The following is a 543,961-nucleotide window of genomic DNA, read 5'->3' as shown; positions in this document are numbered from 1 at the left end:
TCTCAGCCTGTGTACAAATCCGACTAATAAGAACAGCCTTGAAAGGACCATGTGTCCATGCTTACTGCTCTAGAGCTGGACCCAAAGGCCTGTCTGCTTTGGTGACTGTGTTTGAACCTCTACTGAAAATATCCCAGTGGCTTCTCTGCCACCCTCTTCCTGCCCCAGGCAGCCTCAGATGTTTTCCTAGAGTTGATCCTGCCCAAAATGTAGGTACCTCAAGGAAGTGGGGAAGAGGAAGGGAGAGAAGGGAGAAAACCTCAGGTACTGTCCCCGATTCCTGGAATTTCTTAATCATGGGCCCTGCTCAGAAATGCATCACTTTTAAACATTTATTAGAAAGAATAGGATGCGGAGCTGCACGGAACCCCATCCGCCACCATCTGTATGAGCCACAGGTCTGCAGTCCTGACCAATTCCGTTTGACACTAATGTTACTCTACATGAGTAGAGTTCAATGAGGGTTGATATGGGATGTGACAGAGTAAATCAGAATTAGATTAAAAACAAAAGTTTAGAAACCGATGCTACACTGCAAAGCAAATGGGACTTGAAGGCCAAATTTCCCCTAACTGCCTTCAAGTCATTTTCCCTATTAGAGCGTTTGCCTGCCACCCCCCTGCTGGCAATGCCGGAATCACATCAGAAAGTAGAGTGGAATGCACACAGAAAGGCTTGAGATAGTCCTCTTTAGATACAATACCTATATATTTAATATATAGCAATTAACTTCTGGTCAGGAGTCTGCAGGCAGCAAGCTGCCCCAAGCAGATAGTGGGGGAGGGGGGCCGGAGCTGGGACAAGCACAAAAGACAGGTCCAACAACAATGCCTGCTGTCAGCAGCTGAATTATTTTTATACAGGAATTTTTATCTCTATTGTACAAACAAGTACGTGTCTGTGCAGACTTGTTAAGCAATCCACTTGTATGTAGAATAAGATTTTTTTTTCTTTCTTGCTACCAGTCACACAGCTCCAAGATCAGAAGAAATACATAGTCTTTGAAGCTGCTCAAATGTTTTAGTTAAAAGGACAGCAGTTGTTTTCAAAGATCCAAGAGTATCTTTATCAGAATTAAATTTTTCCTTATTGATTTTTTCCCCTTAACATAACAAAAACATAACATGAGAAGGTTACGATTATTAAAATTTTTCTCAGCCTTTAAATCATTCTTCAGTAGCCAGTGTTCACTTTTTAATGTCAAAGAATATTTTTTCTTAATCTTAGAAGAAGATGAAGTAGGAGAGAGAAACTCATGAGATTTAAAATTTAACGTTGGTTATTGTATTGTTTTAACTATGAACTCAAACACTTGGGGGGGGGTGTCTAAAATGAGCAGTGAATGACTCATTGTGAGCCACCCCAAATGTAAATAAATCATGAAATCATGGTATCCCCTGAGTCGGTAAAAGGAAATGCTTCAGGTTTTTTTTTGACCCAAAGAGAAACTTCATATTTAAAACCTAAAAAAATCAGACGTGGCAGGTAGTAAGTACCTTGTGCTCCAACGAAGGTAAGACTCCAAGCTACACCTTTCCCTAAAAAGTGACAGACGTGATTTTTTTTCTGCAGTTTCCTGATTATATATCAAGGAAATGAATAACTGATGAATATAAGTGTAAATGCCCCGTTGCTTAGCAGGAGGCTTCCTTATTTATTTATTTTTTTTAAGTTCAAAAAAGAAACCAGAAAGCGGACAGGGAAGGGGGGGCACCACAGCACCTGTGTTCTTTTGAAAGCACCTTTGCAGGTTGCACAATAATTCCATTCTTCATTTTAATGGGAGTTTTTAATCAGTAGTGGACTGACTGCTATCTAAAACTAAGATCAAATTGTAGGTGTAATTGTTCATCGCCAATGCGAACAACAGCGAAGATACAAACAGAAACTCATTGTGAATGACCACAGGTCCCCAGGTATCCCTTCATCAACATGCCTGCTCCAGGTCCCCACTGGGAATTCCCTGGCGGAGCCGATGCACTTCTGAATAACAGCCTGCCAACCCTATCTGGAAAAGGGGTGTGCTCAGCATCTTCTCACCTCTTTTATAGGAAGTTTAAACCTGATCATCTCACCTTTAACGTGGGTATAATTTGTTGTTCGGCACGCCAACACCTTGGAATTTTATCTCCCTAAAGAGATCAAAAAGAAAAAAGGAGCGCAGAGAGGGAACGAGCTGTGGCCCAGCCTAGCCCTTGTGCGGGGTGCGAGCTGAGAGCAGTAACCTGTGCAGGTAAACCTTCCAGCAGCATTGCATCAGATCCGCTCCCAGCGGTCTCCAGGGTGAACCAAGAGATGAAACACTCTGGTGCCCTGTCTGCAAACTTCTCGTTTGCCAGTTCTTGGCAGCTTATTTTTCCAAGCGTTTTGTTTCAGGAAACATGTGTATTTTTCCTTTGTATGTTTTGTGGATTTACCACAACTGGTTCTGACAGCTGTTGATTCTGCTAAATGAACACATTAGAAAAAAAATCCTCTTTTAAAACCTCTAGTAACAGTGGACTCAAAAATTATGGTAAAATATTTTAATGGAGTTCCAGTTGAGAGTTGGTTAAAAAAAAAAAAAAGTACCAAAGAAGGTACAGAAGTCCTTTAAGTCAGTGCTTAGATTAAACTGTGCGAGAGCCTGTGCGTGTGTTTAATGGGGAAAGAGGGGTGTTGCAAATCACCACAAATATTTACACTGTACTCCCTTTGTTCAAGTCACATACTTTTAACAGGAAAAGCTGGAACTGTGGCTATTTAAAATTTTAAATATTCAAGCGCCTGTAATTAACCATATGAAACAAATTATGTTGCATTTCTCCATACCAGCACATGCAAAAAAATTCGGGTGGGGGACTGGGAGGTGGCAGAGTTGGGGAGACAAGTCCAAGAGGAGGAAAGGATGATGTTTTCATTTTGCTATAGATCAAAGAAGAACGAGAATGGAAACTGTGGCATACCCAGCATTTTCACGTCGCTGTCTTTCACACTGGGCTATCTAAGTTTACACAATTCCCCAGACTAGCTACATATTAAGCTTGCTGTGTACAGCTTTATTATGGTGCGCTAGTGGAAGAGCATTAATATTCCGGCTCCGCATCTGACAGGGCATTTACATGCGCCCATCTGAGCGGCACCTGAGAGATCTTCCAAGGTGCAGTAGCGGTGTGCCTATTGTAAAGGCAAATGAAGCTCACCTATTCCCTGCTGGGGTCAGAAGTGACCTCACCACCCCCCATGCCTCAAATCCTTCCCTTGCCAACCTAACTCAATGCCATCGCAGAATGACGAATGAGCTCAGAAATAGACCCCAAGTTACTAACCCTGCTAAGAACAGCAAAAGCCTTTGCTGAAATGTTTTAAAAATGCATAGGGAGTGCAGCTGGCCAGTAAAAAGCAGAGAGACAAATTCCAGTGAACCCAACATGGAATCCGTTATATTCTAAAACTGATGAGAAAGAAATACAGTCTGATGTTTACTGGCTTCAAATTGAGTTTGGCATCAAACATACTGGCTTTAATAATGCTGGCATTTTTTTATTATTATTATTTTAAAGCTGCCTTTGGTCTCTAGGAGCACATGTGGAGAGCTAAAGCATTCTTATTCGTCAGGTTACATTTCCTAGAAATTAAGTTTGTGACAGAAAATGACTCTAGTAGCAATAATACGGTCCGTGCTCAAATTAATTAGGTCATTGTTGTAAAAACTACATGGCAAATGACAAAGGTAAATTTACTGATACTGGCCAGAGCTCTATCCCCTGGAAGTAAAGAGGAGAGCAGTTTAAGGATGCTTATTTACCTGGGTAGGAGGAAAGAACAGAGGGAGGGATACAATGGCCATTTTTCTATTGGTACTACAAATAAAAGTACTTGTCACTATCCATGAAATTAGATAGTCTGAACATATTTCATGAACTTTATTAATGTCCTCCAAATTGACACGTAAAATAAAAACCTGCTTGATTTGAGATAGTGTTTAAAAAAATGGGCACTGAGTTTAAATCTTTCTTTTTAATCCTTGTAATAACAACACTGCTGACATAACCATGACCCAAATGAAATCTGAACAAGCAGAAAGGTACTAAAGATCCTTGGTGATTAAATCTCTGGCTAAAAAAGTGGCAAGGTGCCAGGCTGGGTCAGGTTTGATGCTAAGTACCTTTTATTGCACAAAGCTGGTACTACTGTATGTAAAAACAGACTTGGGCTTGGGGTAAATTTTGTCAAATGATTTCTTTGTGCAATAAAGGGTGTGAACAGACCATCCAGAGTAGATTAAATTAACATCAAGTGACGCAATCTCAGCACATCACCCTAGCCTTGCTACTTCGGTTAAATTTCCTTTTTTCCCCCCAAAAGAAAGCCAAAACTTTCTTCTTGTCTCACTGACTAGTGTGCAAGGCCACCATTCACCTATTCTCCTTTATGAAACACTTTCACTAAGAAGTCACAACATTCTGAAAAAGGCTTCCCTAGGATTTGCACATTTGTTATATACTCCAATTTAGTCCCCCCACATGAGCCACACTACATCTAGGCTACAGTGTGAGAAAAATGATTTTCCAGGACTCTAAAACGTGCCATTAATATGCATCCAACTCGCCCCTTCCCTGAGCTTAAGGGTCACTGTCCTAACATTGCCTGCGCATGTCTATACCCAGTTGTATTTCCAGCCCATGGGCAGCTCCACAATTAAATGCCACATTCACCAGGAGAAAGGTGTGCAAAACAGATTTCAGATCCTTTAAAGTAAAAGGCACAACTTGCAACACAACAAGGAATGGAGTGATTTAAGAAATTATAGCACTGTTTTTTTAAGCTTTCACAGAATAAACACAGAGAATGGGAGGGAAACTTTCCCCCTCTGCTCCTGTTCTTGAAGTGAATACATATTTGTGTTTCCAATAAAAGGCCATTTTTACATTAACTGTCTGTAACAGCAGGAGACAGAAAAACTAACACAATCTCCACATCACAGACAGGATGATCTTCATATCACGTGGTCCTATTCTCAAAACTATTATTTATAAAAGACAACTAGGAAAATGCACAATGCACCTTTTCTGTGACACCGAAAAGGTAACGTCAAAAGAACTTTGGGATCTTTGAGATGGTCTACATTTTAGATTTTTTTTTTTCTTTCTGGCTTGCCGAAGTAAATTTAGCAGCCATACGGGCCACTGTGTTTAATTAAGCTTTCAAAAGTCCTCTGACAATGCCAACAATTGTAAGACACTTCTGCGGCTCAATCATGCAATCGCTGTGACAGTTCTATTTACAATTTGTCTTAGAAAGAGTTTCTCTGACATTGTACTTTGACAAAACATCCAAGCTGCCAGTTCACAACCTTTCTCTGTCTTATTTACAAATACATCTTGTATATACGACTCCTAGTCTCATGAACAGGAGCCTTTGGGTAATGCCTCACAAACACAGACTCCCAATGAAAATCCTAGGTATTTATTAGGAAACAATATTCTTTATTTTCCGGATGTGAAGGTAAATAAAATGTTCACCGGTTTACTGGGGGAGGGGAGCGTTTGTTGTTGGGTTTTAGCTGCCACGCTAAAAATTCACTTCAGAAGTCAGCGGTGTTTATTCAGAATGACACAAATAAAAAGAAATGAAAAATAAGAGGTTATAATAGGATACCATATTTTATAGTCTTATTTATAATTATACCATAAAGTATACCAGGACATCTCCAGTTCAGTCTGAGATAGGAAAGACTTCATTCAAATGGGTACAAAAAGAAAAGGCACGTTGAGTTTCCAAATTCTGAAAAATGTAAGTATGTTATACCTGATTAACCTTTAAGTAACATGTTTATGTATTTCTGGATTGAATTAGTATTTCTCCCTCTATTACAGTTTCTGTCTTAGGTATTATCATCTAGGTATGAGGTGTATTGTCTAGACAAATAAATTTTAAATACTTTGCTGTCAATGTCTATGTTCATGATTTTAAGGAGAAAAAAAGTTGTAGATCAAGAGTAATAGCCTTTACTGTACTTCACAGACTCGTCGCATTCTCTCCCATTCTCTCAAAAAGCTAACTTTATGACAGCCCAACCCTAATTTAAAGATTTCTATGTGCAATAAGCCAAAACCTCAAAGCTGACTCTGTGGGATGATATTTTTTTGGCCTTTCCTATAAGTGAACGGCAGTTCCACAGACACTAACCTTTGATGAATATTTCCCTCCCTCATAAAAATATGACCAGAAAACAAAACAAAATCCCAATTAAAAGCCCTGACTGCCAATCAAAAGACTGCAGATATCTGATGGTGGATATCTGACACACAATTGACGAACTGGGCCCTGTAAAACATAACCTGCTTGTTTTCAGTTAAATTAATATTACTTCGATAGTCACAATGGATCACAATCACATAATATTTTGAATATTTGAATAAATTGGAAAAAAAAAAGCCACCTGATCAACATATATATATGTGTAGTCAACCAGGTAAAAATCATCCTTTCTAAAAACTACTAAGCTTTGAGAGGCCTACGAACAGCCAAAACATACTTACTGAAGATTTAAAGAGCTCCACTCATTCTCCTGTGTGAAAGCCCTGAATTCTAAGCTTTATTTATCTCAGGAAGATCTGTCACTGTTTTATTCCAGCTTCCTGCCTGTAAAACGGCACAGAGCACACAGTAAGCTCACATCCAACTTCTATCACTTTAATAAAGCCTTTCCTCCACAGCGCATTTAAATAACTACCTTTTCTATGGCTGCCAAACATATTCTTCCAGAGGTTCATCAATATATCTCTTTACTAATCCAGAGCAGTGCTTCTCCTTTCTTTCGCAATACAATTCAAATATCTACTGAATGATTACTCTTATTGTCTGCTTCCTCGCCATAAAAAGAAAAGCAGACTTGGAATTGTGAAGATGTGCTCGAGAGAAATGGGCTGGGAGTACACAGCCGTTCAGAACTTCGCTTCAGAGGCACCTGAGAGCCAGGGCATCTTAATTTATGTGCAATGGTAGAATGTTAATTTCACCATAGGAAACTCTTAATTCATTACCGTGAATTATGAGAAGTCGTGATTCTAGTTACTGACATCTCGCTTTGAGATGTGACCATGCTATTTATGTTCAGCCAATTCCAGGGTGGGAATAGGTGATTAAACACAATGAAAGGAATCAAGACTTTGTAATTACTCGTGCATGAAAGGTTTACCTCACCTGGGTCGCAGCACCCGTGCACCCATTGACTGTCTCAGATAGCTTACGTAGCTTTTCATCTCAGTGAAATTACTTAGCATTAGCCCTATAAAACATATTTTAAATGTACTTTTTAGGGGGGCTTCTTTGGGCTCTGCTACTGTACTAGTCCATTAGGAAAAAAAAAAAAAAAAGGAATCTTTATGACAAGCAGAGAGTTAAGGAAAATATCTCTTCTTTCTCTACATATATTTACAACTGTGACAGTAAAAAGCCTTCACCATAGGGCCTTCCCCTCAGCTGTTAGATTTCTCGTCTAAGGACAGAGGCACAGAATTTTCAAGCTGGTTAATCTGAAACTGAATAACCTATTTGGGACCTCAGTAAGAAGTGTGGTTTTAATTCCTGCTTGACAGACACTGTGTTTTGTCTTTTAAACAAGCAGCTCAATATGTAAATACGATGTTACATCACGCAAGTGTTACTCCATATTTGGTGATTTAGAAAGGCTTTGGATCTCCGAAGACGACAAATCCCCTTCCGCTTGCTCTTGCTTCATTAATCATGCCTTATACTTCTGTTCATTTTCCTTCTAGTCACAAGACAGCACAGAGAGATGGTCATTGCCATGGGCGGGGCGGGGGGCGTGCAGAGGGGCTGCAGGGAGTGGGCGTGGGGTGGATAAAATCCTAACCTGCATGTCATATAAGCTACATGTGGTGGATTCAAGAAAAATATTTTGTTAATGCAGCTTCCCTGGTAGCAGATTTCTCATTTCCCTAGAGGAAAAGTATCTGAGTGTCATGGCAGGAAGAAGGAAGGAAGGAAGGAAGGAAGAAAGGAAGGAAGGAAGGAAATGCCATGTTTGATTTTAATGATCAAATTCCAGAGGGGGAGAGAGAAAAAATGTGACATTTAATCCCCTCTGGACCACTGACCCACTATGGTTCAACTAGGTCGAAGGGACAAGTTCCAGGGAATCAACTGATTACAATTACAGGCACTACCCTTCCTAAAACTGGACAAACCTTCTGCCTTTCTAGGAGTAGGGGCAGAGAAAATAGGGGGAAGTGATCCACTGACAGGCATGCAGGTTTTGTCACCACAGGATCTCCACCCACTTTGTCTTACATGTTAAATCACTGTTGTTTCATCAAAAAAAAAAAAATGTTTGAAGGGTCACTATATAGTGTTGCTGTTTATCACTTAGAGTAGGGATTTAGGTCCCTCTGTTAGCCATTAAATCCTTTTCCCTTGAGCTGCTGAGAACCCACACCCCTAACTACCTCTCTGCTAAAATTAACCAAAGGAAGGCGAGCTGTTGAATGTGTGTATGTATTTTTCCAAGAGAATTTTTACATTGTGGTATAGCAGAAACAGTGGAAGTCTGGACTGGACATTTGTAAGGGTGACATGTGGTTGTGTAAACCACAAACAAAATCAAGATACATCTGTCAAAACCACATCAGAGACAAGAGAGAGCACAGAGAAGCATTTATCATTTAGCTGAGGAGGCAGGCTGCAGGGAGCAGCCGTTCCTGTCAAACCAACCTTTTGAAATTTCCAACATGCCCTTAAACTTTTCGAGTAAGCATGTCTGTGCGCTTCAGCAACTGCCCTCTCTACTCTGGCCTGGCCAGTCGAAAATGGCATCTTAAAGTCAAGGTCACGGTGTCATCCCACCACGGGGCTGTGTTTAATTACAGCCCCATTCGGGCTGACAGCCAATATGGATCCAAGGCTAGCCCTGAAGCTCAGTTAACTCTTTCCAACCCCTCCAAAACGTCCCGCCAGCCCACCCAACTTCACGGAAGATTTGAGAACAAATTGCACCCCTAGGGAGGCCTGACCAGGTCTTCTGACTCAAACAGGTCACTGGCTGAACTACAAATGCCTAGACAGCCACTTTGCCTCTGACTTGCCACCACAACTGGAAATGGACCTTGGAAACTGGTCGAGGTATAGTGAGGTTCAACACTTAAAAATGAGAAGGGGAGAGGAAAAGGAAAGAAATTCAGAGTCAGCAGATCCAGAGAGAGGGTATCAGGTGTGTGTAACCTATTCCGCCTACATCTGACTCAGTGAAGTGGAAAATATCTATTTTTGTGTGTTCTGGACATCAGCAAGAGGAATGATTATTTTAACATTACAGGGCTGTCACGGACAGTCACATGGAGAAATACAGAAAGCACTTCACCACTCCTTAGTGCTTGACTACAGCGCCTCTGAAAATGAAAAGAAAACATGCAAACAGCTTTTCTCCTTGCTTCTCATTTACCTGCTATGTGTTCCTGTTTGGGGCAAATTCCTCTAGATGACGTTGATAAACAATCGTCATCCTCTGGCGTGACCTGGATGCCAACCTCCACGGGATTGGATGCTTTTTTCATCTCGATTGGTGAAGGGGAAGGTGGCTTATCCACAGCTTTTTCTAAGCAGAGGCTGCCATTGCATTGTTTCCGTTTGTGCTCGATAAAAATAAGAATGTCCCCCAATGGGAAGTTCATCTGGCACTGCCCACACGTGAGGAGGTCATGGTCCCCTTCTGGAGCTCCCAAAGGGCCGTGGTCTGGTTCATCATCTGTAAGAATGGCTTCAAGAGGTTCGGCTGTGGTTGAAGAAACAAAAGCATAATTATTAGAGTGCCAGAAAGGAGAGAAAAGGGGGAAGTACATTCTTCACCCCATCCCATCCTAGTACATTATGAAAGGATTTCTAGGCTCCTCCATTTAATGCCCAGAAAAAAGTGCACACCTAAAATGTACGTGGATGTGGAAATTGTCAACAAGAAAGCAAATTTATCAATGAGGCAAACCATCATATATTTATGAAAACTGTCTGACCTTCATACTTCCAGCAAACACAGACACACACACACACACACACACACACACACACACACACACCCCCAAGGTTCTGGCCTGTGAGCTTAGAAAGAATGTAACTGTTAAATAAATAGTTAATGCAGAAACATAAAAAAAGCTTAAATAATAACGACCCCCCCAAAAGACTGGTAAAAACATGGATCAAAACAAAATTTGTTTCTTTCTTCCTATAGACTAAGTTGTCTATTGTGCCTGGGAATAAAAGGAGAGGTGAATAAATACACACACACACACATTCTTTGTGTGTGAATGTATATACTCTAAGTATACAGACATGGCTTCATAAATTAGAAAGCTACTACATCACACAGAAAATGTGCTACATTTACACTGCCGTAATAAGAAAACGACTGCATTCACCTGTGAAAAGGATCTAAATAATAATCATAACGCAGCATAATTCATACTGCCAAAAACCTTTCTGATCTCACTCCCAGCAGTGCCACAAAATCAAAGAAATACCAAATTCACTGGCAATTCTTCTCAGACACATTAGCTAAATGGGATACTTTTGAGTACTTAAGAAAATAAGCCAATTAGTCATTTTTTCATTCTGAAGAAAGGAATGCCTAAAATATTCTAAACATGTTTGCACTTGGTGGCCCCTATCACATAAAAATCAGAATGGTCAAGCAAATGCCACATTTCAGAACAAGGCTGAGAAGTCCTTTCTTTAGACTTGAAATACTTTGCCTAATGTTGTCAAAGTTGACTAATTTTCTGAATGAGCTCCAAAACGCTTCATTATGGGACTATTTCTGCACACATAATCACCAGCGGATGGTATAACAAGGTAGATATGTCTTTCATTCCTGTTTCCTTTTTTTTTTTTTTAAACTTTGCACCAAAATACTCCAGCATCAATTTGAACAGCTTCTATCATTTTTTAACCTTCCAAAAGGGAAAAGAGACTTGGTAAGTCACTGCTCCTGAAACCTTATGCTTAACTCTATTACACACACATACACAAAAATCACAAAATACAAAACACATCGAGGATGCTGCCAGCTAATAAAACTGAAGCAGAAAATGTACAAGTCTTAAACAGTTAATCAGTCTGACCTTCTTTAGCAAGCTGCCAATTTCACATTTAATGAACTTAAAGCCACAGAGAATCAAAAAATAGATTTTAATTTGAGTGTAGAATATTGGAACAGATTTTGATAAAGTGCAAAAATCCAGTGAACTAAGGTTAAATTTATTTCAACCCTACCCAGGCTGAATATTGAGGGGGAAGATCTAGAGTAACTCCCAGATGTGCTAGGTGAAATAATATTGAGAGAGCACTGCCTAGCTGCACCTGTGCTCAAGTAGGACATGTCATAATTTCTAGCCTCTGGTACTCCTCCTAATTTAACATAAGGTCACCACAGGAATATGAAGGTTATATTCCTACTAATAAAGACAGCAAGGTAAGCACTTATATTTCTTCACCCAACATACTGACCAAAAGATAAATACATGCACACTTTTCAAATAAAAGGAGACAAACAGAAGTGCTTTTGCATTATGCTGCTATGTCATTTTTCTCCTATTTGCTTTCATTTTGACCAAGTGAGAAACTGAATAGGGAAGTCGTTCTCCAAAATCCCTCCTACGTGAATTAAGGATTTTAAATGAACATTTAACAAATGTGGCTTTTTTGTTGTGGTTCGCATTAACTACAAGTTCTGAGGTTTACTGACTGAAGAAAGACTGAGGAAAAATACTTCATCGTATTAAAGTTAGCAGTACATAGAGTCTTCGCAAAAAAAAAAAAAAAAAATTTAACTCCACCGTTAAGATTTGTTTTATTCCCAAGGACTGACACATTTCTGAAAATGAAAATATTATTTAGGAGCAAAAAGAGATATTCTCCTAGGTATCAAATAGTTAAAGGTAATGCGGTACAAAACAGACTTGGTTAAAGTCTTCTAAATGTAGTGACTGAACTGATTTACAATCAAAACCAGGAAATGAAGTGGTAATTCAGAGGTTGCTGATTACACCTCCACATTTCACCTAATTAATTTTATAGGAGGCAAAGTTCTTGAAAATAACAAGATGATCAAATGTACAGATATAAAACCTATAACCTCAACATTTTCTATGCTCTTAACGTAAATTATTGCTAATTAACAAGAATTATATCCTAATGTATGAAATACATTTAACATCGGGCTTCCTACCAAACATTTGGCTAGTGCTGTTCAGAGAAATACCAAAATGTGTCCTTACCATTGCTGTTAAATTATTAAAAATCAGACAAAGTGGGGCACAAAGAAAATATGAAAATACAATTCTCTTGGTGTAGTCTACTGATTTGCATTGACATCTTTTCTCAGTGGCAATCAACATTTCCTTTCTGGGCATCTGATAATTTCTCGGTATTTTAATGCAAATTCCCCTTTCCCGAAAAACATTCCTAACCTCAGCCATTTTACCCCCTCCCTCAATTCAATTCCATCCTCCTTCGCCCCCACAATACCACTGTTTCTAGGCTCAGGCCTAAGCTCTGGCTACAAAGCAGGGAGTCCAAGATTGAAGTGGAAGGGAGTGGGCAAATAATCATAATAATTAGCCGCGAATTCTCTACAAGGGGAAAAAGAAATAGAAAATAAAATGCCTCTGCGTTCAAACAGCAAAACTGACTGAAACGTCTCAATGCCCCGGTGGCTGACTGAGATCTCTTTCCTCTACATGCAGTTGCAAAGGAATAAAATAAATTTAAAAAAAAAAGGCCTTAGAAGAAATGCAGGGAAGAAGCAAGGGAACCGAGGTCTGCTGGAGGAGGGGGAGGGGGGAAAAGAGCTCTGCCTTCAAGTTTGCTTTCCAAGTCCTTCCCTTTGATTGTCTTAACAGGGTAAGGAAGCAAACCGCGGCTGAAATGCAGAGAAAAAAAGCAAAGAAACAAAAGCGAAGGCTGGGGCGACAGGCCGAGGGCAGGGGGCCCAGCGGAGGTGGGCTGTGCAGAAAGTGAAGTTGGGCGCCGGGACTGTGAAGCACAAAGCGAGCAGCGTGCTGGCCCCAGGCTCTGGCCGTGCTTGCAGCGAACACGTGCAGCGGCGGCCGCAGGGCCGTGGGGCCGGGAACCCGGGGCCGGGAGGCGGTGGGCAGCCAGGGGCCCCGACTGTCGCCTCTACATCCGTCCAGCTCGGCCGCGGGTGACGACAGTTCTCTGGGCCCGCCAGTTGGAGAAATGGGAAGTGAGGCTCGGAAAACTCGGCTGGTTAACCTGGTGCTGTCTCGATATCACCAACCACACCTCAAGCGCGGGTCCCGAAATTCATTCTGTGTCCACAGGCTCACACTTTTTACTTTGGGGGGGGGGGTCTCTGCGAATGCGTTTCTCCCGCAATTCCCTGCACCGGTGTGCGCAGCGCGGCGGCGGCTGCGGTTATTCATTATTAATGACGCTGCTTGCCCGCATCATTATGATGATAACTATTACTATTGTTGTGATTTCGGGCTCCGAGGCGAGAGCTGCAGGAGGCGGGAGAGCTGGGGGGTCGGGCTGCAGAGCGACCCTGCAAGCCCGCTGTGGCCGCCTCGGTCTGTGCTTTGCGCGGGGGTAGCAGAAATGAACCTGGAGACTTAAGTGCAAACTCGCTGGATCCCGCCCTTTGGCCTTAGCCAGAAGCCGGAGAGCACGCACTCATTCCCCTTCCTCCTTACCAAAAATGCCCGCCCGAAAGAGAACGAAAACTGCACCCCTCTCCGCTCCAGACGCACGGGGGTGTCGGCCGCGCGCCCGGGCGCTTCTCTGCAGCCCTGGCCAGAAGCATTTTTAAAGTCAAAATGAAGAACAAAGACATAAGGGGTGATGGCGGGGGGGAGAAAGGGAATTCTGCCTAACCGTCCGTCTCCCCCACCCCCACCCTAGCAAAGCTCTTCCCTCCCGGCCGAGAAACGCTGAGCGGGGGTGGGGGAGGCTCTGGTACAGGTTCAAGTTCGCTGAGCTTTCTTGATCTTGTTCTGCCTCCTAGCGACCGAATGGCTCATACAGCCCTAGGAGCGGAGGACAGGGGGGAAGAAGGGGGTCCTGAGGATCGGAATGGCTCCCGCCTCCTCTACGCACCCAGAAAATTAGAAAGGAGCGACCCCTGCACCCTCTTCAAACTGGTCCGTTAACCAAAGCCTGCCCTGAAACACGAGGAGAGAGGGGCCAACCCAACCCGCCTGGAGTGGCCCAGAATGGACCCGGGATGAAAGGGGGAAGGGAGGGGGGCAGCCCAGACTGCACGCCTCAGTCCGTCCTTTGAACCCCTAATGCATCCTTCCGAAGAAGGGCCCGGCTTTCCCGAGTGCTGCGAACACTGCCCTTCCTTCCCGCCGGTACCTGGCCGGGCTGTAACTTCACACCGCCGCGCGCCGCGTCTGCTCCGCATCCGGCGCGGCTGGGCGAGTGGGGGGCGGGGGAGAGCGGCGAGGGAGGGATGCGCGGGGGTGGGGAGAGGGAGGGCCCGCAACGTGCCCGGGCGGGGGAGCTTTCGAAGTATGTGACAAGTTCCAGGGCCCAGTGAAAAACTCAATTCCCTATGCGCAACCCCCCCCCCCAGACACACACCCCTTTTAAAAAAATACAGAGCTAGGTATAGGGTGGTCCTTTAAAATTGCAGCAAAAATTAAATTAAGGGTCAAGAATGAGGAGGGGAAGGGAAGTGGGCCCTCACGCCTTTCTTTCTCTTGCAGCCAAACTTTCCTAAGTATCCATCGCCTGCCTTTCCAGGCGCATTCTGTTAAGCCAGGAGACTGCTACCCACTCACCCACCCCAACCCCTCTTATACAGATTCACAAGGAAACACCACCACCCCCGCCCCCGCGTTCAAGTCTAGGTCCGAGGTAGAGAGCAAGAACCTAAGGGTGGGGTGCGTAGGGTCCTGGGGTCGAACACTCCCAAAATGCCCATTCCAACATACTACTCCTTTACCCCACCCCCACCCCCACTTGGCTTCGACGCTCTCAGGACCCGGGGGCTGGTGCCCAGTGCGGGTGGGAGGGGGGCCGGGAAAGCACGTGGTGACCTCCTCGCCGCCCAGAGCTGGAGGCAAGAGACGTCGGGGGTAGGGAGCGGACAGAACTAGCTTTTTCGGTTGCTTTGCTAAATAAAAATGCTTTGCAAAGCCGAGTTTCTCCCCAGACGATTTCGCAGCAGGGTTGGCCGGGAGGAGGTCTAGGCATTGTGCTGGGGCTCCAGGGTGGACCCTGAACCCGGCAGGCTCGGAGTTGCAGCACAGCCTTCCGCTGTGCAGGCGGACAGGCGGGCGAGCAAGCGGGCGGGCGGCGGGCGCTGGGTGGGCGATCCCGGGCGGGGCGGGGGCGCGGCGAGGCCCGGCAAGGCCCGGGCGAGGCCCGGCCACAGCCGCCGCCCGCTCCCGGGCTGCCGCGCAGTGCTCGGTCCTCTCTGTCTGTTTGTTGGCAGGAGACTCCCGCACACGCGGTGCTTGTAAACATTCAGACACGAGATTTTTCCCAATCAAAATCCACTTCCACTTTTTTTGAAAATCTTCCAAAAAATAGTAAGAGGAGGGAGTTCCTCGCTCCCTCTCCGTGCCGCCGGCGCTCTAAGTTTTCAACTAAAGGGGTTTTGAGGAGGGAGGGGTGGTAATTGTGTTTTTCCCCTCAATTAGAGAATGTGATATTTTTGCGGGGGGGGGGGCGAATCTAAGAGGAGAGCGTTGCAGAAAACGGCCGGCGGAGCGTTTTGCGTCAGTTGGAGGGCAAGAAATTTCACATTCTCTTGACCTGTTTTATTTATTTTGTTTTGTTTTGTTTTGTTTTGTTTTACACGTCTTCTCGCCGCCACTGAGGTTCGGCCGGGAGGAGCGGGCAGCAGCAACCCGGGAGGCGGTGATCGGGGTGCCCTCCCTCCCTCTCCCGCTCGCCCCCGGCCCTTGCTCCTGCCCTTCGGCGGCAGCGGCGGCGGCGCGGGAGGGCAAGCGCAAGGAGCCGGCACAAAAGGCAGCGGGACAAACACCCACCTCCGACCGGAACAAAAGGCAGCAGCGCCGGCCGCTTCTCCGGTCCTTCCCTGTCGCCCTCTCCCTACAGCCTCAGCCCCATTCCAGACTCGGCCGACTCCGGAGCGCCGGGGGCCCCCCTCCCACAATCCCACTTTCTCACTATTGTAGAGATGACTACTTTCCTCCGGTGCACGCTTTACCGTGAGAGCCCCGGTGTCCGAGGGCCAGTCTCACCTCTTTCCTCCCTAGGAATTGTTTTTTTAAGACTTGGGTCCCCACCCCCCGTTTTCCTTTCTACGGTGAGTGGAAGTAACCCCCCTTTTCCCCTCCGGTTCCCTCCCTTAGGTTTACACGAGAGTTGTTAGCATCCACAGCATTGTTCATTATTTTGCAAAATTGGAGGGGAAATCATTGCATTCCTTTTCGAAAAGCGAAATAAAGCAGCGGAAAGCAGGAAAGAGGAGGAGTCTTTTTTAATTTTTGTAAAATTAAATAAAATTGAAAGGTTCGTGCCACCCCAAAAGTATACATACGGCTATGTTTCGGGATGGGATGAGGTTGGTTTTCTGCCCCCCCCCAATCTCTTTTATCCCGACTCTCGGAGGTTTTTCTCGTGAAAAAAAAAAATTTAAATGCATGCACACACCCCTTTCTCCCCCTCTCTCTTGCTTCTCGTCCTGCGCGCTCTCGTGATTATTAATAATTATTATTACTATTATTGGGTTACTTACGCGAGAATTCCCGTTTGCTTAAGTGCTGGGGTTTGCCTTGCTTGCGGCGAGACATGGTGGGCTGCGGGGCGGGCGGCGGCGGCGGCGGCGGCGGCGGGCGGACGACGGCTCGGTTCACATCGGGAGAGCCGGGTTAGAAAGAAGGAGACTCCAGAGAAAATATCTTCATCAGTGCCTTTTGACATCCAAAATAAATTAGAAATAATACAAAGATGGCGCAGGGAAGATGAATTGTGGGAGAGCCGTCATGGCTTTTTTTTTTTTAAGCAAAAAAAAAAAAGAGAGAGAGAGAGAGAGAGAGCAGAGATAGAGGGAGAGAGAGAGAGAGAGAGAGAGAGATGAAAAAAATGGCAAAAGCCCCCCTGAGCTGCAAGTTCAAGTGCGGACGTGACGTCCCTGCGAACTTGAACGTCAGGAGTCTGGATGGACAGAGACACACAAAACATGGGCAGGGCGAGCAGGAGAGAAGGGGAGGAGGGAAGGGGAAGCTCACACCAATGGACACACATCAGGGGCTGGACATGAAAAAGAGACCAGGACAAGCCAATGGCCAGTGCGGGGCGGGGGAGGTGCGGGGCGGGGGGCTCCGCAGACGCCAGACGCGGCCCCCGGGGGAGGGGCGGGCGGAGGGGAGGGGGCTCTGGGGCCGCGGGCTCACCAGTGGCCGCAGCGAGCGCCGAGGCGGCGGCGTGGCCGGGAGAGAAGAAAGGGGCGGCGGGGCGGGGGGGGAGCAAGACGTACGCCCTGCTCCCCCCCGCACGCGGAACCTAAAATGAAAGATTATTTAAAATTAAAAAAATAAAAAAGCCAGAGTGTACGGGGAAGCTGCTGGGGCCGGGGAAGCGCGGGCGGAGGGAAGCCAGGTAGAGTTGTTCCCGGACACCCTCCTGCGTGCGCACACCCACTTCCCCTCTCCGCCGCAGCCGCAGCTGCGCTCGTGCCCCGCGTGGGGACGCCGGGGACCGAAGTAAAAGCTCTGAGCCCGCGGCTGCACTCTAGAAACTTTGCCGGAGAAGAGGATAGCAAAGAAAAACCACCCGAAGTTGAGAGCAGAGCCTCCAAGTTACAGCTCCGCTGCGGACGAGGGGAGGCGGGAGGGAGCGCGCGGCGAAGCAGAGTCCAGCTCAAGTTTGGAGGGTTGCGGGTCCGAAAGGACAGCGCCAGGGGCTCCGAGAGACAGGCGGCCTGGAGAGTCGGGGGAGGGCGGGGAAGGCGGTGCAGGCCGGGCCGGAGGGCCGGGAGGGCATCCCTCAGGCTAAGCCGGGGGTTGGGCCGGGGGGTGGGGGCTGCGGGGGAGACTCTCAACGCCTCGACAAGCTATCGGGTCTGAATGCAACTGGGAGCTGCGAGTCGAGGTTCTGAACGGATCGTGGAAAGAGAGACTGAGGAATAAAGAGCTGGAAGCCAAACTCCGGGCATGTTCCAGCCCCCGGAGTGGAGCGACCGGACCCAGGGCGAGGGAGGCGCCGAGGCGTCCACCTCACGGAACGGCCGCGGGCCAGAGGACAAAGCACGGGCAGTCTCGGGAGTGCCATTCCCTGGGAACGTGCTCCTAGCGCCGCAGGAGGTCCAGGAGCCGGGTCCCAGGGAAGGACACACCTCCTCCCACTCCTGAGGTACTGCAAAAGCACCGAGGAATGGCAAGAAAATGTTTCTTGAGGGCAGAGCGCAACTAACTAGTCCCGAGCTGTTACCCGGGGAAAGAAAATGGGGAATGGAGTGAGAGCGACTGGCTCGCAGGAGCAGCAGGGAGGCCACAGTGGTGGTGTGACCGCCCCTGGTCAGCGCCGCGCTGCCCAGGCGCCCGGGGCCGAGCCGCACAAACCGGAGCCCGCAATCCCCCTCCGGCCTTCCTGCAGACGTTCCTGGGAAATTAGGGAAGACCTGTTGGAAATAAACCCCTGTCTCTTTAATGCACACATACGCGCGCGTGCGCGCGCGCGCTGCTGCTGTCAAAAAGCGGGCTTCACTCTGGCGTGGGATACTTTCAGTTTTACGTAAAATGTACAGCAACAGCACCCCCTGCGATTGGAAAGTTTATTCAGAAACGTGCCTGCAAAGTCCCCCAGCGTCTCCCGCCTCCCAACCTCCCTGCCTGCGCCACCCTGTAGCCTCAGCCGCAGCCGCCGCGGAGACCGCGCTGCGATTCCAAATCCGGAAGGGCATGGGGGGAGAGGGAAAAGGACTCAGGTTCAAGGGAGGCGCGGAGGGTACAAGGTGGAGGCGGGTTGCCACGGCCCGCGAGACTTCGAGCTGCAGGTGGACGTGTGTGAGTGCGTGTCTGCAGAGCGAGGAGCTTTCCTTCCCTCTCCTCCAAGCGGTCCAAAACCCCTCGTGTCTTCTCTTCCCCCTCCTTAGTCTAAGGGACCTCGTTTTCGTAAATTCACCAACGCGGCGGGGGGGCTTTATTGTTTTAACCGAGGGTCTCCGGCTTGCAAGCGCGCATCCCTCTCCCAGCCGCGCCGGCCAGCGGCTGTTTATTCATGTGTTGTCTTAGTAAAGTTTTAAACCCATTAGAAAATAACTGGCTTGTCTAGCTCGGCGAAGCTTCGGGCCCCTCTAAGGAAGAAAAGGAGGTTTTGATGCTCAGCGTCAAGAAAGATGTGGGCTGGATTGGGTTTGTGTAAATGTGGTTTATTGTTATTGTTTTCCTCCAATTTAAGGAGGAAAAACTCAAATCCTGTTTAAGAAGCAGGAAGATTTCATTTGCAATAAAGCTCTGTAGCATTTGCGTTACACCATTTCCCCTTTTTCATGAGTTCTTCAGAGCAGGTCAGCATCTCTTTTCCACTACTGTCTTTTTTTTTTTTTTTTTTTTTTTTTTTTTTGTCACATTCAACTAGCCTTAGAGCGACCAAAAGAATGCCATTGCGGGAGGGGGGGGACGCAAAGTGAAGAATGGTTGGAGAGAAGGTGAGGAGAGGGAAGAAAGAAGTACAACTGGGAGGCCTTTGAAAAATAAATTAGTTAAATGAAAGCACCTTCAAGTAACAATAGTGAGTCAGAGTCTTTCGAAACCGGGCTTTTCAAATTTAGATATTTTTCCCATCCGTCTATAAAAGTCCATATACAGAGTAGGTATACAAAGGGTCAAATGAGTGTTGTAGAAATATATATGTATGATTTATATATATAATGGTGTATATAAAGCTTTTCAGGGTTAGATGTAGTGTAAAAAGTAATGACTTTATTACCTCTGAAAGGTTCTGTGGTTCACATTTAACAGTCTTCTGAATTACAATTCATTACACAATTGTGTGCTCTCTAAAACCGGCACCCTATCAGGGCAGCTATCTGTGGTTATTTCCAATAAATAACTGGCAACATTTCATTGATTTTCTTTTTTAAAAAAATCATAGGAAATTAAGCACTTAGTTAGAAGTAGGTCTGCTATGTTATTGCACTTGTTTCAGATTCCAGGGTGTTCCTTCCGAAACCACATCTTAAAACATACATTTAAAACCTGGTTGTGCAGCTGCTTTCCCTGGGTGCCCGTGGAGAGGTAAGCAGCAACATTTCCACCATTAACATATATTTAATTTCACCATCATAAAATGCTCAGAGTGAAATAGGAACTGCCCTCCACTCCCGCCCCTCCCCCAGCCTGATTTCACTCAGTTCAGAAAACCAGGGCTGTGTATTGGCATTTGATCCTTCCTCGTCGCGGACCCCCCACTCGCGGTCCCTCCTGCCCTCCCCTAAGAGTGACCTCCCCTCCCTCATTGCTGTTAGATGCTCGCTAAAGCGCCCAAAAGTGGGGGAGGGGGAAGGTTTGTATATGTGTTTAAAGAAATAAAAATGTGTTGTTTTTTTAAGAACTTTGAAAATATTACATAAGTATTGATTGATGATGCAGGTGGGTTTGTAGAGAGGTGAAAGGTCACTTTAAACGCGCACACTTAGATATATAATACGTGTATTTACCTTTCCAAAAGTAGCTTTTAGAAAGTAATAAATTATGACAAGGTTAAAATTATATTCTAGCCATTCAGTTAACTTCTTTTGGAGCAGTAGAACCTTGGCTGATTCCATTGAGGGGCTAATTACGCTCCGTGGGCTCGTTCCCAAACCTTTGGTGACGACACTGCGTGTAAACTCCAGGCCAACAGACGACCCCTCCCCTCCCCTCCTCCCCTTTTCTATCTTGCCCGCGGAGGAGACTCCCCAGGACTTCCTGCAGTATATATTCTGCCTCTGATCTCCGTACTTAATAGCCAAGTCCTGGTTTATGCTTTATAATGTGTTGACAAGTTTTCTAACAGACTTTCTGAAATAATGCACATATATTCACGTCGGTTAGAAACCCACCGTATTTTTAGAGTCGAGTAGATCTATACCCTAATGCAGTGAGAGAGTGTAAATCATAGAGGATTTCATAGTCCTTTCAGTAGTTTTCGGTATGAAGTATGAGCCGCGTGGCCTCCAGACGTAACCTTTTAGAAAAAAAGACAGTGCTTTTATTTTATGGTGTAAAGTGCTTTTAGCTCCAGGGCTCTGAACGTGAATGTGGTCAACAAACAGCTCCAAGAGAGAGACTTAATACAGTCCCAGCCCTCGTGCGGAGGATCGCCAGGCGCGGGGGACTCGGGCAGAGCTGGAGAATGAAGGGTTAAAAGGTCGGTCTCGATGGAAACTACAAAATTAAAATAAAATATTCACTGTCTGCCTTCAGCGGCAAACACCTTTATGGATTTAAACAAATTAACGATTGAATGAATGGTTAATACAATCACTTCCACCTTGCTTTTTCCTAAAGGCAATTCAGAAAATAGAGAATGGGCAGTCATATTGATAAAAATAAAACTTAGGTTCGGATTCATCACTTGGCATAAGTTTCGGGGTCTTAAGGATGGGAGTCTTAGGATATTAAGACAAAGGAGGGATTAATTTTAAAAAGAAAGAAGGGTTGTGCTTGAGGGTGTGGGCACCCAAATTGAAAGGTGAGCATGAGGGCCACAGCCCCCTCCTCCCCAGCCTCCCCCAGCCCCTACCCCCTTATAACTTTTCTTCTGCTGTTCCCAGTATGATCCAGAGGCTGGGACCTAAGGAGGCCCCTGGAGGGCAGTGTCTGCACCTGCTAAGGCACAGACTTCCCCCAGGGAGGTTCCCAGGGAAACAGTCTGGCATTTCTCAGAGGTTCTCTGGGTGTTTAGCTGGCCCGCAGGCTACTTACTTCATATACCTGGATGGACCTGCCCCCCACTCCCACAAAAAAAGAAAAAGAAAGAAGGAAGGAAGGAGAAAGGGAGGGAAAGTATGAAGTAAAAAGCTGAATTTGTTCTTGAAAAGTCTATACGTACCTCTAGATTGGGCTCCTGTGTGCTGAGTCAATGTGGTGGGGGGGGGCAGTAGTCTCACTACTGAAGTAAGAGGCCCCTTTGAAGACTGCAAGGAGTTCTGGTTGGAACACTGAAATACTAGATTTAGCTCCCTAACAATGACATCAAAGATGCATAGGTGTTAGGTCATGAAGCCAGTCCCAGGGACCGCATTGGAAACATCCAAGTGCCATACTGGGCACACAGTACTTTCTCAATAAATGGTTTTGGGGTGAATAAGTGAATAATACCTATTGCCAGATAAATGAAACCAACATAATCATCCAAATTTTATTAGTTTCCCCCAGAGCCAATAAAGCTTTGATCAGGCAACTCCGTTGTAAGACTACCTTTTAACTTAAAAGTAAGTCCCACCCAGGATAGTGAGCTCAAAAAGATAACCACAAAGAACCGAACAGCTGGACAATTAGGAATACAATGCAAGATATTTTCCTCACCTCCAGCAGACTACATTATCAATTAACTTCCAAATAAACCAGTGTCAAGAACCCAGTATCAAAAGATTCATTTTTTTTTAAATATTGCTTTTTGGGTATATTCAAATCTGGTTTCCCAAATGAGAGCACTTCTAAAGGAAAGAATATACAGTCAGAACAACTAAACATTTAAAATATCTCAAACTTCATTTTCTGTATCCCCCCAATGAATCTTTTGCTTTAGCAAAGGGATAATTTTGTCAATACGTGTTTTTCACACCCAGTCTTAAAAACAAGCTTCACTTATTTGCTTGTTTTTAAGCAAATAAGTGGGGGGGGGGGCTATAAATAAAAGGAAAAGCAACACCACACACACACACACACACACACACACACACACACACACATCTGGTCTGACATTTTGTACAGCAAGTTTCAGCCCAATGTGATTTAAAACAATGTGAGTTAAAAACCTCTTAAAATTTGGGTTTATAATGGAAACGCTGACAGACTCTTAATTATAGCAGCCTTGCCAGACACTGCTATAATGAAATAGTTGTGCTTTCATTACTATAGAGGCACTATAGTTAAGGGTCTGTCAGTGTTTCTATTATAAACCTCAAGTTTAAGAGGTTTATAACTTGGGCTATTTAAATGGCACAGTGTGGAATTCAAGTTATCAGTCCAGATGTGAAGTTGTTTTATAAAAGAATAACTCAGTGGAGGAAGAGCTGTTGGGGATACTCTGTCTCTCTCTGTCTCTCTCTCCCCACCTCTTTCTCTCCCTCCCACCCTCCCTTTCTTCTTCTCTTCCTTACACAACATCACAGAAATTATTTTTACTGCTTTCAGATGGTCTTATTGCCAACTTGTAGCTATGACTTCACTGTCTAAAGGAAATTTTATAGGCAGTTAGTCCTTTATTTGGACAAGTACTTTTTGCCATTGTTATAAGTTTTTACTAGTTTCTTATCCTGGAATACATATACACAACACACACACAAACTAAAAACAAGCAAACAAACAAACAAATCAACACTATGTTGAAGAATGCAACCTCATACACATACTCAGAGGTACACAGTCTGTGTCACATTCTGATGAAAAAGTATAAGATTACCAAAGAGAAATAAAGTACCTGAGATCTTCTTTATCTTGTCTATCAACTGTATGATAAAAATAAGAAGTATTACTATTTTATTTCAACAATTTGTAGCTTTCTTGAAATTTGGTTTGTTCAGAAAGCAAAAGCTAGCAAGTGCAGTCAGCACTGGACTATCCAAGGACCCTACAGAGATACCATATATGTCTCTCCTTGACTTTGTTGGCAGATGGGTGGAGAATTTATCTTGGATGATCTAATGAACCAGAATTGTGAAATATGTTCTATTAACCTGGTATACCATCACCACGATATGTAATGTTTGTTAGTATGATGTGGCTGATGTTGATTCTAACATAAGGAAAATAAGGATGGTGGTGATGATGTCGGCAGTGATCATGGTGATGGCAGTAGTGGTGATGGAGGTGACGATGATGGTGGTGGAGATGGTGCTGATGGTGGAGGCTGAAGATAGGGGTGGGGGTGGTTTCCCTCGTTAACACACCCATCAGCGAGCAGTAGAAATCGGATGAAAGATGAAGCTGAAAACCTCAAACCCTTGCTTCTCCAACTCTTATCCCTTTGAGAAAGGCTTTCCATAAAGATGAGGTGGTAGATGGGCTAAAATGAAGTTCTCAAGTACATGCTGCTCTGGGGTCCTCCTACACACCCCAAGATGTGGCCCTGGCTGAGTATTTTTGGCAGATCCCTAAGGTCACTGACTTCACACAGAAAAAGACCCACCAGGAACTATGCAACAACCATATCTGCCTTTAGAAACCTTTTCACTTCCAGAAGGAGAGCAATTCCTTTCCTCTGTTCTGACTCAAATCAGACCACCAAATTAGGTCAGCAAGGACCATACGGCCTTGATCATTCTCACTTCACAGTAGTTTTAGTTGTTTTCCTCTCAAATTAGCTAGGTGACAAAAGAGAAGCAGTCATCAAAACATGTCACCAGGCACAAGTTCCTTTTCTGACAGTGTCTCATAAACCCCACAAACACCTAGTCCCATGACCACTCTAGATGTGTGCCAATCAACCCAGAGACCACTGACGAGCTGGGCCTATTCTGGTCCTTTTTCCAGAAATTAAGACACCTTTTTTTTCCCCCTGATAATCATCAGTATTTTTTTTCCCTACCAAATTCAGCAAAGGAAACTTTTCTGATAGAAAATGTCTATTTCCATTTCATCTTTTTTGGCAGCTTGGTAGAAGATAAACAAATCTCTCTAGACCCTCATTCCTGGTTGTATACAATTTGCCTGTTTTCTTTCTCTTAAAAAAAAATTCCTGCACAAGGTCAATTATCTAAGCCTCCAGATTCCTATAAAATGAAGAATCTGGTTCTAAGAATTGTTATTCTTTCTTTATGGAGCACTGTACTGAGCAGACACGAGGCGTGGTTCCTGCTCTTGGATGTCTTTCATTTTTAAGGCACTAAGATACACATACACAGGCACAAGCATGTCACATAAAGTTCACAAGTCACACATGCCAAAACCATACTGATGCATGCTATTATCCTTGCTTTGGGTGGCCCTGGCTTCACATTGCTGATCTGAACAGTTCTAAGCTTTTAGCAAGGGCCAGTTTGAGGAGACACACAGCTCTGGTCACTTCTGACAGCAGTTGGAGAAAGAACTTAGTTTCCCAGAAATGAAAATGGTAAATAATGAGTTTTGGTCGTGGCTATACCTGTGACAATCTATTGTTTTCAGTTTCTTATGACATTAAATAGCTTAACTACTCCTGAGAAATGAGCTTTCTATACCATATTTGTTTTGTAGGCAGTTTTAGAGATTATTTCTAACACCCACTTGTGAATGTATCATGTTTTAAATGACATTGTTTCACTTCCTTAACGCATAGTAGGCATCTAATACATTTGTCAACTCAGGAATGAATTCCACAAATGCATTTTCTATTGCCATTGTAGGGAAAAAGACACAGGTATTTGTGTCTAGTCACTAATAAGTTAAGTATGCATATGATGGAAATTATATTATATCATTTTTAATTAATTAATTGTCTTTTTAGGGCCACACCTGCAGCATATGGAAGTTCCCAGGCTAGGGGGGCCTATACTACAGCCACAGAAACACCATATCCTAGCTGCATCCACAACCTATACCAGATCCTTTAACCCACTGAGCAAGGCCAGGATATCAAACCCTCATCTTCCTGGATGCTATTTGGGTTTTCAACCTGCCGAGTCACAACAGGAATTCCTATTTCACTTTCTTTTCTTTTCTTTTCTTTCTTTTTTTTTTTTTTTGTCTTTTGACTTTTTAAGGCCGCACCCACAACATATGGAGGTTCCCAGGCTAGGGATCAAATCAGAGCTGTAGCTGCCAGCCTATGCCACAGCCACAGCCACTTTGGACCTACACCACAGCTCACAGCAACAAAACCCTGGATCCATTTAACCTACTGAGCGAGGCCAGGGATCAAACCCACATCGTCATGGATGCTAGTCGGGTTCGTTAACTGCTGAGCCACGATGGGAACTTCCTATTTCACTTTTGAATAGCTAAGAAGTATGGACCCTTTGCATGTGCCATGGGCCTTGCTATTTAACCTAGGCATTATAAACTGCAAGCCTATTTGCAGCAGGTGGAAACAAATGCATGTCTTTCATCACAAAAGCCATTGCCTGACAAGTCCTGGGATGTCAATGGTTATAGGGCAGAGCTTCTGTCCTTTTCATCTTTTTTCCACTTCAGCACAGAGTAGGACATTAGGAAATACTCGGTACATAAATACAGACTTATGAAGTAGACCACTTAGGGTCCCAGGAACCTCAAAATCCTATCCACCATAGATAAGATGTCCCTTTTATTGTCCTCGATTCTCAGATTTTGAAATGCAATAAAATATTCAAACAGCCAAAATCTAAGTACATTGCAACACAGAGTAACACTGAGATTAATTCTGGAGCCTGATTCTCCAGATACTACCTTCTTTAAATATCAAGGCCTGTTCTAGCTGATTCTCATTTGAAAAAGGCAAGGCTTCACAGAGCCTTATAATGGCAACAGCTCGTCTACCATCCCCAAACAGTGATTTTTTTGTGGCCCTGTTCAGGGAACGAGGGAAATATTAATATGTGTTCTTCAAATATGATGTAAAGAGAATCTCAACCCCTTCTTCTCAAAAGATCGAATCTTGAACTCCAAGCTTAATTAGGAGGAAACACAAGATTGGTGGATTTTCAAAACAAATTCGATTTCTGAAAGTAAACATGAGGGGGTGGGGAAGCAAATATGTGAATTGTTTGAATATTAGGCACATAAAGGGGGTTTTGCTCAAGTTTGTAGATCTTTTTTTGCATCTGTGGATTTAAAGATTGTAGAAAATTTTTAAATATGCTCATTTTAAAACATATGTTTTACAGGAAGTAAACTCTCCTTAATGAGAACTTGTAACTCATTTTTTTCTTTTATTTTAGCATAAATAAATCAAACTGAGAAGCAGTCTCATACCAAAAAGAACTTTTTTTCTTTTAATTGATAAGATGTTAGCTTTAGTAACATCTTTAGAATTCCAGGCTGGATTGTTGTATTTCCACTGATCTTCACTTGTAAAGGTTTCAGTCTCTTAATTTAACAACGAGAAAATATGAAATGCTGAGCCCAAGCCTATGTTTTCAGATATTTTACCCTCAGTAAGATTGATATGCTATCTGGTTTATAGAAACGTTACACATTAATACATTTCTGAGCAATGCTAAAAAGTTGTGATTCATTACTTCCAACTTTTAAATATTCTAGAAGGAAGAAGCTTTTCATTCTTGGGAGTGGAAGGGGGCAGAAAAGCTCCTGATTTTAGGTGGTATCTTTTCTTCATTTTTTAGGGCCAAGAGATTGACCAGCCGCAAGGAAATAATATAAATCCTCAGGTATACATTGTTTTCAACACGATAACAAAGGCCTAAACGTTGTGAATAAACTTGCGCTGAAATAATAAGATGATGGCAGTAATTATTTTAATGAGAATTTCCCTAGCCAGAATAACAAACAGATACATCCCCTAATGTTACACTGAAAGGTAGTGCATAAGTACACATATTGCTGTGGTGACTAATGTGTGATAAGAGAATCCTTCTGCTCACAGTTTGGGCATTTATGTCACCACATATTATTGATAGCACATATTACTTTTACTACCCGGTGTCTTTATTATGTAAAATCTAATTGCAGGAAAAATTATTTTCATCCCCTTGATTTTGATAGGCATTTCCACAGAAAGGATGGGATACGGAGAAGGCTGTGCATTGTTGAATTCCACCGTCCCTCAGGATGTTTGCTCATAACAGTTCTATGAGCACTGTACACGCCTTTTAGGAGGGAAGGAAATTAAGGATAATAGATCTGTGAAAAAATAAGGATGAGGTTCTGATGAAGATACAAGGAAACCGGACCACTCGGAAGCTTGAGCCCTCTGATTTCTGCATTCAGGCGTTGCCAACCGCAGAGTGTTTGAACTCTTTCCCTGAACTAAAACCCCTGATGAAATATCACATTAACTGCACCTTGGTCCTGAAGTGGAGATAAGATTAGATTTTTCTGGGTGTAATTTCAAGTATGATGCTACTTTGGTGGAATGCATTTCAAGAGAGCAAGTGGGGTAACAAAAATCTGGCATCCAGAACCAAGCAAGCCTAAGTGTCGGGCCCCTGTACAGTTTCCACAAAGAAGGTCAAAAGGGGCTGAGAGGAAAGGTGTATCAAAGGTATCCTTGAAACTCAGAGCCAATAAAAATGAAACTATTCTCTTCTGAGACCTAATTAACTTTTATATCCAAAGCTACACTGCACATTTGTTCATTGCTTATGACTAGGACTAAAAAAATATATGTGCCATGGAACTAGGCTTTTAAGTGATCTATTGGGTGGCTTTTCCAAGTCTGCAAGGAATATTTTGTTCTTCAGACGCGTTCACTCAATGAATAAGTAAGTCTATGCTAATTTTTTTCTCTCAAAATGTTAAGTATTTTCTTGCATCTATTTTCAAGGAATCAGAGACTTTCTCCTGTAACTTCCAAAATATTCCCTTCAAATCCTAAAACAAAACCAAAACAAAAATGTTCCAGAAACAAATTTCATGCTACCGGCTTTGCAAGGATTAGTCTTCTATTAGAGTCACTGTTCCTATATGATCCTTTTTCATGTTTTAAAGGAGGATACATATTTTTCTGTTACCTTTGCTGACTGTAAAGCAATCACAGGAACCTGCAGGAGGCACCATAAATATGCAAATTTCTGAGAGATAACTGTTTTCAGTGGTTATGCCTTCAAGTAGTCGGGGAAACAGGAGATCCAGAGCTTCCTACTTCCAAGTAATTCGTATGTTGGTAGTGCCCCCTGCTGCAATCACAGGTTGTCCAAGAAAGGGAGGATAAAATTTGGAAGGATTTAGGTCTGGTTAATGTGCAAAAATACCCTCTGCTCCAGCAAGAGCCACACCCAGTTCAGAGTTCCTCTCGCCCATCACAAATTCATGTTAAACACTTTCCTCTGCCTAAAATTGACAAGACCTGCTTTCAGCTCCAAACCTTTAAATATGCAGGTTACATAGAGATAGACTGCTTTTCTCAAAAAAAAAAAAAAAAAAAGCACAGGATCCAAAACAGTACTTTTAAAGAATGGAATATTTTAAGAATTTTTTAGAGGTTACCTAACAATCATAAATTCTGAGTCAGAAGAATATCATGCTACCCACTAGGACATTAGAGTGGGAAGGGAAAAGTTAAAGTGTTAACAGCGTGTAGAGCATTACTCAGTTTTAAATGGCTTTATTTCTTACAGGAAGATTTTGTGGGCCATTAGCTCATGGTGTGGACTAGACATTTTGATATTCAAAAATAAAATGAAATAAGATAAATAAATGAGATAACCAAGTTAGGAGCCTTGGACAACTGATTGTTGCAGCTCTAACAATTATAGATTTCCATATTAAGACTTGGGGAGTGGGGTTGACAGAACAGAATAACATGATATAATTCAGACCTGTGCGGTCTATCGAATACATAATATGCATTTTTAAACTGCCTGAATATATATTCACATGACAGAATCTAATGGGTTTAAGGGGAGCCCTTGTTCTTGATCAAATCATAGAAACTGTTGTAAACTTGTCTATCACATCAGATCACATACACTTCTATTAAAATTGTTTTTGTCTTCTTGTTTAGCTACTACTAGAGTCTGAACAGATAAAGGAAATTAAACCTTTTTTTAAAAAGCTCAGTTAGGTATCAGAAACTCTAGACAGGGCCACCAAAGCAAGGCCTATGCCATAGCCACGCTTCACTTTTTCTGCTGGACCCTCCCCAGTCTTTCTCAGTGGCCCAAGCCCCCCACCTCCACCCCCCACCCCCATGTGAGTTTTGCCGTTTTTTAATATCAGTTTCAGAAAGGTAAGCTCTCTCCCAGTGTAAACATCTCAGTGGCTACATATTAGAGTTTGAATTTCAACTTAGCTGCACACCTCATTTCCATATTCAGATCTTCGCAGCTAGAGCAAAGTAGAGGACTGAGAAATTACCTACATAATTTCAGTAAAGAGCCTGCCTTTATCCGCATTATCCAGGAACCTTGTATCCCTGTCTGTAGAGCCCAGACCTGAGAGCCTGCAAGGAGAGAGAGGGAAGGGAACGGCTGGCTACTAGTTTCCAGGCAGAACTAATTAGAAATGGATCTTGACATTAAAGGTATCTCTCTTTTCCTCACTCAAAACTTAAACAAGCTCCCATTACTCCACATGATGATGAGAATTTTTAAACTCCCCTGCTCTGGGTTTTATTGCCACAGAAGGTGAACTGTTAGAAAAAGAAAACCAGTGCACAAAACAGCAGTTGGGAATTGAAGCTCCATTTTTCCAGAACCCCTGCCATATATGTTCTGTCACTCACCTTCTAGACACTCAGTACAACCATTCAATCTATTGAATCAAGAGACTGTTTGATCTTATCTGCATCTGTGAGCTGACTGTCAACCTGCTTAGGCTGCATATTAAATCATCTATAGTAGCTGTATCAAGCTGAGATGATCTGTTAATTCTAAATTTATTAACCCTTGGAGTGCAGTCATCATGTTTAATCTAGTGTAGCCCGCATTTATTTTACAAGACTAAATCCTTCTTTAAGATATGGCCGTGCTGTAGGTTAAAAACAGCTAATGTGGGTTTCATTATGATAATTGGGGGAAGACGGTCTGAAAAATGCTAGTGTGACTACCCTAACAGGCAATATATGTATGTCTGGTCCCAGGCACTCTCCTAGGCTGGCGTTTGCCTGTGGGATGAAATTTACTCCAGAAACAGTTCTGTTTCTAAAAAGAATGCAAGAGGAAAAAGAGGAAGGGAGAGAGGAGGGAAAAGAGCAAGGCCTCTGACAGATTCCCAATGGTCCAAAACCAGAAAGACTGATTCCCAAGGCACTGTCAACCCCCAGTGTAATGCCTGAGGGATGAATTTCCGGAGGCACGTACCTGGTGAAAGATGCTAACAAAATTCCTTAAGTGAGTCAAACTTCTTGATCAATAAAGATCACCTATTTCTGGATTGAGTAGGTTTTTTTCACCCCCCTCCCCACCAAAGAATTCCAAGCAACTCAAAATATAAGGTAGACCTGCTAAAAAGAGAAAAACACGTTCATTTAATATGTTAATCTGGCCTTCAGACAAAAATAAAAAAAGATATCCATCTCGTCTACTTGCCCATTACTGATGTTATCAACATATTCATAGCTTTTCTTTCAGACACAAACTGCTAGGCATGCTCCCTTTTTTGGTAACCACGTGCCTGATATCTCTCTAATGTAGCCTAATAACAATTTTAGCATTCAGATGAAGCGATTTCATTCTGTGACTGCCTTTTCTATTAGATTTGATTTTGAGAAGCCCCAGTGGGTGCCTTCGAGGCAGAGATCTATCTGTGAGGCTGCTACCGACTCAATAGCAGCCTGGGCTAACCTTGACCTTTCCCGAGACCCCGCTCCATCTGGTGCCAGCCTGCTTTCCACCCCCCACCCCCCCTTTCTTGCTTCATAGTCAACATTGATCAAGGCAGAACGGAGCGCCTCGTCTCCTGGAAGGGCTGGGCAGGCTCAGGAGGACAGCACATTTCAGTATATGGAAATGATCAAGCTTCTTATGCAATCATAAATCTACATAGGAGTCTTGTGATTTGATATTTCATTCACCTCCAAAGATTTTTTTTCTCCCTCCCAACAGGGATTTATAAGCTCTGTAAGAGCTCCCGGACAACGGCTTTCCCCAACACCTGGAAATTATCAAGCTTGCTGCTTGCTGAATGATGCTAACAGCTCTAATGCTGCAAATTCATTTTTAACAACTCACTGGCTTTTATCTAGGATTTGCGTGTGTGTGTGTGTGTGTGTGTGTGTTTACGCCTTTCTTTAAGAAAAATCTACCGAAGCAACGGATAGTACCAAAGACACCAAAATAAAATCTGACTTGAATATCCTACATCTCCACACCCATCCTCATTATGTATTTGCAGATAGATTTTTCCATCTCTATATTCTGTTCTCTTTCTTAACCGCTTAAGAGGGGGGAGAGATAGAGAGGGAAAGAGGAGAGTGAGGGAAAAGGGAGAAAAGGAGAGAGGAGAGGGAGATGGAAAGATGCCAGAGAGAGGTAACTGGATGTAACACTTGAATGGAGCTTGAAACCTACCTCTCCCCTCCCCAGGCCACATTCCTTCTTTCCCAAAGACCCACACCAATGTCTCCTTCTCCAAATCACCCACTACAGTACACAGATGCCTCCTCTGCCTCACACTCTTTCTTTTCTCTTCTATCTGTTTCAGGGGCTGGGTGGTAAAGAGGCTGACTGAGGGGGAGTCACGTGGGCAGCCCGTGGGCAGCGGCGGCAGCAGCTCAAAAGAAATTGACTGACTGGCCGCTTGGGCGCATTTCAATATATGGAAATGACCAGAGGCTTCTGCAATAAATCAGCACTCAACACTTTGTCATTTTTCTAGTTCTGCTTCATTTTCCTATTTTCCTCTTCTCCTCACAGAAGCCTCATTTCTTGCCTTTTACCCTGCCGCGTCTCTTCCCACCTCCAACCCCCACCCTCTCCAAATCTGGTCCCATCACCGCCAAACTCCCCCCCCTTTCTGTTCTCTGGCTCCCCTGTAATTGGAAACATCCGGTCGAGAGCGATTCTTTTCTTTTCTTTCCCTTAATTTTTTTTTTTTTCTTACAAAATCGGGCAGTGTTTGCTGCCGTGCCTCAGATTTCCTCCGACCAGAGGAGCCCGGGATGCGCTCACTTAATCCCCAGGACGAGGAACTCAAACCCCTTGTGATGAAGAAAAAAGAAAAAGACCGCGGTCCTCATTTCACCTCTCCCCATCCCAGCTCCCGCTCCTACCCTGGAGGAGTTCCCTTAGCAAACTTAAAAGAATATCAGAAGCAACTCGTGCTATGAAATGCCCAGGACTGCGCTGGGTGTGTAGCCAGAGAAAAGGGAGGGACGTAGTGGGAATCTAATGGTTTTGCGGGGACCTGCTTTTCTTTTGCAGATCCTCTGGTGCCCTCCACCTAACCCTGCTACTGTGCCTCGGGTCTTTTTTTAACTAAAGCTGCGCGTTCCTGCAATCTGCAAATACTCTGGATGTTTCTCGGTATCTCCACGCAGCCTGAATTTCGTGGCGCGTGCAAAAAAGCGAAATTAACAAAACCCATCACCGCGCTGTTGGGTTTTTTGGTTTTGTTTTTAAGTTCCGTGTAGAAGCAAACATTACCTAGCTTCTTCCTCCATCCTTTCTCCCTGCTCCTACTTGAGATTTCTAATCTTTCAACTTGGGTCTCTCTTGTCGACTGGGCAGCCTCTCTTTTTTCTTTCGCTTGGATCTGGGAACAATAGGCATGTAAAGGGTCAGTGGGCATCACCCTATAAAGCTCAGAACCTAATTAATTTTATTAAAGGAGGATCTGTTTATGCAATATGACAGCCTGGGGGAATTAACCATTTGAGGACGCAGACGCTGTTCAGACACCAGAGATTCCCAGCTCACATCGTAAGCTTGTGTATACTTCCTGCCCCTTTTGATCCTGGGCAGCACGGTAATCCGGGTCTGGTTTTTTGTTTGACCTTGTGAAGAGCTCGTTTAAATTCCGGGGTTCTGCACAATTCGAGGGACACCCAGAAAATCCACAGATTCCTATTACCAAGCGCCCACCCATTCACAGTTTGTTTGCAGTGACAGCTCAAAAGGTCTTACTATGGGGATGGGGGGGGTTGAACCTCTCACTTGTCCTAAAGTGGATATTTGTTGCTTGCAAAATTCTACTTGGAAATCACATTGTGTGAAATCCAATGTTCCAATGTTACGGGAAAATGTAACCGTTTTTAAGTTATTTTTTTCCCCTGCCACTCTGGTAATTTGAAATACATTTTTAATAACCACTGGAAAAAAACAATAGTTCAGACATATTGTTCTTTGACTTAATATCCCTATGTATTCCTTAATTGCCAAAAACAAAGTTTATTTCACTTACAAGGGCTAACTTTATATCTCCTAGGAATTCTAATGTCATAGTTGTTTTTTTTTTTATCATCACCTTGGATTTTGTTCAACAGGGATCTAGAAATGTATAGCATATGTATAGAAATAGATATGATAAAATATTCAAGAGCTCTCTGAAGGAAAATGTGCTTGAAAATAACCCCCTCTTTTATGGAATTTGTTTTGATTTAGATCTATAGATAGTAAAAAGAATGAAAGAAACTGTGAATTACACTGAATATAAGATGTTTATCACTTTAATATTACACTTCCTAGCTTCCATATTACAGAGCTTTAGAATACTCCCCAAACTTTCAGATTGAAGCTCTGCCTTGTACGATCTGAGGTTTGTCTGGAAAGACCTGCCAGCACATGCCAGCTAAAAATGAGTGTCAATTAATAATAATAAAAAAAAAAGCTCCCTTATTTCTACACTCATGTAATTTAACAGGTTTGCAGAGGAACATAGGATGACAACAGTTGTGAGAACATTCCAATATATGCAGTTCTAACAGCTTTCATTCTAAGACGCCAAACCTTCTTAAAATAGAATGGCTTAACATTTCTTTTTTATATTAAAAGTCCAATCTACATTTCACATAAAATGTTTTTTATCACAAAAATATTTGTCTCTAACAAAATGCACTTTTTGTTCTACCAAAAAAGCAAACATCTTGAAACAGATTCTCCCAGCTTTTTACAGCTCCCCATTGCAATTTTCTGTACTATCCTCAACTGCCCCCCTCCCCCATATGAGATACTTTGAACACTGGAATAAAAATAATGACAATTGAAATACTGAACTGGAGTGCTCTGTTTCCCAATATTGCCAACCAAAATCTCTAATTCTTAAAACTGCTCTCTGATGGAACAAGGCAAATTGGGGAACTTACACTGATATTTCTAAGTGCAGTTTGTTGTTTTAAAAACATATTGTACTGATTAATAAAAATGTGAAATAATTTGAGTTACAAATTTTGAACTACAAATCGCCATCTGCTCAAATGGGGAAAAACCAAAAATTGCCGAATATATTTTCTCACCTCTTTTTTTCATGATAACATAAACAACATTCCTGAATAATTAAAAAAAGAAACTGACTACACTTAATGCATTTTTATAGTTCAACAACTGCTTGGTGAGTCCACCTTCTCAAACGTGCAATTATTTTTTTTTCCTAATTACTTACATATGTTCTATCAGAAGATGCAGGTTCTAGTGCTTTTCCTGTGTATTGCACAAATCTGTTTAGTTCTGTCTGCTAGACTGTAAGCCCCTAGATTGATATGGTAAAGTAGTCTGACCACAATGTGCAGTTACCCCAACTTGGTCATAGGTGTCAGCAAGCTTAGAGACCTGCAAGAGCACTCAGAGTATCTTCTGAGGGTGGGAAGAAATTTTTTTAATTCCTGTGAACCCAGCTTTGGAAGAAAAAAGCACAATCCCTCAAATAGCTATATAGATACAAAGCGGTATGAGAAACAATTTAGCCATCATTTGTGGGAAGGTACATCTGCCATTCATGGCTATTGAAAACAGTTATTGTGGCAAACAGGACCCAGCAGAGTTTACTACTCCACCAGCAGAAACAGTGAAAAATTATCTAGGTGGTACCAAGTTGTTGGTATTCAAGCAAGGAAGGGCATAAGTCAGGAGTCATCAGTGCAGGGAGTCTAATGAGAGATCTAATACAGAGTTGAATGGACTGCTTTTTAAACCATATTTGAGGCTCAGACATGAGAGATAAGTACGTTGCTTTTTAATCATCCTGAGAATAAAGAAATACAGTTCTGTTCAGTTAATCAGAGAATAGTATGATGCATTTTTTCTTTCCTTTTTGTTTTTTCTTTTTTTAAAGCCTAACTGTTTTGGGGGTAGTGGTACTCCATTTTTGTTTTTGTTTTTTTCTGTAGAAAAGACATTTGAAACCGTGATCAAATAGCTAAAACGTGGAGTTTCTGTATGGCACAGAGGGAGTTCCTGTGCAGCATTGTCACTACAGTGGCTCAGGTCGCTGCTGTGGTATAGGTTCCATCCTTGGTCTAGGAGCTTTCACCCCCCAAAAAGCTAGGAGTTCCCGTTGTGGCTCTGGGGGTTAAGAGCCCAACTAGTATCCATGAGGATACAGGATCAATACCTGGCCTCACTCAGTGGCTTAAAGGATCTGGTATTGCTGAAAACAGTGGTATAGGTCACAAATGCCACTCAGATCTGTCATTTCTGTGGCTGGGACATAGGCCAGCAGCTCCAATTCGACCCCTGGCCTGGGAACTTCCATATGCCCTGGGTGCAGACCTAGAAAGACATTTTTTAAAAAAGCTAAAACTTCACAGTTTATGTCTGCATTGATGAAGCTATGTCAAGAGAGGGAAGAGTGGGCCACATCACGCCATGCACTCATGCCCACCACTATCCCTGTCCCAGTTTCAGTGCAGGCATAAGTTAGGGTGCCACTTCCCTGGCCCTGGGAAGGGTGAGGAAGTTGCTTTCCTCAGGTTGGAATGGGGTAGAGGGGAATGAAGAAATGGCTGAAAAATGCCTCCAGATGACCCTAAAAGTCAGCTGCTTTCACTCTTTCCACTCAAAGTGTAATTCCTTGAACATGGCAGCTGTTGCGTTTTTTGTTTCGCTTTGCCTTTAATTCATAGCCAATCTTTCTAATTTACAGAATATTGAATACCATGCATAATGTGGAGTGGGCGAGCCTTTTGTTTAGAGTCAATACAATGCCAGTTGCTTTTGAGTGTCTGCCACACCCAGGAACCTATACCAGGTGTGGAGGAGTCTTAAAAAAAAAAAAATTCCATGTCCCCATGTTATCAAGTGGTTCACAGACCAAAGGAGGAACTTACACATACACCTGGCTACAAAATCAATCAGACTGGGAATAGGAAATAAAGACGAGAACAAGAAGCCACCCCAAAGCAGGTGATTCCTCAACTGCTGAGGATGGATGAGTTGGGTTTTGCTAGGTGGGACGATGTGGGAGGAGCACTCAGTGGAAAGAATGACCTGACCAGGCACAAGAACAGACTTGGCGAGTTTGGGGCCCGGCGCAGCTAAAGTATAGAGTAGTGGGAAGATGTCTGGAAAGAGAAGCTGGGTAAGTTTGGGAAGGGCCTCTAAGGTCAGGCTTCAGAATCTTGACCAATGCTGCAAGCCTTGGAAAACCCTTTGAGGTTTCTGAGTAAGGAATGTAACACACTCTTCAGAAAAATGAAACCTGGAGGCAATTTGGAGGAGTGTTTGAAGCAAGTTGTCCTCTGCCAATCAACCTAGTTTTCTGACCACCCATCTTCAGAAGAAGCCATCAGTGACAATGATGGGACTTGGACCTTAGTAGGCCTCCATAACTGAAGATGATGCTCCCAACAGTGATTTTGATTTGCATGCACAGGATGACGGACGTTCAGAATCTTCACATATATAAATCTGTTCATCGAATTCTTCTGTATTTGAAATTTTTATGTCTAAGAATCTAATTTGTCTTTCCCTGTGTGAATCCCAAACATTTTTACTGCCAACCCTTACCTCTTCTCTTGATCCAGTATGCCAAAAGGTAAGACCCAAACGCATGAAGGAAATCTCTTTTTTCTACCTTTTAAGAATAAACGCTTAAAGATGTCTAAGCCTCATATCACTCAGCATCTACCACGTACACAGCCTTTTGCTGAATCTTCTTTCCAAAAAAAAGAACGCAAACACAAATATTAAGAAAACAGGGATACATAATACATGCTATTATAAATTTCCAAAAATTACCTGAAATCAAATAACTGAGGAGTAGCACTTGATCTGTTCACCAGTTGGATGGTGATCTCACTTTTTAGCACAACGCTCCTAGTACAGCAAAGCTAAGTTCTGTAAATTAAAAACCCTTTAAAATTAGATTCTGTCTTTACAGGGCTGGAGAGACCAATTTATAGAAATTTGACTACGAGGTTTCATGGCTTTTGTTTTACTTCTCTAGTTCTACCCAGTAGAAAATAACAGTATGAAAAATGGGACACCATGCTGCATTCCAAATAGCCTTCTGCTAATTAGAAAATTACCCTGTATCATTGTAAGGGCTGCCAGCATTGTTTTAATATGGGTCTGCTAATATTCCATTCTGAAGGCCCTAATTTAAAAATCTCCTATCTTGGCTGCTAAAATCACTGCAGGCTGAACCTTGTCAAAAAGGAGGAGACTTTGTTTTCCAGTCCTGGACATGGAGCATAATGCTGTCATTTTAAAATGCCTGGAGTGTGTGTGTGTGTGTGTGTGTGTGTGTGTGTGTGTGTGTGTGTGGAGGTGGGTGGGAGGGGGGAGACAAGAAAATTGTCTTTAAATGCTTTTCTTTCAGCACACCTTAGCTGTGATCCCAGATCAGAACCTAGTTCTCTTGAGAATGAAACATGCTTTGACATTTTTAGTGAGGAAAATCTCAAGTAACCCATATGGATTTCTCCCCCAGAATCTAGCTAAAATATAGATTTATAGGTGATTTAAACAAAGAAGTTTCTATTGTAACATTTACCATTATTATCTGTTTCTCTGTTAAATTATTTGTTTTGGTTTAAAATAAATCTACTCTTAATAACAACGAGCAAAAATGTGGGCCTCAGTTACATAAACACATATGTATATGTGTATCAGCAAATTTAACATAATATAGAGAAGTATACAGTATGTCCACTTTGATACCAAAAGTGAACACTTATGATCTGACTTCAGAAAAATGCTTGGAAAAATCAAAGAATCATCCATAATTCCATTTTTAACTATTCCATTGTGACTTGGTATTATTTTTACATGTTTCCCTACTTCAAATATCAGATAGTAAAAGACTTCATTCGTCTTCCATATCACACATATAGTGTCAAGGCCAAATGCAGAAAGAGCATAACATAAGAAAGCATTCAGCCTGAACCCTAAAACATCAGGTTTCATTTTATCCATACGTTTGGGGTTTGATTTTAATGCAGATTGGTGTATGCCTATGATATTACTCAAAAGAAGTGCTACTTATAAAAAGCGATATCCCTTGGCAACAATTTAACTCAGAAAATTAGTCTTGGTCTTGTCTTTTTCTTTTTTGCTAGCTGCACTTTGAAAAGTGATATATATTTTAGGCTACTTCTATTTAAATGTAAAAACTGATTAATCCCTTGAGTTATTCTTATTTAAATTACAGACCCATAAGCGTTGCCTGTCAATGTTGGCAAAAATTAAAAGTATCAACTTAAAATTTAAACGCATCTCTAAGAAGCAAGTTGACTAGTTTACAGGATGTGGCAATTTGAGTATGATGACTACTTGGAGCTCCGTAAGCATTCATTAGTTTAGTTTCCTCCTGTTAGCTTGCAATAAAAATAATAATATTTGCCATTTAATAGAGGCTTTTCGCCCTCAAAGTGCTTTACAGGCATCAAGTGGTTTATTTATTAATAATCTATGTTTCTGCTTAATAAACTAGATTTCAATTTACAATCAAAGAGAAAATTAGGAAGTGTTCTGCACGTGATAAGTAAAAGGAGTTGCTAACGGACTATCAAATGACATATTTATTTTGCCCTGCCATTATTTTTAAATAACTTTCTGCTAGCCAATGAAAAATTCTGAGGTTCCGGGCAATGAGATATTGATGTCTGTTTCCAGGCTTGTTTTTCTGATTTTGGAGGAAGTACATTATTTTCAAAGTTTTTAGCCCTCAATTTATTCATGCAGAAGGAAACCGGGTGTTAGATACTACAGATTAGACACCAAAGAGATTTCTTTTCATTGGTGTTTATCAGAACACATCAACAGCTCTGTGCTGGAAAGACAGAGTTCCCAGAAGTCCTAGGGTGTCAGCTCAGAGGCCCTCGGTGGGTTCTGTTCAGCGTAGGAAATGTAAGCATATATTTTAAAGACCCAAAGCTTCTAGGACATTTGAATTTTGCCTCTTGGGCTTTGGCTTCCGGACAGTGAGGGGGTGAGGGCAGAGGTTAGCATAGCTCCTCGGCTGATGACCCCTAGCGGGGAAGTCAAACTGGCCTGGCAGTGATGTGGGGATTTTAAATGACATCCATAGACTCAGACATTTCAAATTCACCTTCTCTTCTCAAGATATGCTGATCCCTAAAAACAAGGGGTTAGTTGGAACTACTTATGCCTCCATTTTGAGTTTACCATCCAGAGTTCTCATAAGGAACACCTGAAACGTTCAAAGGTTTCCTGGAAATTTCCTTTGAGGAGGCACAGCATAAAAAGTAGGCACAAACTGTTTTCATAGAGGTGTACATGGCTCACCATTGCGCACCTTAAGTATATAAATATACAGACCATCAGACAGCCCAGCACACTGGGACAGTCTGCACAGTCTCTGAATGCTTAGGGACAGTTCTGCTAATAGGATATTACTTTAAGCGTGGTGACATTTCACAATTTTTACAGTATCTTCACATATATTCTCTTTCTCAATTAAGCATACTTTCATCGCTCCTCACATTGATTTTGGCTTGTTTGCTCTTTAATATTTTTGTTGTTTCTTCTAACTGATAAGAATAGGATAGTGTAAACATCACCCAGGCATGTTTGCACAATGCTGTCTTGTTGTAATTAAGTGTATTATTCAAAGGTCTCTAAGCGGGTCATAAAAATCTGCTCAGAGCTAAGCACGGAATGTTTGGGTCTGATCCTACAAGTGAATTCTTTGAAATACCGTAAGAACCTGAACTTTGGTCATTTAAAAACAGATACACATGAAACAAACTCAGAAAGATTCAGTTTTACAAAGTGATTGGGTGTACCTCCCACTCTTATTGGTATAAAGAATGGATGTGTTTAAAAGTTAATTTTGGTCTTTTTAAATGGCTGAACAGAAGTGCTTGAGGCAGAAATAGGCCTTGTGATTGGCCTTCAGTTTAAAAGCGCTAATTTCTGCCTTCTGGGTGCCTTGATAACAACGTGTCCCAATCTTTGGCCTCAGAAAGCAACTTGCCAGTGAGAGTGGAGGAGAGGAAGGATGGTGCCACCCCCCTCACCCTGCAGCCTCCCTTCTAAGGCTGGCCAAGGAGGAGGTGGAGAAGGACAACTGGCAAAATCCCTGCAGGCAGGACAGAAACTCCTCCTGACAGAGCCCTCGACAGGGCCTGTGCCCTCATACTCTGGGGCCTGAACACACCTCCCCAGCCCTGTGAATACTGAAGACTAAGTAAGTGAGAGGCTCGCCTCACTCTATAGAAGCCCATTTGCTGCCTCACTCCTCATCTCTTTCCAAAAGCAGCACTCATATAAAAGAGAATTGCAAAGTTGGCTAGGAATGGGAACAAAATTGCAATTCAATTGCTTTTTTTTCCCCATTTTGTAAAAGAATGGCAATAAATTAAATAATCAAAATATTTAGCTGTGTAAACTGGCTTCTGCCACTGGAGCAGGTACTTCTTTTCATGAGGAAGGTTGCTTTACATACCAATAGGTGTTTTTAAAAATTATCTCAATGTCTATTTAGACACACTGTTCCAGAAAGGTCTTCTGGTTTTTTCAGTTGAAATTAATATTTGCTAATAAAAGAACTGTCAGGACTTTGAAGTAAACATTCATTTACGTACCCCAAAGAGCAGAATGTTTCCAGTTTTCATTTGTACAGTGTCCCTGGCCCCAGTCAGCAACCCAGCCTGGCTGCAGCTCTGGTCAGAACTGGACATCAAGGTCATCAACCTTGGGAATGAAACGTGGGACAGAGACTATCAAATTCATTTTATCAGCCCTGAATCCTCCTGGCAAAACCGAAAACAGTGTGTGGGCTGGATTCTGCATTTACTCTTTACTCGTAAAGTTTAAGGTGTTGGCTTTAAGAATGACTGTTAAAAGGTGACTATACCATAACCCATGAGGATAAGGGGGGCAACTCCAGAGGAAAAACTCAATCTCACACCTACTAAACTTTCATATCTATTTCAGGCATAAAAGATTCTAAAATTTTGTGGCTTAAAAAAAAAAAAAAAGTTGAGTGAACACAGCAGAAATTGCAATGCTGAGACATTTGAAGGTGGAGACGGGGAAGCACAGATCACAGTGGGGAGTTGACCTGGGTACATCCCCATCAAAAGCCGCAGGTGGGATTATCTGGCAGGAGCGGCCCCCTAAAGGTACCTGGACCTCAAGTTCTCTTCCTGGGCCTTCTCCTCTGCCTCTGCCTCCCTTCCTCAGGAAGGTCTGCACAATAATTGAAAAAAACTGAGATTGTGTAAGACTTTTCGGGGATTACCAAGTCAATTACCGAGAGGGAGAAAAATAAAAGGGAAATAGTTGAGCATCGTGTGCTAGGGCACATTCAATTCAAACAGCTCCCAGGGAGTTACAATTCTTTCTAGAGGGTGAACAGTGGGTGCCTCCAAGTCGCTGGCAAGCCCACAGCAGTTTAAGGTAATATTTTGGTCAGCAGGTGTAGACCCCAAATGAACGGTGGTTTAAGACCTGGATTTCGAGAGGCAGACATGTGCCAAAATTAGAAAAGCATTCTCAGGCTATTATTTAACATTCTACATATGTGAGATACAGAATGAAAGAATGAGAATTATCTTAAAATCCCTGCTAAAGCAGGGCCTGCTTTCTCAAGGCAATCTCAAGCTTTAGTAGTTCAGACAGATTCTCTAGCTGACAATTAATATTAATGGGTAGATTTCACAATGTGGCATTATCACACGGGAGATGGGTGGGCACACCATCTGGGTTTTGGCAGGTATTAGATGTAATCAAAGGGATTACTTGGCTCAGGGAGAAATAGAAAACCTTGGGTTTGTTTAGTCTCTTTCCTCTTTTGTTTGGACGCAGCTCTAGGTGTGCTTAACTATTTTCCCCCTTGTCCTTTATTTGTGGTCAGGAACATCTCTAGGGCTAAAGAAACAAAACAAAAGGAGATGGACGACCTGCAAGGATTATTTGGATATGGAATCATGGCCCATTTTCCCTTCTCACTAAAAAGTCACCAAATATTTATTGATGCCTACTGTGGGTAAGGAGTTGTATCAGGACACTTCTGTCCACTTTAGTTCAAACAAGACATCAGTGTTTGCGGGTCTGTTTCTGAATACTTTTTTTGGTTTGGCCAGGCCCTAGGCACGCAGAAGTTCCTGGGCCAAGGATTGAATCCATGCCATGATGCTAGATCCTTAACCCCCAAGCCGCCAGGGAACTCCTATTTCTGGATACTTTAGGTTAAAGAGCACACTGAATCTCCAGATAATACAAGATTTCTTGGTCGATCTTTGCTCCCTTGCCTCCGTTTGCCTCCACCCCACATACACATACACACAGACATACATATGCACACAAAAATGTTATTCAGACAATCAAAACGGAGCATCCATCTCAGATTTTGGAAAATAGTTACATAATTGGATTGCTTATTGAAAACATCCAATTAACTAGACCAATGAAACTACAAGGTGTATGTGTTTATTTTCAATAAAAAGAAATAGTAGTGAGGCGTTCCTGTCGTGGCTCAGTGGTTAACAAACCCTACTAGTATCCATGAGGACACAGGTTCATTTCCTGGTCTTGTTCAGTGGGTTGAGGATCCAGTGCTGCCATGAGCTGTGGTGTAGGCTGCAGACTCAGCTCAGATCCCCCATTGCTGTGGCTGTGCTATAGACCAGTGGCTGCAGCTCTGATTCGACCCCTAGCCTGGGAGCCTCCATATGCGTCGGGTGTGGCCCTAAAAAGATAAAAAAGAAAAGGAAAAAAAAAAAAGAAATGGTAGTCGTTGATTGGTTAACCCCCTTGGAGGAGACAGGTGATTAGGCAGTCCTGAGGTACCAGACCCTTGCTGATTGCTGCTTCAGGTAATTTGGGAGTTTTACATTTAACTGTGCTCTGATGATGACTGAGAAGACAACTTGCAACAGAAGACATTCTGCTCATAAAGAAGCACTTTTAATCCTCTAGCTTCCCTATCCAGGGTGTCTTGCATCCCAGATACTCGCCCTCCTGACCCACAAGACACTGTCTTTGCTTAATAGTTATCAAATGTCCAGGGAAAACAGCAGCGCCATAGCCCCAGCCTCCACTAGCCGGCGATGCAGACGCAGGCCTCCTCTGCCCTTCCTCATGAGCACCCGGGACTGCAGAAGAACCCAAGCTCTGTCAAGGCTGTTTCTGGGTCTGTCGCAGGAAGCCCATCACCTGAGATGTGTGTACCTAGCTATTTAATACATGATGGTGACTATACACACTCCCCTCCCCCCCACAGCCAGTTTTCTCTAAACATAGCTCAGAGCTGGGGCGGTCCCATTCACAAAAGTAGCAAGACATTATAAGGACCCATTTCCTCTTCACCTTTCTTGTGTCACCTTACCCACAGGCAGTTCATCCCCTACTCATCTCCCCAAAGAGCCAAAATAAACTCAGCTGACATGACTTTTTCTTTTTCCTCACCGGGCATTTCCAGGCATCTTTTCAGGTGCAACAGGCACCTGCCTTATGCCTCCATGCTTTATGTGAATTTTTATAAAATTTTGCTGTTAACAACATAACTACATATTCAACGGCCCAGATCAACATGAGCTCTTAAAGCTGCATGTCCAAGAGGGTAGCCATGGACCTATACACCTACACACATGGGAGACAAGGGGCTGTGGAAATTTAAGTTCATTAAAATTAAATACAATGAAAAATTCAGTTCTTCAGCCACACTTCAGGCACTCAGTCGTTACAGGTGGCTAACAGCCACCAAGTCCTGGACATTTATTTCCATCATCACAGAAAGTTCTATTGGACTGCAGGACTAGAGGGTGTGAGGACAGGACAGGAAGAAGTTTTTCTGGCGCCTGCAGACACAAACCGGCCCCAGGCGCTCATGGTTTCCACTGGAATCTAAATACCAGTGTCTCCTCTGCAGATGTGACACGCAAGTCCTATATCGTTTCAGCTGGGGGGTCAGGTGGTGGTGAAAATCTTCCACAGTGTGGCATTTGGGGGCAAATTCTTTGCTAAGGGGGTACGGGGATGGGAAGCTTCCTGGTCATGCGTTTAGTCTGTTAGCACTCTGTTGGCACTTCCAGCTTCTTGACCATAACCCAAGCTCACGTGGGATCGAATTGTGGGTTGGGGGCCTGGGTAGGGACTCCTGTGGATGCCCGGCTGGTGCTGCCTGCGCCCAGCATCCTCTCGCCTTCTCCTTTAGCACAAGGGCGGGCAGAGCAGGACAAAGGCTCACGCAGGCAGCAGCTGCCCGGCTCGGCGCGCAGAGGCGGCCGCGGCCACCCGGGGCGCCCGCCGCCTCCGCGGCCCCGCGAGGGAGGCCTGGCGCCCGCCTTTGTCTGCACCGCCGCCGAGGGCCGGGTCCGCAGGAAGCGGGCGCCATCGTGCGGTCGGAGATGGGCACTGCGCCCCCGGAGGCGCGACGCGACCTTCGCGCGGCCAGAGCTGCCCAGTTTGTCGGAATCTTCGCGGAGACCGTGGTGTTACCGCGGGGACTCTGCTTGAATTGCTACGGTGCTTTCTATTAGATATGCTGTGTGTTAGGGAAATAGAGGGCTCCTAATAAAGGCAGCTAAGCCAATGCCGTCAGAAAAATTAGAAGTGGATATACTTCTAATGATTAACAAGTAAAAATACCCAGTAGTCACAATCAGGAATATTTATTAATATAGTTGCTTGCATATGCGTGTAATATCTCTGGAACATCACAAAAGGAACTGATTGCAATACTTACCCTGGTGACCTAAGGGACCCACGTGTCTATGGGAGGAGTGTGAGAGGATGGTTCCTGATTCTTTGGACTTTCTCATATTATATGTACATATTTCCTGTTCAAAATTAAAGCATTTAATAATATAAAGATATGTTTGATGGAATGTGTCTGTGGTGTGTATCAAAATGTTGGTGGAGCCAAAGAGAAGTAAATACATACAGTCATGAAACATGCCAGCTCTCTACCTTCGGGGGACCCTGAGTCTACAGGGACAACCCACCAAGTCCCAGAAATGGAATGAACCATCATTTTTGATGATATTTGGTCAAGCACAGGTTTTCCCAGCTTGAACAACCCTGTTCAGCAGGTGAGGCTCTTGCAGTCTTAGGCGGCAAAATCTGTTTATTGTCCCTTACTTTGTTGACTAAACTCCTCTTATGTGATTTTTGTCTCAGGAAATGCTCGCTGGGGAAGATAAGCAGGAAAGGAGCATTTACCCTATGGCATATATATTTTTTTAAATTTATTTTTAGGGTCCCACCTGCAGCATATGGAAATTCCCAGGCTAGGGGTCCAGTTGGAGCTACAGCTGCTGGCCTATGCCACAGCCATAGCAACTCGGGATCAAAGCCTCATCTGTGACCTACACCACAGCTTAGGGCATTGCTGGATCCTTAACCCACTGAGCAAGGCCAGGGATCAAATCTACATCCTCATGGATACTAGTCAGGTTCATTACCATTTAGCCACAACAGGAACTCCTACCCTCTGGCATAGTTTAGAAGCAGGAGTAGAATTGAAGTTCTCAGAAATGACACTCTATCTCCCTCCATCCCAATCTTCTCTCCTAACCATATAACCCCATCTTCCAGCATAGATTCCACCAAGTTTAACCTATGAGGCCACCTACCAAGTTAGAGCTGGTTATGCTTAAGCTACTTCCACTCCCCACAGCCTTGACTCTGTGACATATTTGCAGAATTGGGCCTTGTGGGGCACTCCAAGTCATTCCTAGCCCTCAAGAGCATTAAATCAAGGCATATGCACAGACCTGGAGTTCCTTCCAGGCAGAGACTACGTCATCTTCCTCTTGGTGAACCCAGGGCCAGACTGACCCCAGCTGGACTCTAAGTTGGTTTCTTTCTTTACCCTGGAAGTGCTCTGTGGGCTCGCAGAAAATGATGGGATGGGAAGATCTGCATCCCTGTGTTGGGGATGGAAGGAATATGTCTTAGGATCTGAGTCTCTCTTGATCATAAAGATTTTAAACTGCATGCTAATGAGATCAGCTAAAGTCAGGAGAGCAGGAAGAGCAGAGCCAGGGAGGCCTCTCTCAGGAGAGAATCCAGCTGGGTTAGGAAGTTGGGGCCTTGGGCTAAATAGAGGGGTTGTGTGTGTGTATGGGCACATGCATGTGGCAGGGTCTGGGCAGTGAACATTCTGGAGCCTTGCTTCACCCACCTGCATTGAAGCAAATGAGCTGACTTGGGGAGCAGGTGAGTTAGCGCCTCTTGAGTCACTGTCTCTTTATTTCCATTCCCCAGATACAAGATCCAAAAGTGCAAAATCTAAGCCTGACCCTGTCCTGGAGCTCAGACAAATCTAAGCACAGATGGGGGGTGGGGGTTGGCAGGACAGTGAGGACTTGCTCAGCATTTCCTTCACAAGGAGGGAAAGCACTCGGGCGTCTTGAGAAGTGCAAGAGGCAGGAAGTGTGTGTGTTGGTTTTCCACTTTCTCCTTAGAGCTCAGAGTGGGTGCATCCTTCCACAGCCTCTGCTTCTGCCACAGGGTCTCTCTTGGAACTTCCTGGGTCCTACTTCTGGTGGGGAAGACAGAAGAAATTAGTAAGGAGCCCACTTCTGGAAAATCTGCCTAGCCAACTGGATTGTGCTTATAATTGACACCCTCCACTTGGGGAAAGGGACCAAATCCAGCCAAGGCTGGTTCAGAGTCAGATGCATTTCTTGAGCATCCGTTCAGGGGCCTGCACTGTGCTGAGCACTTGCCGGCAGCGGTCTTCCTCCATCTGGTTTTGTTGAGATCCCTGTGACCTAACAAAGGTGGCAGTGTACCCCACTCTCTCCACAGCACCACTGATGTCTGGGTGGACAATATCCTTGGAAATCGCTCACGAGTGAGGTCTTCAGCCTCGGCAATTGGTGAAGATGCCTCTTGACTCAAGTGAGGCTGATGGGATGTGGCTGGAGTCGGGAGACATCCTCCAGCTCCTTAGCCACCCCACGCCACTTGCTTTCTCTCCTCTCAGAAAAGTGGATGGTTGTGGTTGGCTCCTTGAGGAAGACTTGAGCCTGGGTGTCTGTCTTCCCGGTGGGGAAGCCCTTCGTCCTCTCCATGGGGGAGCCATGAAGTTTCCCAGCCTTGCCTTGGGCTCCCCTTGGGCCCCCGGCTCCTGGGAGGCTGAAGTTGGTGAGAATTAATTGTAAAGTGCATTGAGAGGCACAAATGAAAACCAGTCCCGCGGCGGGGAGATTATTACTGTTGGCAATTTGGGTTTTCTGAAATAGCTCTTAGGATTATGACAGTGGCAGCCCAAACCCCAGAGGTGAGCTCAAGGCTGATAGATTTTCAGAGTGGCCCCGTTTCGCTGCAGCCTTCACGCCTCCCCCCATCCCCGAAGGTGAGCGAGCCGGAGAGGGGCCTGGGCTGGGCCGGGAGCCGTGTCCTCTCCGAAGGCTGCAGATGCGAGGGCAGCTGAAGGCTGACCCCCACGTTCTTCACAGAGGGTCCCCAGACTTCCCGGCGTAATTTCCTTCTCACTTCACTGTTCCCTTCCCTGTCTGAGATGGCAGGTGACCTACGTGGGAGCGGTGTGCAAATTGATTTGGAGGCGATCAATGGCTCGGGGCGCGGCCCCGGCTCGCTGCCGTGTCACTGATCCTCTCGGAATCGATTCACACACCATTCCTTCCCAGCACACCTGCCACGTCAGATGGAGAGGGATGAGTGATGTGAGAAGAAAATTACGCGTTCGTTAGGCCTCCGCTGCCGCCGCAGCCGCTCCACTCCCGGCTCCGCACCGCCTCCCCGGCCGCCACCCCTGGCCGCGGGATCCCGGCAGCCCCTTTCCATGAACGTGGAGAAAGAAGCCAGGAGGCGATGGAGCCACAAGGATCCTTGCATTGGCACCACCCCAAGAGGCCCCCGCAACCAGGTGACCTCGAAGATCAACCTGTCCCACCACACTGGGCTCCCGAGGCCATCGCTAAGAGCCTTTTCTAAAGACCGCTCCTTAAAGACCACCGCGGACCAACTTGTAAACAGCCCACTTGCTTGGTGGGCTTAAGAGTCATTCCGTATTTGAAGTCAATTCATTTGAATGAATTTATGCATTCACTCATCAATCCAACAAGCCTGCGTGGAAGCTCCACTGGGTGTCCAGCCCTGACCCAAGACTGGGCAGACTCAACATTCTGAATTATCATCAACCGCTTTGGAAAAGACAGTATATTCACAGGAGCCTCCAAGAATAGCCAAAATCAGCACAAATACAGAAAAGAGGTAAAAGAATGGAAGGATTCTTGTAGCTATTTGACACAGACCTCATCAACTTACTGCAGTGCCAGTACACTAACTGTCTGTTACTGGACTGCAAGGAGACCGGGAGCTTGCAGGGGAAAGGAAATAGACTACTCCTAAGCACATATCTTTCAGAGAAAGACTTTCTCAGTGAAAGAAGCTATGCATTTTCCATTCTGGTGCAAAGAGTTCCTGGACTGGCACTATGAGTCAGGACCACCAGTCACCGTAGACAAATCACCACCCCCCTCCCGCTTACACACACACTTTTTAGGGGCTGTGATAGGCTGAATAATGTCCTCCTCCAAAATGGCCACATGCTAATTCCCAGACCCATGGACATTACGTGGTGAAAGGGATTTTCGGATGTGATTACACTAAGGACCTTGAGATGGGGAAATTATACTGGGTTATCTGGGTGGGCCCCCAAATAATCCTAAGCGTCCTTATAAGAGGAAAACAGGAGGGGAAGGGTCACAGAAGGTGATGGGATGATGGAAGCAAGTTCAGAAAGTCAGAGAGAGGTTCAAAGATGTTAATCTGCTGGCTTTTGAAGATAGAAGGGGCCACAAGCAAAGGAGTGTGAGCAGCCTCTAGAAGCTCAACAAGGCTGACACAGATTCCCCCCTAGTGCCTCCAGGAGGAACTGGACCTGCCAACAGCTAGGTTTCAGCCCAGTGAGTCACATTTTGGACTTCTGACCTCCAGGACTGTAAGACAGTACCTTTGTGTTGTCCGAAGCTGCTAAGTCTGTGGTAATTGGTTATAATGGCCATAGGAAACTAACACTGGGCCCAACAAAATGTTTTAATTTCTTTTCAGAAGAAAAAAAAATGAATTTTTCAGCTAAAGAAAATGTTTTAACATATACTCTCTTTTTTTTTTTTTTTTGGTCTTTTTGTCTTTTTAGGGCCACACCCACAGCATATGGAAGTTCTCAGGCTAGGGATCCAATCTGAGCTGCAGCCGCTGGTCTACACCACAGGTTTACACCACAGCCATAGCCACGCTGGATCTGAGCCATGTCTGGAAACTACACCACAATTCACGGCAATGCCAGATCCTTAACCCGCTGAGCAAGGCCTAGGATCGAACCCAAGTCCTCTTGGATGCTAGTCGGGATCGCTAACCACTGAGCCATGATGGAAACTCCCATATACTCTTAATATAGTCTTCTTTATACCAATGCAGTTGTGAAATAGCATTTTTTTTTTTTAATGGAGAGCGAGGCCCACAAAGGCCAAAGTTCCAAGGGCTCGCAAAAGCCACAATGCAACCCAGCTTCAAGTAGCAATGATCACGAGGAGCCCTCTCTTTGAGCAATTCTAGAAGGATAAGAAAGCACAGAGCTCACAGAGAACTGAATAATCCCTTTGACCACTGATCTTGAAATAACCATTCTGGCTGCTTATTGTAAATCCTTCAAATACAAATATTTTTAAATAGAATTTAGAACAGTGCTAAATTTATTTGTCAGAATATATCCAAGTGACTTGTTTATAATAAGGGAGGCTGGGTCTGCCTCTTTTCTTTTTCACACTCTCTTCTATTGTACAGAAATGGGCTTCCTGCAACATTAACGGTGTTTCTACATTTATAAGTGAGGAATCCTTTTGTTTGAAAAGCCCCCTTGGAGATTTCTGGATTACGTGGAAGCTAAATAAACTGGAAGTTTTTTTTTTTTTTTTTTTTTAAATCCTTTAATCCTGCTTATGCCTGTTCTTCAGCCCCTAAAATCAAGATTCTCCACAGGCAGAGAACCAAAGTGATTCCTCTCAGCAAACTCTTTGACTTACTGTCCAGGTTCTGACACATTCCTTTGCCAACAGCAAATAAGTGAGAAGTCTTCCAATGAGCGGTGGCACCTCTTCTCATTTGTAGAAGGGAGTGTCAGCCTGAAAATAGTGGCCAAGTGTTTTGACGCAAAAAGCAAGAATTTCAGGCCAACTGCATCCAAGCAGGCTATTCTTAGATGTGCATAGGAGGCTGAGAGGTCTCTGTGTGGGTTGCTGGAAAATGGTTAGGGATTGGTGACTTTTAAGTGGCTCTGGAAAAATGTTTAGAGACGAACAAGCCCAAGCCGATCCCATTCATTGCAGATGCTCGGGTTCCACCTGACATTCAGGGCCCTCTTCCAACAACAGCCAGTTTCTGAGGTCTTCCCCTGTCCCTTCAGCATCAGTGTGGACCGACCCCCCCACTCCCGACCACCCACGGATCCCGGATGCAGTACTGTATCTGTATAGTCTGATCGGGCTGCTGTGACAAAACCCACAGACTGGGTGGCTCCTGAATAATAGAAATCTACTGCCCACAGTCCAGGAGGCCAAGGTATCCAAGAGTAAGGTGCCAGGATGGTCACATTCTGGTGAAGGCCCTCTTCCTGGTTCATAGCAGGCACATCCTCCCTGTGTCCTTACAAGGAAGAGGGCTCGGGAGCCCTCTGGAGCCTGTTTTATAAGACACAATTCCATTCATGTGGGCTCCACCTCATGTTACCTCACGACTTGAACACCTCCTAAAGGTCCCACGTCCTAGTACCATCATCTTTAGGGGTTAGGATTTCAGCATATGAGTTTGGAGAGGATGCAGACAGATAGGCTATAGCAGATGACCTCCAAAGTAGCACTGGATGATACCTTTGCTGAGTCATAGTGACACAGTCTTCATTCTGCTTGAGATTTTGGAGATGTTTGATGTGCCTCACCACATCCATCTCCTTCCTTCCCTAGGACCCGCTACCACCATCCTTGCCTCATTGGCTTCTTCTCATTCTCCTTTGCTGATTCCTCCTTCTGTTAAGAGAAAGGATTTTAGGCTGAGCTCTGTTGCTAAGTAGCTGTGTAACTCTGGGTCACTGGTGTTTTGTGGACCTCAGTTCCTGTGACTCCAAAATGGGTACAGGCTACCTGGGGCATGTACATGCGAGAAGAAGCCTGGGATAAATCAACCTGGAGTGGAGAGCACCAGAGAACTTCAGAGACTGCCAATGTGCCCAGCTTCCTTTACACGATCTCTTGCACCCATGCAGGCTTTTATTTCCTTCCTCCCTTCTGCCTAGCCTTGACAGGCTACTTGCTATTTCTTAGTTCAGTTGTCTCCTCCAGCAAGCTTCTACAAGTCCCACTTCCTCCCTCATGTTTTCAGGAGCTGCTGGAACCCTCAGTCAATGCCTACACTTGTGAAAAGTGCCAGCACCTGATATGTGGGCCACCCTTTGGGACACCTGCTTCTCCACTCCCCTGGAATGCTACACGTGTTCTGGTTTATAAAACGGTAACAGAGGGTGGAGAGCCAAGGACTTGGGCAGTCTCCAGACAACTCAAGGCAAAAGCATCATGATTGAGAGGGAAGATTTCTGGCTTAAACTACTCAAATAATTGCTCAACTGCATACTTCAGAATGTAACAGCAGAAGTATTTTTGTTGTACAGCCTTCAAGACATGGCTATGAGATCATCATGGCTCAAAGTCCCTCAAAACACTTACTATTTGCTGAATAGCAGTGGCAAGCTGAGCCAATCGGGGTGGGGAGAAGAGCTGCTATTCTATTTTGGGAACTCCTGTGTTCACAAAGAAGCGGGTCTCTGAGACACAGCTGTGGATCTGCTGTCCTCATGCCTTTGACATCTGGGCAGGAGCTGCTGGAGCCCCATCTCACTGAAGAGTCACTTGAAAAGGCTTCAAGGTTCGGGGATGTGGTGCTTCCTTCCACAACTACTTCAGTCTGCCTAAGGCTCTTGTTGGCTTAAAGGTTACCAGGACCCCTGAAGGTGTCTTGCAGACTAAGCAAAGAGGAGAGATAAGTACATAAGCATAACAAGCAGCTGAATATTGGTGTTTCAACCAAGTTGCTCATCATTCTACTCTGGAAACACTGTCTCTTCGGATGAGCTGGGCAGAGGCATGACTGTCCCATTTTTTGTGACAGGGAGGAAAGAGTATCATTGAGTAGTTCCAAAATAACATAATTCCCCAATGATGCAGATTGATTTTCTGCATAATTATTTGTTAATCCCGTCATGTATGTTTACAGTAACACAGGACAGGAGGTGAGCCTCGAAAGGGCGGCACATCGCCTTCTTGTGGTAAGTCACAATTCCCATTTCCCCATCATTTCCTTTGAAATGTATCTGAAGTTACAGGGAAAGGGTTGCCCAAAGAGAAGTGTCCAAAATGTGGTTGATGCAAGAAGAAACTCAGGAGCAAGAATCTGAATCTACCCTGGAGTCTACAAAGATCAAGAGTCCCCTGCTTTTTATTAGGACTATAGAATGTTAGAGCTGATAGGGGCATCAGAGATGGTGCTCTGGGTTGAATTGTGCCCCTGCTAAATCCATGTGAAGTCTTAACCCTGGTACTTCAGACTGTGAGCTTATTTGGAAGTAGGGTCCTTGCAGATGTAATCAGGTGAGGTCATCATAGAGTAGGGTGGGTCCTGTGTCAATAGGACAGGTGTCCTTATTCAAGGGGGAGCTTTGGACAGGCACACAGGGAAAATGCCACATGAACATGAAATCGGAGTTCCGCCAAGAGATGACAAAGAGTGCCAGCAAACTACCAGAAACTAGGAGAGTAGCATGGAACAGATGTTCTGGAGACCTGCGGACACCTTGATCTTGGACTTAGAGCCTCCGGAACTGTGAGACAGTAAGTTTCCATTGTTTAAGCCACTCGGTTTGTGTTGCTTTGTCTTGACAGCCCTAGCAAACAGATGGCCTGGTTCCAGTCCTTACTTCAGAGCAGTCTTTCTCAACAGGAGAGTTTTGTTCCCAACCAGGGAACATTTGGCAAGACCTGGAGACACTTTTGGTTGTCACAGCTGGGAGGTGCTAGTGAGTAGAGGCCGAGATGCTGCTAAACATCCTGTAACACATGGAACAATCTCCCACATGAAGAATTATCTGACTCAAAATATCAATACTGCCAGGATTGAGAAATCCTCCATTGTTGTTGTTGTTTTGGGTTTTTGTTTGTTTGTGTTTTGGCCATACCCACAAAACAGGCAGAAACATGTGGAAGCATGCAGAAGTTCCCAAGCCAGGGATCAAACCCAAGCCAGTAACCCAAGCCACAGCAGTGACAATGCCAAGTCCTAAACTGCTAGGCCAACCAGGGAACTCCAAGAAATCCCCTTTTAAAGTTGCAGAAACAAGCCAAGGGAGTTTAAGTAATTTACAAGATTGCTGAGAAAATTAGGGCAAAACTAGAACCAGGGTCCAGGCGATTGGCTCAGAGAATGGGTAAGAAGAGATTAGGCCTGGAGTTCCTGTTGCGGCTCAGCAGTAATGAACCCAACTAGTATCCATGAGGATGTGGATTCAATCCCTGGTCCCGCTCAGAGGGGTCGGGATCTGGTATTGCCATGAGGTATGGAGTAGGTCACAGACACAGCTCAGATCCTCCTTGCTTTAGCTGTGGTGTAGGCCAGCAGCTGCGGCTCCAATTGGATCCCTGCCTAGGAACTTCCATATGCTGTGGGTGTGGCCCTAAAAAGACAGGAAAAAAAAAAAAAAAAAAAGAACAGATTAGGCCTGGAAAAAACCCTTTGGAAACCATGTTCTAAGACAGCAAAGAGGTAGAGAGGGGCTGGAGAGAAAAGAGACCAGAGAGTGTTCTAAGGCCAGCAGAAGAGGTGCTTCACTGAGAGAGGGATCCACAGTGCCCATCGCACAAGGAGCCTGAGCAGGAACTCTTCACAGAACTCACAGACCATGGGACAAGCATGTTGCTGAGTGGCTACGTGGAGCCACCCCAGCGGCCCAAGGAGCAGGGGGAACCTGCAGTCTTCAGTGAGTGAGATGGGGGAGGCAGAAGACCCTGGAGCAGACAACTCTTAGAAAACACTGGCTGCGGGGAGGGCAAGGGGAACACACAGAGATCTGCCGAGAGATACAGGGTGGAGGCAGGGGTATTTTGGCTGAAGATGAAAGGGATGTAAGCATCAGAAGAAGCCAGTAGAGAGGTGGAGTTGAAGATGCAGGGTAACATCCAAGCAGTGAGTTCCTAAGAAGGGAGCAGGGGATGGGGTCCAGAGCCCAAGGTGGAAGGATTAGCGTAGAGGTGAGGAGGAAGGCAGAAAGAATGAGGGGAAGGTGACTTTCCAAGGGAAGAGGTTTTCCCACTCTATTCTGCTTTAATCTTAACTTTTTATACTTTGAGGATAATATTTGTCAAAAATTCATTAATATGGTGGAGCACTCTGAGGAGTGTGGGCTAGATTCAGTGACTTGTTTCTAATGAACAGAATATGGCAAAAGTTACAGGATGTCGCTCCCAGGATTGCTATAAAAGACTCTGACTCTTATCCTATCATCCCTCACTGTTCCTCTTTCCCTCTCTCTTTTTTTAAATTATTATGGCCACACCCACAATATATGAAAGTTCCAGCCACAGCTCTGACCTATGGGGCAGCTGTGCTGAGCCAAGGATCGAACCTGCATCTCTGAAGCAAACCCAGCCACTGCAGTCAGGTTCTTAACCCACTGTGCCACAGCAGGAACTCCCTCACTGTTTTCCCCTTGCCCTCTCATTCTGAGGAAAGTCAGCTGCTATGCTGTACACTGCCCAATGAAGAGCCCACGTAGCCAGGGACCAAGAGAGCAGCTAAATCCTGCCAACAACCATTTAAGTCGACTTGCAAGTGGACCCACCCCCACTAAGCCGTGGGTGACCATAGTCCCAACCAATACCTTGCCATCTTGTGAGAGACCAGGGCCAGAAGACGCAAGCCACACCCCAATTCCCGGCCCACAGAGATTGTGAGCTAATAAATGGTGTGGCTTTAAGCCACTAGGTTTTGTGGTAATTTGCTACAGAGCGATAGTCCGCCAATACAATGAGCAAGATAGGTTGGCATTCACAAGGAAAAAGAGAAGAAAAATTTGAAGTATGTTTGAAGAACTTCTGGAGCACTGGTTTATAAACACAGATTTACTAATTATGAATTATATTTATTATTCATTTGGCAGATTCCCAAAGAACCTGTGCTAGGTTAAATTCTTATTTGTATATATTCTCCACTTCTTTTATAGAACTTTTCACACCATGTGATGACTTGTCTCTGTGTATGTCTGTCTCTTCGCTAAGTCATGAGACCTTTGAAGACAGAAATCTTCCTCCATTCCACTCATTGTCCTCAATACCTGGCAGGACATGTGGAGTCATTGGTAACTAGGTATTGGTTGGATGAGAATCCAACTGTTGAACATTTTCAAAATTTCTATCATTCACACTTTCGTTTGATTCAAACATGCCGTTATGAATCTGGTTCTACTCCCAAAAGGAATCTTGATATAAACTGAGTCCTGAAAAATTGAGACTCGCAGAGGTAGAAAGATCAAGAAGAATTTTACTTCCTTCAATGGTATATATTATTTGAGATTTGTTAAAAACAGGAGAGTATACTTTATTTGCCCAGATATGAATTATTTAAAATATGGGAAGTATAAAAATATCAGGTATTTTAAAATTGAAGTATAGTTGATTTACAATGTTTCAGGTGTACAGCAAACTGAATCACTTTGCTGTACACCTGAAACACACACACATACATATTATTTTTTCAGATTCTTTTCCACTATAGGTTATTACAAGATGTTGAATATGGTTCCCTGTGCTATACATAGAGCCTTGTTGTTTATCTATTTATATACAGTAGTGTGTAAAAAAAAACCTATATATTTTGAAGGAACTTGGAATTGTGAGGTGTGCCAATCTTTCTTCTAATCCTCAGAAATTCCACAGATTCGTGAATTTATTTGTTTAGGAAATGACTCTCTGCTCTACCGTTTCTAAGGGACCTTGGACGAATCCCTTCTTTGCTTTGGACTTAATGTCTTCATTTGAAAATCTAAGAGGAAAGGTGGTCAGACTGTATGGTTTTAGTTTCTACTTCACGTCTCAAGTTCTCTGAATCCAATGAAACTTACCGAGAAATTGGGTTCTGGCAGAGCGGGGTTTGAATCTCAGTTCTGACTTCCAATGACCTTAAGTAACTCATTTTCATTCTGTGAGTCTTAGTGTCCCCGAATGAACGTAAAGAGGGGTCATGGGTAACATTTTCATATGTAAAGTATAAATACGTATATATAAATAAATGCAAATGTTTAAAAATAAATAAATATGTAAAGTATAAAACATATGTAAACGATCTGCAGTCATGACCAATGGCTAATAGGGAAATACAAAAGGAAATAAAGAAAAGGCAGGACACTGGATCACCTTTCTAGAAATTTCCAGTCTGTAATGATCTTTATAAATATCTCTTAGTCTCTGTTCAAGTAACTATTATCAATCTTCACCATGAATATTTTTCATTAGCATGAAATTTTCCCACATCTTTTGAGATCCAACCAACATACCTGTCCTCACCCTGAATTTAATACCTGCAGGAAACAGTGGTTTCCCTTTTCATTTAGCTTAGATTCACTGCCCTGAAATTTGAATCTTTCTCTTCATTCCTGGATTCTGTCCTTCTCAAACAAGAGGGTCTGCTTCGGTTTTGACTGAGTCCTTCATCTTCCTGAATTTCTCAGCTAAGTTGCTTCTAGTGCTTCAACATAAATAGTCTTTGCTCGCTTATTGTCCCACCCTGCCTCACCTCTGGCTCCAATTAGAGGAGTATTTATTTTTCCTTTTTAAGAATCTCTCAAGCCTCTACTCTTCAGAAATGAAGCAATCCAGCTCGTGTTAAAAGCTCTTTATTTTGGTCACAGAAATTCGCGCTGATAAGATCCAGCTCGACAAGACTGTGTTCCTGGAGATCCTTCCCTCATTTTATCTGTCATCTCACTTTCTAGGTCACATCATTTCCTGGCATCTAAAGTGTTGTCTGTTTATATATATTTTAAAGAAACAGAGGAGGGGCATGTGGAGGGAGTGCCTTGTGGGGCTGGAATGTAGAAAAGACTCTTCTGGCTTCCATGTAGGGCACCTGCCATTTTCCAGAGAAGAAAGAGGAACATACACACACATAACCATTTTTCTAAAGAATCAGTCAGTTTTGATGAGGATTTTAGTTCTTCAAGACAGTCAGTGACAGCCCAAAGGCTAAACGTGGGCTTGGTTTACTAAAACTAGCATTCAGGTGAATCACTTTCAGGGAAGTGTGAAAATTTGCTGGATTCTTCCAGCAGCACAGACTGAATAGAGGGGTTTAGGGCCATATGAACCTCAGGATGACCCTGCAGGTGCCCCCTCTTAGGAAGGAGCCAGTCACACATTAGGTTGGCTTGCATCAGGCTGGTCCAGTCCTATCATATTGATGTCTTGTTCCTCAGTCCAGTCTGTTACCTGGCTTCTAATAATATAGGCATGTCTCAGAGATATTGCAGGTGTGGTTCCAGACCACTGCAATAAAGCAAATATCACAATAAAGCAAGTCCCATGAATGTTTTGAATTCCCAGTGCAGATAAAAACTATGTTTATACTACACTGTACTCTATTAAGTGTAAGATAGCATTGTGTCTTTTAAAAAAGACCACAATGTACATACCTTAATTTTTTTTTTTTTTGGTCTTTTTTAAATTTTAGGGTTGCACTTGAGGCTTATGGATGTTCCCAGGCTGGGGTCAAATCGGAGCTGTAGCTGCTGGCCTATGCCATAGCGACAGCAACACCAGATCCGAGCCACATCTGCAAACTACACCACAGCTCACGGCAATGCCAGATCCTTAACCCACTGAGTGAGGCCAGGGATCGAAACTTCGTCCTCATGGATACTAGCTGAGTTCTTAACCCGCTGAGCCATGATGGAACTCCTCTAATGATATCTTTTTTCTTGAGTGTTTACTAGCTACCAGCATTGTGCTAAGTGTGTAACAAGCTCAATCACATGTACTCTTCACAACCACCCCAAAAGGCAGGTTCTGTTACTACCACTCCCATTTACAAGGAAACTGAGGCTCAGTCCACTTAAATGACTTGTCTCAAGGTGCAAAGTAAAGAGTAGAGTCAGGAATGGGAACTTGGGCAGTGAGGCTCAGAATCGAGGCTCTTAGCTCAGCTTGGTTAGTGCTATGGGTTCAACTGTCCCCCCACCCCAAAATGATATGTTGGAGACCCCTCATTTCAGTACCTCAAAATGTGTCCTTATCTGAAGATAGGATCTTTACACAGGTAACCAGGTTCAAGTGAGGTCATTAGGGTGGGCCCGATGGGTATCCTTATAAAAAGGGAAATTTGGACACAGAGGACAGATACGGAGGGAGGAGGATATGAAGAGACACAAGGAGAAGATGGCCATCAGCAAGCCAAGGAGAGAGGCCTGGAACAGATCCTTCCTCACAGAATCTCAGAAGGAACCAACCCTGCCAACTTCTTGATTTCAGACCACTGGCTTCCAGAACCGTGAGACAATACTTTTCTGTTGTTGATGCCTCCCAGAGTGTGGTACTTTTGTCACAGGAGCCCTAGCAAGATAACACTGTCAGTGACCTCATTGTATGGCAAAGGCACTCTGCTATTCATTTAGCAAAAACTCTTGCATTCTCTTTTAATGTGATCATTTGACTCTGGCTGGGGTTCATTCAAATGCATTTAAATTGTAGGACTGCAGGGCATAAAACACAGGGGTTAGAGTATTCTTATGCAAGGATGAGTAACACTGCCCAGGTTCTAGGCCCGAGCAGCAGGGCCCAGAGCCAAGGCAGCTGAGCTCCCCCAGTCCACATGCAGCTAAGGCACCTGCATCAGCATAAAAGAGAATAGCTTTGGGTGATTTTAATTCTTATTTATTTATTTATTTATTTTTAGAGCTGCACCTGTGGCATATGGAAGTTCCCAGACCAAGCGTCAAATCAGCTGCAGCTGACAGCCTACGATGCCACAGCCACAGCAACTCCAGATCAAACCCACATCCTCATGTATACTAGTCAGGTTCGTAACCCACTGAGCCACAACAGGAACTCCCAGGTCCATGTAATTTTAGAGTCAACACCTTGAAGAACACTCAAATCCTCCTCCTGCCCATCAGACATGGGCCTGGGTATTCAAGAGAGGGGACTATGGATGAATAATGTATGGGGGCATACATATGGCATCTAAGTAGCACACTGCTTACAGATAGATCCCTTACTACTGAGACCTGTTGATTGTCACTGCCTAGTGTCTCCATCCATGTGTCTCTTCCATCAGTTGTGGATTCAGGGCCAGATTCCTAGGTAAGCTAGTGAGACTTAACATCTTAACAAAGCAATATCTGACATTCTCTCACCGAACAGTATTGATTGGCTAATTAGACATTTGTTCTTTATTTCACTTTCTTTTTCCTTTCCTTTTTTTCTTTTTTCTTTTCCTTTTTTTCAGGGCCGCACCTGCAGCATATGGAGGTTACCAGGCTAGGTAGGGGTTGAATCAGAGCTGCAGCTGCTGGCCTACACCACAGCCACAACAATGCCAGATCTGAGCTGCATCTGCGACCTACACCACAGCTCACAGCAATGCCAGATCCTTAACCCACTGAGCAAGGCCAGGGATCAAACCTGCGTTGATGGAGTTCCCGTCGTGGCGCAGTGGTTAACGAATCCGACTAGGAACCATGAGGTTGCGGGTTGGTCCCTGCCCTTGCTCAGTGGGTTAACGATCCGGCGTTGCTGTGAGCTGTGGTGTAGGTCGCAGATGCAGCTCGGATCGGCATTGTGTGGCTTGGGTAGGCCAGCACTGCAGCTCCGATTCAACCCCTAGCCTGGGAACCTCCATATGCCGCGGGAGCGGCCCAAAGAAATAGCAAAAAAGACCAAAAAAAAAAAAAAAAAAAAAACCTGCGTTGACATGGATATTAGTCAGGTTCGTTATCGCTGAGCCACAACGGGAACTCCTCTTCCTTTCTTATCTGTCTATCTATACCAGGTATATAGCATATATTTCTCATAGTACCATTCTGATATGCATATATTCATAAGAAGGTATATTAGTTTCAGAGAGCTGCCATAACAAATTACCATAAATTTGCTGTCTTAAAATAGTAAAATTTTATTCTCTTGCCGTTCTGAAGGCCAGACATCTTAAATCAAGATGTAGCAGAGTTGGTTCCCTCTTGGGGGCTCAGAGGGAGAATTGGTTCAATGCCTCTCTCCTGGCTTCCACTGGTTGCCAGCAATCCCTGGCATACCTTGGTTTGTGGCAACATTAACTCCAATCTCTGTCCCTATTGGTCATAGGCATTCTCCATGTGTCCAAGTTCCCCTCTTCTGGGTTTAGGGCCCAAGCAAATCTAGTATGACCTCATTTTAACTTGATTACATCTCCAAAGACTCTATTTCCAAGTAAGGTCACATTCACGGGTTCCAGGTAGACATGAACTAAATCTAGGGGACACTATTCAACCCAGGGCAGAAAGTGGCCACCATCAAGCATGAATCAGGGCCCTTTCTGCTCACCATGAGCTCCCTCCAGAAGCCCTTTCAGATCAAAACCAGTATCAAGGACCGGACAGGCAGCAAGGCCATCTGGCTTCCAAATTATGTTGGTTCCGCAACTCAGAACGAGCTTATAACTGGGGATGACCTGAGTTGGGCATTCAAGTCCCCAAACAATAATAAAACTTTGATTCTGCTTAAGAAGTAATCCCACCATTCTGTCACCCTAGGATATCACTAGACTTTCAGGGGGCATTTGAGCCTCCACTAGTGCATTAGAGCCCCTTAGATGCTCCTGCAGACCAGCTGCCCTCTGCTTGCTTGGAGTCTGTTGCCAAGTCAGCACAGAGAACCTGGATGCTATTTATTTTGCTCTCTTGGACACTACTGAGTTGTGTGACTGGAATCTATGGGAGAATGACCTGATGAATTTGCGGCATTCATTTTCAAGACTGATTGAGTCCAACAAATATCACTATAATCCTCTTTCATTTTTGGTCTTTCTTTTTAAAAAAATATAAATTTACAGTTATTGATGTCGAAAGGTACCTGAAAGCAATTATGTTTAAAAAATTGTAGGTGACGAGAGAGTACATATAATTTGATCCCAATCGTGAGGAAAACAAATGTGAAGGGATATATAAGTAATAATCATAATGATAATAATAAATATTAAACAATTTTTCTGTGCCTCCCTATTTTGAACATTTTACATATTTTAATCCTCATGACAGCCCTCTGGAGGTCCCATTTTTATCTTTAATTTACCACTTTCAAAAGAGTTGGCTAATCTGATATATATTAAGTGGGACAATATTGACAGTCACAAATCAGAGGGAAAGAAAAGAGTTTTGTTTAAACATTTTAAAATAGAAAGTAAATCTTGGGAATCTATAGAAAATCATAAATATATGCTTAAGCTCTTCCATGTTTTTGTTTTATTGTATTTTGGGGATAAGAGAGTATATCTGATTCCTCCCAAAGTATAAACTATTTTTTTCTTCAGGAAATTTCCCTGGTTTTTGAACTTATATACCCATCCTTTGATTCATTCAATTTGGGGCCATTCTTTCATCAGTTTAAAAAAAAAATCTCTTGGGGCTGGGGGGAGCGGGGTCAAGAGCGACTCAGAGTTTCCTGGGGGAACAGCCAACTTCTTCCTTTCCAAGATCTGCTGTGTACTTCCTGCTTCTCTCACTGGGGGCAAATAAAAAACAAGAGATTTAAGAGACAAATTATCCCTGAGAAAGCCCCCGGAACAGAGTAAAAATAATTGAAAAACGATAACAAGTGGCTGAAATGTTTGGAGAGATAAATGTGATTTATCATAGAGCACATAAGCGCAGACGTGAAACTCTAACTGAAGACCTTTCCCGAACATCTGTATGACCTTTGAGGCATTCATAAAACTTCCACCGCCCACAAAAACTCATGTAGTTCTGGTTGGAGGTGAACCTTGTTTGTGTCCTAATTTCTCAGAGGCACCTTTAATTTTTCTTGTTGTGTATTTTAATCCATCTCAAGAGGCATTTCTTAAGAACTTCGGCAAAAACTTGAAAACAAAAGCAGCTCTGAATCTATACCTCGTCAAGTCAAGGCTGTGCCTTATTGAGTCTTCAAGTGTGGAGATGTGAAAGACTGTTTTATGTAAGACAATTTTTCTTCTCAACATATTTGCTTAAGAAAGAGAAGGGGCAAAAAGAACATATGCTTATTGCTTCATTGTTATCTGTGAGTTAGTTTTAAGTTTCTGCCGTCGCAGTATTTTCTCTTCTTATAGCTGATTTTCTCACCATCCTGTGACAGAATATGAGACAAGCACCACTGCTAAAGAGATAAAGGTTTCCAAGAAGAGCCTAGTGCTCTTTGGTATGGAAATGGAAGGTTTATGCTTGAGTTTTTTTTTTGTTTTTTTTTTTAAGTTTAGCAGCCAAGAATTTAAGAGTTAAGGCTGATAAAACTGCATTAAGATTATCTCACCTGCCCAAGTGTGGGAGAAAACATGAGTCCAGAATAAATTGCTTTTTTCAAAAATAGAAAGACTTTACTGGTTTTATTTGGCCAGGGAACAAAGCTGAAAGGTAGGCGGGGCTTCCCCCTCCAACATCTGCTTCTTGGATTTCTGGGAGCTCAGAAACTGCAATCCCCCAAGCACCTTAATGGATGAAGTGAGGGTCTGGGCTCCCCCAAAGAGCAGAGGGCAGGAGGTGGGGGGCAGGTGGCCATGGGGCCACTCCTGCATCCTTGAAATTCACAGACTCATGTAACATCAAAAATCCTGATTCAGGATCTGTCACCTCATTCCAGGGTAGGGCCCCAATCAGTATTGGTTGAATTACAATCTAATACATATATCTGTAGGTGTTTTAAAAACAAAACTTTCCACAAATAAAAATATTTTACCGGTGAAGCCAACACAAATTCCAACGAGTGTGCTAGGTGTGCATATGTAGTACTTTATAACCAAATGCTGTTGTTAACCCCATCGCAATCCATCATGCCTGCCTCTACCGTGAATGATACACGTGGGTCCTGTGGGTCCAGCAAACCCAACTGGTCTGTTCTTATCCAAATCAACATCTTTAAATTCCCTAACTGTGCTGGTCAACCGATTTCTCAGTTCCTTTTAACATACACCTTCCAAATCTATCAACTTCCCAAATCAGGCCTTATTCACCAGAAATCAATTCTGAAACACTGTTTGTTTAAAGTTTTAAATTATCATTTAACCGCCCATGCCCTCGGATCATGGACCAAAGGCCCAAATAGAGAATAATAATTTTCTAAGACATCCCTGGATAAGAATGACCTTGGAAAATGTATTTTGCACATGTTTCATTGGTGAATTTTTGCCATTCTTTTTTTGTTTGTTTGTTTTAAGTGGGAAGCTGTTGTTTTAGGAGATAATATAGTAACTTCAGTTAATTCATATGTTGCTGTTCTAGCGGAGTCTGAAAGCTGAAGGCCACAAGGTTGTGCTGTAATGGAAAAAAGCTTTTTAACTAAAAGCGAGGAGACCTGGGTTTTAATATCAGCTGCCATTGCCTTGCTGTGAGACAGTAAGCAAGTCGCTTAACCTAACTGTCTTAGTCCCTTCATCTCTAAAATGGGGATAATGACCCTGTCCTCATACAACTGGGGTTCTTAGAAAGATAAAAAGCAGTGATGGAAGTAGAAGGCTATGGTGAATTAGGATCATGGTATATTTGCCACGTGTTTGCCATTGTATGGTTTTATCCGTGTCACCTTCAGACACCAGTGCCTGGCTCTGCTTCAGGAACAAATCTGAATACAAGTCATGTGAGCCTGGCCATTGAGTTTGGCTAGCCTGGGTTTGAATTCTGGCTTCACTATATAAGCTGAGTAACTTTGGGCAACCACAACCTCTCTGGCGGTAGTTGCATCTGTAAAATGGACATCATGAGATCTACCTCTTTGAATTGCTGTGAGGCTACATGAGTCACGGAGGCTAAATATACATAATGAGTACTGAACACCATCATCATGCTTCTTGGGCCAGATGCTTAAGGAGAAGTTCTTTTATGGAAATTATACTCAGTTATTACTATGTCCCAAGTCTATTCCTCAGATCCCTGATTGTGTTTAAAGGGCCACCCTTGAGTAAATCTGAAATAATTGGAAATCAAAACTTCAGCTGTTGCCAGATCATGTGACCCAAAGAACCCAACTAGTATTCAACTTGGAAAATGCTCCCTTCCCTCCAAAAGCCAGAGGTTCCTTAGGGAAGAAAGATAGGACAACAGGTAGAGGTGATCTAGCAGAGCTTATAGCAGACTGGGAAGGACTCCTTAAATTCCAGCACTGAACAAGTCTGTGTGGTTCAACTCAAAAATGGCCTTAGGTGGAACTGCCTAAATAGCAGCTACAGACTGAGCGTAAAACACAAATATGAAAATTTTGAAGACAGATGAGAGTTCTTTGAAATTGCCCTTAAAATATGAATAGAGTATATATTCAGATTTGTGATAAGTATACATATACTTATTTTAATATATACATATTTATTTATAGTATATGCTTTGTATAATAATATATACTAATATAAGAATAAATATACTTTCTCTTAATAAAATATATATTTAAGTTCAACAAACATCAAGTATAGTTCAATGCTTCTACTGTCTCCTGCAGGCCATTAATTCTCAAATTTCCATTTCAATCTCCAACCTAGTCTTCTCCATCAAGTTCTAGAGTGATAGTCCCAATTCTCTACTAGAAAACAAGTTATCACAAATTTACACAGCAAATATACATTGAGGGCCTACTGTGTACCAAGCAAACACACAGGGAGCTTGTGTTCTGGTAGGAGATACAGAAAGATGAATGGGTAATTAGGGTGTGAGCAGAGCCACCAGGCACTTGGGAATAGCTACATGGGCTACCCCCACTGCCTTGGGAAGCAGGGCAAAGCCCTCTAGCAGTAGTGAATTTGAAGCTGACATAGGAGGGGCAAGTCAACCAGATGTGTGGAAAGGGTTTAGAGGAGTCTTCAAACAGAAGGAGCAACATGCATGGTGACCCCGAGGCAAGAGAAGGCACGTCAAAGCAACTGGAAAACCAGTTAGGACACCAAAATCAGATTCACACTGCAGAAAATCTCTCTGGAAACCATGTGTATTTGAGGGAGGCAAGACTGGAGGTAGAGAGACCAGTTAAGAGGATTTGAGATAATCCAGGCAAGAGATGATGGATGGTGGTGCTTGAGTGGCAATGGAGATGGTGAGAAGCCAATGGATTGAGAGTTGTGAGTTAGAGGCAGCAGGAAGTGGAGACAAATTGGATGTGGTCTTAAGCAGTCAGGACTGGAAGCAGAAATTTGAGAATCGCCGTAGAAATCAAAGAAATAAATCAGACTACCCAGGGAGAGTGTAGAGTGAGAAGAGAAAGGGATAAGGATGAAATTCCGAGGAATGTCAAAATTTAACAGATGGCAAAGGAAATGGAGCAAAGATACAAAAGGAGAACTAGGGTGAAAACAGAAGAGAGTAATTTTCTAGAAGCCAAGGCAAGAGAGTTCTACAAGAAAGGAGTAATATTTTTATCAAAAACCCAAGAGTAAAAAAACAGACAAACAACAACAATAAAAAAACAAGAGTAGGGAATTGAGGGTTTAAGGTGACAACTAAGGAGTGTGAGTTTTCCTTTCAAAGTGATGAAAGTGTTCTAACATTGATTATGGTGATTAATATCCAGGATATATAAAGAACTCAACAACAACAGCAACACTCAAATAACACAATTCAAAGAACTTGGAGACATTTCTCCAAAGCACATGAAAAGGTACTTCATTCATCATTAGGGAAATGCAACTAAAAACTGCAATGAGATACCATCTCCCACCTATTAGGATGACTACAATTTATTTTAAAAAAGTGGTGTTGGTGAGGATATGGAGAAATTGAACTCTGGTGCACTTTTGGATAGAATAGAAAATGGTGCAGCTGCTATGGAAACAATATGGCAAGTCCTCAAAATATTAAAAATATAATTACCATATGATCCAGTAATTCCACTTCTCCATGTTTACCCAAAAGAATTGAAAGCCAGGACTCAAAGAGATACCGGTACACCAATGTTAACAAAAGCAATCAGTCACACTAGCCAAAAGGTACAAACAACCCGAGTCCATAGATGGATGATTGAACAAAATGTGATACATATGCAATGGAATATCATTCAGCTTTTAAAAAGGAAGGAGGAGTTCCCGTCATGGCGCAGCGGAAACAAATCCGACTAGGAACCATGAGGTTGCAGGTTTGATCCCTTGCCTTGCTCTGTGGGTTCGGGATCCAGCATTGCTGTGGCTGTGGTGTAGGCCAACAGCTGTACCTCAGATTAGACCCCTAACCTGGAAACCTCCATTTGCCTCAGGTGCAGACCTAAAAAGACAAAAGACCAAAAAAAAAAGGAAATTCTGACACATGCTGCAAATATGAAGCTTGAGGACCTTATGGTGAGAAAGAAACCAACCACAAAAGGACAAATACTGTATGATTCCACTTACAGGAGTTGCTAGAGTAGTCAAATTCATAGGAACAGAAAATAGAATGGTAGTTGCTAGAGGCTAAGAGTAAGTGGAGAGCTATGCATAAATGGGAAAAGAGTTTTTGCAAGATGAAGAGTTCTGAAGATACAGGGTGGTAGTAGTGGCACAAGAGTGTGAATGTACTTAACATACAACACTGTATACTTAAAAACAGCTAAGATGGGAGTTCCCACTGTGCTGCAACAGTTTAAAAATCTAACTGCAGCAGCTCAAGTCTCCTCAGAGGCTTGGGTTCCATCCCTGGCCTGGGGCAGTGGGTTAAAGGATCCTGTGTTGCCACAGCTGCAGCTCAGGTCACAGCTGCAGCCAGGATACAATCACCGGCCCAGAAATTTCCAAATGCCATGGATGTGGCCATTAAAAAAAAAAAAAAAAAAAAGCTAAGATGGTAAATTTTATGTTTTGTCCATTTTACCACAATTAAAAAATACATAGGCGATAACTGAAAAAGTGACTATGGTGATAGTTACACAACTCTGTGAATACACTAAAATGTGAATATACTAGTTGTATACTTAATTTTTTTCTAAATGTACATTCTATGGTGTGTGAATTATCTCTCAATAAATCTTTAAAAAAAAAAAACCCTGAAGAGTAGTCAAGTAAGAATAGAACTGGTCAACGTTTGTAAGACAGTTACCAAGAGGTTGTTAGTGATAGCAGCAGTTTGAGTGGAGGGATGGAGAAGGAAGCCAGGTGATGGAGTTAGGCATGAGCAGGGGGTGAGGAAGGAGGGTTGAGTGTACACAGCCAGCCAGCGCCAACCATTCTTTCAACAAGATTGGCAGGAGTGGGGAAGCAAGAAGCAGCAGTGTCTGGAGGGACAAGTGGCCAATGAAAGGCTGCTTTTCAAGAAGAGAGAGATGTGAGCATTTAAAAGTATCTATGGGAAAGATCCAATGGAGAGGCAAAGGCTGGCACTACGGGAGAGGGGATCATTGATATTCCATGATGCGAAGGAGGTGGGGAGAGTTCAGTGCAAGGAGCTGGTGGGGAAGGAAGAGAGAGCAGATTCAGGGGCCATATGGGTTGCTGCCAGGATGGCAAGATGCTGAAGGAATTCTAATGTAATGAGTTCCATGATTCTTGACAAAGTCGGGGCCGAGCATGAGGAGGAAGCTGGCGGGACAGGAGGAAAACTGAGGAGGAGGCATGAAATATCTCCTGCAGAGAATGAGAGACACCAAGTGGTTCTGGTTGGAATTAATGAATATGAACCTGCGGTGCTTCCTACGGGAGGCCCTTCACCACTCAGCTGTGGGAAATCGTGCTCTTCACTCTCTCTCCTCAAATGCTTTCTTCTCCACACTTTCCTCTTTCCTTTTCTCCACCCCCACTCAGGGAGCTCCTCCTCTGAGGAACCTCCCTCGTCCCACTCTCGGCTGGACCGTCTGCTGCCATCATCCTCTTTGAGACCCTTTCCCGAACTACCACGCTCAACCCAGCCATCTCCGCAGACAAATCCGGCAGAAGGGCAGTCGTCTCTCTTCACAGCTGGCTTTCAAATGATGTATGATACCCCCAGCCCAATCTCCCAAGATGTCCACAACAGGCTACTTTACAGCCTTGTTCTCCGCGTTCCCCCATTACCGCCGCCCCCCCCCCCCCCGCCCCCGCGCGCGCACCAACCCAAGTCACACTATTTCCTCTTCCCCAGAAATGCTTGCGTTTTCCTGCCTTGGGATCTCCGCTCATGTCGTTAGCCCTCTCTAGACTGGCACACTCTCCCCACTCACTCACCTCTGCCTGGTGAAATTTTATCTACATTTCAAGACTCATCTCTTGTCAAAACTTATATGATTCTCTGAACCAGTTCTATCCCAGAACTGGATATAGCCTCTCCTTTCCGTATTTTTTGCTAATATTCCTCTTATTCCCCCTCCCCCAAGTCTTTTAATGAATTAGGAGCAGAACAGTGCCTTGTATAGAGAAGGTGCTCAACGAGGATTTGTTATATTGGATTACAATACACTGATGGCTTTGCACTTAGGAAGGGAAGCCATGCCTAATAGGACTTCAAGAAGACTGCTCTTTAACAATATGGCCATAACTGATGAGCTTATGAGCGCTATTCCCCCCCCAAATAGTGTGTGTGTGTGTGTGTTTTAATGGCCACACCTGAGACATATGGACATTCCCTGGCCAGGAATTGAATCTGAGCTGCAGCTGCAACCTACATTGCAGCTGTGGCAACCCTGGATCCTTTAACCCACTGCACTGGGCTGGGATCAAACCCACACCTCCACGGTGACCAGAGTCACTGCAGTCAGATTCGTATCCCACTGCACCACAGCAGGAACCCCAACCTTTTTAAATGAATATGCTACATTTCAGTAGCAAAATATAAAGAACATAAAAATGTCATTCTTACCATTTGTTGTTGTACAATTCACTGCTATTAAATATATTCACTATGCCGTGTACCCATCATCACTATCTTACCCAAACCGTTTCCATCAAACCCATCCCCAGGCCCTGCACCCACTGAATAACTTCCCTTTCCCCTCTCCCTCCAGCTCCAGTAACTTCTACTTTATGTCTCTATGAGCTTGCTTGTTCTAAGTACCTCATGTAAGTGGAATCACACAATATTTTTCCTTCTATGTCTAGTTTATTTCACTAAGCATAATGTTTTCAAGGACAATATTTGTTGTAGCATATGTCAAAATTTCATTTCTTTTTATGGCTGAAAATATTCCATTGTGTGTATATGCCACATTTTGTATATCCATTCATCTGTCAATATTTTCCACTTTTTGGCTGTTATGAGGGTGCTATTAACATTGGTGTGCAAGTGTCTCTCCGAGTCCCAGCTTTCAATTTTTTGGATACATATCTAGGAGTGGAATTGCTGGGTCAGATGGTAGGTCTACATTTAACTTTCCAAGGATCTGCCAACCTGTTTTCCAGAGGCTGTGCCATTTTACATTCTCATCTGCAAGGCTGAAAGGTTCCAATTTTTCCACATCCTCACTAACATTTGTGAGGGTTTTTTTATAGCCATTCAAGAAATGAAAAATCGTATCTCACTGTGGTTTTGATTTGTTTTTCTCTAATGATAGTGATGTTGAATATCTTCTCACTTGCTTATTGGTCATTTGTATATCTTCTTCGGAGAAATGTCTTCTCGAGTCCTTTGTACATTTTTGAATTGTTTGTTGTTGTTGTTGAAATGGCATTTTTTAAAAAAGTGTCTATGAAACATATAATATAGAAATGACCTTTGGTTACTTCATACTTGGTGAGAACCAGTGTTCAGTATTCCATTTACAATTGAGGTCCCAAAATAAATACATCATTCTTTCTGTATTCTTCTCGTTTATTCAGTGTTGGAATTTTCTTAGATCCCAGAGAATTCCTTAACTGAGATACTTGGACCAGGCCCTTTCAGGCCTAGGATACTGATCTGTACAGGGTATTTCAACACCATAGAATAATCTGGAAATATGATGTTGGTTTAACTCAGATTTCACTCAGGATTCACTATAGCTTGAGGAAATAAAAATTAGTTCTTGTTATAGACTGAATTGTGTCCACTCCCAAACTTATACGAAGTCCTAACTTATTTGGAGATGGAGTCTCTTTAAAGAGATAATCTTATTAAAATGAGGTCATCAGGATAAGGCCTAATACAACATGACTGGTATTCTTATTACAAGGGGATATTGGAACACAAGTATGCACAAAGGGAGAATGCCATGTGAAAATGAAAGTGGAAATTGGGGTGACATGTCTCCAAGCCAAGAAACACCAAAGTTTCTTGCCAGCAAACTACCAGGAACTGAGAGAGGGCCCTGGAGCAGATTCTCCCTTACAGATGGAACCAGCCCTGCCAATACCTTGATCCTGGAGCTCCGGTCTCCAGATTGTGAAACGATAAAATTCCTACACTTTGAGCCACACAGTTTGTGATGCTCTGTTAAGGAAGCCCTAGCAAACTAATACAGCCCTACTCCCCCAAAAATAGACCATAAAAAGCCATTCCTGGTAGCATGGGAGTTGTTTTGTGGGGTGGAACAGTTCTTTACCTTGGTTGTGGTGGTGTTTACACAAATCTACATGTGAAGTAAAACTGCATAGAACTAACCTACACTCCTATGGTCACTTAATCTATGACAAAGGAGGTAAGAAGATACAATGGAAAAAATACAGTCTCTTCAATAAGTTGTGCTGGGAAAACAGGACAGCCCCATGAAAAACACTGAGATTAGAACATTTCTTCACATCATATACAAAAATAAACTCAAAATGGTTTAAAGACCTAAATGTAAGACCTGAAACCATAAAACTAGAATAGAACATAGGCAGAACACGCTTTGACATAAGTTGCAGCAATATCTCTTGGACCAGTCTAAGGCAAAAGAAAGAAAAGCAAAAGTCAACAAATGGGACCTAATCAAACATAAAACCTTTGCCCAGCAAAGGAAACCATAAACAAAACAAAAAGATAACCCATGGAATGGGTGAGAATACTTGGAAATGATGCAACCAACAAGGAGTTAACATTCAAAATATAGAAACAGCTCATACTACCTAATATAAAAAAATCCAATAAAAAATGGGTAGAAGACCTGAATAGACATTTTCCCAAGGAAGACATACAGATGGCTAACAGGCACATGAAAAGATGTTCGACATCACTAATTATTAGACAAATGCAAATCAAAACCACAATGAGATATCACCTCACACCTGTCAGAATGGTTATCATCAAAAAGTCAATAAATAACAAATGTTGGAAAGAATGTGAAGAAAAGGTAACTTTTGTATAAGGTTGGTGGGAATGTAAATTAGTGCAGCCACTGTGGAAAACAGTATGGAGTTTCCTTTAAAAACTAAAAATAGAGTTACCATATGATCCAGCAACCCCATTCCTGGGCATATATCTGGAAAAGATGAAAACTCTAATTCAAAAGGATATATGTATTCTAATGTCCAGAGCAGCCCTATTTACAATACCAAGAGCAACTTAAGTGTCCATCAACAGAGGAATGGACAAAGAAGGGGTGTGTGTGGTGTGTGTGTGTGTGTGTGTGTGGTGTGTGTGTGTGTGTGTGTAATATTACTCAGCCATGAAAAAGAAGGAAATAATACCATTTTAAGTAACATGGATGGACGCAGAGACTATTTAGCTTAGTGAAGTAAGTCAGAAAGACAAATACTCTATTACTTATGTGTAAAATCTAAAAAATAATATACATGAATGTATATATAAGATAAACACACAGATATAGAAAACAAACCCATGGTTATCACAGGAAAGAGGAAAGTTGTGGGAGACAAAATTAGGGGTATGGGATTAACAGATACAAACTACTGTATATAAAATAGATAAGCAACAAGGATATACTGTACAGCACAGAGAATTATACCCATCTTGCAACAACCAATAATAAAAGATAATCTGCAAAAATACTGAATCACTATGCTATACACCTGAAGTTAACACACTATTATGTTCAAGTATACTACAATTAAAAACTGCCTGGAATTATACACACATACATACAGTCAAATAAGTGCAATTTTTAAAAAACGGTAAAAACTAAATAAGGTCTGTCGTCTAGTTAATAAAAAAATACATTTTTTTAAAAATGTCAATTTCCTGGTTATATTACAGCTACTTTGGGGAGGTAAGCTACCACCTTTGGGAGAAACTGGGTGAAGTGAACAGAAGACTCTTTTGCTGTTTTTGTAAATTCCTGTGAGTCTACATTTTAAAATGAAAAGTTTTGAAAAAAATAATTAAAAATGACATTCTTTTCCATGGCTACCAATGCTGCTCTCTTGAAATCGAGTATTTTTGTATGATTCTCCTGCAACCTGCACACTGACAGAGACCCCCACCCAAGGTCAGCCAGTGAAATTCTGAGACTGCATAATAGCACATAGGAGCATCGTTCTGCTCTCAGGAACAAGTGATGTATTTTATCTAAATTTTAAACACTCTAACTCTCCTCCAGGAAGTGGTCAGCTTCAGAAAATCACTACAAAAGGAAATGGAAAAGAGGACAAGAACAGAAAGGTAGGATGCTTTATGCTGGATTTCTTTCAGAACGTTGATCCTATTTCAGCCAGTAGAAATGACTTAGTAAGGAAGCTGGCCTGTGACTATAATTTTTATTTCCAGAAAATCAGTGTTTTCTTTATCCTATTAAATTTAAGATAAGCAATTAAACATATATATGCGTGTGTGTGTATATATATATATATGAAGTCAAATTACTAGCATGCTTTGGGTGCTTTCATGTCTCTAACCCAGACTCTTAGAGGTTTTCAAAACAACTGTCTTTAATAAAACAAAATAGATGTGGGTGCAAAGGCATGTGAGGGTCATATTGTTGAGGGGTCCTGATTCCTCATGGCTCTATCATCCCTGTGCTCTTACCACCCCCCTCCCTTTGCCTGCACTCTCCTTTTTCCACCCCTCTATTTTCCTATTCATCATGTCATGAAGGGATGCTTGCAAAGGGTCAATTCCACCCAGCATGGTTCTAGTGGAGATACGAATCACCATCAGCAGCAACTCCAAGAAGTGGATCAAAATTATAGGATGCTTTTCTCAAAGGGAGTTACAGAAATAGAATATGTCACAACCATCCTGAAGATTGAGACTTGATCAACACTTGAAGGGAATGAAGCCACAACTCCTGGGGCTGTGTCTTTGGTCAAAGGTAGCCATTATTCTGAGACGATTAACTCCAGTGCCTTCACTGAAAACAGGTTCTCTGTCAGGTGGAAAAATGAAATTCTTCCACTTCCAAAAAAGGCAGTTACTCAGAATACTTTTACCCAGCAAAATGATTTTCTTTCTCACCTCCTGGGTCTGGAGGTGGCACTGGCTGCCTCATGGGGTAGGCAGTTCAGTGGGGAGAAATTTTTCATCTGTTCTCTTGTCACTTCCACACTTGGTGCTTTGTCTCTCTGGGACTTTTAAAGGAAACTGGTTCTTTGTGATTTCAGTGTAGATGGATTTATTTTTTCCCTTTGTTGGGGAAATTTATCACAAATGGTCTCCGCAAAAATACAATGCTGCTCGTGCATGCACTTTTTACAAAGCTATAATAAACCTTCTTAACTATGAGAAGTTGAAAACAAAAGTTAAAAGTAGTTATTCGGGAGTTCCCATCGTGGCTCAGCGATAGCAGACCTGACTAGTATCCATGAGGACACAGAGGAGAGCCCTGGCCTCACCCAGGGAGTTAAGGATTCAGGAACTCCAATAATCACTTATTCAACAGCTGTCATGGACTAACACCAGGATAGCAAGCTAACACCATGGTAGCAAGCTAACACCATGATAGCAAGCTAAGAGAAGGCTCCTCTTCTAAAGAATCTTCAAATTTTGTAGGAGAAAAATAAAGGAAAGGAGGGAAGGAGGGAGAAAGAGAAGAAGGAAAGAAAAAGGGAGCTGGTGTAAATTTTGAAAGGGAGACAGAGTTTAGTTCTTTTATTTTTGCATCAATACCACCAAAAGTAAGGCACCAGGAAACTGCTGTCCCATGTCACAGACCAGCTTCTGCTTCCCATCTGTGGGGAAACTTCCTCCTCATCTGCCAAAAAGCCTTTGGGTCCCAGAGTCAGCTGCAACCAGAAAATGAGGCAGAGGGAATGGCTGGTAATGTTCAAAGAACTTCAGGAGGTAAGATAAGAGAATAATACACATTAAATCTATGACATATTTTTATGAATATTATTTTGAATTGTATTTATTTTGGTATTACTTTCATTTTTTAAATCCCTTATTTTGTTTTTATTACAAGAACAATTTGAGTACATTAGCAAAAGAGAAGAAAAAAAGAGCAATCGGAAAGCATTCGCAGGCCATGGTATGTTGTGCCCAGACAACCACTATCAACACCTTAATGGTGTGGACCATTCCTCTCATTCTCAATGCACATGTAATTGTTTCAGTTCACAAAAGTGGGATCATACTACTCTAATTGTTCTGACACCTGTATTGTAGAAAGACAACATTTATATTTCAGAAAAAATAATTCTTATGTGCTGACTTTTTAATGTATTTTAATTACTTTCAATGAACAATTTTACGAAGCAAACCAAACTCTATTCCAATGGATGACACATTTTGCTCCCACCTCCTTAGAAAAAAAGAAAGGACACTTAATATGGAAAGGCTATATAGTGTATGCATTTGTTTTTAATGTCAGAGTTCCAAGATTCAGGAACTCTAAATCTTGGAAATCTTATTGCATTTATTCTCATTCAGTTTGAGGGAGTCAGGAGGACAAATGAACTAGGAAGATGTTTAATGATTGCAAAAACTGCATCTGTTTGCTTCTTAAGACTGGTCTTTTCAGGAGTTCCCATTGTGGCTCAGTGGTTAACAAATCTGACTAGGAACCATTAGGTTGCAGGTTCCATCCCTGGCCTTGCTCAGTGTGTTAAGGATCTGGCATTGCTGTGAGCTGTGGTGTAGGTCTCAGACACAGCTCAGATTCTGCATTGCTGTGGCTGTGGCATAGGCCGGCGGCTACAGCTCCAATTGGACCCCTAACCTGTTAACCTCCATATGCCACGGGTGTGGCCCTAGCAAAAGACCAAAAAAAAAAAAAAAAAAAGACTGGTCTTTTCCACATGCCATAAAAGAGTTCCATTACACTGATAAATTGTTTTCCAACCTTTTGGATTAAGGATATAAAGAAATTTGTTCTTGTCAGGGCATGAGCTTTCGCTGAGTAAAAATATGTGGCTCAGATTTTCACATGATGGCTAAAATTCTTCACTTTAGGAATGGCAAGAAGCATGCCTGGTATAAAACTTTTCTCCAAACTGACATGAAAATTCATTGGCTCATCTGCTTATCCCTTATGATGACGAAGAAAAAGTGTCCATCCTTGAGAGAGAACTAACCAGGGAGCACAACAGCTCTCTGTCTCTTGCATTTATTTTGGAAAGAATAAGAGAGAAACTTTTGAGACTTTCTAGGAAGAGTTTGAGTTTGGGTCTGCCACCGAACCTTGGCTTCTTTTTGGAGAAGGGCGACTGAAAGCAGCTGCAACCCAGGGCCCTTTTAGGGGTGCAGTGATTCTCTCTTCCTTCTGTGCCTTTGGGTAAAGGAATTCATCTTCACATGCCTGACTTTTCTCTCTCATTCACTGGAAGACAAAAGCAACACTCTTTGCAGGCAGATTTTGCCCAGTTCCAAACCTGGCGGTAGCCTTTGTAACCAACGTGGAGATGTTGGTGATAAGAAAGGATGCAATTCAGAACATCATTCACACACACTGGAACTGAAGACAGCTCCAAGTTGGCCTTGTCTGTTTTGGGTCAACTGTATTTTCTGTGTCTTTAGTATTACAGACGTTGAAAACCCCTCTGGGTTGGGTTCTCTTTCCCTCTATTACTTAAGCTAAACTTAATGTCTCCTTCCAACTTCTTTTTACAACTAATATTTCTCTCGAATATTCAACATTGTATCTCCTCTTCATTGTGTTTTATGCCTCCATCTAAGGAAAACAGGAACCTTGAGAGGTTGTGTTCTGAGAGGACTCGAGCCAAGATATTAGAAACAAGACATCACTTAATACCTGATGTTGGAAAGCCATTGTTCCTGGGGACTCTCCTATGCTCCTTACAATGGAACAAGAACAGACACCTCTGGCTAGGGATCCTTCTGCAATACATTGACTCCTGGTCTAGAAGTCAAAGCAGCACAAGAGGTTACATAGACGGCCCAAATTAAACAAAACAGTCCTTATTTTTGATAAGACATACATGGAAAGCTTGGATTCGTGCCTCATTCCAGAAAGCTGGAGCTCCCCTGACCAAGTATTTCTTGCTTGCCTTATCCAGCTTGCTCCTAGGATTACTCACCGACCTGTATTCCTCAACATTCTAGGAACATGTACCATGCAGTTTCCACTGGTAGGTATTTGTATTATTGTTCAAATGCTAAACATGACCCATGTGCCACTCCATAGGCTTTATTTTAGTATTGTTCAATAGAGGAAGAAATTTCAAGGCTTAATTAGAACAGATTAAAAAGTATGAACAGTGGTTAATAATGACCATCCAACAGTCAAGATTTTATTAAGCATGCTTTATACTCATGCAGCTTTTATTACCATGATATATATAGTAGTCTCTAATTAAGCAATAAATACTAACTTTGCTCCCTTTTTACCAGAGCTTATGATATTCATCTATTCAATAAATATATATTGAGCATCTACTATATACAAGGCACTATGTTTAGCTCTGGGAATAAGCACTGAAAAGACAGTGCTATCCTAGAGAGATATGTACTTTTGACCATGAAAGATGGTTATTACATGTAAGAAAAAAAGAAGAGGAGGTAAATTTTGGAAAAGAAACTCCTCACTTCTTTTAAAAACTAGCCTTTGGAGGCCATGCCCAGAGAGTTTGGGGGTCCAGTGGGCATCTAATCCATGCAAATAGCTCTAACATCACTCATCTTTTTGAAACACTCTCTTCTATTCTGGTCAGTTGAAGGCAAGGCTCTTAAAGAGCTTTTTTTTTTTTTTTTTTTTTTTTTTTTTTCTGGCTATCTCATCCTGTCTTTTAAACCATGACAGAAAAGGGTTAATAGCCAGGAGAACAGAGGAGCTGACAACTCAATTCTGTCACCCAAGAGTACTTATTAAGCTGCCACCTGGACATAGCCCTGTGCTAGATGCTCTTGCTAATAACATGTGTGTGTCCCTTCTCCCTGTAGGACCTTGGCACACACCAAATTTAACAGAAACTGCAGCTCTGAGGCGCATGGTGAGTGTGGGGTCAAGGCCTTGGATGAAACTTCAAGTGCATGAAAAAAGAGGCAGATATGGGTCTAAGGTTAATTACATTCCTGGGAGCTCACACTCCAAGAGACATTGTGGGGAGGGGCTGCCTGGTGACCGCATGAAGGTTAATGGCACTATTACACATCGAAAGAGTCTATATTGTATCAATAAAGAGATAGACTTCTTCTTCTTTTTCTTCTTCTTTGTCTTTTTAGGGCCACGCCCATGACATATGGAAGCTCCCATGCTAGGGGTCTAATCTGAGCTATAGCTGCCAACCTATGGCATAACCACAGCAACACTGGATCCAAGCCACATCTGTGACCTACACTACAGCTCATGGCAACGCCAGCTCCTTTAACCCATTGAGCAAGGCCAGGGATTGAACCCGCATCCTCATGGATACCAGTCAGGTTCATTACCACTGAGCCACAACGGGAACTCCTTAACAATGGCATAATTGACCATAACCGTTCCTCCGGTGCACTGAGACAGGGCAGTGAAAACAAGGGTTGTTATTAGTAGATGTGCACATGTTCACATACCCATGCGCACCCCAAACACTTTGCCAAGGAGACTCGCTTCCCTGTGTTTGGGTTCTCAGAGGACCATGGCACCAGTCAAAATCAGGAGAACTTATTTTTTTGGTGGTTGGGTGAAACCCATTTGAAGATACCAAAATGCTGAAGCTTAGCATGGAGAGAGTATAGGATTCTCTTAGGATGGGATTTTAAGGCAATGTAATAGTTTCTGAATCAGACCCATGGAAGGCTTGGCACAGGAGGTCAACAGGGCAGATCTGCAAAGTGTATCCTCCTCACCATGTCCTGGGTATAGAGTGTGTGCTCTGTGAAGACTTGTAAATGAAGACTTCAAAGCTGGAAAAAGTAGTCAAGGCTACTCTCCCTCACCCCGAGGGCAGGATGAAAGTGGAACCAGGATGCTATTGTTTTTGGCCTTTGTTTTATTTTCTCTAAAATGGGGTTATTGCTCTAATCTTGAGGATTGCATGGAATAATAACTGTGAATTTTTTTCCTTTATTAAGAGGATTACAGATATTAAAAATAATTTTTATTAATAGTTAGATATGTATTTAAATGTTTCAAGTCACTAAGAGTAAGAGTGGAATGCTTTAAAAGGAGAAGTTTTCATTCCAGAGAGATATATATTTGTTTAAAATACAAGTGAACTAGCCTGGAAACATCCATATGCTGTAGGTGTGGCCCTAAAAAGCAAAAAAATCAAGAAAATTTAAAATAAAATAAAATACAAGTGACTCATAGCTCACCCAGGTCATTTAACTGTGGTTTAAAGAGGACAGAGGTGGGAGAGTTCTTAGGGTCACCGTCCAGGCGGGTTTGCCCAGGACTGAGAGGTTTCCCAGGAGGCAGGACTTTCGGTGCCAAAGCTGGGACAGACACTAGAAAACCAGGATTTGTGTCTACCCTAGTCCTGTTCAACCTTCTCCATTCCATAACCTCTAATTTCAGTCCTCTCATTTCTAACAAAGATTTAATAAAACTATGAAAAGTAGTGCCATATCAGTTGAGTGAATTGCCACAAAGCTGTCCCTGTGATTCTTGGTGAGATTTTAGGGGTACCATGGGAGCAGAAAGGAAACAATTACATTTCATTCTGTTTGCTCTCCCAGCCTCCCATTATCCATCTTTAATAAGAACTATGAGTTAAACGATGCACACCCAACACCACCCACCTGAAACAAGTCACTGTGTGACTGCCGGGCTTCTCCCACCACAAATACGCAAGAATAATGTTTCCAGAATGTCAGTGGCTAACATAAGTTCTACTGAGCACAAACTTGGAGGGCAAGTTATCAAGGTGTTTACCTGATGAATGAAGAAGAGGGTCAGGGCCGTATCATCTCAAATATATCTAGCATTTTCCTATTAAGCCACAAAACTTGCAGGTATAAATCATCAAAATAAATTCACCCTGCCCTTAAGTGCATGCCGTCTTGCATGAAAGAAACCACCAGTACAGTGCTTCCTTTCATCAAATTACCAAAGATGAAACGAATTTTGAAACAATATCCCAGGTGAATTAGGCATTTAGCTACTTAACAAGAAGCTTTGCTAGGACCCTCGTTTATTATTTCCAGAAGTCAGTTCCTGCTAATAATTCAGTACCATCCTGTTCATGTCTCCATTATTTCACAGGCAGGACATTCCATGGCTAATGGCCAGACCCTATTGTATCTTGAGTTTGGCATTAGAAATGGTTCTGAGAGCTTCCCACTGAGCCAAGAGTCAAGTTAGAGATCTCCCATGCAGAAAAGGGTGGGCTTTCCATTATTCTGCAATATAGCAGATTAAAATAAGTAGGATTTCATTTAAGCTGTGTTTCTCTTTTAGATTAGGTTAAATGGCCAAGATGCTAAAAGCCTCCTATCTTGTACAAATCGCGTGCCTCTGTCTGCTGGTTCTGACCATTCTGGCTGCAAGTCATATTCTGAAAAGCTTTTGATAAGCGTCTTAAGTGTAGGGAGACATCTCATGTGTCTTGCTAAGAACAGGCACATTTTCATACTGAAAAAGAGGGGGTATTGCTCCCTCTTTAAGTATCTTTCTTCCTTCAGGGGTATTTTAAAAACGAAGTTGAGAGTTTTAAACCAAGCTGGAAATTTGAGTTTCAAGTGTTAGTCCTCAGTTCGTGGGGGAGGGGTATGGGGAGGGTTGTTTAGAGGACCAGCCAGAATATCAGTGTTTCAAAGTGTATCCCCTAGAAAGATGCCTGTTTAGGAAAGAAGTTGTTGAAACAGAGAAAGCTCATTTTGCAGTTTAAAACCAAAAACAAAAATGCATAAGGTGGAAAAGGGAAAAGCAGTATTGGTCTACTTGCTACCAAATTTCCCTCGACCCACCTCTGGTCTGACCTTGCCCCCATGGACCTCCTCCTCGCCATCAAGGCTCTAGGGAAGGTCCCTCTGACAGCAGAAAAATCCTCTTTCACCCACTGGTTGATGCTTAAAATTCTACTATTAGGACTTAATCCCTTTAGTTTCAGCTTTGATCCCAGTTAAAATGCAAATATCTCTGAGTGGGGTAACCCTTTTAAACTGTTATCAGTCCTTTACAGTCCACTGAGAAGGATGAAGCTAGACAAATTTCACTAGGGTTGAGAAGGGGAGATCTCGAGGCCAAAGGGCAATGAAGGATGAAGTATGAGCACAGAAGAAGGGTTCCCAGGGCCAGAAAACAACCTGCCTCTCCCAAGTGTGGAATCACAACCGGATCTGAAAATAGGAATTTTATTCCAACTGAACCGGGCTGCATAAATTTATGTAGAAATCTCTCACCAAGGAATCTGAGAGAGGCTTTCTCTGAACAATGGGCCAAGCTCCCATTCTCCTAAACAATAATTCAAATGTTGGGACCCATTCTGCGATAAAATATAATGGCTAATCCTCAGGGTTCAGCCTTTCTGTTCTAACTTTAACTAAGGAAAAAAGTTTAGCCTTGTTAAAGCTATTATCTGTTCCTAAATTGCATAGTATATAAGATGTAAATGTGATCACACCACTCTTAAATTATTATAACAATACGCCATTCTGTTTTCTTCCCCTTGACATTTACAAAATTCATTTGGAAGAGTAGGATCTACCTCACAGAGATTAGTGATAAATCATGTATTTTTAATGAATATCAATAGGAGAAACCCCATGACATAGCCCACCATCTAATTTGATTAAACTGTGCTTAAGGCAACACTACCTCTCTGGCTAGGGAATAGCTCCATAATGACTTTGTGAGCATTATTGCAGGCTGTTTTAATGATTTAATGAACTGCCTCTATATTTAGTTCAATAGCCTTAAAATGATTAGTGTTTAAGAAAAATTAGCTCACTTTGATTTGATTCTATTTGATGGTAAGTTTAAATAACCTAACCCTTCAAAACACAGTGGAAAAAAAATCCTAGAATCACAGCCAGCTAACTGCTAGAAAACATTATGACCATCATTAATAACCGTTCATTTATGTTTAGCTACAGTATCCAGGCTGACATGCTCATCCAAGGAGCTGGGCTGTAGGAACAAGGGCTACTGCTGCATTTCATCTTCCCTTTCTAAGATTGGAAAGGGGAGGGAGAGGGGAAGTGATGGGAGAAGCAGAAAGCGTCTTCAATTCCATATGTTGGGCTGTGAGGAATTTTCTCTAGTTCAGGTCCAAAGTGGGTCTCTGTCTACACTGGGGAGAAGTTCCGGGTTTCTGAGGGAGGAGGAGGGGAAAATTGGTGTGAGGTTTTGAGCCAGCCCCTCCTGCTGTGGTGTGGGCAACCAGTGTGGTTGGGTTTGAACAGTGTGGTCAGGAAGCTCCCTGGGACACCCTGATGGGAGATGGGGGGCTTTCTGCAAAGAGGACTGAGGCAGATGGCAGTTTTTAACAAGGGTAAGTGATCTGAGAGTTGGTGTGACACAGCAGAGACCAGAGCCAGCGCCTCACTGCAAAATAAAGAGGATCACAGCACACAAATAGAAGTCTGTTCTGTAATCATCCCAAGGGCCACCACTGCATGGCTGCACCCCAAAATATGGAAAATAATTGCAGTACTGGAGAACTGCACTTCATCTGAAACATCTAAGCCCGTGGCCTTCTGATAGCTTAGAACAGTGTTAAAACCATCTTAGAGGAAAGTTACAAATTGAGAAATGTGTTTAGCTTTGAACTTGGGGATAATGATAACAGGGAACATTTATGGAACACTTGCCAAATGCCAGGCACTGTTTACTCACATAAACTCTAAGGGGTAGGGACAATGATTATCTGCACTTTTAGCAGAGAAACCAAAGCTCAGAGAGACTAAGCAGCTTGACTCTGGTCACCTAGCTAAGTGGTGGGAGGGCAGTATGGTGCAGACTTGAACCCAGGTCTGTTTGACTTCAGTCCAGAGTTTTTTACCACCTTTCTGGTCCCTGTCCTCGCCACATGATGTGTGTCCTGGCCGCCTCTCCCGTCCCCATCCTCCCCACATGATGTGCTGAGAAGATTCTAAGTTAGAAGCAGAGACAGACGTGAAGCAAATGGATATCAGAGGAGGGTGGGTGAGTAGCCAGCGATTCATAAATGAGGCCACTCACCCCAGCCCTCATTACTCAGAGCTGTCACTGAAGATTCCTGGGCCTTAGGGGCAAGAACACCATCCACTAACCATCCCCACTCCTTGTCCTTGAGAAGGGAGGGAAATAGTTCTAAATGAACCGTTGTCACCCATTGCCCTGTATTTCTTGGTGCATATTATTTACCCCCAAGACGTCTTTCCTTTTCTGTCTGTTAACATCCACCTTTCATCCACTCCCCACTCCTGCCCTCAGGTGTGCACACGTGCACAAACAGACACAACATGCACATGCATGCACACATGTGGACACACGTTTCAGTCACATTTCCAGACCACTGACTGAGCCCCTAGAATGGACACCATAACACAGAGAAAGAATGAAATGGGGCCCCTGCCCACGGCTCTGTCCTTGAGGGAGCACAGAGTCTCCTGGGGAGAAAGGACTGGTTCAAATAAGCATGCACAACACCACGTGCCCACCACCTCTTCCTTGGCATAATCCCAGCCAACCCAATACTTTTTCAGAGTCTACTTTGCAAAAGCATCGGCCTCCTTCTGGTATCACCATCCTTGTCTCAGAGTCACCCCTTCTCTTTCCCACGCTTCCTCCAGACTTTGATCTTCCTTCCCCATCACCTCACCAAAAAATCCACCCCCTAGCTCATGACTCAGTCTCTCAAGGCCAACTGTCCTGACCCACTCCTTCTGGACTTAGATGTAAATAATGGAATAACTTATGTCTCTTCCCCTCCAACAGAGGCTATGAGTATCTAGCTCATGCTATTGAAGAGTATCAGGCCATTTGCATAGGACATTTGCTCAATGGCCAAGTGGCAAGTTCTTACATATAGCAGGAAATGAAGTAAGTTATGTGAGAACTGGTAGACTGGACATACCCATCCCATCCTATGGAGCAACACCACTGAGCCACAGCTCATCATTACCGGGCAAGGATGCCGGTGTTGCTAAAGTACCAGAGTTTTCAAGAAAAACACAAAATCCTATTCTAATTTTTTCATTTGGCCGTGCCTGTGGCATGCAGAAGTTCCTGGGTCAAGAATCAAACCCAAGCATCAGCAGTAACCCAGGCCACAGTAGTGACAATGCCAAATCCTTAACCACTAGGTCACCAGGGAACTCCTGTTCTAATTTTTTAAGCTGGCTCATTTAAAAAAAAGAGAGAGAATATTGGGCAGCCTAAATAAGACACACCTGCAAATCAAATATAGCCCACAGCTGCCACTTTGCAACCATCAACTTCAGTCCCAGGGTAACACGGCAGCATGGACAGACCAAGCTATGTAAGGACCAACATATGTGAGAATTTTAGCACCTCAGCCATAGCTCAGTATGGAGGTGGGCTCACCCCATTCACCAATGGTGTTCTAGATAATAAAATAAGCTCATAACATCAGATAAGGCTGACATGCGTCTCTTGGGGTGAACCAAACATTCTAGATGTTGCTGCTAATAACTTTTCCTGTAACCCACCCAAATCTCTAAGTCTTGATGGGAGAAAAAAAAAAAAAAAAAAAGCAAAAGCTCCTGGCTGTGCATATGTGATATCCAATCAGAATTTTAAATTACTTGACCTACATTTAGATCTTCTGACTCTGGCTATGAGTACTGTGTTCTTGAAACAGCTGCTGTGGTACTGTGGAGTTAAGGAGTCTAACTTGTTTACTTCTGCCTTGCCTCTAACAGCTTCCTGTAATCATAAATGTAGTTGTTTTAATATAAAATACGAAGTTTTACGCAGAAGGTAGGTCCTGAAATTTAGAACGCTTTATAGGAAAGTGGGAGACTGTGATTTCTCTTAGGGTGGGAAATCCCATAAATTCCATCCTTTCCTGGCAAGAGGAAAACTTACCCTGAAAACTGGGATAAAGGGATGGGATCAGTGGTTTGGGGCCCAAAAGGAAAAATCTCAACAGGTTTCCTGTATGTGCAAAGCCACTTGAAATTGAGTATGTGTCAACACAGATTTAATTAACTCCCAGCCAGGACATCTTGGAAATGATCCCAGAAAGTTGGGACAAAGGAGAAGGTGTTAATTTCTCAGCAGGAGGGAAAGTGCCTTTTAACTGCACTGGATTATGGCTCAGGGCTGGGTGAATTTTCAGACAATCCATTTCAGGTGTGTTGAAAACAGGTGGCAATAAAAATCAACAAGTCAGTCCCTGCTGGTAAGGCTGGAAAAAATAGGACAGGGTCCAGGGATCAACACCACAAACATTATTCGATGTACAGATAGTCCCAGAATCCCTGCCTATGGAAGGGATAGCAGTGAGGAGTCCTTAAATTGAGTTTTCCTGCAAGAGCTAAGCCAGTTAAAAAAGTTAAGTTGCACACATTGGATGTTGGTACTCGTCTGTAGCAGAAAGCCAAGAGATAGAAGTTTGGGAGTCTCACACCCCAACTGATAATGGCAGCCCCTTAATCAGGATCTTCCCTTGCATTCTCCCCCCACCCCGGGCCCCAAAGCCACAGTGATCCACAGAAAAGGCAAATAAAGTCCATGTAAGCCCTGGTTTCAGCTGAACTAGGAGATCAAGAATACTAGGCATTTCAAATTACCTCTAGATAGATAGTCAGACAGATAAGTACCAACTGAGATAATGAAGTAGAACATAATCCTAGCTGTATGGACTGAATGTTTGCGTCCCTGTCAAATTCATATATTAAAGCCCCCCAGTCCCCAATTTGATGGTATTAGGAGGTGGGTGGGATGGTTTAGGACCCTTGGGAGGTCATTAGGTTGCGAGGAGGTCCTAAAGGTGGAGCCACCATGATGCTATTAGTGTCCTTACGAGAAGAGACCCCTTTCTTTCTCTCATTTTCTCTCTTTCTCTCATTTTCTCTTAGGGTCTCACTCGCAGCATATGGAGGTTCCCAGGCTTGGGGTCTAATCGGAGCTATTGCTGCCGGCCTACACCACAGCCACAGCAATGCCAGATCCGACCTGAGTCTGCGATCTACACCACAGATCAGGGCAACGCCAGATCCTTAATCCTTGAAGGGGGCCAGGGGTTGAACCCGCAACCTCTTGGTTCCTAGTGGGATTCGTTTCCGCTGCGCCACAACGGGAACTCCTCTTTCTCTCATTTTCTCCACTACGTGGAGATACAGCAAGACTGTCTGCAGGTCTAGGGGAGGGGGTGGGGTGGAGTGGTGGTCTCATTAGGAACCAAATTGTCACCTTCATCTTGGACTCCCTAGTCTCTAGTACTATGAGAATAAAGTTCAGTTAAGTCACCCTGTCTATGGCATTTAAAAATTTTTATATAAGTTTCAGGTGTTCAAGTTTCAGCACTACAATGTGACATCTGTATATACTACAAAGTGATCACCACAAGAAGTCTAGTTACCATCCATCACCATAGAGCTGACCCCCTTCTACCCCTTTCACCCCCCGGTAACCACTAATCTGATCTCTGTAGCTATGAGAATGTTTTCATTTTTTAGATTCCACATATGTGAATTCATACAGTATTTGTCTATTTCACTTAGAGTGTCATCTTTCAGGTCCATCCATGTCATCACAAATGGCAGAATTTTATCTTTTTTTTTTTACAGCTGAGTAGTATTCCAATGAGTATACATACCACATCTTTCTCCACTCATCCATTAATACACTTAAATTGTTTCACATCTTGTGTATTGTAAATAATGATGCAATGAATATAGTGGTGCATATATGTTTTCAAATTACTGTTGTCATGTTCTTTGGATAAATACCCATCTACAATGTTTTGTTGTAGCAGCCTGAGCTAAGCCACTGGGGAAGCACCACTGAGTATGATTATAATTTAATAAGAAGACACAAAATCAATTCTATTGTGCCCTGTAAAGAGAAATCCTGGAACATAGAAAGGGAAGTCTGTGGAGTGGAAAGTTGCCCCTATTTATTCATTGGTATTCAAATAGAAGAGGCACTAAGTCCAGGAGATATGAATTTTCTGTTCCCAGGAAAAGTGCACTCTGCTGTGAGTCAGAGGTGACTCATAAAACTACAGAGTGAGCAAGACTGAATGGTCCTCAAAACAATCGACTTCTCCACACTGTGATCTTAGGTTTACCAGGCAACCTTCTTAATACAAATCTAACCTCCTGGCATGCAGGTACCAGGAAGGTGCTAGGCAAGAAGTATGAGCATTTCAGTGATCAGAAAGCACTTCCTGGAGTTCCCATCATGGCGCAGTGGTTAACAAATCTGACAGGGAACCATGAGGCCTTGCTCGGTGGATTAGGGATCCGGCATTGCGTGGGCTGTGGTGTAGGTTGCAGACGGGTTCGGATCCCGTGTTCTGTGGCTCTGGCATAGGCCGATTAGACCCCTAGCCTGGGAATCTCCATGTGCCATGGGAGTGGCCCTAGAAAAGGCAAAAAGACAAAAAAAAAAAAAAAAAAAAAAAAAGAAAGAAAGAAAAAGAAAGCACTTTCCCACTCTAAACTAATAAGCTGCTATATATCAGCTTCCTGTGATCTTATTTGATGTGAGTTTGCCTCAAGTCCAATCAACTGCTGAAATTAATATAGCAAAGATCTAGACCCTCGACAACAGTACATTTACCAACTAACTACTTTTGTTGAATAGTAACTCTGACTCCCTTTATGCCTCCTTTTGTACCTAAAATGCTTTCTGTATATCCAGCCCTGCTCTAGGTGCACAGAGGTTCTAAAACATGGTCCTTGCCTTCTAGGACCTGCCAATCTACTTAAAAAAATAAAATAAAATTTGACATACAAAACCATTAGAGAACAATATACAATAGCAAGTAATGGAGTATCTGTAGGGCCCAACAGATGGCATTAAAGCTAAGAGAAGCTCAACCCTTGGGATTAGAGCTGAGATACTAGTAATATTGCAATGTACTTAACTTTATCACACTTCATCATCAATCAAGCAATTACACATTTTATCTGATTTAATCCTCAGACAAACTAGTTAAAGCAAATGCTATCATCCTCTTATGTCAGATAAAAAACCTGAAGCCCAGATAGCCTAAGTTCCTTGGTCAAAGTGTTATGTCTCATTAGAAGTTGAGTCAGGCCTCAAGTCCAGGTCTTCTGATTCCAAGGCCAGTGTACCTTTAAAAACACCCAGATGAGACAGGCAAGAAAATGAGGTGAATCCTGAGGACCAATATGTGGAAGAAAAAGACACAAACTGGTTCCTGAAGGAGACAAGGTTTGGGGGAGATCCTACAGAATGGGTGGGAGTAAGAAGGAAAAGGATGTCTTTAAAAGATGTCTTGACAAGTCTTGAGGTGTCCCTGAATCATGCCCTTACATGCAAGTCAAGACAAAAACAGCAGTCTATGCCATCTCTGGATTCAGCTTTTGTGGAGTCCGAAGTTTGTAATACTGAAGAATACAAATTACAAACACAAAATCCCCTCGGACCCTGGGACAGGTCTCCATAAATCTTTATCAGCACATAAATCTACCTCAGTCACTCTGATATTCATAAGCCCTCAGACTTTATTCAGGACCCATCTGCTGCTCTGCCTGCAAAGCTGTGAAAGTCTCCTGTCCTTCCCCAGGACCTGATTTATAGAAAGGACCTGTATGAGTTAGGATTAGGTTCTGCTGCTTGTGATGACAACACTAATAGCAACACCAAAATGAGGCATAAATGAAAGAGATATTTCTCTCGACACAATGTAGACAATTTGGGCTTTATATGGAAACCAAATGATCATCAGGGACCCCAGCTCCTTCTATCTTGCTGCTCCACTATCCTTAACACATGGTTTCTACCTCATGGTCCAAGATAGCTGCTCAAGTCCAGCAATCATCTGTACTGCAGCAAACATAAAGGAGAAATTGCTGGAGGATACACATACTTTTTTCTTTAAGAACATTGCCTGGGAGTTTCACATACCTCTTATGCTTGCATCCCATTGGTTAGAATTTAGTTTAGTCACATCAAGACATATGGCTTCACCAATTAATATGGTCTTTACTCTGGATAACTATGTAAACAGTTAAACGTGAAGTATTCCATTACTAAGGGAAAAGGGAGGATGCACATCAAGGAAAAACTAGCCACGGAACACAAGTTCCTTTAAGGAAGACTGTGAAGATGCCAGTGAGTGACTAAAAACGAGCATGATAACGAATACACTGTAACTTGGAAGAGAGATCACACCCAGGCAAGAAACAGTTGGTTTGATGCACCTTACTTCAAGCTCTAATGAAAAACACCAGGGAGGAATGCTGAGCACATGCAGCTCTCACAGCCATTAGTATTCTCAGGGGCCTTGAGGGACCTAGCTCAGGCTCCTTCACAAACCTGAGTTCCAAGCCCAACTCCACTAGTTACCAGATATGTGACATTAAGTAGGTTACTTAATCTCTGTATTATTCAGCACTCTTCTGGCTGCAAGCCATGTAAACCCAATTCAAATTAGCTTAAATTACAAAGGGAATTTGCTCTCCCTACCTCAACCAAATGTTTAAGGTATCCACCAACTTCAAGAATGAATGCCTGCAATCACGTGTCCGTGTCTCAGTCTTTAATTTAACCTTGCTCCCTTGCAAGGTTCACGACACTCCCCAGCAATTCTCTCATCTGGCAACAGCAAGGCCAGCAGCAGTTTTATAGCCTCCTTGCTAACAACTCCAGAAGAAAGACAGCCCCTTTTCTGACTCGCCCATCAAAGTTAGGTCTCATTGGCCCAACGTAAGTGATTTGCATATCTCTGAGCCAATCATGATGTCTCTAACTGGCTGCAGAGCTGGGAGGAACTGGCTTCGCTTGACGCACAGGGCTTGCAAGTGGCAGAAGAGTGGCGCCCGGAAAGAAGCTCCGGGTACTATTAGCAGAAAATGACGGGATTATGCTGGTCAGGCAGAAGCCACAGAAGGTCATTTTTTCATGTCTTAGTATAAAGCTAACCTCATCAGATAATTATGAGGATTAACTGAGATAACATGACTGAATTCATTTAGTATAATCCCAGGCACCTAGCAGGACCCTACTAGGCATCTTTGAAGCATCGTAAGGAGTTATAACAGAGGTACCAGGACAGAAACTTCAGAGCAGAAGCCCAGTAAAAGGGGCGATGGCGTGGAACAGAGAGAGTTGGGAAACGAGACAGATCGAAGTGTGCAGCAGGACAGAGGAGAGAGGTCCCAGAAGATGAGTGTGGGAGTTGCCCGGAGTGGACCAGTAGTTGGGAGCAGCTTCAGCTGATGGGGCTTTAGACTTCAAGAAGCAGCTGGGGTAGAAGGGGCAAGGACCAGATATCAGGCAAGCCCCGCAGGAATCAGAACCCACTCAGAAGGGTTTGAGGAGTGTAACGAAGAGCTCATTACAGAGGGAGTAGTCAGGATTAAATGACTCCTGAGGGGTATAGAGGTCCTTGAAGCAGCAAGAGAGGGTAGCAGTTACCACCCCTCAGCTTGAGGGATAGTAAGGAATAGCATCATTGAAGTCAATGAGAGTTGGAGTTTCACCTGCCCCCCATCAGCTGGAGGTGAGAAGGGGCCCCCCAGCCGGAACTGACGTCACAGAGGAGAGACAACCCCAACCAGAATCAAAGCGCCCTCCTCCGGCCTTCTGAACTCCTGCTGGTGAGTCTGCTTTAAGTGTGTTTCTGTTTTGTAAACACGTTCATTTGTATCATTTTTAAAGATTCTACATATAAGTGATATCATATGATATGTCTTTGACTTACTTCACTTAGTATGATACCATCTCCTTTTAGCTTTAAAAGATAACGCAACAAAGATTCATTTTTAAAGTTGTATGTTTCCCAAATTCCTCTCTTAATATTTCCTGTTCCTGTTGTGGCTCAGCAGAAAGGGATCTGACTAGCCTCCATGAGGACGCCGGTTGATCCCTGGCCTCGCTCAGCAGGTTAAAGATCTGGCGTTTCTGTGCGCTGCGGTGTAGGTCGTAGAGGCAGCTGGATCCACATGGCTGTGGTGTAGGCCGGCGGCTACAGCTTGGATTCGGCCCCTAGCCTGGAAATCTCCATATGCAGTGGGTGCAGCCCTAAAAAGAAAAAAAAAGAAAAGAAAAAATTCCTGTTCTCACATTCAAGCCTCCTCGCCATCAGCGACAATGTTTCTTTCTCCTCCTCGGGCTCTTTAATGACCACGTCAGGTTCTGAGAATCTCTCCCCCCATTTCCCTCTGCCTGTAGATTTCTGATGCCAGAGCTGAACCCCAGAATCCCTTCTCACTTTCACCTATCCAATGACGGGGTAAAAAGCTGAGCCCCATAAGTGTTGGATCTGAAAGGGATTTTATGTATCATCTAGAACCATCACTTCACCTTACTGATAAGGAAGCTGTGGTCAAAAGAAGAAACAGGACTTCCACAAGATTATATAGCTAATATTTCACATCCAAGAATGTAATTTTTTGGTATAAAATTGTTTTTAATTGAAATATAGGTAATTTACAATGTGTTTCAAGTGTACTACAAACTGACTCAGTTATATGTGTATATATATATGTATCCATTCTTTTTCAGATTCTTCTCCATTAATAGTTATTACGAGATATTGAGTATAGTTCCTTGTGTGATACAATAGGTCCTTGTTGGGTATCATTTTTGTATACCAACAAGGACCTATTGTGTATATTTTTATCCCAAACTCCTAATTTATCCCTCCTTCCCCTTTCCACTTTGATAAATTTGTTTTCTATGTCTGTGAGTTTATTTCTGTTTTGTAGATAACTTTATCTGTATCATTTTTTTCTAGATTCCACATATGAGGGATATCATATGATATGTCTTTTTCTGACTTCACTCAGTATGATAATCTCTAGGTCCATCCAAATTGCTGCAAATGGCAGTATTTCATTCTTTTTTATGGCTGAGTAATAGTCCATTGTGCATATACACCACGTCTTCTTTACTCATTCATCTGTCAATAGACATTTAGGTTGCTTCCATGTTGACTATTGTGAATAGTGCTGCTATGAACATTGGGGCACATGTATCTTTCTGCATCATGGTTTTCTCTGGATAGATGCCCAGGAGTGGGATCACCAAATCATATATGGTAACTCTATTTTTAGTTTTTTAAGGAATATACATACTTTTCTCCACAGTGACTACACCAGTGTATATTCCCACCAACAGGATAGGGTGGTTCTTTTTTCTCCACACCCTCTACAGCATTTATTGTTTGTAGTTGGCCCTTCTAGGTGGTGTGATGTAATACCTCGTTGCAGTTTTGATTTGGGTTTCTAATTATTAGTTATGTAGAGCATCTTTCCATGTACCTATTGGCCATCTTTATGTCTTCTTTGGAGAAATGTCTGTTTAGATCTTCTGCCCTTTTTTGATTGAATTATTTTTTTTATTAAGATGTATGAGCTATTTGTATATTTTGGAAATTAATTCCTTGTTGGTCACATCATTTGCAAATATTTTCTCCCATTTTATAGGTTGTCTTTCAGTTTCGTTTATGGTTTCTTTTGCTGTGCAAAAGCTTTTAAGTTTAATTAGGTCCCATTTATTTTTGTTTTTATTTCCATTACTCTAGGAGATGGATCCAAAAAGATCCTGTTGTGATTTTTGCCAAAGAGTATTCTGCATTTGTTTTCCTCTAGGAATTTTATAGTATACCATCTTACATTTAAGCTTTTAATATATTTTGAGTTTATTTTTGTATGTGGCATTAGAGAATATTCTAATTTTATTCTTTGACATGGAGCTGTCCAGTTTTCCCAGCACCACTGTTGAAGGGACTCTTTTCTTCATTGTATATTCTTACCCCCTTTGTTGTAGATTAATTGACCATAAGTTTTTTTTTTCTGGGCTTTCTATCCTATTCCAGTGATCTATATGTTATTTTTTGAGCCAGTATCATATTGTTTTGATGACTGTAGCTTTATAGTATAGCCAAGAATATAATTTAGTCATGCATGCATTTATTCTTCAGCTGAGGTATTTGACAAATATTTTTGTATAACTATCACGTGCCAAGTACAAGATAAGTGAGATAGACAGAGCTCTGTCCTCACAGAGTTTTTATTCCCTCGGGGGACATAGGCATTTTGCATAGGCTTATAACTGAGAGCTCTTTCCCTTAAACTTCACAGCTGGTACTTGGACAAAGAATCTGACTATCCTTATCTATGGAAGATCTACAGTTTGGATACACATCACTTACAGTCATCCTGACAAGAATGACAAGAATAGCACCAAACTACTCTCACCCATCTGATCTGTGATGACAAATGCAAAAACTCACTCCCTAAAACACCATCCTTCCCCAGAAAGATTGTATGCATAAAGAAAGTATGGACTTAGGAATCAGAACTGATTTTATTATTATTATTATAGTTGATTTACAATGTTGGGCCAATTTCTGCTGTACAGCAAAGTGACCCAGTCATACATATATACACATTCTTTTTCTCATATTATCTTACATCATGTTCTACCCCAGAAGATTGGATATAGTTCCCTCTGCTATATAGTAGGACCTCATTGCTTATACATTCTAAATGTAATAGTTTGCATCTACTAACCCGAAACTCCCAGTCCATCCCACTCACTCCCCCCTCCCCTTTGGAAACCACAAGTCTCTTTGTTGTGAGAAAGACATGAATTTTAAATACTGATCTACTCTTAGTATCTATTGGTTGTGTAATACTATGTAAGTTGCTTCACCCCTCTGCAGCTCCTCATGTATACAAAATTTCCTCATCTATAAAAAGGAAGTGATCATGCTGTTTCATAGGGTTATAAAGGATTAAATGAGATAATGGAGGCAATGCACTCAACACAGTTCCTGACCCACCACAGTGCTCAAAATACATCAGCAACTTTTCTTTTTCTACCACTCCCTCTTCTGTTGTTAACACTGGCAGTTCCATGGCTAGTACCTTTGAAGAAATTACTGCGTTTGGGAAACTGAAAAGAGGCACCTTAGGCAGGTGATCTGGTCACAAAACCTCCAACCACTTTCCCTTTTATTTCCTGGGATTGTTTTTTTTCTTGAAAGCTACTTTCTTTGCACACTTATTACTATCTTAGAGTCTGCCCCCTGGCGGTCATGGCACACAGTACAGTTTAGTCCACAAAACTTTCCCCCCATCTGTGTTTGATTAACTTTCAGTGGCGCCTCTTGGCCTAGTCACAACAGATTTTTATCTCAACAGAAAAATTAAACAGGAACAACTGTGAACGAAGTTAATAAGATTGATTCCTTAACATGAAGGTTAATCCTGGCTGAACACTCACATCACATACACATGCACATGCATGCACAATACAAAATCACAATGCCTGGGCCCCACCCCAGGCCAGTTGAATCTGAACCTCTGGAAAGAGGGTCTTCACATGGAGGGTTTGCAGAGCTCCCCAGGTGATCCTGATGTACAGCCAGGATTTAGAAGAATGAAAACTCTATTAGAACTTGATGAATGACAAATGACAGCAAAGATTATCCCCTTGAAGGCAGCCCTCCCAGAACCCTCCACATTCTGTGGAGATGCTGTCCAGGCTCAAAATGGTTTTGGTCTTCTCTTGAGGCGTTGCTTTCAGATCACATGGCATATGTTTTGGAATAATCTCAGTACAGGCAAATTTTTGTCTTTTGACAGTGGATTTGAGTGAGTTTGAATAAAAATCCTAAAGTGATTTCTAAAATCAAGCCAGCTGACACTGCTGGGCCATTTTTCATGATTAGCAGGGTAAGACCATTTTTGGTCAAAAACAACATATGGCCAAGGGGATGGATTTGTCTCGTGCGCCTCATAATTGACACAAAAAGCAATTCCAAAAGAGGGCCACAAACATTTTTATTAGTAACAGCTGTATTGGAGCCGGTGTGCTGCTCCCCAAAGTACCGTCTTTAAAAGGCAATGTTCATCTGGACATGTGACGTCCGATGGGACTATTAAAAATTCTGCCTCATTACTTAAGGGTCAAACCTGAATTTAGAATTGAAAGGGGGAAAACTGGTGGGAAGGGTTAGACTGGGGTAGCCCTGGGTTTTATGGAACTCTGTAAATGATCCAACACTGCCAGAACTCAGTTTGTCCATTCCAGGTTAGCAGAGCAATGGCCAGCCCAGGAGCTGCTGAGGGTCTCAGTCCAGGAGCACCAGGACCCTCCTCAGGAAGCTCCATGGCTAAGTGAGGTGACTGAACATTGCACTGTGATTTTCGCTTGCCCTCTGAACCCTCATGATGAAAATTTCCAATGTGACATCAGGTAAATCCTAACTGGTGAGAACAAGGCACTGGTGAACCTGCATCATCAACCATAAACCAACTGGACTTTATTTCCAACTCCAATATTTTGCAGTTATTGTCTTTCCCAGGTGAGATTTTATTCCTTTCTTCTGCCTCCTTAATCTAATGTGAAGAATAACCATTGGGCCCTCCTGACTGGAGTCTCCTGTCTGGAGTCTCCTATCTCTGGGGCAGTGTCTTCCAATGCATATTCCAAAGAACACTGGTTTTCTAGTTCACTGGTTTCCTAGTTCACACTGGTTTGTTCATTCATTTATTCAGTACGTATTTGTTGAGCACCTTGTGTGTTCTCAGCAGTAGATCCAGGTTTTGTGAGGCCTAAAGCTTATAACAATTATGGAGGTCCTCTTGAAAGAACAGAGACCTGTGAACACAAAATCAGATATGGGAACTCAGAAGAGCCATCCTGAAGCTTAAGTTCCATTACTCCACAGGGCTTTTGTGAACAGTTCCAGGCACAATTCTGGGGCTAGCATCATGACTAAAACAAAGGTTTGCCCTTGTGAAGAGATAGAAATAAGAGCTAGAAATTAATAGAACTTAGCAGGGGAAAATTCCATGGATATGTTTGAGAAGAGCTAAACAAAATTAAACAGATTTCTTCAGTTTAGGGCTTCCCAGAGCCATTAAGATGCTGATATGCCCATGACTCTCTAAGAAAGGATCTGTGTTTGCATCATTCCCCAGCTTTATTTATCAGAGAATTCTTTTGTGAAGCATCCTTGTGGACCAAATTCTGTGAAACCCACTTTGGAGAGATCCTCCTCTGAAACGTATCAGAAGCTTAGGGCATGACATCATTTGTCATCTGCCATGAAACAAAATAACATCTCTAGTTCCATCCATGTTGCTGCAAATGGCATTATTTTTGTTCTTTTTTTATGGCTGAGTAGTATTCCATTGTGTGTATATACCACATCTTCCTAATCCAATCATCTGTCAATGGACATTTAGGTTGTTTCCATGTCGTGGCTATTGTGAATAGTGTTGCAATGAACACGTGGGTGCATGTGTCTTTTTCAAGAAAAGTTTTGTCTGGATATATGCCCAAGAGTGGGATTTCTGGGTCATATGGTAGTTCTATTTGTAGCAACATGGATGGAACTAGAGACTCCCATACTAAGTGAAGTAAGTCAGAAAGAGAAAGACAAATACCATATGATGTCACTTATATCTGGAGTCTGATATACATTACAAATGAACCTTCCCACAGAAAAGAAAATCATGGACATGGAGAACAGACTTGTGGTTGCCAAGGGGCAGGGGGAGGGAGTGGGATGGATTGAAATTTGTGGTTAATAGATGCAAACTATTGCCTTTGGAATGGATAAGCAATGAGACTGCTGCTATATAGCACTGGGAACTATATTTAGTCACTTATGATGGAGCATGATAATGTGAGAAAAAAGAATGTATACATGTATGTGTAACTGGGTCACCTTGTTATACAGTAGAAAATTGACAGAACACTGTAAACCAGCTATAATGGAAAAAATAAAAATCATTATTAAAAAACAAACAGGGTCCCCTTGTTGTTTGGGAAAAGCATTTGGTTCCTGTGCCAATGAAATATTTTAAATCATTTCTCATTATTGTCATTTTCTAACTCCTCTTTTAGTGTCTTAGGCATTTGGAACACATCTCCACTGCTTCCAACATTTCAGGCTATAAATCTCAAAATACATGTTTCGAAACCTTTCCCATCCGGCCTTGGATTTTACATAGCATTGGTTCCGCTTAAAGTAACAAGAATTCACCTTATGAGGGATTCTCAAATTTAGAAATGCAAAATACCAGGACACCTCGTGGCTTTAAAATCATCTGTTATCCTCCAGAATCACAGAAGAGTCAGCATTCGGGGTCATAAATCTGCCTTCGCACCTCCCTTCAACCCCTCCAGCAGGGTGAGAAGGCTCTTGTGTGGGGCCTTGCTTTCCAGTGGTAAGAATTATATTTGTCTCGAGTGCTGGTTCCAGAGACATCTGTGATGGCAGCCCATCCAGCTCTGTTCTCAGGGAGCTAACTTTAGCAGCAGATTCTGCATCTGCTGGTGGAGTTTGACACAGCATATGTTTTCCAAAGCAGCCCTTCCCAATAGCTGACTCCCTTCTTATGTGAGGACATTTAATATATCCTGAGAACTAATCATCTCCCCCTCTTCCCAAACGTTTAAGCTATTTTTAATTTCATCCAGTTTCACAAGCAGTCAAGTCTGGAGCCCTTCTTCTGATTTCAAAATAAATAGAAAGAATTTCTGTGACTCACAATAGATTTTACCTCTGGGCGGGCCAGCAAATTTATCCACACCTTTCTCCAAATAAAGTCATTCTCTCATATGCTTCCTGACATACTTGTTAACCCTTTAACCTCTTGAAGGGATTAAATGCATGTGACCCACCATTGTGGTGGTTAGTAAATATGTCCACAGTTTCTTCGACATGTCTCTCTTCAAAAGGTGGAGCCTAATAACCCTCACACTGTGTGTGGGCTGGACTTGGTGACATGCTTCTGACAAAGTATAGCAAAATGACAGCATGTGACTTCCAAGGCTGGGTTACAAAAGACCCTGTGGCCTCTTCTGTTTTTTCTTGGATTATTCACTCTGGGGAAAACTAGCTGCCACATAATGAAGATATTCAGGCAGATCTATGAGAGGTCCACATGGTGAGGAACTGAGGATTTTGCCCCCGGCCTTGTGAGTGGTCCATCTTGACTTGGACCACATGCAAGTCTCTGAGACAGAATCACTCAGCTAAGGTGGTCCCAAATTTCTGATCTACTATATGAGATAAATGTTTATTGTTGATTTAGGCCATTAAGGTTTGGGGTAATTAGTTATGCAGCAATAGGTAACTAATACAACCTCTTAAAAGTTCTTTTATGATGTCCCAACTGCACTCCCCAAGGTACTTGTCTCTTCTGTCTGAAACATTGAGGATGGATTGGCCAGGAGAGTAAGTACCTCAGTAATGGGAAGGATGTCCATGGGCTTTACCCTGTGGGTAAAATTAAGTCTTATTAATATAGTGGAGCTAGCTTCTACTTGCCCCAAGGCCTGCTTTCAGGATTCTCAGCCCCCCTAGGAAGGTAAGGAGTGTCCCCAGAACTGCTGGTTTAATCCTATCTGCTTCCCACATACCATACAGCTGCCACTGCTCATCTCCAAGGCCCATTTATTTTTTTATTTTTTTATTTTTATGACTGCACCCATGGTATATGGAAGTTCCTCAGCCAAGGATTGAAAGTGAGCCACAGCTGTGACCTCCAGCTCAGCTGTGGCAATGCTTGATCCTTTAACCCATTGCACCAGGCCAGGGGTCAAATCCGCAGTGACCCAAGCTGTTGCAGTCAGATTCTTAACCCACTGTGCCACAGTGGGAACTCCACCAAGGCCCATCTTCATGCTTCCCCAGATCACTGCCCAGCTGCCATCACTGTCCACTTCTTGGCTACTGAGTCACACACTGTTAGTGTCTTTTAGGTGTCTCAAAGCAGTGTTAGGGCTCCTCAAACTTGATGCGCACAGCTTTGCTTCTCAGGGAGGATGCTGCCACTAGGGTGATACCTGCTGGCTGCAGCCTGCCCATCAAAGAAAGACCACCACTTGCTTTTGACCCCTGGAGCCCTATTGCTGAACTTGGCTAATCCTGCCTAACACTTTGTTTTTCAATGTAGATTCTCTCCTAGACCCAGCAGGGCCTTTCTTGCATTTCTTTCTAAGACTTCATTTTTTTAGAGCAGTTTTAGGTTCAGAGCAAAATTGAGAGGAAGGTAGAGATTTCCCAAGTACCTGCTGCCCCACACATGTACAGTCCCCCTATTATCAACAATTCTCAGCATCTGATGGCAGGGTCTGGGGAAGGGGCGGTAGGCACCATGTTGGGCCACGAAGGTGGCAAGAAGAAGCCTCTGAAGCAGCCCAAGAAACAGGCCAAGGAAATGGACAAGGAAGATAAGGCATTCAAGCAGAAACAGGAGCAGAAGAAATTCGAGGAGCTAAAAGCAAAGGTCATGGTGGGGAAAGGCCCCTTGACCACAGGCAGAATTAAGAAATCTGGCAAAAAGTTAACTGTTTGTTGTGCCTGAGACAATGATGATTCCACTCCTGTTTAAACATCTGGATTCCCTGCTATAACATCTTTTGCCACCTATAGCTAGAATGAAGTGTTGTCTTGGAGCCTATTGTACATTTAAAAATAAACTTTTGTAAAAAAAAAAATTCTCACCAAAGCAGTGTATTTGTTACAGCTGATGTACCTACACTGACACATCATAATCACTCAAAGTTCATAGTTTATAGCAGGGTTCACTCTTGGTATTGTACATTCTGTGGGTTTGGATAAATGTATAATGACATGTATCCATCATTATGGCATCATACAGAGTATTTCCACTCCCCTAAAATTCCTCTGTACATGTATTCATTCCTCCCCCTGCAACCTCTGGCAACCACTGATCATTTTACTGTCTCCATAGTTTCACTTTTTCCAGAATGTCATGTAGTTGGATTCATATAGTATGTAGCCTTTTTGGACTGTCTTATTTTACTTTGTAATGCAGTTAAGATTCCTCCATGTCTTTTTGTAGCTTGAAAACTCATTTCATTTTAGTGCCGAATAATATTCCATTTTCTGGATATACCACCATTTATCCATTCACCTACTGAAGGCCATCATGATTGCTTCCAGGTTTGGGGAGTTATGAAAAAAGCTGCTGTAAACATCTATATGCAGGTTTTTATGTGAACATAAGGTCCAGCTCCTTTGGGTAAACAGCAAGGAAAGGAACACGATTACTGTTAAGAGTATGTTTCATTTGTAAGAAGCTGCCAAACTGTCTTCCACAGTGGCTGAACTATCTTGCATTCTCACCAGGAATGAATGAGAGTTCCTGTTCCTTCACATCCCTGCCAGCATTTGGTGTTGTCAGTGTTCCAAATTCTAATAGGTTGTGTAGTAGTATCTTGTTGTTTTCACTGTCATTTTCCTAATGACATATGATATGGAGCATTTTTTCATATGCTTATTTGCTGTCCTTACATCTTGTCATGAGGTGTCTGTTAAGTTCTCTGGCCTTAACATTTTTTGAGTTGTTTGTTTGCATATTGTTGAGTTGTAGAGTTCTTTGTATATTTTGGATACTAGTCCTTTATATACTCTCCTGGCATTTTTAGTAACCACCAGCATCAGCAAACCCAATTAAGTCCATTAAACATTCCTCCATAAATATGAATCCTAGTCATTTATCTTTTCCTAAAATCTCCTTGTTCCCCAGAGCAGTAAACTAATTTTTTCTATGCGTGGGGAAGCTCAATTTTTAATCTTAACAGGCTCTTGGGAAAAAAACTAAGTGCACATGTGTATGTGTCAGTAGGAAGAAGCAGTGATTGGTTTTTTTGTTTTTTGTTTTTTCTGGAAAGTATGATGACTATATTTATAAATCACCAAAATCTTGGTTTTTCAGAATTCCCACAAATACATTGTGCAGCATACTAGCCCTGCAGGATTTTGGGGGTAGGGTGGGACTCTGTGATCACCTTTGGAAAATGCCAAAGCTAAGGCACTTCTCTGCTGTTGGACTTCTTCAGGCCTTTAATATGCTCATGTTCCCGATGAATCAAACCTAAAATAAAGGTTTGGATTGGGTGCGTGAGCTATGTTTCCCAAAATCACTTCACCGGAAACCATCCCATGGAAATAGTGTTGCACAGAACATACATTATAAAATGCTGGGTGAGACCTAATCCCCCCTCCCAAAACAGAATGAAGCAAATTCAAAAACTCTTTAACATGCTGCCTGTCCTAGATCACCCAGGTCACTCAATTGCTCCCAACAAAAGTCATAAGAGTGTGCAGGGAAAATCGTTCCTTAAAGACGTAGTTCTGAGATCCAAAGTATCTTAACACCAAAATAAGGTTGTTAGTCTACTTTCTTTCCAAGGACAGGAGAAAGACAAGGGTGCTCAGTCAATATTTGTTGGTAAGTCAAATCCAAATTCTCTCTCAGTCACTGAACTAGGACCAAGTTCTCCCACCTTAAGCCCCTGCTGAACACTAGGATGCCAGTCATCACAGTCGAGGCCCACATCCCATCCCTCCCGGTCAAAACACCTCCGTAAAGAAGCGGGGAGGGAGGAAGGGGAGGGAGAAAAAAAACTTTATTCTTTCAACATTGACCCATTTTGTTCAGGTCTAACAACTCAAAAGCAGCAGAGTCATTGAAACACGGATTGTAAAACTATAACACTCCTCAATTACTTCTTGTTGGCCAGACAAGCAAACCTATTATTTGACAATGCATCATGCTCCAAGATAGTAAACTTTATCATACAGAGGTCATGAGAAAAAGACCACAGGTACAGTTTGCTAACCTCCACTAGATAATTTTTCACAGTTATCATCCAAGCACTGTAAAAGCACAAAAGATATGTTATCTTCGGGCTCAGTTTATTATAACGTGTGGGTGAAACTCCCTATAAAACCACTTACTAGGTAACTGTTGCACGTTCTCCTGCACAGAAAGTCAAATCAGTAAAACATCTTTTTGACAGTGTCTTTTTAAGTGTCAGGAATAAAAGGACGTGCTCTTAAAGGAAAGGTAGCACACATTTATCACCCCCCTCACTTTCCCACACGTACACACACAGATCCCATCGCCTCTCTGCATGCCAGAGACACTCAAAAGAATCCTTCTCAGTAGTCTCATTTCTTTTAGAGCTGAGTATTTCACAGCAGAATTGTTCCTGGATAAAGCGGCAAGTAACATTAACTCAAGATACTATAGGTGCCAACATTTCAAGTACTAGTCATGGTATTTTTTTCCCCTAGAGTCATAATATTGAGTAAGACCCAGGAAATACAAAATAAAAGGGTGATGGATTCCCTCAGAAAATGCTCTCAAGAGTCTCAAATTTAATATTAGAGCCTAAGAGAGGTCATCTAACTCTCGCTTGAAACTTGGATTTTTTAAAAGAGCTTACCTTTCTCCCATAGCAATGTCTTCATGGTCCCTGGGGACACATCTGAGGTTGAGGTTGAGGGGGTAAGTCCTGGATTAAACTCCTAGATGTATAATGACATCCCAGGAAACTCAGGGTTCACAACCCTATCCCCAAAAGGAAAGACAAAGAGTGTGAGATGGGGAATTCCTCCCAGAATGCAGTTCTCTTTGGAGTTCACGTCCCCCAATAGTCCAAGTCTAAGAGCTTCATTCATTACCCACCCATTCAAGGGAAGGAAGCAGTTATTTATTTATTTTACCTATTTTTTTATTACTCAAATGAATTTATCACATCTGTAGTTGTATAATGATCATCACAATCCAATTTCACAGGATTTCCATCCCACAACCCAAGCACATCCCCCCACCCCCCAAACTCTCCTCCAGAGACTGTAAGTTTTTCAATGTCTATGAGTCAGCATCTGTTCTGCAAAGAAGTTCAGTCTGTCCTTTTTCCAGATTCCACATGTCAGTGAAAGCATTTGATGGTGTCTCATTGTCTGGCTGACTTCACTTAGCATAATTTCTAGGTCCATCCATGTTGCTAAAAATGCTGGTATTTCGTTCCTTTTAATGGCAGGAAGCAATTTTTTAGATTGATACATACAAAAGTGGGTTTTTTTTTTCAAAGGAAACTGACAAATTTGGGGGTTAGTCATACCTCCCCACAAAAATCTGCTGAATAAATATTGAGGGGCTTATATGTTCCCAACCCAAAATAGGGTGTATGAGGGAGTTCCCATCGTGGCACAGCAGAAACAAATCCGACTAGGAACCATGAGGTTGCGGGTTCAATCCCTGGCTTCGCTCAGTGGGTTAAGGATCCGGTGCTGCCGTGAGCTGTGGTGTATGTAGGCGGGCAGGAACAGCTCTGATTAAACCCCTAGCCTGGGAACCTCCATATGCCGCGGGTGCAGCCCTCAAAAGACAAAAAGACAAAAAAAATAGGGCATATGAGAAAATCAAAAGACATAGACTATGTAGTCCCCATGCTTGAAAATTGTATAATTTTGTTGAAGAGATAAGACTTTTATGTAGAGGACAAAGAACAATCAGCAAAATGTTAAAATGATTGTCTTCTGGCTAAAATGTTTCTTCATTACTAAAATATGCTTGGGAGCCAACAAAAAGGTAGGGATAGAGTTCCTTTACCTGAAGCCTAGCTCAAAAAATCAACTCAAGAACATGAAATACAGCCGTGAATCATTAAGGCTAAGCAAAGCCTCATCTCCAAGTAATTTTCCTATGTCCAGCCATATCAAAAGACCTTGGATTCTTCTAGTGAGTTTTTCATGTATTCAACATTCAGTCATTCAACAGACATGTATGGAGCCTTCTCTATGGGTTGGGTACCTGGGATAGAGGAGTAAAAGCCCTAGCCCATGCCCTCCCAGAGCTACAGAGGTTAGGCATGGGATCTATTCTGCACCTAGGGTAATCATCCAGTGGGAAATGTAAAAGCAAGTGGATCACAGAAAATTTCTCAAAGGAAAATGATACCTGAGTTGAGGTATGAAGGTGAGTGAGTGATAGCCAGTTGGAAAAGGGTGAAGGAATAACATTCAGCACATGCAAGGCCCAAGAGGCTTGGGAAAGCTTGGTGCAGTCACAGGCTTGGCTTAATTGGAGAAATAAGAAGAGTTCAGAGCAAAGATCATTTTTAGCTAACGGATCTGGGGAGGCCTCATGGAGGAGGTGAGGTTTGGAACAGAGCCTTGGAAAAGGAGAATTTGAGTTAGATGAAGTAAGGAGATGGGGGAGGGCAATGTTCCAGTATTCCATAGCTTTCCTGCACATTGCCTGGCATGAATAGGTGCTCAAAAGGCATTATTAAATGTTGAAGAAGTAAATCGAGGTACCCAGGCGGAAGAGCAAGCTCAAAGTATGTTTGGAAAGGTGAATAGTCTGATTTGTTGGAAGCATAGAATCCTTATAGAGAAGACATAGGAGATAAAGCAGGAAAGGTAGATTGAGGCCAGATTTAAAAAGGTTTATCTCTTGGTTAAGAGATGTGAGGAAAGACACTAAGCAATGGAAATCCATCAGTGAATTTTGAGCAAGGTAATGGCAAGATCAAAATGCACTAGAGATCATCTGGTGGGATGAAGGGAAGGGGGGCCAAAGTCCAGAGGCCAATTTAGATGCTAGGGATGTGATCCAGAATGAAATAATTAGGTGCCTGGCTAGGTGGGGGCAGGAGGAAGAGAAGAAACAGTGCTCCAAATGTTGTAGGTAGACTCTGTGTTCCAGATATCTAATGTTGCACAACCTCCCACCCCGAAACTTAACGGCTGAAAACAGCACTCATTTATTTATTTTTTTTTTTTTGTCTTTTTGATATTTCTTTGGGCTGCTCCCAGGGCATATGGAGGTTCCCAGGCTAGGGGTCCAATTGGAGCTGTAGCAGCTGGCCTATGCCAGAGCCACGGCAACACAGGATCTGAGCCGTGTCTGCAACCTACACCACAGCTCACAGCAACGCCAGATCATTAACCCACTGAGCAAGGGCAGGGACCGAACCCGAAACCTCATGGTTCCTAGTTTAATTCGTTAACCACTGCGCCACTACGGGAACTCCCAGCACTCATTTATATTGTGCTTAGACATATGTAATTTGGGCAGGGCTCAGTCAGTGGGGAAGGCTCGCTCATCTATGCTCCATGCAGCCCCAGGGCAGCTTACTGAGGGCCAGGGGACTCTCTTCCCAGACTAGCCCTTTGGTGCTGGCAGTCTCTGGGAGCTCAGCTAGGGCTCAGGGGTGGGAATCCTCAGTTTCTTTCCATATGGTCCACATATTATGCCTGGGCTTCTCCACAGCACGGTGGTTGACTCCAGGAGTGAGCAACACAGAGAAATAGGCAGAAGCTGTATGTCTCTTATGACCCAACCTCAGAAGTCACACATCATCCCTTCTGCTATTCTCTGTTAACTGAAGCCGACACAAAGGCCCCCCCATTCAAGAGGGAGCGTAGACTTCACCCTGTAAGGGGAGAGTGCAAAGTCCTGGAAATGCACACGGGATAGGAACTGTTGTAGCCTGTAATGAGTTGAATGGTGTCCTTCCAACATTTATGTCTACACATGCTTTGGAATGTGACCCCATTTGGAAATAAGGTCTTTGTAGAGGTAATGAAAATGAGGGCCCTAAATCCAATGATTGATGTCTTTACAAGGGAAATGATATACAGACACCAAGGAGACAGACACAGAAAAACCGGCCATATTGAAGGCAGAGGCAGAGATTGGAGTCATGGGGCCACAAGCCAAGGAATGCCAGGGCCACCTGAAACTACAAGAAGGAAAGCTCCTCCCTAGAGCCTTTGAGGGAAGATCAGCCCTGGTGACAGCTTGATGGGACTTCTGACCTCCAAAACAGTGAGAGAATACATTTCTATAGCTTGGAGGCACCAAGTTTGTGAATGGCAGCCCTAGAAAATGGATTATGTGGCCTTCTTGGCAAATGCCATCTGCCACACTTGGTGACTTGAAGATTGGAGTCTAGTCTTGAAACAACATCAGGAGGAAGAGCACCCAAGAGGGGTAGGTTCTAGTTTCGTGATTTGCTCCATGGAGTTTGTCGGGAGCAGCAAATCCAGGATGCTGTTGGTTTGAAATGTGGGACTGTTGCTTAGAGGACTAGACTGGGACTGGAGATGCAGTCTGAAAATCCTGGCCATTGGCAAGAAGCTCGGCACAAAGTCAGACATCCTCTGCATTACCACTTCCTCTTGGGGCTGAATCAGGTGACCGCACATGTTTCTGTGCTTTAATTATTTATAGTGCACAGTCTAAAGTGGTGTTCAACCAGCCTAATGACTCGGGGTGATTGAATCAAAGGGGAAGGCGATTCAAGCTCTACATGGAGAGTTTCTAATAGACTTCTCTGGAGTTTACAGCTGAAGGGAAGAACCGCTCCCTCTGCTTTCTAATAGACTAACAAACCTCTCTAAATCTTCTTCTGAGACCCCAAAGGCACCCGCCAGTTGCTCTTTCATTCGAGAGCCAAAATGAGTACAATAAGTTTTGTGGCTGGCACAGATGAAATTAGGAATTTGTTAGTGAAATGTTCTATACGCTGGTTTTCCTGACAACCCTCTCATGGTCGTTGATAGCAGTCCCTGATCAACCAGATGCCAATTAAAAGAGAGCAGCCGTTTCACTCATCCAAATATTTCCACTTTGCTCAAAATGGATTCCAAACAGTCCTAGGGTTCTTGGGGGTGCTTTACATCCTTTTTCCTAGCTAGACAGAATTTTAGGTTTTCTGTGGAAGGCTCTCACCCGTCACTGCAAAGCTCAAAAAGAAATCATGTCAGTTTATAGCTCCCCACCCCCACCACCACCCTTTGGTAGGGCATTTATTAATTTGGATTTCCTGGAAACTTGTGTCCCTCCTGGCTGGGCCGGGTAACGAAATCCCATTAAAGATAATGAATTTTTTCCTAAACTTTTTGGGCTGATCGTTTTCCTGAAAGGTGCAGAGGGAGAGAATTTTTTTTGCCAGGCACTAAGCTGAGACCATTGTGGATGAGTCCTTGGAGGATTCTTCGGGGATGAGAAGAAGATGGAGAGAGGGACCAGAAGGGGCTCCCCAGGGAGGAAAGTAGGAGAGGGTGGGGCCAGGGAGGAAGGAGAGAAAATGATGAGGGGTGGTGGCAGGAGAAAGACAGAGATCCCTTGCTACCATGAGACCATTGAAGGTTCTACCAGTGCTCCATGGGTTCTGAGAGTAGGCAAGCCAGAAAGCTGCACTGCACAGCTGAGCACTCAAGGGAGAGGGGCATCTGTGGGCTCCAGGAAGGCAGGACAGGAGCAAATGCTGGGCCCAGCGTAGGAAGGCTTGGGGCAGAGCCCAGAGAAGTTTCTGCCCCCTCTTCATCCTCCCAAATGAAGGCAACCCTCTCATAAGAACGTGGTGTTCAAGGGGAAAGAGAGGTTCAACCCCTTTCTATATCAGTCTCCAAATAAGGACTAATTTTTTTTTTTTTTTGGTGGTTTGCTAGTTGTAGTAGAAATTTAAGCCCACAGTTCTTCCAAGTTCTATAGAATAATAAAATTAATAAAACAGCTAACATTTAGTATTTCATATATGCTAAGAATTGTGTTGAGTAGTTTATACACATTGGCCGATTTGAATCTCATCATTTTTCTAAGAGATTGGTACTATTATTAGATGAGAGAACTAAAGCAGGGACAGGTTACAATATTTGCCCAAGGTCACTCAGAGCCAGGATTTGAACTAAGCTGTCCAACACCAGCGCCCTGGGCCATTGTAACAAACATTAGGAGGCATGTCATACTAAATAAAGTGAGCTAATTTTGAGATTCTTTACTGAGGGCCTCTGCAGAGGATGGAGCAGAGCTTACAGGATCCTACTTAAAGCTGAAAGGTCTTTAACAATCATTACTCCAATTCTGGGAAACTGAGGCAAATAGGGATGACTTGGCCAAGGTCACACAACTACTCTGTGGCAGAGCTGGGTCAGAATCAGAGCCACCTAACTCCCAGCTTCTTTCAAGGATGACTCACGCGTCAATATCACTGTCTCCTAAACCTGACCAGTAGGCCCGTCAACCCAGAAGCTGGGTGTGGAAACATCCAGGCATGCTGCCCCAGAGGGAGCAGAACACGAAGAAGAGATGGTCACAGGGGCCCGCAGAGCAGACAGCCGACAGAGCATCTTTGCTTTACCCTCACCTTCTGTGAATGCAGACCCCAAATCCCAGGTCTGTCATTGGGAACACAGAGGGAAACAAGAAGGAGTTGATGAACTGGCCCTCCAGGGGCTGGAAAGTCTATCTGAACAAATGGTGAAAGAATTGGAGCTGCAAAGAGAGCAGAGCTGCAGAAGGGCTTCTTATTTGTGTTAACAAAACAATCAAACCTTTCCTTAGATCCCTTTATGGCAGATTAAGCAGGCTTTGGGGGATCTGGGCATACCTGTCACCGAGCATTTGCATTTCACACTGCAAAAACCCTTTAGATTAACGACCTCCCTATCTGCAAGATATTCTTGTCTTAATAGTCGAGTTATGTGTAATACCAATCCCGCCAAGATTAAAGAGGAAAGAATTTCTGGTACGAAATTCTGCTAATGACTGACTAAGACATAAAATCTCACTGCAATAAATTAACGCGTGTCTTCTAATATGGACCTACTGATTTACTTGAGGCAAAATTGCTTCAGAACCACACACCTGGGCATCATAGGCCCCCCCCTTAGAAATGGTGGGGTTTATATTTATGTTCAGCTGCAGTGAACCCTGAGGACAGCCATCTGGCACTGCAAGTACCAATAGCCCTGAAGAGGAGAGTGGCATTTCTGCAATACCTCAGTCAGTCATCTTGCAGGCAGTGTGCAACGGAGAGAAAAGGACACCCCCTTAGGGCCCTCACTGACACCCACACAGCCCACAATCCCCTTTACTGCCCTCTATGCACTAGATGTTTTTACCCAACTTGTGAGGATTACCTGCCTTGAAAAACAGTGCCAGATTCTGCAAGTGCTCTGTCAGGTTGTATAAGGCAGCACAGCATGGCAGGAGGCCAGAAGAGCCTGGCCCCTGGCGTGAGGATGCTGACCCTATGCTGACTTGGTTCAAATCCCAGTTCTGCTGCTTACTGTTCATGTGGCCTCCAACAATTGACTTCTCTAAGTCTTCCTTAGCTTCCCTACCTATAGAAAAGAGATAACCATGCCTGCATATGTCTCTTCAAATGGTTCCTAGCAGATGGAGAACTTCGAGACAGTCGTAGAGCTGGGCCCCGCTTCCTTCTAATTTTTCAGCCCAGGCCTCCATGCAGAGAAAACCGCTGACCCTCAAGGCTTACCTGTTACGTAGCACTCTTCCTAAGTAACTCCGAAGGTCATGAGCTGTGCAAGCTGCCCCTCTACTGAAGCATTTTTTAAGTCTTGAGCCCTACAAGGAGGGGGCTCCTTATCACTAACGAGCAAGCCTAGCCACCTGCCGATCATTAGCGCAGCCACACAACCCAGCAGGATCGCCACTGCCCCACTGCTTTGTAGTTTCCCAGGTGTGGGTGGTTTAAGTTCCTGCAGACTCCGGGGTTTCAGAATCTTGTTTCTTTTTGGTTCCACCGAGACCTTAGCCTGATGCCGATGGCATATAGTAGTTGCAAATGGAAGTCTGTCCATCAGCTTTTCGAACATGTGTTTAAGGGGCTAAACCCACAACACAGGACAGTGACCACCAGGAGTTTCAGAGGCTGGGCCTCATGTGCTTAAGGGAGCCTCTCCATCTGGATTTATCTGATCGGTCCTCATGATTACGAGGATTCCTGCTCCCCTCCCCCTCTGGAGTCTGGCTGAGGAGGGCATCTTTTCAGAATAGGAAGGGCCTTACGAATGCCCTGCTTCCCCTCTCCCTTGATTTTGACCCCTGAAGGAATGTCGAAGTTTGTGACGATGGGGCACTTAGCAGCCTGAGATTTGTTAGATAAATGGTAGTCCTGTGTAAGATGGTTATTGGCACTCCTGGAGCTTCCTCAAGGGTACTTCATTTGTCTACCCATCAGACTCTCTGGCAGGCAAGAGGGGAGCAGGTCTGGGATGAAGCTGACTCCTCTATCAGTTGCCTTTTCAAATACAACATCTTGAGTGTCTGTCCTTTAAGAGAGAGTGTGGAGGTTAAAGGTGGGCACCCTGTCTTGGGTACCAAAGGTTAAACTAACATTTTCCCACATCTTCCCATCACCCTACCCCCTCACTCTGCATGCACTCCTCTTCTGCAAGGCTCCAGAAACCACACACCATCCTGACTATTGTCTGCTAAGAGCCCACTCCCTCAAGACTTTCTCCTGGGCATTGCCAGTCATCTTTAATCTGAAGACTTGACTGGTAGTCTTAGATAATGAGCTCACCAGGCCCCAGCAGAAAGATTGGAATGCTATCCTCACTCAAACCCTGCCACACTCCCCTTCCTCTACTGCTCCCTAACCTAAGACTTTAACCAAGGGGATGGCCCAGTGATATGCTTCCTGGAGATTTTCATTCTGCTGTTCAAAGTTCATAATTGTTATCACCAGAATATTTACAACAGCATGCACTGAGTTTCCTGCATTCCTGTTTAAAAAACCAAGTGACCCTAAGTCCCACAATAAAATACTTTTTCTTGTTTTGATTTATCTTGTTGTGGCAGGCTGAATTCTAAGATGTCCCCCAAAAATTCTGCTCCCTGGTGTACACCCTTGGGTGCAGGCAGGACCTGTGAATATGATGGCCTCTATTCCTGTGAAGGTTGCCTTATATGGGCACAAAGGATTTTGCAGGTATAACTAAGGTTTCTAATCAGTTAACTTTGAGTTAATCAAAAGGGAGATTATCTTGGATAGACCTGACCTAATCAGCTGAGAAATGAAAAGAAACAAGAAGCAGCCACAGACATTCTTCTGCTGGTCTGGTAGAAAACGAACAGCCATGCTGTGAATTGCCTATGGAGGGAGCCATGTAGATTGGACCTGAGGGCAGCCTTAGGAACAAAGAGCCACCCCTGCCATAGCCAGCAAGAACACCGGGCTCAGTCCTACAGTGATAAGGAGCTGCATTCTGTCAATAACCTGAACGAATGTGGAAGAGAACCCTGGGCCCCAGATGAGAACACAGCCCTGCCAGGACCTTGATTTCATCTTTGCAAGAGACCCTGAGCAGAGAACCCGGCTATTCTGTACCCTGACTTCTCCCCCACAGAAACTGTGAGATAAGAAATGGGTATAGTTTTATGCCACGGAGTGGGGAGTAATTTGCTGCATAGCAAAAACCTAATACACTCACCTGAGGCTTCTCCATATCACATCCGTTTTAAGGTGGGGCATAATGTAAGCCTGGCTCTGTTTAGCTTGACCATCTTTAACCTTCTCTCCGCCCTGAAATACTTCTCTGCATCTCTTCATTTTTGACTTAGAACTCTCTTTATCTCTTTACCAATAGGCCCTCTCAAGTCTTGGCTCATTATACTACTTTGAAACTATTGTTAAATACCCAGTCCATCGAGAAATCGTCAGCATTCTAGGCCACTGTGACCTGCTAGGTGCCCTGTGTGAGGCCCAGCATCAGCACCTGCATCTTGGCACAGCTTTGTTTTTCTCTACCTATTTGTTTCCACAAAACTCCTCAAGAAGCACTACTATGGAGTCCCCACAATTAGAGATTGCAAAGTTCTCTTGGCTATATCCTTTGAAGATATCCAGGGGCTCATGTGTCTTCGAGTTCTACACAAGATACACTTGGCAGAAATAGTAACTGGTATTCTTAATTACAGCAAAGTATTTGAGTGAATGACACCAAACATGAGCACAGTAAAAGTCCTCTACTGATTCAGAGGCATCCACACAAATGAGGTTTTACACTACTTGCTTTAGATTGCAGAAAGCTTCTCTATGACTGGCACAAGAGTGTGATTAGTAGTTTATGAATGAATGAACAAAACATTTTACTCAAGCAGCCATAGAATTAAGGGCCAGTAAGGAAGGTACCTAATTAAAGACTCGCATTCATGGTTCTTTACCTCTTGAGCAAATTGTGTGTCACCCATTCAAATTGTCAGTAATATTAGTTACTGTTTTTGCTTAGTTGTTTTAATTTTTTAAAAAAAGTGTCTGTGTGTAATCCCACTTAACTGAGGGGGGAAGATATGCTAACTTCTCTCTGCATATACCCTTAGGGAGAACAGCTAGCTAGCCCTCAAGGTATAACAAAGACTCTGGAGGTGACAGACACATCCACTGTGGTGAGCAAAGCACCTTAGAGAAAATAATTGGCCACCCAAATATTGTCCCCACAAAATTCCAATCTAAAGTGATAGCAAGCAACTTGAAATTTCTTTATAAATATTTTGTAATTCTCCAAATTTGGAAACAATCTAAATATCCATCAACAGAGGATGAGTTAAATAAACTATGGTATATCCAAATGGAATAATATGCAGTCATTAAAAATAGTAGAAAAGATCTATTACTTACGATCAAAGGATTTCACAACATATTGTTAAGTAAAAGAAAAGCAGGTTAGAAAACAGTATTTACAACATAAGTGTTAGGGGAAAAAGGCCAGAAGATTATATAACAAATATGCTCACCATGGTCATCTTTGGGGAGTGAAGGTTCTAGGTGGGATGACTATATTTCCTGGTCTGCTTGGGACAGTCTATTATAAGAGCATGCCCATTCACTCTCAAAAGTTTCTATTTATATGATAAATGTTAGCCAAGCAATTGGTAATTTTACTTTATTCTTATACTTTTGCATTTTAGCATGCCTTTCTTTTTATCATCAAGAAGATAGCTATTTTAATTTTGACGGGGAGAAAAAGCATTTTATAATATTCATTTCTTAGTCATTTACACTGCCCTTCCCCAGGTTAATCCAAAGCATGTGTTTTGGTTCAATTCATTGAAGCTGCCTAAACACCTGGCACCATGCCAGGCACAGGAGGTCCAAGAATGGATTCAGTGCTTGTCAGAGCTTGGCGCCACTGACACTCACTGTCCACATCCCAGGCTAAGACTTGTTGTGCATCACTGCCTTTACCCCTCACAACAACTCGATGAGATAAGCACTGTGGTTATTTCCCTCTTAGACGTGAAGAAGGATCAGAAAGGTTAAGCTATTTGCTCCAGGTTGCACAAGCAGAATTTAGAACCAAGCTGTCTGCTCCAGAGCCCATGCTCCTAATTACTGGAGTATACAGTGTGCGGGCGGTGGGGGCAGGCAGCCAATGGCAGTTGGTCAGCAGAAGCCTTACCCCCTACCATAGGAAAGGCCTGTGACGGCAGTGTGCAGAGAGCCAGGAGCCAGCCAGGTGTGGGGAGTTGGGGGCGTGAGTAGAAAGAGGAGGTGGAGAGTGCGAATGAGGGGGCATTCCAAGCAGAGGCAATAGGATGAGTATTTGGTGCTGGAGTAATGTGGAGTTGGTGATGTGCACCAAAGGGCAAGGGGAGGATGGTGAGCAGGGCCCGCCCACACATGGTGCTGGAGGCCTTCTGGAAAGGGAATGGGAGGGGCAAAGCCGTTCTGGGGGCGGTCAGTGAGCCTCCACCACGAACTGGCAAGACCATCTACTGTGAAGCTGTTGATTTAAGCTTCAGGGCCCACCCTTGGCAGCGGCCTCTTCCAAGGCCCGTTTTTAATTTTGTATGCATCATTTTGTAATCGTTTTCTGAGGAAGCCCCCTCCCCAAACTATTTAAGCTTCTGACCCCCAAAACCTAGATCTTCCCCCTGTGAATGGTAATTGTTTTTTTGTGCCACCTCCCATTCCCAGCCCTTTAGTAAAAGTCATCTTCTTTAAATTCCTCTTTTGATTTTAGTTTCTCTTCCTCTTTTTTTTTTTAAATACCTTGTTTTTCTTCATATCCTAATCTATTCTTATCTTCTTGTTTTCATTTGCCACCTAGTTATATTTGTTACTGTCAAACTTCTGCTGCATTTCATACCATTCCTCTCTCTCTGCTGTACCTCATAATATTTTAAAGTGTAAACAACACAGAGTCTGGTGAAATGGAAGTAGGAGAAGGCTGTATAGACCCCATCCGCCATGTAGCAGGGCCCTCTGCTGGCAAAGCCCCCGCCCGGCCCCTTCTGCCCTTTGGTGCCCAACCTCTGACCAACTTCTCTTCTTTTGGGGCTCCTCCTTTCCTTCTCACCATCTATCCCCAAATTTTCTGTTAATTTACTTTCCCTCTGACTCTTTCCTCTGACAAGTCCTAAGTTGCCATCCCCAGATCCTGTCTTTCCTCCAAAATCAAGCTTTGTCTTCTTTTCAGTGTGGCACCCACTATGCACTCTGGCAAGTCAAGTGATTAACACAGTGTTCCCAAGATACGTGGCCCTTGGGGGAAACTTGAGATGGGTGCTGAGGAAGCAGAAAGGTATAATCCAGTGTGTATGTACTTTGATGGCATACGTAGGTCAATATGCAAATCTCACCCCCAGATTCTGCTGCCTGAACTTTCATCCTCAGTGTTGAAGCTCATGAATTTTATCATTATCTGGGTCCTTTCCACCCTCCCCTAGCCCATACCTTCTGAACCTCTGGCAGCACCCTGGCTTAAATACTTAGAATCAATGACCACATGTCCAAAAATACAACCAAGTAAGTGTCCCTATTAACAGATTAGTTTATACAGTCACCTTACATTTCAGAATATAAACTCCTTGGGGAAAGTGACTAGTTTGTCTTCTTTTTCTGTCTAGTGCTGGAACTAAGTAAGTGTTATATAAATGAGGACCCCCGATGGTAGAGTACAGCCTCAAAATGTGTCTTTCATGGTTCTTACTCACTTTACCAGTCATCCCACTTCCTGCATGGTCCACCCCTCTCCCTCTCCACCACTAGCTTGGAGAATGTGCCTTCCTTTGCCTACAGCTCCATGTTCTCACCAGTCAGAAAAGCAGGCCAAAGAGCAGAAAAGACATAAAATTGCCTTAATAACAAGTTCTAGGCCATTGAATCTCTCAGCAGGGTCAAACACTATTCCATTTCTGAGCACATTTTTCACCCTCTCAAGTCAAAGCAACCAAACAAATGACCAAGGTCCACACTCTGATGTCAGATCAGTCAATAGCTATTAAGGGTCTCACTTAAAAACTGGCCAGTTGGTCCACAGAACTGGCAGGATTCTTGCTCAGGCTGCTGAAGATCAACTTTAGTACATGTATCATGATGCCTCATTGGTTATAGTTAGAAAGATGTGTAAACAGAAAGGTCATGAGTGTCATCCAGGGAAGGTCAGCCCCTGAGCCTTCAAGAGACCTCATGGCTTAGATGGTCTTTATAAATACCAGCCCAAGACTCTCAGCCTCTTAAGTATTTGAAAATGAACTTAACAAATCCAGAGATGATCAGACTTTCAGTGGTAAACTGCAGCTAACTAAACTCACAAGAGACTGAACTATAAATCAGAATACCAGTATTCTTCTTTTTCCATGGTTTATCTCTTTCTAGAAGCCAGAAAGTTCCAGTCCCCCAAGCCAATTTCCACCCTTTCCCTATATCATGCTGGACTAATAATCTGGAGGTTACTTGGTAAAATAGAAGCAGAGCTGGGTCAAATGGTTACTTTATGTTTCACTTCTCAAGGAACTGCCGATCTGTTTTCCAAAGTAGCTGCACCCATTCCCCCAGCAGTGCATGAGAGTTCCAATTTCTTCTTATCCTTGCCAACACTTGCTATTGTCAGATTTTGTTATTATAGCCATCCTACTGAGTGATAGCCCATGATTTTGATTTGCATTTCCCTAATTTTGAACATCTTTTCATGTACTTACTAGCCATTTGTATATCTTCTTTGAATGGGGTTGTCTATTCACATCATTTTTAATTGGGTTGTCTTTTTATTATTGAGTTGTGAGAGTTCCTTATATATCCTATATACAAATCCATTTATCCACTATACATTCTTTTTTTTACATGTGGGAATGGTATTAAAATATTAAAGCAGTCAGTCTCTTTGTAGTATTTCCATAGTTCAAAAACTCAAGATTTTTTCCTTCTTTAATATTTCTGTCATTGAAATAATTTTGTAACACTGTATGTATATATGTCATTCTTTCCTCTCCACAGCCAAAAGCTAGCATTAAAGCAATGGTGAATCTTACAGTCGATGATGATCCATTAAAAGGCAGCTTAAGATCATCCCTAGGTAGTTATAATTTTGTAGACGGAAGGGGAAGTACTGGTGGAAAGAATGAAAAACTAGAAGAAGCAGGAGTTCCCTGTTGGCCTGGAGGTTAAGGATTCGGCATTGTCACTGCTGTGGTGTGGGTTTGATCCCATGTGCCTTGGCACAGACAAAAAAAAAACAAACAAACTAGAAGAGGCAATCATTGATGAGGGAATGTGAGAAGTGTGGTGTAGGAAATATTTTCATAAATAGTTCTTAACATAGAAAAAATTTAAATGCTTTTCTTTGGCAGGCACAAGGAAGCCACTAAATAGGTACCCAACTACCAAGTGTTCACCAGAAAGGTCAGGGGCTTCTGTAGTCCTAATTGACCAGAAATCAAACCCCAGGTGTTAACAAGAAGTTAGAGGCTCTAGGCTTTGTTTCCACAACCTCTTCTGCACTAGAAGAAGATAGAGGGGTTTTCTTGTAAACTCACCTGGCAGATCTGCCAAGCCACAGTAAAGGGCCATTTGTATAACACCAAGATGGGCTCTCATCTTGGTAAGGTAAGAATCTCCCAACCTGGCTTGGATACAAAACAGTGGGATGGCAGTAACCATACAGGGATTCTACTGAAACAACCAGCCGCCAGCTCTCATGAGGCCTCAGTGGTGCTCAGAGCAGGGGTGACCAGTCTGTCTTGTGCTCTTATGAAACCAAGGATGTAAGGCCTCCCATGAGCAGTAATCATAATAATATATTGGCCATGTTTATTGAGGGCTGGCTAGTGTCAGGCACTGTTCTAATCCCTTTATGGGTAATTAGCTCCTTGAATCCTCACAACAATCTATGAAGTAGAGGCTTTTCTTATGCCCACTTTAGAGATGAGAATACCAGATCATTGAGAAGTTAAGCAACTCTGCCCAAGGTCACCTAGCTAGGAAGTGATGGAGCCAGGATTCTAACTCAAATAGTTTGGCTCCAGAGTCTACGCTCTTAACCTCTGGGCTTTGTTTTAATTTATTCCAGGCTCACAACCTGAACCCCAAGTTTAGACAACTGTGTAAAAATGCACACAAAGAAGAACTAGGTGGGAAATGGAATGAATGTGAGCTTGTCCTCAGCTTCTTAAAGCTAAGCAGGACCTTCGAGAGGATCGAGGCCAGTGGCTCTCAAAGTGAAGCCCATAGACCCTGGGGTGTCCCAGGACCTTTTCAGGGCATCTGAGAGGTCAAAGCTTCTTTCATGATAGTACAAAGACCCTATTTGTCTTACCCACTGTAATGAATTTGCAAATTAATGGTACACAAGCCTCAGTGGATAAAACTGCTGGCACCTTAGCAAGAATCAAAGTAGTGGCACCCAGCTGCCCTAGTGGCCACTGTATTCTTTACCACCACACAGTAGCAGTTAAAAAGAGAAGAGCCAGTGTCCCTTAAGAATGGCCTTAATGAATTAGTGAAAAGTATTAATTTTATTAAATTTTGACCCTTGAGTTAACATGCTAGGGGACTAAAGCATACCAGGTGCATTCCTAGCACAATGATTCTGAGCAAAAGCACTTGAGCGATTGTTGACTTGTAAGCCGAACCAGCCAATTTGACGTCATCGTACAACGTCATTGTTTACAGCTGCAAACTGGCTTTTCAGACATGGGTGTGTGGCAGACATCTCAAAAATAACTGAGCCTGTTACTTCAAGGAAAACAATTGACAGTATTTGTTGCCAATGATAAAATTTGAGCTTTCAACTAAAATTTTGAAGTTTGGAAAAATGTACCTGCCCCAGTAAGCTTGACAGCTTCCCATACTTAAAGACCTTTCCGATAGCTTTCGGGTGATATTAGCAAATGTGATTTTTTTGATGTTGTGGATTTGATGTTGTGTAAGGGGATGTCTCATCAACTGGAAGATCTGCCTAAATCAGTGAACCAATGTCTTTCAAATGATGAACACGCGATGGTATAAAATCACATGTGATAGTTAACAACTGATTCAAAGTATTAGATAGACCGATGGATTTTGGTGGATAAGGTCTAAATTCCATTGACATCATTTTATATTCCACATTTATTAGCATTCTTCCTTTTGCAATCCTATAAAGCTGGATTTTCTTCACATAATTCAGCAAAACAACATATCATGACAAATTGAACGCAGAAGCACATATAAGAATTCAAATCTTCCTATTAAGCTAGACGTTAAAGATATTTGCAAACATGTATAATAATGCTACACTTCTCAATATTTTTTGGCTTTGAAATATAGTTACTTTTTCAAAAATGCAAAAATAATAACATGCAATGTGTTTATTACTTTTATATTTACCGACTTAAGTAAATATTTTCATGTATCTTTTTAATGTATAATACAGTAACGATAGAATAACTCACATAAATAGAAGCTCCTTGGAGTCCTCAGAGGTTTTTAAGAGTCCTGAGAACAAAAAATTTAAGCCTCTGATCTAGTTCAGTATTTACCACCCATATTCTAGAAGTTAATAAGTTTTCTTTAAAAAAGGGGGGGGTTGTCTATGGCCAAAATAGGTTGAAAACTCTTGTGTTAAAAAACACATGTGTATATGATATATGTAAAATACATTATATATATATGTATGTTCACACACACTCATACACATACCTAACTATATAAGAGCGTTTCTTTACTGCACGACTTAAGAATCATGTTATACACTAGTGAAATCACAGTGCCCTAGAGGGGGGTGATGGCATTCAGATTTCTCCAAATTTACCTGACCTCCCATTCTCATTCATGGGATAGCTATTAACATCTTGAAGCATCAGTTTTCCTTGGACTGGATTTTGAGAAATGTTGATCCAGTACCTTCTCATTTTGCACAGAAAACTGAGTCTCAGAGAAGTAAAGTGACTGGCCATAACTTACGCTACTATTTGGTGGCCGTGTAGAGATTAGGACTCAGGTGTTCTGACTGCTAATCTAGCATTCTTTCATTCCTTTGTAACCTTGGCGCCTCCCCAGGCCCCATCTTCACTGGAAGGGATTACAGCACAAACTTTAGTTTATTTGTTGTGAGCCACACGGGAAGTCCAAACTTCAGTTTATTTGCACCAACCAGTGCTTCTAATCTGTTGCCTTTGAGAGATAATCCTACAAAATGCAGCAGAATGTAGATTCCAAAACCTGCAGAGATTACTTTTTATGGGAGGGGGATTATCTCTGTAATCCAATTAACACAGCGAGCCATGAGGGAAAAAAACACGTAGGCTTTAGATTAGCGTTGGGGGAGGAGTGGAGAAAAGAAGTTAATTCATATTAACAGGTTTGCAAACCTTTGAAGTGCATTTACATTTTCCTAAATCCTAATCATAAATCTGCAAGGTGAGCCAGTAGCTTTTGGAAAGAATATTACCACCATGAATCAAATAGTTTTAATGTTCAGAGTATTTCTTTATGAATGCCCCTTTTGAGTTTCCTTTGAGAGCTTAGTACATTTCTTCCTCCCAAATGATGAATCTGTAATTCACTACATTTCCCTCTTCATCTTGGCTGCCAGGAAGCTTTGAGTCAGGTTTCAGAGCAATCCAGATAACAAAATCGTCAACATAATGCTACAGATGGTCCCCGAATTCCCTTTGTCTCATGGGATTGGGCAAATAACCTTTCACCTCTCAGTGGGTCATTTTTGCCATCTCTTGGGTCACAGTGAAATTACTGACCCCAACCAAATTCTCTTACCAATCTTCTCGGGTCTCCAGACAACTTTCTGCTAGTTTGTGTTTGCAGCTGCTGAGAATTAAAGCAGTCATCAGATTGTTATTCAGCCTTCCTTTTCAGTATCTCCTATGCTAATATGGTCAATAATTATGCAGAGGGCAATAATATTAAACCGCTTTTATCCCCTGAAGGAAATGCTTATGTGCTCAAGATAGCTTGCATTTTCTGAGTATGTTCCAAAATCTCTGAAGATTTTATTCATGCAAGGTAAGTTTGACCTTCAACCAAACTCAAATCTATAATTTAAAGTGGCCTCTTTGACTCAAAATCCTCTCCATTTCAATGCCAAATGGATCATCAGCTGCTCTCCAAGTAATATTCGCTCCAAAGGAAGGTTCCTGCTACTGATCAACGCACATTTTTGCATTTCCACTCACAGACTTAAGTTCTGCTCTCCAATATGTGACTGTAGCTTAATTGACGGAGGAATGCAAAAAGAGATTTGCAGGCGTCTGACTACTGTCGACTCATTGACTTCCCTCAGAGAATTCTTTCACTTGTCTTTTAAATTTTCCTTTCTTGTCAAAATTGCAGGTGCAGATAAATGCTGGAATCTTATTTCAATCAGAAAGTGCCAAGAACAAGAAAAGATGGAGAATTTTGATTGTCATTGAGGACAGAGCCTCAAACAGCTGGAGGCCTTCCATTCTCTTTTAGCTTCCATCCATCTAAGAAAAAAAAATGCACTAAGGATTTCACTCAATTTGTGCAGAAAGATGAGGAAATTCACACTAAAATGAAGAACTGCATTCCCAAAATAGCATTAACCTAGAACAGTGCTGCTGGGGGAATTAGAAACCTTGAATGTGGTGGGTGCCACCTCTGGTGAAAGGTCAGGGGATGCCCTGGGAGGGATTCCTGTGTGGCATTAGCTGATGATGCACTGACTGGCTTTTCCTTTGAGGGAGCCTAGAGCCAGCTCAGGGATTTTCACCTCAGCCAGTTCTTTCTCCAGACCAAACAAATGTATGTTTCAATTTCTGAGGAAACCGGGAAATGATTATGAGAAGGAAAAAAACAAAATCAATTATGACTCATTTGTCATTCAGAGCCTCTCCCTGGGATGGTCAAATGATTTGCCTCAGGGTCCACCCTGTGCCTGCTCAGAACCTTGCTGCAGCGTTTCCATGCGGATCTGAAGGATTCTGGAAACAAGCCACCTCCCCACTAGTCTGGATCCTGGTCCTCAGCATCAGAGATGGTGATCAAGGGCTTATGCATCTCCAGCCTCTAGCCCAACTCCTGGTCCTCAATAATGAACTGAAATGTAGCCCCTTGGTGAATATTTAATCATGCATGAAAACATAAGAATCTGTCCCCAGGCCAGATTTTTATCCTTCCCCCTTTCTGGTCCTAATCTCCCCCTCACTACCCCAGCCCCCAGCCTTATCATTTTCCCTCAGCTCTTTAACAGCTCAGACATGCGCTGTCCAATGCCATAGCCACTAGCCACATGTGACCATGGAGCACTTGAAATATGGCTGGTCGCCGCAAATATCCTACGGGTATAAAATATACACTGGATTTCAAAGAGTACAGAAAAAAATGTAAACTGTTTCATCAACCATTTAATATTGATTACGTGTTGATCATATTTTAGATATACTGGGTTAAATAAAATGTTATTAAAATTAATGTCACTGGGTTTTGTTTTATTTTTAATGCAGCTTCTAGAAAAGTTAGAATCATCAGTGTGCATCACATGTTATTCCTACTGGACAGCGCTGCCTCAGACCTTACCTGGCTCCTATTCAGACTCATCTACTGAGACCCCTTGACTTGACCAACCTAGTGTCAGTCCAGCCAGACCTGGGGTCCACCAACAGCTTCAGAAAGTCCCAGAAGCAAGTCTTTCTGGCTCAGGTCTACACCGCACACGCCGCTGGTCCCCGCGTGCTTTGCTGCCCTCTGCTGGCAATCTCGGTGCCCGCAGCGTCACGGGGTGCCCGAGCCTCTCTCTCGGGCCGGCCTCTCCTGCTGCACACACCCCGTTCTGACATCACCCCTCGGCTTCCCACTTCCTCATCCTTAGCACCTTACTGTTTTCAAGAGCAGGAGTTGGAAGGAAAAGGGGGACTGCACTTTTTCAAAAGAACGATGTGTTCTGGAGAAAGCAGTTTCTTTTTGAGATCGCTGTGTATTTCCTTCAAAATAAAAAAGTATCTTGTGTTGTTCCTCACACATCACTCAGGACCAGTATCTCCTGGGATGCTTATTAAACATGCAGATTACCAGACCTCTGTGCTGGAAATTCTGGATTAGGAGGTGAAAGTTGGAAGCCCAGGACTCTGTAACAAGCCTCCCTCCTGCCCCCACTCTGCCAGGTGATTCTTGTTCCTGGGCAGGTTTAAGAAATATGGCTGCGGAGCAGAGCTTCTCAAACTAGAAGACGCTCACTGACCACCCAGGACCAGTCACATGCAGATTTTGACCCAGTAGGTCTGGACTGCAGTGAGATCCCACATTTGCAACAGGCTCCCTGGTGATGCTGATGCTGCTGGCCCATGGACACGCTTGGAACAGCCCGCTTGGCATGTAGATACCAGAGTCCAACCCCCCAGGTGTGTCTTTGGTAGCACACCTGTTATAAGAATCAATATGCACTCTGCTGCTGTGTACCACTCGCTCCTATCCAGGCTTCTCTAAACACAAGCTCGAGCTGTTCTTTCGTCTGGAAAAGCAAGGATGCCCCCTTTTGACAGTTCAACATATTTTCTGTAAAATGCCAGGAGAAAAACAGTAAGTATATTTTAGTCCAAAACTTTTTTTTAATAATTACTATTGTTGGAAAGAATTCCTTTCCCTGAAAGACTGTTAAGCCCTATGTTTTGAATCCATGTAGGGGTCCTGGCCATTTAAGCTGAAGATATGATGGGGGTGACTCAGTGTTGCTCTTGAAGGCTCTACCCTCCAAAAGGTCGCCCCCTCAAGATGAGCCACACAGAGGCAATGTGACATGGGAGGTGAGTGGTTGCCCTAAAGGACTGTCTATGTTCCCTACCCTTTAAACTCGGTTTCTGCCTTTATTCTTAACCCTTTCCACCATGGCCCCCTGCAAACATTTTTAGTGCTGTCACATCTGGCACCCACCCTGGTCAGGCTGAAACGGATGCTCACTATCCCCAGTGACTCCTGGAATTTCAGGGGAGGAGAAGTCGATAGGGAGTGCTTCTGTTAAACTATGTGCTGGAAATTTTCTCTTCCTAATGATGAACTTTGGATTTACCCAAGGTTATGCCTTCATCTCCCAAGATATCCTGAGACTGTATCATAAACTGTGCAATCTCCAGAAACCAGTGAAACTGCATTTCTTAAGCAGAAGCCCTTTTGGAGGGGGACTTATATGATCAACACATTAGAAGATAAAAATTAGCTGACCAGGAGTTCTCATTGTGGTGCAGCAGGTTACAAACCAGACTAGTCTCCATGAGGATGCAGGTTGTATCCCTGGCCCCACTCAATGGGTTAAGGATCCCCAGTTGTCATGAGCTGTGGTGTATTCGAGACGGGGCTCGGATCTGGCTGTTACTGTGGCTGTGGTGTAGGCCAACAGCTGCAGCTCTGATTTGACCCCTAGCCTAGGAGCTTCCATATGCTGTGGGTGTGGCCCTAAAAAGAAACCCACACACACACAAATAGCTGACTGGAGTTTTCAGTGTGGCACAACAGGATCGACAGTGTTTCAGGAGTGTTGATTTGATTTGATTCCCAGCACAGTGGTTAAGGGTTAGGAATTCGGCATTGCCACAGCTGCCAGCTTAGGTCATAACTGCAGCTCAGATCTCCATATGACTTGGGGCAGCCATCTGACCATTCTATTCCTGGCCTAATTTCCAAGGCTTGGAAAATGGGTCTAGCTTCTATTGACGTAGCTGATATACTGGCACATTGGGGGGGGGGTGTATGTGTGTGTAAGTGATATTGGGGGGAGGGGGGTGAGTGATTTGTTTTGCTTGTTTCAAGGCCAAGGAAATAATCTATCTCAACAGTTAATACCTTCCTGTCCTCACCCCTGCATTTTCAAAAGACTCCATCCATAGTTAGCCACATAGCTCCCATTAAAGTCAAATTTCCTTAGATGAGGAAGTCACTGAATGCCTAATTACACATGCAATGCTGGAAAAAAAAATATTAAGACTGCATTTACATTGCCAGCTTTCTTTTCCCATTACACAACAGAAGATTTATCCTTTCATCTAGTGCGTGAGTATTGCTCTTGCAAGCTTGTGGTTCCATGTAACATATATTAGTATATCATTCACTATTAGCACCAACCTTGACAGTCTAGAAGTTATGCTGCTCTCAATGTTATATATAGTCTTTTTTCTGAGCTAGAAACAAACCAAACCAAAAATAATCACCAAATCCCACATCCTGGCTGTCACTTACCCAGACAGAGTGACACTGCAACACCCCAGGGCCCCACAGATCTCCTGTGAGCTGTGTGGATTCCTGCCATGGGCTGCACCCACGCAACTATCAAATGCAATTCACTGGCAGAAAGCCCATTTAAACTTTTATCCAGTGACGTGTTCGGGGTTTTTTCTGGACAGGTTGCTTCTGCCAGTGGAATTAAGTGAGCGCTCAGTGTTTGGTTGTTGTCCAGAGATCAGTCTTAGGTGGTACTGAAAGTGACCCAACAAAATGTGTAATGCACACGTGGATGCACCTTCACCCACGTTCGCTTCCAGATGCTTAGACTTTGGAACATTCCTGTGGCTTGATCAGAAGGAAAGCCTAATACGCACACTCTGAAACTCCAAGGTCAGAAAGTAACTAAAGAAAAACTGCAACCTTTAATTGGGCTGCTGCCAAGGCCTCAGGTGTGTGGGTGTCACCTAGTTTTTCCAGATGTCAGCAGAGAGACAGGATTTGATAGATAACTTAGCCCTCACCTCCTGGGAACTGCTACTTCAATGCCTGCATCGCCTACTGATTCACATTGCTAGCGGGTTCCCAATAAATGCAGCTGACAGACTGTCGAGCTGAGGCAGCTACACCTGGGGAACAATTTGCTGAGTGGCCTGGCAGACGTCATCATGTCACACGGAGCCTAGGCAACTCACCTGGGGAGAAATCCAGCTTCCTCGGCTCCTTGCCCCACGTCTGCCATGATTCTGCTAGAGTAAGCCAAGTTGTAACATCTCAGTGCCCTAGACACAGGGCATGAGGAGACCAGGGATGGACACTGAGGCTTTGAATTTTTCTGCTTCTCGTAGCTGCTATCACACATAGTCCCAATTCTAATTTCCCAGGCTCCTAACAGGATATTATGTTTGTAAGAGTGGGAGTACGCAGTAGAACCTCCAAAAGGGTCTCCCTGGGGTTCAAAGAATAAAAAGAAGCCTGCTACCAATGATTGGTACGGGCCAACACTGCCCCCCAAGAGCCTTGGCATCACCTCGTGGCCCTGTTTCAAGGAGGATGCCCAGAGGCCAGATTCCCAAAGTCCCTGAGGGTCTTCTCAGGCTCGGCTTGTGCCTCCCTGGAGTTATGTCTTGATGCTTCCCAGAAAGCCAGCTTGCACCCATGGCACTGATTATTTTTGCATGGATCCCATAGTATATAAATTCCTCACCACCCCAGGCTCTAATACAGAGAATCACAAACAATTTGGTCTCAGGACTCCTTTACACTCTTAAAAATTACTGAGGACCCAAAAAGCTTTTGTTTATGTGGCTTCTAACTATCGATATTGACCATATTACATTTTCTAGCCACTCTCCCTCCTGTTTATGGTATATTCAGGGCCAGATATTATGACCACTCCCTCCCCACAGCAAGCTCACCAGTAGTCACCACTGAGAACTGTCTCCAGGGGCATGGGGATCTTGGGAAGCAGGCTTTCTAAGGGGATGAGACTGATGAGGGGGGAGAGGTTATCTTATATGGAACATCCAGAGAAGGCTGGTTTGGCTGCAACAGAGTGAGAGTGACATGAAGAGGGAGGTGGAAGCCAGTTCATGCCAACCTCGTGTCAACCTTGGTGAGGAGATGGCTTCATTCAAAGTGTGATGGTTATGAGTAGGGGTGACACTGCTGACTTGCTCTTTATATAGAGCAGTCTTGCTGCTGTGCAGAAAATAGACTGCAGGTATAGGAGAAAGGCCAGGAGACAGGAGGCTGTTTTAGGTGTCCAAATGAGAGATGGGAGTGACTTGGATCAGCAAGGGGAAGTGATGAGAGGTTGTCTGACCAGGATATATTTTGAAGGTGGAATTGCCATAAATTGTGGCTAGACTGATGTAGGTATAAAGGAAATAGATTAAGCAGCAATGATTCCTGGGTGTTCAGCCTGAGCAAAATATAGGTAATACACTAAAGTGGAGAAGATGGAGGTAGGAGGCAGGTTTGAAGGATAAACTCAAGTTCTATATTGAAGAAGTCCAACCAAAGATGACTTTGAACTCTCAATTGGAAATGTTGGCTAGAAAGATGGAATAAGGTTAAGTATGGAGCCCCAGGGTGTTGCAGAGATTGAAACTGAAGATATATTTTGGAAGATACTGGCATGTAGGTGGTGTTTAATCCCATAGGACTGCATGTCATCCAGGAAAAGATAAAGAGAGAAGAAGCAGGGGAGGTAGAGGACAGAGCCTATGGCACTGCAGAATTTAAAGGTAAGAGAGGGGAATCAAGAAAGGAGACTGAGAGCAAGAAAGACAGAAGGGTGATGCAAACAGTAGAGGTGATTAATTGTACCAAATCCTACGGAGAATTCAAGTAAGATCAAGATTGAAAATCGACTATTGGATTAGGCAAGATTTTGACCTTGATAAGAACAGTTTCAGCAAAATGATGGGGATGAAAGGTTGGAGAGGGCTAAGAGGATGGAGAATTCTAGGCTGAATGGAGAACTGAATGGCTGCATTTACTTCTGTTTCCTCTTAAATTCCCACTTAAATGACAATAAAGTGTTTTAATTACATAAAACTATGGAATGGAGAGAATAGGAGAGGTGATGAGAGCATATAAGAGATGTCAATAAAATTTTAGAATCTGGAAAGCAGATGGATGGGTGATAACTAATCTAGCAACCCAGAGAAAATTGAAAGCAAAGTACCAATAGTCTGGGGGAACAAGAGAAGATCTCATTCACACCAAATGAGGAGGGTTCAGAAAGGCTCAGGAATTGAAGATACCAGTTACTTATGAAGGTGGAGGTGCTAGAAGGAGCTAAAAGCAAGAATATAAGAATAAAAAGTTTCCTAGATACCCTCCTCTGCCCCCAAACATCTGGGTGAGTGACCATCCACCATCCAATCAAAAGACTATTAACCTAGAGAAGATGAGCCATAGGAACTCTGGACTGGGAGAACCACATCAACCACATGAGAGCCAAATAAAGATTTCCATTGTACAGTCTTGATTTACTACCTATGCATACCTTCTTAGAAAGGTACTAGAGGATGTATCCCATCAAAACAAGAAGGTAAACCAAGAAAAAGGGACCCAAGAGTCAAGGAACTTAACAGAGGAAGCCTAGAGAGAATTGCCAGGAGAACAGCAAGGGACTTTCAGGATAACATCCATGCAGCTGGCCTAGAAAGCAATAAGCTCAGATTAGAGTATGAGGGCAGAGAACTCCAGGAAGGATGTTTCTGAGAAAAAGAAATGAAAAGAAACATGTATTAGCTTCCTTACACTTCTAGCCAAGAGCTTGGGGATAAATTGTTAATAATGCAGAGAAAATCAAGCAAAGGAGAAAAGGAGGAAATGATTTTATAAGAAAGAGAACACAATCATAGTACATTGAAAGTCTCAATTATAATTATGACTTTTTACTAGTCACGGTAACAATGAATTTTTAAAATTTTTCATTAAAGTATAGTTTATTTACAAAGTTGTACCAATTTCTGCTGTAGAGCAAAGTGACTCATTCAAGCATATATATGTATTTTTAAAATATTATTTTCCAGGAGATTGGATATAGTTCCTTGTGCTATACAGTAGGACCTTGTCGTCTATCCATTCTAAATGTAATAGTTTGCATCTACTAACCCCAAATTCCCAGTCCATTACATTCCCACCCCCATCTCCCCAGCAACCACAAGTTCATTGTCTATGTCTCTGAGTCTGTTTTTGTTTTGTATATAGGTCCACTTGAGCCATATTTTAGATCCCATATATAATTGATAGCATATGGTATTTGTCTTTCTCTTCCTTACTTTGTATGATAATCTCTAGTCATATCCACGTTGCTACAAATGGCATTATTTCATTCTTTTTGATGGCTGAGTAGTATTCCATTGTATATAATATGTACCACATTTTCTTAATCTGAATGTCTGTCAATGGACATTTAGGTTGTTTCCATGTCTTGGCTATTGTGAATAGTGCTTCTGTGAACAAAGGGGTGTGTGTATCTTTTTGAATTATAGTTTTGTCTGGATATATGCCTAGGAGTGGGATTGCTGTATCATATGGTAGTTCTTTTCTTGTGGTTGACTTCTAGTTTCATGCCATTGTGGTCAGAGAAGATGCTTAAAATAATTTCTATCCTCTTAAATTTGCTGAGGTTAGTTTTGTGTCCCAACATGTGGTCAATCCTAGAGAATGTTCCATGTGCACTTGAAAAAAAAAAGTATATTCTGGGTTGTTGTTTTTTTAATGTAATGTCCTGAAAATATCAATTAAGTATAACTGTTCTATTGTGTCATTTAGGATATCTGTTGCCCTATGATTTTCTGTCTAGAAGATCTGTCCATTGATGTGAGTGGAGTGTTAAAGTCTCCTACTATTATTATATTCCTATCAATTTCTCCTTTTAAGTCTGTTAGTATTTGTTCTGTGTATTTGGATGCTTCTATATTAGGGGCATATATGTTTATAAGTGTAATAGCCTCTTCTTGAATTGATCCTTTTATCATTAAATAGTGTCCTTCTTGGAGTTCCTGTCATGGCTCATCAGTACAAGCTTGACTAGGATCCATGAGGATCCAGGTTTGATTCCTGGCTTCACTAGGTGGGTTAGGGATCCAGCATTGCCATGAGCTGTGCTGTAAGTTGAAGAAACAGCTTGAATCCTGCATTGCTGTGGCTGTGGCTGTGGCATAGGCCAGCAGCTGCAGCTCCAATTCAGCCCCTAGCCTGGGAGCTTCTATATGCTCTCTCTCTGCTTTTCCCTCCTCAAACTGGCTGCTGCTCTTTTCTCCGAGGCTTTGAGGCTCCACCTCTGTCGTGGCTCATCTTCCCAGGGTGCAGATTCCTTTCCTCTTTCACAGATCCCTCTCAGGAGTGCTAGTCCCATTCTGATTCCTCTTTTTCTCTTCTTTCTCTCTTTTATTCTACCCAGTTATGCGGAGGTTTTCTTGCTGTTTTAAGAAATCTGAGGACTTCTGCCAGTGTTCAGTAGATGTTCTATGAGAATCATTCTACATATAGATTTTTTTTTTTGGATGTGTTTGTGGGGGAAGGTCCATGTCTACTCCTCTGCCATCTTGATCCCCAGTAATGAATACTGATTTAACCAAAATTGTAATAGATACATATTGAGAGGATGGTAGGAAAAGAAATAGGGTTAAAAAGCTAATTTTTTTTTTTTGTCTTTTTAGGGCCTTCTAAAAAGACACCCATGGCACATGGAATTTCTCAGCTAGGGGTCAAATCAGAGCTATAGCCGTTGGCCTACGCCAGAGCCACAGCAACATGGGATCTGAGCTGAGTCTGCAATCTACACCACAGCTCACAGCAATGCCAGATACTTAACCCACTGAGTGAGCCCAGGGATCAAACCTGCTTCCTCATGGATACTAGTCGGATTTGTTACTGCTGAGCCACAATGGGAACTGCCTAATTCTTTATTTTTACAGGGAGAACTCAATAGATAATATATAAAATGGAAAAATCAAGAAATATGTGTGTATCTTTAAAAATCAAATAGGTCACAAGGCTTCAAACAAATAAATTATCCAATTTCCTCCCATCAGAGGCAGTGGCTTGCTTGCTTGCTGACTGGCTTGCTTGCTTGCTTTCTAGGCTTTCTTTACCGTCATTTTATATATATATGTAAATAAAATAGTCCCTTTGATATAAAGAAATTGGATGGGTAATTTCCTTATTATAAGCCTTGTAAAAGTATTGATTGTTCAAAATTTTTTGAATGTTTAGAACTAGGTATATGGCTCTTTAAAACTATACTTATACATATTAGTTTGATAAAAATACATTTAATTTTTAAAAAAAAATGAAGAGAAAGAACAAGATATGAGAAAGAAGAAACAAGTATAGACACAACTGGTTTATTGAGAAATCTAGACTCAGTTAGATACAAACAGCAGTTTTAATTTTCTTTAACCATTGCTTTCAATCATTTTCCAGTTGAATTTCATTTTCCCATTACTTAATGAAATACTGAGCAGATGTCATAACTTTCTGGTTACTTCCAGTTACTAACTCTATCCAATTTAAAACACCAAGCTCATCAATGATTTAAATCTCATTCCTGCCGACCCCCACATGGCTATCAGGCTCCAGGGGTTGGAGTACGGACTGGGAGGGGTCTGTTCTTTCCCCAACCTTTCTCACCTAGGATTGGAGGTGGGCTGGTGGAGTCCAGGGTGCTTTTTCTGGCCTCCTCCTCCCTGTTCCCAGGGTCAGAAGTGAGAGACAGACAGGGAAGAAGAGACTGTATCTTCCTCCCCTGTTTGTTGTCTCTGCCTCTCTAGCGCCTCCTCCTGGCCACAGATGTCATCTGTGTGGTGGTAGCTCTCTCTGGGACACATGCATGAGTTCCTCGGGGGATCCCAAAGAGACCTCCCAATTGCCAGTTTCCTGAAGTGGGAGGTACTACTTCTGCTCAGATCTCTTCCAATCCCTACCGTCCTGGCGGTGGGGGAGGAGGTTCAAAACCTTCCCCTGGGTTACCTTGACCCACAAAATTCTGACACTTCCCACAGGGGAAAACAGGATATCCCAGTGCAGCCTTGTCTCTGCCCTGACCTCTCTCCAGTCCCCTCTCCCCCTCTCAGATGGGCAGAGGGAGACAGATGCCCAGCTGGAGAATGGGATGCTGTTCTCCCCAACTTGAGGTCACAAATGAATCTCTTTAATTCCCCCCACCCCCACTTGCTTTAAAGGTAGAGGAGAAAAAATTACAGACCTCCCCACTAGGCTGACAACTCGACCCATGTGATTCTTTTTTTTTTTTTTTTTTAAGGCTAACAATTGTTAGGGAAAGTGAAGTGATAGTTGGAACAAAAGAGACACGTTAAACCACCCCTTAATTCATTCTCCTTTGTCCCCATCTTTGGCCCTAATCATCAATTCCAGGACCACAGGAAAAGTCCCAGTCAATACGGTACTTCAAAGACACCCCTTTCCTGGAGCATTGCAGTCCAGGGGAGCAGAGGAATGGAGCCAGTGATGGAGGAGGCCATGGGCTCAAGGAGACACTTTCTTAACTGGGAAATATTACCACATACTAGTATGCTAGTGGGTCAGACCCAGTAGAGAGGAGACAGTAATGAAACAGAGAAAGGGGATCGGTGTAGGAGCAAGACCTTGAGGGGGCAAGAAGGGAGAGCCCAGAGCATCATCAGTGCCTGCGGTGGGAGCTGGTTCGTTGCAACCATCAGGAAGCAGAGCATGTGTGGCCATCAGTGCAGGTATGTTTGAAGATTCTGAGGTCATTCTCTGCTGATTGTTTTTTCATTCAATGAAAAAAGGAGGCAGGGCAACAGCTCTGAGTGAGAACAGAAGTGATACTGACAATTTGATGAGAGAGGAATGGGTATAAGATCGTCAGTTCGGAAAGACAGACTCACTGATGTGCAGGGCAGGCAGCTGTGGGCTCCCCTGTGGGCTCCCCCCAGCCACAGCCGGCCACTTGGAAGCAGGCAGGGGGTGGGCAGGACTATGAGGTTTAATCAGGTTGAAGTTTTGCCAGGGAAATATGGAGAGAAGGGCAGATAGACTGAATATCATGTAAGGGTGTGTTTGGAGAGATGAACCACAGAATCCAATCTGAGTGAGGTGAAGAGTAAGGACACGGGGCAGACTTCGCAGAAGTGGGGAAGCAAGCCAAGGCTGGTGGACAGAAGGTCTCAGCGGGGTTGAAGGAGGCTGGACCTTATAAAGACTGACTGTGTGGGGGTTTTCGATTAGATTTCCTCCGTGCTGTGGCACATCCATTACTCCTGTTCTTGCTGTCATTCCCCACATCGCTCCACCTCCTACTTTTCTGTGAGGTCACCTTGAAGTTAAGTTCCTCATGTCTGCCCCTTCAGAGGCATGCCTGCCTCAGTTTCCTCTGATGTGTGAGAGCCACGGGTCCCCAGACCTGGTTCACTTTCACTAGGGAGAGGGAAACATTTCCTTTTGCTCATAATCAGCTGTCTTCTCCCTTCCTGGTTACCTTCCTGCCTTACAGCCAGGATCCAGGGCAACAGCTAAGAATGAGGATGGAAGTGATACTGACAATTTGATGAAAGAGGCCCTCTCTCTCCATGGTCCATCCCAAGGCTCCGCAGAAACTTTTCCTCTCCTGCTGACCCACTGGTTCCTTTCTCTATGACTCCTCCTGCACCACAGTTGTGTCCTAGTTTTCACTATTCTGTGTATCGCATTAGAAAGGTGAACAGGTACACAAAAAATTTACAGGGGGAGGATGTGGCTGCCATCCTCTTCACAGAAAACAACTGGCCGTTGTAGAGAACTAATCTAGTCTGCAGTAGCACGTACAGTCAGAGGGAGGGCTTATTCTGTGTTTCTCATGATAGTATAATTATTTGGGAGCCTGCCTTGCCCAGGAGAATGACTAACGCAGTGCTATAGCTGGCTCTGTCCATGTACTTTAAAGTCCCAAAGCTCATAAGGAGAAATGGATTACTAATCTCTCAAGACGATGGGAGGGATTCACTGTACAAACCCAAGATCTCCTCCAACTCCAAATTTTTCAAGTTTGCTTCAAAATAATTGTTCTATTTTCTACAGAACAATTATTTTTTCTTTTTCTTTTTCTTTTTTTTTTTTTTTCGTCTTTTTGCTATTTCTTGGGCCGCTCCCACGGCATATGGAGGTTCCCAGGCTAGGGGTCTAATCGGAGCTGTAGCCACTGGCCTACACCAGAGCCACAGCAATGCAGGATCCGAGCCGTGTCTGCAACCTACACCACAGCTCATGGCAACGCCGGATCGTTAACCACTGAGCAAGGGCAGGGACCGAACCCGCAACCTCATGGTTCCTAGTCGGATTCGTTAACCACTGCGCCACGACGGGAACTCCTTTTTTTTTCTTTTTTGGTCCACATCCACAGCATATGGAAGTTTCCCAGGCCATGGGTCGAATTGGAGCTACAGCTGCTGGCCACAGCCACAGCAACGTGGGATCCAAGCCAGGTCTATGACCTACACCATAAATCACAGCAACGCCGGATCCCCAGCCCACTGGGTGAGGCCAGGGATCAAACCTGCATCCTCAAGGATACTAGTCCCATTCATTTCCACGGTGCCACAAGGGGAACTTCCTATAAAGCAACACTTTTGTGGTAGCAAAGACTATTCATTGTATCTCAAAATCCATTTTCTCCTTTTAAAATAATAGTGCCCCTAATTTTTAGCTGGGTAAATGGCCATCAGAATAAAAACCTTATTTCCCAGATGCCCTTGCAGCAAGGTGTGGCCATGTGTCTAAATCCTGGGCACAGTGGAGATTGACTTCTTGTCACATTCTAGAGGGTAAGGGATGTGTCATCCTTCACCCTTTCTTCTATTTCCATCCTGCTGCTTGGGATGGCAAAGAAACAGGAGAGAAGGAGCCAAGGACCCTCGATGACTTTATGAATCAGAGCCACCATCCTGCTCTGGACCATCTTCCCAAGAGAGAAACAGACCTCTCTCCAACCCACTGTTATTTGGGGCTCTACTACATGCATCTGAGCTGTATCCTAACGAGCTGTATCCTAACACCCTTACCCTCCTCTTTCTTTAGCTGTATATGTGTCGGACTAGTACAAAACGCTTAACTCATGCTTTGATCTTTCCATCCTTCATTCCATTCTTGCATCCATCATTGATAAGATTGTTACCTTGATGATTTTCCCCTGAATAATGGAAATTTAAATTTTATATCTAAGATAAGCATAAACCTTCTTCCTGAATGTCTAATGTCTACAAATGCGGTGGCTAGATCCTATTCCCAAACTTCTGGTGACAAATGAATGTCCTTAGGTAAGTCAAACAGCAAATGTTGGAGTAATTGAATGGTAATCTTTGAATAGTAATCTTTAAACAAAACTAGTTGTGTTTTCTCATTGAGTATTCTAATAGAAATGATTTCCTTTCCAAAATGCCATCTTGGCCCTTCCCTGTTTGTATTGCTATTGCTAAACCACCCAAATTTAATTATCATTTAATTATCTTTTATCTACAGTTGAGTGCCCCCCTTCTGTTGAAAAGCCTATTTTATATAAACCAAACCATGGGCAATTACCTATCAAAAGCAATTTATCTAAAGTCCCACTGAAACTAGATGAGGCAGTTCCTTTAAGTCATAAAATCATTCAAAATTAGATTCGGGAAAAAAGGACAAGACTGAGTTTGAATTTACAGAATACCAACATTATAGTTACCGTAGGGTTAGGGTTAGGGTAGGGTAGAAAGTCAGTTCTTACCCATGGTGCCTGCTGTGGGAGTACACAATCTCAGTTCATCTTCTTCAATGTATATTGTAACAGATACTATAAGTGGATTCACTCACTACTTTTTTTCCAGTCCACATTTTCTTTCTTTCCTCTACTATGGAGGCTGGGGGAAGAAATTAAAATCTTATCTTCTTTGCCCCATCTCTTCTGCCTGCAGTGGCCTCTCATCAAGGGTCCTTGGCTCCTTCTCTCCTATCTCTCCTCCTCAGCCCCATCTCACTGCCTGCACATCATGTGACACAATTCCGTTAATGAAATACATGTAGAAATATCCTATTTAAAACTACAAATTACCAGTGGGAGTTCCCACCATGGCTCAGCAGAAACGAAACTGACTAGTATCCATAAGGACGCAGCTTCGATCTCTGGCCTTGCTCACTGGGTTAGGGATCCTGCATTGCTGTGAGCTGTGGTGTAGGTCGAAAACAGCTCAGATCTGGCGTTGCTGGGGCTGTGGTGTGGGCCAGTGGCTACAGCTCTAATTTAACCCCAGCCTGGGAACTTCCGTATGCCATGGGTATGGCCCTAAAAAGACCAAAGAAGAAAAGTGCAAATTACCAGTATTTCCAGTTTTAGGTATATGTCCAACAGAGGGAAACCAGGGACTCAGACAGATACTTGTACACTCATGTTCATAGCAGCATTCTTCACAATAGCAGGAGGTAGAAACAGTCCAAGTATCTATTAACAGATGAGCAGATTGACAAAATGTGGTGTCTATACACACAGTGCAATATTATTTAACCATAAAAAAGAAGGAAATTCTGATACATGCTCTAATAGGATGAATTTTAGAAACAATATGCTAAGCAAAATAAGCCAGACACAAAAGGATCAATACTCTATGATTCCACTTGTACGAGATGCCTAGAATAGGCAAATTTATAGAGACAGGTTCGATCCCTGGCCTTGCTCAGTGGGTTAAGGATCCTGTGTTGCCGTGAGCTGAGGTGTAGGTTGTAGACGCGGCTCGGATCCCGCGTTGCTGCGGCTCCAGCGTAGACCATCGGCTGCAGCCCCAATTCGACCCCTGCCTGGGAACCTCCATATGCCATGGGAGCAGCCCTAGAAAAGGCAAAAAGAAAAAAAAAAAAAAACTGTTGTGAAGCTTGTATTTTAATAATATTTTGGGCAAACATTATCTTCTGACAGATCAGATCACAATCTCAAGCAGCAATTTGAAATTTCTGTTCAATTTATTCTTTTTCTTTTTTTTTTTTTTTTTTTTTTTTTTCTTTTTAGGGCCACACCTGTGGCATATGGAGTTTCCCAGGCTAGGGGTCAAATTGGAGCTGTAGCTGCCGGCCTACACCACAGCCACAGCAACGCCAGATCCGAGCCATGTCTGCAACTTACACCACAGCCCACGGCAACGCCAGATCCTTAACCCACTGAGCAAGGCCAAGGATCCAACCTGCATCCTCATGGATACTAGTCAGGTTCATTAACCCCTGAGCCACAACAGGAACTCCTGTTCAATTTATTCTTTAACAGTCTGGTACAACTTTTAGGTTAACTGAATGCATGTTTACATGTCAGACCAGATAACAAGGGGGATGGTAACGGAGTTTCTCTATAAAAACTGAGATTATCACTGAAAGCAACTGCTCTGAGTGGCTATAGTCCGAAGAAAATGTATTTATTCCCTCTAGTAAAATAAGATAATAGGTAAGCTGTAAGTTAAGGCATAGCTTTTAAAACACACTAACAACAGCTGATGATGTTTAAAGAAAATGCCCATTTCTTAAGAACTTAGCATGATATTTCCATAAATTGAATTGGTACTTGCTATAAACATCTCTTGCAACATTGCCAAAAATATGCATGTATTTAAATAAAGGCCAACAGGCAACATTCAAAAATGAGAAAAGTGCTATGTTCAGGCAATATGATTATAAGGGACTTATTTCCCCTTTTCAAAATTTCTCTAATATTTTTACATCATACTATCAATAATTTTTAAATTATTTGTCAAAAATGAAGAAAAAGAAGAATTCTTCCCTGTCCATAATATAACTATAAAAGCCTTCCATTCTCCAGGGAGAAACAGTTACCATTTCTCTCTGGTTTGGAAAAGTGAGAGGTTCTCAAGTTTAGGAATTTTTTTTTTTTTTCTGAGCCTAGGATATGGAGAACTGTAACAATTCTCTACCTAATAAAGATGGAAATTAATTTTTTAAAGAGTGAGAAAAGAATACTCTCCTAGAAGCTATACATGCACTGGTCAGTCTTTAACTAACACTGAGGATGCCTGAAGCCTGCTGCCCTGACCAGCACTTTCATTATTAAGAAGCTGAGAGGTGAAGGTACTCTTTGACTTAGAGAATATTTTATTGGCAGAAGTGCCGAAGAGACCCTTTCTTTAAATATTCACTGTGTTCAGTGTTCCCTATCACCTCAGGGATTTACTGAGAACTCCAAGAAAGTCTGTTTTGCATCCTTAGACAAAGGTTAGCCATTTCAGGCAGTTGGTGTATGTGATGTGTTTTCTTATGGGCAAGATACTTCTGTCCCTGAAAATCACTTTTTTTCTGCACAGTCTTTTCAACGGCCTGGATGTCTTTGAGACTCTTAAGCTCATCACAGAGTAGCAAAAAGTGCCACTTGTATCCAAATCCACAATTTCTCAAGTTCATTAAAACATCTGTCTTCACGGCCATATTTGGTGCCAGGGAGTCCTTTCCTCACTACTTGGATGTAACTTAACATCTAAGAAGACTTAAGGGCATTTGAAGCTTCCCCAGGAAGCCAAGTAAGACATACAGTGCTCTCAGCCTCATTTGATTCTGATAATTTGACCAGGACTTAGGTAGAGAATTGTTATAGTTCTCCATATCCTATGTTCCTAATCCAGAATCTTTCCCAACCAATCCTGTACACATATAAAAGATACCTGCTAGCAGAATATGATACTTCAGCCAGAGAATGATGTCTTGGATATGCTTAGGCCAGAAAACATAATGCAGAAGAAAAATAGGAACTCAGACCTAATAATCGGCTGGGGAAATATCCCTACTTCTTGTTGGCAAACAGTTCTCCATGAGTTCTTTGTGTTTCTGTTCATCTTGTGGCAGCTTTTATTCTGGAATATCTGTTCAAATGAACAGCCTTAGAAGATAAAGATAGTGTCTCCCTGCAGGACAGAGGGAAGATATGTTTGCTGTGCAAGATAGTAAAGATGCTTCTGTCCAGGGCAACGTTTGGGCAGGCTAGCAAGCAACCCCCTTAAAAGATTAGTGGTTCCTAAGCTCACAGTCTGCAGCTATAACACAAACCCACTGTGTACATATCATTCCCTTGGGCCTGCCTCTGCACTGCCCCTGTGGACTTGGGGGCGAGGGGAGTGAATGAGATCATGAACATTTTGCAGCTTACTGTGCCATGAGTAATGAAGTCCTTCGTTTTTGACCCAGGAAGTTTGTCTTCTTCTAACATCTAGGAAACAGACAGACTAACCCGTTAGCTGAAAGCAGGTTAAAAATCATAAACCCTTCACAATTCTTGGCTCTCCTAATAAGAGTTAGCCCACTGTTAGAATGAGGACTCTCCTTGACCACAGTCAAAAGGAAATTTTTATTTCACAGGCAAAACAAATAGGTATGTATGACGGCTAAGTATTAATGTGTTCCTTCCACTCATACATACTTATCACTGATGAGTTGCCATAATAAAACATCCTCTACACTTACCAGAAGACGTAATTAATATCAACTTCACACAGACACATCGGTAGTGTTCCCGGAGTATTTTTAGCAAACGTAAAAGGTGAAAGATTTATATGATCTGAAGAGAAACCAGAGTATAGGATAGTTGGAGTTCCCATCGTGGCTCAGTGGTTAGCGAATCCGACTAGGAATCATGAGGTTGTGGGTTAAGGATCCGGCATTGCCGTGAGCTGTGGTGTAGGTCACAGATGTGGCTCAGATCCCGCGTTGCTGTGGGTCTGGCTTAGGCCGGCAGCTGTAGCTCCAGTTAGCCTGGGAACCTCTGTATGCCATGAGTGCAGCCCTAGAAAAGACAAAAAGACCAAAAAAAAAAAAAAAAATTAAATTAAAAAAAAAAAAAGAGTAATACCACCATAAACACCAGCCATGTGAACTGGCTACGTACTTCGTTGTTGTTGTTGAAGGGTGGATAAATTACAGGGATTCATTTCCACTATAGGTTATTATAAGATATTGTAATTTAGTTCCCTGTGCTATACAATCGGTTCTTGTTTATCTGTTTTATGGACAGTAGTGTTTCTCTGTTAATCCCAAATTCCAAATTTATCCCTCCCTCGCTTCCCCCTATGGTAACCATAAGTTTGCTTTCTATGTCTTACCCACTTATTTTCGAAAGGAACTTTCCCAGGAGGGAGCTAGTCCTGTTCCCCATGGAAGAGATCAGAGTTCCTTCGGGAAAACACTTCAGAGAATGAAAGCCGAGCTATTAAAAAAAGTCCTACTAAATTGAATAACCATCAACTAAGAAATATTAAAAGACCTAAAACCATGCAGAGATATCTGAGTTATAAAATGGACCTTAATACTATGCCAGACATACCTAAGAACACCCTGACATTTTTTTCAAAATAATTACTTCCCAAGTAAAGTGTCAATCCTTTCCTAAGAATGAAAAAAAACTAAGGGAAAAGGAAACATGGTAGAATCTCACCATCTCCAAAAGTGACAGGTTTATGATACTGACTCAAACTTGTGTTTGATAACTTTGATCTGCACAGAACACCCAGGTTGTAGATATATTTAAAATCTGGTATTAATGACCACTCAGGGGTAGTTTAGAAGTTTATTTCTAGTATCTCTGCCTTTTTTTTCATACTAATACAATTCAAGATTGTTCTAAAGATGTATAATTGTATTAAATCATATTTATAAGACATTGTTCTCAATTAAACCTATGTATGTTTCCAGATTTACCAACTCCCAGCTTGCACATTACTCTCTTGCTTTCTGTTAAAATGATGAAGCTTTACAATATTATCATTTGTTACCAGTGAGAGGTTCTTTAACATCTAAGGTGTTTTGGAAGAAGTGGGGCCAGTATTTTTTTTTTTTTTTTTTTGAGTGGCCAGTATTTAAAGGTAACTTTTTAAATGGATATTGAATTCAATCCAGATTGAAATTTCTAAACTTTTTCCTTTCCTTTTTCAGAAATATCCCCAAGGGATCAAACACATTCGTCGTAATAATAGTGCAAATTATAATCACACTGCCATGCTGAAATATGCTTTTTACCTGTGTTTGCAAAGATAAACAGATTTGAAAAGACACTGTGTTACAAGAATATGTAAAAACAGAAACTATCATATTTTGTTTAACAGGAGAACAAATTGATGCAACCTCTGTACAGAGCAATTAGGCAATATATCAGAATTTTAAGTGTAGAAACCCTTTGGCCCAGAAAGTGAATTTATCATACATATACACCTGCACATATGCCAAATGATATATGCATAAGGTTATTCAGTGCAGTATCATTTGAAATAGCAAAGAACTGGAACAACCTAAACACAGTGCAACATTGTGCCACCATTAAGAAGAATGACACAAATCTATAAATAATGATAAGGTCATCCTCTAAGCAAGGTGCAAAGGAGCTACATAGTACAGTAGTATTTGTGTAAGACTTTTAAAATGCTACTTATATACCTTTGTAATGTGTTGGCTAGCCTTAACTGTATCTCCCCGAATTCCTTTCTCTGTCTGCATCCAGTTATGGTGGGCCTGAAGAGGCGTTTCTGCATGAGATTTGCAAGGCAGAAGTAAAGCCACAGCCATTTTGATTTTGATGCTTACGAAGTAGAAGCAGCACGGATGTGGTTCACACATATCATTGTTTATCTGTTGGCTCACCTCGTTGGCCTGCAACTGCTCCACCTTCCCCTGGCTTCTCCTTCAGCTTCTCCAAACTTGGATCCAGGTGCGTGTTTAGCTCTTGAAGGGTACTAGCTTCTTTTGCAGCACACCCACACCAAGTAGAGGCAGTGAGAATTGTTAGAGGTTCCAGTCCATCCTCATGGATTCCAGCCCATGCTCACGGGTCGCAGCTTGCTTTCTTCTCTTTTATCTCCTCAACTGCCTATCCTGCAGATTTCAAGCTCTAGCATCAAACACAGTGACAATAGCCTTGCAAGGATTTTTTAGCCAACTTCTGTGACTGCATAAATTAAATCCCTTTAACCAGGCTGTGTGTGTGTGTGTACATATATGCACATATATACATACACAAATATAATATAGGGGATGTGGGACATTGGGTGTGGTAGTTAAATCTAGAGAAGAATAGAAGTAGAGTGCCTAGAAAAGGGGAAGAAATGTGTACCATTTGTGCTTTTAAGGGGTGTACCATGTGACTCTACGACATATTTAAAAAATAGGCATTTGAAATGTTTAAAACTTCTTTAATTATCTGTCTCATATTTGCACTTGGGGGATATAGAAATATTTACCTTCCTTTCTATTTCTTTAAATAGGTTCAGTTTTGCTTTCTATATTTATAAAATTTTGCATGTCACAGGGGACTTAACATTAGGGGAAAGGGGAACTTAAATGGTTTCTCACTCTAGAATCATCCCTACGCAAAAGAGAGCTATTTTAGTTCTCATATGCCTTTTGAGTCTTGCTCTTTCTAACATCCTCCCCCAAAGGACCCCATTTGCGTGCGGGGTGCCTAAGACTGAGAGGACGACAAAGCACTTACAGTGCCCTTGGAGAACTAGATCCTCTTAAGACCTGTGTGGAATCAGCATGGATAATCCCTTCTAGAACCAGCATCAAGTACACCCTCCCCCAGGAAGCTCCTGTCCGAATGGTTTGTTCAGTCCACCTCACATCAACCACACTGCATATAGTGACAGTTCCTGGACTGTTCTTTGACTTGGGACTCTGGAAACAATAGAAAGAATCAGTTTAAAGAACCAAAATAAGACATGATGAATGTAATAATTGTTAATAACTACATAACTCTTTATAATTTTCAATATATTTCTACTCATTTCTCAATTATATAATAAGAGCGAATATTAATTACTGTACATCTTGCATTGTGCAAAAATCTCAGCGTACTCTGGTGGATCCTGAGGATACCATCATTAATTCCATTTTACAAATGAGCACATTAAGGCTGAAAGACTTTGAGATTTACCCATTACACCGAGATAAGTATCACAATTAAGATTTGAACTGACTCCACCTGACCCCAGGGCCCATGCTCTTCACTAGTTGACAGTACTGTTTCTCACCATAGCCCAGTGAAGGAAGAAGGTAAGGTTATCATTTCCACCACCACCACCACCATCATCATCATCATCATCTCTATTTCAAGAAAACTAAGGACACAGAGGACATCTTATTCGCCAAGACCACATAGATAGGACAAAGTGGAAATCAAAATAAGAATGGGAGCCCTCATCATGGCTCAGCCGTTAATGGACCCAACTAATATCCATGAGGATGTGGATTCGATCTCTGGCCTTGCTCAGAGGGTTAAGTATCTGGCCTTGCCACAAGCTGTGGTGTAGGTCACAGACGTGGCTGGGATCCCGCATTGCTATGGCTGTGGTGTAGGCCAGCAGCTACAGCTCTGATTCAACCCCTAGCCAGGGAACCTCCATATGCTGTGAGTGCAGCCCTAAAAAGACAAAAAAAAATTAAAAAAATAAGAATGTTTGTCTCCATATGTCACACTCTGGTTTGCTTAACCCCAGCTGATTATGATCTACGTTAATGAATATATTTTTGTTTGGCCATGTATTCCTCACAGAGAATTAGCAAATTCTTCTGACTGTGAATAACTGGAAGCATAGTCTCAGCCCTTATGATTCTGGATAACACTTTTTCTTCTTCTCTTCTTCCGCCCTCCCCTCTTCCCTTTCCACCTCCTCCCCACTGTATTCCCTTACCCCTTCTTATTCTTCTTTTTTTTTTTCCTATCTTTTTAGGGCCGCACCTGGGGCATATGGAGGTTCCCACGCTAGGGGGTCGAATCACAGCTGTAGCCACTGGCTTATGCCATAGCCACAGCAACACCAGATCCGAGCCACATCTGCAACCTACACCCAGGCTCTCAGCAATGCTAGATCCTTAACCCACTGAGCAAGGTCAGGGATTGAACCTTCATCCTCTTGCTTTCTAGTCAGATTTGTTTCTGCTGAGCCATGATAGGAACTCCTCTCCTCCCTGCCTCCCCTCCACATGTGTTATTTGTTTCTTGGGCATCTCATTGGGCCTTAATGTCAGCACTGAAGTTCTCAGACCTCTGCATTTTCCTTGAGTCTGATTATAGTGACATATTTCTGCCCCTACATCTGCTTCTATAGACTTAATCCTTATAGCAGTGTCTTCTTCTCCCTACCTTCAGATCTTAGCATCTTTGGCAAGGCTTGATTTCTTTCAAGTGTCCCTCTTCATGCAGCTTCAGCATTCATATTAGTTTTCAAGATTTATTTCAAGCTGCTGAATTTTCGGCAGTAATTCTCAGATCTGTTGGGTTTGTAACCCTTGGAATTGCCCAGCCTTAAGACTAAGGCTGAAGACTTAAGCCTGGAGACGGTGCTGGAGATATCAATGGTTTATTGGACAGGAGATCTTAATATGTCGAAGGCAAGGTCCTAAAGCAACAACCCACTGTGTATGACAGACAGCAGGCAGGACACTGCAGCAGTCTTAGCTTGGGGGTGAGGGTGGGGGAATGAGGTTACAAATTATAGGAGGAACTGACATCAGGTTGACTCATCCATTACCATGGAAACCAGCTGAGGGGCAGACCCCTCACTGCCCCTCAGGTTAGACTGTCATAAGGCAGATATTTCCTTTTGATAAACCAGAAGGTGGAGCTCTTCTGGCCTAAGGATTAGAACAATCACTAGCTCGGGCTGGAAAACAAGCACATAGGCAGTTACTGATTAGGCTCTAGGATTAAGAGGGAAGGTCAATTAGGCGAGTAAAGTGTAGTTGAGGCAGGGACTGGCCAAGCAAGGGATGTACAAAGAGCAAGAGAATAGCAATCTTGGATAGTCTGATCATACATATTCATGAGCAGAACCCTTGTGAGTTCCCTTTGTGGCTCAGTGGTTAATGAACCCAACTAGGATCCATGAGGGGGCAGGTTCAATCCCTGGCCTCAATCAGTGGGTTAAGGATCTGGCGTTGCCATGAGCCATGGTGTAGGCCAGCAGCTTCAGCTCTGACTTGACCCCTAGCCTGGGCATATCCATATACCATGAGTGCAGCCCTAAAAAGGAAAGCAAACAAACAAAAAAAAACCCACTTGAAATCTTGTTAAAGAAGTAAACTAGAGAAGTTCCCTTGTGATGCATCAGGTTAAGGATCCAGCAGTGTCACTGCAGTGGCTCAGGTTGCTGCTGTGGTGGGGGTTTGATCTCTGGTCTGGGAATTTCCACACGCCACAGGCTTGGCAAAAAAAAAAAAAAAAAAAAAAAAACAAAAACAAAAAAAACACTAGGGAATCAAAAAGGCAAGCAGGAATTCAAGAGTGAAGAGTAACATCTATGCACATAAGTAGGAGTAGGGTCCTAGGTGAGTACCTGAGGCAAAACCTGCCATTTTACTTTTAAAACATTTTTTTGAAATATTTGTAACAAATTATAAAGCACATAGAATAACATACTAAACACATGGGTCATCCACCTCCCAGAATTTTCCAAAACCAATGAAAGCATCAACTTGTAGGTTCAAGAACTATTATAAAATCCAAATAGAATAAATATAAATAAAGCGAATATTAGAGTATACACTTAGACACATCAGAGTAAAATTGCCAACAACTAAATAGAAAGACAGAATCCTTCCTAACTCAAAGCAACCACAGAGAAAAGAAACATCGCCTTCAAAGCTACAACAACAGGAGTTCCTCTGTGGTGTTGTCGCTGTATTGGCTCGGATTGCTGCTGTGATGCAGGTTGAATCCCTAATTCGGGAACTTCCACAAGCCACAGGCAGAGAGAAAAAAAAACCTGCAACAGTACTGAGATTTGTCTTATCAACAGAAATGATGAAAACCAAACAAGAGAAAGATGTCTTTGTAAGTGCTGAAAGAAAATACTTGCCAACCTAGAAATCTATACCCAGGAAAAATATTCTTCAAAAATGAAAGCAAAGTTCCGCCATTTTCCAGGAAAACAAAAATGGAGAGATTTTTCACCAGCATACCTGCACTTAAAAATGAAAAGTAATCCCTAATGGGTGCAGAAAGATGCAGGAAAAAATGAAGTGCACTAGAAAGGGTAAGTATATGAATATTATCTGCATCAAACAATATTTTATGTGGCTTGAAATATGTAGAGAGTTAAAATACATGATGACAGAGAGTTCCCATTGTGGCACAGCAGAAACAAGAGGGTACAGGTTTGATTCCTGACCTCACTCAGTGGGTCGGGGATCTGGTGTTGCCATGAGCTGTGGTGTAGGTTGCAGACGTGGCTTGGATCCCAAATTGCTGTGCTGTGGTACAGGCTGGCAGCTACAGCTGTAGCTCTTATTCGACCCCTAGCCTGGGAACATCCATATGCCACAGGTGTGGCCCTAAAAAGCAATAAATAAATAAATAAATAAAATATATGATGACAACAAAAACAGTCAGGAAAAGGAGCTAAAAGGAATTTGTGTTTTAATTAAAGTAAATGTTACTACCTATTTCAAGGACTATCAGAAAATAAACTATCTCATCAAATAAAATTATCGAACATAATGACAGTCATCAAATCAAGATCAAAATTATGTATTCTAATATTAATCTATTTTTTTTTCTTTTGTAGTTTTTTTTGTTCTTTAGGGCCACACCTGTGGCATATGGAGGTTCTTGGGCTGCAGGTCTAATTGGAGCTGCAGTTGCTGGCCTATACCACAGCTCACAGCAACACTGCAGCTTTAACCCACTGAGCAAGGCCAGGGATCAAACCTGCATCCTCATGGATACTAGTCAGGTTTGTTTCCACTGAGCCACAACAGGAACTCCTGTAATAAATGATTTAAACATAAGTAAATCTATATGCTGTTTCTCATGCTTAATTTATAATAAGGTAATGCAAGATGTACCTAAAATAATGGGTTCTGAAAGCAAGAATAATGTAAAAGACATGATTTTCTTTCAATAAATATGTGCATGTATATGTACTGTAGTGCTTGACTTTTGGAAATATTTTTTAAATTGTGTATAAAATTCAGAGTAATTCCATATGCATTATTAGACAACTCTGTGTATTTAGTAGAAAAGAAAACCAAAGCAGTTTAGGTTGATGACACTAATCCTGGTCATTGTGATGTGAAGAAGGAGTATGCCTTTTTTTCTTTTGAAGAGTGGAAGAAAAGCAATTACAAAAGAAAGGATGGGCAAGTTGCCTGGGAGTTGCCAGGTGGTATGAGGGGTGGGTAGTATACAAGGAAGTTTCTCTATCGGTATCCCAGTACCCTGGCAAAATCTTCATATAACAACCACAAGGACATGCATAACCCAGTGTGAAGACCCCTGCTCTGGTGCATACACTGAGAGGAATTACTGAGTCCCAAGCTCTGCACATTTTCTACTTTACTAGATATTGACAAACTGCTTCTAAAGCAGTTGAATCAGTTTATAGTCCCACAGCAGTAGGTTTGATACAATACCTCAGTGTCATTTTGATCTTTCATTGACATTGTATTGTTTTTTTGTCTTTTCCTGTTAAAAGGTTAAGTATCTTTTCATATGTTTATTGGCCATTTAAGTTTCTTATGTGAATATGCTTTTTCTTATCAACAAGATATATTTACACATTCTGAATATTCATGCTTTGTCCCTCAAATGCATTGCAGATAGATTTTCTCAGTCCACAGGCAGGATTACTTACACCTTTGAGTGGCTCAATTTTCTTATAAGAAAAAATGAGAAGAATAATATCTTCCTCAAAAGGTGTTCAATCATTTGATCCTCAAAACAACTCTTTGAGATGAGTATCATTATTAATCCCATTTTTTTCAGGTGAGAAATCTTTTCTAGGTTATGCCAAATTATTTACCATAGAGGTTGTGCCAATGTTTGTTCTATCATCCGAATATACATGTTCTTATTGAAATGATAAGACTTTAAAATTTTTGCCAGTATGGTAATTGTGAAAAAGAATCTGCTTTTTATTTTGCATTTCCCTGATAACTAATGAGGTTGAACATCTTTTTATGTGTCTATTTACTATTTTGGGTTCCTCTTCCCTAAAATGTCCATACACGCCTCCTGCTCCTCTTTACATTGGATTATTTCTCCTATTTATTCTTGGGTTTTCTTTATATGGTCTGGACACATGTGGCAAGTATGATCTCCCAGTTTGTGGCTTCTCTCTCTCTCTTAAAATTGAAATAAAGTTGAACTATACTATATATACTATATAAAATTGAACTATACTATTATGTTAGTTTCAAGTGTCTGACATAGTGACTTGATATTTGCATACATTATGAAATGATCACCACGGTAAGTCTAATAACCAACTCTCCTCATACAAAGTTATTACAATATTATTGACCATATTCCTTATTCTGTGTATTACATCCTTGTGGCTTATTTATTTTATACCTGGAAGTTTGTTCCTCTTAATCCCCTTCACTGTGGCTTCTCTTTTTATTCCTTTTATGCTGACACTTGATGAGAACAAGTTCTTTATATAATTAATTTTGTTTACCCTTTCCTTTTTGATTATTCTTTCTTGAATGTATTGCCCTCCTTTAATTTAAATCTTTCTTTGTCATTCTGTTGTAGGCGTATCTCTAATAAGAAGTATAATCAAGTCTGATAGCTTCTTGCCTTTCAATATGTGCATTTGTTTATATTTGTTTTTATCAGTGATGTATTTAGACTTATTTCTACCATTTTATTTTTATTTACTACTTGCAATATTTTTTATTAGCTTTTGTCCCTTCTTTTCTTGTCTTCTTGGAATAATAAATTTTCAGAGACTCACTGCAATTTTAGAATCTATAGATTGTATATTTATCTATTTGTTTAGGTTATCTTAAATATCTATGATATATTCTTAACCATAAATTTTAATACATTCTAAAATTATTCTGGAAGTTCCCTTGTGGTGCAGTGGGTTAAGGATCTGGCATTGCTGCCACAGCTGTAGCTCAGTTTACAAATGTGGCACTGGTTCGATCCCTGACCCAGGAACGTCCATATGCCACAGATACAGCCAAAAAATAAAATAAAATAAAAATAATTCTATATTCATATGCTGTTAAGGACTTTAGCAAAATATGACAAAACAAAATTGGCAAAATATTGATTGTTGCTAAACCTAGGTGAGGGGTAAGCTGTTTTAAATAACTTTGCATAATTACTACTCATTTAGTGCATGCACATAATATTATTGAGAATTTTCATCTTTCTTTGTAAAAACATGGAAACATTTGTTTTATGAGGGATTTTTCAGTCATATAAACACATTTCCAGATATATTTTATCTATTTCTATACTCACCTCTTTTTGGTCGTTTGGTTGTTTTTACATGCCATGCTTTTTGACTGGGTTCAGTTTTCTTCTCAATGGAAAAGATCCTTAATAGCTTCTTCAGTGAGAGTCTGTGACAAGCTTTACCCTCCCTTTTTGAAAGTTTAACTAGGTATAAAATTCTTGGTTGATGGTTATTTTTCCTCAACACTTTCATAATGTTTCTCCTTTGTCTTCTGACATCTATCATATTGATTAGAAAATAGTTGTCCATTTAATTATCTTTCCTTTGTGGATAATAGGTCTTTTTTCTCTGGCTCCTTTAAAAATTTCCTCTTTATGAGGCAGTTTCACTACAATGTGCCTTCTCTGTGGAATTTATTTCTATATATACTTCTTGATATTTGGAATGAACTTCCATTTGAAAATATACATCTTTCTTCAATTATAGAAAATTTTAAATTATCTCATCATATGTTACTTCTCCATAATTACTTCCCTTTTTTCTTCTAGAACTCCTATTAGTTATGTTGGAAGCCTCCAAAATGTATTCTTCACATCTTTAACTGTGTGTGTGTGTGCGTATACATATAGTCTTTTAAGGGCCATGCCTGCAGCATATGGAAGTTCCCAAGCTAGGGTCGAATCAGAGCTATGGCCATCAGCCTACACCACAGCCACAACAGCTCCAGATCTGAGCCATGTCTGCAACCTACACCACAGCTCACAACAACACTGGATCCTTAACCCACTGAGTGAGGCCAGGGATCAAACCTGTGTCCTCATGGATACTAGTCAGATCCATTTCTGCTGAGCCACGACATGGGAACTCCATATATGTGTGTATATATATATGTGTGTGTGTGTGTATGTGTATGTATGTATATATATATGTTTTATATTGGATGTTGGGTTAATTCTGTAGCATACTTTTTAAACATTTTTATTGAACTATAGTTGATTTACAATGTTCTGTTAATTTCTGCTGAACAGCAAAATGCCTGAGTTATATATATATATATATACGAATCCATATATTCTTTTATATTATATAAAATAAAAGAATTTTATTTCATTTTAATATAAAAGAATATATAAGAATATATATTTTTATTTTATTTTAATAATATAAAATAATATATAAGAATATATATAGTCTTTTATTCAGTTACGTATATATAAGAATATATAAGAATACATGTATTCTTTTTTCATATTATTTTCCATTACAGCTTGTCACAGGACATTGAATACAGTTCCCTGTGCTCTACAGTAGGACTTTGTTGTCTATCCATTCCATATATAATAGTTTGCATCTACTAATCCCAAACACCCAATCCCTCCATCCCCCATACCCCCACTTGAAAACCACAAGTCTGTTCTCTATATCTGTGAGTCTCTTTCTGATCATAGACATGTTCATTTATGTTGTATTTTAGATTCCACATATAAGTGATGGCATATGGTATTTGTCTTTCTCTTTTTGACTTCACTTTGTGATAATCTCTAAGTCCATCCATATGGCTTAGTAGTATTCTATTTGCATATGTATCACAGCTTCTTTATCTATTCATCTGTCAATGGATGGACAAACAATTAGGTTGTTTCCACATCTTTACTATTGTGAATAGTGCTGCTATGAACGTGGGAGTACATGTATCTTTTGAAATTATAGTTTTGTATGGAGCTATATGTATGCAGGAAAGGGATTGCTGGATCATATGGCAACTCTATTTTTAGTTTTTTGAGGAACCTGCATAGTGTTTTCCACAGTGACTGTGCCGATTTACATTCATACCAACAGTGTAGGAGGGTTCCGTTTCCTCCACACCCATTCCAGCCTTTGTTATTCTCAAGACATTTTTTCAATTTACTCACTCCTAGTTTTTTTCCAATCTAGAGTTTGTCCCAGGTATTGACCTCTCTTTCAAGACCTATTTTTATTTATGCTTGTTTTTGTTTCTTTTATGGACGTTATTCCTTGATGTATCCATTTAAGTTGAGAACTTAGAAACCACATGAAGTGCCTAGTGTAGAGCATTCTAGGAAGAGAAAAATAGCTTTGGGACCTGATTTTTCCCTCCAGAACTCTGTCTGCTCTTTAACCAACACTTATCTTTAACTTGACTTATCATATAGGTATAACTGATAATTATTTAGCATGTTGACTAAATCTGGAGGCTTTTGGTGCTGGATCCATGTACTTATTACCTAAGCTCTGGGTATAAACAATATGATGCACAGAACTTCTGGTGGCTAACTTGGCCTCATTGAGTAGGTGTGCATTCTCTGACATACAGCAGCTTCACTTCCAGAGCCATATTGCTCTCAAGAATAAACGTGGCCAAGAGTTTACTGAGCAGCAGATCACATGACTTTAGCTGGAATAAGTAATAAACTGCAATTTTAAGTTAATCATGTGCTTTATGGAAAACAATAAAATAACCCTATAAATATAAACAAAACAAGTAAATATCACTTAGCATTGTCTTGATTATATATAAAAGTTGCAAACTTGGGCATTAAAATCATGTGGCAATACTCACTTTCAAAGATGATATATCTCTAATTCAAATATTTCAAACTATGCTTATACCAATATTTTTAGAATATGATTTAATTTGCAACAACAATAAAAATTCAATCTTTTTTGAATATGAATGTCTCAGTTGTAAAACTGTTGCTCCCACTCCCTGTATTTCAGGTGATATTTTGGGTGGGTGGTGGTGGAAATAGACAGCCCTGATGTAATCTCGCTTGTGTCATGTCACCTTTAATGATACAATCATATGCCTCTTCTCTCCCTCTTCCCTGCCTCCTTCTGCCCAAGTACCATTCTCATAGCTGCCTGTTTGGAACCAGAGTCTAATGTTACACTTTTGACTGGAAAGCTAACATACATCTCTCACATGGTCTGATGCAGTGAGCTTTACCATTGTCATCTTGTTAGATTGTCACCTCTCTAGCTGGGGGTGCTGACGCATAGTAGTTAAGACAGACTCCTCAGCACAAACACACAAGCGTCTACACATAGCACAGCACAGTGGATGCACTGCTTGTGAGCCCACCATCTGCCCACCGTGGGGTCGCACTGAATGTTTTCCTCTTAAAAACTTCACCGTGCTGCCTTTTCTAGCATTCACGTGCTTCATTTCTCACACGCTTCTAAAGTAAGAAATATTTAGATTATAAAATATTTAGATTATAAAATATTTAGATTATAGTCCCTAGTGGACTAACACTTAAGGATCCAGCATTGCCACTGCTGTGGCACAGGTCACTGCTATTCCATAGATTCAGTCCCTGGCCTGGGAACTACCACCTGCCACAGGGGCAGCCAAAAAAGAAAAAAAAAAAAAAAAGACTGACTACTGTCCATGGAGCTCTACATTTTTAACTCTTACCTGAAATTCCTTCACAAAGAATAAGTGATGTTGAGTTTTTCAAATTTTCACATTGCAGAAGAACAATCATACATTGGGGATGAGCTAATTCCAGTAAGTCTTCTGTTTGGATGAAGTAATTCAAAAACAGAAGTCAACTTCATGAACAGAGAAAGCTCCCTCCATTTTCTCCTTGGGAAAAGCTAAGTGTCTTGAATGTGCTGTTCATGTCTCACATCCTTCAAGAGAACAATGGCCAAAGCAAGTGGCAATGTTTTTCAGCAAAGAACCTGCTGTTTCCAATTCAACGGCCAGTTTTAGTTCACTACCAAATGCCCAGGCGGAAAGAATGTTTAGTACCCAGGAAATCTATGGCCTCAGGAGCCAACAGAGCAAATGAGTTAATATGAAATCAAATTCACATTTTAAAATAGTTCTCATCGGGGAGTTCCCGTTGTGGCTCATTGGAAGTGAATCTGACTAGTACCCATGAGGATGCGGGTTCGATCCCTGGTATCATTCAGTGGGTTAAGGATCTGGTGTTGGGTGCGCTGTGGTGTAGGTTGTAGACTCGGCTTGGATCTGGCATTGCTGTGACTGTGGTGTAGGCCAGCAGCTACAGCTCCGATTTGACCCCTAGCCTTGGAGCCTCCATATGCCATGGGTGTGGCCCTGAAAAGACAAAAAAAAAAATTTAATAAAAAATAAAATAGTTCTCATTGGTTTAGAAGCTAAGTATGGGTACAGATAACTTCAACAAATTAATTTTTAGAGTAAGTGCAGCCTGTTAAATAGAATGAAAATTGTCCTTAGTGAGCTTCCCATGGCTTTTGAGGTTTCTGGCACCAGCTCTGCAAGGGTAGCATGATGTGGTCTCAGCCATCTCACCCAGCCACAACCCATGCCTTCCGTCACTTGCCAACTTTGTTCTAATTGTGCCAATCTTCTGTTAGCAATTAGAATAGGCCAAACTCTTTCCCATCACTGGGATTTTGCATTTTTTTAAACCTGCCTAGAATATGCTCTGCCTCTTCTCATCTTAACTATCAAAGACATCTTCCCTGACCACCCTACCCAAAGTAAATGCACTCTGTTGATTTCTAGCACAGCACTAATCAGAAGCTGCAACTTTCTTAGGTAATGGTTATTGATTGCCTCCTTCCTGACACTAGAATGTCAGCCCCATGAAGGCAGGGATCTAATTTGTCTTATGCTCCATCCTTAGACCTTATGTGCCTGGCATAGATATCTTCTTGATTCAGAAAAAATCACCATGGTGATTCAAACAAAAAATGCACAGGTGACTGAATTTCATGCAGAATTGACATAGAAAAAGCCACAAACACTACTAGCCTTTTGGTTAGAGATTTTTTAATTCATTTTTGTTAATTCTGCAGAATGGCCACTAGAGGGAGACATAGTCAATACTACCTCAAATTCTAAGGGTGTTTTTTTCTTTGTTTTTTGTTTTTTGCTTTTTTTTTCCCTTAAAATTTTGGAAGTCCTGCCACCCAGCCCTCCTCTCTGCATCCATGGAAGATGTCCACTCATCTAACTTCTTTTAAAACAACCCCAAAAAAGTAATGATGAGGAATTCACTACCAAGTGGAACAGACTGCACCAGACTGCACTGCAGGTGGGCACCAACTCATTTAGAAAATCCTCTTTCTCATTGATCTGTCCGTAACTACCCCTCCTTGCCCTCATCCTTGTCTAGATCATTAAAAAACTGACATAATCTTGGGCCCTATCCTGGGCCTCATTGTCTGGAATACTATTTGCAACCTTGCAACTGGCCAATCCCAGTGTGCCTCACACACTTCTCATCCTTGGCCATGGCTCAAGATGGAAAGTTCTTGTGTTTTCTCTCCTTCAACCCCAGGGCCCACTGTTCCTTCCCTCAAGCCTAACACTATACCCTGCTCCACGGTAAATGCACTCCGAAGCATTGTCAGCTCCCCACCCCCATCCCAGAAAGCTCCTCCTCCATCCTCTTGCCATGAAAGCTCGTTCTCCTGCAGGACTGGTTACTCTGTACCTGCCCCCAGTGCAGGTGCTAGTTTTCCCAAGTCCCCAGGACGATGAGCAGGGTGGTGAGTGCCACTCTCAAAGCATCACTTCTGCTTTCAGATTTGTGCCATCCTGCTGCTCTACTGTCACCTGCTCATCCACTGGTCAAACCAGTAAAGACGACTTTGGGGTCTCGTTTCCATTCAGCACCACCCATTTTGTGTGGCTTCAGCAACTGCGTAGACAGCCAGTCCATCACCCAGGCCCCTTCATTCCACCCAAACCTGGGACCTTCCACTGGACCTCCAGTTCACCCTAGCAATTGTCTGCAGCTCACTCAGTTACCCCCTCTCACCATACATGTCCTTCCTCTCATGAAGGTGTCCACTGCATTTTCTCCCTATGTCAGACGTCATTCTCTTCCTATCCAGCCTATACTTCCACTATTATCTTCCACCTTACTACCCTTATCCACCTATATTTCTTCCCCAGCCTTTCCCCCAGCCAAAATCACAACTGAATACATCCAACCGTTCTCCTTTTTTCTTCCTAATCACTGCTGGTGAAGATATCAGTAGCACATACTTACCGACTGCACCTGTATGAGGCAGTCCTGTTCTTATCCACGTGTTACAAATGTGAAAAATAAAGCCTGGAGGAAATAATTGCCCTAGATCACACAGCTAGTAAGCCAGACAGCCTGCCTTAATCAGATGTCTTTAAAAGATATAAAGTAAAAGTTGGCAGAACTGCAGAGAGAAATTGATAAATTAATCATCCAATTGGGGAATCTCAATTTACCTCTCCAAATTATTGATAAGTTAGGCGTTCCAAAACTGAGTAAAAATAAACATGCGGAGAACACTTAGCAAGTTTGATTTAGTGGACATATATGAAAACCTGTTCTCAACAATTAGCCAGTACATATTGTATATTTACAAAAATTGCTAATGAACTAGGCCAGTGATTCTTAACACTTTTGGTCTCAGGACCCCTTTATACTCTTAAAAATTACTGAAGACTCCAAAAAACTTTTGTTTATGGAAGTTGTATTGATTGATAGGTACTATATTAGAAATTAAAACTGAAAAATGGAGTTCCCTTGTGGCACAGCAGGTTAAAGATCCAGTGTTGTCACTGTAGCAGCTCAGGTCAGTGCTGTGGCAAAGTTTCAGTCACTGGCCTGGGAACTTCCACATGCCATGGGTGCAGCCAAAAAAAAAAAAAAACAAAAACACAGGAGTTCCCATTGTGGCTTAGTGGTAACGAACCCAACTAGTATCCGTGAGGATTCAGGTTCGAGGCCTGGCCTCGATCAGTGAGTTAAGGATCTGGCAATGCTGTGAGCTGTGGTGTAGTCACAGACACAGCTCGGATCTGGTGTTGCTGTGGTTGTGGCATAGGCCAGCAGCTGTAGCTCAGATTCAACCCCTAGTCTGGTAACTTCTGTATGCCATAGGTGCAGTCCTAAACACACACACACACACACACACACACACGAACCCTCCAAAAACCTGGACGGATGATTTGTGTGTTTATTAAGTTAATAAATACAAAGATTTTATTTAAATTAACAACAATAATACCATTGTATGTTAATATAAATGACATTTTTATAAAAACTTTTTAAAAACAGCAGGCAAGATGGCATTGTTTCACATTTTGACAAATTTCTGTAACACTTGGCTTAATAGAAAACAGCTGGGTTCTCCCCACAGCTTCTTTCCATTTGTTGTTTTTGTTGAAGTCCATGAAGAAAGTCCAGCCTCACCCATGAGTAGGAGAAAAGCAGGACTTAGTGTTGCCAGGAGCTGGCCTGGCACTCCCAGCTGGCCATGGTGGTTAAGGACATCCCCATCAGACAGAGCCACTCTAGGACCAGGATGGACCAAGACGAAGACAAGACCATGAAATTGTCTAAGCCACACGAGTTACCAAACATCTCCCTAGTCTGCCTGAATGACCGTTGCTTCTTCTGTGTTAGTTTTCTGTGGCTACTGAAATAAATTACCACAAGCTTAGGGACTTGAGACAAAGAACTTTATTCTCCCCCAGTGCTGGAGCCAGACATGAGAAGGCAAGGTGTCAGCAGGGCTGCACCCCCTCTAAATCCTTGAGCAGAGGCTCCTTCCGTATCGCTTCCAGCTTCCGGAGGCTCCAAGAGTCCCTTGGTCCCTGGTCACCTCACTCCAGTGTCTGTCTCTCTGAAGCCTCCCTCTGTCTTTCTCTGTAAGGGTACTTGGCATGGAGTTAAGACCCACCTGGATAATCCAGAATAATCTCATCTGAAGATGTTTAACTTAATTACAACTGTCTGCAATAACTTTTTTTTATTTTTCTTACAAATAAGCTAACATTCATTGGTTCTGGGGTAGGGATGTGGACATACAGATAAGATTTGTTAAGAAACCCAATCATAGAATTTCCCCCACTTCCTGACCTCATCCAATCCAGAATAAAGCTCTTTATTCTCTTCTAAATAAAGCAAAACTTAAAACTTTGAATGGTTTCTGGATTGGCACTTTTTTTTTTTTCTTTTATGGCTGCACCTGTGGCATATGGAGGTTCCCAGGCTAGGGATCAAATTGGAGCTGTAGCTTCCAGCCTACGCCACAGCCACAGCAAGCCAGATTGGAGCTGTGTCTGTGAAACCACAGCTCACGGTAATGCCAGATCCTTAACCCACTGAGTGAGGCCAGGGGTCGAACCTGCATCCTCATGGATGCTAGTCAGATTCATTTCCACCGAGCCATGACAGGAACTCCACAATGTGTAGTTTTTAAAATTAGACTTGGTATCACCACCAATCTCATCCAAAAAGTCCTTTTATTAGGAAGCTGTCAAGCTGACAGTGGATACAATATTTCGTAAATTCAAATTTTCACTTGGAACCTCAAATGTTATCTCTGACAATAATTATTATCATTAGTTTTTCCTCAAAGTGGCAGGCTTACTACAACCATTGTCAAGAAAATAATTGCCAAATACCCAAACCTGAAAAACCAAGGTTTGTCAGTTGTTCTCTCCAGTTAAAAAAAAAAAAGTATTTCATTTAGAAGAAAAAAAAAAAGCTGACTCTCCTTTCAGCTTACTCATACAAGTGCTTTTCCATGGGAAAAACCATCATACTTTGGAATAGAGCAAAAGTATTTTATGTGTAGTTTCCATTTTGTCAAACAGAATATAATAAAAAAGATGTGTCTTCAAGGATCAAGACTTATTAAAACTTTTACATTTTAATGCTTAATCAACAGCATTCTTTTTTTGCTCTTTTAGGGCTACATGTGGGCATATAGAAGTTCCCAAGCTAGGGGTCGAATCGGAGCTGCGCCTGCAGGCCTATGCCAAAGCCACCAGCCTATGCCACAGCCACAGCTACGTCAAATCTAAGCCACATCCTTATGGATACTAGTCAGTTTCTTTACTGCTTAACCACATAGGAACTCCCATCGAGGGCATTCTTTTTTTTTTTTTTTTTTTTTTTTTTTTGTCTTTTGTCTTTTTTTGTCTTTTTGTTGTTGTTGTTGTTGCTATTTCTTGGGCCGCTCCCGCGGCACATGGAGGTTCCCAGGCTAGGGGTTGAACCGGAGCTGTAGCCACCGGCCTACGCCAGAGCCACAGCAATGCGGGATCCGAGCCGCGTCTCCAACCTACACCACAGCTCACGGCAACGCCAGATCGTTAACCCACTGAGCAAGGGCAGGGACCGAACACGCAAGCTCATGGTTCCTAGTTGGATTCGTTAACCACTGCGCCACGACGGGAACTCCTCTTATGCATTCTTGATGGGATTGTAAATTGGGTCAGCCACTGTGGAAAACAGTTTGGAGATTCCTCAAAAAATTAAGTGTAACTACCATATGATCCAGCAATTTCATTTCTGGGTATTTACCTAAAGAAAACAAAATCACTAATTAGAAAATAAACATGCTTTCCTATGTTCATGGCAGCATTATTTACAATAGCCAAGCTGTAGAAGCAATCTAAATGTCTGTCAATAGATGAATGGATGAAGATGTTATATATAACAATATATAATATATATACAATAGAATATTACTCAGACATAAAAATGAAACCTTACCATTTGGAACAACATGGATAGATCTAGAGAGTGTTAAGTGAAATAAGTCAGACAGGATAAAAATACTGTATGATATTAATTATATGTGGAATCTAAATAGCAAAAGCACAAAACAAATGAAAACAGACTCAGATACAAAGAACGTAAGAGTGGTTGCCAGAGGAGAGGGTATGGGGGTGAGGAAATAGGTGAAGGAGATTAAGAGGTACAAACCTCCAGTTATAAGTAAACCATGAGGATGTAGTATTCAGCATTGGGAATGTGGTCAATAATATTGTAATAAATTTGTATGGGGACAGATGGTTACTAGACTTATCGTGGTAGTTATTTCAAAAGGTATGGAAATGTCAAGTCACTATGTAATCCACCTGAAAGTAACATAAATTGTTCATCAACTATATTTCAATTAAAAAAAAGGGAAAAAATGCAATTTAAGAAAAAAACTTCTTGAAAGATATAAACCAATAAAACAAATAGCAGAATGGAGAGATGTCCAAACAAATAGAGGCTGCTATGACTTCCAACCCCAGGAGATTAACGGCCACGCAAACATCCAGCTCCTCTAAAGGTACAATTTATTATTTTCCAGATTTACTATTTCCTTAATAATATACTTTGGAATACATTTCAAAAGTGAAATATTCTAGACTCCACAATTTATTTATTTATTTATTTATTTTGGCTGCACCTACAACATGTGAAAACTTCCTGGGCCAGGGACTGAACCTGCACCACGGCAGTGACCCAAGCTGCTGCAGTGATAACGCTGGATCCTTAACCTGCTGAGCCACAAGGGAACTCAAAAACACCACAAATCATTTTTTTAAACCAAGTTAGATTCCAATAAGATTCAAAAGTTAATATGTAATCCCCTTGGCCATTGCCTGCAAGACAGTCCTTCCCAGAATGCGCTGCTGAAGAGATGTAGCAGGTTACCTGGACTTTTAACATTTCTGTGCCTCAGTTTCTTCACCTGTAACTTAGTGCTCATAATTATTCTTCTTTGTAGGGACGTGGGAGGGATTAAAGAAGCTAATTCAGGTGAAGCACTTAGAATAGCACTGCACTGGTAGGACTCCAGACATGCAGGTAGCCTCCTGCCCATAGTTACTGGGGGATGGGTCTTTTCGAAGGGCACAGTGGTGTAGAATTCCCAGCAATCACCTCAGGGGACACTCGAGGAAGATGGAGAACAGCTTTATTACGCCAGCAGGTACACAGGGAATCACTTCCTAATCATGGACCCTAAACAGAAAGGGGAAGATACTTTTATAGTGCTTGCTTACATGTCTAACATGCTGCATTAATCTTTAGTTACATGCAGGACACAGAAAGATGTATAGCCATACAGAATTTCTTATATTGTTACTTTAATGATTAACCTCAAGCACAATCTAGCTATTTTTGAATATCTTTAGAACAATAAGTACAATCTAGCTATTTTTGAATATCTTTAGAACAATCAGGGCCCGGAGTTTCTCAAGTCCTAATGACTTTGTTTTTCTCCAAGCCCTCGTATGAGTCACCTTAAGTTCACCAAGATGGACAGTGGCAGCAAAATAGCTTCACTCTTGTCAAGCTCCCTAGTCCCTTTTCTACACCCCTACAATAGGAGAGCCTACATCCGGAAGTGACTAGTCAGCACTGTGGTTGCTCATCACCATTAACTAAAAGCTGATGAATGGAGCTATCATTAGGAAAGAGAGGCCAAGATCACTCTCAGGCTGCCTGCAGCTGCATCCACTGATGCCTTATTTGGCCTGATTTGCTTCACCTGCCTGGCCCCCAGGCATTTGCGTGTGTGAAGTCTGATATTTTGCTGATCTTCTACATTATAGAATTCTCCACCGCTTCAGCCAAACAACCATGGTTGAATGGCTGAAAGATAGCAGTCCTCTCAGAGGTAAGGGAATAAAGGAAAGATTTTATGCATTTGCCATCACTTTATGCTAAGTCACTCAAAGTTTAAGACACGTGGGGGAGGGGCCGAGGGGGGAACTTCAGGGATCTTCAAAGACACTTTGGGTTATCTGCTCTGTGGATGTCTTCCACCTGGATGTGTTTGCTCCCCTGATCCTCTCTCCACTTTCTCCACCATGCTCTGTGCCCAGGCTGCAGCACTAGGCTGCTGTGCCCTCTGGCTTCCAGTTGGGTTCAGCCAAAGAGGGGGAGGGTTGGCGTGCAGTGGGCAAGAGAGCAAGGGCAGGGTGTTTATTTCTCAGGAGAGTCACTTCAAAGGTCTCTGCTCCTGTCAGGTGACCACACCCAAACAGCTCAGTCTGCCTCTGGGTTCCTGTAACTGCTCCCTCCCAGGGTCCCAGCAGCTCTTGGCATGGAAACAGAGACTATTGATACACGTGCTGGGTACCTCCTACACAGCAGCCGACACCTTGGTAAGTAGAGCCTGTGAAATATTACGAGATATATATATTTAGTCTTTGCTCCTGGTTCCTGACCCGAAACTCCTGGGTAAATATATAGCGGTAAAAATATAGGAAAATCTTTTGTTCTAATATGGTCTTTGATCCTAGGGTTCTGACCCAGAACTTCTAAGACCTTTATAATTTCCTATGTGATAGGAATGTCTTTTGTTCTAATGAGGCAACTCTGAGTGGGCTCCTGGATGGAGAGGTTGGTCACCAGAAAACCCAAGGCATGATTAGAAGCTTGGAAATTTCAGCCACCCCTTCCCCAATTCTCTGGAGAGGGGAGAAGAGCTAGAAGTAGAGTTAATAATCAATCTTGGCCATGAAATGAAGCCTCCATGAAAACCTCCAAAATACAGGATTCAGAGGACTTGTGGGTTGGTGATCACTTCCATGTTTTGGGAGAGTGACACAGCCCAACCCCACAGGAGCAGAAACTCTTGCATTCACAATCCTTCCAGACCTTGCCAAGAACTTGCCCTCTCTATCTCCTCATATGCCTCTTCATTTTACCCCTTAAAATATCCTTTGTGGGAGTTCCTGTTGTGGTTCAGCAGGTTACCAACCTAACTGGTATCCATGAGGATGCGGGTTTGATTCCTGGCCACACTCGGTGAGTTAAGGATCCTGTTCCGTGAGCTCTGGTGTAGGTGGCAGATTCGGCTCAGATCTGGTTTTGCTGTGGCTGCAGGTATGCTGGCAGCTGTAGCTCCAATTCAACCCCTAGCCTGGAAACTTTGATATGCCACAGGTGCGGCCCTAAAAAAAAAAGCAATAAAATATCCTCTGTAATAAATCAGCAATGATAAGTAACTTTTTCCTGGGTTTTGAGAGCTACTCTAGTGAGTTATTGAATCCAAAGAGAGGGTCGTGGGACCCTCCAATCTGTCACCAAGTCAGACAGACATTGTGGATAACCTGGTTACCAGTTAGTCTCAGAATGGAACTGAATAGCAGGGCATCCAGCTGGTGTCAGAATTGATTGTTGCAGCAAGAACCCACAACCCAGGGTCAGAAATGTGTGTGAGAATAGGAAAAAACACAGTGAGTTTTTCCTAGATATTCTCTTACTAAATTCTCTTCAAATATCTTCCTTTACAGTTCTATTACCTAGCACTGTATCTGAATATATAGTGCATGTTTATCTATCTTCATCTTCTTCATCTTTGAACCTAATCCTTCAGTAAAGCATGATTCCTTAGACCAAAGGACAGGGTGAGCAAGGATGGTAGGTTCAAACCTCAGTCTGAAAACTCTCAAGTGTGCAGAAAATACAATGTTTTCTACTTTTCTATTACCCAACTTAATTTCTATTTCAGCCCCAATCCTCCAGGGTTGTTGAAACTTAAGCTAAATCAGTTCAGGCTCTCCCCTGACAGTTAAATACAATTAATCAGTGTAAGAATAGAACTATCCATTAGGAACTTGGGAGCCAAGAGGAGGGACCAGCATCAAAGGAGGGACAAAGGAGTGCCCGGGAACTTCCTGGAGAGTGTGGGGGTCTGAGCTGAGACAAAGGGATGCATAGAAAGAAAGCAGCATCCTGGGTGCAGGCATAGCCTGAGCAAAGGCACAGAGGCAGATAGGGCAGGATGCAGATGAGACCACTAGTAATTGAATGCTTTTGGAGTGTAAGGTTCAAGATAAGGAGAGGTGACAAAACAGTCATGAGATCTTGAAGGGCTCTGTACATCAGGTTAAAAAGCTTACACTTGATCTTTTAGATCAGTGGTCCCTAAGGCGGGGGTGCATACACCCTAGAGTGTACTCAAGAACATTCACTGGAATGCAGGTAGAAAACATTAGGGTTTTATCTTATGCTTTAATTTTTAAAAATTTTTGTGTATGTTTTATAATGTACATAATATATTAGCAGCATAGGACATGTGATATAATAATAAATATTAGTCACACAGTGAAGTTTGTGTTCAACCTCAGGATTCAACCAAAATCTGAACTGACTTTGGCTTTGACCAAGAGCCCCCTCGAATGTCATTTCTGATGGCCCTGAGCCTCTGTGTAATCAGTGATCCTGTAAAAGCACAGATCACCACACTGTCTAATCCATGTAACAGCAACAATGGAACAAGGCATTTGATTTGGTTTCACTGTTAGTATTAGAATATTTGTCTTCCAAAATGATTTAACTTTCTAAGTATAATTTTGAGTAAAATTTCCTTATGTGTTTTATAAGTGGAAATTCTACTTGTTGATGAAATACATATAAATGTATATTCATTATTGCCAGAGTAAAATGCTGCCATTATTAGTGAAGACCATGAAGCTAGCAATTTTACATAGGAAATCAATTAAAAACTTTACAGTTGTTAAATAAATAGGTTAACACTTAACATGAAGATTTAGAAAGAGTGAAGTAGCTGAATAACTTTATGAAGGGCCTTATATTTTTCTTGAGCCAATGTGTTATTATTTTATTTTATTGGAGTGGAGTTGACCTACAATATTGTGTTATTTTTTGATGTACAGCAAAGTGAATCAGTTATACATATACGTATATTCATTCTCTTCCCATATAGGTTATTACAGATTATTGGATACATTTCCCTGTGCTATACGGTCGGTCCTTGTTACTTGTCTATTTTATATCTAGTAGTGTGCAGACGTTAATCCCAATCTCCTAATCTGTCCCTCCCTCTAGTGTTTCCCCTTTGGTAACCATAAGTTTGGTTTCAAATTCTTTTAGTGTATTTCTGTTTGATGAATAAATTCTTTTTTTTTAATGGCCACACCCATGGCATATGGAGATTCCCCTGGCCAGGGATTGAATCCAAGCAGCAGCTGTGACTTATGCTGCAGCTGCAGCATCATCAGATCCTTTAACTCACTGCACCAGGCTGGGGATTGAACCCACACCTCAGTAGCAATCTGAGCCACTGCAGTCAAATTCTTAACCTGCTGCACCACAGCAGGAACTCCTGTGAATAAGTTCTTTTGTATCATTGTTTATTAGAGTCCACATATTAGTGATATCATATGATCTTTCTCTTTCTCTGTCTGACTTACTTAGTATAATAATCTCTAGGTCTATTCATGTTGCTGCAAATGGCATTACTTCATTCTTTTTTATGGCCAAGTAATAGTTCATTGTATATATGCACCACATATTTTTTATCCATTCCTCTGTTGCTGATAGACATTTAGGTTGCTTCCATGTCTTGGCTATGCAATATGTTTATAAAACTTTAAAGAATAATAGAATGCAGAATAAAAGGGATTCTATTATGTTATAATTCTAATATTTATGGAAGCACTTAGTATATCAGCCTGCATTCATAATACAAAATAACCTATAAGAACTGTATTCAAGTATTAATTATTTAATTCCATTTTGGCCGTGAAATTTTCAAGAAAATAATACGTATTGCATGTCCTTTACATTAAGTGAAAGCACAATGTAAACTTTGCCACTTCAAAATTTTACTCCGGTGTCAAGTACCACAACATCCCTAATACCTTATCATTAATTCAGGCATCATGAAGAATATAAACAGCATTTTAGGAGTTCCCTGGTGGCCTCATGGGTTAACCCAGCATTGTCACTACTGTGGCTTGGGTCATTGCTATGGTGCAGGTTTGATTCCTGGCTTAGGAGCTTCCACATGCCATGAGTGCAGCCAAAAGAGAGAGAGAGAATACAAATAGCATTTTAAAGGAGGAAAATTTTAGAGAAAAATGAAGTACCCCAAACATATTTTGATTTAAATTTCTACCATTTTCCTCATCAACAAGTCAACAAATAACAAATGCTGGAGAGGGTATGGAGAAAAGGGAACCCTCCAACACTATTGGTGGGAATGTAAATTGGTACAACCACTATGGAAAACAGTATGGAGGTACCTCAGAAAACTAAATATAGAACTACCATATGACCCAGCAATCCCACTTTTGGGCACACATATCTGGACAAATCTTTCCTTCAAAAAGATACATTCACCCATATGTTCACTGCAGCACTATTCACAATAGCCAAGACATGGCAACAACCTAAATGTCCATGGACAGATGATTGGATTAAGAAGATGTGGTGTGTAAATATACCCAATGGAATATTACTCAGCCATAAAAAGAACAAAATAATGCCATTTGCAGCAACATGGATGGAACTAGAGACTCTCATACTAAATGAAGTAAGTCAGAAAGAGAAAGACAAATGCCATATGATATGGCTTATATCTGGAACCTAATATACAGCACAAATGAACCTTTCCACAGAATAGAAATTCATGGACTTGGAGAACAGACTTGTGTTTGCCAAGGGGGAGGGAGGGGGGGGTGGACTGGGGATCTGGGGTTAATAGCTGCAAACTATTGCATTTGGACTGGATAAGCAATGAGATCCTGCTGTATGGCACAGGTAATTATATCTAGTCACTTGTGATGGAAGATGGTGGAGGATACTGTGAGAAAAAGAATATATGTATATGACTATATGAATATACATATGATATATGAATATATACATGACTGGGTCACTTTGCTGTACAGTAGAAATTGACAGAACACTGTAAATCAACTATAATGGAAAAATTAAAATCATAAAATTAAACATAAAAAAACATACATGTGTGGGATGGAGATAAAGCATTTCTCAGAATTTTATATCTATAAATATTTTTAGATGTTTTTAAAGGCTTAAATGAATGCGTTGAGAAAATTTGAGAGCTTAGAAAAAGAATAAAATATCAAATAACAGGAAAAAAATAAACTACCATTTTCCATAGGCGAAGTAAAAAAAAAAACTCTTTGTGGGATATCCCAAGCTATGAATCCTAGGTACAAAGTTCCTTCAAGAACACAAAGTACAGGCAAATTTTTTCCAGAATTCGATTTGCTGTGCACAAAAAGTGTAGTGCTTTTACTGAATTGTTGCTTTGGTGTTTTTTCATATTGTATACATAGACCTTTCGGCATGTGAAGAAAAATCTGACATCTGTAAATTTGGCAGCTCTGTAGAATAACAATTAAATCAACTCTCCTTTTGCTTTTCTGGGTGACTGAGAGGTTTTTAGATTTCCCTATAACTAATAACATAGAGAATCTGATTGACGAAACAGTGATAGAATGGAAAATCATTTAGGTCATGCAGCTGTCACTGTATGGAATAAACAAGGTAAAGGTTAAGAGTGATTTAGGAATCGCAAACATTCAATGTTTTGTTCACATCCTTTCCTTACATGTTCAATAAGGTGACTGTAGTACAGCGTAATGTAACAGGATTACTGGGTTCAACCATGGTGGGCCCCTCTCATCATTCTTCAGCTAAAAGCAAGCTATTGAACATGAAAGAGATTTAGGAGCTCTCTTATCTTTGACTTATGATAAAAGATGCTCAAGTAAGACAAAATAATGACTATTACATGTTTTAAAGGCACTTGAAAAAAAAAAGAAAAAAAGCCTTAATAATGTACTCCACAGAAAACAATGCCAGTGTAGCAGGGCTTAGTAGAAGTTCAATAATGGCTTACAGAGAAAGTGCTTCATTTGCTAGAACCTGATGAAGAAATAACTAAATTGATGTGCCTGGTGAGTTCAAGTACAGACTTTCCTGCATGATACTTCCTGCAGGGATTCTCCTCTCATTCCATTCCAGGTAAGATGCTGAAATTGGCATACATGCAATGACACCTAAGGCACAAATGGAAATTCAAATACTATTTGGTTATTACAAAAGCCAATTACATTCTTCCCTTCCCCCATTCCTGGATCCAAGGTTTAAGAAATGTTTTTCCAAGTGATTGTGTGGAAAAAAAAAAAAAAGAACACTAAAATATTAGAAGCAAAAAATATAAGGTAGGGCAAGGATCTTGAGTCTGTTTCTGAAAATATTCAGAAAGCATCCTCTTTAAGATTGGCACAAAACTTCAGATTATGAGGTTGCTTCCAGGAAAACTGCATCATTTCAGGCACTCAAATATTTAATCCAGGAGTAGAAAGATAAGATCTGGATTCATGGTAGTCAGCTGATATTAGAAATGAAGGAAAAAAAAAGAAATTAATAACATCAATACCAGTAGACTTTGCTAAGTTTAGGCGTATATATTAGAATACCTAGAGCAACCACTAAGAAAACTATATAAACCAGTACACCTAAGAATACTATGAATAAATCAACAATGAAACCCTTTTAAATATCAAATAAAAGAGAAATGGAGAAAACAACCCATAAAAAGCTAAAGCATGTCAATAACTACCTTAATTGTACATGGTCTAATCACAACAATTGAAAGAGATTGAGGAGTTCCCACTATGGTGCAGTGGGTTAAGAATCAAACCACAGCAGCTCAGGTCACTGCAGAGGCACTGGTTCAATCCCTGGCCCAGCGCAGTGGGTTAAAGAATCAAGTGTTGGGGTTCCTTTTGTGCCTCAACAGGTTAAGGACCCGACATCTCTGTGAGGATGTAGGTTTGATCCCTGGCCCCAATCCATGGGTTATGGATCTGGTATTGCCCCCAAGCTGCAGCGGAGGTCACAGATGTGGCTCAGATCTGATGTTGCCCTTGCAGTGGCTGTGATGTACACCTAAGAATTTGTCCAGCTGCAGCTCTAATTTGACCCCTGGCCCGAGAACTTCCATATGCCACAAGTGTGGCTGAAAAAAATAAAATAAAATATATATGATTGATTTACAATGTTGTGTTAATTTCTCCTGTACAGCAAAATTATACACACACACACACACATTCCTTTTCATATTCTTTTCCATTATGGTTTATCACTGGATGTTGATGTATTGAATATAGTTCTCTGTATTATATAGTAGGACCTTGTTTATCCATCCTATATATAATAGTTTGCATCTGCTAATCCCAAACTCCCAATCCATCCCTCCTCCATTCCCTCTCCCTTGGCAACCACAAGTCTGTTCTCTATGTCTGTGAGTCTGTTTCTGTTTCATAGATATGTTCATTTATGTCATATTTTAGATTCAACATACAAGCTATATCATATGGTATTTTTCTTTCTCTTTCTGGCTGACTTCACCTAGTATGATAATCTCTAGGACCATCCATGTTGCTGAAAATGGCATTTTTTCATTATTTTTCTGGCTACACAATGTTCCATTACACACACACACACATACACACACCATCTTCTTTATCCATTTATCTGTTGATAGACATTTATATTGTTTCCATGTCTTGGCTATTTTGAATAATGCTGCTATGAACATAGGGGTACATGTATCCTTTTAAATTACAGTTTTGTCTGGATATATGCCCAGGAGTGGGATTGCTGGATCATATGGCAACTCTATTTTTAGTTTTTTGGGGAACCTCCGTACTGCTCTCTACAGTGGCTGCACCAGTTTACATATATATTCCCACCAGCAGTGTAGGAGGGATCCCTTTTCTCCACATCCTCTCCAGTATTTGATATTTGTAGTTTTTCAATGATGGCCATTTTGACCAGTGTGACGTTGTAGCTTATTGTAGTTTTGATTTGCATTTCTCTAACAATTAGCATTTTTGTGTATTTTTTCATGTGCCTGTTGGCAATCCGTATGTCTTCTTCGGAGAAATATCTGTATAGGTCTCCTGCCCATTTTTTTTTTTTATTGGTTTCAAACTTTTAAAGATTTAATACCTATTTTACACAATCTCTTCCAGAAAAAAAAGAGAAGGGAGCATGTCCCAACCTATTTTTTTGAGTCTAGTATTACCCTGGTATCAAAACCAAAGATAGTACAAAAAAGAAAACCACAAATATTTTGTAATATCTCATTTAGACACAAAAAAATCCCCAACAAAATATTAACAAACCTAATCCAGCAATGCATAAAAAGAATTATGTGTCTTAGCCAAGTGGGACTTATTCCAGGTATTCAAGTACAGTACAACATGTCTTAAAAACAATGTCATCTACATATGCACAAGCCAAAGAAGGAAAATCACATAATCATATCAACTGATGGAGAAAATACATTTAACATCATCTAGCACTCATTCAAATAAAAACTCTCAGCCGACTAGGAATAGAAGGAACTTCCCCCAAATGAGAAAGAGCATTTACCAGAAAATCTACAGGTAACATCATACTGAATGGTTTTTACTGAATGTTTTCCCTCTAAGATCAGGAGGTGCTCTTACTATTTTCATTCAATGTAGTATTGAAAGTTCTAGCCAGTGCATCAAGGCAGAAAGAAAGAGAAAGGGGAAGTGGGTAAGGAGGGGTGGGAGAGAGAGAGAAAGGGAGGGAAGAGGAAGGAAGGAAGAGAGAGAGGAAGGGAGGAAGAAAGAGGAACAAAACACATACTGATTGGAAAGTAAAATAAAATTGTCTCAGTTTGCAGATGACATGATTGTCTAAGCACAGAATTCCAAGGAATCCATCAAAAAGTCAAAGAGCAAAACTGCTAGAACTACTAAGTTCAGCAAGGTCACAGGATACTAAATCGACACACAAAGATCAAATACATATCTATACTCTTAACAGTGAACATGTGAAAGCTGGAATTTAAAACACGGTGCTAGTCAGGGGTCTATATTCAATATCCTATAATAAACCATAATGGAAAAGTTTATGAAGAAGAATATATATATAACTGAATCACTTTGCTGTACAGCAGAAATTAACACATTTAAAATCAACTATATTTCGGAGTTCCCGTTGTGGCTTAGTGGTTAACAAATCCAATTAGGAACCATGAGGTTACAGGTCTGATCCCTGGCCTTGCTCAGTGGGTTAAGGATCCAGCGTTGCTGTGAGCTGTGGTGTAGGTCGCAGATGCAGCTCGGATCCCGTGTTGCTGTGGCTCTGGCGTAGGCCAGCGGCTACAGCTCCAATTGGACCCCTAGCCTGGGAACCTCCGTATGCCGCAAGTGTGGCTCTAGAAAATACAAAAAGACAAAAAAAATTTTAATTAAATATAAAAAATTAAAAAATAAATCAACTATATTTCAATAACTTCTTAAAAAACATAGTGCTATTTACAATCACTCCAAAGAGTATTAAATACTTAGATACATAAAACATATACAGGAGTTGTATGCTGAAAATACAAAATACTGATGAAGGGGCAAAGATCTAAATAAATGGAGAAATATACCATGTTCATGCATTGGAAGACTCAACATAGCAAATATGTCAAGATTTATCCATAGTTTTCATACAATCTCTTTCTTTCTGTCTTCCCTCCTTCCTTCATTTCTTTCTCTCCCTTCCTTACTTTTTTTATCTTTTTTGTTCTGGCCATGCCCTCGGCATTTGTAAGTTACCTGGCCAGGGATCAAAGCCACACCATAGTGGTGACCTGAGCCACTGCAGTGACAATGCCAGATCCTTAACCTGTTGCACCACAAGAGAATTCCTCATACATTTCTTTGAAGATCCTAGCAAAGTTTCTTGTAGACATACACAAGCTTATTCCAAAATTTACATAAGTCACAGACTAGCTCAAACAATCTTAAAAAATAAGAATAACCTAGGACGAATCATTCTACCCAGTATTAAGGCTTACTATTTAGCTAGTGACCAACACCATGAAATTGGTAGAGGGACAGACAACCCAGAATTAGACTCACACAAATGTCACTAAAAGATTTTGATAAAACTGTGAAAATAGCAGTTCCTGTTGTGGCGCAGCAGAAACAAATCTGACTAGGAACCATGAGGTTTCGGGTTCGATCCCTGGCCTCACTCAGTGGGTCAAGGATCCAGCATTGCCATGAGCTGTGGTGTAGGTTGCAGACATGACTTGGATCCTGTGTTGCTGTGATTGTAGCATAGGCTGGCAGCTGTAGCTCTGATTCGACCCCTAGCCTGGGAACCTCTGTATGCCGCAAGTTTGGCCCTAAAAAGCAAACAAACAAAAAAACCTGTGAAAATAATTCAGTGGAAGAAGGATAGCTTTTTCAACAAATAATGCTGGAGCAACTCTACATTCATAAGCAAAAAAAAATTTAACCTAACTCTAAATCTCACACCTTCTACAAAATTTAACACAGAATGAATTTTGGCCTTAAATGTAAATGCAAAACTATGAAACTTAGGGAAAAAAACATGGGGGAGGAATTCACTGGTGGTCTAGGGGTTAAGGATCTGGTGTTGTCATGAATGCGGCATGGGTTCAATCCCTGGCTCAGGAACTTCCTTATGCCATGGGCATGGCCGGAAAAAAAAAAAAAAAAAAAAAAAAAAAAGAGAGAGAGAGAGAGAGAGAGAGAGCAAGAAGGTCTTTGAGATCTCAGGCTAGACTTGAGATCATGAAGGAAAATTTGATAAATTGGACTTCTTCAAAAATTTTTTTTTGTTCTACAAAAGACTCCATTAGGTGGATAAAAAGACAAACTACAGCCTGGGAGAAAACATTTGCAAGCCTTTAATCCGACAAAGGATTAGTATACAGACTATATAAAGAACAATACAAACTCAACAGTAAAAATATAAACAATCCAGTTAGAACTTGAGACAGAGGAATGAGACGAGAGAAGCAGGAGTCAAGAATGACTCAAGTTTCTAGTTTAGCTGAGATTGAGAATATAAGGTTCCATATCTTCGGTCAAGTATACATTAAGTGTGATTTCATATATTTAATGCAAAAGAAGATTGCATAGATCAGAACAGAAATTTCAATGAAGAAAATATTCAAAAGGCAAATAAGCACATGAATAGATGTTCACCATCACTGGCCATTAAATAAGTACAAATTGAAACTACCTATCACTACACACCTATCAGGAATAGCTAAAATAAAATACAGTGACAGCACCAAATGCTGGTGAAGATGTGAAGAAATGAGCACTCATAATTGCTGGCGGGTATAGCAAATGACATAGCCACTCTGGAAAACCATTCAGCAATTTCTTGTAAAATTAAGCATACAACTACTATTCGACCCAGCAACTGCCCTTCTGGGCTTTTATTCCAGAAAAATGAAAATTAATGTTCACATAAAAACCTGTACGCAAATGTTACAGCAGCTTTATTTGTGATAACCAAAACTTAGAAACAAGCTGGATGTCTTTCAACAGGTTACCAACAAACTGGTGCCACAGAATCCTGCTCAGAAATAAGAAGGAATGAACTATTGACACACACACAGCTCAGATGCATCTCTGGGGATTTTTGTGAGGTATTACAGCACCATATCAGCAATTTATACTCAAGTAGTTCAAGGAAAAACTATTCTTGCAAACTTGAAATTATTTAAAAAGGAAAATAGAGTAACTGTCAGAGCTTAAAGTTTAATGGACATGGAGTTCCAGGGGTAGCACAGTGGGTTAATGATCCAGTTTGTCTCTGTGGAGGTGCTGGTTCAAACCCCAGCCTGGCACAGTGGGTTAAGCTGCAGCTGTGGCGTAGGTTGCAACTCTTGATGAGATTCGATCCAGGGCCCAGAAACTTCCATATGCTGTGGGGACAGCCCCAAAAAAGAAAAGTTTAATGAGCATGAGAGGGACAGGAGTTAAGAATGACTCCCAGGAGTTTCCCTTGTGGCTCAGTGGAAACAAATCCAACTAGTATCCACAAGGACGAGTGTTCAATCTGTGGCCTCATTCAGTGGGTTAAGGAGCCAGTGTTGCCATGAGCTGTGGTGTGACCTATAGGTCACAGACACACCTCGGATCTGGCATTGCTGTGGCTGTGGTGTAAGCTGGCAGCTATAGCTCTGATTTGACCTCTAGCCTGGGAACCTCCATATGCGTGGGCGTAGCCCTAAAAAGACCGGAAAAAAAAAAGAATGATGCCCAGGTTTCTAGCTGAGGTGACTGAGTTACCAGCTAGCTGAGACTGAGAATATAAGGTAGATATTCCCTTTTGATATTGCATATTAATTTATCAAGGTTATTTTGACAAATGCTTGCATTTTTAGCTACATTCTAAAAGTTGCTGTGGGCAGATGATTTGCTATAAGAACAAGAAATCCTGAGGCTCATGCCTGCTAAATTTACACAGAGCATTTAATTTCTTCAATGCTTGCTGTTTCATTTACAAAGTGGGACTAATAATTCTAGTCTGCAAAGCACTTTCCTCAGGAGAGAGTCATAATTTGAATGCAATTAACTGCTTCTAATTTTTCAAACATAAAATTCTACTTGACGTTCACCGAAGAGTAGAAACACAATGTCCCAAATAGTCTCCTAAAAGTGATTATTTTTTAAGCCATCAACTCATTTTAAAATGGGAACTAATTCATATCAAAATAATATCCTATAACAACAGCTTGACATTAACTTAATAGAAAGGTGGTACAACCTGAGGAAGGTGGGAAAAGAGAAAAACCACAAAAAGTCAATTTCTACATAGAACTCTACAGTTTCCAGAATTGTTAGTATCCGTTCCTCCTGTAAGTTTTTTCAGAAAGCAGCAGACAAAATTATGTATAGTCCCAGATGAAACTAATGCATTCGATACAAAGAAACCAGTAGACAAAGAAGACATTCTACCTTGGAGTATTAGTGTCAGACTTTGACATTGAAGATCAGACTTGTCCATACCTTAACCTAAGAAAACGCACGATCTGAAATGTATAGGATCATTGGGACTGACAGGGAGATAGTGTGTTCAGATAGATCCTGGGCTCCGGTGCGAAGCTTTTGTTTACTCATTGTTAAACCCCCTTCCCCACCTCTTCAGAGTGTCTTTCAGGTTGTTCTTTAGAAGAAGACCCGGAAAGCTGAGGGAGAAAAAAAATAGTTCATGTATTCATCATCTCTCCTCACAGAGAATCAATGATTTTTATAGCACAGTAATTTTTTAAATGTTATTTCCCCTTATTTTAATGTGAGTCTTTAGTTTAAATAGACTCATAAAATGATAATAGTCATAAATTCATGAAATATACGTGTAGTAGCAGAAATGGAAGAAGCAAAGGCTTAGAACATGCCTGAATAAAATTCTACAGTCCCCATTACTTTTAAAACCATTGAAGTATACATACAGAAACATGCACAAATCCTAAGTGTACAAATCAACAAATAATAAAAAATGACCACATCTATATAACCAACAATCAAGGTCAAGAAATAGTAATCTATGAAAAAACTAACTCAAGGCAAATAAGAGGTCAGAATAGAATAGTGGTTTAATGTTGAGCGCTATCATCTAGGAGGGGGGACACGCCTACTGGGCTATTGAAAATGTTCTGTATCTTGATCTGGGTAATGGTTACATGTGTAAAAATTATCCTGTACATTTCAGATCGTGCATTTTCTCTAAGTTGTAATTCAATAAAAAGTAAAAATTTTTAAAGGATTGATTTTGCCTGTTTTTGAACTGCATGTAAATGGAAGCATATCGCATGTGTTCTTGCTCAACATTATGTTTAGGAAATTCATCCATGTGGTAAAGTATGTTGCAGATCGTTCATTTTCATTGCCAGCAGTGTGGAATTGTATGAGTACGCCACAGTTAACTTATCCATTTTACTTTTCAATTGTATCCAATTTGAGGATAATATAAATAATATTTCTATACATGTCTTTTAGTGTATGTGTGTACACATTTCTTCAGTGCATATATTTAGAAGTGAAATTGCTGGATCTTAGAGTGTGCGTATATTCAATTGGAAACACTGCCAAACAGTTTTCCAACATGGTTGTACAATTTACCTTCCTACCATCAATGTATGAGAGTTCCCACTAGCTCCACATCCTCACCAGTAATTGCTATGAGTCTTTATAATCTTAGTCATCCTGGTAGGAGTGTACAGTACATTTTATTGTTGTTTTCATTTTAATTTCACTGATTTTCAATATTTTTCATATATTAGTATTTTGTGAAATCTATTCAAATCTTTTGCCCATTTTTTAAATAACTTGTCTGTATTTGCCTTGCTGATTTGAAAGAGTTCTTTATATATTCTGGATATAAACCTTATGGCTTGCCTTTTTGCTTTGTTAATGGTGTCTTTTGGTGAACAGGTGTTATTAATGTTAGTTGTCCAATTTATCAATCCTTCCCTTCATGGTTAGTGCACTTTTGTATTCTGTTTAAGAAATTATTTTCATCATGATTATGAAGATAATTTCCTGTATTGCTTTTAGAAGCTTTATATATTTAAATCTGCAATTTCCTGGAATTTAATTTTCTATATGATATGGTATAGAGGTCAATTTTCTTTTTTTTTTTTTCTCATATGGATATCCAGTTATACCAGTACTGGTTATTGAAAAAATAATCTTTTCCCATTGCTTTGAAGTGTCATTTTCATCATAAATCAAATGTCCATATGTGTGTATCTTCTACTGGTCATACTATTCTGTCCAATTGGTCTACTTATCTATACTTGCATGATACTATGCTGTCTTAATAACTGTAGATTTATAATGTTCTTCTCAGTAGCAAGCCCTACTTTGCTCTTCTTTTAAAAAATTGTCTTAACTATTTTTGTCTCTTTGCATTTCCATATAAAATTTAAAATCAGCTTGTCAAAACCCACCAAAACAAGAACACAGCTAGCTAAGATTTTTATTGAGTCACATGAATATTTAGATCAATTTAAGGAGAATTATATTCTAGTCCATGAACATGGTGTTTCCCTCCACTTACACATTTGAGAGTAAATTGCAGACATGATTTCATTTTACCTGTAAATATTTCAATCTGTATTTTGTAAAAGCAATGATATCTCCTTATATAGCCACAATATGCATATCAAAATCAGGGAATAAATATTGATATGACACTATTTTCTAATCTGCACGCATTATTTAAACTTCATCAATTCCTTCACTAATGTCCTCTGTTTTGTTTTGTTTTCTCTTTTTCTGGTCCAAGATCCAATCCAGAATCACGTATTACATTTAGTTATTGTGTCTCTTTAGTCTTCTTTTATCTGAAACAGTTCCTGAGTTTTTCTTTGTTTTGAAATGTTTAAGAATACAGGCCAGTTTTTTTGTAGAATATCCTTGATTTGGGTTTAATCTGATATTTCCTCATGATTAGATGTAGGCTGTGCATTTGGGGTAGGGAAAACTACAAAAGTGACATTGGGTCTTTCTTGGTGCACCACATCAGAAGGTACATGATGTCAGTTTTGCCCTTTGCTGGTAATGTTAATTCTGTCTGCTTGGTTAAATAGTACCTGCCAGGCTTATGGACATATTTTCCATATTTGATGTGTTTGGGGGGGTTTGATGCTATTTTAATGCTGTTTTTAAACTGTCATTTTCTGATTGTTGTTGATATATACAAGCTCCATTGATGACAGTAGATTAACCTTACTAGGTTCTAACTTCTCTGTAATTTGTAATGTTTTAACTCTTCTAAAATTCTTTTCATCTTAATAATTTATCATTACACTATGTATGAATTTGCTACATGTACAAATATGTCAGTTGCAAATAGGTTTCTTTTTTCCTTCTGTTCTAAGTCTCAGACATTTTATTGTGTTTTTTGTCTTTGTACTGGCTAGGACTATATTAAATAGAAATGGTAATCATGGATATCTTTGTCTTATTCCCAACATCAGGAGGAAAGGTTTTGATATTTTACAATTATGATATTTATGGTATTTGCTATATGTTTCTTATAGAAAGAAACCACTTATCAGATTAGAAAAGATCCTTTCTACCTGTCTGCACAACTTTTTTTCCACTTGTGAAGATACGTAGAATTTTACCAAATGCCTTTTCTTTCTCTATTAGATTGATAATATTTTGCTTTTATTCCATAAATGGAGTTCATTACATTGAATGACATTTTAATGTTAAACCAACCTTATATTTCTGGAATAAACCCAACCTAGTCATATAGAGCTGTCATAGTCTTTTCTAGGTTCTAACTTTTAAGACTAAATTGCAGTTACCTTCAAATAGTTTTTTAAAATCCCCAAATATAATTTGGTTTGATTTATGCTCCGGTCATGGTCAATTTTGGTAAATATTTCAGGCTCCCTTTTCCAGACACTACAGTTGTGTAACAAATCACCAAAACTTTATGGCTTAGATCAGTAATAACCATTTTTCTCTCTCGTGGTGTCTGCATCGATAATTCCAGAGCAGCTCCGTGGGCTCAGTTCAACTCAAGATCTCTCACAAGGTTTAAGTCTGATTGGTTGGGGTTGGAATTATCTCAAAAGCTTCTTCACTCAAATCCCTGGTGCCTAGACTAGGGGTCCAACAGCTAGCTCCTGGAATTCTTGGAGCTCCTCAAACATTCCCCTCTAACTCTGGGTGGTTTCTCAGCAGAGCAGCTCAGCATGGTAGGACTTCTTGTGTAGCAGCTGTATTCCAAAGGCATCTGTCCCCAGAGAGGCAGAGAAGCAGAGCTGCCTTTTATGACCCAGCCTTAGAAGTCACTAGCAACATTTGACCATACTACTGGTGACAAAAGCCCACTCAGCTTCAAGGGTTGAGAACATAGGTCCCACCTCTCAATGAAGGAGCGTCAAATCACATTGTAAGGAGAACACCTGGTATAAACTGGTGAGGCCATCTTTAGAAAATGCCACCTGCCAGAGCAGCATCCCACAAGTCCCATAGCCATTTCCACCATTACACCTGCTTCAGTCTGTCTCCATTAGGTCCCACACCTCCTTTCTAATCCCTGCCCCAGTAGCATAGTTTCTATCTTCACTTCATCATCCTCCATGCACAGATGCATGGCGGAGTCCCACAAGTTCGCTCTGAAGGCCCATCCCTCAGAATCTCTTCTAGAGCTTTGGAGGGTGAGGAAGAGGCCCAATGGCCTTGAGAAATGGGTATCACACATCACCCAGGCTAGAGATCCTGAGAAATGCCATTACGACCTTGGGACTGAGGCAGGAGATAGATGGGCTCCAGGATAGACCTTTACAACTAGCCTCTTGTTTACACTTCTTGAGGCAGGAGACAGGTGGGCTCTGGGATAAACATTTACAACCAGCCACCTATCTATACTTCACGATAGAAATAACAACAGGCACAAGGCAAATAACTGGTACTTGTCTCTGTGAACTGTTAAATAATGGTAATGACAGGATCAGAAGAGGGGCTAAGCTTTCTTGGGCAAAGACCAAAGAGGTCACACACTTTCCATCCTTGGGGTCAGAAAGGGAGGGGGTGCCAGACCACAATAAGTCTAAATAACCTTCCCACAATGCCTTGCTTTGGAATCCATCTTGAAGAAAAGAAGTGCATGCAGATGGGGAGGGCCCGGGTCTGGTCAGGTGTGAAAGATAAAACAAGATAATTGGCCAAAGGAAGACAAAGACCGAAAGAACTGCCAAAATAAGTGGTTTAAATCACCCCTCTGGCTCGCTCCTCATTCAGGGGAACACCCACACCTGCACTTCTTTGGGTGTGAATTACTGCTTTGCTTCTGCCTTAGATAAATAGACTAATTCCCTGTGTGCTTTCCCACATGCTGTACTATGCTTCTAACAAGAAACTTTGTACCTGTTTTTACAGTCTTTGCCTCCTTGAAACATTCTTGCTTTCAACAGGGGCAAGAATCAGGGCAATTTTGCTTCTAGCCTCTAGCTGGCCTGATGGCTGGGATTCCTGGTTTTCATCCAGATTGCCCAGGTTCAATTCCTAAGCAGAGAATTAAAATCTTGCTTCAAGCCATTACACACTGCTGCCTCTCCAAGATCAGGACCACTGGACGGACCCCAGAATGCATCTTCATTTCAGTGTGCCAAGATGAAATTCTTTCCTCCATGCCAAGCATCTCCTCTGTGATGGCTTCTTCCCAGCTGATACACAATGATGTAGGAAGAGGGAACTTGCCGCAGGAAGATGGGTCTGGAAACTTGTCAGAGCCTGATTCAGAGGACATAGGGGATGTTAAACAATGTTAGGCCAAGAAGTATCAAGGTCAATTGTTAACTTTAGAAAAAAAATCACCACTATGTTAAAGCAAAGCTAGCCTTGTTCCTTGCTGCCAAGAGCAGTGCCTACTCAGTGGTGCCGTGTATACACCACCTCCATTACAATGTATTAGACCCGAGGGAGATTTCTTTGATATAAAGCCTCTTTGAGAGAGCATCAAGACGCTGCTTGTTTACACATATGCCAGGAAGCACACATTGAAGAAAACCTGTGTTTGCAATAGAGTTTGTTTCCCTCAGTTCAGAAGACAGAATTAGGGGCTGGAGTAGCAACAACCTCCTCTTCTAAAGAATTTGCTCTAAGTTCTGAATTAATTTTCACCCTCCTAACGATAAAGGCTAATTTGATTCTGTAGCTATGAAAAAAAATGGGCATAACAACATCCTTTGTAAAATACCTGGGTTTGCTAAAAATGCCAGGGATGCGTTCAGCAACAAAATCCTTTGAAAAGTCATTACAAGGGTGCTGTTTTCACACTCGCCTTGCATGGAATCCAGAGCAAGTGGCAGCAGTAATTCGTGATAGGACTGTCTTTTCCTGCACCACAACCAGTATCGGACAAGGAAACTGGATACCTGATTGATTCAGGAAATCAAAGTAATAAAACTGCCAGCCACAATGCCACCCAGTGATTAGACGGAAGGCTGGTTGAAAATTTAAACACCCTTCTACTCATTAATCTCCAACTGCTAAAGACAAACAAAAAGCAAAATTAACATGATTGTAAACTAAGCACTTGTGTCCTGTGGCTACCGTGTTGGCCTGCTGAGAGGGAATGAGTTGATCAAAGCCAGTGAGTCCACGGAGAACCGCAGGATTAGTGCTGCTTCAGGGAGCGCACAGCCAGGATCCATTACCTAGCCTGCTTCAGGAACAGGTGAATACCGTAATTAATCTTGGCTTCAATTTGGAGGGAAGCAGGGGACCCACCTGCCTTGTCCATTGAGTTTTATATGTTAATCCCACAAGCTCGGGGGAAAGTTTTTAAATTGGTGTAAAGACTTTTTCTGCCCTTCCGAATACGGAAAGAAGAAACAATTGGGAAGGGTTGCTGCGATCCCTAACTTCAGGCAGTTAAGGTGCCTCCCAGGAAAGCTGTTGATTGCTACCTTGCTTGGTTTGACGCATCTAGGCGTGCAGAGCAAAGGCTCTTCCAATGAAGCTAGCAGGATTTTAATGCAAGAAAACACTTGGAGACACAGGGGGCCTTACCCCACAAACATAAAACCATGAAATTCAGATACTTGGAATTAGAGTTGCTCTCAGGTGGATTCATCTAATCAATGCGCTCATAATTGCTGAAAGCATGTCCAGGACTTTATATAAAGATTTTTTTTTAAGTGAATAGGCACCTGCCTTGCCCCTCTTTTGCACCAAATTCATACTTTTTAAATTATTATTTTTTCTTTTTTATGACTGCACCCATGGCACATGGAAGTTCCCAGGGCCAGAGATTGAATCCAAGCTGCAGCTGTCCAGCCAGCCTGGAATCAAACCTGCACTTCCAGGGCAACCCAAGCCACTGCAGTCGGATTCTTAACCCACTGCACCATGGCAGGAACTCCAAAATTCATACTAAAAAAGGGGGGGGCATTAAATTGGACAAAAAAGATCTGCATGAGACATAGAAATGTCACAGTAGAAATACTGAAGATTTGCACTAAAATTCAATGCTGGATGAACTGGGTAGCAAAATAAAATCAAAGCTAGAAGATAGTCTTTGAGGAGACAAATTATGGATGTAAGCAGAAGATGCTAGAGGGTGCCCTCAGACACCCCTAACGTGGAATGGTAGAGACCACTCTGTCACAGAGAACTGAAAAGAAGCGGGTGGAGAGGCTGGTTAGGAAGTGAAATACTTGGGTGCCCCTCCTCTTCGATACCCTTGGTGAGAGGCCAAGGCCCCAGTGATTAGATGAGGCACAAACTAGCCATCCAGACATAAAACCTTAAAGATTGAGGTCTTTTTCCTGGAGACACACAATCATAGAAACGTGGTTTCACTGTGACTACCTCCCCCATTTCACCCTGTCCTCCCCACAATTCAATCTCAAAATATTACTACATTTCTGAAATGTCATTGCTGCCAGCTTTTTTTTTTTAATCTTTATTTCATCTAGATCTGATGTCCTGCTATGAAGAATTTTGTTGGGGGCCTGTCTTAGCCAATGCAGGCTGCTAAAACAAGATACCATAGACTGGGTGTCTTAAGCCACAGAAGTTTATTTTTCACAGTCCTGGAATCTAGGAAGTCCACGATTAGTGTGCCAGTAAGATGTGGTGTCTGGTGAGAGTCCTTTTAATAGTTTGCAGGTGGCAATCTTCTCATTGCACCCTCAGGTAACAAAGAGAGCAAAGAGAGAAGGAAGCTTTTTCCTGTTTCTTCCTCTAAAGGTACTAATCCCATTGTGAGGAGTCCAGGTCAGTATGTTCTAGTTACTTCCTGAAGGCCCCATCTCCAGATACCATGCAATGGAGATTAGAGTTCTAACAGTGTGAATTAGGGAGGGAGGGGCACAAACAATCAGAACCCATATTAATTTCTGGCAGCATCCCAATCCTATTTATTCACTGACCAAGACAACATGAATCTGTTAAGAACAAATTAAACCATATATTTTATTTTTTCATAGCTGCAACTGTGGCATTTGGAAGTTCCTGGGCTAGGGATTGAATCGGAGCTGCAGCTGCAAGCTTATGCCACTGGCACAGCAATGCCAGATCCGAGCTGCATCTGCCACCTATCCAGATGCACCCTACTCTATAGCTTGCAGCAATGCCAGATCCTTAACCCACTGAGTGCAGAAATTGAACCTGCATCCTCAAAGACACAACATCAGGTCCTTACCCCACTCAGCCACAATGGGAACTCCTATTTTACTTTATTTTTGCTGTTCAGAATGGGGAGGGAGTCCCTGCATGGTTGCCACCTAACATGCAACAGGGCTTGGAATGAATTCCACATGATCATTTAGCTTAAGGAACACTCTTTAATGGGGAAACTTACAAGCCAAGGGTCAGGAAGAGAAGATGGCATGGTCTCAGATCTTCCCATTATCCAAGAAAGAGGATGCTATAGCTAGGTGCTATGTGTATTCCAGGAGAGGCACGTGTCCCCTGAGATGAAGCTTTCTTAGAGTAACATTGTGAGAAGTCAGCCTTGTCAGAATCTGGACACAGAGACTAGAGCCAGGATGACTGAGGTGAAGTGCCAACTGCCCAACACCTGGGGATCTCAAGGCCTCCTAGGAGGTTGCAGCTTTTTCTAGGGGTAAAAGCTGGTCCCTCCTGGCATGATATGTGGGCAACACCAGCACTAACTTCCAAGGTCATTTTTGGATGATCTTACCTGAGGCACCATACTCTTCTATTCATTATTTAAAGAGTGGTAATCATAACCCACTAGTGGCCGGCATGAACAATACCATGCTACAACAATCTCATAGGCTAAAGAAAATGCTTAGAGTTAATGGAAGTTTGTTCAAAGGTGGAAAAGTTTCAATGAAGTACTTGTATTACATTCAGACATATCAGAATATTAAAAATGGAGACAGCCTGTCAATTGGGACAAAAAGATAAAGACATGATGAGATGAAGAAAAATATGAGAAGACCAAAAAAAAAAAAAAAATGGAGTTCCCGTCATGGCTCAGTGGTTAATGGATCTGACTGGGAACCATGAGGTTGCAGGTTCGATCCCTGGCCTTGCTCAGTGGGCTAAGGATCTGGCATTACCGTGAGCTGTGGTGTAGGCTGTAGATGTGTCTTGGATCCCACGTTGCTGTGGCTCTGGCGTAGGCCAGCAGCTACAGCTCCGATTAGATCCCTAGCCTGGGAACCTCCATATGCCACGGGAGCGGCCCTAGAAAAGGCAAAAAGACCAAAAAAAAAAAGGAGAGAATAATATTTGAAATAAATTAATTCCACAAATATTTATTGACCACCTGTGCTAAGTACTGAGGACGAGCTGGTGAGCAAGACAGATATGGTCCCTACTTGTCCTATAGACAAGTAAAGAGCCCAGTAGATCTTAAAAGCCTAATACATTAATCTTTAAAGGTTTTCCCCCGAGTTACTTAAACTAACATTTTGAAAGTCTCCCAAGGTGAAATTCTGTTTACTTGAATGAACTGGGAACAACAACAAAAAAAAAAAGAGCTGAAGTTCCTGTTGTGGCACAGCGGAAACTAACTAGTATCCGTGAGGACTCTGGTTTGATCCCTGGCCTTGCTTAGTGGGTCAAGGATCCGGCCTTGCCTTGAGCAGGTCAAAGACATGGTTCAGATCCCAAGTTGCTGTGGCTGTGGCATAGACCAGGAGCTGCAGCTCTGATTTGACCTCTAGCCTGGGAACTTCCATGTGCTGCAGGTGTGATCCTAAAAAGCAAAAAAAACAAAAATAAACAAAACAAAAAAACCCAACCAAAACAGAGCTGATTGATATACAGAAGCAATAATAAATTTTAAAGTGGAAAGAAATTTTACCTAATCTTTAAAAAAGACTCAGAAAAAAATTTGAATGTTTATTTTGTTCCAGACATATTTTAGGAAAACACTATCATAAAAAATCATTCTATCTGGGAAGAATTTTTGAGCTTGAAAAATAGGAATCTTTCAAGTGTCCAAGACTCATCAGGTAACAACAAAACAACATCTACCAAGCTTTCAAGGGAATGCTATGATTTAATAGAAGGGCATTTTCAAATATGTCAGAAGAAATGTGCCCCCTGTATGAATAAGCTATTTCAAGACACATTCTAGAGCAAGAGATGATCAAAAGAAAAAATTCAAGCATAGGGAAGTTGTAGCTGGGAGAGACTAGCAATAAGCACTGAAAACATTTCATTGATAGGGATGAGACTTAACAGTTGATATCAATACATTTATATCAAAAGAAAACTGGACAAAAATATAGATAAGCAAGCTGAAGAGAAAGAAATACAGGTGGCTGGTAAAATAAGAAAGACACTTTTACCACTGACCAGAGAGATATGCAAGTTAAAACTGCAAAGAAATACCACTTCCCAACCTATTATGTTGATTTAAAAGAATGTGTGTTTTTGTTTTGGAGTACTAACAGAGGAACCGGCTTGACAGAGGAAACTACTAGCCAAAGTTGGGACAATTTTAGCAACAAAAGAACAATGACTGTAATTGACCGAAAAACACTGATTATACATTTTTAAAAAACCCACCAGTCCATATGATACTCAAAGAAAGTAAGACAAATACAACAATCAAGCAAGTAAATAAAAACTTCTTTGCAGGTGACTGTTAGATGAAATTCTTACTCTGAAAGGGACAGGAATATTTTTCTTTTTTTTTTTCCTTTGGATTTCCTTACATTTTAAAAAAAATCTATTGCAGTATAATTGACTTACAATGTTATATTAGTTTCAGATATACAGTGAAGTCAATGACTTATACATATATCCATTCTTTTTTCCCACATAGGATATTCTTCATTTGCAATAGGAATTGCATCACAGAGTAACTTAATAGTCCTAGTTAATGGGGAAGAGATCTTCTTATCTTCTTTCCAGAAAAATGCCCAGCTATGAATGTTGACAGAATTGGAAAACCACAATTTGCAACGGTTTTTTTTTTTTTTTTTTTTTTTTTTTTGTCTTTTTGCCTTTTCTAGGGCCGCTTCCTCGACATATGGAGATTCCCAGGCTAGGGGTCTAATTGGAGCCATAGCCACCGGCCTAGGCCAGAGCCACAGCAACACCAGATCCGAGCCGCGTCTGCAACCTCCATCACAGCTCACGGCAACGCTGGATCGTCAACCCACTGAGCAAGGGCAGGGATCGAACCCGCAACCTCATGGTTCCTAGTCGGATTCGTTAACAGTTAACTCCTGCAACTGTTAAGGACATAATTGTTGATAGAGATCTGGATGTTCATCTGGTGTCAAAGTTATCCCCTTACAGATTCCTAGCTAGTTCCAAGATGACTGTCACCACATAAACCTAGTGGTCAACCACCAATAATGGAATAACCAGATTTTCATTACTGAGACTCCTGGTTACATCATTATGTAGCAGTGTTTAGCCTGAATCTAATTAAACCTTTATATCCAACTTTCAATAGTAGAAAATATGGAGGTTATTGTTTAATAACAATGAGAAAAATCCAGAAATTGGGATATTTCTGAACTAGAATCTACCCTGGCCTTTGCAAGTCAGTGTTATATGAAAAATAAAAAGCTTGAGGGTGTGAAGAAATAAGGAGAAACAAGAAAAAGAGTGTCCATTCTAGACTAAAATATACTTCAGAGACCCAACAAACAAATGCAATCATGGTTCTCGATTGGATTCTAATCTGAACAATTGCTGCAAAAAAACATTTTGGGGACAAGTGGGGGAAACTTTGGTGTGTTGATATTATTGTGGTTCTTTGGGGAAGTGTACTTATATGTACATGCATATCAAAATATTTAGGAATGCAGTGGGGGGAGAGAGAATTGGATGAAGGCGGTCAAAAAGTACAAACAGTTATGTAAGATAAATAAATATTAGGGATGTAATATTCAACATGAGAAATATAATTAAAACTGCTGTATGTTATATATGAAAGTTAAGAGAGTATATCCTAAGAGTTCTCATCACAGGAAAAAAAACCTTTTTTCTAATTCTTTCTTTTATTTTACTTATTATTTATTTAGTCTGTTCCCATGGCATGGTGGCATGCTGGAGTCCCCAGGCCAGGGATCAAACCCATGCCACAGCAGTAACAACTGCCAGATCCTTAACCTGCTGAGCCACCAGGGAACTCCCTTTTCTATTTCTTTAAGTCTCTATATGAGCTTATAGAAGTGTAGAGGTTCACTAAGCTTAATGTGATAATCACTTCATGATGTGTATAAATCAAATCATTATACTGTACACCTTAAACTTATACAGTGCTATTTGCCAATTATATCTCAACAAAACAGAGGAAAAAATATTTAAAAGTGAAATGCCAGGGAGTTCCTGTCGTGGCTCAGTGGTTAGTGAATCCGACTAGGAACCATGAGGTTGTCGGCCTTGCTCAGTGGGTTAATGATCTGGCGTTGCCATGAGCTGTGGTGTAGTTTGCAGACGCGGCTCAGATCCCTCGTTGCTGTGGCTCTGGCATAGGCTGGTGGCTACAGCTCCAATTAGACCCCTAGATTGGGAACCTCCATATGCCACGGGAGCAGCCCAAGAAATGGCAAAAAGACCAAAAAAAAAAAAAGAAATGCCAGGATATCTATTAAAAGACTTCAGTTTAAAACAGTGAAACATGTTGGCCTAGCAGTTAAGGACTTGGCATTGTCACTGCTGTGGCTCAGATGATGGCTGTGGCTCCTTGGGTTTGATCCCTGGCCCAGGAATTTCTGTCTGCCATGGGTGCAACAACAACAACCAAAAAAGTGAAACATATGACAAAATACTAAAATAATTATTAAATCTAGGTAATAGGTATATGGCATTTATTACACTATTCTCTCTATTCTGCACATTTATGATTTTCATATTAAGTATTAAAAGTATTTTTAGTATCTAGCACTTGTGAGGGTTTGAAGAAACAGACCATCCCATACATATTTTCAGTTGGAGTATAAATTGGTATAACCTTCTTAGCAGACAATTTAGACCATATAAATTTTATTTTTAAATATACACACCCTTTGACAGTAATTCTATTGTTAAGAATCTATTAATGACTGATAACACAAGTGTAAAGGAGATATTGTAAGGATGATTATAGCATTATTTATGATATAATTTTGAGATAATAGGGAAATGGTTAAATATATTTTGACAAATATTACATATTATTTATGTCAAAGAATACCATATTATTGTTAAAAGGAACAGTGTGGGTGCATATTTACTGTATTGGTTTGCTGAAGCTGCCATAAGAAAGTAACACAGATTGGATGGGAGGCTTAAACAACAGAGACCTATTTTCTCACAGTTCTGGAGTCTAGAAATCTGAAACAAGGTGTCAGCAGGGTTGGTTTCCTCTAAGGGCCCTCTCCTTGGCTTGTAAATGGCCGTCTTCTCCTGTACCATGATCATCCCTCTGCACCATCTGTATCCACATTCCCTCTTCTTTCAAGGATACCAGGCACACTGGAGTAGGAGCCACTGTCATGGATTTTTTTAAACTTAATTATCTCTTTAAAACCCTATCCAAATCTGGTCATATTCTTAGGTGCTGGAAACTAGAACTTCAACATAATGAAATTTTGAGGATACAACTCAGTCCATAACATTTACTGACATAGAAAGATGCTCATGTTTTGTTTTGTTTTTTAAATCTATTTACCCTGTGTTTATAATTGTTTAGGTTGGGAAAAAAAATCAAGGAGCAGACACATTCAGTATAATCTCCCTTTTTTTTCAAAGTTAAAAAACAATAAAAACAAAACCTCTAATACATGTTTATATGCAGTTTGGGGTGTATTGAAAACATTCTGGAAGGATAGATACCCAGCTGTTAATAATGGTTCCCTGGGAATAAAACTAGAGTTAGGAATAGAAGGGACAGATTTCCACTCTTTTTAAAAAATTTTTTAACAAATATGGGTTACATTTGTAATTGGAAATTTTTAGCTTAAAAAATACAGCTACAGGAGTTCTCTTGTGGCACAATGGGTTAAGAACTCAGCATTGTCACTGTAGTGTCTTGGGTCACTGCTGTGGCCCTAGGTTTATCCCTGGCCTGGGAATTCCACAAGCTGCAGGGTGAGGCCAAAAAATAGTAATAATAATATAACTACAGTATAGACCCCCCTCCCTCCAAAGGAAAATATATTCTTCATTGAAATAAAGTGTCCCTATTGAAATGGGGGTTAGGGGCTGGTATTTAATCTCAGGTAGATTAACAAAGACACGAAAATGAGAAGAAAAACAACTAAAACTGAGGCAAACTACGAATAACATAAAAGAGAATGAAAAAGTATTGTTCTGATATTGACTTTGATAATTATGTAAATACAGGATTAAAGCTGTCTTTGCAACACTTGAGGATTTCATTAAACTAGTAGAATCAAAAGCAGAGTTCACCTTTCATCCAAATTTGCAGCAAGTAAGAGCAAAAACTATGTGGTGAAAAGAAAAGAAAAGAAAAGAAAGAAGGAAAATAAATATTTCAAAATTAAATACATAAATAAAGAGAAAATTAAGAGATAAGAATTACGGTCATCTACATAAAGAAGAGTTAAATTTATTGAGTCCTATGTGCCTGGTACTGAGCAAAGGGCTCTACGTTGTGCAGATCACAGAATCAGCCTGCAAATCTTTCTGGTGTTTATGTTTGAAACAAGGCTGAGCCCTGAGAGAACCCTGTGCAGCTAGCAACAAAGATCTTGGTTAGAAACCTCAAGGAGGGGAGTTCCCATTGTGGCGCAACAGAAACAAATCTGACTGGGAACCATGAGGTTGCGGGTTTGATCCCTGGCCTCGCTCAGTAGGTTGGGGATCCAGCTTTGCCATGAGCTGTGGTGTAGGTCACAGACGCAGCTCAGACCTGGCATTGCTGTGGCTCTGGCGTATGCTAGCAGCTACAGCTCTGATTAGACCCCTAGCCTGGGAAACTCCATATGCCATAGGTGCAGCCCTAAAGGGACAAAAGGAAAAAAAAAAAAAAAGGAAACCTCAAGGAAAGGAGACTTTCAGTCTCCTAGTCTGGCAAGACTCCCTAAGCTGTTGGGGAGATGGGGAGAGGTGGCAAGAATGAGCTCTTTGGTGCTTCTGGGCAAGACCACAAGCCCTGATAAGGAGCTCTAAACAAGACCAGGATGCAGCAGAAGGTGCATTTACCAGGGCCCAGCTGTGTACAATTTGTCCTAACTCCCCCTGATTCCTTGATCTCAAGAAGTGGGAAGGGAGAGACCCTGGATGACCAAGACGGTCTGTGTCTGCCAGCTCAGAATGAGGAGCTTGAGGTCAAAAATTAAGTTTTAGAAAATAAAGTGATATTTCTTGCCTGTCTGAATTTTCATTTTGGCTCTACATACCCTTCTAATTCTTTTACAATCCTATTAACTTCATTTTAAAGACAGGAAAGGGCTTTTTAAGGTTAATTTCCCTAAGGTCACAAAACTAGAAAGTACCAAAACTAGAATTCGAATTTGGGTCTCCCTGGCATTGAAGCCCTTGATAGCAATTACTATATCCTGCCTGGGATAGGTTTTGCCATCTCCCTACCACCTGTACCCAATCCCTATTCCCAAATCTTGCTAATTTAAGCACATGCCCTATTCCAGAAAGCCACTATTGAGCATCCCCTGTCCCCAGGTTTAATTGGCCCTCTTTGGGCCTCCCAAAATCTCCTAACCGCATCCCATCACAGACTGTACTGTATTTTAGTGATCTCTCTATGTGCTTATTCTCCTTCACTAGACTGAACTTTTGAGAGCAGGAATTAAGTATCTCTAGTGCCTGACACATAGTAGGTGATTTGTTTCTACAACAGAAGAATATCACTTATATTCAATTGTCTCCTCACTAAACAATACATCTGGGAGTTACCTTTTGACTCAGCAGGTTAAGGATCTGGCATTGTCACCCCTGTGGCTCTGGTTACAGCTATGGCATGGGTTCATCCCTAGCATGGGAACTTCTGCATGCCTCAGGCCTACCAAAAAAGAGAATACCTCTGGTTTTGTGCACAACTAAATCACTGAAGCCTACCACAGTGCTTGACACAAATTAGGTTTTCAATAAATATTTTTGAATGAATGATTCTATATGTACTCTCTATCTACTATGACTCTGAGTCACATTCCAAGAAAAAGCTTCTTCACATTCTTTTCCTTATAATGACTTACTGTTTTAAATTATTTCTACCCTTTGACATTTTAAAATTTGTCATCACTTTACCATTTTCATCCTCACATGAAACACGATTTCCAATATTCAAAAGTGTGAGATTTTCATTGTGTTCTATTTATCCTATCACAAACTGCGAGCATTCCTATCAACCTCTTCCACTTTACTAGAACGTCATTAATCAGGGGGAGGTACTTAGAGGTGAAGGGAACAGTTAGCCTCCAATTGACAAGCTTGCTCTTCTCTGGGGTTATTGCAAAGTCACACGTTCCTGGGTGTGACCTTCTCAGGACATAATCTCCTCAAGGGCTGAATTGATTAGACTATGACTATGACCTATTAAATTAAAGGTGTGGCATAATGAAAGAGTTAAAATAGTATTTTCTATGCAAGGTTGTGATCTTTTTTAAAATATATGATATAGGCTCTCATAAGAGAAACAGGAAAACACGTCCCAAATTACCTTCCTAGCAGTTAGCCTGGATTGACAGTCCCACTGAACAAAGGAAGGAACCAAACACTCCTTGAGACCTATGTTTGCAGCCCGAGCCGGTTCCCCTCCTATGGGCGGGGCACCCGGAGCCTCCGGGACCCAGGGGGAGGGGGCGGGGTGGGGAGGGGGCGGGTCCAGGTCTCAAGGGGCGGGGCCACGGCGGGCGAGAGGCAGGCTGGGAAGCGGCGCCATATTGGCGTCGGCCGCGCTGTATTGTCATAAATAGAGCCGGTTTTGTGGTGTTTTCACTACTCGGTTGGATGCCTCGGCCGTAGTAAGTGAGAGAGTAAGAGAGCGAGGAAGCGAGCTGCAAACGAGCGGAGGAAAGTGGACAGGAGGAGAAGGGAAGAGCAAGAACAGGACTCCAGAGCGAAAGGCACTCGCCGGTGAGGGGGACGCAGGAAGCGATGAAAGAGATGTCTGCGTAAGTGTTGGGGGGCGGCGGTTGGGGGAGAGGCAGAACGGAGTGGGCAGGGATGGTCGGCCCGGGATCCCGCTTTCGTTTCCTGCCCCCGCGTTCTGGCCGGAGCACTGCAGGGTGGTCTCCTTCCCTGCACCCGGCCGGTCGACAAGGGCACCTCCCTACACACTGGGCGCTCACCTGGCACCCTTGCACAGACTCGGGGACTCCAGGAGACCCCCATCTGCGCCTGGCTGCCCCACCTCTGAGGACGCCCCCAAATGAGGTTGCGGCGGGAGAGAGGCTCGTGTGTCCGTAGGGAGAAATTGTCGGTCACAGTCCTGCCCCCAGCACTGTCTGAGCCGGTTTCTGCTCCAGTCTGCATTGGCGCAAATACCATCCCCCTACCTCCTCCTCCTCCGTCTTCATGACCTGCGGTCTCCAGGTCTTCAAGAGTGAATGACCTACCCCAGCCCATGGGTTTCTCTTTAATAAAGGTTGTGCTGTTTTCACCCTCCCCTGGCCTCCCCACCTATCCACCGTGCATCTGCGGGTCTCTTCCTCCTGCTCATACTTGGGTAAGTCAGAAACGGTGTCCTCCTGGCAGGATTTTAAGCTTTTGACATTTTGGTTTATTAGGAAATAATTTGAACATACAGAAAAATGCAAGGAATAGCATAAGCAGCATTTGTGTAGCCACCATCCATCTCTCCCCAAACATAACGTGCTGTGTGTGTGTGTGTGTGTGTGTGTGTGTGTGTTTATACACATCTTTATTTAAAAGAAACCAAGCATAATGAGTATATCTGAAGGATTCTCCTACCCCCTCCTCCTTTGGTCCCATTCACCCCCTCCCCCAGAGTTCCCCACAGTTCTGAATTTTATGCTCATTGCTGCATTTTTTTTTTTTTTTGCTATTGCTATACATGTATGTTCCAAATTGGCATTGTTTTACTTGTTTTTAAGCTTCATATAACTAGTATCACACTTGTCATTCTGCAGTTTCCATAGTGAAACATAGTATCTTTGAGATTTGTCCATGATAATGTTTTCAGCTCTAATTAATTCATATTAACTACTGTATTGTATTCCATTGTAGGGATAACACCCTAATTTAGTCCTTTTCCTGTTGGTGATTGTCTTATTTCTAAGTTTTTAATGTTAACTGTGGTAGTGAACATTCTTGTACATGCCTTTTGGTACACTTGAACTAGAATTTCTCCAAGGTGTTTACCTATAAGTTAAAATGATGAGTTGAGGGAAATGTAGGCTTCTGTTGCTTGCTTTTGTTTTCCTGACTAGGTGAGGGATGTTCAGAACCATGGAATTGGAATTTTAGTGCTAGTAGGCCCCTTGATGATCAACTTTCTCAGCATAGAGATAAGAAAGTGGGACCCAAGATTCATAGTTGTATCCATCTAAATGAAAACAATTAACTAGAGTCATAGACTGTGGCGGCTGATTCAAGCAAAGGATGTTAATGTAGGCTTCTCAGGAACAAACATAGTTGTGATTTCTTTTTAAAAGCTAGAATATTTCACAAGGACCTACTAAATGGGATGCTTTTGTTTCTTTCCTGAGAGGGGGAAAAACAAATGTTTTTACTTAGAGTTTTCTTTCAAGTGGCTGACTGCTTTTCAGAGATTGAATGTAGATGGTGCTTAAGTCTGCAGGGTGTAGTGAAGGTGGCCCTGGCCCAGCTCCCATTCAGGCTCTTTGCATTTGAGCTGAGTGGTATTGGCACAGTTGTCCTGATGCCAACACAGGCTGCTTTTGGCTTGAAAGACATCCTAACCATGAGAGCTTGAGGCAGTATGAATAGCCCTTCATCAACATAAACACAAAATACTCTTTTTTCCTAAGGGGGGGGAAGCACAACTGTTTATGTTAAGTAAACTTTTAAGGTAGTTAAATTAGTGGATTGAGAAATTTGATGTATCAATATATATTATGATGCTTTAATTTTTTTCTGCTGTTTCATTTTTCTTCAACAGAAACACCGTGCTGGACAGCCAGCGTCAACAAAAGCATTATGGGATCACCTCTCCAATCAGCTTGGCATGTCCTAAAGAAATTGATCATATTTACACACAGAAATTAATTGATGCCATGAAACCATTTGGAGTGTTTGAAGATGAGGAAGAGTTGAACCACAGGTATGTCATTTAAAAATGTGAAATATTTTACATTAAATTATTTAATTGTTAATTCTATAAACATATATCAAGTACCAATACAAAGGGATACAAAAATGACAAAATGAGAGAAAAAAAGGTGGCCACTTCTGGAACTTATATTTTAGTTGGAGGTTAGAGGAGACTAACAATTAGCCAAATAAAATAAATGCTACACATAACAAGTGCTGCTGGGAAAAATGAAGCTGGGAGTCGAGGTTGTCAGGGAAGGCTTCTTTGGCATTTGAAGAAAATTTTGAAGGTGAGGAAAGAGCTCTATGAGTTTGAGGAAAGAGTATTCTAGGCAGAATGCTTGAAGTGGGAGTGTAGCTGATACAGTTAAGAAATACATAGCAAAGTAGCCTGGGTGAGTGAAGCAGAGTGAATAAGAAGAGAAATGTGGGCTTAAAGAAAATGAGGTAGGAAGGAACTTGGAGGGAAAGGTCACTTAGGACCTTGAAAGCCATTATAAAGGTTTTAGCTTTTACTGAGATGGGAAGCAGTTAGTGTTTTGAACAGAAGATTGGCATGATTGACTCATGTTTAACACAGTCATTCTGGCTGTATTGTTGAGAATAGTATGAAGAGAGGTCAAAGCAGAAGCAGGGAAACCAGTTAGGAGGCTATTATAATAACCCAAGGAAGAAATGGTGGTGGCCAGAACTAGGGAGATTGGCAGTGAAGGTAATAAGAAGTAGTAGAATTCTGGACATTTTAATGGTAGGGTTGTTTAATGATTGTGGAATGTGAAGGGGGGAGTGGAACAGGTCAAGGATGATGCCAAGATTTTTGGTCTTAGCATCTAGAAGGGTGAAATTCCATTACCTGGGGAAGGCTGAGGGAGAAGCAAGTTTGGACAAATCAGGAATTCAGTTTTTCATGTATTATCTTTAAGATACCTAAACATTTTTTTTTTTTTGTAAACTGGATTTGGTTATGCTGTTAGTTGCAAGTTTGTTTTAATATCAAATTGCTTTTATTAAGTAAATTTTATAAACACTAGTCAATATATAATGTACTCATTTTTATTATCCAAACACAACTGTCGATGAAAGAATGCTAACCTCTATTATTACCACACTGAATTGATTTTATTCCATAGTAAGGCCAAGAAAGTTGACAGTTCAGTTGGCCTCTGCAGCCTTGTTGAAGGTAATTTTGATTTTTTTTTATTAGGCTTTTTGAATTTTGAAAATAGCTCAAAGAACAAAATACTATCATCACGTTTATCGTCTCTTTGGAACTCTTAGGAACCTAAGAATGCCAAAGAGATGTGCCATGTATCAACAGATGTGATAGCATTAGCACGTGTGTAATATGCTTTTACTCTAGCACCAACACAAAGGTACTGCCTATATGTTTAATTACTTTTTAAAATACTGTTTGTTTTTGGTGTTCTTTGTTTGTTTTAGTCTAAAGCATGTTATTTTTTATTATAGGCTGGTTGTTCTTGGTAAACTGAACAATTTAGTAAAAGAATGGATTTCTGAGGTCAGTGAGAGTAAGGTAAGGCTAAACTAAATTGAATTCATAGTTTCATTATGTCTTGGTCATTAGTCCTGGTAATAAGATACAGGATGAAGGAGTCGAGACTAATCAGAATACATTAAAACATGATTCTTTAATATACTTGGAAATGAAATGATCTAGATAGTTGAGGCCTAAATAAGTGAAGATTTACTCCACGAATAGCCAGTGTCTGACTACATGTCCACATAAATGTCTTGCTTGACTCACAAATGTCTTGCTTGGTAGTGGACCAGAATTTAAATACCTGAGATTTTACTTAAAAAGCAAGATTGCAGACTTCTTGTGAAATACCTGGTCTGGCAGCACTGGGCCTTGTCTTTGTGCAAGGCAGGAAGAGGCTTGAATGGAATTGGGCTCCTCCCCTTTAGGGCCTCATGGTCCCCATCATTCCTTGCTCTCTTTGACACAGCAGCTATCATTTATCAATCAGTGTCTTGTGTTTCTTACGTGTATACTTTCCTCACTTGCATACCTGCGTAGCCCCTGAGACATACGAGTTTGCATGCCCTAATTTGTAATTATTCAGCTTTTCCCTCCTGTGGTAGCTTACCTATTTTTCTTCTAAAATCGACTTCATTTTTCTTATACTTTGAATATAATTTAATTTTCATTTGTCTGGGAATCATCACTATGAATATTATTTTGTTAGCTGTAATAAAATGTCTTTTAGGACATGGTCAACTGAGTAATACTATTTGCCCCTTCGGTAAGTGGTTCAAACTGTGGTGTTTAAAATTTTTTTTTAATAGTTTGACATCTCTTCCTTAACAGCAATCAGCTGAAAGAAAAGAAAATCGTTTTCTTCCCAGTAATATGCATCAGTTTAGAAATTAGATAAACACCTGTTAGAATTCTTTCTTTTACAGCTTTTATTAGTTCTTCTGTACCTATGATACATGTATACAGTTGGTTCTTTTAAACATTGGGCTCTAAATAAGGTTATGAGGGACAGTGCTAAGTCTGTAGTCATTGAGTTTAAATAAATGGTCTTTATAGGATTTACTCAGGCTGCCAAGCGGCTGTCTGGATCATTTCTGAGCTCATAGCAGGGTTTCAATAGTGGAGGTTTTCAGTTAGGTTGAATTCTGAGCAGGTGAGATGCTAGTCATGCATAATTAAAAAAAAAAAAGTTTGTGCTTGTTTCTTTGCTACCAGATGTTTAACTCCTTAAGAAAAAGCCCTGTCTTATTCACCTGTACAACTGTAGGACAGAGCTCAGGCATTAAATAAATGTTGGGGAACCTGTTGTCCCTTTCTATAATCAGCTGGTAGTTGCTTTGAGTATGGAAACCAGATACACAACTTGGCTAGAATTATTCTAAAATCAGAGTAACAGGCTCTAAGACTTCTCACCACCTTTCTTTGTGAGGTTTTTGCTTGTATCCCTATTCTAGGATGCGTCAAGAGAAGTCAAGGTTTACTGTTCACAAAAGAGACTAGATTACTTTATTGAGAGATGCGCCTGATTTACTTTGTTGGGTTTTTTTTGCAACTAAAAGAACAATCCAGTAGAATCTGTGTTAAAGGGGTGTTTTTTTGGGAGGTGTGGTTTTTGGAGTTTGGGGGGTTTTTTGTTTATTTTAATTATTTAGATTGCTTTTTTCTTATTTTATTCACATTAGTGCTTTAATCTGCAGAAACAAGAAATTGGTTTCCATTTAATTTCTAGGCATAAAACCACTGTTAAAAATTGGAGACTTTACCACTGTTTGGCTTTTTTTATTTTAAGCAAAGGAAATAAAATAATTTTTAAATTGGTTTTAACAACTTCCTTCCTTTGCATAGAAAGTGACTGGCCATTTTCTATATCATTATAATTTCCTTTCATTTATGCGTATTTTAGTTTGAAAAATGTCTGAAGGATTTGAGTTAGATCAGAGATCATTCATTTTAATATTCTACATGCAGTTGGAAGATTTAAACTTTTTTTTTTTTTGCTTATACCTGGGGCATGCAGAAGTTCCTGGGACAAGGGTTTGAACCCGAACCACAGCACTGACAACACCAAATTATTAACCACTGACCGCCAGGGTATACCATGGAACATTTAAACTTTAGTCTAGAACTCCAAATCATTTTAGTTAAATGCTATAGTTTGTGGTGAAAATATTTTACTCTATGTTTCGATTTATCACTTTCTCATAAATCATGGAGGAATCATGCTTTTCAAAGTAGGAAGGTAAACAAAAAGGAGTTTCTCTATTCTTTTGATTCATGTTAGTCATCAACAATTTTACTAACTTTTCTAGTTTTAAAATTATTTGTGGTATTCTTGAAACATTCATATTTGTTAAACAGGAAGTAACAGAATATCCTGTTATGCAGATATTTTTATTCAAATTAATTTATTTAAATTAATTAGCAGATATTATGGGACTAACAATAGGGAAGAAAAAAGTCAATAAATGTAGCATAAGAGAGGTTAGAGATAACAGTAGAGGAGCAAAGAAGGATAAAAAGTTTGTTTTAAGGGGGCTGGATGATCAAAGAAGGCTTCATGAGGGAGTAGAACTTGAAGTGAACTTTGAAAAATAGATGGTATTGAGATACCCAGAGAGGATGGCAAGCATTTGAGGCGGGGAAAATGGCAAATGCAATGGAGAGGATACTGTTATGTCACGTTATGTCACATATTGGCAGTTGGAGCTTCAGAAGGAAAGATCAGGAGACAGGCAAGAAAGATCCAAAAGAACATACTATGAGAATCCTTAGGATCTAAGGCTCAGTAGTCAGAGAAGAATGCACTGGCAAGTTTGGAGCAGAAGAGTTAGGCAATAGAGTAATTTAAGAATATCAGTGAGTGATAATAATTTTAAAAAATAAAAGAGGAAAAAACGGAATATCAGCGAGTGAATTTGTACAAAATAGAATAAGAAAATAAAGACTGAGGGCAAGGGGGTAGCTTATGAAACTATTTAATAGCCCAGAATGGTGGTGGGTGGGAGGAAGTGACAATGTGAGGGATATAAACTAAGAATTGGTAAGCCAGAGAAAATAATGACTTACAGATATGGGCAGTAAGGAAAATGAAGAACAGAAATAGAGATATACGGAGGGATAACTGGTTTATCACAGGAAGGATTTTTTTGCTAGGTTTCAGGGACGGATATTGATGTGGATTAGAAAGTCTGAGTGAAAATACCTGATGTACAGTTAGAATTGGCTCTAGAGAGAGGTTAGAAGTAGCTTTGTAATTCTGGTAAATTAAAAAGATAAGATCACGTCAAGAATGACCCCACTTTCTTGTAAAAATATTATAGAGCTAGAATTGAGATAAGCATATCTGTCACAAAAACTGAAGGAGAGATGGTATTAGTCAAGGGTATGATAACTGTAGAGAGCTGAAAATACATTAACTTAATAAATAAACACACTACTATATATAAAATAGTTGACCAACGAGGACCTACTGTATAGCACAGGGAACTATACTCAATATTCTGTAATAATCTATAAGGAGAAAGAATCTGAATATACCGAGCTGTACATCTGAAACTAATATGACACTGTAAATCAACTATACTCCAAAACAGACAAACAGAAATTTTGGTAGTTAAGAGTTCCTTGGTGACTGTTAAGAGTGATGGTGCCAAAGACAGGCAGTTGGAGGGGACAGGTAGGGTCAAGTGATAAATGTTTTGTTAAGATAGAGATGAATGCATGTATACTGGACACAAATTTGTTTTTCCTTTGGGAATACCTTCATTCAAGCTGCAATCAGAAAAGTTCTGAAGTACTTTTACAAATCTCTGCTCATCAGAGTTGACAAATGCAATATATATCAGTAGCATTTAGGCAATTTTTTTTTATTGAGGTATAGTTTATTTACAAGACTATTAAGTTTCAAGTGTATAACATAGTAGTTCATAATTTTTTTTAGTAGTTCATAATTTTTAAAGGTTATATTCTACTTATAGTTATAAAATATTGGCTATATTTCTTATGCTGTACAGTATATCCTTGTAGCTTATTTATACATAGTAGTTTATATCTCGTAATCCTCTACCCCTTTTGTACCCCTCCCCTCTTCCATCTCCCCGTTAGTTTGTTCTATGATTCTGTTTCTTTTTTGCTATATTCACCAGTTTTACTTTTTAGATTCCACATACAAGTGATACCATACAGTATTTGTCTTTGTCCATCTTATTTCGCTAAGCCTATTACCCTTGAAGTCCATCCATGTTGTTGCAAATGGTAAAATTTCATTCTTTTTATTTTATATATATATAAAATAAAAGGTGTGTGTGTGTATACACACCACGTCTTTATCCATTTATCTGTTGATGGACACTTAGGTGCTTCCATATCGTGGCTATTGTAAATATGCTGCTGTGAACATTAGGTGCATATATCTTCAAATTCATGTTTTTTTCCTCAGATATGTCCCTGGAAGTGGAATTGCTGGATCATATGATAGTTATACTTTTAGTTTTTTTTAGCAATCTTCACACCGTTTTCTACAGTAGTTGTACCAATATATACATGCCCACCAATAGTGGACAAAGATTCCCTTTTCTCCACATCCTCGCCAACATTTGTTACAGCATTTAGGCAATTTTAATGCTAAATAATTTGAACAGTTAAATGCCTTTTTAAATTGGTTTATTTTATTTTAGAATCTCCCACCTTCTGTTGTGGCTACTGTTGGTGGAAAAATTTTCACTTTTGGCTCCTATAGGCTTGGAGTACACACCAAAGGTAACTTATTTTCTATGTTTTACCTGAGAAGAACTTTCAGTAACAAACTTATTTGCTGTTCATAATTAGGAAATACAGAAGAGGAGTTACTGTTGTGGGTCAGTGGTAGTGAACCCAACTAGTATCCACAAGGATACAGGTTTGATCCCTGGCCTCACTCAGTGAATTAAGGATCCAGCGTTGCTGTGACCTATACTGTGGTGTAGGTTGCAGACACATCTCAGATCCTGCGTGGCCGTGGCTGTGGCATAGGCCAGTGGCTATGGCGTAGGCCGGCAGCTGCAGCTCCAGTTCAGCCTCTAGCCTGGGAAGCTCCATATGCCATGGATGCAGCCCTAAAAGGCAAAAAAAGAAAGAAAAGAAAATAGAGAAGAAAAAATGGCTCAGTGGTTAATGAACCCGACTAGTATCCATGAGGACGTGGGTTCAATCCCTGGCCTTACTCAGTGGGTTAAGGATCTGGCGTTGCCATTAGTTGTGGTGTGGTGTACGTTGCAGATGTGGCTTGGATCTGAGGTGGCTGTGGCCTAGGCCAGCAGCTGTAGCTCTGGTTTGACCCCCTGCCTGGGAGAGCTTCCATATGCCCTGGATATGGCCCTAAAAAGCAAAAAAAAAAAAAAAAAAAAAAAAGAAAGAAAGAAAATAGAGAAGAAAAAATTCCTATTATCTCATTACTCAGAGCTATTCAGTATTAACATTTTTCTATACTCAACATCCTTTCTTCTATACATATGTTTGTGTATACAAAAAATATAGTATATACCTAATAAGCTCTTCTTGATAAGAAATACTTGGATTTGCAGGGGCTGACATAGATGCACTTTGTGTAGCTCCGAGACATGTGGAGAGATCTGATTTTTTTCAGTCTTTTTTTGAAAAATTGAAACATCAAGATGGCATTAGAAACTTAAGAGTAAGTATCCTCTGTATCTAATTCATTAATAACTGTAAAAGCTAGGACTTATGGTTGGCATAGTTCTTAAGTTCCTGTATCTTATTAAAATAACAGATAATGATTAAAAACATGAGCTTTTTAATTATGCAGACCTGGGTTGAATCTAGCATCTACCACATATTAACTCAGGATTTCAGTCTCTGAGTCTATTTCTTTAGCTATCAAATGGAGAGGTAGTGATAACTTTCTCATAAGGTTTTTTGGAGGATTGATGAGATAGTTGATATACATCATTTACTATAATATCTGGTAAATGGTCGATGCCTATCAAATGGTGGCTGCTATTATGTATAAAGTTCAATTAGTAATTCTTTATATGTGTATATCTAGCCATTCATTTAGCAAATAAAATTTCAGCATCAGTGATTGATGAGATACTAGCCTTGGTCTCATAAATAAGTAGTGAGTAAGATATAGTTTATGGGAGGAAGGGATTGGGTATACTAAACAAACAGGTAGTTTTAATGCAATCTCATGTGCTTGTATAAGGTGAAGTTCAGAGGATATGAATTATTTGGGTATCTAGAAATGGAGAAGGAGGTTAAGAATTTGTTAGGTTGAGGAATTAAGGAAGGCTTGGAGAAACATTACTAAATCCAGACTGTATTGGGGTTTTCTTGTTTGTTTTATTTTGTGGGGTTTTTTTGTTTTGTTTTGTTTTTGCTTACTCATGAGATCTGATATTTTAATTTCTAACACTAGGCCTCTCTGAAAATAATCAGTTTTCAGGAGTTGCTGTTGTGGCTCAGCAGGTTACGAACCCAACCATAATTTATGTGAGGATTTAGGTTTGATTCCTGACCTCTTTCATTGGGTTAAGAATCCAGCTTTGCCACAAGCTGTGGTGTAGGTGTAGGTCACAGATGCTCCTCAATCGGGTGTTGCCATGGCTGTGGCATAGGCAGGTAGCGGCAGCTCCAATTCGACCCGCAGCCTGGGAACTTGCATATGCCAGAGGTGTGGCTGTAAAAAGGAAAAAAATACGAAAGAAAATAATCAGCTTTCAGTTTAAGCTTAACAAATAGCAAGTTCCCAGATGATAGCAGTTCTACCTGAATATTTTTAGGACGATAATAAGTTAGATAGCTACTGTCATGGACATTTTGTGTATCTTAAATAACACAGTCGCAAAATAGAAGTACTCACTTTCCTAGAATGAGAAACCAAGAAATTTTCACGTTTTCTATTGGGTTAAAATACAGATTGGGAGGAAAAACTATTCACATTTGGGAAGTATAGAGAAAGGATTACACCCTATTTATTATAAGTGTTTTCTTCTTTTGTAGGCTGTAGAAGATGCCTTTGTGCCTGTTATAAAATTTGAATTTGATGGAATTGAAGTAAGTCTTAAATATTTTTCTGACTTTTCAATTGAAGTATTTAACCCATATGGATTTTTTGTATTTTTTTGGTTCGTTTTTGTGTTTTTTAAAAATTAGGCTTACATAGGCGTGTATTTTAAGGAATCAAATACTCTAGTCATGGTGAGTCCTTCCTCACCATGGAAAATGAACTAGCCTCCATCCATACCCCCAACATTTTTATATACATCCTTCTCATTCCCGTGATATCCTAAAATAATCATATTACAGTTTCAGTTGGAGCAGTATTCAGGGTTTATGTTATTGTGATCTCACAAATAATGTTCAGAATTGAGCACGGTATGTGCTGGGTTACTAGTCTTTGCTGTGTGGCTTTTGTTTTCTTGGGAGTTAAATGTTTTGTGTTTTATTTGTTTGATTTTTGTGCTTATGACTTAATTCAAACTCAGTCTCTCCTAGTTGTCTCAATCTCCATTAAATAGACTTAGATTTCTCGGGTATTCTGTCATTATCCTCTTGAAATACTGTCTCACTGATTCTTCTCATCTGTTCTAATCCACATTGATTATTCTCCATGACTAGTAGACAGCTGTCATTCTGATAGTTTTCTTCACTCATCCTGGGATTTCCTTCTGCTTCTCTAGAGTTTTCTTCTTTCTTGGTTTATTCTCATTTTAGTGATGCTCATCTACCAGCTTCTTGAAAAAGAGCACATACTCTTGAGATCTTGAATGTTTAAAAACACCTTTATTCTGTTCTCACACCAAATTGATAGTTTGGGTGAGTATGGAGTTCTAGATGAGAAATTATGTTTCTCAGAATTTTGAAAGCCTTGTTTCATTGCCTTCTAGCCTCTGTACTCTATTGAGGAGTGTGATGCCAGTTTGATTCATCATCTTTTGTATGTGACCTTGTCTTTGGCCACTTGTGTGATTTCCCCCCTGTCCCCCCCCACCCTGGCAAATCTTCATAGTTGTAAAATTCATGGTAGTATACTTTGTTGTGATATGTGTCTTTTCAACCAAATACACCAAGACACTCAGTAGTTCTTTCAACTTGGAAACTCCTATCCTTCAGTTCTTGGAAATTGTATTAAATTCTATTGTGTTTCCTACCTTTGTTTTCTCACTGCTTTCTGGAACTTCCAACATTTGTATGTTGGAACCCCATCACTGCCTCTCTTTTTTTAACCTCTTCCCTCTCACTTATAACCACATTTTCATACATTGTTCTCCTTTTGGGGGTTTTCTTATCATCTTCTAAACTTTATCTTGTTTTCTGTTTCTGCTGTCGTACTTTTAATTTCTCAGAATACTTTTTATTCTCATAGTGTTCCTTTTTACTTATGAATTTATTTACAACCTGTCCTTACTTAGATCTGCTGAGTCTGTTACCATTTGCCCATTTGCTTTCCAGCCTTCATAATTTTTGCTGTCTCCTTTTATTCTCTGACTTAGTAGGTTATGCCTTTAAAAACAAAATTAAAAAAACAAAATTAAATTTTGCTGATGTTTCAGTGGGGTTTCAAGAGGGAATGAATGTAAACGTGTTGGATCTGCCATCTTTATCTAGAAATTCACACACAAGGGTTTTGCTAAAATTAAAATGCTTTCCCTTAATTTAAAAATTACTCTCCTCAAACTTTGCAGTGATTTTCCAGTGTGACATTGCCTGCATAGGCCTTGGAAGTTTTATAGAACTTCCCAGACTAATAATTAGACCTTTATGTACATTTTTGAGGTGGGAAGAGGGGAGAATGGACTAGAAGGAGAAACAGTAATATTTTTCTCTTTTTTTTCTTCTTTCCAAAGATTGATCTAGTTTTTGCAAGACTGGCAATACAAACCATATCAGATAATTTAGATCTAAGAGATGACTCTCGACTGAGAAGCCTTGATATAAGGTGTATTCGCAGCCTAAATGGTAAGCTTCTTAAAAGAAATCTCAGATATCTGCTTGAAAACAAAAACAAATAGAGATCTTTTTGCATAACTATGAGTATATTTTTTAAGGATTAGACTCAGTTAAAAATGGCATACTTTTCTTTATACAAATAATCTGATCACATTTAAGCATCTCAAAAAACCACAAATTTATTTAAAATGTTTATGTTTATAGTAGTGTTTCTCAAACTTAGTGGTCTCAGAACGCCTTTACATGCTAGACATTTTTTGAGAAGCTCCAGGATTATCTGTTTATGTTATATTTATCTATGTTTATCATAATAGAAATATAAATTGAGGGATTTAAGCATTTATTAGTTCATTTTAAAATAATAATAAGCCCATTATAAGTGAATGTAAATACATTTTTCTATAAGAATGTAAGTACATTTTTATGGCTTTTTTGTACTTTTTTAACTAATATTTGACTTAACACAGCAGAGAGATGTAAGTGACTGTAAATACATTTTTATGTAAGAATGGCTTTTGCATTTTTGTAACTAATATTTGACTTAATAGAACACAGCTAGATTGTTAATCTGCTTTTATAGTCAATCTCTTGTTAAATTTTGTTTTGAAGCATAGGAAGAAAATCTGGCCTCTTAAAGATATGTAATTGGAAAAGGGAGGCATATTTTAATAGCTCCTTCAGATAATTGTGGATATTCATTGATACTCCACCAAAACATGACCAGTGACATTTTTTTCTTTTCAAAACAACTTTACTGAGGTATAATTATATAAGATCCATCCTTTTTATTATTTTTGTTTTTCTCATTTTTTAAAGTTTTATTGAAGTGGGATTGATTTACAATGTAAAATCCATCCTTTTAAGGTGTACAGTTCAGTAGTCTTAGTAGATTCAAAGAGTTGTGCGCCACAGTCCAGTTTTAGAACATTTTCATCATTCTCAAAAGATCCTTCATACCCATTTGCAGTCTTTCGTTTTCCAACCCCCAATCCCAGGCTACCACTAATCTACTTTCTATCTCTATAGATTTGCTTTCTCTGGGCATTGTATATAAATGGCATCATAGTGGGCTTTTGAGCCTGGCTTCTTTCATTTAGCATATTATTTTTGAGGTTTATCCATGTTTGTAGCATATATCTGTAGTTTTTTCCCTTTTGGTTAAATAAAAGTGATCTTTTAAAGTATTAACTAGGTTATCAAATCTAAAATCATATTTAACTTTTTTGTACTCTGTTACATTAAAAATCTGTTGATCTGTCTTTTTTTTTTTTTTTTTGTCTTTTGTCCTTTTAAGGCCGCACCCATGGCATATGGAGGTTCCCAGGCTAGGGGGGTCTATTCGGAGCTGTAGCTGCTGGACTACACCATAGCCACAGCAATGCCAGATCTGAGCCATGTCTACAACCTATACCACAGCTCTCGGCAACGCCAGATCCTTAACCCACTGAGCGAGGCCAGAGATCAAACCCGCAACCTCTTGGTTCCTAGTCGGATCGTTTCCACTGTGCCATTGTGGGAACTCCAGGCCTGACTTTATACTATCATGCTTTAGTCATTTGGAAAATACTTACTCACAAAGTTATTTAGATCTTTTCAATATTAACACATTTCATTATAAAATAACTTTTTAAAATCACATTCATTAATATCACCACCAATCTCATCAGAAAAGTCTTGATAAGAAGTACCTTTGTGGTGCAGCAGATTAAGGATCCAGCACTGCCACACCTGTGGCACAGGTCACAACTGCGTCTCAGGTTCAGTCCCTAGCCTAGGAACTTCCATTTGCCACAGGTGCAGCCAAAAATAAATAGTTGGATGGATAGATGAAGAAAGAATAGATAGATGAATAAATAAGCCAATCAGTTTTTTATTTTTATTTTTTAAATTTTTTTATTTTTTGGTCTTTTTAGGGCCACATCTGTGGCATATGGAAGTTCCCAGGCTAGGGGTCAAATTAGAGCTGTAGCTGCCAGCCTACACCACAGCCACAGCAAAGCCAGATTGTAGCTGTGTTGCTACAAACTACACCACAGCTCACAGCAATAGTGGATCCTTAACCCACTGAGGGAGGCCAGGCATCGAACCTGCATCATCTGCATGGTTACTAGTCAGATTTGTTTCCTCTGAACCATGACAGGAAGTCCAAGCCAACCAAATTTTTAAAAAGAAAAGTCTTAATAAACAAGGTCCTGGAGTTCCTGTCGTGGCACAGCGGAAATGAATCCAACTAGGAACCATTAGGTTGCGGGTTCAATCCCTGGCCTTACTCAGTGGGTTCAGGATCCGGCGTTGCCGTGAGCTGTGGTGTAGGTTGCGGACTCGGCTCGGATCCCGCGTTGCTGTGGCTCTGGCATAGGCTGGTGGCTACAGCTCCGATTCGACCCATAGCCTGGGAACCTCCATATGCCTCGGGAGTGGCCCTAGAAAAGGCAAAAAGGCAAAAAAAGAAGAAGAAAATGCTATTACAAAAGAATGTGTTTATATGTATGACTGAGCCACTTTTCTGTACAGCAGAAATTGGCACAACATTGTAAATCAACTATAATAAAAAATAAAATGAAAGAAAAAAGAAGAGTCTTTAAGTCTTGGGAAGCCAACAAGTTTACAGTAGCAGATGCTAGTTGTCCAAAATTCTGATTTTTACTTGAAAGCTCAAATTTTATCATTGGTAACAAATTTGGTCATTTTTTTTCCCTAGAAGTGAGGGGCTCACTTTGTTCATTTTTTAGGAAATGTCTGCTAAATACCCAAGTATGAATAATTAGAGTTGCCTGTCAATCCTTCTTTCAAGTAAAACTGGTGTACCTTGGAAAAAGCAGATAGTTGAGCTTACCTTGAACACATTGAAACATCACAAATGTTCCTTTGCTGTTTTCTAACTGCAAACTTGTGGTAAAGATAATATTGCTTACTAATACAGTTTGTTGCCAGGCTTTGATTCACTGCTAAGCTACCACGGTTTTACCCACTACTGGTTTGGCATCATGAGTGCCAAGGTTAACACAGCGAAACAGGCAAAGCATTACTTTTTTTTTTTTTTTTGCATTACTATTATTATAGAATTACTATTGTTTTAGAAGTAGATTTCTGTAATCGATTTATAGAAATTTTAACTAATAGATTCAGTTAAACTATTTTTAACTAAATAGATTCCCAAGGTCCACTGATAGCACTTTGAGAACCACTGGTTTATAGTGTTTTATTTACCTTAATTGTGTTTTGCCATACTTGCAGAGTACAACGGTAAATCACAGTGTTTGTGGATAAGGTTGGCACTAAAGCAATAACAGTTTTATAACTTGGAAGCATTTGATTTAACAGTAAAGCTAAAAGTGGAAAAAAGCTAAAAAGATATTCAGACTCATCTCTTATTTTAATATTGGCTGTATTACCCATGCATGTGCTGTTTATTCTTTATAAGCAAAGTAATTTCTCATATGCAAGTGCTAAATTTAAAGTACATAGAGAAATTAAACCTCACATTTTAATGTCTTTGGTCTTTTTAGCATTTAAGAGTTGATGTTAGAAGGATTTTTTTGCATGATGAATATGAATGCTTTGTTTTTCAGGGTGTAGAGTTACTGATGAAATTTTGCATTTAGTGCCAAATAAAGAAACTTTCAGACTCACCCTAAGAGCAGTCAAACTGTGGGCAAAACGTAAGTATCCCAAGTCTTTCATTTTGCATTTGCATTATAAAACTATAATCTTCGGTTGCTAAGAGAGCACTTATGGAAACTCCTGGACCTGTTGATACTGTGGGGGATCGAGGTCCATTAAGTTTTAGAGAAGCTGTTTCTTTTTCAGGGGCAGTGCTTATGGTGCTCTGCTGTGTGACTCTCCCTTCTTTTCTCATGGATGAAAACTAAAAGCCCCTGGCTGAGCATCTTAGGTTTTAGCCAGAGAGTCAGAATGAGTTAGAACTTGAAGAGTAAAACCCTTGCTCCTCTTCGAGATCTCTATAGCAGGATTGTCTTACCTTTGTCTCCCCATCACCAGCAAAGAGTCTGAATGTTCAAGAAATTTACTGAATGAAGAACCTAAAGTGATGGTTTTAACCTTTTTGTTTTTCATCTTATAACACTCTTCTAATAAAGCCTTGAACTGTACTAGTTTATAGGATGTGGTTCATAAAAGACCCAGTCCTGAGCTGGCACAGCACATTTTGTATTATTTGTAACACATTGAAGTGTTGCACTTTTGGTACTAGGTTTTACATAGTCTAAAAGAGTGCTTTCCAATAAAACTTTCTGTAGTGATGGAAGTATTTCATATCTGTGCTGTCCAACACAGCAACCATGTGGCTATTGAGCACTTAAAATGTGTACCTGAGGAGCGGAATTTTTTAATTTTAATTACTTTAAATTTATAATTAAATAATATCTAAGAAGTGAAAACATAGGTCCTCCCAAAAACTTGTACACAGTTGTTTATAGCATTATTAATAATGGTCAAAGAGTAGAAACAGCCACAAAATATGGCGTATTCATAACATGGAATATTATTTGGAAGTGAAAGGAATGAAGTATCAATATGTGTTGATAGCATATGTGAGTGTTGGAACTATTGTGTGAAGTAAAAGAAGCCAGTCTGCATATTGTATAATTCCATTTATTTGAAATGTTCAGAATAGGCAAATCTGTAGAGATAGAAAGTAGATTAGTGATTGCCTAGGTCAAGAAGGACTGGTGGAAGATTGTAATTATGTGATGGTTTAAGTTTTCTTTTTGGGGTGATGAAAATGCTCAGAGTTGATTTCAGTAATGATTGTACAACACTGAATAGACTAAAACTCATTGAATTTTATATTTTAAATAGCTGAATTTTATGGTATGTGAATGTTAGCTCAATAAAGCTGTTAGCAAAAAAATATATAGCCACATGTGACTTGTGGCTACCATATAGGACAGGTCACATCCAAGAAGACCTTAAGTGGGAGTTCCCATTGTGGCTCAGCAGTAAAGAATCCAACTAATATCCATGAGGATGAGGGTTCGACCCTTGACCTTGATTGGTGGGTTAAGGATCCTGTGTTGCCCTGAGCTGTGGTATAGCTCCAATTCAACCCCTAGCCTGGGGATTTCCATATGCCACAGCTGTGGCCCTAAAAAAAAAAAAAGACTGAAAAAATAATAATAAGACCTTAAGCAAGTAGAATTTGTCCTTGCGCTCCATTGTATAATCAGGATAAAGTAATTTGCAGTAAAGGGATGTCATGAACAATTTGGTTTTCCTTACAGATTAAATTAAATACCATGTCTTATCAATTCTTAGATGCATGTTTTTCGTATTTAACATATCTGAAATGATATTTTGTATTTTTTTCTCTTGCTTTGTGGGACACAAAATAATTTGTGTAATAACTGAGGGCATCTTAGTTTTGATGAAATATGGTAATGCTTTTTTATGGATTGTTCTAAGAAACAGTCATATAAGAAATGGCTGGAGTTCCCTTTGCGGCCCATGGATCCCGAGTAGGATCCATGAGGATGCGGGTTCAATCCCTGGCCTTGCTCAGTGGGTTAAGGATCTGGCATTGCCATGAGCTGTGGTGTAGGTCGCAGACAACAGCTTGGATCCTACATTGCTTGGCTGTGGCATAGGCTGGCAGCTATAGCTCCAATTTGACCCCTAGTCTGGGAACTTCCATATGCCATGGATGCAGCCCTAAAAAGCAAAAAAAAAAAAAAAAAAAAGAAAGAAAAGAAATGCGTAATACCAGGAGTTCCCTGGTGGCTTAGTAGGTTAAGGATCTGACATTGTCACTCTTGTGGCACAAGTTCAGTCTCTGGCCTGGGAATTTCTGTATGCCACTCCTGAAGGAATAAAAGAGAAAAGAGAAAAATGAGTAACATTAATATTGTATTTTACGGAGAGGTATACAAATTTTTGCATAATAATGAAGTTAGTCCCCAACTGTACACTTGATTTTAAAATGCCCAAAAATATGATTACGGTAGTCCTGTCTTACCTGCCATTATGGTTTCCACAGTTGTAAATACATGCAATCATCTACAGTGTGAAAATATCATGTAGAAAATTCCAGAAACAAACAATTCATCAGCTTTAAATTGTGTGCTCTTCTGAGTAGTGTGATGAAATCTCTCATCATTCTGTCGAGGACAGTAATGGTATTGTAGTATTTGTGTTCACATAATTCTTATTTATTTATGGGCCCAAAGTGCAAGCAAGAATAGTGATGCTAGCAATTCAGATTTGCCAAAGAGAAGCCTGTGAAGTGTTTCCTATAACTGAAAAGATCAAAGTTCTCAGTGAGGAAAGGAAAAAATTTAAATGCTGAGGCTGCTAGGATCCCTATAAAAACAAATTTTCTATCATGAAATTGTGAAGAAGGAAAAAGAAATTCATGCTTGTTTTGCTGTCCCACCTCACACTGTAGAAGTTATGGCGACAGCTAGTGATAAGTACTCAGTTAGGATGAAAGGGGAATTAAATTTGTATAATAAGATATTTTGAGACAGAGAAACCATATCCACATAACATTTATTTTAGTGTATCATAATTGTTCTAATTTTGTTATTATTGTTAATTTCTTACTGTGCCTAATTTTTAAATTTGTAAATTAAACTTTGTATAAGTATATCAGTATATAAACATGGTACTGTGTTTTGGGCATCCACTGGAGGTCTTGGGACATATATATATACCCCTAGAAGATAAGGTGGGACTAGTATGCCCTTGAAATTTTGTTTCTTGCCTGCTTGTAGACCTTCCACGTATCTTTCCTCCTCCCTTTGATTTCTCTCTCAACCATAGATAGTGAAAAGTGGGAAATCCAGTGTCATATCCATAGAGCCCAGTTAAGCAGTCAGAACTGAGGCAAGAAACTGAGATGTCTGTTTTGGAGGGCAAAGTAGGGGGTAAGATGAGCAGCTTAGGGTTTACTAATCTTGGTTTTAATGTTTCTATAAGGAAAAAAAGTTCTAAGCAAATCTTTGGAGGGAAGTTATACTCTTCCTTATACTTGAATATCATGGGTAGTAGGTCCTAACCATAATTAATAACTTAATTTTCTAGGACGTGGTATTTATTCCAACATGCTGGGATTCCTTGGTGGTGTCTCCTGGGCAATGCTGGTTGCAAGAACTTGCCAACTGTATCCAAATGCAGCAGCTTCTACTTTAGTTCATAAGTTCTTTTTAGTTTTTTCTAAGTGGTAAGTGTTCATATGCATATTTTCACTGTTTACTAACCTCAGCCTATATGTAAATTTGTTTGGAAATTTAAGAGCTATGCATAGGCTTCTTCTGTTGGCTTACATTTCTTTTTTTCTTTCCTTTTTTTTGTGGGGGAGGTGTTCTTTTTAGGGCCGCACTAGCAGCATATGGAGCTTCCCAGGCTGGGGGTTGAGAATCAGAGCTGTAGCTGCTGGCCTATGCCACAGCCACAACAACGCCAGATCTGAGCTGTGTCTGCGACCTACACCACAGCTCACAGCAATGTCGGATCCTCAACCCACTGAGCAAGGACAAGGATTGAAACCAAGTCCTCATGGATACTAGTAAGATTCCTTTCCACTGAGCCAAGACAGGAACTCCTACATTTCTTTTTAAGTTAAATTTTCAAACATCAAATTGGAGGCAATGATGGGACATCAGATGATGCTTTCTTCTGGGGAGTACAATGTGGGCCTTTAGCTTGTGCGAAATGGTCTTTGCCATTTACTAGGTATGTGTAAGGTAGATGGCAATCTCATATATAAAATAGAGATGATAATCATAGCTACTGTATGGACTTATTAGGAATATTTTCAGTAAACGTTAGCTGTTGGTGTTATTAAATTATCAGGGTTAAATCCATGAAAGCAAATGGAGGGGAAAAATTCAGGCTTAAATTAGTTATAGCTAATGGGCACAGTAGTATTGGTCCTTTTAGAGAATACTACTTTAACATAAGCAGCTTTTTCTTCTATATATTTCCTTCATCTGCTTTTTTTTTTTTTCCCAATACCAAATGCCAAAAACATTTGCTATGTGAAAGTTGGAGCAGAGCTGACTTTTAATGATTGTAACATTTTATATAGTTCCTGAAATAAGGTCTTATGTGAGTTAATTTGCCTCTTTCACGTTAGGGAATGGCCAAATCCTGTGCTGCTGAAACAACCAGAAGAAAGCAATTTGAATTTGCCAGTTTGGGATCCTCGGGTATGTGACTTCTTATGACCTTTCATTAAAACTTTCAGGAAAAGGATGATTCTATAAGATACAGTCTGGTTAAGAATAATTCCTCTTGTCCTTGCTCATCTTCCTTCTGTGTATCTATAGTCCTTTCTCTCTACTGTATATTTTGGTGCAGATGGTTTGTATCTCCAATACCAATCTAAATGTTATGTCATTAAAAATCGCCCATCTAAGACTTGATGAGTGGGTGTATCAACCAGGATGTCATAATCCATTGTTAAAAACTGTCTTACCAGTTACTAATAATAGTTATAGTACGTAAGTATAAAAAAGATTTATTTTGCAGTGCAGTTTAAAGCAGATTCATGGTTCCAGGATAGCATAACTCTCACTCACCTTGCAGTTTTATTTGCTTTTAGAGTGAGTGCTTATTCCTCTAAGTAACCAAGGGGAAGTGATCTGTTGAGTAGGTGCAGAAGGAGGATTGAGACCCACTGGACCAGATAATTCTTTTTTGCAGTTATGATACTATATTTCCTTGGTTCTAAAAGACAATGGTTTATAAGCTGCACCATCAATTTAACAGCTTTTCAGGGGAAAAATAGACTTCTGCAGAGTTTCCGTTAACTTTAACTATCAGACACATCTGACTTCAGACATAAATGTACTTGGGGAGGGGAAATGTACTTCTTAGAATTGAGGAAATGTAGTATTAAATTTATATTTCATATTCTTCAGACTTTTGGGGAAGTGAAGTGAGGACAACTGAAATAGGAGAATAGATCAATTATTCTGCTTCTAATTTCACAGGTAAATCCATCAGATAGGTATCATCTCATGCCCATAATCACCCCTGCCTACCCACAACAGAATTCTACGTATAATGTGTCCACATCAACTCGAACAGTAATGGTAGAAGAATTTAAACAAGGTAAACCTGTTAGCCCTATTGCCCTTTACATATTCCCACGAGTTTTTGCTTGACAATAACTTTATTCTTTATTGCAGTTATGCCTATTATTTCTGAAGTTTCTTTCAAATGTGTATGGTTTTCAGTAATTGGTTTTCCAAGATATATGATAATATTAAGTCCAAAAATGGAACCACCCCAATCTGGTTGAAATTGACTTTTGTATCCTAAGGGAGAATATAATTTACCCTTTTTTTTTCCTCTGGGACATGGTGGGGTTAGAGGTTTAGAGGGAAGGGTGATAAAGGAGCTGATAATACAAATGTCAGTTTTCAAAATCAGTATCTGTCTCTCTCTCTCTTTAGGTCTCGCAGTCACAGATGAAATTCTTCAGGGGAAATCAGATTGGTCCAAACTACTTGAGCCACCAAATTTTTTTCAAAAATACAGGTATTTAAACTTTTGCATTGTGTGTGTTTGTGTTTAAGGAAGAAAGTTAAACAACTTAGAAAATTAATCACACGATAGGTGACAGTTGTCACTTACATTAATTGCAGGGTCTAGAATTAATTTTGTGAAAATTAGAGCATGTTTCAGTTTTCATAAAAGTGTGCCATTATTAGCTCTTTTGTTCATTAGGAGGGAAAAAAAAAAGTAATGATGGAAAAATCAGACCTTAACAGTGTTTTTGGGCTTTTTTTTGTTGTTGCTGTTGCTGAAAATTCTTCATAGACATTATATAGTATTGACTGCCAGTGCATCAACAGAAGAAAATCATCTAGAATGGTAAGACATTTCAAGTTCTTTACTACTCTGTGATAACATAGTTACATGGTGCTTTATCATTTATAAAACATTTTATTTTCAAAATATTAAATCTTATTGGTGACTGTTGTACCTGACCAGTATTTTAAGAAATGCCATCAAATTAATGTTTCAGAAGTGACATGAGATAAAGATATGTGTACAGATCTTTGCCTTTTGTCACTTCTCAGAGTCAGATTTAAACAAAATTATAAGGCAGTTTGATTCTGATGCCTAATCTGAGTTGTCCATTCTTTCCATTATGTTTTTGCCATCAAAACTAGAAAGACATTGTGTATATGTGTATTTTTTAAGTATGTTGTTGGTTTACAATATCAATTTCAGGTGCACAGCATAGTACTCTTGTAGATTATACTCCATTAAAAGTTTCTACAAGATAATGGCAATAATTCACTGTGCTATACAGCATGTCCATTTTGCCTATCTATTTTATACATAGTAGTTAAGTCTGTTAATCCCATAGTCCTAATTTGTCTCTCCTCTTTTCCCTCTCCCCTTTAGTAACCACTGGTTTTCTATACTGTGAGTCTGTTTTGCATATACATTCATTTGTATTATTTTTTAGATTCACATATAAGTGATGTTATACAGTGTTTGTCTTTCTTTGACTTATTTCACTAAGCATAACATTCTCTAGGTCCATCCACATTGCTGCAAATAGCAGAAATTTTTTTTGTGGCTAAGTAGTATTTCATTTTGTACACAGACCACATCTTTATTCATTTGCCTGTTGATGGACATTTGGATTGTTTCCATACCCTAGCTGCTGTAAACAGTGCTGCTGTGAACATGGGAGTCATGTGTCTTTGAACTAGTGTTTTTACTCTTACTGGTATACCCAGGAGTGGAATTGCTGGATCATGTGGTAGTTCTATTTTTAGTTTTTTGAGGAATCTCCATACTGTTTTCCATAGTGGCTGTGCCAATTATATTCCCACCAATGGTGTAGGATGGTTCCCTTTTCTCCACAATTTGTTATTTATATACCTTTTTTTTAATAGCCATTCTAATAGGTATGAGGTGACATCTTGTTGTTTTGGTTTGCATTTCCCTGATGTTTAATGACCTTGGCATCTTTTCATATGCCTGTTAGCAACGTGTATGTCTTCTTTTGAAAAATGTTTATTCGGGTCTGCCCATCTTTTGATTGGGTTTGTTTTTTTATAATAGTTGTATGAGCATATATATATATTTTTTTTTTCTTTCTTGTCTTTTTAGGCCCGCACACCTGTGGCATACGGAAGTTCCCAGGCCAGGGGTCAAATTAGAGCTGCAGCTCCCAGCCTACACTGCAGCTGCAGCAGCACCAGATCCGAGCCATGTCTGCAACCTACACCACAGCTCACGGCAATGACAGATCCTTAACCCACTGAGCAAGACCAGGCATCAAACCCACATCCTCATGAATACTAGTGGAGTTCGTTAGCACTGAGCCACCATGGGAACTACGCTTACATATATTCCTTTAGTTTAGGAGATAGTGGCATGAAATGTTGCAGAATTTTAAGCTTCTGCCAACAGATAGAAGATATTTTTGGTTAAGGAGCAGTGTGTTCTTTCCAGTGCATCTGAATTCATTCTCTCTGGCTTCAGTGTATTGTCATCCCTAGCTCCATCAGACAAACTTTTAGGCCAACAGAGATGTTTGTGGTTTCTGGAAAAGGAAGACACATCATTGTCCTTTTTTTGGCAGAGTTGGGAGAGTTGGGAGCGCCGGGCCTGTGGCATTCCCAAGCCAGTGAGTGAACCTGCGCCAGAGCAGCAACTCAAGCTGCTGCAGTGACAGCACTGGATCCATAACCCCCTGTGCCACAGTGGGAACTCCGTACTGTCCTATTTTTGCTTCAGGGGTTTAACATTTATTTCGCTAATAATTAAAGAGATCCTGAAAAGAATCTTTTCACTAAAACAGTATTTCTTTCGTCTAGATCAGGAGTTATAAAACTATGGTCTGGACCAAATACAGTCCTCTACTTGTTTTTATAAATCAAGTTTTATTAGAAAACAGCAACATTAATTCACTTATAAATTATCTATGGCTGCTTTCCTGCTATATGGCACAGTTGAATAATTGTGACAAATGTATGGCCCAGGAGCTCCTGTTGTGGCTCAGCGGTAGCGAACCCAATGATTATCCACGAGGATGCAGGTTCAATCCCTGGTCTCACTCAGTAGGTTAAGGATCTGGTGTTGCCAAGAGCTGTGGTGTAGGTCAAAGACACAGCTCAGATCTAGCGTGGATGTGGTGTCAGCCAGCAGCTATAGCTACCAATTCAACTCCTAGCCTGAGAACTTTCCTGTGCCACAGGTGTGGCCCTAAAAAGCAAAAAGCAAAAAAAAAGAAAGAAATGTATGGCCCACATGAGCTACCTCTTAAGGATCCAGCATTGTCACTGCTATCGCTTGGGACACTGCTGTGGCACAGGTTTGATCCCTGGCCCAGGAACTCCTGCATGCCGCAGGCAATGCCAAAAAAAAAAAAAAAAAACACCAAAATGTTTGGTCCACAAAGTCTAAAATATTCACTCTGGCCCTTTGTAGAAAAGGTTTGCCAGAGTTCCCTCCATGGCTCAGCAGAAATGAATCTGACCGGTATCCCTGAGGACGCAGGTTTGATCCCTGGCCTTGCTCAGCAGGTTAAAGATCTGATGTTGCCGTGAGCTGTGGTGTAGGTCACAGATGCAGCTCAGATCCTATGTTGCTGTGGCTGTGGTGTAGGCCAATGGCCACAGCTCTGATTCAACCCCTAGCCTGGGAACCTCCATATGCTGTGAGTCCAGCCCTAAAAAGACAAAAAAAAGAAAAGGTTTGCCAAAATCTCATTTAAAATATCTTGGAGAAATAACTCAGTGTTTTGTATATCTGCATACACAATTATAATTGTGTGTGAAAATGTGTTATAGTTTTTCTTTTTAATTCATAAAATCATAAGGTCATGATTCTTAAGTGAGGTAGAAAATAAAGTTGATGAAATTTTCTGTATTTTAGTAGTATCTGATCTGATTTTAGTGAGTTCTTTTTAAAATGTAATATCTAGTATCAGTTTTGTGAAGGTTAGAGAGAGCATGTTTATTTCATGCATCAAGTGCCAGTTTAAAAAGTTAGCCTTTTTGGAGTTCCCGTTGTGGCTCAGTGGTTAACAAACCCGACTAGTATCCATAAGGACGCCAGTTTGATCCTTGGCCTTGCTCAGTGGGTTAAGGATCTGGCATTGCCATGAGCCGTGGTGTAGGCTGCAGGCGCAACTCAGATCTGGCGTTGCTGTGGCCTCAGCCAGCAGCTATAGCTCTGATTCTCAACCCCTAGCCTGGGAACCTCCATGTGCTGGCGAGTGAGGCCCTAAAAAGACAAAAGACAAAAAAAAGTTAGCTTTTTTTGGTTAACATTACTTAAGTAATATGTTAGCCTTAAGGTTTAGACATGAGATTTGAAAGTAGAAAAAGATTTAAAACCAGATTAACCAGCAGTTTTTGTTCCTGCTCCAGTCATGACTATTTTATGGTCTTAATAGGCAGGGATCAGAAATGCATTTAAATAAGTCAGTTCTTAAAAAAGAAAAGGGAAGAAATAGAGATTCACTAAGTAACTTCTCGTTTATTTGAATGGTATTTTGAACAGGGTCCCTAATATACTGAATTGGTTTTTTTTTAATGAACATATAAAGCATCATATAATGCGCCGTTTTGTTTTCTTGGATGTAACTTCCAAATTTAATATGAAAAAATTTTGTCTGTTGTTTTATTTTAGGGTTGGATTAGTAGAATCTAAAATTCGTGTACTTGTTGGAAATTTGGAACGGAATGAATTTATTACCCTTGCCCATGTAAATCCCCAGTCATTCCCAGGAAATAAGGAACATCATAAAGAGTAATTACTTTTTAATACTGTATTTCTTAAATAATGTTATCTGACATAGGCATTATTAAAAATGAGTTGTGAGACGCTATTTACCAGGCCCTCCCGGAGGATGGTACATTGTATATTTGAGCATGAATGGTCATACATGAGAAATAAGTACATGCTATGTTGGTAGCCCACAGACCCCAGCAAAAACTCCATCATAGTATTTGGAGCATCTTTAAATATATATTTAGTAAATCATTTTCAAAGCATTTAATCCTCTTTTTATAATAACATAGGACAACTTAACAGTGTTCCTAGTGTTAGTTTTTTTACGAATTTGGCCAAACCATTGAAATTTGTATTTATGCTTCCATAGAGACCAAGTTTTAATTACCAAAAAGCATCTAATATTATAAAAATTAATAGAAATTCTTAAATTTTTATTTTACAGCAACAATTATGTATCAATGTGGTTCCTTGGAATAATTTTTCGGAGAGTAGAAAATGCAGAAAGTGTTAATATAGACCTGACATATGATATACAGTCATTTACTGATACAGGTAAGACTGTTTTCATGGAGCTGTGGTTCTGAACCTTGACTGTAATGCAGTATCATCTGCCTAGGATGTGGACAGCTATATTTTTTCTGGTTTCTCAGTTGGTTAAATGAATATGGTACATTTATATTATGAAAATTTATGCTGCTATATTTTAAAAAAGGCAAGTGAAACAATTTCCAAGACACATTAAGGCTGGAGGCAAGGTGGGGGGATTGCAGGCCAGTGTGTAGTGTGCATAGTGTGCCACCATTTATATAAGTAAGGAAAGGAAGAATCATGTATGTTTGCTTAAAAATACAGAGACTATCTCTCTGGAAGGATATACAGTTTTTTTGAAAAAACTGGCACAACTGGTTGCTTTTAGGTCAAGGAACCAGGTGTGTCTAGTGGACACAAATGAGAGTTCACTATACATTCTTGAACCCTTTGAGTTTTGTACCATGTGAATGTATTAACTGTTTCAAAACAAAAAGAAGACTAAAGAAACTCCACAGGCGATTCTTAGTGTGCACATCCAGGGTTTGTAATCACAGTCATAAAGATAACTTGCTTTTTATATTTTTACATGAAATATCAGTCAGTTCATACTTGCTGAATATGTTTCAGAATCAGGGAAAAGTCACATCTAGCTCCTTAAGAACACCTCTCTGGAATATCTTAGTATGTTTGTTATAAATTTGGAGTTGCCTTTGTACTATTAATATTATTGGTTAGCTCATCTGAGTTTCTAAATTTTTCTTGAACTAGCACTTACATTTATCATGAAAATGCAGGGTCCTGTGCATCTCTTTAGAACTACTGAATCACACGTTCTGGGAGTGGAGCCAGGAGGCCGCACATTGAACAAGCACTCCTGGTGATTCTTTTATAAGCAGTCTGGAATGAAAACATAGATATTTTTCCATTCTAATTTGGATTCATTTTTCCAAAAGGAGGGGATTGGGAAGCTCTATTTATTATAGATTGATAAAATGTTCTTCTCCAGGTAGTGATACTGAGGCCCCAAGAGATTAAGTAGTTTAGATTTCACAGTAGTTACTGTGTAACTGAAATCTATCCCTGTCTTCAGTAAGCTTATAGTCTAATTGGGTATTCACCGTTAATACATTAAATTTATGTGGTAGTTAATAAAACTGATTTTCTTATAAGAAGTGAAAAGCACTAGAATGGGAATCTCGGGCTGTGTATATTCCAGTTTTAGCAAGGCATTCAGGACTGTTGAGCCTCATTTCCCCCCCTGTATAAGGGTGTACTTCTAGATGGCTTCTCATGGCTGACATTTTACACTTATTATAGTAAATTTTACATTTAGTGTAGTAAAAGAAGTTTTGTGGAGGAGAAGAGCTTGAATTACATCTTCAAGAGGTTTGGTCTAAGGGTTAGCTCAGACTTGGGCAAGTAATTATGACAAGAGATTGCCTTTGGGAAAAAGCAGAAAACACAATTTAGAAAAACTTTTTTACTTTTCCATACATTTATTTTGGTAGTAAAATTTGATTATGGGAAAGACTTGAGTGTTGACATGAGAAAACTATTAGGTACTTGAATAGGATTGTGACATTGTGGAAATGTTTGGGGAGTATTTGTTCAGTAAGAGGAATGTGTGTTTGTGGAGTGATGGGGAGATAGTGAAGGTATGTATTTCAGAAAAAGAAAACAGAGCCCTTGGTTCAGAAAGAAGACACCATTTAACATACTGGCTTCGTTATAGTGTACAGACAAGCAAACAATATAAACATGCTAAAGGAGGGAATGAAAATTGAAGCAACTCATGTTAAAAAAAAACAGCTCCATCACTACCTTCCTGCAGAGATTCTTCAAAAGAAGAAAAAGGTGAGTTTGTACTCTTAACTGTCCAATCGGAGTGGGACCCCAGACAAATGATCCTAGATCAGCATTTTTGCAATACCCAAACCTATTGAGAAGAAAGAAGGAAACATAGACTATTGAATCTAGGACTAAAGTCTTACCTTCATTACTTATAAAAGATAATTTGCTTTATATGTACTAAGAATTGAAACCAGTTATTTTTCTTATTTTCTTTTGAAATCTTAAAAGCTTTCCCCTCTTTCAGCAAAGTCTTTCTGATGTCACTCGAAGTTCAAGTGGACCTCAGTCTAAAAGATCATCTCTGGATAGCAATTGTTTGGATAGCTCCAGAGACACTGATAATGGAACACCTTTTAACTCCCCAGTGTCTGCAAACAAACCTTCCAAGCCTGATATTCCTCCTTTAGGAGAGACAGAAAGGTCTGTATTTCAAATTTTCCTTTTCAGTCTTCAGTTTATTTCCTTCAGTCTTCAGAAATTTATAAATGTTGCATGCCTTTGCCAAATACCTTTTATAAATAGAAAGATTTTATTTTGTCAGTTACTAGTTTTGTATTTAGAATTACTTGACAATTTGTGGTAATCCTGTGGGATGTGGTATATATAGGTTAATGACTATGTGGAGTAGATAAGTAAACAGAAACAAACAGGCTTTCTCTTTATTTAATTTTCATTGGGTCCTCTTCTCTCCCTCCCAACCCCCAACGCTTTTCTCTTCCAACAATGAAATGACAGTAATACTTGAAGAAAGTAATCATAGATGTTAAAATAAGTGTTTTAAATACTGTTTAAATAATTTAATGATGATAATTTAACACTTTTAACAGGAATAATACTGAGCCCACTGCTGTAATTGTGGAAAAGCCACTGAGTGTCCCACCAGCTCAAGGCCTGTCTATTCCTGTCATTGGTGCAAGTAAGTGTGTACACTTTTCTTGGTAATGATTCTAATATATATGTATTTAATCACTAAAATCTTTCTTTTTTCCTTTTCAGAAGTTGACTCTGCAGTGAAAGCTGTATCACCCCCAGCTGTGTGTACCATTCCTACTGTAGTAGGACGGAATGTCATTCCTAGAATCACAACACCCCACAGCCCTGCCCAGGGGCAGCCACATCTAAATGGAATGTCAAATATGACTAAGAATGTTACACCCAAGAGATCCCATTCCCCATCCTTAGATGGGTCTTCTAAGAGGTTGAAAGACATAGAAAAGGTAAAATTACAACTTTAGTGGTGATTCGGTAGTTTATTTTTTTCAAACTAAATTTAAAATAGAGCTAAAGAAACTCATAGTTCTTCATAGGTATCTTAGTGTTTAGGATTTGGTTCTTTAAAAAGAATATTTGCTCCCCAAAAAAATAAAAAAATTTTAAAAAATGAATATTTACTCAAACCCTAATGGGAATCATACTGATGTTCACCCTAACTTCAAATTACTGATGTGTTGTGTCTGAAAATTTAAACAATTGGTCTCTTTCTCCTTGACTTACATAAAAGTCATTATTGGTAACTAACTAACTACATTTATTGTGTTTTATAATGTTGATTTCTACCTCCAGTAGGTGGTGGGAAAACTTATTTGTTATCATCTGGATTGATTAAACAAAAAGGTCAAACTGTAGAAATTAAGAGTGGCAGTTGGATTCAATCTAAATTCTCTTCCCTCAACAAACCATGTTTGTAATAGTTTTGATGTTAGCCTAGTCACTAATTAGTTTCTCAGTTTATATAGGTTTATGTTTTTATAAATAATAACCAACTCATAATAGCAACTAATAATAACAACTCATTTTAATGTTTATATTTTAGTTTATTCGACTTGAATCAACATTTAAGGAATCACGTGCTGCTGAAGAGAGAAAAAGAAAATCAGTGGTAAGTATATATATATATATATTTTTTTAATTTATTTATTTTGTCTTTTTGCCATTTCTTGGGCCGCTCCCGCAGCATATGGAGGTTCCCAGGCTAGGGGTCCAATCGGAGCTATAGCTGCCAGCCTACGCCAGAGCCACAGCAACGCAGGATCCAAGCCGTGTCTGCAACCTACACCACAGCTCACAGCAACGCCAGATCCTTAACCCACTGAGCAAGGCCAGGGATCGAACCGGCAACCTCATGGTTCCTAGTCGGATTCATTAACCACTGCGCCACGACGGGAACTCCAGTGGTAAGTATATTAATAGTGTGCTTCAAAACATTTACTTTTGAAGAGCCGTGTATCAGGAAAAGTACTATATTCAAAAGTAGATCAGGAGTTCCCGTTGTGGCACAGCGGGAACGAATCCGACTAGTATCCATGAGGATGTGGGTTCGGTCTCTGCCCTTGCTTAGTGGGTTAAGGATCCTGTGTTGCTGTGAGCTGTGGTCATAGACAACAGCACAGATCTTGCATTGCTGTGGCTGTGGCGTAGGCCAGCATCTGTGGCTGCAATTTGACCCCTAGTCTGGGAATTTCCATATGCCGTGAGTGCAGTCTTAAAAAAGCAAAAAAAAAAGTAGATCAGATTATATCTGTCGGCTTTTGGCTATGTTTTATTTCATGTAGAAATAAGTATTTGCATATGGGAAAGAAAGTTTTCACTTTATGTAATTCTGTTTTTAGGATGCTATTGGAGGAGAATGTATGCCCATTCCAACTATTGATACATCACGCAAAAAGGTAACAGTCTTATTTGTAAGTAAAAATACGTAGGTAAAATTTATAGGTAATCTGTGGGTACAAAAAGCTTATTAAGAAGAGTCTAGTACTGAGTAAAGGAAAAGAGTAATAAGATTTCGTCCCTGTCCTCAAAGACCCAGCAGTACAGTTGAAAGTTGGAAATGGAACCAAAGTGTATGATCCTAAATTTATGTAACTCAAAAGTCTAGAAAAGAGAGTTGTTTAAGACTTCACAATTTATTCAAGTTATGTTCAACCTTTGTTTTTATTTATTTTTAAAGAATTAGTTTAGTGCTCAGCACAGTAATTTCTTACCAACACTTGATAGTCTATATTTTGTTGTATGCCACTGATTACTGACAAAATTTAGGTTTGATAGTTGGGGGACTATATTTACTAATATTTTGGAGGAACCAAATGTACTGGTATATAGGGTAAGTACCTTTAAAACATGAGTGAAAGAGCCCCTGCATCTCAATTTTAAAATCTATTTTCAAAGGATTATAATTTAAACTAGTAATATTGCAGATGCTCAAAAAAAATCAGCCTTGAGTAAATCGGAAAGAGCCCTTCCCCGAGAGGTTATACAGTGAAGAAAGTGGCTTATTTTCGCACCTGCCCCCCATAAAGAATAAAGTGTTTCTCATCACAGTCAACTGTCACCCTGGCAGCTTTCCCAGGATGTGTTGGCCATCATAAAACAAAATAGAAAATGTTCTCCTACTTTCTATTAGTTGTAGAATTCTTTTAACACAAGAGTTATAAAAAGTAGGGGTATAAAATTATGTATGATAATGGAAGAAAAAATTTTGAGATGGATACTAAAGTTTGAAAGTATAAAATAACATGTCTGGGTTTTGCTTTTAAAATTTTGAACTATAGGAGAACCATTGTGGCGCAGTGGAAATGAATCCGACTAGGAACCACGAGGCCAAGGGTTCAACCCCTTACCTTGCTCAGTGGGTTAAGGTTCCGGCATTGCCATGAGCTGTGGTGTAGGTCACAGACGCGGCTCAGATCTGATGTTGCTGTGGCTCTGCAGCAACAGCTCCGATTAGACCCCTAGCCTGGGAAGCTCCATATGCTGTGGTGTGGGTGTGGCCCTAAAAAGACAAAATGCAAAAAAAAAAGAAAAAAGAAAAATTTGAAGTATAAAGGGTAAGGGGCATATACCAAACAAATATGGCAAAATCTTAATTATGTCTGAGTCTTGGTTGTGGCATTCTTTTTTTTTTTTTTTTTTTTTAATAATGATTTCCCCCCCCACTATAGCTGGTTTACAGTGTTGTGTCAATTTTCTACTCTACAGCAAGGTGACCCAGTCACACACATAGACATGTATACATTCTTTTTTCTCACATTATCATGTTCCATAATAAGTGACTAGACATAGTTCCCAGTGCTATACAGCAGGATCTCACTGCTTATCCATTCCAAAGGCAATAGTTTACATCTATTAACCCCAAATTCCCAGGCCATCCTACGCCCGCCCCCCTTGGCAACCACAAGTCGGTTAAAAGCTTGTTTGGGTCCTTGATTGGGCCCCATTGGTTTATTTTTGCCTTTATTTCTGTTGCCTTGGGAGATTGACCTGAGAGCATTAAGTCTTCATTGTCCTTCCTATTCTCCACTTTAATGTATTCTGAAATCTTTCATGTTTTTTTTTTAATGGATGTGGATATGATATAATTTGTTTAGCCAAGTTAACATGAGAGGAGAATTAATTATTGAGTCTTGACAAGAAGCTATCACACAACTCCTAAAATCTGCATTTTGGGTTTTCTGTCTTTCTCAATTTCTTAGACTTTGTCTTCTTTATATCTTTAGTGTCTTCAAAAGCCCTCATATAGATATCCCTGAATTTTACCATCACTGAGGTTACCTACCCTGACTAAAGAGTCAGTATTTCTGAAAATTTAATTATCTCACAAGTTGAGTTATTCTCCATGAATGTATTAGTCACTAATTGAGGGGTGTAACTGGATATCAGTTTTTCTTTTGTATCACACATTCATTTTTCACCTTGTGCCCCAAGAGTCACTTATTGCATGACCATGCTCTTCCTGTTTCTCTTTACCATTACCTGACTTCGGGGAAGATTGTTCTTTATGCATAATCTCAATCTAAAAGTGGCAATTGATTTAACAAAGTCTGCTTCCTATGCAGATAGTCCTCCCACTTCCACCATTCCCTATCCTTCTGCTTTTTACCTCTGTTTAAAAAAAAAAAAAAAAAAAAATCCTCAAAACAAGAAGTACAAACATTGGGAGAAAATATTCACATACATGAGTGTTCAGGAGATTAAGGGGTTTGGAGAAAATCTCAAAGTTTTGTGACGTATTCACTCATTGGACCTTTATAATATATGTTTTTCCTTCTTTTTTATTTCTTTCTAACAGAGACTGCCCAGTAAAGAACTACCAGATTCATCATCTCCAGTTCCAGCAAATAACATCCGTGTCATCAAAAATTCCATTCGACTGACCCTAAATCGGTAAAAGCAGTGCCTCCTTACTTAAGTGAATATGCAATCATTTAGTGACGTAGATGCAGTCACTCTTTTCAAGATAGAAGTGGCTGTAATACATAAGGTAAAAGTTACAGTCATCGACCTAATGACCTTGAAGTGGTTTTTTGAACTCTCATACTTTGACCTGCAGATGCTGTAGCATTTTCTCATTGATTGCTACATACACTTCTGTGAGGATCCCCTGCTGTTAAATTGTCATCTGCAGTATTACGGCTTTGCTTTGGAGGTTTTACTGCCTTAACTTTCAATGCTTGTTTCTCTGTTATGGGAACCAGTTCTTGGCTCTTTGAACACTGATAAAACAAGTCCTAAACTCTTTTTTTTTTTTTTTTTTTTTTTTTTAAGTCTTATGTTGTAATCATTGTATAGAACTGAAAAAGTTGAAAACAAACAAAAAAAAGTCTTGTAATTTTCCAAATGTTAACACATTTACTTTAGCATTGAAGCCACTTTGTGAAACCTGAGATAAATGAATGTGAGGTATCATTTCTGCTTTCCTCATTTGTGTAGATGTACTTACTGTCTGTTCTGTTCATTTAAATTATTTTCCCCAGATTGGCACATGGAATATTTAAATTTTTATTTTTTTGTGCCTTTCTGTCCAAATGTTGCATAGTTACCAGGAAGGATTAGTCCAGTGATTACATAAGAGTTGGGCACCATAAATTCTCTATATTTTGCCTCCTATGGAGGCCTTTGAAATGCATCTTTATTAAGAATCAAAATATAACCACGATACTGAAAGTCAGTATATGAATGGTGAAATTGTCACATATCCTATCTCATGCCATTCTTGTTAGTTGACTGGTATTTTTTACCAAGAAGCAACTCATTCCAGCATCAACAATAGGATACCTTTAAGTCTGGCAAACGTGTATTTTTGAGGTGTTTGATTAACTTGGCATGATAATTCCTGACCATCACTACCCACAACTTCTGTTTCTTCATGGACTAGGCATGCAGAAATAAGCAGTGGATTCTATTGAAACCTAAAGGCATTTTTGAATGACACTGTTACCAACCATTAATTGGCTCAGGACCTTTGTAATTTTTATTTAAATATATGAGTTATCTTTTTTACACTGCTTTTTTCAATGCATTTCTTAATATTTTTTAAGTTTCATGAACGCATGTTCCACTTATTAAATTCCATAACCATGTAATTCTTGTAATATGTTGATTCAGTGTTTTGTAAATGAAGTCGTATGTATTTTCAGAGTATTTTTGTATGTACTGTAAGATAACCATCTTTTCAAAGAGAAAACTTTAAAACCTTTACTGTCTCTCTTTAGTCTAATTTTTTAAATATGGATTATGCTTGAATTATTCTTAAAATGAAAATGTATAGATTGCACAACCAGGAATGCTGGTATATATTACCTTCTTCCGCTTTTTTTCTTTTTTTTTTTTGTCTTTTTGTCTTTTGTAGGGCCGTACCCGCAGCATATGGAGGTTCCTAGGCTAGGGGTCTAATTGGAGCTGTAGCCGCCGACCTACACCACAGCAACTCGGGATCCGAGCCACATCTTCGACCTACACCACAGCTCACGGCAAGGCCAGATCCTTAACCCGCTGAGCGGGGCCAGGGATCGAACCCACAACCTCATGCTTCCTAGTCAGATTCGTTAACCACTGAGCCACGACAGGAACTCCCTTCTTCAGCTTTCACTCACCATTTAGTAGGTCCAGTAGGAGAAAGAACACAGAATGGTACATTTGAATACTGCAGGGAAAATCCTTGGTTGTATAGTTCATAGGACCCATAGAATGCCATTTAGCCAGTGGAATGATAGTCCTTTTCCTCTTTCAAGACCTTTACCATTGAGTAGAAATACCTGAATTCTAGTAGTCGGAGAACAGTGTGCTGCTTACCCCACTCCTGTTCCTGACACCTACATCTCTGAAATGGAAATTCTAGTGTTTAACTTTTACAAAGAAAAACTTCTTAGAAGTAGAGACAAACAAGGAGAAAACAGTGGTTCCATTATTCACTTTTTATATAGCCAAAGACAACAGTGAAATCCCGTAACCAAGTTGTAGCTTCCTTGGCAAAGCTGTTCTCTTAGCTCACCCTTTGCCTTTATTCACATGTTTTGAGATCTGTTCCTTAAATACAGTATCTCAGCAAAAGTGAATTATTATGAAAGGACTGAATAACTTTCACCTGACTTCAAACTTTGAAAACTCCTTTAGTAAGGGATTTGATTATATTAAATGTTATCTCCCATTGCCAGATTTTAAAATCTTTAAGACTTCCCATATGTATATCCATGTTTACCCTAATATGTAAACTAGTGGAGTTTCTCTTTAGTAAGAAAGCAACAGGCCTAACCTTTATACTATAATCATTTCTCTTGTTTTAAGGGTCCATTTGACATCGGGTTAAGACATAGCCAGTAATTCAACATTTGACTCCTCAAAGGTAGCATTCTTCAACCTGTTTGGCAACTGGGGAGTTGATGAGGTGCTTTTGAGATGGTGGGTTTGGTTAGATCTGAAGTGTTTTCTACCCTGAACAGTGGGTAGAATATTCAGTATAGTTGACCCTTGAACAACACAGATTTGAACTACACGAGTCCTCTTATATGTGGATTTTTTTCAATAAATATAGTATTTGTCTTCTCATTTCAGAGCTCTTTAGCTAAGTGTGGGGGGAGTTTGTGTTTGATTAGAGCACAGTAAGTAGACTCAAAATAACTAGAGTTTGAGTCCTGATTCTGTCCAAACTGTTTCAGCTTCCTGCCCTTGGGTGAGTCCTGTATCAGTTCCTTTGTTTTGAGGCACAGATAGCAGTACAAGTGTTTTTGGGTTTTTTTTTCTCTCTTTTTCTGGGGGGGGGAGGTTCTTTTTAGGGCCATACCCACAGCATATGGAGGTTCCCAGGCTAGGGGTCGAATTGGAGCTGCAGCTGATGGCCTATGCCACAGCCACAGCAATGCAGAATCCAAGCCGTGTCTGCCACATCTTCGACCTCACCACAGTTCATAGCAACGCCGGATCATTAACCCACTGAGCGAGGCTGGGGCTCGAACCATCATCCACATGGATACTAGCCAGGTTCATTAACTGCTGAGCCACAGTGGTAACTCCCAGCAGTACAAGTGTTTTCAACTGTAAGGGGCTGCAGGTGCATATGGTTAGCACCCCAAACTCCTGCACTGTTTAGGGGTCCACTGTACATTTGTTACTGTAGTAGGAGACCTCCGTTGTACTGGTTCTAAGTAAGGAAGAGAGGAAGGAATGGTCTGAGAATGTATGCTGGGTTCAGAGGCACTAAATTGATGTGTTTGATTTCAAGTGTGGAAACCATACCTAGAAATTATGTATTTCAAATAACCTGTTCTTCAGTATGTAGACACATGTTCATTTTCACAAGGGTATTAAACTTTAATCTGCTCATTTTTCAGTTTCAAAGAAACAATTATCTGCTAGTTTAAACCTTAGGGATTTAACTAATTTGAGAGACAGGATAACATGGCTTAAAACCTGATAAAATTGGGGAAAGAAAATTTTACAAGACTATACTTTGGTTGGTGTTCACAGTAAGAGTCTTTGTCTTAAGGTAGCAGTTTAATAACATCATTAAAATGCTTAGTATACTATGTAGTCACAATGAAGTGAAGATGGGCAATGTTTAAATGGGCTAAACTTATTTTCCACTGTGTTCCCACAGCTTTGAAATAGGAATTCCTAACTTGTGGGTCATGGACCGTAAGGAAAGTTTTTGTTCATACGCATTTTTCTGGAGGGAAGTTCATGTTTTCATCACCTTCTCAAAGTGGTTCGTGACCCTAAAAAAAAAGTTAGGAACCACGGCTTTACAGGATTGAATAATTCCAAACTCTTGGAATTTTTTTATAAGATTTTTCTGTGCTGTAATTCTAAAAATGTACTGTGTCTAGTAACTAGTAAAGTGGGCTGATGAAGGACTATGGAACACTGAATTTCTCTCCAAGTTTCTTTATATATCGCAGATAAAACATCAGTATTTAGAAAAAGGCTTATGATTGGTTTTTAAAAAGTCATGTTAACTTAAGATTCATTAGCAGGGTCAGTAAGTTCAGCAAATTTCAACCTTAGAATGAGCAGAGTAGAAAAACTTAAAATGATCATTAGAAATGATTTTAAAAAATGGAATTAAGCATTAAAAGATTCTAATCCTTTGACTTGGGTAGCATTAAAGTTCGTATTCCTCCATGTTTGTGGTTCAGACCGGAACAGACCAATAAAGAGAACTTTAGTGTTTAAAAAAATTTTTTTTAATAAATTACCTATTTAAATAAATATTAAATTTTCCAAAGCTTAGAATTTAGGTCATGATGCTAGTGATGAAGATAGTGCAAGTGATGGAAAAAAAACTGGTCTCAGTAACGGTAACTATATCCTTAGGATTTTTTTTTTTTTAATGTATAAGGTCAGATCTTTCCCAAATTTCCTACTTTTTCTGAAATAATTTTATATTTAAAGTTAAACTTAAAAGATCATCTTCAAGCCTACTATAATTTTTAATCTGTTGCTACATATTTAGTAAAGACCCATGTAATTACCTTAAAAAGTACTTAGGATATCTTTGAGGTAAATGGTGCTACATCACTTCACAGTATTAATGTAAAATGATTGCAGCTACTTTTCCTTTCTAGATAGCTGTTATGTATAGTTCATATTAATTTCTCCCGCCTTTTATTTGGATTGTCTTATTTCCTAGTTGTATACACAAGCCTCATTATCTGTCTGGAATAAGTAATCAAATAAACTTGCTTTGATAAATAGTTGTTGATGGTTGATATTATTTGGGAGTAACTTTAAAAGTATCAGATGTCTTAATTATTTTTCAAACTAACAGCCATTTTGGTCATTTGCCACTCAGACTCTGGCAAATAATGGTATCCACTACCTGCTTAATACGAAAGCAAAGCTTGTACTCAGTTTGCCTTACACAGAATATCTTATTAAACATTAGCAAGCAGTAGCATCTGCCTCAGTGGATAAGATTTGATCACCTTTATGTGATCAACATCAGGTGACCAGGGAGAAAATACTTGCAAATCATGCAACTGACAAGGGATCAATCTCCACAATATACAAACAGCTCATGAAGCTCTATACCAGTAAAACAGTCCAGTCAGAAAGGGGGCAGCAAATCTATAAACACATTTCTACAAAGATAGCAATTACAGGAAAAGATGCTCAATTATTAGATTATTAGAGAAATGCATATCAAAACTACAATTAGGAATTACCTCACACCAGTCAGAATGGCCACCATCAAAAACTCTATAAACAATAAATGCTAGAGTGGGTACAGAGAAAAGGGGACCCTCCTACACTGCTGGGAATGTAAATTGGTGCAGCCACTATGGAGAAGAGCATGGGGGTTCCTTAAAATCTAAAAGTAGAACTACCCTATGATCCAGCAATCCCACTCCTGGGCATATATCCAGAGAAAACTGTAATTGAAGGTACATGCCCCCCCCCGCCCCAATGTTCACAGCAGCACTATTTACAATCGCTAAGACTTGGAAGCAACCTAAATGTCCAACAGAGAAATGTATAAAGAAGACGTGGTGTATATATACATATACAATGGAATATCACTCAGCCATAAAAAAGAATGAAATACGCCATTTGCAGCAACATAGAATGACCTAGAGATTATCGTACTGAGATAGACGGAGAAATAAGATACCACGTGGAATCTAAAATATGACACAAATGAACATATCTACAAGCAGAAACAGACTCAATACAGAGAACAAACTTATCACCAGAGGGGGAACATCAGGGGGGATGATAAATTAGGAGTTCGGGATTAACATACAATACTGTATGTAAAATAGATGGTCAATAAGGACCTACTGTATAGCACAGAGAACTCAATATTCTGTAATAACCTACATGGGCAAAGAATTTGAAAGAGAATGGATATATGTCTATGCATAACTGAATCACTTTGCTGTACACCTGATACTAACACATTATAAATCAGCTATGCTCCAATAGAGTAAAATATTTTTTGAAACATCAGGTGACCAGAATTCTCTACCCATGGCTGCACAGAGGTGCATTTAACAGTCAGATCAGTGGTACTATCCACAGAAGTACAAGCTACAAAGATGGTCACATTCTTGTTAATGAACAGTGACTTGTTTTTAGCCAATCCGCATATATTGAATTTAGTACTGAATTCACAAGAACTTGTGTCTACATCAAGATTATTAGCAAGCCACTCATGGCACCAGTGGAAACGTGCTTGACATTGATTAAGCTAATTAGTAAAGCCTGCTGTGTTGACTGAGCTATGGCTGCCCCAAGGGCTTCTAGTAGTCACTTGTGAAGTACACTGATTGGAGTGCCAGCTGACCATCCCTGGAGAGCACATCTCTGATAAGGGCAACTCCCTGCTCCTAGGACATAACTTTAACACAATTATCACACTATGCTGAGATGTGCTAAGAGTAAATTAACATCATAACAGGTTCTTTGTGGATCTGAATGCATTAAGATATTAAGAGCAAGATAGAATTTGTTGTTTTTAAAGCTCATGTTCTAAAAACTATCTTTCAAACCATATGATCCAGCCAAAGTTTAACATAATAATCCTTTAAAAAGATGCACTTCTAAACCCTTCCTTGCCAATCTCTGACTATTGACATTTTGAGCCTAATGGTAAAGTATTCCATGATAACCTGGCCAGAGACAGTCATCCTACTTTCCTAACATGTTATTTGTACTTTTCAACATTTCAATTATTCTAAATTGCCTAATATTCAGTTTATCTGCTTGCTTTCCCCTGTGAGACTGTAAATTGAGAGTAGGAAACTTTAGCCAATATTTTCTTTCTTTCTTTCTCTTTTTTTTTTTTTTTTTTTGGACATACCCATGGCATGGAAAGTTCCCAAGCCAGGGATTGAACCACACTTAGCACAAATTGTAAATAGCTATACTTTAATTTTTTTAAAAAAAGAGATTATGATAAACTATCTTGGAAATGCAAAATAACTGCAAAGCAACTGATAACAGCATCTTCTGTACTCCCTCTGTCTAAAACCGTTCTTGTGCTGACTACCAGTTACTTAAAGTTGGCATTCCTTTCACCTTATATTGAACTAACTATAAACAATAGCATTTTCAACACTGAAAGAAAAAGTATCTTTATATTATCCTCTTCTGGGCACCCAGAAAATACTGAAGAGGAAAATGCATGAGTCCTATTTGGTTGGTTTTGATTTTTTTGTTTTCTTTTTAATTTAAAGATGATTAGAAGAGAGGCCTAATGAAGGAGCTCAGACACAGAAGCTAACAAAACTTAGTGAAAATCATGAAGGCATGTTTTTCAACGTTTTCTTTTTTTTTCAATGTGAAGATCATTAAGATATGTTTTTCAAATTTTCTCAACTGTTATGCTTAGTTAAAACATTTTATATTGTGAGCCAGCACGTGTATACATACATACATGAATGTGTGTATAATTTATATATGTATATACACGCATATATAGTTAAAACAAGTTTCACAAAATGCTCTCCTTACTGTGTGTGCTGCAGATTGATATTTTAAGTGCAAGCCATGATTTCATTAAGGTGATTTCACAGCCTCTCTCCTGAGCTGTGACCTAACAAGTTGAATTACATTGCATTAGAAGTTCTCTTCCCAAAAGTTCATTTCAAACTTGGATCATCTTTCCTTTTTTTTTTTGTCTCTTGTCTTTTTAGGGCTGCACCCTCGGCATATGGAGGTTCCCAGGCTAGGGGTCTAATCAGAGCTGTGGCTGCCAGCTTACGCCACAGCCACAGCAATGCCAGATCCTTAAACCACTGAGCAAGGCCAGGAATTGAACCCGCAACCTCATGGTTCCTAGTCGGATTCGTTTCCGTTGCGCCACGACAGGAACTCCTGGATCATCTTTCATCAGTCTATCTGCTCTAGAATGCAGACTGTTAGGGCAGATAGTACTGGAAAAGACAGTAGGGTGAAGCGTGTGGAGAAGCAGATGCAATCTTTACCCAAAAGTTTAACATCTTTGCATCAGTTGATAATTTATCAAACCAGCAAAGGGCAAGAATTGGAACATTTGGTTGGTATTTTAGTGTTGGTCATTTGACCTCAGCTGGCCAAGTGTTGTCAGCAGTCCCTGGAGGGTGGACTGGGGATAGAGTGAGGAATGACAGCATATCTTACAAACCAAGAGTCGCTCAAGTGAAATGTATAAATGACTCCTTTAGAAAATTCCGTTGTGTACAACTCTCCTATTCCAACATGGTCTGGGAACTCAAGAATACCAGAGAATTGGAGTCCAATTGTAAAGATATACTATTACCTGTGGAATTCTAGACCATAATTATAAGTGTTTAACGTTTTCGAAGCATTTAGGATGTGCCTTTTAAAACATGATGGCACTTCATCTCTGTAGATTTAACAACGAGGTAGCACTGTTGTCCTTATTTTACAAATGAGGAAATTGAGGCTTAAAGAGATGATGTGACCAGCTGCAAATTGTGTAACTATTTATTGGCCAACTCAGGAAGTCTAGTGCTCAACCGTATCTCCCATGTAAGAAAGTGGTGGTGTGGCTCAGGTTCCTGACACCCAGCATTCTGCTGTGGAGTCTGGAACTTTTGAGGTAACCCAGGCCAGCAGCTGCACGGTCATTTGTGCCAGGCTGCAGGGGGCACTGTGGCCTTCTGCAGGGAGCCCTCGGCTAAGAGTTAGGAAAGCCCAGCTCTGCCTGTCATCCCTGTGCCTTTGACAGATACTCTCTCCTCCTACCCCCCCCCCCCCCGCCGCCCCCCTCATGCTGTGCTTTGTTTTCTCCAGCCTGAAACACTTGCCCTTCAAACCTCACAGGGAAGCTGTGAAAATATTCCAAAAGAAAGGCAGTTTCTACAAATAGAGTGGACAGAGTGTTAATCTCCCAGGTTAATAGCTGCATCGCATTCATACCATGCCATCCATCCAAGAGCAGGAAGAAAAGAGATCCAGGAGAAATATCATCAAGAAAAGAGAAATGAAGTTTCATTTGATAATGCTTAATGACCGTGAGAGGATAGTAACACTCCTGTCAGAGTTTGAGAACAAACAATTTTTTTTTCTTTTTTTGGCCACCCCTTGCCATATGGAGTTCCCAAGTCAGGGATCAGATCTGCACTGTGGTCACAACGCAAGCTGCAGCTATGGTAACCCTACAGCCGGATCCTTAACCCACTGTGCTGGGCCAGGGACCTAACCCACATCCAACTGGTCCCAAGACACCACGGATTACATTGCACCGCAGCGGGAACTCCAACCGAATAATTTTTAATGGCCTATTAATTTCAGGGAAATCAAAAACCTATATAAAAATATATCTACAGTATGGCTCAACTATAAATATTCTTATAGCTATGATATTGTAAGCAGAGAATATTGAACTAGCCCCAAATAGTAACTATCCTGAGACGGGTTGGTGAAGAGGCAGGGATAGGGTGTAAGAAGGTGGAATCCTCACCTTCAGTGGTAATGAGAAGAAAATACCTAAAACCAAAGTCTAGAATAGTGTAAGCGTGTTATTTTAAAATAACAGGAGAAAAATAAAGAGTAAGGAGAAATAAACAATAGAAAAGTTTTAAAGACTTGAAAATAAACGCCTCTAGGGAGCAGAAATCAGGACTGAGGAAGAGAGGAGATGACTTTTGTTTGTTTGTTTTGGAGACTTGTAGGATTTTTGCCTTTTAAATTAGTGTTTGTTTTTTTGTTTTTTTGCTATTTCCTTGGGCCGCTCCCGCAGCATATGGAGGTTCCCCGGCTAGGGGTCTAATTGGAGCTGTAGCCATTGGCCTACGCCAGAGCCACAGCAACGTGGGATCCGAGCCACGTCTGCAACCTACACCACAGCTCACGGCAACGCCGGATCCTTAACCCACCGAGCAAGGGCAGGGACCGAACCGGCAACCTCATGGTTCCTAGTCGGATTCATTAACCACTGCGCCACGACGGGAACTCCTAAATTAGTGTATCCAGTATCTGACCAGTATGAGGTCAGAGACTGCTGCAGACTTTGGAACAGAGAGATCTCAGCTCCATCTCTTACTACATGCGGCACCTTGGGTTCCAGGTTACTAACGTGAAAAGTGAGGCTACCAAAACCGATTTTCACCGGAGAACAGAGAGCAGTCGTTAAGAGGCTCTGCAGCCGACTGCCTCAACTCAGATTCCAGCACCGACTGACAGAAGCCGGGGAAACTACTTAATTTCCCTTGTGCTTCAGTTTTCTCTTCTGAAAGCGGTGGTTATAATAACCTCAAAGAGTTCTTAAATGGATTAAAAGAGACAACCCAGAGCTTCTGGCACACAGTAAAGTTCAGGGAAGAACTCTGAGGTGTTAGAGGGTGACGCAAAACAGCGCATCAGGCACTATGCCCGGCGCTTGACCCTGAATGGGCACCCACTTCTCCTAAACACACATCTGAAGAGTCAGGGAAGAGGCCAGTGTCTGTCTCCCCAGCCGGACTGAAATACGAGAGCTCTACCTCCCCTGCAGTGATGTGATCCTTGCCCTGGCCCTCTCCGAATATACTCCCTGGAAGTTTTATTTGGAGAAAGTATACGAGACTCACGTGATTCTCAGAGTCTCACTGGCTTGTTCTTCAGTCTGCTGAAAGGTTACGACAGGTTAGACTGAGATGAGAACGCCTATCCAGGCCAGCTCCGCCAGCCAGGACTCACAGAGCACCAGGCAGGGCAGGTGTACCACCAACGTGCAGTAGATGCTCTCCGGCTTAAACAAGCATCTTCTGATTTCAGGTGAGACTATATACCCTGAAACTGGCCACGTGGGGAGAGAAATCTACAGGAATGATCGAAAGCCACACCCATAAGCGGCGTACCTATACCTCATTACCCTCACCTCTCCTGGGAGAGAAAAAAGACTGTCTAACCTAGATCCCAGGTCACTTCCTGCCAGGGCTTCACAGCAATTCAAAGAACTTCTCAGTGCAGGTTCTTTCCAAATAGATTGGTTTCTTGAAACTCACAAGAAGTCAAACACCAGAAAAGAGGGGATTTTTGAAAGCCACCCACTAGGATGGCAACAGGTACTGGGTAGTTTCAAATATTAAGAAAAGAAGAAAAAAAAACAGCGTCAATTAGGCAGTATCTAATCTCCCTGAGTACAGGAAGTGAAGGCGATTGAGTCTGATTTGCAGGAGGCCCTGAGGATGTACAAAGCAGCCACTCCTCCAGCAAGGCCCACTCACCGCCTGCAGACATGCCTGCTTTTCCTGCCTCCAGCTGAGCACACCGGAGGGAAAGCACCATTAAATTCCCTGTGAGCTCGGAGCCTATTAGCTGCACCAAGGTCACCAGGTGAAGGGGATGGGGAAGGAGGGCAGAAAAGAGAGGTCAGTTTGAGAGGCTAAGTTGGGGCCAGTGGGAGACAATAACATGAAGCCATTCATTCTATAAATGCCTGTGGAGCCCCCAACATTCACTAGACATTGAGTTAGGGGACCAGGACACAAACAAGAATGAAACTTGTATCTGCACTGAAGGAACCATCAATCTAGACAGTAGTTGTCTGACATCTTGGTTCTGCCTTGGTCAGGGATTGGTATTAGAGAAGAAGAACCTCAGGAGTGAATGAATGTTGTAGAACAATTAGTTTTCTAGGCAGACAAACAGTTATGGGAGGTGCAAGGGTGAAGAGCAATGCAGAAGAAACTACATGTGCAAAGGATGGAGGTTCTGGAAGTTAAGATGCTGTAGTGAAAGGAGTATCAGATGCATTTGGGAGAAAAGGCATAAAAAGAGGCTAGAGGAGTTCCCATTGTGGCTCAGTGGTTAGCAAACCCGACTAGCATCCATGAGGACGCAGGTTCGATCCCTGGCCTTGCTCAGTGGGTTAAGGATCCAGCGTGGCCATGAGCTGTGGTGTAGATCACAGACATGGCTCAGATCTGAGTTGCTGTGGCTGTGGTGTAGGCTGGACGCTACAGCTCAACTGGACCCCTAGCTTTGGAATCTCCATATGCCATGGGTACAGCCCTAAAAAGACAAAAAGACCAAAACAAAACAAAAAATAAAAATAAAAAAATTAAAAATAAAAAGAGGCTAGAAAGGTAGGCAAAATCCCACCACCTACAGAGAATTCTATAGGAGGTGAGAATTCTACCACTGAACCACCAATGCCTAGAATCCCACTACTCGTGGATGGGAGATAGAGAAAGGCAGGGAGACAGTGAGGTTCCTGCTATGGTCTAGCTAAGACATGGGGAGAGAGGAAACCAAGGCAGCAGAGAGGAGACATGTTTCATGAGGTTGCTGAGGCAGAATGGATGGGATTTGCTTACAAACTGGATTGGGGAAAGATTAAAGGATAGTTCCCACTTCCTTGGGCCAGAGGACATTGTCCTACCATCAATCAATTCTGAGAATACAGGGGAAGTATTGGGGTGAGAGGGCCATGAACTCAGATCTGGCGGTGTTAAATTTGAACCGCCTCAAGTTCATCCCCACAGAGATGTGCAGGAGACAGTGGGACACATCCCATTAGGCACACTTTTAGATATTGCACTTTTTACAAAGTGAAGCTTTGTGGCAACCCTGCATTGAGTGAGTTGATAGGCTCCATTTTTCCAACAGCATCTGCTCATTCCCTATCACTGTGTCACATTTTGTTAATTCTCACAATATTTCAAACCATCCACCAGCAAAAAAAATTACAACTCTGAACTGGAAGCTCAGATAATGGTTAGCATTTTTTAGCAATAAAATTTTTAAATCAAGTTATATAGTTTTTCAGACATAATGCTATTGCACACTTAATAGACTATAGTACAGTATTAAATAACTTCTATATGCACTGGGAAATTTAAAAAAAAAAGTAACTCTCTTTATTGCGGTGTTCTGGGACTGAACCCACAATATCTCTGAGGTGTGCCTGGTCTGGAGCCCAGGAGAGAGGTCTGGCTGGACGGTTAGATTTCACAGCTTGGCAGGGTTGGCTTTACAGACACTTGACAGTGGGGAACTAGCCTCATGAGAGGGATTCTCCTACTAGAGACACAGAGAGGACAGCCCATCTGATTGGTCAGTGTGGGGAAGGGACTAGGCATGCGCAACCAGGCCCCTGGGCCTCACTCCATCTAGATCTAACCCGTGCCACCCCCACCCCCACCCCACCCCCGCCTCAGTGCACAAAGCAGGTCCCCTGGGACTGCAGTGAGGTGGTCTGGAGAGTTAGCCACTTGGAGCAGACCCAAAGCCATGGTCTCCAGTCAGTGTTATCAGTAGTAAAGCGAGTAGTAATCTCCATCTGTCTCCCACAAACTCATGAGGGAGAAGGTGCTATTTACTGACACCACTGCCAAACTCCCAACACTACCAGTGTATGTTAGTGTATGTTTCATTTGCTGTACTTTTTTCCTCCTCTGCATTCCAAGCAGGTGGTCAGGCCTGTAGTGGTTCCTTTCCTGAGATGTTTTTGCAGGGTGAGAAGGCAAACATCGGCAGTGTGCATGGTGTTCCTGGGGCTGGGGCTTTGAGAGCTGCAAGAGCAAAGAGAGGCTGAGAAGAGGGGAAAGATCAGCAGGTCCCTGAGGGCTGGGATCTGGATGCCACTCTGTGTCACTTCACGGGGGAGGTGAAAAGTCTTCAGTAAGGGCAGTTGATGGGTGTAACTGGAGAGGCTGGACCCCAGCCCAGAAGCACTCACTTTACCAAGGATTCCTTTGCTCCAAGCAGCAAGGCCATTAAGGGGCCCTGAAGGAATCATGGGGCCAGACCAGGGAACATCTCAGCAGTTATCAGCCAGAACCAAAGACCAATGGCTTTGCCTACAGGGGCCTTCCAGGAGGTGCTGACCTTGGCACAGCCCTGGGTGGAAGAGGGGACATTTACTGAGATCAATTTCCTACCAGCACTGTAGGATATGGATACACTGTCAGACTGAGCTGATTGAAACAAAGTCAAAAAATGTGTAATTTCCTTCACCTCAGTTGGAAGACTAAGATTCCCACCTCTGACAACAGTTACCAGGACACAGAGGTGCTGGGAGTCTTAAGTGGAGATTCAGAGGGACTCAAGGAGTGTGGACAAAGCCAGGATAGCCTAGATTTAGGGGTAAGCAAAGAAAGAAGAGGCTGAAAAAGGTGAAATCAATAAGGCAAGAGGTGCTGAAGAGGAGAGTTAATAGGACTAAATACTGCACAAATCAACCAAGACAAGGACTGAAATGTAGCCAAGTGACCTGGCATTTAGGATGACCTTAGCAGAGCAGTGCTGTTGAGGTGGAAGTGAATGCAAGGAATAAAGGTCACATTCTCAAGAAGAGCAAGCAGGGAAAGGAGAGAGGAATCAGGGGTCATAGATCAAGGTGGAGGGAAGGTCTATTTCTAGCTTGGGAGGTTTCTGAAGGTGCCTTAAGTTTGAGGAGAAGGAGCCAATGGAACAATGGTGGTACTGGACAGAGTGAGATGCAGAGGACGGGAACATGTGCACACACTGAGGAACTAGCCCAGGCAGGAGTAGGAATATGGAGAGGAGGGCAGAGGTGGTAGCAGGCAGCTTCTTAGATGCCCCCCAGAGGTCTCCGCTCCCAGAAGTCATGCCGCTGTGTAATCCCCTCCCCTGAAGTGGGAGCTGGACTTATTGACTCACTTCTAACCAAGAATGCAGGAGAAGGGATATATGCCACTGATGATATTAGGTTATAAAAAGACTGTGGCTTCCATCTTGAGCTCTTATATCACCACCCCCTTAGGGGAAATCAGCTCCCTGTGTAAGGCAACCCTATGCAAGGCCCACATCAGTGACCCTAGAAGAGAATCCTTTGGCCCCAGCCAATAGCTTGATTGCAAGGTCTTATGAGAGACACTGAAGGAGAGGCATCCAACTAAACCACAGCTGGAGTTCACAAACTGTAAGATAATAAATGTTTGTTATTTTAGGCCACTAGGCTTTGAATGTAGCAATAAATAACTCTCAAGAAGTAGATATGTTTTCATGCAGGGAAGGCAAATTTGAGGAGCATGTGCCTGAAACCCTTCCATTTTTTATGCTGAGAGCAAGTTGAAAAGAACAAAAGTTTGGCATGGCCACAGTGGAAGATGATAAACTTAGCTAGCTAAGGATGCATGAAAGAATAGACTAGTACAATTAAAGGCCCAACTGAAGTTTGTAATAAAAATTAAAAAAAAAAAAAAGTTGAAGCCTCTCCAGTATGCAGTTAAGGAATTGTCCCTGAAATAGAAAAGAGGTTGTTGAAATGAGCAGAATTAGGAGTTTATAAGATGATGACGTATAAAGCCAAAGAAGCAGATCAGTTGAAGATGCTAGCCAGTAATGGGCTATGGTAATGGAGCTAGAGCGAGGAACAAGAGGTGGTTAGAAGGTCATGACTGGATGTGTGGAAAATGGTAGGCAGCCTCAATGAAGCTGATAAGCTGACTGATGGATTTAAGAGCGAGAGGAACCAAAAGGCCCCAAGGCCTGTGTTCAGAGGGAAGCCATTCTCGGTAACCAGATGACTCAGCATGTGCCCATGGGTGATGGTTTTTTAAACGGAGTGTCTTCTGCCAACTCCTCCAGTCTGACTCAAGCCAGCCTGAGCTGCCTGTATCTCATCACCACAAACTCGTAGCTTCAGCCAGAGAGAACTCCTGTGGTTCTGTTCTTGTCGAGTCTTCCTGGTTGCCCTCCCTTCCACCCTCATCTTTTCCCACACATTCCTTTCCAACTCTCAAGCTCCAGCTCATGCTCTGCATCCTTAGGGAGGTCCTCACAAATGCCTCCTCCTGTTTGAATTAATGCCTCCCACCTCCAGTCCAGTGCTGCACCTGTCATGGCCTTGAAGGTTGCCACACATTATCATTAGGCTGATGGTGTTCTCTGTTTTCTCCATTGGAACACTGGAAGGTACATCCTTAGATCCTTTTTTCTTTCTTTTTTTTTTTTTTGAGGGCCACACCTATGACATATGGAGGTTCCCAGGCTAGAGGTCCACTCAGAGCTGTTGCTGCTGGCCTGCACCACAGCCACAGAAATGCAGGATCCGAGCCGAGTCTGTGACCTACACCACAGCTCATGGCAAGGCCGGATCCTTAACCCACTGAGCGAGGCCAGGGATCAAATCCACGTCCTCATGGATGCTAATCGGGTTCATTAACCACTGAGCCACGTCAGGAACTTCACGTCCTTAGATCTTTAGGTAGCTGATGTTCCCAGCAGAGTGGCTGATTTGCAGTCAGTGCTCCATACTCAATTGGATAAAGCAGTTAAATAACACAGCTGAAGACACTGAGCAGTCAGTCAGTCTGCCAGAGGATCTCAGAGCTACTGTCCACGGCAAGGGAGATCGTCCAGGTTTGGCAAACTAAGGCTCAGAGGTCCAGACTTGGCCAAGACTTGTGCCTTTACTCCTTCCTAGTGTCTCATCCAGTCTAGAGACTAAAATCCATCAACATGCTGATAATTCCCAGGATTCCTCTCCAGCCCAGAGCGCTCTGTGAAGTCTACGCACAACTCCCATGGCCCTGCAGCATCTCTCACAGGCCTCTCACAGTCACATCATCACAAACTCCTGATTCCTCCCCCAGATGTGCTGCTCCCACAGTTCTCTTCATCCTAGTAAATGGCAATTCCAATCTACTAGTCAGAACTCTTCTCTTTCTCACACCCTCCCCCAGTGGTCCTACCACACTTCATTCCTGTCAGCTCCACCATCCAAGGGCCTCTAAATCCAACCACATACTCCCCTGTTTCCCGAACCCTTGACCAGCGCCTGTCACCTGGATTACTGCAAGCCCCAGATGGCCTTGCCTGATGGGTCTCCTGTCAGTCACCACTCTGATTTTAAAAACCGCTTTTACAGATGCAACTTACAAACAACACGGCTTGCCTGCTGCCTACAATGTACAACCCATATGGCTTTCAGCACATTCCCAGACTCAGTGGGGCCATCATCTCAGGGAATGTGAGAACACTTCCAACATTTCAAAAAGAAACTCTGTATCCCCTAGCCACCTGCCTCCCCCAACCTCCCCATGTCTCCCAGCCTAAGAAAACTGCCTTCTGTTTCCCTGGATTAGTCTGTTGTGGATACTGCCTAGAAACAAACCTCTTTGAGGTTCTCGCTTCCTCCTGAACCCCCCTTCTCTATGCCTCCTCCCTCTTCCTCCCCTACCCACACGCTGGCCTCCTGGTGCTCCCAGAACACTCCCTTATCAGGTCCCCTCCACCTGGATCCACACTCCCCAGATCTCTGCATGGCCACACGCCATGTCTGCTGTCTGCTCGGATGTCACCTTCTCAGCCCAGGAAGGCCTCCCTGACCTCCGCAGAAAATGCCATTCCCATCATTCCCTGACCCGTACGCCCTACTTCCTTGCTCCACATCACTAATTATTCTATATACCACTTATGCAATATAGAAATCTAATCTATAATTTATATATTATGTACATATTTTTTTTTGTCTTTTTTTTGCTATTTCTTGGGCCGCTCCCGCGGCATATGGAGGTTCCCAGGCTAGGGGTCGAATCGAAGCTGTAGCCACCAGCCTACACCAGAGCCACAGCAACGCGGGATCCGAGACGCGTCTGCAACCTACACCACAGCTCACGGCAACGCCGGATCGTCAACCCACTGAGCAAGGGCAGGGACCGAACCCGCAACCTCATGGTTCCTAGTCGGATTCGTTAACCACTGCGCCACGATGGAAACTCCATATATGTATATACATATACAGAATATATGATATTAAGTGGACGTGTGTGTGTCCACTTAGTATCATTTTTTTCTTTTTATAATGGCCTGTGTCCTCCTGCCATCCATGGAACAGAAGCTCCAGAGGGAAGGGTGTTATCACTTTTGTACCTTCAGTGCCTTGAACAGCACCTGAAATGTACTCTATAAATATTACCAAATGAACAGCAGAAATAGAACTGGAACGTGAGTCTGTCGGACTCCCAAACCTGTACCGTTAGTCACAGGACTCTGCAGATCTTAGAAAATGGGGCGTATGTGAACAGTGGCAAAAGGCAGAAAGGTCTAATGTCCACGCTCAGCGCGGTGGAGGCTGAGGTACATGGTTGCCCAGGTCTGCCCTCAGCACGGGGTGTTCATTACCCCAGCTCACAACCACATCCTCAGGACCTGCTCTGCCCCTTTTCAGAGCAGCCTGTATCCCACGATCAATGTGGACTGTAAAGCCTGCCCAGGCTCTAATCGTCAAAGGCCATTCCGGCTCCCAACCTCCTTGGGAATCGGCTGAAGGCTTTGTTGTGACAGCATGGACGTTCTCCTTTTTCTTCTGTCCATCCTGCTTCCCTTCCTCCCCCAACAGGAACTGACCTTGAGATCATTCCCCTATAAGCTTTGTATGGGCAAATCTCTGTGGCAGAGCCTGCTTCCTGGGGAGCCCGACCTGTGGTGTTCAGAATAAATCATCCAGTGACCTTCCAGAAAGGTCAAAGGAGCTTTAGGAAATGGGGCGCAGGACAAATAAGCTGGGCCTTTGAAAGCTACGCCCCAAACCAGAAGAAGCGACCCTACATGTGTCTGCACAAGCTAGGCTCATCACATCCCTTTTAACGAAATAACCTGGAAAGGAAAAGAATGTTGTGTGCATGACCCAGGACCACCACCATGGCTCTGGAGCACGCCTCATGTGAAAGCAGCTCCATTTCTTGGCCACGCCGAGCTTAGCTTGGGTCCCTGTCTGTGCTGTGACCTCACCCTGCTGAGCCAAATGTACAGTAACTCATGAGTCATTGGGCTCAATCAAAATTTCCTCTTCGCTGCATACCCCGCCCCCACCCAAGGACAGTGGTTATCTCCACCTTCCCCTTCTGGAGCTCGGCTGCTGAGTGGGAGAGAAGAGGGGAGGGGAAAACGGGTCAGTCAAGAAATGACAACCCCAAGGGGGCAGCAATATCCCTGCCTGAAGTCCAGAGAAGAAGAGGCAAAAATTATTTAAATGTACTTGCCTTCAGGTGAATAAAAGTAAGAAAGTAGTCCCCTTTCTAGTGTGGGAGCAGCTTGAGGGCGGGTATCAGTTATCATAAGCAATAGTATAGGCCATTCATAAGACCATGAGTTATAAAGCTCTGTTTGGGGCACGTCCCATATATTCACTAGTTTCATCCTCATAACAACACTATGAGGTAGGGACCAATACCATCACCCCCATTTTACAGAGGAGGAAACTGAGGCACAGAAATCTTAAGAAGAGCCTACTAAGGCTGCCCAGATTACAGATGTGTACCTATCACACTGCCAGTGTGTGTAATTCAGGGCCAGAGTCAGTGCCAGGCTTTGGTGGGGTACATCGCCCCAAGGGCCCTTCTCACAGCTAATCACATAAGCCTCAGGGGCCAGTAGGGGTGAATGGCCCCCCAGAAACCCAGGTTGAAGAGAACAGGGGTTAAGGAGAACTGCAGGGCTTCTCTCCAAGCCCCGTTCTTCCTGTCTGGTGTCAGGGCAGTGTGCATCTCCCCATGGTTTGATTCATGGTGTCTGCTTTCTCTTTGATGCATTCATTCTTTCCAGATTTTTGACTATCTTTCCATTTGCTCACAAGGGAAGGCCTTCTGGGGCGGAAACATCACGCATGACTTAAAGGAGAACAATGGGTGCTGAGGGGCCGAGGAAGCCTGAGTGTGGTGGCTGTATTGTGGTTCCACAGCTTCCTCCAGGCAAGATCTGATCTTACATGACACCCAGCAGGGCCGAGGGAGACATTCATCACTTCCTCCTCAACAAAAGGTGCTAATAAAAGAAACTTTTCCTCTCATGGGCCGGTTAGCCACTGTGTTGATTAGAGCAAGATCTTAATGGATTGTGAGAGTTCCCGCTGTGGCTCAGCAGAAATGAACCAACCAGTATCCAGGAAGATGTGGATTCTATCCCTGGCCTCGCTCAGTGGGTTAAGGATCCAGCATTGCTGGGAGCTGTGGTGTAGGTCGCAGACACGGCTTGGATCTGGCATTGCTGTGGCTGTGGCGTCAGCTGTAGCTCCAATTAGACCCCTAGCCTGGAAACATCCATTAGCTGGACCTGTGGCCCTAAAAAACTAAAAACAAAACTTTAGAGATTGTGATTATTTACTTGTCCTTTCAGAGTATTCTTTTCCTTGAACCTACAAGCACCATCCCTTCCCAACATACACAGAGAAGCTTAGCTGTATTTTCCTTGGGTACCTCTGGGTAGTGTTGTTTATTCCCAAGTTACCCTCCAGGACCACAAAGAGTGAGGATCTTCCTAGGTTTCAGATTTTGGAGATGTGAGAATGTCTAGGTCTAGCTAAATCAGTGTTCCCCAAGCTGTTTTCATTATCACCCCCTAAGGAGACTTGTCAAATATTTTTTTTTCCTAATGGTCCTTCTCCTCATGACATTACTGGATATCAGCATATCTCAGGGTCATGAACCACTGTAATTTCTAAGATTTTTTTCCCCACATCTTTGCCCCTCCTGCTTCTCTCCACCTAAGAGACACCTTGGGGGCAATCTCTCCTGTTAAGACTGCATGAGCTAGAATCAGCAACTGAGTTCTCAGCCCTGGCACGTTCTTCCTTTTAGGTAGTGATTGCTGACATCCTGCACTAGCACTGCATTTTGTGCTCCTGTTTGTAAATAAATTCCCATCTACCTCCTGCAGTCAAAACTTAAGCCTAGGAGTTCCTGTCATGGCTCAGTGGTTAACGAATCTGACTAGGAACCATGAGGTTGCAGGTTCGATACCTGGCCTTGCTCTGTGGATTAAGGATCCATCAGTACCAAGAACTAAACAGACAGTTCTCCAAAGAAGACATACAGATGACCTATAAAACACATGAAAATATGTTCAACATCACTCATTATTAGAGAAATGCAAATCAAAACCACGATGAGGTACCACCTTACACCAGCCAGAACGGCCATCATCCAAAAGTCTACACACAATAAGTGCTAGAGAGGGTGTGGAGAAAAAGGAACCCTAGTACACTATTGATGGGATTGTCAAATGGTGAAACCACTGTGGAAAACAGTATGGAGATTCCCCAGAAAACTAAACATAGAACTACCATTTGATCCAGCAATCCTACTCCTGGGCATCTATCCAGAGAAAATGACTCGCAAAGACACATGTACTCCGACGTTCACTGCAGCACTATTTGCAATAGCCAAGACATGGAAACAACCTAAACAGAGGAGTGGATCAAGCAGATGTGGTACCTATACACAATGGGATATTACTCAGCCATTAAAAGGAACAAAATACCAGCATTTTTAGCAACATGGATGGATCTAGAAATTACCATGCTAAGTGAAGTCAGCCATACAATGAGACACCAACATCAAATGCTTTCACTGACATGTAGAATCTGAAAAAAGGACAGACTGAACTTCGTTGCAGAACAAATGCTGACTCACAGACATTGAAAAACTTGTGGTCTCTGGAGGAGAGAGTTTGGGGGGTGGGGGATGTGCTTAGGTTGTGGGATGGAAATCCTGTGATATTGGATTGTGATGATCATTATACAACTACAGATGTGATAAATTCATTTGAGTAATAAAATAAATAAGTAAATAAATAAAAAATAATTAAAAAAAAAAAAAAGATCCGTCAGTGCTGTGAGCTGTGGTGTAAGTCACAGACGCAGCTTGGATCCCGCATTGCTGTGGCTGTGGCGTAGGCCAGTGGACCTTAAGCCTAAAGCAGTTTCACTACTAGGTAAAGGACTCAAGAGAAATGAAAGTATAGTAAAAGTATATAGCAGAGAGCATAGTATAAGAAAGTTATGTAGTGTGTATGTGTGTGTGTGTATATATATATGAGAAAGTATACCACATAGTATAAGAAAGTTCATAGCAGCTTTAATAATATTAGCAAAAACTGGAAACAATCTAAGCTATCTTCAATAAGAGAATAGACAGATAAGTTAGGACACAGTCATACAATGGACTATTACCAGCAATAAAAAGGAACAAACCATTGCTACACATAACATGGATAAATTGCAAAAACAATGTGAGTGAAAGAAAGACACAAAAGAGCATATACTGTATGATTCCATATCAAGAGGTTCAAGAACAGGCAAAAGTTGTCCAGGGTGATATTCAGAATAGAAGTTACCTCTGGGTTATGTAGTAGTGATTTCCTTAATATTATCTGTTATTTTTGTTAAAGTTGAAAGCCCACAGCTTTAGCCTCCTTTCAAACACTATTAAGATTAATTTTCTTTTTTAAAAAAAAGTTACCTCTGGGAAGACTTAGAAATTTTCTCCTCTACTTTGATCTGACTGATTATTACATAGAGGTACTCAGGTTAAAATGTGTGTTCATACATAAAAATTCTAGCTATACACTTAAGACATGTGTACTTATCTTTGTAAATTATACCTTAAAATTTTAAACAGGTCCTCGAAAGCTCCAAAAAAAAAAAAAATTTAACCAGAGGTGCCTGGTTAATATGCAGGTTCCAGGTCCCCATTCAGAGACCTACTCTATGGGGAAGGGCCGAGTAACTGAACCTTATCTGACCCCCTAGGTAATTCTGATGCAGGTTGTCCTGGGTCTACACTTTAAGACACAGGAATTTCAGGAGAAGTTTTTTACCAACTCCAGCAGCTCCTTGGTACAAGTTCCCATTCCTTAAACCTAAAGAACTCAGAATGAATGGAACAAATGTGGCAACATGTTCCCTGAAGAACTGTGAAAAACACAACAGAAATAAACCTCTGTGCCCTGTAAGCTTAAACTGAATCAATGTGCAAGCAAACTGGCCTCTAAGAGTGAAGGCTGTGATATTGGAGGCAAGGAAAAAAAGGGACCCTGAGGAGTTCCTGTTGTGGCTCAGCAGAAATGGGAATCTGACTAGCATCCATGAGGGTGCAGGTTCAATCCTTGGCCTCGCTCAGTGTTAAGGATCCAGCGTTGCCGTGAGCTGTGGTGTAGGTTGCAGATGTGGCTGGGATCCTGTGTTGCTGTGGTTATGCCATAGGCCGGCAGCTACAGCTCCAATTCTACCCCTAGCTTGGGAAACTCCATGTACCTCAGGTGAGGCCCTAAAAAATAAAAAAGACCAAAAAAGAAAAAGAAAAAACAAAAAGAAGGGACCCCAAGACCAAACAGTTTTTAGTGGCTGCAGGTAAGTACTCTGATTGCAAACTGCATCCTACCCTAAATCACTGTGTGCAAAAGGCAGAGAGTCATATTGGTACCTGAGTCTGAGCTCCTTCTGTTGAGCTGTGTGACTTTGGGTAATTTACTCAACAGCTCTGATCTTCAGTTCCTTCTTACAAAATAGAAATGATAGATAGCATTTACTTCATGGGGTTGTTGTAAGGATTAAAAGAGAGAATGTAAGAATAATGCACCATATGTAGGAGAGGAAAAAAATCTTTTTCCCTCTACCCTCTTAGGCGTTCTCCCTGGGCCATGTAAATAAGACTGACAAAAGACAGATTAACAAGAGAGAAGCAAACAGAAGTTTGTTAATAGCTGTATCCCACATCCACATGGGAGCAACCAGTGATGGGTAACTCCAAGGGGTGATTAGAACTTGGGCTTGTGTGGCATCTCACCAAAAGAACAACATACTTTGAGAAGTGACAAGAAAAGGAAAAGGATTTGGAATTTCCAGGACAGCAAAATGTAGGAAGGCAAGTATATGGGAGAACTAATGAAAGATAAAGTCTTGTTGGTAAAGTTTGTTATATAGATTCCTCTGGTGCCGTCTCTGAGCTAAGGATATAGAAGTATTTCCGGTGATTAATTTCTGTCCTTTTTTTTTTTTTTTTTTGTCTTTTTGTCTTTTGTTGTTGTTGTTGTTGTTGTTGTTGCTATTTCTTGGGCCGCTCCCGCGGCATATGGAGGTTCCCAGGCTAGGGGTTGAATCGGAGCTGGAGCCACCGGCCTACGCCAGAGGCACAGCAATGCAGGATCCGAGCCGCGTCTGCAACCTACACCACAGCTCACGGCAACGCCGGATCGTTAACCCACTGAGCAAGGGTAGGGACCGAACCCGCAACCTCATGGTTCCTAGTCGGATTCATTAACCACTGCGCCACGACGGGAACTCCCCTAATTTCTGTCCTTTCTGACAGGGAGAAGGGGACACCTTCACAAACTTCTGTCCTGCTTTTAGGCAAATAGGGAGAAGGCAGAGAGCTTTTCTCATATCTGCTTCTTTTCAACTGCCTGCAGTTCAAAATAATCCTTCTGTCCAAGTGGCACATTTGGGTGAGGCACACTCTACTACCATTCACATGCCTGACAAGCAGAACGGTGGCTTTCTCCATCTTTCCTGAGATTTAAGTTGTTTGCACAGCTTCAGCCCCTCATTCACACACTAGACCTTTACTGAGCACATATATTGTGCCTAACACTGTGCCAGGGGCCAGGGCTGGCTGGATGGATGAGATGTAGACACTCGCAGCAGATGGGCTGGGTAGAAGGACTTGGGAGGACAGGTACTGGGGATCTCCTGCACAGTGCAGGCCTCCCCCAAGTCTCCGAGAATGAGGGAAGGCTTACCCAGAGCTCTCCCAAGTGGACTTTAGCAGGACAGATGGACGTTACCAGCAAGGCAAGCATCAGGACAGAGGGCTGCGGTGAGGAGAGGATCTAGCTGTATAAATCGTCTGGGTTCTCTTTCATGGGGTGCATTGGTTTGAAAGCCAGCATTTAGGGAGATCTTGCCTGTGTGCCCAGCACTGGGCTGGAGGCCATGAGGACGACTAAGTCAGTCCACGCTCTCAGGAGACTCACCATCGAATCAAGCCCTCCCCACACCACTACAGCCGTAGAAAGTGGGGTGGGGGTTGAATGACATATAAATGGTATTTGATCTAGATTGGGAACCCACTGCTAGTACAAAGGGGAGGGATGCGGTCTTGGGTGTCCTTACTATCTGCCCGTCTGTGCCCCACCCCACCGCCCCGGACCTGGTAACAGACTCTGATCAGCCCAGTCCAACCACTTCTATCACCCTCAGGTTCCAGCACTCTGAGGTTCTGCATTTTGAAAGTCAATTGCCAGGAAACATTCGTGAGTAGCAGAAATCACACTCTATCTCTGGTGGGTCGGCAATATTTTTTTTTTCCAGCCATCACGGGCAGAGTCCAGAGACTACCATGTCACTCTACCATAAACCCACCCTTTTCAAGAAAACTTATGCTGCTCTGTGAAATTGGGTAACTTCTCAAGGGCTGTGGGAAGTGGTTCGTGCTTAATGGCATGCTACTAAATGTTTAATATTGGCTCCACGAGAAAAAAAAGCACTGATTTGTTCACCAGTGTCTCTGGTTTAATACTCCCACCATGACCAATTTCAAGTTACCAGTGACACAGTGACATGGGTCACTGAGCATGGCATTGGGAAGAGAGGTGTCTGGCAAACGAAAGGAGTCTGCTCCAGGACACCACTGAGTCCTGCTCCCCGCAGCCCTGGAAAGATGACCTGCCAAGAATGACCTGCAAATATTACCTCAGTGATGAATAACAAGGATATTCTTTTTTTTTCTTTTTTGTCTTTTTGTCTCTTTAGGGCTGCACTTGCAACATACAGAGGTTCTCAGGCTAGGGGTCAAATTGGAGCTACCGCTGCCAGCCTGCACCACAGCTCATGGTAATGCTGGATACTTAACCCACTAAGGGAGTCCCGGGATTGAATCCACGTCCACATGTTGTTAACTAGTCGGGTTCGTTAACCACTGAGCCATGACGGGAACTCTTAATAAGGATATTCCTAAAACTTAAAACGCATTGTCTGAAATACCTTTGGGCATTAGAGTAAGCTGCTCTTGGAGCTGGGCCCAGGGCTCTCTGTCCTTCTCTGGATCAGGTCTCATCCTTTCCTGCCCAGTCACCTCCTACCCATCCGTCCCTCCATTCTCAGCCTGAGTGGCATCCTTGGATGTCTTCCCAACGCTCCAGCCACCACCTAGGTCAAGTGCTCCTATCACGAGCTCTCAAAGCCCCACATACCTCTCCTTCCAGGGCTCATTTTAGTTTAATGCTAAATGTTGTCAGTGTGATTATTTGATTTGTATCTCTCTCTCTCTCTCTCTCTCTCTCTCTCTCTCTCTCTCTCTCTCTCTCTCCATTCCCAAAGGGCAGAGCCTGATCACCCTTTGTCCCTTCCCCTAGCACAAGATAGGAGCTCAGAATATATTTATGGGACAATAAGTACATGATGTGAAGAAGCAGCTAAATCAGAAGCGCACCACCACACGGCAGAGCCAGAGGTCCCTTTCGGGATCAGCCTCTCTCCTTCACCTTCAGTCAGTGCAGGGTTTTCTTCTGGCTTCAATGTCAACTTAGCCACAGGGTCACCATCCAGTAAAGAAAAAAATTTCCTGATGAGGAGGCCCTTTAGCCATGAGCCATCACCAGCCTTACATGACTCATGTACAAATTAGAAAAAGATTTGGAGTTCCTGTCATGGCTCAGTGGTTAACGAATCTGACTAGGAACCATGAGGTTGCAGGTTCGATCCCTGGCCTCGCTCGGTGGGTTAAGGATCCAGTGTTGCCATGAGCTGTGGTGTAGGTTGCAGATGTGGCTCGGATCCCGTCAGTCTATGCTGTGGCTGTAGCATAGACTGACAGCTGTAGCTCCAATTAGACCCCTAGCCTGGGAACCTCCATATGCCATGGGTATGGCCCTAAAAAGACAAAAGACAAAAAAAAAAAATTAGACAAAGATCTCCCCTCCAGCCAGATGCAGCCCCAAGGACTCTTGGATTTGTTACAGCAAGCTCTTCACTGAGGAAAAAATTATTTCTTCACAAAGCTTGGTGGGCAGCACTGCAACTAAATTCCAGCCCCTAGTCCAGCACCTTTGTGTGGGATACAAACTGCAGAAGGATTTACAGCAACCCTGCAGGCTCGGCCTCCCCATAAGCCAACCTAGCCAAGATCTAGGAGCAGAAAGTTCCAGGCAGAAGGAGCAGCAGTTCCAAGTCCCAGAGGCAGGACTGAGCTCAGGCATTGAGAAACAGGAGGAAGTCAGAGAGAGCAGCAGTGGCCAGAAGGGGAAGGGCTTGGAGTTAAGTGAACACTTATATTTGATGTTTTTGTTGAATTGAATGGAAGTCATTTAACTGGCTAAACCAAGAATGTTCATTTTCATTGTCTTGATCTAGGCTGTGAACCCACTGCTGGTACAAAGAGGAGAGATGCAATCCTAGGTGCCCTTACCATCTGCCCCCACCCCCCAAGACCTAAGCAATGTACCAAGGTGGTCCCCTTATTATATAAAAGAGTTTGGGCACCAGGTCCCCTCCCAGGCATGCAAGACCTGAGCCAAATTACATCATGAACCCTCCTCTCTCCACCTTCCCCTCCAGGTAAAATCAGGTTACAGTAAGCACAAAAGATGACCTCAAAGGGGTGGACATTTGTTGTTACATGTACCTATCCCCTTTCCCTTCTTTTGGAATTGTTTTTTTCTCTAATTCACATATATGATTTGAGTGGGGGCTGCCATGCTGTTAAAGACCCTGCTCTTGGCCCTAACTAAACCAGCAGAATATTACCCTAAGTGGGAGTCCCTTTGTGGCTCAGCAGTTAATGAACCCCACTAGGATCCAAGAGGATGTGGGTTTGATGCCTGGCCTCGCTCAGAGGGTTAAGGATCGGTGTAGCTGTGAGCTGTGGTGTAGGTCGCAGACATAGCTCAGATCCCATGTTGCTGTGGCTGTGACATAGGCTGGCAGCTGCAGCTCCAATTTGATCCCTAGCCTGGGAACTTCCATATGCTGCAGGTGTGGCCCTAAAAAGCAAAATAAATAAATAAATAAATAAATAAATAAATTTTTAAAAAGCTACCCTAGGATTTTAAATATATGAACCAGATAGACCTGAATAACTCTTTTCTGGTGAATTCATTTTATTTTTGGGGGCGTGAGCACTTATTACACAACTGCATTTAAGAATAAAAAATACAATGGTAATAAAAGGACACAGCTCTGCCTCCATGGAGCTTACAGCCCCTCTAGTGGGAGGGTCAATATGAATCCCTCCCACCTGACTACAAAATTACAATGGGGACAGTTGCTGCAAAGAAGAGGCTGGTGGTACTTTGAGAACCTGTGATGGGGAAATTGATCTGGTGAAGTTGGTCAAGGCTGGCTTCTCTGAGGAAGTGATGACTGAGCTGAGCTCTAGGCCTTGGGAGTGACATGTGAGAAGACTGGGTGGCAAGAAAGAGCATGGTGGGTGTAGGGAGAGGGGACAGCATGACTTGAGAAGAGGGAGAAGGGTGGAGCAGGGCCTGGTGCCAGATGAGGATAGAGGCCTGGGAAGAGGTCATGATATGTTAGGGATTGCACTTGATTCTAATTACAGAGACCTTAATAGGAGCAGATTCAGTAAGATAGACATTTATCATTTCTCACCTGAAAGCTGTTTGTAGATAGCAAGTAGGCATCTCTATCCCCAGCTCCTTCCACTATTTCCTTTGCCATTTTTAGCGCTCGTTTCCATCTTCAAAATAATTGCTCTAGCACTAGCTATCACATCCACATTCTAGACAGAAGAAGGAGGAAGGCATTAGGGCAAAAAAGGCAAAACTTCCAGCTGAGTCAGCCTTTTGCAAAGGACTTTCCCTAGAAGCACAACGTAATTACTTCTCATACATCACATTGTTCTTGTCTGACTGCAAAGAGAAGCTGGAAAACGAGCCTTTTCAAGCCTTTTCAACATGGGGATTTTGTTACTAAGAAAAAAGGAGAAAACTTCAGATGCCTTTGAGATACTCAAGAGTAGATGCCAGGTAGGCATTTGGTTACACAGTCCTAGAGCCTGGAGCAAGGTCTATGTTGGAGAATATGGGAACCCTCTAAGTAGAGATGGTGATTCAAACAGTGGATGGACATGAATAAGATCCCTGAGCGAGGAAGTAAGAGGACCTGGGATAGAGTTTTGAGGAACTCCTGCATTTGATGGCCAGGTAGGAGGCTGAGCCTGTCAAGAAGACAGAGAAAAAGAGGGATAGAAGCTGGGAAATGTGAGGCTGTGGCACCACCATGCCAGGGACTACCTGTATGTGCAGGGAGAGAGAAGGCGGCATCCTGGCAGAGAAAAGGTTTGTGGGAGGGATAATTTCCCTGGTTCCATCATAACTGATAATCTGTCCCTCCTGTGACTGAGCTGTTGAGGCTTCTTTCTTTCATATGAGCCTTTCAATAAATCCTCTCTTGCCAAAGTCATGTTGAGCCTGCCCCTTAATTGTTTATTAATACAGGTCAGTTGAAGCCTAAGGAAAATAACTCCATCTACTGTAGCATGTGAAAAGAGGAAGCAGCTGCTAATTGTAGATGAGCCTTGGGTCTTTTCAACACTTTTGCTGAGCCCACGTTGAGGTGAGTCCTAAATTTGAGCTCTCAGAGTCAGGCCTTGTGTCTTCCAAGTGTGGTGGCTTATTAAAGCTCCATTTGTTTGAATGAATAAATGTTTTGTGGAATGAACCACCATGGCATGCTCATGGTTCAAATACTCTTGGAGCCACAGGCTTAGTCAAAGTTGGGTTTGTTTAGTTGTTCACCTCCCTTCTTCTCCGCCTCCATTCAATCACTCTCTTAATGACCCAAAAGCAGAGGCATCAAATCATATATTTTCTAGCTTCTGTAATAAGCAGATCTAATGGCAAGAGAGAAACAAAGATAAAGGCTCATTGCTGATGGTTGTGCTTCTGACCACAACATGTATCTAAAGGAAAGGGATAGCCGATGCATGTTCCAATGGCAAAAAAAAAAAAAAAAAAAAAGTGTTATTTTCAAGGAGATGAATAAATTATCTATATAGTAATTCAATAAGCAAGTTTTTAACCAAGCTCTCTATCCATGTATGTGGGGAGAGAAATAGCAAAATCAGATCTGGCCCAGTGGAAGAAGAGGTTTCAAGCAGTATGAAAAGGGCCAGTAGAACTATTGGCCATTTTCTGATAAGGGGTGGGGAATGGTTTGGGAAGAGAGGACTATTTGACAGACCATATCCTATTTCCACGTTCCCTAGGTGCTGCTATAAGCAAGGATGTGAAACACAGATCCTCTCTACTCGGGCAACTAACTAAACCAATACAATATTCACACTGGCCATCACTTGCCATAAGCTTCTCCAAAGTTCCTTTTTACTGTTTGTTTTTAATTGGCCATACCTGAGGCATGTGGAAGTTCCCAGGCCAGGGGTCGAAGCTGTGCCACAGAAGTGGCCTGAACTACTGCAGTGACAACACTGGATCCTTAACCTACTGCATCACAAGGGAACTCCCGAAACTCCTCTTTTTTTTTTTTTTTTTTTTTTTTTTTGAGGAGGGGCCCACACCTGCAGCATATGGAGGTTCCCAGGCTAGACGTGGAATCAGAGCTTCGGCTGCCAGCCTAAGCCACAGCAATGCCAGATCCGAGCCACGTCTGTGACCTACACCACACCTCATGGCAAAGCTGATCCTTAACCCACTGAGCAAGGCCAGGGATCAAACCAGCATCCTCATGGATGCTAGTCAGATTCGTTTCTGCTGAGCCACTACAGGAACTCCTCGAAGCTCTTTTTCTAATCCAACCAATTATATACACACACAAACCATCAATTTCACCAGTATTGCAAATACACATGGCAAATAACTCTCATTCCTCATCCTTTTCACCATAGGAGGTCCTGGAAATGGGCCTTTTAACTTAAGCCACACTCAACAGCTTAAATATTACCCATCCCTGTCTACACCTCTTGAGGAGGAACCGGGCAACTGTGACAAAACAGGAAAAGTGAGCATTTTATTCAGGAAGGATGATTTACAGGATTTTTTTCTTTTTCTTTTTTCTTTTTGGCCACGCCCACATCATGTGGAAGTTTCCAGGCCAGGGACTGAACCCACACCATGGCAGCACCCAAACCACTGCAGGGACAATCCCAGATCTTCCAAATGGAACTCCAAACAGAAATGTTTTTAATCTGGGAAAAATTTGTCATGAACAAATGCTAGATTTCTCATCGGTTCAAAGTTTAATTTAACCGGTGGGTTATTGTTCATAAGAGGTTACCTGGTCTTGAGCAATCACATCACCGTGCTCCAAGCTTGGGTGTACTGTCCACATACTTCACCATTTTGCAGTTTTTGCTTGCAAAGTTTATTGCTTAAACCCTTTTTGGTTTCCCTCGCAAGGGATATGAAGCTGGTGTCTGTTCTAGATCAATCACTGAATTAAAGAAAACTCAGCCTCTGAATAAGCCAACTTACTCTGTGAAGCAACTTGAGTAATTTTCCCTTGTGTCATTAGTAATTGAAGGGGGAGAAAAGCTTCTAATGACCAGCTCTAAAATGCCTAAATCATTCCCTACTAGAAAATTAAGAATTTAGTGATTCATACCAACTCTTCTAGGCCAAAAAGATGCCTTTGATTATATGGTTTTTAGGTAGGTAGGTTTTTATGTACTATCTACTTGTTCCTTTGGGGGGCCACAGGCTGGGCCTCTACTCCAAATTGTCTCCCTCTATTCACCCTACTTGTTAGGGTGCTCAAAACCTGTTGGCCCTCCTCCATTTAAATGAAAATTTCCCTTAGGAGAGCAGTACCTTCACCTTAATCTGATTTAGAAGGGAGTCAACTGGGGAGGGCAGGATTTCTTTGGCTAAAATTTCCACTTAAGACTTCCCACTAAATATGAAATCACTGCCTCAATCTACTCTTTTCTCCTGGGGTCTCCAAATCATTGCTGGGAAGAAGTTTGGAAAATATCTCCAAGGCAGGATGGGAGGCAGTATTGCGGCAGTTAAAAGCACAGATACCGGGCTGTGTTGGGATCGAGTCCATGTTAGCTGGGTGACCCTGCTAGCTTTACCTTCCCAGTACCTCAGTTTCTGCATCTGCAAAATGGGATAATCATGGCACTCGCTTTATAAAGTATCTGAAGTATTAGCTGTGATGATGATCATTATCTCTCTCCATTCTTCTGCTCTCCTCTGATCTACTGAGAACAACTTCTTTTTCAGTTCCCTAAAAATGCTCTCTCCCTTGACATGAGCCTTCTAGAAGGCTATTCTCTCTTCTTGGGACAACCCCTTGTTCCAACTCTACCCAACACACTCAGGTTTTACCTTAGATATTACTTTTTCTTGGAAACTGTCCCTGAGCAGCTACCCTCAATTCTGGGGTTAGTGTGAAAATATTCCAGCTATACCCTGTATTTCTCATAACCAGCACCTATCACACTGAACTGTAAGTGCCATATTAGACTATGTTCCCTGAGGAAAGATGTTGTGTCTATCTTGTCTGAAGACTGAGCGCACACCTTTAATAAATATTTGTTGAATCAAGGAATGAACCCACAGATTGATGGACAAATGTTGGACAAAAGCCTACTAATACCAACACATGGAAATTCCAATAGATATTTCAGCGGAGAGGGTATGAGAATGGCATTACCTAGAGAATGGATCTTTGTCATCAAATACAGATTTAGTGCCTAGATGTTACCTGTCTTTTAAAAACTGATGGCGTTTGATGCCAGCAGCACAAAAACCAATTATTATTACATTTATCTCCACAGATGTAGTCATAAAAGATTATCAGGATAACAATGCCAAGACGTTTCTTTTAGGCATTTCTTTTTTTTTGTTTTTTTTTTTTTTTGTTTTAGCAGAGGACAAACAGGAAGGGAAAACAGGAATTGAATCCCCTAGCATGCAGTCATGTGTCTCTGTTTCTCAGAGCCTCGGTTACAGTGAAGAGATGAATGACATTTAGATATGAAGCTAGTGACTTTGGGTCTCAGTCTCTGGTGAAATAGGGTATTTCCACTTGGCAATCACTGCTCTAAAAATGGCAAGAGTGTGTCGTCATTCTGCTGAACAGAACTCCAGCCCAAAGGAATTTCCCTGGGAGCCCTACTTCAGCCATCTCCCTGGCCCGTGGGAAGTGTTTGTATGATTTTTGCCCTGTTCTGAAGGTGAGGTCATCACCATCACCCTTGCTATTCAAGGCACTCTTCCAAGCATTGAGAAACAAAGAGGTAGGAGTTGGGCAGAGCTTCCCTGCCTGCCCTCTTTCATCTCTCACAAGCATCCTATCTTAATAAACCTATTTCTTGCCTATCAAAAAAAAAGTGTAGGAGGTAGACATGGTGCCCATTCATGGGGAGAAAAAAGGAGCCAAGAACACACAGAGCCGAGTGAGGCAACCACGCTTTGTTCATGAAACTGGCGACTGGACAAGCCAAGGACTACATGAGGGAGCAGGAGAGGTGGCCAAAGTCACACATTAACAGCAAAGCAAAGGGGGCAGAAGAGGCAGGTGTGTGTGTCAGTGAAGCAGGGTGGACCAAATGCATTTGTAGGGAGGAGGGGCTGAGCTATTGCAGAAAGAGAAGGGGGAGAGTAAAGGAGTGACGTGCAGTGAGAGACAGGAGGAAATCAGGGTCAAGATGGAAAAGAAAACTCTGGAGAGTTCCCATCGTGGCACAGCAGAAACAAATCTGACTAGGAACCATGAGGTTGTGGGTTCGATCCCTGGACTCGCTCAGTGGGTTAAGGATCCGGCATTGCCATTGCTGTGGTGTAGGTCACAGACATGGCTCAGATCTGGTGTTGCTGTGGCTCTGATTAGACCCCCTACCCTGGGAATCTCCATATGCCATGGGTTCAGCCCTAAAAAGACAAAAGATGAAAAAAAGAAAAAGAAAAGGAAACTCTGGGTTGAAAGAATGTTTCTTCCTCTGAGACCCAGGGATCAAGACAGAGACATATTTACAGGGGAGAGAGAAGACAGAGGTATAAGTAGTTCATCCTGGAGATGGGCAGTCCCGAGGTGAAGTGTCTACACTGTGACTTGGAAGAAGTTAGAGGCCTCTTTAAGCTCTGGTTTCATCATCTACAAAACAGAGTTATCGATATGCATTTGCAGGTTACACGTTCATATTGCACCAGCCTAGCGCTTGTGGCTGCTGCATAAACGATAGCAGCTATGATTATTTTGTTACTCACCTCAGGAAAGCATGAAGCAAGGGTATCTGCAGAAGGGAAACAGGGAGAGAATGGTTTGGGGCCTTGGGGGAAGTGAACTGCCATGGGAATTAGACAGACACACAATTAGGTGACTAGAAGGCAGGCCAAAAGGCAGGACTAGCTGAGGTCAGAAATTTGGGGGCAGTCCACTGGCAACGCTGGGACCTGAACTAGTAGGGCTCACTAGTAGGTTTGGTCCCAAGATGAAGGTTTTCTAGGTGTGGACATTTCCATGGCATTGCCCTGACATTCACACTGTCGAGGGAAATAGCTGATTGTTTTAATCTTAGGGAAGCTGGTCTTTTGATCAGGATTTGTACAAAAAAGCGCCTGTGATTCTCCTGTACTGGCCACTCTAGGAGGGCCTCCTTGTTTCTCACACAGCAGTACTGGAACCAGGTGTTCACCATTGTTTAGTGAGAGGACCACTGTCCTAATAGCCTTTGCCTGTGTGTTGGGCACTGGGTTGGGGGTGGGGGGAGAGGAATTTACTAAAGGAGGAAGAGTCAGGTATGTGCCCAACAATGGTTTATGGGGAAGATGAAACTGCAAACTGCTTCTGAGAAGGTACCTTACACTCTGTGATGATCACTACATTTTGACAATCCAAGCTGTCAGTGACCTGCAGTGAAATAGCACTTTAGGACAAGATCTCTCACCATCAGCACTACTGACCTGGGGGGCCAGACAATTCTTTGCTATGGGGGGCTGCACAGAGTATTGTAGGATATTTGGCAACACCCCTTGAAGAAAAACATTCTAGTGTCTATGTTTCTTCACGTTGATCTCAGCGGTGGTGATATACCTCCCCTCAAAGCAGCTCTCTGAGGATCTCCTTCCTCATTACCAAATCCTCTAGCTGTTGCATCACCTTACCTGGCCCGTCAAAGCTAAAAGACTGTAAAAAAGTGAATCTGAAAAGCAAGCGCTACAGAAACAGGCATTTCATCAAGAGCAGTTCCAGTCTTATAGAGCCAGAAACCCATACAACTTGGGAAGCTTATTTTATGACCCCTAGTACCAAATTACAAAATTGCTAGGGTCCCTCTCAGGGCTTTGGAAGAGGCTGGGGCTAAGCCAGGGGCCATGAACCTCAAGCTTCATTAGTTTCACCGTGAACCCGCTTTTGCTCACCATGCAAACGTGATTCTTTACTCGATTTTCTTCTCTTGCCTGAAATCTTTTTCCCCTAGAATCCTTTGTCTAATAATCCCACAAATGACATCTAATGTATTTTTCTCTTATAAACAAATACCTAAGAAACTATCCCTTTTGCTTCTTTTTTTTTTTTGACAAGCTATGAAAGGTGAAACCATACTGCTTTCTACAAAAGAGATACAAAGTAGACCTGAGATCAAGTAAAAGAAACTATCTAGATCTTAATTTCCTAGGCTATATGGAAAATGAAATTGTTCTACTTATTAAAATAGACTTTCTTCAAATTCTTGTGACTTACTAAAAATGACCATTAACATTTTCAGTTGGTTCCACTTTGGTTTTGGTCAGAGTTTCTTCTGAACTGAGTTTCACTGACAACTTTGGTGACATTTATCCCTCACTTCCTTTTTTTTTTTTTTCTTCTGATGCCTTCTGGGACTAAAGTTAAGGGATGTGCTGCTCGTTTCTTTGGATAGGACTGGCTGAGACCCAATGCTCCACTAATGGCAATAAATCATATTTTACTTTTCAAAGCACTTCTCATATACACTCTGATTAATGTTATGTGATGGAACTTCCCAGGAGTTCAACATAAACCAGGCTTACTTGGGAATCCAGCAATAAACAAGGCTCACCCCAAAAAGCCTCCTTGTCTAGTAGAAATGACACACAGTATATACAAACAATGCAATAACAGTGCTAGTGGTAAGCATTATAATTTGAGCAGCGACTATGTTCCCATGCTGTTTAAGCACTGGGAAAACATTAATGCACTAAGACCGGCAACATGTGATACATATGTTATCTGAGGCCATATGAATTACAGCTGTGGTAGAGAGTGGCCAGGAATGCATCATGGAGCAGAAGGAATTTTAACTGAATTCTTGGAAGCCCCTATGTTTTAAACAGGCAAAGGTTCTCTAAAGCAACTGACAGATACTTAATTTCTTATCATCTCATACACTACCTGAGCCTACTCAGCATTAAAAAAATACAGCCACCATAGATTTTTTCAAAACAAGAATTAAAACACAAAGATCACATGATGGAAGAGAAAGGAGAGCTCTATGGGAGAACTTAAACTGGGCCAATCACTTAGATTTGGGGTAAAATCTAAGAGTCGTGGCAACTTAGTTATAATGGGTTTCAACTTCTTAAGAGCAGACGTACATGGTTGCCCTAACCTCTAAGAAAATCAACAGGATGAATCTTTATCTGAGGGGGATAAAAGGCAGTAGAAATTGTTTTCCACAGATACAGAGAGATCTTCCAGGTATGTTTCTTATGCTTCATTCAATTAGCATCCTATGACAGCATTTCTGTAGGGAACTGAGAAGCTGAAATCCAGGAATACACCTTTGGGTGTTCTAATTCTAACCATATCCAGGGAGGGAGCTCCCAGCAGTGCTTTTCAAACTCTAATGTGCATCCCAATGACCTGGGGTTGGGGTGCGAGGTTCTGCATTTCTAACAGTCTTGAGAGGCTAGGGCTTAGAACAGCAGCGCTCAACTGAGAACGGCAGAACCACACACAGATGGCTAGGCCGCACCTCCTGGGTTTCTGGGTTTCTGATACAGAAGGTCTGGGGTGGGGCCCAATAGCCTGCATTCTTTTTTTAAAAAACCACTTTATGGAGAATAGCTAACATACAAAAAGCTGTGATGCATACTTGCTGAATTTGGAACTAAATATACATCTGTGGAACCATCACACAATTTATGCCATAAACATATCCATCACTTCCCAAAGTTTCCTCCTTCTTATATTTTTTTTTGGTGATAGGACCCTGCACGTCTATTGAATTCCCCAGGTGATACTCATCGGCTGACTGTATCCCCCGCTTCACCCCTCACTCACTACCACCACATTTTAAGAATCACTGGCTTACAACATTCCTCATAAATGTGAAGGGTTTCTGCTGGGCTTTGCAGGAAAGTTGAGAGAACAGAAAATTCAAGATGAGCCAACCAAGCAGATTTTTGTGAGTTTAAATGAAAACAAATCCATACACTTCAGATAATGAAGATAAGGAGAGCTAGCATTTGTTGACATTTTCTCCATGCACCAAACTAAGGGGTTTAACTTACATTATCTCACTCAGTATCTAGCATGGGCAGCAGGATTTGCGTTTGATGTGTAGCTGAGGAGCTGGCTCATGTGCGTGCCAGGGTAGCGTCTCAATTATGCGTTGTTGTGGTCTGCAGAGCTACCTGCATGCAAGGCCAGGTCGGCCCTCAGGAAACAGCTTTAGATCTGGACAAGCAGTCGACAAAGGCCTGAGTTCTGCTTCACAGGCCTTGCAGGAAACAACCAAAAGAATTTGGGGGCAGGTGTTAACAATCCTCTGTCTCAACCACAAAAGTACCTGAATATAGAACAGAGTTGATCAGCCCTGGCACATATCAGAAGCACCTGAATGCCTGGGACCCCTCTGCGGAGAGACATTTTTCAAATCTTCGGTCAGGATTGAGAACTACTGGTATAAGTTTGATTAGGGGCAAGATGACTGGGGGAGGGGAAGAGCAAAAACCAAACTTATCCAACAAAACACCTATTCCCTGAATAGATCTCCAGAGGGCTTGTCAAATTGGCCAAAGTGGTTTCTTACTACCCTTTAGAGCAGTAGTCCTCCAATTTCAGGAGGCATCAGAATCTCCTGGAGGGTTGTTACAGCAGATTACTAGGCCCTCCCCAGAGTTTCTAATTCAGCCAGCCTAGGGTGCATGTCTTAGTCTTGTCTTTTTTTAGGGCCACATCTATGCCCAGTTTGTGGCAACGCTGGATCCTTTAACCCATTGATCGAGGCCAGGGACAGAACCTGCATCCTTATGGATACTAGTCGAGTTCTTAACCTGCTGAGCCACAACAAGAACTCCAGTTTTAACACATTCCCAGGTGAGGCTGATTCTGCAGGTTCCAGAAGCTTGGTTGCTTCCTCTCACCCTCAGAGGCGTGTCCTCAGAGGCAATTCTTGCTGTCAGTCATCAGCACACAAGGGCCTCCAGGCTTCGCTCCACCAGACAGCCCTGTCCTTGCCAGTGCCCCGAGGCACACCGGCCAGCACCCAGACACAGACTTCCCTCCTGGAGGGAACGGCACCAACAAAGGTGGAGGGCAGGAAGCACTCAAGGACATGCCCGTGCCAGGGCTTCACTCCCAGGGATTTTTTTTTTTTTTTTTTTTTTTTAAGATTCACTATTTTTTTTATTTTCCACTGTACAGCAAGGGGATCAAGTTATCCTTACATGTATACATTACAATTACATTTTTTCCCCACCCTTTGTTCTGTTGCAACATGAGTATCTAGACAAAGTTCTCAATGCTATTCAGCAGGATCTCCTTGTAAATCTATTCTTTTTTTTTTTTTTTGCATTTTTTTCATTCTTTTTTTTTTAATTTTCTTTTATTTTCCCACTGTACAGCAAGGGGGTCAGGTTATCCTTACATGTATACATTGCAATTACAGTTTTTACTCCCAGGGATTCTGACTTAATTGGTCTGAGAGGGGAGCTGGGCTGCAGTTATTTGTTTGTTTGTTTTTTATTTTTGCTTTTTAGGGTCGCACCTGTGGCATATGGAGGTTCCCAGGCTAGGGGTCCAAGTGGCGCTACAGCTGCCAGCCTACACCAGAGCCACAGCAACGTGGGATCCAAGCCATGTCTTCGACCTACACCACAGCTTACGGCAACACCGGATCCTTAACCCACTGAGCACGGCCAAGGATCAAACTTGAATCCTCATTGGTTCCTAGTCGGGTTCATTAACTGCTGAGCCATGAAGGGAACTCCACAATTTTGTTTCTTAATTGGAGTAAAATATGTAGACCAAAAAAAGTGCACATATCATAAATGTGCAGCTCAGCAAATTATCCAAAACACGTATGTATGTTTTATTTATATTACATCACTAAAAAAAAATAAAAATAGAAAAAAATGGAAAAAATAAAAATCACTATTAATTTTTTTTTTAAATATTACCATCACTGAGGAAAACACATACACAGAAACATCGCCAGCAACCCAGAAGCCCTTCTTGTTTCCTCCCCATATCTACTCATTCTACTTAATCTCTCACGCCAAAGATAACTCCTGTCCTGGTTTATAACACCACAGAGATTTAAGATTTTCCTAATTTTATGATATCTCATGTTTCAAGGAAAATCTGTCATGTCAGGCTCCTTTCACTGAACATTATATTTGTGAGATTCATCCATGAGGTGTAGCTATATTTTGCAAACTTTCAATAACGTTCAGTATTCCATTACATATGATATACCACAGTTTATTAATTCTACTGTTGATGGGCATTTGAGTTGTTTGCAATTTGAACAATCACATAATAAATACTGCTGCAAGCAGCCTCATACATGTCTCTTGATGCATCCGTGAACACACTTCTCTCGGGTATAAATAAGCCTGGGAATAGAAACATGGGGAGGTATTGGTTCATCTTCAATAGATGCTGCCAAAGTGGTTGTACCAATTTAAATTTGTGTCAGCAATGCTTGTGAATTCTAGTTGCCCACATCCCAGCAGGAGGGCAGTATTTGCAAAAGCTCCCCAGGGCTCTGCTGCACCTCAGGTTAGAGCCACCAGTCCTATTGTATGTGACACACTTTGGAAATGGCCTATAATCTCACATATGGCAGGAGTACTGGTGGTCGAGGGGATCGAGTGTGATGTTTTCACAACCATCGGAGAAGCAGACAAACATTTTTATTTCCCTTTTGCTAACGAAGACACTAAGACTCAACGTTCATTGACTTGCCAGAAGTGACGCAGCCATAGAGTGACGGTCATGACTAAAACCAGGATTCTTTATTTCCATCCCTTTGTATGTTCTAATATACAACATAACATTATTCACTAGATATCTAATGTATAGAGGTTTGGCAGAGGCCAAGGCAGCTTCTCTGTTGTCTCCTGTCCCGAGGTTTAGGAAAGACGAGAAAGCAGAATGATTCACTTTCCCCATGCCTGAAATGTCTGATTATGGCAGTGAGAAGCACACAGACTCTTCTTTCAGGCAAGCTTGTAAAGCAGTAAATTCTTTTGTGCCCAGGAAGCTCCACAACCAGAAGCATAGACCGTGCCCTCAGGAGAAAGCTGGCCTGAGCCTCCCTCAGACAGAATGGGCTCCGACTCAGATCTCTGTCCTCGCTGGGTGACCCTGGAAAAGGAACTCAGGAGTTCCCGTCGTGGCGCAGTGGTTAACGAATCCGACTAGGAACCATGAGGTTGCGGGTTCGATCCCTGCCCTTGCTCAGTGGGTCAAGGCTCTGGCGTTGCCATGAGCTGTGGTGTAGGTCGCAGACGCAGCTCGGATCCCACGTTGCTGTGGCTCTGGCATAGGCTGGTGTCAACAGCTCCGATTAGTCCCCTAGCCTGGGAACCTCCATATGCCGCAGGAGGAACTCAATCCCTCTGAGTCTCCATCTCCACTCTAATAAAATGGGAACCATAATATATATCTCCTGATTTAAGGAAGGAATAGCATCTATAAGAACTGAACATATATAAGCATTCAATACCATGTAGATGTTCTTAGCATTAACAGATAGAGCCCAATAGCCCTGAATCTTCCGTTTTTCCCTCTCTACCAGATCTTCTCCATCAAGGTACAGATGTGGTTATTTCTTCTATATTTAAAAACTCTCAACCCTACATCCTCCTGTGGCTTGAGCTCCCTTTCTTTCTTCCAACTAATGGTCTTTGAAGCATTGTTTGTACTCACTGGCCACAATTCTTCCCTTCATTTGTTCTCAACCCTTTCCGACAAGACTTTCAGCCCTGCCACTCCACTGACAGGACTTGGTCACCAATGACTCTGACTCTGGAGGATGTTCAGTCCTCATGTTCTCCTGTTACTCTGTCAGTAGTGGTCAATGCTACCTCTTCCTTGATTGACTTTATTCACCTGGCTTCCAGGACAGACAGACACCACACCCCTCCCATTCTCCTCCTGGCTCACTGGCTGACCCTTCTGTCTTGCTTGCTTATTTTGCTTCTTCTTCCCAGTTGTAAACACTATACCATTCCAGCACCCGGGTCGTGGACTTCATCTACTATTGTTACCTTGAAACGTCATCATCTCTTGGCTTGAAATACCATCTCTTCACCAATGACCCCCTGAAAGTTAATCTCCAGCCCCAACCCCAGACCCGAATTCCAAATTCATATATCTGCCTGACTACTTGGACTTTCTGCTTGGGTATCTAACAGGGATCTAGAGTGTAAGTCCCCTCAGCTGGATTTCTGATCTCCTCGCTGACCTGCACCCTGGAAACCTTCCCTCTCAATTCATAGCCACTCCCTTTTTCCAGTGGCTTAAGTCAAAAACCTTGACATTCTTTTTGACTCCTTTCTCTTCCTCACACCCTACAACCAAGCCATTAGAAGTCTTTTTGACTCTATTTTCAAAATATATCCAGAATCTCACCACTCCTCACCATCTCTATTTCTACCTTGGTCTAAGGTGGTTTCTTCTCTTCCTACAATTATTTCAATAGCCTCCTGACTGGTTTCACTCTTGCCCTTCACACTTAATCTCAACACAGCAGCAGGCCATCCTGTTAAAATACAAATCAGATCATGTCACTCCTAGGCTTAAACCATACACTGGCTTCTCATCTTGTGCAGAGCACATCAGCATGCTTAGAAAGGCCCTCTGTGATCCCCCACCCACACACCTACACCTTTATGACCTCATCTAGTTTTTTTCTGTGCTCATCCTGTTTTTGAGTCAGTCACACTGGCCCACCCTGTTGATCCCTCATCTTGCCGGGCGCGTGCCTGCCCCTGACCTTTGCACTTGCTCTCATCTGTGCTGAGAATGCTTCTACCCTTGTGCCTCTTCCTGGCCTCCTCCAGGTCTTTCTTTAAATGCCACCTCCTGGGTGAGGCCTTCTCTGACCACCCTACATATACTGTATGTACACTTCTTTATTTTCTCCCCAGGACTTCTCACCGCCAAGCAGCGCACACACACATACACACACACACAAACACACACACACACACGCACACAATCACTGTTGTTGTTATTTGTCTTGTTTATTGTGTGTTCTCTCTAAAGGATGCTCGAGGCACGGGGACAGGATTTTTGTCATTTCAGTTTACTCCAATTTCTCCAGCCTCTGGAGCAATGCTTGCTTCTAACACAAGCTCAGTAAATATTGATTTAATGAATGAAACAGTCCCTACTCACAAATGAAAAACAAAACAAACAGCCTTGGTAAAAGAGATCCTGGGGGAAATCCCCAAGAGTTCTTTGGCCTGAGTGAAATACAACTTATTTGAAGGGGGAAATAGTTTTGGTTTTCCCCTTTATTTCTGAAAGTTCTATTTAACAAAGACTAGCCATGCCCGCACCTGTGGTCCCTTCCTAACATGCCTTCATGACACACAGAAAAGAAAGGAATAAGGGGCCTGGAGGAGGGTGAGCACAGGGGAGGAGAGAAGAAGCCAAACGAAGGGCAGAGGGCTCCTTCAGACGCCGGGCCCCCAGGAACAGGACTGGCCCTACATCTTTTCTGCCTCCACAAGGCCCTGAAGCAGGTTTCCTACCCTTGTTTCATCTCTGATCCGTCCCAGGTTCATCACTCCCCCTCACCAAGGCTCCTCTGGCTGGTCGCATCACTAATGGAGCTTCTTTTAGGTTGTATCACAGCCTCCTCTATTTAAAATTTTCATCATACAACACTGTGTGTTAAGAAAGAATAAAGAGCTATTTATGGCCAGTGTAAACGCCAGTGTATTCTCTTCTTAGAGCAGGGAGAAAGCAGGAGGGACACTTGCTGCCCCACTGCTTGATAGAGGAGGACAGTTTGCTGTCCTTATTTGCACACCTGAATGACCACAGAATGGACAACCGTGGTTCCCCAGCAGAACTAGCTGGCACAGGCCAGTGAGGCAGCCCCTCACCATTGCATCACTCCCCTGCTGCAGTGTTTGCCCTGCTCTGATTAGGACAGCTCTTCCCTGCGTCTCTAGGGCTTGCCTATCAAAGGCCCCATGTCCAGCAGAAGGCAGAGCCCAATCCAAGATGGTGGCTTACACATGCCAGGGTGAGAGTGTACCTGGAGGCCTGCAAGATGTGTGCTTAAATATTTAAAAGCTAGAAATCAAGCCAATAAACTGACAGAGTATGTTCTACCCTCCTCCCCTGACAGTGACCTGGAAGGCTGCGTTCAAAATTAGAATTCTCCACTTCTTCAGATTCTTTCCAGGAGTGGTGGCCCATGAAGCATCAGCTCCTAGCCCCAAGTCTCCTTCTCCTCCCACCTGGGCTCCATTCCACACCACAGTGGCCTCCTGGAAATGCATGTGGACACCCCAGACTCTATGGGGCTCTGTTGATCTCCACGAACAGCTGCCCACTGGCCACCTTGATCTTTGCAGGATACACAGCAGGGCCACAGTCTGCCCTCAAAAGAACCAACACCATCTATGGGCCTGGCAGATGGCTGGAGTCCTTGGGGTTTCAGGTTCCTAGAATGTGCTCTAGAAGGAGAGGTGGACTCGGAGATGGGACAAAAGAGCCTCTCCCCTTGGCTCTAAGGACTCTTCACCCCCATGGAGAAGGGCTCTCCAGGAGCAGCCCTCTCAAGTACAGGGCCCAACACGGGGGTCCCTCCTGTTTGAGTCTAAAGGCTGGGCTTCCCAGTTCTAGCAAGTGAAGCAGAGGACAGTCATACTGAGAGAAGGAAGAGGGAGGAAGACGTGGCCAGCATGAGATGCTGCCTGGGGAGAGGCTCACAGTGAGGACTCCTTGTACAGCCAGGGGGCAGCTCAAGAGTGGAGGAAAAGGAAGGAAGGAAGGAAGGAACGAACGAACGAACGTAGGAAGGAAGCAAGCTGAGAAACTTACTTTACAACTATCCTTGGGTATATTTTATTTATATAAGTATGATATATTTTTTTTTCTTTTTCTTTTTCTTTTTAGGGCCACACCTGTGGCATATGGAAGTTCCCTGGCTAGGAGCTGAATCGGAGCTATAGCTGCCAGCCTATGCCACAGCAATGCAGGATCCGAGCCACAGCAATGCAGGATCCGAGCCACATCTGTGACCTACACCACAGCTTATAGCATGCCCGATCCTTAACTCACTGAGCAAGGCCAGGGATCCAACCCGCAACCTCATGGACACTATTTGGGTTCTTAACCCCCTGAGCCACAATGGGAATTCCTTGTGTATTTTTATTGAACTATTAATAATAGTCCTCAGTTCACGGCACATTGTCATTATTATTACATCACTGCGTGGTAAAAGGCCACTCTTACTTTATTAATGTATTTCCTTTTCATTCCATTTCCCCTCTACCCTCCCCCATCCCCGCTGACAAACATTCTAATATATTACAGAGTATTTTGTGCAGAGGAGACCATCCTGGTTCCTCTCTCTTCATCTCTGGGTACAAGAACCCCATGTCTCAGCCATGCCTGAACCAGGGGCTGGGAGGCATGGGTGTCCTTCTTCTACACAGACCTGTTATTTCTCTTTGAAGTGATCCTGTGGCCTACAGGTCCAGTATAGGACTTAGTCAGCTCCCTCCCAAATCTCAGAAGAGCAGAACCACAATACCTTGTTAACCCTAGAACTGACTTTTGCAAAGACTGCTCCACCTTGGACCCCATACAAAGGCATAAATCTTATTAGAAGTTATATTCATAAGTCCCTGCTGTACTGTCTTGTTACCATGTGGTTTTGAAGCCTATTATATCCTAGCATAATATTTTATCTGCTAAACAAAGAGTTTGGCATAAATGTTATTCGGTAGATAGAGTAATGTTTCTGTACTACTTCATTCTCAGGAAACAGTCTGTTCTAAGTTTCTGGCGACCACATGTATAACACTTTTGCTCATCATACTTTCTCTTGTATAGGCCAGTTACCTCCTCTAACTGATCATCTCCTAACAAGTCTTTATATTGTCATTTCACTTACTCTGAATGCCAAAACCATGGGTAGACTGTCATCAACTTGAAATTGTTGACCAACTCCTAAATATACTATCCAAAGTTTAGGTTTTGAGATATGGTTGTTTGATAGAATTGGGGTGTGTGTCTCTGGGGGGGGTGGGTATTTAAAAAGTAACTTGTAACTTACAGGAGTTCCTTTGTGGTATAGTGGGGTAAGAGTCCAGCATTGTCATTGCAGTGGCTCTGGTTCCTGCAGTAACGTGAGTTTGATCCTTGGCCCAGGAACTTCTGCATGCTGTGGTGTGGCAAAAAAAAAAAAAAAAAAGAAAAAAGCAAACAAAACAATAAAAACCGAAAAAGTGACTTATATACCTAAATTATCTAGAGCAAATATAAAATACATTTTACCATCAATCCTATTTTTCTTCAATAGAAGATTTAAATCTTAATATATATTAAAGGTATCTTAGCAATATGTTTTTATTTATGAAACGATTAATATTACAGAAAAAATATATTAAAAAGAAAAAAAGAAAACAAATACTAAGAGATCTATGAGATCTTTAGCCAAATGGCCTAATATACTCTTCCAAATGTACTTATTTTTGGTTTTCCAGATATGTGGGCATACGACAAATGCTTCAGGGAAGTGGAAGACTGGTGGGGGAAGCTTATCATTACTAAGTCACTGATGGTAGTATTTCTATGATATCAGAGTTGGAAATTTAATTGAAAAAAGTATTATAAGTAAGCATTAAGATAATGGTTGTAAAAACTGTGTCTAAAGACCAGCTCTTAGAGAGCATGATCTCTGAGACAAGTCATAGATGGCGGAGAGAGACTGCAACTGGTCTAGCAAGACCCTCTCCCATCCTGACATCCTGAGAATCAGAGGCTGGTCTGTTACCTTTACAGACCTCCCATTTTTCTAAAGTATGGAACTAAAGGGTAAGGGACAGTTAGGACTACTGAATCCAGCTCATCTCACTAGATCAGGATTTAAATACTTGATGCTAAAATAATTACAGACTGTTCAAAAATAAGGTAAACTCTGGAAGGAAAGAAGAGCCTTTGTTGTTTCTGCCCTAAGGGGTGTCTGGAGCTATCTCTGAACTTGGAGCCAGAAGCTTTCAGCTTCTGGGCCCAGCTTTACAGGTGACTAAGTGACATACTTTCCTTTATTCCCCATCTCGGGTACCAGCATCCTCTGATCCAGGACTGCTGTTGGCTCACACTCCATCTTTGTTCAAATTAGGAAAAGTTGCTCCAGAGAGACAGACAGAGCCCTGCACCCCAGGCCTGGCAGTGGTGGGAAGGCAGTACACAGGCTACTTACCTTGCCACAACCTCACAAGCACAGATGGCTGTCCTTCTCCATCAATTTTCAAACCAGCTTTGTCCCCCTTAGGAAAATCTTCTCCTGGACACTCTCCAGTGACCATCACGAAGCTAGTTCCCTTTCCCACCCTTTGGTAAGGTCTCCAATGGGTTCCAAGTACCTAAATCTAAGTGACAGTTTTTGTTCCTCATTTTACCAGACTCCTCAAGAGCTTGGACCCTGCTGATCACTGTTCCCTGAAAATGCTCTTTCCCCAGCCTCTGTGGCCCCACATGCTCCTAGTCCTCTTTCTCACCCTCTCTGGCCTCTCTCTCAGTTTCTTTGGCTGGGGTTTTCTCCTTGAAACCACACTTAAATATGAGCCTCAGCCCTAACCTTCTCCTCTTCCCATTCTAGGCTCTCATTGGTGCCAATGACCTCAAATACTCTTCCCACTGCCAAGGAAAACCTGTTCCTCCATCCTCACATCCTCCCTGAGAAGGGATGGTACGGGAGCCCCTCTCCTGCCCGTCTCTCCACAACTTTCCACTCTTCTCCAAAGAACGAGGAAACGAGCTGACAGGGAAGGTTGGGGAAAAGCTGCACCAGCTCTAGTGACCACACGGTTGGGTCTGGTGATCTCCCCAGTGGACCATGAGGCTCGTGGCAGGGGTAGAGAGGGTCAGTTTAGAGGGGAGGTGTGAAAAAACCCCAGTGGGGCAATGGACTCCCAGCTGCATTTTCCAATCCAACTTTATCAGCAATAAAGTTGATATACTGACCCCTAGCAGCCTCCTGTTCTACTTCTCAGCTGGTTCTGAACTCAGGTAAGGAGAGTTTGTTGCCTCCCCACTTCCAAACTGCGGTGGCTTAAGGAAACCAGGAAAAGCTTAAGGACCAGGATTTGGAGGTTTAAGATATCTCCACGGGTGGCAGCGGGGGGTGGGGGGGGACATAACAAAATGGAGTTTCCATCGTGGCTCAGCGATTAATGACCCTGACTAGCATCCATGAGGACGCGGGTTCAATCCCTGCCTAAGTGGGTTAAGGATTCAGCGTTGCCGTGAGCTGTGGTGTAGGTCAGACTCAGCTCAGATCTGGCATGGCTGTGGTGTAGGCCAGCGGTTACAGCTCCAAAATGACCCCTAGCCTGGGAACCTCCACATGCTGTGGGTATGGCCTTAAAAGACCCAAAAAAAAAAAAAAAAGGTATCTCCAGAGAGAGGTAGGCTTCAGGTATGGCAGGGAAAGGAGGTGTCAAGACTTTAGTAAGCACAGGTTTTCCGGGTCCTCGACCCTTGAAGATACAGCAGTTTAATAAGATTGGTGTCACAGGACCTCGGCAAACCCAGGCCTTGGCAACTGACACAGGCTGTGCAGGCTTTGACAACTCAGAGATCTAAGCATATATGCCCAGCATGGGCATTACATGAGTCTCTCTGTCAGTGGAGACTTGTAGCGCTTCAGTGAACAAATTCTTTAGGTGTTAGTGGTTGGGGAAATTTCCTGCTGCTCCTACTATCTCTCTCAGGCAAGAACAGCCCAAAGGAAGCTAAGTTTCACCTGAAACTTCCTGTAAAGGGAGCTAAGCTCCACGTGGGCAAGAGCTGTGGCTCTCCAACACTAACATTCGCTAAGAATCATCTAGCGAACTTATTAAAATAGCTTCCTGGGCTCCAACCATCTGATTCAGTAGGTCTGGGGTAAACCCTATATATTTGCATTTTCTATCAAGTTCCCAGGTGATGCTGCTGGTCTGAGGACCACCTGATGCCTGGGCTAGTGGTTGTGTGTTTCTAGCTTTAGATTCATTAAGTCATCTGCCTCAAATTCTCTTCCTCTTTATGTGACGTTGAACTGAACCCAGTTTTAGAGCCAAGGGGCAAACTGCAGTGGAATTAATCTTCTGATTCTTTATGTCTTTACCTACAGACTCCTGGAATCTCTCAAACTCCATCACATGGATCAAAGTCCTCTTTAGGTTTATTATTTAAGCCTGGCTCTAGCTTTGATCAAAGACGCAGATTAAGACGTTCAGCCACAGAGGGTGGTGTCTTCTCATCAATGGACAGATAGAGGAAAAGGGGCCCTTATTTTATAGGTGTCAGGCCATTGTTTTGCACATTGATGAAAACATTAGTAAACCAAAGACTAGGAAGAAATAGTAGAAGGCCTAATGACAGGAACATACTGTCTCCAGGAATCAAGGAGGAACAGAACTGGTTTAGAAACTAACAAAGATTCTCTCCTTGGCCAAACTCCAATCAGACTATTCTGAACTCTCTTCTCACGTAGGCCCTGACTTTTAAGCTCCCATGTTCATCTCTGCTTTGTCCAACATTAGCAATAACCCTAATAAATCAGCTTAGCCCCCACCCTCAATATCTGATCACCTGTGATATCTTTTTTTATTTTTAGAGCCAAATCCATGGCATATGGAAGTTCCCAGGCTAGGGGTAGAATCAGAGCCACTTCTGTGACCTGCACCATAGCTCACAGTGACACTGGATCCCCAACCCACTAAGCGGGGCCAGGGATTGAACCCACACCTCATGTATACTAGCCAGATTCATTACATTGAGCCACAGCAGGAAGTCCCTCACCTGTGCTAATCTGATCAGGTTCCTCAGCCTCTTTCATCCTCCAGGTGGTATCTGATTACATTGACCTGGCTTCAACAAGAATCCTATTAGGGTGGTTTAGCCCAAATTTCCCCTTACCCCTGATGTTTCAGTAATTTTCCATCCACTGACTCCTCTTCTCTGCTCCTTGGCCATGAATTCCCACTTTTCCATGTTGTATCTGAAGTTGAGCCCACTCTCTCCCCTACTAAAAAACCCCACTGGTCCCTACACCTACTACAATGGTCCTGAATAAAGTCTACCTGAGTATTCTTTAACAGGAGTCATGAGTCATTTTTTCTCTAACAAAACTTTGATCTTGAAATCAGAGTGAAAACAGTTGGCTGAAGAAAGATAAATAAAGGAGCCACGCTGGATCAGCCAGAGACACACCTTAGTTGTTTGCAGTCAGTGTCTAGTCTAACTGGCCAGCACTGGGTCTTACCACCACAGCCATGTAGAGAGAAGCATTTCCTTCAGAGATAGGTTTTGATGGTGAAGGCCAGGCTAGTCCAATATATACGGCTAAAGAAGATATGCCTGGACTTAAATGCTCTCAGGGAAGGCTTAATCACCCTTCTGTTTGTTTGTTTTGGTTATTACTAGACCAGAAAGGGTTACTGGGATCCAAAGAACTCTAACAGAGGGAGGTGAGATTTCAGAGGACAGAGTGGAATAAATGGTACCTGCCACCCCATACCTTGTAGTTCCAGGAAGTCCTTGAATCTTAAAAGGTCAGATATGGAGTCAATGATAAGTTTAACTGGGGAATCACCCTTTAAAGACTGCAACAGTTACACCAGGTAGTCATGCAACTGTGGCCAGATCTGAGTGGGGAGGTCTAGGAGGATGAGCATAGAATGCCACTAGCATTAACAGTGAGTTTCAAGGTGGCTCAATCATTGTAGAAGAGAATGCAGGCACGGTGTGTGCCTGGAGGGAACGTACCCAGGAAACTTTTGAAGGGGGTGGGGAGTTCCTCTCAGGGAAGGCACAGGAAGGTGAAATGAGCTGCAGGTGAGCCACAGAGGACAGTGGTAGACAAGAGTTCAGATCTGGGTTATACATTGTCCAGTCGGACACCACCCTTCCTGAAGGACCACCCCTCAGGAAGACAGGTCAAGGAGGACAAGATCTGGGTCAACAGCCATTTCTGGCAGACTTCAGACTTCCTGACTTCAGGTGGCTCACTGGAGTGGACCCCACAAGATAGATCCAAGTACTGTATCAGAAAAGCAAATGTCTTAACTCAAAAGCATAGAGAAATAAAGAGGAAAACACTAATCAGTATAGCAAATGGTGCTGGCTGATGTGATAAAGAAGGTGCTGGTTGATGCGATGAAGAAGGAAATGACTGATTCAAGAAGTAAGCTAAAATATTAAAAATGTGGCTTGAGTCTTCCTGAAAAGAGAAGAGGAACGAGAGGCAAAACAGATGATCAGAGGCATAAGCCACCCCTCAGAAAAAGAGGACTCAGAAGTCTCTGCTGCCTTTGACCCAAGAGAAAGGCAGTGCTCTGTGGCCGAGCACCTGGCAGAGGTGGTTGTCCTCAGCAGCCCCAGAGAAGAGCCTCAGAACCACCACCACAAACAAATGTGTACTGAGAACCTTCTGTGTGCCAGGTATGGCTCTAGGCTCTGGGAGTACAGGAGTAAACAAAGACCTCCACCCTCATGGATATTCAATAGCAGCTTTGGTCAAGGAATCCACTATGAGTGATCTTCCAGGACAATCCTTAGGAGGCAGATGTTACAGGCCTGAGAAATTCCAGGCAAGAGGCCATGGCTTATAAGGGCTCATAAAAGCTGAGGGTAAAATATTCAAGGATTTTGCAAGCCCCAAATTTGGTAGCTGTAAACTTTCCACAGTGGGAGTAATTACACCAAGGAAATTGACAAGTGCTATCAATCAGGGCTCTTTCCCCACCCCACCCCCAGAGAACCAGTTTACCAGAACACCACTGCAATGACTGCTCACAAGAGGACATGTGGTAGCATTCTTGGCTTGACAGGGACACAGGGGAAATCGAAATTAAGGGGTTTTAAATGGGGAAGAAAGGCACCTCCAATAAATCCTGGAGCATCATTAAAAATTTCTAAATTTTGCAAGAGTCTGGGAAGTTTTCAATTTCCAGATATGATATTATAAGTCTAGGCCATAATTAGCCACTTGGTGAACGACTTCTCCCAATGCCATATAGAGTTCACAGGTCAAGAACTACAGAAAAGATGACTGAGAGGCATTCAGACAAGGCTAACATCAGTAAGATTTTTTTCTATCACGTTATCTCATTCTTCCTTCCTTCTCTCAGATATTCTAGACCTCTGCCTGGGGCTCTTGCTGGTGCCACTACTATGTGTGTGTTCTGGGGTGCCAAGAACTTTATTTTGACTGAAATAGACATTCATCTTGATTTTTAGATGCCCCATCGTCTGAACTTCTTCTCCCTCAAGAGTCTTGGGGGGAGCAAGGATTCTACCTCCTTTTACAGAAACAAAAAATGCCACTTACTTTCCCAGCTTCCTTGCAGCCACGTGATCAAGGCTTATTCTGTGAGACCCACCGACCCTGAACTTGGAATCAGGAGCCAGTGACACATAGATGCAGACCCAGCAGAGAATCCCCCAAGACTGGGTCCACAGTTCAGCCGCTGACACCAGTGTCTTCTCAGGATCAGTTCATAGGTCACACCAGGTTTTCCAGGCTTCCATGTGATTTCCCCCAACTGCCCAAAGAACTACCAATACAGTCCTTCTTTGCTTAAATCAGGCTGAGTTGGTTTCTGCAGCTCACAACCTAGAATCAGGCCTGATACAACTAGTCTAAAAGCCACAGAGCCAGCAGATTTGCTCATGTTTTTGAAGTTTCTGGGCGGGGGTGCTGGTGCTAGGATAATCTATGTTCTGTTAATCTTTTGGACTCTAAAAGTGGAGCATGTAAGAGACTTTGCCCACAATGCTGAGGGGACATCACTCTTTCCAGGCACTGAATGAGGCCCCTGGGCTGAGGTCAAACAGGATGAGAGTCTGTGTAGAAGATAACTGTGGACCTGAATGTCTGGGCCTTTACCTTACAAGAGTAAGAGACTGGATTGGGGAGCTTTTATTCCTCCTTGGGGATGTAATGCTGTATTTCATAACGTCTAACAAACTACCAAGATGGGGGAGAAAATGCCAACTAAAGTTTGACACAATACTTGTCACTTAAAATGTTTATCTTGTACTTAGCAAGCTCTTTTAGACTTACTTAGACATAGATCTTTATCATATGTTGTTCTCATGCATATATCAAAAAGGAAAATATGAGCAAAATAAGTATTCTTAGAAGTTTTTTTTTTATATTCAGAACCCAAAGGCAGCTATGCTCACCACTATACCACCAATGCACACAAAACCTAAATATCCTGATTCATGTTTGGTTTCAAAGTTGGAAAAGAGATTTTACTGAATATCAGTTTAGCCTTTTCCCCAAGAGATAGTTCACACGAGTCTATAAACAAACTCAGAATACAGATGTTTAAAAATAAATAACATTTACATACCATAAAATTAACCCCTGAAAAGGACACAACTCAATGGTTTTTAGCATATTCACAAAGTTGTGCAACCATCACCACTTCCTATTCCAGAAGATTCCCATCACCCCAAAAAGAAACTCTGTATCCATTAGCAGTCTCTCCCCAATCCACTTCTCCCACTCTCCAGTAGCCCCTGTAACCACCAATCTACCTTCTCTCTCTGTGGTCCAACCACTTTTTAACCTGGAGTAACCCTGTCTAATCTCAGATGGTATCACCCTCTGTATCATCAAGAGCACTAGTGTTGAAGTATTTACTAACAACACTCTATTCTGTCTGCTGGGTTTTCTTCCAAGCTACCAACACCCATTCTGCCAGTTTGGATCCACGTGGCAGGCAAGGACATCTCCGTCGTAACAGCTGCCTGGCTGATGAGATTGTAATATCACCCCTAATTGTAGAGAGTTAAAACATGGGGGAAAATTCACATCCTAGAGACAATGAGATGCTGTAATGAAAGAGGTTATTTGGGATACTTCCATTTTATTGGTGTGGCATCATTGTCAAACATCATATTGTCATGTGTTTATATTGTCATTTGATCCCATTGCATAACTTCTGGTAAACCTTCTGGACAATATAGCTGAGCAAATGTGAGACAGGAAAGAGGATGGTGATGAGTTTTCACCCTGGGGTGCAGTAGACATTGAGAATTTTATTGAAATGGGAGAACTGTCTTTCTAGAGCAAAGACTAAAGGTTGAAGGAGGGACTTCAAGGAGCAGTGGATGGGAGGGGGCAAGGTGTGGAAGTTAGTATTCTGGAGGTAGGAGCAGGACAGCAGGTTTCCAGTCCTCACCTGAGTGAAGTTCTCTGCCGGGACAGCACAGTGACACTTCGTGCCCTCTCTCTAGCCTGAACAAGCATGTACGAGTTATTTTCTTTTTTTCCTTTTTTTTTTTTTTTTTGTCTTTTTGTCTTTTTGCCATTTCTAGGGCCGCTCCCATGGCATATGGAGGTTCCCAAGCTAGGAGTCTAATCAGAGCTGTAGCTGTTGGCCTACACCAGAGCCACAGCAAAGTGGGATCCGAGCTGCGTTTGTGACCTGCACCACAGCTCACGGCAATGCTGGATCCTTAACCCACTGAGCGAGGCCAGGGACTGAACCCAAAACCTCATGGTTCCTAGTCAGATTCATTAACCACTGAAGCCACGACAGGAACCCCAAGAGTTATTTTCTGATTGTCCACATTCCCACCCTTTGCTGTTCTAGGGTGTACCTGGGCAGGTGAACTGCTTAATAGACCACATCCCTCAGTCATTATAAACCTCTGGTTTCCTGTGGGTTTGATCAGTGGGAGGGAGTTTAGATGGTCAGCAGGAATATTTCTCTCCGCTCCTCCCCCTGGGTGGTCAAGGGCACAGTTTTGTCACCGGCTCCTTTCCTCTGCCACATTCCTCTTGCGCAGCACCTCTGCCTCTGCTCCAGCCCTTCTTGATTCCCATAAGAGCTTCTGGCTTTTGTCCCTAGAGATAGAACCTCCTTGTATGTAGATCCTGGATGCTTCTACATTCCCTTGGTATCCTAAACCTCACCCACATATCTGTAAAAATTCCCTTTGCTATATTCCCTTCAATCACCTCTTTAAGTACACCATTTGTTTCCTGCTGAAACATTCAGTCCTTCCCCCAGGGAGATGACTCACTGACAGCTGGGGAGGCTTCTTTCTCCTCTCCTCTCTTTCTCTCTGGATGCATGCCTGTGCCCTCTGCAGCAGGTACCCAAGTCCTCTCTCCTACATGATACAATCTTACTGAGACAGGCTCTGTTTCTGAAATAAGGACATAAACAGTGGGAGACAACAGGTTAAATTCAGAAGGAAGATATTAAAAACTCAGTTTTTTTGTTTTGTTTTGTTTGTTTGTTTTTTTTGTCTTTTTGTCTTTTTTGTTGTTGTTGTTGTTGTTGTTGCTATTTCTTGGGCCGCTCCCGCGGCATATGGAGGTTCCCAGGCTAGGGGTTGAATCGGAGCTATAGCCACCGGCCTACGCCAGAGCCACAGCAACGCAGGATGCGAGCCGCATCTGCAACCTACACCACAGCTCACGGCAACGCCAGATCGTTAACCCACTGTGCAAGGGCAGGGACTGAACCCACAACCTCATGGTTCCTAGTCGGATTCGTTAACCACTGCGCCACGACGGGAACTCCCCAAAAACTCAGTTTTATTTACAGATCAAAGCTGTACCTTTCAATCCAGTTTAATCCATAAAAAAAGGTTAAGATTTCGTTCCCTGGGATTCCCGTCATGGCTCAGTGGGTTAAGAACCCAACACAGCATTCATGAAGATGTGGATTCTATCCTTGGTCTCGCTCAGCAGGTTAAGGATCTGGTGTTGCCTCAAGCTGTGGTGTAGGTCACAGATGCAGTTCAGATCCAGTGTGGTTGTGATGTAGGCCTCAGCTGCAGCTCCAATTCAACCCCTAGCCTGGGAACTTCCGTATGCCGTGCGTGCAGCCATGAAATGGAAAAAAAAAAGGGGGGGGGGGGTTTGTTCCCTGAGGTCTACTTCTCAGTTGCTTCTGAACTCAGAAGGTAGAGAGCAGTATTCATTGGTCCCCTTAAATCACAGCAACCACTCTCAAATGTGCATCTCGTTTCAGACCCAAGCGGACAGTTCTCCTGCCATCTCATAAGCTGCTTAGAGCGATCATGGCCACACCAAATTCATGCTCTTCCTCTCTCTACCACAAGCTTTTCCCAATGTTCCCTATTTCACGCCACTGTACCACTCTCCACCCAGTTGCTAATGCTAGAAATCTGAATGTCATTCCTGACACATTCCTTTCACTCTTATATACGTGAATTTTTAAATACTGCCAAGCCTGTCTATGAATAGATCATGAATCCATCCAACTCTCTCCGTCATCACTGCTACAACCTTGGTACAAGCCACCATTAATTCTTATCTAGGCCATGGTATAGATTTTTTAAAGTTTTAAGGGGGAAACAAACTAAAGAGACAAAAATTTGCCCATTTGCTGAAGTTTCAGATGTGTCCTGTACCTTCCAGGAAGTCCAAAATAGGTAAGAACCATTCATTCTAGTACCAAATGAATTCTAGCTCTCTTTTCTAATAGTAAGTGACATATTTTTAAATGAAAGTGACTAATATCTAGGGGCCTTAAAACAAGGAAGAAATAAATGTCCAAGGGTTTGGAGCTGTGAGAACCTTGAAGGGTGGTGCTCTCTATTTGCTCCATGTTTGTAAGTGTTCCCAAGAATGAGACCTGAGCCAGATCTGGTGTTCATCAATAGCATCACAGTTCTAAGAGGTACATGATAAGGAGGATACTTTTGATCCAAAGATCCTCCAGGGCTCTCTGCCCAAGTCCATTGCTGCTGTGCATTGAATTGTGTACCCGCCCCCCAAAGATATGTTCAAGTCCTAACCCACAGAACCATTGAAGGTGATCTTACCTTGAAATAAGGTCACCGCAAATGTATTTCCCCAAGATGAGGTCATACTCAATTAGGGTAGGATGGGTGTCCTTATGACAGGAAACCCAAAACCAGATACAAAGGGAAGACAGCTATATAATGATAATGAGAGAGTTTGGAGTTATGCTGCCATAGGCCAAGGAGTACAGAGGGTGATCAGAAGGGCAAGGAGGTATCCTCCCCGAAAACCCTCACAGGGAGCATGGCCCTACACATGTTGATTTCAGATTTCTGGCCTGAAGAACTGTGAGATAATAAGTTCTACTGTTTTAAGCTACCTGATTTGTGGTACTTTGTTACAGAAGACCTAGGAAACTAATAATTAATTAGCCTTTAGGAAGTTGGTCCATTGGCTCAAGAGGTAAGAACTTTTTTTTTTTCAGAAGAATATTTGCAATTGATTTGAGGATAAGAAATATGAACTCTGAACCTCAATTAAGTGAAGTGCAGTCTCTCAAAAAAGAATTCCATTTTTCTCATGAGTAGACCTGCATTACAAAAAATAATACTCAATTATTACTATATTTTAAATTTCATCATTTTGAAATGTGCAGAAATTTGTTTTCTATTATTATTATCTATAGAATATTCATAATTGTGCCTCTTGGCCTGCAAAACCTAAAATATTTTCTATCGGGGCTTTTACAGAAAAAGTTTGCTAAACTCTGCCCACGAGGAGGCTCAGGGTCATTTTCTCGTTTAATCAAGGAAATTTCTAAGCATCGGTGAAAACATTTTAATTATTATAAAGAGGCTTGCTTTTTAACTATTTTCATTTACGTAAACCTTTTTCCCTTTTTATTACAGCTTTGAGATATAATTCACACACCATGCAATTCACCCACTTAAAGTGTTAAATTCAATGGCTTTCAGTATATTCACAGTTTTGCAATCACCACAATTTTAGAATATATTCAGGACCCTGTATAGAAATTTCATACTCATTGTACCCATTAACAATTAGTCCACATGTCCTTCTGGCCCCACACCCTCCAGCCCTAGACAACCATTAATATACCGTCTCTATGGATTTGTCTCTTCTGGACATTTCATACACATTTTCCATGTTACTTTCTACATTAGCTTTGGTTGATCTTATTTTATACTCACTTTCTTTCAATACTTTAAACCATGAATAAGAACAATTAAGACCAGAAATGTGAGCCATAAGAAGCTTTTTACTTCTCTGACATCTATCTTTCCCACACCGATACTGAGCTCACACATACAGCCCCACCAGCTACACCTCCTGTGTAGACCGAAAATGGCCTGGACTTTCCCTTACGCAAACATTACACAGCGAGAACATCCTGAGGTCAGGAAACTGGAACCCAGTGCCAGAAATCCTAAACCTCCCGACTTGTACCTTCATGAGCTGCTAAATTGTGACATGTCAGGAATCACCCCAAATATCTGTCATAGTTTGTTGGTGATAACGAATTTCTAAAATAGGAAGGAAAAGTGATAAAAAAGGAAATTACTTACATAAGTTCCCCTTGAGAAATTTGGCATAATGTTTGAATATTTCATATTAACTGAAATGAAGTTCTTTCAGAGTCAATTTAAAAAAAAATACTACTTGGCCCCACCAATTAATTATTTGCTTTAATTATTGGAAACAGATCCTCTGACTAGAAACCACCACTTCACCTTGCTTGTTGGCAGTAATTAGCTATAATGACTTCTAATGGTCCTAAGGTTCTTTCCTTACTTACTAAAGAGCTGTAGCATTTAAATCATTTCATCTATTGTTCTGCCTATCTATTGCTGCATAACAAACTACCCGAAAGCTCACTGGCTTACAATGACAACAATCATTTTATTATCTCTCATGGTTTCTGTGTTGTCAAGAATTCAGGAAGAGCTCCACTGGGTTCTTCTGCCTTAGGATCTCTCATGCATGTGACGTCATCCAGTGGCAAGAGCTGGAAGAGTGGACACTGGGAGAGAGCTTGGGATGGCTGGGCATTTCCCTCTCCATGTCAGAAGGCCTCTCTCTGTGGTCTGTCTGCATGGGTTAGCGTGCACTTTCTCGTAGCAGGTTGGTCTCAGGGTGTTAATGCTTCTTACACAGTAGTTTGTAGTTTGAATGCAGGCCCAGCACATCAGGTAAATAGACTCTGCACCACCTTTTACGACCCGCCCTAGGTCACATACTGTCACTTCTGCCACAGTTTACTGGTCAACCTGTCACTAAGGTTTGACCCAGATTCAAAGAGAGAGGCCACGGAACTCATCTTTTTATGGGAAAAGGGTCAAAGAATTTGCAGAAAGATTTTAAAACTATCATTATCCACACAAGGTCTTTTTTTTTTCTTCTTCTTCTTCTTTTTTTCTTGGTCTTTTTAGGGCCACACCCTTGGCATATGGAGGTTCCAAGGCTAGGGGTTGAATCAGAGCTATAGACGCCGGCCTATACCACAGCCACAGCAACATGAGAACCGAGCCACATCTGTGACCTACACCACAGCTCACAGCAATGTCAGATCCTTAATTCAATGATAGAGGCCAGGGATCAAACCTGCATCCTCATGAATGCTAGTCAGATTCTTTTCCACTGAGCCATGTAGGAACTCCCCATTTTTTGGTTTTTGCAATAATTACTCCAGTGAAAGATATTATTTCTCTCTTCCTTTTACTTCCTTATATTTTTTTCCTCCTTTCATGATCCCCTTATGATGTCTACAAATTAAAGATTTCAGCTCTACATATTTTGTTTGGTATTTTTGTGTTCTGCAGATAGATTAGTTCTTGCACTAAGCCCAAATATTTCCGGCTGTTCTGTTCTACTCTGCCTACTTCCTGTTTGGTTGACTTTTATTTCCTGCACTCTCTGTCAAGGGCTTTGTCAAAATTGTAAACTTCCATTTTGGCCTAGGCACTGTGTTCTATTTTTGAATCTGCCAGTTGTCTTGAGCAAGAGTATGCATACATTAACTGTAAGCATAATACAGGAAGTGAAAATTAAAATACTATGTCTTAATATTGATAGAATCAAATACCCACTTTAAGGAAATACATTTTTAGTGGAGACCTTTTTCTAAGATCTCAGACTTCAAAGAGTCAGTTCATCTTCTTTGGGGTGAACTGCTCTGAGTCATTAATTTAACCATTGAGGATTCAGCCCCAAAGACCTCATTTCTAAGTGATTACAAGCCTAGCTAGATTTTTTTCTTTTAGGGACAATTCTACAGCTCTTAAATTGTTTTGGGCTGCAAACAAGAGGAAACTCAACTTAACTGGATCAACCAATAAGGGAATATTTATTATAACAAGGTGTCTAAGGTGGAATGGTTCCAATTCAGCAGCTAATCATGTCATCAAAAACTCAGATCCCCTCTAAATCTTTCTGCCATAACATCTTGAGCACGTCAGCTTTATTTTTAACTCATGTTCTTCAAATGGCTTCTATTGTTCACTTGTCACTCGCAGACACAGCAAAATCCAGTGCATTCCTGGGTGTCTCTTTTTATTATGAATAAAAAAAATTATTCCAGAATCTCCCTAGCAGATTTCCCATCCTGTTATATTGCCCAGAAATGTATCATCTGTCCATTCCTAAACCACTCTCTGGCTTAAGAATGGGATTACCAGGATTGAGTTAAAGATCCACTTGGTACCTCACAAAATCAAATACCTCGGAATACACCTGACCAAAGAGGTAAAGGACCTATATGCCGAGAACTATAAAACTTTAATCAAAGAAATCAAAGAAGATGTAAAGAAGTGGAAAGATATTCCATGTTCCTGGATTGGGAAAATCAATATTGTAAAAATGGCCATACTACCCAAAGCAATCTACAGATTCAATGCAATCCCTATCAAATTACCCATGACATTTTTCACAGAACTAGAACAAACAATCCAAACATTTATATGGAACAACAAAAGACCCAGAATCGCCAAAGCAATCCTGAGAAACAAAAACCAAGCAGGAGGCATAACTCTCCCAGACTTCAAGAAATACTACAAAGCCACAGTCATCAAAACAGTGTGGTACTGGTATCAAAACAGACAGACAGACCAATGGAACAGAATAGAGAATCCGCAAATAAACCCTGACACCTATGGTCAATTAATCTTTGACAAGGGAGGCAAGAACATCAAATGGGAAAAAGAAAGTCTATTCAGCAAGCATTGCTGGGAAACCTGGACAGCTGCATGCAAAGCAATGAAACGAGAACACACCCTCACACCATGCACAAAAATAAACTCCAAATGGCTGAAAGACTTAAATATACGACAGGACACCATCAAACTCCTAGAAGAGAACATAGGCAAAACACTCTCTGACATCAACATCATGAATATTTTCTCAGGTCAGTCTCCCAAAGCAATAGAAATTAGAGCAAAAATAAACCCATGGGACCTCATCAAACTGAAAAGCTTTTGCACAGCAAAGGAAACCCAAAAGAAAACAAAAAGACAACTTACAGAATGGGAGAAAATCGTTTCAAATGATGCAACTGACAAGGGCTTAATCTCTAGAATATATAAGCAACTTATACAACTCAACAGCAAAAAAACCAATCAATCAATGGAAAAATGGGCAAAAGACCTGAATAGACATTTCTCCAAAGAAGATATACAGATGGCCAACAAACACATGAAAAAATGCTCAACATCACTGATTATAAGAGAAATGCAAATCAAAACTACCATGAGATACCACCTCACACCAGTCAGAATGGCCATCATTAATAAATCGACAAATAACAAGTGCTGGAGGGGCTGTGGAGAAAAGGGAACCCTCCTGCACTGCTGGTGGGAATGTAAACTGGTACAGCCACTATGGAGAACAGTTTGGAGATACCTTAGAAATCTATACATAGAACTTCCATATGACCCTGCAATCCCACTCTTGGGCATCTATCCGAACAAAGCTCTACTTAAAAGAGACACGTGCACCCGCATGTTCATTGCAGCACTATTCACAATAGCCAGGACATGGAAACAACCCAAATGTCCATCGACAGATGATTGGATTCAGAAGATGTGGTATATATACACAATGGAATACTACTCAGCCATAAAAAAGAATGACATAATGCCATTTGCAGCAACATGGATGGAACTAGAGAATCTCATACTGAGTGAAATGAGCCAGAAAGACAAAGACAAATACCATATGATATCACTTATAACTGGAATCTAATATCCAGCACAAATGAACATCTCCTCAGAAAAGAAAATCATGGACTTGGAGAAGAGACTTGTGGCTGCCTGATGGGAGGGGGAGGGAGTGGGAGGGATCGGGAGCTTGGGCTTATCAGACACAACCTAGAATAGATTTACAAGGAGATCCTGCTGAATAGCATTGAGAACTATGTCTAGATACTCATGTCGCAACAGAAGAAAGGGTGGGGGAAAAAACTGTAACTGCAATGTATACATGTAAGGATAACCTGACCCCCTTGCTGTACAGTGGGAAAATAAAAAAAAAAAAAAGAAAAAAAAAAGATCCACTTGGCATTTTAGCACAGCAAATTACCCAAACAAAATCAAGGTTGTACTAAAAAGGAAGAAGACAAAAAAGAATGATAGATGAGGCATCTTTTAAGTATTTGGATTTAATGTAATACAAAGGGAGAAATTCCCCTCCCATGGAATTCCTAGATCAGTGAGTATCACCACGATTGATACAGTTGCTCCAAGCAGAAAACTAGCAGTTCCCTTTACCTATGTCTCCCAATGATCTAGTTTCCAAAGCCATTGCCTTAATCCAAGCACTTATCTTCTCTCCACTCCACTGTTACAATTATTTTCCCTACTGGTCACCTGCCTCTAGCCTTCCACGTTTCCCAATCCTTCCACTTTCCTCAGCCACATTGGTGAGAGGATGAGCTTTCTCTTGTGGATTATCAGGGTCTTCTCACTGAAGCTCAAGTGTTAAAAATGGAGTTAGATGCCACTTTCACTATCCACTTCCTCCAACATGAGTTGGTGAAATATATTTTGTAGCTGCAGAAGTATGAAAAAGTTTGAAAGAAGTATGAAAAAGTTCTGGTACAAGGGTGTTCACGAGACAGCTGGGAAAGCAACTGAGGAGATGGGAAGGCATTTGTTGCTATCATTTGTTGCTTGGAGTCACGGTAGGGGAAGGGGTTAGAACCAGAAGATAAAGATACTGCATTTATCACAGATTCTGTGAGACTTGAGATACAAGCGATCCTTTATGAGGCCAAGGTGACAAAGTATGATATAATATTGGACCGAAGGGAAAGCATTCTGAGCTCAGCAAAGCAGAGAAGAATATTTCATGATCTATTGTATTCTGTCCTCCTATTTCAGTGATATACCAGGATCATATCAAAAGTCTAAAGCAATACAGCAGAAGTTACCACAACATGGTAAATAAATTATACTTCAACAAAACTTCCAAAAATTTTTATTTATTTTTAAAGTATAGTTGATTTACAACACTGTGTCCATTTCTGCTGTACAGCAAAGTGACCCAATCATACCTATATATACATTACCTTCCATCACGTTCTATCACAAAAGATGGAATATAGTTCCCTGTCCTATACAGTAGGACCTCGTGCTTATTCATTCTAAATGTAACAGTTTCCATCTACTAAAAAAAAGTCTAAGGCAAAAAATGTATTCAAAATATCCCCAGGAATGTGAAGTATAATTTTATGATTTCTAATATTGATCTATCACATTTAGTAAGTACTAAATAAAAATGTGTATATGTTTACTATGAAAATGGAAAGATTCTACCTGAAATATCCAAAATTCAGTTTAACATAGTTTGAACCTCATTAGAGTTTTTGATAGCTTGCTGTAAATATTAGATGAAATATTTTGAATCATTAGATTATTACTGGATGAAAGTTACGCTCATCTTCAGTCTCAGTTTAGAATAACAAAATACAAGCTTTTCCTTCTTAGGCAAAATTTAGAAAGTCCAACCTTCTGCTCATAATTTCCTATTTTTCCAACTTTCCCACTCCATGGTCACCAAATCTTTTTTTTAACCTCAGTAAGACCTAAAAACCTTGGAACTATTCCCAATTTGCTAGGACATCCATTCTCTAGTCAACTTCCTTCCTTAAAGAACTCAATAAAAACTGTGTAGCAACATGAAAAAAATGTATTATAAATACCAAGTGAAAGAAAAGGCTACCAAATTTAAATCAAACCCTGCATATGAAAAAGTTCTATAAGGAAACACAGACGCACACAGGTGATATCATATTAGGGAGGCAGAATTATAGGCTATTTTTCTTCTTTTCTCCAATATTTGATGTTTTATATATATATTTTTTATGTAATTTTTAAATAAAAATTTTAGCAAAAATTTAAGCACTTTGTATGTTATTGAAGAAACTGCTAACTGGTTGGCTCAACCTGCCTCTGATATTTAATCAACGACTTTGGTATTTGTCTTAATATAATCACAATTATGCCTCTCTGCAGGCAGGATTACTTACATCTTTGGGAAAGGGAGAGTATAGCCTTGTGTGTGTGTGTCTCTCTCTTTTTTAATAGTATCTAATGCCCAGTGATGATATATTGTTACTCATAGCAATACTGGAGTGATGCAACATATCACAATTTATATTTCATTAGATATTTACTGAGCATCATGATAATCAGGGCACTGTACTGATTGCTGTAGGGAATAAACAATTAATGTGACAGTCAATGCCTTTAATTTTAAAACTTTAAGGACTGATTTTTACTTTTCCCACAGTGTCGAACTAAGGACTTATGGGAAAAGAGCATGAGAGTCTTTTTTTTTTTTTTAATTGAGGTACAATTGATGTACAAAAGTAGATAATGAGACTCTTGAAAGACAGAGAGCCTATAAATGCTAAGCATTCCACATGTTAGCATTTTTATTAGTAATAGTATGGCTGCTAGTTAGCTAACATATTTCATATCGCTTTATGTCTTAGAACATATCTGGAGATGCAATGTGACATATGGGGAGAAGATCCAAACCATGAGTTCAGAGGTTTAGTTTCAAGTTCCAACTCAGCAACTAAGTAGCTGAATGACGTGGGCATAGTACTAAAATTTCATATGTCTTGGTTTTTTCATGTGTAAAATGAGAGCACGGACTAAGAGTTCTACAAGGTTCCTCCCAACCTTAAAATTTAACTACCCTCTGTTGAGACATATCAGAAATATCATATGACTTTAAGGCAACGATGACTTTATTACCAGGTCTGAAAAATGCTAATTCTAAATCTGTGCAAGCACTTATTGGATCACAGGTCTGTGAAACATCGGCTATTATTACTACCATTACAGAAACCAAGTTGGACACTGCGTCATATTTCCAAGCAGTGCTGGATGTGTAATACATACAAAGTAACATATATAGTACTATAGGGCCTGCACAAGACAAAGATTAAAGAGAAGTATTTTGAAAATGAATGTTTTATGACTGCTTTCATGTACTAAGATTTCATTTCTCTGGGTGTTCACAAAAGTCATGTTTCAGTTCCTTAAATGAAAATAGGTGAGTGGTATAGGTTTCCTCTGACCTACAGGTTCTTACTTGTTGGATAGGAGGAGAAGGGGCAAAAATGATGATGGCAGGATCCAAACAATTTATGAATTTTTGAAGTTTATCTATATAGTTCCACTTTCTTGACAGCAATTTTCTCCATACCAGCAGTTTTCCAGGTCAGAACTCTGGGCTTTGATTCCTGGTTCTCCTTAATTCCCTATATCCAGTTGGTCACCAAGGCCTAACACTTCTCTTTGTAGTATCTCTTGTTTTCCTTCCTCTTCTTTTATACATCATTTCCACACTCAATATCCTGGTCTGTTTCAGGCTCATATTTGTTTCACTGGAATAACGTGTGTGTGTGTGTGTGTGTGTGTGTGTGTGTGTGTGTGTGTGTGTGTGTGTGTCTTTTTAGAGCTGTACTCATGGCATATGGAGGTTCCTAGGCTAAGGGCCTAATCGGAGCTGTAGCCACCGGCCTACGCCGGAGCCACAGCAATGCCAGATCCGAGCCACAACTGTGACCTAAACCACAGCTCACAGCAACGCTGGATCCTTAACCCAGTGAGGCCAGAGATCGAACCCGAAACCTCGTGGTTCCCAGTCAGATTCATTTCTGCTGCGCCACAACGGGAACTCCTGGAATAACCTCTTAATGGAGGCTTTATATGCTACCAGTCTGATTTTCCTGAAACACTGCCCCCGTCACAGCACCCTCTAGTTTAAGAACTTGTAATATTTCTCCTTTGCCTATGAGACAAAAACTAAACTACTCCTCTTGACATTCCAACTCTCCTTTACCAGATTTTAACTTTCTTTCTTTCTGTTTCCTGACAACTCATATTAGTTACCGTAATGCTAGCTGCTCTGACAAAGACATCCAAAGGCAACGGATGACAAAAAAAGAGAAATTCATTTCCCAACTCAATGTCTGACTTCCAGGCTGCTCCATGCAACCAATCATATAGGTTCTTTGATCTTGTTTTTCCATCCTAACCTCTAACATCATCCTCGATATTAGAATTGAATCTGGAAGACAGGACATCTTCTCATTAGCATGAAGGAAGGCAAAAAAAAAGAAACAAGCGTGGCTGAGAGACAGCCATCTGAAAGGCTCTGCCTGGGAATGGGCAGGCATTTAACTCTGCCCATTCAATTAACAAGAAAAAGAAATCAGCCAGCACTGTCTGCCACACACTCTCTGCTCCAATTGTCCCGGCCTTTCCAACATGCCGCTTTCCTTTCCTTCTCTCCTTCCCTTCTCTCCTTCCCTTCTCTCCACTTACCCAAATGACATCCACTCTGTTTAAGTATTACTGCCTCCTGTCAGTACTGCAGTCATGTTCAAAGAATGCTTCAGTATGCTGCAGAAAGTGGAAATGGCTCTAGGACTCCTCAGAACTCATCTATAGATCCTTATCCTTCTGTTTTTTTGGCCGCGCCTACCACATGCAGAAGTTCCCGGGCCAGGGATCATCGAACCTGCACCACAGGACTGACCCAAACCACAACAGAGCAGTGAGAATGCAGGATCCTTAACTTGCTGAGCCACCAGGGAACTTCCTGGAACATCCTCATTCTTTACGAAGATGTTTTTCCCCTTCCTTTTGTCTTTTACAACATCTTAAATTCATAGAGGTGGATTCCAGAGGTCTCAACCTCCACCCAATTAAGTAAACAGGAGAGTAGCCACTCCTACTGAATCTGGCTATCGCAACTATTTGTCCTGACTGGTAGTGCTCGAACTGGGATTAGCATGTCAAACTGGGACTAGCATGTGGTCTCGATAAGGCTTAATTTCTTATAAAATAATCTTGTGGCCTAAATTGATTGATATCTTTGTAAACTGTGTAACAGAGGGAAGGCCACATAGATAAAAGGGGTATCCAAGAGAAACAACGTGCTAATGTCCTTCTAAAATTCTCTAAGGGAGAGACACATTGAATCTGACGAACAGAATCATTCTTGTTATTACAGAAGTATAAAAATAGCTGCTTATGCAGTTCCCGTCATGGCTCAGCAGAAACGAATCTGACTAGTATCCATGAAGATATGGGTTCAATTCCTGGCCTTGCTCAGTGGGTTAAGGATCTGGCATTGCCATGAGCTATGGTGTAAGTTGCGGATGCAGCTCGAATCCTGCATGGCTGGGACCCCTAGCCTGGGAACCTCCATATGCTGCAGGTGTGGCCCTAAAAAAGACAGGGAAAAAAAAGCTGCTTATGTTGAAGTATTGAGAGAGAAGTGCACCATTATCTCCAATTCAAACCCAAAGTCTGTGTTGTTTCCAAAGTTATGTGCAGGACAGGAATAATTCAACTGACTTTTCTCACAGCATCCATTAAATATGATTCAAGACTGTTTCACTCTTGGGGCAGTCAATACAAAATGTAGATTGCAGGGCCCTTCTCCTACCCGACTGCATCAGAATTTCTGAGACTGGGGCCAAAGAATCTATATTCCCAACAAGCTCCCCCAGTGATTCTTCTGACTACCAAAACCCAAGAACCACTGTCCCAAACCATTGGGGGTGTTTTGCAAATCTGTGGCCAAATTGTTGGTTATCACAATAATGTCCAAGCACCACTGGCATTTACTGCAGGGTGGTCAGGAATGCGAGATGCCCCACAGAGGACAGTCCAGCATGGTCAAGAATTGTCCTCCAGCCTCATGACCACCAGAAATTCACATTTCATAGATGAAAAGTCTATTAGAATAATATAAGCCTAGAGCACAACTCCATTTTACATAGAAACACAAAATTCATTTTGCATGGTTTTAACATAAAGCAAGTGTCCCAGTAATGCGACTACAGTCATCCCTCAGTATCCAAAAGGGATCGATTCTAGGACCCCCACAGATAGTGAAAATCCTCTGATGATCAAGTCTCATATAAAATGGCATAGTATTTATAGATAACCTACAGCACATCCTCCCTGTATGCTTTTTTTTTTTCCTTTTGGTCATGCCCATGGCATGTGGAAGACCCGAGCCGCTTCAGTAACAATGCCAAACTCTTAACCTGCTGCAACACAAGGGAAATCCATCCCTGTACACTTTAAATCATCTCTAGATTATTTATAACACCTAATCCAACATAAATGCTATGTAAATAGCTAAAAATACACTGTAAATGCTATGTAAATAGTTGCCAGTGCACAACAAATTCAAGTTTTACTTTTTGGAACTTCCTGGAATTTTTTCCCCCAAATATTCTCAATGTGCAGTTGGTTGAATCTATAGAGACAGAATCTGTAGATACAGAGGGCTGACTGTACTGTATAAATCAGGAGAAGATTGTTTTATCAGAAAACTGAAAGTTGAAAAATCACAACTATGACAATTTACCAAGACAACACATATCAATATCAAGTGGCCTGTGATTCCATGCATAAGTAAAAATATTAAAAAACTTGGAGTTCCCGTCATGGCGCAGTGGTTAACAAATCCGACTAGGAACCGTGACGTTGCGGGTTCAATCCCTGGCCTCACTCAGTGGGTTAAGGATCCGGCGTTGCCGTGAGCTGTGGTGTAGGTCGCAGACGTGGCTCAGATCCCACATTGCTGTGGCTCTGGCGTAAGCTGGTGGCTACAGCTCCAATTGGACCCCTAGCCTGGGAACCTCCATATGCCACAGGAGTGGTCCAAGAAAAGGCAAAAAGACAAAGAAAAAAAAAACCAACACTACATTTTGTTTTCTAATGTAGTCATGTCCAAGCATTTATATATCAAAGGCAATATCAATTTTTATAAATGGCTTTCTTTTTATTTCTTCTTGATATTTCTATTATGACATTATTTTTGTTTGAAAACATACATATAAGGTACATTAGGGAGCACAGTAGGTTAAGGATCTGGTGTTGTCACTGCAGTGACTCAAGTCGCTGCTGTGGCATTAGTTTGACCCCGTCAAACCCACACCATAGCAGCAGCAGTTTCTGGCCTGGGAACTTCTACAAGTCATGGACATGGCCAAATTTTTTTAAAAAGTAGATTATATATATGACTTTCACCTCAGGATAGTAAAGGGGATGTTATAAATATCTGTTATAAAACACTGGACAGGAGTTCCTGTCATGGCTCAGCAGTTAATGAACCTGACTAGGATCCGTGAGGATGTCGGTTCGGTCTTTGGCCTCGCTCAGTGAGTTAAGGATCCAGCACTGCCATGAGCTGTGGGAGGTCACAGGTCATAGTTCACAGATGCAGCTCAGATCCCAAGTTGCTGTGGCTGTGGCGTAGGCTGGCAGCTACAGCTACAATTTGACCCCTAGCCTGGGAACCTCCATATGCCGCAAGTACAGCCCTAAAAAGAAAAAAAAGAAAAAAAAAAAAGAAGTGGACATTGATCTGGTGAGGCAGAGAATCATTCCACTTGATGCTAAACAGCATGCCTCGACATCTTAAATCTTGTTGAAAGAATAAAGAAGATACATGTCATCAAACTGAATAATTATAATTACAACAATGTTTTAGAACAAAATAAATTGTGGACTCAGAAGAGCTATTGAAATGCAAGGTGTATGATATACCACACACTGAAGACCAGACACTGACAGGACATTCAAAACCCAACCAGGCCTGAGAAACAAAGTTACTGATCTCTAGACATGATGATTCATTCAACAAAACCATCCTTTATGGGCCAGCCACCTGGAATAAGAGTCTCTGCTTTCAAAGATTTTATATTTTAGTAAGAGAGCCAGGCCCATAAGCACATAATTGTAATTCAGTATAGTAAACAGACTGATAGGTAATATACTAGTTATTACACTACAGAAAAGAAACAGCTTATCTGGCCAGGGGAATCTGTAAAGGCTTCCTGTGAGCCAAGTCTTAAAGGATGAGGAGGAATGAACCAAGAGAAGAACTGTGTGTTAAGATGTGGAGAGGCGTGAGGGGGTGAGCAAGGCCTTAAGGTAGGGCTGTGGTGGTTTTATGGCCCCACTAGGGAAAAGATACAAAAATCTTTTCAAATACTGAAAAAAAATTGAGGTATACATAAAGTGGACAAATTATTTTTCTTTCTTTCTTTTTTTTTAATGAGAGTTGCAATGTGTATTTCAGGTTCTCTCTTGGGTTTTTTTTTTGTTTGTTTGTTTGTTTTTCCTTTTTTCTTTCTTTCTTTTTGTATTTTTTTTCTTTTTTGCCAGTATGTGGAAATTCCTGGACCAGGAACCAAACCTGCCTCACACAGCAGCAACCAGAGCATGTGAGCACTTAACCCGATAGGCCATCAGAGAGCACTTGTCCTGCTAGGCCCTGGACAAATCTTTATTTTTTTATTTTTACTTTTTATTTTTTTTTCTTCTTAGGGCTGCATGCACAGCATATGAAGATTCCCTGGTTAGGGGTCGAATCAGAGCTGCTGGTCTACGCCACAGCCACAGCCACAGCCATAGCAATGCCAGATCTGAGCCACATCTGTGACCTACACCACAGCTCACCACAATGCTGGATCCCTAACCCACTGAGCGAGGGCAGGGATATGAACCTGCGTCCTCATGGATACTAGTCAGATTCGTTTCCACTGAGCCACGATGGGAACTCCACAAATCTTTATATTCTTACATAGCTCAATTAACTTGTCAATCTGTGTAACCCATGTCAAAAATAAACAAAGCCAGATACTAACTGGAGTGATAAAGTCAGATTCTACTCAGTAACTAATGAAATAAGGAAGATAGCCCAGGGTAAACTGACCTCACCTTTCATTTGTGCAGCAGCAACTGGGCACTTTCAATGGAGAAGGAGGGGATAAGAAGGGGAATGAGCAGTGTCAGAAAAGAGGACATTTACAAAAGGGGGAAGGGGAGCTGGCCAGCGTACTTAGGCCATCCAGATTTGTTAACTGGCTCCTACCCTCTCACAGAGACCGGGAGACAGGGGCCCTGTCTTTGGGTGCTGGCTGGAATAAAGAGTAATTCTTTTGGTGACCTTGAGTTTTCTCAAGGAAGACCTAAGGGGGCCAAGGCTGTTATCCTAGGGATGTGACCTTAAGCTATTAGAAACGTGGCTTGCATTTATTCAAGTCTGTTAGCAGGAGAGGGTTGGCAAAGTCACCTGTGCCGAGAGTCTTCAGTGTTACAGGCCAAGGGTGAGGCTGAGTTGAGAAGAGGGCACGGAGGAACCCGAGGAGAGTTTGGTCAAGGAGAGAGCCTGTCATTCACCACCCAGATCGAGATATGGAACATTTCGAGCAAGCTAAAAGGGTCCCTCAGGGCCACTTCTTCTCAATTTCCACCCTTAAAGGTATCCAATGTGTTGCCTTCCAACACAATAATTAGTGTTATCTGTTTTTGAACATGACATAGATGGATTTGTACCTACTCTATGATTTTTTTCAGTTGTGTTTGTAAGACTCACTCATATTGTTGTATGGCAATAGTATGTTCTTTTTCATAATTAGGGAGAGACCGATGTTATGAATATGCTGCCTTTTATTTACTCATTCTGATGATGAGTATTTGTTTTCCTATTGTTGGGTAATACAAATAAAGGGGCCTTAAATATTCCTGTCTGTCTTTTAGTAGATACAAGCACTTATTTCTGTTTGGAATATACCCAAGAATAGTACTGCTAGATCATTGGGTATTTATATTTTAAGTTTAGTAAATACTGGCAGTTTTCCAAGATTGTTGTACCAATTTACATCCCCACAAAAAAATTTAAGAGAATTCCATTTGTTCCATATCCTCACACACCTGATATTGTCCTTTTTAGTTATTCTGATGAAGTATAGCAATATTTCATGGTGTTTTTTATACACATTTCCCTGATGACTAGTGATGTTTTTTATACACTTATATGTCAACTGGCGATTCCCCTTCATAAAGTGCCTGTTTGAGTTTTTTGCCCAACTTGAAAAAATGGGGCTCTTTTTTTCCTAATTGATTTGTAAAATGGATATGAGCATATGCTCTGGGAAGCAGATGCCAACATGAAAAGAGCAATGCAAGAGATTTACTGGGGCGGGCGAGGGAGAGGTGGTAACACCCATGAAAGACAAAGAGGAGAGAAAGAAGGACTAGATAGGGAGAGATCAGGTGCAGTATGACACTGAAAAGAAAGGTGGAAGGAAGAAGAAGTGGATGGGAACAGAATTATATTGGGGTACATCTCTGAGAAAGTCTCAGCAAGCCCCATGGGGAGCTCTGACAGCAAGGCTGCCCATAGGGAAGTCCTGTGCTGGCCAGAGACAGCAAGCCTTTGTACCACCACTGTGCCTCTAACTGGCCAGGAGCTTCCAATGAAATGTGTGTCCTTGGCTGGAAAGCTGAGGTGGAGCCTCTCTAGAAGGGAACTCTGAACTGAGTACCTTCATGGACACCACAGAGCTCTTTATCAGATGCATGTATTGCAAGCATTTTCAGTATGTGGCTTGCCTTTTCATTATCTTAGAGGCATTTTTTTTTTTTAGTTAAGTCTGATTTATTTATCTTTTCTTTGCTAGTTAGTACTTTTTGCGTAATGTTCAACAAGTCTTTCTCTATCCTAAGGTTATAAAGGTATTCCTTTATGCTTTCTTCTAGAAGTTTTATTATTTTACTTTTCACATGTAGGTCTATGGTCCATTTAAAATAATATTTTAGGTATGGTATAAGTTTGAGGTCAGATTTCATTTTTTTCCATATAGACAACAAATTTGTACCAGCACCAGTTAACAAAACTGCAGTGAGGACTGTTGCAACACATGACTGTATATGTATTGGTCTGCTTCTGGATTTGGCTTTTTTTTTTTTTTTTTTAAGGGCTGCATCTACAGCATATGGAAGTTCCCAAGCTAGGGGCTGCTTCAGAACTGCAGTTGAGGTCTATGACACAGCCATAGCAATGCCAGATCCAAATTGCATCTGTGACCTATGCCACAGTTCACAGCAATGCCAGATACTTAACCCGAGAGAGGCCAGGGATGGAACCTACATCCTCACTGATACTCTGTTGAGTTCTTAACCCACTGAGCCACAAAGGGGACTCTTTCTGTATTTTCTTATCCAGCGCTTTGTTATATTTGTCTAAATTTATGCTAACAGCAGGAGTTCCCGTTGTGGCACAGTAGAAGCAAATCCAACTAGGAACCATGAGGTTGGGGGTTTGATCTCTGGCCTCACTCAGTGGGTTAAGGATCTGGTGTTGCCATGAGCTGTGTGTAGGTCACAAACATGGCTCGGATCTTTCATTGCTGTGGCTGTGGTGTAGGCCAGCAGCTGTAGCTCCAATTTGACCCCTAGCCTGGGAACCTCCATATGCTGCATGTGCGGCCCTAAAAAGCCAAAAAAAAAAAAGTGCTAATATCACACTCTTAATTTCTGTAGTTTTATGATAAATTGAGATATATAGTAATGTCTATTCTCCAGCTTTATTCTTCAATGTTGGCTTGGCTATTCTAGGACTTTGGTATTTCTACATACATTTAAAAATCACCTTGTCGATTCCCACAAAAAAATATGCTGGGGTTTCAATTAGAATCCATTAAATCTACAGATTAACTTGGGGAGAACTGACATTTAAACAACATTGAGTCAATCCATGAACATGGCATGTCTGTGGGCAGAAGCATTTCAGACAAAGGGAAAAGCATGAACAAGGGCAGGATGACAAGAAACAGCATGGATTATGGAATATGAGAAGCTACAAAGCAGGTTAAGGAAGTGTAAAGTGCAAGGCACGGAGTACAGAAGATAAGGATGAGGAAAGGGTCAGAGGCCAGATTATGGAGGAATTTGTCAGCCATGTCTAAGAGTTTGTATCTAAGACAAATGGAGGGCTTTAAATCACAGAAGTGAATGGAATTCCCGTTGTGGTGCAGCAGTAATGAATCTGACCAGTATCCATGAGGATGTGGGTTAGATCCCTGGCCCCACTTAGTGAGTTAAGGATCTGGCATTGCCGTGAGCTGTGGTGTAAGTCACAGACATGGCATGGATCCTATGTTGTTGTGGCTGTGGCTGTGGCCAGTAGCTGCAGCTCCAATTCGACCCCCTAGCCTAGGAACTTCATATGCTGCAAGTGGAGCCCGAAAGAAAGAAAGAAAGAAAGAAAGAAAGAAAGAAAGAAAGAAAGAAAGAAAGAAAGAAAGAAAGAAAGAAAGAAAGAAAAGGAAAAAAAAGGACTCAGGCAGCAATGGGGTTTGAATAGGTTTGAATGGCTTTCAAAGGGGACAAAAGTATAGACAGGCGTAATAGTTAGAAGTCCATTCCAGAAGTTCAGGTGAGATGTGATGAAGATTCGAACAAGGACAATGGCAGTTAAGATGGAAAAGAAATGGATTCACATTGGGTTGGAAAATCAGCAGGACTTGATGTCTGGATGGTGTGGGTTAGGTGCAGGATGGTTAGAGAGAGAGTCAAAGATAGCTCCCAACTTGTGTCTGGGTAGATGGTGGTACAAGGAATATGAGGTAAGAGTAAACTTGGAAGAGAAGATGGTGTGTTGGTTGAGTTTGGGATCTCTAAGGGTCTCCCAGTAGACGTGTCTAGCAAACAACTAGATATATAGGTCTGAAGCCCAAGGATAGATCCGGGCTGGATAAATGGTCCTGAGACCACAGGTAAAATCATGCGAGTGGGGGCTATCACCCATGGGTGAGCTGAAAGGTATCTGGCATCCCTTCCTCTTATTCCCATTCAGACCTAATTTTTCCTAATTCTTTGTCTTCTTTTTCATAAATAAAACTACTGATAACCCCTGGATTAAAAACCACTATGTTTAGGGGATATCAATGGGCTAAAAACCATATATGGCCTGACATATTTATGACCACAAATTTCAAATGGTCATTCAGTATAGCCAGACACATCTTCTAAAGTTCCAGTTTCACAGACAACATCTTCAGCTACTCTTTCTCATTGCCTTCCACTCTCAGCTGAACAGTACCTCATACGTCATATTTCACTTAAAAAAAAAAAAAAAGGCAATTTGACTGACTACCTCATCTCTATACTATCAGGTCTACCAGGTTCTGCCTTCCTTCTTGTTACCACAGAGGAAATGTCCCCATTCCAATCTATGGCCAACCCTATAAACATTGCTCTAGATTTCATCCTTTCTCCTTTACTCATTACTCCCTTCCTCTCTATCATCACCAATTTCTCCTTCATTAGGGTGTCAGTCTCATCTTTGAAAAACATACCTTAATCTCACCCTCTATAAACAAAACAAAACTTCAGTACCAGAGACTGCTAGTGCTTACTCATACCCAATTTCTTCTCTACTTCCAGGGCATGTAACTAAACTACATTTCTCAAATTATATTTCTCAGCCCCCTTGTGGAGGCCACATGAAAAATAGATTGTAAGCAGAAGAAATGTATTCTACTTTCAAGTCTGGTGCATAAAAATCTCCCATTTATGATCTTCTACTCTCTTTCCTTTTCCAAGGTGACTTTGAAGGTCACATGTTGGTGCTATAAGATAGAAGGCTTCTAGGTCCCTGGATTACTTTTGGAAGAAAGATAACTCATACTGGACTGTGACTTAAGTGATAAATAAACTTTAACTGAGTTAACCTGTTGAGAATGAGGTTGCAGGGACAGCCCTTAGCCTAAAAAACTCCACATCCTACTCCAGCTATTTACCCATTAACTGTTTCCTTTAAGTCTTCAAAGAATTGTCCATACTCGTTTTTATCGTTGTCTTCTCAACATCCTCCAGTTCAGCTTTTGTTCCCATTATTCCACTGGCAAGGCTTTTATCAAGGTCATTAATGACCTTCATCTTGCCATAGGCAAGGTCATTTCTTTCTCATCTTTTGCAGTCTCTCAGCATCACTTAACACAGCTGACAACTTCCAGTCTTTTTTGAAACACTCTCTGGTACACCACAGTCTCTTGGTTTTCCTCCTGTTTCACTGACAGATACTTTTCTACGAGCTTTCTAGGGCTCTTTTTTTTTTTTTTTTTTCTCTCTATCTGTATTTTTTTTTTAATGAAATGCTGTATGACGCATCTTTATTTCTACCTTTGACCTCTCCCCTTAGCTTAGTTCTGTATATTTACCCTACCTACTCAGATGTCTAACAGGCATCTGTAACTTAATATATATAAAAAACAACTCCTGGTTTTCCGTCTCAGACCTTTCTCTCACCAGCCTTCTTTTTCACCTGGTTGCTGGGACCAAAACTGTGAGTTATCCCAGATTCCTTTTTTCCCCCTCCCACCTGCTTCCAATCCATCAGCTAGCTCTGTCACCCAAATTTTATAGAGCATGACCTTTTCTCACCATCTTCTCTGTTAAAACACTGGTTCAAGCCACATTTGCTTCTCCCTTAGGTGACTGCCACAGCCTCTCGCTGCTCTGCCCTCACTCTTGCCCCTCCTTAGTGGAGAGTGCCCCTAACAGTTTAACACATCAGTTAGAAAAAAAAAAAATCTGGAATGTAATTATAAATCTTAAGACATGCTTAAGACTCTCCCATAGCTTCCAGTGTGCAACTGGAATAAAATCCATCCCCCTCACCATGACGACAAAGCTCTACGTGATCTGGCCTCTGCTTATCTCTTCAACCTCATTCAGTTTGATATAGTCCTACTGGCCTTTCCATCCCTCAAATAAGATCTTTCCATCTCAAGGACATGGTGCTTGGTGTTCCTCCAAGTGGAATGTTCTCTCCCCAAATCATTCTCTGGATGTCTCTTACCTCTCAGGACTCCTCTTCAGAGCACCCCTCTCCCTCAGCCCCATTCTATCTCATTATCCTTTTTTTTTTTTTACAGCAATAAAGAAACAAAATATTTTAATAAGAGTAAATGATTTTTTTTTTGGTCTTTTTAGGGCCACACCCTTGGCATATGGAAGTTCTCAGAATCGGAACTGTAGCTGCCAGCCTACACCACCCACAGCCACAACTCGGGATCTGATCCACTTCTGCGACCTACACCACACCTCATGGCAACACCAGATCCTTAACCCATTGAGCAAGCCCAAGGTTTGAATCTCATGGATGCTAGTTGGGATGCTAGTTGTTAACCTCTGAGCCATGACGGGAACGCCAACAAGAGTAAATGATCTTATTTGCTAACACCCTTGATGTCTTTCCTGTAAGAAAGATCTGCATTAAGGCAGAGATTTTTGTTTGTTTGTTTGTTTTTTGAGCAATAGTTGACTGTCTTGTTACTGTCTGTGCTGCAATCTAAAGAGCACCTGCAACAGAGTAGCTATTTGTTGGACTGAATGAACTGCAAACCCTTGAGGAAGAATACCATGTGCTACTCAGTATAATCCCTAACAACTAGCTGCCAGTCATCTTTACAATAATAAACTTTTTTTTGCAGCATAAGTCCTAAAAAAAATAAAAACCACTACTCACATTTGTTGTTGTTTTTAGTCCATCCATCATCTTGTCTTGCATTCTTCCTTTTTTCCTAGTAAGTTTATCCTGCACAAGTAAAATATATTCACTTTTCAGATGTGGACCAGATCTTTGAAAAAAGGGTTCAGCTAGTTTTAAAAATAGTAAAGGTAGTTTTTAAAAGCTTTAAAAAAGGTGAGATAATATAAATCCATAGCCTATTTGTGTGACAAATAAAAATAGCCCTTGAGATAAATACAAATATGTCATCCTATTAGTAAGGAGGTTTAAATAAGTGATAGACTTTGAAAAAATCAAACTAATTCAAAATTCTGTAGTGTTACTAAATCTCATAAGATCCAGCTTGTGACTTCATAGATTGGGGTAGTTTTAGGACTAGTGTGGGGTCCTTCAACTAGAACAGATTGTTTGGCTCAGAACTCTTTGTAAGCAAATTTTATTATCTTCTATTAAGTTAAGAAGCACCTAAACCAAATCAGTTTCTGGAGGTGAAATATAAACAAATATATGCAAAATATTGTCCATTCCTATTTGTTTCTCATCCTCATAATGGATTTTTAAGCATTTGTGTTCAGTTCATTCATATAGCTTTGACATTTGAAACTGTATGGGTAAAAAAAACCTGAAAAAAATAAACTAAAAAATGTGCCTGGTGCCAAAAAGAACAGAGAACATTACCCCTACTTTCTCATTTAGCAAAGCAGAAACTGTAAATGATTTCTCTTTTTTTAATTGGCTACAGCCTTTCTCTCTAAGATGTGTGTACAACTTTCGAAAAGCTAAACAAGGAGTTCCCTTTGTCCCTTTGTGGCTCAGCGATAATGAATCAGACTAGTATCCATGAGACTCAGGTTTGATCCCTGGCCTCCCTCAGTGGGTTAAGGATCTGGTACCTTGAGCAGCTGCGGAGTAGGCTGGCAGCTGCAGCTCCAATTTGACCCCTAGCCTGGAAACTTCCACATGCTGTGAGTGGGACCCTAAAAAAGCAAGCAAGCAAGCTAAACAAGCCTCTTATAGCTTTGTGCCCCTTTAAGATCTTTCTTGGGGCCTTGGAGCTATCTCTTGGAAATGTGAACATCAAGGAGGATGTTGCCCCATCTCCCTGTTTCTGTAGAAGTTTAAACCCTGGCTTTTAGCTCCAAGATGTAACTTCCTATTATTTTTCCTTGGGATAAAGACAAGTTTGTAATTGATTGTACCTGTCTGATTATATAAAGTGAGATTTCTTTTTTGTCTTTGCAATCGTCTTAACGCATCACAGTATGGTTTAATGTTTATTCAATAATAAAACTTTCATTCTTTTCTACTTTATTTCGTGAAGAGGATATTTTGGGAGTGGCAGGAGATTTTAATTATTTCCCCAACCGGATCCCCCAGTTTTGGCACCTGTATGGCAGACTATTTTCCATTACTCCTCCATATTTATTTTAGGCAGCAAAGGATAGTGGAAAGAGCCTGGAGCTTTGGAGTCAGACAACCCTGAATTTAAATTGTGCTTTTCTTTTTACTAGCATTCTAAAATAAGGACAAGTTACGTCTCTGAACCCTGATTGCCTCACCTATCAAATTAGGATAATAATACATTACAAACGAGGCAACTAAACTGACACTTAGGTCCTTTACACAGTAAGGAAACAAAGTAAACTTAGATTCCTTTAGTATACTAAACGTTACATTCCCTCTTTCCTCGGGCTATTTCTGTCCAGTCCCAAGGCAGTGTCCACATTAATCTTGAGCACAATGAACATCAGGCAACGAACTCACATTGCGGACCCTAAGAGCTTAAAAAGTTTTAGTTTGTAAAGTACGTTAACAGAGCCCTCGCAATTTAGACAGGCAAAGGAAGAAGATCGGGGGTCTCCGTATGCAAATATATGAATTACGACCGCGCACCGGCTACCGCGGCTTCCGCACTTCCCTTCGAGGGCGCTCGGGTACATCGGCGCTGTGCCGCCAGCCCGCGCGGGGGCGGAGATTTGCGTGTGCAAGAAGGGGAACCACCCATCGAAAACCCCCCCAAGCCCGGGAGGGCCGGCCCCACTTCGCGCCCGGCCCACCCCTAAGTGCTTGCCGGCGGTCGGCCCTCCTGACGTCACCGCACCCTCCCACCTGCTCCTGAACTTTAAGCCAAGCGCCCAAGAACATCCTGGAGGAGGGGGATTTCTCAGGAGCCAACAGCTTTCGCACGCTGGGGGAAGTCACCTCCCGGGTCCCAGCGTTCCCTGCGCTCCCGAAGGTCCCCCGTTCCCGCTTCCCAAACTGGATCCCAAGCCCTTGGGGGCTCCGGGGAGGGGGCGGGGCACGGGGCAGCCCAGCGCCGACGCACGCGCGCGAGTCTCAAGGCGTCCCGCCCCCTCCCGGGGGAAGGCGGCGGTGTAGGGGGCCTACGTCAGCTAGGGGAAATTCCCCTCCCGCCGGGCAGCCTGCCTCTCGGGCCGGCCAGAGCTGGGCTGCCGCTGCTGCTGCTGCTGCTGCGCTCCGCCCCCTGCCCCTGGCTCCCGCAGCCTGGACTGGCGACGCCGGGTGACCCGAGCGCGAGAATTAAGCGGGTGGGAAGGTGTGAGCCGCAAACCCAGAGGAGGGCGGGAAGGAGGAGGAGGTCCCGGGGGTGGTCAAGGGGATTGGGGATCCCGCTGGCAGAGGTCCCTCGGCCGCCGGACTGACTGACTGCGGCGGCCTCCGGTTCGGACGCTCGGAGCAGGGCGGCGCGGTGAGCAGAGCCATGGCCTCGGGTGAGTGTGTTCCCGCGCGGGCTACCTCTAACAGCGGGAGGGCAGGAGCGGGTCCGAGGGTCTTGCTGCTCAGAGTTTCGGGGGGTCAGTTTTGGTTGTGGCTCTTTGTGTCTTTAAACTCGACGCTGGCAAACTGTCAAGCTTTTGAAAAAGTGACAGAGTTCGGGGTTTGTGTGTGAAATCAAAGTCAAGCTCTGTAATTTGATGCCGTTGTAGTCGTCGGAACCTTAGAACTTCCCAAAGACTTGGGTCTTGGATTAGGGAAGTTAGAAGAATCTGAATGAAGGAAGACGAAATCCTCATATTTAAAAATTGATTTATTATTGAATTGGAGGTTTTACGTTTTAGAACAGGAAGGAGGATCCTTCCGACCTCAGGAGAGCTCTTTTTAGTTTAATCTCATCAGTTGCTGAGAGGTGATTGCTGTTGTTGCTGACAGCTGGGCAAAATGCGGTGAGGCTTTAAAAATTACCAGTGGTATTTTAATAGGTAGTAGGTGGAAAAGTTGCTTCAACCAAGTGGATCATTTTTACTGTGAAGTGCCTACTAACTTGTAAAACAGAAGTCGAGTTTTGTTTTCCTTTTTGGAAAGAAGGGGGAAAGACGGTTTTTTATTTTGTTTTGTTTTATCATCTCCGTGCTTTAAAATATGATGAAGCATGAAAAGAACTTTCTATCACTTATAAACTAGCAAATATTTATTTATAGTTAATACTTAATGTGAATCTCTTTCTTTGGGGAACCGAGTTTACCAAGAAACTGCTTCAAGGATGAGGGAGGGCCCCTCAGATCCCGCCATGGTTTAGGTCGGCTTGTAACCTGAGGCAAGCAAATCAAGTAGACTGAATTCGAGTGGGACTTTTATTGGAGTCTGGGCAAGGTTCGGGGTGGGGGGCCGGGGGGCGCTTTCCCGCCAGAGGGAGCAGCGAGAGCAAAGTCTCAGAAGCCTAAAAGTGCGTTAACACGGTGCCGGGAGGCTGAAGAGGGAGACTTGTTTATGCTTGACCCACATCCTCCCAACTGCCTGGTTCAGTGACCCTCGGAGGGCTGATGACTAGAAGAGAAGAGGAAGTAGAGAGCATAAAGGACTTTTTTTTAAAGGGTTGAGCAGAACAAACCCATAGCTGCTGCTGTAGGCTGAAAAGGAAATTGGGGTGGTTCACATGACATTTGATTTCAGTTTGTCTGTGGTTTTCATGTGAGAATACAAATGTAGTTTAAAATATTTCAACTTTCTCTTCATCTACTTCAGTGACCCCAGACTTCCAGATAATCTTGTAAATTCATAAATTCAAAGCATGTTAGATTTAAAGTGCAAAGATGACAGAAAATATTTGGTTAATTTATCATCAGAAAGATTTTGTATGAAAGTTAAAGAATGGCCAGCGTTATAGGTATAAAACAAACAAACAAAAAACACCCCAGGCTTCCGGCAGTTTAACCAAACTTTATGATATATGGCATGAATGTAATAATTATTTCAAAAGAAAGAAAAGAATTAGCCACTCACATAGAGTATTGTAAAACCTACATCATTCAAAAATGTGATACCGTTTAAACTTGTTTCATGACACTGTTTTGTCCTGTTGTGTGTACTGATTCTCTAAGTCGAAGGGGAAGAAATTAAAAGAAAAGGAGAGCTGTAGGGTAATTATCTTTTTCTTTCTTTACTGGGCTTGCATCAAAATGCACTATTCACAACGTAAGAAGTTATTGAAATTGTAATTCAATTATTTGAAAACCGCAAAACAAAAAATTTTTTAAAGGAGTCTGAGTGTACTTTCCTTAATGACTTGTAAAGACCTTACAGAAAAAGGTTATAAACAACCATCCCTGTTTTTAACAGTAATTTAACTAAAAGAGGACCAAGAAAACCTTTTGCTTAGTTCATCCTTGTCTAGTTGAGAGTGTGTATTAAAGTAGTATAAAACCTCAAAAAGTATTTTTATTGATTACCAAGCATTTAAGGCCATTTCTTCATTTCTCACCGGATGTCATATGTAAATAGGTGTGTGTAGTTGAATGTGTGATCTCTAACGTGAAAGTAGCAGATCATAATCTCATAAGCAAAATTATAAAAGTACCATAAATAACTGGGACTTTGAATGTTTCATTCTAAATTTTGTTCAACTAAATTATCAGATTATTTAGGAGTTCATAGTTCAGGTTCTGTTAAGCTGTCTTTATTGCTTATTCCAGTCTTCTGACACAATTAATTTAGGATAGGCTATAAGAAAAATGTTCCCAGTCACATCCAAGGTATGGATAGACAGTCATTACTTTTGTATATTTATGATTCTGTTCTTTTGAATGTAAATAAAATTAGCCATTATTTGCTCTGAATTTAAACCTTCTCATTGTTCCAGTAGAAAGTGCAAGTGTTCTTGTGTGTGCACAGCTCTGTTTACTAATAAATAGTACTATCTTTAGTAAAACATGTTTTAAGGTAGAGAGAATTTACTTTTATTTAGTATTAAAAACATTTTTTTGTTGAAGTATAGCTGATTTACCATATTGTGTTAGTTTCACACGAATTGCATAGTGATTCTGGTTTTTGCAGATTATATTCCATTATAGGTTATTACAAGATTTTGGTTGTAATTCCCTGTGCTATGCAGTACATTCTTGTTGCTTATCTATTTTAGATTTAGTTTTCTTTAGTATGGTTCTGTGATGCCGCATAATAGGAAGTACATGAAGAAATTATAAACCCACCACTTAACCAACTTTGCAGTGTAAATTTTAAGAGAATGTTTTCTCTTGAGTAAGGGGGGAAAAATCACTATATGTTTCAACTTAATCTTTAATGATAGAATTGGAAGCAGGAATTGGTAGGTAAAGCAAATGATTTTTATTTTAAGTAAAAAACTAGACAAAATAAACATGAAGGCTCCTTCAGAAGTGCAACACATGAAAATGTAGAGATAACCATGGTATAAAAGAATTAAAGTGATATATGATAGCCAGTGAAGGGAATGAGTGAGTGAAATGACTAGGGAGGAATCAGATGATGAGTCATAATTGGGAACATCTGAGGTTTGTGTAGTATCTTTCTCAAATATAATTTGAGGGACTCAGAATTTCCTTTTGTCCCATCTTTCTTTCATCTGTGTTTTCTACAGATGATTGTGTTTGTAGGCATATGACCCAAATAATTTCATGGGACATACTTACACAAAAAAAATTATTTAATTTGTATTTAAATGGGCATCCTGTATATTTGATTTTTAAATCTGGTAGTATTAAAACAGATGATTTGGATCTGCCATCTATTTTTACTATAGTTTCTCTACTTTTTTCACAGTTTTCTCTGCTTTTTTCACCCATATTCAAGATTTATATTCCCCTACCCTATACACCAAAGGCAGTAGAATCTCTTCGTTGAAATTTCTTACATCCTTTATTTATCTTATGGTACATACATCAATTAAATACTCATCTGCATATTCCCTTACTTGGATTCTTAAGACTCAGTTGAGAGAGTCAGCCTGATGTATTGGAGTAAACCTGGACTTTAGTTCATGATGGACCTGGATTGGGTTGTTTTTGTTTTTTTGTTTTTCCAGTTCTATCACTCTGTGATTTAAAAATGGGTATAACTACTTCAGAATCTTGTTAGGAGCAAATGAGGTAATGCATGCCCATTAATGTTAATTTTCTTCTCTACTGGAGCTGTTTTGAAACTCAGACATCTAGGAAACAGGAGCTATTAGAAACCCTTGGCACTTAATGTTGTTTAAGTATCCTGATGATTCTAGAATTTTATGAAACCTTAAAACCTATAAAAAGACAAGACCAGATGCTAGATAGAAAATAGATCTTTCAAAAAGGTATAAGAATACCTGTTAACTTTTAAACAATTTGAAATGGTTTTGTGTATATTTAAACTAGGGGAGTAGAATTTCACAGTGATATTTGGAGGCAGTCTCCTTCGTCCACTTAAATGATGGTAAGCATTGTGAAGAAAAAAGTAAAATAAAAATTGCTTGGTAATAAACCATGTGTCCTTTTGCTAATTGGATTGATGTAATTTATGCTTCATTTGATTTCTTTTACACCATCTGTATTAGTCTTTTTCTGTCCTTATGGGAACAGTCTTGAGTTTTCTTTACCCCTTTGTTAATTGGATTCAATTCCGTTCATGTGGGAAATGGTAGCTGAATTTTTATCATTATTGAGAAGAAATGGAAAAACTCACCTGTGTCATAAGGAAAAGAAGGTCATCAACATAATTCATGTGGATTCCTTGGTTTGAGGAAAGAAGAATAGATCTCATATTCTTTTTGTCCAAAGTGAGTGAGAGGTGATATTTGAAAAGCATATATTGTTAGTCCCGTTTGCTCCTTTGGGTCTCAGGCAGTCTGTTATCTAATACTACAGTGAAGCAGATGCGGTCTCCAGGTAGTTACTGAGTTGACACATTGACATGCTGTCTTCTAAGAAATGTTACTGACAGTAGCTAAAATACTGATTTTGTAAAAGATTTATTTTGAAGAAATCAGCATGGTTGAAGGCTATCTCAATAATAATGCTTTTCTCTCTTGCTTGCATTTAGCTAAGCTTTTTAGAGTGGGAAAGAGTTACAAGTAGTCAGAATTCCTCTGCCTAGTTTATCTATCACCTGGCCCATCCTTGTACATTAATTTTTGGATTGATTCTTGAGACATGAACACTGTTATTTCCATTTCTTTATGTTTTAAGGCAGTAGTTCTTAATCAGGGGTGTGTTAGAAGTGCTTGGAAGGTTTGTTTTTTTGTTTGTTTTTCAGTAACACATCTGGGCTTTAGATGGATTTATATTTCTATTCAGATCTCAGGTGGGATCAGGGCATGTATGATTTTGAAAAAACACCTAGGTGATTCTGATATACACCCTCAGTATGAACTTTGTTCCAGGAATTTCATTGACTCTAAATACTCACTTGCTTCTGCCAAGATGCCTTATCTTAAGCTAAGTTGCATTTATTTTAGCTTATTTGCCGTATCAGTTGTTATGACTTTATCCCCAGCTGCTTTTATGCTTGTTGTTCTTTGAATCCGACCCCATGGGATCCCAACTGTTGTATTTGCTAATGTCATTTATAATTTCTTTTTCTTAAAACTCCATATAATTTTGAACTTTCGTTTTATCAACTGTAAAATGGGATAATAATTCTTGTCCTCTTTTTATGAAGATTAAAGTTTAGATCAAATGAGAAATGTTTATTAAAGTGCTTTAAAACAGTGTTGTAATTACTATAATTAATATTTTTTCATTGTGCAATTGATGCTGCTTCCAGGTCCTAGCTGTAAGGTTTTAGTTAATAATGTGTCTATGGATGACAGTTGATAATCCATTTTTAACTTTTGCTTCAATGCACTCATTTTTTCAGTGTACTTTTCTAAATCTTAAAAACTCAGCACTCTTTCTTGCCTGAGTGCAAATAAAATCATAAACATATCTTGCAGGCATTTTGGCTGTACTTCAAATATTACTGTGATCCTTATTAGCATTTTATAGTACTGTTAAAATTTTAGGGATCAATCCCGGCTTTGCATAATACTGGTTGAAGAAAAGTACAGTAATCAACTCGTTTGGAACCGATTTTGAAGACATTTTTATGATTTTTCAAAACTGTAGTGATTGGAAATCGTCTTAGCTAAGAGTAGTCATTTTCTCTACAGTTCCCTGATTTGTATTTCACCTTCTTCCACCCCATAGATGATAGCATTTCACAACCTTTGATCTTCAGGAAGGATGGCACTTCAGAATACAGTACTGAGGAAGGAAGTGACTGGTACACTCTACAGATGCAAGATATAAATGATTTATAGTGAGGAAGTGTTTTTGTAAATCACAAATACAGATAAAGAAATTAGAATATGACTGGATATGAGAAGTATGAAGGTGTAGCGATTTTAGTGCCCTCAAAACACTGTTTTTTTCCGTAGTAGAACCAATTAGGAGAAATCCAAATAATTATTAATCTAGTCCTTTAGTGTTTAATATTTACATGAAGAAAAAGATCTTTAGATTTTCAGTCATTCGTTCCACAGATTAAATATCTGTGCAAGGCACTGTTGATTAAGTCACAATTCCTGCCTTCAGTAGTTTGAAGAAATAAAACAAGCAGGTTTTTTTTTTTTTTTTAAGAAATAAAACAGTGAGTCTTCTCTAACTTATAGTTATTTAGAATAATTGCCATAAACAAAACACTGCAGTAGTTTAGAGGAGGAAGAGATTATTTCCAGCTGGGGGAATGGAGAATATTACAGTAACCCCTGTTACTTGGTGATTAGACTTTTTACCAATAAAGAGCTTCTACAATAGGATGAATAGAGTTCAAGGGTGTTTAAAAGCCTTGATGTTATATGATAATATTTGTCATTTTTAGAATTTAAAAATCTTTTAAAAATGTTTTATCTAGTCTTTCAACAGCTGCTTTTCTGTGCTCCTGTCTACACACTTTTTTCATAAACTCGCTTCCTAATTTAAGGAAGTGTTGTATAATTAATGAGTATTTGAATGCTCACTATGAGCCTAGCATTTTTTTATTCACACTCCTCCCCCCCAAAGTTAGCCACTTACCATTAGTGATGTCATTCTATATCAACTTCCCACTAAGACACCTTTAAAGAAGCAGTGGGCAGGGATTCATTTGACCTTTAGTTCAACCACGTAAGTGATTTAAGATATTACTTAAAAAAATACTGTTGAGTATTTTGAACTTCATATGGAGAGGAAAAACGTACTTTCTTTTTTTCTTTTTTCAATCTCTTTAGGGCCGTACCCACAGCATATAGAGGTTCTAGGCTAGGGGTCAAATTGGAGCTGTATCCACTGGCCTGTGTACTTTCTTTTAAATATTCCTGCAAGGATATATAAGGATGTGAAATATTTGAAAGTGAATTTGATTATTTGAAATATACAAGGATATATAAGGATGTGAAATTGAGATACTCATCTGCATGCCTTATATTTTTCAATAAAATTGAAATAAGCATTGTGAACTTGATTAGGGTAAAGTCAGTTTTTCCCTTGCATTTTTGTCTTTCGAATGCACAGATAAATAGATAATAAATTCAAGCACAAGGAGTTTAAACCAAACAGAATAAAATTAAAGATACCAATAATACTTATTAACCCAAAGTAGAAAGTATGGAACTATCCATGATTCTTTACTTTCGCTTAACCCTAATATTCAGTCACCGAGGACTGTCAGTTTTATCTTTTAAGTAATCCTTCATTCCTGTTATCATTACCAAATTTCAGACATACCCTAATCCTTGTTACTGTAACAGCCTCTAAACCGTTCGTCTTGCTTTTTTCTCTTTTATTTTTAATCTGTCCACTGCCACCAGAATTCTTACTCTAAGCTGTCAAGCCGATCATGTGACTTGCCTGCATAAAACCCACCATTGATTCCCTGTCAGCCATAGAAATGAACTCCAAATCCCCAAATAGACTCTCTGACTTGTGACTTTCTTTTGAAAGGTAGAAGTATACTGCACACTTTCCTTACAGCCCCCCGGGGCTGTGTTGTGATTCTTCAGCTCTCTTCTCCTGTGCCAGGACACCTTTGGATGCACTCTTCCCTTGCCCTAGAATGTCTGTTTTTCTCCTTTTTCCCTCCTTTCTCCCCACCCTTTTGCTTCAGTAACTTTTTCTTTTCCTTTTGACGTAGGTAGGCATTCCTAACTGTTTTGCTCTTCCTGTGATTTTATGCAGAATTTTGTTAGCATAAACAACATTTTATTCCTTCTATGTAGTCTAATAATTGTGTTATTTGCTTCATTGTTCTATAAAATCCATGAAAATAACTGTTGTTATACAATCATAGCATTACTATAAATCGTTGTTTTCAAGAAAGCATCTGAAATAATAGTAGACCATTTATTGACTAGTCATTGTATTCCTGGCAGCTGGTAAGAACTTAATACTTGTTATCTTCAATCTTTGCAACAACCTTGTGTGGTAGGTGCTATTGTATTATTATCCCCATTTTACAGTGTGGGAATCTTAAGAGCTATAATACTTCCTGGGTCTTCAATGTTAAGATGTGGCTGGGTAGGACTCAAAAGGCCTATTCCTTTTACTACACTGATAAGACCCACTGTGTTACCCTTTCTGAAGATTTGCTTGCATCCTAACAAAGGATAAACCTTTTGTCAAAGAAGTGCATATCTAATTGTGGGAATTTAGAAATCACTAAATTGATCAAGGAAGGGTTTTTTGTTTGGTTTTAGTGGAAGACATCTTTACAGCCCTGAAATAAAGACACGTTGCTAGGTACCCCACTTGTAAGCACACTTGAGTGTCTTTATTGAACTGGAATTTCCATGATTTAGATAGTAAGGGAGATAAAGGTGCATATGTTTTAGACAGCTTTATTGACATATAAGTAATGTAAAATAAATTGCATATGTTTAAAGTATGCAATTTGAGGATTTCCTGCTGTGGTGCAGCGTGTTAAAGATCCAGCATTTTCTCTGTAATGGTGCAGGATCAATCCCCATCCCAGCACAGTGGGTTAAGGATCTAATATTGCTGCAGCTGTGGTATGGTGTACTTAGGTCACAGCTGTGGCTCAGATTCGATCCCTGGCCTGGGAACTTCCATATGCCACAGGTGTAGCCGAAAAAGGAAAAAAAAAAAAAAAAGTATGCAATTTGATAACTTTTGACATACTTATCACCACAATCAAGATAACTAATACGTTCACCATCCTCCAAAGTTCCTCATCACTCCAGACCCCTATTCTTAGGCAACCAGTCATCTGTTTTCTTCATTACAGATTAGTTTATATATTCTAGAGTTTTACGTGAATGGAATCATCCAATATATGCTCTTTTGGTCTGGCTTCTTTCATTTAGCATATTTATTTTGAGATTCATCCATGTTGTGTGTATCATTAGTTCATTCTAAAGGTGCCGTATTTTGAATTGTATTTGTTATAGAAAGTAAATAATTATTTTATTTTCCTCTGTTGTGTCTTATTCTTTAGATGGGACTGATTGAAAATTCTTTTGAGCCTAAAGTTCCTTCTGGAACTTGTTTTGTTTTACTATGTGTAAGTCCTTTACATAGAGATATAAAAAACATAACATTTCCTTCTGTAAGAAAGTAAATACATTTTCATTTTCTTTTTTTTTTTTGTTTGTTTGTTCATTTGTTTTGTTTTGCTTTTTAGGGCCACACCTGCGGCATATGGAGGTTCCCAGGCTAGGGGTCTAATCAGGGCTGTAGCTGCCCGCCTACACCACAACCACAGCCACTCGGGATCCGAGCTGCATCTGCGACCTACACCACAGCTCACGGCAACGCCAGATCCTTAACCCACTGAGCAAGGCCAGGGGTCGAACCCGCACCCTCATGGTTCCTAGTCGGATTCGTTTCCACTGCGCCACGATGGGAACTCCACATTTTCATTTTCAATGAACAGTCTTTTAGTCCACTGTTAAGATAAATCTAATGTAAAGTCAGGCAAAGTCTTTTTTGGAGTATAATATTGCACTTCTGAAGACTGTCTTCTTGACCCTTCTGGGAAAATTCTGGGGAAAACCCTTCTGCTTGGTCTCAGGTGAGAAGTGGATATTTGAAGTGGTTATCGCAGAACTTCACACTGGCATTAGTTAGAGATATTAAACGATAAAGTGCTCAGCAGTAAATATGATTTGAATGGCTTGTGTTTACACTGTATGGGAACTCGAATGAGAGAGAAAATCAAATAAATTATCCACCCAGTCTTGAATAATTACATTTCAACTTTGTCATTTAATATTGAGAGGGGAAAATTTTTAGCCTACTCTTTTGGAAAAAACAAGATGGTTAAAGATCCATTATTAATTCTATCATAATCTCACCCTCCTCCCTTTTAAAATTTTTAGGTGGGTATAACCCATATATAGAGATTACGGAACAACCCAGACAGAGGGGAATGCGTTTTAGATACAAATGTGAAGGGCGATCAGCAGGCAGCATTCCAGGGGAGCACAGCACAGACAGCAGCCGAACATACCCGTCTATCCAGGTAACAGATCGTTCTCCTCTGCGTGTGTGTGTGTGTGTGTGTGTGTGTGTGTGTGTGTGTCAGCTGCATCATGTTTTCACTACAGCAGTTACATTAAAGACCCAGCTTCATCACAGTGATCGTCACCAGCTTTTCCTCCTTTTTTTCTTTGTAATTGATCCATACTGCATAGATCTCTAGGCACATTTCTTAAATAAAGTATAGAGTCTTCATCCCTGCAGATTGTTATATATTGAGTGTTAATCTGTGTAGAGTGATTCCCAGTGCTTAGAGTACATCGGCAACTTTTGGATGACAACACCTTTAATGGAACAAAAAGCTAATGAGGAAAAAGCATTCTTTCCTTCCAGTGGTGAGCAAGATTGTTCTGGAGATTAAAAACCTGTATTTGGAAATTCGGAATTCTTCCTGCAATCACTTGGCTAATCTAGGGGCTATGGAAAAAAGAGCATTTTTGCCTTTTTTCCTCTTTACGTTTATTGCCTATCCCTGATACTTTGGATTGCATTGACTGATTTGAAATATTGTCACTTTTTAAATATAGTTTTTTCATATTAACATAAATTTTGAAAGTAGTTTTTGATCCAAAATGACTTTGTTAATGTACTATATTTATAGAAATACTACATTTATATTTTATGTTTATATACTACATTTCATTAGACCCCTAGCCTGGAAACTTCCATATGCCTCATGTGTGGCTCTAGGAAAAAAAAAAAAAAAAAAGCTAATCTTCTACTCCTTTAAGAGTGATTTTTAACTCTTCTCCATAATTCAGCTTATTCTGTACATTCTCTTAACCATTTCTAAGATCTTTATCCTTACCATTCCAGTAGTTTCTAAACAACTTTGCAGCTTGAGTTCCACTTGAGCCTACCTTACACTTTTAAGTCGTTACCTTGTCTTTTATTCAGAAAGGCAATAAATACTTTCTGATTACTGTTCAAATTAGGTTTAAATTCAGAATTATAGATTTTAATGCCCACTTATCTATGAAGCCACCCATTCTTACCCAGCTGCCTCGCTCCCTTGTTTGCTGGTTTTTATATTCCTTGCTTTGTGCTTGCAAATTTTCCATCTTCCAGAATAAAGATAAACTCCTCCCTACATTGTGTAGAGTCCTCCTTCCTCTCCCATGTTTAACTCTTCATTCTCAGTGTCATAGATCTACTTACTATGTGAAAACTTAATTTTGCAAAACAGCCTAATTTGTTGCCTATGGTACAGTGAATACTTGGGATACACTTTCTGATTTAAAAAAAAAAAAAGATATTTTTGTGAAATGAAATGTCATGTATTAAGTAACAACCATACTTGACCATAATGGTGGCTTAAATGTGTTCCATTGTGGCTTAAATATATACATTCAAGGGATGTTTATGGTATGACAGTGAATATAAGAGCATTGCATTCAGTGACTCAACATCTTAGTATTTCCTCATGCTCCATGATAATATTTTGGTATAATTTTACTTGTTTTAAAAGGAAAATGGAGTTCCCGTCGTGGCGCAGTGGTTAATGAATCCGACTAGGAACCATGAGGTTGTGGGTTCGATCCCTACCCTTGCTCAGTGGGTTAACGATCCGGCGTTGCCGTGAGCTGTGGTGTAGGTTGCAGACACAGCTCAGATCCCGCATTGCTGTGGCTCTGGCATAGGCCGGCGGCTACAGCTTCGATGAGACCCCTAGCCTCGGAACCTCCATATGCCGCGGGAGTGGCCCGAAAAATAGCAAAAAGACAAAATAAATAAATAAATAATTAATTTAAAAAAATAAAAGGAAAATAAGGGAGTTCCTATTGCGGCTCAGCAGATAAAGAACCTGACTAGTGGAGTTCCTGTTGTGACGCAGCAGAAACGAATCTGACTAGGAACCATGAGGTTGCGGGTTCAATCCCTGGCCTCGCTCAGTGGGTTGAGGATCCGGCATTGCCCTGAGCTGTGGTGTAGGTCGCAGACACGACTCAGACTGGCATTGCTGTGGCTATGGTGTAGGCCAGCGGCCATGGCTATGATGTGACCCCCTAGCCTGGGAACTTCATGTGCCATGGATGCAGGCCTAAAAAAGACCCCTCCCCCAAAAGAAGGAAAATAAGCAGAATGAGGTGATATGACCGATTAAAATTAGGACACAGAATAATATGCCAAGAAACTGAGTGGTAAATTCTTCTCTACTGGTATTCTCTGCAAAGTTTCTTCCAAACTGCACTTGATAATCATTTGGACTTTTATTTATCCAATGCTAACTAATGTATATAAATTGAACCCTCATTTAGTAGATCAGTTCTTAATGAGATGTATGTATGGATCATATATCTGATTTCCCTCCTTTTCAGATTAAGAACTATTTTGGAAAAGGAAAAGTGAGAATTACATTAGTAACAAAGAATGACCCATATAAACCACATCCTCATGATTTAGTAGGAAAAGACTGCAGAGATGGCTACTATGAAGCAGAATTTGGACAAGAACGCAGACCTTTGTGGTAAGTACACAGTCACAAACATTTTCAGGAATAGGATAAACATAGGATGCTCTTGTTTCCTACCCATGTACATCTGTTATTTTCTAGCGGAATAAACTGATTCCTCATTGTCCTTCTATTTACTATAGTATACATTTAAATTTTCTTATCATTTATAAGAACTACCCTTTCCTCCTTTTTTAGTAGATGTGGCCCATGATGGTAGCAGGTATACTTCTTTATTGTTACTAAAAGCAAACATAAACTTATTTTATGCTGCAGTTTTCTTTCTTAGTCTGAGCAATTTATTAAAGATACTCTTTTTTATTTATTTATTTATTTTAGTCTTTTTAAGGCTGCACCTGCAGCATATGGAGGTTCCCAGACTAGGGGTCGAATTGGAGCTATAGTCGCTGGCCTTACACCACAGCCACAGCAACAAAGGGTCTGAGCCACATCTACAACCTACACCACAGCTCACGGCAACGCCGGATCCTTAACCCACTGAACAGGGCCAGGGATCGAACCTGCATCCTCATGGATGCTAGTCAGATTCGTTTTGCTCAGCCATGACAGGAACTCCATGAAAGACATTCTTTTATAAATTTTTGCTATGTCTTTTCAGTAATAGTTAACTTAAAAATTGCCAGATACGGCGTTCCCATTGTGGTCCATTGGGTTAAGAATCCAGCTAGTATCCATGAGGAGGCAGGTTTGATCCCTGGCCTTGCTCAGTGGGTTAAGGATCTCATGTTGGTACAAGCTGTGGTATAGGTTGCAGACACAGCTTGGATCTAGCATTGCTCTGGCTGTGGCATAGGCTGACAGCTACAGCTCCGATTCATCCCCTAGCCTGGTTGCTGCAGGTGTGGCCCTAAAAAAAAAAAAAAGAGGAAAAAATTGCCAGATATGAGAAAATCAACCGGAAAACTGTAATTATTATTTGAAAAGAGCACTTATAAAATTAAAACAGTTCTAGGATTTTAAAAATTGTATAACACTTTGTGTTGGCGAGACTGCTGGATGGGTCTGTTCATCCTATTGGTGAGAATGTAAATTAATAAAATCTTTCTAGTAGGCATTTTAACAATTACACAGCAAAAGCCTGAAAAATATGAAGTGTCTTGAACTAGCAATTCTGCTTCTAGGAATTTTTCCTGAGGAACTAATTACTTCTTTTTTCTTTCTTTCTTTCTTTTTTAATAGGGCCGCAGGTGCGGCAAATGGAAGTTCTCAAGCTAGGGGTTGAATCAGAACTGCAGCTGCTGGCCTATGCCACAGCCAGAGCAATGCCAGATCCAAGCCACATTTGAGACCTACACCACAGATCACAGCAAAATGCTGGATCGTTAACCTGCCGAGCAAGGTCAGGAATGGAACCCACATCCTCATGGATACTAGTCGGTGTGTTTGTGCTGAGCCACAGCAGGAACTCCCTGAGGAAATAATTTCTAATTAAGCATGTTCAGACATATAGCTATAATGATGTTCATTGAGGCTTTGTAATGGCAAAAAGAGGAAAGCCAAATAATAAACAGAAAGGGATTGGTTAAATAAAACTGGCACATCCATACAGTGTATTCCTATTTAGCCTTAAAAATAATATTGCAAGAGTTCCTGTTGTGGCGCAGCAGAAACGAACCCAACCAGTATACATGAGGACACAGGTTAGGTCCCTGGCCTCGCTCAATGGGTTAAGGATCCGGTGTTGCCGAGAACTGTGGTGTAGGTCACAGATGTGGCTTGGATCCTGAGTTGCTGTGGCTGTGGGCAGCAGCTGCAGCTCAGATTTGATCCCTAGCCTGGGAAAAAAGTGTACATATTCATGGTAGTATAAACACTAAGATGTCGATAGTAGTTGGTCCCTGGGTAGAAGAATTGTGAGGTTTTATGTTCTCTTAACTGGTGTTTACTTTATAATTCATTTTTTATAATGAACTTGTATTGCCTTGGAGGAAAAATGAAACATTTCAACAGGAAAAAATTAGTAGCCTCCTTAAATTCTATTTAGAAAATATTTTAGTAACCTTTAGAAAATATTCTTTTTTGTTTGTTTGTTTGTTTTTTAGGGCCACTCCTGTGGCATATGGAGGTTCCCAAGCTAGGGGTCCAATTGGAGCTGAAGCCAGTGGTCTATGCCAGAGCCACAGCAATGTGGGATTTGAGCCACGTCTATGATCTACACCATAGCTCAAGGCAACACAGGATCCTTAACCCACTTAGTGAGGCCAGGGATCGAACCTGCGTCCTCATGGATTCTAGTTGGGTTCATTAATCGCTGAGCCATGACAGGAACTCCATAGAAAATATTCTTTAAAAACATTCTTCTTTTACTTACAACACAAAACATAAAATATTTAGTTACACAAACTTGGCAAGAAATAATTCCTGTTTATATTATTTGACCTCCCAATAGCATTTTACATTGTATATTACTCCTCTCTTGAAACATTTTTATTCTTTGATTTCTGATTTTATGAAAACAAACTCTCCTGTTTTACTTCTTACTTGTCTGGCTCTTCCTTCTCAAACTTTTAAATTTTTGGACTACTGTAATTATGTCCAGCAATGCCTGTTGGAACTGTCGTGTTATTCTCAAAATAATGTTTCAGAAGATGTGATTATCAGTGTTTTTCCATTGGTGATATTAATTAGCATTTTGTTGTAAAGGAAAAACTTTCCCATCTTCTCCTACCTCAAAGTACTGTTCTAGACTCATGGATTCTTATATTCAATTTATTGTGATTGAATCCTACTGCATTATCAGCATTATTATTTAGATTTTCAAATTGACCCAAATTTGACCAATGCAAGCCCCTTTAAACTGTTTGCTCTCTCCTTTTGATATTTCCCCTCTTTCTTTGAGCAGTTCTTTACTTTCTGACACAGCAGTGTTTAAGACTGAAGTGTACTTTTCTTGCCCCAGCCTTGAAATCATCAGTTGTTTTTTGTGTGTGTGTGTGTTTGTGTTTGTTTTTTAAGGATCTCTGATGGTTCCTTTCAGTGAGAAATGGTAATAAGTTTGATTTTTTTTTTTTTTTTTTTTTTTTTTTTAGCTTGCACCCACAGCATGCAGAAGTTCCCAGGCCAGGGATCAAACCCAAGCCACAGCAGTGACAACTCCAGATCCTTAACTCACTAAGCCACCAAGGGAACCCCCCCCCCTTTTGGTCTTTTTTAAGCCCTCACCAGTGCCATATGGAGGTTCCCAGGCTAGGGATCAAATCAGAGCTGTATCTGCTGGCCTAAGCCAGAGCCACAGCAACACTGGATCCGAGCCACATCTGTGACCTACACCACAGCTCATGGCAGTGCCAGATCCCTAACCCACTGAGCAAGGCCCGGATTGAACCTGTGTCCCCATGGATGCTAGTCACATTCATTTCTGCTGAGTCACAAGGGGTACTCTGCAACTCCCCTTTTTTGGCATACTCACTTAAATATCTCAAAAGCACCTCAAATAGAGTATCCCCCCAAACCATGATGTTACCCTGATCATAACCTCTTTCATCTCAAAATTGGTCTTCTAATGTACCTTATTTTACTGGTTGCTATAAATGTCCCAAACATAGGTGTCATCCTTAACAACCCCCTCACAGACATGCACACATAGAATTCACTAACACGTACCTCCTAAATAGGTCTTGAATCTCTTCACCTCTCTCAGTGACTTTCGTAACTGTCACGTAGTTGATCACCTCTCCCATCCTAGGCTTCTGTGACATCATGTGTATCTCCTTTATGACACCTGTCAGGGCTTTGGTTTAGCATTTTTGTGTGTGATTACTTAACAACTGTTTCCCTTGATTAGAGAGCAACATAAACATTTTCTATAAAAGTCCAGATAGTAAATATTTTAGGCTTTGTAGGCCCTGTGGTCTCTGTTGCAACTAGTGAACTCTGCCGTTGTGGCATGAAAGCACCCATAGATAACATGCAAACAAAAGAGTTTGTGTTCCAGTAAAACTTTATTTACAAAACAGGTGGTGGTCAAGATTTAGTCTGTGGACTATAGTTTGCCAACCACTGCTCTAGACTCTAAGTTCCATAAGAAGAGGGAGTGTATATTCCCATTACTTACTAGAGCTGTTCGTGCATAGTAGGAACCCCAGAATTTGTGGAATGAGTCTGAATGAATGAAAAATTGATTCACATAATCTCTAATCTCTGTGATCCTTGGATTTCTCATGTCACAATTTCATTGTATGAATTGCAGTCAAATATGATTATTCAGGTGAAGCAATCAATTAGTGTATAAATATATTAAAATGAAGAGTTCTTTAAAGTAAAATCTTTTGTCAAAAAAAAAGTGAGAACCACCTGAAAAATCTTTCAAAAGAGTAGAATACTTTTGAGAAAGAGGATTATGGTTTCAGGATTTCAAAAAAGGATTATGTGTTCAAGATTTTTTTTTTTTTCTCATCTTTTCTAGGGCTGCATCTGGCCAGAGGGAAGATCTTTGTCTAATTTTTTTTTTTTTTGTCTTTTGTCTTCTTAGGGCAGAACCCATGACACATGGAGGTTCCCAGGCTAGGGGTCTAATCAGAGCTGTAGCCGCCGGCCTATACCACAGCCACAGCAACATCAGATCCTTAACCCACTGAGCAAGGCCAGGGATCGAACCTGCAACCTCATGGTTCCTAGTCAGATTCCTTAACCACTGCACCACAATGGGAACTCTCCTATTTTTTAATTATTAGAGGCAGGAGGAGGAAATATTGAAGGTATTTTAGGTGCTAACAAAATCAGGAGTGTGGTGAATATGAAGAGCATAAACATAAGACACCAAAGCATGGAAGGGGCACATAGGGCAAGCGGCCTCCTGTTGCAAAGGGCCATGTGAGGTTTGAACAAATAGTAATGTTATTATAATCAAGTTTTGCTTCCTTATTCACACCCACCCAACTTTAATGATGTCATGGTTTTTCCATGTGGGAACAAGTATGACTGGTGGTGGTAGGGGAGTTCCCACCACCATCATCTATACTGCATAGATGCAAATTAGTAATATTTGTAGCTGTTGAGAAATTTTCCATAATGACATTTTGAAAATGTTGTTAAATATTATTGTTAGTATTAAATATCTCTCTAATGAAAAAATATATATTTAGATGCTTTCTTATGATGATTATTATAACTTCATGTGGTATGGCTTAAGACATATGCCTGTGCTACTAGCAGTGAAGTCATGTGAAGTCAAAAGCTAGATGTTCGTGGAGTGGAAAGACTCAAGTGTAAGGGGACTAGCAACGACTAGTAAACTGGAGAGCCCTGTGTAAACAGGGCTGCAGGTGCTCAGCTCCAGCCAGGTGCTTCTGTGCCAGTTTATTGTTGCCAGACCTTTAAAATGTCCAAGAGAAGCTGGAAGTCCAGATGTTTATATACAGTTAGCTGATTTTTAAATGTTGGTAGTCTATGCACATTTTTTAAAAGTGTAGTCAATACTTTTATGAGTTCAGCAAAACTATACCTTTAGGTGTCAGCCTGTGGGCAGTTTTTTTTTTTTTCACAACTTTTGCTTTACATTACCAAATGTACAGATTTTATTGATTTGATTTTGAATTTGGGAGGTGAATTTTAGCTTTTTGGTGTCACTTTCCTATTATTTCCTATTAATCTTTGTCTGCTTTGCTATGTTAGATTACGCATGTTAGTAAGATATAACTGTAAAAACACTATATGTAAAAATGATACAGTATTGGCTGGAGTTCCCATTGTGGCGCAATGGTTAACGAATCCAACTAGGAACCATGAGGTTGCAGGTTTGGTCCCTGCCTTTGCTCAGCGGGTTAAGGATCCGGTGTTGCCGTGAGCTGTGGTGTAGGTTGTAGACGCGGCTCGGATCGCACGTTGCTGTGGCTCTGGCATAGGCTGGCGGCTACAGCTCCGATTAGACCCTTAGCCTAGGAACCTCCGTATGCCACGGGAAGCAGCCCTAGAAAATGCAAAAAGACAAATAAATAAATAAATAAAGTGATACAGTATATGCTAATTTTCTTTTAACAGTTCCCTTAGAAATATAACCCCATTTTTTATCCTCACATCTTTACCATAGCAATTGGAAATGTATTTCATGCTTTTAATACCCCATCTAACAGTACAATGACTCTTCAGTGTTGGATCTATGCTTGTTTTAGGCAGTATTCTTTAGTAAAACCTCATTTATGTGTCCTTGTGTCTAGCTGTACAGCAATTTGAAAGTTGTGTTTTCTTTCTAGTTTTCAAAATTTGGGTATTCGATGTGTAAAAAAAAAAGAAGTAAAAGAAGCTATTATTTCAAGAATACGGGCAGGAATCAATCCTTTCAATGGTAAGTATGTTTGATACAATTGTTTCTATTATTTGAGTATTGACTTATTTGTATTAAGTGATTTCTATTTGTATCTTGAACCTGTGGGGTTTTTTTATTACATATTTAAATTAAAGTATAGTTGATTGACAATGTGCCATTGAAACTGTGTTTTAAAAGCTGTCTTAAGTTCTCTGTTCACTTACATACGTGTCTTGTGTCAGAGGAATGAAGTGTATTTAAAATGTTTCAGTTTTAAAAGAATTCTCATTCAGACAGAGCTTTCTACTATCAGCAAAGAGTGTCATTTTTTTTCTAAGAAAACCATCTCAAAAATATTCTGATTCTTTGTGAATGTGGCCATCTTTTCACCACTCCACAGACAATATACACTCCCCTCTCTGAATGTTGAGTAGGCACTGTGGTTATAAGGTATTGGAGTACATTTATCTCAAGGGCATATTCAACAGTGTAACCTAAATTAATTCCAGTGTGAAATATATAGTAGAAGCTATATGATATATTTTCGTGGTGTATTTGTGTACACAGCTAAATATCTACTGTTCATTGGATTTTGTTGGGGAGGCACTATCTGGTGTAGCACTTGGTAATTGTGCCACAGTGGCTGCAGAATAGGTGAGGGCTATATTTTTTGAATAGAAAAATGACTCCCAAGCCATATGCTAACATCCTGTACTACAGTAGTCGCCATTGTAAAGTCATCTGTAGCTTCTTAAATATGCATAATTCAAGTACTGAACAGTTATACAATTTCCAAAGAATAGATTTCTTTGTCATATGTAAGAGAGTCTTACATTGTTGGTTTGTGTTTTTCCTGGATGTATGAAGATAATTTAAGGGATATGGTGATAGTTTAATATGCTCGCAGACAAGTACTGTTTTTATGAATTATCAGATCTGCATCTCTTTTCACTGGGTCTTTATTTTTCATATTTAGTATCATACTAAAAGCAAAAGTCCCTTTCTATTCCTTTAGTCTTACCATAAAAGTCTACTCTTAAATTTGATGTAAAATTTTCTAGAATTTCCTTTATACATGTGTCATATGTGTACATGCTTCTTTATACAATTGGAATCATGTTTTACTTCCTAATCTACTACTCCTTTCTTTTCACTCAGGAATATATCTTAAACATCTTTCCATGTTAGTTCTTATATATCTGGCTTACTTTTTAATGGTACTCTATGGTTTGGATAGACTGTAATTTGTTTATCTAATCATCTATTAATAAACATTTAAGTTATTTTCAGTTTACTAAAAAAACTCCATGGGGAGGGGGAAACTCCATTGAGTAGATACTTTGAGCTCTTAATATGATAATTTCCTTAAATTTTCTCTGCCTTCAGTTCCTTATTTATAAAACAGAGCTAATAATAGTACCTACTTCATAGGTTATAAGAATTAAATGAAGTAAAATATGTAAAGCACTTATGTACTAGGAACTATTCAAAGTGCTGTATGAGTGTATGTTATTAATCTCATGCCTCATTCTGGATTGGTAAAAATGAAAACCGCTAAAGCCCCGAACTTCCACAGATGGCCCATCTGCCTTCTTACTCCTGCCTCCTCCTTTTTAATGCTTTCCCACCAGAGTTAGGAGATGTAGATTTGAATTCCAGCTCTGCCATTTGTATATGCTACATGACTGGCAAAGTTATGTTACCAAAGCTTTGGTTTATCTCTTCTGTAAAGCAGTGTTGTTGGATGATTAAATAAGATAGTGTACATAAAGTGCTCAATATTTACTCCTTGACATACAAAAAATTCTTAATAAGTGGTAGCTATTATTTACAGTCTTGTTTTATACTACTTTATCCCTGTTTCATATTACATCTAGACTTGATGGTCTAATTAAAAGTTGGCCTTCTGGGAGTTCCGTTCATGGCTCAGCAGTTAACAAACTCGACTAGGATCCATGAGGTTGCAGGTTCGATCCCTGGCCTTGCTTAGTGGGTTAAGGATCTGGCATTGCCGTCAGCTGTGGCGTAGGTCGCAGACTCGGCTTGGATCCCACATTGCTGTGGTTGTGGTGTAGGCTGGCAGCTGTAGCTGTGATTCACCCCTAGCCTGGGAACTCCCATATGCTGCAGGTACTGCCCGCCCCCCCCCCCCGAAAAAAAAAAGTTGGCCTTTTACTTTAGTAATGAATCAAAAGTTTTAAATGACCGTACTCTTAATCCAGAAATTTTCCACTTTTGGAAATTGTCCTAAGGAAATAATACTTGGTGGCACTAGGATTTGAACACAGGTAGCCTGGGGCTCTCAGGCACATGGTCTTAGCTATGCTGCCTGGTTGAATACTGGTCTGAGGAAAGACCAATCCTTCCTGTTGGCCTTTCGCAGTATTTGTGTTTTGTTTAGTTTTGTTTTTTTAACATGTAACATACTCTCTATTCCATTCCTTTCTGGTTTTTTTTTTTTTTTTTAAAGAAGATGCATGTCCAACCCAGTCAATTAATTTTATGACAGTGGGTCGTAAACTCTTAGTATGTGCAATGCGCTCTCCACTCTATTCCTTTTTTCTTCCTTCCTCTCTTTCTTTCTTTCTTTCTTAGAAAATGCTTTATGCAGCCCACAAATTAATTTTATGACAGTGGGTCCCAAACTACAATTTGAAAATGTCTACTCTAGATATTTCTAATGCAGCGGATCCATTGACAACACTTTGAGAAACTCTGATATAGTTACTAGATTCAGTTTCTCAAGCATGGCATTTTTAAAGCCCTTCCTAATCTGATCCTTATTTTCCATTCCAGCGCCATATCTAGCTATCATCTGCTGCCTCAAATTCCTGTTCTTCCTCCCTCAAACACACATGCCATCTGAACTTGTTGCCATTCTGAATTATTAGCCATATTTTTTCTTGCTACTATGCCTTTATATACGTAGCTCCTTGCATGGAATGCCTTAGTCTGCCTGGTGAATTCTTTTTGCTCATCCCTCAAGTTTAAGGAGCACTTCTTTCAAGCTTTCTGTGACCATCTCAGAGTGAAGTATTTAATCTGTTTTCCCCAAGTTCTGTACATACTCTAATGTGGTTTGGTATAAATTTATTTACATGTTTCTTTCTCACTAAATTGCAAGACTGAAAAGTAGAGACTGTCTTCTGTGCATCTCTGGCACCTGGACCAGTGTCACATACATTGAAGAGGCTTAATTAAAATTTGTTGAAAAAAATAAATGAGCAAATGAATGATCATGCCTTGTTTGTACTTGTTTACCGAAAATATTCAAGTTCCTCTCCTACCTCAAATGCCCTGAAAGCCTTTTCAGTTCTCTCAAGCCCAAAGTTGTATCCTAATTATATCATTCACTCAGCTATTGATCATTAAAAGCTGTGTGACAACTATTATGTAATTTAATTCTTCAGCAGTTGTTTCCTGAGATGAATTTCATGTTTATTGTAGACATGGTCTCTGATGGAACTTGTTTATATTTCACTTTGACACCTAAAGAGTATATTCGTATTACTGTTATACTAGATACCAATCTTCACAACTAAGTACCTTGAGGTAATGTGTTTTCTCCCTGTATACAGTAGTTTACCCATCTTAAATATGTATGAATTCATTCCTTCAACAGATTTTTACCTTATTTTATACCTATAGTCCTAGGTTGTTCTAGGTGCTCAGGATAAGTCAGTGGAGAGAAAAGACAGAAATTCCTGCCTTTGAAGAGCTTGTATTCTAGTGGAAAGAGACCAACAGTTAACCAGACTGGTGTATAATTTATTAGACAACGAAAAGTGCCAAGGGAAAAAAACAGCAATGTAGTAATGAGCCAGGAATCTGTAGTTAGGGGACAGGTTATAAACTTAAATAGGATGGTTAAAGTAGGCCTCATTTTCTATTCTGATATGGTTTTCATAGTAGAATAATTGTTTTATTGTTTTCCTAGAATATTGAAATAAAACCTAAAATGTGCATTTCTAATACTAAGCAAAACATGCAACATCAATTCCCCTGGAAAAAAAACAAACCTCTAAACTCTAAAAACTAATTAAAATAATCTGATCTCAGCTATAGAATTGTTCTTTCTACATTGTTTATATTATTTTCAGAATACTAATAAATTCTACCACTTAGATATTTGTCAGAGTTGAACCAATACTTTTTAAATAGATGTATCACTTAACATAGGAGAATTCTACTGGTAAAGAATTAAAAGGGACTAGCTCAATTTGTTTTTGTATTATATAGTATATGTTATATACTTATATTAGAAACAGTGGAATTGGAAATGTTTAGCAGAGTAAGATCTACAAATTCTAGTCTTTAGAATCTGTTTATCTTGTTACGACAGTGTTCTCTAAAGTCAAATGTATGAAAATATAAAGACTATTAAAAGTTATTTTTAGGAGTTCCTGTTGTGGCTCAGTGGGTTAAGAACCTAACATAGTGTCTGTGAGGATGCTGTCTGTGAGGATGCAGGTTCAATCGCTGGCCTCACTCAGTGGGTTAAGGATCTGGCATTGCCGAAAGCTGCAGCGTAGGTCTCAGATGTGGCTCAGATCTGGCGTTGCCATTGCTGTGGTGTAGGCTGACAGCTGCAGCTCCAATTCGACCCCTAGCCCGGAAACTTCCATGTGCCTCAGGTGTGGCCATAAAAAAAAGAAAAAATTATTTTACTTTGCACGTATCTAGTATGTTATAAGGTAAGTCCTTATATTTCTTGCCATTAGTTCTTTAAAACAGGAACTGTCTCTTGCAAGCATGGACATACAGCAGTCTAGTATTAAACTTGAGGCTTCATGTAAAATACATATTCAAATCACCTAATATATGCTACAGTCTAAATTGAGGAATTTAATTAAGGACTCCAATATCAAATTTTAACAGTGTCCATTTAGCTGGCACCAAAAAAAATGGCAGACTTCACCGGGGACTCTTCAAAAGCAGGGGAAATTTTTAAATTATTTTCTAGCTATGTGTCTAGTGATATATAAGGAATTCTAATATTCAGTGATTAAAATTCATAAGATTTTTATAAGGAATTTGAAATTCTGTTTTATTAGTCACTTTACTATTTTTCCATGTACAGAGGGCATTGAGTTGCTATGAGAGCATAAAGACTGTTTTGCAGTTGAGTTTGGGGGAATTATTTTATGTTGGTGGTCTAAAAGGCAATACAGTTTAAAAAGACAAGCAGTCTCTAATAGGTTCTTCTCTCTAAAGTCTGATTTAATACAAGAAAATAAGAGCCTTTCAGAGTTCTCTTCGTGGCTCAGTGATTAACACACCTGACTAGGATCCATGAGGATGCGGGTTCAATCCCTGGTCTTGATTACTGGGTTAAGGATCTGGCATTGCCGTGAGCTGTGGTGTAGTTCACAGATGCAGCTTGGATCCCACATTGCTATAGCTGTAGTGTATGCCAGCAGCTGTAGCTCTGATTCAATCCCTAGCCTGGGAACTTCCATAGGCCTTGGATTCGGCCCTAAAAAGAAAAAAAAGAAAGGAAGAAAAAAGAAAAAGAAAATAAGAGCCTTCCCTCACAACTTAAAGCTTAAAAAAGCATGACTTCATTGCAGTCGTTTTAGAAAGCCTTCTTTATTACCCTATGCAGAACTTGGGGCCCTTCTTTTGTGCCTTCAGTATTCTTTGAACATACTCCCATTACAACATTTTTCATGTTACATGATATAATTTAGTTGATGTATCTGTTTCTCATCCAGACTTTAATCTCACTAAGAGCCAGCACTGTCTTTTCATAACTCTGTCTGGCATTTGTTTTAATGTGTAGCGCATATTAGAAGCTCAATAAAAATGCCGAAAGAATAAGTAAATTAATTATAGACCTCTGTGGCCATTTACCTTTTGCCTGGTACACAAGTGCTTAAATGTTAGCTTTTATTATAATTTTGCATTTTAAGTAACATAAATATAACTAAACTTTTTTCTTTTGTTTTTTGTTTTTTGAGGGCCGCACCTGTGGTATATGGAGGTTCCCAGGCTAGGGGTCGAATCGGAGCTACAGGTGCCAGCCTATGCTACAGCCACAGCAACTTGGGATCTGAGCCGCGTCTGAAAACTACACCACAGCTCACGGCAATGCCGGATCCTTAACCCACTGAGTGAGACCAGGGATCGAACCCACAACCTCCTGGTTCCTAGTGAGATTCAGTCCTGCTGCGTCACAACGGGAACTTCTAAACCTTTTTTTCTTAAATGAGACATAGCTCTTAAAATTGTTAACCCATATACTGTATATTTTTGCTCTCTTAATTACTTTTTAAATTTCAGTGATATTTGACAGTAATTAGAATTTTGGAAAAGTCGCACATCCCAGAGCTAGTAGGTGCTATAATTGATTTTAAAATTTTAATTTCTACTTCCAAAAGAAATAAATCATGACAATATCTTTTTGATAAAAATGAAATTTTTACTGCATATACATTGTTCTTATGGCTAAGAAGTGACATTTATTTCTAAAGATAGATTAAGGAGAATAATTGTTACCTTGTGTGAATCCTTTTGATCAAGTATAAAGGGAAATTTTAAACTAGTTTAAGAGAAATTTAAGAGAATTAGGTTTGTCTCACATGTTTTCTGGCTAGATTCTGCACCTATCATTTTCTCACATTGCACAATAAAATATGGCATTTCGTGATATAGAATGATATGTATATATTAAGTAGCCTACAGCAAGCATTACCCTAAGTGGAGGATACATCTTTAGCACTCATTAGCATTAAGAATGAGAAACAGATGTGCACTCTTGCCATTTCTATTCAGCATTGTAGTGGAGACTGTAGCCAGTGCACAGAGACCTGATGTAAAATGAGAAAATAAAACTAATTATTGGAAGCTATTATAGTGAAAACTTAAAAATTGACACACAAAAGTCAATTGTATTTCTGTACATCAATAGCAAATAATTAAAGGAAATATTGTCAGAAAATATAAAATACATAGCAACAGATCTAAGAAATTATCAAGATTTCTTTTGGGGAAACTATAAAATTATTTTGTTATGAGATAATAGAGAATACCTAAATAGATAGGTATATGTGTTCAGTAAAGTTCAACTCAATATTATGTGAAAGCCTATATGGGAAAATAATTTGAAAAAGAGTAGATATATATATATAACTGAATCACTTTGCTGTATACCTGAAACTAACACAACGTTGTAAAGCAACCATACTTGAATTAAAAATAATTTGAAAAATAAAGATAACATGTTTTCCTAAATTGACATTCAGTGAAATTCTATACAAATTCCTCACAAGATTTTTCAGTAAACATAATAGATGATGCTAAGCAGGAAAAGGATACTTTATAGAAGAGGAAAAATGATGAAAAGCTGACCTTATACGATATTAAGATTTACTGTGAAGAGATACCTACAAGATATTAGGGTTTATTATGAAGAAGTACTAATTAAGTAGTGTTGGGGTAACAATAAATAGACTGATCAATGGAGTAAAATTGAGAGCCCAGAAATGGATCTAAGACAGCATGAGAGTTAAGTATATGACAGTGGTAGCATGTCAGATCAAGAGAAAGAGAGGAAATGAAGCTGGGAAAAATGGTTATTTAAGTTGAATTCCCTACCTCTTGCCATATTAAAAAAAATCACATTTCAAATGGATTTAATATAAATCAACACTTCAAAAACTTTCAGTATAAAATATTGGTAAATAGGGAGTTCCCACTGTGGTACAGTGGGTTAAGGATCTGGCATTGTCACTGCAGTGGCTTGGGTTGCCACTGTGACATGGGTTCAACCCCTGGCCCAGGAACTTGCACATGCCATAAAAAAATTGGTAAATAGATTTTAGTCTTTGGCTATAGAAAGACAAGACACAAAGTATTTTCCTAAAACAGTTGATAAATTTGGTATTTTAAATTTCAGTTTATTGTATTATCAGTTCTAGAATTTTGTTTAGTTCCTTTCCTAATAGTTTTAATTACTCCACTAAACTCTCAATATTATCTTTTAACTCCTTAAGTATAGTTATTTTAAATCATGTATCTGGGAACTTAATTATTTGGAGCCTTTGTGGTCTGTTTCCATAGTCTGTTGTTTTTCTTTTTTTAAAAAAAGTTACTTTGTCTACTCTATACCTGCTTATTTAAAATAGAGTACTAGTCATGCTATATGAAAGGTTGTTTAGGTAGAGGGTGTGACCTCCCTTTGGAAGACTTTCTTGTAGTAGGTGGCTAGTTACACTAGCAGTCCCAGATCATTTATTAGTAAATAATTTAGGGTATTTAAAGCTTGGCTTTCATCCTTGTGAGGTCTGGCATCTTTCCATCTAGTTCACCCTTACTTCTAGGGTACAGCTCCAACCACAGCACTGAGCATTTATCAGATCCCCCATACTTGGCAGACCCTGAACTGCTTTATTTTTTGTCTCTTGTCTTTTGAGAGTTCATGTCCTCGTCCTCTTAGCCACTTCTCACAAAATTGACAAGCTCTATCTGGAAAAAAGAAGCTGCTTATTCTGAACTTAACCTCTCTGGGTTTCTGTGATACTGTGATTTATAAAAAATATATCTCCATTCCCATTCTTGGTTTATTAACCAGTTTATTCTTCTTTTATGTGCTGTTTAAAAGGCTTTAAATAAATTTTTCTTAAAGACTTGATTATATAGTAGGATCCACCCAGATAAATGTAACACGACCGCAGTCAGATAAGGAATATTTCCACTACCACCACTACTACTTAGAAAATTTCCTTGGTCCACTTTCCAGTCAATTCCCTCTCCTTGCTCTGGCCTCAGGCAGCTGTTTGCTTTCTGTTGCCATCAATTAGTCTTTTCTAGAATTTCATGTAAATGAAAGTATAAAGCATATATTTTCTGTATGGTTCCTTTTGCTCACATAATATTTTTGATATACATGCACATTTGTGTTCATATCCATAGTTCTTTTTTATTGTATATCTGTCACAATTCGTTTATCCATTCACATAGGTCTGTTTTTAAACTTGTCAGAGCACTTAACTAATTTATTTTTGTGCGTATTGATTACTCTCATCTTTGGAATTGAGAAACATGACCATCTTGAAATTTATATACATTTATATAAAATTTATGTAGTTATAAATTATAAATTTATAAATTATATAAATTTATAATAATTTATATTGCTGTTTAAAAAAATGATTTTGAAGAGGTAGATCTCTCATTGCCTACCTCCTTGTGCCAGTAGAGGATGCTGCTGTGGTACAGGTGTTTGTTTCATGACAGTTGACCTTTTGTACAAATATGTTTTTGTAGGCTCTTTCAAATGCTAGGCTTAAGAATGATGATAATGGGATAATTTTTTATGTTGTGATAGCAACTGAGTGTAGTTTAAATAAAAATAATCAAAATTATATTGTTATTTTTTATTACTTATTGCTAAATATAAAACTAAAGAATTTGAGTTTTATATGTTTTAAATTTAGTATTTCAAATTTCAGTACTTTCTGAAAAATAAAAATTTTCATATAATTTAATGTGTGTATTTCATGTTTTTAAAAATATGGCTATGTTAGTTATGGTTGATTGAAAGAATTATATTTTTTGAAAAGCCAGTAATATTTTCCTTTGAAACTAGTTTCTTTCTTTCTTTTTTATTTTTTTTGTCTTTTTAGGGCTGCACCAGCGGCATATGGAAGTTCCGAGGCTGGGGGTCAAATCAGAGTTATAGCCGCCCTGTCTACGCCACAGCAGCGCCAGATCCGAGCCACGTCTGCGACCTAGACCACAGCTCATGGCAACGCCAGGTCCTTAACCCACTGAGCAAGGCCAGGGATAGGACCTGAGTCCTCGTGGATACTAGTCAGATTTGTTTCTGCAGAGCCGTGACAGACACTCCTAGATTTCTTTTAAATAGCAATTTATCTAACTGTCGTTATATTATATTCTGTTATAAAGAATGTTTTTAGGGAGTTCTCTGGTGGCTCAGCAGGTTAAGGATCCAGTGTTATCACTGCTGTGGCCTGGGTCACTGCTGTGGCAAGGGTTAGATCCCTGGCCTGGCAACTTCCACACATTTAAAAAAAAAAAGAAAAAGTTTTTTAAAAAAGTTTTCAAAACTGTAAAATTTCCCTACTATAGGTTTTTGGTTTTTTTAAATACGTAAACCTAGTTTGCCCATAAAATTTCTTAAGGAAACTATCTGCCTTACCTCACCTAGTATCCCTGTTAGTATTTAATCCCTAAAATATTGATCTAAATTTTATTTAGATTTTCCTGTATATGTCATTTTTATGCAAAATTTATGTAAAATTTTCTAATAAACTTTTAAGAGCAAAGGTTCTCAATTCAATGGCCTGAATTTGAATTCCTGCTATAGCACTTCTTAGGTATGACACTTTGGACAAGTAATTTAATTTCTTTAAAATCAGTTCCTCATCTGGAAAATAGAGTAATTTTTATGCAGATTTTGGAGATAATTTACAGAGTCCTTAACATGTGAGTTGACTAAATACATATTTGTTAAATTAATGAATGAATGCCTACTCTCTGTTGTATGTAACTGGCAACCATTTTGTAAAAATTTGATTTATGTCAATTTTAGATTCTGCACTAAATTCCAGGTGACTGGGATAGTTACTTCCTGACCATGGCTGTAACTTAATGAACTATGTTTAGTAGTGACCACATAATGAAAAAGATAAAAGGCAATTGTGTACCTTTCTGTTTTCATTAGTACAGATTCAGATGCTGCTGAGGGTTATTGCCTATATTGGGCAGGGAGAGGGGTTTAGCAGGATTTTAGTTCTGTGTGACTATTCTGTATTTTTTTTTTTAATGTACTATTCAGTTCCTGAACAACAGCTGCTTGATATTGAAGACTGTGACCTCAATGTGGTGAGATTATGTTTTCAAGTTTTCCTCCCTGATGAACATGGTAATTTGACAAGTGCTCTACCTCCTGTTGTCTCTAATCCAATTTATGATAACCGTAAGTAATTTATTTTTTTGTATATGCAGCCTTAGCTTTTTAAAAATGATTTTTAAAGTATTTTGGTAATTAGAAAAATAATGTATTCATTATAGGAGAAGTTCAAACATTACTGATGTTGATAACAAGGAGAGTAAATCTCCTATAATCTCATCCTCCAAGATGTTTTACCACTTTCTTCATCATGCATATGCAAATACCTTGTGATCATCATCATACAAGCAGTATGTTTTTGGCAACTTTTTGAAAAATCGTCATTGGTTTTTTTTACTTTTTTTTTTTTTCCTCTTAGCAACATACCTTGAACTTCTTTTCCTTTGAGGTATCTTATTCTTTTCAGTAGCTACATATTTCCTTATACGGCTGTATCATAATTTTACTAAATCATGACCCTACTACAAGACATTTGGGTTGTTTCCTTCTCACTTTCTTCTTTTTGCTTTAAAAAATTGTATTGCAATAAATATCCTATATGTGCATATCTTGTGCAAATCTCTCTAGCATCAATTTGCAGAAGTAGAAATACTGGCAAAGGCTAAATCAAAGGATATGGATATTTAAAGTTTTAAAAGATTATGAAATTGCCCTCAAATGTTTTATCTTTGTGTCTGTGTGTATCTCTTATATATGCACCCACCAATGATGTATAACTTCACCTGTTTTGCATGTTAGAAGGATAGTGTCTGGGACAGAGGGCTGTATAGGTAGATCAGAGTATCTTCATCACGGAGAGCTTTGAATACCAGGAAGTTTTTGGAAAAATATTGACCAGATTATGGGAAGCATGAGAGTTGCATTTCCATAGGGTTGTGGTCATAATTTTAAAAAATTAATCTGGTGACTGCGTATAGGATGGATAGGAAGAATCAGGATTTAGAAGCAAGCAGATTTTTTTTTTTTTTTTTTTTTTTTTTTTGGTCGCATCTATAGCATACAGAAGTTCCTGGGTCAGGGATCACACCCATGCCACAGCAGTGACAGCGTTGGCCCCTTAACACACTGGGCCATAAGAGAACTCCCGGAAGCACAGAGATTTAATTAGAGGACATGTCATTGCCTAGAAATGAAGTCATAAGGCTCTAAAGCAGTTTGGGCAATGCCCTTAGGAAAAGAAAGAAGTAGATGTGGATGATTAAGGTATTTAGTGTCCTTTATTTATACACTAATGCATTTGTCTATCCTATAAATTTTTTTCCTAAAACTGTCCATCAAAAAGGAATAAAACATACTACTAACATGGCAACCCATTTAAAAAAAAAAAACCTTTATATGTAGGTGCTCCAAATACTGCGGAATTAAGGATTTGTCGTGTAAATAAGAACTGTGGAAGTGTCAGAGGAGGAGATGAAATATTTCTACTCTGTGACAAAGTACAGAAAGGTATTTTTTTTTGTTTCTTTTTTGTTTCATTAAATTCGGAATATATTTTAGATTAATAGATCTTACCTTGTTTTCCCATTGTTATTTGCTTTTGTATTCCCTAGATGACATAGAAGTTCGGTTTGTGTTGAATGATTGGGAGGCAAAAGGTATCTTTTCACAAGCCGATGTACACCGCCAAGTAGCCATCGTTTTCAAGACTCCACCATATTGCAAAGCTATAATAGAACCAGTAACAGTAAAAATGCAGTTACGGAGACCTTCTGACCAGGAAGTTAGTGAATCTATGGATTTTAGATATCTGCCAGATGAAAAAGGTATGGCTTTTTCATGTTAAGGTTTTATATATGTCTTTTCTTTTTTTTTTGTCTTTGTCTTTTCAGGGTGGCACCCATGGCATATGGAGGTTCCCAGGCTAGGGGTCAAATTGAAGCTGTAGCTGCCAGCCTACACTACAGCCACAGCAACTCCAGATCCAAGCCACATCTGCGACCTACACCACAGCTCACAGCAGCGCCAGATCCTTAACCCACTGACTGAGGCCAGGGATCGAACCCTCATCCTCATGGATGATAGTCAGATTCATTTCCGCTGAGCACAACAGGAATTCCTGTTTTATGTATTTCTTAAAGTTAGTCCTACTAATAACATTTTCTTGTAAGATATATTTGAATACAGTTATGCTTATTCATAATTTATGGTTCTTTTCCTGAAAGTTTTTGGTTGATTTTTGACTGTTCTTTTTTGCTCTGTGAATCTCTTTCTTAGAAAAGGAACCTGGAATAATTTCAAAGTATCTAAACTGTTTATCAAAATTTATTTTATATTTGAGATTCTATTTTGGTCCTTACTGTGTCCTCTGGATAGATGGCAAACTTGTCACTCAGAAAGTGGTCTCTGGAATTCCCTGGTGGCACATTGGGTCAAGGATCCAGTGTTATCAGGTTAGATCCCTGGCCTGGGAACTTCCACATGCCACAGGTGTGGCCAAAAAAAAGTGGTCTCCATTTTGGTCCTTATCTGCCCTTACTGCCTTAATTGACACTGGTGACTCATAGGTGTTACAAGAAAATTAAATGACTATTACAGACTTTTTTTTTGGTCTTTTTAGGGCTGCACCCCCAGCATATGGAAGTTCCCAGGCTAGGAGCTGTATCCGCTGGCCTGCGCCACAGCTGCAGCGACACAGGATATCAGCCACATCTGTGACCTAGACCACAGCCCACAGCAACACCAGATCCTTAACCCACTGAGAGGGCCCAGGGACTGAACCCTCGTCCTCATAGATACTAGTCATGTTCATTACCACTGAGCCATGATGGGAACTCCTAGACTGTTTTTTTACTAAGAGAAAAAATCCTTTATTACTGACTTGGGACATACTTTGTGACACTTATAAACCCATTTTATGAACATTTATTTAACGTACTTTCTATATAGAACTAAAACATCTATATATTTATTAAAAGAGAGGAAGCATAATCCCATGATGATTCACATGCTTTCCTGGTTTCTTTCTAACCAGATACATATGGCAATAAAGCAAAGAAACAAAAAACAACTCTACTTTTCCAGAAACTGTGGCAGGATTGTGGTAAGAACATTTTGGATTGATTTGTATTTAAATAAGTTTGAGGAGGGTTTTTTTGTTTGTTTGTTTTTTGGGGTTTCTTTTTCTTTATGTAGTTTTTCATATTTTAACTGATAACTGTTATTTTTCAAACTGCATTTGTAATTTTTTTTGCTCTTTAGGGCTGCACAAGCGGCATATGGAAGTTCCCAGGCTAAGGGTCTAATTGGAGCTGTAGCCGCCATCCTACACCACAGCCACAGCAATGCCACATCTGAGCCACAGCTGTGACCCACACCATAGCTCCCAGCAATGTGGGATCCTTAACCCACTAAGCAAGGTCAAGGATCGAACCCTCATCCTCATGGATACTCATCGGGTTCGTTAACCACTGAGCCATGATGAGAACTCCCAAACTGCATTTATGATAATGGAAAAATTTTATTGCAGGAGTTAATTTTCCTGAAAGACCTAGACCTAATCCCCTAGGAACAATGGGAGAAGGAAGATTCATCAAAAAAGGTATTTATTCCCTATACAGAATTTCTTGAGATCAGTGCTTTGCACAGGATATTGGAATTTCATTCTGAAGAATGAAAACCACCTCTTTGATATAGTCTATCTACTCATGTATTTTTTTTTTCATGCTCAGAATATTGATTGAATAGATCTCAGCTTCTGAAAGTGTCCTGTTGGCAACTACAATTAAATTTGGGGGATTTATTGTTTGGGATTTTACTAATTACAGTGTGTCATGGAAGAAATGGTTTAGATCTTGCCAGGTGCCTATCTTTATTTATTTGTAAGGTTTTACTATAACACAGTCCATCTGATTGAATATCGTCTATGGATGATTTTCTTATACCAGAGCAGCAGAGTTGAGTAGTTCCACAGAGACTCTATGGCCCACCATGCCTAAAATATTTACTATCCAGCCCTTTGCACAAAAACAGGTTGCCAATTTCTGATTTAGATCATTCTGCTAGGGTTAATTAGAAATCTTTTCTTCTTTTTTATATTCTTAAATCAGTACTTTTTCTTAGTTTAATATGCACAGCAGTCATATAACATGTAAATAAATACAGACTCCATTTTTTATTTAAAGTTTTATTAAAGTATAGTTTTACAATGTTAATGATAATTCATTCATTTTTTTTCTGTCTGGGAATTTTGTAGTGCCTTAGAGTGAGTTATATCTTACTATAGCTTAGAAATTTATGTGGATTTTTCAATCACGATAATGAATGTTTCCTCCGTCCCTCAGTTGTTCTCCTAAAACTGGAGAATATGAAATGACTTTTACTCTTTGGAGACCCATTAACTGAAATTCTGATATTTATCTTTCACAGTTCAAAAATACCTTTTTTTTTTTTTTTGCTTTTTACGGCCACACTTGTGGCATATGGAGGTTTCCAGGCTAGGGGTCTCATCGGAGCTACAGCTGCCAGCCTACACCATAGCTGCAGCAACACAGGATCTGAGCCGCATCTGTGACCTACACCACAGCTCATGACAGCGCCAGATCCTTAACCCACTGAGAGAGGCCAGGGATCGAACCTGCAACCTCACGGTTCCTAGTCAGATTCGTTTCCAATGCGCCACGACAGGAACTCCCAAAATACCTTTATAGGACCTTGGAAATTATATTTTCACAATTAACTGGAATGAAATTTTCTATGCCAAAATAACCAAAATCATTTTATAGGTATTTGTGAAACAATAAGCATTAGAGAAGTCAATTCTGGACTCCTGTAATAGTTACCATTTTTATTTGAAATGTTACATTAATTTCCTTGAAAATTTTTAGTGTGTTTATGTAATTTTAATTTAGAAATAATACTTTTAATAATTTCGTTCATTTCAGTTTTGTAAAAATACATTTCATCTCCCACAGAATCAAACTTGTTTTCTCATGGTGCAGTTTTGACAGAAACATCCAGGCCAGTTTCAAGTCAAGCAGAATCCTACTATTCCTCATCCATCTCAAGTGCATTGTCACATCCTGCTTCAACCATACCCACAATGGTACCTCAGCCTTCTTCAAGCTGGTCATCAGTGGCCCGCCCCACCTCACGCTCAGTCAATACAAATTCACTGAGTGGTTTCTCACCAGGGACCCTTTCCTCTAATTCACATGTTATCACGCCATTCCTGGAAATGCCTGTTATGAATGATCTGAATACTTCTAATGCTTGCATTTATAATAATACAAATGACATAGGCAGAATGGAAGCATCGTCTGTGTCACCAGCTGACTTATATGGTATTTCTGATGCCAGCATGCTGCCTCATTGTCCTGTGAACATGATAACGCCCAGTAACGACAGCATGAGGGAGACTGATAATCCGAGACTTGTGAGCGTGAATCTTGAAAACCCTTCCTGTAATTCAGTGTTAGACCCAAGAGACTTGAGACAGCTCCATCAGATGTCGTCTTCCAGTATGTCAACAGTCACCAGCTCCAGTACTACTGCTTTTGTTTCCCAGTCAGAGGCATTTGAGGGATCTGACTTTAATTGTGCAGATAACAGTATGATAAACGAGTCAGGACCATCAAACAGTACTAATCCAAACAGTCATGGTTTTGTTCAAAATAGTCAGTATTCAGGTATTGGCACTACGCAGAATGAACAATTGAGTGACTCATTTGCATTTGAGTTTTTTTAGGTTAACTTGTAAGATTTAAATGGTGAATTAATTAAATCTCTTGGAGTTCCCATTGTGGCTCAGTGAAAATGAACCTGACCAGTGTCCATGATGATGCAGGTTCAATCCCAGGCCTTGCTCAGTGGGTTAAGGATTTGGTATTGCCACAAGCTTCCATGTAGGTTGCAGACGTGGTTTGGATCTCACTTTGCTGGGGCATGGGCTGGCAGCTTGAGCGCCAGTTCGACCCCTAGCCTGGGAACTTCCATATGCCGTGGGTGCGGCCATAAAAATTTTAAAAATAAAAAACAAAATAAAGGAAACTTCTAAAAAAAGAATTCAATCTCTTTAAAGGTTGTCACCATTTTGATTTTATCTATGTAGATGCAAAATTTTATATTTCTCTGACTACAACTGTGACACAAGGGAGTTTTTTGGTTATGTTTTAGGGATGATAGTTCAAAAACATATTTATCAGAGGGAATAGTATCTTGAACAACACATGTTTGAACTGTGTGGTCCATTGTGCAGTACACAGATTTTTTTTTTACTGTTCAAGTACTGCAGTACTACACGATTTGAGACGGGCTGAATTCATGGATGCAGAATTGCAGAGACAGGAGGCCATCTGTAGAGTTTTAAAGTTAAACATGGATTTTCCACTGTACAGAGGCTCAGTGCCCCAACCCCTGTGTTGTTCAAGGGTCAACTGTAATTATAACTTTAGGTATGTAGAGGATGGATTGCTCTAACAGGCAGTCTTGGCTTGGGAGCTTCTTGTTTTGCTGGCAGAGAATTTGTCGAGATAAAATGAAAGATGAATTCTCAGTGCTTGAAGCTGCAGCTTAAAAAGGGAGATGAACTCATTTCCCACTTTCAGGAAGAGCTAGAAAAATTTGTCCAGCATTTACAGAAGACTTTTGCTTCAAAAGTAGATAAATCCACACAGACCGAACTCCTAGGCTGTGATGCATTGTGGAATCCTACATACAATTAAACTGGGAATTTCCTGGTGGCCTAGTGGTTAAGGACTCAGCATTGTCACTGCTATGGCTCGGGTTCCGTCTCTGGCCTGGGAACTTCCGTGTGCTATGAGTATGGCCAAAAAACCCCCCCTTTAAACCTGTATATACTCTTGGTATGCAGAATACAAAGTTGGAAACAGTCACAAAAGGAAAATTTTCCAAAATAGAAATTTAAAAGGGCTTTACTATTTCTTCTTTTATTATTTTTTTTTTTTTTCCTTTTGAAGACATGTGATCTCATTCTGTGTGTGGTGGGAATTGTCTTGAGAGTCCTGTCACTTTTTCGCAAGACAGACTGAGAACATTATAGCAAGGCTATAATGTTTTTCCAGGTACACTTTTTTGGTTTTTTAATTTTAATTTTTATTTATTTTTGGGGAGGTTTTTTTGTTTGTTTGTTTGTTTTTTGCTTTTTAGGGCATATGGAAGTTCCCATGCTAGGGGTTGAATCAAAGCTGCAGCTGCTGGCCTATACCACAGGCACAGCAATGCAGGATCCTTAACCCACTAAGCAAGGCGAGGGATCAAACCTGTGTCCCCATGGATACTAGTCAGATTAGTTACCACTGAGCCATTATGGGAACTCCCCTGAGCACTCTTTTATACTTCTTTTATGATGTATTAATATATTCTTAGTTAAGTGAACTAATTCATATTTGCTTTTAAGCAAATTGAAGGTAAAACCTGTAATGGCTATGCCATTGGAAAAATTAATTCCTTATTATTTTTGAGGCCCATGGGCCAAGGTGACCCCTAAGGGGTTTTCTGAGGCTTCTTGGAGTTTCCTAGATTTACATGTAAATAAAAATTTCTTTAAAATGCCAAATTGAGAGGGAACATACCTTGATATAATAAAAGCCATTTATGACAAATCCACAGCAAATACTCAATGGAGAAAAGCTGAAAGCCTTTTTCCACTAAAATCTGAAACAAGGATGCCCACTCTCACCACTTTATTCAACATAGTATTGGAAGTCCTGGTCACAACAACCAGACAAACAAAAGAAATAAAAGATATCCAAATTGGAAGAGGAGAAGTAAAATTATCACTGTATGCAGATGACGTGATACTACATATAGAAAACCCTAAGGACTCCACACAAAAACTGCTTGAACTGATCAACAAATTCAGCAAAGTAGCACAAGATTAATATTCAGAAATCAGTGGCATTTCTGTATACTAACAATGAAATATTAGAAAAGGAATACAAAAATACAATAGCTTTTAAAATCACACCCCCAAAAATTAAATACCTGGGAATAAACCTGACCAAGGAGGTCAAAGACTTACATGCTGAGAACTATAGAACATTAATCAAAGAAATTAAAGAGGATTCAAGGAAATGGAACGATATTCCATGCTCCTGGATTGTAAGAATTAATATCATTAAAATGGCCATACTACCCAAAACAATCTACAGATTCAATGCAATCCCTATCAAATTACCCACGACATTTTTCGCAGAACTAGAACAATCCAAAAATTTATATGGAATCATAAAAGACCCAGAATTGCCAAAGCAATCCTGAGGAACAAAAACCAAGCAAGAGACATAACTCTCCCAGACTTCAGGCAATATTACAAAGCCACAGTAATCAGGACAGTGGTACTGGCACCAAAACAGACAGACCAATGGAACAGAATAGAGATCCTAGAAGTAAAACCAGACACCTATGGTCAATTAATCTTTGACAAAGGGGGCAAAAATGTAAAATGGGAAAAAGACTGTCTTTTCAGCAAGTGGTGCTGGGAAAACTGGACAGCTACATGTAAATCAATGAAATTGGATCACGTCATGCACAAAAATAAACTCAGAATGGCTTAAAGACTTGAACTAAGACATCATCAAACGCCTAGAAGAGGACATAGGCAAAACATTCTCTAACATCAACCTTACAAATGTTTTCTCAGGTCAGTCTCCCAAGGCAACAGAAATTAAAGCAAAAATAAACCAGTGGGACCTAATAAAACTGACAAGCAAAGGAAACCATTAAAAAAAAAAAAAGCAACCTGTGGAATGGGAGAAAATATTTTCAAACAATGCAGCTGACAAGGGCTTAATCTCTAAAATATACAAACAATTTATATAACTCAATGGCAAAAAAAGCCAACACCCCAATTGAAAAATGGGAAAAACCTGAATAGATATTTCTCCAAAGAAGATATACAGATGGCCAATAAGCACATTAAAAAATCTTCATCATCCCTGATTATTAGAGAAATGCAAATCAAAATTACTATGAGGTACCACCTCACACCAGTCAGAATGGCTATCGTTAATAAGTCCACAAATAACATATGCTGGAAAGGGTGTGGAGAAAATGGAACCCTCCTGCACTGTTGGTGGAAATGTAAATTGGTACAACTACTATGGAAACATTATGGAGGTACCTCAGAAAACTACATACAGAACTACCACATGACCCAGCAATCCCACTCTTGGGCATAGATCCAGACAAAACTTTCCTTGAAAAAGGCACATGCACTCATGTTCGTTGCAGCACTATTCACAATAGCCAAGACATGGAAACAACCTAAATATCCATCGATAGATGAATGGATTAAGAAGATGTATATATACACACTGGAATACTACTCAGCCATAAAAAAGAACAAAATAATGCCATTTGCAGCAATATGGATGGAACTAGAGACTTTCATACTAAGTGAAGTAAGTAAGAAACAGAAAGACAAATACCAGGTGATATCACTTATATCTAGAATCTAATACAAGGCACAAATGAACCTTTCCAAATGAAACTCATGGCCTTGGAGAACAGACTTATGGTTGCCAAGGGGGAGGGGGGAGGGAGTGGGGTGGATTGGGAATCTGGGATTAATAGATACAAACTGTTGCCTTTTAATGGGTAAGTGATGAGATCCTGCTGTATAGCACTGGGAACTATGTCTAGTCACTTATGATGGAGCATCATGTGAAAAAAAGAATGTATATATATATGTGTGTGACTGGGTCACTTTGCTGTATAGTAGAAAATTGACAGAACACTGTAAAGCAGCTATAATGGAAAACATGAAAATCATTAGAAAATAAAATGCTAAATTGGAAGTAAGCTCTCAAGGTATGGGAGTTCTCTACACTTTGGGCTATATAAATCCCTACCTTTAAAATTGCCTACGATTTTAGCTTTACATCCATGTTTTTAAGGGGAAGAGATTTCCTTGGACCTTTCCTCTTTCTTTTGTGTCCAAACTCACTGTGATGTATGTACCTCATCCAGTTTCATGCTGTCAGCTCCCAAATTTTAACCTTTAGCTTAGACTCATCCCCTGAACTCCAGAGTTGGAGCTTATGCATGTGTGTAAAACAGATTATTTGACCTCTCTACATAGAAATCTAGTTAAAGCTCAAACTCAACACATCCATAGCTGAGTTCCTGATCTTCCCTCCCAAACTGGCTTATTCTTCAGCCTTCCTCAACTTGATAAATGACAATGGCATGTTTCTAGTTGCTCAGGTCCAAAATAATGGAGCCATCTTTGATTTTTTTTTCTTTCACCTACCATATCCAGTCTATCAGCAAATCTGGTAAGCCCTCCCTTCAAAATACAGCCAAAGCAGACCACCTCATTTGACCTCTATTATTAACATCCTGTTCTAAGCCACCATCATCTCTTGCCTTGATTGAAGCTATAGCCTCCAAAAACAGTCTTTACATCCTTGTGCTCAGGTAGTTTGTTCTCCTTAAAGCAGCCAGAGTGATTATTTTTAAAACAACTCATATTCATCTACTCAAAACCATCCAGTGGCTCCCCATCTCACTTAAAGACCAAAGTCCTTAAAATTAGCAGACCACACTCCCTCTCCTACCCTCATCCACCACCATGTCCCTGTCTCATTCAGCTCTGGGCACTCTGGCCTCAGTGCTCTTCTTTAGAACGACCACATACACTCCTGCCTCGGACCCTTTGTACTTGGCGTCACCTCTGCCTTTAATCTTTTTCTCTCAGATGTTTGCGTAGCTCACTCATCTGTTTTTTGATCAAGACCTCCCTTGACTATACATACATTGGCACTCTATGCCCTCCCCCAAATTTGTCCCTGATCTGACTTTACTAGATGTTTATACATACGTCTGCATGTGTTTTCCTATACTGGACTATAACTCAAGGCAAAATTTTGTGTTTTTGTTGAATCCCATGTAGAAAAGTGTCTCATATTAAGCTTCCAGTAAATATGTATTGAATGTTCAAAGTACTAATAGAACTTTGGTTTTTGAAAGAATAGCTTTAATTATTAGATGCTTATGATTTTTATAGTTGTTTAATGTGACGTTGGGTTTATTAAATCAAAGAATCATGTATATTCAGGTTGAGGTTTAATGATGACCCAGATTATTTGAAAACAAAGTAATCCCAGTGGCAAAATGATTGTAGTATTTGGGTAGTAATCTTAATTGTGGTGGAACTGTCGTAATGCTAGATAACTTATTAAAGATGTAGTTTATGTTACAACTAGAAGCTACCATAAATGTTGTGCATATTCCTAACTAGAAACAGTGTGTCATTTCACTTGCATAGTACCCAGACAAACCATGAATTTACTGAAATGATTAAAACTAGTCAATTTGGTCAAAATAAGAAATGTGTGAATGTCAGAAAAAGTAAAATTCTGAGTTGAATAATACTGGGAAATAAGGACAGCAGTACAAGACTTGGGGTCAGGATAGTTTGGGAAGCAAAAGAAGAAGATTAAAGACATGTAAGTATCATTAATATTTCTCAGAAATTTCAAAATGAAATACATAACTTAAAAAATCACAAGTAAACATACTTTAGTGGAACTTACCAGGGAGAAAACAACCTGAAGTCATAGTTTCTTTCCTGTTCAAAATATGAACCCAGGATATCTCCAGACAGTGGGTTTGGTGGATTTTTCAATTTTCAGGTGCTATTTACTGATCATAGATTTTATTTTATAATTTTAAAAATTGTCAGTCTGCTTCTTTTTCTCTAAATGTATTTACACTTTCATCTATTCTTATAACACCCCCCCCTTCAGTTGTGAAAAAAAGATTACCTCTTGCTTTCTAAACTTTAGTTACACTGGTGGATCCCTCCTCTTCCCCACCCCCACCCCCACCCCCGTCTCTGCATCCTCACATCACCAGTTAGTGCTTTTCTTTGTATAAATATGGTAAATGTTTTCTCTAGCCTAAAAAACAAGGATGAACATCTTTCCTACCAGTCTCGTGCTCCTTCCGTTCACATCCAGATATTAGGAAATGCTTTCCGCCTCGGTTTCTTCACTTCCCAGTCATTCTCTTTTATCTCCTGTTTTCTTACATCATTCTGGGAAAAGTGACAATCTAGTGCCTTTTTATCAGTACTCTGCTTGACCTATCCATGACCTATCCTCCTGACCACTCCCCTCCTTGCATACTCCTGTCTGAGGCTGACTGGAATCTTTCCAGAGTCTCAACCCCAGCACTCAGTTGGTGCTATTGCCATCCCCACCCCCACCCCCAGCCCCCACCGGGTGACCTCATCTGTGCTCAGGAGAAAGCTTCAGCTTTCTCTCACAATACCCGAATGCCTTTACAGACTGGCTGCCCTTGTTGCATTTTCTACTTTCATTAATGGCATTACCATTTACACTGTAACCTGAGATATTTAATAGGAATCTCAAAATCATATTTTATTCTTTCTCTCACACTCAAAGAATTATCAAATCCTTTTGGGGCTGCCACCCAAAAATCTCTTGCATTTCTTTTCTTTTCTTTATTCCTGCTGCTTTCTTAGTATAGGCCTTCATTCTTGTTCCCCAACAAGAATCCTTTCCATATTTGCAGTTAAAAATAATACCCCATTTTCCCATACACTGTACTACATAGTTAGCATTCCTTGAAAAGATGATCTCAGGCCACTAGGCCTCCATGCCTTTGCATGTTATCCACTCTCCTCTGCTCTCTGCAACCATAGCAAATAGCCTTAAAGCCTGGGCTTCTCCTGCATGGAGTTTGATCCTGCCTCCCTAGCTGAGGTACAGCTTTGTCCATGCCCCCATTGCAGAACCACCTCACTGAATTCAACAGTTATTTCAAGTTTCTCATTCACCTTTGGGACTCCATCACCTAGCACTATCCTTGGCACAGTGGTGCTGAGTAAATGATAGTATTATTAGAGAGGGAAGGCTGATGACATAGGTGTGATTATAAAAACTGTGGACAAGGATATGGTTTTTAAAGGGAAAGGAGGAGTTCCCGTCATGGCGCAGTGGTTAACGAATCCGACTAGGAACCATGAGGTCGCGGGTTCGGTCCCTGCCCTTGCTCAGTGGGTTAATGATCCGGCGTTGCCGTGAGCTGTGGTGTAGGTTGCAGACGCGGCTCGGATCCTGTGTTGCTGTGGCTCTGGCGTAGGCCTGTGGCTACAGCTCCGATTAGACCCCTAGCCTGGGAACCTCCATATGCCGTGGGAGCGGCCCAAGAAATAGCAAAAAGACAAAAAAAATAAAAAATAAAAAAATAAAGGGAAAGGAACTTAACCTGGCAGAAAAAGAAGTGGATGCCAAGATTACCAAGCTTATGAAATACTTTACCCTCTGCTTCCTGTAGTGTCAACTGTATTTAGGTAGAAACTTTACAGTTATCGGGACTGTTTCGTATCTCTGACCTTGCTTCTTCTCTCTACTATATGTGGCAGGTTCTCCCTTGGTGCATTTCCTCAGCACCTTACCCTTGCACAGAAACACCAGTATTCATGTGATCAATCACATATTACACTTCTGAATGTCTAAAGTGCAAAGTACCATGTTAGGTGCTAGAAATGGTACCAAGGTGAATGAGACAAAAGTATAGCTCTAAAAGATATCAGTCTTTTTCTTTTGAGAGAGAAAACAGTATGTGCATAAAATGGACTAATTTTAAATTTACAATTTGATGAATTTTTACATATGTGAATAATCATTTCTAGCTCCACAGAAGTTTCTTTCATGCCCCTTACCAATCTACCTACTTCTCAAAACCACTATTTTGATTTCTGTCATCAGAACCTACTATCTTAATGTCATATTCCATTGGTAGCTAGTTTCCCCACTCAAAACCTTAGTGAATAAAAATAGCTGGGTTGTCAGTTTCTAACCCAATGCTTCAGAAAAACTAATTGTATTGTCCATGTTAGGAGAGTCTTGGAATTGGTGACCCAAGCTTCCTAGTAGCATGAAATAATTTGTTCTGTCATAAATTGGGGTTTAAAACATTACTATGTGATTTTAAACAGCATAGAGAAATAAAGTAATTTTTAGAATATTTGGGTTTGAATCTTCATCTCTGCCACTTAGAAGTTATTTAATGTTCAGCAGATCACACTTTCTATGGGCTTGTCTCTTCAGATATAAAATGCACTTAATTCCCAGCCTACTTACCTCACAAAGTGTGTTGTATTAAGGCATAAGAGGAAACACTGTACATTATATAGTGCTAGTCAAATACTGTTAATAAACCAACATCTGCATATATCCTGTGGCCCTGAGAACCTCTAATCCAAATATCTTTCTACTTGACAGAGTGTCAAAAATCACTATGGATTATATTCTTTAGTAAGAACCCTGAGATGGCTTTCTCTTTAGAATGGCTAGCCATTGCCCAGATCTGGAGGACCTTCATCTGGCTGTCTTCTTTCCCAGACCATTCCCTATTGTATAGTGAAGATAAGGTCAGTTAATCATTTCCAGTTCTGAAATTCTTGACTCTTAATTTCTTTGCTGAAGTTCACTATGAATTGGGAGTTTCATGACTATCTTCATAAAAAGGAGTCTTATAGCCAATGAAGTGGCCACTGAAAATTTTCTGATTTGTTTCTGGAGATTGAATATGAGAGGGGCAAAAATAGGATGCTTTTTGCATCACAAATAATAGAAAATTCCATGCTATTTAATGTCATAAGCTCAGGAGTGGGTAGCGAATCAGAGAGAAATGTGAGTTGTCTGTATCAGTTTTATGCCTTTGTCCAAGATTTAGTCAAATTAATATTTTAACTAATACATCTTAGCCAAATTAACATCAGTGGATAAAATCAAATCTCAAAAGTGGTCATATCTGTAAGTTTTTTTTTTCATGTATACAAAAGTGTAGACCCCCAAAACCATTTTGTCCCTACTACCCTCACTAATAAAACAAGTATTTAATTTTTATTTTTTTATGGCCATACCCATAGCATTTGGAAATTCTCCAGGCCAGGGATTGAATCTGAGCCATAGCTGCAATATAGGTCATAGCTATGGCAACACTGGATCTTTTAACCCAACGCACAAGGCTGGGGATCAAACCTACACCTCTGCAATGACCCCAGCCACTGTGGTCAGATTCTTAACCCACTGCACCACAGCAGAACTCCAAAACTATAATTTTTAATTTCTTCTAAATATTTTTTTCTACTCTAAATGTATATGGCTTTAGAAAAAACTACTACCTGCTAATATTACCTTTTAAAGGGAGTAGCATTTATCATATTCTAATACACTTATCTTTTACTTCTACAATTTCAGTTTACTATTGGACTTTGAAAAATTTAAAGAATCACCAGAAATTCATTAAACACCTATGTGTGAACAGTAATGCACAGTAATTGGTTCTGAATGTTGGTGCTTCAATAAAGCAAGTTTTCAGGCATATCAGCAGATAAATATTTTTGTTAAAAGTATAAACATTCATCTTGCTTATTTTTCTTAAACTTTAATCACAGTTTAGTCAAACATTACAAATGTCAAATGTTTCTAGTCAAAACATTACAGCTTTGCATAAAATGTAGTAAAAAATAAGTTGGACTGCTTGGGGATCCATTTGTGGAATTCAGACTCAGGGGACTTCATTGATAATACACTTGATTTTATTGGATAATCAGCTGAAAATGGTGGTCACCGGTGAACAATTCAGGTAGCTTTAATATGAAATGTAAAGGAAGACAATGTTTTGAGGGTAAAGGGCGTTCTTAAATGCCCATGGTTTAGACCATATGTATCCTTTTGGGGATGACTTCTATTTTATTTATTTTTTGTCTTTTGTCTTTTTAGGACCACACCCATGGCACATGGAGGTTCCCAGGCTAGGGGTCCAATTGAAGCTGTAGCTGCTGGCCTATGCCACAGCCATGGCAATGCCGGATCCAGGCCACATCTGTGACCTACACCACAGCTCACGGCAGTGCCAGATCCTTAACCCGTTGAGCGAGGCCAGGGATTGAACCCACAACCCATGGTTCCCAGTAGGATTCGTTTCTGCTGCGCCACGACGGGAACTCCAGGATGACTTCTGTTTTAAAAGAATGTACTTAAAAATACCGTTGACTACAGTAAAACCAGATCCCTGCAGAATGGCACTATTCTATTTTTTAAACTGTTTTGAGTATTTTTATATACTTCTTAGTGACTGTAATGAATTTGGAGGCACTGAAAAAAAATGATTTTTTAAAAGATCTTAGGTACTGTTCAGTTATTTAATGTTAAGTGTGGTATCAAGATGCAGTCATTTTTAGAGCTTCTGTGGATGAGCGGAGCTGTCCATGGCCATGTCTGTGGTATCCACAGTGGCAGTGAGAGTGACTGTCCCTTCCCACCCTCTCGGCTCCACTCGCTGTATGCCTTCTGCTTGTACCTACCTCTCTGCAGCTCCATGCACCACAGCTGGACATCACACCTCAGCAGGAGACATGTGTGAGGCAAGATGGTGGAGTAGAAGGACTTTCTCACTTCCTCTCATGAAAACACCAAAGTCACAACTAACTACTGAGCAACCATCAACAGAAAAGACTGGAAACTACCAAAAAAAGATATTCTACACCCAAAGACAAGAAGCCACAATGAGTCAGTAGGAGGGACACTTTAATGATATAAGCAAAGCCCATACCTGCTGGGTGGGTGATCAAGAAACTGGAAAATAACTATATTGCAGACTTCCCCCCAGGAATGAGAGTTCTGAGCTCCACATTAGGTTCCCCAGCTTGGGAGTCTGACATTGGGAAGAGGAGTCCCCACAGGCATTTGGCATTGAAGGCTAGTGGGGCTTGAGTGCAGGAGCTCCACAGGACTGGAGAAACAGACTCCACTCTTAGAGGGAGCACACAAGGTCTCATGTGCATTAGCTCCCAGGACATAGCAGGGATTCCATAAGGACCTCCCCAGACCTTGGAGGGTCTTCTGCGGAGGTAAGAGTTGGCTGTGGCTCACTATGAGGGCAGGACACTGGAGACAGAGGCTCCATGGACTAATCATCAGCTTGAGCTTCCCTAGAGGCTGCCATTTTGGAAAGATCTGGCCCCACCCATCAGCCTCGAGGCTCCAGTGCTGAGAAACCCCAGGCTGAGGAACCAACAGGGTGGGAACACAGTCCCACTCACTAGCAGAAAGGCTGCCTAACGTTGCCCTCGGGGCACTAAGTCACCTCTACTCAGGCCCAACATGGCCCTCCTACAAACCAGAGTGACAAGACCCAGTTCCACTCAGTGGGGAGGCACCAGTCCCTCCCACAAGGAAGACTGCAGAAGCTCATGGATCAGATTTATTCACCAGGGGGCAGACACCAGAAGAGGGGCTACAACCTCTGCAGCTTGCAGAAAGGAGACTGCTTTCTTGCTTTCTTTTTTAAGAAAGCTAGATGAAATGAAATGGCAGATGAAGGAACATGACAAATCCCCAGAAGAAAAACTAAGTGAAGTGGGCAACCTACATGAAAAAGAGTCCAACATAATGATTTTAAGGATGATCCAAGGTCTTGGGGGTGAGGGGAATGGAGGCACAGATGGAGAAATTACAAGAAATGTTTAACAAAGAAATATAAGACTTAAAAAAGAGACGAACAATACAATAACAAATGAAAAATACATTAGAAGGAATTAATAGAATATATGAAGCAGAAGAATGAGTAAGTGAGATGGAAGACTGACGCAGAACACAATAAAGGAAAAAGAATGAAAAGAAATGAGAATAATCTAAGAGAACTCTGGGACAACATTAAAATGCACCAACAGGAGTTCCCGTCGTGGCTCAGTGGTTAATGAATCCGACTAGGAACCATGACGTTGCGGGTTCAATCCCTGGCCTTGCTCAGTGGGTTAAGGATCTGGTGTTGATGTGAGCTGCGGTGTAGGTTGCAGACGCAGCTTGGATCCCGTATTGCTGTGGCTGTGGCGTAGGCCAGTGGCTACAGCTCCGATTTGACTCCTAGCCTGGGAGCGGCCCAAGAAATGGCAAAAAGACAAAAAAATAAATAAAATGCACCAACATTCATATTATAGGGGCTCCAGGAGAAGGGGTGTGTGGAGAAAGTACTTTAGGAGATAATAGCCAAAAACTTCCCTAACATGGGAAGGGAAACACTCAAGTCTAGGAAACAGTCCCATACAGGATAAATTCAAGGAGGAACACTCCAAGACACATTATTAATCAAACTGATCAAAATTAAAGACAAAATATTAAAAGCTACTAGGGAAAAGCAACAAATAATATACAAGGGCACCCCCAAAAGGTTATCAGTTGATATTTCAGCAAAAACTCTGCAGGCCAGAACAGAGTGGCATGATGTATTTAAAATGGTAAAAAGGAAGAAACATACACTCAAGAATACTCTACCCAGCAAGGCTTCATTCAGATTTCACAGGGAAATCAAGATGCAATCATTTTTAAAATGTCAAAATGCCTTTTGTACAGAGTGTTTTATTACCTTTGTAATATCTTGTGTACAGTGATTTTTTTCTTGGTAATATAATAAATGGAAAAAAATTCTAAAATCCTTAGAAAAAATTCTGTTGCTTTGACTTTAAAATATCAGCAAGATTTTCTTTATATTCATAGCACCCACCTTACAGAGAAAGGTAGTTTTTGTTGCTTAGAAACATTAGACATCTTTATGGAATGCTGTAGCTGAATACTTGCATATGTAACTGTCCTTTAAAATGCTAATTTTGTAGAGTACTGAAATGCCTTTTATTTTTTATTTTTAGTCTTTTTAGGGCCACACTTGCAGCATATGGAGGTTCCAGGCCAGGGGTCAAATCAGAGCTGTAGCTGCTAACCTACACCACAGCCACAGCCGCACCAGATCTGAGCTGCTTCTGTGACCTACACCACAGCTCATGGCAATGCCAGATCCTTAATCCACTGAACAAGGCAGGGATCGAACCTGCAACCTCCTGGTTCCTAGTTGGATTCGTTAACCACCGAGCCATGACGGGAACTCCATGAAATGACTTTTAAAGAGTTTCATTTTCTGCCTTCCTGCCTGTGTTTCTCCCTTCCTGAACAATTCAGGACAAAAGTCATTTGATTATTCTGAGCAAGATACAGGTAGGTGTTACCTCAGGGGGTGAAGGTGGTAGCCCAGCGTAGAGTCTGAGAACATTTGAGGATGCTAAGGAAGGGAATCTCAGTGATCTGGAATAAGGATGCAGTGATAGGAGATTGGTTATTTATGAGAGAGAAGATCTATCAAGTAAATAATATTAAGGCTAATGGGAGTCAGATTTCTCACTGTCAGGAATTACAAATATGGAAAGGGAGAAACCTAGAAGAAGGTTGGAACTGGAAGTACCAGTAAAAACTCACAGTTTTCAATATATAGGCATGTGTGTGCATGTGTCATGACAGAGCTTGGGAGCAGCAATGCCACAACAGCAATGAGCACACCTAGTATCCAGACCTTTTTCTAACCATCACTTTCCATGAAAAGGAACCATTTCTTAGAGAAATAGCCTATTTCAGGGCTAGTGCAGATGAAATACAGTATGAGCCTGCATTATCTTTGCATTAAAGGTAAGAACATGCTCCAAGAGTGATGGGGATATGTCGAAGGGACAATGCCAGATCCTTAACCTAGTAGGCTACCAGGGAATTCCACAAGACACTTGTTAAAGGGAAAAAGTAACTATAAAAAGTGGAGGGACTTGGCACTCGCTATACCCTTCGTTAATTGATCAAACCCCAATCATCATAACTGCAGTAATCAAAATTGTGTACATCTGCAAAGATGCAAGAAGACAGTAACTCTTCTGTGGTATTCTTGCTAGAAAGGTACAATCTGAACCTAATTATAAAGAAACATCAGGCAAATCAAAATGAGGCACAGTCTACAAAATGACTGGCCTGAAATCTTCAAAAACATTACATTAATGAAAGTCAAAATGTTTCAGGTTGGGGAAGATTAGAGAGACACAATTAAATGCAAAGTATCATCCCTTGACTATGAAGGACATTGTTGCGACAACTGATGAAATTTGAGCGGGGTCTGTGGACTATGTAATAGCAATGTTAGTGTTAATTTCTTAACTTTGACAGTTATTTTGCGGTGAAGCAGAATAATATCCTGGATTGTCAGAATTTGCCCTTGTTTTCAGAAATTACACACTAATGTATTTGGGATGATACATTTCAGGGAAAAATGTACTTTGTACTTTTCTTATAAGTTTGAAGTTATTTCAAACTGAAAAATATAAAATATATTTTATCTATTAATAATAAAGGGTACCGCTTAAAATCAACTCAGGAAAGATTACATCAAAGTTGATTCTCTTATGTGGATGTAAAAATCAAAGAATAAATGAAAAAGGCTGTTCCCCAAATTATTTAAATCTCTTTTGTAGCAAAACTTCCCCTGAAACTGAGAAACATTCACACAAATGTTCTTACCGTCTTATCAAAAGTTTATTTCTATTAACCCTTTCTCATTTTCTGGATTGAAAATAGTGAAAAAATTATCTGCTATTATTCACATATGAAATTTCATGTCAGTTAACCCATTTTCCTAATTCATAAGGTGAATAATACAACTTAGTATTTATGAAGCATGTTTAATGTAGAGACAGGAAAGTGAGTAATCACAACTATCCAAGTCACATGTGTTCTAAAATAAGCTCAGATAGTTGAATCAGGGTGCTGGAAATTGCACATAAATCTGAAATTTTAATGAGGCTCCTTACTGAAACTTCTTAATGACTCATCCATTTTCTTTAGGTTTTGCTTACTTAAAGTTTTTTCTCTTCATAGTGCCAACTGATGATTAACTTATTAACAGATGGTAATCATATGCGATCATATGAAATTTACTTGGGCTGTTTTTTGGTAAGCTTGATTTGATATCTAAATTCCAAAAGTCAGTTGTCATAGTTACATGCATGGAAATGACATTCTTGGGTGCCTCTTCCATACAGTAGGTGCCCAATAATCAAGTTTATTAGAAAAGACCTAGAGACTGGGAAACTTCAGTCCTAGTCCTAGATACGGAATTAACTAACGATTTTAGATAAATCAGTTAACTTCTGTTCTTTGGTTTTCACATTTATAAAGTGTAGATGATAATATCATATCCACCTGGTGAGGATGTCTGAAATTGGATAATACTCTGAAGCAGTCTGGAATAATATCAGCTTACCTTTGTTTAGCAATCTAAATTTTTCAAAATCTTATCCCTGGGATTGAAGTCATTGAAGGCACTTGTGTCTCCTTAGTTAAAAGATTTGTGAATGTCTCTTACCATGGTATGCCTCAATTCCTAAGGTTTCACTTTTTCTCCCCCAGGAAATGTACTGACAATTTTAGATTATCAAAACAGGAACTTGGAGTCATTAAGATTTGTAACAGATCACACCCAAAGTACTTCTGTTGGTGATAGCTTGCTTGAAGCTTACTGGGAAAAATATTAATGATGTCAGGTTTGCATTTGATATCTTAGACTATTACAAGGATACTGTGATGCATTAAAGCTAGATGTAACTTTTTATCAAGATCATTGAAAAAATTAAAACATGATTTTAAAAGTGGTATCTCTCTTGTGGAGGGAAATTTTGCTGACAGAAATTACAGGTTCTAAGATTACTAGAGAATGTATTCTGTTTGTACCTCTCTAAATGAAAGTTAGAAAATGGTTTCAGTATTCATAGTTTGGCTTGTGGGGGAATGGAGAGGGAATGAGAAAAATCGTATGACATTCTTAGAACAATTCAACACAAAATATACACATACATAGATCCTGAGATGTTACAACAAATTAAAAAATATATAGATCAACATGATCCAGATGGTTTCCAAGGCACCGTTATGGTGGGTAAACAGCCATGTAAAAGTTTATGCTGAATGGACGTCCACACTGTGCCAGAAAACCCTACTCCTTGTTTCCAAATTTGAAGTCAATCATCCAGAGCAGGGGGCCAGTCAACATCTACAGACTAAAGGGAAGGAAACAAGTCATTAAAACATTATTGTTCTAATAAACACTTGCTGGTTATGCTGTATAAATTTAATAGTGTTAATATAATGCAACAGAAGAAACTGCATTGGAAGAAAATAGCCATTGCACACAATTCAACACTCTGAAGTACATCTTAGGAATTGGGATTCTTGGGCCTAAAGTCTGTTCCTGCATTCACAGAGTATTTGGTTACTCAGCCAGTTATTAATTATACCTCTTGACCAATAAGACACTAGAGAACATTTAAATTTTTTAAATGTTATTTATGGATAAAATAGAAATAAATTCAGGTGGCAACACCAACTATGTCTCAGAAGTCTCAGCAACTTTTAGTCTTCTGATCATTTTCATTTTCCCATCTCACATTTAACAATACTCAAGTAGTCTATATGCTTAGAGTCTTGTTTGTAACTTAGCAACTAAATGTAAACTAAATCATTATGAAAGATCACCTGGAACTAGAAGAGGATTAGAGATCTTTGTGTATCAGTGAATTTTTTAGCAGAATTTTTCTTTTAAAATTGAATTTCTACTCATCCTGATTTGGCTCTTCTAGAACAAAACCTTGATCTTTAAGTCATAATGGAATTACGGTAGCAGACTATTTTGTCTCTACATAAATAATCATATTCTAGGCATTAGAACAGTGAAATTGCACTTTGACTTAACTACCCCCAAAAGAGCCTAATTTAGAAGTTCAAACAAATAACAAGCAAAAACAAAAAAACTACCATATCCATGTTGTTTTTTGAGACAGTTTAAAACCGGAAATGATTTACTGGAAATGATTTTTAAAATTAATCTATATGAGTCACTACCAGATTTGGGATTTTTTTTTTTTTTTTTTTTTTTTTTTTACTAGAAAAGCCCAAAGAGGTAGTGTGAGTCTGTATCTTTTACAAATGCCAAGAAATGTTTTGGTTTTGTTTCAGAATATAGCCATAAACCAAACACCCATATATAAATTAACGGGTGTTTCTCAAGCCTGAAAACCAAACATTACTGATCACAATCTTGTATGTGTTGAGGGCAGGAGAGGATGGGTATGTCTGTAGGGTTTTAAAAGTTCTTCAGGTGACTCCAATGGACAACCAGGGCTTAGAAACCCTGGCATGTGGCTCTTAAGCTGTCCCAAGAATTAAGGTCAAAGATGATGAATGTATTTGAAATTGTCTTTAAGAGAAGTCTGTCTTCCTCAAAATGATAGTCTCACTAAGAAGACCCCCTGCAGCCTTGAAAGTGCTCTCACTGGTTGTACCGCAGAAGGTACAGAAAATCTAATCTGAAAGCACTCAAAAAGTGCTGGTAAGGTAATAATGTGCCAGTGATTATTTGATTATCATGGCTGTTTTCACACTAGGCAATTATACCCACTTCTTTTTATTTATAATTGATATTATTTATGCGCAAAAATTCTTTTTTGGGGGGGAGTAGGAGCTCTACTGTTAATCAGATATTCACCAAAGAGCACAACTTGTGACTCAATACCTATCGATGCTCAAATGAGAATATGGACAATTGCCTGAAAGATCCATCGAATTTCACCTGATCTCAATTCACACTATAAGAGCAGAGGATTTGGACCACATCACAGAATCCTTATAGAACTTTTATTTCTAACCACTGGCTCTACCTATTTTCTGTCCCTGTCCTAAATATAGGTTTCTGAGTAGGCTGCCTCAAGATCTTTATAAAAAAAGGTCCAAAGAGGAATTCCTTTTGTGGCTCAGTGGTAATGAACCCAGCTAGTATCCAGGAAGGTGCAGGTTCAATCCCTGGCCTCAGTGGGTTAAGGATCTGGTGTTGCCGTGAGCTGTGGTGTAGGTCACGGATGCAGCTCAGATCCTGAACTGCTATGGCTGTGGTGAAGGCTGGAAGCTACAGTTCTGATTCGACCCCCAGCCTGGGAACTTTTATATGACAAAGGTGCAGTCCTAAAAAGAGCAAAAAAAGGGGGTGGGGAGGGGGCCCAAAGGATATATGAAGGGCTCTTAAAATTTCATGTCCTTGCTTGGTTTAAGGGTTTATATCTCATGTCATATATAAAGCACAGTTAGTAAATTAACTATATATTTGTAAGGATCATAAATGAGAACTTGTGTTCTTTAGAAGGAAATAAAAATTCTGAAAACAGTCTCTCCCTGCAATATAATGCTACTGTGAGATTTTGACCATTTTCAAGATACCTAAGTGAATAGTACTATTTGGTTTAATGCTAAAAAAAAAAAAAAAAAAAAAAAAAAAAAAAAAAAAAAAAGCATAACCTTGGCTGAATTCAATGTACAAACAGGCATTTCTACAATAAAATGGTTTACCTCAACATCCAGCTCTAGAATGTCTGCAGTCACATCCATCAGAGAGCCAATGTTCGGCTTGGTTCTTCCAAAGTCTCCATGTACAAACTCTTTAATGTAGCTGGGGTTTGTTTAAGGAAAAAAATGAAGATAGCCATGCAATACCAACTGTCTGGTGAGATTTGACAGGTGAAAGGGAAATGACAAAAGCAGAGGTTACTACTTTCTAGATGGTGTGCATCTTAGAAAATGTGGCTATAGCAATAAATAAAATGAGCTACAGCAAACATTCCTACCAGTCTGGCAGCCAACATTAGGACCTGGGGCCTGTGTTTACGTCAAACTTGACAAGAGTCATGACTTCTTTTTTAGCTCATCTTCAAATGCCAAGGTTTGAATATGGATTTTTAAAATTCATGTCATTAAGTGCTTTTTAAAAGAAACTCAGCTATTTTCTTTTTTGTGACAAATTCTATTTTGTCATCTTTTTGGTGTCATCGTTTTTCAATAATGGCAGCAGTCATCTGCCAAATGGTAGGTTTCCACAGGGTCATTCACAGAGTGACCTCAGTGATGGCTTTCCTTATAACATGACTCAGTGACACAACAGCAACGGGATGGAAGAGACAATGGAAATATTTAGTCTTGATGAAGGCCCTTCAGAAGGATCATCAAAAGACCTACATTCTAGTTGTTTGTAACCCTTGCATGGTTGATCCTTTAATGGTTAATTAAGATAATTCTTTTTGTGAGTGTTTTCCTCAAAGGTCTTTGAATTTTCAAAATTCAAAGTCAATGACTAATCCTAGAATCATTCAGATTACCTTATTCCTTACACAGAACTCTGCTGTAGTCTTGACAGTATTTTTTCTAAAAGATGTTTTTTCCAACATTCAGTTAAACACTCATTCAGCATTACGTTGTGTTTTATAAACCAGCAGTGTAAAAATTTAATATAATCTGAATATAAAAGTTTTTTCTCAGATAAAAATAACCATAACATGCTGCTATTATGTCCTCCTCACTTTCTGATAGTTTATTCACTACTTTCACCAGATGTTCTGACTCAAGCAAAAGACCATATGATTATCTAGTACCTGTCTTCTTTTCTAAACTCATAATTACTCAATAGTTGTCCATTTTCTCTCACTTTCTTTAGAGAGTGGTACTTCTTGAGTAGCAATAATATGGGGAGATAACCAAAAGGCCCTAGAATGGCCAGTTAAAAGGTCCCAAATGGGTTTTTTTCCTGCTTTTTACGGCCACACGTGCGGCACATGAAGTTCCCAGTCTAGGGGTCAAATTAGAGCTTCAGCTTAATGCACTGAGCGAGGCCGGGGATCAAACCCACATCCTCACAAACACTATGTCAGGCTCTTAACTCAATGAGCAACAAAGGGAACTCTTCCAGAATGCTTTTAATTCATAGCCAGAGGGGTGAGGTATAAGTCAAAATGAACTAGTTCAGTACACTGAGCAATATAAGTGAAAAATTCACAAACTTCAGATACCCCAGGATGTCTAAAATTGTGCCAAATAGTCTTTCTTGGCTAATGGCTTAAATACATGTACATGACTCATTCTAAAAATACGTTAATGAGACTGAAATGACATTTGCTTCTTCCAAAAGACCACTGCATTTTTTCCTAGCACACCCAAACAAAAACTGAAATTAGATAAAAATACATATTTTTAGAATCTGTGATTTCTCTGAAATTCCATCCACATCCCATCTACAATAGGCAAATGTGCCCTGTGCCCACTGATCTAAATAGACCTTGATCCAAACTGCAAAAAATGTAGGAGATTTTAGGAGTAAATAACCTGTACCTGTTTCAGTTTAGTCACTCCTGGGGTGGAGTAGGGAAAAAAGAGGGGTGAGAAGGTTGTTGGGAAAGGACAGGTAGACTAATTATAGCAACCTAGTGAGAATGCTATTAGGTGCTTAAAAGGTGACATTTCCCCCCTTCTATCCAATAAGAATGTCATTAGTTATAAACTAGTTAGAAGGTTTCACGCTTCATGCTACTGGATCACAAATTAATATAAAACCAAGAAACAAAAGAGCACCTTTGAAAAATAAACTAAAACTAAGACTATGGCGGCTCCCTGATATATTTTATCTGGGAACTCTGATCTGATACAAAACCACACAAAGCAGAGCAGGTTATGAACAAGTAATCAACCTTCGGCCGCTGGCCAAATAAAGTGAAGATCAACGTGTGAAGTTAGGGCCCCTCCCATCTACTACCCCTGTTTAATTATCTGGGGCAAATGCTCAAAAGGCTAAAAGGACCCAACTGTGGTCATGAACATGCAACGTGTAAAATGTGTAAAGACATGAATCAATCAAAAGTGTTCCCTGAGTGCTTACTATGCATTCAGCATTGTGTGAGACACTAAATATTTTAAGGTTCACATTGCACTGCCTGCTGCCTCATGGTTTAAAATGTCATTTTGAAAAACACAAATGTAATGGGCAAAAACACCCTAGATACCTCCTCCCCTCCCCCCGCCCCAAAAAAGGACTCTTCTCCAACCTAAACCTTTCCCGAACAGTTCCTAGATAAGGTTGAAACTTTTCTAAGGCAACATGAAGTCTCCCAATAGGGTTCTGGTTAGACTAGAGCTGCACAGAGGGTGAAAGGATACGTTCCAGCCTGAGTCTTCAGATAGAGACGGAAATGGTGCTCATCCACATAGTGTGTCTCCATGGAGTGAATGAGGCGGGTTCTCACAGCCAGCGGCCGCCGGTGAAGGACTCGTAAAGGTGTCTTCTGGTCGATCTTTAAGTCCTAGAGGAGCATATGATTACCATGGCGTCAGCTTTGCTATCCAGTGAAGCCTGTCTTATCACCTCCTTTGTCATCCACGGCTCAGTATGGATAGTTTCGGAGAGAACTCTGTCTACAGCTGTCAGGATAGAAATGAACTAATACCATATTAAATTGCGTCCTCTAAGGTTCAACTGTGGGACTTCCTATAACCTAGTCTACAACTGCTCATTTTCTGGGCCACCGTATGCCATTTTTAAAAAGGGCTTTGAAATAAATGATACTCAAGGTCTCTTTTGCTCAAATATTTAACAAATTGATTGGACTCTTGACTTCTACCTAGTCCTTTAACAAGCTCTTCTAGAAGATAATGTTCTTTCTTTTTTTTTTCTAATCCAACAGAGTGACCTAATAGTGAGGAATTCAGACTGAGGTGAGAAAGAGCTGTGCGTAGAAAGTGGGACATCAGCATCTCTTTTGTGTATGGGCAGTGTGCGTGTTTCAGGGAGAACCATATACCTATTCACAGTTATTTTTTTGGTTATACAAAAGGATATATATCTGGAAAATTAACAGCTGCATCACTGTCTAGGGTGGTGTTTCAAAATAATAATTACAACTTAATTATATACAATAAACAAGGAAGGATCTCAATATTTGCTAGCCCAGTTTAAGCTATTTGAGGATGATGCTGCACGTCTTTTTACAACTCAGATTTTTTGAGACAGAGGCTTGTCTTTCTCATAATTAGTGATTCTCTTTTATATGAAAAAATATATATGAAGAGATAGAGAGGTTAGTATTGCAAAAGGCCAACTAATTCCAAGTTTCTAAAATAGATACTGGGGGTGGGAGTTTGCTAGTGGTCTAGTGGTTAGGACTCGGCGTTTTCCTGCTGCGGCCTGGGTTCAGTCCTTGGTCTGGGAACTGAGATCCCACATTAAGCTGCTGCACAAGCCCCCCCCACCCCGGCAAAAAAAAGATACTGGGCCTAAGCAGCAATGTAGGTTCATAATAACTTTGAATACTCTGCAATTACTTGTTAGAACAACTCCTTCCTGATTTACATGATTAGTGAGTGCCTGAAGCCACGCTAAGAAAAGAAAGCTTTCTGTCTGGTCTCCCCTCTCTCAAGTCCTCCACTTGAAGAGCAAGTTCTGACAAAGATTACACTTGAAATGGTATGGCTGCTTTTAGCAGAGCAGTGAGTCAATGGCCCCTCCTTACGCGTGGAAAAATGGTAGAACAAGTTGGAGTATATTATACAGCTGCTTAAGGAAAAAAATTAAAACAGCACATGATCCCATTTAATTTGTTATTGTATTTAGGATGCAGAACCAGGTCTCACAGTCCCCAAAGCCTATGCTCTACGACTTGCTGGTAATAAATGAGAAGACATAGGACTCTTTTATAGGAGGTAGAAAAATAAAAAAGAACTACCTTTATGTCATCTAGGAATTCAATGTCCTTCCTCTGTATTGCTTTATTTGTCCATATTAAGGCACTGTAGGTCTTGGTCTTTTCTTCTTCACCTTCTTTCATGTGTCCTATTGCTTCTCTAAACAAAAACAATAAAAGAAAGTTTGTCTGAACACATAAAATACAGACAAGCCTTGCCTCAAACCTCCCTTTCTTTAAAAACAGCTTTAATGAGATTACAAATTACAATTCCCCTATTTTAACTGAACAATTTAGTGATTTTCAGTACATTTACAGAGCTGTGCAGCTATTACCACAATTTGATTTTAGAATACTTTCATCACCCCAAAAGAGAAACTCCACACTTATTTGTAGTCACTTCTCATTCCCCATTTCCCCATTCCTCGGCAACCACCAATCGACTCTCTATCTCCATAGATTTCTCCACTCTGAACATTTCATATTAAGTAGAATCATACAATATTTGGAATTTGGTGTCTGGCTTCTTTCGGATATACCACATTTTGTTTATCCATAGACACTGGGTTCTTTCTACCTTTTCGCTATTGTAAGTAATGCTGCTATCAACATTCATGTCGAAGTCTTTGTCTGTATGTACACGTCCATTTTTCATGGGTATATTCCTAGAGAGGGAAATGCTAGGTCATATGGTTACTTTATATTTAATCTTTTGAGAAACTGCCAAACTGTTTTCCAAAGTGGCGGCACTTAAAATCCCCCAACAATTTATGAGGGATCCAATTTCTCCCTATCTTTGCCAACTTGCTATTTCCTGTCTTTTTGTGAAGTGGGATCTCATTGTGGTTTTTATTTCCATTTCCCTAGTGACTAATGATGTTGAGCATTTTTCAGGTATTAATTGGTTGTTCACATATCCTCTTTGGAGAAATGTTCACTTAATCATCTCTCCATTTGTCATTGTTATTTTTTTCTTTATTATTGAGTTATATAAGTTCTTTATGTATTCTAGATACAAATCCCTTATCAGATATACAATCCACAACCAAAACCCCCCTCTTGAAATCATCTCCAGTGAGCCTACCCTTACCTTGTGACAAGCTGCAAGTCACGAACTTGAATTTTGTTAGATGAGTTATTAATTCTCTGTAGTGTTAGAAAAAGAGAAACAATTAGCAACTCCAGTTCAGTTACAGAGTTGCAGAAACATGACAATTTCCATGTCATGAAGTGGTTTACCTGCTGAAGTTCCTTAATTTCTTGTGAAGTGAAATGTATTCTATGAGGATTCACCAGCTCAATTGCAAAGGGCCTTCCTGGCAGCACACACCCAGTCATGAAACAGAAACGTGTTGATGGAGTTAACATTTGGGCTAATGCAAGAGGGTTAGGAGGTGTGAAAAAAAAGAGTTCAGCTCTAGAGGACTGAAAGTTTTATGACATGACTACATCTGGGGGAGGGAAGAATGTGTGAAAAGAATCAAGGGGCTCTTTGGGGGCTGCTAAACTCCAGTACAGGCAATACGTAAACACAACTGCTTTCCCAAAGGTCCACGGACAAGCCTGTGTTAATTACAAAATCAATTCTAAACAGCCACTAGCCACTAGTGACTTGGTTACACTAACATAAGGTTGTCACAGGCAGCAATGCTCAGGTATACCAAGTTGAAATACATTCTCCTAGCCTAGTCCACTAGTGAACTGAAAAGCTAAGATTACATAATCAGAAGGGACTGTAACTGTCAAGTAGCTCAGGATTACTCTCGTCCTCTTTCTTGTAATGCAACAGTGTAAAACGAGAGAAATGAGGGCTCAGACAGCAAAAGCATCTTTTAAATGAGATGTGCATTTTGAAAACTGTACTAGTACTACTGAAATGTTATTAAATGGAACAACTAATAATCAAACTTTTGGAAAAAAAATCAGGCATCTCTTTGTTAATGCACATAAAAGTCCCTTTTAACCTACAGGTATGCAATAAAGATGGCCTCTGAAGAAATGGTTCCTCCTAAAAACATAGTCATAATGTACAAAGGTAGCTCCATAATCCACAAGGCTTTCTCACATGGAGAAGCTCAGGGCTCTGCCCACTTTGAGTCTGACTAAGTGACTACAATAAACCTGCTATCTGAAAAGGGTAATAATCTGAAAGTTAGTTCTAGTCAAGTAATGTTATAGCAATCTTACCATTTCCTAATGTTCTCACATCAACATCTTCTCTTCCAGAGGATGAAAAATTAAAGCCTTTAGAAAGCAGATAAAGAAAAAAAAAAATCAAAGACATAATAGTCTTAAGACTTTCATTACCATCCTTTGGTTGAAACCCAATTTGTCTTGAAGAACCTATAGGAGAATCCCTAAGAATAGTTATCAATCCACCTCCAATCCTAATCTCTGCTAAAAATAGCAATAATAATAAAATCTCTTCTGTTTTGGCTGCCCCAATGGATATGGAATTCCCAGGTCAGGGATCAGACCTCAGCTGCAGTTGCAGCTACACTGCAGCTGCAGCAATGCAGGATTCTTTAAGCCACAGTGCCAGGCCGGGGATTGAACCTGTGTTCCAGCACTATAGAGATGCTGCAATCCCATTGCACCACAGCAGGAAGCCACGAATACCATTTATTGATTATTTAATTACATGCAAAGCACTGAGCTGAAATTCTGCACACATTATTTCATTTAATCCTCATTATAACCTAATGAGGTAGTTATTTAAAAAAACACCACCAGGAGTTCCCGTCGTGGCGCAGTGGTTAACGAATCCGACTAGGAACCATGAGGTTGCGGGTTCGGTCCCTGCCCTTGCTCAGTGGGTTAATGATCCGGCGTTGCCGTGAGCTGTGGTGTAGGTTGCAGACGCGGCTCGGATCCCGCGTTGCTGTGGCTCTGGCATAGGCCAGTGGCTGCAGCTCTGATTGACCCCTAGCCTGGGAACCTCCATATGCTGCGGGAGCGGCCCAAAGAAATAGCAAAAAGACAAAAAAAAAACAAAAACAAAAACAAAAAAAACCACCAAACTTCTGAAAGATTAAGTACTTTTCCCAAGGTCACATGATTAAATAGCAGACCTAGTGTTTCTGATGTCCAAGCCAGACCTTAATTATCAACACATGCCATCATCTCACGGGGACGTCAAAGGTATAGCCCTGTTTGGAAGAAGGCCCCACCACCATTGTGGCCACAATCTTATGGTGAAAAATCTATCCTTCCTCTTTTTCTTAAAACAAAACAAAAACATTATTTGAGAATTAAGGTCTATGAAAGGAAGAGGAAGAAGAAAACAAAGTTTGACTCTAAAAGCAAATTCATTATATAAGCAAGTCTAAGCTGGCACTACAACATATTTTAAGATACGTTGTACCATCACAGACTAAAAGCTGCAAATACTGGAATGGGAAAGTGGCTTAAAAAGGTGGGGAGTGGAGTTCCCATCGTGGCACAGCAGAAACAAATTGGACTAGGAACCTTGAGGTTGCCGGTTCGATCCCTTGCCTCGCTCAGTGGGTTAAGGATCAGGCGTTGCCATGAGCTGTGGTGTAAGTTGCAGACGGGGCTCAGATCTGGCGTTGCTGTAGCTGTGGCATAGGCCGGCAGCTGCAGCTCCGATGAGACCCCTAGCCTGGGAACCTCCATATGCCGCGGGTACAGCCCTGAAAAGACAAAAGACAAAAGACCAAAAAAAAAAAAAAAAAAAAAAGGTGGGGAGTGGGGAATTTACATGACAACTTTCTTAGATACAGAACTGACTGAAGATTTCACCATTATCACCACAGCAAACATTACCATGAGCAGGCATTATTCTAAGTACTTAATATATGTTCCCACTGTTAGGTAGATACTATCATTACCCCATTACCCTCATTTTACTTAGGAGGAAAATGAGACAAAGACAGGATAAGTAACTTGCTTCAGATCACATCATTGGTGAGTAGTAGGGTCAGGATTTGAACCAGCCAGGCCATCTGGCTCTAGAGTCTCTGAGCCACTGTTTATACTACACCACCACGAAGACAGCTGGGATAACTCAGACTCATGCCAAGTGGGACAACCAAGACCAGTCAGTCTTCTCGGACCAGGGATTGGGAAAGACTGGGATGCTTTGGAAACCCTGCTTAACCCATAGTTCAGTCACATTGGAGAGCATAAGATAAGGAACAAGAAGACTGCTGGGAAGGATGGGAAAGGCAGAAGGGAAGAAGGGTGGACAACATTCTGATAGCCATTTCTCTCCCAGGAAAGATTCTACATTCAACAGTCCCGTGCAGATTTTGGAAAAAGGAAGGCTAACAGGCCTGGAAAATGCTATAAAAATACACTGAAGATTAGCTCTCCTTTCTAGAATGTTTAGCTGTGAAGAAAGTAAGATTTGCCCCTCACCTTTCTTTAAGAAATCTCTTTAGCAAGTTAAGGCCAACACTTGAAACAGGCTCCGAGCTATTGTCTCTCAGCCACTGCCAGGATGAAGGGCTCTTCTCTGCCCCACAGGGCCCAAAGCTGTCTCACACAGAGGACCAACTGGGATTGGTTAGATAAGGGCAAGCTATCCAAGGTTGGCCTAGAATTCAAGCTGCTAGTTAGGCTCAGAGGTCTGGGTAGCCTGTGCTGTGTTAGCACCTGAGGACTAGCTAAGTGGGTAGCCATGAGGGACACAAGGTAAGGTTCTTCTCCAGGTGGAGAATCTGCACCAGGCAGGTAGTAGGATTTGGTGGGCCATTAAGTCCCCAGAAACCCTCCATTCTATGTCTATACACCATTGTCAAGCAGCTAATAAACCCACAGCAACATCAGTAGCTTCTAGTCAGAGGTCAACAGACTCAAGAGTAGTGCTAACAAGGGATGGATTGCTACATGGAGAGTTCAAAATGGCATCTGGGAAGCTGAAAGATACTCCCTGGGGCGGTAGCTTTTCTTACACCTGCCCATCTCCATCTCCAATCCAGCCATAATATCAAGGAACCAGGGCCTACGGTGACTGAGCCATAGCCCATGACTGATAGGGATGGAGGGAATGAACAGAACACAAAGAGGTAGGTCCACCACTGGCTGTTCAATCAGGCCAAAAATCTCAAATTCATAAATGAGCCCACAGAACTTCCCACAGATCCCAACCCATGAACAAGAGAGAAGTATAGAAAAACTAGGTTCTTGAGAAGGCCAAAGAAACATTAAATCCAGATTAAGGGAGAGGGGTATTTATTCTATCTTTCAGAAAACTTTCTAATTTGGACTCTATAGCGAGAAATAATCTGGGGGGGGCAAACTTTAAAACTTTATTTGTGTGCAATTATGAATAGAAGATGACAAAAAAGGAAAAGGTGTCATTGCTTTAAATATGATGAAATACATGTTTAAAATTTAGTTGATTTTTTTAAACTCACATTATGCCCTGCCTTATCCCCCTAATCCTCTGAGTTCTACAGACTTCTACTCAATGGAACAGGTATTTCAAACAAACAAACAAAAAAAAACAACAGCAAAAATGATCAGGAGCTGTAAGGGGTTCAGCTAGTCTGCAGTGGCCCTCATACCTGGGGACAGACAGACAAAGAGACTGAAGGATGGGCAGAGGCCAGGTGATAAATGCCTCAGAAATTAAGTTATATAGTTTGGACTTTACCTTGTTAACTAGTCATTGACCAGTTTTCAGCAGGGGACTGACATGACAAATACTTACTCAATAAGCAAAGTAATAAATGTATTAGGAAAACATTTCTTAGATACATTGATTTTGAGAATTTGTCCAAGTTTTACTTACTAACCAGAGAACTGGCAAATAGATCACATGATATGCCAATCTCAAGTGACTGAGAAATAAGTTTGTATCCCCCACAGAGGGGAAGGAGCTAGGTTGCTTCCTGCGATACTGATTTATTTTCACAGAGCTGTAAAACTTAGAGATAAAACAGTCAGAACCACATTCCCAGAGCTGTCAGATGTGACTCACAGAAGTAACGAGTAATGTATATGAGAAGCACATATTTAGCAAATGAATGCCACTAATCAGGCATTTCGAACAACAAGGTTTTATCCCAAGACAAGGAGCCAGTCAGAAGTCCACTTTTTCTCAAGCGGCTCTTAATAAATTTCCTCAGCACACAATTATAGATGCTAAGCACACAGTTTATTTTCAGTTTAGGGACAATTTTTTTCCTCCTCAAGTGGAAAAGGACAACAAATTACCTTGCTGATTGCAAAGGTGAAACATTTAGCTGTTTCACTGCCCCTAATAGCCCTCTTAGTAATGAGGCTTCCTTGGGACCCAAATAATCAGAACTGAATCTTGAATCTTCTTAAAGAAAGGGAATAAGGTAGCCTCAAAAAGAGTTTGAAAGATTTTTTTGTGTTAACACTTTATTTTTACTTCTTCATGACTAAATCTTCATGAATAAATCTTATTCGTGTAAATACTAAGTAGGTAAAATCTCAAGGCAACAGCTCCAAGTCTTTACTGTTAAGATCTTGGAAAATATTAGGGTGCTAGGTTACTTTCTTCTCCATTCAGTAAAAAATTCTTAAAGGCCCTTCTGAAAAGGGCCCACCTATCTGATGGGCAATAAATTATAAGAGGGATGTGGTTTTTGAAGTGATTCTCTTTCCTCTTCACAACCAGAGAGCTGGAAGGAACAGCCATATTTCCTTTTGATCATTTGCTTGCCTTTACTAAAGCAGATTTGTCTTAAGGTTTGTCAGAGAAAATGATGGATGTCTAGGAGTTCCCGTCATGGCTCAGTGGTTAACGAATCCGACTAGGAACCATTAGGTTGCAGGTTCAATCTATGCAGTGGGTTAAGGATCCGGCGTTGCTATGAGCTGTGGTGTAGGTTGTAGACACAGATCAGATCCCGCATTGCTGTGGCTCTGGCATAGGCTGACAGCTACAGCTCCGATTAGACCCCTAGCCTGGGAACCTCCATACGCCACGGGTGCGACCCTAAAAAAGGCAAAAAGATAAAAAAAAAAAAAAAAGGATGGATGTCTAGCTGATCCTTCAAAAAAGGTGTTCTAATTATTCTCACTCCAGAGGGTATGATACACTTACTCACCGCCTACAGTTTTTCCTAATAAACAGTATGATTTCCTGTGATTGAAATCTTAGTCCCTTTCCTCTAGTCTAATCCTAGGTAAAATCACAAGGTTCTATGTTCCTATGACCTGACAGGTCTCTTGAGACAGAGAAAACATGCCTGACAGGATTTGACTCACCTCACAAACCTGGGCTCATTAATACCTAGGAAATTAAAAGAATACAACTACTATTACATCTTTGTAAAATAGTAGCTATTGATCTATTTCCTCTAGGCCTGATCTTTATTCTAGGACATTTTAGCTATTAAGATGTAAGCCAGGCATTGGCCAGTGATTATTCTTGAACAAGCACTGGATGTGGAAGTTGTGTTTTAACTTGCTCTTATTCCCCAAAAGAGGCTAAGGGTAAGGTGTCCCACAGTCAGAACTTAAGTGCATTCACTTAAAGTAGTTTCAATTGTTTTGAATTTGTCCAGGGAAAGGCAGTAACCTTGACAAAGGAAAGAAATCCTAGGGCACCTTGACTCAAATCCAGTCCAGGGCAGAGGGACTCGGGACATGATTTCTGTTCACCAGAAGCTGTCTGGCAAGGGACCCAGGCTTGGTGGTGACTGATGAAATACAGAGATATTTCCTGCCACCTCCAAGAAGTCTAGTCATAAAGAACAATGTATTTAAAATATTAATACTATAGGAGTTCCCATTGTGGCTCAGCAGGTTAAGAACCCAACTAGCATCCATGAGGATGTGGGTTCAATCCCTGGCCTCGTTCAGTGGGTTAAGGATCTGGCGTTGCCACAAGCTGCAGTGTAGGTTGCAGACATGACTCAGATCCAGTGTTGCTGTGGCACAGGCTGGCATCTGCAGCTCAGATTTGACCCCTGGCCCAAGAACTTCCATATGCCCATAGGTATAGCTGGCTATAAAAAGAAAAAATAAAATATCAATATTATGAAAACTTACTCTCTGCTTTGAACACTGTCAGAAGATGGTCTGAAATTAATTCTTCCACAGAAGACTCCAGCTTCCTTTCTCCATCAATTATCCAAGGAGTTTGTGGTAGATTCCTGGAGTATTTATTATATCTCCCTGGAAAGAAATATACAGTTTCATGGATGAAATGATGTGACTAGCGCAGCAGGATAAAAAGGAAGGCAACAACTATTTATTAAGTGCCAATATCCTAGGTGCTATGATATAAAACAAGTCTTAGCCTTTATCTAACTTACAATTTAATTGGGAGAGTCAACCTACACATACACCTACAGGTATTTCAACGAAAAAATTTAAGGTAGCAATAGAAGACTTAGCTAAAAACACAATAGGAATCATCGAATGGATTCTAAAGGAATGTTCAATATACTTACCAATCTGGTTGCCTGACTGAACAAGTTACAATATTATGAAACACAGCAAGAATCATTAAGAAAAAGAGAAACTATCGCTTTTATGTCTGATTACTAATACTCAGTGTAAGAGCCATCAGTGATAATGCATTCCAAAGAGCTCAAATATAGGAATTTGACATTTTTGTAATTAAAAAACAAAAAAACCCGAACAGAATATGACCCACTGATTTATGAATAAAGCTACACCATGGCAGGCTGCTTTTATTACCCCAGGGCAGGGTATTATAGCCAAGACTAAAGAGCAATTTAATTTTAGCTATTACTATGAAACAGCTGTAGATTTCAAAACAAAACTACTGGATTACCTCTTGGGAAAGTCAATGCAACATTTTTTTTTTCAGGCATAAGTCACATGTTTAGTCATTTTGCAGATATTAAATCATTTTTCCAAGACTGATTTCATGTTATAGAACATCCTCTCTGCAGCTATACTTCTCCTGACTGGTTTCATGTCTGTATATCTTCCCTGTATTTCTACTTGGCCATCTCTGATTAAAACTATTAAAACCTGGGAAGTGTCGTTTCCCTTTGGCATACCATTTTAAATAACAGATCTGCTGACTGATCCTTAGGAATGTCTACGGAACCTAAAATAAGCTTGGCTACCAGCTCTACTCAAAAGAGTTAACCAATCAGCAACTAATAACAACAGTAAGAAGGAAACAGACAATGAGTCAGTTGAGTTTTTCAGAAGGGAGAGAAAATTAACAATGTAAGTATATTCTAGACTGAATATTTTACCAGCCACAAAAACAGCACCATGAGCACATTCAATTTCAAGAACAGTGCATACAGCCTTTGGTGAGTTTGGAGGACAAGGAAACTGCCTGCAAAACAAAATAAATTTTATAGCCACTATTTTCCAGACATGATATCAACCACATAACTCTGATGAATCAGCATTGTCTGAGATACACAGAGCCTGAGTCTCTCCAGGACTAAGCCTCTCCCTAATTTTAAGTTTTGGGTCTTTTAGGTCTCTGGAATCATTTTTAATACATGAATGTAGCAATAAGTAAGTCAAGGCTCTGCTAATACCTTTCATGCTCCAGAGGCCTCATGTTTCCAGATGATAATTTCCCACATCAGCCTGAGATTTGGGAGAAAAGTTCATAAATACATAGTGGAAGCCTCTCCCAGTTCATTCTGCTATCCTTGAATACCTGCTTCTAGCTTGCAAAATCCTCAATCATTTGGGTAAAGCCGGTGTGCAGTCAGAGACTGGTCACATGAGAATTTCAGAAGGGTCCCATCTGTAGGGAGGGTTCTCTACCATTTTCCTCTCTTTTTTCTTTTTTATTTCAACTATGACCTTGGGAATCAGACCACAGAGCCAGAAAAAGTAGAATGTGGCAGACTCTGTCCTTAGTTAAGAAACTTCAACCCAGCTGAGGACAGACAGGAAAGAGCAATGTATGGCTCCATTCTCTGTCCACCATCTGGGAACTTCCAAAGCCAGGGACTACAGTCTACCTGTAAATGACTAGGTATGGACTTAATCCAAAATGCTGGTCTTGAAATTTTCGTCCAGTTTCCCAAGATGTCTTAACAAAGAAATCACTTAGAAACTGAGGAACTTTGGCTTGTAGAGAGTAACTGTGTTTACTTTCTAAAATTTAATAGAAATATGTCCATTCTGAGACTCATTTTTACTCAGTAAAATGCAAGTAACCTTCCGAATAACTTTATTGTTTGAAATTTATTCAAGGATACTCTGGAAGGATAACTAGAATAATATTTTATTAAATAAAATGAACATATCAAGAATTAAAATCTAAGGCTTATTGTATTTCAGCAAATTTTAACAAGAAGGGAAACTCATGAGCCTCCTGGAGATATACAATAGGAAATCCAGGATTAGGGATGTAACGGGCTAGAGAATCTGGAAACCTGGCTCTAAGTCTACTCTCTGATACCCAGTTGAAATATCCAAAGTCGGAGTTCCCATCATGGCTCAGTGGTTGACGAATCCGACTAGGAACCATGAGGTTGCGGGTTCGATTCCTGGCCTCACTCAGTGGGTTAAGGATCAGGTGTTGCCGTGAGCTATGGTGTAGGTTGGAGATGCGGCTCGGATCTGGCATGGCTGGTGACTGCAGCTCCAATTAGACCCCTAGCCTGGGGACCTCCATATGCCGTGGGTGCGGCCCTAGTAAAGACAAAAAGACAACAACAACAAAAAAAGAAAGAAATCTCCAAAGTCAACTCCTTCTTTGGATCTCAACATCTTCTTCTAAAAGTGGAAGAAGTTAGACGTGATTCATAAATTCAAACATTATTTTGAGAAACATTTACTGACCACCACTACAAACCAGATACTGAGCCAGGAATTAGGAATATAATGAGAATTAAGACACAGTCCTGGGAGTTCCTGCTGTGGTGCAGTGCAAACGAATCCGACTAGGAACCATGAGGTTGCGGGTTTGATCTAGTCTATGCCTATAATACCAGGTCAGAGAAGCGGCTCAGATCCCATGTTGCTGTGGCTGTGGTGTAGGCCAGCAGCTGTAGCTCCAATTCAACCCCTAGCCTGGGAACCTGGGAACCTCCACATGCTGCAGGTGCGGCCCTAAAAAGCAAAAAAAAAAAAAAAAAGACACAATCCTGGTTCCTAAAATATATCCATTCTTGTTTTACACATAATCCAGATTATTACTAACATGACTTTATTCTAAAATTCCATGATTATTCTTCATTGCTCTAGTTCTACTTACTTGCGGAAATCCTCTTCTTTTATCTTATTCAAAGCTTTCATTACTGCCATTCTAGTGAATACTGACTATATAGGGTAGAATGAAAAGACAAGACATTTTATCACCAGGTAAGAAAATATCAGAGGGGAAACATAGAACATGGTTAGAGAAATTATATCACATTAAACCATACTTAAAAGGGAGAAATACTTCATAGCTTCAAGAAAATAAATCAAACATAAGAGTTCATACCATCAGTTCTGCAATCAATACACCCCTACAAGCCTTCTCTTCAATCTAGTCTATGCCTATAATACCAGGCAGATCTAGTAGAACACATCGTCTTCACTGTACTATCCCACTCCCCAAAATGTGGTATTGTTCAACCATAAAAATGACATAGCAGGAAATGTGCTTTAAACATTTTTTCCTGGGCCTAAAAAGAAATTTAGACTGATTGATCCATCTATCTTTTCTTCCCTATATCCCTTCGGGGCCCACAAGGAGTTGTGCAGTTGGCTGCCGGAGTAAGGGGTGAAACAGAGCAAATCAGCCTGACCTGGCATCTAGCAGCTCAACATCAGTTACCAGCTGCAGACAAAGTAAACAAATCCACTCTACTGAATAGAAGGGCATCTACAACAGATGTACCATTTCGGGTTTTTCAAAATAAGAAAACCCAAACCTCATGACAGACAAACTAGAACTAATTAATGCATATATATGTGGCCACTATGACAAATCACAATTTTTCTTCTGTCATCAGAAATTACGTTTGACTAAAAAGAGGAACTAATGTAGGTATCTATATAGTTTATCATCAAAAACAATTATTTTCTAAACCATATTCTGGGGAACCCCAGGGTGTCATAGAGTTAGAACTGACAATTAAGTGCCTGCTTGTTAAGATATGAAATCTTAGGCCTGAAAGAATCTCAAAAGGTCATTCAATTTATTCCTAGCCATGAGGCAGGAACATTACCTTTAACGCTATACAATACCTACTGGGAAGATGGCATGGTATCTATGATGCTTTGACAAAAATTTCCTTACTCTTATTATCTGATGCTGGTTCTTGAATACTTCCTCAAAGATAACAAAAAATAAAACTAGATCTTTAATATAAATATGAAACTTACAGGTCATTTTGGAAGAGCTTCCCAATGGGTATGACAAAGCAGTGAGCTACAGCTGTGCCCAGACCCCTCTAAGTTCACAAGGGCTGAGGGGTAGGGCCTGGGACAATGAGAACCCCTGAGGCCAATGGCTTCCTACTTAGAGCAACTTTATCTGTTAACCTCAGGGTGCTGGCCAAACATGGTAATGTTCTAGGTGCACCATGATGTGAGAAAAGGAAGGAAGCAGTGTCTTAGGCTTGGTCTGCATCTCTAATTATTTCTGTACAAGGCATTTGGCAAATGCTACAAACTTCCTAGTGCCCCTCCCCTCCATCCCCTTAGTTCTAAGAGGTCCAACAATTAGGTGGAAGGAAAGACCAAAAGGTGTATCTCTGGCAATAAACATATTCTTTTTAACAACCACAACAGCAAAATGGATGTCAATAAAATTAGGAATGCCTGAATCTACACAAAACCGGCTAAGTAGCAGGGATGTGAAAGCTTGCCAATATCATGCCATGTCATCCTGGCATAATAAAAACTAAAAGCACATGCTAGCTAATTTGCTCATTAACATGAAGACTAGCTCACATCAGATAGTAAAGAGTTTAAATAAAAGACCCTTTTACAAATGTAGCCTGAAATAGGCTCTATTAATTCAGGACTGTCCTAAATAAAATAATTTATATTATTTTCAAAATAACAATTTCTAGAAAATGAATACTAGACAAAAGTTTGAAATGGTGATGCTACTGAACATGTATTTTCCCAGATGTTGTAATTTGGGGAAAACAATCCAGACAATGACACAAGCATGAGAATATTTGTGTGTTATGGCTTCCAAGCCAAAGGAAAAGGTGTTGAGAATAAAAAAAAATGAAAATAAATGTACCAAATGTAAATATTTAAACATTCTTAGTATAACAGATTGCCAACATTTCTAATGCACATCCTTTTTTGTTGTGAATCTGAATATTCAACTCAGACAAAACTTACTGAAGAATAAGAAGCAGGAATCCTTACCTGTTTGTTTTTGGCTGGCTTGAAACACTCTGGGCATATTGCGCGTCTAAGTAAAATTCAAGTTAATATAAAAGATTAATAAGTTTATTTTAGGGTAGATAAAATTCAAATATATTTTATAAACATGCCTGTTAAGCTCGGAATATCAGAAGCAGACAAAATAAATTCCTATATGACCTGCCACTGGTTTGCTTAGATCCTTGTATCAGAGAGTACCTTTTAAACCTTCTAAGACATGACTAGTTCTGATACGATCATTAGAAAGAGAAATACTATTTTCATGAAAATCAAAAAGTATTAAATAATGTGGCACAATTGGCATTGTTGTTTACGTTGTAACTTACAGGAAGTGGCAATCTTCAACTGTCTCTGGGTGAGCAAAGACCACACTCACTTCAAACAAGCTCTAAAAATTATAAAGACAGTTTAAAAATGAGCAAAAGGAAACCAACATCTAACAACTTATGAATGGAAACAGAAATTAACTCTCAAAGACTGGCTCAAAAAAAGAGTGACAAGGAAAACTGGAAATACTACTGTTTTCAAACCAGCTTATTCACAAGGCAACTGTAAAGGAAATAGTCTTTAAAAAAAAAAAAATCTTCTAAAGCTCAATCACTAGTGATCCTACAAAAAAACAAATTTAAAACAAATTTTAAAATAAATTTGTATGATGTTCTGTACATGTATATAAATTAGGTGCAAAGATGAATGAGAATTCAGGGAGTTGGAAACGATAACTGAAAGAAATGAAGAATTACTCCTGTCAGTACTATGATTAGAATTATTAGCAAGGCAAAAAGCATTTTATGCACATACTTCTTAAAAAACTCTATATGAGGCTTTTTTTAAGTGCTCAAACTTCTTAATGGATTTGACTTTTAAAAGAAAGATCTTAATTTGTTTTATTAAAAAAAGCAATGCATAGTAAGTTATAAAATAGTCAAATAGGATGGGTTTGCAATCCGACTCCACTGAGGCGGAACTAGTTAACAGTTGGGTGTGTTTCCTTCTAGCCATTTTTGTGAATATAAACATGAAGTATATATTTTTTTGGAATATTAAACAGACTTTTAAACAGAAAATTGCTTAACTCAATTAATATTACATCATGAACATCTTTTCAACTCTAGGGACTGTTGGGCATTTAAGTTGTAATTAAGTTTTTCTGTTATTAAAAAATGCTACAATGGGAGTTCCCCAGTGGCCTAGTGGTTAATTAAGGATTCAGCATTGTCACTGCTGTGGCTTGGGTTCAGTCGCTGGCCTGGGAACTTCTGCATGCCACAGGCATAGCCAAAATAAGTAAATAAATAAATGCGATGATGAACATTCTTGTACACACAAAAAAACACAAAATTTCATACTCTATATACATTTACTCCCATGGAGATGATACAAAATTCCCCACTGAGAAAAAAATATAAATGTTATACCATATAATGTTTTTTCTTTTTTACAGAATTCTGTATTTTCTGATTGCATTGGATCGTCAGCAGGCCTATTAGCAACTGTATAATCATAATGGTGAATAGTTAATATTTTTGCTCTAATCTACAAAATAAGATTATAACATACTCCGTTTACTCAAAAAAATGTCATTTATCCTGAATCTATTAGAACATTACTGCATCTTTTGTTTTCTATTTTCTGTTCTGATTCAACATGTAAAATTATCTGTGCTTCAAACTGAAATTTGAGGTAAAAATATTTTGCATCGATGACTTCTCTAATTTCCAAAGTATTTTCATTACCTCATTTCCTCTTCATACTATCTGTGAAGTGGTTTTAGTCTGTGTTCTCTCAGTATTTAGTTTAAAAAGAGTTTATTCTTATAGAGGAAAATAGAACTATAGAATTCAGAATGATGAAGTTATTTAGTTATTTTTTAATTATTTAGTTTTGAAAGATGATTTTGTGATTTTACTTGAATAGGAGTGTGTCTGATATTCATGGAATTTCCTTCAAGCAATATAATGAAGCAGTAAGGGCAGACTATAAAAACCGAATTTAGGATAAACTGGGAATATATCCTGTTTCCACATCTGGAAACTTACTAAGCTCTTTTCCTAAAATTCAATCCATTCCAAAGAATGAAGCAAGGTCTGCCCTGGAATAAGGGAGACAGTTAAGTTCTCTGGTTTAAAAGGCAGTCTGCTTAAAATTAAACAGAGGGACCTGAGATACCAACAAGGTGGGAAAGATTGAGCCCATGCTCACTGTAGTTGAATGAGTTCTCTCTGCATATTTGAAAACAAGATTAGCCACTAGTAACCAGAATTAAATAGTTTAGAGTTGACTCTACTCTACGCTTGTTCGTAGTTATTTATGTATTACTTGTATCAGTAAATCTGTCTCTCTAATTAAACTATAAATATACAAAAGGCAGATTCATTTCTAACCTTTTAAGGTCAATTAGGGTACACTGCACCTGTTACACTCATACACTCATAAGTGTCATGGATTACAAAGAAATCTAAAGAAAGGAAGGAAGGGAGGGAGAGAGGAAGGAAGAAAGAAGGAAGGAAGCAAGCAACTTCGGCTTCAATTTAAGACTGTTAGAAATTAATATTTTAAAAGCTTAAAAATCCTTCATTGGATTACTGAAAGAGAAGATTCTTTTGGGTAAGCAAAGCTCTACCAAATAATGAAGTAAAACTAGTAAAACCAGAAAATAAAATTAATAGTGCTGATGACCCAATACCTTTCCATCAATGGGAACACCCAGTTCCTCTGAAAACAGGGGGTGAGTTATCCATTTGTAGGCTTCTTTTAGCTGAACTATATCATCTCTTCCCAGCGACAGACTTTGCTTTCTGAATAACATAAAAATTAATTCACTGACATGAAAAACTTCATTTTCATGAAGGCACGAATTTATGCAATTATTAAAAAGTATGTATTGAGTGCCTACTACATCCCAGGCACTATTTCACACATTAGAAAGAAAGTAGAGACCAAAGCAGACAAAAATTCCTTAGCTCATGGACCTACATTCTAGTAGAATCAAGAAACTGCTTTTTTAATGGCATATAAGAGTTTTTGAAGCTTCAAAGACAAAATCATACTAATGAGTTTTTCTGATACAGAACTGCCAGATTCTAGGTCTTATACATCAGAAGATGGTAAAGTGGAACAGAAAGGATTGTTCATTGCTCAGAAACTACAAAACTGTATATTACAATGATCTCATCTAGACCAAAAAAGTTTGCTTCTACTCTCTTCTTGATAATGGGGGCTTACTTTTGGGAAATTAATGTAAAAGCTGTACTTCTCCTTAATGCTAAAGAAGTATTAAACCTTAAAGTATCAGTGTTCTAAAACACTCATCAATTTAATATCTTACAAATGTCTCATAAAAAGTTGACATTCCCCCAAAATCTACTCAAGAGCCAATGAATAGGTTTGGGGAATCCCAATTATGATTTCTAGCTTTTAGTTTGTAACCTAAAATTGAGGTAGAAAGGCACTGAGATAAAACAATAAAAAAACATGGTATGGTGATATTAAAACACTTCTACTCTGCAATATCACTAATAAACAAACAGGTCCATATCATTCAAATAATTGAAACTCTGAATCAGTCCTATGGCTATCTACAGAAGTGCTTTCAGTAAAAGAGATATTTAAGCTGCCTTGTGAATCATTTCTTTTAATCTCCAATTTGCACTGATAGAAAGGACAATATGGTCAATATCCACTGAAATTTAATTCTTCAAGACCAAAAGTCACTACTAACTATAGGTAGAAAACAAAATAATCTAACGGCTAAATTTAATTGATCTAATATATATATACAAACACATATAAAGACCACTGTTCCTCTAAAAACGCAAATTAAGAGACAGTTGATCTACTCATTCTTATCCAGCTGAGAATGTAACTGGTTAAACAGTATGCTTTCATATACTTTGGGATTATGGTTTAACAATGAAATACCCTGATAAGCTCTACATCTGACAAAAAATTAAACTACTTCTCTACATTTAAGAACTTATTCAGGACGTTCTTGTGGCACAGTGGGTTAAGGATCCAGCGCTGTGGCACAGGTTCGATCCTTGACCTGGGAACTTCTACATGCCACGGGAGCAGCAAAAAAAAAAAAAAAAAAATTAAGGGAGTTCCCATCACGGTTCAGTAGAAACGAATCATGACTAGATGTGGCACAGATTGGATCCCTGGCCTCGCTGAGTGGGTTAAGGATCCGGAATTGCTGTGAGCTGTGGTGTAGGTCTCAGATGTGGCTCAGATCCCGAGTTGCTGTGGCTGTGGCATAGGCCAGTGGCTACAGCTCCAACTCAACCCCTAGCCTGGGGACCTCGATATGCCACAGGCATAGCCTTAAAAAGACCAAACAAACAAACAAAAAATAGGAAAGAACTTATTCAAATACTAAGTATTTGTGCTTTATAAACTGTCCTTAATTCTCTTGAAAATCAGAAATATTTTAGGTATTTTCTAAGATTATCTTGATGTAGTATCAACAGTTTAATGAAATTTGCATGAAATAGAATCACAGTTGAAAAGTACATAATTAAGATATAAGTACACATTTTAAAGAATAAAATGTTGAAACAGAATACACAAGAATGGAAAATCCCTTAAAAAATGTTTAGATTCTATAGAATACAAAGGGTTGTAGCCAAAACAAATCCTAAAAATAGGTTAAAACATTATTCATTATGTATTTAAAAAAACTGATATTTAAAATCCTTCATAGTCTTTGAAACACATTTAGAGCCTCTTAGTCCAGTCTAAAAACTTCAACTATAGGTATTTTTTCCTTTCAGATTAAAGAGCCTCAGGAAAGAGTTAACAGACATTTTGGAAAACTTAACTTCACATTTAAGGCAAAAAGACAATAGTTAAAATGCCAGATTTTCAGTCCTGCAAGTTGAATGTGGCTAATAACTTTTCAAATAGAATTTAGGGTAAATGTTTTCACAGAGGTCCTTACTGATGGTCCTTTAGAGGAATCAGTAGCCATTAAGGTAAATTTAGTACCAATTTAATATTTAATAACTGCATTTCCCTCTCTCCTCTGTCAGGGAGCTACTGATGAGGATGTCAAGATCAACCATTTGCTATGGACCTCACAAGACAACCGTTCTAGAGCAGAAATGAACCAAAATAGCTAATACATTTTTTTATGAATTTCTTGAATCAGTTCTTTAATGGTAATTCCTCCACAATCTTTTGATATTAGAATGAACTAGGAACGGTGAGGGAAAAGACTAGTATTCTACTTTTTTCCTTATTTCCTAAATGGATCAGGATCTTATGGAAGAACTAAGCTTAGTTTAAAATTCTTCAATAAGCAATAACAACAAGTAATGTGGATGGAAACTGGAAACACTGAAAAAAATAGCATGCTTTGACTATACTAGCAAATTTCTCAAACATAGGATCAAATTTTCTTATGCCAGAACCATAAGCATTTGAGACTAATTTAACATAACCTAAGAGACATCCCAAACCTTTGATAAATATGTTGTTACTACCCTTTAAAAAATGCAGATGTGAAATACAACATACAAAAAAAGAGCCAAATTACTTTTTCTATAAAACACTAAGTATGAGATTCTGACACAGAAATCTATACTTCTCTCTGTGGTTTTCTTTCCAGAGTACACGGAGACCTCCAGCAGTAGCATGGCCCTTTTCACATTGGTATAAAATTTGTAGTTTCAAAATCCAAAAAGCTCTAGGAAATTAAAGTTTTTTTCCTTAACTCAACTCTGAGTTGAACATATAAGGCTATTCAGACCTTAATAAACTCAGTGTGAATATTCACGTTTCACTGGAAAAATATTAATGTGTTTGATTATATAATACCACCCCAGGCCCTGGTGGAGAGGAGTATATTACATATGGTATTTAATATCAAATTACATTTCTAAAATCTAAAAAATTCTAAATTCCAAAACACATTTCGCACCAAGGGTTTCAGATAAAGGACAGTGGATCTCTGTTTTCTATGTCTTATCTATGTATAAACTCGTTGTTCTGTCTTAACTGGGACTTTACTATATATCTTTCATAGAATAATTAGTTTTATAATTTAGTTTCTAAGACCAGTATAAAATGTGTTCCTTTAAAATAACTTGCCAAAATACATGTTATTTAATGTATACAGAATACGCATTTACATTCATGATAAATCTGCCAAAAAAAAGTCTGCTTTGATAGACTACTAATACGTGGTGCAAATAAACCCATTAAACAAGGTTAATACCTAAATATATACAATAAAAATGTACTCTTTGTGCCAATTTCTCTAGTAGCTAGTGAACTCACTCCAAAAAAAGAGACAGTAGTAGTAAAAGTACTTAAAGAATCAGGTAACATATTTAATGGTAGTAAAAATTCCCTACCTAAATTACTCACCCCATTTCCTGTTTTACCAGCAACCATGCAGCATGCTGTAGGCAATTTAGTCACACCCAAAAAGAAAAGGGAAAAAATGTTCATTAAAATTAGGTTCCAATACCATTACTAAAGTGCTTAAGTAATTTGCTAATCAAACTCTCCTTTTTAGGAAAGGTGTTAGTGTTCAAAAATGTGGCAATGACCTCAATCTCATTTAAAATCAGAAATGAGCTAAGATGCCACTTTGCAGTGATCTAGGCTTGCTGTGGCCTAGGAATTCAACAGGGGTATCCCCTTCCTCCCTACAGATTTCTATTTCTCATTAATGAGTTACAAGTGTTTAATGCGGGTAGCTTACATTTCTTCCTTAAAATATCTTACTATTTCATAGTTTCCCCTGGGAAAGCCCAAAGTAACCAAATACATACTATGTCCCTAACACAGAATTGAAAGACTCAGTTTTTTGTTTTTATTTTTTTTAAATAGAGCTAACACATTTTTAACTCTAATTATGATATCTACATGTAAGTGTTTGGGAGTAAAATGTACTAAAGTCTATAATTCACTTTGGAGTACACCAAAAACTAAGATGAGTGAGTGGATAAATTGATAGAAAATATAGAAAAATAGCAACAAGTGTAGAATCTATGTAGGCACATGGGTGCTGAATGTATAATTCTTCCAACTTTACTATAGGTTTGAAAATTCTCATTATAAAATGTTAGGGAAAATGTTCTGGGAAGGATTAATAGAAAACTGAAAAAAATTGCTAAAATGAAGATAATAATTGTCACAATCATGGTTATCATAAGGATTAAGTGAAATTTATGTAAAAATTCTTTGCATAGTAAGTGTGTGACACTAAGATTTCTCAATTTGCCATTAGATCCCCCTACCTTTCATCTATAAAAAAGGTAATACATGTCCTGCATTGTATATACAGTATTTTGTGAACATGGACAAAATGTATAAGTCAGTAAAATACCATATACAGTCTCTGCTTCTACATGTCACAAAAATGGCCAGTCACATCCACTTCAAGACCTAGAGGGTTGGCGGGGAGGAGGAGCTTTTGTGCACCATATGTAGAGCCCTGTACTTTTAAACTTCAAATGGCTGGTGGGGCACCAGACACTCCTAAATATTTATGATCATTTGGAAACATTACTTTTTTCAGACATGAGCCAAACAGAACAAATTAACCACGGGCTAGGTAAGAACTAGAACTGTTCCCAAGGCCTAAATGTCTCATTACTACCTTCGGATCTGTTCATTTGTTTACTTTGTTAGTTCAAACTAATACCACTTATACTGCAACAAGACCCCTTTCTTCTTTCCTTCTGTTTCCTCAAGGCATCTTTAACAGTATATGGGCTTGGTATGATACACAAATTACAAGGAGTCAGAAGACCTGGCTTGAGGCTTTACCAGATTTCTTGCATTCAATTTCCTAATGAGTCAAATAAGAGAATTAGACTAAGATGACTGTGATTTACGCTTTTCTGGATGGCTAAAGGTAGTATACTGTTTGTAATGAGGGCTATTAAGATTCATAGGGCTTTGAGATCATGGAAAAATAAAAGTCTCCTAAAGTTGAAACCTTGTAGTCAATGTTGCCCCATCTTCCTCCAGCCTCCATACTGTAAGAGATCAATAAATATTGTTTGTTCATTTACAAAGGGATATTAATACTCCCCTTGCAGAGATGGGATGAGGATTTAATGAAATTGTATTTTGTAAAGAACCAAGTAAGATTCCTGTCATGTACTTATTAAATGGTAACTATTATTGTTAGTTTGGAATTAAAAAGTTATTCCTAATACACAAATAGCAAAACTGTTATCCCTGTAAAGATTTACAAGACTTGCTCTCTTTCCCCTCACATCCCAAAGTGCTCTGCTATAGGTAGTTCTGGAACCTCCCTCATCAATGAAATCTTCATGGGTATTGGAAGCTATCAAGAACTCTCTGCCCTTTTTTTCAAGGGGACAGAGACTCTTCTGTCCTCTTTTAGTGACCTCTTTCTCTCCTCTCTTGAGGCAAACTCTATTCTCTTCTTCTGGTCACTTTCAGGTGATGCCACAAGTCTGCAATCTATCCTGCCATCCTCTAATTATAAAGTAGGGCAGAGCTGGAGGTTGCCCAGGGAAACCAGATTACCATGTGTAACATGCAAAATTAAATCAAATGTCTTCAGTACCTAAGATTTGCTAAAGGATTTTTCCTTCTTAATCCTCTGCAGGCTCCCTGCTCAAGCATGCCAGCAGGCTGGACTGAACTAATCACACAGCAGGGGCTGGAAAGCCAAATCCCAAAGTAGTCAGTGCTGCTCAATTATTCAATTTTTACCACACGCTAATAATGCCCTGGACCTGCTTCTGCTGAGGAAAAAGAAGTACATTTCTCCCTTCCAGGTCACCAAGACAATTTTAATAAATGTTCTACTCTTTAGTCAGTGGAAAAAATTCGTTCTCTAGAGTAAGCAATTTAATTCTTCCTCCCCAACAGAACCAAATGGCATTAAAGTTATCAAGTTTAATCAAATTTGATACCAAAGGCAGTATGTCACTTCCTGAAAAATTCAGAAACCATGAAATTTAACCCTGGACTCAGCTTTGCTAAATGGGGTAGTTTAATAACATGCTTGCTAAAGTACTTGTGCACTCTGGTAACACACAAATGCATACACACACACACACACATACACACACACACACACACACACACACACAAGCAAATACCTGTATACACACATCACAGAAACTCTATGCCTGGGAATGGCTTTTAAGCTTAGAGCTCTGAGCTGGGGGTTCATCCAGCACCAAACGATGAAAGTGCATTACAACAGGGCCAAGGATTAGGGCTGATTTAAGTAGAGGTGGCAGGAAGGAAGGACAGAGAGAGGGAGGCATTAAAAACGGTAGATAGATTGAACCTATCTACAGAACAGAAACAGATCACAAACATGGAAAAGAGACTTGTGGTTGTTGAGGGGGAGGGAGTGGGATGGACTGGGAGTTTGGGGTTAGTAGATGAAAGCTGTTACATTTAGAATGGATAAGCAATGAGGTCCTGCTATATAGCACAGGGAACTATATTCAATCACTTGTGATCGAACATGATAGAAAATAGTATGAGAAAAAGAATGTGTATATATGTATAACTGGGTCACTTTGTACAGCAGAAATTGACAGAACATTGTAAATCAACTATGACAAAAAATTTTAAATGGCATGTTGGGTTAAAAAATGCTCAACACCGCTAATTATTAGAGAAATGCATTTTTTTTTTTTTGTATTTTTGCCATTTCTTGGGCCTCTCCCATGGCATATGGAGTTTCCCAGGCTAGGGGTTTAATTGGAGCTGTAGCTGCCAGCCTACACCAGAGCCACAGCAACGCCAAATTCGAGCCACATCTGCGACCTACACCACAGCTCACGGCAATGCCGGATCGTTAACCCACTGAGCAAGGGCAGGGAACGAACCCGCAACCTCATGGTTCCTAGTTGGATTCGTTAACCACTGCGCCACAACAGGAACTCCAAGAAATGCAAATTTAAAACAGCTATTAATGAGGTACTTCCTCACACAAATCAGAATGGCCATCATTAACAAGTCTACAAATAACAAATGCTGGAGCATGGAAAACAGTATAGAGGTTCCTCAGAAAACTAAATATAGAACATGGGAGTTCCCGTCATGGCGCAGCAGAAACGAATCCAACAAGGAACCATGAGGTTGCAAGTTTGATCCCTGGCCTCGCTCAGTGGGTTAAGGATCCAGCATTGCCGTGAGCTGTGGTGTAGATCACAGACATGGCTCGGATCCAGCATTGCTGTGGCTGTGGCGAAGGCCGGCAGCTGTAGTTCTGATTAGACCCCTATCCCAGGAACCTCCACATGTCACGGGTGTGGCCCTAAAAAAGACAAAAAGACTAAAAAATATAAAGAAAGAAATAACTACCATATGACCCAGCAATCCCACTCCTGGCCATAAATCCAGACAAAACAGATATTCAAAAACAAAATTCAAAAAGGTAAACGCACCTCTGTGTTCACAGCAGCACTATTCACGGTAGCCAAGACAGGGAAGCAACCTAAATGTCCATCAACAGATGAATGGATTAAGAAGATGTGTTGCATATATACAATGAAATAATACTCAGCTATAAAAAAAACGCCATTTGCAGCAACATAGATGCAACTAGAGACTCTCATACTGAGTGAAGTCAGAAAGAGAAAGACAAGTATCATATGATATCACTTATATTTGGAATTTAAAATATGGCACAACTGGGAGTACCAGTCATGGCTCAGTGGAAACAAACCTGACTAGCACCCATGAGGACACAGGTTTCATCCCTGGTCTCGCTGAGTGGGTTAAGGATGAGTGTTGCCGTGAGCTGTGGTGTAGGTTGGCAGCTACAGCTACGATTTGACCCCTAGCCTGGCGACTTCCATATGCCACAGATGCAGTCCTAAAAAGGCTCTGGGACAGACATGAATAAAGAGAGATATGGTTCAGTCTGATCCTTTAGTGTTCTATACTAACAAGAAAACTTGGTAACTGAATTTCAGGTAACTATAGAGTTCGAAACATCAGTGAAGCAAAGACATCTCAACAAATATCCATTAGCAACTGGGTATGGCTGAAAGTGCACATGCGTCTCCTCCTAGAATTGGATTTTAGAGAACTAGCATCTTCACTGAAATCATGGTTAATGTGAAGTAACCCTGCAGATTCAAGAGGCTTCAATGTATCAAACCAGTTCAATTTTGAGTCATAAATACAGTATTATTTTAAAACAACTACCAAGAAAAACAGTTTTTAAAAGTAAATTTTAAGTTTTGGAATACCAAGGAGACAAAGTGATTGTTACTTGCCAAGAAGTTATCAATTGTTGAAAAAGGTTTCTTCAATAAATAACTCAAGAACTCTATAAAGAAAATAACTTTCGATCACCTTTTAATGTTCTATGCTTAAATGAATGGACAGAGATCACTAGTCATTTGAAGAAAATCTCTAAGATGAAAGGAAGAAACCAAAATACCAAACACAAAACTGGAACAAATAATGCATGAATTCCCATGTACTCTTCAAGCCAGCTTCAAGTTATCAACATTTTACCAAACTTGTTTTATCTATCTCTATTACTTTCTTTTTGTTTTTTATTTTATTTTTGTCTTTTTGTCTTTTTAGGGCCACTCCCACAGCATATGGAGGTTCCCAGGCTAGGGATCCAATCGGAGCTGTAGCCACCAGCCTACGCTAGAGCAACAGCAACAAAGGATCCAAGCCTCATCTGCAGCCTACACTAAGGCTCACAGCAACGCTGGATCCTTAACCCACTGAGTGAGGTCAGGGATCGAACCCACAACTTCATGGTTCCTAGTCGGATTTGCTAACCACTGAGCCACAATGGGAATTCCCGTGTTTTTCTTTTTAGATAACGTTTAAAAACATAGAATACACTGTTATTTACTGTGGAACAGGATTTTTTTTCTCTGTCTTTCTCTACGTATATTATCCCAACCTCAAAGGTTTTGTGTTTCTTCAACAAAGAAATACGACGGCCTCTAGAGGTAGAAGAGGAGGAATGACTTCCTTCCTCCCATGTCCCATTTCTTCATTTTACTATCATTGGAAAGGTATAAATTGCCACTGCTGCTGCTGGGAAACCTGGGTAAGACATGCCGGATAGGTCCAGAGTGACTTTAGTCAATGACAAGTAACTGTTGCATGTTCATGTGTTAGGCACATATTAGTAGCCACAACAGATACAAACCCTTGTCCTTATAATTACAGTCAAGAAACAGAAAGCAAGCAAAATAAATAAATTACATGCTACTTTATGTGATAATCCAATGAGAAATGATAAATGCAGTGGAGAAAAGTGAAAGAGGAATGGAAGAAGATCAGTTTTCAATTTTATACAGAGTAGTAAGGAAGAGCTTCACTGAGAAGGAAACATTTGAAAAAAGATATGAAGGAGGTGAGTGAATAAGCCATACATATATCCAAGGGAGAAACATTTTAGGCAGAGGGAACAGTAATGCAAAGTTCCTGAGGCAGAAGTGTGCCTATTGTGTCCAATGGGCCTAGAAGAGTCAGGGAGAAGAACAAGCATCAAGGGATGAAGGCAAAGAACTAAGGTGTAGTGGTAGGGCAGGGCCAATATAGGCCCTTGTAGGCAATTAAAGGCCTTCAATTTTACTCTGAGGGAGATGGGGAGACATAGGAAGGTAAGCAAAGGAAGGACATCGATTGATTCACTTTTTAAAGTGTCAGGGGACAAGCACAGAGGCAGAGACAGCTTTTAGGAAGCTACTGTAAAAATCCAAGTAATTGTTAATCTTCTGTGTACCCTCCATCTCAGGATAAAGGAAATGATTTTGACAGGTACAGCAAGAAGGATTAGGGTCTTTTTCTAGTCTTGGTTCTCAATGCCTTCAAACTAAACTTTCTTCAACAGTCATTAGCCCATTTCCTGAAAGAATAAGTTGAGGCTTTACCAGCTAAAACCAGTTCTTGACCTATAATTCTAAGCCTCACACTATGCTGAATCTCCTTCCAAGAAAGAGCTCCCAGTACATAGGTGGCAGGCAGGAAGCACTGGGCCCAGGCATCTCATCCACAGGCACTGGCCTTCAGAGCCAGAGGCCTCTGGAGAGTCATCATGGATAAGAAGATCAAACAGCCCAGCTTGGTGGGATTGGGAAAGAGGGTACACTGAGGACAGACATGCACAGACTGCAGGCCCCAGAAAAGTACTGACCATGGGATTCATGGTAGGCAGGCCCCTGTACATAGAAGCCTCAATCTAGGGATGTTTCTGAATTCTTACTTTGGACAAAATATGGGTTTCAAGAAATCCAATGCAAACATGAGAGGATGGGGCTGGCCTATGATAGCAACTTCCCTGGGGGACCTCTTCCAGCCATGGCTCAGGAACTCTATGCCTTTCACCCAGGCCTACTATCAGAAGTCTGCGAGCTCACAAGCCTAAATCACTTCTGTAAACTTGGCCTGTGGACAAAATCAGCCACAAAGAAGACCCAAAATGCCAACTAGGCTAATTCTTTCATCTAAGTTTAGGTTCTGCTCACAAGCACAAATGAACACATAATAAATATATTTTTTTAAAAGATGCATGCACATGGAGTTCCCGTCGTGGCTTAGTGGTTAACGAATCCGACTAGGAACCATGAGGTTGCAGGTTTGATCCCTGGCCTTGCTCAGTGGGTTAAGGATCTGGCATTACCGTCAGCTGTGGGGTAGGTTGCAGATGTGGCTTGGATCCTGCGTTGCTATGGCTCTGGTGTAGGCCGGTTGCTACAATTCTGATTGGACCCCTACCCTGGGAACCTCCATATGCCGCGGTAGCGGCCCAAGAAATGGCAAAAAGACAAAAAAAAAGATGCAAGCACATATGTATGTGTACACACAAATGCAGATATACATACTTGTAAGCAGAACATTTAAAGGAGATTTTAAGAAATATAGACAATGAGTACATGCATTTCCAAAAAAAATTTAATTGCTAAATCTAGATCAGTGGTTCTCAAACAGTTTGGTTTCAGAACTTTTTATAGTACTAAAAATTTTTTGAGAATCACAAGTAGCTTTTGTTTATGCTGGTTATATCTATCAATATTTATCATATTAGCAATTAAAACAGTACATTTTAAAAATATTAATTCATTCAAAATTGATTTAAAAAGTAACAGATCTGGAGTTCCCATCATGGCTCAGCCGAAATGAATTTGACTAGCATCCATGTAGATGTGGGTTTGATCCCTGGCTTTAGTAAGTGGGTTAAGGATCCAGCATTGCCATAAGCTGTGGTGTAGGCTGCAGACGTGGCTCAGATCTGGCACTACTGTGGCTGTGGTGTAGGCCAGCAGCTATAGCTCTGATTCAACCCCTAGCCTAGGAAACTCCATATGGTGCAGGTGCAGCCCTAAAAAAAAAGTAACAGATCTACTACATGTTAACATAAATAACTTTTTTTTTTTTTTTTTTTTTTTTTTTTGGCTGCACCCATGCCATGAGAAAGTTCCTGGTCCAGGAATTGAACTTGAGCCACAGCAGTGACAACACCAAATCCTTAACCACTAGGCCACCAGGGAACTCACATAACATTTCTTAAAAATACTATATTTTTCAAACAAAATACTTTAGTTAGAAGAGTGGCACTGTAGTACATTTTTGCAATTTCCTTACTAGACAGCTTAATAAAAGCTGGATTTTCATATCTGCTACTACATTCAATTTGCTGTGATGGTACATATCATGTAGCCTCTGGAAAATTCTACTATATATTCTTCAGAGAATGAGAGTAAAAAAGGTAAATAATTATGTATTATTATTAAAATACATTTTAACCTAATGAACTCCTTGAAAGGACCCATAGGAGTCCCTACACTACACTCTGAGAACTACTGATGTGAGTGGATGGGCAATTTTGAAGGATAATACAAATAATTAAAATTTGACTCAAGAAGAACAAATGAAGCCATACAGACCAATAACCTTCAACAAAAGAAATTGAAAAATTAATAAAGATCTCTCCTTAGTACACCCTAAAACCTTTTATAAGTGTAATCTATCAGAACTTCAAGAAACAGAAACAGATTATTTCTTTGTTGTTAAAATCTTCCAAACACAAAAGATAGAAAGCCTGATAATTAATTCCACAAGGCTTATATAAACTAATATCCAACCATAATTTAATATGTAATCTAATTGTATAATTTAATACCCAAACCAAAGACAGCAAAAAATGTTAGCTAAGGAGCTCCCACTGTGGCACAATGGGATCGGTGGCATCTTGGGAGCTCTCAGACATGGGTTCAATCCCCAGCCCAGTACAATGGGCCGAGGATCTGGTGTTGCCACAGCTGCAGCTTAGTTCATGGCTGGGGCTCAGATCTGATCCCTGGCCTCAGAGCTCCATATGCTGCAGGACAGCCAAAAAAAGTTAGATAATAGGCTTTTTTTGTTTGTTTGTTTTGTCTTTTGTCCTTTTAGAGCCATACCTGTTGGCATATGGAGGTTCCCAGGCTAGGGGTCTAATCGGAGCTGTTGCTGCCCTACACCACAGCCACAGCAACATGGGATCTGAGCCACATCTGAGACCTATACCACAGCTCACTGCAACACCGGATTCTTAACCCACTGAGAGAGGCCAGGGATCGAACCCACAACCTCATGGTTCCTAGTCAGATTCATTAACCACTGAGCCACGACGGGAACTCCTAGGCCTTTTTAATTTACAATAAAATCCTAAATAAAAGTCCTAAATAAAATATTAATAAGTCAAATTTTTCTTTAAATAAGACTGAAACAAATTACTTTAGGAAAACAACAAAAGTTCAACATAAAAAAATCATAAACTATCACTTATTGATAGCTAAAAGGAAAAATAAAATTACTACAAATATCCATTTCTGGTTAAAAAACTTACTAAACTTGGAATAGAGGAAAACTTCCCTAGTTAGAGAAAGAATATTTATCAGAAAAGAGTCAACAATGTAATTAATACCGAATTCCTATTATTGACAAGACAAGAATCACTAGCATTACCATTATGTAACATATTTTAGAGGTCCTAGTCAAGTCTATAAGATAAACATATTCATACAAACATATACATAATAAATATATAGACAAATAGTAAAAAAGAATAGAAAATGATCATTATTTGCAAATAAGGTAAAGGCATGTTTAGATAATCAACCTGAAAAACCACTAGCATTAATAATAGAGACCAGAAAGGTGGGCAGTTACAAGAAAAATATCAAGACATACAAACATAAACACATTACTTTCCTAATAACCAAATATAAAATGCTATGAAAAAGAAAAACCCACTCAGATTGCAATTAAAATAAAAAATAAAAACATTAAAAAAAAACCTAAAGCACATAGGAATAAATTGTGAAATGTGAGATGAAAACTATAAAACAATCTTAAGGAGTTCCCGTCGTGGCGCAGTGGTTAACGAATCCGACTAGGAACCATGAGGTTGCGGGTTCAATCCCTGCCCTTGCTCAGTGGGTTAACTATCTGGCGTTGCCGTGAGCTGTGGTGTAGGTTTCAGATGCGGCTCGGATCCCGCGTTGCTGTGGCTCTGGCGTAGGCTGGCAGCTACAGTTCCGATTAGACCCCTAGCCTGGGAACCTCCATATGCCGTGGGAGCGGCCCAAGAAATGGCAAAAAGACAAATAAATAAATAAATAAATAAATAAATAAATAAATAAAACAATCTTAAGACCTAAACAAAAAAGTGAAAAAGTGCAGAGAAATTTGTTCCTAGCTGAAAAGTTCCATAAAAATTAGAAATTTATAGGAGTTCCCATTGTGGCTCAGTGGTAACGAACCTGACTACCATGAGGATGCGGGTTCAATCCCTGGCCTTACTCAGTGGGCCAAGGATCCAGCGTTGCCAATGAGCTGTGGTATAGGCTGACGACGTGGCTTAGATCTGGTGTTACTGTGGCTGCAGCATAGGCCAGCAGCTACAGTTCCAATTCGACCCCTAGCTTGGGAACTTCTATATGCCGAGGGTGAGGCCCTAAAAAGGCCAAAAGAAAAGAAAAGAAAGAAAGAGAGAAATTTAGGAGTTCCTATTGTGGCTCAGTGGGTTAAGAACCTGACAGTCTCCATAAGGATGTGGGTTTGATCCCTGACCACGCTCAGTGGGTTAAGGATCCAGCATTGATGCAAACTGCAGTGTAGGTCACAGATACAGCTCGGATCTGGTGTTGCTGTGGCTCTGGCATAGGCGGCAGCTGCAGCTCCAATTTGACCTCTGGCCTGGGAACTTCCATATGCCACAGGTGTGGCCATAAAAAGAAAAAGAAAAGAAATTTGTCTGTTGAATGATCATAAACAAAAGTAAATGGAAAATGACAGGCTGGAAGAAAAAAAAATTGACAAAGGATCAATAATCATTATGTCCAAAGAGTTCTTACAAATCAATTTTAAAAGGAACCCTGATGGTTAATAAACATGTAAAAATGATGTGAAACCTCACTTGAAAATTAAGTATAAATTAAAATAATTTTTGCATGTAGTTGAGAAAATATGAAAGAGTATGATATTCCCAGTTTGGGCAAGGATACAAGGTTGAAACACACTGTTGTAAACTGGTAATATCTTTTAGAAGGGCAATTTGGAAATATTTATCAAAATGTTAATCAATTCCAAGAGAACAGCTGCCCATTCTGAATGTAAACCTCCTTCCCCATAAATACAATAGCTAACTCGAGAGGTGTTGTGACGAATGTTTTGTAAACTCTAAAATGTATACACACACACACACACACACACACACACACACGTCTCATATACCATGAACTTATATTTAAAGAAAAATCTTTCTCCAAGTTAATGAACTTCATAATTTGAAACAGAGCTTATGTGTCAAGGTATTAATATCTGAGGCTTTCTAAATTAAAACAATGTCTTGAAAACGTCAAACAAAACCTTTCCAAATAAATGATAAACTCTGTCTAATAAGGTTTACTATGCCAACTGCCTTTTCTTCCCAGGGACTTGCCTAATTAGTGTCAGAAGTGGGATGGAAAGGAGGTCATAAAGTATCCTAGAAAAAGCATGGGATTCTGAAATATCGAGTTCTCTTTCTACTTAGCAGCAAGCGATATGGTTCCAATTGGTGCTTGTTTCCTCAGCTATACAACAGGGAGAAAGCTGTTTCTTGAATAATTGGAAGTTTAAATGAGATATTCTACAAAAATGTTAATTTTTTTATAATACAGATCGACTGACTCTCTGTTTAATAAAGTATGTTAAACAAAGAAGGGGATTTCCTCAAGTCTTGCCCCTTCCAAACTTTCAGTTCTAGTTTTAGTCTAAAAGTTTAAGGAAGGTGATTTGTTGTGATTCTGAGACTAGAACAGCATCCACACTGGGCTGGTTTCTAGCTATGAATGCTGGTTAACATAAAGGCAAATGATCAAGGCAGATCAAACCACACACCCAACAACAAAATGCAGTAAGACACTGGGGAAAGGAGAAAGGCAGGGGCCCTTGGACCCTAAATCCTGACCAGTTTAAATCCTGCCGATATATATCTATATTTTTAAGAATTTTAATAATTTTTTTTCATTATAGCTGGTTTACAGTGTTCCGTCAGTTTTCTGCTTGGAGCTGGTATCTTTATTAGGACATCTTGATGTGGTATTTGGAAGGGAGGGAGCAAGGGAGGGAGGTAGATGAGAGAGGAGAGAGGGAATGGTGGAGAAAGAGACAGAATGAGAGAAAAAGAAACAAAAGGTACTAGAGATTCCTCAGAATAATTTTGGTGAAGACTATCTAAAAAGGCAAGATCTAATGGCAAAACTTTAGTGTGTGAGAAATTTCAAGTTCATTTCTAGGGAATGGCAGTGCAGTGCGATGAGTTACTCAAATACCACCACTAATTTGTACAATATGATATAAAAAAAATAGAAGCTAAAATAACTAAACAAATAGAAAAGGCCTAAATTCATGAGACGTCAAAAATTATTATTAAGGAGTTCCCGTCGTGGCGCATTAATTAATGAATCCGACTAGGAACCATGAGGTTGCGGGTTCGGTCCATGGCCTTGCTCAGTGGGTTAAGGATTCGGCATTGCCGTGAGCTGTGGTGTAGGTTGCAGACATGGCTCAGATCCCACGTTGCTGTGGCTCTGGTGTAAGCCAGTGGCTACAGCTCCAATTCAACCCCTAGCCTGGGAACCTCCATATGCCTCAGGAGCGGCCCTAGAAAAAGCAAAAAGACAAAAAAAAAAAAAAGTTATTATATATACTCATAACTCTAACTGTTTATACATTTTTTTCTACCCTTTTCTTCCATCTACCACTCCTCCATTATATAACCTTAAAATCTGAAAACACTGTAAGGGTCACTGTTGGGTGTGAATCTTACTATTACCTGCCAAAAAAAGAATATAAACTCTACCATAAATAATTTTTTACATATTTTCCCTTCATATTATTCCATATATTTAATTTGTTAAATAAAAACTGAACTGACAGATTTCCATTAGGGTTGTTATCATGCAAAAATATATTTCTAACCTCAGAGATGAAAGAAATAAGATAGACTACTTTGGTCTTGGCGATTTGTTTAATGCAGTAAGTAAGAATAATACAACAAAATAAAATCCAAATGAGACATGAAAAAATTATATTTTAAGAGTAAGCAAATATATTTGGACTTCTGGGTAAAGACAGAAGATCAAATTCAGGTATACACTTTTGCTAATCCTCTAACACAACAAGTAAAAAGAATCATTAAAGGAGCATAAAATCCATCAATATGGGAGCAGTGAGAGTGTAGGGAATAGCAACAACTTGGAAGCTGGAAAGCAGACAGAATGGTAAGGGGCTTATCAGAGGGGGAAAAAAAAGTCTGAATCCTAAACTAGCAGCATGTGAAACTGATACTCCACAAACAGCAAAAGTTTGAGGAATTAAACATGAAAGAATTCTGGAAATGGGGATAGGAGGAGCAAAATAAGGAAGAGTGACTGAAAAATCTATTTTATTTTATTTATTTTTTTTTTTTATTTTCCCACTGTACAGCAAGGGGATCAGGTTATCCTTACATGCATACATTACAATTATATTTTTCCCCCACCCTTTCTTCTGTTGCAACATGAGTATCTAGACAAAGTGAAAAATCTATTTTAAAAAAAGGTAGACCCTCAAATCCCCCCATACCTTAACTTCTGTGCAAAACTATTTTTTCTGGAGATGTTAAAATGAGGTCTTTTTAAATGGGGGTCATGAGCAACATGAAGGGAAAGAATGAGGAACACTAGAAATGGTAAATTTGTAAATATAGTAGATAGGCATATTGTTTTCATCTCTTCTTTAAAGGATATAACTGTTCAAGGCAAAATTGTAACACTGTATTATTAAGTTAAAATGTATATAGAGGTAACAAATACACAACAGGGGCACTAAGAACAGTAAATAGAAATATAATGTTTTAAGTTAACTCTGTTTTTACCTGATTAAGATGAAGATGCTTATTATAGCCCCTAGAACAGACATTAGCAAAATTTTTCTATAAAAGACCAGTATATATTATAGGCTTTGCTAACCATGTGCATCTAGCACACCTAATCAACTCTGCTCTTGTAGTGCAAAGGAAGAAAAGCCTAAAAAAACTATCTAAGCTCCCAACTTTAGTATGACAGAAAAAAGAACAATTAAAGCCAAAATAAGTAGAAGAAATCAAATAATAAACAGAAATCAATGAAACACAAAATAAATATATAGAGAGTAAATCAATGAATCCAAATGCTGGTTCTTTGAAAAGATCAATAACACTGGCTGTGCAGGTAAAAGGAAAAATAGAGAAGACACAAATTACCACTGTCATGGAATAAAACATTAAACCATAATAAGAGAATATTATGAACAACTTTATGACAATAAATCTGACTACTTAGATGAAAGAAATTCCTCAAAAGATACAAATTACCAAAACTGACACAAAAATTAATTAAAAACTTGAATAACCCACTATCAACTAAAGAAACTGAATTTGTATTAAAAAAAAATGGTCATATAAAATATCCTTAAGAGGAAGTTCCCATGTGGTGCAGCAGTTAAGGGACTGGCATTGCTGCAACTGTGGCACAGGCTGCAACTGTGGCTTGGGTTCAATTCCTGGTCCAGGAACTTCCATGTGCCAGGGAATAAAATAAAATAAATATATATTTATATAAATAAATATATATTTTATTATATATTTATATTATGTATTTATAATTTATAATACATAATACATAATATATTTATTTATTTTATAATAAAATATAAATATATAATAAATAAATAAATATGGGAGCAGTGAGAGTGTAGGGAATAACAACAACTTGGAAGCTGGAAAGCAGACAGAATGGTAAGGGACTTATCAGAGGGGGTAAAAAAAAACACCTGAATCCTAAATGGTAAGGGACCTGAATCCTAAATGGTAAGGGACTTATCGGGGGGAGGGGAACCTGAATCCTAAATAAAATATTCTAAGGAATCTATAACAAAATTATATTTCTTTTATTCTTTTTAATTTTATTTTTTTAGAACACTTTTTCTTAAGTTTAATAAGATTGCAGGTTACAAATCTACAAAGATCAACTGTATTTAGCAAGGGGATCATATTATATGACCATAAACTAGCAATGAAAAATTAGAGAATGCAATAAAAATACAATTCCACTTACAAGAGCATCCAAAATAATGAAATTCTTAGGGACAAGTTATTTAAAATATGTGTGAAATCTGCACACTAAAAACTAAACCACTGTTGAAAGAAATTCAAGAACAAAATAAATGAAAAAATATACCACATGGATTGGAAAATTCAATATTGTCAAGATGTCACTTCTTAAGAAAATTCATCTATAAATTCAATGCAAACCCAGTGAAAATTTAAGCAAGTTTTTTTTTTTTTTTTTTTTTTTTTTTTTAAGAAATGAACAAGCTGACTACAAAGTCTGAAGGGAAATGCAAAGGACCTAGAATAGCCAAAGCAAATCTTAACAACGACAAAGTTCAAAGTTTCATGCTATTTTTGAGACATGCTGTGATGCCCTAGTAACCAAGACAGTGTATAATTGATATAAGGGTGCCCCCCCATATATCAGTGGAAAAATAGGGAGCAAAAAATACATATACATATACAAACATGTAGTGAGTTTGACAAAGGTAGCAAGAACATCAATGGGGGAGGGAGGAGTCTGATGGTACTGAAGAAAAAAACAACCCATTTACCTCATAATATATAAAAATTTAGAAGGGAGGGGCAAGATAGGGATAAGGAATTAAGATGTTAAAAACTACTATGTATAAAAAAATAAGCTACAAGGATATATTGTACAACAGAGGGAACATAACTGATATTTTATAATAGCTATAAATGTAGTATAACCTTCAAAATTGAGAATCACTGTGTTGTACACCCAAAATTTATATAATTTTGTACATCAACTATACCTCAACTTAAAAAAGTTTAAAGGCTGAAAAAAAATTTAACTTGGAGTGGATCATAGATCTAAACGTAAAAGCTAGAAGTAAGAAACATACAATAAAACTTAGGGGCAAAATATTTGCAACTTTACAGTACACAAAGATTTGTTAGCTAAGACACAAATAATATGAACCACAAGAATAAAAAGCTGGTGAACTTAACTTTATCGAAAGTAAAAACTTTTCCTCTTTGACAGATATTATTAAGAAATTAAAGAGCAAGCCACAGTATGGGACACATGTATACATGGATTTTCACATGAAACTTCTTAAGAACACTTAACAGCTCAATGAAAAGAAGACCAACCCATTTTTTTTTTCAATGCACAAAGTATCTGACAAAGTCAAATGTGAAGAGATTTCACAAAAATATAGGAATGCCAAGTAAAGAGTTCCCATCAAGGCACAGTGGAAATGAATCTGACTAGGAACCATGAGGTTGGGGTTTGATCCCTGGCCTCGCTCAGTGGGTTAAAGATCTGGTGTTGCCATGATCTGTGGTGTAGGTTGCAGATGTGGCTCTGATCTGGCTTTGCTGTGGCTGTGGCCGGCAGCTGTAACTCCGATTAGACCCCTAGCCTAGGAACCTCCACATGCTTCAGGTGCAGCCCTAAAAAGCAAAAAAAAAAAAAAAAAAAAAAAAAAGAATGCCAAATAAGCACATGAAAATATGCTTAACATCATTAGTCATCAGGAAAGCAAATACACAACTTCTACACAACCACTAGAATGGCTCAAATGAAATGGAACAACAACACCAAGTGTTGACAAGGATGTAAAGCAACTGGAATGTTCCCATACTACTGGTGAAATAAATTTAAACTGGTAAGTCCACTTAGGAAAATTGTTTGGCAATTTCTTGTAAGGTTAAACACATACCTACCATATGACCCAGATATTCCACTTCAAGGTATTTACCCAAGAAAAACAAAAACATATAGCCACACAAAGAATTGTCCATAAAAGGCATACTAGCTTTATTCATAAAAACCAAAACCTAGGACAACCAATAGGCCTATTATATGGTGAATGGACAAGCAAACTGCGGTATACTGATACAATGGAACTCTGCTAAGCAAGTAAAAGAAATTAATTACTGATGTATATAACAATATGGATGGATCTCAAAATGATGGTGCTGTGTCGAAGAAGCCAGATGGAAAAGAATACATAATGTATGATTCTATTTATATGAAATTCTAAAAAAAAAGGCAAACTAATCTATATCTGAAAGTAGATCAGTAGTTGGCTGAAGTTGGGAATGGAAGCACTGCAACTGGCACAGGAAAATTCTGAAAGTGTTGAAAATGCTTTCTATCTTGATTTTGGTGATGGTTATTTGCATATATGCATCTATCAAAATGCAATAAACTGTATCCTTCAAATGGGTACAATTTATTTTTCCTAGTTATAACTCATAAAATTAAAACATAAACATACAATGAGATATCATTAACACCCACTGAAATGCTAAAATTAAAAAGGCTCAGAGTTCTCTTATGGCTCAGTGGGTTAAGGATCTGATGTCACTGCTGTGGCTCAGGTTGCTACTGTGGCACAGGTTTGATCCCCGGCCCAGGAAATTCCACACGATGTGGGCGTGGCAAAAAAAAAAAAAAAAAAAAACTCAATACTAAGAGTCAACAATAATGCAAAATAACTGAAACTCTCATACATTGTTGGTGGGAATGTAAACTGGTACAACCACTTTGAAAATGGTTTGGCATAATCTGGTAAATGCAAAGAAATGTATTTCTTATGACTCAGAAATCCCACTCCATATGGGCAAAATGCCATAAACTCCTGCACATGTGCACTAGGATAAAGCTACAAGAATGCTGATGGTTTCACTGTAGAAAGTAGCTAAAAACTAGAAATGACCTCAATACCCATTAATAGTAGTATAAATAAATTGCAGTATACTCACACAACTGAATACTGTACAGCAATGAATACAGATTACAGCTCCACAGAGAAATATGAATGAATCTCTTAAAAACCCCAAATGAAAAAAGCCAGACACAAAAGATTTATCATGTTGTGATTCTATTTTAGATAAAATTTAAGACCAGGCTCCTTCCAACTTTATCTTTAAGAGTAAAGACAATGGTTACCTGCGAGGAGCAGGAAGGGGTTAACCTCTGATGAACGTAAAAACAAAAAAAAAATTTACTAAAAGAAAATGAAAATATTTCTACTCCAGGATAGATTTCAACTTCAAGGATTCACATCATGTAATTTGTGTTTCCCAAGAAACAAGTACTTAAAATGTGAGAAATATGAAGCTGGAAAAAGACTTTTACCTAAGATGTCCAACAAGTTATTCAACTGCAATAGTACATCACAAGCTCAGGGGGGAAAAAAGTCTCTGTGTTATTTGGATGTTGTTTATCTGAACACTCACTCTGATTCATCATCACACTACTCCTGTAGTAAGTGTGAGTAAAACCTTTCAAAAGACACAAATGGTACATCTTAATCTTATTTGCCAAATAACTCAAGTTGCATAATGAATAAAAATGTTTTCCAACAGAAGTGCCCTGAATACATGTCTTCACTTTAAAAAATCTTTTGGAATGTATACATGTATATGGAATTGGGTCACCATGCTGTACAGTAAAAAATTGACAACACTGTAAACCAGCCATAATGGAAAAAATAAAAATCATTACATAAAAACAAACAAAAAATCTTTTGGGATACCAATTTAGTATTCACTCCTGGTTGCTGATTTACTCAATAGGGGCTGAGTGTACATACCCACTTTCTTGATAAGGAATTTCACCTAATGTTTTCAGAAATATGACCCAAAGTCTCACTAAAATCACTCTATCATGGCTTCTAATATGAATTAATAGTGATAATATCAAATGAATATCATGTGATCAATACACATTATAACACCCCAGCTTCAGAGAAAATTTAAATCCTAGATGTGAACTGAATTCTAAATAGCAACTATTTTATACTATGATTCTTTTTTTAAAATTGACGTAAAATTGGTATATAACATTACATAAGTTTCAGGTCTATAACATTATAACTCAACATCTTGTATCTATAACATTATAACTCAACATCTTGTACATACTACAAAGTGATCACTACCAACATCTAGTTACTATCCATCACAATACAACTGACCCTCTTCAACCATTTCATCTACCTTCAAACTCCTTTTCCCTCTGATAACAACCAATCTATTCTCTGTATCTATGAGTTTATCTTTATTGTTTAACTTGTTCATTTGTTTTTTTAAGTCCCACATGAGTAAAATTATACAGTTTTGTCTTCCTGTGAATTATTTCACTTAGCATAACACCCTCAAAGTTCATTCATGCTGTTGCAAGTATAAAGATTTCATTCTTTTTATGGCTGAGTAATATTCCATTGCATACATATACTACATCTTCTTTATACAATCAATGAACATATAGGTTGTTTCCATATCTTGACAATTGTAAATAATGCTGAATGAACATGGGGTGCATATATCTTTTCGAATCAATCATATCATAGTTTTATTCTTAATTTTTTGAGGAATCCCCATACTGCTTGCCATAGTGGCTGCACCAATTTATATTCTCACTAATAGTGTACAAGGGTTTCCCTTGTCCCACATTCTGACACTTAGAATTTCTTTTCTTTTCTACAATAACCATTCTAATAGGTATGATATGATTTTTTTTTTTTTTTTTTGGTCTTTTTGCCATTTCTTGGGCCGCTCCCGCGGCATATGGAGATTCCCAGCCTAGGGGTCTAATCAGAGCTGTAGCTGACAGCCTACGCCCCAGAGCCACAGCATCGTGGGATCCAAGCCTAGTCTGCGACCTACACCACAGCTCACGGCAACACTGGATCCTTAACCCACTGAGTGAGGCCAGGGATCAAACCTGCAACCTCATGGTTCCCAGTCGGATTCGTTAACCACTGCGCCACGATGGGAACTCCATGATTCTTAACTTCAGAATAAAAGGTCTACCTGTGTTGATACCAAGGCATCTATTTCATTATTTCATTTCCTTTTTATGCTTCATGACCATATTTAAATAAAATCAATTTTATTTTTTCCCACCCAAGTTAGTTCCCCACATGTTATATCTGCCCAGACACTCACAGTAACTTTTTAACAATCACTTCAGAGATAAACTGAGATTCCACCAGAAAAAAAGAATCAAGAGTTTCAATCCTATCAATACTTCAACAGTTACTTATATGAATAGCTTATAAATTATAATAAAAATAGTACATGACACTTTTACATCTATATACATACATACATTTTTTAAATAAAAACCTTACCCTCTTCCTTCTGCCAGCACCTGCTCTGAGCACTCTTGCCAAGGTTATAGCGATAGCCATACACCCAACCAATCTCTAACCCACTAACTGCTGCTTTTTGGGATACGCCTGCAGCCTGTTCCCAGGCCACGGATTGAACCTATGCCACAGCAGTAACCATGCTAGAGCCACCAGGAAACTCCTCCAACCCACTGATTGTTAAACCAAAAGCTACAAACAATAAAAAGGAAGTATCACTGTGAAATGACAATCCAATGCTCAACTAAGGTCATTCACATCAGAGTTTTACAAATGATGAGTGTCCAAATTGGTTGAAGAATATTTACCACACTTTAAAAAATAAGATAACTTTGCATAATAAAAATAATGGCAAGGAGAAAGACACTCAGTTTTTCTTAGGAAAAAAAATTCCCAGATACCATCTCCTTGAGCGGTATTTACTCTAGAAAATAGATTCCACTATTATTGATCCTGTATTAATACTGGTAAGGAAAAACAAAGTTTTATTTAAAAGGAAAGATTTGTAAAGGCAACGTTCAATATTTTAAGCAGTACAACCTAATTTTTTTAAAAAAGCAGGAGCAGCTGCAGCACTACCATTAATCAATACTACCTAACTGACAAACCTTATCTAAAACAATTTTGCTAATTCTTCTTTTTTCTTAAAGGTAAGAAAGTGCTAGTACTTATTCTTAAGAAAGAGTTTCTTCCTACTATACAGCACGGGGAACTATATCTAACCTCGGGATAGAACATGATGGAAGATAATATGAGAAAAAAGAACGTGTTTTATATATATATATATATATATATATATATACATACACACACACACACACACACACATATATATGAATGATTGGGTTACTTTGCTGTACAACAGAAATTGGCACAATATTGTTAACCAACTATAATTTTTAAAAATTTTTTAAAAAGAAAGAGGGTTCTGACAAATCAATAATGAAGTCAGATTTGTCTGACTTTAGGGTGGCACCAGCTCCCTCTTCTTAGACATCTGGATGTATATACAACAAAAGGACATACCTAAAAGCCTGACACTCCCACCTCTAATTATTAAGGAGATGGAGTTCCCATAGTGGCGCAGTGGTTAACAAATCTGACTAGGAACCATGAGGTTGCAGGTTCGATCCCTGGCCTTGCTCAGTGGGTTAAGGATTCGGCGTTGTTGTGATGTAGGTCTCAGACTCGGCTTGGATCCCGAGGTGCTGTGGCTCTGGTGTAGGCCGGTGGCTGCAGCTCTGATTAGACCCCTAGCCTGGGAGCCTCCATATGCTGCGGGAGCGGCCCTAGAAAAGGCAAAAAGACAAATAAATAAATAATTATTAAGGAGCTAACATAATAATTCATCATCACACACACATACCAATCTTCCTGAGATCAAAAGAAAATCAGAAGCAGTTTCTCACAATAATGACTGGAAATCCCTCTATATTAATATATATGATTTAAATTGATTCAAAACCTTTTCTGTACCTATTCCAGTTATTTGATAACAAAACTTGAACACAAGTTTGGTGGGAAAATGCTTAAATATGTAATTTTAATTTTATTTTCAAAGTTGTGTTTTAGAGAATCACTAAATAATCTGGTTTATCATCATATTAAATTATTATTCTTGTTAAAATATTATAAGAGCTCTGGTTATATATACATACATACATATATACATACACACACACACACATATATATATATACACACACATCCACCTGTTATTTATTAGCAATGTACACTGAGTTTCAATTTCATCATCTGTAAATTAGGATAATAACACCGCCTACTTCAAGGGGTTGTTATGGTTAAAGGAAAGAGCACTTCAGCGCTATCATACAAATACTTAATAAGTAGTAGCAGCTACTATCTCTTATTTTCCTAAGAAAGAGGTTGCATCTTGCTGCTCCTAAAATCTAAGCACACATTGTGGTGGTGTGGCTGTTTCACATACAAACTATCATTTTACATGTATATATAAATTATCATGGATGATTTTGAAAAATATTAACAACTTAGTAAATTAAAATTACTAAGTCTAAAACACAGTGGTAATCTCAGCAAAAAAGTAATTAAGATAACTTCTCTATGTAACAAGAGAAACCCAAATCTGAAATAGGCAGAATCTAAATTAGAAGTTCCCCTTTTCTGAAGCTTAGTCTAGTGGGCTACACAGTCCTAAAAATGAATGAAAAAAGAGAAAGTTTGCTTCGTCTTATACTCTTACTAATTCTGTTATTAACCATTTCTTACCATAAAATTCTAAGATGCAAAATGTGACAATTCATGAGAATAAGACCATACAAATTAAAACAATGAACTCCAAAATTTTAAGGATGCCTCATGTTCTTAACACACCTTGCTACCTCTCAACCAATGGTGGATTAGCCACATCAAACTTTTCTTTCTTGTTGCCTACTCTACTTAAACTTAGCTGGTTCAGACCAAGAAAAAAGCCAAGCCAGGAAGTAAACAAACTCATCTTTAAGCATTTAAATGTATGTCTGAATACTCACCAATCAATACTCCTGAATCCAATATATATTATATTATTACATGGTTTTTAGAATTAGCTTTGCTCGTACTCCTACTTCGCCACTGCATCTCACTCCCAGGAATATGAGTTGTTTTTCCTTGCTATAAGCCTCAGTAACCTCAGGAAAGGAACTTGCTTTATTTGTTGGCCTTCCTGTACCTGTACCCCCTAAAACTGAGTAATTAAACCATTCAATACCTCCTCTGACTCTCTCACAGATGGGCTTCAGACTGTCCACTGTAACCAGAACTTGGGTTCTATATAGACCTTGACTAACTGCATGTCACTCATCCTTTCTCCCTTGGTATACATGACCTAGCTGTCTATCGAATAACAGAATCCCAAACGTGTTCTCACGTCTAGTCCTATGTTCCCCCTGACGGAGGAGCTCTGCCTGGATTTATCACTCTTTGTCCCTTGATCCTCAGCTATGTTCTTGAGTGCATGACTTAACATGTACAGTAGTTAAGAAAAGGCAATGCCCACAGAGCCAAGGTAGTTAAGTAAATAAAATATACAGACATCTACAAGAAGGAGATGATGTGGATTAAAAACAAAGGAGTAACATGAAGCAGGGAGACACACCCAAATTCCAATACACATGACACACTGGGCAAACTTTGGTTTTCTCCTCTTCAAATAAGAATCAGTGAGATGATTAGTGAAGTAATCCCAACCTATAAGACTGGAAAAAAAACAATCCAAATATATCCTCTTCCCAATTCACAGATACTGGCAATCTGTTATACTTTCAGCAATTAAAAGGTTGGGAACTCCTGGATTCTTCATCAGAGAGCCTCAGTAGGTTTTAATGGATTTACACCAGGAATTGTGGCATGACCAAAGCTCTGACAAATCACAACCATATATGTGTAGGTCTCCTACAGATCTATGATTCTGCAGTTCTAATAATGCAGACTCTCAGATTTTTGGTGGTATGCTCACAAAAGCATGCTGTTGGGGTTACCTCTTAAAAAAGGTAAGAAGATGGGTTTGAGTTCCTGAGTATCCTGTGAATGGTTTTAAAAGGTGCAGTCCCCAACTCATTCACAGTCTATTGGAAGATCTTAAAAGGCAGAGACAACGACAATTTTGCATGTTTTCCAGTACCTCATTCAGCAACCTTGTAAAAACGCTTTGCATGGACAAATGCACCATATAGGGATAGAAGCAAGTTCTAACTAACTAAACAAACCAAAAAATAGGATCACAAATTCTGAGAACTCTTTGGTAAGCTCAGAAAGTTTGTTGATTGAAGTGAACCTTAAGTTAGTATTAAATAGTGTGTAAGAGAGAACAAAAACTGATTTAGGCAGGGTGTTTTTCATTCAAAATAAAAATTGAGAAGTCATGGAAAATGAACAAAAAGTAGAAAATATGCATGTTAAATTAGAGAGTGGGGTTAATGAATGAAGACAGCCAGTTCAGGTCTGCACACACAATATGAACTTGAAAGCATACCCCTCTGCACTTGAAGTCAAAGCAATTTCATCAAAGTCTATTCTATGAGCTAAACATAATTAGAAAGAACATTTCCCTTTAGAAAAAATAAGAATATCAATCAATTACAGAGGGGAGAAAACTACTGGAGTATCCAATTAAGAAAGATGCTAGGGTAATGACAAGGAGTTTAAGAGGCCCTTATACACAGATGCAAAATTTTGAGTATGTGCATTTTTTTGAAAAGTTTTATCTCTTTTTTCTCTTTTCTTTCTTTCTTTTTTTTTGGGGGGGGGGCCATACCTATAGCATATGGAAGTTCCCAGGCAGAAGGCTGAATCAAAGCTACAGCTGCTGGCCTACACCACCACAGCAACAGCAGTTCCGAGCTGAGTCTCAGACCTACAGCAACGCCAGATCCTTAACCCACTGAGTGAGGCCAGGGATTAAACTTGCATCCTCATGGATACTAGTTGGGTTCATTTCCAGTGAGCCACAACAGAAACTCTTCTTGTGGGGGGGGGGGCAACATCCATGGCATGCAGGAGTTCCTGGGTCAGGGATTGAACCTGTGCCACAGCAGTGACAATGCCAGATCCTTAACCTGCTGAGCCACCAGGGAAGGCCTATGTGAATTTTTAGGACAAGGGAGTCATTGCTTCCTTTAGATTAACGAGATAATGATCCCAAACTGGTTAAGAACCCACAGAATCCAAATTTTTTCTGAATACCCATTTGTCAGAATTTAAGAAAAAAACCAATTTTGTAAATACAAACTGCTACCACAGAAATGGAACTGCCTTTATTTTCGGCTACTTTTCCAGGGCTGTGTATAATTTATAGCACTTAGTGCAAAGCATGGAAATATCGTAAAGTATAACAAATGAAAGGACTTGACAAGTAAAACCCAGACTATATTAAGTTGCATGTGGAGAAGGAGGTGTTTCATACAACCAAAATAACAACATTTAAAGGACATTAAATCCATTCTAAGTCAATGGTGCTGCTCATCAAGAGGGAACAGTAAGGCAAACTGATGGTACAATATTGCCCCCTACTGGACTCTATTAGTAAAGATAAACCTCAAAGAATGAACAGGACTTCAAAGCCTTTATTTTTAAAAGGCCCTAATTGGCATGCTCTGTTCCCCTAAATACAAGTTTAGCCTGATATTAGCATAAGTCTGGGTCATTCATTCTATGGTAATTTTAGTATAGCAGTAATTTAATGTGACAGGAATTCAGAGGAATCAATCATCAATATAAGGCAACAAAAAAAACTATATATTTTTTTATAAACTTCCGTAAGATCTTGAAGTTTGAAAAGGCTGAACAAAGTCTCTAGTCTAACCAACTATATGGTGCACAGCTTCCTTGTCTATATCTCTGCCAAGTAGTTGCCCAACCTTAGCTTAAACATTCTGGCAACAGAAAACACACTACTCCCGAAAACAGTCTGTCCTGTTCCTGATAATTCCTTACAGCTGAAAATTATTTCCATCCTGTTTCTATCTCTCCAGGAGAAAACCCCTCAAATATTTAAGGAGAGCAAATTCATCTCACTAAATCATCTATCCTCCAAATTAAATAATCCAAGTTCCTTTGGCAGCAGTTCCTATGACCAGGGTTCAGATGTTTCCACCATTGCGAATGCACACATCTCGATGTGGGTGTGTGTTTCTATTGCTGTGATAACAGATTCCTGCAAACTTAGTGGTTTAAAACACATTTATTATCCTACAATTCTTTTTTTTTTTTTTTTGTCTTTTGTCTTTTCAGGGCTGCACCTGTGACATATGGCGTTTCCAGGCTAGGGGTCTCATCGGAGCTACAGCTGCCAGCCTATGCCAGAGCCACAGCAATGCCAGATTTGAGCCGCATGTGCAATTTACACCACAGCCCATGGCAATGCCGGATCCTTAACCCACTGAGTGAAGCCAGGGATCAAACCCGAAACTTCATGGTTCCTAGTCAGATTCGTTTCCACTGCACCACAATGGGAACTCCAATTATCCTACAATTCTTTAGATCAGGAGCCTGACAGTGGTCTCATTGGGTCATCAGGCCCTCATTCCTTTCAGGAGGCTCTAGGCTAGGACCTGTTTCGTGCCTTTTCTGGCTTTTAGATACCACTAATTTTCCTTGGCTTGTGGCTCACTTCCACTATCTTCGAACTAATTATACTGCATCTCTCTGACCATTCTTCCAGAAGCACCTTTTCCTCTTACTCCAGCCTCAGTCAGGAAGTATACTCTTGAGGACTCACATGATTAGGTTGAGCCCACCTAGAAAATTAAGGATAATTTCTCTATCTCAGCATCCTTAATCTTAATTATATCTGCAAAGCCCTATTTTTTCATGTAAGATAATACAGTCCTAAATTTGGGGCATTAGTGGATGGACTACACAAAACACTTTCCCATTTGTACTTGTTCCTCCTAAAGCAGAATATTTCATCTGAATATGACATTCTAAGAATGGCCAGGGCTGAGTAAATAAGGATTATCACCTTCATTTTTCCAGATACTACAGTACTGGACTAAAATCCAAAGAGGTTATCTAATCACACCCATAATTCTCACTGGGCAACTAACTAAAACCTCTAAGCCTTGTCTATAATACTGCTCTTAAGCCACTCCTGCCTCATACTTTGTCAGTTGTTTTTCTAAAGCCAAGGATAAGAACTTATGTTTAATCAGGTTAAGTTTTATCTTGTTAGACTCTTCCTCTTCTTGGGATCCTTTTGGGTCTCAATTAACATTTAAAACGTATCCGCTATGCTCTCAGCTCTGCTTTGTCATGCACACTTGTAGTGAGTGTTCCTCACCATCCCAAGTCCCCTCATGGCTGACAGAAATCATGAGCAGGACAAGGTATGAGGAAAGTTCTGCTGCACATCAGAAATCTCCCTGAAATTCCACGATTCTTGATTTTCAACATGTATACAACTTGTCAAGGGGCTACGAGGCCCCATCTCTAAAGATCACAATTTAGGAGCTTCAAGACAAGGCCTAGCAATCTATTTTCAACACCTTTCCTCAAGTGAGTTTCAAGCAGTTGATCTGCAGAACACCTCTGGAAAAACATTGTCCAGTTTGATACCAATCATTAATCAGCTCCTTTGGGACCAAAATCCACCCAACTGTCTTCATATCCTGCTCACATTTCCTGTCAGTTTTAGGAAGCTATCATGAGGAAAGAAACCTGGTCAAATGACTGGATGAATTCCAGTCATACAACTGCATTTTCCTGTTCTCCCAGTCCTACTAGCCTATAAAAGGAGGAGACGACACAGACATGATTTATACTTAACAAACGTGTTTGGTGTATTGACAACTAGGTTTTCCTTATCCTCACTGCCCACAGGTTACTGTTTAGTTCCTGATCTAGAATCTTGCCAGGCTTTTAGAGTTAAGCTCACCAGTTAGTAGTTAACAGAACCAACTTTCTTCATCTTTGGAAAATTGGAATTGCCCCTGTCTGTCTCTAGTCATTTGGAAAATCTGCTTTTAAAAGCTCTCAAAGGTCATGGAGGCTGCAAGCTCTTTCAGAATCTATTCTGGGGAGTTCCCGTCGTGGCGCAGTGGTTAATGAATCCGACTAGGAACCATGAGGTTGCGGGTTTAATCCCTGGCCTTGCTCAGTGGTTAAGGATCCGGTGTTGCCGTGAGCTGTGGTGTACATTGCAGACGTGGCTCGGATTCCGAGTTGCTGTGGCTCTGGTGTAGGCCGGCGGCTGCAGCTCCAATTCAACCCCTAGCCTGGGAAACTTCATATGCCGCTGGAGCGGCCCAAGAAATGGCAAAAAGACAAAAAAAAAAAAAAAAAGAGAGAGAGAGAGAAAATAAAACAATCATTAAAAAAAAAAAAAAGAAAGAAACTATTCTGGAATGTAATTCATCCAGGCCTGAACACCAGAACCCATTTGGAAATGCTTGACCATGTGGAGATTTCGTTCTCCCTTACCTATGATCCTTCTACCCTTTTCAGTTGAAGGTCATTTTCCTTGACAGAAAGGCAAGGAGCAAAATAGGATTTTCAGAGTTCTGCTTTCTCTATAGCATCTATCAACAACATACCCTCAGTTCCAAAAGGCAGATCTAATCCCTTTCATCTCTTTCTTGCTCTAAACATAACTTTAAGCGCCCCAAGTCTTCCTTAGCAATTCTTACAAGCCTGACCTCACTAGGGATTTTATTTTCCAGCTGCTATTATTATAGAGCTAAGCCTTCCTTCTACATTTGCATTAATTTGACTTCACCTTTCCTATCTTCTTTTTTTTTTTTTTTTTTTAAAGAAATTGATCTCAGAGTTCCCGTTGTGGCGCAGTGGTTAACGACCCCAACTAGGAACCCTGAGGTTGCGGGTTCAATCCCTGGCCTCACTCAGTGGGTTAAGGATCCAGCATTGCCATGAGCTGTGGTGTAGACTGCAGACACAGCTTGGCTCTGGCGTAGACCAGCAGCTACAGCTCCAATTAGACCCCTAGCCTGGGAACCACCATATTCTGCGTGTGCAGCCCTAGAAAAGACAAAAAGAAAAGAAAAAAGAGAAGAAAGAAAGAAATTGATCTCAGGTTGGGAAAAAAAATTAACTGTTAGTGTTGAATGATATACACATAAGGGTTCATTAGGCTAGTCTTACTACTTTTGAAATTTTCCAAAATAAAAAGTCATACAAATATATAAATACAAATATTGATGTAAATATAGAAAGAGAAAAAGGGAGAAAAGAAAATCCCCATTTCTTCTTCACTGGGATGAATTTTTCTTCCTAAACTTTCTTTTACTGCTTGGGATCACTTGGTTTTGTTTGGTTTGGATTTGGGGGGCCACAGCCGAGGCATGTCAAAGTTCCCAGGCCAGGGACTGAACCCATGCCACAGCAGCAACCTGAGTCACTGCAGCGGCAACACCACATCCTTAACCTGCTAAGCCACAGGAGAACTCCAGGATAATCTGGTTTTAACTAAAGTCTGAATCGCACTTTCTCTGAACCTCTCAACACTTTTAATTTGTCTTCCATCCCAGATTCCTGCAACATTTTTCTCTGACTTCCTTTTCTTTGGAATGTTAGAAGTCTACCTATCAAAAGTCTGGTATAGGGAATTTCCTTGTGGAGCAGAAGGTTAAGTATCTGGCATTAAAACTGTAGCAGCCAGGGTCACTGTTGTGGTGCGGGTTCGATCCCTAGCTTGGGATCTTATACATACTGCAGGTGTGTCTACACACACACTAAAGTCTGGTATATACTTTAGGTATGCCTGTTTCTCCTTTCCTATCAGGAATACAAATTTTAAAAGGTTAACACCTTTTCATTTAGGAGTATATTAGTTCCCCCATTATCCTTCAGGACAGTGGTTCTCAAAGTGTGGTCCTTGTACCAGCATCACTAACATCACCCAGCATTTTTTTTTCTTCTTTTTATAGCCGTACCTTCAGCATATGGGCTGGACTAGGGTTCGAATCAGAGCTGCAGCTGCCAGCCCATGCCACAGCCACAGTTATAGCAATGCCGGATCTGAGCTGCATCTGTGACCTACACAGCAGCTTGTAGCAACACCAGATCCTTAACCCACTGAACGAAGCCAGGGATTAAACCCACATCTTCACGGAGACTATGTCAGGCTCTTAACTTGCTGAGCCACAACAGGGACTCCCAATCCAACATTATTGTTAGAAATATAAATTCATGGGTCCCACTGACCTACTACATCAGAATCCCTGGGGACAGGGCCCAGGAAACTCTCTGAATGACTCTGACACATGCAAAAGTTTGAGAACCACTACTTTAGGAAAAGAAACCGTTCCATGCAAAAGCTGGTAAGACAATGTGCTTCAAACCAAATGTGACTTCCATCAAGTGCCTGGACACTGGGAGTTCCTCATACTACTGAAAACCTTTGTGGCTATCTTATTCCTGCAGCTCGTCACCTCTCCCCTTAGCCCAGGAGCATATAGCACACTTCCACTCCTATGTCTATTCTGTTTCTCTTTTTATGCTCCCCTAGATAGTGTTCAGCATTCTTCTACTTGGCAGGATCTCAGATTTCAATGCAAGTACATTATTTCTTGCCATATCACAATATTACATCTCTCCTTCTAACAAATCTGAATCTTGTAAAAAAAGACAGCTTTCCATAGTTGCAGTCAAATGGTAAGGGCAGTTTCAGAAAGTCACCAAGTAGCTAAGAGATATTTATTATTCTCTCTTATAATCAACTTTATTTTACGATTCAAATTTTGTATGCTGTTATAAAGGCCTCTAAGTATTGTGTCCAGCTAGCTTCCATATTGTTGTCTTTTGTGAATCCCTAGATACAGACTCCATTTATTCTTCTTACCATGTTTTTACTGGGTGTCTAACAGGGGTTTGTCATTTAATTTGCTTGTTTTTCTCCTCTTTAGCAGGGTTAAGTCTGTAACTGTTCAGCTAGATCAAGTAGGTCCTAAGGAAACCGCATATAGGAGCTGTACTCCATCCCTCCCTCCATATGCTCCCAATCTCAGTGAACGTGATGATGACTATACTAACTGCAAACTTTTCTTCCTAAGCTTTTAAATTAATGCTCTTATAATAATAAGTAAAAACTATAGCTGTAGCCAGAAAGGGATTGGTAGGACCAGGAATATGGAGCAGTTAATATATATTTAACAATTTGATTTTTTTTTTAATCTTTTACTTGAGGTCATTTCTTTCCTTGGTTCTTTTGTAATATATCTGCGATCATAATTTTCTTCTTGGGAAGTGGGAAGAAACAGAATAATTTAAATTGACTTCACTGTATATTCCACTCTGAATTATGAGATAACTATCATCAATCAATTGCACATAGATTAATAGTTTATTTTACACACAAATAAGTTCTAACTTTTACAAGGTATAAGTTGAAAAACCACAATGTAGAAAAAACATGGGCAGTAGAGAAGCACAAAATTTATGTTCATAATACAGAATATTCTGAAGATGCGTAGTTTGTTTAAATAGGGACGAGTAACAAACAAGCTAACTAGTTTGAAAAGCAATTTATATCCAGCTTGGCTTGCATACCGTATCTCAACTCCAAAGTAATAAAAGATGGCAACAAAAAGTAAGTAACAAAACATAATAATAAAGGAAAATGACAAAGTAAACCATAAACACAATTTGCTGAAAATTTCTGGGTTGTGAAAATAGTATACTGCATATAAAACAGCGAACTTGTGAATAATTATTATTCTTAAGAAACGAATGGGTAAAAATATATTATTCATTAATACAAACAAAAACAATGAGTCACTTAACACACTAAACTGTGGAAATACATTAATTCTCCAATAACTGAAATAGTCATATATTTCTGCTAAACAAGTTTAGTGGTTAAAATCAGTTATAAAAAAGCATGAAGAGTTTATGCAGAATAATTCTATTTTTTAAAACATCATCTTCTATTTCTAATACAGAATATAAATACTTCTTAAGTATTCAAGAAATTTTAATATTGTTAAAGTCATTGGATAAATGGTAAAAATGGACAATACAAATTTTAATGTAAAAATAGAAACTGAGAAGAATTTGGTAGTCAGATAAATAGCTATACTTCGAAGATATACTTGTTATCCCTATTTTTGTTATCAAACACCGAAACTTTCTGTTGAATCACTTAGCTTCTGGAAGTCTGTTTCTCTCTACCAAAATTGGACCCTAGAGACGATCTATCAGAGAAATGCATTAATAACTGACTAGAAAATGGCTTTAAGTGTTTAGAAACCTCAGTATATCATCATCATCTCCTTTGCTCTTCTATTTGCTCAGTTATCTTATCATCAACAGAGATACTACTTAAAATCATGCTACTCTTTTCCACTTCCCAGGTCTTCTCACTCTATCATTCTATCCAGCTTCAACAAATTTTTTTTTTTGGTCTTTTTGCTATTTCTTGGGCCACTCCCGCGGCATATGGAGTTTCCCAGGCCAGGGGTCTAATCGGAGCTGTAGCTGCCAGCCTATGCCAGAGGCACAGCAACTCGGGATCCGAGCCAAGTCTGCGACCTATACCACAGCTCACAGCAACGCCGGATCCTTAACCCACTGAGCAAGGGCAGGGACCGAACCCGCAACCTCATGGTTCCTAGTCGGATTCGTTAACCACTGCGCCACCACGGGAACTCCTAACAATTCTTAAGTCAATCATTAGCCTTTTAGGGGCGAATAAACATACTCACCCAAAGAAAGTGATGGTGTAAGACTTAAGGTAATGCTTTGGGATTCTTGAGGAAAGATACCTCATACATATAAATGGGTGTGTCTATAACTCATTGTTATATTTTGAGATTACAGAGGTCATTCTCCCTATTCTACATTTAACAGTATTAACAAAGACAGTTTTATATTTTCTTTCGGCTTTTTATGACCACACCTGTGGCATATGGAAGTTCCCAGGCTAGGGGTAGAATTGGAGCTGTAACTGCTGGCCTACACCACAGCCACAGCAACTCAGGATCCAAGCTGCATTTGCAACCTACACCACAGCTCACAGCCAATGCCAGATCCTTTACCCACTGAGCGAGAGCAGGGATCGAACCCTCGTCCTAGTCAGGTTTGTTACTGCTGAGCCACGATGGGAACTCCAGACAGTTTTGTGTTTTCACATCAGTTTCAGTAATGATGACTATTATTTTTTCACTTACCAAAAGAAAAAAGTTAAAATAAACATGAGCCTATTTTTCTCCCTTTTCCCACTGACTAAGAGGTACCACTTTTTATCTTTTACTCTGGAAATAGAAGGCTCATCATAATCAAAATGACCTTATCCTAGGACCATTATAGAACACACATATCTGCCCCAAAAGATCTCTGGAGTCCTAGTACAATCTTTCTCTAACCAATATGCTTCACACAGAGCTAATGCTCAATCAATGTCCACTACTGAATAAGAACCTTTAAAAAAGATGGCAGTCCTGTGATGAATAAACTAACTTGAACCAATAATTCCCTTTTTCATCCATTCACTAACTATTAAACAGCAATAATAATGTAATGCTTTCAATCATTCAGTAAGTACATAAAATGTGAAAAATATAATATGGTAAGGAATATTTATATTTCCCCATTTTTTGAGAAATTTCTATTGTGTACTTTATGTATAGTTTTAGGCATGTTAAATGACCTTACCTCTCTTACAGATAGTTGTGGTGGGAAGGAGACTGAAAATACCAAGTTGGTGAATTCAAACCCAGAGGCCTCAACCTTTTGGCACACCTAAAAAAGTATTATATAAAATGTATTTTTTATTACATTAAAAAGTATTACATAAATTCCAAGGAATTGCTGAAAATTTTGCACTTATCTTCATAACATGAATTTTTTTGTCCAGGAGATGACACTGCAAAACTTCTATCTTTGATTAGTAAACTCTCACAAACATCCTGAAATCAAATATTTGCCAACTATACCCTGAAGACTGATAGCACAAGGTGCCAAAGCAGCCAGGACTCACCCACAAAACAATCTATTAAATATCAAAACACTTTTCCATTAGATTACCTAATTCAGAAAATATTTTAAACAAAATAAAGCCAAATACGGCACTTTTGACACCTAGAAACAAAAGGCAATCTCACCTTCAATCATGTACCTTCCACAAGGCTGCAATAGTTGTCTTTTCTAGATATACAACAGACATGACTAAGAAAGAACTTTTACTAACTCCTTAGCTATGTTAAACAGCAAAGGGGAAATTGCTGTATTTTTGTTCAGTTGAACAGCACTCATAACTGAAATACAGGGGTACTTATTAATTTCCAGGCAGGGTGATAAAAAGATCATTAGAGAACAGTAGGCTTTTTTTTTTTTTAAGTTAAGAAAACATTCTAATGACCGACTTGTGTGAAACAAGATGAAATGAATGGCACTCTTCCTTTCGGCACAAGAATTCTAGACCCTCAAACTGAAAATCTTTATGTATTGCACATTAATAGGAAAGTTTACCTTTTTGGAGTTCCTTCCGTGGCTCGGCAGGTTAAGAACCGAACCAGTATCCATGAAGGTACGGGTTTGATCCTTGGCCTTGCTCAGTGGATTAAGGGTTCAGTGTTGCCTCAAGCTGCAGTGCAGGTCGCAGATGGGGCTCAGATCTCAAGTTGCTGTGGTTGTGGCATAGATCAGCAGCTGCAGTTATGATTCGACCCCTAGTCCGGGAACTCCCATATGTCACAGGTACGGCTCTAAAGAGAATAAATAAATAAATATTTTAAAATTTACCTTTTTAATGAATGCTTTTTCACAGAAATCTTGAAGAATTCCTAGGCACACATTGCATACATTTAAATTTGAGTTCTTGGAAGCCATGCTTCCATCTTCAATAACTGAGAGCTTTCCCTCTCCATTTTGACCCAGATTATCCATCCCATCAATTCCATCTTCAAGTTCTTGCAGTCGAATTTTCTTGGGAGGTGGGTTTGGAACTTCTGAAGCTAATTCGTCATTTTCAGTTTCCAGAAATTTTGTAGTTCATTGAGCAACTCCTGAAATTAATTAAAAAAAAAAAAAAAAAAAAAAAAAAAAAAAAAAAAAAAAAAAAAAAAAAAAAAAAAAAAAAAAAAAAAAAAAAAAAAAAAAAAAAAAAAAAAAAAAAAAAAAAAAAAAAAAAAAAAAAAAAAAAAAAAAAAAAAAAAAAAAAAAAAAAAAAAAAAAAAAAAAAAAAAAAAAAAAAAAAAAAAAAAAAAAAAAAAAAAAAAAAAAAAAAAAATGTCAATCGCTGATTAAAGAAATGCAATCAAACTACATGAGATAACTCAACATCAAATGATCATTATATCACAAATAACAAGTGCTGGAGGGGCTGTGGAGAAAAGGGAACCCTCCTGCACTGTTGGTGGGAATGTAAACTGGTACAGCCACTATGGAGAACAGTTTGGAGATACCTTAGAAATCTATACATAGAACTTCCATATGACCCTGCAATCCCACTCTTGGGCATCTATCCGGACAAAGCTCTACTTAAAAGAGACACATGCACCCGCATGTTCATTGCAGCACTATTCACAATAGCCAGGACATGGAAACAATCCAAATGTCCATCGACAGAGGATTGGATTCGGAAGATGTGGTATATATACACGATGGAATACTACTCAGCCATTAAAAAGGATGACATCATGCCATTTGCAGCAACATGGATGGAACTAGAGAATCTCATCCTGAGTGAAATGAGCCAGAAAGACAAAGACAAATACCATATGACATCACTTATAACTGGAATCTAATATCCAGCACAAATGAACATCTCCTCAGAAAAGAAAATCAATCATGGACTTGGAGAAGAGACTTGTGGTTGCCTGATGGGAGGGGGAGGGAGTGGGAGGGATCGGGAGCTTGGGCTTATCAGTCACAACGTAGAATAGATTTACAAGGAGATCCCGCTGAATAGCATTGAGAACTATGTCTAGATACTCATGTTGCAACAGAAGAAATGGTGGGGGGAAAAACTGTAATTGTAATGTATACATGTAAGGATAACCTGACCCCCTTGCTGTACAGTGGGAAAATAAAATAAAATTTAATAAAAAAAAAAAAAAAAAAAAAAAAAAAAAAAAAAAGTAAAGACCCTTTGACAATGTCCTTAAGGGTAAGATGAAGCATGAAAATTATGACTATTACCGACTTATACAATGCTGATTTATATCAATTCTGGAGCAACTGACTAATTTTATTAGTCAGCTTTGGCTTTCTGGGGAATTTAAAAAAGAATTACCTAATTGGTATAACTCTTTCAAAAAAGTTTCAGGCGTTCCCATTTTAGCTCACAGTAATGAACCTGACCAGTATCCACGAGGATGCTGGTTCAATCCCTGGCCTCACTCAGTGGATTAAAGAGCCAACATTGCCATGAGTTGTGGTGTAGGCAGATGCGGCTCAGATCTGACATTGCTGTGGCATAGGCCACCAGCTGCAGCTCTGATTAGACCCTTAGCCTGAGAACTTCCATATGCTACAGGTACAGCCCTAAAAAGAAAAAAAAAAAAAAAAGTTTCATATATCAGTGAAACTGAAACCCTAATTCTGAGACAGAAAGTTTCCATTAACAAACATTAATTTGGTTTGTAGTTCTGTTCTGAGGGTCATGGATCATTCACTTGTTAATTTCAGTAAAACAAACAAACCAAAACGAACTTCAATTCTAATTACTAATAGAAATGCAAATCGAATTTCCATCTTTGCTAGGTTATTTAATAATCTCACAGTCACTAAAACCTGAAATCTGAAAAGTTAGACAGATGAGAAGTCTATTAAGTAAAAATAATTTCAAGGCAATTTACTAAACAAAGGTAAATGGATGCTGGCAATGCAGAAATTTGGCATCATAATTACAAACCACTTATAGGCATTAACTGGAAAAAACTGTCTACAACATTCTAGTTTGCCTAATTTCTGTCACTATGTACTGGAACATAAAAAGTGGCATTCCTTTGAAACCATTTTCATATTTCAGATATTCCACTGATCTAAATGTTCAGAGGACTTTTCCTGTTTTGTCTAAATTAGGCAGGTTTTATTATTCAGTTTTTGAATAAACATCCTTTCAAAATTTACTCAAATTATGGGAGTTCCCGTTGTGGCTCAGTGGTTAACGAATCTGACTAGGAACCAATGATGTTGCGGTTCGATCCCTGGCCTCACTCAGTGGGTTAAGGATCCAGTGTTGCCGAGAGCTGTGGTGTAGGTCACAGACGCGGCTTGGATCCTGCGTTGCTGTGGCTCTGGTGTAGGCTGGTGGCTACAGCTTCGATTAGACCCCTATCCAGGGAACCTCCATATGCCGCGGGTGCAGCCCTAGAAAAAGACAAAAAAAAAAAGAACAAAATTCACTCAAATTACAATTTACTGACTTTAAAGAGAAAAACCTTTCATGCAAATTTAATTCATTTTACTAAGACATCAGCTTCCCCATTAAATCTTTAAAAGGAAATATGTACATATTGATAATATACACAGATGTATATTATAGCCCACACAAATATGGTTATTATTACCTAAGATATATTTTGTCAATATGATACATCACACAGATATATGTATAACTACATGTAGGAATAAAAATACCAAAATACATTTACCAAAAAAAGTCCTTAGATATTTTCATGTTAATTTACATAAAATGATACAAACAAAAGTTGGTAGTACTAAGGCTCTTCATGTATTTTAAATTTTATAACATGTATAAAATAATAAATTATAATGTGTTTGAAAAAATGAGTAAGGAGAGTTACACAAAATCATTACTTTATAGTTATAATGTGTATAAATGCATATGCATGTATATATTAATCATCATAGCATATGTACCATTTCCAGTTTTCAAAGTGTTTTCACATACTTTATTAGTCACTGTCCCTTAAAATCCTGTGAGGTGGATGTTATCATCATTCCCATTTACAGAGGAGAAAACTGAAGCTGGAAAGTGGTGGAACTGGGATTCAAATCCATGTCTTCTAGCTCCAAATTCTAGGCTTTGGATTCAGATAGAAAGTTCATATCCTAGCTTGCTCACTTAATAGCTGTGTAACTTTGGGCAGGTTGCTTAACCTCTCTGTGTCTCAAGCTCTTCATCTGAAAATAGAGACAATCATAGTATGTACTTACCTAATAGATTATCAGGATTATATGAGAACTTGATATATAATAATGCTATATGAATATTGGATATAATTATTATTTCTAAAATAATAGAAACAGCTAGTACATAGGATAAATGATTGCTATTGCTAACTCCTGGGCAATTTGTAAAAATTACAGGAAACTGAGTGTGTGTGTGTGTATTCATACTGTTTATATAAGCACATATTTACATGTATACATATAATTAATATCTGCCTATGAAAAAGAACATCACTATTAGAATAAAATATATTTCACAAATGTTATATATTTCATGTGAAATATTTTAATAGAATATTTTAATAGATGTCAAAGCTCTCTATATATTACCATAAATGTCAAAGATCTCAGTATATTACTTTTGTTATCAATAGCAGTAAATGGTGATAAGCCTTTACTTCTAGAGAGTTGCAAATACCTATTTGTAAATACTAATGGTAATAAAGAAAACAGAAAAAGAAAAAAGGCAACCAACCCTCAATGTTTCACTTAACAGAAGATCTCAGGACTACCACCGCCTTCTATTCCATCTTACTAACATCTGGTGGGAAGCACTATTTTGTGATATTCTGTCTAGATATTCTTTAGGAAAGGTCTATGCAAACATTAAATGCACCAGGGAATCACTCCACAAAGATCCCACTACATTAAATGGTAGCTATAACCACTTAAGAAGGAGCTTACATTTATACAGCAATGGCAATTCTAAAATTACCATTACCAGTAATTACTTTATCACAGTTTTTTAAAAATTTAATAAAGAGGTATGAATAGATACTTGCCCTCAAATATAAAGGTACTGATTTTGAAATAGAGACCCTTTCTTAACTTGAAAAAGAAAGAAAATACCTTGTAGGGAAGTTTGTATGGTGCATGAACATCCACACCACAGAATCTGAAGATGCATCTTGCACAGGTACCAGTACTAAGCAACAACTGGGCCACATGCTTGTTTTCCTCAGTTAGTGGAAACATATTAGATATTAAATAATTAAAACTAGAAAAAAGAAAAAAGAAAAAAGAAAACAAATGAGTATCTTTTGTGTTTTACTTTCACAGACAAACAAATCACCTTTAAGGGAAAAAGTAGTTTGTATTCGAAAATCACTATTTGGTACTCTCTAATAATGTTCCTTTCATTATATCTATATTGAAACATAAACTTGAAGGAAATTTATAGATCAGGTAAAAGTTAGGACTTTAACATTCTACATTATGATAAAGTACATCCACATAACTAAATCAAAAGAAATAAAAATAATCAAAAATGGTTGTCTCTGAGGAGGGTAATGAAAACAAGAATATATAATGTAATTTTGCTTTTTATTTTGCACCTTTCAGGGTTATTTGAGAACACAGAGTAGTACATTCAATAAACTTTCCTGTTAGAAATTATAAATAAATTTGCTAGGAAAAAAAAAATTAGGTCGGTCTTTGTTATATAATACTTGACTGACCTTGGTGATAGATAAGGAGTCAAGTATTTATAACAAATTGATTAGTATATTCAAAAACATCAATCTGATGAAATAACCACATGACAACCATTAGCAAAATGAGAAAAATCTACTTTCATGGCCCAAGTAAAAACTCTGACAAAAACAAAGGTAAAATATTTTAGAGTAGTTATTGTCTAAAACAAATTGCTAGTTTTTACAGTTTGAACAAACTCATTTAGAAATAAATACTACAGGAGTTCCCAACGTGACACAGCAGGTTAAGGACCCTGCATAGTCTCTGTGGCGGCACTGGTTTGACCCCTGGCCTGGCTCAGTGGGTTAAGGATCTGGCATTGCCACAGCTGTAGCAAAGGTCGCAGCTGCAGCTCAGATTCAATCCCTGGCCTGGGAACTTCCATTCTCCTTAGGTGTAACCAAAAAATAAAAATAAAATAAAATAAATAAATACTACACAAAGAATGGGGAGAAATCCAACATACTGCTCTTGCTGCCAGGAAGAAGGTGTACTAAAAATTAAATTACCTAATCATTCTGTTTGGAAAAAATCACAAACACAAGATGTTCTGGTTAATGGATTAGCTCACATCACTATAAAATGAGGTTATATAAAATTAGTGTTATTTTGTAAGACTATAATTGTGGGAGTTCCCATTGTGGTGCAGGGGAAACGAGTCCAACTAGTAACCATGAGGTTTCGGGCTCCATCCCTGGCCTCGCTCAGTGGTTTAAGGATCCAGCACTGCTGTGAGCTGTGGTGTAGGCTGCAGACCTGGCTCAGATCTGGCGTTGCTGTGGCTGTGGCTCCAATTCAACCCCTAGCCTGGGAACCTCCAGATGCCACGAGTGCAGCCCTAAACCCCCCTTCCCAAAAAAGACTATAATTGCATGATAATAATACTGTAGTCATACAACTAAAAGATTGCAGCACTTTTAATTTGTGCAGTTTCATAACTCAAATGAACCTGCTTAATATTTGCAGAAGGATGACGCTCTTAACAATAGCTTACTATGAAGAAGTGACTCTTAGAATTAATTTGTGTTTTCTAACCCTTTAAAACCTACTACTTGGAGTTCTCTGGTGGCCAAGTGGGTTAAGGATCTGTTGTCACTGCTGTGGCACAAGGACTCCATCCCCTGGCCCACAACTTTTGCATGCAATGGGAGGCCAAAATAAACAAACAAGCAAAAACAACCCACTACTTACCTGCAAGTTTCTAAATGTCTGTGGCCACTTATCAAAAGTAGATACTTGACACAAAATAATGACAAAGACAGATAGATAGTTCTATGGAACTCTTTACCAAAAAAATCAGTTCTGCAGGGAGGACTACAGAAAACTAATTGACTGTGGCTGGCTTCTAATTCAGGAGATTATGTGAGTTGGCAGGGAGGGTAAGGGAAGGAAATCAGGCTTGTCTAAACACACCAGTGAAACTTTCAGATACCTGAAACAGTGACTGAGGGTTGCCTAAGTAAATTTGAGCTCAAGAAAGTACAGAATATGTGGAGAGCAACCTCTACATAAGGAAGCTCTGTGATCATTATTATTTACATATGAATCTGAATCCCTTCCCCCAGCCCAGTCAGCTAGTTTGATGCTGAGAAGGGATTAGGATTCTTTGAGGAGATGATAATCAGCATTTAAAACGTATCCCTGATTGCATTCTCCTCACAGAGAAATTGTTCTGTCACTCCCTTTAAATTATCTTCTCCCGTTGTAAATAAACTATACTGCAATAAAACTTTTAAAAATGAAAAAAAATTATCTCCTTTCCATTAGCTAAGGTCAAGGATTTCATTTAATTGAGAATTAACCTTCAACACAGAGAAACAAATAAATCCTACTGACCAATAAATAAATCCATGAGTGAGTGCTTAAAAAGGGCAATTTGTATCAAAGATTTCCCTGGAGACTTAAGTTAAATAGTTGTATTAAAATGTATACTTCCCCCTCCCCTTGCTGGGCCTTTCCTTTAAAGACAACGTTTCTCCTGTAGTTCACTAGATTAAAGGTATCACGACAGTCAGTAAATGACACAGTGCAATCTCTTGGCTCTGAAAAGTTCCCAAACCTGTTCAGAATTACAAAACCTTGAGTAACTAACTGCAAGAGGTTTTAAAAAAACAAAACCCTCCTCCATATGTGTTAATAATGAAACTTATAAACCTCTCAAGATCATTTTCGCGTAGCAACAATCTAGCGACTTTTCAAGAAAGTTAACATTATTAGGAGAAAATACTTTATGCCTTAAGGCAGTTTCACCTTGATGTACTGCACTGAAATGACAGGCTTTTATAAGACATCAGAAATCAGTTGTTCCATATTAGATTTATTATCTTTGAAAGCAAGCCCTGAGAAATATACCCCATACTGTAAGGTTTTCGCTGTTGGTTACCTTTAAAATGTTTGCTTTTCGTTTACATGTTTACACAAAGAACTGGAACTTCTCATTGCAAAAGAACCTCTCCCACGTGTTAAGATCCCTACGGGGATGGAGTCCCTCTCCACAAACCAATGGCCCCGTCTCTAGTTTACCAGAGGAAAGGATGGATTTTCCTTTCTCACACGATTACAGAAACTACTGCAGTCAAGGAGGCAGCAAAATAACCAGGCTGAGTCTAATCCTGTAATCTTTTCGAACTTATTTCCATACAGAAGGGGGTCATTCTTCTTGTGGGGTGGGGGTGGAGTGTGGATTTCCAAAGGAGGCACTCCTAACTTCATTGCGCCACTGATAAACACTCAGCAGTGGAATCCACTCTAGATTTCTGGAAAGTTCATCCCCAAATCTAACCTCGAGTCTTTCCTGTGGCCAACCAAGCAAGCCTTGCTCCCCTTAAGTCAGGTCCAAGAAACTTCCGACTCACCGCCCTGCTACCAAAGCTTCTGCAGCTGGTGGGAAACGATCTCCTCCATCCACACCTCTCCAGAACCCTGTCCGCACCCCCTCACTTCAAATCTCCCCACCTCACCTTCTCCCACGACGCCGGAGCCTGAGATTTAACCCCTTCCAGCCCTCCAGTGGGAACGGGGAGGACTAAAGACAACGCACCAATTGCGTCTAGCAATTCTGTTCCCCGAGGAAACATGAGCTTTAGAAAGAAAGTACCAGCTGCTAACTCGAGGACTGAGTGGAGTCTCCCCTACCTGTTTGCAGGGAAATCAGTCGAGCTGCCACACAGACCGGCACCCCCCCCCCCGCCCCGCGGGGACAGGAATGCGTGGGGCACTATTCCCGGCTGGAGCCGGACTTGTCCCAAATAAGCTTCCGTGGGACTCCGATGTCTAGGATACTGTAGCCGCTGCCAGAAGTATCGATAAGCTCCTACCCTCATCGGGTTTAGAATGGAAATCCTTCTAGGTCAAAGAAAAAGAGAGCATTTCTTCCCCTGGATTAGTGGTATCCTAATAGACTGTAGTCCCAGCCGCAAAGCTCCACAAGTCACAACCTGACTGCAGAGACAGGCCGGGTGGAGGGTTCCGCGCTCTGCAAGTTGTGCCTTGCGCGCAAACGGATGGTGTCCCCGGGCCTGGAGAGTCCCGGCTCAGAGCCCAGTGCAGAGCGGCAGCCGAGAGGAGGTGGAGATGGCGTCCCAGCCGCCTCCTCCCCCTAAACCCTGGGAGACCCGCCGGATTCCGGGGGCCGGGCCGGGACCGGGACCTGGCCCCACTTTCCAGTGAGTGTTTGATTCTTCTGGCCACGAGTTTTGTGGGCCGGAGCGGGCACTTGGTAAGGGGCGGTTGAGGCCGTTATTAGGGGTGAGGTGTCCCCTCCCCCTCTCATCCAGTCCCCACCCCGCCCCCCAGCCTTAAGCGGGTCGAGGTGCTGCCGGGGCGCCAGCAACGGGAATTTCAGTGTCGGATAGTTGCTTCTGGCTCGGCGGTTTTCGGTAGCGACGTTTTCCAGGGGGCTTCTGGGTCCCGGGGCTTGGAAGAAACGGTGCGGCTGTTTCTTCTGTTTGCGGGACACTCTGACGGAACTGTTTGACTCTTCTACCTCCGCCACCCCTACCCTTCTTCCCCTTAAAGAGTTAGACTTTCGGTTCGTAGCTGCTCAGAGAGGCATTTGCCCAGCCCCGGTTTGATAGGGAACAAAGTCTCAAGCCTTTAACCATTTCTCAAGTTGGTGAAAAGTCAGCAGGTCACATTTAACGCAACTGGAGCTCAAGCCTATACACAGTGCATTCTTTTCCAGCTTACGTAAAGCAATGAAGTTTTGGAAAAGCAACTTTAAAGCAGGAGTTGAGAACTGAGGCCTATGAGTGGCCTTTGTGTGCTAGATAGAGTGTGATTTTTCTAAGCCTGTGAGATATTGTTTTGTTGTAATCAATGTTAAATAGATTTACAGCTCAAAAAAAGTTAAAATAGAATAAAAGAGGAAATTTCACAGCCTTGTGTGTTTTGTGTTGAGTAGATCTGGACATCTTAATTCAAGGAAGAAAAACTCGAATGTCAAATCCCTACTGTGGTAGGTTTACCTAAATAAAAATCCCCAACAGGGGGACACAGCTTTTTGAGGACATGGGTTAGCTGTGACAAAGCAATAAAACTATTATTTTCTCCTTCACACCCCCACCCACCCCAAATTCCCAACGCACTGGAATGTATTTCTGCTATGTTTTAAAATCTCGTAATCTTTTCGCTCAGCGCTTAGGAGCCCGACTAGTATCCGCGAGGATGCTAGTTCGATCCCTGGCCCCGATCAGTGGGTTAAGGATCCTGCGTTGCAGTGAGCAGTAGGTCGCAGATGCCTCTTGGATTCTGTGTTGCTGTGGCGGTGGCTATGGCGAGCAGCTGCAGCTCTGATTCCACCCCTGGCCTGGGAACTAGCATTTGCCGCAGGTGCTGCCCTAAAAAGCAAAACGAACAAAAAACTTGTAATCTCCGAGTTCCCGTCGTGGCTCAGTGATTAACGAATCCGACTAGGTTCGGCGTTGCAGTGAGCTGTGGTGTAGGTTGCAGACGCGGCTGGGATCCCACGTTGCTGTGGCTCTGGCGTAGGCCTTTGGCTATAGCTCCGATTAGACCCCTAGCCTGGGAACCTCCACATACCGCGAGTGCAGCCCTAGAAATGGCAAAAAGACCAAAAAAAAAAAAAAAAAAAAACTTGTAATCTTTTGTTAAGATGCTTGAACACAGTTGCTGCTTTACTCAATAAGTACGTAACAAGTAATAACCTTCAATTATGCTGTTAAGCTGGAGTGACACTTTCTGCTACCTTTTTTTTAATAAGTGGTTTGACTTTTTAAAAAAATTTGGACTGGCCTTTGGAAGAGAGAGATTTTATTGCATCTGTTAGAGTTCTGTTTATGTTAAATTAACCATTTTTCCACTTTCTAAGAAATATGAATTATTTTAAATATGTAGAGACTGGTAGAGAGTAAAATGATGAATACTTGTGTATTTGCTCCCAGCTTAAAGAGATATTAACATTTTGCCAGATTTACTTCAGTTTTTTAAAAAAATAAAAATTGGACCAGTTAAACCTTATCATTTTTTTCCTGCAGTAACTACTAAACCTGTTTGGTTTTTAGTATACACAAAGTTTTTATACTTTAGTACCTAGGTTGTGGTTACAATACATGTATATATATGTATTATTATTTAGTGTATATATATATATATATATATATATATTTTTTTTTTTTTGCTTTCTAAGGCTGCACTTGCAGCATATGGAAGTTCCCAGACTAGGGGTTGAATGGAGCTGCAACCGACCTGTACCACAGCCACAGCAACACCTGATCCATAACCCACTGAGCGAGGCCAGGGATCAAACCCTCATCCTCTTGGATCCTAGTGGGTTTGTTAACCCCTGAACCACAGCTCCCTTAGTATATTTTTAAATTTTAAATAAGTATGCATCGTTTGAAAACTATTTTTCATATGTATCATTTGAAAACTTTTTCCACTAAGTATTATTTATTTTGAGATTTATCATGTTCATTCATATAGCTGTACAGGCACACCTGAGAGATATTACAGGTTGGGTTCTAGACAACTGCAGTAAATCAGATTTCACAATAAAGTGAGTCACATGATTTTTTTTTTTTTTTGGCTTCCTAGTGCATATAAGATGTTTATATTCTGCTGTAGTCTGTTAAGTGAGCAATAGCTTATACACCTTAATTTTTAAATACTTTATTGCTAAAAAAAATGCTAGTTATTATCTGAGCCTTCAGCCAGTTGTAATGTTTTTGTTGGTGGAGGGTCTTGTCCCACTGTTGACTGATCAGCATGGTGATTGCTGAAGGCTGGGATAGCTCAGCAGTTTCTTAAAATAAGACAGCAGTGAAGTTTGCCACATTAATTGACTCTTTCTTTCACAAACATTTCTCTGTAGCATGCATCACTGTTTGATTTTACCCACAGTAAAACCTCTTTCAAAACTGGAGTAAATCCTCTCAAATCCTGATGCTGCTTTATCAACTAAATTTGCATAATAGTGTAAATCCTTTGCTGTCACTTCAGCAGTCTTCATAAGCATCTTCACCAGGAATAAATGCCATCTCAAGAAACCACTTTCTTTGTTCACTCCTCATCCATTGAAGTTTTAACATGAGATTACAGCATTTCAGTTACATCTTCAGCTCCACTTATAATTTTTGCTCTTTTGCTGTTTCCACCACATCTGCAGTTACTTCCTTCATAAGTCTTGAACTCCCTCAAAGTGATCCTTGAGGGTTAGAATCAACATCTTCCCAACTCCTGTTAAAGTTGTTCTTTTGAACTCTTCCCATGAGTCACTGATGTCCTTAACGACATCTAAACTGGTGAATCCTTTCAGGTTTTCAATTTAGTTTGCCCAAATCCATTAGAGAAATCACAATCTATGACAGCCATATCCTTATTAGTTTCTTAGATAGTTAGATCTAAAAAGGTGAAATTACTCCTTGATCCAGAGGCTGCAGAATGGATGTTGTGTTGGTAAACAGGAAAACAACATTAATGTCATTGTACATCTCCATCATCTCTTGGGTGACCAAGTGCATTGTAAATGAGCAGTAATATTTGAAAATCTTTTTTTCTGAGCACCAGCTCTCTCAATAGAGGGCTTAAAATAGTCAATCATTCTGTAAGCAAATATGCTGTCATCCAGGTTTTGTTGTTCCAGTGAGAGAGCTCAGGCATAGTTGGCATAATTATTAAGGGCTTTAAGATTTTTAGAATGGTAAGTGAGCATTGGCTTCACCTTCAAGTCATTAGCTCCTAACAAGAGATTCATCTTGTCCTTTGAGGCTTTGAAGCTTGGCATTGACTTCCCTCTTGATATGAAATTCCTAAATGGCATCTTCTTCCCATAGAAGCCTATTTTGTCTTTTGAAAATGTCTTGTTGGGACTTCCCGTTGTGGCCCATTGAGTTAAGGACCTGACTAGTATCCATGAGGATGCAGGTTCAATCCCTGGCTTCCATCAGGGGGTTAAGGATCCGGTATTGCCACAGTTGCAGTGTAGGTCACAATTGCAGCTTGGGTCTGATCCCTGGCCCAGGAACTCCATGTGCCATGGAGCAGCCAAAAAGGAAAATGCTAAAATCTAATATTTTAAAATCTTTGCATATATGTTCCCAGGTGAAATTGGCCTATAATTTTCTTTCTTTGTATTATACTTTTCTGGTTTGATATCAAGGTTTTATAGCTCCAGGAGTTCTTGTGGCTCAGTGGTAACGAACCTAGCTAGTATCCATGAAGACATGGATTTGATCCCTAGCCTCACTTGGTGGGTTAAGGATCCCTTGTTGCTGTGAGCTGCAGTGCAAGTCACAAACATGGCTGGAATCTGGTGTGGCCATGGCTGTGGTGTAGGCCAGCAGCTACAGCTCTGATTCAACCGCTAGCCTGGGAACTTTCATATGTCTCAGGTGTGGCCCTAAAAATACCAAAAAAAAGAAAAAAAGAAAGAAAGTTTTGTGGCTACCGAAATTTTTCCATTGAGTCTAATTTTTATTCCTTTGTAGACTGTCTTCTCCTTTAAGATTTTACTTGGTAACTTAGTCCTCTGCAACTTTATTAAGCTCTATCTGGGTGCAAATATTCAGATATATATTTACATGTATATATTTTCCTCCTGAGCAGCTGCAGTATTCATGCTCAGTACCCAGTGTTCAGTCTGAGGAGTCATGTCCTTTAATTCAGGAAAACTCTCACCAGTCCTATCTTTAAATATTATTTGAGCACTGTTCTTTCCCATCCCTTCTTCTGGAACTCTTATTAAACATATCAGCAATAGTTCTGTTACAAGTAACAATATCTTACACTATGTGCTTTGGACTATAAAAACATTTATTGTTTAGTTGACAAGAAGTCTAGAGATCCGCTAACTCAACATTGTCATCTTGGGACCTACATTTTCTTGGCTTCCTTTTTCTCTGTCAGCTTTCTGACTGCCTCAGTCATCTCTGTTTTATTCTTGCTCTTTCAATAGGAATCATTTTCCCCCCTCTGACTGCTTTCAAGATTTTCCTTTTATTTTTTATTTTTTTTTTTCTGGCAGTTAAATTTTGGTGGGCTTCATAGGATACTTGAATCTGACTTGATGTCTTTCATTGATTTGAGAAAAGGCTTGACCATTACCTCATTAAATTGCTTCTGCCCAACTTCTTCCTTCCTTCCCTCCTTCCTTCCTTTTCTGGCCACCCCATAGCATACAGAGTTCCTGGGCTAGGGATCAGATCCAAGCCACAGATGCAGCAACCTCAGATCTTTAACCCACTATGCCAGGCCAGTGGTCCTGGTGTGTCTGAGGTATGTCCTGGGGCTTCAGAGACACTGCTGATCCTGTTGTGCCACAGTAGGGACTCCTCTTGGAGCTTCTGAACTCTCTTTTTGTCTCCTTAACCCAGAAAGTCTGTTAAAAGCTCTGCTTAGCTTCTCATCCTGTCAGCCATCTCTTCTGGATTTAGTCCTCTTCCCTTAAGAAATTTCTCAAAATGGAGTCTCTGGGTTTTATCTTTCTCCTGGATCTTTGCTCTCTAATTACTCAATGTCTTATTCTCTCATGCTTTAAAAAGATAATTTTAGGAGTTCCCATCGTGGCCCAGTGGTTAACGAATCTGACTAGGAACCATGAGGTTGTGGGTTCGATCCCTGGCCTTGCTCAGTAGGTTAAGGATCCTGGTGTTGCCATGAGCTGTGGTGTAGGTCTTAGACATGGCTCAGATCCCGAGTTGCTATGGCTCTGGTGTAGCCAGCAGCTACAGCTCCAATTCGACCCCTAGCCTGGAACCTCCATATGCCGCGGGAGCAGCCCAAGAAGTGGCAAGCGCGTGCGCGCACGCGCGCACACACACACACACACACACACACACACACACACACACAAGATAATTTTATGTTTTCTCTCTTTTCTAATTGTTTTCTGTGGTATGGTTGGTCTGATTATCTGTAGTGCCATTACTTGAGGTGGAATTCCCCAAGTCCTATATTTCCACTTGGTTCCTTAGTATAAGACAACTAATTTTCTTTGTGCCTCATAGTTCCAAGATGCCCTGTGGCTGTAGGCACTGTGTCTAAGACTTCTAATGGGATTTTTTTTTTTCATATTTACATGGGGTTTTTTTTTCCCATGTTTATTTCACAGATATTATTGTTTCATTTATCTCGTTGACTTTTTTATAATTTTGTTCAAATCTTGTTCTACTTATCTCTTTGACCATTTTAAACATATTTAGAATCTTTGTCGAGCTGTTATATAAAATAATTTTTTCCTGGAATGAATTTTGGTTTTTGTTAGTTTGGTGTCTTAGTATTTTTATTTCTTCTTGTTTGTGGCATTTTTGATATGTCCATTTTGAGTAGGAATTTTTGAGTTCTGTTGTCTCACCTTTCCCTTCTATTTTTAGTTCTATCTGACAAGTTTCCTGTTGTCTCTACCTTCCTCTCAGCACCCATTCTCCATGTAAGAATCTGGTATAAAAATTAGTGGCTTAGATTAACAATATTACAGATTAAGTCCTTGGGTTAGTCATTAACCTGTTTCATTTCCTGGATTTGAGGCTTTATGAGCATCTTCCTCCATTAGTTCTGTAACTTTCTAAAAATCCAAAAGTGTTGTCAGCAAATTTTATAATCTCTTTTACCACTGTCAACAAATTATTATGAGCCAAAGTGGTGTTTCCCAGTCCCCAGCCTCAACCAATGACTTGTTGCATTTGAGTGGGACACTTCCACTCAGAGCTGCTTCACCAAAACCTGAATATACTACCCTATTTGGTGGTCCCCTAACCCTTTTTAAAGTTTTGTTGCCTGTTTTATGATGTGATATGATCTGAGGTGAACAACATCACTTATGAATTACGCTTGCCAAAAAATGTTAGCCTGATTCTAAACCTTTAGATGCATACTTCTGTTTAACTGGAAATAGAGGATAGGGGTACAAGTTAAACAACATTCTGGGGGAAGCACAAATCCAGGATGTCGGACATTTTATAAGAAAAATGGCTGGACTCCTCAAAAGTCTGGGATATTACTGTTCTGTTTAGATGAGAATGGGGACATAATCAACCAAATGTAGTGTATGGAGCTTAACTGAATGTTTGTTTCAAAAAATAACAGCCTAAAAAGACATTTTGACTTTTACAACTCAGTGATAAAAAAGGCAGATAATTTTTAAAATGAGCAAAGTAGGAGTTCTCTTGTGGCACAACAGGTTGAGGATCTGGTGCTGTCACTGTTCTGGCAAGGGATCCATCCCTGCCTAGGAACTTCCACATACCAAGGGCATGACCAAAAAAAACCAACAACAACAACAAAAGATGAGCAAAGTATCTGAATAGATATTTTTCCAAGGAAGATCTAAAACTGGCCAATAAGCACATGAAAAGACATTCAACATCATCAGCCATCAGTGAAGTATAAATTAGACACACAGTGAAATACCATTTCACACCCACTAGGATGGCTACAGTAAAAAAGACATAATAACAAGTGTTGACAAAATGTAGAGAAATTGAAACCCACATGTGCTGCTGGTAGGTATGTAAAATGATGCAGTTGCTTTGGAAAACAATTTGGCACTTCTTCAAAAAGTTAAACAGAGTAACATATGATCCAGCAGTTTCACTCCCAAGATATATGAAAACATGTATTCACACAAAAACTTGTACATAAATGTTCATAGAAGCATTAATCATAATAACCCAAAAGTATATCAACTGATGTATAGATAAATCTATTTCTGTAATAAAAAAATGAAATACTGATTAATGCCATAACATGGATGAACCTTGACAACATTAAGTGAAAAAAAGCCAGAAAATACAGCATATTTGGGGAGTTCTCTGATGGTCTATTGGTTAGGATTCAGTGCTTTCACGGCTTTGGCCTGGGTTCAATCCCTGGTCTGGGAACTGAGATCACACATCAAGCCACTGCACGCCACAACAAAACAAACAAGCAAACAACAACAAAAACAAAATACTACATATTGTATGTGTCATTTACAGTAGATCCTCATTATTTGTAGACTCAGTATTTGCAAACTCACCTCAGTGAAATTTATTTGTAACCTTAAAATCAATATATGCAGCATTTTCATGATCTTTTTACAGACTCTCATAGACCAGTGAAAGATCTGAGTCATCTCTAAGTTGAGGGTGAACAAAAAGCAACACTCTGGCTTCTTGCTTCAGCTTCATAAACACGTGCCCTTTTCAAAATCTGTTAAGTGCTAGCCACATTTTTTACATTTTTGTTGATAATGTCACTTTTTAAATGGCCCCTAAGCATAGTGCTAGAGTACTGTTTTTGTGTTCCTGGGAAGGCATGATAGAGAAAATATTGACATTAGACAACTTTGTTCAGCAATGAGTTATAGTGCTTTTGGCTGTGATTTTTTTTTTTTGATTGTTAATGAGTCAACAATGTAATTCGATAAAGAATCTTTCAGAGTTCCCATTGTGGCGCAGCAGAAACGAATCTGACTAGTATCCATGAGGATGTAGGTTCAATCCCTGACCTTGCTCAGTGGGTCAAGAATCTGGTGTTGCCGTGAGCTGTGGTGTAGATTGCAGACGCAACTCAGATATGGCGTGGCTGTGCCTCTGGTATAGGCTCGCAGCTGTAGCTGCAATTTGACCCCTAGCCTGGGAACTTCGTATGACCTCGAGTGCAGCACTAAAAAGAGCAAATAAATAAATATCTTTATTAAGCAGAAGCATACATAAAAGAAGTATATATATTGATTAGAAGCTTGAAGGAACCTAATCCTTCCTTTCTTCTAGTAGCAGTGATTGATTTGGTATTTGCTAATTCAGTGTTCACAGCTTTATAGAACATAACTATCATAAATAAGGAGAATTGACTAGGAGATTTCCAAAGCAGGCAAACCAATAGAGACAGTATATTGGTGGTTGCCTGGGACTGGAGGAAAGCAGGAAATGGGGAGTGACTGCTAATGAATATGGGATTTCTATTTAGAGGGATGAAAATGTTCTGGAATTGCATATGGTAATAATAGTACAACTCTGTGAATATATATAAGTCCATTGCATTTTACAGTTTAAATGGGTGACTTTTATGGTATGTGAATTTTATCTCAATAAAGCTGTTTAAACAAAAGATATTTGAGAATAATGGCTATGTTTTGAACGTCAGTTGGATAGGTGATATGCATTTAAGTTTCAAAGATGGGAAAATGGTATTATGGTTTTATATGAAATACCTTTTTATAGGAAATGTCTGCTGAGATATTTAGGAGTAAATTAGCTGGTCTAGAAGTTAATCTCAAACAATTCAAGAGTATTTAAAAAGTTGGAATAAGGAAAAAGCTGATGTGGTAAAATGATAGTAGTTGTTGATCTAAATAGAAGGTATGTGGATATTTGCTGTACTTTTCTTTCAAATATTTTTTGTTTGAAACCTATCAAGATAAAAAGTTGGGTGAGTGATACTTTTTGCACATTCAGCACTGAGAATAAATCTTTTGGTCTTATAAGACTTAGGCTTCTTTAGTTCTTATGCTTGTTGTAACAGAAAGCAAGATGGTACATGCACATTGAATGCATTTGTGTTTGCTGGCAATGGACAGCATTAAAACTAAAGAAGAGGAGTTCCCACTCTGCTGCAGTGGGTTAATGATCTGGCTTGTCTCTGGCATTACCAGTTCAATCCCCAACCCAGATCAGTGGGCTGAGTATCCAGTGTTGCTGCAGCTGTAGGATAGGGATTTGATTCCTGGCCCGGGAACTTCCATATGCTGCAGGTGCAGCCAAAAATGAAGGGGAAAAAAAAAAGAGTAAAACAAAGCTCTCTATTTTTTATTACTAAATGTTTAAATTTAATTACCTACAATTTTAAAAGTTACATATTCATCAAAATTTATAAAATAAGGATATATAAAGAAAAATAATCTTTAATAACTGTTATATGTGTGTATTAAATAGTCACTAATTGTGGTTGTATCAGTACCTCTTTATATGCTAAGCATTATAGTAGGTGCTGGAGAAACAATGGAAACTCCTGTGCCTTTGAGGAGCTCACCTTGTACCGGAGAAGTCAGATGTATAAATAAATGCAAGATACTGTGCAGAATATGGACAAAGAATTATGGGAAGGACTTGTGATGATAGCATAATAAATAATTTAGAAAAAAACAATTGGGGATAAATACCAAGCTAAGCAGAATATAAAAACAGCTGCTTAAAGGCATTGTAGAGCAAAAAAGAAAATAATGATTTATGGAGCCTAGATCCAGAAAGTTGGAAATCCACAAAGGTGAGTATAGCCTTTGAAAGCACTTTTCCCATAGAAGTTTCTACTGATTTCAGAAGAAGCAGTTGAGATAATAAAGCTAGTTGAATAGCGTTTTTGACAAACTCTTGAAGCATAGTTGGAGTTGAGAGGTCCTCCAAGAGGAGATACTGATAAATTACCCACATTTTATTTTAGGCTCTGAAAAGAGACATCTAGATAAGAGGATATAAAGAAGCAGACAAAGAGTTCTAGTGTGGCTCAGCAAGTTAAGGATCTGGCATTGTCATTGCTGTGGTGAGGATTTAGTCCCTGGCTTGGGAACTTCCGTGTGCTATGGTTACAAAAATAAAATAAGATAAAATAAAACAAAATCTTATAGGAACAGCTTCAAATCATCAATTCTTGAAAATAAATTAGGGATATCATGAATTAATAGTAGCCCTAGCAACCTGTCTGAATCAAACTGGAGAATAGTTCACTAAATAATATTTGGATACATACTACTATATATAAAATAGATAAACAACAAGAATCTACTCTGTAACACAGGGAACTATAATCAGTATTTTCTAATAACCTATAATGGAAAAGAACCTGAAAATGTTTTATATATGTGTGTGTATGTGTGTATTCAGTTATATATATAACAATCACTTTGCTGTACACCTGAAACTAACATGACATTGTAAATCAACTATACTTCAATTAAAAAAAAAAAGAATGTACAGAATGAAACATATCTGGAGAAAGAGAACATCATCCAAAGTCTCCAATTATCACTACAATTTTTCAGGTATGTCTGAGGCACAGCAAAATCAGGTAGCCAAACCCAGGAAGTCATTATATAACATAAGTAGCAACCAAGTAAACAGCTGGAAAAACAGATTCATAGGGACTCTAGATATTTGAATTACCAAAGAGACTTTTAAATTATGACTAATATGTTGAGAGCAATAAAAGAAAAGACAAAGAATTTTGGCAGAGAATTGGAAACTATTAAAAAAGAAAATGAATCTCTGGAACAAAAAATAATAACAAAAATTAACAACAGGGTTTGGTTAGACACCACTACAGAGAAAATTAGTGACTTAGAGCAGTGCTACTCAAAGTGTGTTCTGTAGCTACTGAGAGTCCATGGGCTGGCTCCTATTTTTCAAACTATGTAGGAGCAGTCCACAACAAGATAGGAAATTTGTCCTAGAATGTAGAACAACATTTACACTGAGCCCACCATTTTCTCCATAGCAAAGCTTTCTCTCTGAAGAAAGAATTTGTTACTTTACATTACGGTGTAAGCTCCTTAACTTGCTGATTGGCCCTTTGAGTAGCAGTGACCTAAAGGAGAGCTGGGAAGAAAATATCCAGAAGGAAGCACAAAGAGACAAAAGGTCAGAAAATACAGAAAGAAAGGTTTAGGGGACAAAGTAAGGATAGTTTACAAATAGAAAAGATAAATAGTCCTATACCTGTTAAAGCAGTGCTTCTCAAAATATTTTTAATGGCTGATATGTTTTATAAAATGGAGTAAAGGGAGTTTCCATTGAGGCACAGTAGAAAGAAACCCGACTAGTATCCATGAGAACTCAGGTTCAATCCCTGGCCTTGCTCAGTGGGTCAAGGATCTGGTGTTGCTATGAGCTGTGGTGTAGGTCACAGACGCAGCTCAGAGTCCACATTTCTGTTGCTGGGTGTAGGCCAGCAGCTACAGCTCTGATTCGACCCCTAGCCTGGGAACTTCCATATGCGGTGAATGTGGCATTTAAAAAAGGCAGTAAAAATATCACAGTGTCAAGTTATTTAACCCTTAATCTCATTTTCTGTACTTTTTTTTTTTTTTTTTTTTTGTCTTTTTAGGGCTATGCCCGCAGCATATGGAAGTTCCCAGGCTAGGGGTTGAATCAAAGCTGTAGCTGCCGGCCTTCACCACAGCTATGGCAACGCCAGATTCCAGCCACATCTGCAGCCTATACCACAGCTCTCAGCAATGCCAGATCATTGACCCACTGAGCAAGGCCAGGGCTTGAACCCATGTCTTCAAGGATCCTCGTCAGGTTCATTACCACTGAGCCATGACAGGAACTCCTGTACTTTTCTTATTTTAGATTGGTATAAAATGGTTCATAAATTAGTACTTGTCCACAGACCACGCTTTAAGTAGCATGATATTTAAAGAAATTGAATCTATAATTAAATCCTTACCACTAGGTCAATTCCAAGTCCATATGATTCACTGGTAAACTCTACAGACCTTTAAGGAAGAAATAATTAACTTTTCTAGAATATAGAGAAGGTTGAAACACTTCCTCAGATCTTTTTAAGAGACCAGTTCCACCTTGATATCCAAACCTGACAAAGACGTTCGTAGTAAAAATATATTAGGATATTCTCACTCATGAACATAGATTTTAAAAAAATCTTCAACAAAATGTTGACAAACCAAATTCAGAAATATATTGTGGCCTACTTGGTTTTACTTCAGGAGTGCAGGTTGCTTTAACATTTGGAAATTAATGTGATTCATTTTAAGAGATTAAAGGGGAAAAAATCATATAATCATCTTGATAGATAGCAAGAAGTCATTTGATAAAGTTCAGTATTCATTTATGGTAGAAACTCAACAAATAGGAAAAGGACTACTAAATCTACAGCAAACTTACACAAACGTGATAATTAATAGTGAAATGTTGAAAATTTTCCTTTTGGGATTAGTAATTGAGACTAGGATGCCTGCTGTCATCACGTGCATCAAGATTGTACTGTAAGTCCTAAATGCAATACCTTAATAAAGCTGCAAGAATTCAAAAGAGGAAGAAATAAACCTATCGTTTTTCATATACAATATGACTGTAAATCCTTAAGATTCTAAAAAGTCCAAAAGAAGAATCCAAAATAAGGTTGCTAGATATAAGAATCAGATTATTTTAAATCAATCATTTCTGCATAATAGCAACAAAGTGAAATTTTAAAAAGATACCATTTACAATACCATCAAAAAGGTCAAATATATAGGAATAAATCTAAAGAAAGACCTCCACACAGCAAACTATAAAACATGGAGACTCGGTGGTTATTTTAAGAAATGATTATTAAGAAAAATCTTTAAAAGACCTAAATAAATAGAGCATATATTTTATTCACGAGTTGAAACTCTCAATCTTGTAGAGATGTCAGCTACTTCTAATCAATCTGTGGATTTAATGTAATCCCAAAAGATAATCTCAGGGCTTTGGGGGATAGCAGTGTAGAACTTCTCTGATTCTAAAATATATATATAGAAATTCAGAGTGTCAAATAGCCTGGACACTGTTGAAGTTTTTTTTGTTGTTGTTTTTGTTTTTTTGTTTTGTTTTGTTTTTGTCTTTTTAGGGCCACAGCCATGGCATATGGAGGTTCCCAGGCCAGGGGTCTAATCAGAGCTGTAGCTGCTGGCCACAGCCACAGCAGTGCCAGATCCGAGCCACGTCTGTGACCTAACACCACAGCTCATGGCAACAGCAGATCCTTAACCCACTGAGCAAGGCCAGGGATCATACCTGCATCCTCATGGATACTAGTCAGATTCACTTTCGCTGAGCCATGACAGGAACTCCAGGAAATGAAGAATAAATATTGTGGGAAGACTTGTTTTTGGATATTAAGTCCTATTATAAAACTATAGTAATTAAGTTAGTACCATTTAGGAATTCCCTGGTAGAGCAGCAGTTTAAGGATCTGGCATTGTCACTGCTATGGCTTGGGTTGCTGCTGTGATGCAGGTTTGATCCCTGGCCCAGGAAATTCTGCACGCCGTGAGCACGGCCAAAAAAAAGGTTAGTGCCATTTAGATGTAAGGATGGACAGGTATCTAGTTGTAACTAACCCTGAGAAAATGGACAAGTATCTTAAACCACAAATTGAAGAGACTACTAATAATGCAAGCATAAATAAACAGGAAAATAGAGTTCATTCAGCTAGTTTATCTTATCCATTTTGTCTTAACACTGAGATCCTTAGCATCTGGATATTAGAGGGCATTCCTTACTCTTTTTTTTTTTATTACTCAAATGAATTCATCACATCTGTAGTTGTATAATGATCATGATTTCACAGGATTTCCATCCCACAGCCCAAGCACATCCCCCCACCCCCCAGACTGTCTCCTCCAGAGACCACAAGTTTTTCATTGTCTGTGAGTCAGCACATGTTCTGCAAAGAAGTTAAGTCTGTCCTTTTTTCAGATTCTACATGTCAGTGAAAGCATTTGATATTGGTGTCTCATTGTATGGCTGACTTCACTTAGCATGATAGGTTCTAGGTCCATCCATGTTGCAAAAAATTCTGGTATTTCATTCCTTTTAATGGCTGAGTAATATTCCATTGTGTATATGTACCACATCTTCTGGATCCACTCCTCTGTCGATGGACATTTAGGTTGTTTCCATGTTTTGGCTATTGTAAATAGTGCTGCAATGAACATTGGAGTACATGTATCTTTGCGAGTTGTGGTTTTCTCTGGATAGATGCCCAGGAATAGGATTGCTGGATCAAATGGTAGTTCTATGTTTACTTTTCTGAGGAATCTCCATACTGCTTTCCACAGTGGTTGCACCAATTTACAATCCCACCAACAGTGCACTAGGGTTCCTTTTTCTCCACACCCTCTCTACCCACCCTCACACTTACTGTGTGTAGACTTTTTGATGATGGCCGTTCTGGCTGGTGTAAGGTGGTACCTCAAAGTAGTTTTGATTTGCATCTCTCTAATAATGAGTGACACTGAACATCCTTTCATGTGTTTCTCAGCCATCTGTATGTCTTCTTTGGAGAACTGTCTGTTTAGATCTTCTGCCCACTTTTTGATGGGGTTGTTTGTTTTTTTGGTATGGAGCTTCCCATTTGTTTTTTTGTTTGTTTGTTTGTTTTTTATTTTTTCCCACTGTACAGCAAGGGGGTCAGGTTATCCTTACATGTATACATTACAATTACATTTTTCCCCCAGCCTTTCTTCTGTTGCAACATGAGTATCTAGACAAAGTTCTCAATGCTATTCAGCAGGATCTCCTTGTAAATCTATTCTAAATTGTGTCTGATAAGCCCAAGCTCCCGATCCCTCCCACTCCCTCCCCCTCCCATCAGGCAGCCACAAGTCTCTTCTCCAAGTCCATGATTTTCTTTTCTGAGGAGATGTTCATTTGTGCTGGATATTAGATTCCAGTTATAAGTGATATCATATGGTATTTGTCTTTGTCTTTCTGGCTCATTTCACTCAGGATGAGATTCTCTAGCTCCATCCATGTTGCTGCAAATGGCATTATGTCATTCTTTTTTATGGCTGAGTAGTATTCCATTGTGTATATATACCACATCTTCTGAATCCAATCATCTGTCGATGGACATTTGGATTGTTTCCATGTCCTGGCTATTGTGAATAGTGCTGCAATGAACATGCGGGTGCACGTGTCTCTTTTAAGTAGAGTTTTGTCCGGATAGATGCCCAAGTGGGATTGTGGGGTCATATGGAAGTTCTATGTATAGATTTCTAAGGTATCTCCAAACTGTTCTCCATAGTGGCTGTACCAGTTTACATTCCCACCAGCAGTGCAGGAAGGTTCCCTTTTCTCCACAGCCCCTCCAGCACTTGTTATTTGTGGATTTATTAATGATGGCCATTCTGACTGGTGTGAGGTGATATCTCATGGTAGTTTTGATTTGCATTTCTCTTATAATCAGCGATGTTGAGCATTTTTTCATGTGTTTGTTGGCCATCTGTATATCTTCTTTGGAGAAATGTCTATTCAGGTCTTTTGCCCATTTTTCCATTGATTGATTGGCTTTTTTGCTGTTGGGTTGTATAAGTTGTTTATATATTCTAGAGATTAAGCCCTTGTCCGTTGCGACATTTGAAACTATTTTCTCCCATTCTGTAAGTTGTCTTTTTGTTTTCTTTTTGGTTTCCTTTGCTGTGCAAAAGCTTTTCAATTTGATGAGGTCCCATGGGTTTATTTTTGCTCTAATTTCTATTGCTTTGGGAGACTGACCTGAGAAAATATTCATGATGTTGATGTCAGAGAGGGTTTTGCCTATGTTCTCTTCTAGGAGTTTGATGGTGTCCTGTCGTATATTTAAGTCTTTCAGCCATTTGGAGTTTATTTTTGTGCATGGTGTGAGGGTGTGTTCTAGTTTCATTGCTTTGCATGCAGCTGTCCAGGTTTCCCAGCAATGCTTGCTGAATAGACTTTCTTTTTCCCATTTGATGTTCTTGCCTCCCTTGTCAAAGATTAATTGACCATAGGTGTCAGGGTTTATTTGCGGATTCTCTATTCTGTTCCATTGGTCTGTCTGTCTGTTTTGATACCAGTACCACACTGTTTTGATGACTGTGGCTTTGTAGTATTTCTTGAAGTCTGGGAGAGTTATGCCTCCTGCTTGGTTTTTGTTTCTCAGGATTGCTTTGGCGATTCTGGGTCTTTTGTTGTTCCATATAAATGTTTGGATTGTTTGTTCTAGTTCTGTGAAAAATGTCATGGGTAATTTGATAGGGATTGCATTGAATCTGTAGATTGCTTTGGGTAGTATGGCCATTTTTACAATATTGATTTTCCCAATCCAGGAACATGGAATATCTTTCCATTTCTTTACATCTTCTTTGATTTCTTTGATTAAAGTTTTATAGTTCTCGGCATATAGGTCCTTTACCTCCTTGGTCAGGTGTATTCCGAGGTATTTGATTTTGTGAGGTGCAATTTTAAAAGGTATTATATTTTTGTATTCCTTTTCTAATATTTCATTGCTGGTATACAGAAATGCAACTGACTTCTGAATGTTAATCTTATATCCTGCTACTTTGCTGAATTTATTAATCAGTTCAAGTAGTTTTGGGGTTGAGTCCTTAGGGTTTTCTATGTATAGTATCATGTCATCTGCATACAGTGACAGTTTGATCTCTTCTCTTCCTATATGGATGCCTTTTATTTCTTTTGTTTGTCTAATTGCTGTGGCCCCATTTGTTTATTTTTGTTTTTCTTGTCAATACTGAGAGGTGGATCTGAGAAGATGTTTCTGTCATTTATGTCAGAGAGTGTTTGGCCTATGTTTTCCTCTAAGAGTTTTATAGTGTCTGGTCTTATATCTAGGTCTTTAATCCATTTTGAGTTTATTTTTGTGTATAGTGTTCTAATTTCATTCTTTTCCATGTGGCTGTGCAGTTTTCCCAGCACCACTTATGGAACAAGCTGTCCTTTCTCCATTGTATATTCTTTCCTCCTTTGTCATAGATTAGTTGGCTGTAGGTGCATGGGTTTAATATGAGCTTTCTATCCTGTTCCACTGATCTATAGTTCTCTGAGACTCTCTTCATTTGTTTTCAATCTTTTTTCTGTTCTGCATCCGTAATTTCCACTAATCTGTCCTCCATCTCGCTTATTTGTTCTTCTGCCTCCTGTATTCTGCTGTTAGCTGCTTCTAGTGAATTTTTTATTTCAGTCATTGTACTTTGCATCTCTTCTTGTTTAAGTTTTATATCTTGTATCTCTTTGGTCACTGTTTCCTGCAAGTTATCCATCTTTGCCTCCAGTTTATTTGCAATGTCTCACATCATCTTCAGCATCAACAGTCTAAAGTCTTTTTCTTGGAGGCTAAGAATCTTCTCCTCACTTAGCTGTTTTTCTGGGGTTTTTCCTTTCTCCCTCATCTGAGTTATAGTTCTCTGTCTTTTCATTTTTATAGGTTTTTGGTGTGGTAACCTTTTTTACAGATAATAGAGTTGTAGCCTCTCTTACTTCTGGTGTCTGTCCCCCTTGTGGCTGAAGTCAGTATGGGGGGCTTGCTGCAGGCTTCCTGATGGCAGGGGTTGATGCTGCCCCATTGGTAGGTGGAGCCGATTCTAATCCCTCTGGTGGGTGGGGCTTAGTCTCTGGATGGGATTAGAGGCAGCTGTGTGCCTGAGGGGTCTTTAGGTAGCCTGTTTACTGAGGGGCGGGGCTGTGATGGGGTTGTTGTTTGCCCTGGGGCTTCTCAGCAGCTGACTGAAGGGTCAGATTTTCCCAAAATGGCCACCTCCAGAGAAAGGCACTGCTGCTGAATATTCCCAAGAGCTTTGCTTTCAATGACCTTCTGTCATAACAAGGCACGTTGCTTTGCTTTCATTGTTCTTCCCTCACAACAAGTCACGTTCACCCATGTTTTCCCAGGATGTCCTCCAAGAACTGCAGTCAGGTTTGACCCAGATTCCCATAGAGACTTTGCTTTGCCCTGGGACCCAGTGCACGTGAAAGTCTGTGTGCACCTTTTAAGAATGGGGTCTCCGTTTCCCCCAGTCCCATGGAGCTCCTGCGCACAAGCCGCACTGGCCTTCAATGCCAGATGCTCCGGGGCTCTTTCTCCCTGTGCCAGATCCCCACACGTGAGAGTTTGATGTGGGGCTTAGAACTCTCACTCCTATAGGTGAGTCTCTGTGAACCAGTTAGTTTCCAGTCTGTGGAGCTTCCCACCCAGGAGGTATAGGGTTGTTTATATCGCGAAATCGCCCCTCCTACCTCTTGATGTGTCCGCCTCTTTTTCTTCTGGAGTAGGATATCTTTATGAAGGTTTCCGGTCCATTTGGGTGAACAGTGCTCAGTCTTTAGTTGTGAATTTTGTTGTTTTTAGGAGAGAAGTTGAGCTCCAGTCCTTGTATTCCACCATCTTAATCCCATCTCAGCATTCCTTACTCTTAATACATCTTTAGTAGAATCTGTCATAACACTGGGTATATAGAATATGTTTAATAGTTTGAATGAATTTATTGTGTGCTTGAGTTACAATTTTGATTCTTTTTTGGTTTTAGATCTGCTGATTTAGGCCCCACTATATTGACAAGACCTGGACAACCAACACTGAGCAGAGTGCCACCACCTATTCTTCCAAGGCCATCACAGCAGACAGGAAGCAGCAATGTGAACACTTTCAGACCTGCTTACAGTTCATTTTCTTCTGGATATGGTGCCTTTGGAAATTCATATTATGGAAGCTATAGCCCTTATAGTTATGGATATAATGGGTTGGGCTATAACCGCCTCCGTATAGATGATCTTCCGCCTAGTAGATTTGTTCAGCAAGCTGAAGAAAGCAGCAGAGGTGCATTTCAGTCCATTGAAAGTATTGTACATGCATTTGCCTCTGTCAGTATGATGATGGATGCTACCTTTTCAGCTGTCTATAACAGTTTCAGGGCTGTATTGGATGTAGCAAACCACTTTTCCCGATTAAAAATACACTTCACAAAGGTTTTTTCAGCTTTTGCACTAGTTAGGACTATAAGGTATCTTTATAGACGGTTACAGTGGATGATGGGTTTAAGAAGAGGCTCTGAGAATGAAGACCTATGGGCAGAAAGTGAAAGGACTGTGGCTTGCCTTGGTGCTGAGGACAGAGCAGCTAACTCAGCAAAATCTTGGCCAATATTCTTATTCTTTGCTGTTATCCTTGGTGGTCCTTACCTCATCTGGAAATTGCTGTCTACTTACAGTGATGAAGTAACAGGTAAGAGTAATAGAATGGGTTCCAAAAGAATATAACAATCTCAGATTTAAAGAATAGATTAATTAAATTAGCTTTCTTTATATTCATTTGTATTTAATATTTCGATCTAGTTACATTTTCAGTTAAGAGCTTTAAAACTGGAAGAGGAAATGAAGCAAAAACAGGCTTATTGATTTATTCTTTGTTAGTTCAGTTTAATAATATACACTACCTAACTACTGTCCACAAAATACTAAACTTAATGCTGTGAAAGATGCAAAGATATCCAGGCCATATTCCTCTTATTTTTCTAAAACTTAGTGGAAGAGATGCACATATATAGGTAATTGTAATGTGAAGGGTGTTAGAAATATGACAGTAGGGAAAAAATAAGGCTTATTGAGCCTTTTTTACATGCAAGATACTGTGCTAAGTATTTTATCTCATTTAATTCTTACAATAATCCCAAGAAGAATTATATTCGTTTTACAAGTGATAAAACTGAGGTTCAGAAAAGTCACTTGCCCAGGGTCACATCTTTAATAAGGCAGAACTTTAGAAACAAAACCAGGCCTATTTGACTGTTAAACTCCTATTTTGTCCCTGGTACAAAGTATTACCTCACTTTAGAAGTGATGCTGACATTTTTTTGACTATTCATATCCAGAAAGAAGTGGCATCTAAGTTAGATTTTGGAAAGATAGGTAACATTCCATCAGTTACATGGGGAAAAAAAAGTAACACTGTCAAGCAGATAGAATAGTTTGAACAAAAGTACATAGCAGAAAATAGGAGATTTGTTCATCATCTGTCCTATGGTATTGAATAGAAGGATACTAAGAAATTAGATTGGAGCCTAATAATGGAAGATCTTAATTCCATGACATGACTTTCTCTTCATTTAGTAAGGAAAGGACTAGTTTTTGGTTGTCTGTTTTTGTTTTTTAAAGGAGATTTATGACATACATATAAACAGTGCTCTGAAAAGATCAGTCTGTCACCAGTGTTTAAAACAGGTCAGTGTGGAGTTCCCATAGTGGCTCAGTGGAAATGAATCTGACTGGCATCTATGAAGACACAGGTTCGATCCCTGGCCTCGCTCAGTGGGTTAAGGATGTTGCGTTGCTGTGAGCTGTGGTGTAGGTCATAGACACTGCTCGGATCTGGCGTTAACTGTGGCTGTGGCGTAGGCCAGTGGCTACAGCTCAGATTTGACCCCTAGCCGGGGAAACTGCCCCCCATATGCTGCAGGTGCTGCCCTAAAAAGCAAAAAAAAAAAAAAAAAAAAAAAGGTCAAATTGGATGGTAAGATTAATGAAGAATTTTGGGTTATATTTACCATTGTATTCCCAAAAGCTAACAATCTGACGGGCATATCAAAGGTACTTAACAAATATTAATTTGGAGACATCACTTATGGTGCTTTTGCATTTGAATAGGTGAGAGATAATGACCTGAACTAGGGTATGTGAAAGGAGCAGAAATATAATAGATCCAACAGATTTAGTTACTAAATATATTCAGTACGTAAAGGGAAAGGAGGAATCAAAATGCCCTAGACCTTTAAAATTGAGTTATTGGAGGGATAATGTTTTATTTGTTAACACAGTAAATATTTGTTGAGTGCCTACTACATGCCAGACACAGTTCTAGGATCTAGGGATATAGCAGTGAATAAAATAGTTTTTAAAAATCTATGCCCTTCTGACTGTGAGAGACAATAATAAATAAGTCAAATATATAGTAAATCAGAAGGTAGTAAGTGCCAAAGGGAAAAAAATAAAGCAGGGAAGAGTATTGCAGAGTGCCAGTGGTAGGAAATGAGACCCAGAGCTACACACAGTCAGGGAAAGCCTCTCCAAAGAAGATAAAGGGAGTATGCTATTTGAGGGGAGTGTTTGAGGCATAGGTAACATCAAAACTATTTTGCAAAAATAATCACAAAGGTATTTAAGTGGCACTGTGACTGTCATGTCATGTGAACAACAAGGAGGCCAGTTTGAATGAAGCAAAGTCAGAGTAACAGGAAATGAAGGAGGGAAGAACACAGTGTCTAGATGGTATAAGCCTTCTGGACTTTTAAAAGAACTTTGGTCTTTATTCTGAAATGGGAAGCCATGGCAGAGTTTTGAGCAAAGGAGTGGTATGATCTGGCTTATGTTTTAAAGGAAAATTCTTTTTGCTGAGAATGGTTTTTAGGTAGAGCTAGGGCCAAAGAGACCAATCTTGAGAATCAAGAGGCCCTTAACCATAATTCAAGTGGGAAATGATAGTGGTTTGGGCTCTGGGTGGCAGTGATGCACGTTCTGGGGTGGGGTCACTTTCTGGATATGTATTTGAAAGTAAAGTCAGTAAAATAAATACAGAGAAACCATGGAACTACTGGCTTGTGAATGATTACCATTGATTTGGTTAGAGCTATATTGGGTTTGATATGCCAATGGGACATTCAAATGGAACTTGAGAAAGCTTCAGAAAGCAGTTTAAAAGGCAGGAAAGGGGTGACAGTGAAAAATGAAAGATTTAAGAGTCATCCACATAGAAGTGAGAGTTGAAATAGTGTAAATAGATGATATTACAATGGTAGAGAGAAAAGAAGAGGGACCAAGATGGAAATCAGGAAGAGCAGAATTAGAACTGTGTTAATCCTGTGTTATAGAAGTGGAGGTGAAGGGAGGAAGTTTCAAGACAAGGAGGGATGATGCATGGTATCGGGTGCAATAGCAAGATTAGATCAACAACTGAGAAAAGATCATCAGATTTGTCGCTTGGAGGTCAACTCCAGCACATAATTTCAGTAAAGTCTCCTCCAGGGCCAGAAGCTATGGAGAAGGATAAAAGGTATATCATATCTGAAGATGTGGGGAAAAAAATTATCAATAAATGGAAGAAAAGAAAAAAATGCGTAGCCGGCTTTGGGTAAGAGCAAGTTGATGATGTTATATTTAGTTTTTTGTTTTGCTTTGTCTTTTTATGACGTGAGATCTGGGAATGATTTTAGGCTGAGAGAAGGATAAAGGGTGATTGTCCAGGAGGAAAGAGAGGAGTCAAAAAAGGAAGAAACCTCCTATAACAGGTGGAAGATATGATCCTAGGCAGGTGAAAAGGAGGGGACAGTTTTTTTTGATCTGAGGCCAAAGAGGGAGAACAATACTAACAAATTTTCAAGGAAAAGCAAAACTGAGGAAGCTTATGTAGGCCCTGTGACTTAGCTGCTTAGGACAAGGGTTGGCAAACTATGGCCTGTCAGCCAAATCTGGCTTGCTCCTTTCTCTGTACAGCCTGCAAACTAAGAATGGTTTTTACACTATTCAATACACAGTTGGAAAAAGAACCCCAAAAGAATACTATTGTAGTATGAAAATTGTATTTTCAAATATCTATGTCCATTAGTAAAATTTCACTAGGACACAGCCACACTCATTCATGTACATATTGCTGTGGTTGCTTTTGTACTAAAGGAGCAGAGTTGAATAGTTTGCAACAGAGACTCTGCGTTGGCACTCTCATTGCTTTGCAGTTTTTCCACACACTGCAAATCTCACTAACATAACTTGACAGTGTATTGAGTGCCATGTGTATTGTTATACTGCAATATATATTTTTTTATTATGAGTGCATACATGCCACGCAAGAAAATAGCGAAGTGGATTTTGAATATTGCACTTTTTTTTTGGTCTTTTTTAGGCCACTCCTGCGGCATATGGAAGTTCCCAGGCTAGGGGTCAAATTGGAGCTACAGCTGCCAACCTACGCCACAACCACAGCAACTTGGGATCCAAGTGGCATCTGCAACCTATACCACAGCTCACAGCAACACCGGATCATTAACCTCTTCAGCAAGGCCAAGGATCAAACCCACATCCTCATGGATACTAGTCAAGGTTGTTACCACTGAGCCACAATGGAAACTCCCTAAATCTTGCACTTTTAAGACACAGTATAGTCTGGATTATTCTGTTATTGAATTAGGTGGTAAAGCATTGCATTTATTATGCAGTGGCAACATAGCTGTGTTAAAGGGATACAGTATACATCAACATTATCAGATTGAGCACTCATCATAGTACTCCCAATTCACAGGAAGTCAATAGTCAAAAAAATTAGAATATTTGAAATGTGAATATCCCATCCTAGGATTTCCTCACCTCTGGAGGGGGGTAGTAAAAGAAGATAAAGTAAGCCTGCAACCAAAATAAGTTTCTGAGAGGCTCACTTGTCAGATTAGCAAGGGAATCTGTTTACCAGTGGTTATTGCAACAGCCAAGGAAATCTATCCAAAGAAAGTAAATTTGTTTAATTCTATTAACCATAAGGTTATCTGAAACAACATCAATAGTCAAAACAAGACAGATGATTTCAAACAGGTTTATTTGGCTCATGATGACCCAATAAATATTATGGATAATGCTCAGTGGTTTATTAGAGAAGTCAGTGTTGAATTTGAAGTGACCGAAGATGGAACTTCTGTGAATAGTCTGCATAGAACAACTACAGACAAGAATATTTTCAAAGAAGTTTGAATAAAAAGTAATCCAACACAACCTGAAGTTAAATCTGCAAAATGTGTTATGATTGATGGTGGTAAAAAATTGTGTGGAACAGAAAAAGGCTTAGTTGGACAAAATTTACAGAGTTTTGAAAATATGAAGTTTCTGGGGAGTTCCCATCGTGGCTCAGTGGAAATGAATCTGACTAGCATCCATGAGGATGCAGCTTCAATCCCTGGCTTCACTCAGTGGGTTAAGGATCCAGCATTGCCATGAACTGAGAGGTATAGGTCGCAGACACAGCTCAGATCTGTCATTCCTGTGGCTGTGGTATAGGCCAGCAGCTACAGCTCCAATTTGACCCCTAGCCTGGGAACCTCCGTATGCCACTGGCGTGACCCTAAAAAGCAAAAAAAAATAAAATAAAATAAAATAAAATTTGAAGTTTTTAAAGCCTATGGCTATTCATTGTATTATTTATCACCAAGTTCACTGCAGAAAATATTTGAATATATCATGTGTTATTGAACTAATAGTGTCAAAGGTGAACTTCAGTCACCTTTTTGGACATAGCTATTGTCAGTTCTGGGAATCTTTGTCAGAAGTAGAAGCTGAAGATCCTGACTTTCCTACAATACAGCAGTTAGATGATTAAGGTTTATTACTGTTTCTTTGGGATCAAGGTCAAGACAAATTTTTCTGTAAAACAAGAACCGTCATGAACCACTCTTAGTAAACACTTAATGGCTTTGGAAATCAGCTTTTGCTACAGACTTGGTAATGTTTTTAATGAACTCAACCTAAAACCACAAAGCAAAGTAGCACTTATATGTGAAAACAATGGAGAAAAATTAGTGTGACAATAGCTAATATAGTTTGAATCATAAGTAATGTCACACTGCTTTTACATCCCCTAGGCAAGCAAGATTCCCATTCCCACATAAGTTTGTAATAGATATACTTTTCAAGCTCAAATTACAATTTAGAAGTATTTTTGGATCTCCATACAAGTGCAAAGGAAATGTCTGTATTTCAAAATCCATATAACCCATTAAGGAGCTTCCATTTAATCTTCACTTGGAAGTGTTTAGTTTCTATGTAATGACATTTAAAAGGTAAATATAAAAAGAATTTAATAGAAATCTACTCTCTTCATCTTCTTAGGATGAATATTCTCAAAATGACATACTCATAGTTTTTCTGTGGCACAGCCAGTTAAGGATCCAGCATGGTCACTGCAGCGATTTGGGTCACTGCTGTGGTCCATCTTCTGTTCCTGGTCCAGGAACTTCCACATGCCACGGGAATGGCTAAAACAGAGAGCAAAACCACATGTTCAATGGATGTCAGGATTTGGCAATACCTATCTACATGAAAAAACATTTTCAAAATGAAATACCTCAAATCTCATTGCAAATTAGCATTAACAGATAAACATTTGCAATTGATATTGATAATAGAAAATACTATCTTTGAATCCCAATTAAGTGAAACATTGTCCTTCCCCAAAAAAGATTATATTCTTTATACTAGACCTATATTACAAAAAAAAAAACCCAATTGTAATATTTTGAATTTTTCAAAGTTTATAGAAAAAATTTTCTCTTGTAGTATAAGAAATTAGACGTGTTAGATTTTGTCTTGTGGCCTGAAAAGCCTAAAATGTTTACTATCAAAAAAATTTTTTTAGGAGTTCCTGTAGTGGTGCCGTGGTTAACGAATCTGACTAGGAACCATGACGTTGCGGGTTCGATCCCTGCCCTTGCTCAGTGGATTAAGGATCTGGTGTTGCCGTGAGCTGTGGTGTAGGTTGCAGATGTGGCTCAGATCCCAAGTTGCTGTGGCTCTGGCGTAGGCTGCTGGCTACAGCTCTGATTAGACCCCTAGCCTGGGAATCTCCATATGCTGTGGGAGCAGCCCTAGAAAAGGCAAAAAGCCAAAAAAGAAAAAAAAAAATTTTTTTTTTACTTTACAAAAAATATTGCTGACCTCTAAAATTAAGGAAGCTAGCATTCAGAGCTTAAGGAAAAGGAAATAGTATGTAATAGACACCTTAATGAATATACTGTTGATTTTATATAGTGTTAATTGGAGAGTTTACTTTGGGGGGGGATATTTTCTCTTGGCAAATAAGTTTATACAGTTTGCAGATCATAGACAGTGAAACATCTCTTTTCATTTTTGTTTTACTAACCTAATCCTATTCTTAATTTGTTTTATAGACAGTACCAACTGGGCGAGTGGTGAGGATGACCATGTAGTTGCTAGAGCAGAATACGATTTTGTTGCTGTATCTGAAGAAGAAATTTCTTTCCGGGCTGGCGATATGCTAAACCTAGCTCTCAAAGGTAACAAAACATATTCAATTGGAATTACCTGTGCATTTTTAAAATTTGTAAATCTAGGAGTTCCTGCTGTGGTGCGGTGGGTTAATAATCTGGTTTATCTCTCTGGCAGTGCCAGTTTGATCCCCAGCCTGGTGCAGAGGGTTAATGATCTGGCTTATCTCTCTGGCAGTGCTAGTTTGATCCCCAGTCTGGTGCAGAGAGTTAATGATCTGGCTTATCTCTCTGGCAGTGCTAGTTTGATCCCCAGTCTGGTGCAGAGGGTTTAAGGATCTGGCATTGGTTGCTGCAGCTATGGCATAGGATGCAACTATGGCTCTGATTTGATCCCTGGCCCAGGAACTTCCATACGCTGTGGATGCAGCCAAAAAAGAAAAAAAAAATAAATAACGTAAACTTTGTACATCTAGTTTGGAAAATTTCATTAAAGGATCTAGGTCACCCGCATCCTCATGAATACTAGTCGGGTTCGTACCCCGCTCAGCCACAGCCAGAACTCTGGTTTTCTAAATTCTTTAAGCTTCAGTGAGTACATCAAGATTCTGACTTTGCTGACTTTATGATCAAGCTAGGGATAGGGAAAAGCAAGGTTGTGCTGTAATGCCTGCTGTGGGAAGAAGAAGGGGGAAATATTATGCTTTTCATTCCCTAATGAAGGTGGGAAGGGAAAAGAAAAAAGGGGAGAAGCTATACCTGTTCTGACAACCTGCTCCAGACCAAATCCCTGAGGGGGGAAAAGCAGTAGATAAATCTAGACAAATATGAGGCACCTTGAAAAAAAAAAAAAAAAAAGGATCTAGGTCACAATTAACTCAGAAGTGGTTATTAGGATTTTTCTTTTATATCAGTTGACCTTCTAAATCTGGGGGAGTGGGAGAGGAATGTCCCAACAGAAATTTTTTTTTTTGCCATTTCTTGGGCCACTCCCACGGCATATGGAGTTTCCCAGGCTAGGGGTCTAATCGGAGTTGTAGCCACCGGCCTACGCCAGAGCCACAGCAACGTGGGATCCGAGCCACATCTGCAATCTACACTACAGCTCACGGCCATGCCAGATCCTTAACCCACTGAGCAAGGCCAGGGATCGAACCTGCAACCTCATGGTTCCTAGTCAGATTCGTTAACCACTGTGCCACGACGGGAACTCCAGAATTGTTGTAATAATATTTCACCAAGATGAGAAAAGATTTTGTTTAAATAATCTCTTCTAAATCCAAAACACTTGAATTCCAAACTCCTTTAATCACCACCCATCTGTTAAGCACTAACTGTAACAAATCTACTAAACCACAGTAATTGTCTGGCATCATCTGAGCATCCCTATAGGTCTTTTATTGCTGGGATTGGTATTGCTTTCTTTTTTACTTGAACAATGTTTACTTCAGAAACTCCAACGTGAATATTTAGGAATTACTGTCATGAAGTATTAAAGGACCTCAGCAGGAAATTTATATACATTCTCAGGTTAATTTTCAGACCAGGTCAGTAATAGTTTTTAATGGCTACAGACAAAATGACCATTTCCTTCACCTTTCCTTTTGTAATCTTTGTGGATTTACAACAAGAGAGATTTTTTTTTTGGTGTGTTAGCGGGAATTCAGGTTTGCTACAGAAAGTCACATTTTGTTGGAGTTCCTGTTGTGGCTCAGCGGGTTAAGTACCCAGACTAGTATCCATGAGGATTGGGTTGGATCCCTGGCCTTGTACAGTGGGTTAAGGATCCGGCATTGCCGCGAGCTGTGGCGTAGTTTGCCACAAGCTGTGGTGTGGCTCCCATGTTGCTGTGGCTGTGGTGTAGGCTGGCAGCTGCAGCTCCAATTCATCCCCTAGCCTGGGAACTTCCATAGGCCATAGGTGTGGACCTAAAAAGAAAAAAAAAAAAGTACTTCAGAAAAAAAGTCACATTTTGTTGGTAAAAATACTAGTAACAATAAAAACAACTGTCATTGGTAAACTACTTAATATGTGCCAGGCACTATACTTTACATATTTCATTTAAACCTTATAGTAATGCTATGAAATGAGTATTATTGTTATCCTGTCCCTGGTTTACACATAAGGAGACTGAGACTCAGAATGAGTGAACTGTCCAATATCACGGAAGTTATGTATGAACTATGGACCTAGGTTTGTCTGACTTCAGAGCCTGTATTCTTAATCACTTTGGCTGTTTCTCATGTGACCTATTGATAGAAACTTTAGCCTTTTATTGGTATTAGTCTTTACATAAGGAAAAAAATACCTTCAGTGTTCAAATCATTTAGTTTAATATGTACTTTTAAAATTATGGATCAAATTTGCTAAATCTCTGCCTCATCCACACAAAACTTAGGCTTCCCAGAATAAATGATACAATTTTTTTTTAAAATCCTAGGCTTCGAGGTATTATATACATGTTTTCTTCTAGAGAAAATAGCAGCTTACTATTTTGGATTTCAAAAAAAAATGATTTCTTTTTAAGATTTATTATTAGAGGAACAATACAGATAATTAGTTTTAATTAATCTAAATAAAGAATAAAGAAGATCAAGTGTGGTTTCTTTCAACTGCATTATAATATTGCAGAAAAAAATTGTATCTCAGATTATTCTTCAGCTAATAATGCCTTCTAACACTTTGGCTTTGCTTCTTTGCTTCCTGCCATTGCTCAAGTAAAATATTTTTGGGCCTTTAGAACAAAATCAGTCACAGACATGGTTAATTTAACTTTTTTTTCTTTTGTTATAGAATATTGTACATGAAAATGTCATATTATGCTTAAAGTATAATGTTGAACTAAAACTTAACAGTTAAACAGCTTTTTAAAGACATAATTAGGTAGTTCCTGTTGTGGAGCAGCAGAAATGAATCCGACTGGTATCCATGAGGATGCAGGTTTGATCCCTGGTTTCACTCAGTGAGTCAAAGGATCTGATGTTGCTGTGAGCTGTGGTATAGGTTGCAGATAAGGCTGGATCTGGTGTTGCTGTGGCTGCGGTGTAGGCCAGCAGCTGTAGCTCCATTGTGACCTCTAGCCTGGAAACTTCCATATGCCGTGGGTGCGGCCCTAAAAAAAAACGAATAAATAAAGACATAATTAAAATAGGTGGGAGAATACCTAAATACAAAAATTGAGTATTTAAATATTTTTTCCTACTTTAAGTTTAGAGTATTGCCTTTAACTTTTTATCATGTGGTTATAAGAAACTGAGGTCTTCAGCTTCTTAGAAATTAACGCTTAAAATTACACTTTAACATTTACTATCCTTCAGGATTGTACATGACAGCCATATAGATTGAATTTTATATTTTGGCCAAAAGTATGTAAAGGAAGCTGGCTTACATAAATGTATATATTTATTTTTTATACCTACCTCTAACTTATCTGATTGAGAAGTAAAGAAATCATCATTCCTTAAATTCCAGTTTAAAAAATGAAAGATATTGATATTTTCAGCTTTCGAGAGAACTGAATCCTTTAACTCTATGAATGCAGCAACTGATACAAACTTTATATTCTTCAAGGTTGGAAAATATTTAGTAAGTATAAAATTAAAAGTATTAATTTTTAAATACTTTTAAAAATTAAAAGGGATCCTAGAATTAGGTCCAGTCATCTTGATTTTGAATATTCATGTATGCTACTTGTTTATATATTTTATTATGTAAGTGTAACAGATTTTACTTAATAATTTGCTATCAATATTCTCTTGGACCCTCAAAGTATAGTGTAATCATAAAACTGTCTTTTCTTTCATCAGAACAGCAACCCAGAGTGCGTGGCTGGCTTCTGGCTAGTCTTGATGGTCAAACAACAGGACTTATACCTGCTAATTATGTCAAAATTCTTGGTAAAAGAAGAGGTAGAAAAACGGTGGAATCCAGTAAAATTTCCAAGCAGCAGCAGTCTTTTACCAACACAACACTAACTAAAGGAGCCACAGCTGCCGATTCTTTGGAAGAACAGGAAGCCGCCTTTGAATCTGTCTTCGTTGAAACTACTAAGGTTACAGTTGCACCTGATTCCAGTGGGAAAAATGGAGATAAACAAGATCTTTGATATATTTCATGTTTGCCTGCAGTTGAACTATAATTTGGAATACTTTTTAAAAATTAATTCCGCAAAGAAATCTACAATCCAATGAAAACATTTGTTAATGGCTATTCCAGATGTTTTGCTGCTAGAAATTATTAAAGCTGTACACTAGTATGTTGGTCTAGTGACCTGGTTACATTTTATGAGTTATTGGACCATGAGGATATTTGTTTCACCCAGATTTAAGATTATGGAGACTATCATTGTCATCTTATTTAAAACCCTGTGTTTATTGAAATAGTAAGACTGATGAACTATAGAATACACAATTTGTTACAGTAGGGATCATTAATGAGTTTTTAAATTCTAGATTAATTGACCTGAAATCCTCAGTAATTGACTGACAATATATAAATATAAGAACAGGCAAAAAGGTAAAATTTTTTTACAACTTCAATTAAACTGAATAATAAAAATTTTCTGATGTGTATTACATCCAGTGTTGGGTTTGCTTTAGGCAATAGTAATGTGTTTTCTCCCAACAACAATTGATATTATTATCTTTTATTGTTTGTTTTTTAATTTATCTTGGCATTTTGAAGGAAATGGTCCCAGGTTGATATTTAGCCTTAATAATTTTCCCTGCTAGTAAAAAGGCTGTAATTTATTTTTCTTAACATATTATTTCCATTTCTTCAGAGGGTCATATAACTTTTTATCCCTTTACAATATGACTAGTTTTCATCCTGGGTGAATCAGAGTATGTATATGAAAGATTTATTGTGTTTTCCTCCAGCCAAGACTCAAGTTCTTTAGAGTTTGTACTCAATTCTAGCAGTAGTGATTTTAAACCTTTTCATAGATTCTGTGCTTCTACCTAGTACAATTACTTTTTAAAACTCAGTATTCTAGACTGTTCTTTAAACATTGAGAGTGTGTCACATTGGGTACACTTTTCTTTTAGGTTTGATTTTTACTACAGAGACTAAAAATAAAATGCTGGAGTTCCCGTCGTGGCGCAGTGGTTAATGAATCCGACTAGGAACCATGAGGTTGCGGGTTTGATCCCTGCCCTTGCTCAGTGGGTCAAGGTTCTGGCGTTGCCGTGAGCTGTGGTGTAGGTAGCAGACGCGGCTCGGATCCTGCGTTGCTGTGGCTCTGGCGTAGGCTGGCAGCTACAGCTCCAATTCGACCCCTAGCCTGGGAACCTCCATATGCCGCAGGAGCGGCCCAAGAAATGGCAAAAAGAAAAAAAATAAAATGCTGAATTGCCATTTAGAATATCATAATGCTATTTGACTTTTTTTTGTTTAATGATTTTTAAATATAGTTAAACTTCAGTACACTGAAGTATTTCCCTACAAAATTGGAAAAGTCTGATACTTGCTATGATCGTACTACAAAAACAATGCCATCAGGAATACCAGTGTACAAGAATGCACTTTAAGATATTGTCGAGGAGTTCCATTGTGGCACAGCAGAAACAAATCTGACTAGGAACCATGAGGTTGCAGGTTCGATCCCTAGCCTCACTCAGGGGTTAAGGATCTGGCGTTGCCGTGAGCTGTGGTGTAGGTCGCAGATGCGGCTCAGATCTGCTTTTGCTGTGGCTCTGGCATAGGCCGGCAGTTGTAGCTCCGATTAGACCCCCTGGCCCAGGAACCTCCATATGCCACAAGTGTGGCCCTAAAAAGACTAAAAAAACCAAAAGATATTGTTGAGGTCCTGGAATTACTTGATAAAGATTTTGGTTTAAGTAATTTTTCTTTCTTCTTGTAGACTTTATGTTCAACAAGTAATTCTGCAACAATTCAGACTTCAGACTAAAACATTGGGAACTAACTAATCAACATAGAATTTTACTAAAGTCTTCTTGGGAACTTCTAAGACAGTGTAATAAGTAACACGTCCTTTAAAATACAAAATGTTTATGTGCGCAAAAAAAGTAAAAAGATAGTAAAATCTGTTTATCTTAGGAATATTTTTCTAACACCCAGTTCATCAAGTCTTCAGATTAAGCACATTAAGTTACCTATATATTATTTTCCATATGTGTTCTACAATTAGAGGTTCTGCCTTATTTGGTTAGAGTAATTTTGGAAATTCTGTTCTTGAAACAAATTTTTGATAAAACAAATTATTAAATTTGGTTTTGGGACATCTAAATTGAATGCTAGAAGTGAAGCAGAAGTAAAATGTTGAGTCAGTGCCATTTAGATTTTTAAAAGGTGGGTCTTGAGGATGATAGTTGTGATTGGTTTTAAAGATTTATAAGGAGAAGAATATAGCATGGAATGAATGACAAAAACAATTTGACTTTTCTTAAGGTGTTTAATTTTTGGTTAAAAATGCTAAATTGGGAGTTCCCATTGTGGCGCAGTGGAAATGAACCTGACTTGTTTCTATGGGGATGAGAGTTCAATCCCTGGCCTCACTCAGTGGGTTAAGGATCCAGTGTGGCCCTGAGCTATAGCGTAGGTCTCAGACGCAGCTCGGATCCTGCGTTGCTGTAGCATAAGATGGCAGCTGTAGCCCCAGCCTGCGAACTTCATGTGCCGCTGGTGCAGCCCCCCCCCCCAAAAAAAGCTAAATTGGGAGTTCCCATTGTAGCTCAGCAGGTTAAGGACCCAATGTAGTCTCCATGAAGATGTGGGTTCGATCTCTGTCCTTGCTCAGTGGGTTGAGGACCCAATGTTGCCCCAACCTACAGCGTAGATTACAGATGTGGCTCAGATCCAATGTCATCATAGCTGTGGCATAGGTGGGCAGCCGTAGCTCGGATTTAACCCCTAGCCCCAGAACTTCTATATGCCACAGGTGTGGCCATAAGAAAAAAATTTTAAATAAAAAGCTAAATTGCAGTGTACATTATCTGGTAACTATTTGTGTCTGAAAATTCCTTTTCCATTAAGAATCTAGAAGAGGAATTGAGGACTAGAATAAGAAATTTTGTAATGTTTTTATCCTGACAGTTTTAGTATAATTTTTAAATGATTAAATGTAATGTTTAATGCTCCAACTTTGTTGTTTTTAGGAACTTATTTAAGGACTGCTACTTGACAGAAATTATACCTGAAACTAACACATTTTCAATTAAATAAAATAATCACATTACAAAAAGAAAACAGGTTTTATTTAAATTTTTTCTGATTGTAGTTTATCGGTGTAGAAAGAAAAGGGTAAGAGGAGTATAAATTTTCATGTTTTAATATTTTATTTAGGTGCTTGTTTTAGTCTGTCACTGTCATAATTATACATTAACTTGAATACTACTGTTCTTGATGTTGTGCTTTCTTTAATAGAAAAAAGAATAGATACTAAGTGCAGTTAAAATTTTATTTTTAATAGATTGTGAAGTTACTTTTAAAGTATCTTAAACTTGGAGTTCCCGTCGTGGCTCAGTGGTTAACGAATCTGACTAGGAACCATGATGTTGTGGGTTCCATCCCTGGCCTTGCTGAGTGGGTTAGGGATCCGGCATTGCTGTGAGCTGTGGTGTAGGTCGCAGATAAAGCTCGGATCCCGAGTTGCTGTGGCTGTGGTGTATGCCGGCGGCTACAGGTCCGATTCGACCCCTAGCCTGGGAACCTCCATATGCTGTGGGAGCAGCCCAAGAAATGGCCAAAAAAAAAAAGACATAAAGTATTTTAAACTTGATATACATTTTTTTTGTCTTTTTTTTTTTTTTTTTTTTTTTTTTTGCTATTTCTTGGGCCGCTCCCGCACCATATGGAGGTTCCCAGGCTAGGGGTCGAATCGGAGCTGTAGCCACCAGCCTACGCCAGAGCCACAGCAACACGGGATCCGAGCCGCGTCTGCAACCTACACCACAGCTCTCAGCAACGCCGGATCCTTAACCCACTGAGCAAGGCCAGAGAGCAAACCTGCATTCTCTTGTACATTATGTCTGGTTCTTTTTTTTTTTTTTTTTTTTGTCTTTTTGCCTTTTCTTGGGCCGCTCCCTCGGCATATGGAGGTTCCCAGGCTAGGGGTCTAATCGGAGCTGTAGCTGTCGGCCTACGCCAGAGCCACAGCAACGCTGAATCCGAGCCGCGTCTGCAACCTTCACCACAGCTCACGGCAACGCCAGATCGTTAACCCACTGAGCAAGGCCAGGGACCGAACCCGCAACCTCATGGTTCCTAATCGGATTCGTTAACCACTGCGCCACGATGGGAACTCCAGATATGCATTTTTTGAAGACAAACTATTAACTCTTTTTCCAGGATTACAGTTAATATAAAAATCTGTCTTTTTCTTCTTATCTTTATATTAATTACTGCAAACCAGTGTGTCTGTTCTATTTCCTTGTGTTTTAAAGAAAATATTGGATTTACATTTATATAAAAATTATCTTGGAATTACCACTGGCATGGCGGTTAAGGATCTGGCATTGTCTCTGATGTGGCATGGGTTTGGTCCCTGTTCCAGGAACTTCCGTTTGCTGCGGGTACGTTAAATAAAAATCTAGATTTTGGGACACCTAGATTCTAGTCTGGACACCATTACTTACTGTAAGATTTAACTCGCTTTTCACTTTCTTCATTGATGATATTGGAGATAGCTGGTAAGAGGTTATGGCAGTTATATATTTTGTAAATTTTTCCATGTATATTTAAACTTCTTACCACCTTTTAAAATGTCACAAGGTGTTTATATCAATCTAGTGTTTCAGATTCACACGTAATTAAAAATTAAAATTAGTTCACTTGTACTTATAATCTTGCCCAAAATGTAATTTTAAATTACTTTGCTGAATATCAGAACAGCCTGGAAAAACACAGTGGATATATTTGTTCAACACACAGAAATTTTTTTTTTTTTTTTTTTGTCTTTTTGTCTTTTGTTGTTGTTGCTATTTCTTGGGCCGTTCCCGCGGCATATGGAGGTTCCCAGGCCAGGGGTTGAATCGGAGCTGTAGCCACCGGCCTACACCAGAGCCACAGCAACGCGGGATCCGAGCCGCGTCTGCAACCTACACCACAGCTCACGGCAACGCCGGATCGTTAACCCACTGAGCAAGGGCAGGGACCGAACCCGCAACCTCATGGTTCCTAGTCGGATTCGTTAACCACTGCGCCACGACGGGAACTCCTGAAAATCTCTTTAATTCTACTCTTGATTTGAATAAAAGTCTGGATATAGAATTCCAAGTTGGTTGTTATTTTTCTTTAAAATTTTGAAGGGATTTCTCCATTGTCTCTAGCTTCCCTTGTGGCCACTGAGAAGTCTGAAGCTGTTCTGATTCTTGAAATTTTGTATGTGCCCTGTTTTGTTTGTTTTTATTTTCTTCTCTGGAAACTTGTAGAATTGTAGGGTCATTCTGAGGATATTAATGATTATAAATTATTTTGTTTTGAAGTTTTGACTTTCCTACATAGTCTTCCCCCCCCCCCACGTCACTGTGTGTTTATGTTTTATCTCTATAATGATAAAGATTTTCCTTCAGTTTCTGCTGCTTATGTTTAAGAGTCTGAACAACTGATTGAAGGCTTTGAGCAGACAGGCAGGGATTGTGAACTTTGTGTGAGAGCTAGCTTGGAGGACATGACATAGGATTTGCTAATATTTCCCTGAATTAAATTTCTATCCAGTTTCAGGCAGGATGACCACCCACCTGACTCATAAAATCGTCAGGAAAACAGACCAGAAAGCACTTTAACTGTAGGTAGGCAGCTCCAGTGAGAGAGTAGAGAGGAGGTGGAAAACTGCATTATATATTTTCTCCTTCCAAATTCAACAGCCAAATCTTCCCTCCCCTAAAAAAGCCGTAGGTGAGACAGGGAGAGAAGGAGGGAGAACGAGGCACCAGAGTTATTCTAGAGAAATATTTCCATGTGAAAATATGGAGTAGGAAATTGTGTTTGATTGAGTAGAATGTTAAATTGAGTGTATATTTTAGGGAGTTCATGCTGTGGCACAGTGGGTTAAGGAATCAGCATTGCCACAGCTGTGATGTAGGTTACAGCTGCAGCTCAGGTTCAGTCCCTGGCCTGGGAACTTCCATATGCTGTGAGCGTGGCCAAAGAAACAAATTCAAACGTATATTTTAAATCTGTGTGTATATTGATTTTTTTGTCTCTTTCCTGTTTCTAAAAGAAATATATTTAAAATCTTCAGTTGATATATTTTCGTGGTTTTATTAGTTGCTATTTTATATGTTTTGCCTACTTTATGTTTTGTACTTGTCATACTTGCTGTTTCTTTCTTTCTTTTTTTGTTTTTTTGTTTTTTTAGGGCCACACCCATGGCATATGGAGGTTCCCAGGCTAAGGGTCTAATTGGAGCTGTAGCTGCTGGCCTACACCACAGCCACAACCACAGCTCATGGCAACACCGGATCCTTAACCCACTGAGTGAGGCCAGGGCTTGAACCCACATCCTCATGGATACTAATTGGCTTCCTTACCACTGAGCCGCAATGGGAATTACATCTGTTTATTTTTTTATAGGTCAAATTTTCTTCCACAGGTTTGGAAGTTATACATTCTACTTTTATTCTTTTTGTGGTTACTTCTAACCCACAATTATGCTTATTTTTCTCTACCAATGCTTAAACATCAGTATTAGGAGTCCCTTGAGAGGCAGCAGGCTAAAGATCTGGTGGTGTCACTGCAGCGATCCTGATTGCTGCTGTGGTACAGGTTCAGTCCCTGGCCCAGGAACTTCCACATGCTGCAGGCATGGCCAAAAAAAAAAAAAAAATCCTCCTCTGAAAAAATAATAAAATTATCAGTATTGGAATCTTATAATAACAAAGAATGTTGGCACACAATCATCCTCCCTGCTCTCTCCAGACACCTTCCATATTGTCTCCCTGCATCTAGTCTTTCACCAATGTTGGTATCAATTACAGTTTTTGTTCCAGATTGTTATAGTTTTTTATTTTTAATATTTGGCTAGTTGAACAAACAACTTATCTGAAGTTACTATTTATCTTTATTTACTATAAAGTTTTGTGCATCATTTACATATTTTTAACCATCAGACAGGTATAACCACATGGTATTAAAAAATCAAACTGTGATTAAAAACATATAAGGAGTTCCCGTCGTGGCGCAGTGGTTAACGAATCCGATTAAGAACCATGAGGTTGCGGGTTCGGTCCCTGGCCTTGCTCAGTGGGTTAACGATCTGGCGTTGCCGTGAGCTGTGGTGTAGGTTGCAGACTCGGCTCGGATCCCGCGGTGCTGTGGCTCTGGCGTAGGCGGGTGGCTACAGCTCCGATTCAACCCCTGGCCTGGGAACCTCCATATGCCGCGGGAGCGGCCCAAGAAATAGCAACAATAACAACAACAACAACAAAAAGACAAAAGACAAAATAATAATAATAATAATAATAATAAACAAATTTAAAAAATTAAAAAAAAAAAAACGTATAAGAGGAGTTCCCGTTGTGGTGCAGCAGAAACGAATCTGACTAGGAACCACAAGGTTGAGGGTTCAGGCCCTGGCCTCACTCAGTGGGTTAAGGATCCAGCGTTACCATGAGCTGTGGTGTAGGTCGCATACGTGGCTTGGATCTGGCGGTGGCAGTGGCTGTAGCGTAGGCTAAAAGCTGTAGCTCTGATTAGACCCCTAGCCTGGGAACCTCCGTATGCCGAGGGTGTGGCCCTAAAAGACAAAAAAAAAGTAAACAAGATACTCCCCTGCCTCAGTCCAGAGTCCTGGTCCCAGAGGCAACCACATTTAACTCCTTGCTATTCTGTTTTAACCTTTTTATTTCTACATAATACACTTATTTTGCTCTTTTGACCTAACAACTTTAGAGGTTTTCTATTACCCTCTGCATCGCACCTCCATGGAATATTTGACTGCCTTACACTACTATCCCACACTTCCCCTTACCCACTTTCCTAAGATTATTTTAACTTTTAGTTAAGTCAGTGAAAATGTTTGCATTCTTGTGACCCTGGAAATATTATTTCTTTCTTCCCTGCTGTTTATTTATTGAATAACTCTGATTTTCCTGGCATTGATAGTGCCTTGCTTTTTTTATTTGCCTTTTTCTGTGTACTGTATCTGGCTACAAGGAGTGGTGCCTGAAGCTTCCAAGTACTGGTCCTTTCAAGGGTTCTGCAGTATAAATGGCCTTAATTGTTTTCAGAATCCCTGTCTTAAGTATAATTTCATCCCCTCTGCGAAGTTACCTTACATCCATTTGCCTTCTGACCACTTCTGAAAGTCTCATTCATCGTTGTCTTTTTATGCTTTTCCTGGTTGCTTAATATCCCTCATTCTTTTACCGTCATTTTTGGGGAGATTTTGAGAGGAAAGGAGAATAAGGTGAATAATTAATCTCTTGTAATTAACTAGAAACTAAACATGGTTTTCTGCAGCCATGTTTTATATACCCTTGAGCAAGTTATGTATACTACTGCCCATTCCACCTGCCTCCCCCTGTTCTGTGTTGAACTTAATTCAGCAGGTTTTTCCCAACCCCTTCCCTCCCATCAAAAACAACTCTTGTTGAGGTCACTTAGTGACCATTACACTGCTATCTGGTGACCAGTTCTCAGTCTTCATTCTTTTTTTTTTTTTAGAGCCACACCCTGGCATATGGAGGTTGCCAGGCTAGGGGTCCAATCAGAGCAACAGCTGCTGGCCTAGGCCATAGCAACTCAGGATCTGAGCCATGTCTGTGACCTATACCACAGCAACACTGGATCCTTTGACCCACTGGGTGAGGCCAGGGATCGAACCACATCCTCAGGGATCCTAATCGGGTTCATTACCACTGAGCCACTGTGGGAACTCCAAAGAAGTTTTAGTTTAAAGCCAGTACAATAAGCTTCAGTTGGAAACTAAGCCCTAGAGAAAAGACTACAAGTCATTTAGATAGCATACCTCTTAGAGGGCATACTTAGAATTGATACTGTAATTGCCCCCAACAACTTCGTTGTATTTATACTATTCATCATGCATTTGATTCCAGGATCTGTGGATCTTTGGATTCATCTTTTAATCAATTCTGGAAATTTTGCGTTATCTTCATTCTCTCTGTTCTCTGTAGAACTTAAATTATACATATGTTTAGACCTCATCCTACCTGTCTTTCATATTTTTCATCTATTTTTCTCTGTGCTGCAATTGAAAGATTTTTCATGTATACAGTATTTACGTGTTCACTATTTAGGTATTTCTGACATGTCACTGATTCACTAAGGTTTCTTTAAATTTCCATAATTATATATATATATATATATTTTTTTTTTTTTTTTGTCTTTTTGCCTTTTCTAGGGCTGCTCCCACAGCATATGGAGGTTCCCAGTCTAGGGGTCGAATCAGAGCTGTAGCCGCCGGCCTACACGCCAGAGCCACAGCAACGAGGGATCCCAGCCGCGTCTGCAACCTACACCACAGCTCACAGCAACACCAGATCCTTAACCCACTGAGCAAGGCCAGGGACCGAACCCGCAACCTCATGATTCCTAGTCGGATTCATTAACCACTGCACCACAACGGGAACTCCATAATTATATTTTAAATTTAACTGTATTTCGATAATTACATCTGGAAGTTTTTTTCAGTCTGCCTGTTCATTATTAATCATTTATGTAAGCATGCCATGTGAATGTCTACAGAAGTCCAATAGCTGCAGTCTTTGGAAGTTAAAATGCTCACTTTTTTTTGCTGACCCTCACACATAATATCTGGCCTCTTCACATTTATGGTGACCTTTATGAGTTCATTGCTTGTTTTTTTGTTTGTTTTTTTTTTCTCTCTCTCTTTTTTTTGACCGCACCACAGCATATGGAGTTCCTGGGCCAGTGATCAGATCCATGCAGCAGTTGCTATCTACACCAAAGCTGCGACAATGCCAGATCCTTAACGCATTGTGCCAGGTTGGGGATGGAACCCAAATTCCTGCCAGAGACACCACTGATCTCATTGCGCCACAGTGGGAATTCATATTGCTTGTTAATATGTAAATTCTGCAGGCCAAAATTGGGGAAGGCATGACTACAGAGAATTCACCTCTGCCTCTGCTAATATAATGGGGGAAATCATTATTGTGGGACAAATTTCAGTCCTCCCTTGAAGGTCTTGAGTAAGAGTAGGAGATCTTTAACTTCCCTTCACTCTCACTCTGAGCCCAAAGCTCAGAATCCTGACAGCTAAATTGCTGTGGCAATCCACCCTCTGGACACCTATACCCTCTCTTCTGCCTGCAGTTTCCCATCAGTTTTGATGGATTTTTCCCTCTCTCCCTACTTGCTATGAGATCAGTAGTGCTTTAATGTATGTATCCCAGCCAAGGTCTTACTTGTTTAGTAAGAGAGTGTCATCACAGTTGCAAAAGTAGAAGTCCCTCCAATTTCCAGACTCTCATAGACAAGTATTTGAAATTTTACCTTGTGGAAAATCCAATATATCTGTGCTTTTGTTTGAGATTTTTTTTTTAAACTAATTTTATAAAAACTAATCCTTACATTGAAATTACCCGGGAAATTCAACATTCCCAATGGAACATGAGGAGAAACCAGGAGTGAAGGAAAGGTATTAACACTGGAAAGTAAACAAAACATTTCTATTAATAAACCAGCAAGCATGTATATGTCATCTTGTTTTTCTTGTTTGCCAAAAAATCTTAACAGGTCTTTAGGACAGACATTTGCAAACTTCTGCTTTAAGACTTGAGAAGATAGCTAAGTGCCTTCTGACTCAACAATGGAAAAAGCTGCTACATTTATAATAGTGTAGTTTTATGTATTTTTGTCATCTATGGTAACATTCTTTGAAATTCTCTGAAAATTGTTCATCCATATATGATAAAAGCAACTAAATTCACAAATTGGAAAAACCCACTTCTTACCTATTGTATTAATGATTAAACATATAATCCTTTACTCTTTTTCCATTTGTATGTGAAAGAACAAAATTTTAAAGCCAGTGACAATTAATTTCTTAATATGAATGGCTAACACCTTTTCCATCCAAAACTTATTAATACTCATTAAGTTCAAAATAACCCCTTAGATTATTTCCAGTGTAATGCTCACACCCATAAAAACCAGCATTCTTGCATTGCTGCTATTTAAGGGACTTGCCAAATCAAACTGTACATACCTGGTTGTCTTTTTTTTTTTTTTTTTTTTTTTGCTATTTCTTGGGCTGCTCCCATAGCATATGGAGGTTCCCAGGCTAGGGGTCGAAACGAAGCTGTAGCCGCTGGCCTATGCCAGAGCCACAGCAACGCGGGATCCGAGCCACGTCTGCAACCTACACCACAGCTCATGGCAACGCCGGATCGTTAACCCACTGAGCAAGGGCAGGGACCGAACCCGCAACCTCATGGTTCCTAGTCGGATTCGTTAACCACTGCGTCACAACGGGAACTCCCAAACTGTACATACCTGGTTAAGCTGACTGTGTAACCAGGTGATTACACAAACTCCATGTAACGAGGTTAATGAGCTAATTGGCTGCTCAAATGAATTCTACCTTTTCTAGTCTCTTCGTGTGTATGTTGTAGCTGTTGGGATAGAAGTGGGAGTAATGCATGTGACTTCTGGATTATGCCTTTAGAAGTATTGGGCATGCATTCCTTACTCTGTCTCCCTTCTGTGGGGTGTGGAAGCAGCCATTTCAGATGCCTGTTTAAACTACTGTATTTTGGGTCTCTATGTTAAAGCACCTTAGTCTGCACTAAAATTAATAGAGGGATAGATGATCGTATAAGAAGGTTTAGACTGGGTGAGGACAGGAAGTGGATGAAGTTTTAAGTGAGATTGCCCATTCCACAGAAAAGGCCTCAGGAACAAACATCTGCACAATGCCCAAGATTCTTCCTCCAACTGTTTGGGTCACTGCAGAGACACAGGTTGGATCCCAGCCCAGTGCAGTGGGTTAAAGGATCTGGAATTGCCACAGCTGTGGTTCAGATTCAATTTCCTGTCAGGGATGTGGCTATTAAAAAAAAAGAAGGAAGAAAAGGAGTCTTCCTTGGGCAAATGTCATTCAACCTAAGGAGTAGGACAAGTCACTTGAACTTAATCTGTTTGACCTTAAAATGAAAAGACTGAAGAAGTTATCTCAAGGATCCTTTCTAGTTCTGTCATTCTATAAACATATATTGTTCTAGAAAAGGCTGGAGAGTGGTGAAGAAAAGCTTCAGATGTTAAGTACCTAAATTGATTCCTCAGAGATGCACAGTAGATCAACAGCAAGAACAGATGTTATGGATGGAGTCCAGTAGCAGAGCTCCATTCTCTTCTGTCTGCCTGCAAACTGGTTAATTAACTGACTTTATTTCTTTTGACCAAACCTTGCTAAAAGCACAGTGGCAGTCAACAAGAAACTCACATTCTGACCTTTTCTAAACCACTTCACTCAGAACCCTAGGCTTAATAATCTGCCTTTCAAGTTAAAGCAGGTGAAAATATGTTTGGGAAGAGTCACCAGCCTGCAGTTTGTGTCTACCTGCCACATGTACCTTAGATCTTTGTTACTGTAGCACATCACTTTCAGGGACTAACTTTCTCTTTTAGGGAATACAGTGAGCTTCTGTAACAACAGATGCAAAATACATCTGTTTTTTGTATTGTTTTTTTTAGTGGCTAAAGCAAGACAAACATTTTTCTCATGTAACAGTTCGGAGGTAGGCAGACAGTCTGAGGCCTGTTATGCAGCTTTGCCTCAAAAGGTAATTCAGGACCCAGGTTCCTTCTATTATTTCTCTGCAATCAATCCCACATGGGTTGTTCTTATCCTTGTGGCTTAAGCTGCCTCACCGCCATCACAACTGAGTTCAAGCTTATGTGAAAGTGTTATCTGAAAACTGGGTTGCCCCAAGTAAGAACAATGAAGATCTTTCCCAAAGCAGTGTCTCCCTGAATAGCAAAATTGGATAAGTTTTCAGGTAAAGGCACATGCAATTTCATGAAGGTGCTTGAGTGGAGGAAAATTCAGCATAGACTTGGGGCAAAGATTGGCTGAGTCCAAGTCTTAGTTGATTGAAGGCCGGAGGATTAACATCATTATTCCATCCTACACCTGGGTGGGGGCCTTAGTTCCTGCAGAACTCAAAGACGGATCATTATGAATATCTCTTGAGGAGGAGCTAGGACTCTGCTCTATCACTGCCTTTTCTCTGTTCTTGCACTCCTTTGTTCCCTTAAGATCATTATTTCAAGGGCAAGCATTGTGGCCAGGCATAGATCACAAAATGGCATAGACCAAAATGGCTTCCCTTATTTCAAGAAAGCCATTCCTGGTTCTGTTTCTCTGGGTACCCCCTAACCTATCTGATTACAAAAGGAAGACAGGGCTGCAGCACTATTTACAATAGCCAAAACATGGAAACAACCTAAATGTCCATTGACAGAGGAGGGGATCAAGAAGATGTGGTACACAATGGAATATTACTCAGTCATTAAAAAGAACGAAATACCAGGATTTTTTGCAACATGGATGGACCTAGAAACTACCATGCTAGGTGAAGTCAGCCATACAATGAGACACCAACATCAAATGCTTTCACTGACATGTAGAATCTGAAAAAAGGACAGATTGTACTTCTTTGCAGAACAGATGCTGACTCAGATATTGAAAAACTTATGGTCTCTGGAGGAGATAGTTTGGGGGGTGGGGGATGGAAATCCTGTGAAATCAGATTGTTATGATCATTACACAACTACAGATGTGATAAATTCATTTGAGTAATTAAAAAATTAAAATTAAAAAAATATATTAAAAAAAAAGGAAGAGAGGGAGTAGAGACCAAATAGCTTCTCTTTAAGAATTTACCTAACTAGCTTCTTTGTGGTACAAATCTTGCCTAACTTTAATGTTCATACTTGCTGAACCTATTAATGTATGAAAACTTAATGTGTAACCCACAGCTATTTACATTTTTCAAGAGATGCTTCCTGCTGAAGACAATGCTTCACCCAAATACTTTCCATGTCCCTCAGATCATGCAACTTTCCCATTCTACTTGACCTAAGGAGCTATACAAAGCCAACAACGGTTTTAATTCATTCTTTATCTGAGTTCTTCTACTTCCCCTATGCTCCGCTTTCTTCTGGACTCAGAGTTGATCACCTAAGTTCAGGGTCGGGGCATGTGGTTGCTAAGAGACAAGACGCTGAAAGGATGGCAACGCTGCACTGCGGCAAGCCTGAGGGAGTGAATGCGAGGGGGGCGGGGAAGAAAAAGGCTTAGGCTAGGCGCGGCGCCCGCTCACCACCGCAGCTTCTCTACTCCCGCCCGCGCAGCAGGATCTCGTCTCTCATTGGCTCCGCTGCAGAGGCGCTGGCCTGCGATTGGCGGGCGGGGTCGATCCGGCGTTTCCCCGCCCCTGGCGCTGGTACCCCGCCGCCGCCTGTGGGCTAACAAGGACAGCTAACTAGGACGCCCCGGCCGGGTTTGCGGGTTGGGTTGTGGGGTCTTCATGGCCCCGGCAGTGCTGGCTTCTGCCGGTGAAGGAGACGCAGCGAAGGTCGCCGCGGCCTTGTGGAGGTGAGCGAGACGCCGAGGGGGTTCAGGTGCCGGCTAGGGGCGGGAAGTGCGGCGAGAGGCGGTACCGCGGGCACCTAGCAAGTTCCCTCCATGGCCTCCTCCCTAAGAGGAGGGCTGAGCTGGGCCGGCATCCTATTCGCCCAAAGTGCCCCCAAACGCCCCACACGCAGCCCACAGCCTGCCGGCCCTGTCTGCTCCAGAGCCCCGAAGCCTGCAGACCACCTGAGGGAGCCCCAAAGTCTGCAAGCTCGGCCTCGCCCGGGTCCCTTCCCAGCAACTGCCCCCGCCTCGTCCCGTTACCCGCCAGGCTCCTTTGTCCGCCCCCGGCTCGCTGTGCACCCAGAGAGTTTCGATCCGTGCGGGGGAGGCCGAGAGTCTGAAAAGGACTGGGGTGCCTTGAGGATGTGCCGCGCCGTAATCCCTGGGCCGAAGGTTTGCAGGGCTTTGATCCCGTTATCCTGCGTTTCAGCTGTGGTTTTCTTTGCTCCTTCACAATGAAAGCCAGCTGCCTCGGTTCTCAGTTGTGTCGGAAAGCCAGGGCACAAGGCTTATACCCCAGTGCTGGGTGACTCCGTGTTATAGCCCACTCTGTTATGCCAAAGGCCTTTGACCTGCTCTGATGCCGCCCCCCACCCCCACTTACTATCCTCCACTGCCTAGGAAAACAAGTCTGTCTGCAAGACCATTTTTATATTTGAAAAAACGGAAAAAGCAGATGCCAGTCGTGGACCTCTATTTTGTCTTAATTACTTGGATTGGTCTTATTAATACATTTAAATAATCCAGCATTATGGGAAAGGGAGAGAGGACATGAGATGTGTTCTTAAAAAGTGTAGTGTGTTAAACAAATAGAAGTTTTATTTTTGGCAAATAACATGTTTCACGTTGAAGAGGTTTTTGTTTTTGGTCTTGCCTGTGGCATGCAGAAGTTCCCTGGCCAGGGATCAAACCTGGGCCACTTCAGAGACAACACCAGATCCTTAACCCTCTGAGCCACCAGGGAACGCCTAAAAAATACCTTTTTCTTGTTCTATCATGAATAGGAGTAGATCTAGTAATACTGCAATTTGAGCTTCAAATTTTTCCCCATTGTCAGTTTTCGATAAGTCTGTACTTCTTTTCCAGAATGGGATGCACTGTGCCAGCTATTCTGAGAGAATTTATGTATTCAGTGCTATGCCTTTCATACTTACATTCTGACTCTAAGGGATGCTTTCTTGAACTTTGATTTAAGTGAAATTAATACTGGATAATTTTCCCTTGCTTTGGTATTATTCAGTTGTGTAAAGAAAATATTGGCAGGAGTTCCCGTTGTGGCGCAGCGGAAACGAATCTGACTAGGAACCATGAGGTTGCGGGTTCGATTCCTGGCCTCGCTCAATGGGTTAAGGATCCGGTGGGAAACGAATCTGACTAGGAACCATGAGGTTGCGGGTTCGATTCCTGGCCTCGCTCAATGGGTTAAGGATCCGGTGGGAAACGAATCTGACTAGGAACCATGAGGTTGCGGGTTCGATTCCTGGCCTCACTCAATGGGTTAAGGATCCGGTGTTGCCGTCAGCTGTGGTGTAGATCACAGACACGGCTCAGATCCCTCGTTACTGTGGCTCTGGCGAAGGCCGGCAGCTGCAGCTCTGATTAGACCCCTAGCCTGGGAACCTCCATATGCCTCAGGTGCGCCCCTAAAAGGACAAAAAGACCAAAAAAAAAAGAAAATGTCAGTAGAAAAAAATTTTCACATCTAGATGATTTATTCTTTTTTTTTTTTTTTTGTCTTTTTGCCATTTCTTGGGCCGCTTCCACAGCATATGGAGGTTCCCAGGCTAGGGGTCTAATTAGAGCTGTAGCTGCCGGCCTACACCACAGCCACAGCAAAGTGGGATCTGAGCCTCATCTGCAACCTACGCCACAGCTCATGGCAACACCAGATCCTTAACCCACTGAGCAAGGCCAGGGATCAAACCTGCAACCTCATGGTTCCTAGTTGGATTCTTTAACCACTGAGCCACGATGGGAACTCCTAGGTGATTTATTCTTAAACATATATATTATAAATAGACATTATATTTGAAGTACACATACAAATTTAAAATATGAATAGTATTTTTGATTAGCTAACAGGTGCCTGCATGTTGTAGACTACAATAAATATTTTAGAAATTTTAAAAGAATTGTTTTGGAAGTGAAGAAGAAACAGCATTCAAGTCCTTGACCTGAATTCCATTTTAGACTTTCGTATCGAGGCCCAAACAAAATATGATAAAATACTCTATGCCCTAACATACATCTCAAATTGTATCATATGAATAGTGATGATAACCTGGACATATGAGTAAAGAACAATGAATTTCTGTAAATCTATTATCAACTGGGCTCAAGGCAATGTTTTATAGTTCTTAAACTAATTTGGGGAAATTTTTATGCCAATAATGGCCAAAAGAGAAAGGGGAAAATAATAGTAATAACAAATTATTTATTGAGCATCTTTTGTATGCCAGGTAATGTTATATATATATTATTTAATCTCTAGCCTTAAAGGTAGATATTATTTTCCTTATGTTACAGCCAAGACCATTAAAATCATAGGTTGTACTGGAGTTCCTTTTGTGGCTCAGTGGTACCAAATCCAACTAGTATCCATGAGGATGCCAGTTTGATTCTTGGCCTTGCTCAGTGGATTAAGGATCCCATGTTGCCGTGAGCTCTGGTATGGGTTGCAGACACGGCTCGGATCCCATGTTGCTGTGGCTGTGGCGTAGACCTGCAGCTGCAGCTCTGATTCTACCCCTTGCCTGGGAACCATGTGCCTCAGGTGTGGTCCTAAAAAGAAAAAAGAAAGAAAGAAATCATAGATTGTACTACTGGGAGTGGTAAACTAGATAAGAATCTAGATCTGAATTTCTACTCATTTTATTGAGAACATACTTCATTGGAAAGTTGCTGTCTCTCCTTTCATCTGTTACATTTATCTTTATGAATCTTTGTAATCTGAGGATCTTTGGAAAGATGATGTTGCTACTACAAACATTTTATAGTAGTATGTGCCAAGTAGCACTGTCCGTATATCCTCAAAAATATGTGGCCTAGCTGCTATTATTCTTTGTTTTACAGATGAGGAAATTGAGGCATAGAGATATGTAATCTGAACCAGATAAATCCTAAATGGTAGAACCAGAGCAAAAATTTGGGCAGTCTGGCTTCAGAGTCCATACCCAATGCAATTCTGACCCATCAACAAGGTATCTCTCTGGTTGCTAGGAAGCTGTGATTTTAGAGTGCTTGGAATTTTTCTTTGTTTCTTTTTAATGTTCATGCAGAAACAGGTAGGATAACTTTATGATGTCTGCCACCTGATGTCCTCTATCAGTGTTTTATATAAACAATTTCATTTACCAGCCATAGTTAACACTTAACTGAGAGCTTCTGCATTCCAACTCTCCAACCCACATTTCAACATCTCACATAATCCTTAGCACAATCCCAGGAGGTAGATACTGTTATTTTATACTGCATCACATTTGTGAGGTCATTTTATTGTCTTCAGAGTGCTTTTAGGAGTTCCCATGTGTGGCTTATTGGGTTAAGGGTACGGTGTTGTCACTGCTGCAGCTTGGGTGGATGCTGTGGCGCAGGTTCAATCCCTGGCCCCGGAACCTCCACATCCTATGGGCACGGCAAAACAAACAAATAAAAAAAGTGCTTTCACAAAATTATTCTTTTCATTATTTCTATGATGTCGGAGGTATTACCATCACTTCATTTTTAATGCAGAAGTTCAGATAACTTGCCTTGACTAACTTGTCTGGTGTTAAAACTCAAGAGCTTCAGACTCCTGTGTACATTGCTTTTTTCCACTGTTCTGGTCAGTGGATCTTCGCTTTATGCTTCTTGTCCTAAAATAGATAATATTATTCCATAGGAACAGCTTATATTTGGAGATTATATTCCCAATTCAGATTCAACATCAGTTAAGTCACAGATATGACTAGCTGTAAATCTTTGTCATTATTTTCATCTGTGGTTTTTTTTTTAAACGGCTGCACCTGCCACAAATGAAAGTTCCCAGGCTAGGAATTGAATCATGGGATCTGAGCCGCATCTGTGACCTACGCCACAGCTTGTGGCAATGCTGGATCCCAATGCTGGATCCCTGGCAACGCCAGGGATCAAACCTGCATCTTCTCAGACACCATGTCGAATTCTGAACCTGCTGAGGCATGATGGAAATTCCTCATTTGTAAATTTGTGTTCTAACTTGAGATACCTATCCTTGGCAAGTGGCGGGGCTTCAATAAGTGTTAAATTTCTTTTTTCTTTTTTTTTTAATTTTAGCTTTACTGAGGTATAATTGACATAAATTCTTAAAATTTTCTAGGTTTGAAAGGTGTAGTTTCTTTTTCTCTTCGATATCATAGCCTTCTCTTTCCCTTGTCTCACAAACAGAAGCTTTCAGAATTGTTTCGTTGACTCATAACTAACTTTAAAATGTTTAGACTCTATCCTAAACCGTCACTCCCAACTGCTGACTCCCCTATGCAGTACTTCTTGAGTGCAATGAAAAGAGCATGGATTTGAAAGTCAGTTTTACCTGGGTTTCAATCTTTGCTTTGACTTCTGTTAGCTCTGTGGCCTTGTACAAATTATTTAACTTTTCTGAATATATTTCTTCGCCTTCTAAAATTTGGGAAAGGGAGTTCCTGTCGTGGCACAGTGGTTAATGAATCCGACTAGGAACCATGAGGTTGCGGGTTCCGTCCCTGCCCTTGCTCGGTGGGTTGACGATCCGGCGTTGCCGTGAGCTGTGGTGTAGGTTGCAGACGCGGCTCGGATCCCGCGTTGCTGTGGCTCTGGCTGCAGCTCCGATTCGACCCCTAGCCTGGGAATCTCCATATGCCGCAGGAGCAGCCCAAAGAAATAGCAAAAAGACAAAAAAATAAAATAAAATTTGGGAAAGCATCTATCTTACAGGGTTGTGAGAATTTATTTAAATAATGTATATAAAAGCCTTAGCACAGCTCCAGGCTCCTAGTAAATACTCAGTAAATATATTCTTAACATTTTCTAAGCTTGGAACTTCCTGTTGTGGCTCCTCAGGTTAAGAACCGGACATAGGAGTTCCCGTCGTGGCGCAGTGGTTAACGAATCCAACTAGGAACCTTGAGGTTGCAGGTTTGATCCCTGGCCTTGCTCAGTGGGTTAACGATCCCGCGTTGCCGTGAGCTGTGGTGTAGGTTGCAGACGCGGCTTGGATCCCGCGTTGCTGTGGCTCTGGCGTAGGCCGGTGGCTACAGCTCCAATTAGACCCCTAGCCTGGGAACCTCCAAATGCCGCGGGAGCGGCCCAAGAAAAGGCAAAAAGACAATTAAAAAAAAAAAAAAAGAACTCCGGACATAATGTACAAGAGGATGCAGGTTTGCTCTCTGACCTCACTTAGTGGGTTAAGGATCCAGCATTGCCACAAGCTTTGGCGTAGATCACAGATGCGGCTCAGATACAGTGCTGCTGTGGCTGTGATTTAGGCCTCAGGGGCAGCTCTGTTCAACCCCTAATCCAGGAACAGCCATATGCCACAGGTGCAACCATTAAAAAATTTTTTCTTCTAGAGTTCCCATCATGGCTCAGTGGTTGACGAATCCGACTAGGAACCATGAGGTTGCAGGTTCGATCCCTGGCCTTGCTCATTGGGTTAACAATCCGGCGTTGCCATGAGCTGTGGTGTAGGTTGCAGACACGGCTCGGATCCTGTGTGGCTGTGGGAAGGCCTGCAGCTACAGCTCCAATTGGACCCCTAGCCTGGGAACCTCCATATGCCATGGGAGCCGCTCTAGAAAAGGCAAAAGACTGAAAAATAAAAATTTCTCCTAAGGTTGAAATGAGTAACAGCGTTTTCTCTTTCATACCATGGCTTTCCCCTCTTCCATAATGCCACAGCAATTTGTGTCCCTCCTGTGCCCCTCGATGGCTCCCCTCTGCTTTGGCTCACAGCAAATGATAATAAAATGATCTGTCTGCTTATATCCTCACCTCTCTGCTAGTAAACTCCTTGAGGACAGGAAACATGCCATATTTATCTTTGTTTTCCCCAGAGCTTGGCTCATGGATGGTGTTCACTAAATGTGAAGTGAACTAATCCATTTGGAAAGCCATCTAGAGACTTTTTCCTTGGTCATCCTGTTGCTTGAGGTTCTTGGGTACCCATGTCACTGGAATGAACCAAAGGATGTGTGATGGGAGGAAATACAGGTGAGGAGCCAGGTGAAGAAGCAAGGAAAGCCTCTACTCTTGTAGGAGTGTGTGTGTGTGTGTGTGTGTGTGTGTGTGTGTGTGTGTGTGTGTGTGTGTGTGTGTGGAGGTACCTTGGCTTTTTATATATGACAGGGTGTGTGTGTAAGGATTAAACCTTATCAGGCCAGTTGTCACATTGCTTCTGAAGACAAGGAAGATAACTTTCAAAAAAATGTTCCTAATCTGTAAAATCAGTACTAATTCGAGTATTAAATCTAATACTGCCCGTCACTTTTAACTAATAATCACATGGCACAGTAATAATGATTATGCTTCTCCTAAAATGTTGTATTAACTTGATTCTCCATTTCATTTGATTATGTCAAAATTGAATATACCAAGTCAAAATTAAATTCTGGAGAGAATTAAATATGCCAAGGCATTCTCTTGTGGCACAGTGGGTTGAGGACCTGGAGTTGTCGCTGCAGCAGCTCAAATTGCTCCTGTGGCTCAGGTTTGATACCTGGCCCAGGAACCTCCACAGGCGTGGCCAAAAAAAAAAAAAATATACCAAACCTTCCTTGTTTGTAGCATGGACATTCACTAACAGAGAAACAAAGAAATTATGGTCTAGGACTGCAGTGAAATTATAATTCTTTTTAATCAGGTTTTTTAAAATAGTTTAATTCCACCATCCATGAACTGCTAATCAAAATATAAATCACTCACAAATAAGGATTTTTTTAAGGACCGTATATTGTAGTAAAGTTTTTCTCTCAATATTATGAAAAATTTTAAACATAGAGCAAAGTCAAAAGAATCTTGTAATAAACACTTGTATACTCATTAGTTAGAGTCTACCATTGACCTTTTATTATACTTTCAAATCACATATTTACCCATCTGTCCATCCTTCTATCCATCCATCCACCAATCCATGATATTCAAATGCTATTATATTTGAAGATATTTGAACTGTATATTCTGTATTGATTTTAGGTCAGTTTTATTTTTCCTTTATGTAATAGATAATTCTTAGGATTGGTTTATAACTGATTTATAATATGCAAACATTTGGATTTCAGATGCAAATCTATTTGTCTTCTCTGTCTCTAGTTCCAAAAGATGAGTCGTGGATATTCAGAAAACAACAATTTCCTGAACAATAACAACCAAATGGTGTTGGACATGATCCTTTACCCGTTAATTGGAATCCATCAGACCATCAACTGGGAAACTGTGGCAAGGCTTGTGCCTGGGTTAACACCCAAAGAGGTATATAATATCTTCCAGATAGCTATGGAAAAGAAATCAGAAAAAAAAAATTGTCATTTTAAAGGAATAACTACTGGGAGTTCCTGTTATGGCTTAGCAGGTTACCAACCCGACTAGTATCCATGAGGACTCAGGTTGATCCCTGGCCTTGCTCAGTGGGTTAAGGATCCTGTGTTGCTGTGAGCTGTGGTGTATGTTGTAGATTCGGCTTGGATCTGGCGTTGCTGTGGCTGTAGAGTAGGCTGGCAGCTGTAGCTCCAACTCAACCCCTAGCCTGGAAACTTCTATATGTCTCTGGTGCGGCCATAAAAAAGTAAAGGAATAACTACTAAGAGAGAAGAAAAATTTAAGTTGTACATGTTCATATACCTGTGCAAATACTGAATATGCATATCATGATTAGATCAGTCTCTATAAATTATATATTAACCTACTTGGTATTTTTATTTTTTTAACCTTTTTTTTTTTTTTGGTCTTTTTGTTCTTTTTTTAGAGCCGCACCCACAGCATATGGAAATTCCCAGGCTATGGATCTAATCGGAGCTGTAGCCACCAGCCTATGCCAGAGCCACAGTGACGCCAGATCCAAGCCGCATCTGTGACCTACACCACAGCTCACGGCAACACTGGATCCTTAACCCATTGAGCAAGGCCAGGGATCAAACTCGCAACTTCATGGTTCCTAGTCAGATTTGTTTCTGCTGCGCCATGACAGGAACTCTAACCTACCTGATATTTTAAAATTCTACCATGTCTTACATGTTTACAACTGAATGGGTGGATAAAATTTTTGTAAATCCAATTTTATTAAATTCCTAATGCTATGTTTCTTAAACTTGTATGATGTACTGACCTTTTTAAAGGAAAAAAGCTTGAAAACTCCCAGCAATGACTAAAATTATTATTATAGTGGAAATTAAATATACACTAATACTAGGTATAAATATACCTATATGACCATAAACCAAATTTACGTTTTATAAATACAAGTGAAAATGCAAACCAACATAATTCAAACTAATAAGCTTACTTAATATGATAAGTAATAGTGTTTTGCTGAAATTAAATTGCTGATTAAAATGCAAATATTGTGTAGTTTCTTGTGGCACAAAATTTTTAGCATTTAGTCTGAACTGCCATGTGCCCCTCAAAGCCTTTCTTCTTTCTCCACTTCTCTCTCTTTAACCTAGTAGGCAGCTTTGCATTGCCCCAGGATGTTACTTGCCTTCCCTGGGCACTAACAAATCTCTTTTCTACCTTTGTCCTTTAGTAAAACTAGCCTTGGACAATTAAAGTATTTCTTTTTTCTTTTCTCTCTCTCTCTCTTTTTTTTTGTCTTTTTAGGGCTGTACCTGTGGCATATGGAGGTTCTCAGGCTAGGGCTAGGCTAGGCTCTAGGGTGCAGATGCCAGCCTACACCACAGCCACACCAGATCTGTCTGTGACCTACACCACAGCTCGTGGCAACATTGAATCCTTAACCCACTGAGCAGGAGATTGGACGTACATTCTCATCGATGCTAGTTGGGTTCATTAACCGCTGAGCCACAATGGGAACTCCCATATGTGAATTCTTAAAGTGGAATGTAGAAAATGTACTACTTTGTTGCTTATTTTTTCACTCAGTGAACATTTCCATGTGTCAGTTAATAGACTTCTCAACATTTGATAATGGTATTGTTTTTATTTGATCTATATCATAATTTCTCAAACTTTTTTTTTTTTTTTTTTTGCCATTAATGTTTCCAGCTTTTGAGTGCTACAAATCCACTGTAACAAATATTCTCCTTTCCTTAGGAAATAATCTCAGAAGCAGAATTGCTTGGTTAGAGGGCATGTGCCTTTTTAAGGCTTTTGTCAATATTGTGCACAAGAAGTGTCATCCCTGTTACGCTCCAGTCAACATAGCTGATAGATCCTTGCACTAGAATTCTAGTATCATTGATGTGTGTGTCTTTTCAAAATTCTAATTTATGTATGTATTTAACTTTAATAAATGTTAGTTAGCTCATTATGGTTTTAAGGTTTTTTTCTTTAAATCCTGAAGATGGTGATTTTTTTTTTTTTTTTTTTTTTTGACTGTGCCTATGGCATATGGAAGTTCCTGAGCCAGGGATCAAACCTGCTCCACAACAGCCACCCAAGCTGACTGCTGTAACAACACTAGATCTTTAACCTACTGTGCCACAGCTGGAACTCCTTTGAATGTTTTATATGTTATCGTTCCATGTCCTTTTTCTATTTGTGAACTTACTGTTTTGTTACTAGTTTAATGAGTTTTCTTGTTTTTTTCTGTGCTTCTTTATTTATTAAGCTCTCTTTAGTGTCCTAAAATAGAATTTTATATTCTCCATATAAAGATCCTTTAACCACTGTGCTGGGCAAGGGATCGAACCTGAGCCTGTACAGCAGCCCAAGCCTCTGCAGTCAGATTATTAACCTGCTGCACCACAGTAGGAACACCTACTGTTATTTAATTTTTTTTTGACTCAATGAATTTTTATTGTACTTTAGTTGTACAACCATCATCACAACCTAATTTTACATTTCCATCGAAAACCTCCAGCCCATCCCTACCCCTCTCAGCCTGTCCCCTTTGGTAATCGTAAGTTTTTCAGTCTGTAAGTCAGTTTTTCTTCTGCAAATAAGTTCATTGTATCCTTTTTTAGATTCCACACATAAGTGATAGCATATGACCTTTGTGTCTCACTGCCTAATTTCACATAGCATGATAATTTCTAGGTTCATCCATGTTGCTGCAAATACCATTATTTCATTCCTCTTTATGGCTGAGTAATATTCCATTGCGTAATACCAGATCTTTATCCACTCCTCTGCTGATGGATATTTAGGTTGTTTCCTTGTTTTGGTGATTGTATATAGTGCTGCAGTGAACATTGGGGTACATGTATCTCTTCAAGTCATGGTTTTCTTTGGATAGATGCCCAGGAGTGGGATTGCTAAATCAAATGGTAATTCTGTTTTTAGTTTTCTGAGCAATCTCCATACTGTTTTCCATAGTGGTTACACCAGTTCACTTCCCACCAACAGTGTAAGAGGGTTCCTTTTTCTTCATATCCTCTCCAGCATTTATTGTTTGTAGATTTTTTGATGATGGCCATTCTGGCTGGTGTAAGGTGGTACCTCATAGTAGTTTTGGTTTGCATTTGTCTAATAATTAGTAATGTGTTTTTGGTCCATCTGTGTCTCTTCTTTGGAGAATTGTCTGTTTAGATCTGCCCATTTTTTGATGGTTTTTTTTGTTTGTTTCTTTTTTTGTTTTTTGTTTTGGTATTGAGATGCATGAGGTTGTTTATGTATTTTGAAGATTAATCCCTTGTCAGTTGCTTCATTTTCAAATATTCTCTCCCATTTTGTGGGTTGTCTTTTTGTTTTGTTTAGGATTTCCTTTGTGATGCAAAAAATGTTAAGACGTTTAATTAGGTCCCATTTGTTTATTTTTGTTTTTATTGTCATTACTCTAGGAGGTGGATCCACAAAGAAAATGCTGTGATTTATGTCAAAGAGTGTTTGGCCTATGTTTTCCTCTGAGAGTTTTATAGTATCTGGTCTTATGTTTAGTTCTTCAATCCATTTTGAATTTATTTTTGTGTATGATGTTAGGGGGTATTCTAATTTCATTCTTTGCATGTAGCTGTCCATTTTTCCCAGCATCACTTATTAAAGTGACTGTCTTTTCTCCATTGTATTTTCTTGCCTTCTTTGTCATAGATTAGTTGACCTTAGGTACATGGGTTTAATTCTTGGCTTTGTCCTGTTCCACTGATCTGTATTTCTGTTTTTTTTGTGCCAGTACCATACTGTTTTGATGACTGTAGCTTTGTAGTATAATCTGAAATCAGGGAGCCTGATTCCTTCAGCTCCATTTTTCTTTCTCAGGATGGCTTTGGCTATTCTGTGTCTTTTGTGCTTCCAAACAAACTTAAAAATATTTTGCTCTGGAGTTCCCGTCGTGGCGCAGTAGTTAACGAATCCGGCTAGGAACCATGAGGTTGCGGGTTCGGTCTCTGCCCTTGCTCAGTGGGTTAACGATCCGGCGTTGCCGTGAGCTGTGGTGTAGGTTGCAGATGCGGCTCGGATCCCGCGTTGCTGTGGCTCTGGCGTAGGCCGGTGGCTACAGCTCCGATTCAACCCCTAGCCTGGGAACCTCCATATGCCGTGGGAGTGGCCCAAGAAATAGCAACAACAACAAGACAAAAAAAAAAAAAATTTTGTTCTAGTTCTGTGAAAAGTATCCTTGGTAATTTAATAGGGATTGCATTGAATCTATAGATTGCCTTAGGTAGTATAGTCATTTTGACAATATTGATTCTTCCAATCCAAGAGCATGGTATGTCTTTCCATCTGTTTGTGTCATCTTTAATTTCTTTCATCAGTGTCTTATAGTTTTCAAAGTACAGGTCTTTTGTCTCTAGGTTAGTTTATTCCTAAGTATTTTATTATTATTGATGTGATGGTAAATGGGATTGTTTCCCTAATTTCTTATTCCAATCTTTTGTTGTTAGTATATAGAAATGCTGTCAGTTTCTGTGTATTAATTTTGTATCCTATGGGAAGGAGTAGTGCCTGCCCACTGGTAGGTGGAGCTGATTCTTATCCTTCTGGTGGGTGAGGCTTTGTCTCTGGGTGTGCTTAGAGGTGGCTCTGTGCTTTGGAGGTCTTTAGGCAACCTGTTTACTTATGGGTGGGGCTGTGTTCCCACTTGATTTGTTGTTTGGCCTGGGACTTCTCAGACCTAATGGATGGGGCCAGGTTTTTACAAATTGGCCACCTCTAGAGGGGTTCATGCTGATGATTATTCCTGAGATCTTTGCCTCCAGTGTTCTTCCCCCACAGTGAGCTACAGTCACATCCTGTTTTTGCAGCATATCCTCCAAGAACTGTAGGCAGGTCTGACTCAGATTCCTATGGAGTCCTTGCTTTGACCTGAGATCCAGTGCACATGAAAGCCTGTGTGCACCTTTCAAGAGTGGAGTCTCTATTTACCCCAGTCCCACAGGGCTCCACCATACAAGCCCCGCTGGCCCCCACTGCCAAATGCTCTGAGGGCCTCTCCTCCCAGTGCTAGGTCCCCAGGCATGGGACCCTGACCTGGGGCTCAGAACTCTCACTCCTATGGCTAAGCCTCTGCAATATAGTTACTTTTCAGTCTGTGGGCTGCTCACAAAGTGGGTATGAGGTTGCTTGTGTCACATAATCACCCCTTCTCCTGTCTTAATGTGGCTTTCTTTTGTCTATGGGAGTAGGATTTTTTTTTTTTTATAGTTTCCAGCCTATTTTGCTGAAGGTTGTTCAACAGTTGGTTGTAATTTTGTGACTGTTTTATAAACTAAGCTCCAGTCCTACTCCAACATCTTGATCCCATCTCCCTTACTTTAAAATGTATCTTTTTTTAAATTTTATTTAATTTTATTTTTTTTATAATTTTTTTTATTTTCCCACTGTACAGCAAGGGGGTCAGGTTATCCTTACATGTATACATTACAATTACATTTTTTCCCCCACCGTTTGTTCTGTTGCAACATGAGTATCTAGACAAAGTTCTCAATGCTATTCAGCAGGATCTCCTTGTAAATCTATTCTAAGTTGTGTAAAATGTATCTTTTTTTTTAAATGAATGTTGTTATGTTTATAGTTGTACAATGATCATCACAATCCAATTTTATAGCATTTCCATATCTTTTTTAAAAGTCATATATTTTTTAAAAATTTATGGAAGTATAGTTGATTTATATAACTTTTCTATTAAATACAGTAACCATTAATTTAGCTTATTTTTCTCAGTTTGTTTTCAACCTATAAGTTATTATAATTTCTTGTATACAAGTGTTTAAAAGTTTATGTTAAAATCAAGAATTCCTGTTGCAGCTCAGCAATAACAAAACTGGCTAGTATCCGTGAGAACAAGAGTTTGATCCCTGGCCTGGCTCAGTGGGCTAAAGATCCAGCGTTGCTGTTAGCTGTGTGTAGGTCGCTGACATGGCTTGGATCTCCTGTGGCTGTGATGTAGGCTGGCAGCTGCAACTTTGATTTGACCACTAGCCTGGGAGCTTTCATATGCCTCGGGTGTGGCCCTAAAAAGCAAAAAAAAAATAAAAAAATAAAAAAAATAAAAATTTTTGTTAAAATTTATAAATCTTTTACTTTGATGTCTTCCTTTTTTGTCATGTTTAGAAAATTTTTCTCACCTGAAGGTTATGTATAATACAGTCACCTGTATTTTCCTTTTTTTTTTTTTTTTTTTTTTTTGCTTTTTTGGGCATCTTCATGGATACTAGTCGGATTTGTTTCTGCTGAGCCACAAGCGGAACTCTGCATTTACCTTAGCTGAAATCATAAATTGAATTTTTTCCAAAGTGACTATACTGTTTTACATTCCTGCCAGCAGTGTTTGAGGGTTCCAGTTTCCCCACATCCTTGCCAACACTTTTATTATGTCTTTTTTTAATATGCACCTCCTAGTGGGTATGAATTGTTAACTCGTGATTTTGATTTGCATTTTTCTAATGGTTAATGGCATTGAGCCTCTTTTAATATGTTTATAGGCCATTTGTAGAGCTTCTTTGGAGAAATATCTATTCAGAGCCTTTGCCCATTTTTCAGTTGGGTTGTCTTTTTATCATTGAGTAGCAAGAGTTCTTTATATATTCTGTTTACAAATCCCTTGTCAGATATGTAATTGGCAAATATTTTTTCCTATTTTATAGGTTATCTCTTCATTGTTTTTGTTTTTGTTTTGTCTTTTGTCTTTTTAGGGCTGCACCCAGGGCATATGGACCTTCCAGGCTAGGGGTTGAATCTGAGCTATAGCCTCCAGCCTACACCATAGCTCACAGCAACACCCAGATCCTTAACCCACTGAGCAAGGCCAGGGATCGAACCCACATCCTCATGGATGCTAGTTGGGTTCATTAACCAGTGAGCCACGATGGGAACTCTATCTTTGCATTTTCTTGATAATGTCCTTTTACATTTTGATGAAGTCTAGTTTATCTAATTTTTCTTTTCACTTATGCTTTTACTCTCATATCCAGGAAGCTATCATCTAATCCAAAGTCATGAAGATTTTTACCTGTATTTTCATCTAATAATTTTATAGTTGAAGCTCTTATATTTAGTATTTGGTCTGTTTGCAGCTAATTATTTTTTTTGCCTGTTGTTGTCTTTTTTTTTTTTTTTTTTAGGGTCACACCTGTGGCATGTGGAGGTTCCCAGGCGAGGGCCTAATTGGAGCTACAGCTGCCAGCCTATGCCAGAGCCACAGCAACACAGAATCCAAGCCGTGTCTGTGACCTACACCAAAGCTCACAGCAACACCGGATCCTTAACTCACTGAGTGAGGCCAGGGATTGAACTGGAAACCTCATGATCCCTAGTCAGATTCGTTTCTGCTGCACCATGACAGGAACTCTGGTTTCCAGCTAATTTTTGTGTATGGTGCGAGATAGGGGAGTCCAACCTCATTCTTTTGCACATAGATATGATGTAAATTTTGCTTAAATACAAGAACATTTAGAAACATTTTCGTGAAGGACTGCTTAGCCATACTATGCTTAATGTACTCAATATTTTCTAATCTCTTGCATTTTATTTTTTTTCCAATTCCTAATTTGGATCTTCTGAATTGACTCCATGACTAACAGTGGGTTAAAAAAAAACACTGTGCTAGAACAAACTATGCCCAAATACATGGCCATAAAATGTTACTACAGTATTTTGTACAAGGTGAACCTTACTGTTAGTAAGAACAAAGACTTTTTTTTTTTTCTTTTTTTGGCCTCTCCTGGCTGCATGAAGAAGTTCCTAGGCCAGGGATTGAACCTGAACCACAACAGTGACAATGCTGAATCCTTAACCGCTAGGCTATCAGGGAACTCCAAAGACACATTATTCTAATAAAAAAAATCTAGTGTCTCCATTCTCTTGGGATAGACCACGATGGAAATAATATGAGAAAAATAATGTATATATATGCATGCCTGGGTCACTGTGCTATACAGCAGAAATTGACACAACAATGTAACAGCTGTACTCTAATAAAAAAAATTTTTTAATTAAAAAAAATCTAGTGTCACAAATTAGATACTTTTTGATTTGCTTTCCACTGAAGGTCAGAATTTGGTTTTGTTCCTGGTGGTAACTTAATGTAAAAATAAAAGCCAAGTTTTTAAATTATTAAAATTGTCTGATAGACCATGGTGAAATATGGTCTATAAAGCCATTCTTCATTTTTCTAGATGAGCATAAATATATTACGCCTTTAAGTTAAAGCATATTTTAAAAAACCTACCCTAAATTAAAAAAAAAACCTAGAGGCTTTTGTGTATTGAAATATATGCTAATTTTCTGTTACCCAGCAGATTAGTATTCACTTTTTTTTGTTTTTGTTTTTTTTTGCTTTTTAGGGCCACACCCATGGCATATGGAGGCTCTCAGGCTAGGGGTCTAATTGGAGCTGTAGCTGCTGGCCTGCACCACAGCCCACGGAAACGCTGGATCTCCAACCCACTGAGCGAGGCCAGGGATTGAGCCTGTAACCTCATGGTTCCTAGTTGGATTCATTTCCACTGCACCATGATGGGAACTCCTATAAAAATTATTTAAAGGCCTCCCCACACCTGCATTTCCTTCCTTTATGTCATTACAGTGTGCAAAGAGGTTTGATGAACTGAAGAGCAGTGGAAGCTCACCTGTGGACAACCAGTATAGTCCCCTAATGGCTGCTGGAGAGAGTCCTATTGAAACATTAGCCTCATATATCAAATCCTCACTTCTGGACACACAGGGAGAATTTCAGGAGACTCCACTTGGTCAAGATGCAGTTTCTAAAACAGGTAAGGTTTTAAAAACAAAATGCAGTGCTTCTCCTTATGATAATTCTGCAAAATATTATGCATTCCAGTCGACTTTTCTTTATTTAAAGGCTAAGAGAAACCTTAATAGAAAAATCTACTAGTATTTGTATTTTCCTGAACTTCAGAAATTTATCTTTGCTATATTTGAAAAGTGAATGTTAATATACAAGTCAAATTATTACCAAAAAAGTTTTTTACTATATCAAAATATACTACTCCAGCCTGCTAGCCTAGCTATGTTGTAAATTTTAAACAGATTGGATCTATACCTTTTGCTTAAACCTTTTTAACTGAGAGGATCTTGCTTGTCTCTCATGTTATTGTTTTTACAGCTCCCCATTATTGAAATCAATAGGAGCTTCAGATGACACAGCAGCAGGGTAGTAGAGATACCTTCCACAATTATGTTGAAAATAATAACTGGTTTTAGAAATCTTCACAGTGTAGTGAATTATTTTAGACTCAGTAGTAGCAGAGTATTGATAGAAGAATTTGCTTCAGGAAGAGAAAACTATATTGCAGGTTTTTGAACATTTGATCCCTATGCCTATGCATCATTTCACTATTTGGGGGAGGGGGCGTGGAGTGGAGGAGAAAAGAATAGCTTAATTGCTTTGCCAGGCAAAGGGGAACATAGTGGGCTCATGGCTTCAAAACTTGTGTGTCCCTCATGTCAGAATTTTTTAAACCTTCGTTGTAATGGTAGCAAGTTGTGGTCCTTTTCTTATACTGTTTCTTCCATTTACCTTTAGAAATACTAAGGCCCCTGACAAAGTACCTTCTTTAACTAGTCTTAAAACCATGCATTTATAGTATAACCATTCAGTAAGTAAAAACCCATTCTCAGCTAGAAATGCTAACCTCCCCGCTTTGTTTTTGTATGTGTTTGTTTCTGTATTTAAGGAAGACATAGTATAGCTTCCACAAGGAATTGTTCTTCAGAAAGTGAAAATTGTACTACTCATAATGGTGGAGAAAAGACTGAAGAATCTGAAGGGTAGGAGGCTGGTTCTTTGCTAGATAAGATTTAATATGAATATCATCTTTAAATTATAAAATACATGATTGGTGATTGTATATATCAGTTACCATAATTTAGGAATTTCTCATGATACAACTGCTGAAACAGTTGAAATCAGTGTAGTTCACGTGTTAAACTATAAACAATTGCTTGATAGCTAAACATATCTCATTCATATTACTTATAAATTGGACAACAGTTTACCACTTTAAAAATTCATCCTCATCTCATAAATATTAGAAATAATATATATTAACATAAAATTTTAAAAAGTAAATTTTAAAACCAAAAGAAAAATCTCTGCCATTAGTTATCCAACTTTATTAAAGAAACCATATGTATTTTAAGAACTGTTTGGGAAGTTCTCGTTGTGGCACAGCAGTTAATGAACCCAACTAAGTCCATGAGGACTTGGGTTCAATCCCTGGCCTCACTCAGTGGGTTAAGGATCCAGTGTTGCCGTGAGCTGTGATGTAGGTGGCAGACAGGGCTCACATCTGCTGATGCTGTGGCTGTGGTGCAGGCTGGCAGCTGCAGCTCTGATTTCATGCCTAGCCTGGGAATTTCCATATGCCGTGGTTATGGCCCTAAAAACCAAAAAAAAAAGGACTGTTTGAATATGATAACTCATTACTGAAACATTTAAAAATTAGATTATATCTTTCAATATAATTCACACTTTGATAATTTTGTATTGTTTTATGTATTTAACATAACTGCACATACTTTAAATATTCATTTTGATGAGTTTTAACAAATAGGTTTATCATGTTACCATCACCCAAATGAAGCTAACATTTTCATCATCTCTGAAAGTTCCTATGTGTATTTTCAGTTTTGTTAGTTTTTACAACAACTTTATTTATTTACTTATTTTGCTTTTTTAGGGCCACACCCACGGCATATGGAAGTTCTCAGGTGAGTGGTCAGATTGGAGCTGCAGCTGCTGACCTACGCCACAGTCAGCCATAGTCAAAGCACCGTGGGATCTGAGCCACATCTGCAATATATACCACAGCTCACGCAACTCGGGATTCCTATCCCACTGAACAAGGCCAGGGATCAAACCTGCGTCCTCATGGATGTCAGTCAGGTTTGGCACTGCTGAAACACAGCTAGAATTCCTGTAACAGCTTTATTAATATATAATTCACATAGTATAAAAATTTATCTTTTTGAGGAGTTCCCCTCGTGGCGCGGTAGTTAATGAATCTGAATAGGAAGCATGAGGTTGCAGGTTCAATCCCTGGCCTTGCCCAGTGCGTTAAGGATCTGGCGTTGCCGTGAGCTGTGGTGTAGGTTGCAGACGCAGCTCAGATCCCTCGTTGCTGTGGCTCTGGCATAGGCCGGTGGCTACAGCTCCAATTAGACCCCTAGCCTGGGAACCTCCACATGCCGTGGGAGCGGCCCTAGAAAAGCCAAAAAGAAAAAAAATTTATCTTTTTGAGAAGTTCCCTTGTGGCTTAGTAGGTTAAGAACCTGACTAGGGTTTGATCCCTGGCCTCACTCATTGGGTTAAGGATCTGGCATTGCTACAAACTGAGACGTAGGTCAAAGATGTGGCTCAGATCTGGCATTGCTATGGCTCTTGCGTAAGCTGGCAGCAGCAGCGCTGATTCGACCCCTATCCTGGGACTTAAATATGCTACAGGTGCAGCCCTAAAAATAAAAAGAAGGCAAGTGGCAAATTTTATGTTAGGTATATTTTACCACAATAAAAAAATTCACCCTATTATAGTTTACTGAATTTTAGCTTATTCACATAGATTTTTAGCTGATAGGTTTATGTGGCTTAAAAATTTGTCAATTTTTTTTTTTTTACTAGAATGAGCTAGTGTTTTATTTTGTGGTCCAAAAAGCCACAGCAATTTTATGTTTCATTATATCAGCCATTACCTGATTAATTTTGACCATGCTTTCTCTGGAAGAACAATTTGCAAAGTTATTTGAATTCCTTTGACTTTGACAGAACATTGATTTCTAATCCTTTTTCTACAGCCAATTTTATTTCAAATCTAATTTCTTTGTATTAAAAACTTGAAGTTCGGTTAAACACATTATATTCATATCGAAGGACAGTGTAGCTTTTCCTGTTTAATCTCTTCCTTTTGTTTGTTTTTCTTTTTTTTTCTTTTTTTTTTTTTTTTTTCTGTCTTTTTGTCTTTTCTATGGCCGCACCATCAGCATATGGAGGTTTCCAGTTGGAGCTGTAGCCATCGGCCTACTCCACAGCCACAGCAACGCAGGATCCGAGCCACATCTGAGACCTACACAACAGCTCACAGCAACGCCGGATCCTTAACCACTGAGCGAGGCCAGGGATCAAACCCACAACCTCATGGTTCCTAGTCGGATTCGTTTCCACTGCGCCACAACAGGAAAACCTAATCTCTTTTCGTAATGACCTGAAGCAACTAGTGTTTCTTTTTGAGGTGATATAATTTTCAAGGGCATATAAATTCAAGGAGTATATAATTTTTGAATCTTCCTTATTATCTAAACTTACTCTTAAGTTTTTCTTAAATAGGTAAATAAGCATGGTGTAGTCTTAAGAATTTTTTAACCACATTCACTAATTTTTACTTATTGAATGCCTAGAAACAAACTTTCTTGCTATTAAAAATAACAAAGTAGCTATGCTAATTTTTTGATACTTCAATGAATAATTTTAACTGTTTTTCCCAATAATAGTAAGAAAATTTTGGTATTTAATCTTTTAAATACCAAAATTTTGTATTAATATAGTATTAATATAAAATATTAATAAATATTAACTATTAAATAATAGCATTTTAAATACTATTAAAATTTTGGTGTTTAATCTTCTCATACCCATTATCATGTAAAAGTGCTATTTTATGTCCTTCGCAAGAATAAGAATGTATTGTTTAATTTTTCTTTGTGAACTGGTATTTTTAAAAACAATGTGATTAGCATATAATTTGAAGTTAGTAGTTTAACTAAAATTAGTCATAATTTTCAAATACAGCTCAGGTTATCAAGACATGAAAACTTCTGAATGTCAGGTCCTATAAAACTGATGTTTGGTTAAAACCCTCAAAAACATCTTATTTTCCTACTTCCAATAAATGTAAATATTTTGGCTTCTCTTCTAAAACTAATAATTTCGTTTCTGTGTAACATTTTTTATGAAGGCCAAACATGGTGATTCATGTATGTGATGAAGCAAAAAACTTGAAAGAAGATTTTATTTGCCCACGAGATCTTTTGATATCAGAAATGAAGTACTTTGCTGAATATTTGTCTATGGACGCCCAGCGCTGGGAAGAGGTGGACATTTCAGTTCATTGTGACGTTCATATTTTCAACTGGTTGATAAAATATGTTAAAAGGAATACTAAGGAGAATAAAGATTGTGAGATGCCCACTTTAGGTAAAGGACAATATAATATTTATTTTGTAGTGAAGTTTTTGTGTTAGCTAGTAGTTGCTTCAAGCCAAACATGACATGTGGAAAATTATTTGAACATTAGTATTTATGTTCCTATTTGTAGTCACCTTTTAAGAAACACCTTTTCCTTTTTTAGTAAATTATAGTGAATTTATGGCAAGTGGGTCGGTCTCTAGATGAGTCATTTTTATTGTGTGTTACAGTGACCACTAGTGTCCTAAAGGTCCTTTTAGGGGATCCACAAAGTCAAGAGAATCTGCTTAATAATGCAGCGTCTTATTTGTCTTTCTGTCTGTGTTGACGTTTGTTTAGCTGGTGCAGAAGTAATAGAGGGTAAAAGGGAGTTTTAGCACACATCAGGGAAAGAGCATCATACTGAATTTATTGGTGGTAACTTCTTCAACACCATATGCTCAAGTAAAGGGGCAAAAAGAAAATACAATTGCACTTAATATCTTGATGAGGCAGTAAAAATTACTAATTTTATTAATGCTTGATTACTTGAGTATACATCTTTTTGATAGTCTATAAAAGCAATCTTTATTCTAAGAAAACTCATTATCGCTCATCATCCAGACCTTGGGTCTTAACTGGAATGGGTTATGTTACAGTTTCTGAGGAACTTTTTTTACCAACTCCTTCCTACCTTCACCATTTCTCTTTGAGAATCTTTAATCTAGAACTTTTGTTTAAGGAAAGATTAGGATTACTTATTTTAATCATTGTCTTCGTAGTCTTTTTTTTTTTTTTTTTTTTTTTGGCTGTGTTTGTGGCACCTGTAAGTTCCCAGGCCAGGGATGAAACTTGCACCACATCAGTGACCCGAGCCGCTGCAGTGACAATGCCAGATCCTTAACCCACTGAGCCGCAGGGGAATTCCTGCAGTATTTTATTGAGGAGGATTATCTTAGTACTATAATGGTTAAAAAATTTTTTTCTTTTTCTCTGGTCATGCCTGTGAAGTTTTACTTAGTCTGCCTTCAGGAAGCAGTTTTGCATTTCTGCAATAGTAAATTTTATATTGTCTTTCAAAATCTTTTAAATTAAGTATTTGTTCATAACAAGCATTAAAATCTCTTTTGAAGTAACTTCACTAATAACAGGCTCTCTCATTAATCATTTATACATTTTTTTCTTACTGTGATTTTTGTGTGATGCGTTATATTCTCATTTTTAACTGTCTTTTTCCATGGTTTAGTTAAGGATGAGTTTGCACATATCATATATTGGGTCTTGGAGACTTGGTATGAATCTAATTCCAGGGCAGATTTATTGTATGTTTTCTCTATACCCTAAATTTTAACATCACATTTTCTTTCTTTCATGTATATAAGCTTTAGTAAGGCCTTATTAAATTGTTCTTATTAAGTAACATCCTCTTTTAAGGTGAGAAGGAGCCTGTTCTAAAGAGATTGAAGAACAAGTCAGAAGGAGAATTTAATTTTTTTTCTCTTTTTTTAGAGCCAGGAAATGTCATTTCAATTCTTATTTCTTCAGAGTTTTTAAAAATGGATTCACTGGTAAGTATTAATAAAAGATCCAAGCTCTTCTATGCTTGATTTAGCATATGATTTGATTTTTCCTTCAAGTGTCTAGAAAATTCTAAGGTGTGTTACTGAAGTTGTTACTAATTCCAGAGTGTGAATCCATTAGAATAAACTGCTAGTGTTTGGAGGTACTTTTGGTAAGATATTAACATTTTATTTATTTATTTATTTATTGGCTTTTTTTTTTTTTTTTTAGGGCTGCACCCACTGCATGTGGAGGTTCCCAGAGTAAGGGTCTAATTGAAGTTGTAGCTGCCGGCCTATGCCACAGCTACAGCAACATCAGATCCGAGCCATGTCTGTGACCTACACCACAGATCATGGCAACTTCAGATCCTTAACCCAATGAGCACGGGCAGGGATCGAACCCACAACCTCATGGTTCCTGGTTGGATTTGTTTCTGCTGCGCCATGAAGGGAACTCCTGGAGGTACTTCATTTTGTTGGGAAGGGGTTAAGGCTACTATTTATCTATCAAAGTAAGCATTTTATCCTCAAGGGGGCAGTTAGCTGTTCATTTATTTCTGCTGAGCCACGACGGGAACTCCATGTGGTTTTACTTTAAATGAGTATTTGCTTTTAGCCTCTGGTTAAACTACACAGAGAAAATGTTCCTTTGCTGTGTTAACAGATGTGAAGTTTGTTTATTTGTTTGAGATTTTACTAGTTCCCTGTATATCTGCTCCTTAGTCTATCCTCTTTCATTAGCTGGTATTAATTGCTTCAGAGAAGGGTTTCAGAAAAAAAAAAGCAGAGACTGGAAGAGTCTCTAACTTTTGATTTTTGAAATCTAAGCCCAAAAGCAAAATATTTAGAGAATACGTAGTTACCAGTGTTTCTCCTCCAAACCCAAATCTACTTCAAAAGTAAATAAATGTCAGAGTTCCTGTCATAGCCCAGCAGAAACGAATCTGACTGGGAAGTGTGACGTTGCAGATTAGATCCCTGGCCTCAATCAGTGGGTTAAGAATCTGGCGTCGCCCTGATCCGTGGTGTAGGTCGAAGACGCAACTCAGATTTGGCGTTGCTATGGCTCTTGTGTAGGCCGGCAGCTATAGTTCTGATTAAACCCCTAGCCTGGGAACTTCCATATGCCTTGGGTGCAGGCCTAAAAAGACAAAAAAAAAAAAAAAAAAAAAAAAAAAAGTAAACAAATATCACTTGCATTGGAGAAAGAAGAAGAAAGTCAGAGAGAAAGCACAGTGAAACTGAGAAAGCCCAGAAGTGACTGAAATTATTTATCTGCCATTCAGAAAAGTGGAGACTGAAAATTGTCACTACGTTTCGTTATGAGAAGTCATAGATCTTCTACCCTTGAATTTGTGGACTAAGATTTATACCTGCCACAGTCATGGAAGTTATTCATTGCATGTTGTTTGAAATACGCTAAGAACTTTGAAAATTATTTTTCCAGCTATATGTGTATGTTTTTATAAATTGACCTGCTGGACCACTTTGGAACAGTGTAGGTTAACCCAAATAGGCAAAACTCAGTTATTGCTAGCAACACATGGATTATTGATGTGACATTATTCATAAGCCACTGCAGTGACAGTGCCAGATCTGTAACCCACTGAGCCACAAGTGAACTCCTCAACATTCATTTTCTATTCTCTTTTTTTTTTTAGGTTGAACAGTGTATTCAGTATTGTCACAAAAATATGAATGCCATAGTAGCTACACCATGCAACATGAACTGTATTAATGCAAATCTTCTTACACGTATAGCTGATCTGTTCACACACAATGAAGTTGAGGATTTAAAGGACAAGAAAGATAAGTTTAGGAGGTAATTTTTTAAATTTAATTTTAAAAGTCATGTTCCTATTAAAAGAAATGTATTATTTCTATTTCATTTTAGTAAAAATTCTATTTAAATTTTTTAAATTTAATTTTAAAAGTCATGTCCCTATTAAAAGAAATGTATTAATTCTATTTCATTTTAGTAAAAATTCTATTCTAGAATATATTTAGAAATATATTTACTTTTTTTTGGCCTATAGCATATAGAAGTCCCCTGGCCAGGGATCAAACCTGCACCACATCAGTAACCGGAGTTACTGCAGTGACAATGACAGATCCTTAACATGCTGTGCCACAAGGGAAGTCCTTTATTTTATTTTACTTTTATTTTATTTTTTCTCTTTTGGCCATCATGTGGCAGATCCAATCAGAGCCACAGTTGCACCCTAAGCTATAGCTGCAGCAACACCAGATCCTTAACCCACTATGCTGGGCTGGGGATGGAATCTGTGTCCCAGCACTCCCAAGATGCCACTGATCTTCTTGCACCACAGCAGGAATGCCTCATTTTATTTTAATTGAAGTAAAATATATCCTGAGCTGATGGCTCAAATTAGTAATTAAAGAGGTTCCTGGTGGCCTACCAGGTTAGGGCCTAGTCAGGTTTTGGTGGGGTTTTTTTGTTTGTTTGTTTGTTTGTTTGTTTTTGGCTTTTTAGGGCCGCACCCGAGGCATATGGAGGTTCCCAGACTAGGGGTCTAATCATAGCCACAACTGCCAGCCTACACTACAGCCACAGCAACGCCAGATCTGAGCCATGTTTGTGACCCACACCACAGCTCACGGCAACGCCGTATCCTCAACCCACTGAGCAAGGCCAGGGATCAAACCCACAACCTCATGGTTCCTAGTTGGACTTGTTTTCACTGCACCACCACAGGAACTCCAAGGCTTAGTGTTTAAGGGAACTTCTACATGCTGCAGGCATGGCCAAAAAAAACTAGTAATTAAATTAGTTCCTTTATATAAGGCACATATGAGCAGGTTGTGGTGGTGAATGACATTAAAAATTATTAAGACAGGCTTTAGTGTAAAGCGGAAGAGTGGTATGAGATGAGGTTTATAGTTGTCATATCAGTTAAGGGCTACTTAGGTCATAGCAAGGAGTGTATACTTTATTCTAAGTGGGAATGGAAGCAGAGGAGTGGCGTTTCTGCTTGTTTTTAAAAGCTCATTATGCGGAGTTCCCATCGTGGCACAGTGGTTAACAAATCTGACTAGGAACCGTGGGGTTGCAGGTTCTGGCCTTGCTCAGTGGGTTAAAGATCCAGCGTTGCCTGAGCTGTGGTATAGGTTGCAGACGCGGCTCGGATTCCGCTTTGCTGTGGCTCTGGCATAGGCCGGCAGCTGCAGCTCCGATTTGACCCCTAGCCTGGGAACCTCCATATGCCGAGGGAGCAGCCCTAGAAAAGGCAAAAAGACAAAAACAAAACAAAACAAAAAAAAAAACAAACAAACTCATTATGCTTGCTATGTGTAGAATTAGACTATAAGGATATAAGAAGCCAAATCTACTAGAAGTGTGGTGCAGTGGTCTGGTGAGAGATGAAAGGCTTTAGACTGAAGTGGAAGCAGTGGTGCTGAAAGGAAGTAGATGGATTCAGAGTATGTTATTAGAAAAATTTGACACATTTCCAAACGGAATGATATGGGAAGACAGAGTATTCTAGGATAATTACCAGGTTTTAAGGTTGAGCAGCTAAGTGAGTGGTAATGTCATTAATAAGGGAATAAGGGAGTTCTTTGATGGCTTAGTGGATTACATCTGTGTTTTCACTGCTGTGGCTTGGGTTGCTCATGTAGTACGGATTTGATCTCTGTCCCAGGAACTGTCACATTATGCCAGTGTGGCAAAAAAAAAAAAGAGAGAGAGAAAGGAGAGAGAAAGAGAGAACCTGAAATAAACTTTGCAACTCTCATTTAAAAAAAAAAAGATTGGGGAATCACTAGAGTGAGGGGACTCAAGAGATGGGTTTGAGTATTGTTAAGATTAATATATTTAATACACTTCTTACACTTCTTGGACATTCAGCTAGGATGACAGGTACATAGTTGGATATATAAGTCTGTAATTTAGGTCAGAGGTCAGGGCTTAAAATAGAAATATATGAGTAGATAAGGTTTGGAGTTGCCTGGTTGCCTAGTGGGTAAGGATCTGGTGTCACTGCTGTGGTTAGGTCATTGCTATGTTGTGGGTACAGTCCCTGGACCAGGAACTTTTACATGCCACAACCAAAAAAAAAAAAAGTAGGTGAGGTTTGAAACCACAAACTGGATGAGAATTCCTAGCAAGAAAAATCATACTTTATCCACTGCATTGCACTGGCGTCTTTACTGTAAATCAGGTGATGATCTATATGAGATCTGTCTCTGAATTCTTCATTTTGTTATGTTGATTTCTTCCTTATGTTAGTAGTACGCTGTCTTAATTTCAGCTTTCTAATGTTTTATGGTGTCTAACAATCTAAATTCTTCAGCTTCTGAGTTCCCATTGTGGCTCAGCAGTTTCAGAACCCAATATAGTATCTGTGAGTGTTCAGGTTCAATCCCTGACCTTGCTCAGTGGGTTAAGAATCCAGCATTGCTGCAGATCCTGACATAGGTCACAGGTGCAGCTCATATCCTCTGTGGCTGTGGCTGTGGCTGTGGCTGGCAGTGGCAGCTCCAATTCAACCCCTAGCCCAGGGACTTCCATATGCTGTAGGTGTGGCCATAAATTCATGTACATATGTATGTGTGTATGAATGAATGAATGAATTCATTCATTCTTCAGCTCTGCCTTTCTTTAAGATTGCTGTTTTGGAGTTCCCGTTGTGGCTCAGTGGTTAACAAATCCGACTAGGAACCATGAGGTTGTGGGTTCGATCCCTGGCCTCGCTCAGTGGGTTAAGGATCCGGCCTTTCCGTGAGCTGTGATGTAGGTCGCAGACACAGCTCAGATCCTGCATTGCTGTGGCTGTGGTGTAGGCCACAGCCTGGGAACCTACATATGCTACAGGTGAGGCCCCAGAAAAGACCAAAAAAAAAAAAAAAGATTGCTGTTTTGGTCATTTTATATCCTTTGCATTTCCATGGAAATTTTACAGGAGTCCCTGCTGTGGTATAGCATGTTAAAGATACGGCATTGTCTCTGTGGTGTTGTGGGTTCAATCCCCAGCACAGTACAGTGAGTTAAGGATGTTGCTGCAGCTGGGGTGTGGTGTAGGTTGCAGCTGTGGCTGGGATTCGATCCCTGGCCTGGGAACTTCCATATGCCATGGGTGTGGCCATTTTTAAAAATTTATAATCAGCCTGCCTATTTGCTCTCCCCCTCATACACACACATACATACACACACACTTCACATTGGAGGGTTAATATTCAACCTGTAGATCTGGGAAAGAACATCTTAATAATATTAAGTCTTTCAGTTCATGAACATGGTAAATAACCCTCAATTTATTTTAGCAATGTTTTGTAGTTTTTGGTGTAGAAATATTTTCCTTTTTTATTAAAATTATTCAGACATTTAAAATGTTTTGGTGCTATTATAAATCCTGTTTTTATTTTTTTGTCCAGTGCCTGTGGCATGTGTAAGTTCCTGGGCCAGGGATTGAACCTGTACCACAGCTATAACTGGAGACACAGCAGTGACAGCATTGGATCCTTAACCTGCTGAACCACAAGGGAACTCCTATTTATTTTATTTTCAAATTGTTAACAAGAGAGTATAGATTAAAACTCTCCAACATTTAGAGGTTCAGAAGAGAAGTAGCCAGTGAGGGACTTGAGAGGAGTCAGGGGGTCAAAGGAAAAGCAAAAGGAAAAAGAGTTTCAAAAAGGAAGAAGTGATTAGAGTAATTAAGATTAGATTAGAAGTGGTCAAGTTTAGAGTAAGATGAGGACAGAAGCACAGCTAATTGGATTTAGACAACTTTTTTCCAGCTTTTTTGGTCTGAATGATTGCAGAAAAATTTAGCAGTAGCTTTTAGGGATAGGTAGACTCAAGAAAGGATTGTTTTTTTCTTTTGCAGCTGCACCCATGGCATATGAAAGTTCCCAGGACAGGGATCAAATCCAAACCCCACCTTCAACCTACACCACAGGTACGGCAATGCCAGATCATTAACCATTGTGCTGGGCCAGGGCTTGAACCTGTGCCACCTCAGAGATAACACCCGATCTTTAACCCACTGTGCCACAGCGGGAACTACAAGGATTTTTTTTTTTTTTTTTTGAAGAAGGGAGACACTGATTATGTTTATATATACTGATCAGGATGATTCACTAGAGTGGGAGAAATTGGTAATGCAGGGGATTACCCCACACTTTAGTCCTTAAAGGGAATGAGACAGAGGGGAATTGTCCAAGAGCTAAATACTTGAAAATGAGATCAGGATCCTAAATCCAAATTCTGGCCTTTTAATAGCAGACATTACTTGAGGGAAAACAGAGACAGTCAAGATGTACACTTGGCATTAATGACACACTTAGATGACTGAAAGTGCATGCATAACATTATTATGTTATGCATAATAGTAAAGTTATTAACATTTAATTTTTAATGCTGTGTCTGGCACTCTTTAAAAACACTATCTAACTTAACCATCATAAAACCTTATGCATTTGAAATTATTGGCCCCCTTTTAGAGATGAGAAAAATAAGGTTCAAAGAGGCTAAGTTGCCAAAGATCACATACCGAATTATTGATAGACCCAGGATTGTTAAATTTCCAAAATCCTCAGTCCTGAATATTCCTTAACAAAGGACTGAAAGACAGTAGATAATGTGTCTCATTTTTCTGAGATAGAAAATGGATTCTTGATCAAGTAGTTCTCATTAGTAGGTTTATTTATTTAGAACAATAAACATGTGTTGTAAATTCCCAAGAAAGGACTTTGTAAGGATTTATTAATCACTTTCTACATGTGCAGATAGCTCAGCATTTATTTTCATCATTATCAAGTACTTTAGTAAAGTAGATATAGAAAATTAATTTGTTGATCATTTGTTTTTAATAGTAAACTTTTTTGTAAGAAGATTGAGAGACTGTTTGATCCTGAGTACTTGAATCCAGATTCTCGGAATAATGCAGCAACATTATACAGGTACAGTGAAGTGCTTTTCTTTGGTATGCTATATAATGCAACTAAATTCTTTAATTTCCTACATTAAAATTTTTCTGCTTGAGTGTTTTTGGTTTTGTTTTTTTTTTTTTTTTTTTTTGTCTTTTTGTTGTTGTTGTTGTTGTTGTTATTTCTTGGGCCGCTCCCGCGGCATATGGAGGTTCCCAGGCTAGGGGTTGAATCGTAGCTGTAGCCACCGGCCTACACCAGAGCCACAGCATCGCAGGATCCGAGCCACGACTGCAACCTACACCACAGCTCACGGCAACGCCGGGTCGTTAACCCACTGAGCAAGGGCAGGGACCGAACCCGCAACCTCATGGTTCCTAGTCGGATTCGTTAACCACTGCGCCACGACGGGAACTCCTGCTTGAGTGTTTTTGTATCTTTTTTAAAATGTTTATACAATTTTTAAAGGTTTCTTTCCATTTAGAGTTATTAAAAAATATCGCCAAATTCCCCATGTTGTACAATACATCCTTGAGCCTGTCTTATACCAAATAGTTGGTATCTCCCATTCCCCGCCACCCCTATGTTGCCCTATAATCGCTAGTTTGTTCTCTATATCTGTGAGCCTGCTGCTTGTTTTAATTCACTAGTTTGTTGTATTTTTTTTAGGTTCCACGTACAAATGATAGCATATGGTATTTGTCTTTCTGTTTGACTTATTAATGCCCTCCACATCTGTCCATGTTAGTGCAAATGGCAAAATATTTTGTTCTTTTTTAGAATTCTCGCTGTGGCACAGCAGGTTAAGAATTTGGCATTGCTGCAGCTATGGCTCGAATTCAGTTGTAGGCCTGAGAATTTCCATATGGTGCAGGTGCAACCAAAACAAATTTTTGTTCTTTATGGCAGAGTAGTATTTCATTGTGTGTGTGCCACATTTTCTTTTCTTTTCTTTTTTTTTTTAGATACAGATAATTTTAATGAAATTGGCATAGTTAAGACCAAAAAGATAAATGGAACATTGCCAGTTTATCTTCAGCTCACGCCTTAACAGGGTAGTGAACACAACTTGAAACACTGGTAAATCTTGCTCTCTATGAGATAGTGAAGGGGTCTTCTCAGTATTTAAATATATTAATATAACCAGTTATAGAAATCTAAATATAAAACCAGTCTCCTATAGGTTCTGAGAAGGTATTTACCATTTTCCTGAAAAGTTTAACATTCCACATTCAAGTTTAATCATCTCTATAGAAGGGGGAAACAGTGATAGTACTTGTTGAACTGGGATTACTACTAAAATTCAAAAAGCTGACCATATTCATTTAGCCACCAACCCATCTTATTTAAATCAGGACCATCCAACAGAAACATTCCATCAGCCATACATGATCTGAATTCTAGTGTATGAAATCAATTTAAATATGGTACACATAAAAGTCATGAGGCATTCGGTCTTGTAATAAATAAGGCAGTGACCAATTTTACTCATTAGCAGCTTTTTTGAGATAAGCTACCAAGTCTTCCCTTTCTCCCTTCTTAATGCCAGTGAAGATCATTTTTGTTCCAGGGATGTACTTCTTGGGATTCTCCAAATACTCCATCAGTGTCTTCTCTCCCCCATGTGATGTCTTTGTTCTTGTTGGCATCTGTGTAAGTGAATCCAAGAGCCTGACCTGTCTTCCACCCAAACAGACCATGGAGGTTTGGACCAGTCTTGTGCTTGCCTCCCTTTTCTACAGTATGGCACTAGGCGTACTACTGAACAAAAATCTTCTCGCCCTTCTCAACGTCACCCATTTTAAAATCATTCTTTTGCCGAGCTCAGCAGACAAGTGGCCACTCGCAGGCTGGATGTCCCGTTTTCTAGCCTATTTTTAGTTTATTGAGAAATCTCTACTGTTTTCCACAGTGGCCGCACCAATTTACATTCCCACCAATGCGTATGAGGATTCCTTTTTCTCCACATCCTCACCAATATTTATTTGTGTGGTTTTTTTGTTTGTTTTTGTTTTGATAATAATCATTCTTTTTTTTTTAATTTTTTTTTGTCTTTTCTTTTTTTAGGGCTGCACCTGCATATGGAGGTTCCCAGGCTAGGGGTCAAATTGGAGCTGTAGCCACTGGCCTACACCACAGCCAAGCAATGCAGTATCTGAGCCGAGTCTGCGACCTACACCACATCTCATGGCAACGCCAGATCCTTAACCCACTGAGTAAGGCCAGAGATCGAACCTGTGTCCTCATGGATGCTAGTCAGATTTGTTTCTGCTGAGCCACGACGGGAAGTCCTTAATGATAGTCATTCTGACGGTTGTGAGGGTATATCTCATTTTGGTCTTGGTTTGCATTTCCCAGATGATTAGCAGTGTTGAGCATATTTCCATTTGCCTGTGGGCCATCTGCATTCCTCTTTGAAAAAATTTCTGTTCAGTTCCTCTGCCCATTTTTTTTTTTGTCTTTTTGCCATTTCTTGGGCTGCTCCCGCAGCATATGGAGGTTCCCAGGCTAGGGGTCGAATCGGAGCTGTAGCCACCGGCCTACACCAGAGCCACAGCAACGCGGGACCCGAGCCGAGTCTGCAACCTACACCACAGCTCACGGCAACGCCGGATCGTTAACCCACTGAGCAAGGGCAGGGATCGAACCCTCAACCTCATGGTTCCTAGTTGGATTCGTTAACCACTGCACCACGACAGGAACTCCTGCCCATTTTTTTAATAGGGTTGTTTGGGGCTTTTGGTGGGATTAAATCTTCTTTGTGTTATAGATGCTGTTTATGTAAGAAACTTTTAACAAAAGAAACTGAAAGAAGAATTTCTTGCATTCCTGGAAAAATCAATGTGGATCAACATGGAAATATTATCTACATTCACATAAGGTATAGAGAAAATAAAATACAGTTTTTAAAACATGAATTCAGAGTGTATTTATAAAAGTAAAACTACTCTTATAAAGACTGGGATAACATCTTTGTTGCATGTGATCCAACTTTGATTTAGAAAGTTGTTACTTTGAAAACAAAGTTGCTATAAAAGCTATATTTTATTTGCTGGGTAAATTTCATGATGTTTTAAAACTTTAGTAAAAATTATTATTATTATTTTGTCTTTATGGAATATGGAAGTTCCCAGGCTAGGGGTTGAATGGAGCTGCAGCTGCCAGCCTACACCACAGCCACAGCAATGCCAGACCTGAGCTGCATCTGTGACCTACGCCACAGCTTGTGGCAATGCCGGATCCTTAACCCACTGAGCGAGGCCAGGGATTGAACCTGCATCCTCATGGACACTAGTCAGGTTTGTTACTGCTGAGCCACAATGAGAACTCCCAGAACCTTAGTAAAAATTATTATACAGGAGTTCCCGTCGTGGCGCAGTGGTTAACGAATCCGACTAGGAACCATGAGGTTGCGGGTTCGGTCCCTGCCCTTGCTCAGTGGGTTAAGGATCCGGCGTTGCCGTGAGCTGTGGTGTAGGTTGCAGACGCGGCTTGGATCCCGCGTTGCTGTGGCTCTGGCGTAGGCCGGTGGCTACAGCTCCGATTCGACCCCTAGCCCGGGAACCTCCATATGCCGCAGGAGCGGCCCAAGAAATAGCAACAACAACAACAACAACAAAAAAAAAAAAGAGAGAGAGACAAAAGACAAAAAAAAAAAATTATTATAATCTTGAAAGATATGCTGGTTAGTACCATTAAAATGATTTCACTAACAGATTTTAGTTATCTATCTAAGTGTTATATTGACTTTGACAAGAGCACCAAATTTACTTTCAGATGAATTTTGTTAAATGAGGAAAAATGTCTTTAAAATTGGATTTTCTGCAATCTATTTATTCTTCATACTTTGTCAGCATTCCTTTAATGCATAGTCCATTTTTATTTCCCTTTTCTTTTTTTTTTCTTTTTTTTTTTTTTTTTTTGTCTTTTGATTTTTTAGGGCTGCACTTGCGGCATATGGAGGTTCCCAGGCTAGGGGTCCAATCGAAGCTACAGCTGCTGGCCTACACCACAGCCACAGCAACTCCAGATCCTTAACCGACTGAGCAAGGCCAGGGATCGAATCCGCAACCTCATGGTTCCTAGTTGGATTCTCTTCCACTGCGCCACAATGGGAACTCCCCTTTCCCTTTTAATTTCAAAACTGTTCTCATTCTGAGTTGGGGAGTAGAGGGAGAGTGTTATAAGTTGGTATAATGTCTCAGGAAAACAAAAGCTTTAAAGCCTATATGTATATTCCTTGACAATATCCTACCGCTAGGAATGTATTCAGATAGGTAATGTTGATTTGTGAAAGCATTTAATAAGGACATTTACTGCCATATATAAATAGGAAAAAGTGAGAAAACACTCAAATGTTTAAATGAACTTAAATATATTCATTGTAATAGCATATGGGTATAAATCACATCAGTATAAATTCTTCATATGTAGCCTAAGAGAATGTAAAAGAATATTATTACATAGAAAGTGGTTAGTCATAAATTAAGGAAAAAGACAAGGCAGGTTATAAAACAAAACTAGAGACTGTTCACTAAAATGTTAACTTTAGTGATGTTACCTTTGAGTGATAGTATTATGAATGATTTTCATTTTCTTTTTGGGTTCTTTCCTATATTCAAAATGTACAACACTTTATTAAAAAAACCACAAATGTTAGATTTCATATTTTAAACATTAAAAAAGAAATCCAGAGAAACTAATTTTTTTTTCTTTTTATGGCCACACCTGCAATATATGGAAGTTCCCAGGCCAGGGGTTGAATTGGAGCTGCAGTTGTAACTACACTACAGCCACAGCAGTGCCAGATTCATGCCACAGCTTGCAGCAATGCTGGATCCTTAATGTACTGAGAGAGGCCAGGGATCAAACCTGCATCTTCACAGAGACGTCAGGTCCTTAATCTACTGAGCCACAACAGGAACTCCAAAGAAAAACATTTTACCCTAGTATTAATAGCACAGTCAACTTTAAAATGTTTCATTTTTGGAGTTCCCATCATGGCTCAATGGTTAAGGAACCAGACTAGTTAGTATCCATGAGGATGCAGGTTCAATCTCTGGCCTTGCTCAGTGGGTTAAGGATCTGGTGTCACCATGAGCTGTGGTGTAAGTCACAGATACGCCTCCGATCCCATGTTGCTATGGCTGTGGTATAGGCCGGTAGCTACAACTCTGATTAGACCCCTAACCTGGGAACCTCCACATGCCGTGGGTGTAGCCCTAAAAAAACAAAAGACAAAAAAAAAAATAAAATGTTTCATTTTTATCTCCATATAAATAGTAGAGAGTATTCATTAATTATTAAGTAGTAGAAATTTTATACTTTTTCTTCTTTTTTTTTTGATCACACCACCCATGGCATGTGGAAGTTCTCAGGCCAGGGATCGAACCTGCACCACAGCAGCAACCTGAGCTTCGGCAGTGACAACGCCGGATCCTTAACCCACTGAGCCACAACAGAACTCCTATACTTTTTTGTCTTGAGATTTGATTCACCTTTTGAAAATTATTGCCATTTTGATAGCAATAATTATTACTATGTGAAAAAACTGATAATAATTCAACATCCATTTTTGTTCAAAGTATTTTTTTGCAGGTGAGCTGTTGATAACATTTTAAAAATTGTTTTTAAATAATTTAAAGCAAATGTGACAATCATTTGTAATAACTTGATGGCATTTTGTTATTTATTGAAATAGCAGAAGTTCAGAAAATAGCAGAAGTTCAGAAAGACTAGGGACTTGGATAAAAGTAGGAATTTGCTACATATGACTGGAGCAAGTGAAGTTTTAAGCCTTGTCTGTTTAAGTTTATATCGCTTAACTTAAAAATGTGTATTACCAAGACCTGATTATATATTATTTTATTACTCACTTACTAAAAATACCTTTTGAAAATAATATAAAGAACTAATACATTAATGAAATGTTTAGAATCATCAATAATTAATAGCTTCTTTTATAATATGTACAATTAAAGGTTCCTCAACTGTTAGCCTACTCAAACTATATTTAGTATATAATCCTATCTCTGCCAGTCATTGTAGTCCATTGTAGTCTATCCCACAGCCATCATTTGGGGAATGTTCTTGGAAATAAACCACAAATTTAAAAATGCTTGCTTGGCTTTTCAAGGGCTGTGACCAAGTCTGTGGAGTCGCCCCAGGGAGCCAAAGCTGTTCTTCATCTTCCACCTCCCACTGCAGACAGTAAAGACCATTCATACCATAACAAACAAACAAAATTTGCTTAAAACAAATTGTTTCTATTGCTTGCTTGTAAAATAATATAACTGAGGCTCTTTTCCTTAGAGATAAGACTTGGGATGTTCATGAGTATTTGAATAGCCTTTTTGAAGAATTAAAATCTTGGCGAGATGTATATTGGCGCTTATGGGGAACAGTCAACTGGCTAACTTGTTCAAGATGTTATCAGGTGAGTTTGTTGGGTGTTTTTATTTTATTTTATTTTTTATTTTTATTGTTTGGTCTTTTTAGGGCTGCACCCGCAGTATATGGAGGTTCCCAGGCTAGGGGTCGAGATGGAGCAATAGCCTCCGGCCTATGCCAGAGCCACAGCAATTCCAGATCTGAGCCGCGTCTGCGACCTACACCACAGCTCATGGCGACACCAGATCCTTAACCCACTGAGCAAGGCCAGGAATCGAACCTGCAACCTCATGGTTCCTACTCGGATTCGTTTCCACTGCGCCACAACGGGAACTCCTGGGTGTTTTTAAACACTGTGCTATGCAAACATTGAGAGCAGGCTCTTTTGATATATGCTGTTTAATTAATTTCAGTGTGTTTGGATAATGTCTGTTATCTTTTTAAGATATTAGTGACAAAAAATGATGGTGCTATTAAACACTGCTTGCTTTTGACTTCAATTCTCTTTCTATGGATCTTCCTTTGTTTTTATTTCCATTGCTGAAGCAATCAATGACTTGCTGAACTTTTATAAAGCCAACAGGTTTTAAGTGAGCAAATCCATTTTTTTCCCCAAAGGAAAAAAAATACGGAATCCTTCTGCCTTTTATTATTTCCAGCCAAACTGTTTCTTTGTTAGCCCATAAATTTCTTTAGAAATTCAGGAACACCTTTGCAGACAGAGTGCTGTTATTAAGATGTGCCCTTGTTATAATAATCGCGTTAGGACAGAGGCTTTGTTCATTTTCTTCTAACTGAAGTCTGTCATAAAAACACAAGAAAAGTTGCTGTTTGAAGGCACCTATAATAAATCCTTTTATAGAATAAATAGATCTTTATTGGTCACAATCATTCCTAATTAGAATAAACCCAGAGTGTTTTACATAAAATTTTATATGAATCCCTTAGATCTCCATGTCCCCAGTAGTTTTCCTCTCTCACTTGGGTAATGATTTTCAGTAGAGGGAAGGAAGAGCAGAGAGCAGCTTATCATAACAAGTGAGATAGGCAGTCACGGTCCTCCCCACCATGAGGTATCACTTATAATCAAAGATATTGGGCTTCTCTTAGCATGTCAGAATGCAGAAAATTTGAAGCATTTTTTCCTCTCTTCATAGCAAATTGAATATTTATAAGTTTTAATATTTATTGTGGCAGGCTCATAAGCTCATAAAATATTTTGTATGCAAAATACTTTGTGTATGAATGTGCACCTTATAGTTTTTATCAGACTCAAAAGATTTTATTTAAAAACCATTGTTTATTTAAAAACCATCATGGCACAGCAGAAACAATCCAACTAGGAACCATGAGGTTACAGGTTCAATCCCTGGCCTGCTCAGTGGGTTAAGAATCCGGTGTTGCCATGAACTGTGGTGTAGGTTGCAGACGTGGCTCAGATCATGCTTTGCTGTGGCTATGGTGTAGACTGGCAGCTACAGCTCTGACTGGACCCCCAGCCTGAGAACCTCCGTATGCTGCAGGTGTGTCCCTAAAAAGCAAAAACAATACAAAACAAAACTATTGTTTGAGGAGTTTCCATCGTGACTCAGTGGGTTAGGAACCTGACTAGTTTCCATGGATGCAAGTTCAATCCCTGGCCTTGCTCAGTGGGTTACCAATCAGGCGTTGCCATAAGCTGTGGTGTAGGTTGCAGATGCAGCTTGGATCTTGTGTGGCTATTGCTGTGGCGTTGGCCTACAGCTGCAGCTCCAATTCGACCTCTAACCTGGTAACTTCCATATGCTGCAGGTACAGCTCTAAAAAGAAAAAAAAAAACAAGTAAATAAATAAATAAAAACTGTTATTTGATAATCATAATTGAATTATAGACTATCCTCGTTTTTGTGTTTAAGATCAGATCTTAAAATTGTCAATTTAGTTACTTTCTTAAAATTATCTTACCAACTTGTAAATGTATCTGAAACATAACCATTAATATTATAACTAAACCTTGATAAGTTTATTCACCAGTGATTCAGAGTTACTCCACGGTTTTCACTGATACTGAACACTGATGGATGAAAGGAACCTAAAACTCTTCTTCATCATCATCTGTATAGCAAATATTTATAAATATTTGATATTTATAAATATCAAATCTGTGTGCTCATGGATCCTAGTCGGGTTCGTTACTGCTGAGCCATGACAGAAAATTTTTTTTTTTGTAACTTAGGGCCACACCCACAGCATATGGAAGTTCCCAGGATGGGGGTCACATCGGAGCTACAGCTGCTGGCCTATGCCACAGCCACAGCAACGAGACATCCCAGCTGCTTCTGCGACCACAGCTTATGGTGACGCCAGATCCTTAACCCACTGAGTGGGACCAGGGATTGAACCTGCAACGTCATGAATACTAGTGGGGTTCGTTTCCTGAGCCATAATAGGAACTCCTGGAAAACTCTTTATGTGATTGGATGACTATAAAATTAGACATACATCAAGATCAGTTTCATTCTGATCTGAATTTTGAGTAAAGTGTTTTCATTTTTGCTTTTTAATAGCTTTATTGAGGTATAATTACATGCCATAAAATTCATTCATTTTAAGTGTACAGTTTACTGATTTTTTTCATAAATTTACAGAGTCGTGCAATCATCCCCACCATTCAACTCTAGTACATTTTCATCACCCCAGAAAGATCCCTCATGTCCATTTGCTGCCACTCCCTAACCCAGTCTCACCTTTAATCCCACCACAGATCCACTTTGTGTCTCTGGAGGTTTGCCTTTTCTGTACATGTAATGTGGTGGAACATGTATGTGGTCTTGAATAAAGCATTTTTGAGATGTATAATTTCATTATGAGACTAATACTTGATTTTGTGTATTTTATTTAGGCTTTTCTCTGTATAGAGTTTTCACATTGTCAGTATCACTCAGAAACAGTGATTTATCCTACTGCAGGAAGCTCAATGAGTACTGTTGGCACTGGAATTTATCCCTGCTGTAACCAAAAGGTTCTCCGATTTGACCCCACTCAGTTTACAAAGGTAAATTTTGAATGTTGCTCTTTTGTAGTTGTTGTGCTAACACTTCATATTTAAATCGTTTCTCCTTTTACTAATTTTTGTTTGTTTTGTCTTCTTAGGGCCACACCCCCGGCATGTGGAGGTTTTCAGGCTAGGGGTCAAATTGGAACTGTAGCCTCTGGCCTACGCCACAGCCATAGAAAGGCAGGATCCAAGCCGAGTCTGTGACCTACACCACAGCTCACGGCAACGCCAGATCCTTAACCCACTGAGCGATGCCAAGGATCAAACCCGCGTCCTCATGGATGCTAGTCAGGTTTGTTAATCACTGGGCCACAATGGGAACTCCTCCTTTTACTGTTTTTAAAATATAAATATACATCCACATAGAAAAGGCTTGATACATAAATAAGAATAGTAAAAAGTATAAATCTCTCTTTATACCAATTCTCATTTTGTACCTCTTCTTAGAAGTAGCCACTGTTCACCTCTTTCTTCAGACCTTGTTGTATACATTTCAAGCACAAATTATACATTTGTTTTTGTTTTTTTCGTTTTTGGCCACCCCTTGGCATATGGAGTTCCCAGGCCAGGGATCAAATCCAAGCCACAGTTGCAATCTAAGCTGTTGCCGTGGCAATGCCAGATCCTTAACCCCCTATGCTGGACCAGGGATTGAACCTGCATCCCAGTGCTCCCAAGATATCACCGATCCCGTTGTGCCACCACATAAACTCCTTTAAATAGTCTTTTTATATTGGAAATGGGATCATACTATTCATATTATTCTATAATTTGATTTTTTCACTCAACAACATAGCTGGGTGATCATTGTATGTAACATTTTGCAGTGTAATATCCCAAGCTGTGTATTTCTCACAGTTTATTTAACCAGTCTCCTGTTGATGATCATTTAGGTTGTTTCCAGTTGACACTATTACAGTGTTGCAGTGACACATCCTTGCACATATATGTTGGTTAGAGTCCTTGTTCACTAAGACTTTTGAAAATGTTATGTGATGTAAGGAACCTAAAACTCTTCTTCGTCATCATCCATACAGTAAATATTTATAAATCGCCAAAGTTGTTTCATAGTCTGTGCAAGGCAGAGATTAGTGTGTAAAATTATATTTCTGTCTTCATGGAGTTTATAGTTCAGGCAGTAATATCAAAATCAGGGGAAAAGCATGCAAAAGAATGCTTGATGAATTTCTGTAATAAGCTGGTCAGATCTGGGCCTTGAGATCAACGAAAACTTTGTTCCTCCTTAAGGGGAGTTGGTATTTGGTGGAGATCTGAAGGGGAGTAGGAATATGAAGCAAAGTGGAAGGAAATGAGCCCTCTGGTCAGACTAGCAAGGCCAGGAGGAACACAGTGGATAAACGATACTGTGAGAAACTGCCTGTTATAGAAAACAAGCATAGATCAAGACAGGGCTAGAGAGATCAGTATGTGTCAGGCCATGCAGGGGCAGGAACTCCGAGGCTGTGCTTGAGTTTTTTCTTTATTTCAGGTTTTGACGATAGCAGTTGTGTGTGGAGAATGGCTTGGAGTGAAGCCAGGTACAAGAGGAAGCCATCAGAGTCGTGTTAGAGAGATGATGGTGACTTAGACTAGGGTAGCGGAGACAAAAATAAATGAATTCAGTGTTTAGGAGGTAAAACTGAGCTGATTTGATTGATCGTTTCAACAGAGGGAATAGGAGGAGTCAGGGATGACTCAGGTTCTTGCTTGCGCTCCTGGGAAGATGGTGGTGCTCTTCGCTGATGGGGAAACAACAGAAGGAGCACGTCTGGAGAGGAGTTCTGTTAGGACGTTTTGAGTCTGAGGTGCTTTATAAGATAACCAGGCAATGCGTGTTAGATATATGGATTGTGGTGCTCAGAGAGTAGCTGGGCTGAAGGCTTTGTAAGTCTTCTTGCAAGTAAGTGATCATTGAAACCAACAGCTATAGGTGAGCATAAGAGCCTAGGGCCTACAATGGAGCCTAGAGAAAGTCCAGCATCTGTTGGTTGAATAGAGAATCATGAGCCTGCAAAGGAGAGTGATCAAGAGCAGACAGAACAATAGGAGGAAAACCAAGAATATTGTTAGGAACGTCAAGAGAGCAGTATTTAGAGAAAGTGTGTCCACGATGCTAAAACAGTGCTAAGAGGTCTAATAAAGTAATGAAAGAAATGTGTCTTTTGGCTTTGGTGACCTGGAATTCATATGAGTGAAGAACTGTTTTGGTGTAGTGCTAAGCTTAGAAGCCAGGTTAGTATGAGCAAGGAGTGAGTAGAAGGAAAACAAATGGAGACAGTGTGATTATCAACTCTTTGGGGAAATTTGAGAAAGAAAGGAGATGGATCATTATGAATAAATGAGGTTATTTATTGTTTCTGTTTTGATAGGAGAGACCTTTTTAAAAGTCAATAAGAAAGGTCTAATTGAGGAAGAGATATTGATAGTATAAAGTTTATAAGGAGACAGTAAACCTATTCCAATAGGGTGGAATATTAAGTATGTGTGGCAATATCCATTAAGCCAGGAAGAAAGCCCCTCTATTGTAACAGGAGAGAAGAGTAGGATGGTTTCAGATAGTAGTAAAATTGTGTTTTGGGGAGTTCCCGTAGCGGCTCAGCAGTAACAAATCTGACTAGTATCCGTGAGGACGCAGGTTCAATCCCAGGCCCTGCTCAGTGGGTTAAAGATCCAACATTGCCATGAGTTGTGGTTTAGGTCACAGACGCAGCTGGGATCTGGTGCTGTGGCTGTGGTGTAGACCAGTGGCTATAGCTCGGATTCAACCCCTAGCCTGGGAACTTCCATATATCACGGGTGCACCCCTAAAAATACAAAAGATAAAATAAAATAAAAACAAAAATAAGTGAGACCTAGTTAAACTTAAAATCTTTTGCACAGCAAAAGAAATCATAAACAAAATGAAAAGACAACCCACACAATGGGAGAAAACCTTTGCAAACAAAGCAGCCAACAAGGGAATATCCTCCAAAATACACAGCTATCTCATGCAGCTCTGTATCAGAAAAACAAACAACCTAATCAAAAAATGGGCAGAAGATCTAAATAGACATTTCTCCAAAGAAAACATATAGATGGCCAAAAAGAATATGAAAAGATGGTCAGCATCAGTAATTATTAGAGAAATGCAAATCAAACTACAGCAAGGTATCACTTCACATCAGTCAGAATGATCATCATCAAGAAGTCTACAAATAATAAATCCTGGAGAGGGTGTGGAGAAAGGGAATCCTCCTACACTGTTGGTGGGAATGTAAATTTGTGCAGACACTGTGGAGCACAGTATGGACGTTCCTTAAAAAACTGCTGGTAGCCTAGCAGTTAAGGATCCAGTGTTGTCACTGCTGTTGCATGGATTTGACCCCTGGCCAAGGAATTTCTGCATGTCATGGGCGTGGCCCCAAAAAACTCTAAAAATAGATTATGAATAATGCTGTAGTGAACACTGCTGTAAATATAAACCTGTTTGATGTAATGATATTTTGAAATGGAAGCCTCCCAGTCTGGGAAGTTCTTGTCATGGCACAGCAGAAACAAATCTGACTAGCCGCCACGAGGTTGCGGGTTCAATCCTTGGCCTTGCTCAGTGGATTGAGGATCTGGTGTTGCCATGAGCTGCGGCATAGGTTGCAGATGCGGCTGGGATCCTGCATGGCTGTGGCGTAGGCCGGTAGCTACAGCTCCAATTCAGCCCTTAGCCTGGGAACCTCCATATGCCATGGGTGTGGCCCTAAAAAGCAAAAAAAAAAAAAAGTAATAATAATAAGAATGAGAGGAGAAGGATACTTCCTCAGAACTTTAGTTATCTCTCTGTTGGAGGTTATTAAAGACCCTTTGTACAAATCAAGGTGACAGAAGAACTAAAACAGTATGACAAAATTGTAGAATGCAAATTCAAGAACAACAGCTGGATCTTTATGAGACAGAATAGCCAAAGTTTGCCTAATGCCTACAACACTTCCAAGGCTGTGTACAACAGCATCTCCAATCCCATCACCAAGAAAATGTTGTTGAGTTCATTGACAATGTGCAGCAGCTTCTCATGGACAGAAGAAAAGCATAATGTGGACCTGCACACAGAGCTCATGCTCCCACCACCTCCCAGAAATCCTCACCCTTTGACCTAAGACCTGCCTCCAACTTCAAGATTGAGAGGAAAGATGAGAGAGAAAAAGTGTCATTGACTCATTTTTTTAAAAATCAGGGAAATTCAAGAAAGAATATGTCTTGATGGCCATACTCATTTGACATTTTTCTTTCTTTCTTTTTTTTTTTTTTTTTTTGCTGTTTCTTGGGCCACTCCTGTGGCATATGAAGGTTCCCAGGCTAGGGGTCGAATCGGAACTGTAGCTGCCAGCCTACACCAGAGCCACAGCAACGCGGGATCCGAGCCACATCTGCAACCTACACCACAGCTCACGGCAATGCCAGATCGTTAACCCACTGAGCAAGGGCAGGGACCGAACCCGCAACCTCATGGTTCCTAGTCGGATTCGTTAACCATGATGGGAACTCCTACATTTGACATTTTTCTAAAAAAAAGAAAAGTATTATAGCAGCCTGTAAGTATTTGATGTGTTTGTTTCCCCAGTACTACAGTATATCATGGACTTAAAAACATTTTATTTGTATCTGAGAAACTCAGCCTTACCTGTGAAATCTGAAGACTGAAATAGCCAAAGATTTAAATGAGATGGAAATCAGTGAAAAAGAGGCCTTGTTTATATATATGGATAACTTTCACTTGATTGATTGATTGATTGACTGATTTTGTTTCTTAATGGCAACATGCATATGGAAGTTCCCAGGGTAGGGGTCGAATCCAAGCTGCAGCTCTGGCCTATGCCACAGCAATGACCTACACTGTAGTTCTCTGCATCACCAGATCCTTAATCCACTGAGTGAGGACACAGATCAAACATTCATCCTCATGGATACTAGTCACATGCTTAATCTGCTGAGCTACAGTGGGAACTTAGACTTTCACTTTATAAAGTTAACAGTCTGGAATATTAAGCATATGCAACACTGTATTTGTTTAGAAAATGGATTTCAACTATGGAAATTTTTCCTTTTTTTGGGGGGGGGTCTTATTGAGGTTCGCAGGTTTGGGGTCTAATCAGAGTTGTAGCTGCCGGCCTACGCCAGAGCCATAGCAATACCAGATCTGAGCCACATCTGCGACCTACACCACAGCTCACGGCAATGCCAGATCCTTAACCCACTGAGCAAGGCCAGGGATCAAACCAGAAACCTCATGCTTCCTAGTCGGATTCATTTCTGCTGCGCCACAACATGAATTCCAGAAATTTTTCCTTTTTAAAAAATTTAGGGGAAGAGCTCCCATTGTGGCTTAGTGGTAACGAACCCAACTAGGGATCCATGAGAATGCGGGCTCACCCTAGCCTCACTCAGTGGGTTAAGAATCCAGTGTTGCCATGAGCTGTGGTGTAGGTCACAGACATGGCTTGGATCTAGCATTGCTGTGCCTGTGGCATAGGCCAGCAGCTGCAGCTGCAGCTCTGATTCAGCCCCGAGCCTGGGAACTTACATATGCCACACGTGTGGCCCTCAAAAGACAAAATAATCAAAAATTTAGGGGAGTTCTATGGTGTAGCAGTTAAGGATCTGGTGTTTATCTCTGAGATAGTTTGGGTTCAATCCCTGGCCTGGTACAGTGGGTTAAGGACCCAGTGTTGCCATAGCTTTAGCATAGGTTGCAGCTGCAGCTCGTATTCGAACCCTGGCTCAGGAACTTCCATGTGCTATGGGTGCAGCCAAAAAAGAATTAGGCGACGTCATTAAACTTTATTACTGTTATTTGTCATGGATTTCCTACATTTCTGAAATCTTGTATGCAAAAACAAATGACAGAATTGTTAATTATTGCACCGTATTAAACGACTTGGTTTGGCTTACATTTTAAGAAGTTGTTTTAGAAGTGTAAAAAAAAGTAAAGCTCAAAAAAAAGAAAAGAAAAGAAAACCTGAGAGTGAATCAAGATGGCGGCTCCCGTGGATCTGGAGTTGAAGAAGGCCTTCACAGAGCTTCAAGCTAAAGTTATTGACACTCAACAGAAGGTGAAGCTTGCAGACATACAGATTGAACAGCTCAACAGGACAAAAAAGCATGCACATCTTACAGATACAGAGATTATGACTTTGGTAGATGAGACCAACATGTATGAAGGTGTAGGAAGAATGTTTATTCTTCAATCCAAGGAGGCAATTCATAATCAGCTGTTAGAGAAACAGAAAATAGCAGAAGAAAAAATTAAAGAATTGGAACAGAAAAAATCCTACCTGGAGCGGAGTGTGAAGGAAGCTGAGGACAATATCCGGGAGATGCTGATGCCACGGAGGGCACAGTAGGCAGCCTCTAGGGGAGGTGCTTCCTCCTGACCCCTGCCATTCCTGGCAAGGGCAGAGGGGCTTGTACAGGGAAACTGTGTCTGCGCTGCCTGATGGACGTTTTATTATCTGGATGGTCTGGTAACCCTAGGTTTTCTGCACCATTTGGAGCCCCTTTCAGATCCCATCACTGTATTTTTATCCTGGCTCTGTCTGCCACCCCTCTTCCCTGGGGGCGAGTCAGGAACTCCCAGGAGTGGGAAGATGGGAGCCGGGACAGATAGGGGAGCCCTGCCTGGGCCTGCAGCCAGTCACCTGGTCAGACCAATAAAAGACATCTGTCACACTCTAAAAAAAATAAAAAAAATAAAATAAAATAAAAAAATAAAGAAAAGAAAACCTAAAAATAGAACTACCATTTGATCCAGCATTTCCACTCCTGGGCATATATCTGAAGAAAACCATAATTCGAAAAGATACATGCACCCCAATGTTGATTGCAGCCCTGTTTGCAGTAGCCAAGATATGGAAGCAACCTAAACGTCCATCAGCAGAGGAATGGGAAAAGCAGATGTGGTACATACATACAACGGAATAGTACTCAGCCTTAAGAAAGAACAAAATAATGCCCTTTGCAAAAGCAACATGGATGGACCTAGATATTATCATATTAAGTGAAGTAAGTCAGACAGAAGGACAAGTATATCATGTCACTTGTATGTGGAATCTAATTTTTTAAATGATACAGACGAACTTATTTACAAAACAGAAAAAGACTCATGGATTTCAAGAGCAAATTAATGGTTACCAAAGGGGAAATGTAGGAGGAAAGGATAAATTAGGAATTTGGGATTAACATACACACACTACCATATGTGAAATAGATAACCAACAGGGGCTTACTGTGTAGCACAGAAAACGCTAGTCAATATTCTATAATAACCTATATGGGAAAACAGTCTGGAAAAGAATGGATATATGTATAACTGATTCACTTTGCTATACACCTGAAACTAACACATTATTATAAATTTACTCCAGTAGAATTTTTAAAAAGTGACAATTTAAATAAAAACAAGTGCTAGAACTGAAAAATATAGTAACAAGTTTAAGATCATTGGCAAATTTAATAGCAAGTTAAATGTAGCTGAAGGATTAGCAAAAGATAAAAGTTAGAAGAAACTATCCATAATGAAGCACAGACAAAATTATGAGAAATATAAGAGACCCAGAGAATGTATGTCTTCTATTTTTAAAATTGTAAAAGAAACAAAATTTGCCATAACCGTTTTTTTTTAAATGTATTCGTCAGTAATGTTGAATATATTCCTGTTGTGCAACCTACCTCCAGAACGCTTTCCTCTTGCAAAGCTGAAGCTCTGTACATCATCAAAAATTCCCCATGCCTCCTAGAAACCACCATTCTACTTTCTGTCTCTGACTACACTACCTCTACTGTGGAAGCATACAGTATTCGTTTTTTTGTGTGCAAGAAGGTTTAACTTTTTAGAGGGGTTTCCCATTAGAAGAGAAAGAAAATGTATCAGAGGCAAAATTTGAAGAGATAATGGCTAAGATATTTCAGAATTGAGAGACACTGATTTATAGATCCAGGAATTTCATTGACCCCAGTAAGATAAGAAATCCTATAATGTACAACATGATAAATATAACTAACACTATTATGTGTTATATGTGAACATTGTTAAGCAGTATGCTGTATTCCTTAAACTTATACAGTGCTGTGTGTTGATTATATTTAAATAAAACTGGAAAAAATGTTTAATTAAAAAAATAATTTCTTTCAGAAAAAAAATCCATACCTACATATTTCATAGTGGAATTGCAGAAAGAAAGAAAGAGAGAGAAAGAAAGAAAGAGAAAGAAAGAAAGAAAGAAAGAAAGAAAAAACAGGGCATTTTCAAAGCAGCCAGAGGAGAATAATGTAAAATTCCTTCAAAACATCAGTAATTAGAGTTTATGTTTCAGCAATAGCAACAGAAGCTAGGGTATAGTCCACTGGGTCTTTAGTGTATCAGAACAGTTAATAATCTAGAATCCTGTCTTCCTTAAATATCCTTTAAGAATGAAGGCAAAATAAAGATGTATTTAGGCAAAGAAAAATTGTAGGAATTTGCAACCAGCAAACTGCTTTAAAAAGGGCATACTAGTGGATGGTCTCAAGATACAGGAAGGAATGAAGACCAAAGAAACGAGCCTTTGGTGATTAAGACAGGGTGGGGAGTTCCCTGGTGTTCTAGTGGCTAAGATTCAGCACTTTCACCACTGTGGCCTGTATTCAAAATCCCTGGTCTGGGAACCAAGATCACACATCAAGCTACTGCACACTGCAGCCAAAAAAAGAAAAAAGACAGGGTGATACTGATGACGTTTGAACAGATGGACCAGTAGAAGAGAATGAAATACAGTTGACCCTTGAACAACAGTGATTTGAAATGCATGAATCTACTTACACATAGATTTTTTAAAATAAATACATGCAGCACTACATGATCTATGGTTGGTTGAATATTTGGATATAGAATGCTGAATATGGGACTTGAGCATCTGCAGATTTTAGTATACATGGGGACTCCTGCAACCAATCCCCCACAGATGCTGACTGACAAAGATGCTGTTATAGGCCAGTGGGCAAAGGATAGACTTCCCAGTAAGAGGTACTAGGACATTGGGATCTTAAAATGGGGGGAAAATAGCTCAAACTATTCCCCCCCAAAGCCTGTATGTGAAACAAAAACTAGTAGAGCTATTAAAAGATAATACCATAAAGGAAGGGATTTTACTTTAATTTTTTTATTTTTTGGCCATACTCCTGGCATGTGGAAGTTCCTGGGCCAGGAATTCAATCCACCCACGCCACAGAAAGACATGAGCTGCAACCGTGACAATGCCAATCCTTAACCTACTGTGTCACCTGAAATCCCCAGGGAAGGGATTTTAAATTCAAGTGTACTAAGTAAAATAAATTGGAACTCAGGAGACAAACTCACAGGTGGGACCAGGTGTTAGCAGCTTATCTTACGAAAGATTCATATTAAGATTTTTTTTTAACTCGGGTACAAATCAATAATAAGACAATAGGAACTTCACGCAAAGTTCCTTGTTGTTCAGAAAACATGAAAAGGAAGTCAGCCTCCTTAGTAATTGGAGAAATGCAAACTAAAACCACAGTGAGGTACCACTGCACACACGATCACCAGAATGACAAGTTAAAAAGTCTCACCAAGTGTTAGAATGTAGAGTAATGAGAACTCTCCTCCACTGTTGGTGGTTATATAATTTGGCACATGTGAGCACTTGTGCATCAGGGAACATATAAAAGAGTGTTCCTAACAGTATTACTTGTAATAGCTCCAGACCGGAAACAACCCATTCACTAACTGTAGAAAAGATAAGCAAATTGTGATTATCCATGCAAATAGAACACTATACATTAAAACAAATAGTGGTTACATGCAATAACATGGTTGAATCATGAAAACATAGTATTTAATAAAACAAATGAGGCAAAACTAAACTCTGGTAGTTTAGGGATGCATTCTTAAGGGTAAAAGGATAAAAGCAAGGAAGTAAGTACCATGAAATCAAAATAGAGGAGAAGGCAAGTATGATTGGGAATGGGCCCATGGGGATTCCTGGATATTGGCAATATTCTGTTTTTTTGGTGTGGATGGTGTTACATCGATATTTGTTAAGGTATACCTTTATATTTCACGTTCTCTTCTATATAAGTATTGTTTTTCTTGAGAAAATTTGAAAAATCGTTGATAGGATGGTATTCCTGGGCAAAGAAGAACAGAAACATCCAGTCATCTTTAAAGGAATATTTCTGTAATGAACCAACCTCTCAAATTTAGTTTCTTACATGACAGGGTTGTAAAGTAAAGGACCACACGGTTGCTCTTCGCGATCACAGTGAAGGTGAAGATTTGCTGTCCTGTCCGACTGCTAGAATACTGGATGATCTGCACAAACACAAAGATGTCATTCTTGTGCCTTTTGCTAAAGATACAGTTAGGTGAGGTGGGGGAAGCACCCTACTGCTGCTTTTTATTCCGTGTTTCTCATCCTAGAATCCTCTATCTGCTAGTGCCTCCCCAAATCTGTAATGGCAGTCCCCGAGTGTACGTTATTTCAGAGAGCATAGCTGAAATTATATGTCACCTTACAATAATAGCAAGCAGGCATATATTTGATAGAAAAAAACACCTCAAAATATTGGTGATCCAGGGGGAGGAAAAACTAATAGAAGGAGTTCCTGGTGATTCCAAAGCGTAGGGCCCGCCATTCAACTTCAGAGAGTTTTTAACACTTTTCCAAGTAACTTCAGCCCATTTTAGTTTGATTGATAGAACTAGAAAAAAAAACTCATGGTTGAGATTATCTTTGCATACTTTTGAACCCTTGGATTCAGTAATTTCTGAATTCACTACCATCATTTTTCAATTGCAGCAGGCTATTGGGCTGGGGGCCGGAGGACCCTCTAATAGAGGCTATTTTCAGAAACCATCATAGCCTGTTTCACCACTTGGTAGGTATGATGCTTTGCAGTGGAGCTTCCTTCAATGTGCAGTGGCTTCTACAAGGAGGATCACTAGATGCATTAAGAAATGTAAACATTGAGGTGGCATACTTTATACTCAAGAACTATATTTCTGAAGAGCAATTTATAAAATATTTGCAATAAAAATATTTAAATTCTTAAATCGAGCACTTCTCCATAAAATGTCTTTTTCTTTCAAGTGATTCTGGGGGTGGTCCCTGTGATGAAAAGAGTCTAGATTGTGATGTTTTACTGGAGCCAAATACACCATGGGGCCCCAAGAGTGGGGAGCTCAATGCTGTAAGTAGCTTGTTGCCTTTATTCTTTATAAAAAGTTTTGTGAATATAAATATATTTTTATTTAATTTATATTTACATTTTATTTAATAAAATGTATTGGGTATTTAATGAATTTAATTTATTAAAAGTAATTTTATAGGAGTTCCTGTCATGGCGCAATGGAAATGAATCCATCTAGGACCCAAGAGGTTTAGAGTTTGATCCCTAGCCTCGCTCAGTGGGTTAAGGATCCACCATTGCCATGAGCTGTGGTGTGGGTCACAGACAGGGCTCGGATCTGGCATTGCTGTGGTTGTTACAGACTGGCAGCTGTAGCTCCGATTAGACCCCTAGCCTGGGAACCTCCATATGCTGCAGGTGCAGCCCTAAAAAAAAAAAAAAAAAAAAAAACTGGGGGCACTCAATGCCATAAGTCTCTTTCCTTTATTCTTTATTTATAAAAACAATTGATGACATTTAATCTTTGACAGAAACCTGATTGGTTTAAATTGAAATTGAAAATATTGAAAAAATTGAAAAATACGCATTTCCTAACTATCCTAATAATGCTATATGAACAGGACTATAAGCGTGATAGGATACATTCCTTGCCCTTAGAGAATTAATAATTAACTTAAATTCAAGGGAAAAAATATATAGTCTTCAGGATTTATTATGGACAAATTATTTGAGGAATGAAGATAGTATAGGATATTTTATCTTCCAGTCCCATAAACTATTTTGTATGAAATTCTTTTTGTTAATTGTAATCAGTAATACATTTAGTTTTTCCAAGGTTTCAAAGCTGAGGGGTTTTTTGTTTGTTTCTTTGTTTGCCTTGCCTTCTGCATGCAGAAGTTCCCAGAGCCGGGGATCAAACCGTGCCACAGCAGCGACCTGAGCCACAGCAGTGACAACACCAGGTCTTAACCCACTGAACCACCAGGAAACTCTAAACTGAGGTATTTTTAAGATGACCAGAAAGCTTTGATTCCTGTTACTGACAGCAGTGAGTCTCTGTTTGCCTATGAATTTCCTGTCTTTATGTTGGTTGAAGCAGCCTTTCCTTGAGAAGGTGAAATATTCATGTAAAATGTGTTTAAAATTCTAGATGGCTATAAGTGTTTATTTATTTATTTATTTATTTATTTGTTGTCTTTTGTTCTTTTAAGCTGCACCCACGGCATATGGAGGTTCCCAGGCTAGAGATCCAGTCGGAGCTGTAGCTGCCAGCCCACACCACAGCTCACAGCAAAGCATGATCTGAGCCGAGTTTGTGACCTACACCACAGCTCACAGCAACGTAGGATCCTTAACCCCCTGAGAGAGGCCAGGGATCCAACCTGCAACCTCATGGTTCCTAGTTGGATTTGTTTCCACTGTGCCATGATGGGAACTCCAGTAAGTGTATATTTATTAACATGTATTTATAAATTATATACAAAATAGCAAATTAGATGTCTTAAATATCCGTATATATATCATCTGGTTCCTTAATTTATAGTAAAATATGAACATTAAAAAGTGATGGAAATAATTCAAAATATGACTACAATTATATTATCTACATGTGATTTACTTGTCCTTTGGAAATGATACTTGAAATGGGGTTTTTTTTTCTTTTTTGTAAACATACTACATCGTCATCTAGGCAAGGCATATAAAAGATTGTAATATATCACTTTCAGATAGTTTAAAATTATGTTTCAGCATGGAGTGGTTCCATACTTGCAGCTTTTTCTAACTCTTCCACAATATCTATATAAAAATAAGTAGCTGCAATCTGGGTAGATGCAGATATATTAATCGCTGTTTTGTTTTTTTTTTGTCTTTTTTATAGTTCTTGTCACTGAAAAACTGGACTCTGCAGCTGGTAAGTAAGCAACTATATTCCACTTTCATGAATCTCTTTCTTCCTAAATCAAAGTTTAGCTTAATAGAATCTTATCAGTATCTTATTTTACAGTTATTAAATGTTAAATGCTTATATCATGCTTTTTAGCTTTTATAATTTTACACTTACTAAAAATGTCATTATGTAAAACAGACAAATACTCCATTATCTGGCTGCATGATCCATAAATCCTCTTAAATGATTTTTTTAAAAGTCACTTTTAAGTCACATTTAAGACATTGAACAAAGCAGCAGATCTATGAAGTTCTCAATTTAGCTGATTGATTTTTTTTTTTTTTTTTTTTTTTTTTTTTGTCTTTTGTTGTTGTTGTTGTTGTTGCTATTTCTTGGGCCGCTCCTGCGGCATATGGAGGTTCCCAGGCCAGGGGTTGAATCGGAGCTATAGCCACCGGCCTATGCCAGAGCCACATCAACGCAAAGGGATCCGAGCCACGTCTGTAACCTACACCACAGCTCACGGCAACGCCGGATCGTTAACCCACTGAGCAAGGTCAGGGACCAAACCCGCAACCTCATGGTTCCTAGTCGGATTCGTTAACCACTGCGCCACGACAGGAACTCCGATTTTTTTTTTTTTTTTAACCTATTTGCCATTACTATCCCACCTGCCACTAGTATTTACAAGAATGGGACAGGAATTTGGATCACTGATAACAGATAGGAGGGTGGATAGATGCAGGAAACTTGATGCAGATACCTTAAGTAATCCAGGGCCACATCCACCCAAAGAATGTACACGTGCCTATTTATGAGACTGTGTTAATATCGACAATTATTTTGTTTTAATTTAATCTTAATATCAAGGAAGATACTTCCTGTTGAGTGATACACGTACAATTCAGAAAATACTAAGTATCTGTTGTGTGCCCATCACTCTGCTAGAATCTATGAAGGAAATAAATTTAAAAAAAATTTTTTTTCTTTTTATGGCCACACTGCAGCATATGGAAGTTCCTAGGCTAGGAGTTGAATTGGAACTGCACCTGCCAGTGCAAGGCTGGATCCTTAACCAACTGAGCAAGGCTAGGGATTGAACCCATATCCTCACAGACACTGTGTTGGGTTCTATGTTGCTGAACCACGATAGGAACTCCAATTTTTTTTTTTTTAACTCCAAATTTTTTAAATATTTTATGTAATGTGATCCTGTCCTAAATGTAGGAATTCTTACATCCGTTTCCTGAATGTTGTGCTTAGGCAGTAGTCATTTTTTCAGTTCTTGTTTGGCTCATTCATCCAAAATAAATTTAGATAAATATGTTAGAGTTTATTGGTGATGTGATAATTTAAAGTTTTAGTAGGATGTGTTTTTTTTTTTTTTAATTCAGAAACAACAGTCATTGTTTTCAGAAGAAGAAGAATATACTACCGGATCTGAGGTCACTGAAGATGAGGTTGGAGATGAAGAAGAAGTATCCAAGAAACAAAGTATGGATTTCTAAGTTAAAATCGTCTCATTTTTATGAATGGTTGTATTCTGAAGGCTTCAATTCAAAGGATGAGGAATTGGCTTTATATGTCTATATGGTAGGTTACAACATGGAAAGAACATAAAGGAGGCCAAACTCCTCCAGATTCATCAAGATTGCCTAACCCTGATACTAACCCAGAGTACTTGGTATTATTATTATTTTTTTAACGTTAGCCATTCTAGTGGGTATATAGTTCTAGGCATCTTTTCATGTTCTTTTTGGCCATTGGTATATATTTTTTGTTAAGTATCTTTTTAAATCTTTTGCCAGGTTTTTAATTGATTGTTTGCCTTAATGAATTGTAAGAGTTCTTTATATATTTTTGGGTGCAAATCCATATGTTTTGTTTTGAAGTCGAGTGGTGTGAGTCCTCCAAAATTATTCTTTTGTTTTAGTTTATTTTGGTTTATCTCTAGGTGCTTTGCTTTTCCTGTGCCTTTTAGATTGAGTGTGACTATTTCTCAAAAATATTCCTGGTATTTTTATTGGGATTGTGTTGAACCTGTATATTGGTTTTTTGGGTTTTTTTAAACAATGACAAGTCTTCCAATCCCATGAACACAGACTCTCTCTCCATTTAAGTCTTCTTTAATGTCTCTCAATAATGTTCTGTAGTTTAACTATGCAGATGTTGAACATCTTTTGTTAAATGTATTCCTAAGTTTTTTCTTAAGCTTTTATAAATGGAAGTAGGTTTTTAAATTTTTCCAATTGTTCATTAATGGTAATATTGAAATACTGATCTTTGTATCCTTTGACCATGGCTAAACTGACTTAATTTTTCTTTACCTATTAGATTCCTTTCCAATAGTATGTCTTTAATCTCTTTATCTTGCCTTCAAGCAATGGTTAGGATGTAAAGTTGAATAGAAGTGGTGAGAAGGTTCCCTTATGGCATAACTGGTTTTCTTTTTTTGGCTACAGCTGTGGCACAGGCTGCAACTGCAGCACAGGTTTGATCCCTTGCCCAGGAACTTCCACATGCCGCAGGTGCAGCCAAAAAAAAAAAAAGGTGTCAGGAACAGACATTCTTGCCTCCTTCCTTATCTTAGAGAAAAGCATGCAATATTTAGCAATTGAGTATGTAATGTTAGTTGATGGTTTCTCATAATGCCCTTTTTCGGGTGGAGGACATTGTTTTCTATTTCTGATTTGCCAAGTTATTACAGTGAATGGGTGTTGATTTTTGTCAAATGCTTTTTCTCCATCTATTAAGATGATAATATAGTTTTTCTCCATTATTATTTCAAAATGATGAATTAGATTGATTTTTTGAATGTTACATCAGTCTTCTAAGGTAAACTCCACTTGGTCATGAGGTGTTTTTCTTTTTATGTGCTGTATTTTACTTGCTCGTATTTAGTTAAAGATTTTGTTGTGTTCATTTTGTTTTGTTTGTCTATAATTTTCTTGTGATGTGTTCAAGTTTTGATATCAGGTTAATACTAACCTCATAAAATGAGTTGAAAAGTGTTGACTTCTCTTTTCTGAAAGAATTTGTATAGTATTGGGGTTTTTTTTTTTTTTTTTTTTTTTTTTTTTTTTTTTTTGTCTTTTTGCCATTTCTAGGGCTGCTCCTGCGGCATATGGAGGTTCCCAGGCTAGGGGTCGAATCGGAGCTGTAGCCACCAGCCTACACCACAGCCACAGCAACGCAGGATCCGAGCCGCGTCTGCGACCTATACCACAGCTCATGGCAACGCTGGATCCTCAACCCAGGGATTGAACCTGCCATCTCATGGTTCCTAGTCGTTTTTGTTAACCACTGAGCCACACCGGGGAACTCCATTGTATAGTATTTGTATTCTTTCTACCATAAATGTATGATGAGATTCAATAGCGAAGTCATCTGGGCCTGGGGTTTTCTTTATAGGAAGGTTCTTAATTATATCTTTAATATGGTGCTATTCAAGTTTTCTATTTCTTCTTTAATCTGTTTTGACAATTTTTGTCTTTCAAGGAATGGTCCATTTTATCCTAGTTGTCACATTTATTGGCATAAAGTTGCTCATGGTATTCCTTTTCTTTTTTCACATACTTCTGTGATTGCTATAGCTTTTTTGTTTTTTGATTTTTTTTTTTTTTTTTTTTTTTTTTTTTTTTTGTCTTTTTGCTATTTCTTTGGGCCGCTCCTGTGGCATATGGAGGTTCCCAGGCCAGGGCTTGAATCAGAGCTGTAGCCACTGGCCTATGCCAGAGCCACAGCAACGCGGGATCCGAGCCGCGTCTGCAACCTACACCACAGCTCATGGCAACGCCCACTGAGCAAGGGCAGGGACCGAACCCGCAACCTCATGGTTCCTATTCGGATTTGTTAACCACTGCGCCACGATGGGAACTCCTGTTTTTTGATTTTTGACTTTGCCTGCACATGAAGAAGTTCCAGACCAGGGCTTAAACCCTCGCCATAGCAATGACAACATTGGATCCTTAACCCACTGAGCCATCAGGAAACTCCTTGTGGTATCTTCTTATTATCCTTTCCTACATGAAAGATCTCTAGTGAGGTCCCTCTTGCATTACTGATATTGATAATTTGTGTTTTATCTCTTTCTTAATCAATTTAGCTAGAAGTTTATTAGTTTTATTGCTCTTTTCAGGAACCAGCTTTAGATTTCATTGACTTTCTCTATAGCTTGTCTGTTTCATATTTCATTGATTTTCATTCTTATATTTAGTGTTTCCTTGCTTGTAATTACTTTAGGCTTAATTTCTTTTTTTTTTTTAGCTTCTTAAGGTAGAAACTTGCATCATATTTTTTTACTTACCCTTTTTTCTAATGTAAGAATTTAAAGCTATAAGTTTCACTCTAAACACTGCTTTTAAGTATTTCCCACAGATTTTCATATATCTTGTTTCATATCCAATACAAAAATATTTTCAAATTTCCCTCATGATTTTGTCTTTGACCCACGCATTTTTTAGTAAGGTGTTTAATTTCTAAATATTTTCAGATTCTTCTGTATTCTTTTCAATTATAGGTTTCTTTCTTTCTTTTTTTTTTTTTCTTTTCAGGGCCACACCCGCAGCATATGAAGGTTCCCAGGCTAGGGGTCCAATCAGAGCTGTTGCTGCCGGCCTACGCCAGAGCCACAGCAACGTCAGGTCCGAGCCACGTCTGCAACCTACACCACAGCTCATGGCAATCCAGTTCCTTAACCCACTGAGTGGGGCCAGAGATCGAACCCACAAGCTCATGGTTCTTAGTCAGATTTGTTTCCTCTGCGCCACAGCGGGAACTCCCAGTTATAGATTTCTAATTTAATTCCATCATGGTGAGAAAATGTACTGTTTGTTTGTGGTATCACACTGTAAATTTATTGAGACATATTCCAGATATGCATGAAAAGAATGTGAATCTGCTGTTATTGGTGGAGTGGTCTGTAAATGTAGGGTCAAGGTGGTTTGATTGTTCTGATACAAGCCTTCTGTAATCATGCTCATTTTCTGCCTACTTGTTGTGTCAATTAGTAAGATACTAGTGCTGTAATCTTGTTATAATTATTTATGTATTTTTCCTATCAATCTCAGTTTTTGCTTTGTGTATGTTAGCTCTTTATGATTAAGGACGTATACATTTATAATTAATTGACTTTTTATCATGGTATATCCCTCTTCGTCCAAAGTAAAACTGCTTATCTTAAAGTCTGTTTTGTTTAATATTCACATAATCTGCTCCAGATTTCTTCCATTTACCATTTGGATGACATATCTTTTTTCTATACTTTTATTTTCAACCTCTTCGTGTTTTTTTGATTTAAAGTGCATATCTTGTAGATATCATATTGTTAGAAATAGCTCTTTTATCCAGTTTGACAGTCTCTGTATTTTGATAGGAACACTTATTCCATTTATATTCTCAGATATTTTGTTTCTGTTTTCCCTTTCCTGCTTTTTTTTTGTGCTAAGAAAATAATTTTAGTATCTTATTTAGTTATATTTCTTTGCATTTGATCTAAAGATTACAGCATACCTCTTTAACCTGTCTCAATCTACTTAAAGTTCCAGATAAAATATAAGAACCTTAAAATAATGTTATTGTTTTACTTACCTCCGCTTCTTTATGCTATCATTGTCATATATATTAACAGTGATGTGATTTTTGCTTTAAACAGTTGTATGTCATTTAGAGAAGAAAACAAGAAAAAAGTATACATTTTAGTCTTTTATATTTACCCATGTTTACTATTTTTCTTTGTATCATCTGATGTTATTTTCTTTCACTCTGAAGGGCTTCTTTCATTATTTCCTATAGTGCAGGTATAGTAGTGAATTCTTCTTGTTTTTAATTTATCTGAAAATGTCTTTATTTCACTTTTGTTTTTGAAGTACAGTTTTCTCCATACAGAATTCTTGGTTAACAATTATTTTTTTCGGAGTTCCCATCGTGGCGCAGTGGTTAACGAATCCAACTAGGAACCGTGAGGTTGCGGGTTCGATCCCTGGCCTCGTTCAGTGGGTTAATGATCCCGGCGTTGCCGTGAGCTGTGGTGTAGGTTGCAGACGCGGCTCGGATCCTGCGTAGCTGTGGCTCTGGCGTAGGCCGGCGGCTACAGCTCCCATTAGACCCCTAGCCTGGGAACCTCCATATGCCGCGGGAGCGGCCCAAGAAATGACAAAAAGACAAAAAAAAAAAAACCAATTTTTTTCTTTAAGCACCTTTCATTGTCTTCTGGCCTCCGTTGTCTCTGATAAGAAGGTCAGTCATTGTGATAAAATTGTGTAATGTGCCCTTTTAATCTTGTTGCTTTCAAAATTTTCTTTTTATATTTTAGAAGCTTGACTGTGATATGCCTAGAGGTGTTTTCTTTGTGTTTATCTTAGTTGAGATGTGTTGAGCTTCTTGAATCTGTAAATTAATGTTTTTAATAACATTTGGGGTATCTTACAGTCATTATTTCTTTAAGCATTTTTTTCTACTCCTTTCTATTCATTTTCTGGAGCTCCAATACACGTATGTTAGGCCTGTGATGTTATCCCACAGTTCTTTAAGGCTGAGGGTTTTTTTTTTTCTTCTTCAGTCATCTCTCTATTTTTTTAATTGAATAATTTCCAGTGCTTAACTTCATGTTCACTCATTCACTTGTCTGCCATTTCAGATTTTCTCTTGAGCCTATCTAGTACATTTATTCATTTCAGTTAGTGTGCTTCTCGGCTCTAGAATTTCCCCCAGTTCTTCTTTTAGAGTTTGCATTTCTCTGTTAAGATTCTCTGGCTCTAGAATTTCCCCCAGTTCTTCTTTTAGAGTTTACATTTCTCTGTTAAGATTCTCTATGTGCTTTAGCAATACTACCATTTTTCCTTTGAACATATTTATAATAGTTTCTTTGAAGTTATTTTCTCCCAAGTCCAACATGCTAACCCTCTCAGAATCAGTTTTTATTGTTTCTTTTCTGAGTGGGTCCTATGTTTCACTTTCTTTATCTCATAACTTTTGGGTGAAAATTGGGCATTGTAGATTATCTTTGTACAACTCTGAAATGTTTTGTTCTTCTGAGAATTGTTGGGTTTTTGTTCAGTTCAAGTTAATTGCTTACAAGAACCAAACTGCAGAATCTGTCGTTCCCCCCCAACTCCCTCCCCCCCACCCCAGTATGCAGTGGGTGGTGTCTCTGCACAGCTTTGTTTGGCAGCTCACTGCTACTGCTGCTTTAGTTTGGCCCACAACCACCACCGCCACCAAGGGCCACACCAGCCTGTGTAGTTTTGTCATTAGCCAAGGATTTGGACAGAATTTTTATTCAGATTTGGAGGCTCACACCTGCTTAGTGGTTTCCTTGCTCTAGGGGGCCCCTCTGGATTTCTAGTTATTTTTCCAGTCTGATGTTTGACCTCTGATACCTCAAGCTAATAAAGACGTCAAGCCAATAAGACTTCTGCTCTCAGGAACTCCCACTGTGACACAGTGGGATTGGGATGTCTTGGGAGCGCTGGGACAAGCATTTGATCCCCTGGCCCCAGCACAGTGTGTTGAGCATTACCACAGTTGCAACTTGAGTGTCAACTATGGCTCAGATCTGAACCCTGGCCTGGGAACCCCATATGCCATGGGACCGCCAAAAATGGAAAAGTAAGACATAGGCTCTCAGAAATTCAAGGCAGGGAGAAATCATTTAGTCAAAGGCACAAGAAACCCCCACATCCCACAAAGAGCAGTTCTGTCTTGCAGGGGTCAACACCTGACCCTAGTTTCTGCTTGACTTTTCTTTTCTTTCCTTTCCTTTTCTTTTCTTTTCTTTCCTTTTCTTTTCTTTTCTTTTCTTTTTTCATATTTGAGCTGCTAGAGTTCCCAGGCCAAGGATCAGGTCCAAGCCACAGTCATTACCTAAGCGGCTGGATCTGGGCAGGGGGTCAAACCTGCGACCCAGCGTTCCCAAGATGCTGCTGATCCCATTGTGCCACAGCAGGAACTCCTCTGCTTGACTTTTTAGCTGGGCTGCCTAGCGTCTCCCATATGCTTGTATCATTCCACACTCATCTAGGAATTTGGGCAGACTTTATACTCATATTTTTGATCTCAGATCTGTGACTTTCTGCTTCCAAATCTTTCCCTTTAAATTTCCAGCTTCTCTGAAGCTTTGAACTCTATCATCTCCCTGGGACTGAAGGCTGTAATTTCCCTCCTCGAGCTGGGGGGGTAGGGGCGTGCCCTCAGACAAGAAAGCCACAAACTGACCGTTCTTGCCTCTTGCATCTTTCAAATGTAAACATTGAACTTTGTCTTCATTATTTGCCAGTACCCACGGATGGTTGGTTGTTAATATTTTTGTTCTGTTATCATTGTTTTTTGGAAGGAATTGTCCAATCTTTTCACATTGTGATTATCATACATCCCACCTTATCATGGCTTTTAAAAAGCAGCATTATAACTCTTAGTAATCTCCTGCTTTAGCAAAGAGAGACACATGTCAAGGGCTCAAGCTTGCCAGCAGGCAAATAAATTTATCTCGATTATTGATGTTGTTTTGTTTTTATTCTGTTGTCTTCAAAGTTATCTTTTATATAGCACATTTTATAGGTTTTTCATTTATGATGATATAAAGTTTCCTTTTTAAATGATAGAGCAAAAAGTGTGAAGATGATGCATAAATAATTGATATTTGGGAAACAGTGATTCAATGTATTATTCTTACCTTCAAACATTGTCTTTAGAGAAATACCTTTTCCCCCTCCCTATTTTCTGCCTTTCTGTCCTCTGCTAAACTGTCAGCCAGAATAAATTGAGACTGTTGACTACAGGAATGCCCTAGTTGGGAATATAGTTGTCCCAAATCTGCTTTTTCCCCAAATCCTTTCTGTCCTACCTCCATTTTCACTTTCATGGCTCCACTTGCTGCATGAACAAGACATTTTAAAGATTTTTTTGTGGAGTTCCTGCTGTGGCACAACAGTATTGGCTGTGTCTTGGGTGTGCTAGGAATGCAGCTTCAATCCCCAGCCTGGTTCAGTGGGTAAAGGATCTGGCATTACTGCACCTGCAGCTTAGGTTGGGACTGCACCTAAGATCTGGTCCCTGGCCCAGGAACTCCATGTGCTGCAGGGCAGCCAAAAAAGAAAAAAAGATTTTTGGTTTTCCGTTTTTGTTTCTGTCTTTTTGCACTGCACCTGCAGCATATGCAGATTCCCAGGCTAGGGGTCAAATCAGAGCTACAGCTGCCGGCCTACACCATAGCCACAGCAACACCAGATATGAGCTGTATCTGCAACCTACGCCACAGCTCACGGCAACGCTGGATCCTTAACCCACTGAGTGAGGCCAGGATGAACCTGCATCCTCATGGATACTAGTCAGATTTGTTTCTGCTGAACCACGGCAGGAACTCCTATAGTAATTTTTTGTATTAAAAATTTTGAATTAGGAGATGACTTCACTGTCAAATTAGACTCAGAGAAATAAATATGTGGTTTCCCCACATTTTTCTATATTTCATTTCACTGCGACTTTGAAATCATTGCCCTCATTTCCCCCTCCCCAAAGATTTTCATCAAATAGAACAGAGAAAAGTAATTAAAATGAACCTCCATAAAGCACCTTCAGTTTGACTTCTCCCTATATTTACTTTGATCCAAAGGTAATTTGTTAGTTTTAAAAAACAGTGTTTTTTGGAGTTCCCATTGTGGTGCACCAGAAACGAATCCAACTAGTATCCAAGAGGATGTGGCTTCAACCCCTGGCCTTGCTCAGTGGGTGGGGAATCCAGTGTTGCTGTGAGCTGTAGTGTAGGTTGCAGACGTGGTTTGGATCCTGTGTTGCTGTGGCTCTGCATAGGCCAGCAGCTACAACTCCTGATTTGACCTCTAGCCTGGGAACCTCCATATGCCATGAGTGTGGTCCTAAAAAGCAAAAAAAGAAAAAAAGAAAAATTATTTTCCAGTGGTTTTATTGTTTGGATTTGACAAGTGCATTGGAGAAGTATATGGGACTTATGCTCATAACATTGACCTTCTGTTACCAGGGAAAAAGGAGAAGCCAAAGAAGTTCACTAAACAACCAAAAAAGCAGATGTCTTCACCCTGTGGTCAGAAGAAAGAAAAGGCATCGGAGAAGGTAATTCTGAATTATCCATTACTGTTCTAAAATTCATATAGAGAAGTAAGCAAGCAAATATAGCCAAGAAAAATCTGAAAAAGAAGAGTAACAAGTACCACAGTGGAATGCTAGCAGTGTAACATGAGTTAAGAGGCATTACCTCGTGACAGAGTGGATAAAGGATCCAGCATTGTTACTGCAGTGGCTTGGGTCACTGCTGTGGCGCAGGTTCAATCCCTGGCCTAGGAACTTTTGCATGCCACTGGCGTAGCCAAAAAAAAAAAAAAAAAGAGTGAAGAGCCTCTGTAAAAATTGAAAGATCTCTAAGGTGAATTGACACATGAGGAAAGGAGAGCGCGGAGCACAATGTATAGTGGCATGTTATGCTACCACTTATGTAGAGGAGATGAAGGAATATCTCTGATCTTCCTTGTATATCTGTAAAATATCTGATAAGATTGTTTGCCTTAAAGGAAGGGAACTGAATGTCTGGGGGACCAAGACTTTTTAACTGTATGTGCTATTTGTCCTTTTTGGATTTTGAACCAGTATTACTTATTCAAAAAATAAAGTAGGCTTTAAAATGTTTAAATAAATTATATTATATGACGTTTTAAAATTATTTTTTTCCTCATGCCTTCAAAGGAAGGGGTAAAAAGCCAGGTAGGAACAAAAGGACAGTATAACTATAGTTGGCTAAAAGATAAACTGTGGGTTCCAAAAATGTGTGAAAAGCTGGGGTTGAGACAAATTCCACACAATTACATTGGACAAGTTGTATGTCCATCTCCATGTTAAGGACCACAGGCATAGAATGAGTGAATTCTAAAAGATTGCCTGGGGGTATGGGGGGGAGGGTGCCACCACATTAGACAGATAAAGCTGGGTTCTTATTCTAGGTCTGTTTCTCTTTGAACAAATTTCTTAACTTCTCTGAAGCTATTGTATTATAGAGATAATAATACCACCTCTCTCACATGGTTGTTTCAAGGCTTCAATGAAAGAATGCTTGTAACACCCTTGGTAGAGTATCTTGCACTTAATAAATGTAAACTTTTTTATTATTACCTGTGTAACACGCATCAGTAAATATATTCTAATTGGACCTTAATGTCTGCTTTTTTTTTAGTCAGCGTCTAGAGATGCATCTCCTTTCATGTGAGTATTGCTCCTTAATCCAATCAGATATCCACTCTAAAAGCATCAGTACTAATTTTCATTGATTTTTTTCAATAGCGTGAGTATGCAGAAGAATAAGTGGGATGCCACAAGGTCCTTAAGATTCAACCAAGACGCACAAAGAGAAGATGGTAAGTGTTATTTGGATAAAATTAGGTATAAATGACCATGATAGGAACTTTTTATTTTATGAAGTATGCTCAATAGCTTTCAAGGTTCTAATTGGAATAAGACCAGAATTAGCACCTTCCCTTAGGCATTGACAGAGTTTTATTACTGGACAATCCAAGTAATGTATTGTTTTATGCATCTGTGGTTACGAATTCTCTCAGATTGACTTTTGCTCACTACTTCCACTCTAAAGAAAACTGAATATGTTTTAAGCTGATTTACAGTAATTTTTAAAGCAGTACAGTTACCTGTGTATGAGCCGTTTTGCCATTTGCAGCCTAAAATTCTTCAAAGATAAATAGGTATATGTATCTATAAATAATATCCAATGGTGTTTTCATAAACTCTTGATGGTTGTAATCTTTAAGAAATGAATAAAACGTCCTCATAAAAAGTAAGTTTTATGAATTTCTACCTTCAGATCAGCGGCGGATGTCTGAAATTACAGGGCACCTAATAAAAATGAGATTGGGTGATCTGGACCGAGTCAAGTCAAAGGAAGCAAAAGAAGTAAGAATTGTGTACTGTGCTTGTTTATATATTCCTTCCTACTTTATTTTCATCAAGAGTATAAAGAGATTTTAGGCAGAATTTTAAAAGATAAGATATTTTTATGTATTATATTCTGTACCAATTAGCCAGTTCATTCACATAAAAGTTTTTCCCCACCTTTTATTATCCCTAGTCCATTGAGTCCTCTGTAACATACAGAGTAAAGTACATTGTCCTTGGAAGTGTAATGTCCCACCAAGAGGAGGTTAATTCTATGCATTTCTGACTATCCAGAGGGTAGCTTCCTGGAAGTAGCTGATTTTGATCAATTCTGCATGAATGCTTAGATGTTATCTTTATTTTTTGTTTGTTTGTTTTATGATTTTTACTTTTTCCGTTATAGTTGATTTACAGTGTCAGTTCTATCAGTTTCTACTGTATAGCAAGGTGACCTAGTTATATGTATATCTCCTTTTTCTCACGTTATCTTCCACCACATTCCATCACAAGTGACCAGATACAGTTCTGTGCTATACAGCAGGATCTCATTGTTTATCCATTCCAAATGCAGTAGTTAGCATCACATTGTTTATCCATTCCAATGCAGTGGTTTGACCCAGGCTCCCAGTCATCCCACTCCATCCCCATCCCCCTTGGCAACCACACGTCTGTTCTCCAAGTCCATGAGTTTCTTTTCTGTGGAAAGGTTCATCTGTGCTGTATATTAGATTCCAAATATAAGTGATATCATAGTATTTGTCTTTCTCTTTCTGACTTATTTCACTTAGTATGAGAGTCTCTAGTTCCATCCATGTTGCTACCAATGGCATTATTTTGTTTGTTTTTATGGCTGAGTAGTATTCCATTGTGTATAAATACCACATCTTAATCCATTCATCTATCAATGGACATTTAGGTTGATTCCATGTCTTGGCTATTGTAAATAGCGCTGCAGTGAACAACGGGTGCATGTATCTTTTTGAAGGAAAGTTTTGTCTGGATATATGCCCAAGAGTGGGATTACTGGGTCATACGGTAGTTCTGTATTTAGTTTTCTGAGGTATCTTCATACTGTTTTCCATAGTGGTTGTGCCAGTTTACGTTCTCACCAGCAGTGTAGGAGGGTTCCCTTTTCTCCACACCTTTCCAGCATTTGTTATTTGTTGACTCGTTAATGATGGCCATTCTGGCAGGTGTGAGCTGATATCGCATGGTAGTTTTGATTTGCATTTCTCTAATAATTAGTGATGTTGAGCATTTTTTCATGTGCTTATTGGCCATCTGTATATCTTTGAAGAAAGGTCTGTTCAGGTCTTTTGCCCATTCTTCAATTGGGTTGTTGGGTTTTTTTGCTTAGATATTATCTTTAAAAGTGTTATTTTGCTGAAAATGATGACTAGCAAAACCTATACTTTTACTAGAATTACATGTTAGTCATATTATCATCATCATTGGTATTGGTATTATATATTCACAATAACTCTTGCCCCTAATTATTTAAAAATTTAATCCCCTATAAAGTTCTAAAAGAAAAACATAGTAAAAACATCTTTATCACCATGGGTTGGGCAAACATTTCTTAATTGCAACCCAGAAGCATGATCCACAAAAAAATTGGCAAATTGGACTTAATTTTAAACTTCGTCTTTTTACAAAACTCTACTTAAAAGAGACACATGCACATGTTCATTGCAGCACTATTCACAATAGCCAGGACATGGAAACAACCCAAATGTCCATCAACAGATGATTGGATTCAGAAGATGTGGTATAGATACACAATGGAATACTACTCAGCCTTAAAAAAAATGACATAATGCCATTTGCAACAACATGGATGGAACTAGAGAATCTCATACTGAGTGAAAGGAGCCAGAAAGACAAAGACAAATACCATATGATATCACTTATAACTGGAATCTAATATCCAGCACAAATGACCATCTCCTCAGAAAAGAAAATCATGGACTTGGAAAAAAGACTTGTGGCTGCCTGATGGGAGAGGGAGGGAGTGGGAGGGATCGGGAGCTTGGGGTTATCAGAGACAACTTAGAATAGATTTACAAGGAGATCCTGCTGAGTAGCATTGAGAACTTTGTCTAGATACTCATGTTGCAACAGAACAAAGGGTGGGGAAAAAAAATGTAATTGTAATGTATACATGTCAGGATAACTTGATCCCCTTGCTGTACAGTGGGAAAATTAAAAAAAAAAAATGTAAAAAAAAAAAAAAACTTCGTCTTTTTGAAAGGCATTATTAACAGAAGGAAAAGAAAAGCCATGAACTATGAGAAAAAAAAATATATATATATAATGTTTATCTCAAAAGATTTGTGTCCAGAATACATTAAAAATTCTCAAAACTCAGTGATAAATAATCCAATAAAAATAAGTGGGCAAAAGATGAACCATACACTTCATGAAAGAAGGGATACAGGTGGCAGATAAGCACAGGAAAAGATTCAACATCATTAGTCATTAGGGAAATGTAAATTAAAACTTCAGTGAGATACCACTGTATACCAACTAGAATGTCTAAAATTTCTTTTAAACATAGTGGTGTGGATATAGAGCATCTGGAACTCTCATATATAACTAGTAAGGATGCAAAAAGGAATGACCACTTTGGAAAACAGTTTGGCAGTTTATTGTACACTAAACAGATCAGTTCACACATATTTTTATAGTGGCTTTGTTTAGAATTGCCAAAAACTAGAAACAACCCAAATGTCCCTTACCTGGTAAATGAATAAAACTGTGGTACATATAAAAAAGAATGAGGAGTTCCCATTGTGGCGCAGCGGAAACAAATCCGACTAGGTTGCAGGTTCGATCCCTGGCCTTGCTCAGTGGGTTAAGGATCCAGCGTTGCTGTGAGGTGTGGTGTAGGTTGCAGACGTGGCTCAGATCTGGCATGCTGTGGCTCTGGTGCAGGCTGCTGGCTACAGCTCCGATTAGACCCCTAGCCTGGGAACCTCCATGTGCCATGGGTGCAGCTCTAAAAAAGGACAAAAGACAAAAAAAAAAAAAAAAAAAAAAAGAATGAGCTACTGATACTAAGTGAAAAAAGCCAAAGATTCAAAAGGCTATGGACTAGGTGACTCCATTTGTAATAATGTTCTAGAAAATGCAAAACTGTAGAGACATAAAATAGATCAGTGCTTCCCAGGAATTGGGGGTGTCACATTGGCACAAGGGAATTTTCTTGGGGGTAATGGAACTGTTTTGTCTCCATTATAACAGTGGTTACACAACTCTATGCATTTGTCAGAACTCAGAACTGTATATTAAAAAAGGTGAGGAGTTCCCATCGTGGCGCAGTGGTTAACGAATCTGACTGGGAACCATGAGGTTGCGTGTTCCATCCCTGGCCTCCTCAGTGGGTTAAGGATCCAGCATTGCCGTGAGCTGTGGTGTAGGTTGCAGACGCGGCTCGGATCCTGCGTTGCTGTGGCTCTGGCGTAGGCCGGTGGCTACAGCTCCGATTCAACCCCTGGGCTGGGAACCTCCATATGCCGCGGGAGTGGCCCAAGAAATAGCAACAACAACAACAACAAGACAAAAAAAAAAAAAAAAAAAGGTGAATTTTACTTATTAAAATACGTATAGGAGTTCCCATCATGGCTTAGTGTTAACGGACCTGACTAGGATCCATGAGGATGTGGGTTCGATCCCTGGTTGCTCAGTGGTTTAAGGATCCAGCGTCAGCATTGCTGTGAGCTGTGGTGTAGGTCACAGATGTGGCTGGGATCCTGCATTGCTGTGGCTGTGGCATAGGCTAGCAGCTGTAGCTCTGATTCAACCCCTAGCCTGGGAACCTCCATATGCCATGGATGTGGCCCTCAAAAGACAAAAAATAAAAAGTAATTATTTTAAGGCGTTCCCGTCGTGGCGCAGTGGTTAACGAATCCGACTAGGAACCATGAGCTTGCGGGTTCGGTTCCTGCCCTTGCTCAGTGGGTTAACGATCCGGCGTTGCCGTGAGCTGTGGTGTAGGTTGCAGACGCGGCTCGGATCCTGCGTTGCTGTGGCTCTGGCGTAGGCCGGTGGCTACAGCTCCGATTCAACCCCTGGCCTGGGAACCTCCATATGCCGCGGGAGCGGCCCAAGAAATAGCAACAACAACAACAACAACAAAAAATTATTTTAAAAAGAATACATATAATTCAAAGAGCCTGAATTATAAAAATCAAAATTAACTTCCTTCTAAATTAAAAATTCAGAGTTCCCTGGAGGCTCAACAGGTTAAGGATCTGGCATTGTCGCTGCTGTGACTCAGGTTCAGTCCCTGGCCCAGGAACTTCCACATGCCCTGGGCACAGCCAAGAAAAAAAAAGTAATACCATTTCAACAAAGCAGAGCTGCTATAGGTTCCACAAAGATAATAACTTAACCTTGCTCCTTTACTCTGCAGTTTGCAGGAGGTATTTATTCCAGGCTTGAAGCGCAAATCAAGGCCTCAGTGCCAGTCAATGCACGGCAGAGCAGCTCAGAGAAAAACACCAGGTAAGTAAGCATAAATGAATTCAGAATGCCCCTGGCTTTGAAGTGATGTGTATATATATATATAGATATATATATATAATTTTTTGTGATATATATCTATATATAGATACGTATGTGTATATATATATGTAATTTTTATGAAAAAAATCATATGAACACTAGAAGCACATAATTTGATTTTAGTTTTATTTTGTTTCAGAGACTAGATCATCAGGAAATTGATCAGAACCATATTTTAATTTAAAAGTTAAGACTTTAAAAGGTCATGAACACACATTTAATGAAAGTGTGGTTTTTAAATTTTTTGTTTATCAAATCAGCTGTTTTGAGCCAGCTGCTGATGAAAATGTGAGCTATAGAGCTACTGTGAATTAGCAGGATTTTTATACTGTTTGTAGGTTATATATGACTACTTTGTATAAATCATTGAAATCTTATTCATTGTATTTCTCTTAGTAAAATCTAAATTACGGGTCTTGTGTCATTTTACATCACAAATTTTATTTGAAAGATTAACAGTTACTAAAATTTGATCATCAGTGCTACAGGTCCAAATGCCTTATCTGCAGTTCTGAAATCCAGAAAGCTCAGAAACCCAAAAGTTTTTTCATACATTTATGGCAACTCAAGCCCAATCTGAGCTACTATGGTGCTATTTATAGTTTTTATTTATCTCTCTGAAGATAAATGTTCATTTGTTTCATTGAGGAAATACTAATGTGTTTGTGGTCTACTGCTCCAGATTCATAATATACAAAATATTTACCATATCATCTGCTCCGAAGTAAATATCTGAATTCCAGAGTACATCTTTTGTAAGAGTTTTTGCAAATGGATTATGGAGTTACATGAAGTTTCATTAAACTTTGACATTGTCAAGCAATCATAACCTAAAGCAGTAGCAACTTCCTATTACTTCAGAAGCACTTCTGACCTTCTTTTCTGTTTAAAAAATCTAGGTCTAAAAGTCGTTTTGGTCAAAGTCGTCCTGCCTAAAGTACCTTAATATATAACTAAGAAGATAGAAGACACACCTCTGGACATCTGAAATTGCTCACTTCTTGAAGATATTCAGAAAGATGACATCTAAATGTTTTAAGTTATTTATTATTCTTGCAAGCCACATAAATCATAGTGCTGAGGGAACTGTATTCAGTAGGTCATAGTGAAACTTGTTAAGGCTAATTTTCCTTTGGTGTAATATGCTAGGCAAATTGGCATACTTAAGGCAATATTTGTTATCCTTAATTTATTTGAAAGAGGCCTAAACTCTCAAGTAGCTAAGAGTTTTTTAAGACCTTAAAAAATTAGGGCACAACAGGTAGTGGTAGTAGCCGTGTGCACTGATTATAGTATGTCTTTTGGGCTGTGAATCTTGTGATAGCATTGAGAACTTCAATTTGTGTGATGAAATTTCCAATGATGCTAATTTTAGGTTTGCATGATTATTAATGAGTGACAGTCTCAAGACTGCATTAAATAAGGTTTCAAGGGAGGTATTTCCTGTGTTGGGCAGAAGGCTTAATTTTTTTCCACGTTATTCCATAGAAAGCACAATGTTAATTCAACTCTTTATTTTTTTTTTCAGTTCTTACTGCTTATTTATTGGTCATCTGAGCTGGAACTACTATTATCTCTTTCTTCTTTAAAGCTAGTGCCATTCTGAATTTGTTAAAATAACTGTTGATAGTTTTAGGACAGTTAACTATTTCAGTTGTATGAGACACCCACTGTACAGTTCTCAGGGTGCTAAAACTCAGTCATGTTTCAGTAGCTACTCAAATAGCCCCTTAAGACAGTTTACAGTTGGCTATTACCTTAGAGATGTCTAGAAGGGAAGATACACAAATGCTTTTGATGGATAAAAAATTGCACATATTGAAGAGAAATCAAAATAAAATTCTGTAGATCATGTTTTAATTTTTTTAACTAAGGAGAGAGAGTCCTCAGGGAAAATTTGTTCTAAACTATAAGGATATAAAAATTGTGTGTTTGGAAATTACTTACATGTAGCTCTTTAAGATGCATTGTTTCTATTTTTAGTCTTCTTTTGCCTCAATTTTGAAATTTCTTCAGATTACTAGAGAACAGACTTTTTTGTTTGTTTTTTGGGGGTTTTGGCCACACTCTTGGCATATGGAAGTTCCCAGACCAGGGATCGAACCCAAGCCACAGCTCTGACAACACTGGATTCTTAACCCGCTGTGCCACAGGGAACGCCTAGAGAATAGACTTTAATAAGTGTATGACAGAACAGCACTTTCTATTGAAATGTCAAAGTGTTATACTGAGTTTACCCGTACAGAAATCATTTTTAATGAGTGTTTCAGTTAGTAAATGAAGCTAGATTGTATTTGATGTTATATTTGTGGCTCTGCCAAGATTTCTGAACTTCCGTTTGGAAATTTTGTTGCAGTTGATATTTTTCAATTGTTTGATATTTTTGAAATAGATTATAAAATTTTTATTTTCAAAAAAATATATTTTATAGTACATGATCTCTACACCCTCTTAAATACCACAGTCTTGCTTAGTTTACTGTGTTCTCTGATCAAAAGGGTTTAGGTTTATACATGGTATATGGTGCTGTCATGGTCACAAATAAAGAGAAAAATGGGGAGCTCCCTGGTGGCCTAGCAGTTAAGGATTCAGTGTTGTCACTCTTGTGGCTCAGGTTCAATCCCTGGCCCTGGGAACTTCTGCATGCCGCTGATGTGGTCAGAAAAGAAAAGATAAAAGAGGAAAATATGTTTGTTTGATTTTTAACTAATGGTAACAAGGCAAGTTATTTCTCCCCTGGGGAACTGTAGCACTGAATTGATTTTCACAAACAGAATTTATCAGAATTTGATTTTCTTCAGAATGTGCTGTTTATTTTGTTAATGTCTGTCTGTAGTTCATAGCACAGGTACCACAAACATTTGAATTAAAATCTTAATAGCATTTCTTTTGCCAAATAATTTGAGGTTTTACTTTACATTAATTCTGAATTCACATTTCTTTAATTGAAATAAACATTAATGACAAACTATGTTTGCAAAGTCCCTTGATCTGAATCATTCCATCTTTTCAAAAAGATCTGGGTGGGTACTATATCACACGTTTTCATGAGAGAGGTGAACTTTGTAAATTTTAAGATTGTTTTAAATGAGATTATCCTGGTAAAGATTCAGCAAACATTTAAGGGATAAAATACTGTAGAAAAGGTAGTTCCCTTTTAACTCAGCAGGTTAAGGATCCAGCATTGTCACTGCAGTGGCTCTAGATACTGCTGTGGCACAGGTTCGATCCTTAAATTAAAAAATATTTAAGAAAAGATAATTTGGTAACAGTGCTGATTCCATACCATTGCATCATTTTATTTGTTATTTTCCTTCAGAACACTCAGCCAGGTATTGTAAGATAGGCTAATTGCTTTGGAAACTGAGGCCGAAGTCCCATCATACTAATCTGCCAAAGGCAAATCTTAGTATAAAAACAAGCAAAAAGTACCTTTTATCTCCAGTACTTGAAATTCTTCAACCTTCAACTATTTGTTGAGAAACTATCATGAATCTCACCTTTCCTACCTCTCAGTTAAAAGGCACGGGGGATCCCTAGCCAGTCCAAGTCTAATAGACCAAGTCTGTCATTTAAAGCTCATCTATTGGAGAGGATGATATGGGCATAATATTATTCCCACCTTTATAGGACTGTTAGAAGAGTAAATGATTTGGAGGGCTAAAACAATTAGCACAGTATTTTTCTGGCTAATACTAAACTGTCCAGAAATGTTAACTACTATTATTGCATTGTTATTTTAATATGTCAGAAAGTGCCCTTCAATTCTTTAAGATCCGAGATCAATATCCCTCTTCTTATAACTTGAGTTGCTAAGACTGATGTGTGTTTGTTCCTGTTTAATGCAAGAAAGAAAAGAGGCACCTCATACTTGAGTGATTACCATGACATTATTTATTACTTAGTTGTAATAAACGTCTTGCCTTATTTAATCAGCATAAACGGGATTCATAGGAAGAACTAGGTAGGAAAACTATTTCTTCATACGTAGTAGTGACTTGCGCAGTTTTCAAAGAGGTTTACAGAAGGAGAGGATGAAGGTTGCAGCAGTGTCTTAACAGCAGTTCTTCCAAGATTATTTTTCCTTGAGAAGATGTAGCTAGTTTACTCTTGCTGCTTGTATATGACAAGACCAGTTCTTATCAAACTAGAGGAGGCATAGAAGAGAAATTGCTAAATGTATATGCTGAGGATGGTTCTAGCTCTTATTTTCCTCAGTGTCTGTCTGTCTCCTCTCCCCCTCCCTCTCTCCTTCTCTCACCCACACACACATGTGGTATCATATCAGCTTTATAGGTAGAGAACAAAGTTCAGAGAGCTAAACACACTGGGATTGGAATCTGGGCCTGTCAGCATGTTCCAGCGCCTTTTTGAAACAATTTTACCTTCAGAAGTTTGCCTGAAACATTCTCTCCTGGAGTGCTTCCTCCTGGCTCACTGGCAGCTGCTTCAAACTGAACACAAGTGACCCCAGCTCACTTCCTGTGGTTCCACTCTTATTTATTCAACTGCCTACTTGACATTTATATTTGGAATACCAGTAGGTGTCTCTAACTTCACATAATAAGAACAGAACTTGCGATATAGCTCCCCAGCACCCACCTCCAACTCCCTGCTTGTCCTATAAATGGCACAACTGCCCACTCAAGTGCACAAGCCGAATATCTAGAAGTTATTCATCATTTCTCTTTCCTTCACTCCCCATATCCAATTCATCAAGTCTCTTACACACCGTATATCCATTGGCTTCAGTCCATCTTCAGAATCACCACTCCAAGTGATTAACATCTCCAAGCATTAACACAAAATCCTACAAATGCCTCCTAAGTGATTCCAGCTCCCACTCCCACCTCTTATCCACAAACCAACTGTAATGATTTTGAAAAGTGAGTCAGGTGGTATCACTTCCCTGCGTAACAGTTCAGTAGCGCTCCATCACACTCAGAATAAAATCCAGCCTCCATGCTGGCATTTACGAGGTCCTACACAGCTTAGCCCCTGCCAGTCAGGTCTCCTTGCTACTAAGTTCCAGTCACATAACCTAGCTGTTCGCTGATAAGCTCATTCCCAACTTTTAGTTCCTTTTCATTATCTGTTCCCACTCTCTAGAAGGCTCTTTATTATAATTCAAATTTTAGGTTAGATGTTATTTATTTACTCCCAGGAGGCATTTCCATGCACCTAGTCTAACGCAGCTGCCCAAGTCACTCTTATCATAGGTTATTTCTGTACAAATCTGACATTATTTCAACGTTGTTCTTTTTTGTTTGTTGCTTTGCACTTTGTCCCCCATGCCTGAAAATGAAATGCATCCAAATTGGAAAAGAAGTAAAACTGTATTCACAGATGACAAGATTTTTTTTTTTTTTTTTAATGGCCATACCCGCAGCATATGGAAGTTCCTGGGCCAGAGATGAAATCCGAGCTACACCTGCAACCTACTCCATGAATGTAGCAACGAAGTTTTACCCACTGCACTAGGCCAAGGATTGAACCCATGCCTCCACATGGACCTAAGCCACTGCAGTTGGACTCCTAATCCACTGCATCACAGCAGGAACTCCAGCATGATCTTCTATATAGAAAATCCTAAGAAATTCACCAAAAACTATTAGAACATATAATTAAGTTCAAGATTTCAGGATACAAGATCAATATCCAAAAAACAATTTACTTCTATTAACTAGCAGTGAAAAATCTGAAAATGAAATTTAGACATAATTCTCTTTACAACAGCATCAAAAAGAATAATAAATTCAACAAAAGAAATATAAAATATATACTCGAAACTGCAAGATATCCCTGAAAGAAATTACAGAAGATCTAAATAAATGGAAGGGTTATCCTGTGCTCGTGGATCAGAACACTTAATATTGTCAAAATGGTAACACCCCTCAATTTGATCTATAGATTCACCATAATTCCAGTTGGAATGCCAGCTGGCTTGGTAGAAATTGACAAGCTGAGGAGTTTCCCATTGTGGCCCAGCAGAAACGAATCCGACTAGGAACCAAGAGGTTGTGGGTTCAATCCCTAGCCTCGCTCAGTGGGTTAAGGATCCTGTGTTGCTGTGAGCTGTGGTGTGGTTGCAGATGTGGCTTGGATCTGGCATTGCTGTGGCTCTGGCATAAGCTGGCAGCAAGAGCTCCAATTAGACCCCAGCCTGGGAACCTCCATATGCTGTGAGTGTGGCCCTAAAAAGACAAAAGACAAAAAAGAAAAATTATTAAAAAAAAAAAAAAGAAATTGACAAGCTGATCCTAAAGTTTATATGGAAACTCAAGGGACCCAGAACTTCCAAAACAATTTTGAAAAAGAACAAAGGACCCACACTTCTGATCTCAACTCTTACTACAAAGCTTCAGTAATCAAGACAGTGTAGTACTAACATATAGATAGACATATAGGTTGATGAAACAGAACTGAGTCCAGAAATAAACCCATCTATATATGGCCAACTGATTTTCAGCAATAGTGCCAAGACCTTTCATTGGGGAAAGAAAAGTCTTTTCTATAAATGGTGCTACAAAACTACAGTTTCATGCAAGAGTGAAGATAAACCCGTACCTCACAACGTATACAAAAAACAGACTCAAAATGGAGACCTAAATGTAAGGGCAAACTGTGACACCCTTAGAGGAAATCACAGGAGAAATCTTCACAACCTTGGATTTGGCAATGGATACTTAGATATGTCACTAACTACACAAGCAACAAAAGAAAAAACAGATAAATTGGATTTCACCAAGATTAAAAACATTTGTACTTCAGTGGACACAACCAAGAAAGTGAAAAGACAAAAACAAAAAAGAAAATATTGTAAACTGACTACAATTAAAAAAAAAAAAGTGAAAAGACATCCTATAGAATGGAAGACTACTTATAAATCATATGTATGAAGGACTTACATCCAGAATTTATAAAGAACTCTTACAACTTAGTATTAAAAAGACAACCCAGTTGTTGCTCCTTTTTGTGGTGATGGTTGTTTTTTTTTTTTTTTCGTATCCTCGACATAGGGAAGTTCCCAGGCCAGGGATTGAATCTGAGCTGTAGCTGTGACCTACACTGTAGCTGTGACAGCACCAGGTCCTTTAATCCATTGTGCCAGGCCAGAGATCAAACCCTTACCTCTGCAGCTACCCAAGCTGCTACAGTCAAATTCTTAACTCACTATACCACAGCAGGAACTCTGACGACCCAGTTTTTAAAGTGGTA

General features: G+C 40.0%; 6 protein-coding genes, 2 long non-coding RNA genes and 3 pseudogenes across 29 annotated transcripts in view; 7 read left to right on the top strand and 4 right to left on the bottom strand.

The window, feature by feature from the left end:
• The window catches only part of BCL11A (B-cell CLL/lymphoma 11A), a 100,949-nt gene extending 81,450 nt beyond the window's left edge, over positions 1-19,499 (bottom strand). For 2 of the 10 annotated variants that reach the window (XM_021085702.1, XM_021085694.1), the window contains exons 1-3: positions 17,385-18,018; positions 16,727-16,901; positions 9,446-9,775 (exon numbers count right to left, since the gene is read on the bottom strand). In XM_021085702.1, the coding sequence (XP_020941361.1) occupies positions 9,446-9,775; positions 16,727-16,781 (385 nt within the window). In that variant the 5' untranslated portion in view covers positions 16,782-16,901; positions 17,385-18,018. Of the gene's footprint in view, positions 1-9,445; positions 9,776-14,370; positions 15,272-16,726; positions 17,262-17,384 lie in introns of those variants that run through there. The other 8 variants (XM_021085698.1, XM_021085696.1, XM_021085697.1 and 5 more) reach the window with 8 other exon arrangements.
• Positions 95,350-116,062, bottom strand: LOC110260007. Its single transcript, XR_002342705.1, has 3 exons — positions 109,654-116,062; positions 102,802-102,926; positions 95,350-96,186 (listed from the first exon to the last, which is right to left on the bottom strand). It is a non-coding gene; the product is annotated as an uncharacterized LOC110260007 (long non-coding RNA).
• Positions 99,118-100,041, top strand: LOC110260006 (annotated as a pseudogene).
• On the top strand, positions 116,859-142,361 carry LOC102167754. Its single transcript, XR_002342706.1, has 3 exons — positions 116,859-122,937; positions 123,041-123,161; positions 140,555-142,361. It is a non-coding gene; the product is annotated as an uncharacterized LOC102167754 (long non-coding RNA).
• PAPOLG (poly(A) polymerase gamma) lies at positions 189,347-228,321 on the top strand. 2 transcript variants are annotated; one of them, XM_003125108.5, is made up of 22 exons: positions 189,347-189,674; positions 191,645-191,806; positions 193,264-193,330; positions 197,971-198,052; positions 198,856-198,965; positions 200,294-200,347; positions 202,141-202,252; positions 205,816-205,905; positions 209,285-209,423; positions 210,339-210,411; positions 211,198-211,318; positions 211,663-211,747; positions 212,030-212,083; positions 215,870-215,989; positions 216,417-216,526; positions 218,238-218,359; positions 218,601-218,776; positions 219,184-219,272; positions 219,353-219,573; positions 220,170-220,235; positions 220,966-221,022; positions 223,422-228,321. In XM_003125108.5, exons 1-22 carry the CDS (start codon positions 189,658-189,660, stop codon positions 223,518-223,520), a joined length of 2,226 nt encoding a protein of 741 aa, XP_003125156.1. In that variant the 5' UTR covers positions 189,347-189,657; the 3' UTR covers positions 223,521-228,321. The 2 variants fall into 2 exon arrangements, with proteins under 2 accessions (XP_003125156.1, XP_013851592.1); XM_013996138.2 differs by having other exon boundaries at positions 189,410-189,674; positions 193,264-193,315; positions 223,422-225,916.
• Positions 302,483-352,854, top strand: REL (REL proto-oncogene, NF-kB subunit). Of its 2 annotated transcripts, none has more exons than XM_005662527.3 (10): positions 302,483-303,059; positions 312,926-313,068; positions 315,404-315,552; positions 321,750-321,841; positions 332,604-332,744; positions 334,020-334,124; positions 334,229-334,441; positions 335,650-335,718; positions 336,145-336,216; positions 337,589-352,854. In XM_005662527.3, exons 1-10 carry the CDS (start codon positions 303,050-303,052, stop codon positions 338,359-338,361), a joined length of 1,767 nt encoding a protein of 588 aa, XP_005662584.1. In that variant the 5' UTR covers positions 302,483-303,049; the 3' UTR covers positions 338,362-352,854. The 2 variants fall into 2 exon arrangements, with proteins under 2 accessions (XP_005662584.1, XP_013851591.1); XM_013996137.2 differs by having other exon boundaries at positions 302,762-303,059; positions 337,616-341,376.
• PUS10 (pseudouridylate synthase 10) lies at positions 350,943-423,472 on the bottom strand. The gene is given in 19 exon segments (XM_021087518.1): positions 350,943-354,537; positions 356,876-356,975; positions 359,507-359,649; positions 361,069-361,186; positions 362,117-362,172; positions 362,266-362,342; positions 363,214-363,270; positions 369,019-369,144; positions 370,206-370,291; positions 372,179-372,243; positions 374,299-374,344; positions 374,643-374,704; positions 377,003-377,114; positions 380,686-380,720; positions 414,157-414,243; positions 415,246-415,490; positions 415,493-415,508; positions 419,491-419,638; positions 423,250-423,472. Coding segments are annotated over 19 exon segments (1,806 nt in total). The 5' UTR covers positions 423,438-423,472; the 3' UTR covers positions 350,943-354,498.
• Positions 423,609-457,246, top strand: PEX13 (peroxisomal biogenesis factor 13). The gene is made up of 4 exons (XM_003481205.4): positions 423,609-423,779; positions 442,598-443,292; positions 449,984-450,109; positions 453,847-457,246. The coding sequence occupies exons 1-4, from the start codon at positions 423,688-423,690 to the stop codon at positions 454,143-454,145; spliced, it is 1,212 nt and encodes a 403-aa protein (XP_003481253.1). The 5' UTR covers positions 423,609-423,687; the 3' UTR covers positions 454,146-457,246.
• KIAA1841 (KIAA1841 ortholog) lies at positions 468,410-539,708 on the top strand. 11 transcript variants are annotated; one of them, XM_021087507.1, is made up of 23 exons: positions 468,417-468,584; positions 474,671-474,827; positions 475,926-476,084; positions 484,753-484,939; positions 485,864-485,957; positions 489,137-489,375; positions 490,855-490,913; positions 492,569-492,729; positions 497,745-497,831; positions 500,569-500,679; positions 504,111-504,234; positions 507,070-507,222; positions 517,469-517,614; positions 518,340-518,439; positions 520,259-520,291; positions 521,662-521,761; positions 530,262-530,353; positions 530,981-530,998; positions 531,465-531,493; positions 531,572-531,645; positions 532,107-532,195; positions 536,592-536,683; positions 537,643-539,708. In XM_021087507.1, exons 3-23 carry the CDS (start codon positions 475,935-475,937, stop codon positions 537,677-537,679), a joined length of 2,175 nt encoding a protein of 724 aa, XP_020943166.1. In that variant the 5' UTR covers positions 468,417-468,584; positions 474,671-474,827; positions 475,926-475,934; the 3' UTR covers positions 537,680-539,708. The 11 variants fall into 11 exon arrangements, with proteins under 11 accessions (XP_020943175.1, XP_020943174.1, XP_020943171.1 ...); XM_021087506.1 differs by lacking the exon at positions 474,671-474,827 and having other exon boundaries at positions 468,418-468,584; XM_021087514.1 differs by lacking the exons at positions 474,671-474,827; positions 485,864-485,957.
• LOC110260005 lies at positions 499,115-499,782 on the bottom strand (annotated as a pseudogene).
• LOC100522989 lies at positions 513,197-513,933 on the top strand (annotated as a pseudogene).

This window comes from Sus scrofa, chromosome 3 (assembly GCF_000003025.6).
Source record: "Sus scrofa isolate TJ Tabasco breed Duroc chromosome 3, Sscrofa11.1, whole genome shotgun sequence".
Taxonomy (NCBI): domain Eukaryota; kingdom Metazoa; phylum Chordata; class Mammalia; order Artiodactyla; family Suidae; genus Sus; species Sus scrofa.
The sequence above is the reverse complement of the archived record's forward strand: the minus strand, read 5'-3'. Positions and strand labels throughout refer to the sequence as shown.

Coding starts and splice junctions, on each gene's coding strand:
- PAPOLG (XM_003125108.5), top strand. Junction 200,348..202,140: donor TTGAATTTGATGGAATTGAA/GTAAGTCTTAAA, acceptor TTCTTTCCAAAG/ATTGATCTAGTTTTTGCAAG. Junction 220,236..220,965: donor AGAGAAAAAGAAAATCAGTG/GTAAGTATATAT, acceptor TTCTGTTTTTAG/GATGCTATTGGAGGAGAATG.
- REL (XM_005662527.3), top strand. Junction 313,069..315,403: donor GAACATACCCGTCTATCCAG/GTAACAGATCGT, acceptor CCTCCTTTTCAG/ATTAAGAACTATTTTGGAAA. Junction 332,745..334,019: donor TAATCCAATTTATGATAACC/GTAAGTAATTTA, acceptor CTTTATATGTAG/GTGCTCCAAATACTGCGGAA.
- PEX13 (XM_003481205.4), top strand. CDS start 423,688: ATGGCGTCCCAGCCGCCTCCTCCCCCTAAACCCTGGGAGACCCGCCGG. Junction 423,780..442,597: donor GGACCTGGCCCCACTTTCCA/GTGAGTGTTTGA, acceptor TTTTGGTTTTAG/ATCTGCTGATTTAGGCCCCA. Junction 450,110..453,846: donor GCTAAACCTAGCTCTCAAAG/GTAACAAAACAT, acceptor TTCTTTCATCAG/AACAGCAACCCAGAGTGCGT.
- KIAA1841 (XM_021087507.1), top strand. CDS start 475,935: ATGAGTCGTGGATATTCAGAAAACAACAATTTCCTGAACAATAACAAC. Junction 492,730..497,744: donor AAGAAAGATAAGTTTAGGAG/GTAATTTTTTAA, acceptor TGTTTTTAATAG/TAAACTTTTTTGTAAGAAGA. Junction 531,646..532,106: donor AGACGCACAAAGAGAAGATG/GTAAGTGTTATT, acceptor TTCTACCTTCAG/ATCAGCGGCGGATGTCTGAA.